The sequence below is a fragment of the Salvelinus alpinus genome, chromosome 33 (assembly GCF_045679555.1).
Source record: "Salvelinus alpinus chromosome 33, SLU_Salpinus.1, whole genome shotgun sequence".
Taxonomy (NCBI): domain Eukaryota; kingdom Metazoa; phylum Chordata; class Actinopteri; order Salmoniformes; family Salmonidae; genus Salvelinus; species Salvelinus alpinus.
Window position 1 is genome coordinate 24,403,562 of NC_092118.1, and position 484,530 is coordinate 24,888,091.

The 484,530-nt window shown below is 43.9% G+C and overlaps 17 protein-coding genes, 1 long non-coding RNA gene, 2 other non-coding genes and 1 pseudogene across 50 annotated transcripts; 12 read left to right on the forward strand and 9 right to left on the reverse strand.

Annotated features, from left to right (window-relative positions):
- Positions 1-956: 956 nt before the first annotated feature.
- Positions 957-12,617, reverse strand: LOC139562813 (ras-related and estrogen-regulated growth inhibitor-like protein). Of its 2 annotated transcripts, XM_071380911.1 has the most exons (6): positions 12,337-12,600; positions 9,142-9,320; positions 8,369-8,425; positions 7,602-7,675; positions 3,579-3,727; positions 957-2,680 (listed from the first exon to the last, which is right to left on the reverse strand). In XM_071380911.1, the coding sequence occupies exons 2-6, from the start codon at positions 9,191-9,193 to the stop codon at positions 2,386-2,388; spliced, it is 627 nt and encodes a 208-aa protein (XP_071237012.1). In that variant the 5' UTR covers positions 9,194-9,320; positions 12,337-12,600; the 3' UTR covers positions 957-2,385. The 2 variants fall into 2 exon arrangements, with proteins under 2 accessions (XP_071237012.1, XP_071237013.1); XM_071380912.1 differs by lacking the exon at positions 8,369-8,425 and having other exon boundaries at positions 12,337-12,617.
- A 1,347-nt stretch (positions 12,618-13,964) lies between these two features.
- On the reverse strand, positions 13,965-35,086 carry LOC139562923 (tripartite motif-containing protein 66-like). Of its 8 annotated transcripts, none has more exons than XM_071381100.1 (19): positions 34,856-35,009; positions 28,217-28,277; positions 28,018-28,091; positions 27,055-27,268; positions 24,553-24,682; positions 24,142-24,258; positions 23,711-23,825; positions 23,174-23,320; positions 22,877-22,994; positions 21,886-22,715; positions 19,755-19,976; positions 18,678-18,807; positions 18,249-18,327; positions 17,954-18,143; positions 16,703-17,712; positions 16,331-16,463; positions 16,077-16,151; positions 15,824-15,976; positions 13,965-15,609 (listed from the first exon to the last, which is right to left on the reverse strand). In XM_071381100.1, the coding sequence occupies exons 2-19, from the start codon at positions 28,263-28,265 to the stop codon at positions 15,373-15,375; spliced, it is 4,023 nt and encodes a 1,340-aa protein (XP_071237201.1). In that variant the 5' UTR covers positions 28,266-28,277; positions 34,856-35,009; the 3' UTR covers positions 13,965-15,372. The 8 variants fall into 8 exon arrangements, with proteins under 8 accessions (XP_071237201.1, XP_071237200.1, XP_071237205.1 ...); XM_071381099.1 differs by having other exon boundaries at positions 28,217-28,280; XM_071381104.1 differs by having other exon boundaries at positions 28,164-28,277; positions 34,856-35,007.
- A 6,658-nt stretch (positions 35,087-41,744) lies between these two features.
- Positions 41,745-120,152, reverse strand: LOC139563136 (DENN domain-containing protein 2B-like). 5 transcript variants are annotated; one of them, XM_071381443.1, is made up of 21 exons: positions 119,526-120,152; positions 95,255-95,353; positions 82,051-83,349; positions 76,725-76,876; positions 71,190-71,308; positions 70,471-70,689; positions 69,949-70,045; positions 69,727-69,771; positions 69,296-69,331; positions 68,570-68,754; positions 66,220-66,329; positions 65,685-65,754; positions 64,257-64,334; positions 60,528-60,668; positions 60,217-60,365; positions 50,076-50,253; positions 46,656-46,697; positions 46,418-46,529; positions 45,728-45,967; positions 42,905-42,991; positions 41,745-42,308 (listed from the first exon to the last, which is right to left on the reverse strand). In XM_071381443.1, exons 2-21 carry the CDS (start codon positions 95,326-95,328, stop codon positions 42,274-42,276), a joined length of 3,468 nt encoding a protein of 1,155 aa, XP_071237544.1. In that variant the 5' UTR covers positions 95,329-95,353; positions 119,526-120,152; the 3' UTR covers positions 41,745-42,273. The 5 variants fall into 5 exon arrangements, with proteins under 5 accessions (XP_071237544.1, XP_071237543.1, XP_071237546.1 ...); XM_071381442.1 differs by lacking the exon at positions 119,526-120,152 and adding an exon at positions 113,406-113,557; XM_071381445.1 differs by lacking the exon at positions 69,296-69,331.
- A 673-nt stretch (positions 120,153-120,825) lies between these two features.
- On the reverse strand, positions 120,826-126,567 carry tmem9b (TMEM9 domain family, member B). Its single transcript, XM_071381454.1, has 5 exons — positions 126,087-126,567; positions 125,650-125,741; positions 125,168-125,276; positions 121,895-122,026; positions 120,826-121,627 (listed from the first exon to the last, which is right to left on the reverse strand). Exons 1-5 carry the CDS (start codon positions 126,165-126,167, stop codon positions 121,472-121,474), a joined length of 570 nt encoding a protein of 189 aa, XP_071237555.1. The 5' UTR covers positions 126,168-126,567; the 3' UTR covers positions 120,826-121,471.
- A 1,486-nt stretch (positions 126,568-128,053) lies between these two features.
- Positions 128,054-131,789, forward strand: LOC139563139 (putative nuclease HARBI1). 5 transcript variants are annotated; one of them, XM_071381449.1, is made up of 11 exons: positions 128,054-128,444; positions 128,733-128,803; positions 128,891-129,067; positions 129,158-129,219; positions 129,302-129,388; positions 129,476-129,759; positions 129,839-129,874; positions 129,973-130,527; positions 130,597-130,712; positions 130,809-130,920; positions 131,015-131,789. In XM_071381449.1, exons 8-11 carry the CDS (start codon positions 130,056-130,058, stop codon positions 131,383-131,385), a joined length of 1,071 nt encoding a protein of 356 aa, XP_071237550.1. In that variant the 5' UTR covers positions 128,054-128,444; positions 128,733-128,803; positions 128,891-129,067; positions 129,158-129,219; positions 129,302-129,388; positions 129,476-129,759; positions 129,839-129,874; positions 129,973-130,055; the 3' UTR covers positions 131,386-131,789. The 5 variants fall into 5 exon arrangements, 4 of the variants coding, with proteins under 4 accessions (XP_071237550.1, XP_071237552.1, XP_071237551.1 ...); XR_011672497.1 differs by lacking the exon at positions 130,597-130,712; XM_071381451.1 differs by having other exon boundaries at positions 129,476-129,874.
- A 368-nt stretch (positions 131,790-132,157) lies between these two features.
- Positions 132,158-153,883, reverse strand: LOC139563137 (signal peptide, CUB and EGF-like domain-containing protein 2). 2 transcript variants are annotated; one of them, XM_071381448.1, is made up of 22 exons: positions 153,683-153,883; positions 152,604-152,729; positions 152,359-152,493; positions 148,500-148,625; positions 148,271-148,387; positions 147,313-147,402; positions 146,569-146,685; positions 145,229-145,351; positions 144,362-144,478; positions 143,946-144,068; positions 143,238-143,354; positions 142,849-142,938; positions 142,520-142,642; positions 141,375-141,545; positions 140,827-141,033; positions 137,272-137,442; positions 134,752-134,919; positions 134,292-134,453; positions 133,838-134,035; positions 133,354-133,506; positions 133,086-133,165; positions 132,158-132,898 (listed from the first exon to the last, which is right to left on the reverse strand). In XM_071381448.1, exons 1-22 carry the CDS (start codon positions 153,768-153,770, stop codon positions 132,752-132,754), a joined length of 2,949 nt encoding a protein of 982 aa, XP_071237549.1. In that variant the 5' UTR covers positions 153,771-153,883; the 3' UTR covers positions 132,158-132,751. The 2 variants fall into 2 exon arrangements, with proteins under 2 accessions (XP_071237549.1, XP_071237548.1); XM_071381447.1 differs by lacking the exons at positions 141,375-141,545; positions 142,520-142,642; positions 142,849-142,938; positions 143,238-143,354 and having other exon boundaries at positions 153,683-153,882.
- Positions 153,884-155,559: 1,676 nt separating this feature from the next.
- LOC139562814 (SIN3-HDAC complex-associated factor-like) lies at positions 155,560-160,773 on the reverse strand. Its single transcript, XM_071380913.1, has 6 exons — positions 160,666-160,773; positions 159,263-159,407; positions 158,782-158,881; positions 158,561-158,675; positions 158,216-158,360; positions 155,560-158,072 (listed from the first exon to the last, which is right to left on the reverse strand). The coding sequence occupies exons 2-6, from the start codon at positions 159,388-159,390 to the stop codon at positions 157,886-157,888; spliced, it is 675 nt and encodes a 224-aa protein (XP_071237014.1). The 5' UTR covers positions 159,391-159,407; positions 160,666-160,773; the 3' UTR covers positions 155,560-157,885.
- Positions 160,774-161,213: 440 nt separating this feature from the next.
- On the reverse strand, positions 161,214-236,701 carry LOC139562815 (DENN domain-containing protein 5A-like). Of its 5 annotated transcripts, XR_011672451.1 has the most exons (25): positions 236,414-236,701; positions 198,992-199,060; positions 197,958-198,067; positions 197,102-197,801; positions 193,867-194,054; positions 192,226-192,540; positions 190,461-190,676; positions 187,903-188,137; positions 187,648-187,737; positions 186,767-186,917; positions 186,533-186,626; positions 185,278-185,409; positions 184,877-185,029; positions 184,667-184,754; positions 184,502-184,586; positions 170,189-170,317; positions 169,046-169,167; positions 168,538-168,683; positions 168,319-168,437; positions 168,023-168,204; positions 167,572-167,654; positions 167,216-167,339; positions 166,921-167,089; positions 165,863-166,058; positions 162,636-162,764 (listed from the first exon to the last, which is right to left on the reverse strand). XR_011672451.1 is itself a non-coding variant. In XM_071380914.1 (24 exons), the coding sequence occupies exons 1-24, from the start codon at positions 236,511-236,513 to the stop codon at positions 162,581-162,583; spliced, it is 3,984 nt and encodes a 1,327-aa protein (XP_071237015.1). In that variant the 5' UTR covers positions 236,514-236,698; the 3' UTR covers positions 161,214-162,580. The 5 variants fall into 5 exon arrangements, 4 of the variants coding, with proteins under 4 accessions (XP_071237015.1, XP_071237016.1, XP_071237017.1 ...); XM_071380914.1 differs by lacking the exon at positions 165,863-166,058 and having other exon boundaries at positions 161,214-162,764; positions 236,414-236,698; XM_071380915.1 differs by lacking the exons at positions 165,863-166,058; positions 198,992-199,060 and having other exon boundaries at positions 161,214-162,764; positions 236,414-236,698.
- LOC139563369 (U7 small nuclear RNA) lies at positions 222,510-222,560 on the forward strand (annotated as a pseudogene).
- A 629-nt stretch (positions 236,702-237,330) lies between the features above and the next one.
- Positions 237,331-262,031, reverse strand: LOC139562818 (transmembrane protein 41B-like). Its single transcript, XM_071380925.1, has 7 exons — positions 261,714-262,031; positions 260,724-260,841; positions 250,425-250,553; positions 244,692-244,785; positions 244,471-244,575; positions 244,125-244,263; positions 237,331-242,792 (listed from the first exon to the last, which is right to left on the reverse strand). Exons 1-7 carry the CDS (start codon positions 261,814-261,816, stop codon positions 242,623-242,625), a joined length of 858 nt encoding a protein of 285 aa, XP_071237026.1. The 5' UTR covers positions 261,817-262,031; the 3' UTR covers positions 237,331-242,622.
- A 373-nt stretch (positions 262,032-262,404) lies between these two features.
- Positions 262,405-280,033, forward strand: LOC139562816 (importin-7-like). The gene is made up of 24 exons (XM_071380919.1): positions 262,405-262,607; positions 267,138-267,219; positions 270,506-270,659; positions 270,776-270,934; positions 271,076-271,232; positions 271,592-271,681; positions 271,867-271,961; positions 272,335-272,419; positions 272,580-272,814; positions 272,994-273,070; positions 273,952-274,068; positions 274,287-274,376; positions 275,091-275,256; positions 275,407-275,567; positions 275,776-275,904; positions 276,510-276,576; positions 276,750-276,875; positions 276,976-277,073; positions 277,170-277,265; positions 277,382-277,602; positions 277,733-277,941; positions 278,119-278,325; positions 278,749-278,865; positions 278,995-280,033. Exons 1-24 carry the CDS (start codon positions 262,524-262,526, stop codon positions 279,093-279,095), a joined length of 3,123 nt encoding a protein of 1,040 aa, XP_071237020.1. The 5' UTR covers positions 262,405-262,523; the 3' UTR covers positions 279,096-280,033.
- LOC139563374 (small nucleolar RNA SNORA23) lies at positions 273,580-273,750 on the forward strand. Its single transcript, XR_011672549.1, has one exon. It is a non-coding gene; the product is annotated as a small nucleolar RNA SNORA23 (small nucleolar RNA).
- On the forward strand, positions 278,482-278,625 carry LOC139563371 (small nucleolar RNA SNORD15). The gene has a single exon (XR_011672546.1). It is a non-coding gene; the product is annotated as a small nucleolar RNA SNORD15 (small nucleolar RNA).
- Positions 280,034-280,517: 484 nt separating the features above from the next.
- LOC139562817 (zinc finger protein 143-like) lies at positions 280,518-290,288 on the forward strand. Of its 5 annotated transcripts, none has more exons than XM_071380922.1 (16): positions 280,518-280,934; positions 281,822-281,934; positions 282,070-282,159; positions 282,394-282,489; positions 282,663-282,788; positions 283,306-283,499; positions 283,623-283,688; positions 283,764-283,877; positions 284,000-284,075; positions 284,311-284,436; positions 284,628-284,807; positions 284,919-285,146; positions 285,944-286,086; positions 288,665-288,820; positions 289,073-289,174; positions 289,856-290,288. In XM_071380922.1, the coding sequence occupies exons 2-16, from the start codon at positions 281,829-281,831 to the stop codon at positions 289,934-289,936; spliced, it is 1,884 nt and encodes a 627-aa protein (XP_071237023.1). In that variant the 5' UTR covers positions 280,518-280,934; positions 281,822-281,828; the 3' UTR covers positions 289,937-290,288. The 5 variants fall into 5 exon arrangements, with proteins under 5 accessions (XP_071237023.1, XP_071237024.1, XP_071237025.1 ...); XM_071380923.1 differs by having other exon boundaries at positions 282,406-282,489; XM_071380920.1 differs by lacking the exon at positions 280,518-280,934 and having other exon boundaries at positions 280,967-281,934.
- Positions 290,289-290,792: 504 nt separating this feature from the next.
- LOC139562992 (wee1-like protein kinase 1-A) lies at positions 290,793-298,267 on the forward strand. The gene is made up of 10 exons (XM_071381215.1): positions 290,793-291,716; positions 292,041-292,258; positions 292,741-292,807; positions 293,539-293,711; positions 293,826-294,094; positions 294,187-294,276; positions 294,399-294,484; positions 294,575-294,745; positions 294,961-295,106; positions 296,898-298,267. The coding sequence occupies exons 1-10, from the start codon at positions 291,249-291,251 to the stop codon at positions 297,049-297,051; spliced, it is 1,842 nt and encodes a 613-aa protein (XP_071237316.1). The 5' UTR covers positions 290,793-291,248; the 3' UTR covers positions 297,052-298,267.
- A 381-nt stretch (positions 298,268-298,648) lies between these two features.
- On the forward strand, positions 298,649-328,371 carry LOC139562756 (switch-associated protein 70-like). Of its 2 annotated transcripts, none has more exons than XM_071380748.1 (12): positions 298,649-298,814; positions 300,360-300,500; positions 302,308-302,481; positions 302,631-302,858; positions 303,125-303,271; positions 304,664-304,772; positions 304,982-305,163; positions 323,630-323,737; positions 324,096-324,262; positions 326,691-326,889; positions 327,366-327,462; positions 327,708-328,371. In XM_071380748.1, exons 1-12 carry the CDS (start codon positions 298,716-298,718, stop codon positions 327,824-327,826), a joined length of 1,770 nt encoding a protein of 589 aa, XP_071236849.1. In that variant the 5' UTR covers positions 298,649-298,715; the 3' UTR covers positions 327,827-328,371. The 2 variants fall into 2 exon arrangements, with proteins under 2 accessions (XP_071236849.1, XP_071236850.1); XM_071380749.1 differs by having other exon boundaries at positions 298,661-298,814; positions 302,308-302,418.
- An 11,124-nt stretch (positions 328,372-339,495) lies between these two features.
- LOC139563072 (collagen and calcium-binding EGF domain-containing protein 1-like) lies at positions 339,496-357,299 on the forward strand. Its single transcript, XM_071381346.1, has 11 exons — positions 339,496-339,841; positions 341,092-341,172; positions 352,402-352,454; positions 352,804-352,935; positions 353,142-353,279; positions 353,539-353,672; positions 353,881-354,001; positions 354,159-354,298; positions 354,473-354,508; positions 354,742-354,777; positions 355,390-357,299. The coding sequence occupies exons 1-11, from the start codon at positions 339,720-339,722 to the stop codon at positions 355,576-355,578; spliced, it is 1,182 nt and encodes a 393-aa protein (XP_071237447.1). The 5' UTR covers positions 339,496-339,719; the 3' UTR covers positions 355,579-357,299.
- A 23,593-nt stretch (positions 357,300-380,892) lies between these two features.
- LOC139563344 (uncharacterized) lies at positions 380,893-395,121 on the reverse strand. Of its 3 annotated transcripts, XR_011672539.1 has the most exons (7): positions 393,188-393,296; positions 390,831-390,953; positions 386,729-386,794; positions 385,815-385,873; positions 385,557-385,675; positions 385,037-385,064; positions 380,893-383,281 (listed from the first exon to the last, which is right to left on the reverse strand). It is a non-coding gene; the product is annotated as an uncharacterized lncRNA (long non-coding RNA). The 3 variants fall into 3 exon arrangements; XR_011672538.1 differs by lacking the exons at positions 380,893-383,281; positions 393,188-393,296 and adding an exon at positions 394,733-395,121 and having other exon boundaries at positions 384,089-385,064; XR_011672537.1 differs by lacking the exon at positions 380,893-383,281 and having other exon boundaries at positions 384,089-385,064.
- A 145-nt stretch (positions 395,122-395,266) lies between these two features.
- LOC139563343 (cytochrome P450 1A1) lies at positions 395,267-399,265 on the forward strand. Its single transcript, XM_071381985.1, has 7 exons — positions 395,267-395,373; positions 395,886-396,756; positions 396,848-396,974; positions 397,090-397,179; positions 397,374-397,497; positions 397,675-397,761; positions 397,906-399,265. Exons 2-7 carry the CDS (start codon positions 395,917-395,919, stop codon positions 398,204-398,206), a joined length of 1,569 nt encoding a protein of 522 aa, XP_071238086.1. The 5' UTR covers positions 395,267-395,373; positions 395,886-395,916; the 3' UTR covers positions 398,207-399,265.
- Positions 399,266-399,655: 390 nt separating this feature from the next.
- LOC139563345 (enhancer of mRNA-decapping protein 3-like) lies at positions 399,656-431,974 on the forward strand. 2 transcript variants are annotated; one of them, XM_071381988.1, is made up of 8 exons: positions 399,656-399,792; positions 400,335-400,509; positions 400,762-400,955; positions 410,029-410,391; positions 419,337-419,490; positions 427,104-427,321; positions 428,561-428,703; positions 429,276-431,974. In XM_071381988.1, the coding sequence occupies exons 2-8, from the start codon at positions 400,346-400,348 to the stop codon at positions 429,369-429,371; spliced, it is 1,332 nt and encodes a 443-aa protein (XP_071238089.1). In that variant the 5' UTR covers positions 399,656-399,792; positions 400,335-400,345; the 3' UTR covers positions 429,372-431,974. The 2 variants fall into 2 exon arrangements, with proteins under 2 accessions (XP_071238089.1, XP_071238088.1); XM_071381987.1 differs by having other exon boundaries at positions 428,561-431,974.
- A 539-nt stretch (positions 431,975-432,513) lies between these two features.
- LOC139563346 (tyrosine-protein kinase CSK-like) lies at positions 432,514-473,615 on the forward strand. Of its 2 annotated transcripts, none has more exons than XM_071381989.1 (13): positions 432,514-432,724; positions 458,713-458,807; positions 462,762-462,875; positions 464,594-464,706; positions 467,095-467,314; positions 469,054-469,147; positions 469,378-469,443; positions 469,551-469,650; positions 469,770-469,860; positions 469,993-470,066; positions 470,264-470,459; positions 470,586-470,672; positions 470,911-473,615. In XM_071381989.1, the coding sequence occupies exons 2-13, from the start codon at positions 458,793-458,795 to the stop codon at positions 471,091-471,093; spliced, it is 1,353 nt and encodes a 450-aa protein (XP_071238090.1). In that variant the 5' UTR covers positions 432,514-432,724; positions 458,713-458,792; the 3' UTR covers positions 471,094-473,615. The 2 variants fall into 2 exon arrangements, with proteins under 2 accessions (XP_071238090.1, XP_071238091.1); XM_071381990.1 differs by lacking the exon at positions 432,514-432,724 and adding an exon at positions 432,988-433,128.
- Positions 473,616-484,530: the final 10,915 nt, after the last annotated feature.

Here is a 484,530-nt window from a genome sequence, read left to right on the forward strand (position 1 = left end):
GATTGGATACCACGAAAATTGGGGAGAAAAGGGGATAAAATTTAAAAAAAAAAAAAAAAAAAAAAAGTATAATCCCCAATCAGAGACAACGATAGACAGCTGCCTCTGATTGAGAACAATACCCGGCCAATAAAGAAATAGAAAAACTAGAATGCCCACCCCAATCACACCCCGACCTAACCAAATAGAGAAATAAAAAGGCTCTCTAAGGTCAGGGCATGACACGATTATAGCGACATTATTTTTGACAAAATGCAATCCCTGTTACTGTAGCATGACTACAACTTTTAATTAATCTTAAAAGTAAAGGCAAGATCATCAAACAGATTGTAAGTGTTTCTAGATTCCAGAGCTCCTTTGAGTCCCCCACTTTAATAGGTTCTACTGTTTGGGCATGTTGCCCATTTTTGGACTGTCCATATTTGAAAGAGTGATGCTTGTATGATATTCTTTTGAGCACATTTTCTAAATACAACAGAATGGAAAAGACAAAACATTATTGTGATATTAAAATCCTTATTAAGAACTGAGCCAAACTAAAACAGCATTTCAAACTTGGGGATAACATTTTGGACAGACATGCTAAAGACAGACATTTGACAGACATTTAAAGACATTACAAGCTGAGTTAAATCAAAGTTTCTGCTCTTTTCAAAGATAACGATCACTAGATGAGATGGCTGATCACATGCAAACAGTACCCTGAAATCCAAGCACAGCAGTTAAGCCTTGCAGGTCTGAGCTGGGTTGTATACACATTATCCTACCAACAGTCGGTTTTAATGAGACTCCAAAGCAATGACTGGTATGCTAATTGTGGGTTGTTTTGCATTTGATTCATATTCAAAGCACTATTCAACATAATTCTTGGATGAAAAAAAGCAAGGTGTTTCACCAGAACAAACTATTGGAGCGTAGCTGAATCATTGACTTTAAACCACATAATACAAATGGGACATTATTTAGTTCATTTAATAATTCACACAATACTCATACCCCCAACTAGCTCTTTAATTGCAAGTTGGTCCACACCAGGCATAATCACCCACAGGGTACACACTGGTTGAATCACGTTGAACCAACGTGGAATAGACATTGAATTTACGTCTGTGCCCAGTGGGTAATTTTCAACTAGAAACAAGAATGAGAGGGAACGTTTGTTTTTATGGATAACACAATCACAGACATTTGCTCAAACTATCCAAAGTAATACAGCAGCAAACACATTGAATACAGGAAATCAACAGAATATGTACATGCAAAGAAAATAGCTGCACATTCCTTTACTACTATGTAGGGAATGAATATACTAGCTGCTTACGTTCCTGTCCACGGAAAAGCAATTTTACCCATTCTTACAGCTTAAAATTAGAAACAGCCCATTTAATACTGCCACAACAGAAATTCAATAGAGATTTATGTGAAGTCATATGCCATAAGATGTTAGTGAGCCAATTTACCCGTAATTCTCACCTTATTACTGCCCCCTCTGAGAGGTGGAATGTACGTTAAGACATTGGTGCACATTCCTTGATGCAAACTCAAATATGTTGTGCTCTTAGATCCATAAACAACTTTTGGAAAGTAATTTTCCTTGAAATAGTTTGTAATTAGTAAAGGAACTTAAGTGTTGAAGGATACTCTACTGGCAACATGGGATTTAGAATATCAAGAAGGAAAAATAAAAACGTAAGAAGATCTGAATGGCAAAGTGACTTAAGTGCTACTTAGGTCGTTTTTTGGGGTGTCTGTACTTTACTTTACTATTTATATTTTTGACAGCTTTTACTTTACTACATTCCTAAAGAAAATAATGTACTTTTTACTCCATACATTTTCTCTGATACCTGAAAGTAATCATTACATTTAGACAGGAAATTATCCAATTCACACACTTATCAAGAGAACATTGTTTGTCATTGCTACTGCCTCTGATCTGGCAGACCACCTAAACAGAAATGCCACATTTGTAAATTAATGAGTGTTGGAGTGTGCCTCTGGCTATCTGTAAATAAAACAATATTTAAAAATTGTGCCATCTGGTTTGCATAATATAAGGAATTTGAAATTATTAATACTTTAACTTTTACTTCTGATGCTAAAGTATATTTCAAACCAAATACTTTTAGACTTTTACTCAAGTAGTATTTTACTGGGTGACTTTTACTTTTCTATTAAGGTATCTTTACTTCTACTCAAGTATGACATTTGAGTACTTTTTCCACCACTGTAAAGTCTGGACTATGACGTGTGTCATTCACACTTACAGAGCTGTCCCTGAAGTGTTCATCAGAATCAACAACCCAGGCGTCCACAACATGTCTATATAAACACAAGTCATCCCAATCAAACATCCCATCAACGTCCACATGAGCACCCCCACCTTCAGACAGATTTCCTCCTCTTGCCGAAGACATTGTTGATAAGCTTGGCCATGGACTTAGAACCACTGTAGCGGCGGCGGTCGGCCTGGTACTTCAGGTGATCCATGACGTGGCGGATGAGCTTGGTGAAGAGGTTGGATATCTCCAGGTAGTCCTCTGCTGCAGACACCTCCTGGAAGTGGCATCTGTGCTCCTGAGCCAAGGCACGGCCCTCCTCCTCAAACACCTGACGGGCGTGGCACAGGTCCTGCTTGTTCCCCACCAGGCAGATTGGGATGTCCATCTTGTCCATCTCTCTGTCCAAAACAGGCACGGTCAAAAATCTCCCTTAAACGTTCCTTAAAATGGCCATAAACTTTATCAAAATATGTGTTTCTGCTGATTCATCATAAATCATCACGTTCATCTGAATTAGTAAGGCTTTGTAAACTAGTGCAATGTTTACTGAAGCAGCCCACGGTATCAAAGGAAAACGAACCAAGTAGGCCAAGTGGTGGCTTCAGTGAAGTTTCAGAGAGTTTATATAATGCAGACAGGCCCTCGCCCAAAGTACTCTTTTGATATACAGTGAGGGTGACTTCTGCTTCACATCTATTTCATGGAGTGTCAAACCATCAGGACCCAGCTGAAGTAAAATCCCGCTACACAATTTAGGCCTGACTACCCATGTCATTTTGTGAGCCATATGTGAGTCTTTATCATCTCAAGCTGTCCCAGCTCACGCTTCCACACAGCGGCAGTCGACTGGCTGCAAACTACTTTCACTTAAAGTCCTGTAACAAATGTCCAGTGGAATCCCAATAGTTCCTCTAGTATTTAATCATGTTTTAATTAACGCCTCTGAGAAAATTTGGTACAGCCATTCTGGGGCAAATTCAATTGAGCATGAGAAATAATTTACTCATAATTAACTAAGACGAGCCATGAGGTTGTAAATCCTACAAAACATGTTTATCGAGAAGGAAAAGCCTACACTTCTATCACAGACAGCTGCCTTATGTGTTCACTTTGACTTCTATTTTCTCTATGGTAACAACAATGTTAAAATCATGTTGGAATCTGCCACTTTAACTGGTGTGTGCTCCCCTGATAGCCTAAACATCAGTCCAGGAATGGGAATCATTAATTCATCAAAGCCCAATCCCTTTCCTCCGGTAGGCATCAGGCCCTGGGTCGCAGGTCACAGTCACTCACCCCTTGCAGCTCTCTCCGCGGGCTTCTTTGATCTGACATAGGATGTTTTGGGCGTTGAGGAAGGACGTTCGGTCACTGATGTTGTACACCACAATAAATCCATAGGCCCACTCCACCGGCTCTTCCAGGATACATCTGCTCTCTCCACTCTGACAGGGCAGGGGACAGGGGGGTGGACAACAGATCACAAACTAATGGCGAAAAAATTATGAATTATGTTTTGGTCACTCAAAGGTTATTTTACATGGGAAATTGTCACCCCTGCTCCCGCTCCCCGACGCTCAAAGGCGCCAGGCTCCCCAGCATTACGCACTCCTGCCACCATCATTACACACACCTGCCTTCCCCCGTCACAAGCATCAGCGATTATTGGACTCACCTGGACTCCCCTATATCTGTCTGGTTCCCCGCTCTGTTCCCCGCTTCAGCATTAATTGTTGTTTGTCATTGTTTACCGGTGTGCTGATGCTGTTCGGTCCAGGATATCCTGCGCCAGCTCTACGCACGGTATCCCCAGTTCACCAGCACAGCCCAGTGCGGCCTGTTCCAGCTCCCCGCACTTGCCGTACTACAGGGGGGATTCAGCCAGGACGCGTTGTGCCAGTGTAACGGATGTGAAATGGCTAGCTAGTTAGCGGTGGTGCGCGCTAATAGCCTTTCAATCGGTGATGTCACTTGCTCTGAGACCTTGAAGTAGTGGTTCCCCTTGCAGGTTCCCCTTGCCACGGCTTTTGTGGAGCGATGGGTAACGATGCTTCGTGGGTGACTGTTGTTGATGTGTGCAGAGGGTCCCTGGTTCGCGCCCGGGTCGGGGCGAGGGGACGGACTAAAGTTAAACTGTTACATTGATGCTGTTGACCCGGATCACTGGTTGCTGCGGAAAAAGAGGAGGTCGAAAGGGGGGTGAGTGTAACGGATGTGAAATGGCTAGGTAGTTAGCGGTGGTGCGCGCTAATAGCCTTTCAATCGGTGACGTCACTTGCTCTGAGACCTTGAAGTAGTGGTTCCCCTTGCTCTGCAAGGGCCGCGGCCTTTGTGGAGTGATGGGTAACGATGCTTCGTGGGTGACTGTTGTTGATGTGTGCAGAGGGTCCCTGGTTCGCGCCCGGGTCGGGGCGAGGGGACGGGTTCCCCTTGCCACGGCTTTTGTGGAGCGATGGGTAACGATGCTTCGTGGGTGACTGTTGTTGATGTGTGCAGAGGGTCCCTGGTTCGCGCCCGGGTCGGGGCGAGGGGACGGACTAAAGTTAAACTGTTACATTGATGCTGTTGACCCGGATCACTGGTTGCTGCGGAAAAAGAGGAGGTCGAAAGGGGGGTGAGTGTAACGGATGTGAAATGGCTAGGTAGTTAGCGGTGGTGCGCGCTAATAGCCTTTCAATCGGTGACGTCACTTGCTCTGAGACCTTGAAGTAGTAGTTTAACTAAGTAGTTTAACTAAAGTTAAACTGTTACACCAGCTCTACGCTCCAGACCTCCAGTGCGCCTCCACGGCCCAGCATATCCTGCACCGGCTCTACGCACTATGCCTCCAGTGCGTCTTCATAGCCCAGTGCGTCCCGTGCCAGCTCTCCACATTCACACTCACCGAGCTGGAGTGGGTATCCAGCCAGGACGTGTTGTGGCAGCTCCCCGCACCAGGCTTCCAGTACGTCTCCTCAGTCCGGTGAGACCTGTTCCGGCTCCACGTACGAAGCCTCCAGTGATGATCCATGGTCCGAAGCCTGTAGTGATGATCCATGGTCCGAAGCCTCCAGTGATAATCCATGGCCCGGAGCCTCTAGTGATAATCCATGGCACGAAGCCTCCAGTGATGATCCATGGCACGAAGCCTCCAGTGATGATCCATGGCCCGGAGCCTGCAGTGGTAATCCATGGCACGGAGCCTCCAGTGACGATCCATGGCAAGGAGCCTGCAGCGACGGTCCGCAGTCCGGAGCCTCCGGCGACGGTCCGCAGTCCGGAGCCTCCGGCGATGATCCGCGGTCCGGAGGTCCCGGCGACGATCCCTGCACCAGAGGCGCCACCGAAGTGGGGGGAGCCTAAAGCGGGGCGAGGTCTGCATCCTGCACCGGAGCCCCCACCGAGAGTAGATGCCCACCTGGACCCTCCCCTATAGGTTCAGGTTTGCGGCCGGAGTCCGCACCTTTGGGGGGGGTACTGACACGCCCTGACCTTAGAGATCCTTATTTATTCTAGGTCAGGGTGTGACTCGAGGGAGATTCTATGTTTTCTATTTCTTTGTTGTTTTTGCCATGTGTGGTTCCCAATCAGAGGCAGCTGTCTATCGTTGTCTCTGATTGGGGATCATATATAAGTTGTGATTTTCCGTTTGGGGTTTGTGGGGAGTTATTTTCTGTTTAGCTGTTTTGTTGCCTGACAGAACTGTTCGCTTTCGTTTTCTACTTTGTTATTTTGTTGCGGTGTTCAGTTTTATTAAAAATCATGAACGCCTACCACGCTGCACCTTGGTCTCCTTCTTCAACCCACGAGAGTCGTTACAAGGTGCAGCAAAGTGCTTATACAAAGTTGTCTAGGAGCTAGAAACAGGGCAACCGTGTCTGTCAGCGCCATCTTGTCAACTTGAAAAAGACTTGCCACAGGAGCTTACAAATTGGTCCATGCTATCTGGAATCCTTGGGATGTCCCCTACGACATTGAAGTTGACATTTTCAAATGGATAAGGTTAGGGTTAGGTAAGGGTTATGGCTATGGCTATGGTTATGGGTAAGGGTAGGGGTTAAGGTTAGGGTTTAGGGTATGGATGTCCAAAGGATCCTGGATAGCACTGACCCTTAGAAATGATAGTTTCAAGTTTTATTAGTCCTATGTACGGGATACAAATGGTATACACCATCCAACGAAATGCTTACTTACAGGTTCCTTCTCAACAATAAGAAATAATAAAAGTTAAGAATACGAACATAAAATAAATGGTTCAGTAGAATATAATAAATATTTGAGCATAAGTGTAACACAGGAAGGCACGATTTATAGTCCAATATTTACAGTACGCATGTTTTGGGGAAAGGGGGATTCGGGGCAAGTCAAAGCCATCAAAGACATGTCAACAGTGCATGACTTCTTTTGTTCCATAAAACAGGAAATAGACCAGAGAAAGACATGTACTGTACAGCAGTAGTTCCCAAACTGGGGCGCGTCCTGGGGTCGGCAGGAGGGGAACTCAGTCTGGCTTTAAACTTACTCTTGAAAGTTGGAATAGTAGAATGCACAAGGGGTAATTTCGAAATAGGGTAGTGCATCATCAGTTCCTCTTGTCATGTCAGTCATTGCATACCTTAGAGAGCTATTAATAACTTGTCAGAATTGTCCAGATCAACTAGCCCATGTCAGCTAATGTTTTTTAACCCATAGATATTGTTGTAATTTTTGTCACTCAAATATCACGAATACACAATAGACATTAGACACATTAGAATTGCAAGAAAATTTGCTTTAAAACTGTTACATTTTCTTTGCACCCCATGACAAAATGTGTAGAATTGCAGGAAATAAGCTATAAACCTGCAAAATTCTCTCCACCAACAAGAGGGGTGTGAACAGTTTGTGTCATGAACAGTGCTTGTGCCCATAGAAATAGACGTGGCACATGTGCACACACACGGGTGGTGCGGTATGTTCCCTAATGCTGGAAGGGGGTGGGCACGAGTGAAAAAGTTTGGGAACCCCTAATGCAGAGTACCACTCACACAGACCCTAAAAAGTGAATAGATGAAGACAAGGCACATCCTGTTACCTGAGCCTGGGGGAATCATAATAAAACCCAACATTTGGGAATAAAGGGTACCATATGCGGCTGCATAAGCAGTCAACATGTTCTAGTGCTGCCTGTCTCAGCTTTCCAAGGGCTGATCATTGTGTACAGTGTGTTCTGAGCTGCAGGGGAATATCATAAATCACATCAGAACACAACATACAATCTATTTCCCATGCCATTAGACACTACTATGTTAGACATGAGCTAAAAAATATATGAATATATGCAGGGAACAGATCAGATACCTGTGAACACGGATCAAATACTTCCAAGTGTAACAGTCTTCCTTCGATGGAGAGCCTTTTACGGTATAAGGAGTCTGTAACACAAGTTCAATACATACTTATTGTAATAGGAAATGTGCAATAGTTCAAATCTGATGTAAATAGTAATGTACAGACTTCTCCCATTAAATAATGATTACTGTAAGCCTCAAACATCCAGGCCATGATTGTTCTGATGAAGTAGAGTGAGTTAATTCATTTAAAGGAAAGGTCTGAAGTCATATACCCCTGTGTAAACTGTAACATCAAATGCAGCCATCTTCCAGCATGTTAAACAAGCGATGACTAATGGGAACAAGTCATCATGCCAATGACTTCATTCAGAAATTATAAGTTACCCTCGGCAAAGCATATCACATTAAACCAAAACATGTCTTAACACATAGTGTATGTACTGTATGTGAACTTGAAGAATCATTTGAATAGTCCAATCAGTATAGGATTACTTAAAATTCACTCACAATTAAAATGCCTGTGTGAACTATACTTAACTTCCTGGTGGATCTTGTACTGTGCAGTATGTGTATTTCATGTCAGACTCCCAGGGGTAATAAAGTAATAAAACGTTTTACTCCCTAAGTTGATGACATTGGTGAACAGCCAGTAGCAACAGACTGTAACTGTGAATACAACAGATTGCATTTTTATGTCCTGAGAGCATATCTATATGACATTGTAAAAACATTACTACCCTACATTAAATATGGGTGAGAAATCTGTGTACTCACTGGCGTTGGAAGCATACTCTCCAATGAAACGTTTTGTCAGGAACCTTACCAGAACAGCTGGAGAGGGAGAAATGTGACATGTGTAAGACAGGCTTATTAATATACAGGAAACAAAAACATAAACAACAAATAGTTGAATGTAGGCTTGGATACTTTGGTCTTAGTAGTGGAACCCTGAACAGTTGGTTGGTAAGCTAAAACAGGGTTGTTCAGTCATGGTGTTTTCCTATTCTGCACTTCTCCACTCTCCCCTCCATGTGGATTGAACACTGCAGTGGGCTTTCTCCTGCATCTACTTGTATTAGTTTCTACCACAGTATCATTTCTCTCTCTCAAGAGACCTTGGTTGAACATGTTCCAGTTAGCCTGAGGGATCGCACTTTCCCCTGCCTTACAAGAAAAATAATTCCTCATCAATTAGACGCATGTTCCAACCATCAATCTTCATTTCCTCTCTCCAAAACCTTACGTAAATCCAGCAACTTCATTCCTCTTCTAGAGTTATGATCTAAAAACATTGTGCTTGGAGCTCATGCAGCGATCTCTATCTGTCAAGGTGATCATTTCCCCCTGGTCATGGCTACACTGTAGAATGTTACACTGTTTACAGTGAGGGAAATTGCACGTTCATATGCAAAGCATAGAAATAAGCAGTTCAATTATTCTGTTCATTTAGGAGACCTTGCAAGCCTCTACAGTCAAATACAAGAAACTAGGCAGTTAAAGAAATACTTAATGATGCAAACACATACATTATTCATTCAGACACTTACCTGATTTCCCTGCTCCCTCGCTGCCCAGCAGAGCCAACTTGATGTCATTCATGTCTGCAGACTGGAGGTGAGCTGCTGAGAAGGACTACCTGAGCTCTCTTTCTTGCTGCTGTCATGTACGTTAGGCGGTATCAGGATTAGAACTGTGCTTGTAAGAACTGCTCAGCCACAACAGATGCCTGTGGAAAAAAGGAAAACATACACAGTGTTTCATGTCCCCTCCCACCCAATGAGGAGAGTGCCAAGTTAGATTGCACAGAGGTCACCACAACACTGAATACCTTAAGAATCTCTCTTGCTCCTTTCCAGTTAAAACATTAATAGTAGCTACGGGGAGAAATGGCACTCGATGTAACTTTAAAAAATTAATATGTTTTCCAGATAATTTGATTATTTTCTTTCATTTATTGTTTTCCCCCCTCAGGACATGGCAGAAAATTGTAATATATTTGACCGCAATTTACAATGCAGACATCTAACAAGACAAAACTTTGATGCTTTCTATATGGCTCTTTCACATTCACTGTACCAGCCTACAGTCCCACCTATCTAGGGTTTGTATTTGGCCTCTGGGTACACACTATGTAAGCTGCTGAACATCTGCAGTGCTGTGGGGATGGACAGGGCTTTAGGGAGACCAGAAACAGTTAATACCGCTGATACCTCCCAATTACCATGGCTAACACATAAGCTCCAACTGCACAGCATTAAATGCCAACATATGTCCAACGTATGAGGCATGGTTTGATTGCCGGGTTCAGTACCTTTGAAAGGGAGGTACAACAATCCACTTTCCCTTTTTCCCCCCACAGTTCAAAAAGAACAAAGAAAGTCATTAAATTCTCCAAACTTCAATTTCATGGACTGCTTCACTAGTCAAAAAGTCCTTTTGTTTATTTGTATTTTTTTACACTGGCTGTTTTCCCCCCGTGTCTACCGCTGTCATTGTTGACTAAAGTTCACAGGGGTGTCGCATAATTATCCTGTTATGTTTCATTTTATGTCTGTTGACTGAAAGGTCGCAGACCCCAGGAATAAAAGGCTTAAAATGTGCCCAGGACCAAAAATGATGCAGCATATTGTTGCCTGATTGTTCCATGAGTAGAATCAAATCAATAAGCTTCACTGAGGGAAGCACAGCGGGGAGACAAGACTGAACACTGTACAGAAAAAGGACACATTGGACAAATTCAATGCAGACAACATCACATTATGACAATCAATAAAGCCAGCACTTTATGGTGTGAGAGTGACAATAAACAGCTAGACTGGAAGATGTGATGCTGTGTTACGCAACTACCTTTATTAGAGGAGGATCAGGTAGAATCAGGTAGAATACAAGACACAGAACAAAACGGCTGGGGGAATGCCTATAATGGTGGATGGAGTAAAAACAGGTAACAACAATGCCCTTGTCACTTAGTAGGCCATGTTTTATATACTGTACCAGCTATTATCTAAGAGCTCTCATGAGATAACAACAAGAGAGTGGTATTCTTGAAAACACGCAAATGAAGACGATTGTCCCTCAGAAACAGTGTTTAGTATATTATTTCTGTCTTTCAGATCCAAAGTCCCTAGACTGCAGTTTGGGCCCTACCATATCCTAATGGCTTTGGACTTGTGGAAGTGTATCAATCCACAGTCATAGGAGACTTTTAATCTACAGCCGGAAATCCCTCATGTTGTCAGATAAACAAGCGCTGTTCATACCAACTTCTCTCAAGAAACAGCCATGAACTAATCTCAAACTGTCACTTGGGACTATTACCCCGAATGCATCGAGGGGGTCGAACTATTGTTATTCGACAATAACATATGACTTCACCACATACAAAACACTTACCACTGATTGACTGGGGCTCCCCTTAAAAGCAATGCTGCCGATTTACCTATTAAAATAAATCCCTGCTCCCATATGTGTGGCTAATCAAAAACAGGCATCACAATACCAAATAAAGTAAGGAGGTAGTTCATAAGGTCTGGAACTTTTATGAGCTACACCATTCCCCTGAAGTTGAGTAGTAATCACTATATATTTACTAGCAGAAAAACGGGGAAAAACACCACTAGTCCCGCAAAAAAGTTATCCTTTATTGGTAATGTTAAGAAAGAAGTGATGTGTGCTCTTGACATGAGACAGGGACCAGCAGCAGAGCAGCATTTCCAGGGTAAAGAGGTTTAAACGCTGCAGGCAGAGTGATTACATCATGTCTGTCTTCAGGAGAACCTCCTGGGAGCAGCATCTCCCTCCAGCATTGTCAGGACAGCAGGCAGACAATCGGCGTCTTAATCCTGCAGGTATTGAGGGAATTCTCCCAGACAGCACTCTGATCTGATTTAAGAATCATCAGGATACTGTCTGTAGAGATGAACTAGAATGAGTCTATTGGAGTGAGAGTGTGCATCCCAAATGGCACCCAATTCCCTGTGTAGTGCACTTCTTTTGACCATGACTCGTATGGCTCTGGTCAAAAGTAGTACACTATGTAGGAAATAGGATGCCATTTGGAACGCATCCGTGGGGTGGTGGGGCAGGATTCACTGGAATAATACGATTTACTGAGAGCAAATGTGTGTTTCTCTCAGGAAGGAAAGATGATATCATCTCTTGGGATGGAACAAGTAACCCAGCTTGGTTCCTTTCATCAAGGGAGAACTGCAACCACTTGGAGGGGCAAGGAATTCACTCTTGATCGAGTACATTTTTAGACAGGAATATATGTGAGAGGTCTTTTGATACAAATGAATCACTGCTGGTCAGCCTCTAGGTGCTAAAGTTGGCATGTTTTAAGTGTTCCTCAGTTCATGCCTTGCTGAAATTCTATTTCTAGTTTGCATTTTTCATTAGAATTTGGGGCTTAGGATTTCTTAACTTTTGTAAGACACCTCTTTGGCCTAACTACATGGATTTAATTGGACATGCAAATCCATTAAATCCATCATGCTTTTCCTTTATTAAAACATTCAAAAGGATGGTTAGAGCGAGGATGAAAGGAGCATAGATCATATTCTTTAGTTAATACTTAATGATGGTGGTTAGTGTAATATGAGATTGTTTTGCCAAGACTACAGTGTGTTTTATCATCTTGTTGCTCACAACTGCTAAAGTCTTTTCCAGACTCCCCCACATTAAGATGATCCTATCATTATTAACAGGCTGCCATGATTGCGTCTCGAGAGAAAATTACTTACGGTCAATGATGGAAATGTCTGAGCTGTCCAAAAGACCACTCCCCTCTCTGTGATGCGAAGACCCACCAGTCTGCTGCTAGCTAGCCCACAGTCAAGACAGCACCGCTTCTCACTGCTCACCACTCACAGAATCAGGCTGTGTCCTCATTACAGTCCAGCCAGGGCCAGCCCTAGGTATAAGCAACATAAGCAACCACTTAAGGCCCCGCGACCCCTAGGGGGCCCCCAACCCACATTTTTTAAATAAAATATAAATAATTTTAGGAACTCAGTAGGGGTTTCAACTTACAGTTGAGAGTTAGAATAGTAGAAAACACAAGGTGCAATTTCAGAATTTGGTTGTGCATCAGCAGTTTTTCTCTTGTAATTTCAGGTTGGATAAAAGCAGAAGACTAATTTCCATCTTGCATGGACTAATAAAGTATATCTTATCATAATCATGGTCGAATTACCGACCGGGCACACAGGGCACATGCCCAGCGGGCCTCAATTGATTTTGTTAGTCATTCTCACTCAGATATCATATTAACATGGTATAAGTCATGGCAAAATGTGTAGAATTGCAGGAAAGTAGTTGTAAAACCAACCAAATTATGCTTAGGGCCCCCAAAAGGCTAGAGCCGGCCCTGCATCCACCAGGCTGCTCTGTTATTTAACTAGGCAAGTCAGTTAAGAACAAATTATTATTTATAACGACCTAGGAACAGTTGGTTAACTGCCTTGTTCAGGAGCAGAACAAAATATTTTTACCTTGTCAACCTTTTGGTTACTGGCCCAACGCTCTAACCACTAGGCTACCTGCTGCCCCAACGGCAGGTTATTCTTGTGCCTTTCGTGAAACATTTCAGTGTGGAATGCTTTAATGTCTGCATGATGGTTCAATCAAGACTTTCGAGGATAATTGAATTAGAAAATTGGTCGGGGCTAGCCGGAGGTTTTCAAAGGGAGCCAGGATTAATCATACATCATTCACTGTCCTCAACCATAAGCAACCATAAGGACCCTGTGAATCACATTTAATGGAAGACTACACTCAAAGTGAATGATTTAAAGGGTTCCAGGCAACGCATAATGTTCTAACTCATTAAGAGAAAATTACTTTTAGGTAGGAAAAGTTTTGGACAAACAGAGAATCGGGGCTTTGAGGAAAGTTTGCATGGTAGGCTGCTGACAAGGCAACTTTTAAACACTTTTTATCTCCATGAAATATTTAGTAAGGCATGTTATCTTTCTTGGATATGACTAGCTGCTGTAAATAAAGGAAGATGAAAGAAGTTGTGAAATAGCTTACATCAACATAAATGTGGTTATTTTAGGAGATTCTTTTCCTTCATGGTTTGAACAACAAACTCACAATCCTGAGAAGTCGTCTGCATTAATACCCACTGATGCTCTGGCTCCATGTCTCCAGTAGGCAACGCATCCTGCATCTTGTCAAGTCCACAGCAACACCGCCCATATGGAGAAGAGGTGGGACACTGACTGACACTTGACTGTTGGCAACTAATCACAACCCCATTCTGTCAAATCCCCCAAAAACTCAGGAAATGACTCAGCATACCTTTAAGCTTATTACATATATTTTAGGTAGTAACTAGCAAGAAGACTATGTTGATACAAAACATGCCTTTGTTGGTTAAAGATATACATTTATTATTTCCATAACCCCATAAAATAACTTCAGACAGAATAGAAATTAGGAATCAAAAGGAATCGTAGAAGAATAGCAAGGACCGTTTCAAATACAGCACTTTTCTCTTCAACTGTTCTTTATTAAATGGACATTTCTTGATACCAGCTAACTCTGAGAGGGTCTTTGTAGGCTTTAGGATTCAATATTAGAGATGGAAGCAGAGATATTCCATATTGAAAAGTCCAAATGAAATACTACAGAGAAAAAATACCTACAATCGTTTTAAGTCTGTTTGTTTATTCAAATAGCAAACTTAGCTTGATCCTACAGTTAATTTCAGCTATTAATTTGCAGCAACCTTTAAAAAAATACAGCCAGCTCTACCGTATTGCAGCAGCCATTTTACATAAATGAAAAAGTAACATGTACATTCTACATAGAAACTACAGAAAGTTGATATAACATAACATTACTCTTAAGTCTCTCTTAACTTCTCCAGCTCTTTCTACTTATTCACACTGGATCAAATACCTTCCACTCCCATTAAGCCTGAGAAATAATCATTATTAATACTGGCCTTATCCTAATGAAGTAGGATTTCATTAGGATTGAATAAATGCAAATCTAAAGCATATGTGCCTTGCAATACTATTGTGGCAATTTCAACTAAAGGTATGTTCATTTTTATATTTATCTTAATCTTCTTTGAATACCCCCTTGGTTCAATATGAACTTAACTTTTTCCTTTGTTCTCAGTCATTGCTGCTAGGGCGCCCTCTGTCAGTCACTCAAATCATTACCGTAAAAAAAGGGAGGCCAAACATAACATTCTATACTGTACTTTAAGTGCATATAGGACAGAGAGACATATTATATATATATATATATATATATATATATATAAAATGCAAGACAGAAATATTAACATTAATAGTCTGTATTTACTAATTGCCTGCAATCATTTAGCCACTAAAAACATTCAATATTAATATATAAAACAAGATATTGTAGAGTTTAACATTTATAAATATGTTTACCATTTATCAATACTGACCTTGTAGGTTTTGCTGTATATATGATGGAGAATCTACAAATATAGGTAGAATCTACAAATATATCTGAAACAAAAAACAAATACCAGAAACGCAGTTTATAAAGGCATATTAAGTATAAAGATGTAAGTCAGGTTATACTTATACAATAATATTTGACACAAATATCAGGCCAAATTAAGAGCAGATAACCTTTATAATGAAGAAGTACAATTCTCAAAATGTAAATATGTACATACAATCCCTTCATAAAAACTCAGCTTCCTCTCTTGGATGGAAACATCCAGTGCAATATCATGTCATACTGTCCTTCAAAATAGCCAGTGATAGGCTCTGCCCCACTGCCTACAACTAGAAGTTATGCTTCCTCCAGTTGAGAGAGTGCCTCCTCTTCCTCTTCCTGTGGCACTGCTCTCTCTTCTCTGGCCAGGGGAAGCCTCCCTCGGCTGCTCTGTACACCTCGTCGTACTCATCGCTGTCGGAGTCCTCCTCGGCTGCAGGGAAGGCCCTGTCTGGGAACACCTCCATGAGTCTGGAGCTGAAAAACGTCTCCAGGCTGCGACCTGCTTGGGCCACCTCTGAGTCCGGCTGGAGGACAGACAGAGAAACCAGACATTAAACACAGCTCATCTCAGGTTTTACTACTGTGACCCGGATCAGTACTTACAATTGCATTGTGGGACATTTAATAATGTAAATGATACAATAAAATATGCATTTGCAATATAGCACTGAAAGAGTGGTCAATATATACAGTTTAACCTCTATCACTAAAATATTATTATTAATCTATATCACTCACATAATTGAATTTTGCACAGTTCCTGAACATGAGGGAGACATCAGCCACAAACTCCTCAAGTGAATAGTAGTGGTGAGTGCTCCTCTTGCTGAGTTTGGCCCTGATCACAGACAGATCCATGGGCCTTTTGATTATCTGGTAGTAGTGGCGAGCCTAGGTTTCAAAACACATTTTATTAAACCAGATCACTGTGTTTTTGCGGAGTATTGTGAATACTAACATGTTGATTAAGAATAAGATTGGGATCACTTACCAGTGGACTGACCGGCTCATGGAAGGGAGCACTTAGCATGTTGCTGCAGATCAACAGAGTCAACCTCTCACATTTCTACAGAGGGGGGACAACATTGATTTATTACGATAAATAACATTTACTGTAACTAGTAGGTGTGAAACCCCACTTACAGAAGACATTGAGCCCTCCTTGACACTACTGACTGTAGTAATATTTTGAGTCCAGTGTCAGTTGATTTACATTTTCATAATGAAGAATAATACAGTACTTACTCTCTGGTCACAAGCAGAGAGACCATGAGGTAGTGGCTTTCCTGAACATTCTGCAGCCAGCCTCTGGTTCTCACAGTCATACTCCACCTCTGGCTGCTGGATATCTCTGCAGAAGGTACACACCCAGTCACCCCTGAAGTGGGAGAGGACACAGAGGCAGACATTGGCTATCTTCAACCACAGAGCAGTAGTGTAGACAAGACTGATGGATGAGAGAAGTGAGGCGTCACAAATGGCCCCTTATTCTACTTTTGACCAGAGCCCTATGAGCCCTATGAGCCCTATGAGCCCTGTTCAAAAGTAATGCATTATATAGGGAATCGGATGCCATTTGGGACACAGTCTATGACTTATGGCGGTGAGATGACTTACGTGGGGAAGCTGAGGAGAGCGGGCACATGGCAGGACAGGTGGAAGACTTTGGGACAGCGGTCACAGCACAGAAGGTCTCCTCCGATCAGACACACGGCACAGAAGTCTTCACTCTCCACCTCCATGGTCTCTGCCCCAGTCAGGGCCTGCTCGGCTCCTTCACAATGCCTCTGTGGACCAGGGTCTGCATGCAGGGCCCTCTGGGCTGGAGGGGACTCCACTCCTGGTTCAGGACTTAGAGAGGCTGGGTCAGGGGCTGAGTCTGGCTCCGATTCAAGATCTGGTCCAGATTCTGCAGACCCTTGTGATTCAGGGGGTTGTGCACAGTCTGATTCCAGGTCTGAATCTAATCCCGGACGTGTTTCAGATGGAAAACGGGGGTCTGAGCCAGGGTCAGGTTGGAGGTCTGATTCCATATCAGCCTCCGATTCCGCATCAGCATCCAGGTCTTCACCATTCTCTGATTCTAAACCATTCTCTGATTCTAAACCATTCTCTGATTCTTCACTACCTTCTGATTCCACTCTAGGTTCTGATTCCACACTAGGTTCTGATTCCACACTAGGTTCTGATTCCACACTAGGTTCTGATTCCACACTAGGTTCAGATTCTGTAGCAGGCTCATCAGGAGATTCCTCATCAGCAACTGATTCCAGATCAGCCTCTGATGCAGACTCAGCTTGTGGGTCAGATTCTGGTTGTGGGTCAGACTCTTGCTTGGGATCCGATTCTGGTTGTGGGTCCGAGTCCAGTTCAGGGTCAGAAACAGTTTCTGAGATTGACCTGGGATCTGAGTCAGAGTCAAGGTCAGGTGCAGAGAAAGGTGGGGGTGATACAAGATCAGTGGCGGGTACTTGCAGTGTGAGCTCTTTGTGAGGACTGTGTCTTCTATGCTCAGGCCAATCATTGATTACTGGAGGTGGGAGAGATTGATTGATAGTGTGTCTCTCTGAGTATTGTTTATCCAGAGACGGGCTGACCGTTGCGACCTTGGCTTCTTTTGATATTCCCTGTAGACAAAGTACAGAGTTGGACATTTAGAACATGCCAGTAATATTTTACCCTGATCTGAAACACATTGCAATTTAGTTCAGACCTCTTCTCCGGGCTAATTGCTGCCGCTTATAAGAACCAGCTGCTGGACAAAACTAGTTCAGACATAATGTTCATTGTGGTTATGAAACTAGTATAATCTGACATCATAGACTTTCTGGAAGAGAAGAGAGTTCACGGTGTTTTAGTGGAGCCTACCTCAGTCATCTTGTCCTTCCATCCCCTCTGTGGAACAGGTCCAGTCCTTTCGGTTGCGGTGTCTGGCAGAGGGTCACTCTGTCGCCGCCCCTGTGGTGGGATCCGAGACACCAGGATCTTCAGCCTTTCCAAACACACCACTGGAACCTTGGAACTGGAACTCCCAGATTCCTTCTGTACCTCTCTGTCACTGATGTATGAAGAGGGAAGTGGTGGAGCAACATAACTTTAGCTTTTCCCCTTTTGACTTCAACTTATTTTTTGAAGATTAGTGTGATGTTTAAATAGAACATACCTGTTGTCTGGAGTCTTTCTTGGTATTCTGCATTTTCCTTTGACGTCATGCCCAGTCTCATCATATGCATAGACATAATCTGGTAAACAGGAGAAATAATAATCATTTGATGATTCCATTTAACTGATGTGAAAGCAGAATTTGGATATTAGTAATGATGATATTGTATTCATCTCTCAGTGTTCATATGTTTATAAAAGAGCATATTGTTACTACATAATCAGAACATATTTATCGAGAGAGAGAGAGAGAGAGAGAAAGAGAGAGAGAGATGTAATTTATTATAGCCATGGTGTACAATATTGGCAGCTAGATCTGAATTGCAGTGTACAGTGTATACATAAATAAATAATCTGAGAAATGTTTATTGTATAATAATAAATAAATAAATGATAAATGTATCATATTTGGAAGTAAGTGGCTCAGTACCAGGCTCTGTCTTGTAGATGGTCAAAGGTGACAGGCGTAGGCTGGGCTGGCCTCTGGAGGGAGGAGTGGCTAAGGATCGTATCACTCCATCAGAAGACAACCCCCTCTGCCTGAGATCCATGAAACCCTGCTGAGGGAGGGAATCAGTCATAATCAACATCAACTACTGTATCAAGCACAGACACCAACCATATTTTACATCCAAAGTCTGTAAGAATAAGGAGGAGCGACACCTTAGTGTTAGCTTTAGGAATGGGTTTAGTAAGATAAACCAGATATCGTTACAAAACATTATGGGTATTATACTACATCATGCTACAAAGTCAACTGCAGAGACAAAAAACAAGAAAAGGCTTTGCCACCAAAAACCTGGAATCTGATTGACCCAAAAAGGTAATTTTGTTAAATGTACCTTTAAACAGAAACACTAGCAACTTTGTCCAATTTGTTTGCAATAAAAGCAAATGGACTCATTGCTGTATCAGTTCTATTTTTTGGTAATGTGTTATACCCTCTGCAAAGAATTTACATTGCCAAGTGTGTAACAAGAACAAGGTTTTAAGTCTGACAGCCAAACCTTTCTGCCACATTTATATGTCAAATCCAAACTGCTGAGACTGTTTAAAATAACTTTTTCATCTGACATATTGTAATAGATACAGTATTTGGAATTTTGTTTTCTTTTACAATGTTATTTTCTTTGTAGCTATACTGTAACGTCCCTAATGGAACTGTATAATGGCATGTCTCTTATACAAGCTCTGATCAGAACAGCCTTAACAGCTAGACAGCCTTAACAGCTAGACAGCCTTAACAGCTAGACAGCCTTAAGAAGCTGACATGTAATAATGGAAGTTGAAGAGAATAGGCATGACTCTCGATCACAATTAAAATGTCCATTAATTGTCCATTGAAAATCTTATAATAGAATGCCAGTCATTTATTGAGAATTGCTTGTCTCCAGTCAGCCATGACCTTTCACCTGCACTCTCCTTGGTAGCAGTAGGCATAGAATTACATGAATTATAGGATCTCTATGGCAGCAGGTCTCTGTTCATTAATGGGTTAATGGGTTACCTGGTCTGCCATGCGTCCCCGTTCCACGGCTGCTGTTGCTGTTGCTAAGCTGTGGGTGGCCCCCAGGGGCCTGTCTGTGGAGGGGCTGCTGGAGGGGCCTGCCAGTTCTGGTGGGATGCTCTGGGATCGACTCTTCCTCCCACACAGTGAGCTGGGCCTGCTGCTCTGAGCATCAACACTGAACCCATGGGTCGTCACAGACATCTCCAGTGAAGTGGATCTCTGTCAGGACACAGAAACACAAAAGCAGACTGCATCAGCACACTCTACTGTTGCTGACTGAGCATCATACAACACAGGTGCATCTATTCATGTCATAGCAACGGGGAGACAGTGCGGTGGTGGGAGGTGTGTGGCAGAACAACCTTCAGTACCACACGCACTAAGGACGCCACTCAGAATCCATTCTGTGAGCCCTGCCTGTCTGATTAAAAACAACGCAATCGCTACAAAGCCCATTCATTTCAGCGAGAGATGGCCCACACAACTGCTCACAACACCGTTATTCTACTGATAATGAAGGGCTTAGTTACAACACCAATTATCGTATGTAAATCCACCATCAGAAGTGCGTTAGCTAGGCTCCTTTGAATAAGCGGCATTAGCACATCACAGATTAGACTCTCTTTCTGTCTCTCCTCCATTGGCCTTCCCCTCTCGTCATCATTTCACTAATGCGAGTTTTCCAAAAAGCCCCCAGAAACTGTATCTCTGTGCTAATGCAGCCATACGCCTGACAAAGCTCGAGCACTAGCCTGTGTCTCAGCACCCCTCATCTTCCTCTCACCCCTCCTCTTCCTCTCACCTCTCCTTCCCTCCCTTTTTTTCTCTGTCTTATTTCTCACAGCGTGCCACACACCATGGAGATTTAGACCAGCTGACACAGAGCATGTGCTCATAATTACCACTCGGTTAAAACACTTACCTGATCCGCGGCCCGAGGAGAGGTGTGAAGGAGTCTAAATGTGGAGAAAAAAGCTATAATCCTCTTCTAGAGGAAGAGGGAGCGAGACAGAAGACAGGGATGTATCTGAGAGAAGTGTACCCAGAGCTGAAATCAACCTGCCAGCTCCACCAATTCCCCAAGTGTCTCATTATTACCAGGTTAAGTACGTATGTGGCTGCGCCCAAGCGCTTTTTCTTCTCACTTTCACTCACTGTGTCTTGGCAAGGCGGAAATCATGTGCCTCTGTTGTTTTAATCATGCAGGAGGAACATTTTTGATCAGTGATCATTCGGTTGCTCAATCCCTGGTACCAAGGGTACTAATAATAAACAGTAGAATCTTTTTTTAGCTTTACTGCAATGCTGCACTTCAGTTTTTTAAAATATATTTCAGCATAGCTGGTGCTTTGATTGTGTTAGTGTGCCTCTTTCTTAAGCATAGTTCCTTCTTCAAATGGAAGCCAGTTAGGTTTCTGTAGCACCATCTGTTTTCAGGGCAGCTGTCAACCACTGTGACTGATCATTTGGCGTAAACAAAGTTATTGCCAGAATTTTTTCAATATCCGCTGTATGTAGATATTGAGACAGGAAATACTGCTGTCATCCTGGGTTTAAGACTTGCTATCACACAAAGCTCCCTGCGGTACAATGTGCTTTGAGCTTCAATTATAACACCATGAACCCAATTTACTGTATCCAGCCTTCCCTCAACCCATTGGCTTTTTATTCTGCCATAATGCACAACCAAAGTGAAACAATGGCTGTACCTTGCACTATTCTCCTCAGGACAGGTGTGTGACCTGTGGTTTGTGTGTGCGTGTATGTGTGCATGGCCAGAAGTGAGGCAGGGCTGAGGCATGTGTGCTACTGTTAGTCTGAGAGGTGTTTGTGAGCAAGACCGTGTGTTTTGACACCTCTGAGCTCAGAGTGTGTGGTGAGGTCTATAAGACCATAGAGAATGAGGAGGGACAAGTGTGACCACTGGGGAGTCAACAGAGTGAAAGCGAAATGAGGTTGTGGGACCTATACAACTCTCTGGTCAACAGACAACAATGGGGGAACTCCAACGTAGGCCAAAAGTGCACTATCGCTGAGCAAACATGGACAGCTTTACTAAGTTGATATGGTTTAAGCATCTCTGATGTGAAGAAACAATGTTCATTATAGTGTGCTTTGGTCAACTCACCCTGCCATCTCTGCAGTCTCTGGTTGGCTGTGTAGTCCTGGCCTCCTGCTGCTCTTCCTCCTGCTGCTCTTCCTCCTGCTGCTCCACTGTCAGTTTGGCCACTAGGGGAGACAGGAGCTGCTGCTGTTGCTGCTGTTGCTGCTCCTGCTGGATCCCGTCTGTCAGCACCTCTATGTCCACCCCTGTCTGTACATGTGTCTTCTCCCTGCTCCCCTCCTGGATCTGCTCTGTCAACACCTCTCTGTTCACAGCCGGCTGCCCAGGAGTCTGCTCTCTCTCTCTGCTGGCCTGCTGGCCCTGGCCTTCCCTGGCCCCATCTGTGGCTGGCTGTGCATGAGTTTCGGGAAGCGGCTGAATCTGAGGCTGGTAGAGGGCTGTGGCTGGGGGCTGAAGTCCAAGACCTCTACTGTTGGAGCTGGAGCTGAGCAGGCCTGGGTCAGCAGCCGGGAGATGCGCTGGCTGTTGGGGACGCTGCATGGAGGAGGGCGCCACAGCTGGTGGACCTGGAGGACTGTCAGGGCCCCAGCACCTCAGCAGCTGACTCTGGTGCAGGGCCAGGGAGGGAGAGCTGAGGGTGGACTGGGCACACCTGGCGGAGTAGGGGTTGGGTTCCCGCTGGGTCTTGTCCAGCTGCACAGCTGGCTGTGGGGGTATGCAGTGGAGGCAGCACATCTGGGGCTGACAGCAGGCCTGGAAGGCACAGCCCTGCTCCCGCCCTCCATGGCACACAGATGGCAGGGACAAGCAGGTGATAGGCTGGGGCCTCAGGATGCTGGGGAAGGCCACGCCCTCAGAGTAGGAGCGATTTCCCCCCTCGACAGTGAGCTGACCTACAACAACAGAGATACTTGTAGTTTAGGAATAAGGCCAGGTCTCCAGTAGGACGGAGGACATTAAATGCAACATTTTCAATAATTACATACAACCAGTTTACAACCAGTCACTGCAGCCAAGCTACTGCAGCCAAGTCCTTTATTAAGCCTTAGTTTACCCAAAGTTGAGATCTGCTTAGTCCAGTAGCTTGCATCCCAGTTGAACTTGATCTTCACAGGGAGCCAGGCGTCTGAGTGTAGTGGGGGTTCAAGCAGGCGCTGCATCTGGAGAGAAATCTAAAGGAGGACAGGCGTAATGTAAATGCCCAAATTACCTTTTTTCCATAATCAACTCCAAAAATGTTTTATTTCTCTGTTTTTAAATGAGACTAGAAAATGGCCTTGAGTTTTACAAGGGACAAAAAATTGCCTTGTGTTTGACCCGCAAGCCCACCCTTCTGTCCCTTCAGACCTACCAGCTCCCTGCTGAAGAGCAGTGGGTTCTTGAGGTGGTGGGCCGTTGCCCAGCTGATGAAGTTCTGCACGTGGTCCAGCTGGCTGCACATCTCTATCTCCCCCTGCAGCTGGTCCTCCAGACGCCGCTGGAAGTCCTCCGAGATCTTCTAAACACACACACACAGAGGCAGACTGAAACATGCTCATGTGTAATTGCTGGCACAGAGAGAGTGAATTACAGATGGAAAGAGAGGGGCTAATCAATGGCTTGTTTTTCGCCGGATTTCATTCCTAAGATCCCTGCTTTTTTGACAGATCATTATTGCCTCTCAGAACTGATTAGATGTTGGGAGCGCTCCTGATTGGGAACATGTACATTCATGGTCAGCTAGACACTGGAGATGAATGCCCCTGGAAACACTGAGACTGAGGGGAGGGAGGGAGGGAGGGAGGGAGGGAGGGAGGGAGGGAGGGAGGGAGGGAGGGAGGGAGAGAGGGAGGGAGGGAGGGAGGGAGGGAGGGAGGGAGGGAGGGAGGGAGGGAGGGAAAGTCATTACCTCCAGTTGCTCTATTAATAGGTTGGCCCGTTTGTTCAGCTCATTCATCATAATCATCTTTGCCATTTTAATCTGGTTCTCAGCCTTCCTCTGCGTGATCTTTACACCATGCAGCCTGAGAGGAACACAGAGAAAATGACATTCTGATTACTGACAGAGAAACCAAAACAGTTGATGGATTGTGGTGTATACGTGCTTTATTGCACTTGGATGCTTTACATATGTTAGATGGGTATTTCATTCAGAGTTGGAGAGTGTATTGTATATGATCTTTGAGAGGACATATACATTTCATCAACATTGCTCTGGAAAATTTGAGCCAGGTTTCTGAGACCACCAGCTGTTGGCTTTACACTTGCTTTATGAGATCAGTGTATACTCTTGATCATTCTACACATCTGTCTGTAATGTATTGTACAAGCGGAGCTTACCTGTCCTCTATCTGTTTGGCTGTGCTCTCCACTGCAGACCTCCTCTCCTCCACCTGAGCCATCAGGCTCTCAAACTGCCACTGTTGGTCCTGCAGGGCCTTTCCAATGTGCACCAACCTGAGGACAAACAGATATCACAGTGGGTCAAATAATACAATAGAAACACCACTTAACCTCACCACTTTACACCCTTTCATTTAAAGCATCTCCTTGAGGGCTAGTTACTGTATGACGTTAGGGACTATTGGGACCACTAATGCACTGCAAAATCACAGGCAACAGGGGAATGTATCATATGGACTGAATTGGAATTATATAGGTTGAAGATATGCACCAGACACAATGCAGGAGGTTTTTAACCTGCTGTTAGCTCCTCACTGTAATGCCCTTGTGCCGTGTCTAAGGACTGACCTGTGGTTCTTGTGGGCGGACAGGTGACAGCTGCTGCAGCACATGAGGTCACAGGACTCACAGAAGAGCTCCAAGGGCTCCTGTCTGTGAGAGTGGCACATGAGGAGGGGGCGGCCACACGAGCCAGGGCCTGCCGGGCAGAGGGGGGAGGGGGGAGAGAAGCATAGCATTACCACAGAGAAGGACTAAACAAGCAATTCACACTACAGCTAAACCCGTTGGGAGGAATTGGTGCTGTACAAGAAAATAAATGCACAAAGATATATCATGCAAACAAATGTTCAAAGACACATCATGTAAACAAAAGCGGCCTACTAAAGAGCAACTGCATAACATTCATGTCTGGCAGCACACAGTTTATGTACATCAACGTTTTATTCTATTGTTATATCAAGCTACAAGACAAACTACTATTTCGCTGAATGTTTCCTGTTTAGTTTTGTTTCATTTTGCTTAAAATGTTATCTGCAATCTCATTCTACTCTTTTTTAGAGTTGGAAAATACGTTGAATCTGATATTGGCCTCAAGTTAACATGCATTACATGAGTCATTCAGTATCATCATCATTCCCAAACTATTTTAGCTTAGGGAAATATGGCATCTTTTAAATCTAGTAAATATTTCTGGACTTAAAGAATGGGTAGACAGATGGGAAATAGGGCAGAGAGAGAAGGTCTTTGATCGGAGAAATGAAGACCAGTGCCAATCTAGATTAATAACTTTGTTCGGTTGGCTTTTGAAGAATCAAACAAAACCTTCACACCGCAGGATGTAGACAGTAACAAATGCTGCTAGAGAACAAATTACTTTCATGTGTGCTTGCATAAATGGCCATGTTTTAAAAATAAATGCAGCATTAGTCATTTGATTTGCAATGTAATGAGAGTTCCTACTCTATGCAAATGATCTGTATAAATAGCTGGAAATGTGATTCTTATGCAGCACATATGAGACTTCCTGCCCAAAGTTATCACTTCCTGACACTAAGGTTGTATCCCAAATAGCACCTGTTCCCTATAGGGCTCTGGCCGAAAGTAGTGCACCATGTAAGAATAGGGTATAATTTGGGACGGAGTCCAAGCAATCACCATGTGGCATTAGTTTATTTACTTCAAAACTGGACCCAAATTGACTGAAGCCTTTAATTGACTTTTGAGACCAGTAACAACCAATTGTTGTATCCTGATGCTGGTGTTTATTTCCCCTCTTGGGTAATGATTGTGTCATGAAACTGTGTGCACTGCACTCGGAGCAGGCCTAAGCATTGTTATGAGGGCTGAGAAGACTGGGTGATGTTCAGATGGCTATCCACTGTACACATTAAAGTTGGTCCTATGTCTATACTCTGGGGTGATGCAGAAGGTTTTCCCACAGTCACAGACACACACGCAGGCACAAACGCACACACAAACGCACACATACCACAAGGGGCAGGAAACAGATCACAATGTGATAGAGAGACCACAGGGTCAGAATGAGTAAACAGAGCCCCCAACAATACACAGTACTGCTGCTGCACACACACACACACACACACACACACACACACACACACACACACACACACACACACACACACACACACACACACACACACACACACACACACACACACACACACACACACACACACACACACACACACACACACACTGCTAAGTATGGCCCTAGTTAGTACAGTCAATTAAACACTAACTCAACAGAACAGTAAAGCGCTCAACAAAACCCTATAACATAACAAGCACATCCCAGTTCATATGCAAACTGCTGCACACAGGCCCACAGAGCCTGACTAAAGTCTCAGCTGAACATAGCTATCTGCTGAACACAACCCTACTGCACTCTGCTGGACACACCACTCTAATGAGCAGTGCCTTTTGCACAATGCTCTCCACAAGGCCTATTGTGCACTGCGTAGCACAGCCCCAGTGCTAAGAGCTGAGTGACCACATCCTGCCTGCAGAGCTACGCTTTCTCACCCGCAACACTTCAAACTGGTGTTCTCACCAAAACACAAAAACAAAACACTAACACACTAAGACAGCAACACTTAGAGGTGGCAATAGAGGTGAGATGTGATCACAGAGTTACAGTATGACTTCGCCTTTTAGCATCCAAGAGTAGAGACCTAGAAACGTACTTTTCAGCATCCACGAATAATGTCACACTGTTGCTACAAAAATAGTATCATTCTCAGTGTTCACTCTCTGAATGTGGGCAACATGACAACAGGAATTGTAATACATAAGGGTCTGTAGGAACCATTACTGTACCACCAACCATTACAGGCTGCATGCATAATTCATCACAATCATTCCTACTGAGACATGATTAACAAACAAACATGGGAAAAAGTTGAAACAAAGAAACCCAAACAGGTCTGATGACGACCCCAGGGAAACGAAGCCCATCTCCACCCAACCGGCCAGAGACACCCGGATGTGGAGACTGGAGAGGCAGTGAGGGATGGGAGAACCTGTCTGGGAGAGAGAGATGCTTGCCTGGTTCGGGTGGAGGCAGAGAGCTGGGGGCCATCTGGTCCCTCTGGTGCAGGTCGACACATTGGGTGGTGGGCCTCTGGTGTTGGTGCAGGTCTGAGCACTGAGGGGTGGCTCTCTGGTGCTGGTGCATGTCTGTGCACTGGTAGCACAGCCACTTGTTGCAGAATGTACACAGGCTCTGGGCTAGCCTGGGCTCTGGGCACTCTGAGCAACGCTGCCACACACAAAGAAGACCTGTCATGTATTGACACACACCAAGCACGCACGCACACAAGCACACACACAAAACAACAAGGTCGTCTGATATAAAGATGGGGTGACATATGTCAGAAGTATTTGTGTTACCTCCCTCTGTACTTTGGGCTAAATCACACTCCTCAGAGCGGTTACTTGTGTCGATGCTCACACATTCTGAGCTATTCCCAGAGAATGTCAGATGCATTCCATCAAGTTCCTCAAAATGAAGCCATGTTGAGAGTCACAGACACAAGCTGCTCAACCAGCTGATTAATTTCCCTTTTAATGCAGCTTAAAGACAGCTAGTAGCACATATCAAAATACAGCCGCAACAATATCAGAAAACAGGTCATACTGAAGTCATGCCAATTGCACAGGATTATCCTTTCTTCTTTCAGAACGTGTTGTGTATCTTTTCATCCTCCTCACATTACAGATAACAGTTAACATTATCCCCTCAGAGTTATTTGGGAAAATATTCATATTCACTTTGTTAGAAATACACTGAAGTACATCAAAGACTTGAGAGAGTCTGAATACCCTCGGGCTAAGACAGAAAATAAGTCCATGCATATACATTCATTCTATTTCTGCAATTGCCTCTACACACAGAGGCACAAACAAAAGTAGAATAGAAAATCTGCTTGTGGGGAAAAAAGAGAGTTGAGGTAATCTGTGTCAGCCGTGTCATAGGAATGTTAATAGAACGTTGAGAGAACGCCTTACCTTCTCCATGTCAGCACTGGGGTAATGTGTCCTCTGGTGAATGGTGGAGCTGGTACCCAGCAGAGCTGCTCTCGCTGTGGGAGGGAGAGGACAGCACAGCCTGACGCTCACACACAGCAAAGCAGCACTCACACTGACGCTTTTACCTGCGGCAGGAAGCAACGTGCACCAAGAGGTGGCCCCAGAGAATACGGCTTACATGACAGCCTGCGTGCTGAGCTCTCCTCTCCTCTCCTCGCCTGGTTCATCTGTGTGTAGGACTCCTCACAGAACAGAAGTAGAGGAGTGTCAAATTCAAATCCATCCTCTAACACACAAAACATATAATCCTTTTTCTTAAATAAGCCTGTGCATAATAATTGGGAATTAGGGAGATACGATAATTATTATTTTTCTAGGGCGAAATATCCCCGGAAGCCCTTCCCAAAATGGAAGGAGAGGCCGAATGACCTACAATGTTGGAGGGAATTGTAAGCACTGCAAACAGGAGTGGAGCAGGCTGGGATGGGATGGGATGGGCTGTAGTGAGCTGGGCTGTGGTGGGCTGGGTTGTGGTGGGCTGCTGGTGACCTCCTTCTACATCCCTGTATCAGCACAAGGAAGGGACAGGTCCCTCTGGAGCCACACATGCTCACGTAGCACACCATAACCGGGTCAGGCTCTGATGAGCACCAGATGAGAGTAGGAAACACTCCTGCTATTCTCTCTAAAATGATGAAATCAATTAAGATCTTTGTCACAGTATTGCAGAAGAGAAGGAATGGCACACTGCAAGGAAACAAAACTAACTTCATGGCTGGAAAGACAATCCATATACAGTACTAGAGAGGAGGATCATGTTGTAACTGTCTTAAAATGCATCAGCAAAAAGTGACACTATTAGAAGGGAGATATGACTCCTCCCGTTGCTGTAATGTAGACAGAGTTGGGGCAAAGAGTAGTAAGACACCATCACTATGTGAAATCACGATCAAAACACCATCATTTCTACTGCTCTGAGTCCCTAACACCAACCTCTGCAGCCTGACCTACAAATCTGACAACTTTCTCATCCTCTGGTGCTTCACAGGGGAGCTAAAAACCATCCCATTCCCCATTGTGTGCTCAAAGACCCACTTTAAAACACAATTAGTCAAACCTAGCGGACCCCGCCTCTTGTTCACTCAGCTCTCCTGCTTTTTAAACCCCCCTCCTCCCCTTTCAAACTCCCCATTTTGCTTTTAAACCAGAAAGGTGTTAGCACTATACCTCTCTGTGAGGGACAGCTCTCCTGCCCTGCTAAGTGAGGTTGGTACTGGATAAAAGGCAACCTGAAAGCATGACATCTCTAGAGATGTCACAATAATAGAAACTTCACTGGTGATGTCTCCCCTGAAAGCACACCTATGTAACATCCATTAACACTGAGGTGATGGGATCCAAGTGAAAAACCACTCCAATGTCACTTCCCTGATCAGACAATTATCTACATAGCGACTGTAAATATTCATGACTTCTCTGGCCAAACTCCTCAATCACTTCCTGTACTGTACACTGTAATGGAAAACTGTAAATTATAAGGTAATTTTGGGTATTATCAATACTCTGAAACGTTTTACTGCAGCATACTGTAAATTATGGTGCATTGTGGGAAAATGTTGTGGGCGGGGAAAGAACTGCTGTATTTCTAATGGTACTGTAATTCCACCCCACAGAATACAGTACCATATCCTTGGAGCACCAAAAACCTTTTGACCACTAGTGGGTGCATGGTATTGTTGTTTCTGGCTTGTTAACATACACTATATATACAAAAGTATGTGAACACCCCTTCAAATTAGTGGATTTGGCTTTTTCAGCCACACCAGTTGCTGTGAGGTGTATAAAATCGAGCATGCAGCCATGCAATCTCCATAGACAAACATTGACAGTAGAATGGCCATACTGAAGAGCTCAGTTACTTTCAACGTGGCACCGTCATAGGATGCCACCTTTCCAACAAGTCAGTTCGTCAAATTTCTGCTCTGCTAGAGCTCAACTGTAAGTGCTGTTTTTGTGAGTTGGAAATGTCTGGAGCAACAATGGCACAGCCACGAAGTGATAGGCCACACAAGCTCACAGAACGGGACAGCTGATGCTGAAGCGCGCAGCGCATGAAAGTCATCTGTCCTCGGTTGCAACACTCACTACCGAGTTACACACTGTCTCTGGAAGCAATGTCAGCACAATAACTGTCCGTAGGGAGCTTCATGAAATGGGTTTCAATGGCCGAGCAGCCGCACACCTAAGATCACCATGTGCAATGCCAACTGGAGTGGGGTAAAGCTTGGACTTTGGAGCAGCGGAAACGCATTCTCTTAAGTGATGAATCACCACCACGCTTCACCACTTGGCAGTGCGGGTTTGGCGGATGCCAGGTGAATGCAACCTGGCTGAATGCATAGTGCCAACTGTAAAGTTTGGTGGAGGAGGAATAATGGTCTGGGGCTGTTTTTCATGATTCGGGCTAGGCCCCTACAGCATAAAATGACATTCTAGACGATTCTGTGCTTCCAACTTTGTGGAAGTTTGGGAAGGCCCTTTCTTGTTTAAGCATGACAATGCCCCCATGCACAAAGCGACGTCCATACAGAAATAGTTTGTCGAGATCGGTGTGGAAGAACTTGACTGGCTGGCCTGCACAGAGCCCTGACCTCAACCCATCGGACACCTTTGGGATGAATTGGAACGCTGACTCCGAGCCAGGCCTAATCACCCAACATCAATGCCCGACCTCACTAATGCTCTTGTGGCTGAATGGAAGCAAGTCCCCACAGCAATCTTCCAGCCTTCCCAGAAGAGTGGAGGCTGTTCTAGCAGAAAAGGGGGACCAACTCCATATTAATGCCGATGATTTTGGGATGAGATGTTCGACGAGCAGGTGTCCACATACTCTTGGTCATGTAGTGTATATATCAGTGGAGGCTGATGAGGGGAGGACGGCTCATTATAATGGCTGGAACGGAGTGAATGTAATGGCATCAGACACATGGTAACCATGTGTTTGATACCATTCCATGAGCCCCTCCTCCCCAACCTGCTGCGGTGCATATAACTGTAGATGAATACCTTCTCATTATGTAGTAACAATAGGCTCTCATATGAACACTGAGAGATGAATACAGTATCATCATCACTAATATCCAAATTCTGAATTCGCATCAGTTAAATGGATTCATCAAATTATTATTGTTCCCCCTTTGTCCACATACTTTTGGTCATGTAGTGTATTTTTAGGCATGCCTTGTCATAGGCTATATTGGTTGCACCCGTGAATGAGAAGGCTGTACTAATTTGCCCCATCAATTTGCATATGGGACAGATTGGAGTGGCAGCAACTCTAAAACCTTAAATGGTTGAGCATTTTGCCATGTCCTTTTGGTCTGTTTGGCCCTGTAGTCGCTGCCAGTTTGGAAGCCTTTGTTAAGGCCTCTAGAAGTGCAAGTGATATAAAATACAAAATATTTATGAATATACTGTAATGTGTAAACACTTCACCTAGCAGTCAACCTGTTTGCACCAATCCTTGTAATTACTGTATAATACTGTGAAATACAAACCGCTCTCTATATTAATTTAATTCATCCATTCATTCATTCCTTCATTATTTTCCGATTACGGTAGCATTTACTTTTTTACAGTACATTTTACGGTACTGTACTGTGTGCCATTACAGTACTTGCTTTGATACCGTATTTATATTACAGTATAAATAATACTGTAATATGAAATACAGAACTTTACTTGCCCCCGAGCTGCCTGTAAGCTACTGTCAAGTTCACAGTAACCCATTTTAAGTCCATAACTCATTATATAGGAGAAAAATAACTCATCATTATACAGGAGAAAAATGTGTTCAATACTCTTCCTTGGAATCTGCCTTGGGGTACAGATGTATCCGTATTGAATTAATGATAATAGCATATAAAAAAATCAGAGAAGATATGCATAATTTAAATCATTCGAGCACTCTCCTCACTGAAGGTACTCTTGTGGTCCTCTGTTCAAAATCAGGCATAGTGAATCCATGTACACAGTGAAACAGTGCCTTCAGAAAGAATTCCTACCCCTTGACTTATTCCACATTTTGTTGTGTTACTGTCTGAATTCAAAATTGATTAAATTGATTGTTTTCTCTCACCCATCTACACACAAGACCCCACAATGACAAAGTGAAAACATGTTTTTAGAATTTTTTGCAAATGTATTGAAAATGAAATACAGAAATATCTAATTAACATAAGTATTCACACCCCTAAGTCAATACTTTGTAGAAGCACCTTTAGCAGTGATTACAGCAGTGAGGCTTTCTGGGTAAGTCTTTAAGAGCTTTCCACAACTGGATTGGGCAATATTTTCCCTTTATTCTTTTAAAAATTCTTCAAGCTCTGTCAAATGGGTTGTTGATCATTGCTAGACAACCATTTTCAGGTCTTGCCAGAGACTTTCAAGTAGATTTCAGTCAAAACTGTAACTTGGCCACTTAAGAACATTCACTGTCTTCTTGGTAAGCAACTCCAGTGTAGATTTGGCCTTATGTTTTAGGTTATTGTCCTGCTGAAAGGTGAATTAATCTCCCAGTGTCTGGTGGAAAGCAGACTGAACCAGGTTTTCCTCTAGAATTTTCTGTGCTTAGCTCTGTTCTATTTCTTTTGTAACCCCAGTCCTTAACATTACAAGCATACCCATAACATGATGCAGCCAACACTATGCTAGAAATATGGACAGTGGTCCTCAGTAATGTGTTGCATTGGACTTGCCCCAAACATAACAATATGTAGTTACTCCACAATACTAACCTAAATTAGAGTGAAAAGAAGGAAGCCTTTACAGAATAATAATATTCAAGAACATGCATCCTGTTTGCAACAAGGCACTAAAGTAATACTGCAAAACATTTGGGAATGCAATTAACTTCATGTCCTGAATCAATGTTGCTGATCCATCCTCAGTTTTCTCTTATTATAGCCATAAACTCTGTAACTGTTTTTTAAAGTCACCATTGACTTCATGGTGAAATCCCTGAGCAATTTCCTTCCTCTCCAGCAACTGAGTTAGGAAGGACACCTGTATTTTTGTAGTGACTAGGAGTATTGATACACTACTCAAAGTGTAATTAATAACTTCACCATGCTCAAAGGGATATTTAATGTCTGTTTAGTTTTTTTACCCATCTACCAATAGGTCCCCTTCTTTGTGAGGCATTGGAAAACCTCCCTGGTCTTTGTGGTTGAATCTGTATTTGAAATTCACTGCTCGACTGAAGGACCTTACAGATAATTGTATGTGTGGGGGTACAGAGATGAGGTAGTCATTAAGAAATCATGCAACTTATTATGTGACTTGTTAAACACATTTTTTCTCCTAAACTTATTTAGGTTTGCCATAACAAAGGGGTTATACTTATTGACTCAATACATTTCTGCTTTCCATTTTTATTAGTTTGTAAAAAAAAAACTTAAAACCATAATTCTACTTTGACATTATAGGGTATTGTGTGTAGGCTACTGACCAAAAAAATCTAAATGTAATACATTTTCAATTCAGGCTGTAACACAAAACAATTAGGAAAAAGTCAAGGAGTGTATATACTTTCTGAAGGCACTGTATGTATCTGAATGTGTTTAGGCTACTTTTCTTTACATTATGACCCCTAATCCTGATGCACCATCCATGTATTGGGTCTTCTATTGAGTGATGAGGAGTGTTGAGGGGGCTCTCTGAGAGCTGATATGCGTTTCCTGTGAGAAGGAATGTGAGCATCACTCCCTGGCTGTCTGTCAATAACAGCTTTATAGCAGTGCAACACATCCCTGTGTTTCACTAACACCTCCCTGGAATTATTATTATATTTTCTTATTTAACTAGGCAAGTCAGTTAAGAACAAATTCTTATTTACAATGATGACCTACTTATAAAGCCCCCCGGCCAAACGCTGGGCCAGTTGTGCGCCGCCTTTTGGGACACCCGATCACGGCTGGTTGTAATCCAGCCAGGGATCGAACGCGGGTCTGTAGTGACGCCTCTTGCACTGCGATGCAGTACCTTACACCGCTGTGCCACTCGGGAGGCCCTGTATGCTCGGGGGACTACACACCTCCCAGCTTGTTCATGTTTCTGATGGCAATAAGAGCTATAATATGTGGATTTGCAGTTATGAATTGCTGGGCATTTCTCTTTTTATTAGACTGCATAATAATCTTTAAACCTCCCAATATGGAATCAATGTGTGGGGAAATGATTGTATTATTGCCCTATTTTATACAGATCGGCCACACTGACACTTAACAGAGGTCAATGTCACTCACTGATAACCTGTCATTGTCATCGTGTATATCAATTGTGTATTGAGCCTGATCAATGAACGCAAACGTGGTTGCTGTTGTTTCAACCATTTTTTGTAAAATATCAAGTTGTTAAAAGTAAAACAAGTTATGATACATGGCCGAGCTATCATTCCAGTAGGCTATGTGCAAATATCTGATTTTCATCATGATAGACAAGGAGCAGGTGTATCATTGACTTTCAAATTAGACAGATTGATTGCGTAACAGAATCTAGTCTAATTATATTGACGCATTCCCTGCTGTAATCGAAATATAATGGTAACCTAACTGGTATCGATGTGTTGTTTATATGACATTGCTGAATTCTTGGCTCGCATACAGTATCAGAGGATGCGCATAATTTGAGCTACTCAATAGTCAACAGAGCCGCACCTAAATCCATTCGATTATTTACGCATGTATTGCTGTCCAATAGATCATGCATTAGAATATCGTTTTCAAGATACAAAACACAATAGTTGTTCATAACATACCTCAAACGCAATAACTTTCGCTTTGGCAGTACGTCCGCAAGGTTCAATAAGACAATATCAACTACGGTTATGTGATGACAATTGCTTTCAGTGTCAGTGCGCAGGTAGTGTACTAGGACGGGCTACATTATTATTATGACCATGTTTACGAATTTGATTTGGACTGTAGGCTACTGTTATATTCACTGCGATACAGAATATACTCACCTAGGCCTACCCTACGATAGCGAAGGGCTGTCACAAGTCAAGTATGACCAAAGCTTGAGGTTTTTACCTTAACCTGATCATCACCATATAGGGCAGGTTGTTCCCTCTCCATCCATTGGATGTCGCTGTTTTGTCCAGCTCAAATATTTTGGAGTTACAAAGTCTCGTGTTTGATCGTGAGACTTACATGCGTTTATTTCTTCGGGAAAAACGGTACTTCCCATCTGAAATCTCACATCAAACTGCATCCTCTTACACTGTTCCACAACAGTGGTACTGATCAATATTCACACAATACCACATAATGAAAAAGCAAAAACAGTTTTTTAGAACTTTTTGCAAATGTATTAAATATAAAAAGTATTCAGACCCTTTACTCAGTACGTTGTTGAAGCACCTTTGGCAGCAATTACAGCCTTGAGTCTTCTTGGGTTTGACGCTACAAGCTTGGCAAGTTTGTTCCATTCTTCTCTGCAGATCCTCTCAAGCTCCGTTAGGTTGGATGGGGAGCGTCGCTGCTCAGCTATTTTCAGGTCTCTCCATAGATGTTCAATCGGGTTCAAGTTCGGGCTCTGGCTGGGCCACTCAAGGACATTCAGAAACTTGTCCTGAAGCCCTCCTGCATTGTCTTGGCTGTGTGCATAGGGTCATTGTCATGTTGGAAGGTGAACCTTCGCCCCGTTCTGAGGTCCTGAGCGCTCTGGAGCAGGTTTTCATCAAGGATTTTTATTTTTTTACTTTTTATTTCACCTTTATTTAACCAGGTAGGCTAGTTGAGAACAAGTTCTCATTTACAGCTGCGACCTGGCCAAGATAAAGCGAAGCAGTTCAACACATACAACAACACAGAGATACACATGGAATAAACAAACATACAGTCAATAATACAGTAGAAAAAGTCTATATACGGTGTGTGCAAATGAGGTAAGATAAGGGAGGTAAGGCAATAAATAGGCCATGGTGGCGAAGTAATTACAATAATACAATTAAACACTGGAGTGATAGATGTGCAAAAGATGAATGTGCAAGTAGAGATACTGGGGTGCAAAGGAGCAAGATAAATAAATAAATACAGTATGGGGATGAGGTAGTTGGATGGGCTATTTACAGATGGGCTATGTACTGGTGCAGTGATCTGTGAGCTGCTCTGACAGCTGGCGCTTAAAGTTAGTGAGGGAGATAGGAGTCTCCAGCTTCAGAGATTTTTGCAGTTCGTTCCAGTCATTGGCAGCAGAGAACTGGAAGGAAAGGCAGCCAATGGAGGAATTGGCTTTGGGGGTGACCAGTGAAATATACCTTCTGGAGCGTGTGCTACGGGTGGGTGCTGCTATGGTGACCAGTGAGCTGAGATAAGGCGGGGCTTTACCTAGCAAAGACTTGTAGATGACCTGGAGCCAGTGGGTTTGGCGACGAGTATGAAGCAAGGGCCAACCAACGAGAGCATACAGGTCGCATTGGTGGGTAGTATATGTGGCTTTGGTGACAAAACGGATGGCACTGTGATAGACTGCATCTAGTTTGTTGAGTAGAGTGTTGGAGGCTATTTTGTAAATGACATCGCTGAAATCGAGGATCGTAGGATGGTCAGTTTTACGAGGGTATGTTTGGCAGCATGAGTGAAGGATGCTTTGTTGCGAAATAGGAAGCTGATTCTAGATTTAATTTTGGATTGGAGATGCTTAATGTCAGTATGGAAGGAGAGTTTACAGTCTAACCAGACACCTAGGTATTTGTAGTTGTCCACATATTCTAAGTCAGAACCGTCCAGAGTAGTGATGCTGGACGGGCGGGCAGGTGCGGGCAGCGATCGGTTGAAGAGCATGCATTTAGTTTTACTTGCATTTAAGAGCAGTTGGAGGCCACGGAAGGAGAGTTGTATGGCATTGAAGCTCTTCTGGAGGTTAGTTAACACAGAGTCCAAAGAAGGGCCAGAAGTATACAGAATGATGTCGTCTGCGTAGAGGTGGATCAGAGAATCACCAGCAGCAAGATCAACATCATTGATTTATACAGAGAACAGTCGGCCCGAGAATTGAACCCTGTGGCACCCCCATAGAGACTGCCAGAGGTTCGGACAACAGGCCCTCCGATTAGACACACTGAACTCTGTCTGAGAAGTAGTTGGTGAACCAGGCGAGGCAATCATTTGAGAAACCAAGGCTGTTGAGTCTACCAATAAGAATGTGGTGATTGACAGAGTCGAAAGCCTTGGCCAGGTCGAATACGGCTGCACAGTATTGTCTCTTATCAATGGCGGTTATGATATCGTTTAGGACCTTGAGCGTGGCTGAGATGCACCCATGACCAGCTCTGAAACCAGATTGCATAGCGGAGAAGGTACGGTGGGATTCGAAATGGTCGGTAATCTGTTTGTTAACTTGGCTTTCAAAGAACTTAGAAAGACAGGGTAGGATAGATATAGGTCTGTAGCAGTTTGGGTCTAGGGTGTCACCCCCTTTGAAGAGGGGAATTCCCGCGGCAGCTTTCCAATCTTTGGGAATCTCAGACGATACGAAAGAGAGGGTGAACAGGCTAGTAATAGGGGTTGAAACAAAAACCTTTAGAAAGAGAGGGTCCAGATTGTCTAGCCCGGCTGATTTGTAGGGGTCCAGATTTTGCAGCTCTTTCAGAACATCAGCTATCTGGATATGGGTGAAGGAGAAATGGGGAGGCTGGGTGAGTAGCTGTGGGGGTGCAGGGCTGTTGACCGGGGTAGGGTAGCCAGGTGGAAAGCATGGCCAGCCGTAGAAAAATGCTTATTGAAATTCTTAATTATAGTGGATTTATCGGTTGTGACAGTGTTTCCTAGCCTCAGTGCAGGTGGCAGCTGGGAGGAGGTGCACTTATTCTCCATGGACTTTACAGTGTCCCAGAACTTTTTTGAGTTTGTGCTACAGGATGCAAATTTCTGTTAGAAAAAGCTAGCCTTAGCTTTCCTAACTGCCTGTGTATATTGGTTCCTAACTTCCCTGAAAAGTTGCATATCACGGGGGCTATTCGATGCTAATGCAGTACGCCACAGGATGTTTTTGTGCTGGTCAAGGGCAGTCAGGTCTGGAGTGAACCAAGGGCTATATATGTTTCTGGTTCTATATTTTTTGAATGTGGCATGCTTATTTAAGATGGTGAGGAAGGCACTTTTAAAGAATAACCCGGCATCCTCTATTGACGGGATGAGGTCAATATCCTTCCAGGATACCCGGGCCAGGTCGATTAGAAAGGCCTGCTCGCTGAAGTGTTTTAGGGAGCGTTTGACAGTGATGGGGGTGGTCATTTGACCGCAGACCCATTACAGATGCAGGCAATGAGGCAGTGATCGCTGAGATCTTGGTTGAAGACAGCAGAGATGTATTTGGAGGGCAAGTTGGTTCGGAAGATATATATGAGGGTGCCCGTGTTTACGGATTTGGGGGTTGTACCTGGTAGGTTCATTGATAATTTGTGAGAGATTGAGGGCATCAAGCTTAGATTTTAGGATGGCCGGGGTGTTAAGCATGTCCCAGTTTAGGTCACCTAGCAGCACGAGCTCTGAAGATAGATGGGGGGCAATCAATTCACATATGGTGTCCAGGGCACAGCTGGGGGCAGAGGGTGGTCTATAGCACGCGGCAACGGTGAGAGACTTGTTTCTGGAAAGGTGGATAAAAAGTAGAATCTCGAATTGTTTGGGTACAGACCTGGATAGTAAGACAGAACTCTGCAGGCTATCCTCTGCAGTAGATTGCAACTCCGCCCCCTTTGGCAGTTCTATCTTGTCGGGAAATGTTATAGTTAGGGATGGAAATTTCAGGGTTTTTGGTGGTCTTGCTAAGTCAGGATTCAGACACGGATAGGACATCCGGGTTGGCAGAGTGTGCTAAAGCATTGAATAAAACAAACATAGGGAGGAGGCTTCTAATGTTAACATGCATGAAACCAAGGCTTTTCCGGTTACAGAAGTCAAGAAATGAGAGCACCTGGGGAATAGGAGTGAAGCTAGGCACTGCATGGTCTGGATTAACCTCTACATCACCAGAGGAACAGAGGAGGAGTAGGATAAGGGTATGGCTAAGGGCTATAAGAACTGGTTGTCTAGTACGTTCGGAAAATAGAGTAAAAGGACCAGGTTTCTGGGCGCGATAGAATAGATTCAAGGCATTATGTACAGACAAATGTATGGTAGGATGTGAATACAGTGGAGGTAAACCTAGGCATTGAGTGATGAGAGAGATATTTTCTCTAGAAACATCATTTAAACCAGGTGATGTCACCGCATGTGTGGGAGGTGGACCTAAAGGGTTAGCTAAGGCATATTGAGCAGGGCTAGAGGCTCTACAGTGAAATAAGACAATACTCACTAACCAGAACAGCAATGGACAAGGCATATTGACATTAGGGAGAGGCATGCGTAGCCGAGTGATCATAGGGGTCCAGTGAGTAGTTAGGCTGGCTAGAGATACGGCGATTCAGACAGTTAGCAGGCCGGGGATAGCAAGCTAGCAGAAGGGCCTTAGAGGGACATCGCGACGGAAGAAGTCTGTTATAGCCTCCTCGTGTTGAGATTCCTCGTGCGGTTACGTCGGCAGACCAGTCGTGATGGATTAGTAGGGTTCCGTGTAGTAAAGGGGTCCAGTCCAATTGGCAAAATAGGTATAGTGGCGCAATAAATTGGCCGATGGATCTCTTCCGAGCTAAAAGGTTAGCTGATGACCGCTAGCAGTGGATAGCTGACTACTAGCTAGTAGCTAGTTAGCTGGCTAGCTCCTGTTGGGGTTCCGGTTCATAAGTAAAGAAAAATACTTTAGACAAAAGCAGATCCACACCACATTGGGTGAGGCGGGTTGCAGGAGAGTATTCTGAAGTTGAGGTTTAAAAAATATATATAAAAAGATATGCGAAGAAAAAATACTGTATATAAAAATATATATACATGGGTCAAGACGAGGACAAAGACGTCTGACTGCTACGCCATCTTGGATCGGATATCTTTGTACTTTGCTCCGTTCATCTTTGCCTCGATCCTGACTAGTCTCCATGTCCCTGCCGCTGAAAAACATCCCCACAGCATGATGCTGCCACCACCATGTTTCACCGTATGGATGGTGCCAGGTTTCCTCCAGACATGGAGGAATTCAGACCAAAGAGTTCAATCTTGGTTTCATTAGACCAAAGAATCTTGTTTCTCATGGTCTGAGTCCTTTAGGTGCCTTTTGGCAAACTCCAAGCGGGCTGTCATGTGCCTTTTACTGAGGAGTGGCTTCCATCTGGCCACTCTACCATAAAGGCCTGCATGGTGGAGTGCTGCAGAGATGGTTGTCCTTCTGGAAGGTTCTCCCATCTACACAGAGGAACTCTGGAGCTCTTTCAGAGTGACCATCGGGTTCTTGGTCACCGCTCTGATCAAGGCCCTTTTCCCCGATTGCTCAGTTTGGCAGGCAGCCAGCTCTAGGAAGAGTCTTGGTGGTTCCAAACTACTTCTATTTAAGAGGGATGGAGGCCACTGTGTTCTTGGGAACCTTCAAACCTGCAGAAATGTTTTGGTACCCTTCCCCAGATCTGTGCCTCAAGACAATCCTGTATCGGAGCTCTACGGACAATTCCTTCAGCCTCATGGCTTAATTTTGCTCTGACATGCACTGTCAACTTTGGGACCTTACATAGACAGGTGTGTTGTGCCTTTCTAAATCATGTCCAATCAATTGAATGTACCACAAGTGGACTCCAATAAAGTTGTAGAAACATCTCAAGGATGATCAATGGAAACAAGACGCACCTGAGGCTCAATTTCAAGTCTCATAGCAAAGGGTCTGAATACTTATGTAAATAAGGCAAAATTTCAGTTTTCTTTTTCTAAAACTTTGTTTTGCTTTGTCATATGGGGTATTGTGTGTAGATTGATGAGGAAATAATAATTTGACACATTTTAAAAGGCTTTAACATAACAAAATGTGGAAAAAGTCGAGGGGTCTGAATACTTTCTGTATGCACTGTATACCTAACCTGTTAGTCCTGAGACTATAATCTCATCCTTACACCCTCCGTTCCTCGGTTGTCTTCGACAGATAGAGCTAGAACATAAACATGATCTTATTCACTGACTGGCCTTCCTGTACACCGGTCAGCTACCCAAATACACACTCAGTGACAGCGTTATCTCTGTACACATGTTCTGGGCTAGTATTGACTAATATAATATTACTCTCATAAGTATGACCCAGCAATACATTTATAGACACCCGAAATCGACAAGTTAAACACATTATTCAGTTCCAGATTGTTGTTCCATTCATTGCCAAAACGTATAAAATCACTAGACGTCATGTCTGACAACTCAATGACAAGTCCCCCACAGCACCCAACTGTGTAGTTGGTGGGGTGGAATCCCAAAAGGCACACATAGCTACCACATGCTGCCAGTAACCTAATTATGTCCTCACACATCACTCCAGTGGCTGTCACTGCCATGCTTTTATCAGCTCTGCTGACTTGGAAGCTTACTGTCATCTTGCAGCACTCAAATCTGTTTTGAGTGTTTGACTTCTTTATAATGTGTGATCCAACCTCCCTGTCTGTACAGAGCCACCTGGGTTCCACCTAAAGAGGAACAATGACCTTGTTCACCGACTGCGCTTCCTGTAAGTGCTGATGAAGTTCTGCTTCTTCTGAACAGTAACACATAAAAAAAGTTAAAAGAATCCAATCGTTTGAAGTCTTTTGTGTTTAATTACTGAATTTTACAAAGCAATGCATGTTTTAAACATTTACAATCATTTTCTTCATGTGTTAATGCATGTACAAATCCTCCCAACCAGGTGTGGAATTTACAGCTCTCATTCAGCAAATAGACAGGACAATGATGATCTACACTACAAAACATAGTAACTGTACATCCACCATACATCAGCATGCATTCACTCACTCAGTCTGATCATGTTCTTCTCAAGTATGCTTTAATGTCAGTGGTTACTCAGAAACAAAGGCACATTCACTCTGTACCGTCCTACTGTAACTAACCTCACAATTAAAGGTACCAGACACCTAACAATCAAGCTACATTGGAGGGTATCACAGCCAGTTTACAGTGAAATATGTACAACATATTGACATTTCATTGATGTTTTTGAAAGACAAACAAGTCAATAAAATACAGGGTTTTGGGTGTATCAGATCTTCTGTTTGCAGTTGAACAAGCTTTCATGCTCCGGTATTTGGTTATTAAGTAGCAGGTTTCCTCAGTTCTTTTTGTGAAGAAACTTCATTTTACTTCCTAAAAGACAAACAAAATGCAAGTAAGAACTGGTCAGGTAAACTTTAACACACTTCAATTAAATGTTCCAATTGAGCTGACATCTGCAGTGTTTACTGTGAATGTGATCTCTGGATTGTCAGGGAAATGATATAGTGCCTCGGATGGAATCCCGGTTTTAGACTACATCAGGGATCATCAACTACATTCAGCTGCGGCTGATTTTTTCTTGAGCAGATGGTTAGGTGGCCGGAACATATTTACAAATAATTTGTAGACTGCAAAAAGCCCAAATATATATATAATATTTGACTAAAACATAATAATTTTGAACATTGCTTACATTTGTATACGATCACATCTCTTTATAATGCATGGGAATACTTTGGAACAGATTACCAAAATTAAAATTCCACCAGTTGGGGAACCCTGGACAACATGGTGCTCATTACTACATCATGGCCAAATGTGAATAGGCTTCTTTTAGAACAAAACTTTGTGTCATCCTACATTTTAAGTCAGGTTACAATTTGTCCCAGCGGTAAAGTGGACAGGTAAGGTCTGTTGAGGGAATATATTTGTTTTAAGTGCAGATTCTAATTTATTTGAGAACTCACCTAGCCCTTTGAGGAACTTGTTCACTCCACTCTGCTCTGTGTCTGGTAGCTCTTCCAGGTACTGCTCCACCCTCTGCTCAAAGAGTCCTGACAGAAACACAACAAAATGGCAGAATAACATGAGGTAATTATGAGTGGTGTAAAGTACTTAAGTAGTACTGTAAAGTATTTTTACTTAAGTATTTTTTTGTGGTATCTGTACTTTACTATTTCCATTTTTGACTACTTTTACTTTACTACATTCCTGAAGAAAATAATGTACTGTTTACTCCATACATTTGACCTGACATCCAAAAGTACTTGTTACATTTTGAATGCATAGCAGCAGGACAGGAACATGGTCAAATCATGGTCATCTCTACTGCCTCTGATCTGGACTCACTAAACACAAATGTATCTTTTGTAAATGATGTCTGAGTGTTGGAGTGTGCCCAGGGCTATCCACACATTTAAAAAATAAGAAAATGCTTAATAGAAGGAATTTCAAATGATTTATACTTTTGATACAGTATATTTTAGCAACTACATTTACTTGATACTTAAGTATATTTAGAACCAAATACTTTTACTCAAGTAGTATTTTACTGGGTGACTTTTACTTGAGTAACTTTCTATTAAGGTATCTATAATTTTACTCAAGTATGACAATTGGGTACTTATTCCACCACTGTTAATTATTAACATTTTTACATTAATGTTATACAGTGGCTTGCGAAAGTATTCACCCCCTTTGGCATTTTTCCTATTTTGTTGCCTTACAACCTGGAATTTTTTAAAAATTTATTTTACCGTTATTTTACCAGGTAAGTTGACTGAGAACACGTTCTCATTTGCAGCAACGACCTGGGGAATAGTTACAGGGGAGAGGAGGGGGATGAATGAGCCAATTGTAAACTGGGGATGAAAATAGATTTTTGGGGGGTTTGTATCATTTGATTTACACAACATGCCTACCACTTTGAAGACGCAAAATATTTTTTCTTGTAATACAAGAAATAAGACAAAAACAGAAAACTTGAGCGTGCATAACTATTCACCCCCCCAAAGTCAATACTTTGTAGAGCCACCTTTTGCAACAATTACAGCTGCAGGTCTCTCGGGGTATGTCTCTATAAGCTTGGCACATCTAGCCACGGGATTTTTGCCCATTCTTCAAGGCAAAACTGCTCCATCTCCTTCAAGTTGGATGGGTTCCGCTGGCATAAAGCAATCTTTAAGTCATACCACAGATTCTCAATTGGATTGAGGTCTGGGCTTTGACTAGGCCATTCAAAGACATTTAAATGTTTCTCCTTAAACCACTTGAGTGTTGCTTTAGCAGTATGCTTAGGTATGCTCATTGTCCTGCTGGAAGGTGAACCTCCGTCCCAGTCTCAAATCTCTGGAAGACAAACAGGTTTTCCTCAAGAATTTCCCTGTATATAGCACCATCCATCATTTATTCAATTCTTATCAGTTTCCCAGTCCCTGCTGATGAAAAACATCCCCACAGCATGATGCTGCCACCACGCTTCACTGTGGGGGTGGTGTTCTCGGGGTGATGAGAGGTGTTGGGTTTGCCCCAGACATAGCGTTTTCCTTGATGGCAAAAAAGCTCAATTTTAGTCTCATCTGACCAGAGTACCTTCTTCCATATGTTTGGGGAGTGTCCCAGATGCCTTTTGGCAAACATCAAATGTGTTTGCTTATTTTTTTCTTTAAGCAAAGGCTTTTTTCTGTCCACTCTTCCGTAAAGCCCAGCTCTGTGGAGTGTACGGCTTAAAGTGGTCCTATGGACAGATGCTCCAATCTCTGCTGTGGAGCTTTGCAGCTGCTTCAGGGTTTACTTTGTTCTCTTTGTTGCCTCTCTGATTAATGCCCTCTTTGCCTGGTCCATGAATTTTGGTGGCGGCCCTCTCTTGGCAGGTTTGTTGTGGTGCCATATTCTTTCCATTTTTTAATAATGGATTTAATGGTGCTCCGTGGGATGTTCAAAGTTTCTGATATTTTTTTTATAACCCAACCCTGATCTGTACTTCTCCACAACTTTATCCCTGACCTGTTTGGAGAGCTCCTTGGTCTTCATGGTGCTGCTGACTCTGGGGCTTTTCAGAATTAGTGTATAAATACTCAGATCATGTGACAGATCATGTGACACTTAGATTGCACACAGGTGGACTTTATGTAACTAATTATGTGACTTCTGAAGGTAATTGGTTACACCAGATCTTATTTAGGGGTTTCGTAGCAAAGGGGGAGAATACATATGCACGCATCACTTCTCCGTTTTCTTTTTAAAGTTATTCTATTCATTTCACTTCACCAATTTGGACTATTTTGTGTATGTCCGTTACATGAAATCCAAATAAAAATCTAATTAAATTACAGGTTGTAATGCAACAAAATAGGAAAAACACCAAGGGGGAAGAATACTTTTGCGAGGCACTCTATTGTGAGGTAATGTTACAGTGCAGTATAACAGAGAAAGTATGTTTTGGTATGGGGTGAAATACCCTTCACTATGTGGCCAGGAGATGGCACTGAATACCCAGCTAGAACCACTGTCAACGAGAGGGCCGTACCAGCACAGGTTTGAGAAGATCCCTTTAGGGATTTTGGACAATTTTGGCGGAAAAGTGAGGGGTGACAGAGCCTACCTCTAAAGAGCATTTCCACCAATCATTACAGTTGACATATTATTTGTGTTATGATGAACTACAATGAATCCATTTTAGGAGGACAGGACACACTTAATGTTATTATCTCTTAACAAGTAGACAGGACCATACCATTACAGACTGTTGTGTAGGGTGGACTGACAGGGTCATTGTGGGTTTACTCTACCTTTGGCCCGGCATTTCCGCAGCTCCCGGTCTTGGATGAACCCCGCGAACATTTGGGACTCCATGAAGACCCCCAGGAAGCGACGGATGCTCTTGGAGGCCACAGACTTGCGGAAGGCCTCGCGCTGGAAAATGCGTTCTCCTCGCTCGCTCTGGGTGAGGAACAGGGAGTAGTGGCCGATGGTTTCCAGAAAGAAACGGATGAAGGCCTCTGACACCAGGCTGTTCAAGGAGTTACACTCTACAGAAACAGACGAAACAGGATAGGTTAGTATTATGATGCTGAAACTGAAACACACTTAATACATGTTCAATACATCTAGAAAGAAGCAACACATAAACTACAGTGGATCTCTTTTTATGCTTGAGAATTGTGCTTGAGAATCAAGTAGAGCCTATAACATTTGTGGGAATGACACAAGAGTTATTTAGAGTTGATGTTTGACTGATATTGTGTATTCATACGTAACATTAAACAAACACTACATTCTGAACACCAGTAACCTTCAATTCAGTGAGGTGAATCACCCATTCCAGGAGTTCTCATCACTCCACAGACAGTGTATTGCTCCCAGACATGTGCTGTACATGTTCTTGTTCACAGGGTTGAAACATGGCCAGTGCTCTGTTGTCCTAATTTACACTCGTAACATCTGGTTTAGTAGAGAGTTACGATGTGTCCCTCGTTCACCTTCGTCTGACTCGCTGTCAGAGTCCTGATTGATGATGTCATTCCTCTGCTCCAGAGCTAGCTCAAGAGCAGACTGGAGTTTCCGTGGCAACAGCGAGGCCTCATCATCCATCTATTCACACGCATAACAATTTAATTAGTGACAATAAACAAGAATATCAAAAGATCAGTCCATATTATATTACAATAAACATTCTGGTCTTTGTTTACGGTGAGGTACTGGAGAATTGAGACCAACCTGTCTGAGGAAGCGGTCAGTTCCCAAGTCCACCATCAAAGCCTGCAAAGGAAACAAACAAGTCACATATTTGTGACTCATTTCAGGAAACTAGGCGTATGTCGCGCGTCACTACTTGACAGGAGAGGCATTTGAACATAAACATTCATTGTTTATCAAAATGCAATTTTTGGCAGAAATGGCTTTGGAACATGTGAACTTTCATGTGCCTTAATAACAAACTTGTATTCCATCTGTAAATATGAATAAAATTGTTAAATTATGAGCCTAGTTGGTTTAGCCACGGAAAAAGACAGGAACCATCCTGCTAGCCATGATTGGCTTCTGTCTATAACTTTAGCTGTTCAGTATGTGTTGATAGTCCTTTCTACCGCACCGTTTTTGAAAAATATAAGGTTAGCCACTGAGAACTGCAAAAGTTTTGCAACTTTTCTCAACTACATTGATGCCCTACATTTAGCAGGCATTGTCAACAGATCAGTTGGAAAAAGTGATGGGCTACTTTCTGCACAGGCCACGGTCAGTGTGAACCGTAGTGATTTGACACAATACTGGCCAAACAAGATGTACCTACAAACAAAACAGAGTGAAATGGTTCCAGTCTGCCGTGAAGCATTCACCCATGTATACAGGTAAGAGTCTAGCTACATTTTCAGATATTATACATTTCTAATTTTGTCAGAATGTCGTTTCATTGCAAGTTAAAGCATACTGTTCGCTAGCTAGCGAGCGTTAGCTTGCTGGTTCGCTATCTAACGTTACATGTATGATATGTGTCGTAATATTATTTGAATCACAAAACCATTTGCATTACTAGTTATAGCCTAATGTTAGCTAGCTAACATTGAACCTAGTTGGTTAACTTTAGCTACCTGCAGATTCATACTACAGCTATGACAATGTTTGTATTGGTAGTAGAATGAGTTGGGATTATTCCGGTTCATTGTTTAGCTAGCTAGCTACATGTCTAAAGAAAAGACTCCACTTCACCAGATGATTACATGACCCATCAAGTTAGCCAGGTGTGTCTGGGGGTGATTGGGCCATCTATTGTATTTCTAGACAATAGTGGCCCATCCACTTAGCTAGACGAGGATGGGGGGTGGTTACAGCATTTCCTTCACATGACCCATCAATTTAGACAAGTGTGTCGGGTAAGTGTTATATTTTTAGCTGGACACTTCCTGTTTTGGATATTGCTACTATGCAAGTAACCATTTCACTGTACCATTTACACCTTCTGTATCCTGTGCATGTGTGTGTTTACCAGAGACGGTAATGTGAAGAACAACATGACCTGCACCAAAGTCAGATTAGGAAATAGGCCAAGGACTAGATAAAGTGTATTTTTACCTGGATTTTTTTTTTTGTGTAGGCTACTACTTTCACCACTTTTAGTCATGAAATCTTTGGTTGTTTACTAAACTAGTCACTCTGTTTAGCACATGGCCTTACATGTGAATCCTTAAATAGAAGGGTGTGGCTAAGGCTTGAGAGGGTGTGAACAATGCTGAATGGGTATAGACAAAGGAGAGCTCTCCAGTAGGTGTACCAAAACATTAAAAAAAAATGGGGTTACAAGTTCATCAACATTCAAAGCAGAATTACCTTCCCATTGTTCCTCAACTGCAGTGTATGATATACAATTTTCTACCTCTGAGGCTCTACTTTTATCCAATACCATTTAAATTTTACTACATAAGACCAAATCGAGGTGGTCGATCACAGTTAGGAATCTTCAGTCAAATCCAGGCTTCTTCCATGTGCATATAGTGGCTTAAAGTGTATACCAATGCCCTCTACAAAAAAGGCAAACTCTCCAACAAGAGAAAGACAAACTCTTCCAGAAGTTGGAAGTGTTATGCCAGTGTTAAAACGAGATCTTTAAAAGCACCGAAAGGATACTTGGGGAATTTTAATTGAGTCGATCAGCAACATCAAGACAGATGTAAACAGACAACAGATACTGTTGACAGGCCATTAAAAGCCATGTGTTAATAAGTATGACAGACAGGGTGAGATGGTCTTTTCACTAATACCATGGGCTGAGGGCAGATGCTGCTGACTCGGACTAACTGTGTTAATAGCAGAGAGCTGGACTTTAAGATACCTGATGGCTTCTCCTGCCAGGCTTTTATTGAGAGCCAGAAACTCCCACTCTCCCTCCCTAGTGCGGCCAGGACCCCAGAGCTGAGGGCTGAGGCTGCCCTGGCATGGGCCCTGCAGGCTGCAGCAGCTGCCAACTGCCAAGGCCACATTCGCTGGGGGGTTTAGGCCAGGGTCAGCCACACTACAGCACATTGAGGCTGGAGGAGTTGTTGCTACTTTAACGAGAAGGGATTCTGGTGATTTCCCCCTCTTTCCACTCTGCCTTGGCAAATCAGCGCTCTGTTCCAAGAATGCTGCAGAACAGAGCAGAACAGTCCAGCTGGGAGAGCAGAGAAGCAGACACGTCTTCTTTCCCTCCTCCCTCTGTAATTGGTGACAAAACTGCTGAAGGTCAACGTCCTGTTAGGCTTTGACCACAGCGAGACTGCTGGACAGCTCTGAACAGGCAATTATAGCTATAGCAGGCCTCACACTGTGTGTGGACTCTGACAGCTCAATACTAGGAAGCTCATGGGTTGAATTCTAATACTCAATACTGAGAGCCTACAGGGTCCATGGCAGCAAAACAGAGGAAACGGGTCATATTACACTCAGCGCTCTGAGAGAATTCAAGTTTGAGCAGACCTTTCGAAAACACAATGCTATTGCTGAATGTGTGACTGTGACTTTAACATGAGACTGATTTAGAACTCTCTCTGGTATGTAGTGCTTGAATGAATAGACGTTAAAAAAAAAGTTTGAGGGTAAAAATGCTCTGAATCACTAGAAGGTCCAGCATTCTTTTAAAGAAGCCTGTGACAGTCATCATGAGAGTGTGGTTTCATCCTGAACCCAGGGGTGGTCCTGGGTCTCTGAGGGAGGTTGGGAGGAGCACCATGATAGCTGTCTCGTGAGATGTCCTAGTTACTGTATATCCGGATGCTTCTGAATCTGTCCCATGGCTGCACCAATCAGCCAAGAGGATCAACATACCTACGCAATTCTCTTCAGAAATATAAGTCCCTCATTGGGTAAATGTTTAATGAAAACAAGCAGGGTAATTGACTGTGTAATATACTGTAGGTTGTTGTGGGCGTTTTACTGCTGACCAGTAACAGGAAGGCCACTCCCCAGCCCAACGTCTAACAGAGAGATGGAATGTGACAGTGGTATAGCCTCTAATCTGTAGCCTCATGCTAACAAAATCAGAGGCGCAGAATGAGGAGGAAATTAATAGAGCCAATACATTAAACCTGGTCTAAGTAAAGCAAGACAGTGGGAGACAAAGATGAAAAGCCAGAGAGAGAGAGATGGAGAAAATGAAGTACCAACCTCTTCCACAGGCAGGTCTTTGAGTTTGGGCAGTGAGCTGGACAGGAGCCCCACCAGGAAGGGTGTTGGGCAGCAGACGATGTCCACCATGGAGGCAGGCAGGACGGGGATGAAGGTGTGCTGCCAGGAGAAGGGATAGAGCAGAGCCACCACCGCGTGCATACAGCTGGACAGGGTACTGCAGAGAGGGAGACAAACAACCATAGAATTACATATAGAATCACTATATCTAATCATTTTAAGATCTCTATGGGGACAGACAACATCAGATACAGCTGGACAGGGTACTACCGGGGAGGGAGACAGACAACATCACTCACAACACAGAACTGCAGGGGGCCCATCAGTAAAACCAGATATGAACATTGTTAGGGGAAAACATGGGGATGCCAGATTTTCCATCAGATTGCCCACTTTATCCTGACCTTTGAAAGGGAGTGGTGGATTGTGTTTTGAAGTGAACCCTGAATACTCCTAAAACAACAGCCAGCAGCGGACAAAGAACGACAAACAGATGCAACAAAAATGTGGACTCTCATGTTCCTCTATAAAATACAAAATAAAAGCTTATTGAGATTTAAAGTTCATCATTATCTGCCTCTAATATCAAGAAGAGAGCCGAATGAGAGCGTATTAACGTCATAAGTGAACCAGTCTTTCCAACGTCCAAACCAAACAACAACCTGATCCTCTTTTCCTTGAAACAATTACTATGTATATGTGAGGCGAACCAGTACCCTGGCTTAACACCGCGTTCCTTCCTCCAGTTGGTCTAAGGGACAATCTGAAATCCATTCTCAACAGGCTGTTCTTTCTCTCCAACAAAAGATGAAAAGAAGAAAAAGACAGAAAGAAATCGCTCCTCCTGACACTCAGCTGCCAGGAGAGAGAGGTCTGTACAAGACTTCACATTGGAGCAGCCAGTAGTGGGAAAAATACCCAATTGTCATACTTGAAAGATAACTTAATAGAAAATGACTCAAGTAAAAATGAACATCACCCAGTAAAGTACTACTTGAGTAAAAGTCTAAAAGTATTTGATTTGAAATATACTTAAGTATCAAAAGTAAATGTAATTTCTAAAATATACTTAAGTAATTAAGTATCAAAAGTGTAAATAATTTCAAATGACTTATATTAAGCAAACCAGAAGGCACCATTTTCTTGTTTTTTTCAATTTACAGATAGCCAGGGGCATGCTCCAACACATCATTTATAAACGAAGCATGTGTTCAGTGAGTCCACCAGATCAGAGACAGTAGGGATGACCAGGGTTGTTCTCTTGATAAGTGCGTGAATTGGACCATTTTCCTGTCATGGCAAGCATTCAAAATGTAACGAGTACTTTTGGGTGTGAGGGAAAATGTATGGAGTAAAAATTACATAATTGTCTTTAGGAATGTAGTGAAGTAAAAGTAAAAGTTGTCCAAAATATAAATAGTAAAGTAAAGTACAAAAACTCCAAAAGCGACTTAAGTAAAAAATACTTCAAAGTACTACTTAAGTACTTTACACCACTGGGAGCAGCAGACAGGCAGACAGGTTCACCGATGGCAACCATTCAAAAGCTTTAATCTGTTACGTTTCCACCTCTTCCACTGACAGTGTAACACCCTTAACTACACAGCCCACAGCTAAGACCTGCTCTATAAACATCTGTGATAGGCTGGTGTTACAATAGTTTAACAAGATCTTGAATCCGTCTGATATTACCCAAAACAGCACCCTTACCGCTGGTGAATTTTGACAGCTGTGGCTTAACACAAAATCACAAACAGTATGTCGTCTTTCTCACGGTCCCAAGTTTGTTGACAGTGGCCGACCCTCCTCCCCTCTGTCCCCCTGCACTCCATACAGTCCATGTACACACAGATAGAGAGGGGAAATAAACCATGAGGCCCATCAGAAACACACAGACACCACAACTCTAAATCAGTGGGGATCAAACCCTCCACTGAAGATGAATGCACTGTTAATAAGGAATGTTGTCCATAGTTGTTCTCTTCAACAGCAGAGGGCACATCCTACCAAACACACAGTACTCCCACTACGTATAAGTGTCCACGCTCTATCACAACGTCAATATTGATGTGCATACAGCCTCTTCTTGATGGAACCTTTATCTTGCTTTGGTACAGTTTACTGTAAATAGAGCTATGAGTATAATGGCAAGTTATTATAGTTAATGAACACTGTAAAGCGAGACCAGTATCTACATGGCTCAACAACTGCAGCCCCATGGTCTGTTCAGGTTTCTTATTCACCCATCATAACATAGAGCAGAAAGCAGTCTCAGTTTCACTGTCTGAGTTTTATTTGCAGAAGGAGCTGATCCTTTTGAAGAGATCCAGTCTCCGGGGTTTGACCTGTTCCAACAGGGAGGGATGGGGCACAGCTCTCAGAACCTCAGCCACAGGCAAGACAGAGCTAGCGCTGCAGAGGACTGATACCATGAGTATCACTTACACACTCAGTCCTGAGGGAAACACTCATGGGAAATGATGAACTTGCAATAAAAACACCATCTCTGCCCACATCTGCCAGTCAACTCTCTAAGGGTGCGTGCCAAATGGCACTCTATTCCTTATATATTGCACAACTTTTGACCAGAGCCCATATGGGCAGTAGTGTACTACATATGGAAAGGGGTTATATTTGGGACGCAATCTAAAGCAGAAAGGAATGGCAGACCTTTACAGACCAGGTCATAACAAAACCATATCAGCACCCGCACAACTGTCCACTTAAGTTTAGAGGATCCTAACTTTGCTTTGTGATATTTTGCATTTGGGGTTATATAAGCATGTCAGAACAGGAATGGTTGTCCTGGGTCTGTCTGTGGCTGACCATGCAGATTCCCAGGAAACTCTCAGGATAGAGAGGCTTACTCTGCCAGACTCACAGGTGCAGGATGGAGAGTCCCAGTGTCAGCAGCACTGTCCACAATCTCAGACGGGCCCATTTCAGCCCAGGACAAACACAGGCCCTGGCAGGAGCATCAGTACAGCTGTTGACTAACAGCTCCTCATACTGAAGCACATACATATTTTTCTGGGTGAGAATCAGTGCTTCATTTGTAAATCGGGAGGTGCCGGAACAAAAAAGTGAGTGCGAGAGGGGGATAACCTGGGGAGCTCTGATGTACCGGAACGCATGAGAGAAAAATCCCCTTTAATAAAGCACTGCATACATATCATTGCATTTGCGTAGTGGCATAGAGAAGTAGAGCAGAGGCACTTACAGAAGTTGCACACATGGAGAACATTTTTAGTAGCCTAGGGTCCGGGAAAAATTGTTGCCTTTTATAAACGCATTTCATGCAATTCTGCATCATTTTACATGACTGGAGACTTTAGCAGAATTTTTTAAAATACCGTACAAAAGGTCAAAATGACAGTATACTTTTGACACTGACACACTGAGATCAATAAAAACGACCTCGTCTTAAATCCATCAATAGTCTAGGCATAGGTGTGTGGGACACACATATTGAAGGCTACAATATGAGGAGTTAATGATAGTCCTAAAAATGCTTTCCAGTTTCACTGACTCACCCAATCATGTGCAGCTCAATCACCGGTGATTCGTGCCAAAAGCCTCTCTCGCTCTTGTTTTACTTTGTAAAACAATATTTGGATGTTGATCAAAAATTTTGTTAGCCTACAGCAAACACATTAGTGTCTTCTCTTTTCAGCAGGAGCCATTTGCTTTCCACCCTATGTTTTCCCACGATTCTATTTGAAATATTGCCTGTTTTATCTGCATGCTGTTCACTGACAGATTTAGGCTATGCCTTGTTATTGGCTACACACAATCCATAGCTAGATAATTTGTTAAAATAAGCTACTGATCTTCTGTGGCTAAATTACAGGCTTTCTCATGGTGTACTAGGCTATTCTGAATTATGTCATTTCTTTCTGAACAGACAGCAGTAACTCTATAACTTTGGCAAATGTATTTCAATTGATCAGGGGTGCTGCAGCTCCTCCAGAACCCTTTGCGCAGCTATGATTCTATAAGGAAATAAATGATGAAGTGCATCACTGGAGAGATAAGGGTTGCAGGCGCATTCATGTCTATCAGAGCAGAGAGATCATAGAAAGTGAATCTCGTTCCAGTTCTGTGAGAGACACAGGCGTGCTTCTCACACAGCCACAGCCACACATTGGTCTCAAACATAGGTTGCAATGTTGCGCAAACCTAAACCAACCAAAAAATCTACTTTTTCACATGACGGGGGGCCTCGAATGAACTTTGATCGCTTTAGGGCCTCCTGAGTGGCGCAGTGGTCTAAGGCACTGCATCGCAGTGCTAGCTGTGCCACTAGAGATTCTGGGTTCGAGTCCAGGCTCTGTCGCAGCCGGCCGGGCCCGGGAAACCCATGGGGAAAGCACAATTGGCCCAGCGTCGTCCGGGTTAGGGGAGGGTCTGGCAGGCAGGGATGTTCTTGTCCCATCGCGCTCTAGCGACTCCTGTGGCGGGCCGGGCCCAGTGCACGCTGACCAGGTTGCCAGGTGTGCAGTGTTTCCTCCGACACATTGGTGTGGCTGGCTTCCCGGGGTAAGTGGTAATTGTGTCAAGAAGTAATGAGGCTTGGTTGGGTTGTGTTTCGGAGGACGCATGGCTCTCGACCTTCGCCTCTCCCGAGTTCATATGGGAGTTGCAGAGATGAGACAAGACTGTAACTACCAATTGGATACCACAAAATTGGGGAGAAAAAGGGGGTAAAAAATTATAACTTTGTTCGCTTTTATTAGGATCCAGCTCAAATTAAGCAATGGTGAGAATGATGAATGAGTGTGTGCATACTGCTCATTGGTGCATCTAGTAGAATGTTTAGTATTCACATAGAGCTCCAATGTCTTTTCCCCACTTCCTCTCCATAAGGATCTCAAGTCCCCATCACGGCCTAGGCTTGGACTCCCTGGTATGAACAGTTGTAGTGGAAGCTGTTGAACAGTAAGACCAGGCTTCCCTTGAGCAACCCTACACATGGTTCTATTCAAGCCTATTGATTCCAATGCTTCTTGTGGGCAGCATTGCAGTGTGTGTGTATATATAATAATAATAATAATAATGGGAAAGTCAGATGCTTGGCCTCTGGTTTCCAGCTTCTGAGTTTCCCTCTTCAGTCTCACAGAAATATTTTACATACAGTATGTTTCCACTGTGTTCATCCACTCCACCTTTGGGCGTTAGAAATACACACAGGGAAAGTGTTAAGTTGTTGTAGGTTGTTTGGTGCGGTGCCAGCATTGCTCAGTGTGATACAAGTGTTCAGCAGTAATAAGGGACTAAATAAACTGTACAGCTTGTTCCCAGATTAGAGTGGTACACTGTAGCTACCTACAGTGGCTCACTTTAACAGACTGGATTTACAGACATACACCATATTATACGGCTGTTGCTGCTGGAGTCTGGAGCAATGGGCGCTTCCTGATTCTAATGCAAACCCCAGTCATTTCAACAGGTGGTAGAAGAAAATTATGAATGGCGTTTGAAAGGAGGATTTTAAACTAATAAAAATGTAATACATCTGGTGACTACCATGTGTTAGTTTAAAGTTTTCTGATGTTACAGTGAGCGGTGTAAGGGGAACCGAGGTACAGAAAGCAGCCTTCCTTCTCCCCCTCAGAAAACAAGAGCCTGATTAATTCACCATGACCATGAGAAGGCGGTATTTTGCTCTCCCTCTGCACCCCCGCTCTTTCTTTCTCCCTGTTTCTCCCTCTCTTACCCTCCATCTTTCTCACACTCATACACACACTACCTTCCCCCCCAATCCCCTGTCTCTTCTACTGTGGGCCGCTCAGCAAATACAATAGAAACATTGACTTATTAAAGCACTTCAGTAATCGGAAACGACCTCCATGTTCTCAGATTGGCCAAAAAAAGAAGCGATTCAATCACCTCTACACCCACGGGCTAGGTTGAAGATGGGAAGGTTAAGACAACAAAGTAATTCTATGCGGAACTGTTCAAAAATAAACAAATTCATGGGAACAGCTCCATTGATATCTAGTCGCGCCGTTGCTAACTAGCAACGCTGGTCCCATGAATTGCAAAGTGTTATGGGATATTAGAATCCTCTTGTCTTAACCTGTATATTTTGAACCTAGCCCACGGGCAAGGCCTAACAATGGAGGAATGGCAGGGAAAAAGTTGAGACCCGCCCATTTAGAGCCACAGAGAGGCAGATCAAACAAGCCAACTCTCTCTCTTTGGTGGTAACCCTTCTCTGTCCTAGACCCATAATAACTGGAAGATGATGTTTACATTATGAGCACTGCAGCAATCCCAGCACAGAGCCTTCAGGTAAATCTGGTTAAGCAATTACAGTCTGATGTAACCGATGATGAATTTACGTAATTAGGCATCAAAGTTGTTATTACATCTCCCATTTGCTGGTTAATCATCATCAGTTCTGAGTAACTGTCTGTCTGGCTGTTTGATGTCACAGAAAAGCAGCAATATGTCTGATATAAAGTATTTTGATACATACAAAGACGCTTGCTTTAGGCAAACGACCCGTTGTGACCTCTTAAACAAGTCATACACAGCCTACAGTACAAATAAAGGGTTAATGCAACAGTCCATGTAACCCCGTAGGCTCGGCCCTAATTTACTCGCCGCAAGGCAAATGGCCCAAGACAATGCCTAAGGCTCAGTAATGCCTTGTACCTTAAGCTTTATGCCTTGTATGTCATTTCATTCATTTAAAAAAGTTAATAAATAATTAGCGTACATGTTTAGATATTCACTTCTCATTACCATTTCTTGATCTTAGTCGGCTAAGATGGAATCCCTGAGCTGACAAGGTAAACATCTGTCGTTCTGCCCCTGAACAAGGCAGTTAACCCACTGTTCCTAGGCCGTCATTGTAAATAAGAATTTGTTCTTAACTGACTTGCCTAGTTAAATAAAGATTAAATAAAGATTAAATAAAATAAAAACACATAATACTTGATTGCACATGATTGTACCATAATATCAAATGGAGTCAGATAAACATTTAAAAACCCTAAGGTCTATGTCTAATTAGCATAATGAAATGAGCATAATACTAACAATAAAAAAACATACAAAATTGTCAGTTTAAGCTAGAGATCACTGTTTTTTTTGCACTGGATGCGTCTCAATCCACCGCATCCGTCTATGTCGCACGTCCGCATCTGCAGTGAAAGGTGACAGAGCTAGAGTGGGGGCTTTTCAGACCATGAGACATCCTGAAAATCGGTCTTCTCACAAAATCGTCTGTAGTGTCCGAACGGTTTGGGCTACAAACCCCTCTGTGGAAAGATGAGACTCTCACGAACATGATGGTGTTCTCCGTTTTGCTCTATGACCCCCACAAACATCTTGGGACTCGTCTTAAGTCGGTACAGCCGATCTGCCAACTTCTGTTTGTAGCGTCCGAACAGTTAGGGCTACACACTAATACGACCCCTCTGTGGAAAGGTGAGACTTGCCCCCCCTCCCCAGGTTGGGACAGTGCTTAGACTCTTATCGGTTAATAGGCTAATTACATAGTCTTATGTATATTTGAGCAATTAGGCCAGAGGAGGTGTGGTATATGGCCAATATACCAAGGCTAAGAGCTGTTCTTATGCACGACGCAATGCAGAGTGCCTGGATACAGCCCTTAGCCGTGGTATATTGGCCATATACCACAAACCTCCGAGGTGCCTTATTGCTATTATAAACTGTTTACCTACGGAATTAGACCAGTAAATAGTTTTTTTTGTCATACCCATAGTATACAGTCTGATATACCCCGGCGTTCAGCCAATCAGCATTCAGTGCTCGAACCACCTGGTTTAAAAATAATACTTATATATCAAATATTACCACAGTACAACCCAGTGGAGACACATTCCCTAACATCGCCTGTTTTCCCTCCCTCAGTTCCTTCTCCGATTAGATACACATTACACTCAGACATACATCATGTTGTGATGGAAGAGATTTCTGGGATTGGATTGTGTTCTCGGTCTCCTGCGGAACCAGACCCTTTTACCAGTGAAGTCAGTGGAGGGTCTCTCCCTTCACCCCAACACGGCTCAATGACGCCCAGAGTGGCTCCTTGAATCCTGTTTTCAATGGGAACTGAGACACAAGGGGTCTGGTCCGTGTTCTGGGGCACTCTGGAAGCTAGAGCTCCATCTATTGTGGTTCTGGGTGTGAGTCCTGGAGACTAAGTCCAGTTAGACACACACAGAAAGGACTGGTTGGTTTTGTGACGCTAATCCACAATGAAAACGTATTGTTTTGCCTTTATTCAGAACCTGAATAAGACCTGAATGGTGAAGTATGTCATTGTGTTGATACAAAGCAGGTTTTATGAAGTAATAGTAAATGGTTTTCAATTAAGTTCTAACATTGAGCAGGGCTGTAGTCTGTAGTCTGTGGTACTGTAGTCTGTCAAGACTCATGGTGCTGATTTTCAGTGTTGTTCACTAACAGTACCTCAGACACAGACTATTCGATACAGCTCTCAAGTCCTTGCTGCTGTTCACAAGAGCCCTTAGAAATGGGTGACTGATTAACAATCTTTGGGTGATGTGCAAACTGACATGAACCCGGGAGTCATTGTCTCAAACAGCAGAGTGGCGACAAAAACAGCTTTCTCTGAGTCCCCCTGGGTGGAGAGAGGGCTGTCGTAAACAGGCCAGGCAGGGACCAGGGAGTGAACATGGCGCCATCAGTCACACAGTGACAGTGAAGCCATAGATCAGAGGGGAGAGTCGCTGCACACAGGAAGTACATTCCTTCCCCTCACAGTCACTGCCCCCACTGATGTTTGTTTAAACTGTCCTCTGATGTGTAGAGATTACCGTTCAACACAAACCTGCCCCCCTCTAACAGAGCCCCTCAGCCCAGAGTGCTGTCCTATAGCTAGGGGCAGATTGCTGTGCCTGCCTGGTGGGACTCTGGCTCCTTGGAGACCCCTAGCTCCATGTTATCGGCCCTACCCCACCCTGCCTGCCGTGGTTGGACAGTGGCCTCCGGCAGAGAGATGACCCACTTCTGGAACCACATCAGTTGTGAGTCCATGCAGGGAGAGTTTCATTACGCCATAGTGGTAGGTGCGGTCTGAGATGGCTACACTGATTAATTTAACAGCTCTAACCCTGTTCCCGCGTGCTAAACCCGTTAAGCACCAACTGACAAACCCACAGTAGAAGGCTGCTATTTGCTGTGCAGATTGGGTGAATGGCAAGCAGCTCGACTGAGGAATTCAATCTGCCATCAACAGTTAGGTTGAGCCAGAGTGCACTGGCAGAGCGGCAGGGCAATCCCCACTATTGGAACTGTTATACATGTAAATTCTCTCTTCGAAGTTAGTCCTTCTTTAAAGTTCAGGATATGTCATCCCTGTGAGAGGAAATGCACCAAGACATGTGAAACAGTGTTATGATGACGGTATCATAGTCAGTCTGTACTGTATAGCCACATGTCCAGAAAGATACAGATAGAGGATCCCTGAGCTCAGCAATGTGGGTCTGAGAAAAACAGTCAGGCCTCTGTGTGAACATAAACAGAAAAGGGAAAATGTACAAGAGCATGAGATAAAATCCCTCTCATGTAAGGCAGATGTTATTGTAATGGGGTAGGTGGATTCACTGCAGAAAAGACAGTGAAATTCTGTGATAACTGAGAAGGGATATTATTGCTAACATACACCGTAATCCTAGACAGCAATTGATCTCACTCCTAGCCACCATGTGTGACAAGGATGAAGTATTCTAGGAACTATTTTCACTATTTATAGCCTAATGTTGGAGAGTTAAGATCTTTGTCAGGCGATAACCTTACACTACAATATGAGCAGGCGTTGAGAGCTCTATGTATTAGATTTCTCTGTAAATACTGTAGTTTCAATCATTATCTAACAATGACAACAGCCCTTAGCGTTTCAGAACTACCTTAACAAAACACTGCATCTAAAGGTATTATTGAGCATTTCACTTGGCACAAGTAACCATCATCTAACAACTACAAGTTTCAACAACCCCCGCCTGCCTCTAACAGGGCATGACCATTAGTCAGGGACAGCTTCCCATGAGAAGGTGATTCAGTTCTCTCTCCATCTTTACTTATTACTAGAAGGGATACCAACTATAAGAGTCTTGACGCTCACCTGAGTTTATCAGCCACAAAGATGACTCTGCGCTCCAGCAGCAGGGAGGCGAAGACCTGCACCACCTGACGCACGCTCAGGCAGCTGAAGAGACTGTCAAAGTCTACATGCTCCAGTCTGGAGTCCATGGGCCGCCTCAGCTCAATGACCTGGGGAGAAGAACACGACCTGGGGTCAAAACCTTGGGTCACAACCAGTCATACATTCACAGAGGTCACAGGTCATGCTCAATTAAGCATACATCGCATTATCTTCATGCATCATCCTTCTTTGATGGAACCTTAGCAACCAAGGGCTGATGTGTCTCCAACCTCATTCCCTGCTCCAGGAAGGAAGGTCTTGACTTTGATGGTCTTCCCCGGCGCTGGGAAGGGTGACTCCATCAGACTCCTCATGAAGGGGTAGACCAGGGCTGCAGAGATCCCCCTCCGCCTCTCCACCTCATCCAGGATCTACACACAGCACAGGACAGGAGGTTGAGAGTTAGACCACACAGCACAGGACAGGGGGTTGAGAGTTAGACCACACAGCACAGGACAGGAGGTTGAGAGTTAGACCACACAGCACAGGACAGGGGGTTGAGAGTTAGACCACACAGCACAGGACAGGGGGTTGAGAGTTAGACCACACTGCACAGGACAGGAGGTTGAGAGTTAGACCACACAGCACAGGACAGAAGGCTGAGAGTTAGACCACACAGCACAGGAGGCTGAGAGTTAGACCACACTGCACAGGACAGCGGGTTGAGAGTTAGACCACACTGCACAGGACAGCGGGTTGAGAGTTACACCACACTGCACAGGACAGCGGGTTGAGAGTTAGACCACACAGCACAGGACAGGAGGTTGAGAGTTAGACCACACAGCACAGGACAGGAGGTTGAGAGTTAGACCACACAGCACAGGACAGGAGGTTGAGAGTTAGACCACACAGCACAGGACAGGAGGTTGAGAGTTAGACCACACTGCACAGGACAGCGGGTTGAGAGTTAGACCACACTGCACAGGACAGGAGGTTGAGAGTTAGACCACACAGCACAGGACAGGAGGTTGAGAGTTAGACCACACTGCACAGGACAGGAGGTTGAGAGTTAGACCACACAGCACAGGACAGCGGGTTGAGAGTTAGACCACACAGCACAGGACAGGGGGTTGAGAGTTAGACCACACTGCACAGGACAGGAGGTTGAGAGTTAGACCACACTGCACAGGACAGGGGGTTGAGAGTTAGACCACACAGCACAGGACAGGGGGTTGAGAGTTAGACCACACAGCACAGGAGGTTGAGAGTTAGACCACACAGCACAGGACAGGAGGTTGAGAGTTAGACCACACTGCACAGGACAGGGGGTTGAGAGTTAGACCACACAGCACAGGACAGGAGGTTGAGAGTTAGACCACACTGCACAGGACAGGAGGTTGAGAGTTAGACCACACAGCACAGGACAGGAGGTTGAGAGTTAGACCACACAGCACAGGACAGGAGGTTGAGAGTTAGACCACACAGAACAGGACAGGAGGTTGAGAGTTAGACCACACTGCACAGGACAGCGGGTTGAGAGTTAGACCACACTGCACAGGACAGGAGGTTGAGAGTTAGACCACACAGCACAGGACAGGAGGTTGAGAGTTAGACCACACTGCACAGGACAGGAGGTTGAGAGTTAGACCACACAGCACAGGACAGGAGGTTGAGAGTTAGACCACACAGCACAGGACAGGGGGTTGAGAGTTAGACCACACAGCACAGGACAGGGGGTTGAGAGTTAGACCACACTGCACAGGACAGGAGGTTGAGAGTTAGACCACACAGCACAGGACAGGGGGTTGAGAGTTAGACCACACTGCACAGGACAGGAGGTTGAGAGTTAGACCACACAGCACAGGAGGTTGAGAGTTAGACCACACAGCACAGGACAGAAGGCTGAGAGTTAGACCACACAGCACAGGAGCGGGTTGAGAGTTAGACCACACTGCACAGGACAGCGGGTTGAGAGTTAGACCACACTGCACAGGACAGCGGGTTGAGAGTTACACCACACTGCACAGGACAGCGGGTTGAGAGTTAGACCACACAGCACAGGAGGTTGAGAGTTAGACCACACAGCACAGGACAGGAGGTTGAGAGTTAGACCACACTGCACAGGACAGGGGGTTGAGAGTTAGACCACACAGCACAGGACAGGAGGTTGAGAGTTAGACCACACTGCACAGGACAGGAGGTTGAGAGTTAGACCACACAGCACAGGACAGGAGGTTGAGAGTTAGACCACACAGCACAGGACAGGAGGTTGAGAGTTAGACCACACAGAACAGGACAGGAGGTTGAGAGTTAGACCACACTGCACAGGACAGCGGGTTGAGAGTTAGACCACACTGCACAGGACAGGAGGTTGAGAGTTAGACCACACAGCACAGGACAGGAGGTTGAGAGTTAGACCACACTGCACAGGACAGGAGGTTGAGAGTTAGACCACACAGCACAGGACAGCGGGTTGAGAGTTAGACCACACAGCACAGGACAGGGGGTTGAGAGTTAGACCACACTGCACAAGACAGGGGGTTGAGAGTTAGACCACACTGCACAGGACAGGAGGTTGAGAGTTAGACCACACTGCACAGGACAGGGGGTTGAGAGTTAGACCACACAGCACAGGACAGGGGGTTGAGAGTTAGACCACACAGCACAGGAGGTTGAGAGTTAGACCACACAGCACAGGACAGGAGGTTGAGAGTTAGACCACACTGCACAGGACAGGGGGTTGAGAGTTAGACCACACAGCACAGGACAGGGGGTTGAGAGTTAGACCACACTGCACAGGACAGGGGGTTGAGAGTTAGACCACACAGCACAGGACAGGGGGTTGAGAGTTAGACCACACAGCACAGGACAGGGGGTTGAGAGTTAGACCACACTGCAGACACAACACTCAATATTTCAAACAGAAAGTCCCAAATTCCCTATATAGGACCGTGGTCAAAAGTAGTGCACTAAAGAGGAAATAATGTTTCACTTGTGATGTAGATTGAGAGTCTAGTAATAGACCTAGACCAAGTACATTCTGTCAATATGGCCAGTGTTGATGGAATGGAAATGGTAGCGTGTTGCTGTCTGAAGGAAAGCTCTTGCTATTGTCTGGAACCAGGCTACCTTTGCCCCTTTTGACAAATACAGTATGAATTTCAATCTGTGGCTGTCTGATATATATGGAAAATAGCAAAGAAAAATCCCACCCAATATGCCCATGTGTCTGTCTGTGTCAGACCTGCCTACTACTGTCTGGAAAGTTTGTTGGAGAGAGACATACTCACATTCAGAGTCATATGATATCCCCTCCACTCCCCACACACCCTCTGTTCCCGGTGAAATCAAACACTCCCATCTTTCTCGCCTTAACTAGAAAAGCACTTCAAACTCCGTGGAAAACATTTCCTCTCTCACCTACGCAGGTCTCAAGCCCTCAAAATGGTGCCTTCTGAAACCTACACCCCCACCTGTATGAGAGCTGTTCCACCCTCACTGTTGAGGTGCCTGTGCTGTCACAAGACAGAAACAATCTATTGTATTTATGCATCTTTTTGCCCTTAAATGAATATGAAATTAAACTAACTGAGTTTTTTGGCACATTTTAGTACTCACTACACAGTAATAAAAAGTTATTTTCATTCATTAGATATGTCTACTACCTCTTAATTTTTTCTCTTAACACAGGCCTTATTTACTTCAAAAACACTGTTCATAGAGGATTCATGAGGAGGCAGATAAGGCATGAGTACTTAAACACAATGAGCATTCTGTTTCATGTTAGCTCGACTCAGGAACAAGTGAAGGAAACAATTTAACTGGGAAATCAGAGAGAGAGAAAAGCTGAAAATAATGTTTATGCTGGACAGGATGCCTTTGAGTGGAAATGCTGGCACAGCCTCAACTAGTTCATTCCTGGGAACAGTGGCCTCGGCTCGGCTCAGAGACAGGTAACCGCGACGACGGCTACACTAGGGTGTGTGTGTGTGTGTGTTTATGTGTAAGCATGAACTCACCTTGGAGAACAGGTGGAAACAGCCCAGTCGGCTGATGACGCAGTACACCTCAGGAAGGCGAGGCCCTTTCCCACTCGGCTAGAACAGGGGCACAAATTAAGAGTCTCGTCAGTCACTGGGGAAGAGAGGCTTGTAAGGTAACGCAGACAGTAATGTGGCAATAGATACTAAGATAAGATACTTGGTTAGGTTTATAATGCAACATCAATGAGAATATATTGAAACACTACCATACACACAAACATGATAAAGCCAACAGCTTAATTTGACCAAAGCTATGTGATGTACTTGCTTTTATTCAGAGAAAGTACCAGGTTAGTTCACAATCGGCTGTGGTTGAAGAAATATTTATAAATCTGGTCTTTCAGTTGCTGGAGGTGGACATATTTAATCTGGAGAGACTGAGGCTTCCCATTGTAAACTAAACACAGGTGCTGCAGTCTCTACACAGTTAATAATCCCCCATACCCTCCACACTAAACAATCACAGACCAGTCTACTCTGGAACCAACCAGGCCTCCTGGATCTATCCATCTAACACACACACACACACACACACATACGCACTAATTAACACGTGCATACATATAAAGAAATCCCGAAATCCACTTGTCCATATTAGGTATGCAATTTTCTCCTCTGCTTTCTTCAAATGGATGATTAAATCAAGCATGTGGAACTTGGTTAAAGTCCTTAGGAATGTGTTGTTCATGCCAACTCCTTAGACTTCCACCAGGGAAGGAAGGAGCTGGGTTACCGGAGAGGAGGAAACTCACCTCTCTCACAGCATCAGGAGTCGTCTGATCTACAGCTACTTAATGTCAGCAACTACTGAGCTCAATACAGTCAAGTAACAGTCAGAACTGAGTTTAAGAATGGCCCCCATCTCGGTCTACGTGACACACAAATACAGTAGGCTATTAAAACACACTGACAAACCCTACAAAACATACACACTTTGTGAATGTACACATTCTTGGGCATAACAGTGACATTAAAAACAAATCACAGCAAGCACAACATCCCACACATCCATACTTTCTGAACTCAAGCCAAATGTGGGCTCGTCATAAAACATCAAATGACTAGAAACCCTTACAGGCGGGTTGTGCTCTACAATGACAAACTTAGACATTTCATGATGTTTTTCGGCATTCTTCTCCTGAGAAACTCTCATGAAACAGAAGGAGTCCAGTTTTACTAGGATTCATCCCGACCGTTTTGAAAGGCAAAAACAACCAAGCTTTGTTACATACGGACATTAAAATTCACTTTATTTACTTTCTCTCCTATTCACACCCAGCTTGGTGATGCAATAACACCTCAATGGTCCCACAGGAAAGAAAAAAACCTTGTCAAAACAAACAGGGCTGGCTCAGCAGGGTGTGAACAGAACAGGGACCAGTGAATTAATGGTGGCTTGCTTACCAGCAGTCGCCTGCAGTACCCAAACCTCCTGCTGCCATCCTCTCCAGTCAACATGAACGAGAAGGTCTCACTGTACCGAAACACACACACACACACACACACACACACACACAGTCTCTGTTATAGTCAAACCAGCATACAGATTGAACAGTGATCAAAGGAAACATAGTGTTGGATCTCATTCACACGTTAGGGTTGGTGAAGTAGCACAGTCTCTGTGGCGGAGAGAGAAGACTGTTTTAGGGACCCACGTTGTCAGGAGCAGGAGTGAGAGTAAGAGTCTACCAGGATTTCATGAAGATAATGGCATTACATCTTTGTGTTTTCTTCCTAATTTTACTCGTTGATATTTACACGTCTAATCATACTATCGATTTGTTCGTTTTTTAACCTTAATCTATATATGGAACACTTGTGCATCACAACTGATTAGTACCCATCTGGTTCAGGCAAGGAATGGGACTAATAGGCCAACAGTGTGGTGGTGAGCTTTCCTCTGTGATGCAGTGGGGTTGTATAGTAATCTGTACTGTACCTGCTGTATTCAGACACTGGGGTCCAGTCCTTAGCATCTGGAAAGCAGAACTGGGGGATGGCTTTGAGTCTCTGCTCTGCCTCCCTCATCAGCTTGGTGGGCCTCTCTAGCTGTGAGACGAGACGAGAAAGGAACAGGAAACGTCTCAGTCAGAAACAGACCCAGACGCTTACAGTCTACTGAGTCTGTCCTCTTTACAGGGTCCCCAAAAACGTCCCCTACAGTAAGAATAAATGACCAGCCTAAGCATTCTCCCACACAGGGTCAGTGCCTCCTCCCCTTATCACCCCCAACCTCCCTCTCTACCCCCTCTCCCCCCCGACGTCATTGGGTCAGGCTTTTCTCTGGCAGAGAACCAACATACCGATATCTCCCAGGGGATTCTATCACTGAAGCAAATCTTAAATAACTTAAAAAGAGATCTTTGAGTAAGTAAACACTTAACTACCATAGAAACCGTTTCCTGGTTACACCACTTACTGTCAATAAACTCCCAAAACTCCCTCAACCCGTATGTTACGGCCATGGCCCTACTCTTCAGCAATATCTGCATCTACAGTGCCTTCAGAAAGTATTCACACCCCTTGACTTATTCCACATTTTGTTGTGTTACAGCCTGAATTTAAAATGGATTACATTCAGATTTTGTGTCACTGGCCTACACACAATACCCATAATGTCAAAGTGGAATTATATTTTTTGAAATGTTTACAAATAAATTTTAAATTAGAAGCTGAAATGTCTTGAGTCAATAAATATTCAACCCCTTCGTTATGGCAAGCCTAAACAAGTTCATGAGTAAAAATGTGCTTAACAACTCACATAAAGTTGCATGGACAAAAATAGTGTTTAACATAATTTTTGAATGACTTCCTCATCTCTGTACCTACACACATACAGATAATTGTAAGGTCCTTCAGTCGAACAGTGAATTTCAAACACAGATTCAACCACAAAACCAGGGATGTTTTCCAATGCCTCGAAAAGAAGGGCACCAATTGGTAGATGGGTAAAAAATTAAACAGACATTAAACATCCCTTTGTGCATGGTGAAGTTATTAATTACGCTTTGGATGGTGTATCAATACACCCAGTCACTACAGTCCTTCCTAACTCAGTTGCCGGAGAGGAAGGAAACGACTCAGGGATTTCGCCATGAGGCCAATGGTGACTTTAAAACAGTTACAGAGTTTAATGGCTGTGATAGGAGAATCAACAACATTGTAGTTACTCCTAAATACTAACTTAAATGACAGAATGAAAATAAGGAAGCCTTTACAGAATAAAAATATTACAAACAGGATGTATGTTTTAGAATAAGGCACTGAAGAAAAACTGCAAAAAATGTGACAAAGAAATTAACTTCATGTCCTGAATACAAAATGTTATGTTTGGTGCAAATCCAACACAACACATCACTGAGTACCACTCTTCATATTTTCAAGCATGGTGGTTGCATCATGTTATGGATATAGTTATCATCAGCAAGGACTACACAGGGTTTTTTTAATAAAAATAAATGAAATAGAACTAAGCACAGGTAAAATCCTAGAGGAAAACCTGGTTCAGTCTGCTTTCCAACAGATACTGGGAGACAAATTCACCTTTCAGCAGGACAATAACCTAAAACACAAGACCAAATATACACTGGAGTTGCTAACCAAGACAACATTGAATGTTCCTGAGTGGCTTAGTTACAGTTTTGACTTAAATTGTCTTGTAAATATATGGCAAGACTTGAAAATGGCTAGAAATGATCAACAACCAACTTGACAGAGCTTGAAGAATTTAAAAAAGAATAATATGCAAATATTGTACAATCCAGGTGTGTAAAGCTCTTGGTAGACTTACCCATAAAGACTCTGTAATCGCTGCCAAAGGTGATTATAACATGTATTGACTCAGGGGTATGAATACTTATGTAAATTAGATATTTATGTATTTCCTTTTTTTTTTATGTGCAAATATTTCTAAAAACATGTTTTCACTTTGTCATTATGGGGTATTGTGTGTAGATGGGGGAGACATAAAAAAAATACTTATGAATTCAGGCTGTAACAGAACAAAATGTGGAATAAGTCAAGAGGTACGAATACTTTCTGAAGGAACTGTATGTGCTGGACTAAAGTGGCCATAATGGCTACTAAAAGTAGATGAAATAACACTGACGTTTTTGACTGCCGAAATCAATATTGTTCTGTATGTCTCAGTAATGTCTCAGAAGAAACAGTTATCTACCAGGACCCCTTCCTGTTTAAATCCTCTCTCTCACTTAAGGGACTTGACACTGCTGTCTGACCCATGACCAAGGGACTCGAGGGGCCAGAATACAGTTTGGTTGTTCCCTTACCTTGGGGAACTGGTAGGTGACTTCGGGAGAGAAGGAGTTCTTGGTGGGCTTTTTCTTGAGGGACACCACCACAAAGTACTCAAACAGCTCCCTCTCCTGCCACTCAATCAGCTGCAGCTCCAGTGTGCGGTAGCTAGGGGCCCTCCGCAGCATTGACTGCAGCTTCAGCAGCCTCTGGGTGTGGGCTGGGGAGAGAAGAGAGAGGGATATGGACAGTTCAACCTTCAGTACAGGGTTGTATCGACAAAATGCATATCCCAAACACTGTGTACTACACACAACTGACAGCACTCACAGCTAATAATGCACTACAAACCATGCAGTCTGACAAAGAACTTACAGTCCAACATCCACTTCCCAGCTAACAAGACACATTCCCATAACTAATGAAATGTTACCATTGGATTCCCTTTAGGTTGAGAGAGAACATAATGAGAGAATGTTCTCCAAACATTATTGGAACATATTTAGTCAAGCATGATGTTTCCAAAACCATGTTACGATGTAAAAGGAAATCAAACATTCAAGGAACTTCCCCCTGAAAAGTTGCCAGGATGTTCCTGGGATGATATTTTTTTTTTTTATCACAAAATGCTTTGAAAACCAAACAAATGGAGGTTAAATGATTGTTATCTCTAACCTGCAAAAACATTCTGGGAACCAAAAATTAACCGGATTTAAAACGTTAGCTGGGTTTCAACACACTGATTAAACCTCTATACTCACACATGTTTATCCTCACACAGTCCAACACATAACAACCTAAACACAGATTAGAGAGAAATACAAACCTTATAGTTCACCATAACTGTCATCACAGATGGCTTGTGTTTAAAACAGAGTATGAACAGAATCAGCAACGAATTCGAACATAGTGCATTTAGTATTTATATGAAAGAATGACAGTTGTATAGTCTATAGCACATCCATGACATCTTCATTTTGCCTTTCAGTTACATTTCTGTGGTCCCTTTGGTCACAAGTCACTTGATCGATGTCTCGCTCCAAACACTGACTTGTCAAAACAGAGACGTGCGCTTGTTGTATCTGCTGTGAGTGGGACAAATCCTCTGTCTGTGCAGAAACAGACAGCTATAGACCAAGTGCACCATTGTTCTCCAGGGACTGAGCTTCAACTGCATACTGTGACCTCTCACCTTTGAACCTGTCATCAGAGTCGCTCTCACTCTCGCTGTTGTCATCTGTAAACGGATCGGAGAGAGAAAGGTTTGTTTAGGGTCAGGGGTCAACTCTACAACTGTGTGTTTATGCCATAGAGATGAGATGACTGGGACACTATGTGGGTGGGGGAGACACAAATATTTACTCCCTAATCCAGACAGTGGATGGAGAGAAGGAAGGGAGGAGCCCCTATGTACCTCTCAGAGATGCCGTCTCAATATTAGACAAGGACAGCTTCTTCAGCCTTTTCTTCCCTCTCTTGGTAGAGTAAATGGAGTTGATTCTCTGGACCATCTGTAAACAGTGAGAGGAAAGGGGAAGCTCAGTGTGTGTACAACCTACAGTAGAGGACTATCTGATCTCCTGTGGTGAAACTCTTCAAAGTTGGCTCCATTTAGTGCGTGGGAGGAGGCCGAGATCCTCCGAAAATCCTTCTCAGTGCTCTCTCTCTCTGCATGTCCAGAACTATCCCTGGGATATGGCTTGTGTTTAAAACAGAGTATGAACAGAAACAGCAAAGAGTTTCCGTCACAGTGCATTTAGGAATTATTCAAAATAATGACATTTGTATAGTCTATAGCAAATCCATCTTCATTTTGCCTTTCAGGTAGATGCATGGCCCCGTAGATACATGGCTTGCAAGAATAGAATAGTCCTTGAGGAGATCCTCATGGAGAGAACAGGTTCATTCCTACAGCCTGGAGTGTTTTATATTGTACCTTGGGGATCCTCCGGTGCCTACGGGAGGCCAGGGTGTCGCTGGCGCTGCTCAGGCTGTCATCCAGCAGGCAGCAGGGGGAGGGAGAGACCCCCAGCTGGGGCGGCAGCAGCAGCATGTCATCATGGCTGTGTCGCTTGGACAGGTGGGACGCACGGTGACTCTTCTTGTCTGTGGGACCAGAGAGGCGCAGGGACTGACTACTGGGCTGAGAGGGCAGCTGTGGAGGGGGAGAGAGAGGACAATACTGAGGCAGTGTCCCAGATGGCAACCTATTCCCTTTATAGTGAACTATTTCTGACCAGGGCCCATAGGATGAAGCAATGGATCCTGGTTTGGTCTGGGATTGACTGAGGTTTTTGTCATGACAATAAGTAACCGTACCCAATAATACAATATATTTTCCTCACTGCACAGTGACCTCATTCCCGGCTGAACATTCCCAGGAAATTCTAAATCGTCTTTCCTACGACGAGACAGTGCCCATCCATATTAAAGCAGCAGAGCCAAACCTACATTTCCAGGCAGACTGACAGTATTTTACTGGAACTCCACCAGGTTTCAACACATCAAAAGGCTTCTGTAGCGCAAATAATGAGAAATCTAGCTGTGAAACATGATTACTGGAGGATCCTGTCCAGGTTTCAGAGATCTAACTCTAGTCTGAGGGAGAATTTTACCGTTGGAAAATACCTCAGTTCTGCTAGCTAGCTGGGTTACCTGAGGAGGTGAGTTGAGTTTCTGGGAGGTCCAGGTCCGGTTGCTTTCTGGTACCAAGCGGTTCTTCCGACCCAAACTCCTCCTCTTCAGGTCCACGTCCTCGTACGGGTTCTCCTTCTCTGTGTGACAACATTAAGAAAACAGATTAAGGTCTAAGATAACAGCAGCAGCTGTTCAGAAGGATCTGTTAAGGTTCAGGGAGAAGGAAGGTATTTGACTAGACAAGACAAAGCCACAGGGGCTTCAGGCCAGAGTCTGTGTGAGATGACGGGGGGCAGGAGAGGGAGTTGGGGGGCAGGAGAGAGGCTCCCCGTGGTGTAGCTCAGATCAAATAAGTCATGCAGGGGCCAGGTTAAAGGTCACTCTCAGCTGGCTGCTACAATGCCCAAATGTACTGTCTCTTTAAACAGTTACTGTTGGCCCAGGGCCCCGGCGGCCCCTGACCGACTGCACTGTGCCGAGACTCCCGGACACTGGGCTGCTAGTGGTGAGTCACGGCCGGAGTATGCAGGCTGTCTGCTGCGGGAGGAGAAGGGGAGGAGAGGAGCGGGACATCCTCCTCCTCTTCCTCCTCCTCTCAGGTATCACTGAACTTCATTCTCACATCCTTGCAATGTGACTGTTGATGTAGAAATGTTCACTCAACATTTCAGAGGTGTTGCACAAAGAGTTTTGGGTTTTCCCACTGCACACTGACGGGAATCTCACACAGCACTGCTTTCACTGATGTCACTTGGAAAAAGGCCAGCCAGCGTGTATAAAAACTTGTATAACACCCCTGCCCATGTCCATCCAGACGTGCTCTGAGAATAGCATTTCAGCTGGGTCTGAAAAGGTTGTGAGAAAAAGAAGGAACTGCACTAAAAAGGAAAACAGAGCCAGATGGTGTCGAAAGGCATGATGGAAAAGACTTGCAGTGAAAGACGAGAATGAGTCCTACAACAGAGCTAGTGTCTGTTAAAAGAGACTACACTAAATCTACACTTCAGCATCTCAATGATGGAAGAGAATCCTATAAACGGAGGAACACCTTGAAGGCCAACGTTAAACTGTGCTAAATGTATCTGTTAAAGGTATCTGTTTTGTTAAAAGGGGTTCATAATTTATTGCCTATTTATGAACCATCTTAGTGAGATCATCAGAGCATTCTGCCATGTCATACTGAAAATGTATGGGGAGGGGAGGGGGGGGGGGGGTTTACCCCTTTTTTCTCCCCAATTTCGTGGTATCCAATTGGTAGTAGTTACAGTCTTGTCTCATCGCTGCAACTCCCGTACGGACTCGGGAGAGGCGAAGGTCGAGAGCCATGCGTCCTCCGAAACCCAACCTTGACACAATGCACATCCAACCCGGAAGCCAGCCGCACCAATGTGTCGGAGGAAACACCGTACACCAGGCAACCTGGTCAGCGTGCACTGCGCCCGGCCCGCCACAGGAGTGGCTAGTGCGCTATGAGACAAGGATATCCCTGCCTTCCAAACCCTCCCTAACCCGAACGACGCTGGGCCAATTGTGCGTCGCCCCATGGACCTCCCGGTCGCGGCCGGCTGCGACAGAGCCTGGGCTCGAACCCAGAATCTCTGGTGGCACAGCTAGCGCTGCGATGCAGTGCCTTAGACCACTGTGCCACCCGGGAGGCCAGTAATAGTAGTTTTAAGGGTAATATGAAAAAATATACTGTGGTGCACATTAATGTTATAAACTATTGATATATTTATCGTTATCACATCAATTCAGGCAATTTATCGCGACATGGATATTTATCTGTATGGCCCAGCTCTAGGGCTGGACTGACTGATGTCTCAGTGCTCTGGACCCCAATCAACTGAAGCACAGTAATGACAGCCTGCTGGGATGATGATATGTCTCCATGGCTTCTGACGCACTGGAAGGTACTAATCAACTGCTGTGGTTACTCACATCCAAACACACACACACACACACACACACACACACACACACACACACACACACACACCACTCCTGACCTGGCTGCACCCACACTGTGACTCGGCATCTGTTGACACAATAGGCTCTCTCTAGAGCGAGACAGAGGACAGACTATCTACACAATGTCAGGATGGGATTACCCCATAAAAGGGCTATGGACAGAATGTCCCTCGCCAACGAGTGGCTGCTACAGTGGCACCAGTCATTCATGTAATAAACAGAGATGTTCAGGGGACCAAAACGGGCTTGAGATCTGTCTAAACGTTTGGTGGCACCACAAACCATGCTGTAACTGTACAGTGTACATCCTTCAGAGAACTTCAACTGTAAATTAAAGAGAAATGCCATACTGTATTCATCAGCAATTCATAAATCTATGTGAAATGTATGATTACAGAGACAAAACAAAGCATCATTATTCCAGTCAGCAGATTCCCATGCAGTGTTAGAGCAGAGATAATCTGGCTCAGACAGACAGGCCAGGGAGGCCATTTTACCTCACCACCACCACTGTTGACATAATGAGGTTAGAGAGACTCAGTTCAGCTTGGGGTTGATGACGCAGGCATAATCCATTACTACTGAGTCACTTGTGTACAGATCCTGATTCACCAGACAGGAAACCTATTCCCAGTGGCACTACGCCAATCAAACTATAGCTTGTCATAATATAACCATTTATACCATAACACCATAATGAATCATGAATTTCATCATAACACAGGTGGCAGATGACTGATCTTCTCCAAGTACATTTTGACAGTTGCCAATTAGACATAAGAAACACTGACTTCAGACTGACTTCACTTGCTTCAGAATGAGAAGCCAGTGAATATTGGCAAATGTCCAGTCACTCAAGAATTCATTCGAGAGTATCTAATCAGAGAGACTTGAAAAGCTGCAATATGACTTCATGAAACATGGCTGGATGATGACGATATGCACGTAGTACTCAGTGGATTCTCCATGTAGTGGCAGGATCGGACGGCAGCTTCGGGGAAGTTGAAAGGAGGAGTGTGTTTTTTTCATAAATAACAACTGGTGTGCTGTTTCCAGTGTGAAGGAAATCTCTAGCTTTTGCTCACCTGATATAGAATACCTCATGGTAAGCTACAGACCCTTTTATCTACCAAGAGTTCTCATCTGTAATTATCACAGTTGTCTACATCCCTCCACAAACCAACACCACTCTGGCACTCAGCTGTATGGAGCCATAAACAAACAAGTGGTCGGGTGGAGAATTAAAACCGTCCTACCTCACTTCTACCAACATGTCTCCTGTGCCACTAATGGCACTAAAACCATAGACCACTTTTGTTCTACCAACAGAAATGCAAACAAGGCCCTCCCTCATCCTCCCTTTGGCAAAGCTGACCATGACTCCATTTTCCTGCTTCCTGTTTACAAACAAAATCTCAAACAGGAAGTACCAGTGATGCCCTGAATACGGAAGTGGTTGGACACTTTTACACTCATCATATGCTGCTGCTACTCTGTTCTATATTTTAGTCTTATTATTATCATCTATCATGATGACTAGTCACTTTACCCTGCCTTCATGTACATATCTACCTCAAATACCACATACCTCTGCACATTGATCTGGTACTCGTACTCCCTGTATATAACTCCATTCTTGTGTAGTTTATTTTATACCTCGTGTTACTATTTTTTATTATTCTGAAATGATGGGAAGGGCCCGTAAGCAAGGATTTCACAGTAATGTCTACACCAGTAGTATCCAGCGCATGTAGCAAATTTTATTTTATTTTGAGAAGAATCTTTATTTGATGTACTCATTGTCAGTGGGCTACTGCCTCAGACAGCTATGATCTCCTCACATAGTTGATTAAATGCTTCGAGAAGGGCTGTGTGTGTCTGAGTCCAAAGTGTCTGGGCTGCTACACGTTGAAATACGAGCGGAGAGGGACTAGAACATGGCTTATCTCCCACTGCTGTGGCTGCTGCCTCCAACGGAACATCTGACCTGTAAACCGCTGCTTAGCGGTGGTGGAGACCGCCATTCCATGCTGTGATCAGAGCCAGCTAGGCCTATTTCAGACTGGAGCAGCCAGGATTACTTGGGAGGGACAGCTCACAGAGGCAATGTATTTCTCTGTAACTAATCATCATTCAGCCAAAATGCCTTCGACCGCATCGCCGATCCCATACTCGAGGTGTTCGGCCGGCGAACAATGGACTCTTTGTTGGGGTACGCATGAAAGTCCCCCGGGTCCCCTCGCGGCCACCGATTCATGCTCTGCCTGGAACCAATGGTCATCTTCAGAGACTGAATAAAACGCCATAGAGGACGAATAGAGGAAGAGAGTCAACCATGTATGAGGGAGAAATATGGCCATCACAGTCTTAATTTGACCCATGTGCTTACAAAATAAAATGCTCAAAGGCTACAAACATATATCAACCAACACTCAATCTCTAATTTCCAACTAAAAACATGTCAGCCCCCATTCTTTTACTGGGTCTCACATTCAAGCCTGATGAGCAGGAAGTAGATTTATAGTGGAGGGGCCGAGAATGGCCGGGCGAGACGTGACAGACATCGCTGCCACATGAAGCACCTCAGGAGAACCAGCCTTTTCACTGTCCACAGTCCTCAGGACGTTTACTACTGGAAAGGAATTTGGCATACATTTGTACTTTGTCACCCTCAATACAGAGAATGTATAGTTGGTCTTGCTTATATTGTAATTTTCCATGTTACTAAAACTATCAAGAGGTCAAAAGTCCTTGTTGGAGGATAGATATTCCCCCAATTTTGTGAAAACAATTCATTGTGAGACTGTCAAACACTTGGTTTATGTGAAATTAGCTTTAGTGCTAGGTCTGGGCTTTTAGCTGAGGCATATCAAGTTGACATTTTCCCAAGCCACAGAGTTATCTTACAATATAATCCAGTAAACAGCGGAATGCCATTCTTTGTCTCAAGATAATGAAGAGTGAGTGATAATGAAGAGTGAGTGATGATCAATTTTCTTTACATAACCATACAGGGCTGAATAAACATAAAGCAGGAATATGAAGTATAAATCTATGATTGATTTTTGAAAAGCCCTGAGTTTTTCAGTCAGCTAATTGGGATTGTCCAATAGAAAGCAGATGGGGTATAAATGTACACCTGTCAAATTCCTTTTAACCAGGGGAAGGCCAGCTAGCATTATATAACCCATCTGTTGTTTCTGGCTCCCACATATAACCATTGTCTGGAGACAGACACACAGAGTTTATAGCATATAAAGAAATACTTGTTATCAGTCCATAACAATTAGGAGTTGATGGTGAAACCAGAAAGCAGCACATCTTCAGGCCATCCTTCAGAATAAAGACAATCCAGTCTACTTGGCAGCTGAGAGTGTGAGGATATGAGAGAGTGGCCAACAATCAGACCTCTCTAGAAATTTACCAAGTGTGTGAAAGGATTTTGGAATTACTGCTTGCATCAGCAGTCACTAACAGAGTTTGGCTTTCAACAATCCTGGTTATTCACTGAATTACAATGCATCAGTAAGTGTTGCAGGTCAGGCTGTGTTATCCTCAGGTATCCAGACACAGCACCATGCTTACCCACTATGTCCTCATAGGCGTTCTCCTCTAAAGTGCTTTTGGAGCTGGGTCGGCTGCTGCTGCGAGTCTCTGTGGAAACAGTGCCATTCTCTGTGTGAGAGGACGGGTACGAGGAGGCCAGGCTGGCAGCATCCTCCAACTCACATGACTCCCTAGAGCGAGAGAGAGCGAGAGAGAGAGCGAGAGAGAGAGCGAGAGAGAGAGAGAGAGAGAGAGCGAGAGAGAGAGAGAGAGAGAGAGAGAGAGAGAGAGAGAGAGAGAGAGAGAGAGAGAGAGAGAGAGAGAGAGAGAGAGAGAGAGAGAGAGAGAGAGAGAGAGAGAGAGAGAGAGAGAGAGAGAGAGAGAGAGAGAGAGAGAGAGAGAGAGAGAGAGAGAGAGAGAGAGAGAGAGAGGATTGATGGAGGGAGAATCACAGAGAGGAAAAGAGGGAGGACAGCGAATGGGAGGGAGGGAAAGATGGGAAGAAACAAGAAACAGGGAGGATGGAAAAAAGCAGAAAAGAATATTGCATTTAATCATGCATGGCTGTGTGCTGAGACAGTGGAGAGGAGAGCTGCAGTCCAGAGGGTCTGGTTCATTCCATCCTGACATCCTCTACTGGCCGATTACAATCAACGAGGACCACCTAAGAGGATGAAAGCCACTGTTCCAAGGAGACCCAAATATGCCTCATCCCTCAACAGCCCTCTATGAAGCTGAGCGAGCGAGAGCGAGAGAACTGGTTCAGAGAACCACTAAACTAATTACACTGACAGCAACATATGCTCCAATCACAAAGTCATTTCCTGTATATTTACCACCAACCCCAAAAAAATCTGGAGTTCTGTGTACTGTACGTATGTACACAGCATGACAGCTTGTGTGTGTCTGGACTCTGAATGCTCAGGACAGGACAGGGGGAGTCTCTCTCCATTAGATCAGTGAGATCACGCCTGCTATCCTGCTGTCCTACACCATTGACGGCTCATGGCTTTTAAACATGCTCTGAAATTGCGTCTGCCGCAGGAATGTTAAACACTGACTCCAAGTCAGGGACATTAAAGGATCTCTTCCCCGCTCATCAAGAGGATCTGGCAAGGCCCTGCCCTTAGTCATTGGCCTGAACAAGTTGTGCTCTGAAGGCAATTTAAAGGGGGATAAAGAACGAGGGTAATAAACAATATCAAGTGTTCCAGAAAGACATAACAGGCTAATAGCTGCCTGTACTGCACAGCTCTATAGCAACATAATGAAGAAGGATGAGGAGGCACACTGGGAACCTTGCGGTGTCCACTGGCAAGACAATACACTGTAGGCCTTTGCTAAATAACAGGCATGATAGAAGAAGAACACAGTCCTGTTTTGATGTAAGAGTGACTTGGAACGTTGTTGAAAATCTGTTGGACTTCAAGGATAGAACAATTGATGGTCTTGGACATGAACAGTTTGGCTGGAGCTGAGTAGTGATATTTAAGAATGTTCTATATCAACCATTATTACAGTGCACTGTGTTATAGACCTATTTACAGTAATACTTTGTTTCTCACAGACAGCAGACGTTTGTTACCTGGCCTTATACTAAGATACACAATGCCCTGTCTAATGTAGTTGACATTTGTAACGGTCGTCTTGTGGTGAGAGATTGGACCAAGGCGCAGCGTTGTGATAGGACATAGTAATTTATTTAACAAAACCAGACGAAGACGAAAAACTCTTGAATTGATACAAAACAACAAACGACGTAGACTGACCTGAACATAAGAACTTACATAAAACCGAAGAACGCATGAAACAGGAACAGACTACAACAAACGAACGAAAACACGAAACACAAGAACGCATGAAACAGGAACAGACTACAACAAACGAACGAAAACACGAAACAGTCCCGTGTGGTGCATACAGACACAGACACAGGAAACAACCACCCACAACAAACAATGTGAAACCACCTACCTTAATATGGTTCTCAATCAGAGGAGATGAAAACCACCTGCCTCTAATTGAGAACCATATCAGGTCACCCATTAACCAACATAGAAACACATAACATAGAATGCCCACCCACACTCACGCCCTGACCGACTAACACATACAAAAACAACAGAAAACAGGTCAGGAACGTGACATAACCCCCCCCCCTCAAGGTGCGTACTCCGGACGCACCACCAAAAGTCTAGGGGAGGGTCTGGGTGGGCATCTGACCACGGTGGTGGCTCAGGCTCTGGGCGAGGTCCCCACCCCACCATAGTCAATCCCAGCTTCCGTATCCCCCTCCGAATGACCACCCTCCTATTCCACCCACTTAATTTAAGGGGCAACACCGAGATAATGACCAGCACCGGGATAAGGGGCAGCACCGGGATAAGGGGCAGCACCGGAATAAGGGGCAGCACCGGGATAAGGGGCAGCACCGGGATAAGGGGCAGCTCCGGACTGAAGGACGGCAGCTCCGAACTGAAGGACGGCAGCTCCGAACTGAAGGACGGCAGCTCCGGATTGAGGGGCAGCACCGGGACAAGGGGCAGCACCGGACTGAGGGACGGCAGCTCCGGACTGAGGGGCAGATCCTGGCTGGCTGGCTCCGGCGGATCCTGGCTGGCTGGCAGCTCCTGGCTGGCTGGCGGCTCTGGCTGCTCATGGCTCGCTGACGGCTCTGGCTGCACATGGCTCGCTGACGGCTCTGGCTGCTCATGGCTCGCTGACGGCTCTGGCAGATCCTGGCTGACTGGCGGCTCTGGCAGATCCTGTCTGGTTGGCGGCTCTGGCAGATCCTGTCTGGTTGGCGGCTCTGGCAGATCCTGTCTGGTTGGCGGCTCTGGCAGATCCTGTCTGGTTGGCGGCTCTGGCAGATCCTGTCTGGTTGGCGGCTCTGGCAGATCCTGTCTGGTTGGCGGCTCTGGCAGATCCTGACTGACGAATGGCTCTAGCGGCTCCTGACTGACGAACGGCTCTGACGGCTCGGGACAGACGGGCGGCTCTAATGGCTCGGGACAGACGGATGGCTCAGATGGCGCTTGGTAGACGGATGGCTCAGATGGCACTGGGCAGACGGATGGCTCAGATGGCACTGGGTAGACGGATGGCTCAGATGGCACTGGGTAGACGGATGGCTCAGATGGCGCTTGGCAGACGGGCAGCTCTGGCCGGATGAGGCGCACTGTAGGCCTGGTGCGTGGTGCCGGAACTGGAGGCACCGGGCTAAGGACACGCACCTTCAGGCTAGGGCGGGGAGCAGGGACAGGGCACACTGAACTCTCAAAGCGTACTCTGGGCCTGGTGCGTGGTACCGGAACTGGTGGTACCGGGCTGAGGGCACGCACATCAGGACGAGTACGGGGAGAAGGAACAATGTGTACAGGGCTCTGGAGACGCACCTGTGGCTTGGTGCGTGGTGTCGGAACAGGAGGCACCGGGCTGGATACACGCACCATAGGGAGAGTGCGTGGAGGAGGAACAGGGCTCTGGAAACGCACTGGAAGCCTGGTGCGTGGAGTAGGCACTGGTGGTACTGGGCTGGGGCGGGAAGGTGGCGTCGGATATACCGGACCGTGCAGGCGTACTGGCTCCCTTGAGCACCGAGCCTGCCCAACCTTACCTGGTTGAATGCTCCCCGTCGCCCGCCCAGTGCGGGGAGGTGGAATAACCCGCACCGGGCTATGTAGGCGAACCGGGGACACCATGCGTAAGGCTGGTGCCATGTATGCTGGCCCGAGGAGACGCACTGGAGACCAGACGCGTTGAGCCGGCTTCATGGCACCTGGCTCAATAACCAATCTAGCCCTACCTCTTCATCCGAAGAGGAGGAGCAGGGATTGGACCAAGGCGCAGCGTTGTGATAGGACATAGTAATTTATTTAACAAAACCAGACGAAGACGAAAAACTCTTGAATTGATACAAAACAACAAACGACGTAGACTGACCTGAACATAAGAACTTACATAAAACCGAAGAACGCATGAAACAGGAACAGACTACAACAAACGAACGAAAACACGAAACAGTCCCGTGTGGTGCATACAGACACAGACACAGGAAACAACCACCCACAACAAACAATGTGAAACCAACTACCTTAACATGGTTCTCAATCAGAGGAGATGAAAACCACCTGCCTCTAATTGAGAACCATATCAGGTCACCCATTAACCAACATAGAAACACATAACATAGAATGCCCACCCACACTCACGCCCTGACCGACTAACACATACAAAAACAACAGAAAACAGGTCAGGAACGTGACAACATTTGAAATTTGTTTTATATTGCAATTAGGATACTTAATGTTTGTTCAATGAAAGACTGACATTATTACAAAATAACACTGGAAAAACAGCAGAAACTCAATTTAACATATTCCATTTCAATGGCAACATTCTAGACAAATCAAATTAGAAAAAACAGAAAAACAAAAGCTATGAACAATATCAATAGAACAATGCGATCCTCTTCATATGAAGCCAAAAATACTGTCTTTCTAATGCAGGAAAACATTGATGCCTTGAGAAAATTAACAGCAGATTCAATGTTTATATGCTTATTATCAAACGCTGAACAGAGGCAGACTTGGTGGAACCAATTCAGTTAGCAGCATCACTACGAAGTGAGCGAGGCCACTCTACTGTCTATCTGACTACTGTCTACAGCCAGAACTGTAGTCAGATAGATACACTTGAACACCAACAAAGTAAACACTTGGTCTATGATCCTTACCTCCCTAAAAACATTCTCAGGACATGCTAGAGACATTTACAAATCCAAGACAAATAAATGTTCTAGCCGTCCATGTGCAACTCTCAGAAACTAAACAAATTCACTGCCTCTCTGTTTTTACTGCAGCCTGCAGGACCCATGTTTTGTTTTGCAGCTACATAAATCAGCATCTCCTGTTCGCCATGTTGTTTGATCAGCATGGCTGATTCTGAGGGGGAGGAAGGGCCCGGGGGATAAGATACACATGTTTTTACTGTCTGAGAATGCCCTAAGCACAACACAAAGCATCAGTTCACTGAACCGTGGACTTACTGACACATGCCATAACAACAAAAGACTACACTTAGAACAGAATGTGCTATTTAGAACCTTAAAGAGTTCTTTGGCTATCCTCATAGGAGAACACTTTGAAGAACCCGTTTTGGTTGCAGGTAGAACACTTTTGGTTCCAAGTAGAAAGAACCCTTTCTACAGAGGGTTCTACACGGAACCTAAAAGGGTTCTAACTGGAACCAAAAAGGGTTCTAACTTGAACCAAAACAGGTTCTCCTTTGGGGACAGCCGGATAACATATTACAAACCCCTTTATCTAAGAGCGTACACGTCTAGAGGTGACGTGACTATTCTCACCTGTCCTGGAGTCTCTTGGGGGAGCTCCTGTCCTTTGTCAGATTTCGCGTCATGTTGGGTGCTGGGGTGGTGGGCAGCAGGGGTGGTGACTCCTCAGAAGCACTGCAAGGAGGTAGTCCATTGCTTGGCGATGTGCCCTTGTGGTTGCGGTTGGCGTCGTACTCAAAGGTGCGTTTAGGTTTGGGCAGGGGGTTGACTGGCATGCCCTCCGGGGTCTGTTGACAGGGGAGCTCTGGGCTCTCGGTCTCTGACCGGGTTGAGCTCATACTGAACCTCTGTCTGGAGAGTTTATCAGAGGCTGGCAGGGTGTCTGGTTCTGTGACCACGGAACATATACTGCTGCGTTTACTGGTGCCCCTACTGTCCAAGTCCTCGACCCCACCTATCGTAAAACACTTCTGTCTCGTTTTGTCTGGTGCATAGCAGTTACTAAGATACCGCGGTGGCTGGATGGGGCTCTCCTTCAGCACCTTCTCGATCTTTTGTATCCGATTGAGTACAGCAGACGTTTCCTTCCGAGCAGACAGGGAGCTCAGGAATAACGCAGAGGAGTCTGTCTTTCCTGGCCTCTTCTGGAAGCGGCCCTGACACTCCCTGTCTGAGGCTGCCTCCTCTTCCTCTGTCTCTGGATAGGAGCACTCGGAGAAAGCTTTACTCATCCTCCGGATGCTCTTGAAGTCAAAGGTCTTCTCACTGCAAGGTGAGGGGAGGAGGCTGGGGCAGCCCTCGCTACCGCCCACACGCTCACCTACAGGCCTCTTCTCCAGACACAGGCTCATCCTAGGCAGAGCCACCCTCCTGCACTCCCATTCTGAGATCTTCTTACGGATGGCCACAGAGGATGTCCCTGACACGGGGCGGCTGAGAGAGAGGGTGCGCTTGTGGCTGTGGTTGGATGAAGGTCCCAGGGAGAGGGTGCTCCAGCTCAGGGGACCACCACTCAGTCCACCTCCCCCAGGAAGGTCCTCCTGTTTCTGGTACTCTTTCTGCTCCTCCTGGCCCCCCTGGGCCTCCTGACCCACCGGAGCCCCACCAGAGGGCTTGTAGATGGAGAGCTTGTTGTCCAGGCAGCTAATGCTCTTGGACTTGGTAAGTCGGCTCTGGGACAGTAAGTCACAGGAGAGAGAGGCTCCACTGCAGAGGCTAGCGGTCTTGCTGCTCCAGCCGGCCCGGCCCAAGAGTCTGCCGTCTGTTTTGACGTATCTGACGTGCTGCCTGTTGTCCTCGCTGTCGCTGAGCGGGGCGTGGCACTGCCCCTGTGTGGCAGAGAGAATGGGGGGTGGGGACGCAGACTGGCACCTGGAACGAGAGTAGGGGGGGGGGGGGTCAGAAACATCATGATACCATTCCTTACAACGTTACTTTATTTGCACCCAAATACAAAAATAATAATTCAGCTCACTAAACAGCTCGGAAGAGTCTGGCGCTGAATTCCTCTCAACACTGCTGACTGCACATTGAGAGAAACTAGGAGTGGAATACCAGGGGTTACCTCAGGTGTATTCAGCTTACCAGTGGAAGATTAATCATAGCAGCTAAAGTTTACAGGGCAACAGAAGGAGAAAACTCTCTCTTTTGAGAAGAAAGAAAAGAAAGGAAAACCCTTCAATGCCAGAATGTATTTCTAAGATAATAGGCAACATGAAAACTTTGACCACTCATGTAAAATAACCGATGGAAAATACCCAGTAATGTGACATAACTTTGGCAGTATGGGATCCCTGTTTGATGCCAAAGCAAATACATATCTACAGTAAAAATGCATGTGTGGATTTTTCCACATAATTAAAATGATTTGGGTAGAATGTATGTATGTAGACTCCAACACACAAAGCCATGGGAATACACCACGCTGAGAGACAGATGAGACGCTCTTAGGTCTTACCTTCATCAGCAGCTTACCACACTAGTCCTGGGAGAGTTGTCTGTGTTTCCTGATGCTAACAGCTAACAGCCTCACAGAGTGGACACCGGCCCGGCCCCTGGCTCATTACAGACTGGTCCATTGTTCACCTCACACCGCCGCTAACGCAACGCTGCTGCTGCTCAATGCTGAGCAATGTGGATTAAACACCCTGCTGCTGACCTCATTTGGGCTTTTCACAGAGAGAAACACACTCTTTCTCACCCATCTCTGACTCTTCCGTTTCTACCCCACTCAGAAGACTTTGGGAACTTTCTGGACTTGGCTCCTGACTGAGGCTTGCGAAACCCAAGGCGGTGGTGGGGAACTGATGTCACAGCTAGCAACGGTTAGAATAACAAGTGTGAGCTGAGCTGGGCTGGGCTGGGAGGAGGAAGTGATGGCTGTGATCCAAGGTGCAGGTTGGGACAGATCTCTTCACACCTCTGGGCTCTGTCTTTCACACGGGGGTGGGGACTACTGGGGAGAGAGCTGTACAGCACCTGATCACCTGCAGGCCAGAGTCAGACTGTCTGACTCACTGTGTCAGCGACCTAACTCCTCCTCAAATCAAATCTTATTGGTCACATACACATGGTTAGCAGATGTTAACGTGAGTGTAGAGAAATGCTTGTGCTTCTAATTCCGACCGTGCAGTAATATCTAACAAGTAATCTAACAATTTCACAAAAACGACCTTATACACACACAAATGTAAAGGAATGAATAAGAATATGTACATATAAATATATGGATGAGCGATGGCCGAACGGCATAGGCAAGATGCAGTAGATGGTATAGAGTACAGTATATACATATGAGATGAGTAATGTAGGGTATGTAAACATTATAGAAAGTGGCATTGTTTAAAGTGACTAGTGACTAGCCATCACTACATTTATTACATCCAATTTTTAAGTATTAAAGTGGCTAGAGATTTGAGTCTGTATGTTGGCAGCAGCCACTCAATGTTAGTGATGGCTGTTTAACAGTCTGATGGCCTTGAGATAGAAGCTGTTTTTCAGTCTCTCTGTCCCAGCTTTGATGCACCTGTACTGACCTCGCCTTCTGGGTGATAGCAGGGTGAACAGGCAGTGGCTCGGGTGGTTGTTGTCCTTGATGATATTTTTGGCCTCCTGTGACATCGGGTGGTGTAGGTGTCCTGGAAGGCAGGTAGTTTGCCCCCGGTGATGTGTTGTGCAGACCTCACTACCCTCTGGAGCCTTACGGTTGTGGGCGGAGCAGTTGCCATACCAGGCGGTGATACAGCCCGACAGGATGCTATCGATTGTGCATCTGTAAAAGTTTGTGAGTGTTTTTGGTGACAAGCCAAATTTCTTCAGTCTCCTGAGGTTGAAGAGGTGCTGTTGCGCCTTCTTCACCACGCTGTCTGTGTGGGTGGACCATTTCAGTTTGTCCGTGATGTGTATGCCGAGCAACTTAAAACTTTCCACCTTCTCCACTAATGTCCCGTCGATGTGGATAGGGAGGTGCTCCCTCTGCTGTTTCCTGAAGTCCACGATCATCTCCTTGACGTTGAGTGTGAGGTTATTTTCCTGACACCACACTCCGAGGGCCCTCACCTCCTCCCTGTAGGCCGTTTTGTCGTTGTTGATAATCAAGCCTACCACTGTGGTGTCTTTGCAAACTTGATGATTGCTGACAAATTGATGATTCCTGACAAACTGCTATGTCCAAGTGGCCTGCCTTCTCAAACAATTCAAATTGTACATTCTAAATTCTAAACAAGCATTACGGGTTCAAATCCAGTAGAGTTGACAGAACACACCTATACTTAGGCCCCTACAGTCTGTTTGGAAAGCAGGAAAGGTTTTGTCATTATAGTAACAGCCCAAAGAAGTGAAGAAAGCAGCAAGATAGGTAAAGTTAGGTATTAACTAAAGAATGTCCTTTAAAGCTTGATTAAGCCATAATGTAAATATAATAAATTAAATGGACCAGTTCAATACCATTACTGAACTGTACACATATGAAGGTAAATGGACCAATTCAATGGCATTACTGAACTGTACACATATGAAGGTAAATGGACCAGTTCAATAGCATTACTGAACTGTACACATATTAAGGTAAAAAGATGTAAATTTCCCATACTCAACATACACTCTTAGAAAAACAGGGTTCTTCAGCTGTCCCATGGGAGAACCCTTTTCGGTGCAAGGTAGAACCTTTTTGGTTCCAGGTAAAAACCTTTTTGGGTTCCATGTAGTACTCTCTGTGGAAAGGGTTCTAAGAGTGTAGGGTAGGCCTATTATAGAACAAATAACAATATGAGGGAGAATAAGTCTTTCAATTACAGTGTCTTCAGAAAGTATTCATATATGTTTTTTCTCACCCATAATACCCCATAATGACAAAGTGAAAACATGTTTTTAGACATTTATGCAAATTTATTGAAATGAAATGCAGAAATGTCTCATTTACATAAGTATTCACACCCCTGAGTCAATACCTTTTAGAAGCACCTTTAGCAGCGATTACAGCTGTGATTACAGCTTAGAGTCTTTCTGGGTGAGTCTCTAAGAGCTTTCCACACTTGGATTGTGCAACATTTGCACATTATTATTTTGGTATGTGACCAAAACTGTAACTCGGTCACTCAGGAACATTCACTGTCTTCTTGGTAAGCAACTCCAGTGTAGATTTGGCCTTGTGTTTTAGGTTGTTGTCCTGCTGAAAGGTGAATTAATCTCCCAGTGTCTGATGGAAAGCAGACTAAACCATGTTTTCCTCCAGGATTTTGCTTGTACTTAAGCTCCATTCCATTTATTTTTTATCCTGAAGAACTTCCCAGTCCGGAACGATTACAAGCATACCCATAACATGATGCAGCCACCACTATGCTTGAAAATATGGAGAGTGGTACTCAGCAATGTGCTGTATTGGATTTGACCCAAACATAATCCGTATTCAGGGCAAAAAGGTAATTGCTTTGCCACATTTTTTGCAGTATTACTTTAGTGCCTTGTTGCAAACAGGATGCATGTTTTGGAATATTTATATTCTGTACATGCTTCCTTCTTTTCACTCTGTCAATTAGGTTTGTTTTGTGGAGTAACTACAATGTTGTTGATCCATCCTCAGTTTTCTCCTATCACAGCCATTAAACTCTGTAAATGTTTTAAAGTTGGTGAAATCCCTGAGCGGTTTCCTTCCTCTCCGGTAACTGAGTTAGGAAGGAAGGACGCCTGTATCTTTGTAGTGACTGGGTGTATTGATACAACATCCAAAGTCCAATTAATAACTTTACCATGCGCAAAGGGATATTCAGTGTCTGCTGTTTTTATTTGTACCCATGTACCAATAGGTGCCCTTATTTTGCGAAGCATTGGAAAACCTCCCTGGTCTTTGTGGTTGAATCTGTTTCAAATTCACTGCTCGACTGAGGGACCTTACAGATAATTGTATGTGTGGGGTACAGCGATGAGGTAGTCATTCAAAAATCATGTTAAACACTATTATTGCACACAGAGTGAGTCCATGCAAATTATTAAGTGCATTTTTACTCCTGAACTTATTTAAGCTTGCCATAACAAAGGGGTTGAATACTTATTGACTCAAGACATTTCAGCTTTTCATTTTTAAATCATTTGTAAACATTTCTGAAAAGATAATTCCACTTTGACATTATGGGGTATTGTGTGTAGGCCAGTGACAAAAACAATCTCAATTTGATCCATTTGAAATTCAGGCTGTAACACAACAAAATTTGGAAAAAGTCAAGGGGTGTGAATACTTTCTGAAGACAGTGTATGATACTCCACTAAAATGGCTCCTGGTAAGTGAGTTAACCCGTGGAACTTGACAGATTAACCCATACCATCAATCAGCATGTAGGAACAATGCCATAGGGATGTACAGTATTATGAAAACCAGATCACTACAGATTAGCTCTGAGGGACTACTGTATCTAACTTCTCTAGTTGAAACTGCTTGGTTTCTCATAATGAGGTAGAGGGGAGTGAAACTGGCCCCACATGCCTGGTTTGGACCTGGGGGTTGGACTCAGGGTTCACTCTCATTAAACCCAGTCCAGAGGCTGGACTCATAGGTTCAGTTTCCTGGACACGGTTTAAGTCTAGTCCAGGACCATAATGAGCAGTATCCTGGATGAAGCTATTCATACATCATCGTTTTACAGAATAGTGCTAGCTAGATCACGTTCCAGTTGACTGTGGTAAAAGTCCAAAGTTATGTCCAATTATTCAGTGTGTCTAAAACGGAAACATATGCGATATGGTTTCAAGGGAAAGCAAATGGATAAAGACCAAACAAGGGTGAAAATAGCAAGAGGACGGATGACTTTAAGTAACCAACATTCTCAAGGTTAAACCCCATTGATCAGTTCTGTAATTAATCTACCTTTAGTTTTGATTTGCCACATTCATTTGTCAGAATATGTCTAGAAAGCATTTTGATGGATCTGCTTCTGCTGGGGAAACATTTTGCTAATGGCCTTTAAATCAAACTGTACAGTATATATCCACAGTATTGCTCCAAATGCACATTATATACTGAACAAAAATCTAAATGCATCATGTAAAGTGTTGGTCCCATGTTTCATGAGCATAAATAAAAAATCCCAGAAATTTTCCATACGCACAAAAAGCTTATTTTGCTCACATTTTGTGTACAAATTTGTTTACATCCCTGTTAGTGAGCATTTCTACTTTGCCAATTTAATCCATCCACCTGACAGGTGTAGCATATCAAGAAGCTGATTAAACAGCATGATCATTACACAGGTGCACCTTGTGCTGGGGACAATAAAAGGCCACTCTAAAATGTGCAGTTTTGTCACACAACACAATGCCACAGATGTTTTGAAGGAGCGTGCATTTGGCATGCTAACTGCAGGAATATCCACAAGAGCTGTTGCCAGATAATGTAATGTTCATTTCTCTACCATAAGCCACCTCCAAACTCATTTTAGAGAATTTGGTAGTAAGTCCAACCAACCTCACAACTGCAGACCACGTGCAACCATGCCAGCCCAGGACCTCCACATCCGAATCCACAGAAAAACACAACCCAATTCACAAATACTGACTTATAAACCACTATGAGATGGAATCAAATGTGAATGACTGTGCATATCAATAAACACTGTAAGGAGTATAAATGTGGCATATGCTTATGACAGTCCCACTGCAATGTATGGTGCAATGATGTCTTGCAACAAAGAGTCCTACCAGACGGTTGTATGGCAGTGCAAATTCAGTGTTCTCCAAGGAAAAGGAAAAATAACTCTTCACATGCAAATCTTCTTACGGATGTCCTGGGTTCGGGCGGCTCGCCATCCTTGGTAGAACTGAATCCATACTAAAAAAAACTGACTTGTTTTACAAACAGGATCACACAATATATATACCATGAGTACCTTTCATATAAACATTGATATAGCTCTTAGCTTTAATCTCTTACAGGAATAAGAAAATAAAACTTAAGTCAAAATGCTTTACACTTTAACTCCAGCACCAGGCTCACATGGACTGAACAATAAACTAGTCTGGGCAATGCAAAGGACTTTACACAACTCCAGCACCAGGCTCACGTGGACTAAACAATAAACTAGTCTGAGCAATGCAAAGGACTTTACACAACTCCAGCACCAGGCTCACGTGGACTAAACAATAGACTAGTCTGGGCAATGCAAAGGACTTTACACAACTACAGCACCAGGCTCATGTGGACTAAACAATAGACTAGTCTGGGCAATGCAAAGGACTTTACACAACTACAGCACCAGGTGGACTAAACAATAGACTAGTCTGGGCAATGCAAAGGACTTTACACAACTACAGCACCAGGCTCATGTGGACTAAACAATAGACTAGTCTGGGCAATGCAAAGGACTTTACACAACTCCAGCACCAGGCTCATGTGGACTAAACAATAGACTAGTCTGGGCAATGCAAAGGACTTTACACAACTACAGCACCAGGCTCACGTGGACTAAACAATAGACTAGTCTGGGCAATGCAAAGGACTTTACACAACTACAGCACCAGGCTCACGTGGACTAAACAATAGACTAGCCTGGGCAAATGGAAAGTACTAGTGCTTACACCTACACACCATTTCTTATAAAGTCATCTAAAACATAACTGTGTACCAACATGGATTATGATAATAGCTAATCACATTTTATAAAAGTATGAAAACTAAAATAGTTCGCCATGCAGGATTAGCATGATCACTAATGTTTGCTATTTCAATTGATCGATAGCTGAGCTAGCCTAAATGTTAACGGCTTGTGCGTATGCTTGGTTCAGTATGAACATGCACAAAATGCTAGCAATAGTTTAGCTAGCCTAATCGCTAGCGGCTCGTTCTCCTTATTAAACCTAACCAAATCCCGGGGTCAATCTTTCCCACAACCCCTTCACAGTACGTTCGGATAGATAAGTAAGTGTTCATATCCGGTTTTGTCTTTTTAGTTCAGTTTTATACAACTTCTCACAACGATTTGAAACTTTGCTTTTCTTCCATAGAATGGCGGTATCTCTTCACGTTTCGTTCTAGCTCCTTTTCAACATGTTGGAGCCCACTGGTGTAGAATGTGAGGTTAGGAGAGGGACTAAGAGAGAGTATTGAGTTTTGATTGGCTCAAAATAAACTGCTCGTCATGCAGCTTCTGAAAGATGATTTGTAATAGCTGTAAACTTTTAAACATATCACAATATAATATAATATGATTGGTTACTGGAATCTCAGTAGTAACAATTGTCACACCCTGATCTGTTTCACATGTCCTTGTGCTTGTCTCCACCCCCCTCCAGGTGTCGCCCATCTTCCTCATTATCCCCTGTGTATATATACCTGTGTTCTCTGTTTGTCCGTTGCCAGTTCGTCTTGTTTGTCAAATCAACCAGCGTTTTTCTCAGCTCCTGCTTTTCCCCAGTCTCTCTTTTTCTCGCCCCCCTGGTTTTGACCCTTGCTTGTCCTGTCTCTGAGCCCGCCTGCCCGACTACGCTGCCTGACCTGGCCATGGCTGCCATCCTGTGCCTTTGCCACTACTCTGGATTATCGACCCCTGTCTGCCTTGACCTGTAATTTGCCTGCCCCTGTTGCTGTAATAAACATTGTTACTTCAACACAGTCTACATTTGGGTCTTACCTGAAACGTGATAACAATAACTATTCAACATTAGTTGACCTGCGTTACACCTGGTTCCCAAGTGGGCGGGCCTATGCCCTCCCAGGCCCAACCATGGCTGCAACCCTGCCCATAGATGAAATCCATAGATTAGGACCTAAAAGAATATATTTAAATTGACTGATTTCCTGATATGAACTGTAACTCAGTAAAATAGTTGAAATTGTTGCATGTTGTGTTTATATTTTAGTTTAGTCTAAATTCAGTCTGGTTCTTGTTTGACCTATCAGCAGCCATAACATTCTGTGATAGTCAAAACTGCCCCAGTGTAAAATCACTGTAGATGTATTTCAAATAGCAACAGAACCTGTGTAATATATCGATTCAAACACCCCATATCCAGCCATCAGACCATTATACGTTGAATCAGCCGGTAGAATAACAGTGCGCGTTCAAAAATACCCCCTTAGGCACGCCTTGGCCAAGATTACTCCACGAGTCATAAAAAGCTGGTTTGACTGCAGTATTAAGCCCCTTCACACAAAAGGAAAACATCAAGTGCAGAATTCTCCAGTACAGATAGCTGCGTTGTGGTTGGGGTCTGTGGGGGTGTTCTAGTGGTCAGGACTGGGCCTGTTAAAACAAGCCTTCTCTGGTGCTGGGCAGCTTCAACTGTGGCGGCCACACATGTACTGAGCTGGGTGCCAGTTAGGGCCTGGGTCCTGGACCCACTGTCCTCCAGCCAGGGCACATCATATCAACCACAGGTCACTTCCTGTTCTGTTGATAGACCGGGCCACAACAGGGGGGCTTCCAGTAACCCAGATAAATAGATAGATTTTCAAAAAGAAAAAAGAGAGAAGCCATTAACATCTGCTCCATTTCACTTTGAGCTTCACCCTCAAGACACACTCCCTCTTCCTCTCATAAATGTGTTTTATTTCATTTCCTTTTACCTTTTTATAGATTTATATCCAGCTTTCCAGTGACTTCATTTATTTTCTCAGCAATAATATTTTCTATTAAAAGAAGTGCCCATCAAAGCCCTGCTGCACCCCTCCCTGATCTTATGAGAAGTTGTATTCGCAGAATTCTTTCTTGCCAAGTGATTTACCAACAGAATAATTCTTTTTGGGGGGGGATAGAGAGACTTGTGGGAAGGTGGGGGCAAGTATATAACGGTGCTCTCTCTGTGCATAAATTACAGTTTCTTCTCTTAAATCATCTTAATGTTGTGCAATTTTTAATAAGTAAAAAACGATAGAAACATCATGAACTGTGTAGAGTGTTGATGGTAACAGAGATAGGGACTGTTCTTGTTTCTAGAGAACTGTCTTTATCTCGACTGGGGTCGTTAGATGAGCGATGGGGTACAATTATTAGATTCCAACACTTGATGTAACCTAAGTAGATTATCGGAAGGAGACCAGGGCTAACTACACTCTTAAAAAAAGGGTTACAAAAGGGTTCTTCGGGTGTCCCCATAGGAGAACCCTTTCTGGTTCCAGGGAGAACACTTTTTGGTTCCAAATAGAACCCTTTTGGGTTCCATGTAGAACACTCTGTGGAAAGGGTCCTACATAGAACCCAAAAGGATTCTACCTGGAAACAAAAAGGGTTCTCCTATAGGGACAGAAGAATAACAATCTTTTTAGGTTATAGATAGCACCTTTTTTTTCTAAGAGTGTATCTAACTCAGGAGACATTGTGAGGTAACAGAAAAACAACTACTCAGCACAAAATCTATTTCTCTTCTGTCTCTTCTATTTCTCTTCTCTTCTGTCAGTGGTAGTCATGTTAAACTCCTCACAGGCTATGGTGTTTTCACACTGGGTCAATGTGCCAGCTAGGGCTGTAGCTAGCTTCCAATTGGCAGCCCTTCTCAAGGTTATTCACATAAAAGATCCAACTAAAACATGTCAGAGCCATAGCCACTGACTGCTGTGTTATACAAGGACATGTAGCACTTGGTAAACTAACATCCTGACAGACTACACACCAAGTAGCAGATGGTGAAGGCTTGCAGTTGCACCCCTGTGAGTCCGATGTAAGCATTCCATGCCAGTTGATGCCAGTTCCTGTAGATCTTAAATCTTCACTCTAAGCCTAGTTTCAGTGGACACAGTGTGTGTATATATAGTGTTGAAGGGAAAGACTGATCACAAAACAGAACAGTCTATCGCCAGCACATTCATTACGAGCCCTGTTTGTTTCTCTGTTCCAGGAGGAAGATGTCATCTCTCAACATGGTTACTCAAACAAGCCTCTTCTCAGACCACAAAGAATTTATAGTTGAATGGGGCCCTATTCCAGAATGTAGAGGATGGCTTACAAAAGCAGATACTAAACTCAGCAAAAAAAGAAACGTCCCTTTTTCAGGACCATGTCTTTCAAAGATCATTTGTAAAAATCCAAATAACTTCACAGATCTTCATTGTAAAGGGTTTAAACCCTGTTTCCCATGCTTGTTCAATGAACCATAAACAATTAATGAACATGAACCTGTGGAACAGTCGTTCAGACACTAACAGCTTACAGATAACAGCTTACAGTAGGCAATTAAGGTCACAGTTATGAAAACTTAGGACACTAAAGAGGCATCTCTACTGACTCTGAAAAACACAATATAAAAGATGCCCAGGGTCCCTACTCATCTGCATGAACATGCCTTAGGCATGCTGCAAGGAGGCATGAGGACTGCAGATGTGGCCAGGGCAATAAATTGCAATGTCCATACTGTGAGACGCCTAAGACAGCGCTACAGGGAGACAGGACAGACAGCTGATCGTCCTCGCAGTGGCAGACCACGTGTAACAACACCTGCACAGGATCGGTACATCTGAACATCACACCTGCGGGACTGGTACAGGATGGCAACAACTGCCCGAGTTACACCAGGAACTCACAATCCCTCCATCAGTGCTCAGAATGTCCGCAATAGGCTGAGAGAGGCTGGACTGAGGGCTTGTAGGCCTGTTGTAAGGCAGGTCCTCACCAGACATCACCGGCAACAACGTTGCCTATGGGCACAAACCCACCGTCGCTGGACCAGACAGGACTGGCAAAAAATGTTCTTCACTGACGAGTCACGGTTTTGTCTCACCAGGGGTGATGGTCGGATTCGCGTTTATCGTCGAAGGAATGAGCGTTACACCGAGGCCTGTACTCTGGAGCGGGATCGATTTGGAGGTGGAGGGTCCGTCATGGTTTGGGGCGGTGTGTCACAGCATGATCGGACTGAACTTGTTGTCATTGCAGGCAATCTCAACGCTGTGCGTTACAGGGAGGACAATTTCTTCCCTCATGTGGTACCCTTCCTGCAAGCTCATCCTGACATGACCCTCCTGCATGACAATGCCACCAGCCATACTGCTCATTCTGTGCGTGATTTCCTGCAAGACAGGAATGTCAGTGTTCTGCCTTGGCCAGTGAAGAGCCCGGATCTAAGTCCCATTGAGCACATCTGGGACCTGTTGGATCGGAGGGTGAGGGCTATGGCCATTCCCCCCAGAAATGTCCGGGAACTTGCAGGTGCCTTGGTGGAAGAGTGGGGTAACATCTCACAGCAAGAACTGGCAAATCTGGTGCAGTTTATGAGGAGGAGATGCACTGCAGTACTTAATGTAGCTGGTGGCCACACCAGATACTGACTGTTACTTTTGATTTTGACCCCCCTTTGTTCAGGGACGCATTATTCCATTTCTGTTAGTCACATGTCTATGGAACTTGTTCAGTTTATGTCTCAGTTGTTGAATCTTGATATGTTCATACAAATATTCACACATGTTAAATTTGCTGAAAATAAACGCAGTTGACAGTGAGAGGACGTTTCTTTTTTTGCTGAGTTTACTAGTTCTATCCCTGTAGCTCTAGCGAAAAGGCAGACAGAATACAATCAGTACTTCCTTATTAATAATTGCGTAACGCTAACAGCTGTGGGTTGATGAGCCATGTCACCTACTGCATGCAGTGTATCACTCAATACAGACACATAGTGGGATCCCACGGTACAGATTTACAAAAATAGCTTTACTACCTGAAGAAAATGTCCTCTGAGGCAATAAAGGATATGAGCACCTGCACTGGTTATTACTGACATCATAATGCATGTTGAGAGCCATCCCCTTTCCATCCACCCTGTCCCTCCCCCTCCCCTAGAGGCTGGTGGTGATATCACTGACCTGTCGGGGATGTCCCGGGGCACATTAGCCCCTCTTGCTCGGGGTGCAGCCTTGGAACTTTTGTTGGCAGTCATCGTCACCCTCGGACCGCCCACTCGCCTGATAGACAGACAGGATACAACACATGAAACTCCCCACCCATAACATGGACAATACATCAGCATCCAACAGATTGAAGTCTTTGTGATTGTTTGGGTGAGGGTATACTTGTAGCCGTGTACATGCATATAAATCACAACAATTCATTACTTACTGTTAATAAACTGCAGTAATAACAAAATTAGTTGTGTGAAATAAAGCGTTACCCAAAACACTCACACTTGAATTTGAGACCTTGAGAGTATAAGTGGGTCAATGTGCTCTGTGCATATTTGGCCAAAACCATGACAAATATGGAGCTTAATCTCAGCCATGGGAGTGCCATATCAGATATCAGATGGATGACTTCACTGGATTCCTAACAGTGTGAGTAAACACCAGAGCATAAAGTACAACAACCAAGGAGAGAAAGGGCTGTGCTGTGTGAGGGACTCATCTGTGCTCTAGGCTCTGCTCTGTTAATCCAGCACCTCTCTCTCTCTCTCTTCTCATACAAATGAATGGAAATACAGTAATCATGAGGTCACCGCTCCAAACGAGAATGGTCCCTGAAGTCTCACAACAGAAGACAAATGTCTTTGGTTGCCACAGAAATGGCAGAAATATTCCTGAATCATTCAAGCCAGTTGGACAGGAGATCTGGGCTTGTTTAAAAGAAATCTTCAATCTCACTCCATTGTTTTCCCATCAATTTAGAGAGCACAAAACATTAAAAGGTAGAATTAAAGAAATTACAGAGCACAGTCTAGATTGTAATTACGGTGCACCCTTAAAATCGCTGTTTGAGATTGAAGTGGGCAAGAATAGCCAGTAATTGCAAACAAAGCACAGAGCCAACTAAAGAGGGGAGACACTCCATCCCCTTCTGATTGGAATGGGTGTTTTTATCCATCTCTTCTTGACTAGAGCAGCCAAGACTAACAGACTTGCTCTCTTCCCATGAACGTGTTCACCTAGAGGGCTAGAAAAAAAGCCTAGCTGTGTTTTTATTGCAGACTTTAGTTTTAGAGGCTTGTAGTTTGTGTGCTGCTGAAGGCTCTCAGGACTCAGACTAAACAGAGAGAGAGACATGTTTCTCTGATCTGACTGACATGATGACCACATAGCCTGCGTTACGTGCGCGAGCGTTGCAAAATACATTTACACATACAGTTGAAGTCGGAAGTTTACATACACCTTAGCCAAATACATTTAAACACAGTTTTTCACAATTCCTGACATTTAATCCTAGTAAAAATGTCCTGTTTTAGGTCAGTTAGGATCACCACTTCTTTTTAAGAATGTGAAATGTCTGAATAATAGTAGCGAGAATAATTTATTTCAATTTTTATTTCTTTCATTACATTCCCAGTGGGTCAGACATTTACATACACTCAATTAGTATTTGGTAGCATTGCCTTCAAATTGTTTAACTTGGGTCAAACGTTTTGGGTAGCCTTCCACAAGCTCCCCACAATAAGTTGGGTGAATTTTGGCCCATTCCTCCTGACAGAGCTGGTGTAACTGAGTCAAGTTTGAAAGCCTCTTTGCTCGCACACGCTTTTTCAGTTCTGCCCACAAATCTTCTATAGGATTGAGGTCAGGGCTTTGTGATGGCCACTCCAATACCTTGACTTTGTTGTCCTTAAGCCATTTTGCCACAACTTTGGAAGTATGCTTGAGGTCATTGTCCATTTGGAAGACCCATTTGCGACCAAACTTCCTGACTGATGTCTTGAGATGTTGCTTCAATATATCCACATACTTTTACTTCCTCATGATGCCATCTATTTTGTGAAGTGCACCAGTCCATCCTGCAGCAAAGCAACCCCACAACATGATGCTGCCACCCCCGTGCTTCACGTTTGGGATGGTGTTCTTCGGCTTGCAAGCATCCCCCTTTTTCCTCCAAGCATAATGATGGTCATTATGGCCAAACAGTTCTATTTTTGTTTCAACAGACCAGATGACATTTCTCCAAAAAGTATGATCTTTGTCCCCATGTGCAGTTGCAAACCTTAGTCTGGCTTTTTTATGGCGGTTTTGGAGCAGTGGCTTCTTCCTTGCTGAGCGGCCTTTCAGGTTATGTCGATATAGGACTCGTTTTACTGTGGATATAGATACTTTTGTACTTGTTTTCCCCAGCATCTTCACAAGGTCCTTTGCTGTTGTTCTGGGATTGATTTGCACTTTTCGCACCAAAGTACGTTCATCTCTAGGAGACAGAACACGTCTCCTTCCTGAGCGATATGACGCCTGCGTGGTCCCATGGTGTTTATACTTGCATACTATTGTTTGTACAGAGGAATTTGAAAATTGCTCCCAGGGATGAAGCAGACTTGTGGAGGTCTACAAACTTTTTTCTGAGGTCTTGGCTGATTTATTTTGATTTTCCCATGATGTCAAGAAAAGAGGCACTGAGTTTGAAGGTAGGCCTTGAAATACATCCACAGGTACACCTCCAATTGACCCAAATTATGTCAATTAACCTATCAGAAGCTTCTAAAGCCATGACAACATTTTCTGCAATTTTCCAAGCTGTTTAAAGGTACAGTCAACTTACTGTATGTAAACTTCTGACCCATTGGAATTGTGATACAGTGAAATATAAGTTAAATAAATGATCTGTAAACAATTGTTGGAAAAATTACTTGTGTCATGCACAAAATAGATGTCCTAACCGACTTGCCAAAACGATAGTTTGTTAACAAGAAATTTGTGGAGCGGTTGAAAAACGAGTTTTAATGACTCCAACCTAAGTGTATGTCAACTTCCGACTTCAACTGTACATGTTATTCAATCATTTCATTCAAACTGCTCGTGTGCTTCAACGAGCGTCTGCGTAGCCAGGCGCTAAAATAGAACTCCCATCTCCTCATTGGTTTTCAGGAGCATATACCCGCGTGGGTGATTGAAAGATGAACTGAGGTCCACACTCCATTCCAGTTGGTCGTGTTAATGCACCTTAAAGTTGGTTGCCAATCGCCATATAAAGTCCACAGAAAAAGAAGACTGAAGGAGGAGCGATTACTAGAAACTAACCTAGTGCATTTCAGGTAAAATAAAACCCAATGTTTGTATCCCAGGACAAATTAGCTAGCAACATCAAGCTAGCGAGCTAAATGCCCATGAATGTTTCATGTGTTTCGACCTGTCCCCAAATTAATATAGCTGGTTCAGAGTTCATGTTGATATTTCAACCTGATATTTCGATGGCGGACGCACGCGCATGCTTGGTCTAGTCGGCATGTGAGCCAAACCGACCATCACATTTACACTACTCTGATCAACATTATATTCAATCAAAGGGTAATGACTTCTAGTCTTGCATATTTCTCTGCCTGATAATGTAGTTCATATCATTGCCATTATCATCATTTCACCAAAACATCTTTATTATATATTCATGTATTATTGTGTTGAAATGGATGTTCAGATCAAATGTGTTGTTTCTTCAAAGCTTCTCTATAACGTCACACATTCTGTGGTGTCCATGACATGGCAGACATCAGCACCCAGAGGAACCCGTGTTAGTAACCCGTGATCACGTGTGGCTCAGTTTGTAGAGCATGGTGCTTGTAACGCTAGGGTTGGGAGTTTGATTCCCACAGGAGACCAGTACCAAAAAAGTAAGAAAATGTGTGCACTCCCTACTGTAAGCTAAATTACATAAATGAACACCCTGTCATTTCACCATAAACAGTCCCTGGATGCCCACATGTCCCTTGAACAGTTTCCTCCCTTCAAATGCCAATCTCATCTAAAATACAGTCTCAGCACTGAAACAACCCCTCTTCCAAAGTGTTTTGGTTTCTATGGAGGTCAATAGAAAATCCAGAGAGATCAGAGGTGGATGGGAGGGAGGGTGCTGGGCTCTGGTCAGAAGCTGTTTGTTTTCAGGAAGTAGTTATATGAAGCAGCAGTAGCCCTAGTGGAGCTGAGCTGAGCCCTATAGAGACAGATGAGGAGAGAGACGGCACTGAGCCCTATAGAGACAGATGAGGAGAGACGGCACTGAGCCCAATAGAGACAGATGAGGAGAGAGATGGCACTGAGCCCTATAGAGACAGATGAGGAGAGAGACGGCACTGAGCCCAATAGAGACAGATGAGGAGAGAGATGGCACTGAGCCCTATAGAGACAGATGAGGAGAGAGAAGGCATTCCTGCTGTCATCTATTTCCTGTTTTAGTGGACTGAGAGGACAGAGCATAAGTCTTCATTTTGATCCAGCAGCACAGGGAATTGCCAGAATATCCTGACAGATCTTAACAACTGCAGTTGTTTTGGTTCATTCGGGTCTTCTGCAGGCAGGGAAAGCCAAGGTATTCAGAATGTGAGCCTTGGAGTGCATTGATGGTGATTAGTCTACACTCAAACACATAGCCATAGGCTCTGGTCTGTATTTATTTCTGTGCACACAACCATAAGTACCCAAAGGTATACTTGGAGTTTCATCTGTACATGCTTTCACTTACTACAGTCATCAATGTCACCAACATTAAAAGGCATGTGAGAAAAACAGAACATGAAAGCACATCCGTGGAGGAGAAAGAGGAGGACCATCATCTTCAGTGAATTTCATAAAAATAGTTATCCATTTTAGATAAAACTATACTAAACATCACCAAATAATTGATTAAAACACACTGATTTGCAATGAAGGTCCACAGTTGCCTCAACAGCACTCTGTGGGGTAGCACCATTATGTAGCTGGAGGACAACTAGTTTCCGTCCTCCTCTGGGTACATTGACTGCAATACAAAACCTAGGAGGCTTATGGTTCTCACCCCCTTCCATAGACTTACACAGTAATTATGACAACTTCCAGAGGACGTCCTCCAACCGACCAGAGCTCTTGCAGCATGAACTGACATGTTGTTCACCCAATCAAAGGATCAGAAAATAAATCTAGTACTGAAAGCAAAAGCTACAGCTAGCTAGCACTGCAGTGCATACAATCTGGTGAGTAGTTGACTCAAAGAGAGAGAAAGACAATAGTTTAACAGTTTTGAACAAATCTTATCTTTAAAAATAAATGAGAAGCAAGAGAGAGAGAGATTTATTTGTATTTTTTTCACTTTCACTTAGCTAGTGAATGCAGCTAGCTAGTTTAGTCTACTCAAGCACCCGGCTCAAACAGAGAGGGATGGTATGTGAGCTAGCTGGCTATGGCTGTCCAACACTGGAACTCTTCCAAGTCAAGATAAGCTTTTGGTTTTATTAATTTATTGCCACCTGGGCCCACAGGTGTAACTGCACTGCTTGCTGACGGTACACTGTACTGCATGTTTGTAGTGGGTTTACTAACACTTTAGTTCTAGTAGCTATGTTGACTATGAGACGTTAACTAATATGGTGACAATGATATAGGCTGTGTGTAGCAGTTAGCGATTATGATATGAAGGCATGGTCACAGACAGCCGATTCTGTAGAAAAACGTTTCTTAAAACTGAAGCAAACGGAACGAAACGGGGAAAAACATATCTGAATTTGTCCAATAGAAACTCTTGTTTGCAACTGTTGGACTAATGATTACACCCTAGATCAGCAAGATGCAAGCAAGAGTGTGCAAGGCAGTATTGAATGTGTCACTGTCACCTTGATTACTCACATTTTTTTCTCGACCTGTGCACCTACGTTGTAAACTTTAATTCATAGACTAGGTTGCAGCAACCTCATGATGGGTATAGAGAAAATTTGAGTATCATGGAATAGCCTAAACCTATCGATGGTACATTGAGCTGGGTGAATGGAATATGAATGACAGTTATCCAATATGCTGTAATAGAAATAAGGCCATGTTCATAAAAAATAATAATCCTCCTCCCTCATTTTAAACTTCACCGACCACCACTGAAGCACATTAAATATTAGATGAAATTTGGACAGAATATCAGATGTCTGAAAATATTGCTATTTCTTTTAAATACCTGCTACAGCTTGATGAAATAATTTTTTTCATTGACTTATTGAATGATGCACAGCTGTAAAAATACTGTTGCCTGTGCGTAAAAACACTTTCAATAGTAACATCTGGAAAGCAAATACAGTATGCTTAGAAAAAAGGAGAACTTATCAAAACAGGCATACTGATAAACCACAGCAATTAAAAACACATTTGAAAAGTCTCTCAGCTAATCTTAATGGTTCTATCAAAACAAATGTAGAGTACCCCAGGATTCTTTATAGGCCTAGGTATCATTTTGGAAGTACTTCAGATCAGTACAGTTTCCAAATATGAGGCTTACTGCCTTTACCTACATTGATTGTACAACACAAACTCAGCAATAAAAGGACCCTGTCTTTCAAAGATAATTCGTAAAAATCCAAATAACTTCACAGATCTTCTTTGTAAAGGGTTTAAACACTGTTTCCCATGCTTGTTCAATGAAACATAAACAATTAATGAACATGCACCTGTGGAACGGTCTTTAAGACACTAACAGCTTACAAATGGTAGGCAATTAAGGTCACAGTTATGATAACTTAGGACACTAAAGAGAACTTTCTACTGACTCTGAAAAACACAAAAAATAAAAATGTCCAGTGTCCCTGTTCATCTGCGTGAACGTGCCTTAGGCATGCTGCAAGGAGGCATGAGGACTGCAGATGTGGCCAGGGCAATGTCCGTACTGTGAGACGCCTAAGACAGTGCTACAGGGAGACAGGACAGACAGCTGATCATCCTTGCAGTGGCAGACCATGTGTAACAACACCTGCACAGGATCGGTACATCCGAACATCACACCTGCGGGACAGGTACAGGATGGCAACAACAACTGCCCGAGTTACACCAGGAACGCACAATCCCTCCATCAGTGCTCAGAATGTCCGCAATAGGCTGAAAGAGGCTGGACTGAGGGCTTGTAGGCCTGTTGTAAGGCAGGTCTTCACCAGACATCACCGACAACAACGTTGCCTATGGGCACAAACCCACCGTCGCTGGACCAGACGGGATTGGCATAAAGTACTCTTCACTGACGAGTCACGGTTTTGTCTCACCAGGGGTGATGGTCATATTTGCGTTTATTGTCGAAGGAATGAGCGTTACACCGAGGCCTGTACTCTGGAGCGGGATCGATTTGGAGGTGGAGGCTCCTTCATGGTTTGGGGCGGGGTGTCAAAGCATCATCGGACTGAGCTTGTTGTCATTGCAGGCAATCTCAACGCTGTGCATTACAGGGAGGACATCCTCCTCCCTCATGTGGTACCCTTCCTGCAGGCTCATCCTGACATGACCCTCCAACATGACAATGCCACCAGCCATACTGCTCATTCTGTGCGTGATTTCCTGCAAGACAGGAATGTCAGTGTTCTGCCTTGGCCAGTGAAGAGCCCGGATCTCAATCCCATTGAGCACGTCTGGGACCTGTTGGATCGGAGGGTGAGGGCTAGGACCATTCCCCCCAGAAATGTCCGGGAACTTGCATGTGCCTTGGTGGAAGAGTGGGGTAACATCTCACAGCAAGAACTGGCAAATCTGGTGCAGTTTATGAGGAGGAGATGCACTGCAGTACTTAATGCAGCTGGTGGCCACACCAGATACTGACTGTTACTTTTGATTTTGACCCCCCCTTTGTTCAGGGACACATTATTCAATTTCTGTTAGTCACATGTCTGTGGAACTTGTTAAGTTTATGTCTCAGTTGTTGAATCTTGTTATGTTCATACAAATATTTACACATGTTAAATTTGCTGAAAATAAACGCAGTGAGAGGACGTTTCTTTTTTTGCTGAGTTTATATGTGTGCCATTCAGAGGGTGAATATGCAGGACAAAAGATTGAAGTGACCTTGAACGGGGTATGGTAGTAGGTGGTTTGAGTGTGTCAAGAACTGCAACGCTGCTGGGTTTTTAACGTTCAATCGTTTCAGGTGTGTATCAAGAATGGTCCACCACCCAAAGGACATCCAGCCAACTTGACACAACAGTGGGAAGATTTTGATTCAAAACGGGCCAGCATTCCTGTGGAACACAGTATCAAGAATGGTCCACCACCCAAAGGACATCCAGCCAACTTGACACAACAGTGGGAAGATTTTGATTCAAAACGGGCCAGCATTCCTGTGGAACACAGTATCAAGAATGGTCCACCACCCAAAGGACATCCAGCCAACTTGACACAACAGTGGGAAGATTTTGATTCAAAACGGGCCAGCATTCCTGTGGAACACTTTCAACACCTTGTAGAGTCCATGCCCCGGTGAATTGAGGTGGTTCTTAGGGCATAAAGGAGTGCAAGTCAATATTAGGAAGGTTTTCCTAATGTTTTGTACACTCTGTAATGACAAGGAAATGGCAGTGATTGTTAAATAAACAGGCTACTTGTGCAATGCAAGAAAAGTAGGCAGGTTTCAGCGTGTAATTACAAAGAAGCCAAGTTGAGGGTAACAAGTGAATTGGTGATTCATAGGAAATTAAATGCACAAAATTTGCATTTTTTAAAATTACCTTTATTGAGCTAGGCAAGTCAGTTAAGCACAAATTCTTATTAACAATAATGGCCTAGGAACAGTGGGCTAAATGCCTTGTTCAGGGGCAGAACGACAGATTTTTACCTTGTCAGCTCGAGTATTCGATCTAGCAACCTTTCGGTTACTGGCCCAACACTAACCACGAGGCTACCTGCCGCCCAAATGCCTACTTAATATTTTGTTACTTCAGTTTTGAGTGTTGTGTCTCAACTTTCACTGTAGCAATGTCTCTGCATCTTTCTCATACTCTATGTGCAATCAGCCAATATTTACCATGTGGCACCCGTGACTACACGGCCAATATTTACCATGTGGCACCCGTGACTACACGGCCAATATTTACCATGTGGCACCCGTGACTACACAGCCAATATTTACCATGTGGCACCCGTGGCTACACGGCCAATATTTACCATGTGGCACCCGTGGCTACACTCAGAAAAAAAGGTGCTATCTAGAACCAAAAACATTTTTTCGGCTGTCCCCATAAGAGAACCCTTTTAATTACACTTTATGAAGAACCCTTTCCCCAGAGGTTTCTACATGGAATCCAAAATAGTTCTACCTGGAACCAAAAAGAGTTATCCTATGGGGACAGCCAAAGAACACTTTTGGAACTCTTTTCTAAAAGTGTAGTGATATAGGTTATATGCACAACCTACTTCACAACAATGGAGAGATTTGGGTCAGATAAGTCCAAGATGGAGCTTTGGGGAGAAAACAGCAAGGCGTTAACCAGCTGACTTCCTGAGACTGATACCATCTCTTCACATTAAAAAACAAACTATAGGCCTCCCGTTTCGATCCCAGGCTGTGTCACAACTGGCCGTTTCCGGGAGCCCCATAGGGTGGTGCACAGTTGGCCCAGCGTCGTCCGGGTTAGGGGAGGGTTTGGCCGGGGGGGCTTTACTTGGCTCATCGCGCTCTAGCGATTCCTTGTGGTGGGCCAGGCACCTGCAGGCTGACTTCATTCGTCAGTTAAACGGTGCTTCTGGATTAAGTGGGCGGGTGTTAAGGAATGCGGTTTGGCGGGTCATGTTTCGGAGGACGCATGACTCGACCTTCGCCTCTCCCGAGCCCGTTAGGGAGTTGCAGTGATGAGACAAGATTGTAATTGGATATTACGAAATTGGGGATAAAAACAGGGTAAAATACGTACAGTTTCTCTCCTGGGATGTCAAAGCAGCAGCAAACTGTCAAACCATGTTCAGTAAAAGATGGTCATGGTTCGTGTCTAGGGCTAGAGTACGGCAATGTCTTAAATGGCACCCTATTCCATATATAGTGCACTACTTTTGAAAAGAGGGCAAGAGTCCTGTGAAAACATTTTCTATGATCTCTTATTAATTACTTTAGGCCCAACCTTTGGCACTTTGTCTTTCCTTGTTATTATCACAATGTTATGGTCACTACAGAAAATGGAATCTGATATTGCTTTGGAGCAAAGCTCTGCAGCATTAGTAAAGATATAATCAATACAAGTGGATGTCACAGATCCAACACTTTTGGTATGCACTCTAGCTGGTTGAGTGATAACCTGGGTCATATTACAGGCATTAGTCACAGTTAGAAGCTTCCTCTTGAGAGGATTGCTAGATGCTAACCAGTCAATGTTCAGGTCACCCAAAAAAATAGACCTCTCTGTTAACATCACACATATTATCAAGCATTGCACACATATTATCAAAATACTAACTGCTGGCACTTGGTATATGAGATTTAAGAACACTGCATACTAAACTTATATTTTCAGTAATTTATAAATGTCAAGGAAGAGATGCTCAGATCAGACCAGTGGTTTAGTGGAGGGTAAACACAAGTAAACACTTTATTTTAGCTTGACAGTTTACCCACCTTTTGCAGAAAAATGCATTGAAAGTAGGCGTTACTTTTTTCATAGACCGGCGATCAGAGTTTATCCACCTATTTTCACACCACTGCATCACTTGGTGTGATGTCAGCTTTGTTTGACCCACAAGGGTTAACTACATATTCAGGAATGCACCTACCTGTCAGATATTTACATGTAATTTGAGTATTGACTTAACATTCAGCGAACGTTATGAACAAGACACAGCCTGGAATTATGACAAAAGGGTGCTAACAACTGTCCTTTCAACAGGCTGTCTGTCCTCCCACCTCTGCATTCTAGTCGAGTCATGCTGCATTTACATGGTCTAAATCCCAAATAGCACCCTATTCCCTACATAGTGCACTACTTTTGACCAGAGCCTTATGGGTCCTGGTCTAAAGTAGTTCACTACAGGAAATAGGGTGCCATATGGGGAATGACAGCAGGCAGATTTACACCCACTCTGCCCCCCACCCAGGGGTCCACAGACAACCAGAAGTGAACTGCAGGTTAACCCTGACCCTGCATGATTGAGGCTCATACATAATGCATACAGTATTCTGTTGAACTACAGGACACAAGGTGGAAAAACAGATGGATGGATGGAAAACACTCCACATCAAAGGAGATTAGTTCCTCGTCTTACCTACATTTGGGATGCGCACTGGATAAGCACTGACTGAGCAACTGGTTGAGCAAGTAATGTTGTTCCACAGTAGTTACAAGGAATACAAAGAACTATCCTGTGATATGATCTCTCTGAATCATGAGTAAAAAAAAATGTAAATGGCCTATCAACAACCATGTTCAAGGTATATGTTTATTCTCGCCAGGTTCCTCAGAGCCAGTTACAGTTAGAAAAAATGTTGCCTTCTGTCTGGGGATCTAAGACATTTACTCTTTCCCTAACTGTCTACATGACTTACAGTATCTGCCATCCAAACCACTAACTCATACCTGTCCTGTTGTGTCGTAGCCATACCATATTCTACAGCAAAAGGCATATCCATTATGGGGGGAAATCATGAGGCTAGATAATATCAGTTACTACATGTCCAGTTTCTATGTCCTTACTATACCATTAGATCACAAACTATGCTTGCTTGTTGAGGAGGCAAGTCTGTGTGTGTTCCTGAGACAGTTCGGGGTGGAACGGAAAAGCTCTTTGTTTTCAACATGTCCTTGAGTGGGCAAACTCATGGTTAAAAAGTAAGCCCTTTATCGGGTGACCGAAACACACAAATACTATACAAAGCTACTCCCGCTAGTTTGTGTGTATGTGCGCGCATGAGGGTGTGTGTGCGTGTGACGTGCATGAGCTGTGGAATGTTTCATCTCATAGTGAAGCCATTAGGTCCATGGCCTTGTCAGCCTTGACAGGTCAACAGGCCCACAGGCCAGCCCATCACATAGAGGAATGTGCTAATATTTGTCCTGTCCATCAGGCCTGGTATTCAACACATTAGACTATGTTTTAAAGGGTGGATGAACAGGAGAGGGGCGGGAGCTCGGAGCACCTGGCTTCAATGATAAGAGCTTCTTTATCATCCAATAAAGATTCTTAGACACTCAACTATGCATCTTTGCTCATCAACACCTGGCAGTTACATACCGAATATGAGATGTCAATGTGATTTGGTGAACACAGCACTTTTCATGGTTTGGGTTGTGATGATAACAGTAAGTTGTTATTTAGTGTTTGTCATCACAATGGATGAACTTAAATGAACCTCTGGAGGAGTAGCCTTGGCTTGGTGTAATTTCCATCCAGCACCACCACGTCTCTGGTGGAAATCAAGTAATAACAACAGACACAATGGCTTCCAGAAATAGAAGCATTGTTCTAATTTTGTTCTCCAGTCTGCTACGACACCTCTGTCTCGGCCTCTCTGGCAGACATTTCCTCCCGACAGATCAGCATACTCCAAGGTTCTCAAACTACTGTTGAGCTGAGCTCACTTACAGCCAAGAGCCAGCCAGCCAGGAGAGTAAAACCTCTGAAAACTCTTTCCAGACGTCACAACTCACCAGAGGACATGAGGAGTGTATGGGCCCATGTATCCACAGGCATTCTTTTTCGTCTTCAAAAGACCATTTCATTTTTCTCCCGTGCGTTCTCAGCGAGGAAAGAGGTTTTGGGACTGCTGTTGGAAGTCCGACATCAGATGTGAGTCTGGAGGTTGAATTACTGGGTAAATACCATGGTAGAGGGGAAGGAGGAGCCACTCCAGACACTCAGTCCCTAGCATAACATCATATGGTCCTCATAAACCTTTTACATGGAGGAGACGCATTGGAACTGTTCATGTGGTGTATGTACATACAGCCTGTCGTCATGGACCAAGCATGTGTTTAGGTTGAGGAGAACGACTATGACTAACGACTCCGTTAACATGAAAGCATTATAAAAGGCCTTCCACCTGGATGAGAACTCCGTTCCTAATTAACAGTCCATACAAATCTCCTCTCTGCCTCGTTCTAACACATAGGCCGCAAGAGGCTGGCTTTTGTCTCCTTTTGACTTTCAGTGCCAGATTTTCGAAAGAATGGTCCAGTGGACATCTTTTCGTCGAGTGGGCGGCTGTTTGCTGAGCACTGTCGGGCCCCTTAAATATCAATCACACAGAGCTCCATTCACCTCTTTATGGGCAGGGGCACCCCAGGTTGACACTGTTCATGGCAGCTGCACACTCCCTACACAATAACCACAAGTCCCTGCCACCGTAGCTCTCTGACTCAATGCGCCAGATGGAACCAATTCTTTCAGTCTTTTTCATTCCTCTTTTCTCTCCATCTTTCAGCTGTTTACAGTTCCCTTTTATCTTCAAGGCAATACTAATGACAGATATGCCCTTTTTGGAAAGCTGGGGGAAAGTGTTCGGGACAACCTGGATATGAGCATGCACAGCTGTCGGAGCTGGCATGTGGAAAACAGGCTTATGTCCATTTGAGCTGCTGCAGGGACCTGGGATGTAGGATATATGTCACTGGGCTGACTTCTGACACACAGGCTTTAAAAACGGTTTGGGATAGGGGGCAGCATTTTCACGTTCGGATGAAAAGCGTGCCCAGAGTAACCTTCCTGCTACTCTGGCCCAGAAGCTAATATATGCATATTATTAGTAGTATTGGATAAAAAACACTCTGAAGTTTCTAAACCTCTTTGAATGACGTCTGTGAGTATAACAGAACTCATATGGCAGGCGAAAACCTGAGAAAAATCCAACCAGGAAGTGGGAAGTCTGAGTTTTTTTTAGTATTTCAACTCATTGCCTATCGAATATACAGTGTCTATGGGGTCATATTGCACTTCCTAACGTTTCCACTAGATGTCAACAGTCTTTAGAACCTTGTTTGAGGCTTCTACTGTGAAGTGGGAGCGAATGAGAGCTGAATCAACCAGAGGCCTGCCAGAGTACCATGAGCTGATCACGCGCACACACGTGAGAGCGACCTGCGTTCCATTGCAATTCCACAGAGAAAGGAATTCTCTGGTTGGAACATTATTGAAGATTTATGTTAAAAAGATCCTAAAGATTGATTATATACATCGTTTGACATGTTTCTACGAACTGTAATATAACTTTTTGAACTTTTCATCTGAACTTTCGCCTGGACATCCTCGTGAGTTTGGAGTTTGGATTGTGAACTAAACGCGCTAACAAAAGGAGGTATTTGGACATAAATGATGGACTTTATCGAAGAAATAAAACATTTATTGTGGAACTGGGATTCCTGGGAGTGCATTCTGATGAAGATCATCAAAGGTAAGTGAATATTTATAACGCTATTTCTGACTTCTGTTGACTCCACAATATGGCGGGTATCTGCATTGCTTGTTTTTGTCTGAGCGCCGTACTCAGATTATTGCATGGTTTTCTTTTTCCGTAAAGCTTTTTTGAAATCTGACACAGCGGTTGCATTAAGGAGAAGTATATCTATAATTCTGTGCATAATACTTGTATCTTTTATCAAAGTTCATTATGAGTATTTCTGTAAATTGATGTGGCTCTCTGAAAATTCGAGGCACAACATTACTGACCATAAAGCGCCAATGTAAACTGAGATTTTTGGATATAAATATGAACTTTATCGAACAAAACATACATGTATTGTGTAACATGAAGTCCTATGAGCGTCATCTGATGAAGATCATCAAAGGTTAGTGATTAATTTTATCTCTATTTCTGCTTTTTGTGACTCCTCTCTTTGTCTGGAAAATGGTTGTGTGTGTTTTTGTGACTAGGTTCTGGCCTAACATAATCATATGGTGTGCTTTCGCTGTAAAGTGTTTTTGAAATCAGACACAATGGGTAGATTAACAAGAAGTTAAGCTTTAATTTGGTGTATTGCACTTGTGAATGTATGAAAGTTACATATTTCAACAAAAAAAAAAAATGAATTTCGCACGCTGCCTTTTCAGCGGAATGTTGTCGAGGGGTTCCCATAAGAAGTTTAACTTCCAATGAAAGAAGGAAAGGAGGACAAGACATTTTGTGTGCCTCCACTGCCTTATGACTCACTCCTCTCCCTTACTCTAATATGGAAGAGGGTTAATTTATGGATCATGAATCTGAGGGATGAGAGGTGATCTGACTGAACCATTATGACTGCCTACACTCTGAGGCCAGCTTATTAAGTACACCACCCCATTCACAAAAATAGTTCACTCCTACTGACAGTGAGTCATTTGGCCATGGCTTGCTATATAAAGCAGGCAGACAGGCATTGAGGCATTCAGTTACTGATCGATTGAGCGTTAGAATGGGCAAAATGAATGACCTAAGCAACTTTGTGCGTGGTATGATCGTTGGTGCCAGGTGCGTCGGCTCCAGTATCTCAGAAATGGCCAGCCTCCTGGGCTTTTCACACACTACAGTGTCTAGGGTTTACCGAGAATTGTGAGACCAACCAAAAACATCCAGTCAGCGGCAATCCTGTGGGCGATAACAACTTGCTGATGAGAGGTCGAATGGGAATGGCAAGAATCGTGTATGCTAACAGGCACACTACAAACAGGTAAATAACGGCGCAGTACAACAGTGGTGTGCAGAACGGCATCTCGGAATGAACAACTCGTCAGTCCTTGTCATGGATGGGCTATTGCAGCAGACGACCACTCCTATCAGCTAAAAACAAGAAGAAGCTGCTCCAGTGGGCGCGCGATCACCAACGCTGAACAATTAATGAGTGGAAAAACATTGCCATGTCCGACGAATCCCGATTCCTGTTGTGTCATGCTGATGGCAGAGTCAGGATTTGGCGTAAGCAGCATGAGTCCATGGCCCCATCCTGCCTGGTCTCAACAGTACAGGCAGGTGGTGGTGGTGTAATGGTATGGGGAATGTTTTCCTGGCACACGTTAGGTCCCTTGATACCAATTGAGCAACATTTACATGCCCTGAAGAATTCAGGCTGTTCTGGAGGCAAAGGGGGTCCGACCCAGTACTAGATACCTAATAAACTTGCCACTGAGTGTATATCCTATGTAAAAGATAGGATAGATGGATTGCAGAAATGTTTAAGACAAGCTATCAAAGGAGAATCAGAGGAAATACATCTGAATATCATTCATTTTAAGGCACCTTTGCATGATCAAAACATTAAGATATAATGTATAGTAAAGCAAATGGTATGTAATGTAATCCAGGGTGAAATAGTGACTACATGTCAAGGTGGAGCCTGAGTGCCAGCCTCCCAGCACTTACTTCTGGTCACAGGCAGTTTAACTTACCAATAGCCTTTACATGGCAAGTGAGCCTGAAATAATGCCATGCCCAAACCATTTTGAATATGCCTTGGACAGGTTTAAGAATGTTTATGAAAGGTTGTGCAAACACTCAGTATTTGTAATGCCAAACTCCAAAAAGAGAATGGGATCGGTGATATTTGAAAAGGATAGCATTCCCCATCTGCTTAAACAGAGGGAGTAGATTGCACTACACCCAAAAGTAAATCAAAGGTCTCTGTCATTCAAAACAAAAACAAGAAGTAACAGGAAGTGACGGCCTACCGTACATGATCTTAGTTACAAAGGCTGGGTGGTGAGCAGAAAGGATAACACAGAATACCTGTGAATCAGTGTCAATACTAGGCATTTTTTATAGTACTACTGATATTAATTACTGCATTGTTGGAAAAGAGCTTGCAAGAAAAGGCTCTTTCACTGTAAGTTACGAGCTAAGCTTAGCTTACATGACTACCTAGGATCCATACACTGGTTGAACTACCATGCTTCCATTCCAAAACCATAGATGGCCCTATGTTTTGCCATCTTTATTCCTGCTATGGGCCTAAAATGCAAATGGCTGAGATGAAATGGAGTAGAAAAGGGAGGACCGGGAGGAAAATGCGGCACATTGAAGGCACTGCATAAAAGTGATGCACCATTAACCTTTAACAAGGCTAAGAAAAAATAACTGACATACCTTCTGACACTTGTGGGGCAGACTTGTGGCTGGATTATCCACTGCTAAATGTATAGCCTAGACCCAGTCAAATTATGGTTTAACTGTGACATCCAATACAGTCATTCTCTGTGGGCTATATTCCACTCAGATCCTGTTCACAGTCTATCACATGTTTTCCCCATGAATCTTAAACCACTAAGGGAACAACACAGATCTACAACACATCATCAAGGTTGGCAAGCTGACATTGAATTCCAACAGCTTCAACAGGATAGTGATCATTATATGGCTTATAGGCTAATAGTATGCCCCGTATGCCATTTAGATGCCAGTAAATACAATTGTGAAAAGGCACCCTAAAGCTGTGTGGCTCCACTAGACATTGGGTTTCTATTATGTGTGATGTGTGGACACTGGGCATAGCAGCATACATATAGCCTACCAGTCTTACCCAATAACTGGGTGTGTGTATGATATCATACACATTGTCTGATAATGCCAGCCTAAAAAGCATCTGGTGACATCCCACCCTCGCCCCTGTTATGCAAGCCCTGGCCAGAGAACAGAGGGGCCTCCCAATCTTGCTGCTGACAATCCAGTCCAGTGAGAAGGAAAGGTCATTGTTAGATAAGCACAATAGACAGTCTGTTCGGGAAAAGTTCAATTAAATAGCTTGCAGCTGCAGCGTCTGCCTAGTCGCAGTGATAGTGATAGCAGGAGGTACCCCTGGGGAAAAACTTCATCTAACAGAGAGATGCCCCTCAGAGAGAAAAAATATAATCCACATTAGAGGACAAACTAGGCTATGATTATGGCTATTCTCACTCAACAGCATCAGATCAGATACAATCTCAGAACGTTTGTAGCTAAATTATCCGTAGCTCTCAAGAACCCAAGGAGGCCCAAGGGAGTTTACAGTTGACCCTCTTTTGAATTGAATAAATTATCTCGTGCTCCACAATGTAAACTTTAGTTTGGCAAAATGTATTTAGCCTCAACTCACTCAGTCCAATTTAATTGAAATGTTTTGACATTCACATTATCTACTTGAAAGAGCTCAGAACAAGGATAGCGTTACATCCCCCAAACTGTTATGTTACCAAATACGGTAATAAAAATAAAAAAGTTTTAATCCATTCGGCAAAATATTTATTGTAGGCTATACTTTAGGTTTGCCAATTGATACAATCGCATATAACCACGAGATAGATTTGCGCTTCCCGAACTCTGTCTGAACGGCATTCGGATACTTTTGTTGCAACTAGCTATATCCTCGTTAACCCATTATAAACTATCCCCAATAATGTAAAAACTTCAAATGGCGACCGGCTTTACCTCAGAGTAGCGCCTCATTTCCACAGCCATTTCCCCCCCCAAAAATGCCAGCAAATATCAATCCCGTTAGATAAATTGTAGCAAAAAAATAAAACGTTTCGTTTTGCCAGATAGCTGCAGCTTTCCCACTGAACTGAGAGTCATGTCTTTCCAACCAAATCCCTCCCTCCTTGAGACCTCTGGAGAGGCGAGGGCTGGACTAGTTTCCATGGAGATGGGGTGTTTGCCCCCCACTTCAATGGATCTGGCCCCTTTCCATTCTCTCTATCCCACACACAAGCTTGCAGCAGTTCTTTGTCTATTAAACAGTATATTTCATAGGAATGACCAAGAGAGACAGATAGGCTCTGGAATTATCCTCAGGACATCATTATCATGTTGTCCACATTCCATTTGGATCTTTTTGACACTCTTCCTAGCCTTCTAACAGCATATAAAGAGAGTGCACAAGACAACACGAGAGTGCTCTCAAATACACACATGCCAGAGGGGTAAGAAAGTCTTGGAGTTGGAAACTAAAGTCAACAAGTGACTATTACAACATATCAAGTGGACAGCATGATGAGCCAGTACAGTATATTCCCACGTTTGGAGAGAGAGATTTATTCATCAACAACAGCTACGAGAGAACCCTATGTTTAGTTCTGGAATGAATAACTACTCAACTCACCGTGGATATTCTCTCAGGGAAACATTTAGAGAAGATTTCTGTGTAATTGTATGGTTTTGGTGTATCCAACTATTTATAACACAAACTAGCAAAATCACAATGTAACAAGAACATAATCAATAGGCCTACACACGTTTCAACTGCAGAATGATACTCAGAGATGCAGAATGAATCCGCTATTCGTCCAGGAGATAAGATGTCAAAACACATCTCAGAAGATAAAGTCAAGGTTGAACCTTTAAAGGCCTGTGTCAATTAGTGAAATCGTGTAATTATGAACAGCCTCAAGGGCTTGATGATGAGGCTAAAGAGGGAAGGGTTTGTCAAAGACATAATTTCAGGTCAAACTGAATGACGAACACACAGCTAATGATTTGGAAGACAGATGCCATGATTAATTCCAACAGTCATACATATCTTTAAAATTAGGAGTAAAGACTGTTATCAATTAACATAATACTTAATGAAAAACAAGTTAACAAAATACTTATTTTACAAAACTATTAACAAGATCCATTAAATGTTTTTTTGACATTATATGTAATTATACTAGGACATTATACTGGTTGGAGACATATCCCAAAGTAATAATTCAGATATTCAAAACAGTTACCAGAATCCATGTGCATATTAGCAGATGTGATTCCTTGTTGTTGGACTGCAGTGTGGATCCTGTCGCTCTCTGGTTAGTTTTATATAAGAGGGCTCTAGATAGGCTTAAACCTCATGCTCTGCTCTCCCAACATTAAACAACACTGCAGTCTGAGTCCAGACTAAACAATACCCAAGGGGGAGGATGCCTGCTAGGAAGATCACCATACTCAAAGTTGTGTCTGTTTTTCACTTTCTTAAGTGTAGGTTCCCTCCAAGCAAAACAGCCTTTTTTAACAATCATTGTTATAATTGTTCAGAGATTTTTGTTCTTTGTCATCAAAGAAAAATATGGTCCGTAAACAATATGTGCCCTACCTTTACGCTACTGATTTCTGGAACATTTTCGATGTACTTTAAGAAAAACATGAAAAAACACAAACAAGCCACATGAATTCAAAGTATTGGAAACATGCATGAGTTAACACACGAGTCCACTCAACCTTACTCTGGTTAAGGGAACAGCTATTGGGCCACAGCAGAATTTGAAAAAGAACTGAGCATTTCTATCCAAAACAACTGGCACAAAGTCGACAATCAAGAATCAATGTCCCCTTTCACAGGAAAGGATGCAGAAGATTGAAAAGGGTAATTATAAAGCCTGTCTTTCATATCTACTCTATAATGTAATGCCTAATCATCACAAACAAATGTCAGTTTACAGCTTACCCATAAATCAATTCTCTCATCAATCCCTAAGAGCATCAGCAGTAGAAACATAGATGGGGGAGAGATCAAATCTAAAGCCATTCCACTGGGCACAGACATCAGTTCAATATCTAGTTTTGATTTCCATTTGGTTGAGTTGTCAACTAATGTGAATTCAGTGTGAAATCAACAAAAAATGTCACCATGTCATTGGATTTAGGTTCAAAGTTGGGTGAAAAATAGACGAAATTCCCTTACACGGATAACTTTTTTCAAATCCAAATTTTGTTGTAATGATGTGGAAACAACGTTGATTCAAAATGTGGAGTCGATCTACCTGTCATGAATAGAATCCACACCACAGTTCTACCAAGTCTCCACCTACAGTATGTATCATATATTTTACTCAAACTGTGCACTATTTCATATAGCAAACCGCTCACCCACACGACGCCATACACGTGGTCTGCGGTTGTGAGGCCAGTTAGACGTAATGCCAAATTCTCTTAAACAACGTTGAAGGTGGCTTATGATAAAGAAATGAACATTCAATTATTTGGCAACAGCTCTTGTGGACATTCCTGCAGTCAGCATGCCAATTTCACTCTCCCTCAAAACTTGAGACATCTGTAGCATTGTGTTGTGTGACAAAACTGCACATTTTTCAGTGGCCTTTTATTGGCCCCAGCACAAGGTGCACTTGTGTAATGATCATGCTGTTTAATCAGCTTCTTGATATGCCACACCTGTCAGGTGGATGGATTATCTTGGCAAAAGGAGAAAGGCTCACTAACAGGGATTTAACAAATTTGTGCACAAAATTGGAGAGAAATAAGCTTTTTGTGTGTATGGAACATTTCAGGGATCTTTAATTTCATGCTCATGAAACGTGGAACCAACAAGTTACATGTTGTGTTTATATTTTTGTTCAGTGTAGTTGTCTCTCGGACATGTCAAAGCTCATAAAGTATAAAGAGTACTGAGTGGACTCTGACAGCTTTGTGCTTCAGATTTGCAGAGGTACTAGTGCTGTTTCATACTGGGAAAGGCTGGCTCCAGTAGCATGGATGCACAACGAAGAACAACCTCCTGGAATCCACTGTGGTGTCGAGAAGTCTTGTCTTCAGGGTTTCTTCTGTGCAATGTAAGCAATACATTACGCTGCTTCTCTGTGAGTGTAACATTAGAAAATTAAATACAGTACAAACCTAAATAAGCACTACTTAAACATTCATAGAGAAATCACCTCCACAACCATGACAGAGAGACTGTTATTGTTTGTATAGGGCTACTTGCACAAGAGAATACAACCTTTTTCAATGCTCGGTCTCAGGAATTTGTCCACAGTTTTGATGGCATAAATCTGTTTTAAAATCATCTCCCTGAGGTCTACAACTCTCCACCTTTTACCCCCTGCTAAAGCCATTCAGGCAAAGGGAAAAAACATACGACCAGGCCTGTGTTTTATGTACCCGTTACAGGTCCAATGTACCTTGCGTAGGATCCATCGGTCATGTTCAGTGAATCCACAAAAGCCTCAGAAATTTGACAGTAACCCTCTCCAGTACACTGTTGAGCTTTCACCACACCCTTACAACAAAATATTCCTGTGAGAGCCTCTCCTCCGGCATCTGGAGATTTTAAATAGCCACGGGCCAGTGGGTCAAGGGAGTTATGGAAATGAGGATGGGCCAGTCGCATATGAAAGCCTCCAAGCAGCCAAACAGCATAAGGTCTGATTGAATCGCAAGTCTAAACTGCTTCTGTTTTAACATAAAGATGTTTTTTTAGGAACAACATATTCAATTTCAAGACAGGTCATGAGGCACCCTTTAAACTCCAGCAGTCGAGTCCTCTCATGTTGATGTCTATCCAATACTACTGCCCTAAGGCTACAGAGGCAACAAGACTCACCCTATAAATACTTCCTCTCCCCCTACAGTACCAATTTGCATCAAAATAAGCTTCAGGGCCTGTAGACTTTTCAGTGGTTCATCTAGTATCATAATGTAATCGTATCCATCTTCTTTTATCCCTTAGCATCATTGGGCAAAAATATGATTCAATCTCATTCTGTTGCTGAGAAATTTCTCAAAATGGACAAAAATCTGAACTTTTTGTTAACACAAGGAATGCTACTAGAGGCATGTAAGCTATTCGGTGTGTGTGATTGTTTGATTATGCATACTTGTAATAGGTGCTACAGCCTCAGGCACCACTATGACCCCTTTTGACTGTTCTTTTCATATGGAGTCCATTTGGAATCTGTGACCCATGGAGAACGCTGTTACCAAAGGCTGCCATGAGACTTTTAAAAGATCTGCCACTGCTGTCCCCATGTACAAATAATACACATCTCCACAGATCTAAAGTCACTACCACACATGGGATTTATTTTTTATTTCTAATAAACACCCACCTATGTTTTGCAGCACTGTTGGGATTAGGGAAACACTTCAGGACATGATCATGTGACGTATTTGTTATCAGGGAGGAAATTGGCAGCCTCCAGTCACATTAGCCTTCATCCTGATTAGTTCAATGTGTTAATGGTATTATAGCTGTCAGCCTCACATACTGAAAGTAGAGGAATGTCCTGCACATTGTCTTAATTCTTGCTCCAGATGCTTTCTTAAAGGCCCAGTGCAGTCAAAATGTTGTTGAATCTGTGTTTTGTATCATATTGTATAACAGCTGATCAAACTAATACTGCAAAAGTGTGAAAACATTTGATCAGTGTCAGTGTTATTTGGTTGAAAACACAATCTACACAGGACCTTCTAATCAGCCTGTTTGCATTTGCATGGGCGAAAGTTTCGGCTTGCCTGGTGTCATCACCAGGCGGTAAATTGCTAAATAGACAAATAACAAAGAGAGTTCCAAACCTCTCTGCCAATAACTGCTAGTTTTCAGTTTTCCCCTCCCAACTCAGACCACTCCCAGACAGTCCAAGCAAAATTCTAGCTTGATAATTTTTTTGCACAAATATATTTTTGCCCATGTTAATGGAAATCTATTACAGTAAGGGACTTAATTGTTACTCAGAAATTATTTGATATTGATATAAAACGGTTCCATTGGGCCTTTAAGAATTACAGGATAAACACATGCATGGAAGTAGTTATTCTCCCTTGTGCCCCTCCCTAACCACAGTATTTACTCAAGAGATGTCTAATAATTCATATTCTAACAATCGGAAATCATTGTACTGTTATAGACAGGAATAAATCATACCAAACAGCCCATCATCAATTTCAAGCAGAGAGTAACTGCTCAGCAAGGACCTACCTATACACTCTATTATCTTGCATTTCAGTGGCATTGAAAGGTATTTCCAGACAGCAGACATGTTAGTCTGACCATGGTCAGGCAGACCTTGGGAAGGTTCTGACTGAAGCTTCTCCTGCAGGGATGCAGCCTCTGTGAGCCTTGAAACGATTCCTACAGTCTGACACTGAAGAGGGGATTGAGGAGACAGACCCTCTCCGTCTGTCATTAACCAAAGAGGGACAGATAAGAGCCTGGACCTTAAAACACAGGATGGGTCCTATTAAAGGGAAGTACCTTGGAGTATTGTTTTGCATGGACATGCAATAATTCAGATTGAAAGAGTAGTTCTAATACTTTTACTTTCGTCTAGAAGCCTGCATTCCCCCACGCATGAAGCTAAATTTTTAAGTAATACTTCAATAAAAGCATACTGTAAAGAAAAAAACTAAATTCACCCAAATCCTCCCATATTGACTGATATTCAAATGGTAAGAATGATACAAAAGATTCATATATTATTATTTCAGTTAAGATGCCAGATTGGGTATTTAGGGTAGTTCCTATAAAAGGCCTAAGGCGCCCCCTAGTTTCTGTTCACAGTACAGCACTTGCTTTTGAGGTTACTGTATTGAATAAAACAATTTTGGGGAAACTATTGTTGTTCGTAGGTTATTCTATCAACCCAGCAATTCACTCTCATAAAAAAATCTCAACCTTTTTGTGGCAATTATTTATGATTTTCTGCATTATTGTCCACGCAAGTTTCATAAAACAGAAAATGCAAGAATCAGTTTCATAAAACAGTTAATGCATTATATTAAGTTAAAACTACAACATATGGGTTTACTTTATGAACAAATTAAAAGGAAAGTTCTCCTTACCTTTTCCTTTATGAACTTATTGGAGTATTTTTCAACAATCCATTCTTTGACAACGCAAATGTAGCTCTCTTGCAGAGTATCCTTAAATCTGAATTTTCTGCGCGGAGCGTAGCATACTTTTTTTCTGGATAACGGACTGCAATGCATACAAAAAAAATAAAAAGGGAGAGAACAGGAAACGATGACGGCAGCTCTGCAAAAGTAATTGAAAAATGAATAAATTATCACTATTGTCTTGTATATCAACATATTGTCATTAGAGATCAATTTTATTTGCAAACTTATCCTGTAATTTTACTTCGTGTTCTATTGTTCAATGGTGAACTTGCGAAATAGACCGATTACTTTTGTTCAGATTTAGTTTCCTCTGGGTTATATTATGAATGATGGATTTTTAATGCATTAATATAATTTAAATCCATTGGTTATTAAAATGTCTCATCCGTTGTTGCATTGCTGTTTATCGCCCTATGCATTGCAACGCCCTGTACTAAAATTATAATATTGATAGAACTCCGAAGGTATAGTATACCTACCATTTTGTGCGAATGTTTTGAGCGCCTATCAATGTTGGCATTAGTGCAATATGTTTTTGTGTGCTTATCAATGCGATCATCAATTTAGGCTTATGTATTTTACCCTTTATGTTGAAGTACGACTCCTGGAGGATGGTCCAGGAATTTGACATTGTCTGCAGTAAACAAAATCATTATGAATATTACAGAAATGTATTTCAAATTTGAAGTTATCACAGATCAGATTTAACACTTTCGTTAGGTCACCCAACAGTAGCATTTTCTACCCACTTGACAACCACCCTGCTATCCCAAATGATCATTGTTTTACATCAGTGTAAAAGACAGATGGTGGTATCAATACTGTCTAACAGATATTAAAGTTATTTAAAGTTTGAATAAAGGAGGATCTCATTAATGTGAGTCATGTGAAATTAATCTAAATGGAGAGGAGTAGAAGCTGAAAACAAAACAAGCAAGGTGCAGAGATGGTGTACATCTACTCTAGCCAGTGACAGCTGTGGGCTCTGACTTCAGTAACACACATATATTCAAAGGAGAGGACTAATGTTTACATTAAATGTACCATCAGATGATAGGTTAACAGTCAAAATGTCTCCCAAATGCTACATTAGACCTACAGGAGAGCATGATACAGGAATGTTGACACCACAGTCAGCACACAATGAAATACATACATCTGTACATCAACTGTTGTTTAGGGTAAAAGGTTGTAAATAAGTTTATACATCACTTCTTAAAAAACATGCTTTTTGACAAGAGACTGATGTTACAAATTTTTACTGTTTCCAACTCATTCCCATCTTCTGTAGTTTAGGTAGCAGTTGTTACATTTATTGTAGACGTTTTCATTAGCTTGAGTGATTCATTTTGGCATGATATTTTTTTGTTTTATTTACTCTACCCTCAAATGTCTCACCTAATTTCATTGGTGACATGGCAAGCATTTACTGTTATCAGAAGCTGCCAACATTACTGTAAAAGAGTGCATACGGTCACACATCGTTTATACTTTATCAGAAGCCAAAGATTATCATCAGCTTGTGCAAAATGGCACGCATTATCCATTTTTGGGGGGGCTACAAACTGTAACATCTAACTTTCTATTAGTATTATTAAATCAGAAAGTATACAAAGTCATACAGACACTGGCATTATCTTAAGTCAAAGGTCTCAAATGCAACACCCCACTTCAACCTACTGATGTAGAGACCCTTTATGATCACCTCCTGAATACATAGAGCTATATGATCACATTTCCTGAAATACAGGTCCAGTTGAGGAACAAAACACCAATAAGGATGAAGCTCAGAAGTCCGGGAAAGAATCAGACAAAAAAAAAAATAATGGCCACACAGTCACAGTAATATGTTTTGCTTCACCCAGGGTTTTTGTTTCCTGGGGATGAGTTTAGCTGAGCACCACATGGCGGTCAAACACAGACTTCCTCTGTTCCTGGACCTGCCTCCGCCAGCGCTGCTGAGCGTGCTCCACTTTGTTCAGCATGTTGGGACGAGAGGTCGAACGAGACAATACGTTGTGTGCGTTGGCGAAAGGCTGCTGGTCCTGAACCCAAGAGACAGATGTTACAGTGAAATTGTGACAAGCTAGAGTTGACCTTTTTCAGAAACATTTCCAAACACAATTCTCTATGAGATATTCATCAAATCAATTTACAGCATGAGACAAATCTGAAAACATCACCACATACATTGCCCCAACAAGTCACACAATACGAGAGCCACAATCAAACAACAAACATGTCATGGCTACAACAACTGCTTTGACTTAAAGGCCACCACTATAGTTGGGATGGGCAACATGAACACATACCCCGACATCATCATCATTCTGGAGCTGTGAGTGTCCAAAGAGCCTCCTCTTCAGCATGGGCTCCAGCAGGGTCAGGTACACCATGTAGAGGAAAAGCAGGCCCAGGATGGACAGGTAGATTATGATAGTCACCTGGAACACAGTGGACACAAATCAAATCAAAATGTTATTTGTCACATGTGCCAAATACAACAGGTAGAGCTTACCATGAAATGCTTACTTACAAGCCCTTATCCAACAATGCAGTTCAAGAAAGAGTTAATAAAATATTTACAAAATAAAATCAATCAAAAAGTAACATGTACATAACAATAACAAAGCTATATACAGGGGGTACCGGTACCGAGTCAATGTGCGGGGATACAGGTTAGTCGAGGTCATTTGTAAAGTGGCTATGCATAGATAATAAACAGTGAGTAGCAGCAGTGTAAAAACAAAGGGTTGGGTCAATGTAAATAGTCCGGGTGGCCATTTGATTAGTTGATCAGCAGTCAAACTCATTAGGCCTTGGCTGCCTGCAAACGCTCCCTAAAACACTTCTGCGAGCAGGCCTTTCTAATCGACCTGGCCCAGGTATCCTGGAAGGATATTGACCTCATCCCGTCAGTCGAGGATGCCTGGTCGTTCTTTAAAAGTAATTTCCTCACCATCTTAAATAAGCATGCCCCTTTCAAAAAATGTAGAACTAAGAACAGATATAGCCCTTGGTTCACTCCAGACCTGACTGCCCTTGACCAGCACAAAAAACATCCTGTGGCGGACTGCAATAGCATTGAATAGTCCCCGCGATATGCAACTGTTCAGGGAAGTCAGGAACCAATACACACAGTCAGTCAGGAAAGCAAAGACTAGCTTTTTCAAACAGAAATTTGCATCCTGTAGCTCTAACTCCAAAAAGTTTTGGGACACTGTAAAGTCCATGGAGAACAAGAGCACCTCCTCCCAGCTGCCCACTGCACTGAGGCTAGGCGATACGGTCAACACCGATAAATCCATGATAATCGAAAATTTCAATAAGCATTTCTCTACGGCTGGCCATGCTTTCCTCCTGGCTACCCCAACCCCAACCCCGGCCAACAGCTCCGCACCCCTCGCAGCTACTTGCCCGAGCCTCCTCAGCTTCTCCTTCACCCAAATCCAGATCGCAGATGTTCTGAAAGCGCTGCAAAACCTGGACCCGTACAAATCAGCTGGGCTAGACAATCTGACCGTCTCTTTCTAAAATTATCCGCCGCCATTGTTGCAACCCCTATTACCAGTCTATCCACCTCTCCTTCATTTAGTCCGAGATCCCTAAAGATTGGAAAGCTGCCGTGGTCATCCCCCTCTGCAAAGGGGGTGACACACTAGACCTAAACTGTTACAGACCTATATCCATCCTGCCCTGCCTTTCTAAAGTCTTTGAAAGCCAAGTTAATACAGATCACTGACCATTTCGAATCCCACCGTACCTTCTCCGCTGTGCAATCCGGTTTCCGAGCTGGTCACGGGTACTAGCCGATATCATAACCGCCATCGATAAAATACAGTACTGTGCAGCCAAGGCTTTCGACTCTGTCAATCACCATATTCTTATCGGCAGACTCAATAACCATGGTTTCTCAAATGACTGCCTCGCCTAGTTCACCAACTACTTCGCAGATAGTCTCTATGGTGGTACCACAGGGTTCAATTCTCGGGCCGACTATTTTCTCTCTATATATCAACGATGTCGCTCTTGCTGCGGGTGATTCCCTGATCATCCTCTACGCAGACAACACCATTCTGTATACATCTGGCCCTTTGGACACTGTGTTAACTAACCTCCAAACAGCTTCAATGCCATACAACACTCCTTCCGTGGCTTCCAACTGCTCTTAAACGCTAGCAAAACCAAATGCAAGCTTTTCAACCAGTCGCTGCCCGCACCCGCCCGCCCGACTAGCATCACTACTTTGGACGGTTCTAACTTAGAATACGTGGACAACTACAAATACCTAGGTGTCTGGCTAGACTGTAAACTCTCCTTCCAGACTCATATCAAACATCTCCAATCCAAAATCAAATCTAGAATCGTCTATCTATTTCGCAACAAAGACTCTTTCACTCACGCCGCCAAACTTACCCTAGTAAAACTGACTATCCTACCGATCCTCGACTTCGGCGATGTCATCTACAAAATAGCTTCCAATACTCTACTCAGCAAATTGGATGCAGTCTATCAGTGCCATCCGTTTTGTTACCAAAGCACCTTATACCACCCACCACTGCGACCTGTATGCTCCAGTCGGCTGGCCCTCGCTACATATTCGTTGCCAGACCCACCGGCTCCAGGTCATCTACAAGTCTATGCTAGGTAAAGCTCTGCCTTATCTCAGCTCACTGGTCACGATAACACCCACCCATAGCACACACTCCAGCAGGTATGTCTCACTTATCATCCCCAAAGCCAACACCTCCTTCGCCTTCCCTTCCAGTTCTCTGCTGCCAGTGACTGGAACGAATTCCAAAAATCGCTGAAGCTGGAGACTTACATTTCCCTCACTAACTTTAAACATCAGCTATCTGAGCAGCTAACCGATCGCTGCAGCTGTACATAGGCCAACTGTAAATAGCCCACCCAATCTACCTACCTCATCCCCATACTGTTTCTATTTACTTTGCTGCTCTTTTGCACACCAGTATCACTACTTACACACCATCATCTGCTCATCTATCACTCCAGTGTTAATCTGCTAAATTGTAATTACTTTGCTACTATGGCCTATTTATTGCCATACCTCCTCATGCCATTTGCACACACTGTATATAGACTTTCTGTTTTTTCTATTGTGTTGACTGTACGCTTGTTTATTCCATGTAACTCTGTGTTGTTGTTTCTGTCGCACTGCTTTGCTTTATCTTGGCCAGGTCGCAGTTGTAAATGAGAACTTGTTCTCAACTAGCCTACCAGGTTAAATAAAGGTGAAATAAAAACAAATTGACTCCATTTCAGCTCCATAATAATAGACAGAGTTGACTGGTTAGTAGCAGAGCATATGCGCCGATGCTATCCCACTTGAGCACACCGCTGCGTGATATCCCATCGCCGAAATCGTAAAGTCCCCTGTGTTTCAGGAACATTGAATAAAATTATATTTGAAACTACTTTGCCTGTTGTCCTTCTGCCGTTGGGAATTTAAGCAAAAATGTTCACATGAAAGTATGAAGAATCATCTCCTCTCTGCTTTACCACATGGCAGGATAGCAACGGCACATGTGCGGCTAGCTGGTCGGTAGATTTCCCAGACTTACCTTGATAGTTCCAGAACTCCTCTCCTCATATTTGCATTCACAACGCAGACAGTACGCCTCCACATCCTTTCCATCAACTGGCATTGGCTCCACAACATGAAGGCAGTTACTGAAAACAAAATATACAATTAAATCGGAATATCTCTTCGAAAGCACAGTGAGGTTGAAGTCTGTAACAGTGTAAAATTATGACAGTGTAAAATTACAGTTAGCCTAATCCAATTACAGTTAGCCTAATCCATCAGACAACCCATACATTCACCACACCTCAGACAGTGGTCATGTTCCACTGCATGCATCAACCAAATGGTTGCATGCCACATCATGGACTGTCATCGATTGACAGATTGTTATAACATATGGTATGGTTAGCTGATAGGTAAAACACCTATCCAGGTGTTGTACGATCTGGCAACGTCTAAGCAGTGGAACACGACCAGTATGTAATCATCTGTAAATTACATCATGACAACACAACATACCAATCCTTTAGAGATACATTTTGTTTGTAGATCTGTCCATCGATGTCTCTGTACGGTGGGCAGGTACATTTACACCGGATATCCTCTGAATTCTATGGGAAAAGTTGGGGAAACGGTCAGGCTGTGATATCAGAGAACATTTTATGCCATAAAATGGTGATATAACTATCTACCTGTCTTCTAAAATAATCTTACACAGCCAGTAGAATAATCACATTTACTGTAACTTTACTGAGCAGGTTACCAGCTTGCTAGTTAACTAACTTTGTCCTTCCTTGTGACGACAATCAATGGCTTACTAGCCTGATCCATATTTGGCTAGCTAGCTAACTACAGCAACTAGCCAGCTGACTCAACAACTAGCATTAAACAATGTCAATATAAATAGTTTTTATTTATTTAAAGCAAAGAACAGTCATGTGAACAACAGAGCCTACTTTAGCATCCGTCGTCTGTGTTGACATCAATAGCAAACCAACAAGAAGAGCGAGCAGCTTGAAGGCAACGCTCGACATCATATTTATATGTTGAAGTCCCAGAGTACAAGCTACTAAGAAACTAGAGAAGCGATATCCTGAAATCAGATACACGTTTTTTTTTAACTGACAACAATCATTCTGCTAGCATCAAACATTTCTTTCGACTGATCAGCTGACAAATGCCTGACATCTCTTCCTGTGCGCGTAAATAGCATTCCCCGGGTAAACAGCTGTCGGGAACAAAACATATAGCAATGATGGCCTTTCTGTGAGGGTTCTTGCTATCCGGCATCCGTGGGGCGTGCATACCCCCTTAGATTTGTTTCATAGTTTATAAAATCTCCTAAACCTGTGTTTACAGCCAGGCCTTATTTTTTAGCGTTTATCATAAAACCATACGACGAACCATGGCGGAGTTAGTGCCTACAAAAAGACGCCATTACTATTTCTCTTTATAAAGTTGAAATTTAAAAGGTTAAGGCACAGATAGAACAATGAGACAGATATTTCACCGGATGTATACATGTGATGAGATGGATTTTGGCCGACAATCTGCACATTTTCTCATCGATTATACATGTTATCTCAATACAGTTTTATGTTCCCAAACTACAAATATGTTATGCAGACTTTACCCATTGCCAAAGTTGTAAGAAACCGTATCGTGTAAGAGTGCAAAGGCGAATTGAGTTATTGCACACGCGCACTTGTGTTCCCTAACGAAAATATGCAGAGGCCAACAGGATCTCCCTAGGTGACAGCGTGGCAGGCAATATTTTTGTTTAATTCAAGAGCAAAAACAATTAGAACTAACTGAACACAATAACTCATGTTATAGAGCCTATATAAAAACCGACATAATTAATGTATTATTTTGATTTGGACAATGTTGTTGCTTATATTGAAAATAGCATATCAGAAAGCAAAAGAAGTAAAGCAAAAGCACAATATTATGTTTATTTGCTTTATTTACAACATGTTATATGTACAAACATAAAAATATAGACATACATTTATTTGCTAAGTCATAAGTGAATAGAGCAATTCTATTTTACAAACCTCTCATTCCATATCTGGAATGTATAATCTCACTTGATCCCCCTCATATTGCTCTACATTTCTAGTCACACCACTCAATAATCTCACTTCTATGAGTAGTGAAAAGTAGTCTTTGGTATCTGTTTGAATGATCATAGTGAAGAGCTAGTCTTGGTCCATGGGCATTTGTTGTTCACTCAAAGCCCAGTGGCATGGAATATTCACTGTCTGGTCATTTATTAAGTAAAACCATGTTTTCAGGACAGCAAAAATACAGGTTGTGAAGGGATGTGTTGATACTGCACACGTGTCAGGAATGCAGTTAACTACAATACGTTAACATTTTAATCTAATACTTTTTACACAATATACAATACATTCATAAGGATAATTTATTTTGTGGTATCACTACATTCTTTGTAGTGCTTTAAAGTTCCCACCATAAAGTCACATTTGTGCTATATTCTTTTCTCATATTCAGGCATATTTCTGTCAACAATTCTGATCTAAATGTGAAACATGATTTTAATAATGTATGTTATAAGTATACACTATCTATGTGGTTGACATTTAGCATAAACCTCAGTTAACTTTTTATACATAATCAAGTCTTTTCTCATCCGCTTTCTATGCTATTGGTGAAAGTTCCGTTTACCATAATTATTTTCAAGATGTTGTTACACCAGTATGCAAATCGAAGCTTTCATGAATTTAAATGCTAACAATCAAATCAGCTTACCACTTCAAGCTTTATTCCTGAGAATGAAAGTTTAAAATCAAAAGGAAAAGACAAAGTCTGTCTAAACGTTGCAATGCTCACACACAGGAGTGTATGGAGGTATCAGAGATAGATGTGGTATCGAAGCACAAAAACTTAGCTCTAGAATGTAGACCTGGGGCCTGTTGCACAAAAGTAGAATTAAGACATCCGGGATAAATGACTCAGCTGAGCTCAATGAAGCCAAAACATGTGCGTCCAGGCTTAATTGGTTGCACAAAGACCAAGCCAGGATGAGCAGACACGGATTCATTAAGCCAGGTGAAACCAATCCTGGATAGGTGCGCGCTCACGGCTCACTCAAATAGACCCCGCCACAGATCACAGATTAACTGATTTACCATGGCAACTAGAGCCGCGTACTTTTCCCCGTCGGAAGCACAAATCCTCATGGAGGCATACGAGGAGGTAAAATATATAATTAAGAAGAAAGGCAACACCGCCACAGTGATAAAGCAAAGAGAAAAAGCGTGGCAAAGTATTGCAGACCGCCTGAATGCGTAAGTAGTGCACAATTACACACTCACCGCTCCGCTGAAACATCACAATTACAATTCAAATATTTAATTCACATCTCCAAAAATGCAGTTGTACTGTAATTATGAAACGGTTAAATTTTTAATTGAAATGCACTGCAGATATGAGTGAAATTGTGTAAAGTAACTCCATCACACTGTATAAAGCTATGATAAATTTTTTGATATTTTTACTGAAAACAAGACAAAAATACCAAGTAATTTTTTGCAGTGTGACTCCATTAAAGTGTGTGTGTGTGTGTGTGTGTGTAGATTAAACATGAACGGGCCAAAACGGACATGGCAGCAGGTCAAAATCAAATACAAGAACATTCTGCAGAATGGTATGGTCCCTGACTAATATTTAACAAAGCACAAGCATATATTGTACCCAGAAGGTGCCTGCTCACACATTGTCTGTACTGTTTTAGCAGTGAAAAAGAATACCCACAGACAAGGCACGGGTGGTGGGTCACCAAAGGCTGACCTTACCCCAGCAGAGGACATGGCCTTGGAGCTAAATAAAGGCAGGCCCGTCTTAGAGGGGATCCCTGGGGGGAAAGAGACGAGCATAGGTTCCTCCCAAGATGCCACCCGCTTCATTCAAGGTATGTCCTTCCATCTCTACATGGGATACAACCACATTCATATTGAATCAATTTGGACTGTCTGACTTTGGTTTACCTATTGCCTTGCAGTGTCTGGCAGCACTGTGTTCCTGTTAGAGCCACCAGCACAAGCACCAGACGATGCTGATCCAGTGAGTACTCCATCAAAGGCATACTGTAGGCCTGGCATGTCTTGTCTACTAGCTTCAATATGAATCCGATTAAATGTGATAGGGTGAAGGCCCCAGTGCAGCAGCAACAGCACATGATGGAGACGATGATGAGGAGGAGACCATCTCTCTGGATTCCAGAAGGCATGAGGTATCATGTTAAGACTGTGAAAGTACTATTTACTCTACAATGGTGAGGAGTCCTCATCAAAATCAAAAAATCTAATTTCTTTTACAGGACCCAGATGCTATACAGTGGGAAAACCAGCCTGGCAACATAGTGCGTATTAATAAAAGGACACCACATCCTGCCAAATTCCAGCTGCGCTAATTGTATTGTGTTCACAGAGCTCACAAGCTATCAGAAAGTTGTATGGCAACCACCTCCGGCGCCAACTAGAACTGGCAGACATAGACATTCAGTACAAGAAGAAAAAGATGGAAAATCTTGCACTGGAGTCCGAAATAAAAAAGAGGACAATTAGGAAACTGGACCTTGAAATAAAAAAACTTGAGAGGGAGGTGAGATATGCCTTCAATGTACACTGTATGCTAACTGTAACACAAATGTATTAATCATTATTTTTCTTTCCTCCCCCAGCTCCAAGAAGATGACACAGCTCAAAATAAAAATTAGGTATATTCTCGTAAAGTCAAGTGAGCCATGACATATGAGCTCTTATTGTGAGCACACAGGACGGTGGCATCTTTCTAAGGTTTTTTTTATTTTCCCAGCAATCAGTACAACCAAGTCATCGTTATAAGGCATCGCCCTCTTTTGCCCACCCCCCCAGCACCAGGTGTGGCCACTAGCCTATATGAAGGCCCAAAATTGTGTGTTCCTTTCTGCTCTGACAATGGCATGCCCATTCGTGCGAGATGTGGTGGATGAAGAAGCACTTGTGCTGAGGAGAGCCTTCAGGCGAGAAAGGGTCTTCAGGGACCGGTTGGACCCACTGGCCTTCCCTGATGACCATCTATATGAAAGATACAGGTTTTCTGCAGATGGCATCAGGTATCTATGCAGACTACTGGGTCCCAGGATTAAGCACCGCACTGCACGGAGCCATGCACTGAGTGTGGAGCAAATGGTTTGTGTGGCCTTGCGCTTTTTTGCTAGTGGAGCCTTCCTGTACTCAGTGGGGGATGCAGAACAGCTGAACAAGGCCACAATTTGCCGCACAATAAGGAGTGTGTGTCTGGCTATCAAAGCATTAGCAGATGTCTTCATCTCCTTCCCTGGCCACAGAAGACTCTGTGACATCAAAGAGGAGTTCTATAGGATTGCAGGTAAGAGGATCTACAAATTACAGGACAACTGTTAACACATAGTAGGATACTCATTACTTTGTGTGACAGGTTTCCCCAATGTCATTGGTGCAGTGGACTGCACACACATAAGGATAAAAGCCCCCTCAGGTGCCCATGAGGCCGATTTTGTGAATAGGAAATCCTTTCACAGCATTAATGTTCAGGTGAACATAACTTTTTGATATTGTCCATTGACGAACACTCTGCATTGCCAGTGATGTGCATTGATTGGTGTAATATTCCTCATCTTATGATTTCAGATGGTCTGCAATGCTGACTGTGTGATCAGCAATGTTGTGGCAAAATGGCCTGGCTCAGTCCATGACTCCAGAATCTTTCGGGCCTCTGAAATCTATCAGTGCCTATCACAAGGTAAGCCACACAACCCCTATTTATAACCATCATGGCTGTGTCAAGAATATCACTGTGTTTATGAGGTAGTAATGATGAGATTTTGTGTTGACAGGTGAATTCTCTGGTGTGTTGCTGGGAGACAGGGGGTATGGCTGCCAGCCTTTTATCCTGACACCTTTCACAGACCCCCAGGAAGCACAGCAGGCCTACAACCATGCCCATGCCAGGACCAGGGCCAGAGTTGAAATGACCTTTGGCCTCCTGAAGGCACGCTTTCACTGCCTTCACAAATTAAGGGTCAGCCCTGTTAGGGCATGTGATATTACTGTGGCTTGTGCTGTCCTCCACAATGTGGCCTGCCTGAGGAAGGAGAGGGCCCCCAGAGTGCCACCAGCCATGGACTGGGACAATCCGGCAATCTTCCCTGATGACGACAGTGGTCGGCTGCTGAGGGACCAATATGTGTTGAATTATTTTAGTTAGTATGTGTGCTTTCAATTTTGGTTAAATATGTCCTGCGGTGGCAGAGGAATTTGGGTTTTTTTGGGTTCGTTTTTTGACGAATTTGGCCTCTTATGATGTTTGTGCGGTATACTGTGTGTAATACAAGGCTGCAGGGAGGCTACTGCATCCATTCATTTGTCTGTTCAGTTGATGTGTATGCATTTGTCCTGCATTTATTTTAGTGTGCAGACATGCAGGGTGTGTTATATACAGACCTTTGAATGTGTATGTATCATTTTGTATAATATGCTTGGATTCTGTGCTTTCCATCTTGTAGAGTCACTGTGACTTCAGTTTCGAAAGGAGCTGATGGTTTACCTGCTTTGTTTTGTCCTTATTCAATAAAGGAACATAATGTTACACATTGTGTTTTTATATTCATATGGAATGTGTATTTGTTTATATGACAGAGTACTAGGGCCACACTGAAGAAAAAGGATAAAGTCATAAATTTATGAGGCTGGTTCTTTCTGCAGAAAAGCTACATATTGTTTTTACAGTTTTGATACTTATGACAATGTGATACTTAATATTCTGGCACATCAGCATGTCTTTGTTTATGAAACCATACTGAAGTACAATTTCACGAAATGCCCCACATCTGTCATTTTAACAACTGTCCTCCTTTAAAACAACTGGTTACAATATTATGACTTGTGTTTTTTTTCCCCTCTGTGGCCCTAATATTCTATCATTTTATATATAGCCTTATAGTCTATGGGAAACTGTAAATTATCTAATGATAGCAACATCATCTAAAAATCATTTTTTATCCAAAATCATTGAAATTAATGATCACAAACGTTTAAATAATAACAGTGGGTCTAGTTATATGTGATAACAATGTATAGTGAGCAGTGAAATAACTATTGGTTTCCATTTGTGGTGACTGCTGACTGACATTAGGGATGAGATTAAATAGATCCTGGAATTTAGCCTGGTCTGGAGCAGGCTAGCTCCACAGAATAAATCTCCATGGTAATTTATACCATAACATATCCTCCTGCCCCCTATCCATCTTTAGTGCAACCGGATTACGGATCAATTGAGCCAGGATCACCAAGATATCCTGGCTTAATCCCTTATCCTAGTTTTGTGCAACAGGCCCCAGATGTGATAGCGGGAGCTGCCACTTGTCTCCACCATGACAGTCCACTACCCACCTATTCCCAGAAGGTCCAATTGAAGTCCATTTGAGGAAAGTGTCCGAGTCCATTTCTCTTTGTCAACTCTAGCCTCAGTCAGTCTCTGTACAGACAGGATAAGTAAAGGACTCTTTTCTAGGGAGTAACTGGTAAAAGCGTTTTCTGAGATATCCACGAAGCAACTTGATGATAGTGCCTTCTTAAGGGCGAAGGAATCTCAAGACTTTAGAACGTAGAAATCGGATGAAGGATTTGGGGAACATTTCTCTTGACTCCTGTGCTGTGTAGTTGAAGAAGTTCTGTGGGTGGGCCAATACATCAAACAGTGCCTTCATAAGCTTCTTGTCCTGAGAAAAGAATGTCAACAAAAAATTTGTACAGACTAGAATTCAATCTGAGACAGAGCCAGCAATCATCTAACATTTTTACGTTGGTGCTCAAGTGAAGTTTGCATCCTGAATTTCTTATTGTGTCCACAAGAGGGTAGTATATAGCAGACAAAAGCTTTTTCCACAGGAAACATTAAATATTTACCTTGAGAATTTCTTGGTGATTTTCAGAGGCATATAATCTTCCATCTCTGACTATATCTTCGATGAGTTCCTGGTAGTCCTCTGAAACATATATCATATATAAACATACCCAAGAGTATATTTCTATATTATTTGTGCAATTGGAGGTAGGTGATATATATCCAGACTTAAAATTCCCCAAAAATTACATTTCACAGACACTTGATCCATTGTATTTAAGCATGTGTAAATTAAATGTCAATATTTCCACCAATAAGGATGTCTCTTACCATCATAGGTCACATAAGGGACTTGGAAGCCCTTCCCACTGTTCCCTTCATTCGATTTAAACTGTATCCACAGCCTCTTGGAGCGGGAGGTGAAGGCAATAGGCCGTTCATAGGTCTGGCAGGTCTCATAGGTCGTCACAGAGTTGGAGAGAGCTGTGAATTAAGGAAATGGTCACATTATGACAAATCAAACACTAGTGCCATTCATTACTCTGAAAGTGGCAAGATCTAATGGTATATTAGAAGCCCATAGTAACCCCCATGATCTCTGAGAGGTGCTATGCTATTATGCAGAACCTCCTACCAACACTGCCACCATCTTATAATTCTTTAAGACATTCATCACCAACATCTGGTCACCTGCAGTGAAATCACATTAGCACCTTGATAACACCCAGTCACCTAACAAGCCCTAACCTCCAACACGACAGACAGAAAAGACAGACGCATGCATGCACGCACACACAGAAAAACAAACACTCACAGCTCTTTCTCATGACCAGGTAGTCTCCACACTCATCCTCGATGGGGAGGAAGATCTCTGGGACCACGATGAGGATTCTGCGCTTGGGCGGTGGGTTGATGGTCCAGGTGCACTCAATGTTGGCTGGGTAGTTCCCTGGGTAGTTGGGAGACTCGATGTAGCCAGTGAAATCTCCCATCTCTCCCCCACAGTGTCTGTCTGTGAGGTGACAGGATAGTGTCAAATAGTTTACGCTGCCTTGGTGCTGCGACGCTCATTATCTACAGTAGCATCCCAAAGCAGGACAGGAGCAATATTTATTTGAGCACAGTAGAGAAACCTGCATGTAGTTTTAGTTTACTCTATGTGTAGCCATTAAATACATTTAAAGTGTGAAGCCATTAACACACAAATACATACACATTCACGCACAAATGTACGCACACACATACAACTCTTGTGTGAACATACATACTTTTGCACTGCATGATGTTGGTGGAGCCGTCAAAGTCGGTGGTGGTATTTCCTGGGCAGGAGATGCAGTAATTCTGACCAAACTCCATCTGATACGTCCCCATGGGACAACGGATACAGCGGTGTGTGCTGGTGTTGTAGTAATGTCCCGGTGAACACTGGACTACAGGAGCAGAATGGAGTGTACCACGGTTTAGCACCTCTCAAACACCAACATACAATAACATAAACCAATGTAGTATATTTCCATAAAACAGAAACTGCAGGGGAGTTCCCTTAATTAAAGATCCAGAGAGTCTTCCAAATGACACCCTATTCCCTATATAGTGCACTACTTTTGACCAGGATCCATAGGGCTCTGGTCAAAAGTAATGAATTATGTAGGGAATAGGGTGCCATTTGGGGCGCAACCCCAGACTTTACAGGCATAACTAAATGGGATGGATAAGCTGACCCCTCACCTTTGGTCTCACACTCCTGGAAGGACACGGCACCATTGTGTTTGGTGACCAGGTGTCCTCCACAGTGGAAACAGGAAGTGCGCCCCACCTCTGGCTGGTAGGTACCCAGGGGACAGGGCAGGCAAGGGATGAAGCCATCATGGGAGAACTGACCAGGGGGACATTGACCTGGGAAAACAACAGAGGACTGGTCAGAGGGACACTTGTTTCACTCAGTCTGCTCAAAGCAACATTCCCATCGTACATGTGGTCATTTAGCAGACAGACACTCTTATCCAGAGCGACTTAAAGACGAGCACTCTACCACAATAAGACTAAGGCCAGGAGAGCAGATGTCAGTGGAGTGATGTAACGCAAGAACATTATCTACCATGGAACAACCTCTCTCATATCTCCTGACTGACTTTAACAAACTGTCTCTCCCCATAGCTCTTTTTTGTTTAGTCTATTGGTGAGGAAAGCAGGAGATGGGATCTGTGGCTTAGCCACAAATTGGCTGTGATAACAGTGTTTGGGGGGGTGAAAACATGGTGGCCCCTTCTTCTCTTTATTCAGGAGTGGGCAGGGGCCGGGTGTGGCTGTTTAATTCAAACAGGGCTTGAATGTTCCGAGGCTTACACAACTTTATACAAAGCAGCACATCTGCCTGTGGGGAGATTTTGATCAGAGTATCACCCCTTCCTGTGTATTTCATATACAGTGGGGAGAACAAGTATTTGATACACTGCCGATTTTGCAGATTTTCCTACTTACAAAGCATGTAGAGGTCTGTAATTTTTATCATAGGTACACTTCAACTGTGAGAGACAGAATCTAAAACAAAAATCCAGAAAATTACATTGTATGATTTTTAAGTAATTAATTTGCATTTTATTGCATGACATAAGTATTTGATAACCTACCAACCAGTAAGAATTCCGGCTCTCACAGACCTGTTCGTTTTTCTTTAAGAAGCCCTCCTGTTCTCCACTCATTACCTGTATTAACTGCACCTGTTTGAACTCGTTACCTGTATAAAAGACACCTGTCCACACACTCAATCAAACAGACTCCAACCTCTCCACAATGGCCAAGACCAGAGAGCTGTGTAAGGACATCAGGGATAAAATTGTAGACCTGCACAAGGCTGGGATGGGCTACAGGACAATAGGCAAGCAGCTTGGTGAGAAGGCAACAACTGTTGGCGCAATTATTAGAAAATGGGAGTTCAAGATGACGGTCAATCACCCTCGGTCTGGGGCTCCATGCAAGATCTCACCTCGTGGGGCATCAATGATCATGAGGAAGGTGGGGGATCAGCCCAGAACTACACGGCAGGACCTGGTCAATGACCTGAAGAGAGCTGGGACCACAGTCTCAAAGAAAACCATTAGTACCACACTACGCCGTCATGGATTAAAATCCTCAGCGCACGTAAGGTCCACCTGCTCAAGCCAGCGCATGTCCAGGCCCGTCTGAAGTTTGCCAATGACCATCTGGATGATCCAGAGGAGGAATGGGAGAAGGTCATGTGGTCTGATGAGAGAAAAATTGTGCTTTTTGGTCTGAACTCCACTCGCCGTGTTTGGAGGAAGAAGAAGGATGAGTACAACCCCAAGAACAGCATCCCAACCGTGAAGCATGGAGGTGGAAAATAATTATTTGGGGATGCCTTTCTGCAAAGGGGACAGGACGACTGCACCGTATTGAGGGGAGGATGGATGGGGCCATGTATCGCGAGATCTTGGCCAACAACCTCTTTCCCTCAGTAAGAGCATTGAAGATGGGTCGTGGCTGGGTCTTCCAGCATGACAACGACCCGAAACACACAGCCAGGGCAACTAAGGAGTGGCTCCGTAAGAAACATCTCAAGGTCCTGGAGTGGCCTAGCCAGTCTCCAGACCTGAACCCAATAGAAAATCTTTGGAGGGAGCTGAAAGTCCGTATTGCCCAGCGACAGCCCCGAAACCTGAAGGATCTGGAGAAGGTCTGTATGGAGGAGTGGGCCAAAATCCCTGCTGCAGTGTGTGCAAACCTGGTCAAGAACTACAGGAAACGTATGATCTCTGTAATTGCAAACAAAAGTTTCTGTACCAAATATTAAGTTTTGCTTTTCTGATGTATCAAATACTTATGTCATGCAATAAAATGCAAATTAATTACTTAAAAATCATACAATGTGATTTTCTGGATTTTTGTTTTAGATTCCGTCTCTCACAGTTGAAGTGTACCTATGATAAAAATTACAGACCTCTACATGCTTTGTAAGTAGGAAAATCGGCAGTGTATCAAATACTTCTTCTCCCCACTGTATACTCATAACAGGATGTGATTCTGACTGGGAGACTAGTTTAAAGATCACTTTTTTAAAATATCAAACCATGAGGGGAAACTATGCCAAGGTCTTTGAAGGAGCTCAGTGTATTTTGCTGCAGTTATCTTTATGATGGTTGAGTAAGTATCTAAGGTGACTCACGTCTCCTGTCTGGTGCACAGTTAGGATACATATGATTACTCATATCCTCAACTCTTGAGCCTTACCTCCACACTCAGAGATATTCCACGCCCCAACCGACCTGGGGCTTCCTCTCACCTCTGGCCCTGGGCAGGCCTCACAAGAATTCTTCCCCTCTTCATCTTGGTACATTCCAGCTGGACACAGAACACACCTTCCCTGATCCCTGTCATAGTACGTTCCAACAGTGCAGCTCACTAGCAAAAGGTAGAAGAATGAGGCAGATTGGCTAGATAATAGGGACACACACACACACACACTGGCATTCAAGCCCACCACAAGAGGCCCAGTGTTAAGCTGTTAAAAAGGCATTGCAAATCAACCTGATGCAGCTATGCAAAAATAAAGACAAGAGCACTGAGCTGCTCTCCAGATGCCTTTGTGTCCCACATCAAACAAGTTCTTACACTTCACATAACACCGGTGTGCATTGGGGAAAGAACTCCACATACCATCCTAAGCACCCTCACCTCTACCAAAGCACACACAGAGCCAGTCAAAATGAGTGTTTGTTATCTCACAAGAGCGTGCAAAGCCTGATTACAGGGATGCACACCATCAGCTTTCATTTCCCCCTTTTAATGTTTTACTTTGTAGAACAACGTCTCTAATTTATGTTTGAATTATTGTGTGTGTCTGGTGATGTCAAGAACTTCTTAAAGGGGGAAATTACATCTAATCATCTCTCTGAACAGAGAGCAGTGAAGTGAAATCATTTTGCGTTTTCATAAAAAAATATCCCTCAAGACAATCTAAGTAAGAAGAGCTTTTCAGGAGAGAACCAGCCATAATGAGTTAATGAGGAACACACAAAGCCTTTAACACACATCCATTATAACTTGATTTTCCTTAAGAGAAAGAAAATGTCATTCTCACAAGAGCAGTTAATTTTTTCTGCCTTTTGTTTATCCTGAATGACCATGAGGAGCCACCGTCGCATTGTCTCCACCAGCTTTTATTGGATGCAGAGAGCGAGAGAAGAGAAGAGCGAGAGAAAAAAAACCTTGAAGCCTTTCAAATGCAGAGGCAATTCTATAGAGTCCTCGAATTGATGGCCCCAAAGAGGTTTAAAAGACCTTTCACCTCTATTCAAGTATTTGATGACATAGGCAAACACTATGGTATCACAATAGTAAGGAGCTGAACCCAATAAAAGGGGTCAGAGTTCTGAATCCACCCATTCTGCCTGCCCCAATCCCTTCTTGCGCCTATCAACCAGAGGCCCAAACAGCTGATGCTAATGAATTCCCATGGAGTGGCTGAAGTCAATTCTCCGCAGCAGTTTAGTGGCTGGGGTCATGCAGAGTGGCCCTGACTGAGGGGGGATATAGCACTCAAACTCCCAGCTTGAATCAACAGCACTTCCTAATCCTCTCCAATGTTAAAACGAACATGCACTATTTTACGTAACAGAGATCGGGAGAATACTTGTACACTACACACTGGCAGAAACTAAAGTCCAACATACAGCTGATTCTTATACCGGGTTGAGGCATACGGAAATGGAAATGTTGTTGTTGATCAATCATGAATGATTTAGAATGAAAAGAAAAATCTGATCACACATATGGAATATTTCACCGGTTGGTTTATTGGAATACTGCCGTGTACTATATAATGCGATTCATAACGTTCACAATGTTTGAGAGAAAGAGCGCTAGATATTTTAAAAGTCAGGAATAAGAAGGCATTGCTTTTCTCTCAGTACTAGTGAGGCTGAGGCCGTGTTGTTGTGGAGGATTTCTCTCCCCACTGAAGCAGTGAGAACGAGCCCCAACTGGATTTACAATGGAGTGGGCAAACTGAAAGGGTTAAACTGCACTTAGTGAGCTAAGCCAGGCGTGGAGGGAAAAATATAGCTCCATTATAGAGCTGGGGGTTACGGCTCCCTTTCAGCCCCACTTCCAAATGACATGTCTACACCCCTGCCTGTCCACTGGTCTGCTTAATGATCATCTGAAACTAACTGCAGTGTGGGAATCCTACACTCTGGTAACTTTACTTTCCTGAGTTAAAAAAAATAAGTCTTAAGATTTAAGTAGCTAATTTGAAACACAAAAACAACAAGCAACAAAGCTACAAAGCAAAAACAACATCTAAGGGTAATTTGAATCCAGGCCAGGATTCAGGATTCAAATCCAGGTTAGTCTCCTGTTATTTGGAGGCAGAAAAAAACAGACACCAGCGAGAGTCCTCTTTGCTGGGGATAGCCTGGATTAAGAGATGCTTGGTTTGTAAAACATTTAGACATTTCTGCCAAAGATGATTAAGTTTCATGATTTTTCACTCTTGTGTGAAAATCAATACATTTCACCAGCTCTGGGCAGTCTTTATTCTTAAAAAGCTCGATGAACCAGAATGGATCAAACACCATCCTTCCCCCACTCAACCCCCTCCATCCTCACCCACTCAACCCCCTCCATCCTCACCCACTCCATCCTCACCCACTCAACTCCCTCCATCCTCACCCACTCAACCCCCTCCATCCTCACCCACTCAACTCCCTCCATCCTCACCCACTCAACCCCCTCCATCCTCACCCACTAAACTCCCTCCATCCTCACCCACTCAACCCCCTCCATCCTCACCCACTCAACTCCCTCCATCCTCACCCACTCAACCCCCTCCATCCTCACCCACTCAACCCCCTCCATCCTCACCCACTCAACTCCCTCCATCCTCACCCACTCAACCCCCTCCATCCTCACCCACTCAACTTCCTCCATCCTCACCCACTCAACCCCCTCCATCCTCACCCACTCAACTCCCTCCATCCTCACCCACTCAACCTCAATAAGGATGGGGGGTAAGAGAGGAGAGCTCTGGATCAAGACAGAGGCAGGCTAGAACAGCTTTGAGAGGTCGGTCTACAATAGTCTTCAGACCCCTTGAATATGGTGGCTTGGATCAGATTCAGACAGGGGCTCTATAGGTAGAAGACCAATCATGGACAGAAAACTGACCGTCTTCTACTGACCACACTGAGACAGACAGGCAGAGTGCAGCAGCAGCCAGTGGGCTTACTATTCTTACTGTGAGGCCCTGAACTGGGGGCACGCAGCTCTCTGCTCCCCTCCGCCAGAGAAAACACATGCCAGCCTCCTTTCCACTGCTGATGTTGACAAGGTGCCATTAAAGCTAATGGACTTTTCCTCCATTATAGCTGTAAAACGAAATAGGACCAGCGGCAACAACAGCAAAAGCTAGCGGCTGCCATCACACCTTCTGTTGCACTTTATCCCACGGAGATGCTGGAAGATCTCCTCGCTCTGCAAGCCAGCCAACAACAGGCTCTCTTTTCTCCCCATACCAGCTCATTACAGCATGTCTGCACCCAAATATGGTAGTCATCTGGCCGACGCCTGCTCCAAATCCAATCATTAAACAAACCTGTCTAAATATATCTTGCTGGCATGGCTATGACTATGAGCTGCTCTGTGTGGGAGCCAGGACTAGACTCCAGGGGTGGCTCAGATACAGGCAGAAACAGATACAGGTAGATGCTCAAGATGCTACTAATTTTATACATAAATATATACCTATATCTTAACATACTCAGAACACTCAAGATGCTCACTCACCACACTTCCTGTCCACCAGCACTTGTCCTTTCCCACAGTGTTCCGGCAGGTCCACCGGCCGGGCCAGCCTCTTGGCCAGCTCGTAGTTAGAGCCAGCGAAGTGGAGGTGGAACTGCTCCCGGTGGATGGACTTCCTCAGAGTACGGATAGTCTTCCTCAGCCTCTTCTCTGAGCGCCGGCGCACACAGCCCAGGTCACAGCTCTCTGCTGAGAGAAACAACAGATACCAAAACTGTCCTCGCAACGCAATGAGACCACAATACACACTCAAACAAAACCACACACACATACCGGTACTAAAATAGACAGACACACACACTTGTGTACATATCCATTCCAACACACAGCTCCCTCAGAATACAAGGGAAACCTCCAAACCTACACCTTCCCCAAAGTTCCCACCACCTCAAAACGCCACATCAAAACAGGAGATACTTTAAAATGTTTGGCTTGTTAAGTGATGAAAAATCAAGAGCAGAGAGAGAAACAGGAAGCAGAGTGTCAGCCAGAGGACTGGGGTCACAGCAGGGTAGGGCAGAGAGACCAACCTGTTACCTCCTCTAGGTTCACATCCAACTCAAACTCAGCCGTGATGGAAGAGCCCTCCTCCTCGTAACCCGCCTTCCTGCCGTGGCGGCTCCGCATCCGGTGGCCAGACGAGCTGCAGCGCAAGCGCACATAACTGAACTGGACGTTCTCCGTGAAGGGGGACCTGCTGTCTGTGGACACGACCAGCCACACAGGACATGGACACGCACAAACACATGCATGCACGGAGACAAACACACATGCATGCACGGAGACAAACACACATACACATGCATGCACAGAGATAATTACACATGTTACTGAATAACTATATGGTCTACAACTGTAGCAGGATAAAACTTAACTGCAATGTCATAACACTTCAATCTAAGGAGATTATATCCTTTGTGTATTTTTTTTAACCTTTATTTAACTCGGGAAGTCAGTTAAGAACAAATTCTTATTTTACAATGACGGCCTACCCCGGCCGAATCCTCCCCTAACCCGGACAACGCTGGGCCAATTGTGCACCGCCCTATCGGACTCCCGATCACGGCTGGTTGTGATACAGCCAGGGATCGAACAAGGGTCTGTAGTGATGCCTCTAGCACTGAGATCCAGAGCCTTAGACCGCTGTGCCACTCGGGAGCCAAGTACTGATGTTCAAGTACTGATGTTTCTAATCATTCTTTAAAAAGCAGTGACTTCTCTGTGAATCCGGTTAAACATGCACTCTTTTCCTCCTGCTCTTTTTGTTGCCTTTGGACAGGGGGATAACGAGAGGAGACTGGGAAAAGCTCCCTTTTTATTTGAACACCATGCCGGAACCCATTGGTGAAAGAAATGTATCCAACAATCGGAACTCCGTTTGATTGATGGCCGGGTAGGGCCCAACTGAAAGGCATGCTATGGCTAATTACATTTTCCCCTGTCAATGCCAGACAATGTGCAGTGCTGAGACATTAAAAACATTTCAAACCGCACTACCGCACCCCCAACGTATTTCTTTCATATTTAGCTCACTCTCCGTTTACTTTAATCTAAGCAGCCTCGAGGTCTGGTTCCTGTTATCAAGTTTGTTGCATGATATGTAGGCAGTGCCAGGTTAATCTGCATTGTTTTAATGAACGAGGAGCTGTTGGACGTGTGTTAGAAATCTCTGTACCTGAGTGAGCTGCGTTCAGGCTCTCCTTCAGTCTCTCTTGACTACGTTTCAAGTTGCACTTTCCTGTGCCAGACTTAAAAGTGGCTGTGGTCTTAATTCGCAGGACACTTGACATTTCTGGTCCTACGGTACAAAGGAAATAATAGCACATTGTTAACCTTTGATAAAAAAGAAAAATCCCTTGACTTCCATATGCCTATAAATCAAAATGTGAATACTGAAGACTTGATTTGGTATGAAGTTGTTCTGCCTTTATATGTTGTTTCTGGTTGTTTAGGTCAGGCTAGAGTGACAGAGGCTAATGCAGATCTGTGATGGTGTGTACTTGCCCAAGCAATACGAGCTACTTCCATTCCTTTGTGCTCCAGCCAAGCAGGGCAGAGGCATTCCACAGGTCACTGTATAAGAATCCTCCATCCCTGTAAACGCACACAGGGGCATGAGACAGGCCACCAAAGACAAAAGGCAGAGCCACAAAAGGCCTGGCCACCAAAAGCAAAAAGACGGCGTTCCGGAACATGAGGCAGCGCTGCTCTGCAGACTGATAGTAGTAGTAACTCCATTTGTGTCCCAAATGGTACCCTATTTCCTGTATAGGGCACTACCCTTGACCAGAGTCATGTGGGCCCTGGACAAAAGTTGTGTAATATAAAGGGAATAGGGTGCCATTTTGGATGCAATCCAATAGTAGTAGTAGTAGTAGTAACTGATAACTCACCACTGGTGATGTGGACCTGGGACTGGCAGGTCAGGTAGCAGCGGTCACCTCCCTCCTGCCTGCTGCAGTTTAAGGTCGGTTTAGAGGGGGGCTTTGTTGCTGGGAAACCCTCTGCCTCTAGATGGAAACCATAACAAACTCACAGGTGAAGAGCAAACTTGGACCGTGGTAGACAGACAGACAGACAGACAGACAGACAGACAGACAGGCAGACAGGCAGACAGACAGACAGACAGACAGACAGACAGACAGACAGACAGACAGACAGACAGACAGACAGACAGACAGACAGACAGACAGACAGACAGACAGACAGACAGACAGACAGACAGACAGACAGACAGACAGACAGACAGACAGACAGACAGACAGACAGACAGACAGACAGACAGACAGAGAGAGAGGAGGGTAGAAGTTGTGAGAACAGAGTGAAACCTATCCAAGAAGACAATGGGAACAGCAGCAATTGCCTTAATTCTGTTTTTGTCCTCGGTTTAAAACCAAAGACCAGAGAGAAAGGTAGAGCAGTAAAGACAAAGAGAAGAAAATAACTCAAAGTATCTCCTGTTTTTAGTCCCCAAAAGTTTCAAAACATACATGTGGTACACAACCACTGATTTTATGTCAAACACTCCCTAAAGGACAACTCAGGGAGTACCCACCCCAAACCTTCTAGAGCCCCCCAGGCCTGAAGGGGCACTGTCTTACCGATACAATCTTTTTTGTTCCAGTGTAGCTTATAACCAGGGTGGCAGTGGCACTCAAACCCACCCATGGTGTTCTCACAACCCTGCTCACAACCTCCGTTGTTCACACTGCACTCATTTATGTCTGAGAAGAAAGCAGGGAAAACATCCATATGTTATTCGCAGAATCTCTCACCTCACTTCATTCACAAAGCATCCATTATTTTTTCTGCAAAAACGACTAAAAACACCACAATGAACTATTCAGAATGGTGTGAAATGGTGTAGATGGTACCAAAGCTCTTTCACCATAAGCATAATACCCTATACACATTAGTTTTATAGAAAACACAAACATGAACTATTCAGAATGGTGTCAAAGCCCTTTCCCCATACCATTAGTATAATACCCCATAAGCATTAATCTTATAGTCTTACCTCCGCAGTGGGCCAGTCCATACAGGTTGTACCCTTTGTTGCAAACACACTCAAAACCACCAGGGGAGTTCACACACGTGTGACCACATGTCCTTTCGAAAGAACACTCGTCTATATCTGTCATTAAAAGCAGAGGGATATTCTTTTCAATTTAAGGTAGTAGAAATTGGGGTTTTAAATGGTACAGCATGGTATCACTAGGCGATGAATTGTGGCATTGTCTTTTGATAGTTTTGATAGACAGCAGCATCTTAATGACGGGTTGTATCAGAGGGATGAAATCAGTTTGTACTAAACGTTAAGCTTTAAACTAGCACATGTTAAGGATCTTCAGAGGAATCCTTCAAGTCAATACTGGCAAACCGTTCAGCCTCCCACTCTCATTGTCTTATCTTCCAGCACTTACACAGAACAACAGCTCAGTATACTGTGCTGTCCCAGCCCCTTCCCCAGGTGTAGGGCAGTCAGGCAGGAGAGTGAAGAGAAGAGGCCTACCCTGGCAGGAGAGTGAAGAGAAGAGGCCTACCTTGACAGGAGAGTGAAGAGAAGAGGCCTACCCTGACAGGAGAGTGAAGAGAAGAGGCCTACCCTGGCAGGAGAGTGAAGAGAAGAGGCCTACCCTGACAGGAGAGTGAAGAGAAGAGGCCTACCCTGGCAGGAGAGTGAAGAGAAGAGGCCTACCCTGACAGGAGAGTGAAGAGAAGAGGCCTACCCTGACAGGAGAGTGAAGAGAAGAGGCCTACCCTGGCAGGAGAGTGAAGAGAAGAGGCCTACCCTGACAGGAGAGTGAAGAGAAGAGGCCTACCCTGACAGGAGAGTGAAGAGAAGAGGCCTACCCTGACAGGAGAGTGAAGAGAAGAGGCCTACCCTGACAGGAGTGCTCGTCAGTAAGCAGCTTGAAGCCCTTCCAGCAGTTACACTCAAAGCTGCCGATGGTGTTCCTGCAGAAGTGGTCGCAACCGCTGTTGTGCAGCTCACACTCATTAATGTCTGTGAGAGGCAAATTATAAAACTGTTATTATTCAGACAGACATACACTCCCCTCCATATATATTTGGACAGAGAAGCAATTTAAAAAAATGTGTCTCTATACTTAGGAGACGGTACATAATGTCAGCTTTTATTTGAGGGTATTTCGATACATATCTGTTTTACCGTTTAGAAATTAAAGCTCTTATGTATCTAGTCCCACCATTTAAATAAGTCTATCACTTTTAGTGTATTAAAGTTGTCAAAAGGTTAGCATTTAAATAGTATATCACTTTTAGTGTATTAAAGTTGTCAAAAGGTTAGCATTTGGTCCCATATTCCTTGCACGCAATGACTACATCAAGTTTTGCAGTTTGTTTTGGTTGTGTTTTGAGTTATGTTTTGCCCAAAAGGAACTGAATGGTGAATAATGTCTTCTGCCATTTTGGAGTCACTTTTATTGTAAGTAAGAATAGAAGAGGTTTCTGAACGTTCATGTGGATACTACCACGATTATGGATGATTAGTGAATAATGATGAGTGAGAAGGTTACAGAGGCAGAAAGAACGATCTCACTCATCGTTATTCATGATTCTTTCATGATTTTTCTTAATCATGGCATTAACAGGATTAATTTAGTATTCAGAAACATCATATTTACTCACTTAGAAAGAAAATTACTCCAGTCATCATTCAACCATTCAGTTCCTGTTGGGCAAAACATAACCCAAAACACAACCAAAAGAAACTGCAAACGCATCCAACGAGTTCGTAAAGTCACAAGCTTGATGTAGTCATTGCGTGCAAGGAATATGGGACCAAATACTAAACTTTTGACTATTTTTATACACTGTAAGTGTATTTGTCCAAATACTTATGAATTCTTCACATGGAGGAAATTTGTTACATTCTGTACTGTAGCCTCATATGAAACATTTGATCTCAAATCTAAAATGCTGGTATAGAGCCAAATGAAAAATGTTAGCTTCACTGTCCAAATACCTATGGAGGGGAGATGTGAAGCTTGTTAAATAAAAGTACACTGAACTGAATAATAAGAGATGGAGATGAAGATGGCCTGCCTCCAAAATGGCACCTATTCCCTTAAAAGTGCATTACTTTTGACCAGAGCCCTATGGGCCCAGGTCAAAAGTAGAGCACTAAATAGGGAATAGAGTGCCATTTGGGACTCAGCAATAGAGATGGAGTTGAGGTTCTTGGTGGACGGCCGGTCTGACCTTTGCACGTCTTCCCGTCAGGCTGCAGAGTGAAGCCCACAGGGCAGCTGCAGCGTACGCCCGTGGATGTGTCCTTACACGTGGAGTCACACCCCCCGTTATTCACCGCACAGTTCTCTGAAAGGCCAGCGTGAATAGATTCAATGTCAACATGCCGTTGTTATGTACTATACTGAATGAAGGGTTATAAAATGCCTATACATCATGTACTATCATTATAGAGCTATTGCCAAAGTCTGGTTTATAACAATACCAACAGACATTGAGTAGACAACAGCAGTAGTCCTAGACACTGAGCTAGCAACCAGTCACCCAGTCAATACAGTGTTTTACTAGGTGTGAACATTGACACAGCACACCATGACTGACAGTGCTATACATTGGGCAACCCAACGCCATCCCCATCCTAAACGGAAGGAAAACATGTGAAATGTACCACACTGTCACAAAAGCATATTTTTCAGGGGAGGAATCGGTCGGTGAGAAAGTGAGGGTCCATAGTCATTTCACAGTTTGTTCTAAAGCCTGTGGAATGCCTTGGTTTACTGGGCCTTGCTCTGCTCCCCTCTGAAAAACACCTCTGTCTGATTCCTGGCAGCATAACCCATGGTAACTAAAGTCATTCAAATAGTCCAACTGACAGAATCCTCTCAGTAGCTGAGTCTGTTTGGTTTTGTTATTTTAGTGCTGTGTAAGTAACAATGGGTAATAACAGTGGAATTTGTGCAATTATACAATTATTACCCATGAACAGTCTGCGCTTGACACGTTTGTCCACCTCAGTGAAGGACGTGGCGTTGTGATCAGAGCTCTCAGTAGTTGTCTCGTCCCGATCTGTAATACAGACAGTGGGTGACGTGAGTAACAGTCAGTAACCTAACCAACAGAATACACGTAGATACATACACAGTGTTTTAGTCTAACTAAAATAAACATAAGTCAACATTTAAGAAAATGGTTTGCACCAAGTTGCCTCCTGTTCTGTTCTGTCTGCTGATGCACAGTAGCTGAATTGCCCAGTGCACACCTTGGCGGTCTGTAAGTGTAGTCTACCTTCCCTGGATGTTTTCTGTGTTCCTCTCTGTAACCAGCAGCATGTTTACACCTAAGGCATGCAGTTTGGCTGTCTATGCGTGTGGCAGATACGGCAGGAGATGGAACTGTGAGATGGAGCTGGAGACAACTCAGTGATAATCCTGGACCCCACACACACAGTAGCGCCGCGGGAGAAACAGATACTACCCACAGGCCTACCGTACGTCTCCTTCCTATCTGACGGCTGATGCTTATCATATCCACCATGTGCAAATGGAAGAAATACACACTCGCTATCAGGAAGGATGGCAGGCTCCTCAAAAGGATTGCCTTTTCATCCACAGGCTCAAGATGTGATCATTTAAACAGGTGAGTTTCAGTGGGGGAGAGTAACAAAAAGGAGAATGAAGAAGTGTACAGATGGAAATATCTAGAAGGATCCAGTCCATTTCACCATTGTTGACTAGGTAATCTGGTTTACCATACATGGAGATGCTTAAAGGTAAGTACCAAATCAAATCAAATGTATTTATAAAGCTCTTCTTACATCAGCTGATGTCACAAAGTGCTGTACAGAAACCCAGCCTAAAGCCCCAAACAGCAAGCAATGCAGGTGTAGAAGCACGGGGTATGTAAGTAGGCCTGGATGTGGTTGGTCAGCACTTACCTACACAGGACCTGCCGTCAGGGTGCAGGGTGTACCTCACATGACACCTGCAGATGGGCCCCTGCTCCATGTCCTCGCAAGTGTGCTGGCAGCCCCCGTTACCATGGTTACAAGTCACTAGGCCAATGACACAAAACTTGGGTCACTTCCAAAGTTCAACTCATGTATTATCTAAACAATACTCTTGGTTGAGCTGGCTATACGATCAATCACAAAACTTCACACATACAGATGCAGCCTCTTTGGTTCTTGGCCAGCTCAAATCCTGGGCGGCACTCGCAGGCCACTCCTCCCTTGGGTGTCTCCTTGCAGATGTGAGCACAGCCATGCTCCTTATTCATACAGCTAAGGCCCTCTGGGAAAGAGAGGTAACACTTTACATTAGGTTGCTCCTATACCTGTGTAATAACACTGTAACTACACTACTAACAACAGTATATTCACATATTGTTACATATAATACATGGTAATGAAATACAGAGGCAAAACAACTGACACTGCACAACACCAATGATGTCTGATGATAGATTATTGAAGCCCCCTGACTAGAAATCTGCCACAACCCTTTGGAGCATGGCCCAACAATAACACTTCCTAGAGAGGGCTGATGCATAAGCTGACATGCAAGTGCAGTGGACCCCTCAAATGTGCAACTCCAAATGGACTGGGCTGGCCTAGCTTTTTCAAGCCATATCAAAAATAGAGGGGAAAGAAAAGCAAGTGGGGGGGAAATGACAAAGAGTAAAGCCCACAGGCAGAGGGAGAGAGCTTTTCCTTGAAGCCAAGCAGAAACAAAGCTAAGAACCTACACTTTGAGTGGAATCTCAGATACAGTCGAAGTCGGAAGTTTACATACACTTAGGTTAGAGTCATTAAAACTCGTTTTTCTATATATTTTTTTCTTTTCTTTTTTTTCTTCTTTTTTAAAATTTTACCCCCTTTTCTCCCCAATTTTCATGGTATCCAATCGCTAGTAATTACTATCTTGTCTCATCGCTACAACTCCCGTACGGGCTCGGGAGAGACGAAGGTCGAAAGCCATGCGTCCTCCGATGCACAACCCAACCAAGCCGCACTGCTTCTTAACACAGCGCGCCTCCAACCCGGAAGCCAGCCGCACCAATGTGTCGGAGGAAACACCGTGCACCTGGCCCTCTCGGTTAGCGCGCACTGTGCCCGGCCCGCCACAGGAGTCGCTGGAGCGCGATGAGACAAGGATATCCCTACCGGCCAAACCCTCCCTAACCCGGACGACGCTATGCCAATTGTGCGTCGCCCCACGGACCTCCCGGTCGCGGCCGGCTGCGACAGAGCCTGGGCGCGAACCCAGAGACTCTGGTGGCGCAGCTAGCGCTGCGATGCAGTGCCCTAGACCACTGCGCCACCCGGGAGGCTAAAACTCGTTTTTCAACCACTCCAGAAATTTCTTGTGAACAAACTATAGTTTTGGCAAGTCGGTTAGGACATCTACTTTGTGCATGACACAAGTAATTTTTCAAACAATTGTTTACAGACAGATTATTTAATTTATAATTCACTGTATCACAATTCCAGTGGGTCAGAAGTTTACATATACTAAGTTGACTGTGCCTATAAATAGCTTGGAAAATTCCAGAAAATTATGTAATGGCTTTAGAAGCTTCTGATAGGCTAATTGACATTATTTGAGTCAATTGGAGGTGTACCTGTGGATGTATTTCAAGGCCTACCTTCGAACTCAGTGCCTCTTTGCTTGACATCATGGGATAATCAAAAGAAATCAGAAAAAAAGACCTCAGAAAGAAATTGTAGACCTCCACAAGTCAGGTTCATCCTTGGGAGCAATTTCTAAATGCCTGAAGGTACCACGTTCATCGATACAAACAATAGTACGCAAGTATAAACACAATGGGACCACGCAGCTGTCATACTGTTCAGGAAGGAGAAGCGTTCTGTCTCCTAGAGATGAACGTACTTTGGTGCGAAAAGTGAAAATCAATCCCAGAACAACAGCAAAGGACCTTGTGAAGATGCTGGAGGAAACAGGTACAAAAGTATCTATATCCACAGTAAAATGAGTCCTATATCGACATAACCTGAAAGGCCGCTCAGCAAGGAAGAAGCCACTGCTCCAAAACCGCAATAAAAAGCCAGACTACGGTTTGCAACTGCACATGGGGACAAAGATCATACTTTTTGGAGAAATGTCCTCTGGTCTGATGAAACAAAAATAGAACTGTTCAGCCATAATGACCATCCTTGTGTTTGCAGGAAAAAGGGGGATGCTTGCAAGCCGAAGAACACCATCCCAACCATGAAGCATGGGGGTGGCAGCATCATGTTGTGGGGGTGCTTTGCTGCAGGAGGGACTGGTACACTTCACAAAATAGATGGCATCTTGAGGAAGGAAAAGTATGTGGATATATTGAAGCAACATCTCAAGACATTAGTCAGGAAGTTAAAACTTGGTCGCAAATGGGTCTTCCAAATGGACAGTGACCCCAAGCATACTTCCAAAGTTGTGGCAAAATGGCTAAAGGACAACAAAGTCAAGGTATTGGAGTGGCCATCACAAAGCCCTGACCTCAATCCAATAGAAAATTTGTGGGCAGAACTGAAAAAGTGTGTGCGAGAAAGGAGGCCTACAAACCTGACTCAGTTACACCAGCTCTGTCGGGAGGAATGGGCCAAAATTCACCCAACTTTTTGTGGGGAGTTTGTGGAAGACTACCCAAAAAGTTTGACCCAAGTTAAACAATTTAAAGGCAATGCTACCGAATACTAATTGAGTGTATGTAAACTTCTGACGCACTGGGAATGTGATGAAATAAATAAAAGCTGAAATAAATTATTCTCTACTATTATTCTGACATTTCACATTCTTAAAATAAATTGGTGATCCTAACTGACCTAAGACCGGGAATTTTTACTAGGATTAAATGTCAGGAATTGTGAAAAACTGAGTTTAAATGTATTTGGCTAAGGTGTATGTAAACTTCCGACTCCAACTGTAAGTACTTAACATAATCAGATTTTACCGTGGTCATTCTACATATTCATATACTTTATACACTGAGTTTACAAAACATTAAGGACACCTTCTTAATGTTGAGTTGCAACCCCCCCCATTGGTTGCAACGGGGGGCCCCATTTGCCTTGAAAACAACTTCAATTCACCCTCTGAATGGCACGCATACACAATCCATGTCTCAATTATCTAAAGGCTTAAAAATCCTTCTTTAACTTGTCTTCTTCTCTTCATCTACACTGATTGAAGTGGATTTAACAAGTGACATCAAAAAGGGATCATAGCTTTCACCTGGATTCACCTGGTCAATCTATGTCATGGTATGTCATGGATAGAGCAGATATCCATAATGTTTTGTACACTCAGTGTGTATGGGATTCAGAATCACACTATTATCTTCTATCCTAATACCATCATTGGCCTTTTCCCAGGTCACTGTAGAGAGCAGCTCCATTATTATTATGCTGCAACGGCTGAGTGGATGTGCTGGTAGGATTAGTAACTTTTCCAAGGGAAACTCAATGTAGTGAAAAACCTTTGGATCTCTTCATTGAATTTAGTGAGAATAAAACAACAATAGATGTGAGAGCTTTATTCTAATGTAAGACACAGGCCACAAAAGCCCAAGTGTTGCAGTTATTAACTTGTTTTGTTCTCTGGGACACGGGGCTCCTTTTCCCACAGCATGGGTTCTTTGGAGCCCAAATGCTCTAGATAATGCCACAGAGAGGGGACCGACTTAACAGCTGTCATCCCTCATTGTGCTGTCAATCACACTCTTGTATGTGAACATTCGAGAATTAGCTCCATAATTCTCTGTCGTGCCCCTGACACGGCTTAGTAGCCTACCTTAACACGAAAAATGACACACACACACACACACACACACACACATAGGGACGCACACACATAGACTGAGACACAAACATAAAGAAACAAGCATGGACTGAGACACAACAGACATGCGTACACACACACACACACACACAGACAGACACAGAGAGACACATACATACACACATTTGAAGGTGGGAAGGAGAGTTGGAAGCCATCACAGGGCAGGTATTCCAGGGGTACTCACCCACAGAGCGGTGGATACATGTGTGCTGGTTGTCACTGAGGAAGAAGCCCTCTTTGCAGCGGCACTCATAACTCCCCATGGTGTTGACACATGTATACTGGCACCCTCCATTGTTGAAGACACACTCGTCCACATCTGCAGGCAGAGCCAGGACATGACTTCTCAGAACAATGAAATAACTGGATGATTGTCAGACACTCAATACATCAAATGTTGTTTACCTTGTAGTCTGAAATGTATCTTACCTAGACAATTATGTCCATCGTGCGCTAAATTGAATCCATCATGGCAAGTGCAACGATAATTGCCTGGTATGTTGTTACATTCGTGTACACAGCCACCATTGTACTCGATATCGCATTCATCAATGTCTAAAAGGGAGTCAAATCGAGATTGATGAATGTTTGCCATTTGAGCATTTAGCGGAAAAGGGTCCTTTCAAACAATGGGCCACATCATTTAAATAAAAAGTAATGCATTATGCCAAGGTTTATGATATATAATCAAAATTTCATTGAAACTTGTCTTGGTAATCCATGGAACTCTTGGTCCAAAGAATTCAAATATGTCTCATATGATCCCAATACAAACATGAGTGATGAAAGAAACAAGGAATTACAGAGGAGATAATATCCTTCACAATGTTTACCGTCGCCTTTAAAGCCTAAAGCCTACTTTACACGTGCACTTGTAAGAGGCTTGAGTATTTTGACAAATAGCATCAATGTGACAGCCATCACTTCCTTCTGCGCATGGATCCGGGGTTGAAATCCACATTATGGCATAAAATGTTACCAGAACAACATTTCGTTATGAATCTCAAAAATCTGTATTTTAGTCATGTACATTATGATTGTGGGATTAACGTGCTCCTCATTAAATCCCCAATATTCAATTCAACACTGAATAATTTCCGTTATATTGGTAAAAGTCTATTTCACCAGGTTCTGAGTACTAAAGTTAACAAAACATTGATCCGATTGAACCTGATCAATTATTCCCAAAAGTATTAAAGTTAAGAAAAAATACAAGTCAGGACCCATTCCTTATCATCTGTACATTTGTTATTCCTTTTACCTGAAAACAAGTTAGTAGGTAGGTTAAAATGTAGGACTTCATTAAAAAAGCAAACAGACAAAAGAGATTCATCAAGTTCCAATCCCTACAATTGAAGCCAATACTAAGTGGGCAAACTATAATAATGTAAACAAAATAAAGTCTGCCAAGTAGTTGGAAACTATACATCCTTAGAAAACAACAACATGGGCGCAAACACTCTTATACAGCGTGCGTAAAAACGGTCTTTGAAACTCCTAAAACGTACCTGGGTTCTCTAGAAGAGCTCCGCTTTGGCGAGTATTTAACAAGAGCAAAAACAAACAAAAGTCTCTTGCAATACAAATAGCTCCCATGGTGATATGATCCAGGTTTAGAGGTGTCCTTAAAAGGACGCGTTTGCTCTGAAGTCTTGACCAAGTGTCCGCCTCATTTTCATTCTAGCCTGTCAGTCGGCTTCACGAGTGGCTCTGGAAAGAGAAAGGAGTGTGTGTGTGTGTGTGTGTGTGTGTGTGTGAGAGAGTGTGTGTCTGAGTGAGTGAGATGGAGAGAGATAGTGTCTGTTTTATTTTTAAACTTTTGTGAGTGTAATGTTTACTGTTGATTTCTGATTGTTTATTTCACTTTTGTTTATTATCTATTACACTTGGTTTGGCAATGTAAAAATGTTTCCTATGCCAATAAAGCCCTTTAATTGAATTTAGAGAGAGAGGGAGCAGGGAGAGAGAGACTACTGAAAACATAAGCAATTGAAAATATTAGATAAGGCTGTATAGCTGATTTTATAACCATAAACCTATAGACTACAGTATTTTATGTAGGCCTAGGAAATGTGTCTCTCGTATGGCTGGACGAAAAGAGCGGTTCCCAAAATATTCCATAAAAGCCTGACTTTGTAAAATAAATGTAACTCCGCAAATCTGCACCGTGCCCTGTTCTATGTTCTTTTTCATCCTCCTGTTGTATAAAGCGGGCATCTCTGAATGCCCAATCCTCGAAATAATGGTGGCCATAAATTATCCCATTGTATTTCACACTTGACTGCTCCATACTTGTGTAGAGTCTTTGTCGGCGATTAAAGTGCCATCCTTTGAAATCCGTCTGTTTTGTGGAAATAGGAGCGCACGCACAGCTGCGTTGAAGCGCGCTCCTCTGTATCCAAGTGAATATAATTTAATTTAAGATCTAGGCCTAGCCTTTTGCAGCGTTCAAGTCATGTTGGAAACTCGGGACCTGCGAGTTAAAATGAATGTAAGTTATTTGCGCAGAGCTTACTGTTGGTTGATAATGCGATACTTCTCATGTGGGAAACTATGGTATCATCTTTCTACAACGAGTATGACGCGTTCACGTGCTAGTCGGAACAAGGAACCTCCCGAGTTAAAATTAACGTAAATTATTTCAAATGAACGTAAATGACATGCTTAGAGCTTACTATTGGTTGATTGTGATAGTCCCCAAGTGGGAAACTCGGGATCATCCTTATTCAACGAGTAAGCAAGTCTTACATTTCCGAGTTCTTACTAGCAAGTAAACGTGGCTTAAGCAAGTCGGATATTTTCCGAGATTCCGACCTGAGATGAACGGGACATTGACTTGGCAATCGACATTGGAAGATGGATTTATGCCGCACTCATGTCATGTCGGAATATCGGGACCTCTGAGTTAAAATGAAAGTAAATTATTTGCGTGGAGCTTCGTATTAATTCATTCTGGTACCTTCCGCCTAGGTTAGCATGACGTGAATACGGCTTTATATTGAAGAAGCCTTCATGCGAGCTACTTTATGCGCCTTTGAAAATTAGAGGTTTGGGCAACAGACATTCTATGCCTCGTTGGCCTACCTGTGATCATTGATTCTGCGCACTGCTCCCATGTGTGAGGCGCTAGGCGTACATTCACAAGGAGGGTTGGCATTTGTCAGATATGTCACTACCTAAAAGTACGGGCGACGAAATTAAAATACTGTAGTTGAGCTATTATACTGAACTAGTGAAAAAAGGTGGCCAAGTGCAACTCATAAAATGCATTATTCATTGCTATAATATAAACCAACACTCTCTCCAATCTCTACGATGATTAAACAACGTGTTACGGTTTGAGTACCATCTAGCGGTTGAAATGAGATCACGCAGGCCCAAAAAGGATATTTTATGTTTTATTACAAGACAGAACTAATGTAGTTGTGGAGATACAGAATAACAATATAGCCAAAAACAAAATAAAATCGAAAGAAGTGCACAGAATGAAAATGACTTGAAGGTCCTAACGGTTCAATTAACAGCATCAGTTTTACAAATGGATTTGAAATAAATAAATATTAAATGACATTACAGATTGAATTTCATGATGTAAAAGGAATGATCATTCTTATCAGGCACACATGATCAAATGTGCCATGCAAACGCCAATAAAATAGGCATTTCACTATATACAAAAACAGTTTAGAATTTCCATCTTGATAAAAGAAAGCAGCAGCTCTCCTTTTAATGACATTATTTAAGAATCACAGAAAGATTTTCAACACTCAACTAACCTGCTACACAAAAGTAACTGTTTTGAAAACCAAGGTTATACAGTATATTGACACAAACCATTCTACTGATTTAGTTCAGTTATAGCAAATAAATAACTTTGCACAACAGGACACCCTGTCTACTAGCCAGGTGCCAGATCTGTTTGTGCTCTTGCAAACTCCACTGATATCATTGTCAAGCCATACAATGTTTGGCATGACAATGAGTAACAAGTTGGCATGACAGAACAGACAGACTGGCACTCAGGCTACCTGTCTGCATGTCTGACAACAAACTGATAATAATTCATGTCACTTACTGCAAAACTGTGCATTATTTAACAGAGGTACACATCTGATTGGTTTGACTCGACCACTGACCAGAAATGTATAGAAAACAAACCAGAAACGCATGTTGTAGCTTGAGGCAAAGCCACATAATTATGAAATATCGATTTAAAACAATGAAAAGCTGAAAAAACAATTTTGCTAAGAGGCGGATGGACTTACAAACGTTGCTCCTTTAACATTTTGGTAATTTCTCACATTCAAAATGTCTGCATAGTCTCAGCTTTGATTTGATTCTGTAAAATATAAAATACACGTTCAATAACAGAATAACAACATGCCAACAAACACAGAACATTAAGTGTGTAAGTACTGCTTTTGCCTTCAACTCATCACATAGGACAAAGATATGGGTGGTATTCAGCAGGCACAAAACTGTGTTACTGCTAGAAGTTGTCCAACACCACATAGCTAATTTTCATAATTGGTTGCAAAAGCTTTGCTGCATTGTGCCTTACCGAACACAACCCTCCTGAAGCGTTGTGACAAACTTGGGGATTAAGCTAGCCACTTATTGGCCAATTAATAAGTTACAAGTGATGCCATAAAAGAACGCCTCAATCTAAATATTTCCACATCTGTACACATTTAGTGATTTAAAAATATGAGTTTTCAATCCTGTAATTTAAAATAGTTATCATAGCCAAAACACTCCCAAGTGTATATATAAGAACACTTCAACATATGGTTATAAAAATGTGCATTTTCAGCTCATGGAAGACTACAAATAAATAATTGCTGGTTTTCATTCCAAGACAGAGATGAGTTCTGCATGCTTGGTCTAACTCAATCTATCGTGATTCACTTGCATGTAATTGCTGGAAAAGCAATGGATAAGCTCATGTTACGGAGTGTTTACTCATCTGACAACGTACAATACTACTCAGTGCTTGCCAAACCATGCATGTGTGGGATAGAGTGTGATAACACATGCATGTATACATTTAAAAGGCCATTCATACTGTATAAATTCACTGAAGACCCCTAAATACTCTTAGCCCATAACCCTTTATATATTAAGATGCTATAAATCAAATTAAATCTGCTTGAGTGTCAGGGGAACACAAGTATAAGATTTTTTTTTAAATGTCCATGCCATCAACGCAAATAAGCTGGTTTTAGAAATCTAGCTGGTGGAGTCTTGCATATCAGCACAAGAATACTTCATTGACAATTAGACAGCTGTATAAAAATAAAAAAAACATTAAAAAAAACAGGTCTGGATGCTGGCAAAAATAACATAATATATACAAATGCTGGGAACCGTAACACAGAAAAGAAGCTTTAAATGTTGCAAACCAAATTAATCAGACCTGAATAGTGTGCCCGTCAAGGCCAAATAGAATTCTGCCTCATCCTATAAATAGTACAACTAATGCATTTATAAAAACAATTTTTGGTTATTTTTTAGTTTTCTTTAAAAAAAAGACAAGAAAATGAATTATATGTTAAAAAAATAACAAATACACATATCAAAGCAAAAATAGGAAAATCATTTAGCCATCTAAATGCACAGTGAACTAATAGGGAATGGTTTTGGGGGGTAGTCTGCCACTGGAGACAACTTGTAGGGTGTCATGGTCACCCCAAGAGGGTGCTCAAGAGCCATCACCAGTCCTCTTTCAGGGCCTCTGGTAGCGGGAGAGGTGGGGGGTGAATTGCGGGAAGGTGCGTGTCCTGCATGGGAACCAACGTCTCCTGCTTCTTGGAGCTGCAGCAGGGCTTGAAGAGACGTGGGTCAATCATCACCTCACCAAAACGCCCTTTGTATACAATCCCACAGCACACCTTTTGCCTACAGGGAAGAGGATGAAGTATCCATTCAATAGTTTGTCCAAAAAGCAAATCATTTTTGCAGAATTGTCAGATAAATTACAGTACTAAATAAAATGTTGATTTTCCAGACAGACTTCAATTTCATATACTTCATTGAGATACCTTTTCCAGTAAGAACGGTCCAGGAAGGAAAAGACAGAAGGAGTGGGGCGCCTCTGTTTGGACTCAATGTCTGAGCCGTCATCTGACTCGTAGCTGGGTGACTGGGATGGAGACATGCTTGAGGTCGTGCTGTGGGCATCAGAGTCTGAAAGGACAAACAGGACCATTTGTGGCGGCATTCTCTCACGGTAAATGTTTGAGGCAACATCTGCATGTCTACCTGGATCCTCCAAGTAGGGCCTAGTGACTAAAGTGAAACAAAGACTCACGCAGTAACACTCAGTGGTTTAAAAATGTTGAAGGTGTAGATATTCTATAATTTTGTTGATTTAACAAGTGACCTACGTTGTCTTTTGAATTTGTGAAGCCTCTTCAGTTTGCTTTTCTTCTTCCCATCACTGTTCTTCATCTTCTTGGGTTTGGTTAGCTTGAAGCCAGGCCCAGCTCTTGCATCCACAACCTAATGTCATATAATACATGTCAATCACTCAACTTCCACACAGCATCAATTACATGAAAATTCACAGTGAATCCTCATTGAACTAAAATAACAAGATGGTGCATACATGGTTCCAGTTCTTCTTAAAGCCTTTTGGCAGTTTTTTCCATCTTTTTACTAACAGCACACAGGCATTGCAGATGTCTCCCACACGATCCTCTGACAACCTTGATAAATAATCAAGGAAATGAAAACAAAAACACCTCAAGCAAATCAGTAAACGTCTTTACATAACAGACAGAAACTTAACTTATATATGAAATCATATTCTGAAGCACTGCAAAGTTAACATCGTTGTCCTTCAGACAGCAAAAAAACTAAATCAGTCCTAGACTAGTTACTAATATCTTCCCAATTCAATCTGTTGACCATCACTTGTTTAACCTTTTATGGCATACAATCACAGGGACAAAAATTTGTGCAAACTCTGCAATAACATGAATTAGAATATACAATACAGAAATAAAAGTGTGTAATGTTTAATACTCCATAAAAAGGAAGTATTTGATGAATGCAATGTTATCATGTCATTAACACTTAAAGCTTACCCAAAACATAGCCTGAAGGTTTCTTCATATCTGCTGCTGTCAGTAAAGCGTGAACTGGAGGACTTGGTCTTGCAAATGCAACATCCTTCATGGCTGCGATATATTTTAGACTTGTGAAAACCAAACATGATGATCAATGGGAAACCTACAGAGAAATAACAAATAGATTACCAAAGGAATGCCATCCATTGAATGCAGAATAGTAATAGCACTGTAACGTTACTGCTGTAAAGCGTTCCCCTGGTGGAAAGGGGCGGGTCACCACATGTGGTCAAAACATTGAGTTAGTTCCATTTAGAAGCCTTATTCTACAATTTCAGTTATCAATAACTTCGCGCGGAGACAGGCTTTCTCATATTTATTGACGATTAACCTATTTTAACTACACAATTTGCTATACGAAGCACACACACACAAAAAAAACTTTCCTTTCTGCATTTAGATACACCTTTTATCAATCTTGCAAGCTACTATACCGATTAATGACAACCACTTAGCCACCGTGTTAGCTTATATCTAGCTAGACGTCCCCGTTATTATGCACACACAATTAATGTTGTAGGCAACGACTACCATCTCGCTTTTTTGTTTTCTGACTGGAGGATAGTATTTTTAAACAAAGCTCGCGGGACAGGAACCAAAGGATGAAATTGGTTGAATGTTTTTTGAGCACAGACTCACACAACTAAATCTACCCAGTTTTGCAAGCTAGCTATTCACTTTAGTAGATTACAATACAACAAGGGTACATTGCCACTTGCAAGCAATCCACCAAAATAGAATGGCAGCATCTGGCAACCGCTAGTAATGACGCCATCGCTAGCTAACTTGGCTACTACAAATACTCTACAAATTAGAACAGTGGGTCGTTGGTAATAAATTAACTATGCTTTTCTTACTGCAATTTTGATCGTTTATCTGTGTTTAGAACTGATATGTTTTTGTCAGGAAAGTGATTCTCAGTTACTTGGGGAATCCGAAACAAAAAGCGGGGAAGGAAAACTCCTTCCAGTGAAGAAACAAAAAGCGGACGAAGTCATTAAAAGAAATGCGGCACAAAAAAGTGAATTGAGCAACACTGGCTTGTTTTATAATTTCAAATGAAATTGTTGTTGTAAGATTTAACACGCACAATAATTGATATCGTTTCCTTCCCTTTAAATTCAAACGTTCGCCCGCTGAGAGCGCCAAATAGCAATCTGACTATTGTTGTTAGCTAGCCTGCTAACGTTAGCTAGCTACCACGCCACGCTCCATATCCATGCTCTCCCATTGTTACAAGGACCCCCGTGCAGATATAGTTCGCACGCGACAGACTAAAATGAAATGTAAGATCTGTAAAACATTAGCATTTACGTTAATTTCTAAATGCAAATGATGTAAAAAAATAACAGTGGACTTACCGAACAAAAACTTTGAATCTTCGCCGTTGTCTTTTTACACACTGCGCATGCCTTACTACTACTGCTGCATACAGCTGGGTATTAGAATGCCATTAGCATAAAAAAAAAACATGATAATAAAGCGTTCCATCGTAGAAACACCATATTAGGAGTGTAACATGTCCGCTTGAACAGAAGTTCAGCCAATTGGAGCACACTATGCATGGTATTTAACAATATAGGATTCTGGGAGTAGTAGTGAGTATGGAAATTATTTCCGTCTAATCCTATGTATTCAACACCTCACTAGACTCCATGTCCCAGCAAGCATCGTATCAGCAACGTATGAATGGACAAGAAAAAACAAGTATTTGAAATGGCGCGATGAGTTTGTTTACATTTTAAAACCAGCATTTGTTGTTGTTACAAGTGTTATTATCAGTGTTTGATTTCTCTGCTTGGTAAAGTTATATTCTTTTTGCTCTACAGTTCATATGGAAAATATATGGGGGCATATACAATACCATCAATAACCATATAGCAATTTATAGTGACACCATCCATATTACTGCATTTCTGTAATTGTATTCTTTATTAGTTTTTTTACACTGTACACATTTCCTCACTTAGTAAACACTACATTATACGGCTATGTCAAATGTACAACAGTATTGAAAAACTAAAATATATCTCCCAAGATGCTCATTTCGATTGTACATGGAATAGTACAACCAACACAATCCAGACATTGGCACAGGAAAGACATCCTTCACACCTACTTCTATCAAACTGCTATTGTTATTCATCATCAGTAAGAAAAATGGAGGTCCAATGATTCTCATCTAGATCTTGGGTAGATTTTTTTGTGTGATGTGGATTATATTGCATAGCAGAAACGCCAACAGTTCAGAGGAGAATCGTTTGCTCTATTTTGAATCTGGCCTTTTATAGCAACCATATGTACCACTCATTATTAATTTAACTTGCAATCAGCTCATTCAATTCTCACTACTGAACAGACATGTTGTAAACCTGCCAGGAATGGGCAGAACAGGTGTGGAATAATGAGAAGTTGTTGGAAAGAAGGATGCACTGGTTAGAGGTATTTACACGAAGGCTGTCATTTTATAAATGACTCACTTTCTACCAAGCCATGGTTATGATGAGTACTGTACTGTTGAAGAGTTGTGTGTCAAGTGTGAAGCACTGACATGGCCGTATGGTGATACTTCTCCAACTGAATACATATTGTGCATCACTAGCATACGCTACATTATCTTATTCAGGAGCCTCTTCTTAGGCCAAGTTATCCATATAAAATAGTTGCATCCTACGGTACTTCCAGGGGGATTGATCCAAACTTACCCACTGTCATATTGATGTAGGTGAATCAGTTTCCCACCCTACACAAACATCTATACCATGTCATATTCATACTTATAAAGCATACTTCTGCATCATTTGCTTCAAGCTCTGCATTATGACAGTTAGAATTAGAACAGAGCAAGCAACTTGACAGACATATCAAAATAATACTGTTCTTCTCCGAAAATATATTAACAGTTTTTGTTCCTTGTTTTCCTTTTTAGAATATAGCCGTTGTCAGCAGTTCACAATAACAATGAAAATATTTTGCTTTCAATAAAGTAGTATACAACAGGTGGGTTATCTTCTTCAACAAAGTGAAAGTCACGGATCGTAATAGAAAACATATTCTTAACGTCTAACAGCAACATTGTTGAGGATAAAAATAACAACACATTTTGAAAGGCTCATTGCACTTAATATATGGCAAATGTAACAGTAGCTTTAATATAAGCCAGAAATCGTCCCTTAATTGTTCAAGTCTCTTTCTGCATAAAAAGGTTTAATTGTTCTTTAGTGGTCCCTAACAGTCTTCCTTAGTCAGGTCCAATTGGTGTGAACGAAGGAGGGCCTAGATACCGATCCCTTTGACAAGTGAAGCTTCTAGGGTAATGTTGAACTCCTGCAAAGTCTGTAGCACTCTGATCAGAGAATTTACCAATGAGCGGTCCTTTATCAGTGCTGTGTCTTCGTACATTTGCACTGTGATTGGACAGTCTGCGAGGAGAGCGATCCAGTGGTGTAACAAATGGTCCCTAGGAAGAGCAGAGAGAAACAGGAAGTTTACCAGACTGACTTCAGAGAACTTTTTTAGTAAATCCTCATACCTGCTAAAAGACAGGATAGGAAGGGCTCAAGCTTGGTTATGACTGAGGCATTATTTACGTTGCATTTAGGCATGTCTGGTCTCGCTATGTGCCACTTAAAAATATTTTTGACAAAGAACAAAGAGAAGGTATTTCATTAAAGTGTCAGGTGCATTTGAGCTACCAAGCCCTGTTCTGCCACAAAGGGTTGAGAGAGAAAGAGGAAGTCTGTGGTGTCATAATTAGTAGGATATATACTGTATGTTTTGAACTAGTGTGTGGAAGCTTAAAGTGGGATTATAAACTGGGTGGTTCAAGCCCTGAATGCTGATTGGCTGACAGCAGTGGTATATCAGACCGTATACAACGGTTATGACAGAACATTTATTTTTACTGCTCTAATTACGTCGCTAACCAGTTTATAATAGCAATAAGGCACCTCGGGAGTTTGTGGTATATGGCCAATATACCATGGCTAAGAGCTGTATCCTGAGTGGCAAAGCCGTCTAAGGCACTGCATCTCAGTGCAAGAGGTGTCACTATAGTCCCTGGTTCTAATCCAGGCTGTATCACATCTGGCTGTGATTGGGAGTCCTATATGGCAGCGCGCAATTGGCCCAGCGTCGTCTGGGGTAGGCCATCATTGTAAATAAGAGTTTGTTCTTAACTGACTTGCATAGTTAAATAAATGTTAAATAAAATATCTGGGCACTCTGCTTTGCGATGTGCATAAAAACAGCCCTTAGCTGTGGTATATTGGCCATATGCCTTATTGCTTAACTATACAACCATAAAAATAATTGTATTTCTATGTATACAACCTCCACACATACTCATACAATGCCCAACAGGATAGGCAGACACACAGTGTGAGGGAGAATGACTGAAGCAGCAGGAGGTGGGGAAGGATCCCCCTAGCACTACAAAAGAGGACAAAGCCTCCCACTCTGTTATTTTACCTTTATTTAACTAGCCAAGTCAGTTAAGAACAAATTCGTATTTACAATGACAGCCTAGGAACAGTGGGTTAACAGCCTTGTTCAGGGGCAGAACAACCGATTTTTACCTTGTCAGCTCGTGGATTCGATCTAGCAACCTTTCATATACTGGCCCAACACTCTAACCACTAAGCTACCTGCCGTTATCACAGTGATAAATGCTGAGCTGCTATTAGGGTTGAACATTTTGGGGAATATTCAGAGGTGGAAACTTTCCGTGGGAATTAATGGGAATATATGGGAATATATAGGTATTAACTGAAATATATGAAAATTAATATTAATACCATTTAAATGTAGATGTTTTTTGCATTGGATATATTTACCATATCATATGGAGACAGAAACATATACCTTGACCTTAGTAGACATAATTGAAAATGATTAAATCCTTCCAATAGAAATAAAAAAACAATTTAGTTACGAATTGAAATTTAATTAAATGAGTTGACTCTTCACATGGGATGATTTCACTGAACAACAAAAGAAAGGGAATATTGAATGATCCCCACTGATCCATCACATCTCCCAAAAACGTTTTCAACATACATCTGTAAAATGACAGTCTAGAAACCAAAGCTTGGTTGTCTTCCTCTCAGGCTTCCATGTATTCTCCCTGGACCTCCTCAATGTCTACCTCTTGAACATCAGACACTGAGGCCTCATCTTCACTGCCACTTTCCAACCTTGTTGAGGATGGCTCGTTGTCAGGCTCAAAAAGCCACACATTTGCCCAGATGGCCACAAATTTTTCAACCGTTGTATTGGTCAGCCTGTTGCATGCTTTAGTGTGTGTGTTGCCAAAGAAGGACCAGTTGCGCTCTGAGGCAGCTGATGTTGGTGGGATTTGGAGGATGATGGAGGCAACAGGGGAAAGAGTCTCAGATCCACAAAGTCCCTTCCACCAGGTGGCTGATGAGATATGTTGGCACGACTGCCATATTGCATCTCCATCCCAAAGCTCTTGCTTGGAAGTGTACTTCGCCAGACTGCCAAGAACCTTGCCCTCATCCAGGCCAAGGTGGCGAGACACGGTAGTGATGACACCATAGGCCTTGTTGATATCTGCACAAGACAGTATGGGCTTCAGGCAGAAGTCTTCACACTTTTTGATGTATTTCAGAACTGCAGTTTCCTCTGCTTGGAGCAACAGTGAAATGGGCAGGGCAGTACTGATTTCTACTCTTACATCTGCAAGCAGAGTCTGAACATGATGGGGCTATCCATATAGGCAGACTGTGATATGGCCATTTCCAGGAGACTGTCAAACATGATGACAACACCACCCAAATGGGTGTTGCTGGGTAGCTTCAATGTGGTGCTCTTATTCTTCTCACTTTGCTTGGTGAGGTAGATTGCTGCTATAACTTGATGACCCTTCACATACCTAACCATTTCCTTGACTCTCTTATAGAGTATCTATTGTTTTTAGTGCCATGATGTCCATGAGGAGCAGATTCAATGCATGAGCAGCACAGCCAATGGGTGTGATGTGAGGGTTGGACTCCTCCGCTTTAGACCAAGCAGCCTTCATATTCGCAGCATTGTCTGTCACCAGTGCAAATACCTTCTGTGGTCCAAGGTCATTGATGACTGCCTTCAGCTCATCTGCAATGTAGAGACCGGTGTGTCTGTTGTCCCTTGTGTCTGTGCTCTTGTAGAATATTGGTTGAGGGGTAGAGATGATGTAGTTAATTATTCCCTGCCCACGAACATTCAACCACCCATCAGAGATGATTGTAATACAGTCTGCTTTCTCTATGATTTGCTTGACCTTCACTTGAACTCTGTTGAACTCTGCGTCCAGCAAATGAGTAGATAAAGCATGTCTGGTTGGAGGTGTGTATGCTGGGCGAAGAACATTCAGAAATCTCTTCCAATACACATTACCTGTGAGCATCAGAGGTGAACCAGTTGCATACACAGCTCGAGCAAGACATTCATCAGCATTTCTCTGACTACGTTTCTCCATTGAGTCAAAAAAACTTCTGATTCCAGGAGAACCATGAGCTGTTGCTATCAATAAGGTGTCTGATTCATCATTTTCACCTCGAATAGAAGTAGAGGGACTTTTGTCAGAGGTTCTTTGTTGTGAGCGCTGAGGGAACTTTATGCACTTGGCCAGATGATTCTGCATCTTTGTTGCATTCTTCCCATTTGATTTGGAACAATATTTGCAAATGTACACAGCTTTTGCTTCCACATTAGCTGCAGTGAAATGTCTCCACACATCAGTGGCATTTTCCTGTAAAGATGAGAAAAAAATGAGTAAAAAACAAATACAATTCCATGTACAGATAAATAGTGAAGCAGTTAGATTAAACAACTCCTTTGTAAGATACATTGAAAAAAATGAAGCATGTATGGAAACAGGTGAAATAACACTCCTCAGTTAGCAGGCTCAAGGAAGCTAAAACCCACATGGTAGCAAAAACTAACTAGCAGAAATTCTTAACAGGTTAGAAATGATTTAAACACACTTTGATGTAGGCTACTATTTACTAGTTAACCAAAATTCATGTATGTCATATAAAATATATTCATCCCATCCAGTATTGTAATCAAAACTTACCAGATAGCATGTAGTCCTTGGCTCAGACAGTGTAGTAGTGTGGGCTCAATAGCATCTCATTAGTGTAGAAGATCATGAGAATCAGCTGTACATGTGTTGGAAGAGTGCACTGCACATGTGATGGAAGAATGCACTGTGCATGCAGAGGGTTGCAATTCGATTGAATTGGGGATAGTTTAACCAAAATATGCTACAAGACCTAGAATTGCCTTGTGTATCCCACAACAAAGGTTCACTGTTATAAGCTAACTTTTTTAAATGAATTTAAGAAAAATTCCCCAAATTCCAGGGCTTAACTTCCCATGGAAAATTTCCCGGAAAGTTTCCGACCCTTTACAACCCTAGCTGCTATTAGAGAGATAATGAAAACACCTCTCTTTCAGTTGAATTGAAGATGTCTTGTAAAACATCTCAAACAATCTAATTTGCCCTTTTGACCAGGACATTTAGTGCTGTATAATGAATTCCCATTCAAATGTTCCTGATGATAGCTGTTGTTCTGAGTGTGTTTGTGAGGCTACAGAGGAGATATTACCTGGCACCCAGACACACCAGCATCTGGAACTTCCCATCCTTGCCTATGTTCCTAGATGTGCTGTTGATGGCCCGCATAAAGCGGCAGAAGTGGCGTACTCTGGTTTGCCAGTTCTCATCTGGAGTCACCTCCCTCTGCTCAGCACTCTCAAAGTACACTTGTGACTTTTCTATAAGGAGAAATCACAGACAAAAGACATTGATAAGAGAAACCTCATCCATTAGCATGGCATGGAAGATACTGTATACTGTACACTGTATATTCAGGTGTAATGGTCGTGTTTTGGAGGCTTTACCTAAGAAGTCCCAGATGAAGACATTCTTAAAGAGGCGTGGGGATTTGAAGCCATGCTGGAACACCTGCTCTAAAGCCCAGACTAGACCATACTCCCCACACAGCAGAAGGGTCAGACTGCCCCTCTATAGAAAAACAGACAGGGAAAGAAAAAGAGTGACTAATGTTGTCTCTTTTCAAAGTACCCTGGTCCAACACATCAATTGTGGCCATATGAAAGTGTTCATTTGGAACACATGTGAGTGAAACTATGATCAGTGTTGCCTGCAGTGTACAGACAGTGTACAGGTTGAGGACCCACTGTCTCCTTCACTGTGATGAATAATAGACAATGTGGTGGGGGGTTGTGTCTCTCACCTCCTTCTCTGGCTTGTGGAAGTGCTTCACTATCCCATTGATGGCCTCTCCCACTCCCTCTTGGATCTGACCAGTGTTCAACTCTGGATGATTGCAAAGAGTAAGAAAAAATCAGTCCATGCCAGCAGACACAAGACCCTCAAAAGTTATCTAAAGGCATGGACACACCGGTAGCATTTGCCAGCAGAGAGTACTTAGCACCTCTTAACAGTGTGCCGGCCATAATTTGCAAACCGAGTGCAAACCGATTCTACATGTAGAATCGCGCTGAATGTTTTTCAGTCAAACATCCACCAGAGACCAGAGTGAGGGTGGTCCCTAAAACACACCACGTGAAAAAACTGCAGACAAACAGGAGATCAACATTTGGTGCTGTGTGTGTAGTCCCTTGATGAAGATTATTGGCTATTATTGATGACGATTTTTGCAGTGTATTTGAATGGTCACTCACTTGGTTTGCTGTTTGGTGAGATGGTGACAAACCTCCTCATCATCCCAGGGGACTGCTGCATGGGGGGCGTACGACACATTCTGTCCTCGTTCTCTGAGTTTGGTGTCACTAGCTCTCCCACCAGGACCCTCTCCAGACTGCCATCGTCCACCCCCTTCCCCAGCCACCGGCCACACGGGAACCTACGCACACACACGAAAATATAACAGTTAGCCAAAGCTTCAACGGGGTCTTTCTTGAGTAGATGCTACTGAAATCTCTAGCATAAGGCAGCTGCTACCAAATATTTCACTCACTTGTAAGCATGACCTGTGATCTCATTCCGGACCATAACATACTCCACAAGCCACTTGGCGTAAAGACCTGAGTTATCATGGCCCATCTGCACTGTGGTCAGCTTGCCTAGGTTCTGGCACTGCGACAGAAGGCAAAAGGCAAAAGTCATGTTAAGGTGAATATATATTGATATTATTATCAAAATACCAGGAATATTCAATCTTGAGGGGAGCACCAACCTCAAAGGTGATCTCCTGAGTGTGCTTGGGGACCTGGAGCACCCCGGTCTCAGCCAGCTCCCCAGACACACACACCCAGGGGTTGGCTGTGAACATGGAGCCTCCTAGTTTCTTACTGGGAATCACCAGCACATGGTATGGGATCACTGTGGGACAGAGAAGAGAGGGAAACCTGAAATCACTCAGTCAAGTACAATATGGTAGCAGGTAGCCTAGTGGTTCGAGTGGGCCGGTAACCGAAAGGTTGCTAGATCAAATCCCTGAGCTGACAAGGTAAAAATCTGTTGTTCTGCCCCTGAATAAGGCAGTTAACCCACTGTTCCTAGGCCGTCATTATAAATAAGAATTTGTTCTTAACTGACTTGCCTAGTTAAATAAAATGGTCACAAAAAGAGCTACCTCTGTCTTCAATATATTTCTCAGTAAGCATCTCAAATCCAGGAAAACAGTTTAGTCAGGAAATAAGTCCAATTCATCTATTACTCTAATCTAATTTCCTGGCACTCACTGATGGTGGTGAAGACATTGGTGAAACAGAAGTAGTCCACAGCGTTGAAGGAGAGGAGGTGGTACAGGAACTGCTCTTTCTCATCGTCACAGCGCAGAAAAGCATAACGCTTGTATAGTTTCCTACAAAAGCAACAAAAAAATTCACTAAAACAAATCAGTTTAGCATTTCACATGATGTAATCATGAATCAGTAGCTGATGAATGTGATTTCCTTGATAAACAACTGGAGAATGGTAATAAAACGGTCACAATGCAATACCTCCATAATGAATCAGCCTGAACGTGACCCACTTCACCACCATCTCATCAATTATAAAAAACATTGTAAATGTTTAATAGGTGATTGTACTATGACGTTTGGATCTGTCAAAAGAGCTCATATATTATACACGCATAGTTTTCAGACATCAGGTTGATTCATGTGTATGAGACTGAGTGGGACATTCCAATATAAATTAGTGAGGATTTATAAGGAGACTGACTTAAAGGGAATGGGGTATTATCCCAATTACTGAAGCAGAGGCTCTTACAAAAATTACACATTTTGTGTTTAGCTTGATTTGCCAGTTGTATACTAGTGTAACGGATGTGAAATGGCTAGCTAGTTAGCGGTGGTGTGCGCTAATAGCGATTCAATCGGTTACGTCACTCGCTTTGAGACCTTGAAGTAGTGGTTCCCCTTGCTCTGCAAGGGCCGCGGCTTTTGTGGAGCGATGGGTAACGATGCTTCGTGGGTGACTGTTGTTGATGTGTGCAGAGGGTCCCTGGTTCGCACCCGTGTCGGGGCGAGGGGACGGTCTAAAGTTATACTGTTGCATTGATGCTGTTGACCCGGATCACTGGTTGCTGCGGAAAAGGAGGTGTAAGAATGGTAAGAGTGTAACGGATGTGAAATGGCTAGCTAGTTAGCGGTGGTGCGCGCTAATAGCGATTCAATCGGTTACGTCACTCGCTTTGAGACCTTGAAGTAGTGGTTCCCCTTGCTCTGCAAGGGCCGCGGCTTTTGTGGAGCGATGGGTAACGATGCTTTGTGGGTGACTGTTGTTGATGTGTGCAGAGGGTCCCTGGTTCGCACCCGGGTCGGGGCGAGGGGATGCCATAAAGTTAAACTGTTACACTAGGTCCTTGTTGTTTTGCTCACTTTGTAAGTTCATGGTCAGACAGCAGCTTTTTGAGGTGCCTGGACAGCAGTTTCTTCTCCATGGAGAGCCTCACCCAGGCCCTGGCCTTGCCCACGTCTGTCTTGATCTCCCCAATGTTCTGGATGTGTCTACGGAAGATATAGTACACAGCACAGAGGTCAGAGGAGAAAAACACACACAAATGCACATATACAAACAGTCATCCTTTCAGAGATGGTCTATAATGTTGTAGCATTTTTTGCATCCTTTGGCCAAGGTGAGCACGAAACCACAAACCTAATATATGATAAGATGCAAGAGCAGGGACAGTCCCTCTGAACAAGGTGATAGACCTCTGCTGTATGTTGTTTTCACCACGGTTCTAGATTCCAGAGCATGCAGGGCTGAGAGGGGATAGCCAGCCCAGCCAGGAAGAAGCCTTGGCCAGCCCCAGACTCCCTGGTGTTTAAGCCAGCCTCCTGTCATCGCTCCCAGCCACTATCATGCCCTCTGTGTCCAGACACATTCCCTTCCACTCCACCTCTGCCAGTAAGCACTGCACTGTCTGCGCTATAAGTGCTCCCCATGCATCCCCCCTCCTCTCTCATCCTTCCTTTCCCTCCCCCTCTTCCCTTACTCTCACGAATTAACCCAATTTCCTCCACTCCACTCTGTTCCCCATGGAAACAGAGCAAAATATCAACATTCACAATGCAGATTGTTATTGCATGAATGGTATAGTAAGACAAACAATGGTTATATGCAATCTGCAGACTAACTACAGGAATCCACCTCCTGTAGAAGAGGAATTAGATAAATGTCTAATAATAAAGAGCACAGCAAGGTAAATATGAAATGTTGATATGTAGAATGAAGCAACCTGGTCAACCTTTATTGTCCATTTAAAGTAAAGATACCCAAATATAAATATTTATCAATTAAAATGTGCTCGTATATCAATGTGACAACGCACAAATGAAAAAGCACCAATGGAAAATTATGGATCCTTGGAAAGAAGACATGACATGTTTGTCTGTGCAGACGTGTGATCAGAGTAAACTTCTACAACAGACTACAGCACTGTAACGGCTTTCGTCGGTGGAAGAATGAGAGGACCAAAGCGCAGCGTGGTAAGTGTCCATAATGTTTAATTAAAGACAATAAACTGAACACTTCCAAATACAAAACAACAAACGTGAAAACCGAAACAGTTCTATCTGGTGCAGACACACAAAGACTGAAGACAACCACCCCCAAAACCCAACACAAAACAGGCTACCTAAATATGGTTCCCAATCAGAGACAACACAAAACACCTGCCTCTGATTGAGAACCATATCAGGCCAAACACAGAAATACAAAACTAGACTGCCCACACCAACTCACGCCCTGACCATACTAAATAAAGACACAACAAAGGAAATAAAGGTCAGAACGTGACAAGCACAGCCATGGGTAGGCCGTCATTGTAAATAAGAATTTGTTCTTAACTGACTTGCCGAGCGAAATAAAAAAAATACAATAAAATAAACAACTCCCTGAGCCAGAGCACCCTCTCCCTGGCTTGGTCTGCAGGGGGTCTGCAGGGGAATTAGGCTGGAAGTAACATGCTGTCACAAAGATCAACCCAGCTCTCTTTACCACCTCCTTCATACCACACAAGGAATGACATCCTGTATGACTCAACACCACTGGCTGTGTGCACCTTAGACAAGACAGTGGTCTGACTGCCTCCCATAAACTATCGCCAACTTCAGGATTCCTCTCAGCGTGGCTGAGCACTACTGTTGATAAAAGTGTCTGCTAAATGAACTACTGTGGATAAAAGTGTCTGCTAAATGAACTACTGTGGATAAAAGTGTCTGCTTAATGAACTAGTGTGGTTAAAGTGTCTGCTAAATGAACTAGTGTGGATAAAAGTGTCTGCTAAATGAACTAGTGTGGATAAAAGTGTCTGCTAAATGAACTAGTGTGGATAAAAGTGTCTGCTAAATGAACCACTGTGGATAAAAGTGTCTGCTAAATGAACTACTGTGGATAAAAGTGTCTGCTAAATGAACTAGTGTGGTACTGTTTCAGAACAGAGACCCACCTGTTTTGAGCTCCACCTGAGCCCCACAACGCTCTAACCACTAGGCTACCTGCCTCCCCAAATAACACATATGGAATCATGTAGTAACCAAAGAAGTGTTAAACAAATCAAAATGTATTTTAGATTTTAAAATCTTCAAAGTAGCCACCCTTTGCCTTGATGAAAGCTTTGCACACTCTTGGCATTCTCTCAACCAGTTTCACCTGGAATGCTTTTTAAACAGTCATGAAGGAGTTCACACATATGCTGAGCACTTGTTGGCTGCTTTTCCTTCACTCTGCGGTCCAACTCATCCCAAACAATCTCAACTGGGTTGAGGTCGGGTGATTGTGGAGGCCATCTGATGCAGCACTCCTTCTTGGTCAAATAGCCCTTACAAATCAAAGCAAATCTTATTGGTCACATACACATGGTTAGCAGATGTTAATGCGAGTGTAGAGAAATGCTTGTGCTTCTAATTCCGACCATGCAGTAATATCTAACAAGTAATCTAACAATTTCACAACAACTACCTTTTACACACAAGTGTAAAGGAATGAATAAGAATATGTACATATAAATACATGGATGAGCGATGGTCATGCGGCATAGGCAAGATGCAGTAGATGGTATAGAATACAGTATATACATATGAGATGAGTAATGTAGGGTATGTAAACATGATATAAAGTGGCATTGTTTAAAGTGACTAGTGATACATTTATTACATGCAATTTTTTATTATTAAAGTGGCTAGAGATTTGAGTCAGTATGTTGGCAGCAGCCACTCAATGTTAATGATGGCTGTTTAACAGTCTGATGGCCTTGAGATGAAGCTGTTTTTCAGTCTCTCGGTCCCAGCTTTGATGCACCTGTACTGACCTCGCCTTCTGGATGATAGCGGGGTGAACAGGCAGTGGCTCGGGTGGTTGTTGTCCTTGATGATCTTTTTGGCCTTCCTGTGACATCGGGTGGTGTAGGTGTCCTGGAGGGCAGGTAGTTTGCCCCCGGTGATGCGTTGTGTTCTGCACAACGCATCACCGGGGGCAAAGGCGGAGTAGGCGGAGTAGTTGCCGTACCAGGCGGTGATACAGCCCGACAGGATGCTCTCGATTGTGCATCTGTAAAAGTTTGTGAGTGTTTTTTGTCACAAGCCAAATTTCTTCAGCCTCCTGAGGTTGAAGAGGCGCTGTTGCGCCTTCTTCCCCATTCTGTCTGTGTGGGTGGACCATTTCAGTTTGTCCGTGATGTGTACGCCGAGGAACTTAAAACTTTCCACCTTCTCCACTACTGTCCCGTCGATGTGGATAGGGGGGTGCTCCCTCTGCTGTTCCCTGAAGTCCACGATCATCTCTTTTGTTTTGATGACGTTGACTGTGAGGTTATTTTCTTGACACCACACTCCGAGGGCCCTCACCTCCTCCCTTTAGGCGGTCTTGTCGTTGTTGGTAATCAAGCCTACCACTGTAGTGTCGTCTGCAAACTTGATGATTGAGTTGGAGGTGTGCATGGCCACGCAGTCATGGGTGAACAGGTTGTACAGGAGACGGCTGAGAACGCACCCTTATGGGGCCCCAGTGTTGAGGATCAGCGGGGTGGAGATGTTGTTTCCTACCCTCACCACCTGGGGGCGGCCCGTCAGAAAGTCCAGGACCCAGTTGCATAGGGCGGGGTCGAGACCCAGGGTTTCGAGCTTAATGACAAGTTTGGAGGGTACTATGGTGTTAAATGCTGAGCTGTAATCGATAAACAACATTCTTACATAGGTATTCCTCTTGTCCAGATGGGCTAGGGCAGTGTGCAGTGTGATTGCGATTGTGTCGTCTGTGGACCTATTGGGGCGGTAAGCAAATTGGAGTGGGTCTAGGGTGTCAGGTAGGGTGGAGGTGATATAATCCTTGACTAGTCTCTCAAAGCACTTCATGATGGCGGAAGTGAGTGCTACGGGGCGATAGTCGTTTAGCTCAGTTACCTTAGCTTTCTTGGGAACAGGAACAATGGTGGCCCTCTTGAAGCATGTGGGATCAGCAGACTGGGATATGGATTGATTGAATATGTCCGTAAACACACCAGCCAGCTGGTCATGCTCTGAGGACGCGGCTAGGGATGCCGTCTGGGCCGGCAGCCTTGCGAGGGTTAACACGTTTAAATGTTTTACTCACGTTGGCCGCAGTGAAGGACAATCCGCAGGTTTTGGTAGCGGGCCATGTCAGTGGCACTGTATTGTCCTCAAAGCGAGCAAAGAAGTTGTTTAATTTGTCTGGGAGCAAGACATCGGTGTCCGCGACGGGGCTGGTTTTCTTTTTGTAATCCGTGATTGACTGTAAACCCTGCCACATACGTCTCGTGTCTGAGCCGTTAAATTGCGACTCTACTTTGTCTCTATACTGACGCTTAGCTTGCTTGCTTGCCTTGCGGAGAGAATAGCTACACTGTTTGTATTCGGTCATGTTTCTGGTCGCCTTGCCATGATTAAAAGCAGTGGTTCACGCTTTAAGTTTTGCGCGAATGCTGCTATCAATCCACGGTTTCTGGTTGGGGAAGGTTTGAATAGTCACTGTGGGTACAACATCACCGATGCACTTGCTAATAAACTCGCTCACCAAATCAGCGTATACATCAATGTTGTTGTCTGAGGCTATCCGGAACATATCCCAGTTCACGTGATCGAAGCAATCTTGAAGAGTGGAATCTGATTGGTCGGATCAGCGTTGAACAGACCTGAGCACGGGCATTTCCTGTTTTAGTTTTTGTCTATAGGCTGGGAGCAACAAAATGGGTTCGTGGTCAGATTTGCCGAAAGGAGGGCGAGGGAGGGCTTTGTATGCGTTGCGGAAGTTAGAGTAGCAATGATCCAGAATGCTGGCAGCCCGGGTTGCGCATTCGATATGCTGATAAAATTTAGGGTGCCTTGTTTTCAGATTAGCTTTGTTAAAATCCCCAGCTACAATAAATGCAGCCTCATGATGTATGGCGCCGACAGAGATGGTCGCCTCGCTTCGCATTCTTAGGAAACTTTGCAGTATTTAGTTTTTTTATGTATTATTTCTTACATTGTTACCCCAGGAAATCTTAAGTCTTATTACAACTTACCAACATTACGACCAGGAATACGACTTTCCCCAAGCGGATCCTCTGTTTGGACCACCACCCAGGACAATGGATCGGATCCAAGTAGGCGACCCAAACAACGGCGCCGCAGAAGGGGCAAACGGAGCGGTCTTCTGATCAGGCTCCGTAGACGGGCACATCGCTCACCGCTCCCGAGTATACTACTCGCCAATGTCCAGTCTCTTGACAACAAGGTAGACAAAACATCCCTGAGGTGTGTTTTGGGTCATTGTGCTGTTGAAAAACAAATGATAGTCCCCCTAAGCGCAAACCAGATGGAATGGCGTAACGCTGCAGAATTCTGTGGTAGCCATGCTGGTTAAGTGTGCCTTGAATTCTAAATAAATCACAGACAGTGTCATCAGCAAAGCACCCCCACACCATCACACCTCCTCCTCCATGAGACACTTCCGGCGCCGAAAAGAGATGGCCGCCTCGCTTCGCGTTCCTTGGAAAATATGCAGTATTTTGTTCTTTTATGTGTTATTTCTTACATCGGTACCCCAGGTAATCTTAGGTTTCATTACATACAGTCGGGAGGAACTACTGAATATACGATTAACGTCAACTCATCATCGTTCCTACCAGGAATATGACTTTCCCGAAACGGATCCAGTGTTTTGCCTTCCACCCAATACAATGGATCTGATCCCAGCCGGCGACCCTGTGCGACGCCGAAAAAGGGGCAAACGAGGCGGTCTCGTGGTCAGGCTTCGGAGACGGGCACATCGCGCTCCACTCCCTAGCATACTACTCGCCAATGTCCAGTCTCTTGACAATAAGGTTGATGAAATCCGAGCACGGGTAGCATTCCAGAGAGACATCAGGGATTGCAACGTGCTCTGCTTCACGGAAACATGGCTAACTCAAGGGACGCTAACGGAGTCGGTGCAGCCAGCTGGTTTCTTCATGCATCGCGCCGACAGAAACAAACATCTTTCCGGTAAGAAGAGGGGCGGGGGGGTATGCCTTATGATTAACGAGAAGTGGTGTGATCATCATAACAACACACAGGAACTCAAGTCATTCTGTTCGCCTGATCTAGAACTCCTCACAATCAAATGTCGACCGCATTATCTACCAAGGGAATTCTCTTCAATCATAATCACAGCCGTATATATTCCCCCCCAAGCAGACACATCGATGGCCCTGAACGAACTTTATCTGACTCTTTGTAAACTGGAAACCACACACCCTGAGGCTGCATTCATCGTAGCTGGGGATTTTAACAAGGCTAATCTAAAAACAAAACTCCCTAAATTCTATCAGCATATCGATTGTGCTACCAGGGCTGGAAAAACCCTAGATCATTGTTATACTAATTTCCGCGACGCATATAAGGCCCTCCCCCGCCCCCCTTTCGGAAAAGCTGACCACGACTCCATTTTGTTGATTCCAGCCTACAAACAGAAACTCAAACAACAAGCTCCCGCGCTCAGGTCTGTTCAACGCTGGTCCGACCAATCTGAATCCACGCTTCAAGACTGCTTCGATCACGCGGATTGGAATATGTTCCGCATCGCGTCCAACAACAATATTGACGAATATGCTGATTCGGTGAGCGAGTTCATTAGGAAGTGCATTGACGATGTCGTACCCACAGCAACGATTAAAACATTCCCAAACCAGAAACCGTGGATTGACGGCAGCATTCGCGTGAAACTGAAAGCGCGAACCACTGCTTTTAACCAGGGCAAGGTGACCGGAAGCATGACCGAATACAAACAGTGTAGCTATTCTCTCCGCAAGGCAATCAAACAGGCTAAGTCCCAGTACAGAGACAAAATCGAGTCGCAATTCAACAGCTCAGACACAAGAGGTATGTGGCAGGGTCTACAGTCAATCACGGATTACAAAAAGAAAACCAGCCCCGTCGCGGACCAGGATGTCTTGCTCCCAGACAGGCTAAACAACTTTTTTGCCCGCTTTGAGGACAATACAGTGCCACTGACACGGCCCCCTACCAAAACCTGCGGGCTCTCCTTCACTGCAGCCGAGGTGAGTAAAACATTTAAACGTGTTAACCCTCGCAAGGCTGCAGGCCCAGACGGCATTCCCAGCCGCGTCCTCAGAGCATGCGCAGACCAGCTGGCTGGTGTGTTTACGGACATATTCAATCAATCCTTATCCCAGTCTGCTGTTCCCACATGCTTCAAGAGGGCCACCATTGTTCCTGTTCCCAAGAAAGCTAAGGTAACTGAGCTAAACGACTACCGCCCCGTAGCACTCACTTCCGTCATCATGAAGTGCTTTGAGAGACTAGTCAAGGACCATATCACCTCCACCCTACCGGACACCCTAGACCCACTCCAATTTGCTTACCGACCCAATAGGTCCACAGACGACGCAATCGCAACCACACTGCACACTGCCCTAACCCATCTGGACAAGAGGAATACCCATGTGAGAATGCTGTTCATCGATTACAGCTCAGCATTCAACACCATAGTACCCTCCAAACTCGTCATCAAGCTCGAGACCCTGGGTCTCGACCCCGCCCTGTGCAACTGGGTCCTGGACTTCCTGACGGGCCGCCCCCAGGTGGTGAGGGTAGGTAACAACATCTCCACCCCGCTGATCCTCAACACTGGGGCCCCACAAGGGTGCGTTCTGAGCCCTCTCCTGTACTCCCTGTTCACCCACGACTGCGTGGCCATGCACGCCTCCAACTCAATCATCAAGTTTGCGGATGACACTACAGTGGTAGGCTTGATTACCAACAACGACGAGACGGCCTACAGGGAGGAGGTGAGGGCCCTCGGAGTGTGGTGTCAGGAAAATAACCTCACACTCAACGTCAACAAAACAAAGGAGATGATTGTGGACTTCAGGAAACAGCAGAGGGAGCACCCCCCTATCCACATCGACGGGTCAGTAGTGGAGAAGGTGGAAAGTTTTAAGTTCCTCGGTGTACACATCACGGACAAACTGAATTGGTCCACCCACACAGACAGCGTTGTGAAGAAGGCGCAGCAGCGCCTCTTCAACCTCAGGAGGCTGAAGAAATTCGGCTTGTCACCAAAAGCACTCACAAACTTCTACAGATGCACAATCGAGAGCATCCTGTCGGGCTGTATCACCGCCTGGTACGGCAACTGCTCCGCCCACAACCGTAAGGCTCTCCAGAGGGTAGTGAGGTCTGCAGAACGCATCACCGGGGGCAAACTACCTGCCCTCCAGAACACCTACACCACCCGATGTCACAGGAAGGCCATAAAGATCATCAAGGACAACAACCACCCAAGCCACTGCCTGTTCACCCCGCTATCATCCAGAAGGCGAGGTCAGTACAGGTGCATCAAAGCAGGGACCGAGAGACTGAAAAACAGCTTCTATCTCAAGGCCATCAGACTGTTAAACAGCCACCACTAACATTTAGCGGCCGCTGCCAACATACTGACTCAACTCCAGCCACTTTAAAAATGGGAATTGATGGAAATTATGTAAAAATGTACCACTAGCCACTTTAAACAATGCCACTTAATATAATGTTTACATACCCTACATTACCCATCTCATATGTATATACTGTACTCTATATCATCTACTGCATCTTGCCATCTTTATGTAATACATGTACCACTAGCCACTTTAAACTATGCCACTTTATGTTTACATACCCTACATTACCCATCTCATATGTATATACCGTACTCTATACCATCTACTGCATCTGCCATGCCGTTCTGTACCACCACTCATTCATATATCTTTATGTACATATTCTTTATCCCTTTACACTTGTGTGTGTGTGTAAGGTAGTAGTTGTGGAATTGTTAGGTTAGATTACTTGTTGGTTATTACTGCATTGTCGGAACTAGAAGCACAAGCATTTCGCTACACTCGCATTAACATCTGCTAACCATGTGTATGTGACTAATAAAATTTGATTTGATTTGATCTCACAAACACAGGGCGATTGGAACCAAAAATCACAAAGGACAGATTTCCACCAGTCTAATGTCCATTGCTCTTGTTTCTTGGCCATTGCTCTTGTTTCTTTCTCTTCTTATTATTGGTGTCCTTTAGTAGTGGTTTCTTTGCAGCAATTTGACCATGAAGGCTTGATTCACTCAGTCTCCTCTGAACAGTTGATGTTAAGATGTGTCTGTTACTTGAACTCTGTGAAGCTTTTATTTTGTGCTGCAATTTCTGAGGCTGTTATCTCTAAATAAACTTATCCTCTGCAGCAGAGGTAACTCTAGGTCTTCCTTTCTTGTGGCGGTCCTCATGAGAGCCAGTTTCATCATAGCGCTTGATGGTTTTTGCGACTGCATTTGAAGAATCTTTCAAAGTTCTTGAAATGTTCCAGATTGACTGACCTTCATGTCTTAAAGTAATGATGGACTGTCATTTATCTTTGCTTATTTTAGCTGTTCTTGCCATAATATGGAATTGGTCTTGTCACGCCCTGACCTTAGTTCCTTGTTTATGTCTCTATTTTGGTTTGATCAGGGCGTGAGTTGGGGTGGGCATTCTATGTTTTGTTCTATGTTTTGTATTTCTAGGTGTTTGGCCTGGTGTGGTTCTCAATCAGAGGCAGCTGTCTATCGTTGTCTCTGATTGAGAACCATACTTAGGTAGCCTCATTCCCACCTGTGCTTGGTGGGTAGTTGTTTTCTGTTTTGTGTATTGCACCTTGCAGAACTGTTCGTTTGTCGTTTTGTTGTTTTGTTCAAGTGTTCGTATTTATTAAAAGTATTATGAATTCTTACCTGCACCTTGGTTCTCTTCTCCTTCTCCCGACGACGTTTGTTACAGGTCTTTTACCAAATAGGGCTATCTTCTGTATACCCCCCTACCTTGTTACAACACAACTGATTGGCTCAAACGCATTAAGAAGGGTAGAAATTCCACAAATTAACTTTTAACAAGGCACACCTGTTAACTGAAATGCATTCCAGGTGACTACCTCATGAAGCTGGTTGAGAGAATGCCAAGAGTGAAGTAACTGTTTTGGTTACTACATGATTCCATATGTGATATTTCATCGTTTTGATGTCTTCACTATTATTCTACAATGTAGAAAATAGTAAAAATAAAGAAAAACCCTTGGACTTTTGACTGGTCCTGTATATATATATATTTAATTGTTTTGTTGTTGCCTGTTTTGCATGTTATTTTGGCATTAATACGTGTCACATATCAGTTTGCAAACAATGTAAAAAACAAAATCATTGAGTTAATAAAGCTGCATACAAACAGTCTCTTTTTTGCCTTCTTGAGTAAGGCAGCTCCAAAATGCAGGTGTTTCAGTCTATCTCAGTGCTTTCTGTGGTGGTGGTGGGGCAGCCAGTGAAAAATACGGAGCATAGGGTTGGTAATGTTCTCTAGTTGTGCCGTGATTGGCTCAGTGTTCTGTCACTCATGGGGACACTACGTCACTGCAAAATCTACGGGGAGAGCTCGAAAATTCAAGCTACATTAGAAGTGCCCATCCAAGAAGGCTCAAGGTCATTGGCCACAGATAAAATGACTTTAAATCACATTATATCTACCGTAGCTTTGATTGGACTGATCATGTCAACATCATACTTTCAAAATCTTAGCAAGGAAGCTAGACAAGCAGTCATCATCATGAATCATGTCGACAATCTACTGGCAAATCCTTTTCAATCCTTGTCATATGAAGAGAAATTATAGATAAAATGTAGCGGTGCTCATCGGCCATTGGACATAAACATTACACGACAAGTTGGAAATCGCAAATTCACCAATGAATTGTTTGGAAGGAATCAGTGGCTAACTGCAAGCGCTGCAAAGCAATCACTAGCCTGCTATTCAGTGGAGTGGGTGTGTGATATGTCTGGGTTTCAGGGTCTCTTTTCCAAGCTTAAACAGATAAACATTCATGCTGTCAATCCAGCATGATTTCCGCCGCGTTCAAGACAACTGGAAACTCGGAACAAGGACATCTCAGACTTCAGTAAATTCAAGACAACTGGGAAATCTGAAATAAACGATCTCCAACTGTGAAAATACGTTTTGATTGGTTGTCCAACTTGGAATTCCAAGTCGGGAACTCTCTTTTTAGAGCTCCGACCTGAAGATCACTGATGTCAACCTTGTTTTTGATTCAACCTTGTTTTTTCCCCCCGAGTTCCCAGTTGTCTTGAAAGTACCATAAATCCAGAGAATGACATACTTTAATGACAGTTTGATGACAAAATTTGCCCACAAGGACCGCCGCACCACCTTCCTGTTCAAGTGAGCACAGCACATCAAGGTCAGTCCAAAAATGTATTGTATGCTGCTGCATAAATTATGTAAAATGTCAGGAAAATATGTATACTGTAGCTGAGAAAGTAACACTAAATGGATGTTGTTTAGTAAGCTGTTAGTACCCCATGTGCCTTACCCTAAAAATTTGGTTCCTTTCCCCCTCATACTTTAGCCTACTGTTCTGACTTGATGGTGCACATGTAGCCTATAGCCTGTTTAAGAGATATATAATCATTGAATATTGTAAAAGCTTTCATTGTCAGCTTATCCTTATATGCCCCCTTTATTTATCCTATGGCTCTGACTTGGTATACAGGGAGAATACTGTAAGAACAGCCCATGTTCTAAATTCTGTCTCTGTACATTAGATAAGTGCTGAACAAATAGTTATATTGACTTAGTCCGTCCTAGCTCGCTCATTAATGTCTTAATCGAAAATTACATATTGCCTCTTATCTGCTCCTCGTCCCCTTGTCTGCTGCCAGACAAGGCTCCGCTGATTGCCAGGTGTAGCAGTGGTAAGGATTCACTCCATGGTGCTGAAAAGAAAGCTCTGCTGTTGGGACAGCTTTATGTAGGCCCTAACAGTTTGTGGGCACCGTTTTTCACCGTTATAGTGCAATTCATGTATTGTTTAGTGTTGTGTAGTGGCTTTGCTGGCATGCATCTAAATACATTTTGGGGAATTTGCCACCAAGATTTACATGTAAAAATCGACACTGCTGGTATAGCATTTGGACCAGACATGAGGGGCCAGACATGAAGATCATGAGGAATGTAGCTCAAGTCCAATCAAATAGAACACAAAGATGGAAGGCTAAGCATTGAGTACAGTCATGGCCAAAAGTTTTGAGAATGACACAAATATTAATTTCCACAAAGTTTGCTGCTTTAGTGTCTTTAGATATTTTTGTCAGATGTTACTATGGAATACTGAAGTATAATTACAAGCATTTCATAAGTGTCAAAGGCTTTTATTGACAACTACATGAAGTTGATGCAAAGAGTCAATATTTGCAGTGTTGACCCTTCTTTTTCAAGACCTCTGCAATCCACCCTGGCATGCTGTCAATTAACGTCTGGGCCACATCCTGACTGATGGCAGCCCATTCTTGCATAATCAATGCTTGGAGTTTGTCAGAATTTGTGGGTTTTTGTTTGTCCACCCGCCTCTTGAGGATTGACCACAAGTTCTCAATGGGATTAAGGTCTGGGGAGTTTCCTGGCCATGGACCCAAAATATCAATGTTTTGTTCCCCGAGCCACTTAATTATCACTTTTTCCTTATGGCAAAGTGTTCCATCATGCTGGAAAAGGCATTGTTTATCACCAAACTGTTCCTGGATGGTTGGGAGAAGTTGCTCTCGGAGGATGTGTTGGTACCATTCTTTATTCATGGCTGTGTTCTTAGGCAAAATTGTGAGTGAGTCCACTCCCTTGGCTGAGAAGCAACCCCACACATGAATGGTCTCAGTATGCTTTACTGTTGGCATGACACAGGACTGATGGTAGCGCTCACCTTGTCTACTCCGTACAAGCTTTCTTCCGGATGCCCCAAACAATCGGAAAGGGGATTCATCAGAGAAAATTACTTTACCCCAGTCATCAGCAGTCCAATCCCTGTACATTTTGCAGAATATCAGTCTGTCCTTGATGTTTTTCCTGGAGAGAAGTGGCTTCTTTGCTGCCCTTCTTGACACCAGGCCATCCTCCAAAAGTCTTCGCCTCACTGTGCGTGCAGATGCACTCACACCTGCCTGCTGCCATTCCTGAGCATGCTCTGTACTGGTGGTGCCCCAATCCTGCAGCTGAATCAACTTTAGGAGACTGTCCTGGCGCTTGCTGTTCTTTCTTGTGCGCCCTGAAGCCTTCTTCACAACAATTGAACCGCTCTCCTTGAAGTTCTTGATGATCCGATAAATGGTTGTTTTAGGTGCAATCTTACTGGCAGCAATATCCTTGCCTGTGAAGCCCTTTTTGTGCAAAGCAATGATGACGGCACGTGTTTCCTTGCAGGTAACCATGGTTGACAGAGGAAGAACAATGATTCGAAGCACCACCCTCCTTTTGAAACTTCCAGTCTGTTATTCGAACTCAATCAGCATGACAGAGTGATCTCCAGCCTTGTCCTCGTCAACACTCACACCTGTGTTAACGAGAGAATCACTGACATGATGTCAGCTGGTCCTTTTGTGGCAGGGCTGAAATGCAGTGGAAATGTTTTTGGGGATTCAGTTCATTTGCATGGCAAAGATGGACTTTGCAATTAATTGCAATTTATCTGATCACTCTTCATAACATTCTGGAGTATATGCAAATTGCCATCATACAAACTGAGGCAGCAGACTTTGTGAAAATTAATATTTGTGTCATTCTCAAAACTTTTGGCCACGACTGTATATGCTGTACATATACAGCATATATATATATTATATTTAAAATAATCATAGCTGGTAATCAAGTGTTTATGCCTGCTGCAAAGCTTGAGATGCATGGCTATGAGGCTGATGTCAGTATTTTTCCACTACATATGGTCCTGAATCATTGATAATATTCTGTATAGACTGAAAGTGCTTTTTGTCAGTGGGCCACAAGATGGCAGTGAAAACACTTTGAAATCATTGCATTCTGAGGTATGATCAATCAATCATTATCTCACCTTGATTCAAAATTGTTATTTTCAAAGAACTACGTAGAGGTACGAAGGCATACATTTGAACCACTTCTGCCGCTACAGAAGGGACAATCAACACAGGCAGAATAGTATAATATCATTTGCAACATTCCCCTTACAACATTCCATCATTTCAAGACCATATGACTTGAAATGTATATTCACGAGGATACTTGGCAAATAGTGTAGGCAGAGCATCTGAAGACACTGATACTGATACTGTGGTAGACCTGGTGAATGGATGAGGAGACTCACCTCATGTCCCTGATCAGGGATACCTTGAGAGGGGGCAAGGCAGCGCCAGCGTCAGACTTGCGTCTCTCTATGTCGTGGATGAGACCTGATGTGGGGAGGAGAGAGAGGGATGTGGCTATGGCTTTAAATCACCGTCCATTTAACACATTTCAACGAGTGGCTTACCTGGGGGACCCAAACCGGCCGGTGCTGCATCCGTCTTCTCTTTGCTCTCCTGATAGTGGAGCAAGTGGGACCACAAGGCAGATTTACCCTGGCAGATGAAGATGGAGATGCGGGAATGAATGAATACGCATTGAATGCATCTAAATGCATACATGTGTGTTAGTGTGTATATAAACAGTTTTTAAATAATACTTGTGTGTGTGTGCTGACCTGTTTGACCTGCAGCCCGTGGCTCCAGATCCTCTCCAGCAGGTCACAGAGGGAGGCGATAAGTGTGTTCTCCTCCACGCCTGTAATGCTGACCTCCCCATGACCCAGCTCCACCGCCTCCCTGCCCATCTTCTCAACCAGCATGCGCTTGGTCTGGAGGGACACACACATAACCATACAGGGAGATTACCATCTCTGGAGGCCAGATGGTTGACACTACAGGTGCTGGATCTCAATATCCAAGTAATAGTCTACTGCAACGGTCATTGACATCAGAATACTTCTGAGTGACATTGAAACTAATGGAGACTCACTGAAGGTGTCGTATTTCAATATCCATGCAATAATCTACTGCAATGGTTATTGCAATCGTGATATAGGAAGACTGGTAGTTACTGTACCTTATTCCTGCACTCTTTCAGCAGACCCTCCACAAACTTCCAGTTGGTCTGAGCGATGACGGAAGGGGAGAGGTTGGACAGCTTGGGCTGCCGGATGGTAGTGCCCAGGTTCCTGGCCTCCTGGATGTATTTCTGTAATGAGACAGAGAGGACAGGGTAAGAGAGGACACACATGGAGTGGCCTAAGAGTAAGCTATACACCAAGGGAGAGTAATCAATCTGGCTCAATGTTCATCATCACATAAACACAGAGGGTCACACCACTCGGCAACCAACCACAGAACGTATACAGTGCATACAGTGGATAGATTTCTGGTAACTACTACAGTGAGGGATTGATCATTCCAGAGGAGGGAGAGGGAGGAGCTCTGAGTCAGTTGTATAATGAGCTGAGCTGCCTGTACTGAGGTCATTTCATGATGGACGATGTGTTTCTGTCTTTTAACTTTCTGACCTCAACATCCATCCTGGGAGGCGTGTCAGCGCCATGGGTTTTCTGGGATGCTGTCAAATCAATCTAAATATTGCTTTCTTAATGTGCACCCTAAAGTGAAACCCTAAACCTGAGAAGAAACCCTGGAAAGTGATCTGGAGTATCAGGTAAAGCTGTGATGCTAGGAGGAGGAGGGAGTGAGGACCACATGGGGGGAGGGGCCGTGTGGACGTGGTGTGAGGCTCAGGCCCCACCCACTGCCAACACATACCACATCCACAGTCACAGACTTTAGACAGGGCCTGAAGGACTGCGAGAGCCAGTAGTAGTCTAGAAACAGCAGGAGCTGCAGCTCCGGGAACAAACACTCCACATGCTGGGAGCGTGTGTGTGAGATGGAGAGAGAGTGAGAGAGAGAGTAAGAGAGAGTGAGAGAGTGAGAGAGAGAGAGAGAGAGAGAGAGAGAGAGAGAGAGAGAGAGAGAGAGAGAGAGAGAGAGAGACCAAAGAGAGAGTGTGTGAGAGAAATACAGTAGGTAGATAGTAGGTGTTAGAGGGATAGAAAAAGAAACAGAAAGAGAGGTTAGGTCAAGAGGAAATAATTGAGGTATAGAGAGTAAAAAAGAAAATGGACAAACAAGACTTTAATTCAATCGTTCCAGACATTAGATATTTAGAAGTGAACACCGCAAGCCATGAAGAAGAGTGAGGAAGAAATCGACAAGAAACTAACGATAACACAAAAACAGATAGACAAAATCCATGCGAATATGGTTTGGGAATGTTAATCCCGTTTTTCTAGGGCTGCTTGATGTCCTCTCACCTCTCTCTGGTCGTTGTCCAGGTAAAGGTGTTCAGCGTGTTGTTTCTGTCTGTCCTTCCTCCTCCACTGTGCTGGAGCACTCCTCTTCGCCCATCTAACATACAAACAAAACAACTTCACTTAGAAAGACACAAAAGCCAAATAGCAAAGATAGAGACAAAACAAAGTATTATTATTCAGTATTATCAATCAAAGTATGTAAATCAGTCTCTCTTGCGGAGGTGTGATCCTCACTTGTTGCTGACGGGTCCAGTGGAGAGCACGTCAGACTGCAGCCGGGGGAAGAAGCCGTGTTCGTAGCGACCCTGGCCAATCTTCATATCCAGCAGGTGGGGATGCAGGGCCGTGTGGTCGATCTTAACCACCCGCATCTCTATGGCCTTCTCTGGGGTGACACAGAGAGGGGAGGAGGATGAGGTACTGTCACAGCAGATCCATTAGCACCAACCGTCATGGAGGATTTAACAGTCTTATGTCATGGTTAAGCCAATCTGTGAGTGGCTATGAGTCATAGCACTGAGTAGTCACATAGATTCACCACTCCACATCTCATCTCTGACTCCTCACCGCCACACCTCCATGCTGTGAGTTATCATCACCTGACCTAGGGTTGCAAAATTCCTTTAACCTTATCAAAATTGTCAGGTTTTCCAGAAATCCTGGTTGGAGGATTCATGATTTCCTGCTTATTCCCTTCTGTTTCTGGGAATCTTCCAACCTGGATTTCTGGAAAAACTGGGAATTTTTGTAAAGTTATCAGAATTTTGCATCCCTAACCTGACCCAACACTCAACATCATCAGCACCAATGACAGCAGGCTACATAGTTAAAACTATTACTACTGTGTAGATAACGGTGTCATTTCTTTGGTTAGTACATAACTGGTATGCATGCAATGAATCATACATACAATTACAGAGAGGAATTTGAAAGAATTTATAGTGAGAGGAAAGAATTCAACAGCTAAATTAATTTTGACATTAATTATTCCAGGTGCTACTGACTGTTCCCAAAGACAGAGTAGAAGAAAGACCCTGTAATCATATTGTTCCCATAATGCATTGCAAGCACAAACAATAACCCGCCACCAAGGTGAAATAAGGATTGATTATTACTAAGGTGAGCCTTGTAGATCTCTAACCCAATGGAGTGAGGTTCAGGGGAGACAAAATCAATTTTCTCATATCGCTTTTGAAGGAGTTTGTCTGAAAACGAGAACAGTTACGTCTGTTAGCAAAGAAAGGTTCAAATAAATCAGTGTGGAAGGATTTGAGACATGTGTGTCTTGAAAACATACAAGTATCTTGCACCATCTGAGACAATGATCCCTTATTAGTATAGGTGTGAAAATGGGTTTCCTCTTTTCTTACCCGCCTCGTCGATATTGGTGCACGTCTGGTACATGGAGGTGCGCAGGGTGGGCGTGCGCACGTTCAGCATGCGGATTTTGTCCACGCGGGAGTCAAACACCCTCAACGTGTGTTCCTTGTCCTCATCATCATGGCAAAGGATCTTACTATCGATGAAGGAGGCGAACATCTGAGTCTCCAGGAAACGGGACAGGAAGGGCAGGTAGGGCTCAGGCTGATCAGAGAGGAAGGATGCCTGGAATCAACAAGAATCACATCACAAAATGAAGTGAGGACTCCCGGGGGCCAATTAATATGAAAAGCTTTAAAGCGCATTGAAGACTTCCACTCAAATTAATGTTTCAGAGTCTGGAGTGGGACTGCATCCCAAATGGCACCCTATTCCCTATATCAAATCAAATCAAAGTTTATTTGTCACGTGTGCCGAATATGCTTACTTACAGGCTCTAACCAATAGTGCGAAAAAACGGTATGTGTGTGTGTGTGTGTGTGTGTGTGTGTGTGTGTGTGTGTGTGTGTGTAGGTAAGTAAAGAAATAAAACAACAATAAAAAGACATTTGAAAATAACAGTAGCAAGGCTATATACAGACACCGGTTAGTCAAGCTTATTGAGGTAGTATGTACATGTAGGTATGGTTAAAGTGACCATGCATATATGATGAACAGAGAGTAGCAGTAGCGTAAAAAGAGGGGTTGGCGGGTGGTGGGACACAATGCAGATAGTCCGGGTTGCCAATGTGCGGGAGCACTGGTTGGTCGGGCCAATTGAGGTAGAATGTACATGAATGTATAGTTAAAGGGACTATGCATATATGATAAACAGAGAGTAGCAGCAGCGTAAAAGAGGGGTTGGGGGGGGGCACACAATGCAAATAATCCGGGTAACCATTTGTTCAGGAGTCTTATGGCTTGGGGGTAAAAACTGTTGAGAAGCCTTTTTCTCCTAGACTTGGCACTCCGGTACCGCTTGCCATGAGGTAGTAGAGAGAACAGTCTATGACTGGGGTGGCTGGGGTCTTTGACAATTTTTAGGGCCTTCCTCTGACACCGCCCGGTGTAGAGGTCCTGGATGGCAGGCAGCTTTGCCCCAGTGATGTACTGGGCCGTACGCACTACCCTCTGAAGTGCCTTGCGGTCGGAGGCCGAGCAATTGCCGTACCAGGCAGTGATGCAACCGGTCAGGATGCTCTCGATGTTGCAGCTGTAGAACCTTTTGAGGATCTCAGGACCCATGCCAAATCTTTTTAGTCTCCTGAGGGGGAATAGGCCCTCTTCACGACTGTCTTGGTGTGTTTGGACCATTCTAGCTTGTTGTTGATGTGGACACCAAGGAACTTGAAGCTCTCAACCTGCTCCACTACAGCCCCGTCGATGAGAATGGGGGCGTGCTTGGCCCTCCTTTTCCTGCAGTCCACAATCATCTCCTTAGTCTTGGTGACGTTGAGGGATAGGTTGTTATTCTGGCACCACCCGGCCAGGTCTCTGACCTCCTGTAACGTCCTGACCAGAGTTCTTATGTGTTTTGCTTGTTTAGTGTTGGTCAGGACGTGAGCTGGGTGGGAATTCTATGTTGTGTGTCTAGTTTGTCTATTTCTGTGTCCAGCCTAATATGGTTCTCAATCAGAGGCAGCTGTCAATCGTTGTCCCTGATTGAGAATCATATATAGGAGGCTTGTTTCGTGTTGGGATTTTGTGGGTGATTGTTTCCTGTCTCTGTGTTTTGTCTGCACCAGATAGGGCTGTCTCGGTTTTCACATTTGTTATTTTGTTACTTGTAGTAGTGTTACCGTTTATTCGTCTATTAAACATGTTGAACACTAGCCGCGCTGCATTTTGGTCCTCTCCTTCATCCCAGGAAGAAAACCGTGACACCTCCTCCCTATCGGCTGTCTCGTCATTGTCGGTGATCAGACACTGTTGTGTCGTCTGCAAACTTAATGATGGTGTTGGAGTCGTGCCTGGCCATGCAGTCGTGGGTGAACAGGGAGTACAGGAGGGGACTGAGCACGCACCCCTGGGGAGCACCAGTGTTGAGGATCAGTGTGGCAGATGTGTTGCTACCTACCCTCACCACCTGGGGGCGGCCCGTCAGGAAGTCCAGGATCCAGTTGCAGAGGGAGGTGTTTAGTCCCAGGTTCCTTAGCTTAGTGATGAGCTTTGAGGGTACTATGGTGTTGAACGCTGAGCTGTAGTCAATGAATAGCATTCTCACATAGGTGTTCCTTTTGTCCAGGTGGGAAAGGGCAGTGTGGAGTGCAATAGAGATTGCATCATCTGTGGATCTGTTTGGGCGGTATGCAAATTGGAGTGGATCTAGGGTTTCTGGGATAATGGTGTTGATGTGAGCCATTACCAGCCTTTCAAAACACTTCATGGCTACGAACGTGAGTGTTACGGGTCTGTAGTCATTTAGGCAGGTTGTCTTTGTGTTCTTGGGCACAGGGACTATGGTGGTCTGCTTGATAGCAGACTATATAGTGCACTACTTTTGACCATAGCCCTAGGGCCCCTTATCAAAAGTAGTGGACTATATAGGGAATCTAGTCCCTGATCTCACCTTGTCAAAGTTCTGCATCTGGTCCCTGTTGCTGAACCAGGACTCCTTGTCCTGGTTGGGCTGGATGACAAACACCTCGTAGTCGGCGAACATCTGGGTGAAGCGGTTGGCGAAGACCTCTCGCACCTGGATGTTGAGCTGGTGCATCTTCAGCTCCTCCTCATCACACTGCACCTTCAGGTCCTTGTTGCTGCTGGCATCCTCCCTCACATCCAGCTGGAAGAGGGAGAGGGGGAGGAAACACAGCGGCTCAGGAAAACAGCACAGAAAAATAAAGTGAAAAAGAAGAAGAAAAAGAGGGTTTGATGACAGAAGTTAAGAAAACCATAGAGCAGGGGTCGACAACAGGGGTCACCAAAAAATATAGACATATGTGATCGTGTAATCAAGGTATGAAATTATTGTTATTATCAAATCCAATCAATGTTTGGGCTTAGTTGTGGTCAATTTGCAGTGTTCAAATGATTAGAATTATGTTCTGGCCTCCCGACCATCCGCTGTGATAAGATTCGGCCTGCGGCTGAATCTAGTTGCCTACTCCTGCCATAGAGGGTATGGGTTTCTAACACATGATCTTATCTCCATGTTAGCTCAGGCTGCTGGAGCACTGATAGGGGCATAGGGGAGGAAGTCTGAGACGTTTTGATTTATTGAAAAAAAAACTGAAAACACACATTCCTCTGTTACAATCAAAGTGTGACACAGTTGCAGATCTCAACATGCAAGAGCAGGACAAAAGGACACAGTGAGTGAGTCGCCTATACATGTCCGCATAGACTTGAAGATGAGTAATGGCTACGAAGCCCAGATCAGATGGCAGGGATGTGACCCACTGAGCCCTCCTCTAATTCATCGCTCTACACCACTGACCCTAAATCAGGTGGTTACCTTAATGTGGGACATGGCCACATTGACCCTACCTGAAGCCTTACCCACGAATTGAGGAGCTAAAAGCAGACTACCAGGGCAGGCAATCTCCTCAGAGAAAGCTAATGCTAGCCCCTACTAGTCCATAAGCTGCTTACTATGGGCTCCTACAGATATGGAGAGTTGGAGAGACCTCCTCTCGGTAGTTAAAAGCTAATCCATTCATTCACTGGCCTTTAATGTGATTTTGCTGAAACATTACCATCTATTACCAACGGCCCTCTGTGTCTTGTTCAAACCAGATGGCAATTAGGTTCTGTATGGACGCCAATTTTCTGTTGATGGCAATGTAACAGACTTCCTCCGTCACCAGGGCTGAGCACAGCACACTCGGAGCTAGACGGCAGCAGCTTACATGGGCAGCTCATAGACTGCCGTTCCCACCACAGTATCTTTGCTCTACAAACCCCTTAGTCATTTTCAAAAGAGTGTGACAGACATGCAGTATTAATCTGCATGAATCTACACTGAATATACCAAACATTAGGAACACCTTCATATTATTGAGTTGACTCTACAAGGTGTCAAAAGTGTTCCACAGGGATGCTGGCCCATATTGACTCCAATGCTTCCCACAGTTGTGTCGATTTGGCTGGATGTCCTTTGGGTGGTGGCCCATTGTTGATACTTTAACTGTCTCCTCTCCTTCATCTACACTGATTGAAGTGGATTTAACAAGTGACATCAATAAGGGATCATGGCTTTTACCTGGATTCACATGGTCAGTCTATGTCATGGAAAGAGCAGGTGCTCTTAATATTTTGTACACTCAGTGTATATGCAGACTATCTAGAATAATATGTTCCAGTCAAACGGATGACTGTGGCCCTGCTCTCACCTTCCCCAGGCTGACCCCAGTCCTCTTGACCAGGGCCTGCAGTCTAGCGATGGTCTCGTTCTCCCTCAGCAGGTAGGAGTTGAAGGGCGAGCTGGCCAGGTTGCCGTTGCGTCTGTCCGTAACCATGTCGGTGGAGCGGAAGCCCCGGTGTTTGGCCTGGCCCTGGCTGTGGAACGGGTTCCCCTCAGGAGACACGCCGAAGGCCAACAGCACCTCGGAGATCTCCTGGATGAACTCTAGCTTGTTGGGGAACAGAGGGAGGTCCTCTGGCAGCTCGATGAAGTGGTTGTCGATGTCCACGAAACACAAGTTGGCCTGGAATGACAGGCGGTCTTATTTAGCTTTCATTGTAAACATGTCGGTGAAACAGAGAACACCAGAGAGAAGCAAACTGAGTGATAGTTATGTTCTTGTTATAGCAGAACCATTCCCACTTCGCTCCACTAGGTGGCTTAACGCAGAGCAGTACCAATTGAGGCATAGTGAGAAAAGATGTGGATGACTTCAAGACAATAACTGAAGACAGTAATATAATATTAACAGATACTCTGAATGGGACTACTCTTTTGAAAAAGATCAGCCCTCCATTGTTGATCTGCTGCCTTTCATCTTAAGAGTATTAGGATTTAAATGTAGGAATGGATGAATACGGCAATATTGAGATTGACTTAGGTCCTCAATTCACAAATTCTCAGTCTTTTTATTCGTCATAGCTCTTTCCATTGGACCGGCTCCAGATGTGTAAAAGCTTGTTGCACACACAGCACCCTTCCTCCAGGCTCTATGTTGAAGGGCCCTTAGCAGAATTGCTGTGTACAGTAGCAAAGCAACGTGTTTTGATCAACTGTAAAAGCATGGGTAAGCTACAACATGGTTAATGAGGGCTGTTTGTCCTCACAAAGGACACACTCTACCCATTGAGAACATTATTAAGAAGTAAACACAAACCCATTTTATTTAAGAAAAATCATTAAGCATGAATAATGTTTAACGACAACCATTTAGCATTTATCAATGGGTTATCTACGTAATTAATCAATAATTTAAGTAAATTGATAAAAAATTCACCTCCTTTGTCTAAATTTGGTGGGAAAACGACTGTTAATCAAAACGAAGGACAAAAACAAGCCTGGAGAGCTAGGGAACGAGGGATGGTTTGTAATCTGTGTTGTAAGGCCCTGTGATTCTCTCTACAGATTAGCCAATTTCATGCCGTCACTTTGTTGGGTGTATCAGACAGCAGACGGAGATGGGGTTGGCAGGAGTATCCAGAGGGAAGTCGTTGTTTGTATTCTCAGCACAAACACCATTCACGCATTGCAATCTGATTAGAAATGACTTGTTATTGCTCTGACAGGCTGCATTTAAAGAGGGCTGGGCTGAGGGAATCCAACTAAATGGTTTCAGCTAGAGCTGAATGTTTCCAATCAAAAATGCCTTTTGGAGAGAAGGAATAGGGAGGATGGGAGAGGACAGAAAGGAGAGAAATGAAAAAGATAAACAACCCTAGAGAAACAATTCCATGCATAAATCTCAAAAATCTATTTTGATTTGTGTGTGGCGTGTGTGTGTATATGAGTAGCTGTGCGTATGTGTGTGTGTGCAAACATGCGTGCATAGGTCCATGAGTGTATATGTTACCTCCTGAGGCAGCTCTAGTTTGGTGCGGTCACCCTCTCCGTTGGAGTGCAGGCCCATCAGGTAGGGCACTGGGGCATCCAGGAAGTGCAGCAGTGAGGCGGGCAGGATGGGCACATAGACATGCTGCCACTGGAAAGGGAACATTAAGGCTGTGATGCTCTCCGCCACAGTCATCAGCCTCTGGTAATCTGTCACACAAACAACAGAGGAGAGAGTCACAAACTGACTGGTTTTATATGGTCACAAAGGCTAATTGTTTAGACACCTACAGTACGCAATGTATTGTAATGTACAGGGTTAAACAGTCCACTCCAAGTCAAGTGTTTGGCATCCATGTAAACTTCCATCCAGTCATGTTTATCTACCTTCTCTATCAGTCACAACAAGTCTATATTCAGTAGCAGCTCTGTCTTTGCTGTTCTACTTCCAAAATAACTACGAGTTCTTCCTTTGGACTTCTGTTCTCCCCCATTCTCCCCCCAGAACAGGCCCTCGCCCCTCTCCTCTCTCGCCAGGACAGGCCCTCTCCCTTCTCCTCTCTCCCCCCCAGAACAGGCCCTCTCCCCTCTCCCTCCAGAACAGGCCCTCTTCTCTCTTCCCCCAGAACAGGCCCTCTCCCCTCTCCTCTCTCCCCCCAGAACAGGCCCTCTCCCATCTGCCCAGAACAGACCCTCTCCCCCCAGAACAGGCACTCTCCCAGGCCGGGTCTCCCCCTGGTTGGGCAACCTCTCCCAGGCCCTGGGCCATGGACTCAGAGACAGGAATACTAATCTAGCCTGTCTGCTAGTGCTCTGACCTTGCCTGGCGAACAACAGGCCTTTTCAGAGCATGATACCACCTTCCTGAGAAAAACCACAAACAAACAGACACACACACACACACACACACACACACACACGCACGCACGCACGCACGCACGCACGCACGCACGCACGCACGCACGCACGCATGCAAATGCAAGGACGTGTGCACAAACAAACACATGAAAGTACACACACACACAAACACACAAATGCGTGCACACACACACAAACGACACCACAGTATCATACACACACAGGCCTTGCCAACAGCTAATCTGGTCTAAGAGAAAACACACTCTTTAATAGGGTCATTCATCAGATATTCAACTGGGGGAAATCTAATGAGCTTCAGTGTTGGCGTAGTCCTCCACTTGTACTCCCTTCTGTTACGCTGCTTCCCACAAGGCCTTTCCAAGACGAATAAGGTCATCGGAGCCTATTTGAGTACTTTGCTAACAGAATGAGAGCTCTATATACGGACTACTAACATGCAGGCCCGGCAGGGGAAATGGCAAGCTTCCATTGATCTACTTGAAGAGATGGGAAAAACAGCAGCAGATGCTCGTTTCAAGGAGGATTAATGTACTGTATGTGGGAAAGACACAGACCAGGGCAGGGCCTATGTATCTGAGTTATGAATTATGCCTCTATTTTTAGAACAGACTCTCTCCAGTCAGCTAATTTTTAGTATGGGGGATCACTTGCCTCAGCCTATGCAGTTTTAACTAACGACACCCTGTCCCTCCTCAGTGGAAAGCTCACAGGTTCACACTCCAGAAAACACTCTTTAGCACACATCCTGCAATGAGCCTTCTGGAGAAAAAAAGGGATGATGTCATCTCCAACCAATCATCTTTATCCTGCATCACTGACTGCGTCCTCCTCCTTATCCTCCTGCAAGGGTTGCCTAGCAACACCACAGCATTGCTCCTCTAGCCCCTGGCGTTTTATAAAGAATTTGCCTTTTCCCTGTCTCCGTAATGGATCCTATCAACACGCCAGTTCCCCAATCCTGAAACAATCTTCCTGCTGCACTCCACTGACTCTGATCAAAGTCAATCCCAGTGTGCTTCCATGGAGGAGGAATACGCCATTCTGTATAATGCTGAAAAGCAAATTTGCTTTTCAAAACCTCCAACATTGGTCCCTGAACAAAACAATTCCTGATTGGAGCTGATTTATTATGTATAATGCTGTGGAAGACCTGTTTCTATCAATTCTGTAGATCAACATGTTCTATGTGCCAAATGACCTGTGTCATATCTAAATATATCTCATTCCTCCCAAAAAGGTCCTCTTGAATGTGTCCCTATTCACTGTCAATCTCTCTCAGTGTGGGCCTGGGGTTGAACATGAGCAGGGGGAAACAAAGAGGATCACAGCCACCAGAGACAGCCCTTCACAGTACACACACTGCTGCTGCAAAACAGCCTGTTTACCCCAGCAACTCACACCAGCACACACACTGCTGCTGCAAAACAGCCTGTTTACCCCAGCAACTCACACACACACACACACACACACACACACACACACACACACACACACACACACACACACACACACACACACACACACACACACACACACACACACACACACACACACACACACACACACACACTGCTGCTGCAAAACAGCCTGTTTACCCCAGCAACTCACACCAGCACACACACAAGCTAGGCCTGAGCTGAGAGCCCATGAGGAGAAACTAACATTTACACAAGCTGGGAAGAACACAGCTTTCCTTAAAGGTCCAATACAGCTGTTATTATCTCAATATCAAATAACTTCTGGGTAACAATGAAATACCTTACTGTGATTGTTTTCAATTAAAATGGTCAACAATATATATACGCCAATAGCTTCTTAGCAAAGGGCAATGTCTCAAGCAATAATTTTTCTAGGACTGTCTGCGAGTGGTCTGAGTGGGGAGGGGAAAACTAGCTGTTATCTGTTATTGGCAGAGAGGTTTGGAACTCTAATTGTATTGGTCTTTTAACAAATTTAGCGCATGCCGCATGGTGATGTCACCATGGAAGGCCAAAACTCCATCCCACCAAAACATGCATACATTTCATGCAGTCTTTTCAAACAGCTCTTACACTAAAAGGCCATTATCATTTTCACCATTTCACAGTATTATTACAACCTCATAATGTGGAAATATATATAAAACACTGGAGAATTGAGTTTTTGACTGCACTGGGCCTTTAATGGAATCGCAGGATAGTTTATTTAATCTGCCTGGATAATAGTTCCAATGAACATACCGAAGATCCTAACCACAACTGTTATTTCTGATTTCTTCTAAAATGTCAGTATTTCTGAAATAACAAATCCCAATCCTTTCTAAAAGCGATGGGGACAATAGACAGAAAACCACAGAAAGTTCAGCAGATCAGAGAGAAAGATCCTAAGTAAGGACTTACGCTGTGAGTAGAGCAGGATCTGGATCTCCAACAGGGCGCAGGTAAACAGCTGGAGGACGTTCTCCACCCCCAGCAGCTCAAACACCTGGCTGATAGGGAAGTCAAAGAGAGGCAGCTCTTCCGTGCTGGGCCTCTGGCACACCACTGGCCCATACACCCCCGAGAACTTCAGGGAGCGCCCAGCGGGAGGCAGGGGCACCTCGTACAGGATGTTGTAGACGTAGCTCTCCAAGGGGAGGGGTGGGGGCTGGGGGGAGGAGACGGCCTGGTGGAGCTGCTGGAGCACCTTCCTGCAGGCCTGGGGGAAGGCCATGGGCGCGATGAGGCAGATGCACTTGGACACGTAGAGCGTGTCGCGGCTGATGTCGTAGGAGTTGAAGCGCTGCAGCCGGGAGATGGAGGGCGTGGGGAGAAGCGTGTGTTGGGGGTGGGGGTTGAGAGGGTGGGGATGGAGGTGGCGCTGGACCTCAGGGCACCGCGGGGTGGTGGGGGTGTGCAGGATGTCGTATTGTTCGGCATTGTGCATGTGGTACAGGGTCTGCATGGCACTGCAGATCTGCTTGCTGGTCACCTCCTCGTAGAAAGTGAGGGCAAAGCCGTACGTCCGCGAGCCGTCCTCCCGCGTGATGATGAAGGAATGGAACTGAGGCTCGCGTGTGTCCGCCTGCGTGCGGAAGGCCAGACCCTTTGGCATACACAGCTGAGAGAGGAGGTAATAGATCAGGTTAGTCGGTCAGCTAAACAATACAGGTCCTAATCCATAATGACATATAGATGTAAACCCTGGAAACAGAAATGGGTGTAGCTTCAAATAAAATAAATGTTGTGTTAGTTACACATTCCGCAGTTCCCTTACCATGCCAACGGCATCCTGGTCAAAGGGACTCCACTCCACATTCTCTGGGTAGTGCGCTAAAACTTTGGATTTAAAGGTTCTCCGCAGTGGACTCTGCTCAAAATTCTCACCTGAAAGAGAGGGAGAAATAGAGGGACAGAGAAAAAGACAGAAGGAAAAAGAGAGCAAAAAATTCAGGACTCCGGGCCAAAAGAGCAACAGAAGCGCAAAAGGATGCAGAGGCCCAATCAGAAGCAGGCTTGAGGCACAAGACAACCCTCCACACAGGAAATAGGAAGTGAGCACAGTGGTCTGGAGAGAAAGGCTGTATTGCATCATGAAAAGCTGTCAACAGCATCCTGTACTGGGCCAGTGAAGGAAAATAACCGCTGCCAAAGAGGTCAAATAGTCAGATAATAATACTATGTATTGGGTTTTGTTTGTATAAATCTATTCAGAAAAAGACAAATGCTTGTTGCTTGTAAGAAAACAAACTTTGACATATAGGATTACCAGTAAAATGACAGCTTTTATGGCAATACAGGCAAAGCAACCCGCAAAACAATCAATCAATCAAACAAACCAGCACAAATTAAATTGATTCAGATCCACAGTGAAAGCAGAAGTGATGCACACACCAAGACATGATTGATAAGTCATTCAGAGTGGAGGGGGAGAGAACACATTGGCCAAGCAACACCAGCGCTGGTACATGTAGGTAGAACTGGGTGTGTGAGAGGTAGAGACGCAGTGATTGTCAAACAGATTGGCTTGTTGTTCAGTAGCTAGCTTCCAAAAGAGGAGGTGAAGGTAGAGGAGGAGGAGGGAGATGAGGAGAGAGGAGGAGGAGGACAGAGGAAGGACCGGGAAGGGTGGAAAGAGGGAGGAAGGACAGACGGAAAAGTGCTTGCAGAGTTCCCCTCACCTGTACAGAACTGAGTTCTCAGAAACATTACAAATCAACAAAAGGAGAGTGCTGTGAAACAAGGGCGTGTCAGGTTAAAGGAGCAAGCGGAGGTGATGTCATTCTGAGGAGGGGGGCTGGTGGGGGTTACCTTCATCTGCACTCGCCAATCCTCTGGCCCCATCTCTGAATTTAGTAGCCTCTATATACTGGCATAAAGCTACACAACAGATAAAACAACAGTAATTAATCACATGGCTACTACTGAGTACCGCATCACTTCTCAATATGTGCACACACAGCAGGAGTTACTCAGGACAGAAGGGTTCTGACAGTGTTCTCCTATAGGTGAGAGAAACACTGAGGGAACAACACATCCTCTTCATGTGTCGTATGGAGGCACAGTGTTTCTGTCAGGTTTAGGTTTCTGTTAAGATTCTGTCTAAACCAGCTGGGTGTGTTGTCAGAGAATGATGTGTGTTGCTGTAGCAATGCAGTGCTCTCCTCTCCAAAACCCATGATTAATCCCTGTTGTCAGTGCTATGCTGTGGATTATGGTATTACAGTGAACACACTTGAAGAGCTGTATCTGTGTGACAATACATGAGGGAATATGATCAGGCCTGTGCTGGTTCTGAAGGAAGCAACCCAGTGTAACTTACGGAGAATGAGATCATTTAAAAACACCTGAGAGGATTGTGGACGATCCAAAAAAACACACATTAACTGTAGTGTTTCAGAACAAGTGGAATGTGGTAGACACAGGGCTATAAAAAAAGAGACAAGGGTACTGAACAAAGAAAGTATTTGTTAAACAATAAGTTATTTTGAAAGTATTAAAAAATATGTGCTCGGCTGTAAGTCAAAGTTATGAATGACACACATTCTTCCCTGTATGGTCATAACAGTGGATTGTCCCATTGAGTCTTGTCTTGAAAAAGGCCTGGCAGCTCAAACATCAATAATAAACAGTGTCCATTCTATACTGTTGCCTTTGTCTTTCTCTAGTCAAAGCTATGAACAAACATGTTCTTGATTGACAGGGGTAGAAGTCGGTAGATCATGTGTATCCTAAGACAGTCAGTGGGAGATCATAATAAGACTCTCTAGACTGGTCCCTGTGTTCCTTCCTACACTGTCCACAAAGATAGATAACACTGGGGGATGGATGTTATTGTACAGTACAATTTGCATATAGCATGCCCCTCCCCTGTCACGGCCGTTGAAAGAACTGGACCAAGGTGCAGCGTGGTGAGCGTACATTTTCTTTTATTTGAAAAATGACGCCGACAAAACAATAAACACTACAAAACAAACCATGAAGCTAAAGGCTATGTGCCATAAACAAAGTCAACTTCCCACAAAGAAAGGAGGGGAAAGGGCTACCTAAGAATGGTTCTCAATCAGAGACAACGATAGACAGCTGTCCCTGATTGAGAACCCTAACGGGCCAAAACATAGAAATACAAATAATAGAACATAGAATACCTACCCCAACTCACACCCTGACCAAACCAAAATAGAGACATAAAAAGGATCTCTAAGGTCAGGGCGTGACATCCCGTCCCCCATACACCCCAATGTGTGCCACCCATGACTGAGGAAACCTACATGCCAAGTATAGAGCTTATCTTGACTTCATAGTAAATATGGAATACTTGCTTCTTTTAGTATTTGTCACGCCCTGGCCATAGAGAGGCTTTTATTCTCTATTTTGGTTAGGCCAGGGTGTGACTAGGGTAGGCATTCTAGTTTCTTTATTTCTATGTTTTCTGTTTCTATGTTTTGGCCGGGTATGGTTCTCAATCAGGGACAGCTGTCTATCGTTGTCTCTGATTGGGAATCATACTTAGGCAGCGTGTTTTTCCACCTTAGTTGTGGGTAGTTGTCTGTGTTAGTGGCCTGTATAGCCCTAGTCAGCTTCACGTTAGTTTCTGTTGTTTCTTGTTTTGTTGGCGACATTCATAATAAAGAGAAATGTACGCTCACGACGCTGCACCTTGATCCGGTCATTTCCACCCTGACGACGATCGTGACAGAACTACCCACCACAAACGGACCAAGCGGCGTGGTCAGGAGGAGCAGCGTTTTCTGGAGGAATGGACATGGGAGGAGATCTTGGAAGGCAAGGGACCCTGGGCATAGGCTGGAGAATATCGCCGTCCAAAGGAGGAGATTAAAGCAGCAAAAGCGAGGAAGGCGGAGGCAGCGAGTAAAAGGGCCCAGGATTACACAGGGTCATGGCTGGCACGAAAGACCGGGAGGCCACCCCCCCCAAAAAATTTGGGGGCACACGAGGAGATGCTTACCGTAGGGAGCGTGGTACTGGTCAGGCACAATGTTATGCAGTGGAGGGCACGGTGTCTCCATTGAGCGTTCACAGCCCGGTGCGCTACATTCCAGCTCCCCGCATCGGCTGGGCTAGAGTGGGCATCCAGCCATGACGGATGGTGCCGGCTCAGCGCATCTGGCCGCCAGTGCGTTTCTACGGCCCAGGTTATCCTGCGCCGGCTCTGCGCACTGTGTCTCCGGTGCATCTGCACAGTCCAGTGCGTCCTGTGCCAGCGCCCCACCTTTGCCGGGCGAAGGTAACCATCCAGCCAGGACGGGTTGTGCAGACTCTACACTCGAGACCTCTAGTGCGCCTCCACGGCCCAGTGTATCCGGTGCCTACTCCAAGAACCAAGCCTCCAGTATGTCTCCCCAGCCTGGTGAGTCCTGTGCCTGCTCCCAGAACCAGGCCTCCTGTATGTCTCCCCAGCCTGGTGAGTCCTGTGCCTGCTCTCAGATCCAGGCCTCCTGTATGTCTCCCCAGCCTGGTAAGCCCTGTGGCAGCTCCACGCACCAGGCTGCCTATACGTCTCCTCACTCCTGTGATGATCGATGGCACAAAGCCTCCTGTGATGATCCATGGCACGAAGCCTCCAGTGATGATCCATGGCACGAAGCCTCCAGTGATGATCCATGGCACGAAGCCTCCAGTGATGATTCATGGCACGAAGCCTCCAGTGATGATTCACGGCCCGAAGCCTCCAGTGATGATCCACGGCCCGAAGCCTCCAGTGATGATCCACGGTCCGAAGCCTCCAGTGATGATCCACGGCCCGAAGCCTCCAGTGATGATCCACGGCCCGAAGCCTCCAGTGGTGATCCACGGCACGAAGCCTCTAGTGGTGATCCACGGCACGAAGCCTCCAGTGGTGATCCACGGCACGAAGCCTCCAGTGATAATCCACGGCACGAAGCCTCCAGTGATGATCCAAGGCACGAAGCCTCCAGTGATGATCCATGGCACGAAGCCTCCAGTGAAGATTCATGGCACGAAGCCTCCAGTGATGGTCCATGGCCCGGAGCCTACAATGAGGATCCGTGGCACGAAGCCTCCAGTATTGATCCGCGGTCCGGAGCCTCCAGCGACGGCCTCCAGTCCGGAGCCCCGAGCGACGGCCTCCAGTCCGGAGCCTCCAGCGACGGCCTCTAGTCCGGAGCCTCCAGCGACGGTCCCCAGCCCGGAGCCTCCAGCGACGGTCCCCAGCCCGGAGCCTCCAGCGACGGTCCCCAGTCCGGGGCCTGCAGCGAGGGTCCCCAGTCCGGGGCCTGCAGCGAGGGTACCCAGTCCGGGGCCTGCAGCGAGGGTCCCCAGTCCGGGGCCTGCAGCGAGGGTCCCCAGTCCGGGGCCTGCAGCGAGGGTCCCCAGTCCGGGGCCTGCAGCGAGGGTCCCCAGTCCGGGGCCTGCAGCGAGGGTCCCCGGTCCAGAGGCGCCACCAAAGTGGGGGGAGCCAGAGGTGGAGCGTGGTCTGCGTCCCGCACCGGAGCCGCCACCGAAGTAGATGCCCACCCGGACCCTGCCCTATAGAGTCAGGTTTTGCGGCCGGAGTCCGCACCTTTTGGGGGGGTACTGTCACGCCCTGGCCATAGAGAGGCTTTTATTCTCTATTTTGGTTAGGCCAGGGTGTGACTAGTGTGGGCATACTAGTTTCATTATTTCTATGTTTTCTGTTTCTATGTTTTGGCCGGGTATGGTTCTCAATCAGGGACAGCTGTCTTTCGTTGTCTCTGATTGGGAATCATACTTAGGCAGCCTGTTTTTCCACCTTAGTTGTGGGTAGTTGTCTGTGTTAGTGGCCTGTAAAGCCCTAGTCAGCTTCACGTTCGTTTCTGTTGTTTCTTGTTTTGTTGGCGACATTCATAATAAAGAGAAATGTACGCTCAACGCTGCACCTTGGTCCGGTCATTTCCACCCTGACGACGATCGTGACAGTATTTGTCTAGTAGGTTTTATCAAAACAGATTTCCACATCTCTGTCAAAGAAATACCTGACTCACCTACTGTACATATGTTTTGATTATATTATTATTATACTGACTGCTGTTAGCAAGGGCCAATAGACAGCCAAAGAGAAAGTAAATGCCAGCCTGTTACATTCTCTCCATCCCTGGGGAGTTTACAGTACACCTGCTATCGCATAGGTGTCAGTCTGCTGATTCATTCAGTGTTATCCTGATTTAGACACACAGAAGGAGAGAGAAAAACCTAGGTCTGCATCTCTCTCCCTGTGCTATGGCTAGGGTCCAGTCCTCCTCCAGTCCGGCTGTCACACACATCATACACCACATTTTAGAGCTGAGGGAGCCTGTGGGACATATGACGTGCCCTCTCTTGTCTTCCCTGAGTCAGGAGATCCAGTCCAATCCAGAGCCTCTCCCAGACCATCCTCTCTAACCCATCAGATTTCTAACCTCCTTTCTGTGATAACCCACAAATAGGACCATTACTGATTGGTCTGACAGGTAAACCTGTCTGGCCTAACCCATCATTTTTGTCTGGCCTTACCCATCATTTTCCTCACCCACTCACCTACAGTGGGGTGATCCAGTGATGACACACAGTACATCAGATTATTGATGATGCTGTGGAAAAGAAATCCTCTTTCCCGAGTACTGAGTAATGTGACTGATTCATTGTGTGTCTGCTTGAACATGTTATTCTGCTTATTTTAGCTGGCATTTAGTGACAGCTGAACAAAGCTGAAGAATCACTGGCTAGGTTTCCATCCAATTGGCAACAGATTTTCATGTGAATATTCAAAAATCTGTATAAATAAAATATGCACATTTTCCCACCATTAGTGTTTCCACCAAACTGATAGAAATCTATGCTTGATGACGTAGTGCAAACAAGATGTACTTTTTCGCTTAAGTTTTCATGTACTGAATAAAAATCAGATGTTCAATGTGTTTCCATCGCATTTTCAACTCTTTGCATTAAATAGCAAATGTGTCCACTCTGGTTTTGACATGTGCGCTCTATCCAACAGCTCACAGATACAGTGTGGGTAGACTGTGCAGGGAGGCTAGTCTATATGATGAGTTTATGGATAAGAGCAGGAATGTGGCCTCCCGGGTGGCGCAGTGGTCTAGGGCACTGCATCGCAGCGCTAGCTGTGCCACCAGAGACTCTGGGTTCGCGCCCAGGCTCTGTCGCAGCCGGCCGCGACCGGGAGGTCCGTGGGGCGACGCACAATTGGCCTAGCGTCGTCCGGGTTAGGGAGGGTTTGGCCAGTAGGGATATCCTTGTCTCATCGTGCACCAGCGACTCCAGTGGAGGGCCGGGCGCAGTGCGCGCTAACCAAGGTCGCCAGGTGCACAGTGTTTCCTCCGACACATTGGTGCGGCTGGCTTCCGGGTTGGATGCGCGCTGTGTTAAGAAGCAGTGCGGCTGGTTGGGTTGTGTTTCGGAGGACGCATGGCTTGCGACCTTCGTCTCTCCCGAGCCCGTACGGGAGTTGTAGCGATGAGACAAGATAGGAGAGCAATTGGATACCACGAAATTGGCGAAAAGGGGGGTAAAAAAAATAAACATTATAAATAAAAGAGCGGGAATGTTTGTATTTGTCAAAAGGCAGTCAAGTATCATTCATCATGTAACCAGAATAAAACCCACAACATTTATTGGAAAGGAGTATCAAGCTCACACCATGCACATTCACCACCCTGTGAAGTTCATCATTTATTTCATCTGTAGCCTAATAAACTGCATGGTTTCCCGAGTTGTAGCGGGAGGATCACACACCATGTCACTGCGTGACTCCAAGTTTACTTCGATATGATGGTTATTATATCAATATTTGTGGATAAAGGCATTTCCACTGCCATTTTGCGCATAATAAATTTTACAGACACAAAATGATACCACCATGTTGAACAAACACATTATCTGTCACCATTTATAAAATAGTTCCAAAACTTCCTGCATCCATCACAGGTGTCATGATTATTTTTGTACAGTATGACTACACGCATAAAAACTGTGGATGGAAACATGGTTTGTAATGATGAGGGAAAATACAAAATTGCTAATGTTGACCCTATTATATTGCACTGTGCGACTTTGCTGTGATTCAGATTTAAAGGTAAATGTTGATGCCTCTCTGTTATTCAACCGGGGGTCCGGTTAAAAAAAATACATTTTTTTTTTGCCCAATGTTTTTATGTCGCTAGCAACAACAGTATAAACGAATGACATACCTACAGTAGAAAAGGAGAGTATCTTCTTTCTCAACTTCTAACTTTGAGCAAATTACACTCATTGGAGCCAATTACACTCACTGGAGTATATGACGCTATGTGTGATATATAAACTAATGTACATGGTATTTTGAGTAGAGCTCTCTCGAGAATAAAGCTATTGATTAATTTGGACACTGGTCTTTGTCTATTTTATGCAAATAAGAATCTTACAAATTCTTAGAAACGGACAGAGTGTTTGCTTTGTTATAATTAAATTGGTTAACGAACATATAGGAAACTAATTCCTACAACAGTATCGGCGTTGAAAAATCATAATCGGTCGACCTCTATTACCAACTACTTCTCTGATAGAGTTCAGTGTGTCAAATCGGAGGGCCTGTTGTCTGGACCTCTGTCAGTCTCTATGGGGGTGCCACAGGGTTCAATTCTCGGGCTGACTCTCTTCTCTGTATACATCAATGATTTCGCTCTTGCTGCTGGTGATTCTCTGATCCACCTCTACGCAGACGACACCATTCTGTATACTTCTGGCCCCTCTTTGGACACTGTGTTAAAACTTCTTATGGCTACAATCCCGGTAATGGGATCGATATGACAACAGCCAGTGAAAGTGCAGGGCGCCAAAATCAAACAACAGAAATCTCATAATTAAAATTCCTCAAACATACATGTGTCTTATACCATTTTAAAGATAATCTTGTTGTTAATCCCACCAAAGTGTCTGATTTCAAATAGGATTTTCAGCGAAAGCACCACAAATGATTATGTTAGGTCACCGCCAAATCACAGACAAACACAGTCATTTTCCCAGCCAAAGATAGGAGTCACAAAAAGCAGAAATAGAGATAAAATTAATCACTATCCTTTGATGATCTTCATCAGATGACACTCATAGGACCTCATGTTACACAATACATGTATGTTTTGTTTGATAAAGTTGATATGTATATCAAAAAATCTGAGTTTACATTGGCGTGTTACGTTCACTAGTTCCAAAAACATTCAGTTATTTTGCATTGCCACATCGATTCAACAGAAATACTCATCATAAATGTAGATGATAATACAAGTTATACACATGGAATTATAGATATACCTCTCCTTAATGCAACCGCTGTGTCAGATTTCCAAAAAAAATTACGGAAAAAGCAAAAATTACGGAGCTCAAACAAAAAGTCAAATTAGCCGCCATGTTGGAGTCAACAGAAACCAGAAATTACATGATAAATATTCCCTTACCTTTGATGATCTTCATCAGAATGCACTCCCAGGAATCCCAGGTCCACAATAAATGCTTGATTTGTTCGATAATGTCCGTTATTTATGTCCAATTAGCTACTTTTGTTAGCGCGTTTGGTAAACAATTCCAAAGTCACGAAGCGCGTTCCCTAAAAGCTGACGAAATGTCAAAAAGTTCAGTAACAGTCAGTAGAAACATGTCAAACGATGTATTGAATCAATCTTTAGAATGTTGTTAACATAAATCTTGAATAACATTCCAACCGGAGAATTACATTGACTTCAGATGAGCGATGGAACAGAGCTTCCTCTCATGTGAACGTGCATGGTGAAAGCATGGTCAGGTCATGGCAAACCTGACTAATTCTCCTCTCGTTCGGTCCCCCTTCACAGTAGAGGCATCAGACAAAGTTCTACAGACTGTTGACATCTAGTGGAAGCCGTAGGAACTCATTCATATCTCAAGGGGATTTCAATGGGAACTGTGTTGAAAACCTACCAACCTCTCTCCTCAGGTTTTTGCCTGCCATATGAGTTCTGTTATACTCACAGACATAATTCAAACAGTTTTAGAAACTTTAGAGTGTGTTCTATCCAATACTATATATTAGCAACTATGACTGAGGAGCAGGCCGTTTACTCTGGGCACCTCTGTGCACCTTTCATCCAAGCTACTCAATACTGCCCCTGCAGCCACAGTTAACTAACCTCCAGACGAGCTTCAATGCCATACAACTCTCCTTCCGTGGCCTCCAACTGCTCTTAAATGCAAGTAAAACTATATGCATGCTATTCAATCGATCACTGCCCGCACCTGCCTGCCCGTCGAGCATCACTACTCTGGACGGCTCTGACTTAGAATACATGGACAACTACAAATACTGGTTAGACTGTAAACTCTCCTTCCAGACTCACATTAACGTCTTATGGCTGCAGGGGCAGTATTGAGTAGCGTGGATGAAAGGTGCCCAGAGTAAACGGCCTGCTCCTCAGTCCCAGTTACTAATATATGCATAGTAATATTAGTATTGGATAGAAAACACTCTAAAGTTTCTAAAACTGTTTGAATTATGTCTGTGAGATTAACAGAACTCATATGGCAGGCAAAAACCTGAGAAGTTCCACTTCCTGTTTGGATTTCTTCTGGGGGAGCCATATTTTCAACCAAGCTCTCATTGAAAATACAGACAGATATGGATGGGTTTTCACTTCCTACGGCTTCCACTAGATGTCAACAGTCAATAGAACTAAGTCTGATGACTCTAATGTGAAGGGGGGTCGAAGGAGACAGAATTTAGTAATCACTGCCATGAGGTGACCATGCATTCAACACGCGCGTTCACGTGAGAGGCAGCTCCGTTCCATCTCTCAATTGAAGTCGATTTAATTCTCCGGTTGGAACGTTATTCAAGATGTATGTTAACAACATTCTAAAGATTGATTCAGTACATCGTTTGACATGTTTCTACTGACTGTAACGGAACGTTTGGACATTTCGTCACGTTATAGTGGTCGCGCTTTGAGACTTTGGTTAGGGTGTTTGGTAAGCAATTCGAAAGTAGCTAATTTGACATAAATAACGGACATTAACAAACAAATCAAGCATTTATTGTGGACCTGGGATTCCAAGGACTGCATTCTGATGAAGTTCATCAAAGGTAAGGAAACATTTATCATGTATTTTCTGGTTTCTGTTGAGTCCAACATGGCGGCTAATTTGGCTATTAATTTGAGCTCCGTCTCAGATTATTGCATGGTTTATTTTTCTGTAAAGTTTTTTTGAAATCTGACACAGCGGTTGCATTAAGGAGAGGTATATCTATAATTCCATGTGTATAACTTGTATTATCATCTATATTTATGATGAGTATTTCTGTTGAAACGATGTGGCTATGCAAAGTCACTTGATGTTTTTGCAACTAGTGAATCTAACGCCTCAATGTAAACTCAGATTTTTTGATATAAATATGAACTTAATCAAACAAAACATGCATGTATTGTGTAACATTAAGTCCTATGAGTGTCATCTGATGAAAATAATCGAAGGTTAGTGATTAATTTTATCTCTATTCTGGTTTTTGTGAAAGCTATCTTTAGCTGAAAAAAATGGCTGTGGTTATTGTGGTTTTGTGGTGACCTAACATAATCGTTTGTAGTGCTTTCGCTGAAAAGCCTATTTGAAATCGGACACTTTGGTGGGATTAACAACAAGATTACCTTTAAAATGATATAAGACACATGAATGTCTGAGGAATTTTAATTATGAGATTTCTGTTTTTTGAATTTGGCGCCCTGCACTTCGACTGGCTGTTGTCATATCGATCCCGTTAACGGGACTGCAGCCATAAGAAGTTTTTAAGCATCTCCAATCCAAAATTAAATCTAGACTCGGCTTCCTATATCGCAACAAAGCATCCTTCACACATGCTGCCAAACATACCCTCGTAAAACTGACCATCCTACCGATCCTCGACTTCGGCGATGTCATCTATAAAATAGCCTCCAACACTCTACTCAACAAATTGGATGCAGTCCATCACAGTGCCATACGTTTTGTCACCAAAGCCCCATATACTACCCACCACTGCGACCTGTACGCTCTCGTTGGTTGGCCCTCACTTCATACTTGTCGCCAAACCCACTGGCTACAGGTCATCTACAAGTCTCTGCTAGGTAAAGCCCCGCCTTATCTCAGCTCACTGGTCACCATAGCAGCACCCACTCGTAGCACGCGCTCCAGCAGGTATATCTCACTGGTCACCCCCAAAGCCAATACCCCCTTTGGTCGCCTTTCTTTCCAGTTCTCTGCTGCCAATGACTGGAACGAACTGCAAAAATCACTGAAGCTGGAGACTCTCCCTCACTAGCTTTAAGCACCAGCTGTCAGAGCAGCTCACAGATCACTGCACCTGTACATAGCCCATCTGTAAACAGCCCATCTATCTACCTCATCCCCATACTGTATTTATTTATTTATCTTGCTCTTTTGCACCCCAGTATCTCTACTTGCACATTCATCTTCTGCACATCTACCATTCCAGTGTTTAATTGCCATATTGTAATTACTTCGCCACCATTACCTATTTATTGCCTTAACTCCCTTATCTTACCTCATTTGCACACACCGTATATAGACTTTTTCTACTGTATTATTGACTGTATGTTTTGTGTATTCCATGTGTAACTCTGTGTTGTTGAATGTGTCGAATTGCTATGCTTTATCTTGGCCAGGTCGCAGCTGCAAAGGAGAACTTGTTCTCAACTAGCCTACCTGGTTAAATAAAGGTGACATAAAAGAAATAAAAAAATTGTGCCTTGACCAGGACCCAGGTCCTGTCAGACAGACGTGCGCCTGACCCACATCGGTGGGCTGGGCATTACTGTAAGAGACAAGAGTCGTCTGACGCCCACCCAGAGGGTGGCCTTCATTGGCATGGAACTGGACTCAGTACTCATGAGAGCATGCCTGCCCATCAGAAGGGTTCAGGGGATCGTATCTTGCCTCAACTACTTTCGGCAGGGGCGGGTGGTATCCGCCCTAACCTGCCAACGCCTGTTGGGCTTGCTGATGGCGGCCACATTGTTGATTCCCCTGGGCCTGCCCAATCTCCAGCCTCTTCAACAGTGGTTAACTCCCACCGGCTGCACCCAAAGCTCCACCGTCACCGCCAGCTGCGGGTGACCACACAGTGCCTCAGGGCATTGTTGAGATGGCGCTGTCACTCCTTTCTCTCAGATGGGGTGGAGATGGCGAGGATGTGCCGCCGGGAGCTGGTCAGCACAGACACCTCCCAGAACAGCTGGGGGGGGGCAGCGGCTGTTGTACACTACAGCTCCGAGCTGTACTGCTGGCCCTGCAGTCTTTCCTTCCATATCTGAAGGGAAGACATGTCCTGGTGAGAACAGACAACACACCACAGTGGTAGCTTACATCAACCATCAGGGTGGACTGAGGTCCCACCGCCTCCATATTATGGCACGGGAGCTCCTTCTCTGGGCTCAGGGACGTCTAGCGTCTTTGCGCGCAGCGCACGTACCTGGCATCCTAAATGTGGCAGTGGATATGTTCTCAAAGGTGGGCTCGCCACCTTGGGACTGGAGCCTACATCCCCAGGTGGTCAGCACCTGTGGGACAAGTTCGGGAGGGTGCAGGTGGACCTGTTTGCCTCCCTGGACAATGCACTTTGCCCCATGTGGTACTTCATGTCTCTGGGCTTGGATGCTCTGGCTTACGATTGGCCAGGGCTGGAGCTTTACGCATTCCCCCCTTTTCCCCTGATCCAGGCTGTGCTGGACAGGACCAGGATGGCAGAGCATCGTCTGCTTCTGGTGGCCCCATACTGGCCCAGATGACCCTGGTTCAGCCTTCTCCTGTCCCTGTTGTCTGGGACACCTTGGCAACTTACCCTGGGACCGGACCTGCTGTCTCATGTCGGGGGAACTCTGTGGCATCCGAGGTCGCACCGTCTCAGTCTGTGGGATTGGCCACTGAAGGGCACCGATTTTTTTTTATTTTGGAAAAGGTTTATTGTTGCATTTCCTTTAAAACATCTCATATTTATTATTGCACGTAATTTTATACACATAAAAATTGTATAAAAGCATAAAACACAGCATTTGAATATTACATTTAAATTAGTTAAAAAGTACATGTTGTTAAAAACAATAGAAACAACCATGAATACAAGTAATTTTTCTTGTAAAACATTCAATATGTAAAAGCCATTTAAAATGTGAACAGTTGTGGCGTAAAGTTTTGAGAATGACACAAATATGAATTTTCAGTCTGCTGCCTCAGTTTGTATGATAGCAATTTGCATATACTCCAGAATGTTATGAAGAGTGATCAGATGAATTGCAATTAATTGCAAAGTCCCTTTTTGCCATGCAAATGAACTGAATCCCCCAAAAAACATTTCCACTGCATTTCAGCCCTGCCACAAAAGGACCAGCTGACATCAAGTCAGTGATTCTCTTGTTAACACAGGTGTGAGTGTTGACAAGGACAAGGCTGGAGATCACTCTGTCATGCTGATTGAGTTCGAATAACAGACTGGAAGCTTCAAAAGGAGGGTGGTGCTTGGAATCATTGTTCTTCCTCTGTCAACCATGGTTACCTGCAAGGAAACACGTGCCGTCATCATTGCTTTGCACAAAAAGGGATTCACAGGCAAGGATATTGCTGCCAGTAAGATTGCACCTAAAACTACCATTTATCGGACCATCAAGAACTTCAAGGAGAGCGGTTCAATTGTTGTGAAGAAGGCTTCAGGGCGCACAAGAAAGAACAGCAAGCACCAGAACAGTCTCCTAAAGTTGATTCAGCTGCAGGATCGGGGCACCACCAGTACAGAGCTTGCTCAGGAATGGCAGCAGGCAGGTGTGAGTGCATCTGCACGCACAGTGAGGCAAAGACTTTTGGAGGATTGCCTTGTGTCAAGAAGGGCAGCAAAGAAGCCACTTCTCTCCAGGAAAAACATCAAGGACAGACTGATATTCTGCAAAATGTACAGGGATTGGACTGCTGAGGACTGGGGTAAAGTCATTTTCTCTGATGAATCCCCTTTCCGATTGTTTGGGGCATCCGGAAGAAAGCTTGTACGGAGAAGACAAGGTGAGCGCTACCATCAGTCCCGTGTCATGCCAACAGTAAAGCATCCTGAGACCATTCATGTGTGGTGTTGCTTCTCAGCCAAGGGAGTGGGCTCACTCACAATTTTGCCTAAGAACACAGCCATGAATAAAGAATGGTACCAACACATCCTCCGAGAGCAACTTCTCCCAACCACCCAGGAACAGTTTGGTGACAAACAATGCCTTTTCCAGCTTGATGGTGCACCTTGCCATAAGGCAAGTGATAACTAAGTGGCTCGGGGAACAAAACATCGATATTTTGGGTCCATGGCCAGGAAACTCCCCAGACCTTAATCCCATTGAGAACTTGTGGTCAATCCTCAAGAGGCGGGTGGACAAACAAAAACCCATGAATTCTGACAAATTCCAAGCATTGATTATGCAAGAATGGGCTGTCATCAGTCAGGATGTGGCCCAGAAGTTAATTGACAGCATGCCAGGGCGGATTGCAGAGGTCTTGAAAAAGAAGGGTCAACACTGCAAATATTGACTCTTTGCATCAACTTCATGTAATTGTCAATAAAAGCCGTTGACACTTATGAAATGCTTGCAATTATACTTCAGTATTCCATAGTAACATCTGACAAAAATATCTAAAGACACTGAAGCAGCAAACTTTGTGAAAATTTATATTTGTGTCATTCTCAAAACTTTTGGCCACGACTGTACAAATGATTTAACTAAAGTAAAACATTTTTAAGACATGAAAAACATGTTAAAAAGTCACTTTGTTAAAAAGCTGTCTTCGGTCCTTTGTACAGGAGCGGGGTGAGTCCTTACCAAACTCGCCTCCTCCTGCTCTTCCGAATCAATAACTGTCCTGTCCTTCAGGGCCCAGAGGAGATCCCTCCCCTAGACGCAGCAGCGCTGTCAGGCCGTGGCCGTCAGGACCTTGGGTGTTGTGGGGGACCCTTTGTCTGGGGTTAAGGCCCCCTTTCTTCTGTACCACCCCAGGGCCTCAGGGGCTACCATGGCCACTGCCTGGGAGGTGGTCTCTACTTGTTTCGCTACCAGCAGGTTGTGGGAGGACCACAGTGCTTCCTTCAGACACGGCACCAATGGTCCATGTTAGGACAACAGGAGGGTGTAATGAACACCATGCAGAGCGCAAGGGCGCTGGTTACAACCGCGGCATACCAGTTGCGCTGGCGGTTGTTCTGCTCTTGGTGCACTGGTATTGAGGTTGTGCCTGAGTCCTGAGGGGTGCACTATGTCCTCCAATACCTGCAGTCTCGCTTGGATGAGGGCTTGGCAGCCTCTACACTGAGAGGGTATTTGGCAGCTATATCTTCCTGCCATGCGGAGTGGATGGACATGCCAGTGTGCCGCCATCCCTTGGTCTCCAGGTTTATGAGGGGGGTTCCTCACCTGCGTCCAGCTAGGACCAGTTCAATGGCGAGCTGGGATCTGGATGTGGTCTTGGCAGCTTTGGCAAAGCCGCAATTCGAACATTTGGAGTCTGCCTCCCTGAAACACATCTCTATGAAGGTGTTTTTCTAGGTAGCGATTACTTCCATGAAGAGGGTGGGTGAGCTCCATCCTTATTCGGTAAGTTTTGAGTGCTACCGGATGGACCCTGGGGGAGGAGTATATCTCCACCCCAACCCTTCTTTCCTCCTTAAGGTTCTGTCAGACAGACATGTGAACATCCCTTTTGTCCTGTCTGCTTACGACCCCCCCGGCAGTGGCGGGGGAGTCTGGGCCTCCCTCCGGCATGCTATGCCCTGTGAGGGCACTGGCTGCCTACGTGGGGCGGACACGGTCAGTGAGAACAACAGACCAGGCCTTTGTCTCACTTGATCGTGGACACGATTACGACAGCATACCGCCTGGCTGGCAGGCCAGTGCTGGGATCTGTGGTGGCACATTCAACACGAGGTGTGGCTGCGTCCTGGGCTCTACTGAGAGGAGTGCCCCTCGCTGATATCTGTGCTGCAGCCAGCTGGGCTTCCTCTTGCACCTTTGGTAGGTACTATCGGGTAAATGTTACACCTCCCTCTGCGGTGGGTTCAGCGATCCTGGGCGTCGCCTCCCCTTCCGTGGACTGTGCCGGGACCCCCCTTCCACATTGACGGCCCTTGTGTCTCGGTCCCTTGCTGGGACTTTACCGCTGGCTGGCCAGGTCCCTCTAGCACCAACTAGTCTGGTATGGGTATACCAATATATTGGAGTGATCCAATATAGTGAAACATAACGAAAGTTACATGAGCTATATGGATCACTCCAATTCTCTACGGTGCTAGAGGCGCCTCAGAAATGATGTAGAAAACGTGATTCTACATCATGGGGTCTATATATAGGGGCGGACCCCAGCCATGACACAGGTGTACACGGGAGTAAATCTGTAAATCCTCACCTCGGATGTATCTCTCCGTCGCGAAGTGATACCAATATATTGGAGTGATCCATATAGCTCACATAACCGTGGTTACATACGTAACCTTCGTTTTCCAGCCCTGATACCAGCACAATATCCAACCCAGCCCCAACACCAACCCAGTTCTTCCTGATCCCAGCCCCAATAGCAGCACCAACCCTGGATACAGAACTGACCAACCACAATTGCCACCTCCAACCAGAAACTGACAGACCCCACCCCTTCCCCAACATAAAGACACAAACACACCGTCAACCATTCCACCAGACCAGCTATTCCCATACTGCCGTCGGGGGTACGCTAAATACAAATATGACTCACTTTTTTTTAAAATAAAAAATTCTTCACATTTTCAAACAGTCTATTTATATTTTCCAATGGGGCTATACATTTGGGTGAGGTTCTTTTCTTGCCTGAGTATCCTTGTTTCACTGCCAAAAATTAAATTAAATTGTCTAGTGTTCAGCGAAATAACAACACAATGTCAAATACAGTTAGCCTCGTAAAATAATTAACATCCAATCACAGTGTAACTGTTACTCTTTCGCAGGAATTCCACTAACGGTACGTATGTAGCTAAACGTAGCTACTGCTCATTCCGTTTGCTCGAAAATGGATAAATGGTTAAAAAAAGTAAGGCCCGGATCCATAGAAACACATACCAACTCTACTGGTAGTACTGCTACCACCAGCAGTACTACACCTGCACCTGTCGACGACACAAGTTGTTCTGCTTCCACGAGCACATCCAATGCTAGCATCAGTATTTCTACATATGTTGTTAGCCCAGCAAGCATGGATACTGACAGTTGTGAATCTGATGCAGCCGAAGAGCTACTGCCCCCTTACCCGGGAAAGCACTGAACAACAGACAGGGACGTTTGACCATCGAAGAGGTGCAAATATGATGAGAACTACAATGATTTGGGGTTCACTTCTATTGGGAGTAGTGCCTTTCCTCAGCCACAGTGTGTTATATGTGCAAAAGCACTATCTCACAACTTGATGAAACCTTCACTCTTGCGCAGACATTTAGAAACAAAACATGTCAATTTGAAAAACAAGCCACGGGAGTTTTATGAGCGAGAATTAAGACGACTTTTGAGTAGTAAGACATGCGCCGACCGAGCGCCGACCTCCGGCGCCGACCGAGATGGCCGCCTCGCTTCGCGTTTCTTGGAAAATATGCAGTATTTTGTTTTTTTATGTGTTATTCCTTACATTGGTACCCCAGGTAATCTTAGGTTTCATTACATACAGTCGGGAGGAACTACTGAATATAAGATTAACGTCAACTCACCATCGTTCCAACCAGGAATATGACTTTCCCGAAACGGATCCAGTGTTTTGCCTTCCACCCAATACAATTGATCTGATCCCAGCCGGCGACCCTATGCGACGCCGTAAAAGGGGCAAACGTAGCGGTCTCCTGGTCAGGCTTCGGAGACGGGCACATCGCGCTCCATTCCCTAGCATACTACTCGCCAATGTCCAGTCTCTTGACAATAAGGTTGATGAAATCCGAGCACGGGTAACATTCCAGAGAGACATCAGGGATTGTAACGTTCTCTGCTTCACGGAAACATGGCTAACTCAAGAGACGCTAACGGAGTCGGTGCAGCCAGCTGGTTTCTTCACGCATCGCGCCGACAGAAACATACATCTTTCTGGTAAGAAGAGGGGCGGGGGTGTATGCCTTATGATTAACGAGACGTGGTGTGATCATAACAACATACAGGAACTCAAGTCATTCTGTTCACCTGATCTAGAACTCCTCACAATCAAATGTCGACCGCATTATCTACCAAGGGAATTCTCTTCGATTATAATCACAGCCGTATATATTCCCCCCCAAGCAGACACATCGATGGCCCTGAATGAACTTTATCTGACTATTTGTAAACTGGAAACCACACACCCTGAGGTTGCATTCATCGTAGCTGGGGATTTTAACAAGGCTAATCTAAAAACAAAACTCCCTAAATTCTATCAGCATATCGATTGTGCTACCAGGGCTGGTAAAACCTTGGATCATTGTTATACTAACTTCCGCGACGCATATAAGGCCCTCCCCCGCCCTCCTTTCGGAAAAGCTGACCACGACTCCATTTTGTTGCTTCCAGCCTACAAACAGAAACTAAAACAACAAGCTCCCGCGCTCAGGTCTGTTCAACGCTGGTCCGACCAATCTGATTCCACGCTTCAAGACTGCTTCGATCACGCGGATTGGAATATGTTCCGCATTGCGTCCAACAACAACATTGACGAATATGCTGATTCGGTGAGCGAGTTCATTAGAAAGTGCATTGACGATGTCGTACCCACGGCAACGATTAAAACATTCCCAAACCAGAAACCGTGGATTGACGGCAGCATTCGCGTGAAACTGAAAGCGCGAACCACTGCTTTTAACCAGGGCAAGGTGACCGGAAACATGACCGAATACAAACAGTGTAGCTATTCTCTCCGCAAGGCAATCAAACAAGCTAAGTCCCAGTACAGAGACAAAATAGAGTCGCAATTCAACAGCTCAGACACAAGAGCTATGTGGCAGGGTCTACAGTCAATCACGGATTACAAAAAGAAAACCAGCCCCGTCGCGGACCAGGATGTCTTGCTCCCAGACAGGCTAAATAACTTTTTTGCTCGCTTTGAGGACAATACAGTGCCACTGACACGGCCCGCTACCAAAACCTGCGGGCTCTCCTTCACTGCAGCCGAGGTGAGTAAAACATTTAAACGTGTTAACCCTCGCAAGGCTGCAGGCCCAGACGGCATTCCCAGCCGCGTCCTCAGAGCATGCGCAGACCAGCTGGCTGGTGTTTTTACGGACATATTCAATCAATCCTTATCCCAGTCTGCTGTTCCCACATGCTTCAAGAGGGCCACCATTGTTCCTGTTCCCAAGAAAGCTAAGGTAACTGAGCTAAACGACTACCGCCACGTAGCACTCACTTCCGTCATCATGAAGTGCTTTGAGAGACTAGTCAAGGACCATATCACCTCCACCCTACCGGACACCCTAGACCCACTTCAATTTGCTTACCGACCCAATAGGTCCACAGACGACGCAATCGCAACCACACTGCACACTGCCCTAACCCATCTGGACAAGAGGAATACCTATGTGAGAATGCTGTTCATCGACTACAGCTCAGCATTTAACACCATAGTACCCTCCAAACTCGTCATCAAGCTCGAGACCCTGGGTCTCGACCCCGCCCTGTGCAACTGGGTCCTGGACTTCCTGACGGGCCGCCCCCAGGTGGTGAGGGTAGGTAACAACATCTCCACCCCGCTGATCCTCAACACTGGGGCCCCACAAGGGTGCGTTCTGAGCCCTCTCCTGTACTCCCTGTTCACCCACAACTGCGTGGCCATGCACGCCTCCAACTCAATCATCAAGTTTGCGGATGACACTACAGTGGTAGGCTTGATTACCAACAACGACGAGACGGCCTACAGGGAGGAGGTGAGGGCCCTCGGAGTGTGGTGTCAGGAAAATAACCTCACACTCAACGTCAACAAAACAAAGGAGATGATTGTGGACTTCAGGAAACAGCAGAGGGAGCACCCCCCTATCCACATCGACGGGTCAGTAGTGGAGAAGGTGGAAAGGTTTAAGTTCCTCGGTGTACACATCACGGACAAACTGAATTGGTCCACCCACACAGACAGCGTTGTGAAGAAGGTGCAGCAGCGCCTCTTCAACCTCAGGAGGCTGAAGAAATTCGGCTTGTCACCAAAAGCACTCACAAACTTCTACAGATGCACAATCGAGAGCATCCTGTCGGGCTGTATCACCGCCTGGTACGGCAACTGCTCCGCCCACAACCGTAAGGCTCTCCAGAGGGTAGTGAGGTCTGCAGAACGCATCACCGGGGGCAAACTACCTGCCCTCCAGGACACCTACACCACCCGATGTCACAGGAAGGCCATAAAGATCATCAAGGACAACAACCACCCAAGCCACTGCCTGTTCACCCCGCTATCATCCAGAAGGCGAGGTCAGTACAGGTGCATCAAAGCAGGGACCGAGAGACTGAAAAACAGCTTCTATCTCAAGGCCATCAGACTGTTAAACAGCCACCACTAACATTTAGCGGCCGCTGCCAACATACTGACTCAACTCCAGCCACTTTAATAATGGGAATTGATTGAAATTATGTAAAAATGTACCACTAGCCACTTTAAACAATGCCACTTAATATAATGTTTACATACCCTACATTACTCATCTCATATGTATATGTATATACTGTACTCTATATCATCTACTGCATCTTGCCATCTTTATGTAATACATGTATCACTAGCCACTTTAAACTATGCCACTTTATGTTTACATACACTACATTACTCATCTCATATGTATAGACTGTACTCTAAACCATCTACTGCATCTTGCCTATGCCGTTCTGTACCATCACTCATTCATATATCTTTATGTACATATTCTTTATCCCTTTACACTTGTGTGTATAAGGTAGTAGTTGTGGAATTGTTAGGTTAGATTACTTGTTGGTTATTACTGCATTGTCGGAACTAGAAGCACAAGCATTTCGCTACACTCTCATTAACATCTGCTAACCATGTTTTTTCTGACAAATAAAATTTGATTTGATTTGTATAAAAGCAACAGATACCATTAATAAGAAGAGGCTAGAAGTGTCTTATATGGTGAGCTACCGAGTGGCTAGGACAGGCAAGCCCCATACTATTGTGGAGGAATTCATTCTTCCTGCTGCCGTGGATATGGCTGGGACAATGCTGGGGGAAAAGGCCAAGAAAATTATACAGACAATGCCTTCATCAAACAACACTGTTTCACAACGCATCAGTGACATGGCAGGAGATGCTTTGAAACAAATACTGCTTCACATACAAGCCAGTGAATTATATGTGTTACAGCTGGATGAGTCAGCAGATGTGGCAGGCCTGGCACAGCTCCTGGTATAGAGACATCCTCTTCTGCAAACCACTGGAAACCAGGACAACTGGAGAGGATATTTTTAAAGTACTGGACAGCCTTGTGACATCAAATGGACTTTGATGGTCAAGATGTGTTGGTATCTGTACTGATGGCGCAAAAGCCATGACAGGGAGACATAGTGGAGTGGTAACGCACGTGCAAGCAGTAGTTCCCAACGCCACTTGGGTACACTGCAGCATCCACCGAGAGGCTCTTGCTACCAAAGGAATGCCTGACAGCTTGAAAGACGTTTTGGACATTACAGTGAAAATGGTTCACTTTGTTTAAGCAAGACCCCTGAACTCTTGTGTATTTTCTGCACTATGCAATGATATGGGCAGCGACCGTGTAATGATTTTACAAGATAAAGAAGTGCGCTGGTTATCGAGTTTTTTTAAATTGAGAGACGAGCTTAAAGTTTTCTTTACTGACCATAATTTTCACTTGTCTGACAGCTTGCATGATGACGAGTTTCTCACACGACTGGCCTATCTGGGTGATGTTTTTTCTCGCCTGAATGATCTGAATCTAGGATTACAGGGACTCTCCACAACTATATTCAATTTGCAGGACAAAATTGAGGCTAGGATTAAGAAGTTGGAGCTCTTCTCTGTCTGCATTAACAAGGACAACACACAGGTCTTTCCATCATTGTATGATTTTTTGTGTGTAAATTAAATCAAGCTGTCAAATGTGATATAGCGAAGCACCTGAGTGAGTTGGGTGTGCAATTACGCAAGTACTTCCCCAAAACGGATGACACAAACAACTGGAATCGTTATCCTTTTCATGCCCTGCCTCAGTCCACTTACCGATATCTGAACAAGAGAGCCTCATCGAAATTGCAACAAGTGGGTCTGTGAAAATGTAATTTAATCAGAAGCCACTGCCAGATTTCTGGATAGGGCTGCGCTCACAGTTTCTTGCCTTGGCAAATCACGCTGTTAAGACACTGATGCCCTTTGCAAACACGTACCTATGTGAGAGGCGATTCTCGGCCTTCACTAGCATGAACACTAAATACAGGCACAGACTGTGTGTGGAAAATTATTTAAGACTGAGACTCTCTCCAAGCACACCCTTCTCATTAACCTGTGGTGAGTTATTCACAATTTTTGATGAACAAGTAAGGTTTTAAATGGAAGATGGCTAAATAAAGAGCAAAATTATTGATCATTATTATATTATTATTTGTGCCCTGGTCCTATAAGAGTTGTTTGTCACTTCCCACGAGCCGGGTTGTGACAAAAACTCACACTCATTCTTATGTTTAATAAATGTATTGTCACGTTCTGACTATAGTTCTTTTGTGTTTTCTTTGTTTTAGTGTTGGTCAGGACGTGAGCTGAGTGGGCATTCTATGTTGTGTGCCTAGTTTTCCGTTTCTATGTTTGGCCTGATATGGTTCTCAATCAGAGGCAGGTGTTAGTCATTGTCTCTGATTGGGAACCATATTTAGGTAGCCTGTTTTGTGTTGGATTTTGTGGGTGGTTGTCTTCATGTGTCTGCACCAGACAGAACTGTTTCGGTTTTTCATATTTTGTTGTTTTGTATTTTGTAGTGTTCACGTTTATTTGGCTTTAATTAAAAATGATGAACACTAACCACGCTGCGCTTTGGTCCGATCCTTCGTCCACAGAAGAAAGCCGTTACATGTATCGTATAGTATAGTGTGCTGACCCTGGTTCTGGAGGGGGTACGCAGCAGGAGAATGAATGTTTTAAGGGGTACGGGATTACAAAAAGTTTGGGAACCACTGCACCAGACCAACCATGACTGACTGACTGACTAATTGATGTACTGATGATTGTTACCTGTTTTTTATTGACTGCATTTCTTTTTAGTCTTTTGTTAGTTTCTCATTTCATTAACTTAAGTTGATTGATTGCTTATTGTTTGAATTGTTGATTATTTAGAATTTTAACTAAATTTGATTATAAATGTTAACTTGTAAATTATTTTGAAGAAAATAAAAATGAATTGACTTTGTTTAACCAGCTAAACAGCTGTTCTTAGCAAACATGTGTTTGCCGTTACCTTTCTAGCTAATAGGCTATGTTAGAGATTACACTTCCTCTTCTAATTGTAATGTGGGGAGTTCAAAATAATGAAAAAATATCTACCAAATCTATTCATTTTAAAATGTTGATTACCTTTTGCAACAGTTAACAAGTTGTCCCAGATGAATGATGCAGTGCCCCCCCTTGGGCCAATAGAGATATCGCGTCTCACTAACACGTCAGTTAATTACTATAGCTCCCACCTTTGACCAATCAATGTAATTTTGTAAATGCCGGATCTCTATGGCAAGACGCATCATTCACCCAAGTTTAGTCAAAATCGTCCCAGTGCTGTCTGAGATATTGTGTGACTAACGTACAAATGGATGGACATAGATCCATTGTCCCCTCCCCAATTTCATCGTGGGGGACAATTGTCATTCACCTGATAAGGCAAGACGTGATTTAACATTTCTTTTGCTAACATATGATGGGGGTCCTTGGGTCGCTGGTTTGCCTGGAATGGGGTACCTGGGCAAGAAAATCGTGGCTGTAGAATTAACTGCTTAATCTGCTGTTTACTTTCACGTCCATAGCCTAGAATGCTGGGCTGGAAACTAGGCCAGGAATGTGAACAATTAGACTAGCCAAACAATGGAGTGGTATGTCAACAATACTAGGCACAATCAGACAGGAGACAAACAGAGAGCACAGAGAACACGGCATTCATCATGCTATCTATCCAGTCATGAAAACCTGGCTACTGTACAACTATAAGTCCATTCATATGTTAATGTTTAATTTGCATATACCCCACCCACTCCCCTACCCCATATCCCATTGTGTGCCACCCATGACCGAGAAATGTACATGCCAATTAGAGTCCATATCATTATTTCCTAACAAATCATGGAACATGTGTTATTTTAGTATTTGTCCAGTAGGTTTCCTCAGTGAGGAAGCCCCCAAAACTACATTAAAGAAAAAATACTGAAAATATAATGCGGAAGTTAGTATAATGCATGTTATATAATGCACCACGAAACACTACGCCTATACATCACTGTATAAGTTAGTGTTAAGGCTGGTTTTCCTTGTTCTGTAGTTACCTCTGGATACTGTACAAGCCAGGGCACCTAATAGCCAAGAAAAAAGTGATAAATTGACACTCTTGTTTAACAAGCATTTGTGGGTGTTAAAAAGACACTGTCATGGGCCACTGAATTCATAATTTCTCTGCCAGTAGGCCTAGTACACATGCCTACGCACACACAGTACTGGTCTCATCCATGGACTACCCAAAGTTACAAGTACTAGGCCACTGTCCTCGCTTGCAACACTCACTACCGAGTTGGAAACTGACTCGGCAAGCAACATCAGTACAATAATTGTTCGTCAGGAGCTTCATGAAATGGGTTTCCATGGCAGAGCAGCCACACACAAGCCTAAGATCACCATAAGCAATACAAACTGTCGGCTGGAGTGGTGTAAAGATTGCCGCCATTGGACTCTCCGCTCTCTCTCTCTAGTCCTGCGTGCCAGGGACTGCCTCCAGAACAGACCCCCTCCTGTCCTCAACCTACATACCATGCCTAGTGCCATCACGGCCAACTGAGCTGAGGATGGAATGACTCAGGAGAGCAGAGATGCCTCATGCCTCTCAGTTATCAGAATGCTCAACTCGTCATCATCACAGCAGAATGTTCATGCGGACATCGCTAACATATCAAAAACCGATCGCAGCAAAGACACCATGACCTTCTCACTAAGTGAGCCCAGCCAAAAATGCAGCAAAGCTATGGGCCATTTGGCTCATTCACACAGAGGAGAGACAGCTTATTTTTGTGTTATTCACAGCCTTCAGAGCAAGGCCTCCCTCTGAAATATCCATGAGTGTTTTTCTACTCCATTAACTGGGCCTGTTGGGATTCCACACACAAATGCCCAACACCGCGCCACAGCAGAAGTCATTATTTACACACGGTCGTGAGAACAAAAAACCTGCACACTGCTGAGAGAGTGCATAAACAAGAAACAGAGGAAGAAGACAGACACTACTGCCTTCTAAGTACTATATCCATATCCCCCAGAACCATGGGCATGAGCGTTCCCATCTTTCATCCGGAGAGAAAGTGCTTGATTTAACTTGCTGCGACCGCCAGATGGATGTGGTTTGAATTTTAGCAGCGATTCCATTGGTCCTTAGCGCAAACTCCACCCACCTGGCGTGCCGTTGAACTCAATCAAGTGCACGACACGACACCATGTTCTTGAGCATGAGGCGCCTTCAGAGCAAACCCACCTCTCAGGACAATGGATTATCCTTTGGGGTTGTACTACACCACATCAGACGTCACACTGACATGAAGATGAGGGAGGCCAGCAGCCTCGTCTTACAGCGCAATCTGTCCACAAGGCGGCTGTATAAGAAAACATAACAGAGCAGAGATTAATGGGATAGGGGTAGAGGATCTAGGGGTTTAATCACTTCTTGAATGAGAAATAAGAAAGGGCATACTTCTAACATATGGAGGAGAGCTTAGTAAATCAGCCCTGTTGATTAACAGCCACCAGTAACTCTTTACGCCAAGGGGACAAGACGGGTAATGAATAACTACACTACTCCATCTATCCAAGACACTTGTATGGATGGGGATTTTAAAATCCTCTATATTATTACAGTCACTGGCCATGAATAACTGAGTGGACTGAGATGGATGGGTTCACTCCATGTTGACTCCAGCAGCATAGCGGCAGGTGATTAGTAAGACAGACAGGGAGGAAGCGGCAGAGACGCTTTCCTGTGAGAATGGGATGCGCAGCCAAACACCTGGAGACACACAGCTGTGGGCAGGAGACCCCTTTGTGAGAGCAGAGAACCATTTGTTCACAAATATCTGAGACAATCGTGGGGAAAACCAGTGGTCCTCTTTTCATACAGCACACCTGACTGCTGTCTCAATGTACTGTATCAATGGAGGAGTCTCATACAGAATAATGCAAATTGTTGTTCTGATATCTTTTAAAATTCCTAGGGGGCTTCCTATATCAGGACACCTACTGGACAAACACTAAGAGGTCATTTTGACTGTGACCTTAAGAGAAAGCAAAAAGCTTCATGCCCTCTACCCATTATTCTTCCATTGTCAGTTAATCAGAACAGGATCCTTGCATTTCTTTGAGGACCAGGTGAGAACAATCATTTCTCATCAAACCATTCATTACGGTCTGCTACTTCACTTCAAAAGTACCAGGTAAGTATGTACCTTACTGACACTACTTTATTATAGCACTACGGGTGGCATGCCTATGCTGCACATAGTAAATAGACTACCATGACCCATGTTCCTATGTTGGCTGTCGATATAAAAGTTATCAAAATGTACTATCGTTCACATTCAAGGATATCATACCCATTTTTCCTTTGAATGTATTTCATGGAATTTGCTGTACACTATTCAGAAATGTAATAATAAATGCAGCCATTTCACACCCAGAACGCAACACATCTGGAAAAGGGGACAGCTCTCAAAAATGTGTGTAAGGGGGGACTTGTTCAATACAGTGGACCACAGAGTTCCAGGAGTATGTATGAATGCTGGACACAGGATAAATTAACAAGTATTCTTTCACAGTGTAAAATGGTGAATCCTACATCAGGAAACTTACTGGACAAATACTAAAATAGCTAATTCTCCAAACCTCAATGTGGCATCAGGGTGGCATGCCTACATAACACATAGGCACATGGGTCATGGTTGTCCATGTTACATGGTGGGGGCGTGTCATATGCAAATTAGGTTAAAATGACCACAACGATACACACAACTAGGGGAGGGAGACTACGCCAACAATATGAAGTGAAATGATGAAGCAACTAATTATACTGAACAAAAATATAAACGCAACATGCAACAATTTCTATGATTTTATTGAGTTACAGTTCATATAAGGAAATCAGTCAATTTAAATAAATAAATTAGGCCCTAGTCTATGGATTTTTACATGACTGGGAATACAGATATGCATATGTTGGTCACAGATACCTTTAAAAAAAAGTAGGGTCTTGGATCTGAAAACCAGTCAGTATCTGGTGTGACCACCATTTTCCTCATGCAGCACATCTCCTTCGCATACAGTTGATCAGGCTGTTGATTGTGGCCTGTGGAATGTTGTCCCACTTCTCTTTAATGGCTGTGCGAAGTTGCTGGATATTTGCGGGAACTGGAACACGCTGTCATACACGTCAAGCCAGAGCATCCCAAACATGCACAATAGGCGACATGTCTGGTGCAGGCCATGGAAGAACTGGGACATTTTCAGCTTCCAGGAATTGTTTACTGAGCCTTGTGACATGAGACCATGCATTATCATGCTGAAACATGATGTGATGGCGGCAGATGATTAGCATGACAATGGGCCTCAGGATCTCGTCCTGGTATCTCTGTGCATTCAAATTGCCATCGATAAAATGCAATTGCGTTCGTTGTCCATAGTTTTCACCTGCCCATGCCATAGCCCCACTGCCACAATGGGGCCCTCTGTTCACAACGTTGACGTCAGCAAAGCGCTCGCTCACACAACGCCATGGTCTGCAATTGTGAGGCCGGTTGGACGTACTGCCAAATTCTCTAAAACAATGTTGGAAGGAGGTTATGGTAGAGAAATTAACATTAAATTATCTGTCAACAGCTCTGGTGGACGTTCCTGCAGTCAGCATGCCAATTGGACACTCCCTCAAAACTTGAGATGTCTGTGGCATTGTGTTGTGTGACAAAACTGCACATTTTAGAATGGCCTTTTTTGTCCCCAGCACAAGGTGCACCTTTGTAATGATCATGCTGTTTAATCAGCTTCTTGATATTCCACACCTGTCAGGTGGATGGATTATCTAGGCAAAGGAGAAACGCTCACTAACAGGAATGTAAACACATTTGTGCACAGAATGAGAGAAATTTCTGGGATCTTTTATTTCAGCTCATGAAACATGGGACCAACACTTTACATGTTGTGTTTATATATTTGTTTAGTGTAAGAACAGATTCATGTAGCATTCAGATAACGTTAGTGGCAACGTGAAAGAATCCTCTGCCCCTAAACACTATCTTGTGTCTTGCTAGGCTTTTTCGTAACATTATCTAGGGGTGAACAGAAAAAACTGTCAATCTCGTCTGGCTTTTCCAGTCTGGCTGCTGGTAGTGCTTTCAGGGTTTGTAGCTTCCACAGAGAGATGTACTGTATGTACAATGTAACCAGGGGTGACATGTACAGAATGACCTTCTAGGACTAGTCTTAAAGGAGACATGGGTAATGTGCTCTTTTTCACTGAACCAACTCACACAGTCTGTAAAAACCTTGCTTAATGGCAAAGGGAGGAAATTCCAAATGCCAAAGGATGAGTAGGACTGAAAGCATGTTTTCTCTAACTTTATGAAAAGACTGAACTCTTTCCAGTATAGTATATTGATAAAGCAGAGCCCCAGTGGAAGCCAATCATTGCTTTCCTTGTCAAACCGGAGTCTCCAGATCATGTGACTCAACATGGCCTGGCCACAGTTTACCTCTGGCTGTGACCAATGTTGAAAATGAATTGTCTCCATTTCCTTTCAACAGAAGCAGCGTGAGCCTTTCTTCATGGCAGCCTGCCTGCCTCAGCAGCAGAGCTGAGATCAAATGGACAGACAGGCTGAGAGGTAATGAGGGAGTCAGTCTGCATCATCGCTTTCATAAAAACGCTATCTGCTCCTCTGCCGTGCAGCCGTCTTAACCCCCTTCATAAGAAAGGCTTCCTGTTTCCACAGAGTGGAGCAGAGGAGATAGAGAGAGCCTCAGGGTGCTGAGAGGGCAGAGTTAGCTTATTATACAAGCTTTTCTCCAGTCATGAACTCTGCCTGGGATTTAAAGGCAGGTTTCCTTATGTTAAGCATTTATTTCAGTTCTGTATGACTTGAGCTTTGACACCCAGAGTCAGGAACTGCAGAGAGGTCTCAAGACATGTGTGGACCATGCACACCCCATAGCGAATGTATATATACTGTATACTGAACAAAATTATAAACCCAACATTCAACAATTTCTAAGATTTTACTGAGTTACAGTTCATATGAGGAAATCAGTCAATTGAAATAAATAAATTAGGCCCCAATCTATGGATTTCACATGACTGGGAACACAGATATGCATCTGTTGGTCACAGATACCTTAAAAAAAACAGGCCTCACAATGGGCCTAACGATCTGGTCACAGTATTTTTGTGCATTCAAATTGCCATCGATAAAAAATGCTTGTTGTCCGTAGCTTATGCCTGCCCATACCATAAACCCACCACCACCATGTGACAGTCTGTTCACAACATTGACATCAACAAACCGCTCGCCCACACAACTCCATACACATGGTCTGCGATTGTGAAGCCGGTTGGATGTACTGCCAAATTTTCTAAAACGACGTTGGAGGCGGCTTATGGTAGAGAAATGAACATTCAATTCTCTGGCAACAGCTCTGGTGGACATTCCTGCAGTCAGCATGCCAATTGCACGCTCCTTCAAAAATTGAGACATGTGTGGCATTGTGTTGTGTGACAAAACTGCACATTTTAGAGTGGCCATTTATTGTCCCCAGCACAAGGTGCACCTGTATAATGATCATGCTGTTGATATTAACTTCTTGATATGCCACACCTGTCAGGTGGATGGATTATCTTGGCAAATGAGAAATGCTTACTATCAGGGAGGTAAACAAATTTGAGAGAAATAAGCTTTTTGAGTGTATGGAACATTTCTGTGATCTTTTATTTCAGCTCATGAAATATGGGACCAACACTTTACATGTTGCGTTAATATTTTTGTTCAGTGTAGAAATCTGCCTTTTATAATCTCAGAATATAGAGTATTATGTGTATTGCTCAATAAAGGATGGCTTGGCTTCTTCTCAGTATCAACTTCTCGAGTCGAAAAGTGATTTTGAATTACATAAAAGTACAGAAAGGAGAGATCCAGCTGGGCCATCCGAAATGTCTAAAACCAACAAGTACCGGAGGGCTAGATATTTCAAGGGCACACACACTTGTTTCCCCTATTTAATTATACTTCCATGTGTATAACACTTCAACAGTCATTATTCAATTCCACAAGGTTACAGATTTGCTTAAACACTATTTAGTTAGACACTGTAAGATGCCCGAGGAAACTTCCTTAGGACTTGAGCTCCTTTAACACACCTATGAATTATTAATTATTAACAGGCAGTGAATATGAGTGCAGACCCACACTGAGCATGTGCGGGGGGCTTTATAGTGATGTCATTCATTGAGGGATTAAAGAGAGGGGTTGTCTGGGAAACTCAAGGGATGTTAGTGTTTGAATAGTGCGGGGGGTGCTCAGAGTGAGTGTGTGCATGTGTGTGTGCGCGCACGCGTGTGTGTGTGCGCGGGTTGTGTCAGCTGCCTGTCCCCATGAGCTCAGCAGAACCAAGTTGTGACCCAGCCAATCACGTCGGCCTGGCAGGAGGGCCGCTAATACATATGCTAATCTGGTCTCACCCTGCACCCCAACACTGTCGCATAAAGGAGAGTTTTGTCATCAAGTTTGCCACGTTTTGGCTGCTGCAGCCAGTGATATAACTGCCCCCTGATGGCAAAGTCAGTGTCAGAAAAAATGACAGCATGTGCATGGCATACTGAGGGAGAGTGATATTAGCTGGTTAGTTATATCGATTTTTCTAAAATACATTGTGATCGTGATATGGCAAACAATTATGTGACCTCTGTCCATGTTACTTTGGAATGGATCACATTTAATAATTACTAGTCTGTCATATTGGATATGAAGAGTACTTTCTGGAGATCACACAGCTTTGGACACACAGCTATTGAAACGAAAAGAAGAGGACAAAGGGAGTTCGATGAAAAAAGAAAAAAGAAGAGTCTCATCTTAAGAAGCTTTGTGCACAAAAATCTATTAAAAATCAAAGAGAAAATGGGAGAGGGGGCCGAAGACTATCTTGTCTCTTTGTGGGGGGGACACAAGGAAATGCAGTGCTCTACAGAGGAAAGCTTCCGGCCATGTTTAGGCAGTGGATAGAGAGAGAGTGGGTTTCTGTTCCCCCGTCAGAGCTCATGATCTGGAGGGGCTAATCATGTACTGGTCACAGCACAGAGGCATTCTGAGACAGACAGCTCATCCTCATTCACCTCAGCCTTATCATTTCTACCCTCAGTCCCCATATTCCTAACGTCAACACGTTGACAGTCAGAGCCCCCTTATGAAAGTGAAATCTGCTTTTTTTCCTGACAGCTTTTTCAATTTCTACATTGGAAGACATTTTTTATACCTCCCCCAGAAACACTCAAATCATTCTCCTCTAACATGGATGTCCTCAGGCAAGTCACAATGTCTGCTCATTATGGGGGCTTGAACTCTTATAAGAGAACCTAGTCAGTACAGTGATACAGTGTTGGGTCCAACTGTTACAGAACATTGCTAGGCCTATATCTCCAGGCGGACTCCTGTTCCGGTTCTTAAGACAAATAACCCTCTAAAGGACACATCTGTTTTAAGTCCTGGTGGAGAAAGATGACGGAGGCTTCCTGTGAGGATATATGGGCTCTGTGAACCAATACAAACATACTGTACAGTGTAGCCTCTATACACGTTACAGAAAACTACCTGAGAAAGACAGGGTGAGTGACAGCTGTCAGTTAGGCACAGCTGTTCAATTCACCACTAAAACCTCCTCCTATCTTTGGTGGTGATCAGAGAAAGGGCTATCTGGAAAGCCCCCTCCATCCTGACTGCACCGTTTGAGTCAGAACACAAGCCATGGAAAGACCAGTGTGACTCAAACCACACTGTAAAACTGACAAATCAGCTTGTGTTCACAAGCGATCTGAATTGTGGGGTTTCTTATGATTTCACAAGGCTTCTGCTCACCTGAAGTGAAACTGCCAGATCAGCGTATGGGCAAGCCCCTCTTTCTCCAACAAACATCCCAGCAGATTGTGAGGGGTGATAAGAGCATGCGTCATGGACCACACTACCTTAATTGTGTTTCTTAAGGTGTCAGCATGCTTCAGTTAGGCTATGTGCCTAGCCGAACTCGGCTAGCCGAACTGAACGAGTGTACTCGCATACTCCCATAAAAAAACTTCATTTGAAAAACAAGAAAAAAGCGGCAATAGTTTGTCCATTTTGAAAAGCTGTAGCAAGTATAATTCAGACTATTTTGACGAAGTGTAATCTAAAATAACTCAAGAAATCTGTCATTAATTTTGACGTTTTTGCCGAGGAGATGTTAGCCGCACAATTTTACATTCAACTAAGATGTTTGGTGCAGTACTTCTCAATTAAAATTTTGCATGAAAACAAGTCGTCTCTCATTGAATGACAACAAAGACTTTGTTGAAGAATCCCTACTGTTGACCAATCACCGACGAAGGGGCGTAGACTATGGCTACCGACTTCGGCTTCCCTCAAGAAAAAAATTTGTGTGCCCGAACAGCTGAAAAAACCCTTACCGGTGTCAAAAACGAACAAAAACGTCACAAAATGTTGTCATGACATATGCACAAACTCTTCTGAGCTGTTTCGGCTGGAAAGCGTGCAGACGCCTTTAGTCGACACACTCACCACAGCACAGACTGATTGCATAGACTCTAGAGACAGCAGCTTGAAGCTTGCTCAGTCCACTAATCACATGACACCCATAATCTCGTCTGATTGGTCAGTGAGAGCAGCTTGTGCTGGGCTGTCTGTTTGCTGTGTGCACGTGACTCCTCCAGTCTGCCAGGGAGAAGAAGAGCTCCCCCACTCACCGCTGCTACTGTATATGAAGCAGCTCTGCTAGCGCTAACTGGGTCTCAGCAGCCTGAGAACGAGAGGGGCAGCAGGAAGTTCATACCGAGAACACATAGCCTGCACACGGCAGGAACCGTACTGCTTGCAGTATCTCCACAGAGTATAGTTGTGGTGGAGGGCGTTATCAAGAGATACCAAAATAGCTGCATGAGAATGCATTCATGTAACCATCCAAAGGCCTTGTTTCTCGAAGAGGATACGTACTCCATGGATCTCTACTGTAGAGAGAGGGAGAGGTGCTTTTCCAATGAAACGTGTGTGTTTCCATCAGGAATGTGACACAAAAGACTTGTAGCAAGCAGAACCAACAACCTCTGCATCATCACGACAGTTGCTTTGTGAGAAGGTGTTAAAGTCCACAGTAGCCATTGTTATATAAATTAAACTGAAAAGTATCCTGGGCTTGGCCCCAAGTCAGAGCAGGTCTGCAAGAGCCATTTCCAGTGAGACCCGGGTGCCGGCAAGCATAGATGGAAACAGAAAAGTCTGAGCCTGTTTGGTAAAACAGTGAGGTAAATCTTCAGTGGAAATGTGCCAATGGTATATTTGTTTGCAGACCATGACAGTGGACTAGTAGGGAGAGGAGACGGGAAGTAGAGGTCAGGGGAGAGTGACTTAAGGCCCAGAGAGATGGTTGAAAAATCACCATTTGTGGTGAGCAATCGATCCAGAAATAAACTGTAAAGCTTTCAGGGTGACAGCAGTGTACGTGTCCACACTCTCCGTCACTAGCCAGTCTCTGCAGTCAGTCGGTGAGCAGCAGAACAGAGGCCACGCTGTAGGAAGCTTAGACTGAAGCTGGAGACTCATATCTCCCTCACTAACTTTAAGCACCAGCTGTCAGAGCAGCTCACAGATCACTGCACATAACCCATCTGTAAATAGTCCATCCAACTACCGCATCCCCATACTGTATTTATTTATTTATCTTGCTCCTTTGCTCCCCAGTAGTTCTACTTGCACATTCATCTTCTGCACATCTACCATTCCAGTGTTTAATTGCCATATTGTAATTACTTCGCCACCATGACCTATTTATTGCCTTACCTCCCTTATCCTACCTCATTTGCACACACTGTATATAGACTTTTTCTACTGTATTATTGACTGTATGTTTGTTTATTCCATGTGTGTTGATGTATGTGTCGAACTGCTTTGCTTGATCTTGGCCAGGTCGCAGTTGTAAATGAAAACTTGTTCTCAACTAGCCTACCTGGTTAAATAAAGGTGAAATATATATATTTTTTTAAATAGACACCTTAGCTTAGCCCCTTTTTTCTCAATTTCCGCCTGAATGACGTGCCCAAAGTAAATTGCCTGTTGCTCAGGCCATGAAGACAGGATATACATAGAATTGGTACCATTGGAAAGATAACACTTTGAAGTTTGTAGAAATGTTAAAATAACGTAGGAGAATATAACAGAATAGATATGGTAGGAGAAAATCCAAAGAAAAACCAACCAGAATTTTTTTTTTGCGAGATACTATCCTCTTAGAACGGCAAGTATAAGGTCATATTGAAAATTAGCTCCCTGGTTGCAATTCCTATGGCTTCCACAGGGTGTCAGCAGTCTACGTTCAAGGTTTCAGGCTTGTAACATAAAAAACGAATAAGAAATATCAGTTTTAGTACAGGAACACAGTCTTGGAAATTCGTGTTTGCGTGCGCAATGAAGACAGGACGCACCTGCTAAAATCAGTTTCCTATTGAACATACTTCTTTCCGTAAGAAATATTATAGTTTGATTACATTTTAGGGTATCTGAGGAGTAAATATAACCGTATTTTGACTTGTTAAAACAAAGTTTAGGGGTAGATTTTCGGATTCCTTTCTCTGCATGTTGAATGGGTGGATTACGCAAATCGATGGCGCCAACTAAACAGACTTTTTGGGATATAAAGAATGATTTCATCTAACAAAATGACACTACATGTTATAGCTGGGACCCTTTGGATGACAAATCAGAGGAAGATTTTCAAAAAGTAAGTGAATATTTAATCGCTATTTGTAAAGTTATGAAACCTGTGCCAGTGGAAAAATATTTTGATGTGGGGCGCCGTCCTCAAACAATCACACGGTATGTTTGCTGTAATAGCTACTGTAAATCAGACAGTGCAGTTAGATTAACAAGAACTTAAGATTTCAGCTGATATAAGACACTTATATGTACCTAAATGTTTAATATCCATAATTTTTATCATTATTTATTTGAATTGCGCACCATCCAGTTTCACTCTCACTAACTAGTCAATCACGACACTACCTCACCACATCAGAGCTTAAGGAAGGCCAACGCTAACAGCCGTGTGTGTACAGCTGGAGGAGATTCACAAATATACTCACAGGGATACATTTTCACAGACATTCCCACAATGTCTCAGTGACGTGGCAACACCCCATAGAGAGTAGTACACTCACAACATTGCCAGCGTATTGTCCTCTTGCTACGACATTGCAGTAACATTGTAATAGCGGTTTTTTTTGTCAGCTAGTAGGATCTAGCTAAAAAGGCAGGAGGGCAAATGTGATGTATTGTAATCCTCTATGATTAGACAAGATGCTCCCTAACCATTATAACCTACCCTGTTGATCCTTGACCACAATGAGGAAGATTACATCAGGGTCTGGCCCTAGGCAGTTTTCACTATTCAGAATCCCCGCCATACAGTCACTTCCTATTCGCTGATCCAATCTTACAAGAGGAGGAATCCTGGAAGCATATCATTCAAAACACATTCTACATAAAACACACAGCTTGAGATATCTGACAGGCCAACAGCTTTAATTCCTTTAGATGTGGCTGGCAGACTCAGGAAACAGTCTGTAACAAGCATGTCTAATAAGAGCCTATTGTACCATTAGACCAAACAGTGCTACAAGTCTCAGCAGTGCACTCATGGCCCTGGAACTATGCATGGAATGGCAAAGAGGACAAATTCCTCATCCCATATCAACTCAGCCAATAGCACCCTTAGCCCCCAAAAAGGCTTTCCATTGTCTGAGTGAGTCACCGCAGGAGAAAACATGAAGCCCAAGTATGGAACCTACAGGTTAACCTCTAGTCTTCTGCAGTCTAATCTCTGGTCAGAGGACCACCATTATTTGTCTAATTCACTCTTCCTAGATTGACGAATTACTGAATGACATGCAATCTCCTGCTGAACACCCCAGTGACTTTTACTTTCACCAGTTGGTCTCTATCTCATTAGAAAGGCAGGTACTCGAGGAGAGGAGACAATCATGATAAGAATCTGAATAGCATAATTCTCTCTAGATAAACAACAGGGAAGTGAACACATCCTTGACTGATTTCTGTAAAAGATTCTACTTCCACTTTTACACAGAGGAAGGAAAAGTGTCTTTGCGACAAAGATTAAAAAGTTAACTGGTTCACAAACCAGTGAGTTGTGTATGTTTTTTATTACGGCAGTTCACAGTCTTCTTTTTGCCTACATTATACCTCATTATTGTATACTGTAAAATTAGGATACTTTATGAGGGGAAACTGTACAGTCAAGGCACAGGATGTATGCTCATTGTGTTTGTTGAACTATACAAGGGTTTGTTCTTTCCAGAGAGCCTACAGAGGTGGAGAGCAACTAATGACATCTCACGAGACACAAACACACACAAAATAGAATTGTGCTGATTCATGATTGAGACCACCTGCGAGACTAACAAAAATGTCTCTGCAGTATAATAAATTATTGTTCTGATTTGTACATATTCATAAACAGGAGGTTATGTTTACAGCAGAAAACGTTAAAGCTTGATTGGGAGTAACAGTTGAGTTTAGGGAAATGCACATACTTACATATCCGTAGACCCTAGGCTACCAAAAACATAATGTAGCCTGACTTGTCCTTTGAAAACAATGTCCTAGATTCTACAAGTTCCTTCCCTAAACATAACTGTTGTTGACAAGAAAACCAAGAACAGCATCTTCGGGTACACTCCCACACCAGTTTCACTTATTTTCAAACTCATACACAACTAACCCACCACCCTGAGCTCAGGAAGAGTTCACCCCCCCACCCCGCTTTATGTATTATACCATCCTCATCTCCCCTAGAGACTCATGGCACTCCCAAGAAACAGCAGGCCCTGTCTAATAATGACATCATCCTGTCATATTCAGTGTTCTGCCCCCCCAGGGAGAACCTTGTGGTCCTTGATACCACCAGTTTCACTCTGTTTTCTGCACTCTGCCATGCATTGATCAATTGATTTCAATCTATCACTGAGGGTAAGTGTGTAAGAAGGCAGAGGGGAATCAATCAAATCGTTCAGATGTCATAAACAACTAAGAAATCTGATGTGCTTCTTGGATGTAGCTATTTTTGGCCTAGCCTGCTTGTATATATATATACGCTTGTTTATACATGTGTAATTACCATTGAAAGGATGGTAATTTCCACGTACTACTAGGGGAAATAGGGGAAACATCCCTATTATTTACAAATTGTTGAAATATAAACATGTCTTATTCTGGTGAGATCTGAAACAGCCAATCAAGGTCAGTGATCTACATATGTAAATGTCTGTCTTTACTGCTTTTGACCACTTAATGAGTGCTGGCTATACTCAGGAGGAGATTAATCCATTAACAGTTTTTCGTTGTCTTTAATTACAGCTGGAACATCGACGGCCTACAATTCTCGAGCATTTCACGCTAACAAAATTTTTGGGATTAATCCCCTCTAAACGACTAGACGTAACGTTATAACATAAAATGGAAAGTTAGAAAATAGGAACTTGTATGAACAACACTGATGTGCCGTCCTACTTATTAATGTACACAGTATTACTAGTTTTCAACCCACTATAAATAAACTCATGTTTTTATTGTTTAAACATGGATATAATACTGTACTCTAAAATCTATATAAAAGAAACAAACTAGGAAAGACATAAACCATGCAGAATGATTCTTATTGGTTACCCAGCCCGTGCCCAACACTTACCTGACAGTTCGTCTGGTTCAAGCCCGCTTTCAGTGTCAAGTCCGCAGATAACAAAATAATCTGCGAATCGACATGAATTCGAGCTGAAGCCGGTGGTCATTTTGAGACTGGTCCAGTGGTACCCTTTTCCTCGGCTTTTTCAGCTGGGTGCATATTAAAGGATCGCGTAGTGATTTCGCGCAGCCATTGTGTATGTACTGCAAAGCCTGAAAATCAGAACAGTATGCTAGCCGAAATGCATTATGGGTCTTCAAGTACAGCTGTTTTCATCTGTCTCAGATCTTCGCAACCCCTTGCATTACCTCTGCGTAGAGGGAACACACTGAGCATGTGCGAACTCTTTACAGATTACGTTATGCACTTAACCCTACAGTTCCTGAGTTAAGTATTTCTCCTGTAAAATGCTCTCCTTTATAATAATAATAATGCTAGTAATGAAGCATTAAATTAAGCCTTATTGCACCTATAATGAACCTGAGACATAGTATTCTTACTCCACTGTAGCTAAGACCAGTGTACAACTGAATGCAAACTTTCATTTCACCAGTTTAGTCTGAACAATTGTATTCATGTAATTACACATGTAATACCATAGCTGTAATACACACAGTAATAGGTATTCTACTTGAGTATTCAAGGCACAGATAAGGAGAAGTAGGTGTCAAAAATAGGACAAATGTGTAAATAAACGTTCTGATGTACAATTTAGAATATATTTAATTAAATCATAAGACAAATGTTGTCCTACTTGAAAAAAAGTTAAAGTCAAATAAGTCAAAGCAACTGTGGGGCTGAAATCTGTAGACATGTACAAAGAGCTCCACCATGTGGTAAAAGGTGACGGTAAAAACATGCAGAACTTTGCCATTAGATTCGCATTCTCATATTCCAATCATTTACCGGAGTGAGAAAAAAAATTATATAATATTTTTTTATTTCAAAATAAATGTTAATAATGAACCAACATTCATTAGCTTGGACAAAAATATGTACAAGAATGAATATAATTTACAAACACAGGTCATATTGCCATACATTATCATTTTGCACAACTTAATACTGTAAAGATCACAAGCGTAATGAATGCAAACACCAATAATCATCCAAGCCAGCGAAGATATTCTCAATATTCTCCGCATGAAAATCAACAAATGTTGGAAAGTTGTAATAAGAAACATGTGTAACATCCTAATATTGTAGTGATTTTTTAAAAAATGGGATAAAACTACTGTGGACTTTTAAACAGTTATTGCAAATATGTGTCAATACAGTTCTAGAAATTACTTCTGATATCAAATTGGGTGAACAAATAATAATGTGATAGTAATAAGGGCTAAGTAACAACATATTCTTATTTATTAAACCCCAAAGCACACTTTGTATTTGACTGAACAGCTACAGGATCTCCCATCGGGCATGATCCCTCTGAAAACTACTGTAGTGCAATCAAGATGAGGTAATGATGCAACCTCTATGAACTACAAAAAGGTGAAGCCCAAATTTCAAACAACAAGGACATTAACACAACTAAATCAAATGAAACAGGTCATGAATTTGATGGGTTACAGCGGGATTTGGATACAGTAGGGCTGTGTTTACACAGGCAGAACAGTTCTGATATTTTTACCAATTATTGGCAAAAGAGCTGATCGGTCAAAACACCAAATTAGTGGTATTTTTATGTATTTTTTTTCATCTAAAAATTGGGCTGCCCGTGTCAACATAGCCAAAGTGGCCATTACATAAAAATATGAGGCGCTAAACCTGCTTTTATACAGGCAGCCTAATTTTGATCTATTTTTCACTAATTGGTCTTTTGACCAATCAGATCAGCTCTGAGAAAAGATCTGATGTGACTGGTCAAAAGACCAATTAGCGGAAAAAATATATGAATTAGACTGCCTGTGTAAACACAGCCTTAGACATGCCAAGTGGACACACAAATTAATTCAGGTAATTAAACAATAACAAATTACATTTTCTCATGCTCAGAAAGGGTTTCTATAGTGGATTAAAACGCTAAGTAAAACCGTTGATAATCAAAATAAGAAAATGCTTTCTCACTTTTTAAAATCAAATCAATTTTCATAAATAATGAGTGATTTCAGATGCAGAAGAGTGGACAGTGCTTGAGACATGGATTTTGAAGAAACATCAACAGTAAGACTGCCCAAGTACACATTCACTGCATCAACCTCTAGATACAACCAGAAGGTTTCACAGCAGCAGAGAATTCATATAATGGACATCAGGTAAGGCAAAATAAAAATCACATCAAAGCACTCAAACTATAGTACAAATTAGGCATCACACCAACAGATAGAGGTTGGACTCTAAGAAATATATAAACTGCCTTAAGAAAGTATTCACACCCCTTGACTCTTTCTTGTGTTACTGCCTGAATTTAAAATGGATTCCATTTAGATTTTTTTGTCACTGCCCTTCATATAATACCCCTTCATGTCAAAGTGGAATTCAGTTTTTAGACATTTTTACAAACTAATAAAAATTGAAACGCTGAATAGTCTTGAGTCAATACGTATTCAACACCTTTGTTATTAAGGCTTGCCATAAGTTCAGGAATAAAAATGTGCTCAACAAGTCGCATGGACTCACTCTACGTGCAATAATAGTGTCTAACATGATTTTTTTATGACTACCTCATCTCTGTCCCAACATACAGATAATTGTAAGGTCCCTGAATCGAGGAGTGAATCGAAACGCAGATTCAAAGCCCAGGGAGATTTTCCAATGCCTCACGTAGGGCATCTATTTGTAGTTAGATGTGTAAAAGAAAATTCTAAACAGATGTTGAATATCCCTTCGAGCATGGTGAGGTTACTAATTACACTTGAGACAAATTCACCTTTCAGCAGGACAATAACCTAAAACACAATGCCAAATATACACTGGAGTTGCTTACCAAGACGACATTTAATGTTCCTGAGTGGGATAGTTACAGTTTTCACTTAAAGCTCACCGCCATTGGACTCTAGAGCAGTGAAAACGCGTTCTCTGGAGTGCTCAATCACGCTCAGCATCTGACAGTCCGACAGATGGTTTGGCAGATGCCAGGAGAACGTTACCTGTCCCAATGCAACTAAGTTTGGTGGAGGAGGAATAATGGTTCGGGCTAGGCCCCTTAGTCCGAATGAAGAGTAATCTTAACACTACAGCATACAATGACATTCTAGACGATTCTATGCTTCCAAATTTGTGGCAACAGTGTGGGGAAGGTCCTCTCCTGTTTCAGACAATGCCCCTGTGGACAAAGCGAGGTCCATACAGAAATGATTTGTCGAGATCGGTGTGGAAGAACTTGACTGGCCTGCACAGAGCCCTGACCTCAACCCCATCAAACACCTTTGGGAAGAATTGGAATGCCGACTGCAGCAAAAAGGGGGACCAACTCCATATTAATGCCCATGATTTTGGAATGAGATCTTCAACAAGCAGGTGTCCACATACATTTGGTCATGTAGCATATATTAGTTTTATTTTTTACAAATGTTAGAATTTTTCTTCCACTTCGACAGAGTATTGTGCAGATGATTGACAAAAATATTACAATTACATCCATTTTAATCCCGCAACAACATTTGGAAAAGTCACGGGGTGTGACAACTTTCTGAAGGCACTGTACATGAAGTAGCAGTGTGAAATCACTAACGCCTGGGAAAAGCATGAACAACCAAAAATCTAATTGGTAGCTTTGCAAAGGGCACTGCTGGGTCATCCATTACTGCATTTCTCAACTGGCAGAGCATTTGGACTGGTGACGCACAAGAGGGAGAGCACACAGGCAGAGAGGCAGTCAGCACCATTAGTAGAACAAATATAAAATAATTGTATACAAAAACACCAGTTTTCAATACTTGATATGCCGTTTCATACAATTAAAGGGGAAATCCAATTATTAGCGATGTTTTAGTAATAGGCCCAGCAAAAGCATCAAGGGTTTCATATTTATCTTACTACAGTTGAAGTCGGAAGTTTACATACACCATAGCCAAATACATTTAAAAACTCAGTTTTCCACAATTCCTGACATTTAATCAGAGTAAAAATTCCCTGTCTTAGGTCAGTTAAAATAAAGTGGTGATCCTAAGAATGTGAAATGTCAGAATAATAGTAGAGAATAATTTATTTCAGCTTTTATTTATTTCATCACATTCCCAGTGCGTCAGAAGTTTACATACACTCAATTAGTATTCGGTAGCATTGCCTTTAAATTGTTTAACTTGGGTCAAACTTTTTGGGTAGTCTTCCACAAGCTCCCCACAAAAAGTTGGGTGAATTTTGGCCCATTCCTCCCGACAGAGCTGGTGTAACTGAGTCAGGTTTGTAGACCTCCTTGCTTGAACACGCTTTTTCAGTTCTGCCCACATATTTTCTATAGGATTGAGGTCAGGGCTTTGTGATGGCCACTCCAATACCTTGACTTTGTTGTCCTTAAGCCATTTTGCCACAACTTTGGAAGTATGCTTGGGGTCATTGTCCATTTGGAAGCCCCATTTGCAACCAAGCTTTAACTTCCTGACTGATGTCTTGAGATGTTGCTTCAATATATCCACATACTTTTCCTACCTCATGATGCCATCTATTTTGTGAAGTGCACCAGTCCCTCCTGCAGCAAAGCAACCCCACAACATGATGCTGCCACCCCCGTGCTTCACGGTTGGGATGGTGTTCTTCGGCTTGCAAGCCTCCCCCTTTTTCCTCCAAACATAACGATGGTCATTATGGCCAAACAGTTCTATTTTTGTTTCATCAGACCAGAGGACATTTCTCCAAAAAGTTGTCCCCATGTGCAGTTGCAAACCGTGGTCTGGCTTTTTTAATGGCGGTTTTGGAGTAGTGGCTTCTTCCTTGCTGAGCGGCCTTTCAGGTTATGTCGATTATAGGACTCGTTTTACTGTGGATATAGATACTTTTGTACCTGTTTCCTCCAGCATCTTCACAAGTTCCTTTGCTGTTGTTCTGGGATTGATTTACACTTTCCGCACCAAAGTACGTTCATCTCTAGGAGACAGAACGCATCTCCTTCCAGAGCGGTATGACGCCTGCGTGGTCCCATGGTGTTTATACTTGCGTACTATTGTTTGTACAGATGAATGTGGTACCTTCAGGCATTTGGAAATTGCGCCAAGGATGAACCAGACTTGTGGAGGTCTACAATTTTTTTTCTAAAGTCTTGGCTGATTTCTTTTGATTTCCCCATGATGTCAAGCAAAGAGGCACTGAGTTTGAAGGTAGACCTTGAAATACATCCACAGGTACACCTCCAATTGACTCAAATGATGTCAATGAGCCTATCAGAAGCTTCTAAAGCCATTACATAATTTTCTGGAATTTTCCAAGCTGTTGAAAGGCACAGTCAACTTAGTGTATGTAAACTTCTGACCCACTGGAATTGTGATACAGTGAATTATAAGTGAAATAATCTGTCTGTAAACAATTGTTTGAAAAATTACTTGTACAAAGTAGATGTCCTAACCGACTTGCCAAAACTATAGTTTGTTAACAAGAAGGAGTGGTTGAAAAACGAGTTAACTGCATGTGTTCACATGCATATTTTTCATGTCAACATTGATGGCACACAGATCATTTTAGGGTGGTGTGTTAACAATATCTTCAAGTGATAGAACATTCTAAATTATTTAATATGTTCACAATCTAACCAGTGTATAAAACAGTCATAACAATAGTCCAGAAATGTTGTGAAAATCAAAAACACTGAACTGCGACTCTGATCAGGACTGCTTTGACGTCACCCATATCACACAGGTTAAGAGATTAAATCAATTCAAAACACGGTTCAAGAAATACAAAGGAGGGAAGTGTAGCTTGAACTTGTGAGAACCATTGTGAGTAAAAACAAAGACAGATGCCTGATGTTTTCTGTATCCTTTCTTAAAATCTTCAATTTACAGGCAAGCAACATTTAACAAAAATGGGAAAACAAACCCGAGGATGAGCAGAGGCCAGTTAGTCATTTGTAGAGCACAAAGTTGAGGTGGCCACAACAACATGTTTTGGGAACATGAGTCAGGGTTGTGTCAACGGGCAATGTTTCCACAGCAACCTCAGCAGGTGTGTGGGACAGCAACAGGCAGGACTATGTGAGTGACAGCGGGGTGTACCATTCCTGAGCCAAGGGATGGGCTGGGGGATCAGGCAGGCAGATGAGTTGCTGAGTTGTCTAATGCCTACTCCATCTTCTGCTGCAGTTTCTTCTGGAAGCAGACAGGCAGGATAGAGAGTACGGCCAGGACACCTAGCACAATCAGAGAGTTCCAGGACACTGCCTCCCCAGCTGTCGTCAGTTTATACAGTGTTGTACCAGCGTTGATCGCCACGAAGGACGGTGGGGCCACTCCTGACAGTCAGAGATAAGGGAGGAAGTCAGGATTGTAAGACAGCCAAGGCATTCCTTGGCGATCACCAAATATTTCTGTAGAAAAGTCAACAATAAAGGCTTGAGCTCCTTTTTTAAATACTGTGTTGAGCTGTTGACAGTAGGTGCACTTGATTCAAAAGCCCTGCGCACCGGGTAAGCAGCGTTCCCAATTTTAACAATTTTATTTGTCTTAAGAGACAAACTCCGCCTACCCGGCGGACCGGTAAATCTGTGACTAAGTTGAGTGCACCTACTGCGCTGCCCAATCAGATAGCTCAAGTCACCGTGGCTATAGAGTTCCATGACCCTGGCCACAGCCAAGTTTAATAGGCTACTAGCCTATGTAAGATTTACTAACTTTTAAAACCATGACCACAGAGACTGTCAACGAATACAGCAAAGAGCTGCTGTTTTTATGAGTGAGTTCATGTTTAAGTTTATATTCAGAACTGTCACTGTTTTTATTCAACACTATTACTAAAAGCTGCCTCTCTGTATGTCTGCTAGGGCTGCAGCTGCAATGAATGAGTAGCAAAGTATCGATAGCACTGTGTTTTATTATTATTAGCAGCTTGTCGTGTCGATTTTATATTCAATGAATATTTAACTTTCTCTGGTCATAGGAACAACATGAATTTGTGCATAAGGCAGATGCGGTGCGACTCGAGTTTCACCATCAGGTGGAAAATGGTGTTCCCTCTCTCTGGTCAGTCTCACCGGAGGAAAGGAAGGAGAGAGCAGGGACCGTGAGAGGCGGTTGGGAAAAATCGTTTTTAATGGTCGACCAACTCGGAACTCCAATTCGGAGCTCTAGAAGGATGCCCCAGTTTACGACCTGAAGATCACTGACATCGTGATTTGACCTCGTTGACCATCAGATGCAGGTACCATCAATCCAGTAAAATAAAAGATCAAATTATTTCAATTCATGCTCCACAGTGCCTCACAAATGCTAAACCAACTGATCTGTTTTGTTATCAAAGTTTTGAAATATAATATGGTCTGACATTAACAATATTGGCAGGCCAAGCATATAGCCAATATGCTGTGATAATGTATTAGGCCTACTGCCCAAACCTCATTCCTACAAAACTGTTTGTGTGAGGTTAATATGTAAAAAAGTAAAATAAAAAAATCTGAGCTGTATATCTCAGCTTGCTTTTAGACTGCGAAAGTGATCTTGACTCAGAAAATGTTGGTGACCACTGTATTAAATAGTATGAAACATTCACAAATAGCTCAGCAATAAAAACAATGCAACACTGTTTTCTACTGAGAAGTTAATACTGGAGTTTGATATATTAGCCTTACCAAAGAAAGTACCAAGGAAGAAGACCCCCAAAGGCACGTTGATGACGGGTGAGGTGATGTTGATGAACCAGTTGGGGAGAAAGGGAGTGATCCTCAGAAATATGATGTAATTGATGAGATGATCTCTGTGCTTGTCTACCTGTAATTGAAAACAGATAGCAGAACCTGTCATTCACAGTAAGGCTTGGAGGCTACTAGCCCCCTACTAAGACCCCACTGTTCTGTGGGTGCAGATAGACATGTGGCTGTTACTAAACTGTTCAAGTTTGCTTGTACTCTCATATCAACAACTTCCTACACTATTCAAGTACAGAATATACCTGTTTTTCCTTCCAAAAGGTCTTACCTGCTGGGACCATTTCTGGGCTCTCTCTGTCAGGTATCTGTAGACCACTGGTCGCCCCACTAGATAAGATAGCATGTAGCAGAAGGAAGCTCCCAGGCCAGAGCACTGGAAAACAGTGACAGAGGCAGTACATTTTGTAAACCGAGTCTGGTTTACAGAGTCAAAGTACAATTTGTAAATGTCACCACTATTATTAGTCCTTGTGTCCATAGTATACTCACCAGGCAGACGAGGAAGAGAGCCAGGGGGAAGGGGTAGAGATAACCAGACAGGATGCTGAGGAAGATGGATCCAGGGATTGCAAATGTCTGGAGGCTGAGTCAGCAGCATCAAGGAATATTGCTCAAGGGTTGAACACACAGCAGCATGTGCACACACACACACACTTGTGGATGCAGTCACAAAAATATAAAAAACGCAAGATGCAACAATTTCTAAGATTTTGTGGCCTGAGGAATGTTGTCCCACTCCTCTTCAATGACTGTGTGAATTTGCTGGATATTGGCAGGAACTGGAACACACTGTCGTACACTTAAATCCACAGCATCCCAAACCTGCTCAACGGGGGTGACATATTTGGTGAGTATGCATGGCATGGAAGAACTGGCACATTTTCCAATTCCAGGAATTCTGTACAGATCCTTGAGATATGGGGCCGTGCATTATCATGCTGAAACATGAACACATAGGTGTTCCTTCCCACCTGGACAAAAGGAACACCTATGTGAGAACGCTGTTCATTGACTACAGCTCAGCGTTCAACACCATAGTGCCCACAAAGCTCATTACTAAGCTAAGGACTCTGGGACTAAACACCTCCCTCTGCAACTGGATCCTGGACTTTGACGGGCCGTCCCCAGATAGTAAGAGTAGGCAACAACACATCTGCCACGCTGATCCTTAATGCTGGGGCCCCTCAGGGGTGTGTACTTAGTCCCCTCCTGTACTCCCTGTTCACCCACGACTACGTGGCCAAACACGACTCCAACATCATCATTAACTTTGCTGACAACACAACCGTGGTAGGCCTGATCACCGACAACGATGAGATGTCAGAGAACTAGAAGTGTGGTGCCAGGACAACAACCTCTCCCTCAATGGGAGCAAGACAAAAGGAGCTGATCGTGGACTACAGAAAAAGGCCCCCCATTAACATCGACAGGGCTGTAGTGGAGCGGGTCGAGAGTTTCAAGTTCCTTCGTGTTCACATCACCAACTAACTATCATGGTCCAAGCACACCAAGACAGTCGTGAAGAGGGCACGACAAAACCTTTTTCCCCTCAGGAGACAGATTTTTTGGGGGCATGGGTCCCCAGATCCTCAAAAAGTTCTACAGGTGTACCATCGAGAGCATCCTGACCGGTTGCGTCACTGCCTGGTATGGCAACTGCTCGGCATCTGACCATAAGGCACTAGAGGATAGTGCGTATGGCCCAGTACATCACTGGAGCCAAACTTCCTGCCATCCTGGACCTATATAATAGGTGGTGTCAGAGGAAAGCCTATAAAATTGTCAAAAACTCCAGCCACCCAAGTTATATACTGATCTCTCTGCTACTGCACCGCAAGCGGTACCAGACCGCCAAGTCTAGGACCAAAAGGCTCCTCAACAGCTTCTATCTCCAAGCCATAAGACTGCTGAACAATTAATAAAATAGCCACCGGACTATTTACATTTCCCCCCCCCCCACCCCCTTTGTACACTGCCACTACTCGTTGTTTATTATCTATGCATAGTCACTTCACCCCCACCTACATGTACAAATTACCTCAACTAACCTGTACCCCCGCACACTGACTCAGTACCGGTATCCCCTGTATATAGCCTCGTTATTGTGTTACTTTTTAGGTAAATATTTTTTTAAACTCTTCTTGAACTGCACTGTTGGTTAAGGGCTTGTAAAGTAAGCTTTTCACGGTAAGGTCTACACTTGTATTCGGCGCATGTGACAAATAAAGTTTGATTTGATTTTGATGGTGGCAGACGAATGGCACGACAATGGGTCTCAGGATCTCGTCACGGTATCTATCTCCGAATTCAAATTGCCATCGATAAAATGCAATTGTGTTCGTTGTCCGTAGTTTATGTCTGCCCATAGCATAACCCCTCCGCCACCATGGGGCACTCTGTTCACAACGTTGACATCAGCAAACCGCTCACCCACACGACGCCATACATGCTGTCTGCCATCTGCCCAGTACAGTTGAAACTGGGATTCATCTGTGAAGAGCACACTTTTCCAGCGTGCCAGTGGCAATCAAATGTGAGCATTTGCCCACTGAAGTTGGTTACAACACCGAACTGCAGTCAGGTCAAGACCCTGGTGAGAACGACAAGCACGCAGATGAGCTTCCCCGAGATGGTTTCTGACAGTTTGGGCAGAAATCCTTCTGTTGTGCAAACCCACAGTTTCATCAACTATCTGGGTGGCTGGTCTCAGATGATCCCGCAGGTGAAGAAGCCAGAGTTGGAGGTCCTGGGCTGGTGTGGTTACATGCAGTCTGCGGTTGTGAGGCCAGTTGGACGTACTGCCAAATTCTCTAAAACGACATTGGAGGCAGCTTATGGTAGAGAAATTAACATTAAATTCTCTGGCAACAGCTCTGGTGAACATTGCTGCAGTCAGCATGCCAATTGCATGCTCCTTCAACTTGAGACATCTGTGGCATTGTGTTGTGTGACAAAACTACACATTTTAGAGTGCCCTTTTATTGTCCCCAGCACAAGGTGCAACTGTGTCATGATCATGCTGTTTAATCAGCTTCTTGATATGCCATACCTGTCAGGTGGATGGATTATCTTGGCAAATAAGAAATGCTCACTAACAGAGATGTTAACAAATTTGTGCACACAATGAGAGAAATAAGCTTTTTGTGCATATGGAACATTTCTGGGATCTTTTATTTCAGCTCATGAAACATGGGACCAACACTTTAAATGTTGTGTTTCTTCTTATGTTCAGTATAGTTAAGATATACTCCACTATAGTAGTATACAGTGCCAGTTTTTTATAGATCTGGCTGCAGAACTAATTTGTAGTCATCTGCCTGCTTTCAGCAACATCACAGGCAGATAGAAGTATCAGCTATAAAAGAGGTGGGGGGGGGGGGGGGTCCAGTGGTACCACCTCATATCAAAACATCATCCATATTCAGAGCACATTTATTTTGATGAATATGAATAAACACTACACAGTATAAACTATGAATACAAATGCAGTATCATGTCTGATGTCTCCTACCGCTAGTTTGCTTAACCTCTTTCCCCTCCACTTTCTTGGAACATGTTAATGCATAGTGTCTGTGCTCTGGCCAGTATGTGCTGTTAGCACAAGGACTGGACCAGCTGACCAGGCCCCAGCCACTGTCTGGGATGTATTGCCTTGTAGTTTTACTGGTCATGCTGCTGACCTTTACCATGTTGTGGGGAAAGCATTCCTCAGATAGGATATCCTGGTCAGCTGGTCCAGTCCTTGTGCTGTTAGCACATACTGCCCAGAGCACAGACACTATGCATTAATATGTGCCAAGAAAGTGGAGAAATTAGGCAAACAAGCAGAGGAAGCAGGGTATAAGACATCAGGCATGATACCTTCATTTGTATTCATAGTTCATAGCAGTGTTAATTCATATTCTTCATAATAAAATGTGCTCTGAAGATGGATAATGTTTACATATGAGGTGGTACCATAACATGCACCGGAACATGTTTTTCTCCTCTTTTACAGCGGATAATTCTATCTTCCCGTATTGTCTGTCTGTAGTTCAATTGACAAAGCTGGAACAGAGTTTCTATTGCAAATAGCTGTGGGTGGAAACAAAGTCCTTAGAACCTACTGTACTGATAAAGTTGAACTGTAAGTTTAACTGCATGTCTATGTCTGATTTAATCTGTCTTCTCCTGTCATAAAACGAGGAAAAATGTACTGCACTCTGTGGCTGTTGTGAACACACAATAATTGCCTGAATTAATACTCAAGGATCAAAGCCCACTGTACCCCCATCCTCTACTTCTCCATTCATTCTGCTGACCCACTGGAATACAGTGGGCCTCGCAGACTTGATGCATGTTGAAACTAGAGGTCGACCGATTACGATTTTTCAACGCCAATACCGATTATTGGAGGACCAAAAAAAACAATAACGATTAATCGGCCGATTTTTTATATTTATTTGTAATAATGACAATTACAACAATACTGAATGAACACTTATTTTAACTTAATATAATACATCAATGAAATCAATTTAGCCTCAAATAAATAATGAAACATGTTCAATTTGGCTTAAATAATGCAAAAACAAAGTGTTGGAGAAGAAAGTAAAAGTGCAATATGTGCCATGTAAGAAAGCTAACTTTTAAGTTCCTTGCTCAGAACATATGAAATCTGGTGGTTCCTTTTAACATGAGTCTTCAATATTCCCAGGTAAGAAGTTTTTGGTTGTAGTTATTATAGGAATTTTAGGACTATTTCTCTCTATACGATTTGTATTTCGTATACCTTTGACTATTGGATGTTCTTATAGGCACTTTAGTATTGCCAGTGTAACAGTTTAGCTTCCATCCCTCTCCTCGCCGCTACCTGGGCTCGAACCAGGAACAGATCGACAACAGCCACCCTCGAAGCAGCGTTACCCATGCAGAGCAAGGGGAACAACTACTCCAAGTCTCAGACCGAGTGACGTTTGAAACGCTATTAGCGCTCACCCCGCTAACTAGCCAGCCATTTCACATCGGTTACACCAGCCTAATCTCAGGAGTTGATAGGCTTGAAGTCATAAACAGTGCAATGCTTGAAGCATTGCGAAGAGCTGCTGGCAAAACGCACAAAAGTGCTGTTTGAATGAATGCTTACGAGCCTGCTGGTGCCTACCATCGCTCAGTCAGACTGCTCTATCAAATCATAGACTTAATTATAACATAATAACACACAGAAATACAAGCCGTAGGTCATTAATATGGTCGAATCCGGAAACTATCATTTCGAAAACAAATGTTTATTCTTTCAGTGAAATACGGAACCGTTCCGTAATGTATCTAACGGATGGCATCCCTAAGTCTAAATATTCCTGTTACATTGCACAACCTTCAATGTTATGTCATAATTACGTAAAATTCTGGCAAATTAGTTCGCAATGAGCCAGGCGGCCCAAACTGTTGCATATACCCTGACTCTGCGTGCAATGAACGCAAGAGAAGTGACACAATTTCACCTGGTTAATATTGCCTGCTAACCTGGATTTCTTTTAGCTAAATATGCAGGTTTAAAAATATTTACTTCTGTGTATTGATTTTAAGAAAGGCATTGATGTTTATGGTTACGTACACGTTGGAGCAACGACAGTCCTTTTTTGGAAATGCGTACCGCATCGATTACATGCAACGCAGGACACGCTAGATAAACTAGTAATATCATCAACCATGTGTAGTTATACCTAGATTGATTGATTCATTGTTTTTTTATAAGATAGGTTTAATGCTAGCTAGCAACTTACCTTGGCTTCTTTCTGCATTCGCGTAACAGGCGGGCTCCTCGTGAGGCAGGTGGTTAGAGCGTTGGACTAGTTAACCGTAAGGTTGCAAGAATGAATCCCTGAGCTGACAAGGTAAAAATCTGTCGTTCTGCCCCTGAACAAGGCAGTTAACCCACCGTTCCTAGGCCGTCATTGAAAATGAGAAAGTGTTCTTAACTGACTTGCCTAGTTAAATAAAGGTGTAAAAAATAAATAATAATAATAATAATAAAATAAAAAATATCTAATAAATAAATCTGCAAAATCGGTGCCCAAAAATACAATTTTCCGATTGTTATGAAAACTTGAAATCGGACCTAAATTAAAATCGGCCATTCCGATTAATCGGTCGACCTCTAGTTGAAACAGCTAATAAGTATGCATCTAAATCTTCCAAAAGTTGACAACTTTGCAATACACTTACTACCAAAAAGGATACAAGATATAGGTGGTAAAGTAGGCTACTAACACTTGGGTGTAGTAGGTGTCTTTATATTTGGAAAGTACAGTGCCCAAGGCTTTAGCATCATCCATATCTTTGGGGATTTTAATAGTAGCCATCTCATCACTGAAATGAAGAAACGTGGATATCAATTCACCATCATACAATGTTGTTGATAAATAAAAGTGTGTGAATCTGTGTGAAAGGGCTTTGACACTTACAGAAACAGAGAAATTAAAACGTGACCGTCTATATTGGAGTGTGTCATACTAGGCTGTAGACAATTTAAATCAAATGATTCTCATCATTAGCTGTGATAATCATTGATAACAGTCTCCTATATACAGTGGGGAGAACAAGTATTTGATAACCTGCAAAATCGGCAGTGTTTCCTACTTACAAAGCATGTAGAGGTCTGTAATTTTTATCATAGGTACACTTCAACTATGAGAGACGGAATCTAAAACAAAAATCCAGAAAATCACATTGTATGATTTTTAAGTAATTAATTTGCATTTTATTGCATGACATAAGTATTTGATACATCAGAAAAGCAGAACTTAATATTTGGTACAGAAACCTTTGTTTGCAATTACAGAGATCATACGTTTCCTGTAGTTCTTGACTAGGTTTGCACACACTGCAGCAGGGATTTTGGCCCACTCCTCCCTACAGATCTTCTCCAGATCCTTCAGGTTTCGGGGCTGTCGCTGGGCAATACGGACTTTCAGCTCCCTCCAAAGATTTTCTATTGGGTTCAGGTCTGGAGACTGGCTAGGCCACTCCAGGACCTTGAGATGCTTCTTACGGAGCCACTCCTTAGTTGCCATGGCTGTGTGCTTCGTGTCGTTGTCATGCTGGAAGACCCAGCCACGACCCATCTTCAATGCTCTTACTGAGGGAAGGAGGTTGTTGGCCAAGATCTCGCGATACATGGCCCCATCCATCCTCCCCTCAATACGGTGCAGTCGTCCTGTCCCCTTTGCAGAAAAGCATCCCCAAAGAATGATGTTTCCACCTCCATGCTTCACGGTTGGGATGGTGTTCTTGGGGTTGTACTCATACTTCTTCTTCCTCCAAACACGGCGAGTGGAGTTAGACCAAAAAGCTCTATTTTTGTCTCATCAGACCACATGACCTTCTCCCATTCCTCCTCTGGATCATCCAGATGGTCATTGGCAAACTTCAGACAGGCCTGGACATGCACTGGCTTAAGCAGGGGGACCTTGCGTGCGCTGCAGGATTTTAATCCATGACGGCGTAGTGTGTTACTAATGGTTTTCTTTGAGACTGTGGTCCCAGCTCTCTTCAGGTCATTGACCAGGTCCTGCCGTGTAGTTCTGGGCTGATCCCTCACCTTCCTCATGATCATTGATGCCCCACGAGGTGAAATCTTGCATGGAGCCCCAGACCGAGGGTGATTGACCGTCATCTTGAACTTCTTCCATTTTCTAATAATTGCGCCAACAGTTGTTTCCTTCTCACCAAGCTGCTTGCCTATTGTCCTGTAGCCCATCCCAGCCTTGTGCAGGTCTACAATTTTATCCCTGATGTCCTTACACAGCTCTCTGGTCTTGGCCATTGTGGAGAGGTTGGAGTCTGTTTGATTGAGTGTGTGGACAGGTGTCTTTTATACAGGTAACGAGTTCAAACAGGTGCAGTTAATACAGGTAATGAGTGGAGAACAGGAGGGCTTCTTAAAGAAAAACTAACAGGTCTGTGAGAGCCGGAATTCTTACTGGTTGGTAGGTGATCAAATACTTATGTCATGCAATAAAATGCAAATTAATTATTTAAATATCATACAATGTGATTTTCTGGATTTTTGTTTTAGATTCCGTCTCTCACAGTTGAAGTGTACCTATGATAAAAATTACAGACCTCTACATGCTTTGTAAGTAGGAAAACCTGCAAAATCGGCAGTGTATCAAATACTTGTTCTCCCCACTGTAGATGTAATAGGCAGATTTCCGAACAGCCTTTACATGGTGGTACTTTCTTTGTTCATTTTTCGACGTCCCAGGTGTCTTCTAAACTCTGATGGCTAGTTGCAGGGGAATGTTTGAATTTAGAAAATGCTCCATTATAAAATCAAATCCAGTTTTGCTCCATGAAATAATCCAACAATGTATACCCCACCAAATATATATATATATATATTGTGGGCAAAGAAAAGGGTCGAGTGACAAATGGCAGATATATGAGAGCAGAACTAATAAACAGGCTCTGCCCTATCACTAAAATGGCCACCCCGATCAGAACTACAGATCACAAAATGGCCGACTGCAATTCCCAGAAGCAATGGGAACCCTCAGAAGGTCGGGCCGACCCACAGATAAAGGGTCAAGACGAACCAAGAAGAGAGAGAAAGAGCTGGAAGGATCTGTGAACCATAGAAAAAGAGACAATATATATCGCCTGGATTTACCGTGTATGAGCTGGACTGAATGGACTTACCTGTTGGCATTTGGACCTGGACCTACCGAGAACCCGATTCGTGTACCGAACCCTGCTATCCTTGACCTTCACTGCGGCCTGGCTGGACCAGGACGGAGAAACAAACACACAGGTACTGTCCTGTTCAAGAGAACTCTTATTCTTGGGTGATTTTGGTAACAGTTTCCCACTTAATTTGTGACAAACGCTCCTAATCTTGAAGAGATTTGCCACACGTGGTGGAGAATGCGGGCAGGGCTTCTGGCACCATACCTGGCAGGGGATGCTCTAAAAGCTTATTTCGACCTGGAGTTGAAAGATGCACAGGATTACGATGCACTAAAGGGAGAGATTCTGACTAGACTGGGAGTGACTGATACCGTGAGGGCACACCGCTTCCACCAGTGGTCCTACCGACCTGGACAACCCCCCCCCCCCCCCCGAACACAGTTGTTTGACTTGACTCACCTGGCACGGAAATGGTTGTGATCGGAGACCCGTTCATCCGCCGAGATCGTCGAGACCATTGTACTCAACCAGTTTCAGCTAGGTCTACCCCAAGGAGTTCGACGCTGGGTTGGCCAGAATGAGGTACTTTCTGCCGACCATCTCGTGGGCCTGGTTGAACGGTATTGTATGGCAGGAACAGCTGAGCAGGCACAGGAGGAAAGATCCCCATTCCCCAGGCCTGGGCGAACCAGCGGACAGAGTAAGACTGTCCCAACATTTGGAGGGGGGAGAGAGCAGCATAGGGCCGTGAGGAAAGAATCACAATGGGGCAGAGACACTACGGAAAAAGCCGGAAACCAGGACTGGGGGTTGAGGGGGTCTCCCCCCGAAACCCTATTATCTGTTACAATTGTAATTGACCGGGACATATTGCAGCCTACTGCGCTATTAAAGAAGAGCCAATGCAATGTAACCTCGGTGAAAAAGAAGATGATATGGTATGCATGTCCTGTGGTAACCACTGTACTTTAAAGATCCAGAGACAAACATATGTGCAGGGTGAAGGTTGAAGTGAAAGAGGTTGAAGCACTGCTGGATTCCGGCAGTATGCTAACCCTGGTCGTTGCAAACCTAGTGCCAACTCAAACTCATAAAGTCAGGATATCAGTGTTACGTGCATTCATGGGGATACCCGTCTGTACCCCACAGCCTTAGTGAGCATACAAACCGAGGACGGTCTGCTGGATTATGAGGTAGGCGTGGTCCCAAAGATGCCATGATGTAATACTGGGTAGAAACTTTCCTAACTTTGCGTTAAGTTAGGCCAAAAGAACAGCATATTTGAAAAGGGGTCTCCCAGGGGCCAACCTCACAGGTGCTAGTAGGGGAGGATGAGGAAGAGTGGCAGACCTCGTTGATAAACGAGCAGCCCAGTACTAGTGGGGCTGGGGTCGATCTGAATCCAGACGACGACTATCTAGAACCAGCAGACCTGGCAGGGTCCCTGACTAATTTCGGGACGGCCCAAAACCAGGATCCAAACCTGCAACAAGACAGAACAGATGTGCAAGTCGTAGATGGTACTCCCATAAATGATGGGATGATGCCTAATAGTTTTCCCCACTTCATCATGAAAAAGGGTTTAGTGTACAGTCTCAAAAATAGGGGTTGATGTGGTGGAACAGTTGTTGGTCCACACCCAGTACCGGAGGACAGTACTGGATATAGCTCATGGCCACATTCTGGGTGGACACCTTGGTATCGATAAAACCCGAGACCGGATTGTAAGGAGGTTTTACTGGCCAGGAATTCAGGCTGAAGTGGCTCGGCATTGTGGAGAGCGCCCGGAGTGCCAGTTAACGGGATTGCAGCCATAAGAAGTTAACGGGATGATATGACAACAGCCAGTGAAAGTGCAGGGTGCCAAAATCAAACAGAAATCTCATCATTAAAATTCCTCAAACATACATGTATCTCATACCATTTTAAAGGTAATCTTGTTGTTAATCCCACCAAAGTGTCCGATTTCAAATAGGTTTTTCAGCGAAAGCACCACAAACGATTATGTTAGGTCACCACCAACTCACAGAAAAAGGAGTCACAAAAAGCACAAATAGAGATAAAATTAATCACTAACCTTTGATGATCTTCATCAGATGACACTCATAGGACTTCATGTTACACAATACATATGTCTTGTTCGATTAAGTTCATATTTATATCCAAAAACCTCCGTTTACATTGGTGCCGTGTTCAGAAATGCCTCCAAAATATCCGGAGAAATTGCAGAGAGCCACGTCAAATAACAGAAATAGTCATCATAAACTTTGATGAAAGACACATGTTTTACATAGAATTAAAGATACACTTGTTCTTAATGCAACCGCTGTGTCAGATTTCAAAAAGCTTTACGGCAAAACACAATAATCTGAAAACAGCGTTCAGCCACAAAGGCAAGCCATACAGTTACCTGCCAAATTGTGCAGTCAACAAAACTCATAAAAAGCATTATAAATCTTCACTTACCTTTGCTGATCTTCGTCAGAATGCACTCCCAGGACTCCCACAAGAAATGCTTGTTTTGTTCGGTAATGTCCATCATTTGTCCAAATAGCTATTTTTGTAGCGTGTTTGGTAAACAATTCCTACGTCAGGAAGCGCATTCACTAAAAGCTGACGAAATGTCCAAAAGTCCCGTAACAGTCCGTAGAAACATGTCAAACGATGTATTGAATCAATCTTTAGAATGTTTTTAACATAAATCTTGAATAACGTTCCAACCGGAGAATTACATTGACTTCAGATGAGCGATGGAACAGAGCTCCCTCTCATGTGAACGCGCATGGTCATAGCATGGTCAGGTCATGGCAGACCTGACTAATTCCCCTCTCATTCGGCCCCCCTTCACAGTAGAGGCATCAGACAAGGTTCTACAGACTGTTGACATCTAGTGGAAGCCGTAGGAAGTGCAAACTCATCCATATCTCGCTGTGATTTCAATAGGATCTTGGTTGAAAATCGACCAGCCTCAGAATTTCCACTTCCTGTTTGGATTTTTTCTCAGGTTTTTGCCTGCCATATGAGTTCTGTTATACTCACAGACATAATTCAAACAGTTTTAGAAACTTCAGAGTGTTTAATATAATATGCATATATTAGCAACTATGACTGAGGAGCAGGCCGTTTACTCTGGGCACCTTTCATCCAAGCTACTCAATACTGCCCCTGCAGCCATAAGAAGTTAACAGCTCCCCAACCAGCTTTTAGAAGCCCGTTAGTGCCACTCCCCATAATTGAAACACCATTTGAGAGGATAACAATGGATATAGTGGGCCCACTACCCAAATCCGCCAGAGGGCACCAATACATTCTGGTCATTCTAGATTATGCCACTCGCTACCCAGAAGCCATTCCCCTTCGGACGATGCTTCCAAAAATATCGCCAAGGAATTAGTGCTCCTGTTCACCAGGGTAGGGGTTCCAAAGGAGATCCTTACTGACCAGGGGACCCCCTTTCTGTCTCGCCTTACGGCGGACCTTTGTAAATTGTGGCAGGTGAAACAGTTGAGGACATCGGTTTACCATCCTCAGACGGATGAGCTGGTTGAGAGATTCAACCGTACCCTGAAGTCAATGCTCAGGAAGGTAATCGATAAGGATGGGAAAAACTGGGATTGCATTTTGCCGTATCTGATGTTTGCCATTAGAGAGGTACCTCAAGCCTCGCTGGGGTTTTCCTCCTTTGAGCTGGTATATGGGAGGCACCCCCAGGGAATCTTAGACATCGCCCGGGGAACCTGGGAGCACCAATCCATCCCGTATACTAGTGTCATAGAGCACGTCACGGAAATGCAAGACAGGATAGCCACAGTCATGCCCATCGTCAGAGAGCACATGAGACAAGCACAAGAGCACACTTATAACCGGCAGGCTACCATGAGGGAATTTCAACCGGGAGATAAGGTGTTAGTGCTGATCCCCACGGTAGAGTGCAAACTACTAGCCACATGGAAAGGACCATATGAAGTACTGGAGAGAATAGAAGTTAATTATCGGATCCGACAGCCAGGTTGACGACCCCAGGAAGAGATCTATCAAACCTGTTAAAAGCATGGAGAGAGAGAAACACTAATGGTCACGTATCCCACACACACACTCAGGAGACAGCCGAAGTAAATATTTCACCTACTCTGTCCCCAGCACAAGTACAGGAAGTAAAGACCCTGATCCAGAAAAATATAAATGTGTTTGAGGTACCCGGCCGAACTGAGGTTACGGCTCATGATATCGTTTCCCTACCAGGGAGAAAAGTGAGCATGAGGCCATAGGGTACCTGAGGCTCGACAGGCCGCGATTAGAGCAGAGACTGAGAAAATGTTGGCAGCTGGAGTGATCGAAGAGTCACATAGTGAGTGGTCTAGCCCAATTGTTATGGTCTCCAAGCCCGATGGGTCTTTGCGGTTCTGTAACAACTTACGGAAGGTAAATAATCTCCAACTTTGATGCCTACCCCATGCGAACTACTGGAGAAAATTGGTGACGCTTGGCACATTACGACCCTGGACCTAACCAAAGGGTACTGGCAAATTCCTCTGACGCCCAGAGCCAAAGAAAAGACACCCTTTGCAACCCCTGACGGTTTGTTTCAATACACCGTCATGCCATTCGGCTAACACAGGACCCCAGCCACCTTTCAGCGGCTAATGGACAAGGTCCTAAAACCGCACCAAGCGTACGCCGCAGCTTATTTAGATGTGGGGATCTACAGCCCAGATTGGGAATCCCACGTACCCTGGATACAGGCAGTGTTAGACACCCTTAGAAAGGCAGTTCTCACGGCGAACCCTGCCAACTGTTACATGGGGTTAGAGGAAACAGAGTATCTGGGATACACCGTGGGAAGAGGGTTAATCAAACCCCAAAGTAAGAAGGTGGGAGGCAATTAGAGAATGGCCGAAACCAGTAAATAAGAACCAGGTTCGAGCCTTCCTAGGGCTGACCGGTTACTACCGGAAGTTCATCCCAAGTTATGGCACAGTGGCCGCCCCACTCACCGACATGACTAGAGCCAGAGGGCCAAACATGGTCAAATGGGATGAAAGTGCCACCAAAGCATTTAGGACATTACAGGAGGCTCTCTGCTGTAATCCAGTGCTGGTGGTACCAGACTTTGAGAGAGAGTTCGTGGTTCAGACGGATGCCTCAGAGGTCGGCTTGGGAGCAGTACTATCCCAAGAGGTAGAAGGGGTGGAACACCCCATCCTGTTTTTAAGCAGGAAGCTGAAACCACGGGAGACCAACTACTCAGTCGTTGAGAAAGAGGCGCTGGCAGTAAAGTGGGCTCTAGATAGCCTGAAATACTACCTGCTGGGGCACCACTTCACCCTCATCAGTGACCATGCCCCACTCACCTGGAAGCATAGAGCTAAAGAGAAGAACGCTCGGGTGATGCGGTGGTTTGAGTCCCCAACCGTCACTTTGACTTAAAACGCAGGGAAGGAAATGGGAAATGTGGATGGGTTATCCCGCATGCACGCATATTTTGCTGCGGTAGCCCGACCTAGGGGGACGGATCTAGAGGGGCAAAGAAGGGGGTCGAGTGATAAATGGCAGATATGTCAGAGCAGAACTAATAAACAGGCTCTGCCCTATCACTAAAATGGCCACCCCGGTCAGAACTACAGATCACAAAATCCCAATTTTTCCCAATTTTACAAATCCCAAATCACAATTCCCAGAAGCAATGGGAACCCTCAGAAGGTTGGGCTGACCCACAGATAAAGGGTCAAGACAAACCAGGAAGAGAGAGAGAAAGGATCTGTGAACCATAGAGAAAGAGATGATATATTGTCTGGATTTACCGTGTATGAGCTGGACTGTTTGGACTTACCTGTTGGCGTTTGGACCTGGACCTACCGAGAACCCAATTCCTGTACCGAACCCTGCTATCCTTGACCAGGACGGAGAAACAAACACACCGGTACTGTCCTGTTCAAAAGAACTCTCAATCTGGGGTGATTTTGGTGACAGTTTCCCACTCAATTTGTGACAAACGCTCCTAATCTTGAAGAGATTTGCCACAATATATTAAACACATTTAGTATGATTTTATATATCCACACACACAGTTGAAGTCATAAGTTTACATACACTGTCTTAGGTCAGTTAGGATCACCACTATTTTAAGAATGTGAAATGTCAGAATAATAGAGAATTATTTATTTCAGCTTTTATTTCTTTCATCACATTCCCAGTGGGTCAGAAGTTTACATGCACTCAATTAGTATTTGGTAGCATTGCCTTTAAATTGTTTAACTTGGGTCAAACATTTTGGGTAGCCTTCCACAAGCTTCCCACAATAAGTTGGGTGAATTTTGGCCCATTCCTCCTGACAGAGCTGGTGTAACTGAGTCAGGTTTGTAGGCCTCTCTCACACGCTTTTTCAGTTCTGCCCAAAAACTTTCTATGGGATTGAGGTCAGGGCTTTGTGATGGCCACTCCAATACCTTGACTTTGTTGACCTTAAGCCATTTTGCCACAACGAAGTATGCTTGGGGTCATTGCCCATTTGGAAGACCCATTTGCAACCAAGCTTTAACTTCCTGACTGATATCTTGATGTTGCTTCAATAAATCCACAATTTTCCTCCTCGTGATGCCATCTATTTTGTGAAGTGCACCAGTCCCTCCTGCAGCAAAGCACCACCACAACATGATGCTGTCACCCCCGTGCTTCATGGTTGGGATGGTGTTCTTCGGCTTGCAAGCACCCCCCTTTTTCCTCCAAACATAACGATGGTCATTATGGCCAAACAGTTCTATTTTTGTTTCATCAGACCAGGGGACATTTCTCCAAAAAGTACCATCTTTGTCCCCATGTGCAGTTGCAAACCGTAGTCTGGCTTTTTATTGCGGTTTTGGAGCAGTGGCTCTTTCCTTGCTGAGCGGCCTTTCAGGTTATGTCGATTATAGGACTCGTTTTACTGTGGATATAGATACTTTTGTACCCGTTTCCTCCAGCATCTTCACACGGTTCTTTACTGTTGTTCTGGGATTGATTTGCACTTTTCACACCAAAGTACGTTCATCTCTAGGAGACAGAATGTCTCTCCTTCCTGAGCTGTTTGACGGCTGCATGGTCCCATGGTGTTTATACTTGCGTACTATTGTTTGTACAGATGACCGTGGTACCTTCAGGCATTTGGAAATTGCTCCCAAGGATAAACCAGACTTGTGGAGGTCTACAATTGTTTTTCTGAGGTCTTGGCTGATTTCTTTTAATTTTCCCATGATGTCAAGCAAAGAGGCACGGAGTTTGAAGGTAGGCCTTGAAATACATCCACAGGTACACCTCCAATTGACTCAAATGATGTCAATTAGCCTATCAGAAGCTTCTAAAGCCATGTCATCATTTTCTGGAATTTTCCAAGCTCTTTAAAATGCACAGTTAACTTAGTGTATGTAAACTTCTGACCCACTGGAATTGTGATACGGTGACATAATCTGTAAAAAATTGTTGGAAAAATTACTTGTGTCATGCACAAAGTAGATGTCCTAACCAACTTGCCAAAACTATAGTTTGCTAACAAGAAAGTTGTGGAGTGGTTGAAAAACTAGTTTTAATGACTCCAACCCAAGTGTATGTAAACTTCTGACTTCAACTGTGTGTGTACATATAAAAAAATGTAAATATAAAATCAATAATGTAAAGGTTGGTTGAAAATATGCCTATACTGGAGCTTGTTATCAACATTATCACAGCTAATGATGAGAACCGTTTGAATGAAATTCTTTAACTTGGCTGGTGAATGCCATTTGGTATGCTGTTTCACAAAAGTTACAAATGTTGTACAAAAGTAACTCTTTGTACATGAGTCGGAATGCTGGCAAGATAAATGCAAAGAACAATTACTTGTTGAGCTCTGGGAAATTCCTGTACACTAGGTACATGACAGAAGCAGCGCAGGTGAAGACAGACAGCAGGATGAGGAGAGACATGCGAGCTGAGCCCCCTCCAGTGTATCGAGTCTCTGTGGAGAGATGAGTAGCTAAGTTATATAGCATACACAGTCAGCAAATTGAAAATATCTTGATAAGCCTCTATTCTTCTGTAACAACAGCAGTAAGCCTCATGTAATGTCTTGCTTCACTTTGCATCACTTGTTGTTCTAGTTCCTGGTTGATTTCCCCAGAGTACATGAAGCATGCCATGTAGTCAAACCATTCAAGATATATAATCCTTGAAACTGACTACATGTACTCTAACTTTGAAGAGGAACATCTGCCTATGTTTTCACATGACTCCAAGCTTATCTGTTTATTTTAAAAGGTTAAACAAAATGTATAAATAAAGTGTGTATTGTGTAACATCCTGTTATGATAAGTGTTGCTCCATCTATATAATAACATTACATGGTTAGCCTAATATTTTCCTGACTTCATCCAAGTGGTTCTGTCATTGACATTGATTAACATTAGTAACTTAACGTCAAGCTGGGTATGGTCCCTGACAGTGGCTGACCGTGGCTGGATAGCAACCTACTAAGTTACTAACCTGATCATGTTAATTTCAACCAAAGATACTGGTTACTAACCCATTTTGTCTGTGCTTCAATTCCGTCATACCACCAGCCTTGAAAGCAAGCTACTTCTGAATCTTGATAATCAGCTGTGAGTTAGCTAACGCTGACTGACAACAGCATATCCGCATTTCACAATCATCTGGCTGGTTATTAAGCCGGCTAGCAACATTATTTAACAAGACGTTTACCATATCATAGAAACAGTAATGTATCTTAACGTTAGCTAATCAATTAGAAGAACACAAGTAAATTAACTAGCTATACTAGCCAGTTAGCCGGGATAGCAACGTCGTTAGATTGTTAACGTTACCTATACATACCTTTGAGGGTTTGTGCCTCGTTAAATTTTGTCTTCGGTTCTTCGTGTAACGTTACTAACGAAACACTATCGGCCTCTCGTCTTTCTCTTCGTTTCTTGGCCATGTCCGCTTATTAAATTAAGATATCGATCTAGCTACACCAACCTCGGGTATAATACACCGGGCTACTGTCAAAGTTGAAAGTAAGAGACGAGAGACCGCTTTGCCAACCGGCGACTAGCAAATTGACACATTCCCACAACCTTTCACCTTTTCTGAGTTTGTTTTTCTACTTTTTCCCCACAGTGCCCCTATGGGGCACTTCCTTGTATTTCCAAAACAATGCTACAGCAGCAGTGTTTATTGTTTATATAGTATATTATTGTCGTTTTTACAGTAGCAGTAATATTAGTAGCTTTCATTTATGTGATTACGTTTTGAGTACAGCAGCTAGATATTGGTTGTTCTCAGATGTTATGATGTCATCCAAATCATCATGAAAGATGGTGCTGAAAACTTCAAATCTACTAGCCAACTGCAATGACATGCTTTCCATTTTCATAATATTTTGTTCTCATTACCAGCAGTGTCTTTATTTATTGACCGTAAGACCGTGTGAGAGAGATATCACACATGTAAAACTACAACTCCTATAGTGCAATAGTTTGAAGCGGATGTTCGTGTTGGGGAAATTTGGGGCTGATCTATCCGGGTACTTCATTCGCTTCTTCCTTTCGCGCCGGTAACTGAAGAGCCGTGCGTCCATGTGCGCATTGACTGGGAATTCATAGACCACAGAAATACTGAATCCGAGCCGTACCAGATTTAGCTATGGATCCTAACGTATTGATCGAGGCCCTTCGGGGTACCATGGACCCGAACTTGCGTGAGGCCGCGGAGAGGCAGCTGAACGAGGTAAAAACTTGTGATGGTGCTAATCGGGCCTCTTCTGTTGTGTCACACATCAAAGATGGAATGGAGTCCTCCTAGCTTGTGACTATGGGAGACCAGAGTCAGTCCAGAACTTTGACAGATTGAATATTCTCCATTCGACATATGTTTCGGTGATTACATATCAGACTTGACGTTATGGGTGTTATGTCAAAGTTTCGAATTATATTTTAACGTCAAGATCTGCAACTCCAAGCGAATCCACCCCGTATACCTGCAGCTGGTTCTTTAAAAACGTGCGGGAAGTTAGCAATAGCTTCCTTGATAATTAGCTGCTAGCTACGCAGTAAAAAGCCTTGTTGGACAATGCTTGTTTTTGGCCTAACTGATGTATCATGTTTGAATCGTTGGAAAGACACATTTTTGCCATTATTTATACAAGTTTGGTCTAAACTAACTAAATCATGCGATATAGTATACGAATGTAGCCAGCGTTTGCTAGAAGTTCGGAAAAAACTAACTAAATCATGCGATATAGTATACGAATGTAGCCAGCGTTTGCTAGAAGTTCGGAAATCTGTGTTAGCAAGTTGGCTAAGTGAATCACGTTTGAGGTGTATTTTTTAAATATTTTTTTTACTGCTGACATTGCCCTGCACAGCAATAGTGCTAACTAGCTAGCCCGTTGAATTTATATAGTTAACTAAACTAGTTGGTCAGCCAAAATGTCACCAATCGGACGAATTGACAGGTGTAACGTTAGTTAGTCAAGTTATCATCAAACTACTTTACTATAATTTATAAATGTACGTCTAATATGAGAGTAGCTAATAATAAATTATGTTTTAGCTTGCTGGCTTTGACTTCCATGAACGTAGCTAACTAATATTTGCTAACTAGCTAGGTAGGTTTGAGTTATCGAACGCTAGTTAACTTGCAAGACACAACGTAAACAATAGCAATCATTATTAATAATAACTACGCATTTAGTAACGGGGCAAATGTTTTGTTTGTACCTCATTTGTGAAAGCCAAATGGAAAGTGAATGTTCGCTGGCTAGCGCTATGTTAGCAACCTTTTGCGGACAGCGTAACATAAATTACATTCAGTCATTCGATGAGCTGTCCGCGTGCGCAGATTCTTTCGCTAATGTTAACCTTACAAATTAAATAGCCAGCTATGTGCAACATGGCCTATTATCATTGTCTAGATGTCGACTTTATATGTCAAATGTAGACGTGCCATAGATAACTAACATAACGTCATACGGACGACGTGAATTATTTCATGGTCACATAGTTAGCCATGTTTCGCTCGCTAGCTAGTAGGAGGAAGTCTCTTGGGCAAGTGTCAAATATGCTCTGGTCTGTTATCGGCTATGCTATCCTTAGAACAATATATGTACGGTGTTGTCATGTAACTGGGGTTTAGGTGAACTTTAAGTCAAGTTGTTGTTTATGTGATATGTCCATATTGTGTGTCATCAGCTCGAACGTATTATTAGCTAACTTTAGTTTGATAAGAGTAGGCCTAGCAAGGCTCAAAAATAAAATGTACAGTCGTGGCCAAAAGTTTTGAGAATGACACACATATTGATTTCCAAAACGTTTGCTGCTTCAGTGTCTTTAGATATTTTTGTCAGATGTTACTATGGAATACTGAAGTATAATTACAAGCATTTCATAAGTGTCAACGGCTTTTATTGACAATTACATGAAGTTGATGCAAAGAGTCAATGTTTGCACTGTTGACCCTTCTTTTACAAGACCTCTGCAATCCGCCCTGGCATGCTGTCAATTAACTTCTGGGCCACATCCTGACTGATGGCAGCCCATTCTTGCATAATCAATGCTTGGAGTATGTCAGAATTTGTGGGTTTTTGTTTGTCCACCCGCCTCTTGAGGATTGACCACAAGTTCTCAATGGTATTAAGGTCTGGGGAGTTTCCTGGCCATGGACCCAAAATATCAATGTTTTGTTCCCCCAGCCACTTATTTATCACTTTTGCCTTATGGCAAGGTTCTCCATCATGCTGGAAAAGGCATTGTTTGTCACCAAACTGTTCCTGGATGGTTGGGAGAAGTTGCTCTCGGAGGATGTGTTGGTACCATTCTTTATTCATGCCTGTGTTCTTAGGCAAAATTGTGAGTGAGCCCACTCCCTTGGCTGAGAAGCAACACCACACATGAATGGTCTCAGGATGCTTTACTGTTGGCATGACATAGGACTGATGGTAGTGCTCACCTTGTCTTCTCCGTACAAGCTTTCTTCCGGATGCCCCAAACAATCGGAAAGGCGATTCATCAGAAAAAATGACTTTACCCCAGTCCTCAGCAGTCCAATCCCTGTACCTTTTGCAGAATATCAGTCTGTCCCTGATGTTTTTCCTGGAGAGAAGTGGCTTCTTTGCTGCCCTTCTTGACACCAGGCCATCCTCCAAAAGTCTTTGCCTCACTGTGCGTGCAGATGCACTCACACCTGCCTGCTGCCATTCCTGCGCAAGCTCTGTACTGGTGGTGCCCCGGTCCTGCAGCTGAATCAACTTTAGGAGATGATCCTGGCGCTTGCTGGACTTTCTTGGGTGCCCTAAAGCCTTCTTCACAACAATTGAACCCTTCTCCTTGAAGTTCTTGATGTTCCGATAAATGGTTGATTTTAGGTGCAATGTTACTGGCAGCATTATCCTTGCCTGTGAAGACCTTTTTGTGCAAAGCAATGATGACGGCACGTGTTTCCTTGCAGGTAACCATGGTTTACAGAGGAAGAACAATGATTCCAAGCACCACCCTCCTTTTGAAGCTTCCAGTCTGATTTTCTCAGAACTTTTGGCCACAACTGTACATGAACTTCTCCACTCAACAATCTGAGGTCGTTGTTTTGTTTTTCGTGACAACAGAATATACAATGCCCAGAATTTCAATCCACAGAACAAGAATGTGCAGTTGGATTGTTAGATCTGAGTCATGTTGTGTGGTATCCAGGGAGAGGTCTGTGTGCATTGTTATCTACCGGGAAAGGAGGGTAGGAGGCTATTTTACCTATCTTACATTTGACTCATCTGGACCAGTTAAGCCTGAACAGTATTCATTTAATATAGCAAGTGATATAAGGATATGTGGTGGGCAAAGCATTGAGACCCATTTTCATTCCAGAATCCCTGAGCTGACAAGGTAAAAATCTGTCGTTCTGCCCATGAACAAGGCAGTTCATGGGCACAAAAAGTTTATTCTTTCAGTGAAATACGGAACCTTTCCGTATTTTATCAAACGGATGGCATCCGTAAGTCTAAATATTGCTGTTACATTTTACAACTTTCAATGTTATGTCATAATTATGTACAATTCTGGCAAATTAATTACGGCCTTTGTTAGGAATAAATGGACTTCACACAGTTCGCAATGAGCCAGGCGGCCCAAACTGCTGCATATACCCTGACTGCTTGCACGGAACGCAAGTAAAGTGACACAATTTCCCTAATTATAAGAAATTCATGTTAGCAGGCAATATTAACTAAATATGCAGGTTTAAAAATATATACTTGTGTATTGATTTTAAAGAAAGGCATTGATGTTTATGGTTAGGTACATTGGTGCAACGACAGTGCTTTTTTCGCAAATGCGCTTGTTAAATCATCACCCATTTGTCGAAGTAGGCTGTGATTAGATGAGAAATTAACAGGCACCGCATCGATTATATGCAACGCAGGACACGCTAGATAAACAAACTAGTAATATCATCAACCATGTGTAGTTAACTAGTGATTATGTTAAGATTGATTGTTTTTTATAAGATAAGTTTAATGCTAGCTAGCAACTAACCTTGGCTTCTTACTGCATTAGCGTAACAGGTAGTCCGCCTGCCACGCAGGCTCCTCGTGGAGTGCAATGTAAGGCAGGTGGTTAGAGCGTTGTACTAGTAACCGGAAGATTGCAAAAATGAATCCCCGAGCTGACAAGGTAAAAATCTGTCGTTCTGCCCCTGAACAAGGCAGTTAACCCACCGTTCCTAGGCCGTCATTGAAAATAAGAATGTGTTCTTAACTGACTTGCCTAGTTAAATAAAGTTTTATTTTTTATCGTCAATTTGGTGTCCAAAAATACCGATTACCGATTGTTATGAAAACTTGAAATCGGGCCCTAATTAAACGGTCGACTTCTAAACAGTACATGGCCAAGATATTCAAACGTTCATAGATAACCAGCATGGTCAAATAATAATAATCAGTGGTTGTACGGGGTGCAACAGGTCAGCACCTCAGGAGTAAATGTCAGTTGGCTTTTCATAGCTGGTCATTCAGAGTTAGAGAGAGCAGGTTTGGTAGAGAGAGTTGGAAGCAGCAGGTCCAGGACAAGGTAGTATGTCCGGTGAACAGGTCAGGGTCCCATAGCCACAGGCAGAACAGTTGAAACTGGAGCAGCAGCATGACCAGGTGGACTGGGGACAGCAAGGAGTCAAATGGCTGAAGATGTTTGTTATACACTGTTTTGCTGATATATAGGTCCAATACACATCAGTGTTTGATATTCATGCATCCTTTCCTGCTTTCATTTACAGGGTCACACCCAGGTGAATTTTGTGTCAGCTCTGCTGCAAGTCACCATGTCTGATCAGTTAGATTTGCCCGTCAGACAAGCAGGTGAGTTTCAGAGGATGGGTATTATGATGATGTGGGGCGGGATTCTGTGCACTCTTGCAGATGGAAATTCACCGGAACTGAAAGGCGAGAAGAGTATCTACAACTGTAGCTCAAATGAACTGAGCACGCTTTCTCAAAGATGACCCCTGCCCTGACTACCACAGATCCCACACTGATGACACCAGTCATATTGTGAAGACTGACCAATTTCCCATGTACTTGTACATTTGTTCACCAAGATACACACATGATAGAAAGAGAAGAAAGGTGTTTTTGTTGTATATGATGCCATCTTTTATTATGCTACCGTTGCAGCTTATTTTATCCTGTCCTACGGCATTGAGATTTCACACTTTTAGTCTGCTAGGGAGCTCTAGTGAAATCTATAGTTGCTCGGCCTGGACAGTGTCTAGTCATTGATACAGCTTCCTTTGTAATAAAATAACATTCCACATGTTTGAGATGCTCTGTGTGAGGGGCCGTTGGTAGCCTGTCCATGTATCACACATGCCTCTCTGGTAATGATGTGCAATTATATGGTAGGATGATCTGCTCTTGATCAGTGGCTCATTGACTTTTATTACATTTAAAATGTGTGCAGTCCGCCAGACAGAGCCTGTCATTTTCAACATGCTGCTAGACTCACTAGCGTATTCAATTGTGCTCACCCATAGCATCATGTCCTAACTTCTATCTTGCAACTTTGTCAGTTCTTCTACATTGTAGTATGCTTCAACAACACAATAGTAATATGACAGCCTGGAGAAAAGTAACGTGGCAGCAGCCCATCCTGCCTTATGCGTTGGGTGCTAATCTGTGTGCCTCTTGTCAAACAGATGACCTGGACATTTCTAAGCAAACCTCTCCAGGAACTGGTGTGTTGAGCAGAAATGCTATCCTTCTTGTGACTGTGCTATTTGTCCTGCAAAAGAGCCCTGCTGCACCTGACTCCGATTCAGTCCGTTTGCATTAAGTTAATGCAGCTGCAATGGTGGCACGGGTAGATCATATCTGGCATGCCATTGGTTAACAGATGCTTAAACGTTGGCTTGGTACCTGCACCGGAACTTCACACTCGGTGCTTTGGCCACAAGTTCCGCGGTAATGAGGCTCATTTGCTGTTATCTGACACAAAGGGAGGAGCTAAGCGATTCCGTAGCTAGCAGGCAAATGTCTGGGATTCCCATAAAGGTAGTGAGATCAGACCCAGGTTCCTCTCCTATTGAGGACAAATGCCCTCCTGCTTATGACAGATAATAGCATTTGTTTTTTGTCATGTTTTGTTTTTTCAAACCTGTCACACTGATATTATAGGCATTATTTGCAATTTCAGGATTCATCTATTCCCTGCCTCATTGTGTGGGCTAGGGGGATGTTGAGTGTTGGACTGGGCAGAGGGGGACATTAATGGGTTGGGGAGGGGAATACAGTAGGGTGGTTGTGAGGGTCTCGCTGTGTCAGCACTGACTGGCAGGATTATGACTTCCCAGCCAGCAGCACAGCGGTCACATGTGTCAGCAGTCTGTCTGACCCCCTATCCACCGCCTGGCCTGTCCCCCCCCTATCCACTGCCTTGCCTGGCCTGTCCCCCACCTATCCACTGCCTTGCCTGGCCTGTCCCCCACCTATCCACTGCCTGGCCTGTCCCCTCTCCTATCCACTGCCTGGCCTGTCCCCTCCCCTATCCACTGCCTGGCCTGTCCCCTCCCCTATCCACTGCCTGGCCTGTCCCCTCCCCTATCCACCGCCTGGCCCGTCTCCCCCCCCCCCCCTATCCACCGCCTGGCCCGTCTCCCCCCCCCTATCCACCGCCTGGCCCGTCTCCCCCCCCCTATCCACCGCCTGGCCCGTCTCCCCCCCCCTATCCACCGCCTGGCCCGTCTCCCCCCCCCCTATCCACCGCCTGGCCCGTCCCCCCCCCCCCCCCTATCCACCGCCTGGCCCGTCTCCCCCCCCCTATCCACCGCCTGGCCCGTCTCCCCCCCCCTATCCACCGCCTGGCCCGTCTCCCCCCCCCTATCCACCGCCTGGCCCGTCTCCCCCCCCCCCCCTATCCCCCGCCTGGCCCGTCTCCCCCCCCCCTATCCACCGCCTGGCCCGTCTCCCCCCCCCCTATCCACCGCCTGGCCCGTCTCCCCCCCCTATCCACCGCCTGGCCCGTCTCCCCCCCTATCCATTCAGAGACTTGAAATTGAGCTCAGGTGCATCCTGTTTCCATTGATCATCCTTGAGATGTTTCTTCAACTTGATTGGAGTCAACCTGTGGTAAATTCAATTGATTAGACATGATTTGGAAAGGCACACACCTGTCTATATAAGGTACCACAGTTGACAGTGCATGTCCGAGCAAAAACTAAGCCGTGAAGTCTAAAAAATTGTCCATAGAGCTCCGAGGCAGGATTGTGTCGAGGCACAGATCTGGGGAAGAGTACCAAAACAATTCTGCAGCGTTGAAGGTCCCCAAGAACACAGTGGCCTCCATCATTCTTTAATGGAAGATGTTTGGAACCACCAAGACTCTTCCTAGAGCTGGCAGCCCGGCCAAACTGAGCAATCAGGGAGAAGGGCCTTGGTCGGGGAGGTGACCAAGAACCCGATGGTCACTCTGCCAGAGCGCTGGAGTTCCTCTGTGGAGATGGAAGAATCTTCGAGAAGGACAACCATCTCTGCAGCACTCCAAAAATCAGGCCTTTATGGTAGAGTGGCCAGACGGAAGCCACTCCTCAGTAAAAGGCATATGGCTGCCCACTTGGAGTTTGTCAAAAGGCACCTAAAGGATTCTCAAACCATGAGAAACAAGATTCTCTGGTCTGATTAAACCAAGATTGAACTCACGTCTGGAGAAAACCAGGCACTGCTCAGCACCTGGCCAATACCATCCCTTCGTTGAAGCATGGTAGTGGCAGCATCATGATGTCGGGGTGTTTTTCCGCGGCAGGTACTGGGAGACTAGTCAGCATCGAGGGAAAGATGAAGGTGCATCAACAAAGTACTGAGTAAAGAGTCTGAATACTAATGTAAATGTGATATTTCAGTTTATTTTTAATAAATTTGAAGAAAAAAATCTATACTTTTTATTTATTTAATTTTGTCATTATGGAGTATTTTGAGGGGGGGGGGGCATTTAAATCAATTTTGTAATAAGGCTGTTACGTAACAGAATGTGGAAAAAGTTAACGCGTCTGAATACTTTGCGAATGCACTGTATGTAATCCATTATTAATAGGATCTCTATGAAGCCTGTCTTGTGTTTAGTCAGTTTATTGTCCCCCTCTCTCCTCCCCAGGGGTGATCTACCTCAAGAACATGGTGACCCAGCACTGGAGTGAGGGGGACGGCACCAGCACGGAGACGCCTGTCAATAACATACCAGAGGAGGACAGGCAGTTTATCCGTGACAACATCGTGGAGGCCATCATTCACTCCCCCGAGCGCATCAGGTAACCTACCACCCTGTGGCTGCTCAGCTCACTGCACAGCGCCAGCAGAGGGGGGGGAAGAGGTAGCTCGGATCAACCAGATCGTCTTCCAACCTTTCTCCTCTCTAACCCTTCAGAGTGCAGCTGACGACATGCATCCATCACATGATTAAACACGACTACCCCGGCAAGTGGACTGCCATCGTGGACAAGATTGGCTTCTACCTGCAGTCAGATAACAGCGCCGGCTGGCTGGGCATCCTGCTCTGCCTCTACCAGCTGGTTAAAAACTATGAGTAAGGACTCCTTGTTTTAGAGTGACCATGTTTGTGTCCCAACCATTTAGGGAATGGGGTGCCATTTGGGACAGAGACCGTATTATAGAGCTGTTTGCTATGTATTCGGGTGGTTGATGTTTCTGATTGTGTGTTTGACAGGTACAAGAAGCCGGACGAGCGCAGTCCTCTGGTGGCGGCCATGCAGATCTTCATGCCCATGCTGAAGGACCGCTTCATCCAGCTGCTCCCTGACCCCTCCAGTGAGTCTGTCCTGGTGCAAAAACAGATCTTCAAGATCCTCTACGCCCTCTTCCAGGTACTACTGATCACATCCTTCACGCTCACCTTCTTAGAAGTTGTGTATATATTAGTCTGTGTTGATTGTAATAGGGAGTGTATGGTACTTGTCTAAATGTGGATGTATAGTTGTAGTGTCCAGTTATTTAGCTACTCCTTCCATAATACTGGGTTTGGAGATGGGTCGATTATGGTTGTCCTGTAGAAGGGGGAGGGCTGAGGACCATCTGGTCCATGTCAGGGCCACTGGGCTAGACCTGTCCCCCCCCTCAGCATGCCAGACTGCACTGCTGTCTAGGGTTGTCTGTCTGTCCATTGGAACGACGACAAAGCTTTTTGAATTGAATAGACGGGATTTCTCCTTTTCCCTGTCCACAGTATAACCTCCCCCTGGAGCTGATCAACCGACAGAACCTGACGGAGTGGATGGAGATCCTGAAGACAGTGGTGGACAGAGACGTGCCTCCGGTGAGGGCAGATTTACTGTGGTAGGGCAAGGAGGGAGCACAAATAGGTTGACTATGCAAATCAAGTAGCTCCCAAACAGATTAGCTGTAGTTTGTTTGCTTTATTTTAATTGCTGCGAGTTGAAAGAAAGCTTATTTTATTTTCCTTCTCTCTTTCTCCCCTCCTTCCCCGTCTGTGGCCCACAGGAGACCTTGCAGGTGGATGAGGACGAGAGACCTGAGCTGCCCTGGTGGAAGTGTAAAAAGTGGGCCCTCCACATCCTGGCCAGGCTCTTCGAGAGGTAAGCCTACTCAACCCACCCCAGCACACTGTCACTGATTCTACACTGAGTGTACATTTGGAACACCAAAACATTTGGAACACCTGCTCTTTCCATGAGACTGACCAGGTGAAAGTGATAATCCCTTAATTATGTCACTTATCATTCATTACCTGTCTGGTGGATGGATTATCTTGGCAAAGGAGAAATGCTCACTAACAGGGATGTAAACAAATGTGTGCACAAAATTGGAGAGAAACCTTTTGTGCGTATGGAAAATGTCTGGGATCTTAAATTTCAGCTCATGAAACATGGGACCAACACTTTACATGTTGTGTTTATATTTTGGTTCACTGTATATTAACATGTGAAAGCATCTTTAAACCCCTCCCAGGTATGGCAGCCCAGGCAACACTACCAAAGAGTACACAGAGTTTGCCGATCTCTTCCTCAAGGGATACTCAGTGGCAGCACAACAGGTGAGAGGCCAAGGCCGCTCTTGGCTTTGTCTGAGCTGAAAGATGTGTGATGCATGACTCTGTGATTGACTGAGGGACAGAAGGTTGCCTTTCAGCTGTGTCTGTCTGCATGGGAGTCTGATCTCAACCTGAGGGAACTGATTTGCCTGTCTGTCTGTAGGTGCTGCTGAAGGTCTTATATCAGTATAAGGAGAAGCAATACGTGGCTCCCAGAGTCCTCCAGCAGACACTCAACTATATTAACCAGGGAATCGCACACGCTGTCACCTGGAAGAACCTGAAGCCACATATCCAGGGCATCATTCAGGATGTGGTTTTCCCTCTCATGTGCTACACGGACAGTGACCAGGAGTTGTGGGAGGAGGACCCATACGAGTACATTCGCATGAAGTTTGGTAAGCACCATTCTTGTTTTTGGAAATCAGAAATATTCCGTAGTGTTTGTCATCCAGAAGGAATGTCCTGGAATCAGACTGCCTGGAAGTGATCAGTTCAAAGATTTAACTGTGTAAAGCTATTCTAACAAACCAATGCAATGTGCCATCTGATCTGCTGACTCTCTGTCCCGTCTCAGATGTGTTCGAGGATTTCATCTCTCCCACCACGGCTGCCCAGACCCTGCTCTTCACCTCCTGCAACAAGAGGAAAGAAGTGAGTTGTGGTTCTGATGTGAATGCTGTGTCCTCCTGGTCCTGGCAGGGTCAACAGCCTGCCATGATGTGATCCTCTTTCATCCCAAATGGCACCCTATTCCCTATATAGTGCACTACTTATTTATTCTCCCTAGAGCCCTGGTCAAAAGTAGTGCACTATATTGGTAATAGGGTGCTATTTGGGACGCATAGCCTGGTGCCTGTTATTTTTTTCTACTGGCCTCACTCCTGCCCTTATTTATGGCCTTGCCCATTCCTCCGTCCTGTCTTGCTGTGGCTCTTATTAGCGCCCTGTTGCTCCAACAACAGTACAGAGCTGTTGGAACCGGTCTGTGGATGAGTCCAGCCAGGAGAACACTGGAAAACAAAGAAGCATAGCTGGAAGAAAGCACTACTTTAGTTGCTGTAGCTCCTTAGTCAGATGTGTTACGTATTACGGCTTTCTTTCTGTTCTAAATGTAAGGTGTTGTTTTAGCATGGAGGTAGTTCTATTCCGTTTTGGCTGTGGGTGAACAGGGTGTGTGGTGCCTGTCCATGTTACGTGCTGCCGTCTGGCTGTGTCTTACAGTCTGTGCGGCGGTGCTCACTCCACACCTGCAGCCATAGAGCCACTGGAGATCATAGTACTGACGTCTCTGACTCCTCACCACGGGCCAGCCTCCATACTCTCCCACAAACTCTCCTGGCCTGCATCTCAAATGGCACCCTATTCCCTACATAGTGCACTACCCCATGAGCCCTGGTCAATAGTAGTGCACTATACATGGATTAGGGTGCCATTTGGGACATATCAGAGGTGTTGGATGTTAATGTGTAACAGTTATCCAGGATACACAGAGAAGCAGCACATTTGACTGAATGCATTTCTTTATTCTCTAGGTTCTTCAGAAGACCATGGGCTTCTGTTATCAGATCCTCACTGAGCCCACCTCTGACCCCAGGAAGAAGGACGGAGCGCTGCACATGATTGGCTCTCTGGCTGAAATCCTGCTCAAGGTTATTAACCCCCAACACCACCTGCTATCTCCTCTTTTCTAGTTGACCTTTGGTCTGACCATGTACTCATCAGATGAGGTAGCTGACACGGCGTGTAACTATTTTGCCAAATTGTTTTATCACTTAAGTTCACTTTATGGCTCCCACGTGGCAGTCAAATACATTAAATGCATTTTTGTTAACCATGAATTTCATTTTCTTCTCTCCCCCGGAAACAGAAAAAGGTCTATAAAGACCAGATGGAGTTCATGCTGCAGAACCACGTCTTCACTCTGTTCCGCAGTGAGCTGGGCTATATGAGAGCCAGAGTAAGTGTCACGTTGCCAGATCATTCTGTCCCAGGGTTCCAGTGGGGAGAAGGGGAGGGCATGTGAGCTGATCACCGGACGTGCTACCTGTCCCAGACCTGCTGTTTTCAACTCTCTAGAGACAGCAGGAGCGGTAGAGATACTCTGAATGATCGGCTATGAAAAGCCAGCTGACATTTACTCCTGAGGTGCTGACCTGTTGCACCCTCGACAACCACTGTGATTATTATTATTTGACCCTGCTGGTCATCTATGAACATTTGAACATCTTGGCCATGTTCTGTTATAATCTCCACCCGGCACAGCCAGAAGAGGACTGGCCACCCCTCATAGGCTGGTTCCTCTCTAGGTTTCTTCCTAGGTTCTGGCCTTTCTAGGGAGTTTTTCCTAGCCACCGTGCTTCTACACCTGCATTGCTTGCCGTTTGGGGTTTTAGGCTGTGTTTCTGTACAGCACTTTGACATCAGCTGATGTAAGAAGGGCTTTATAAATACATTTGAGTGTATCAAGAATATTAATGACAATGATTTGGTAAAACACCAGTGTTTTCTGAAAGTTCTGCCTCTGTCATTGCAGTGGATTTTCCACTCTTCACATCTTGATGGTTCTAGATACAAATTCTAGATTTAGGAGAATTTTGCAAAAGTATAGCCAGTTTGTTTACTGTCCTGCACTGGTTAACTGTTAACCACCATCTCTGGTGTTTCCCCATAGGCCTGTTGGGTCCTGCATTACTTCTGTGAGGTCAAGTTTAAGAGTGACCAGAACCTGCAGACAGCCCTGGAGCTGACCCGCCTCTGCCTGATCAATGACAACGAGATGCCTGTTAAAGTGGAGGCAGCCATCGCCCTGCAGGTCCTCATCAGCAACCAGGAGAAAGGTAGCTATCTCTACACTGTCAAACACACCATAGGTGTATATGGAGTCTTTCTTTGCTGAATAACATTAATAGTTAATGTTCTTCTTGAATCCAAATGATATAGCTGATTATCACTAAGTGCTCCTCTGTCATGTTTTTCCTCTTTCCTAGCCAAAGAGTATATCACTCCCTTCATCCGGCCTGTGATGCAGGCCCTCCTGCACATTGTGCGTGAAACGGAGAACGATGACCTCACTAATGTCATCCAGAAGATGATCTGCGAGTACAGCGAAGAGGTCACGCCCATCGCCGTGGAGATGACACAGCACTTGGTGAGGAGTGTGTGCTCAGTGCCTGACTCATAAAACGGCCCTGCACAGGAAGTCTCCTTCCTTTGATCAGTTTACAGTTCTGTTTGTCAGCCATGGAGATAGGAAATAAGGCCCAATTACCATCTCTCCTAGTTCCATGTTGGTCTGGTTTTAAAGACCCTGCTCTCAGGGAAACCCACTTATGGCTGTTATTCCCATTTCTCCTCAGGCGATGACCTTCAACCAGGTCATCCAGACGGGGCCTGACGAGGAGGGAGGGGACGACAAGGCGGTGACAGCCATGGGCATCCTCAACACTATCGACACACTGCTCAGTGTGGTGGAGGACCACAAAGAGGTGAGTACAGCCATGGCGTCCTGTCCAGTGGGTCTACTTGTATGTACATCAAGCTGTCTCATGCTACAGAAACAGGATATGGGCTCCTGCCCTGTTGGCCATTCTGGTTTGGACAAGGCATATTTACTTACAGCCATTCAACCAAACACCCACTCAGTAGAGCAGCTTCCCTCCCAGCTCATAGTGCTGCCTGCCAACACACTCCCAGCTGCCCACCCGCTCCTGGAAACACACACTGTTCTCTCTTCAAAGTGCCTTGCAGGCTGATGCCTCTAGAAATAGCACTGTGGCTCTCTGCCCGTACGTCCGCCGACGCACAGGACCCGTGGAGCTTGGAACCAGCCAAACCAGCAAATGTTGGTCAACAGTTAGATATGTCTTCTTGGTATGCTACTCATTGTCGTTGACTGTGTAAAGTAAAGCTGTTGACTTATGACGTTGTTTTTATCAATGTGCCTACCCACAGGTATTTGGTTTTCTGGAAATGACTTGCACAATGAAATCATCAAATCTACTCTTGCAACACCACTTGTATGTTCATGGTGAATCTCTGTGCGTGTGTGTGTTCCAGTGCTCTAACTAAATGAATGGGGTTTCTGTTTTAGATCACCCAGCAGCTGGAGGGTATATGTCTGCAGGTGATTGGCACCGTCCTGCAGCAGCACGTCCTGGGTAAGTCTCCCTTGCTCTTCCTGTCCCACCACATTCCAACCAGGTCCTCCCGTCTCTGACACGTACAGGTGGGCGAGGTGCCTAGAGTCATTTACGTGACTGACTCACTCTGTGGGGGTTGTCCTATATTTACCTCTGTCTGACACCCAGCCTGTGTGTGTGTTGATTTTCAGAGTTCTACGAGGAGATCCTGTCTCTGGCACACAGCCTGACCTGCCAGCAGGTGTCCCCACAGATGTGGCAGCTCCTCCCCTTGGTGTTCGAGGTCTTCCAGCAGGATGGCTTTGACTACTTCACAGGTATACTGCTCACTAACCTGCTAGTCTCAACTGCCTGTTATAGTGATTTGACTATTATATAGACACACACTATATTAAATGGGGGATGTGACTATTTCAGACATGATGCCTCTCCTTCACAACTATGTCACGGTTGACACAGACACTCTCCTGTCTGACACTAAATACCTGGAGATAATCTACAGCATGTGCAAGAAGGTACAGTAACTTACAGCCGCTATACAATTTTTTTCACACATATTGGTGGTGTGTATTTTTGCTGGGTGTGAACAAGTTGATAATCTGTCCATGCAGGTTCTGACTGGTGATCCAGGTGAGGATCCAGAGTGTCATGCAGCCAAGCTGTTGGAGGTGGTTATTCTGCAGTGCAAAGGGCGTGGAATTGATCAAGTAAGCGTCTGGCTTCTACACTAAATCTTGTATGGCTACGACTGTATTCAAAGTAACTGCTTTTGAGAAGCACTGTACTATACATTCACCTTAGACTTTCTTTGCCGCTCCTGCAGGTTGTTCCCTTGTTTGTGGCGGCTGCGCTGGAGAGGCTGACGAGGGAGGTGAAGACCAGTGAGCTGAGGACCATGTGTCTGCAAGTGGCCATCGCAGCCCTGTACTACAGCCCCCCTCTGCTGCTCAACACCCTGGAGAACCTGCGCTTCCCAAACAACACTGAGCCCATCACCAACCACTTCATCTCCCAGTGGCTCAAAGACGTTGACTGCTTCCTGGGGTAAGACCAGGAAAGATGCTCACGTTTAATATATTTACAGCTCGTCTGGTTTCTCTGGTCCCCCATATAGTTTGATATCAAGTAGAGAGAAAAATGTACTGTAAGATAAAAAAATTATGTTATTCCCCAGGCTCCACGATAGGAAGATCTGTGTGCTTGGTCTGTGTGCCCTCATTGACTTGGAGCAGAGGCCCCAGGCTGTCAACCAGGTGGCCGGCCAACTGCTCCCCGCAGCCATCCTGCTCTTCAACGGCCTCAAGAGGGCCTACGCCTGTCAAGCAGAGAATGAGAATGAGGATGAGGATGGAGATGGAGATGGAGAGGAGGATGAGGAGAATGGTACGGCATTTGTGCTATCCTCTTAACTCATAAGTCCCATTGTCACTCCCTTAGTTAATCTTCCTACTATATTGAATAGGGTAAGATACAGCTGCATGGAGCACTTCATTGGTAGATGGTTTGAGTTGTGTTAGTGGATTGATCAGTAATAAATTAATCCATTGTGCCTTTCCTCAGTCGAGCTGGGCAGTGATGAGGATGACATTGATGAGGAGGGCCAGGAGTACTTGGAGATGCTGGCCAAGCATGCAGGAGAGGATGGGGATGATGAGGACTGGGATGAGGATGACGCAGAGGAGACTGCACTGGAGGGCTACACTACAGCTGTAGACGATGAAGACAACCTAGTGGATGAATACCAGATCTTCAAGGCCATACTACAGAGTAAGGAGACCACCTTTCAGGCACACAAAGCTAGTGATGGGTCGTCAAGTTAAGGACACAAGTTGGAAATAAACAGTGAATAAGTGTTTACACTCAATAATATTACGAAACAAATTTGTGAGGCCTGTTATTTAAAGTGCATTATTAGTACAAGATCTTAAGTGATGAAATGATAATGATTCGGAACAGGACACTGTCTGTCTGTGGTCACTGGATCAGGGTCACGTTCTGTGTCTCTGGGTTCAATTCCCCACAGCAGCGTGTTCTTCAGTTGAAGACAGAGGCATTTGTCTGAGAAGGTTAAAACGCAATACAAACGAGATCTCGGGATTGAAGACATGAATGCAATATGTTGCTTAAGTGTAAATCGTACATAAAAGTGGAGGGAAAACTTTAACTTAACTATGTTTTTCTCCAACTCAGATATCCAGACCCGTGACCCAGCATGGTACCAGGCACTCACACAAACCCTTGATGAGGAACAAGGAAAACACCTTCATGACATTGGCACACTTGCAGACCAGAGACGGGCAGCACATGGTAAGTAAATCTATCCCCGTAATACAATAAGACAGCTGTTAATTTTTATTTCATTGTTTTAATATCATAGGAAATAAACACTTACCATGTTTGGCCTGTTGTATAATTGCCCTATTTTCTTCATTCCAGAATCCAAAATGATCGAGAAGCATGGCGGATACAAGTTCACAGTGCCAGAAGTGGTGCCAACTAATTTCAATTTTGGTGGCAATGCTCCAGGAATGAATTGAGTCATCCCTTCTCCCTTTTATTACTCTGACTGATTGTAGTGACGTGAAAAAAAGCTTGTGTTGTTCCCTTAAGTAGTGGTTCCAGAACTGGTTCTTCTTACTGACTCTTCAATCTGACTATCAAATTGGAAATAGCACCAGAAGAAGTGGGAAGACAACCAAATGCAACAAATGGCTGGGAAAACAAACCAAGAACTTGAGCTTGAAGCAAGAGAAAAAATAAGCTCTAAACAACATTGTCTTCTGGGATCCAATGTGGAGGATACTAGGACGGGAACTTTTTTTCTTCCCTCTTAAACAAAATGGGAGGGCTTAACAATTTGAAATTGATAATGGGACTAAATGTTTCATCATTTTCACTGTTTTGGTCAAAAGGCTGTGTGTGATAAGATTATACCTCTGGCAGTAGTGTTGTCTGTTATTTTCTGCATTAACAAATTCTCATGTTTGTTATGTATATACAAGCCAAGGTTCTTGATTTTTAAGTAGCCTTGCTAAAACAACCAGAGGCATTTGTAAGGTGTCAAGTGTATTCAAATGTAGCATATTGGATACTTCATGGCACTATGGTGATGCCTGATCTCTGTAAATTAATGACTAGCACTTTCATATTGTTCAGGTCTCCTAGCCTTCTGTATCAGACTGCAATTTTTAAATCAATTAAGACCATTTAAAACACAATCCGCTGTAACTTTGGTTACGGTGTAGAATAATGAGTGGCATCACTTTGCTGCTAAAGTGGAAACATTCTAGATTCCTGAAAAAAAGAGAATGCTCATGGTGTTCAGTTTGGATACAAGACGTGTTGTGAGCACAAAGTCAATTGGATGCTTCATTGAAGCATGTACAATTGGACTTGATCGTGAAGGTCTCAAGCGTTTGATTGGTGTATGAATGAACCATCTATATACACAACATATTAAAAAAAAGTTACGTTGGATTGCGTGCATTTGACTGTTTACTAACAGCTACACAGTTGTGCACTCAGTAATTTGATTTGGAGTCTATTTTGGGTGATTGTCTGTATACTCTGTCAGATCAGGTGACGTGTAATCTATTTAGAACTATGCAGCCAGCTAATTATAATTCTAGTTCATGTGCTACTATGGGATAGAAGGGTGTCATGTCCTCCTTGGCTAGCGTTGATCACTCCCACTAGTAGAGCTTTAGTGTCTACATTATCAGTGACCGATATGACTGCATACTGCGCAGCACGATATAGACGAACTAGAACGTGGCCATAAACTTGCTTCAAACTGCATATCGTTTTCCTGGTTCTGGTTCGTTTCAGTTAACAGACACTGCTGGCTAATGTCAATGTATATAAAATGCATTACAAATACCCTGGAGTTTTATTCAACTGCATTGCCCACATTACCTCGCTCGACTCTATGCTACCATGAGGCTTTGCGGTTCCAAAATGGCTGTGTAAAATGGCTGTGTCCAACTTCGAAAACGTTTTTGGGGATTATATTTGTTTCTTGTGCTGAACGAACAGCACTAATATCACGTATAATAACATAGGTGAGGTTAAATATTTTATTGGAAATCGCTTGAATTTACTTGCAAAGTTAAGCGGTCGCAATTGTGATCCAGAATGGCGTATGGAACGTACCCCAAAAGCAGAATGTGAAGAATTGATGGTTATGGGAGGTCACTAGTCAATGATTGAAATGACTTTGAACCAATGAGATTACTAGAAGCTTGCGTGACTGAAATATTTGCCAATCATCGGGGCAAGTGCTATCTTTGTACATGTTCCAGGGTGCGCGCACAGGAGAACATTTCCTGCCCTGATGCATGGTGGTCGAACCGAAGGGATTGTTGGAAATTTTAGAGGTTCGTATAAATGTGGTTTTACCCAGTGTGCCTTTCTACAGCCATATCCAGTTTGGGAGACGGAAGGGGATATCTGTGCTCGCCGTTTGATATTAGAAATATACTCCATTAAACCATAGTTTAAATCATGTATTGTCTAAAAAAATATATATTATTCGCTAGCCCACATGCTAATTAGCACTAGCAAATGATTTGTCCGCGTTCTTTACACTACTAACTGCTGCCTGCTAACTAGTTAACGTTAGCCGTTCGTTTAAGAGGCTAATTTATAAACTCGATTTCCCCATTGACTGTTTATTTAGCTAACTAACTTGCCCTTTCTCAACATTAACTAGTTTGCTAGTAGATACATGAATGACGAACTAGCTAGCTAACTTAGCTAACGTTAGTGAAATGATCACTGAGTGTCGGTTAGCTAACGCTAATCGAACAAAAACTGTTCTCAGCTAACGCTAGCTAGCTAACGTTTGTCTAATTTAGTTCGTTACCTATAGTTAGCTAGGTATAGGTAAAAAAAATACTAATCACATTCATAGTTGATACGGTAACGTGATGTCTGACACAGCTAGCTGAAGCTGCACTGTTGACTGCCCTATCAAGTTCCATCCAACTTGGCAACAACATGAACTGTTGAATCTGCGCTACTCCTATCAACTGTTGTACAACATGTCAGCTGGAAGCAGCTGGACGTTTGATTTGTATTATTAGTGTACATATGATCTAGTAATGCAACATACACTGCTATCCAATTGAATAAAGTGGGTCTTGTCGCATCCATAAATTATCTTTGTGCATCTGACTACAAGAGTTGTATGGAAAGTGACTGACTGCACCCAATGCAGCCACACACAGTGAATTTAACGTATGTGTGTGTGTTCGTCTGGCAGAGCGACAATGTTGTTGGCTCAGATTAACCGGGACTCCCAGGGCATTGCAGAGTTCCAAAATGCAGGTGGAGACACTCAGCAGGTCACCCTCTGTTTGGCAGAGACTGTTTCAGGTGAGTTCATCCATGCCTTTCCATTTATCGGTGGGGATTCTGCCAAGTTTCCAGCAAAGCAAAAAGTTACTTACACATGCTGTTATACATCTAGAGCCTGTTTTTTTTCTCCCTTGTGTCATTTGTGTTCAAAAGATGGCGATCAAATGGACATGGACACTGTGAGTTTACAGGCTGTGACCCTTGCAGATGGCTCTACAGCTTACATACAGCACAACCCTAAAGGTAACTCAAATGTCAATCATCTCCATAAACATACAGTAATGGAAAGTGGCCACGAAGGTATTGGCTTGACTAACAGTGAACACTACCCCATAAAGTAACCCCCCAAACGGTCTGACCATGTAGAAAGAGTTGCTAACCTTGCTTGGCCAAGTCATGACAGATTTCTTCTTTCTATTGATTATTAGCATGATTTAGTCCATTATTTGAAGAGAGCAGTCTGATTGAAGAGTGCAGTCTCCATTTCAGATGGAAAGTTCATGGATGGACAGGTCATTCAGCTGGAGGATGGATCTACTGCATATGTCCAACATGTATCGATGCCAAGAGCAGGTCTGTTTTCCTCTTAGCGATGTTAATTATTGCTGTGTTTTAATTAATCATTGCTTATTTTGTTTTTAATTTAGGCATTTTGTTTATTCATGTCACTATTCGCTTTAAGATTAAACTGTATTGTGATGGGAATAGTAATATAATATCAATATTTCCCCATTTTTACTTATCAGAGGAGGCCAACAGGTGGACAGGATCCCCTTTGTGTGATGTAATTGGAGGAGATGGTCTGAGACTTGAGGATGGTCAGGCTGTGCAGCTGGAAGATGGCACAACGGCTTACATCCACACACCAAAAGGTTTGTCTCAATCTTAAAGCTGCAACATGTAGCCTTTTAGGTGACCTGACCAAATTCACATAGAGATGAGAGTCATAGATCTGTCATTTCTCATTGAAAGCAAGTCTAATAAGTGGTAAATCTGTTCTATGTGCACTTTTTCTATGCTTCCCGATCTTAAGTTTAGCTTTTGCATCTTTTACTTTCGGTTTTGTACACATGCTTCAAACAGCTGAAAATACAATATTTTTTGTTATTGAAAATATATTTCAGAGATTAAGATGGTACAGTGATTCTCTACATTGCTTGTTTTGTCACATAAACTGAAATTAAGCAAATGTAATAATTTTAGCAACTAGGAAATGGTGGAGTGATTTCTGCATATTGCATCTTTTTAAGATTGTTGTAATCCCTTTGTCATTAAATGTGTTTTCACCCAGTGTTTCAATTTTTATGAGGAGAAATTTGGATGGGTAAATTAAAAATGAAAACAACTTTTTGCCAGAGGGTACTAAATTTCAATGAAACTCCCTCACAGATACATATGACCAGAATACCCTGCAGGCTGTTCAGCTGGAGGATGGCACCACAGCTTACATCCAGCACACAGTACAGATGCCCCAAACCAACACCATCCTGGCCATCCAGGCAGATGGAACAGTGTCAGACCTGAACGCTGATGGAACCCTCGACCAAGAGACCATCAACGTGCTGGAACAATACACCGCTAAGGTAGTTTGCTATTGACATTGTATCTTAACAGCTCATCAACTCAGCAGTATATGCCATTTTCAAATACCTTATCTGTGTTTGAGGTAAAATGGTCACTGGTTATTACCCCCTTTGTTTTCTCAGGTGGAAGCTGATGATGTCAACTCCGTACTGATGAGAGCTGAGCAAGATTGTGGTGTCCAGATGCAGGTACTATACTTCTCATGTTTATCTATGTCATATCATATTTACAACCAGTGTACATTGGATACATATTTCTTTCAGATTGTGCTTCAAAGGCAGAGTGGTCGTAGTTCCAGGGAGCAGCCTACAGAGAAATCTTTCCGCTGTGACTATGAGGGCTGTGGGAAACTCTACACAACAGCACACCATCTGAAGGTAAAGCACACTCACTCCCTGAAGGTGACTTGGGTTCTTGAATGTAGAATGAGTCAGACTCAACTGGTCCAAATGACTAATCTGTTAATCTTGTTTGATTTGCTCTTTTCTGACCTCTGCAGGTACATGAGAGGTACCACACAGGTGACCGGCCATATCTGTGTGATCATCTGGGTTGTGGAAAGAAGTTTGCTACAGGTAATAAACGACCTTCAGACTAATGCAAAGGTCCATAATCCTTTGAGATATGAAGCGGAGGAGCTCTAGGCATAAGTCACAGTAACATTGTTGTTGAAATGGCTAAGGAGATATCAGTTTCCTCAGTTTGAACAATTCCTCATTGTCTGAACAATGTCGGTCAGTGTGACTGTGATCCATTAAATGTACAGCACATGTTTCCAACTCAGCAAAATGTGTTTTTCCCCCCCAAAAGGGTATGGCCTGAAAAGCCACATCAGGACACACACTGGTGAGAAGCCTTATCGCTGCCAGGAAGTGCACTGTGCAAAGTCTTTCAAGACGTCAGGTGACCTCCAAAAGCACATCAGAACCCACACAGGTACAAAACTTGTCCAGAGTCAGACTTATACCTAGTCTTATCCCTACAAATGCAATCTACAGTGTACAGGTAGTTGTTGTTTTTGCCCTCGGATTTGGATTAGAAATCATGTGATAATGCTGTTTATAAATGATCTCAACCATGAATTTGAAGAGGTCTTGAACAAGCTCATCATCCCCTCTGTACTGTAGGCGAGAAGCCATTCATGTGCCCGTTTGAGGGGTGCGGGAGATCGTTTACTACCTCTAACATCAGGAAGGTGCACATTCGCACACACACAGGGGAGAGGCCTTACTACTGTGCAGAGCCTGGCTGTGGGCGAGCCTTTGCCAGTGCCACCAACTATAAGAACCATGTGAGGATCCACACAGGTATATAGTCCTTATGTTTCTCTTTATGTTAAAAGTCACACAACAACATTATTCAGTCCTTTTGTAGTGTGGCCTTTTACAGTGTTATTAATGAAATGGATGTATTTACAGGAGAGAAGCCTTACGTATGCACTGTCCCAGGCTGTGACAAGCGGTTCACAGAGTACTCCAGCCTTTACAAACACCACGTTGTCCACACACCATGCAAGCCCTACAACTGCAACCACTGTGGGAAGACCTACAAGCAGATCTCCACCCTGGCCATGCACAAACGCACAGCGCATAACGTCACAGAGCCCATTGAGGAAGAGCAGGAGGCCTACTATGAACCCCCTACAGGTCAGGCTTGGAAGTCAACACCACCTTACACATATGTATTAGTCATCAATGGATGACTTCATCTTATTTGTCTTTCCTCTCCTCTATTTTTTGGGGAGGAGAAAAAAAAGAACCCAACCTATGTGTACGAAGGTGTAACTAGTGGTGACCTAATAACCATAAACATACAGGTAACTGCCAAAACAAAGGAACCGCCAACATAGTGTCGTAATAGAACGTTGGGTCGCCAGAACCGCTTGAATGCGCCTTGGCATACAAGTGTCTATTTGAGGGATGTGACACCTTTTTTCCATGAAAAATTCCAGAATTTGGTGTTTTGTTGATGGTGGTGGAAAATGCTGTCTCAGGTGCCGCTCCAGAATCTCCCATAAGTTTACAATTTGATTGAGATCTGGTGACTGAGACACACATTTTAAACCCCCTATGCTCCTTTCAGACCCCTCTTTCAAAGTAACTGAGTATTCTTCTAGCCAAAGTAATGAGCATCTGGGTATTTTTTATACATGACCCCTAAGTATGATGGGATGTTTTTTAATTGCTTATATAACTCAAGAACCACACCTTTGTGGAAGAACCTGCTTTCAATATACTGTGTATCCCTAATTTACTCAAGCGTTTGCTTTTATTTTGGCAGTTACCTGTAGATTACCTCTAAAGTCTGACGTATCTGTTTAAAGGTTGACTCTTGATGAATCACTGACTGCTGTTATGCCCTTATCAGGACTGCAACCAGAGTAATGACTGAGTCACGAGACGATAATTGAGAAATGTCATTGTTGTTATTCCATGTGATTCAGAGGCCATCGATGATCCCTCAGTGAATTTTGCCCCGGTTGAGGAGGAAGAGGTGGAAGAGTCCTGTTCGGAACAGATGACTGAGACTGAGGCCATTGGTCAGCAGCATGTGCAGCTCATAACACACCCGGATGGAACTCAACAGGTTAGTATAAAATAAATGGAGTCTTCACACTTATTTAATTTCACCGGAGGTGTACCACACCCATATTTATAGACATAGGACAAGCATCAATTAGAGCAGTCTATACATATTTAAGTTGAAAGGGGATCTTTTTTGTGTGTGTGTACACACACATACAGTGCATTTGGAAAGTATTCAGACCCCATGACTTTTTCCACATTTTGTTACGTTACAGCCTTATTCTAAAATAGATTAAATCATTTTTTTGTCTCATCAATTTACACACAATACCCCATAATGACAAAGCAAAAACTTGTTTTTAGAAATCTAAAAAACAACTGATATTTTCAATTTATATAAATATTCAGACCCTTTACTCAGTACTTTGTTGAAGCACCTTTGGCAGCGATTACAGCCTTGAGTCTTAAGTATGACGCTACAAGCTTGGCACACCTATATTTGGGGTGTTCTTTCAATTCCACTCTGCATATCCTCTCAAGCTCTGTCAGGTTGGATGGGGTGCGTTGCTGTACAGCTATTTTCAGGTCACTCCAGAGATGTTCGATCGGGTTCAAGTCCGGGCTCTGGCTGTGCCACTCAAGGACATTCAGAGACTCCTGATTCGTCTTGGCTGTGTGCTAAGGGTTGTTGGAAGATTGCATTTAAAAAAATAAAAAAAAGTTATTTAAATAAGAAGTTCTTATTTCCAATGACGGCCAAACCCTAACCCGGACGATGCTGGGCCACTTGTGCACCGCCCTATGGGACTCCCAATCACGGCTGGTTGTGATACAGGCTGGAAACGAAACAGGGACTGTAGTGACGCCTCTAGCACTGAGATGCAGTGCCTTAGACCGCTGCGCCACTCGGCAGCCCCCGGGCAGGTTTTCATCAAGGATCTCTCTGTACTTTGCTCGGTTCACCTTCGCCTCGATCCTGACTTGTCTCCCAGTCCATGCCGCTAAAAAACATGCCCACAGCATGATTCTGCCACCACCATGCTTCACTGTAGGGATGGTGCCAGGTTTCTTCCGGACGTGACGCTTGGCATTCAGGTCAAAGAGTTCAATCTTGATTTCATTAGACCAGAGAATCTTGTTTCTCATGGTCTGAGAGTCTTTCGGTGCCTTTTGGCAAACTCCAAGCGGGCTGTCATGGAAGCCACTCCTTAGTAAAAGGCACGTCTGGCCACTACCATAAAGGCCTGATTGGTGGAGTGCTGCAGAGATGGTTGTCCTTCTGAAAGGTTCTCCCATCTCTACAGAGGAACTCTAGAGCTCTGTCAGAGTGGCCATCGGGTTCTTGGTCATCTCCCCGACCAAGGCCCTTCTCCCCCGATTGCTCAGAAAGAGTCTTGGTGGTTCCAAACTTCGCCCATTTAAGAATGATGGAGGCCACTGTGTTCTTTGGGACCTTCAATGCTGCAGAAATGTTTAGGTACCCTTCCCCAGATCTGTGCCTCGACACAATCCTGTCTCGGAGCTCTACGGACAATTCCTTCTACCTCATGGCTTGGTTTTTGCTCTGACATGCACTGTCAACTGTGGGACCTTATATATATATATATATATATAGACAGACAGGTGTGTGCCTTTCCAAATCATGTCCAATCAATTGAATTTACCACAGGTGGACTCCAGTCAAGTTGTGGAAACGTCTCAAGGATGATCAATGGAAACAGGATGCACCCGAGCTCAATTTCGAGTCGCATAGCAAAGGGTCTGAATACTTATATGAATAAGGTATTTCTGTTATTTTTAATAAAGCTGTTTTCGCTTTGCCATTATGGGGAATTGTGTGTAGGTTGCTTAGGTTAGGTTTTTTAAATCCATTTTAGAATAAGGCTGTAACGTAACAAAGTGTGGAAAAGTCAAGAGGTCTGTATACTTTCCGAAGGCAATATATATATTTATTGATTGAATATTATAACTGTGTAGACATTTATATCAGGTAGACAAAACGTATGTTAATACCCAACAGTAGTTGCAATAATAAAAAATGAATCAGATGGCATTCACAGGAAATGGCTTAAAGGATGGAAACGTTGTTTGTGAATAAAGGTGCGTGGTGGAGCTTATGCGTGTGCAGGCTCTATTTATTTTATACCTAGTTTTTTTTGGCCCTGCACCACACTGAAGGATGTGCATTTGATCACACTTCACTACCCAACAGGTTAGCAAATACTAAACTAGAATGAGCATATTCAGTCTATTTCTATGTTACCTCTCTTAATTAATGTCTCAAAAACCTCATTTATCCCCCTACATCTGCACACCTCTATACCCATGGCACCATACACACCATACATGTTTACATGCACGCTAATAACTGATTATGACAGAGGGCCAAGTATGGCATTAGTTGTGTAAACACCTAACTATGCTGATCTTAATCTGTGTATTGTCATAATCGAAATAAGCATATACAAATTAAAACACCCTTGTTTTGAATGATTAGGACATGTAAACAGCTCAATCGGCATTCCAGCAATGTATTTGATCTGCGCATGTGCCAGTACTGCAAGCCTCTCTTATGCGCGAGTGAAGTGAGTTTGGAAAAACTGAAAGTATGCACCTTAAACATGCCTTTTCATTCCCAGGTCAGTATCTCGCAGGCTGACATGCAGGCGTTGGGGGAAACAATTACCATGGTAACCAGTGATGGCACCACCTTCACGGTTCCTTCCCATGAAATGCTTAATGCAGATGGAACACATTCAGTCACCATGGTAGCAGCAGATGGTACAGAAGAGCAGGTGAGTTTTACTAAAACTTTACCACCATGATCTGAAAACCCCAATTTGTCCCTGTGTTTAGTTCTGTTCGATACCTTAACAGTGACAGAACTAGAATGATGACTAGTGATTATATTTCTATCAACACACCCACAGCAAACACCAATAGAACTGGGTACTTTCCACTTAAAGGGCAAAACCCCCTCTTCAGACTTGTGATGCGTTTTGGACTTCAGGTCTTAATACATTTTGGACCTCTTTCCCCCTCCCCAGGTGGCCATTGATTTGGCCTCCTTTCAGGGCATGCAGACAGAGGAGGGGGTTCACCCTGTCACTCTGTTAGCCACCTCAAACGGCACACAGATCGCTGTCCAGGTAGGGGACTCCCTCTGACACAAAACACCAAATATTGCAACATTAAGAGACAAGCAGGGCACACAATATATTCCCATTGGATGCTGAGAAGCATAACGAGTTCAAATGACACTGCAGTAGCTTTAACAAACAGCTGTTTGTTAACCTAACTCACAGCCTTATAAAGAAGTACAGTGCATTCTATTGTAGTCACTGAGCTGGCCTATAGCAGTGTCAATCTGAGATCAGGCCTCTTTTTGTATTGACCATCACTAAGGGTCTTATTCAGTCTTGAGGTACATGTGTTTTAGGAACTCTGCATCTCTCCTGTCTATTCCAAAGACTACTAACTATTCCTGACAAATCCATTGGTAAATAGAAACCATAACATTCAGTGTGTTGGTATTCAACGATCACATCAGTCGTTCCATTGTGATGTTAATACAAGGTGTTTTAAGTAAATAAGGTTAGTCTTGACTCATCCCTGTAGACTCCACCCAGTCAGTCTGCTATGTAGGTTTGCTTCCCTTTGACGCCTACATGAGCTACTGTTTACTGCAATGGGAGGAGCCTTAGTTTTTAAACGAAAGTATCTAATGACAAGAGATGTTGTATTATGTTACTTACACCTGATCACACCATCAATTTCGCATAAATAATATTGTTTTCTCACTGTGTGATTTCAACCTTTGTGTTTCTTAGCTCAGTGAACAACCTTCACTCGAAGAAGCCATCAGGATAGCATCAAGAATACAACAGGGAGAGATGGGATTGGACGATTAGATAAGCCTTTCAGTACTATGACTTCTATTGAAATATTTCACGAGAACAAGATATTGTTCTTAAATCAAACATGAAATTCTTTATTAACATTTGTAAATAGACATTTTGATATGGCTGCACAAAGAGTCTGTAATGCTGAAACATCCATGAGTGAGATGTGTGTTGCTGCATGAATGAGATAAAGAAATGTAATGTGTTTTTGGACTTTTCGTACCATTTTTCCATGTGTGAATATTGTATTCTGTGTATATACAGTAAATAGCCAATGTTTTGAATCCAGCATATATTTTAACTTTGAATATGTACAAATAATGGATACACATTGGTTGTTAAATAAAACAGTAAAATTCTATATATTTTCACATTGTTTTTGTGATAATGTTGTGGATTTATCATCTGAAATCTACTTGATTACTTTTGAAACAGGATATTGTTTAGTATTTTATTAGATTTTTTTGTATGTAAGACCCAGTATATTTGTTTATAGCAAGTGCTTAAAATGTCTACCACATATTTACGTTGGACAATTCTTATCAATTTAAGATTTCTGGGAATATTGGCTTTTTGTTAAATACTTAATGATATACCAAGAAGCAATTTCAGAAAGGATCAGTGTCTCTTGTGAATGCTAGAAGATTAGCTGATAAGATCAAGGGCAATGAATTACAATACAGAACAATGGGGACTAATGTTGCGGACAAATTAATTAAAAGCGTCAAAGGATAAAAAAAAAAAAAAAATTCTCCAAGGATTCAAATCGTGCCAAAGTGACGTGCATGTCAAAAGTCCAATTAGTGACGTAAAACTGCTTCGAATGATGTAACGCCCGCGTTTCAAACTTCAGGAATGTGTTCTCATTGGCTGAAGATTGGAATCTTTTTTTTTGTTGGAATAATTCTGCCAACGGTCGCGGGAAGCAAAGCAGTATTGGCAGAAAAAATTGTGACAATATTTCGGGTAAACAAACAGTCGACTGGAGTATTTTCACAGCTAGACACAAGTACTAAATTCGTTTTTTTGTAGTAAATAAGCGCTCAGCATAATATATCGTGTGTTTGCCAGTACGGTGTGCTCCTCATGGGACGAAGCTAACGCCTTACCGTGTTACTGTAGTTAGCTAACCGTTTTAACGTATTTGCAAAGTTAGTGAGCGAACGTTGATTTATTTAGCCACGTCATTTTGGATTACAAATTGACTCAAGATTGTAGCGCCATGGGCACACGGATGTCAAGCTACTCGGGATAATTTGAAAACGATTTGGCTAACTAGCCACTTTTACGTTATAGCCAACTTTACTGCGCCTGGGAAGTGATGAGTTTCAGTTGCCGAATGTTCATCGGTACGTCCCCGAAGATGGGACCTATTCGACAGAGACTAGACTTTAACCAGAGTGACGGAGAGGACGATTGCAACAACAGCATTGGAGCCGAGTCGAGTCTCGCCGAAATGGACTCTCCAGTGCCATCGCCGAGACAGAACTCCTACTTAAATCAAGACGTCTGTAACAGCACCATGAAGACCGCTACCGCGGAGGATCAAGTTGAACATTGGGATGAGGAGGGATTTGGATGTCTTTTCCCCCTAAAATCCCCAGGGACTGACTTGATGAAGGGGTCACATTCTCCGAGAAAAGGGGCCCGGCCCTACTACAACAATTCGTCCCCGGAATTTCACTACAATCAGGAGGACGGGAGCTCTCCCATTCCCGGTTGTCCCGACACACCGCCCCATAAAACCTTCAGAAAACTCCGGCTATTTGATGTCCCCCACACACCTAAGGTTAACTACAATAACATGTTATTGTTTTCAAATGATTCTATCAGATCCACAATGTAAGATCAAATTAACTTTATAAAGTTTTCAGCCAGCGATAACCAGCCACAGTGCAATATGACTGATTTATTTCTGTCTTCAACATGTTTGAACATGAGAAGACTGAATAGTTTGATTATATTACCATTTGTTTCAGGCAATGGGATAGTTGAGTTTACCCTAAATCATTGATCTCCTTGTGACTTGTTTTCCGTATTTGTATTCATATGACCCTCACCAACCATACACATGTTATTCTTATCTAATGCAATGTTTTGTTTTCCCTTTCAGAGTCTGTTGTCCAGAGCCAGGGCAGTGGCCATAGGATCCACAGTCTGCCTGGTAGGAGTAGGTGTCAACATGAATGGGGAGTCAACAGGAAGACCACACACAGACAGCAGGAGTAGACCGGCACCCATGATCAACATCAATCCATTCACCCCTGACTCATTACTGATCCAGAGAGCAACGTTACAAAGGAACAACCGAAAGAGATCACAGAGGAATGAGTAAGAGAAGCACATTGTACTGATGTCATTATTTACCAGGTGTAACATTGGGATTTTGTGGGACTGGGACTTCAGTTTCTACTGACCTCAAACTCCATTTCCTCTTTATACTCTCCAATATCCTAAGGTAGTTGTGGAACTCAAAAGTAGTTGCAGTTAGTGTTGTAAAGTAGATCATATTTTACTACCATGCCACAACTCAAGTTCCTTTTATGACTATTATACAAAAAAAATAAGCATGTAAGAATTGGGAGATTCGTATTTCTGTCGGTGTAAATGGAGCATGGTCTATTCTTAGTTGACAATAGATTCAGACATGCTTCTAGATCTAGTGTGCATTAAATCTGTTGACTATTGCATGCTTGTTGGCAGCAACCCAAAGCCACATGGTTACACTCAATGTGCACTTGTAGGGATTGCCTGCCCTCCAGTGGTTGGAATGTTATATAACACACTTTGTTTACTATCCTTTGTCTCTAAAGCTCATGTGGAGAGGACATGGAAGCCAGTGATGCGGAGTGTGAAGAGGACATCATTCCACCATCAAAGGTACATTTTTGTAATTACAAATATAGGTTTTACTTTTACGGCAACTGCTTCGGCCTCTGACCGCAATGCACCACAGGGTAGTGCATACGGCACAGTACATCACCAAGGCCAAGCTTCCTGCCATCCAGGACCTCTATACCAGGTGGTGTCAGAGGAAGGCCCTAAAAATTGTCAAAGACTCCAGCCACCCTAGTCATAGACTGTTCTCTCTGCTACCGCACAGCAAGCGGTACCGGAGTGCCAAGTCTAGTTCCAAGAGGCTTTTAAACAGCTTCTACCCCCAAGCCATAAGACTCCTGAACATCTAATCAAATGGCTACCCAGACTATTTGCATTTCCCCCCCCTTCTACGCTGCTGATACTCTGTTATTATCTATGCCTAGTCACTTTAATAACTATACCTACATGTTCATATTACCTCTACACCGGTGCCCCCTGCACATTGATTCTGTACAGGTACCCCCTGTATATAGCCCCGCTATTGTTATTTTCTGCTACTCTTTAATTATTTGTTCATATCTCACTTTTGGGGGGGGGGGGGGGTATTTTGTTAACTGCTTTGTTGGTGAAGGGCTTGTAAGTAAGTGTTTCACTGTAAGGTCTACTACACCTGTTGTATTTGGCGCATGTGACAAATAAAATGTGGTTTATTACACACACACACACACACACTGATACACACACACTGTACTTTAGATAAGTGTCTAAGCAACTCTGTCCTTTTCTTGCAGAGAATGACTCTTCTGGATAGCAACATGATGTCAAGATATGCCACAGAGTTTCATGAGCTGGAGAAGATAGGATCTGGGGAGTTTGGCTCTGTCTTCAAATGTGTGAAAAGACTCGATGGCTGCATCTATGCCATCAAACGCTCAAAGAAGCCCCTCGCTGGATCTGTAGACGAGTAAGAGAATCCCTTGGATTTTGAAAAGCTGACAATCCAAGTGTAAATTTAAACGACTTGTTGACCTTAATGCTATGCCATTTTTGTTCTAATATTGTGTTCTGTTTTCCTCAGACAGAATGCACTCCGGGAGGTGTACGCCCACGCGGTCTTGGGACAGCACCCCCATGTGGTGAGGTACTACTCTGCCTGGTCAGAGGACGACCACATGCTCATACAGAATGAGTACTGTAACGGCGGCACACTGGCAGACGTGGTCACAGAGAACTACAGAACCATGCGCTTCTTCTCTGAGCTGGACCTCAAGGACCTTCTCCTTCAGGTGGCCCGTGGACTGAAGTACATTCACTCCACCTCTCTGGTTCACATGGACATCAAGCCAAGTAAGTAGCTGCAGAGTTTTGCATACAGCTCAGCTATTGAAATCATTTAAAATATTTATGATTAAACACTTGCCGTGCTTTACTTTTCTCAGGCAACATCTTCTTATCCCGGAGGACTGTGGTGTGTGTCGATCAATTTGACGATGATGAAGGACCAAATACAAATGTTGTTTACAAAATAGGTACTTCAACAAAAAAAATCTAATAGAAAACATCATGCAAATGAAACAAGCTAATAATTGAGTGTAGTTGTCAACTAGGCAGCTGGATTCTGATGTTTTTTTGTGTTGTATTTTTACCACAGGTGATCTTGGCCATGTGACCAGAATGGACAATCCTCAAGTTGAAGAAGGGGACAGCAGGTACCTGGCCAATGAAGTCTTACAAGAGGTAATTGAAAAACTCCTCCCCATACAACCTCATTTGTTAAATTATCCAAAATCATGTGACGTAACAAAACTGAACCAATGCGTTTTTCAGGACTACAGAAACCTCACCAGGGCAGATATTTTTTCCCTAGCACTGACTGTGATCAGTGCCTCAGGAGCTGAACCACTCCCAACTAATGGTGACAAGTGGCATGACATCAGACAAGGAAAACTACCTGCGATACCTCAAGTCCTCTCACAGGAATTCCCAAGTTTACTGAAGGTATGACTAGAAACGACCAGGGGTGCTTACCAAATGGTACACTTTCCCTACATAGTACGCATATTTGACCTGAGCCTTGGTCGAAAGTAGTGCACTATAAAGGGTTTAGGGTGCCATGTTGGATGCAGTGCTTCATTCTGTAATGGTGGTTTGTGTGCAGGACAGGCAGTAGTAATAATGTTTAATTAGTGGTATTAATGTATTGTGTGCTGCAGTTGATGATCCACCCTGACCCTGCCAGTAGGCCGTCTGCCTCTTCCCTCACCAAGCACCCCGTCCTCCTCACTGCCTCCCGCATGAGCGCTGACCAGCTCCGTGTGGAACTCAACGCAGAGAAGTTCAAAAATGCACTACTGCAGAAGTACGTACCCTCTTCATATGTCATGTCTCAAGGCTTTCCTTCCTTTTTCATTTATCATATCATAAGTAGGACTGTTAGGGATAATACTACGATATAGTGTTTGTTTTGTGAAGAAATTAAGTGATGCTACCTACCGTAATTTACGGACTATAAGCCGCTACTTTTTCCCACGCTTTGAACCTCGCGGCTTATACAATGACGCTAATTTATGGATTTTTTCCGCAATATTCATGCCGCCAAAAAACTGAGCACCGTCACATAATGTGACATAAATCGAGCGCGCTCAAACTTTCCATCATTCTGATTACGGTAGTCATTTTGTCACCCTCATCATGGCAAAGACACGGAGAAATGCATATGATGCAGCTTTCAATTTGAAGGCGATCGATCTGGCTGTTGGAAAAGGAAATAGAGCTGCTGCACGGGAGCTTGGCCTTAATGAGTCGATGAAAAGACGTTGGAAACAGCAGCGTGAGGAACTGACTCAGTGCAAAAAGACAACAAAAGCTTTGAGGGAAGAAAAGCAGATGGCCCGAACTAGAAATAAATTCATTAGGCCTTAATGAATTTCACATGACTGGGCAGAGGCGTTTTTATATTTTTGTTTAGTATGTTTAGCCATAAATGTAATTGTTTAAAACCTGGATGTTTTGTCATTTTATGAATCATGTCTTACCTTGTTTCAAAGTAGCCTAGCCAAAAAATCTGACCATAGAAATGTTGACGGAATTATTTTGTAAACACTTCCTCATATGCCATTGAAACCAGCGTTTATCTCATGTTCTAACAACTTTCTTTCGTTGTCCGTTAGCCAAAAGCACAATACTCATATTAGCAACCCATGCTAGTTGTTACATCAGTAGTCATATTAGCAACCCATGCTAGTTGTTGCATCAATAGTCATGTTAGCAACCCATGCTAGTTGTTGCATCAGTAGTAATATTAGCAACCCATGCTAGTTTGTGCGCCAATAGTCATATTAGCAACCCGTGCTAGTTGTTGCGTCAGTAGTCATATTAGCAACCCGTGCTAGTTGTTGCATCAGTAGTCATATTAGTCGATGATAAGACGTTGGAAACAGCAGCGTGAGGAACTGACTAAGTGCAAAAAGACAACAAAAGCTTTCAGAGGGAAGAAAAGCAGATGGCCCGAACTAGAAAATGAGCTTGAAGACTGGGTCAACACACAGAGAGCAGACGGCCGAGGTGTTTCAACTGTGCAGATCCGACTGAAAGCCAAAACAATCGCCACCGCAATGAAGTTTGAGGATTTTAGAGGTGGACCATCGTGGTGTCTAAGATTTATGAGACGTAAAGTCCTGTCCATCAGGGTACGGACGAGTCTGTGTCAGCAGCTCCCTCCCGACTACGAGGAAAAAGTTTCAAACTTCCGCAAATTCACTGATGCAAAGATAGCGGCGCTTTCCATCCGCCCGCACGACATCATAAATATGGATGAGGTTCCTCTGACGTTTGACCTGCCTCTCACTCGGACTGTCAACAGGAAATGCGAATCATCCGTCACGCTGAAAACAACTGGGCATGAAAAAACGCAAAGTTCATTTGTTTCAATGTACCGGTAGGCACCTGCGGCTTATAGACATGTGCCGCTTATTTATGTACAAAATACATATTATTTAAAAATTCAGTGGGTGCGGCTTATATTCAGGTGCGCTTAATAGTCCGGAAATTACGGTACTCTTTAATGGTTCAGGAATCCATTTCAGATGTAATTACTATTTTCTTGGTAGTTATGAATGGCTTCTCTAACAATGCGTTTGTCCTCGTGCAGGGAGCTGAAGAAGGCCCAGCAGGCCAAAGTAGCCGCAGAGGAGAAGGTTCTGATCTCTGATAGGGTCCTGACACGCTCCACCCTCCAGTCCAGCAGGAGCTCCAGGCTCATCGGCAAGAAGATGAACCGCTCAGTCAGCCTGACCATCTACTGAGCGGGCCAACTGCCAACACAAATGGGTATCATACAGGGTCGTATTCACTAGACACGACATGGGGGGGGAAACCAGGCCAAAACGGAGTGGGACTACCTGAAATTGTCCAATTAGAAATGCTTGTTTTTTGTTGCAAAACTTTTTCCTACTGTGTGCTCTAATGAATACGACCCTGGTTGCACTCAACAGGGAACTGGGCAAGCCTCCCTAGGCAGACATGGAGAGATGGGCTTCAGAGTGTCATAACCAACTATGATAGTTCTTACTGTTTGGCACTTGGAAAGGGTTAGTAAGACAATGGACAAAAATTATTTGACTAAAGAGTGAAAGGGTTGTTACCTTCCCAAGCACTTGGCATGTTCTGGCAATTTCTATTCAATAACAAAGCCGATATTTGTTTTTAATGAAATGTGGGCGCATGCTAGAACATTCTGTAGGCAGTGTGAGGGTTTGGGATGGTGTGATACAAATTTGCGCCTTAGTCTGTTATACCTGATGTCAGGTAGTGGAACTGGACCATTGACTAGGAATGATACAATGAGCACTTTGAACTTGCCTTATGCAAACTGTTTTGCTCATTTGGTAGAGCATGGCGCTTGTAATGCCAGAGTTGTGGGTTCTATTCTCACGGGGGACCAGTACGGGGGAAAAAGTATGAAAATGTATGCACTAAGTTGCTCGAGTAAGAGTGTCTGCTAAATGTAAAAGTGCATACTGCTGCTATACATGTTGGTTTGTCTTGAACTGTAGTGGAGTTCAGTGAATTTATCAATTCCATTCAGATGTTTAGAATAGTTTCAGTAATCAATCTCTTCTGTAAAACATGGTGTTTCAATGTGTTGCATCTGTAATACATTTCCTATCTGAAGTTCATTATGTACTGAGTTGTGTACACTGATTGTTTAAGATGTTTTACTCATGTTAATTATTCATGATGAGTCATCCAATCTGTGTAATGGGTTGGTCAAAGTGGATCATTGTGTCAAGCCCTGGTGTCATTTATTTTATATATGATGCATGGAGCCACTGGACAATTGTTTTAGTAAAGTCAGTATTTTAAGCTTGCACTTAACTTCTGTTCAAAACCTATCGCAACTGTAGCATTATTGACTCATTTACATTTGTACATGTTTTACAACGATGTAGGTTATTTTGACCGCTATTGGTTTCATGTTATTTGTTCAAATTTTAATAAATTCACTCCTGATAATATGGATGCCTTGGAACTGTCATGTTTGTGGATGGATGTTTCTGTAAACAAAAACAACTGGCACTACACATGGTAGTCTGTGGGAAAGACCGCGTTATCTACGGTACGAAATTAAGATAAATTAGAGATGGTGGTCTTTCAGATTATACAGACAAACTTTGTTTCATACAGTTTATTGTATATTGGTCGTCTGTACCACTATGCAACAGACTTGTTCATTGTTGGGACATGTTTTTATTAAGCTATTATTTGTTGCCAATTGACCGTTTACTCATCACAATTGAATACTGATGAAAGCTTCACAACTATCCGCTATGTAGTGCTACCATACAGTCATTGGGTGATACGGTCTCAGTTTCCTGCTGCGACACTCGATCACGTGCCTGTTTTATGTGTCAGTGTCCGAAAAAGTTGCAGCTTTACTTTGACATCGAGCGCAACAGGGGCTACGAACATGGGACTACTACGGGATGAATTTCTGAAGTCAATATGGCACGCATTCACAGCCTTGGACGTGGATCAAAGTGGGAAAGTGTCCAAATCACAGCTTAAGGTAGGCTTTAAAGCGTAGTTAGTAAGCCTACAGTATTATTTCATAATTAAGTAAAATGAACGATTGTTTGCCTTTTGATAAATTAACCGAAATCTAAATTAATTCTAACCGTGGAATATTTTCTCATGTTGCTGATCCGAATATCAGACCCAAACAAAAGGTTCTGATCAGTTGGAGAAAAAAATATTTGACCATGTATAATTCACTATACACTATACTTTTATGTGTTGCTTCGCTTCCCTCACATCAGGGAATTTTGTGTCAACTGCCAAGTGATAATTCAGTCGGCAACATCGACAGCAAAGTAAAGACAAACTTCTGCTGCCCCTCAACTAACAGGCTACTCAGTTTCTACTTATATGAGTAGTATTTTATCTTACTCATATCTATGTCTAGCCTTTTCTCACAAAAACAGGAATAACAATGGTTCTATGGAAATAGCCTTTGTTGATTGACAGATACCCATGAATGTGGGACATGCATGCCTTGATGATAATCTTGCTTTACACGCGATATTCTGTAATTTGTACAGAATCTACAGTAAGAGTGTTGAGATTGTAAAAGGCAAGGGGCACTGCTTTGGAAGGCTAGGTCTTGTTTTCCTGTCTGAGTCTGTGTCTGCCTGGTGGTCTGTGTACCAGCTAGACTCTGATGAAGACACTCCACTAAACATTTACCGACCTGAACGTCTTTTGGACGTATTGTTTGGTCCGTTTTTTTGGTGCTGTCTGGACTGACTGTATTTTTTTATTTTTTTTATTTGGTGCAGTCCAGACCGGCTTTGATTTCAACATCCAAGGACGTTGATTTTTGGTCCGGACTGGACAAAATCTGAACCAATCATAGACGTATATACATACTTTCGACATCCACAAAATAAGTATTTTCGATGTCTGGAAATGTTGTCTTTTCATCTTTCATTCAGCACCTAAATTCCACCTGAGCTATCACAACACTGCATAGTGAACATCCTGACTGGCTCGGAAATGTTGTCAACCATCCATTGTTAATATTATTTTTCAGACAGTCCAGTCTGTTCCATTTGTCTAGATTATAGATGTTCATGAGTGGCTTGTTTATAAATATCATAAGATTTATTTTGATATATTTACTTCACTCTACATCTCAACAAGGACCTTTTCAACACACTTTTTGTAAATGTTTCCAGGAAGGAACAGAAGTAATGCTTGGGCAGTGATACTTGAACTGACAGCAACACATGCTGAGTCATGCATGTCAATGTGATCTTAGACTTAACAGAGGTCCTTTTGAAAAATCACCATGTAATTGTGTTAATGGGAGTATGATGCCCACTTGTATGAGGAATCTTTTTGATATCCCTTGGACACCCCAATATTACTGTAACATCATCTCTACTATGCCCAGTGAATACCAACAGTATGACAGTAACCTCGCCCCCAGACTCATTGTGCATAGCCTGTATAAAATGCTTCTGAGCATTGGGGGGAAGTACCTGGTGAATGATATTACTATGACAGCAACGGTTTCCCTGACTGCATGACTGATCTGACTGTGGCTCTACAGGTGCTCTCTCATAACCTGTGCACTGTGATGAAGATACCCCATGACCCAGTGGCCCTGGAGCAGCACTTTAAGGATGACGATGAGGGCCCTGTGTCCAACCAGGGCTACATGCCCTACCTCAATAGATTCATACTGGACAAGGTGAGCAGTAAGAGCAACTAGCCTGGTCCCAGATTTGTTTGTGCTCTTTCCAACTCCATTGCTCATTGTCATGCCAAGTGGTGCAGCAGTCTAAGTCACTGCATCTCAGTGCTAGAGGCGTCACTACAGACCCTGGTTTGATCCCAGGCTATATCACAACCGGGGAGGGTTTGGCTGAGGTAGGCCATCATTGTAAAATAAGAATTTGTTCTTAACTAACTTAAATCAAATAAATTAAATAAAAGTGACAAGGAGTTGGCAGACTTCAAATCAAAGTTTATCTGATCACAGTTTAGCAGATGTTGTAGCAAGTGCAGCTACTAGCTCCTAACAATGCAGTAAAATGTCAAACCGACATTGCACTCAGGCTGCTGAGCACCTGAGTCATCCTGTCTCCTCACCTCAGTGGGTCTGTTAGTGGAGGGCTCTGTTTGGTGATTTCATCGGGGTGTTAGGTCCATAGAAATAGAACCACTAGAATGGACATAGCCTCTAGGTCTCTAGGAGTATGAGGTGTAACTCTGGAGTGCTGTATCCCCATAGGTGATGATAAGACTTAATGGGAAGTGTTTTATGGGTGCCTTTAGAAAAATAGTTTAAATCAATGTTTTTCTGTATATAATTTTCCTTGCTCATAATATGATGAGCGTTGTTGCTATTTTCAGTATTTATCTTAGTTTTTAAGATATGCATGTCACCCGTATTAAAATGTATTGGTTTTTGAGAAATAAATGGAGCAAGCAGGATCTGTTTGACCTTGAACAAGGCTGCCATTGTTATGGTAGGTCTACTGTGTGAGTAGCATAATCTTTCTGTTTCACAGCCATCAAGGAGGTGTGAGACCCACCATTGTGAGTTATCGAAAGAAAAAACATGTGTGCTGAAAATTACTGCAATGAGTGCAAGAAAATATAGCCTTCGTTTCAAAACAAACGTCCATTCAACTTACATCAGCTACTCCTATTTCCTTCTGTGTCATACATTGCATTTAGAAGTGAAGGGTTAACACGCACACTACTATAGATAGATTCCAGAACATGATGATTGCATGATGCAGAGTCTTTGGTTTTCGCTGAGTTTGTTTTCTAGAAAAGCTTCACAATCTGATTGGTAAACACCTTGTTGTTACGCGTATTGCAGGGGTTCTCAAACTTTTTGGGGCCTGGGAGCCTTTTTGTGATAGCAAATTTATAGAGACCGACTAATAATCAGAACACGACTCGAGTGAGATAAAAAAAAATTGCATACAAGGAGTTTTATTATGACTTCGGCAGTGCATGGGAAGGAAGATTTTAAAGGCCCATCTATTGGCATCAGAGAGATAACAATTACTCATGTCCTTCTTAATATTCAAGCAGTCAGCCATTGGTAATGAATGCACTGACTTTGTAAACACCAGTGATAAAGCAAGAAGTGATCTTCAAAGTTTTTGTCCTCAGTTCTCTAGTTGGCAGACCATCAGATATAGCCCACATCTGTAGACTTGCAAGGCTTGCCAACTGTTTCCATAGCAATAACACTAACACTGATGTCAATTAGTAAACTGCTTTAGTCCTAGCGCTATTTGTACTTGGGGGCTATTTCCTTGCCTTTCTCCTCCGGAATCTGACTTGAATTAAAATGAAGAGACGAAGAACATTGTTTGTACTTCACATCCTGTGGGCTAAAACGTAGGGCAGAGAAATATTAGGCTACTACTGACCCTTTCTAATCTTATTGCCCTTACTTACAGTATGTTGAAGAAAAATAGGAGAAGTTGTTTTGTTCTGTTTTGTGTAAATGTTGGCTTTGTTTATGTTAATTACAGGTTAGGGATAACTTTGACATACTGGAGTTCAACAATGTGTGCTGGACCCTGTGTTTCAAGAAAAACATCAACATGAGCCATCTTCTCATCTCCAACGATGACGCCTTCAAGGTCTGGTGCATCTTCAACTTCCTGTCTGAAGACAGGTACCCACTGGTTATCATCACAGAGGAAGTGAGAGACAAGACAACACCTTTAATACACATACATATCTTATTTGTTTAGCTGTAATTATGCTCTTTCAGTTAAAATGATTCCCATTCATACCACAGGACTGACTCGCTGTGTCCTTTCCTCCTCCCCTCCTCTCCTCCCTCCTCCAGATTGAGTACTTCCTGCGGAAGCTGATGGAGGCCATGGGAGGCATTTGGAATCAGGAGAGGTTTGATGATTACAAGCTCAGGTTGAACAGGAAGCAGCAATGCCTGAGTGCCTGGGAGCTGATAGAGCTGGTTGGCATGGGCCACTTCAGTAAGGGCATGAACCGCCAGACCCTGTCCATGGGCATCTCTGAGGTCTTCCAGGAGCTCATACTGGATGTTCTCAGACAGGTTCGCCTGCGGTACCCTCTCTCACTACACTTTATGCATCCCAAATGGGACCATATTCCCTATGTAGTGCAATACTTTTAAGCAGAACCCATAGGGCTCTGTTCAAAAGTACTGCACTACATAGGGAATAGGGTGCTATTTGGGACACAGTGACCGTCTACTCAACACTGACCTCTTTCAGACCTCTGCTGGGGGTAACAATAAAATAGATATAGATAAGATATTACAATCTTGAGTGTGATAGATTCATGTATTTTTTCCTGAAGGGCTACATGATGAAAAAAGGCCACAAAAGGAAAAATTGGACAGAGCGCTGGTTTGTGCTTGGACCAAACTCTATGTCATACTATGTGAGTGAGGACCTCACTGACAAGAAGGGGGAAATTTTGCTGGACCGCAACTGTTGTGTGGAGGTAATAACAATGTATTATTCCATTGGTCACTCTTAATGGTATCGTTTAACTCCTAAATAAATTGTGTGGAGCGTTGGAATGCATGCTAGCCCACCTTTGTTAACCAGCTTCCTTTGGCATTGTTAACCCATAGCCTACGATTTCCGCGACCCCACGTAAATGTAATTAACATAATAAAACAATCCCCATCAAAATCTGTCTGTTTAAGTTAGAGATATATGTTTTTTTGCATGGGCTACGTCTCAATCCACCGCATCCACCGATATTGCCCTTCCGCATCTACGTTGAAAGGTGGCAGGGCTAGAGCGGTGTTTGTCAGACCATGAAACATCACGAAAAAACTGTATTTTCATGAAAACGTGTGTAGCGTTCGCATTCCACTGATTTCAAAACTCGGTCCTCCAGAAAGTGGAGACTAACACCTTTGCAGTTCTACTACGTGATATCTTTCAAAAAAGCTGTGTTAGAAAGGATTACCTACACATTCTGACCAGCTCATGTTATAGACAGAATTGTGCTACATGGCAGACCAATCCGAACTCATCTCTCGGCATGTCCAGCCCATCCATTATCTCAGCCAATCATGGCTAGCGGGAACGTTCCTGTCTTTTTCTGTGGCTAAACCAACTAGGCTCGTAATTTAACCATTTTATTTGTATTTACAGATGGCATACAAGCTTGTAAATGTTTTTAATTTTTTTTATTAGTATTAATTTTTATCCCTTTTTTCTACCCAATTTTGTGGTATTTTGTGGTAGTTACAGTCTTGTCTCATCGCTGCGAGTCCTGTACAGACTCGGGAGAGGCGAAGGTCGAGAGCCGTGCGTCCTCCGAAACACAACCCAACAAAGCCGCACTGCTTCTTGACACAATGCCCACTTAACCCGGAAGCCAGCCACATCAATGTGTCGGAGGAAACACCGCACACCTGGCAACCGTGTCAGCATGCACTGTGCCTGGCCCGCCACAGGAGTCGCTAGTGCGCGATTGGACAAAGATACCCCTGCCGGCCAAACCCTCCCCTAACCCAGACGACGCTGGGCCAATTGTGCACCACCCCATGGGTCTCCTGGTCACGGCCGGCTGCGACAGAGACTGGACTCATACCCAGAATCTCTAGTGGCACACTCGGGACGCCCACACGTTTGTTATTAAGGCACATGAAAGTTCACATGTTCCAGAAGGCATTTCTGCCAAAAGAATGCATTTTGATTAAAAAAAATAAAGAAAATAAGTTCAAATGGCTCTCCTGTGAAGTAGTGACACGCGACATACACAACCTAGTTTCCTGAAATGAGTCACAAATTCAATGTTTCATCAAACTCTAGAGGGTTAATGGGGTCAACACAAGGAAGTGTGCAGTGAGTGTGTGACGTCTTGTTCTCTCTGCAGTCTCTACCAGACAAGGAGGGGAAGAAATGTCTCTTTATAGTTAAGTGCAGCGACAAAAGCTTTGAGATCAGCGCATCGGATAAGAAGAGGAAACAAGAATGGATTCAAGGTAAAGTGACCAATCCCTCACCACCATCTTAACATATTCTGTAAACAGCAAAGCTTTTTTCTCACCACATTAGGGTTTATTTTAAATCTCAGAGGAACTTAAACACACAGCTGGGCCAGAGTGATGTGAGTGTATCAGGGTGTGAGGGTGCTGCATTAGATAAAGCAGCCAGCCTTTCTTTATCTGACTCTCCTACCCTCCCCTCCCAGCCATCCAAACATGCATCCAGCTGCTGAGGTTGGGCCTGCCCTCTCCGCACCGTGAGGCCAGGCTACGGCGCAGGGAGGTCAGGCAGAAACAGCAGGCCGAGCAGGGGGAGCTGGAGGAGAGGATGAGGCTGCTGCAGATAGCCAATGAAAACAAGCATAGACAGCTGGAGTCCATGACGAAGGTACTCTGTGTTTCGCTCCCTCTGTCACTTTCTCCTCTCTCTGTCAATTCAATTCAAAGGGCTTTATTGGCATGGGAACCATATGTTTACATTGCCAAAGCAAGTGAAATAGATAATTAACAAAAGTGAAATAAAAAATCAGAAATTAACAGTAAAATAGTAGAGACATTTGTGCAATGTGCAAATAGTTGAAGTACAAAAGGGAAAATAAATTAACATAAATATGGGTTGTATTTACATAGTTTTTTGTGCTTCACTTGTCCTTTTCTTGTGGCAACAGGTCACAAATATTGCTGCTGTGATGGCACACAGTGGTATTTCACCTAATAGATATGGGAGTTGATCAAAAAACATTTTGTTTTCAAATTCTTTGTGGGTCTGTGTAATCTGAGGGAAATATGTGTCTCTTATATGGTCATACATTTGGCTGGAGGTTAGAAAGTGCAGCTCACTTTCCATCTCTTTTTGTGGGCAGTGTGCACATAGCCTGTCTTCTCTCGAGAGCCAGGTCTGACTACGGCGGCCTCTCAATAGCAAGGCTATGCCCACTGAGTCGGAAGTCAAAGCTTTCCTTAGAGCATGTGGGCTGAGCAAACATTTAACAGAGAACACACAAAAAAATCTATCAATTATTTGTACTTTGAGGCACTTTTAAACACAGGGGCCCCTCAGGGGTGTGTGCGCAGTCCCCTCCTGTACTCCTTGTTCGCTCATGACTGCACGGCCAGACTCCAACACCATCATTAAGTTTGGCGATGTCACCGTGGTCAGGTATTTTGCTTTGTTTTTTGGTTAGTTCTTTTCAATGTGTCAAGTATATTTTAGTTTTCTCTAATTGTGTTTCTGTCCTGGGGTCTGTTTGTGTTTGTGAACAGAGCCCCAGGACCAGCTTGCTGAGGGAACTAGGGATGGGAATTTGACCTTCTGTTCGAGTACCCTCATGATTTTTTTCTGGAGTACTCAAAATAAAATAAGCTATTTTTAGAACAAGGGCGGCACTGGAAAAAAGATGTGCGTATTTGTCTACAGTATATGCCAACAGTGAGCAACAATGCCTAATTTATCAGAATGTTACAGATAACGAATCCTAATTGCTAAATTGCCTTTAATATATTCAGTCAATAAAAAAACAAGTGCCATTTAAGATTAATTTATTGACACTGTAATAACAACTGGTTATATTGTATCGTCGAAGACATTCTTCAAAAAGGTAGTCTATGGCTGTGCAATGGCATATCCTTATTTTGTTAATTTAGCAGACAAGATGCTCATTTTTCCTAAGCCCTTATTACACTCGACACCTATTTTATAGTAAATTAAATGATGTAATATAACAGAATAAAAGATAACGGAATAGTGCGAAGTGATTCGCATCTCATGTCTGGAACAGTTGTTCTCAAAGAGGGATCATTTGAAACAGGGCTCAATTTGGCGAGTTGAAAGACACATTTTTCAAGGATACAAACCAAAATCTGTCTTCTTTTCAATATACAGACATTCGATTTAGTTTATTATGCGAGTTCCTTAGAATTTTCCAAATGGATGAACAATTCTACATGGTAAGGAATTATGGCCAGGACATGTGTTTAGTGAGTAGGCCTAGGCTCAAGGATTATGATGGAAATACGCTCTTTGTCTTTATCAAGCAAAAGTTTCAGCATATTTTCAGTGTGGAACCTGTCTATGTTTAGCAAAATTTATTCTAACAAATTCTAAACGCTAGCAGTGCATAACCCTAACATTAAATGAAGACCAAATGGGCCTCCTGAGTGGCGCAGCGGTCTGAGGCACTGCATCGCAGTGCTAGAGGCGTCACTACAGATCCGGGTCCGAGCCCGGGCTGTGTCGCAGCCGGCCGTGACCGGGAGATCCATGAGGCGTGTCGTGGAATATTTCTGATTCAAAGGAGAGAGACTTTTAGATATATTAAAAACAAAAAAACGTGATTATTAATTATTGCAACAATGGAGCTGGTCAATAGCCACCCTTAAGTTACACGCTACCCAAACCGGATGCGTCGCGTGCGTGAGCGTTGCAAAATAAATGTACGCATACATGTTATTCAATCATTAAACCCACACTGCTCGCGCGCACCAACGAGCATCTGCGTTGCCAAGCTATAAAATGGAAGTTGCTTCTATTTGTGACGCTGAACGCGATGCAAGTCCTGCCTCTCCCATCTCCTCATTGGCTTTTAGAAGCATATACCCATCTTCTCATTGGTTATACCCACGTGGTTTGATTGAAAGATGAAATGAGGTCGGTCGGTCAGTTGTGGTAATACACCTTATTATGAAAGTTAGATGCCAATCGCCATATAAAGTCGGTTGACTGTTTTATGTGTGGATTAATTGTCGGAGTAGAGGACCTGGTGCATTTCAGGTAAAATAACAACTCAACATTTATATCCAAGGACAAATTAGCTAGCAACAGCAAGCCAACTAAATAGGACAAATTAGCTAGCAACTGCAAGCTATCTAGCTAAATTGCCATAAATGTTTAATGCTTTTTGACCTGTCCCCAAATTAGCATAATTGGTTTACAGTTTGTTTTGATATTTCAACCTGTGTGTTGTGATCACGTTTGGTGTGGGGGGACAAAATCAATTTGCGCACGCGGACGCACGTGCTGGTCCGGTTTTGGCATGGTGTTAAGTGATTGCTGAGAGCCCAACGAACAGATTTGGGTTATAGCTCTTTATAGCAAAGTACATCCTCCTGAATGTTCATGACAAACAACAGATGTGTAGAATTATACAAAGGTACATTGTGATATCAAGCAACAGACAGCAAGATTTACATTGCGCCAGGTTTCTGTCTCTAAGTCATTTACTACTTGTTTATACAGAAATACTAATGCAACATAGGACACTAGGTCCTTCCCTCAAATTATGAAGTCCAGTTCATCTGCGATGTGGGAGAAATAAACTGGAGGGAGGGTTTGCCTGTTCCTGGCAGACAGGCCAACATTTCACACAGACACTAATCATGGAATGCAGTCTTTAGGTTTTATCAGGCATCGTAAATCAACTGTCAGCGTTAAGCCTCAGAGGCTCCTCTCAGAAAAACAGACAGAGTGTGAAATGACTAATATAAGAATACATTCTAATATTGAGCAATGTGAATAACATAATGTTGTAATTTCCACCACAGGCAGCGCACAATTGTCCCAGCGTTGTCCTGGTTAGGGGAGGGTTTGGCATGCCGGGATGTCCTTGTCCCGTTGTGCTCTAGCGACTCCTGTGGCATGCCGGGCGCATGCACTTGTTTCCTCTGACATATTGGTGCGGCTGGCTTCCAGGTTAAGCGAGCAGTGTGTCAGTGACTCAATTATTCCAAAACTGCAGCTCATTGTTGGAACACATATTTTCCTACTTCAGTCAACCAGTCCATTTAGAATTTGAGGGACAAGGAGGGCAAAGGGAATTTCGGGAGCAGAACTGCAATGCTTAGTTTGCTTTATTCCCCTAGAGGGGACTCTTCTCTAGGTTCATCTCTCTGTAGATGATGGCTTTGTTATGAAAGGTTTGGGAATTGCTTCCGTTTAGGTGGTCCTAGAATTTAACGGCTCTTTTCTGGATCTTGATAATTAGCGGGTATTGTCCTAATTCTGCTCTGCATGTGTTATTTAGTGTTTGAATTTGTACATTTGGTGTTTGTCCCATTTTGTGACTTATTGGTTGGTGAGCGGACCCCAGACCTCACAACCATAAAGGACAATGGGTTCTATAACTGATTCAAATATATTTCGCTAGATCCTAATTGGGATAATTAATTGTATGTTCACAGCTTTGTGGACGTTACCTGTGGTGCTGATGTTTAGCCCGAGGTAGGTATAGTTTATTGTGTGCTCTAGGGCAATGGTGTCTAAGTGGAATTTCTGTTTGTGATCCACGCAACTGGACCATTTTTGGAACACCATTATTTTTGTCTTAATGAGATTCACTGTCAGGGCCCAGGTCTGACAGAATCTGTGCAGAAGATCTATGTGCTGCTGTAGGCCCTCTTTGGTCGGGGACAGAAGCATCAGATCATCAGCAAACAGTAGACATTTGACTCAAATTCTAGTAGGTGAGGTTGGGTGCTGCAGAATGTTCTTGTGCCCTCGACAATTCAAATTGTTCAAATCAAATTGTATTGGTCACATACACATGGTTAGCAGATGTTAATGCGAGTGTAGCGTAATGCTTGTGCTTCTAGTTCTGACCATGCAGTAATATCTAACAAGTAATCTAACAATTTCACAACAACTATCTTTTACACACAAGTGTAAAGGAATGAATAAGAATATGTACATATAAATATATGGATGAGCGATGGCCATGGTATATACAGAGTTGTAACGCTCGTCTTCCTCCTCGTCTGAGGAGGAGCAAGGATCGGACCAAAATGCTGCGTGGTTTGAATACATACTTATTGTTTATTAAACGAAGACGGAAAAACACTTAAACAAACTACAAAACAATAAACGACGTGAACAGACCTGAACTTGAGAACATATAAAAATGAACGCACGAACAGGAACAAACGAACGAACGAAACGTAACAGTACCGTGTGGCGAACAGACACAGCAACAATCACCCACAGACAAACAGTGTGGACAGCCTACCTAAATATGGTTCTCAATCAGAGGAAACGTAAAACACCTGCCCCTGATTAAGAACCATATCAGGCTAATACAACGAACCCAACATAGAAACACATAACATAGAATGCCCACCCCAACTCACGCCCTGACCATACTAAACAAATACAAAACAAGGGAAAACAGGTCAGGAACGTGACAGAACCCCCCCCTCAAGGGGGTCTGGGTGGGCATCTGTCCACGGTGGCGGCTCTGGCTCTGGACGTGGTCCCCACCCCACCATAGTTAATCCCCGCTTCCGTGGCCTCCTTTTAATGTCGACCCTCCATATAAACCCCACTGGATTAAGAGGCAGCACCGGACTAAGGGGCAACACCGGACTGAGGGGCGGCACCGGACTGAGGGGCGGCACCGGACTGAGGGGCGGCTCCGGACTGAGGGGCGGCTCCGGACTGAGGGGCGGCTCCGGACTGAGGGGTGGCTCCGGACTGAGGGGCGGCTCCGGACTGAGGGACGGCTCTGGCAGGTCATGGCTGGCTGACGGCTCTGGCAGGTCATGGCTGGCTGACGGCTCTGGCAGGTCATGGCTGGCTGACGGCTCTGGCAGGTCATGGCTGGCTGACGGCTCTGGCAGGTCATGGCTGGCTGACGGCTCTGGCAGGTCATGGCTGGCTGATGGCACTGGCAGGTCATGGCTGGCTGACGGCATTGGCAGGTCATGGCTGGCTGACGGCACTGGCAGGTCATAGCTGGCGGGCGGCTCTGGCTGCTCCTGTCTGGCGGGCGGCTCTGGCTGCTCCTGTCTGGCGGGCGGCTCTGGCTGCTCCTGTCGGGCGGGCGGCTCTAGCGGCTCCTGTCTGGCGGACAGCTCTAGCGGCTCCTGACTGACGGACGGCTCTAGCGACTCCTGACTGACGGACGGCTCTGAAGGCTCAGGACAGACGGGCGGCTTTGAAGGCTCAGGACAGACGGGCGGCTTTGAAGGCTCAGGACAGACGGGCGGCTTTGAAGGCTTAGGACAGACGGGCGGCTTTGAAGGCTCAGGACAGACGGGCAGTTCAGACGGCGCTGGGCAGACGGATAGCGCAGACGGCACTGGGCAGACGGGCAGTGCAGGCGGCTCCGGGCAGACGGGCAGTGCAGGCGGCACTGGGCAGACGGCAGACTCTGGCCGGCTGAGGCACACAGTAGGCCTGGTGCATGGTGCCGGAACTGGTGGTACCGGGCTAAGGACACGCACTTCAAGGCTAGTGCGTGGAGCACCAACAGGTCGCACAGGGCTCTGGAGACGCACAGGAGGCTTGGTGTGTGGTGCCGGAACTGGTGGTACCAGGCTGGAGACACGCACCATAGGGCGAGTGCGTGGAGGAGGAACAGGGCTCTGGAGACGCACAGGAAGCCTGGTGCGTGGTGTTGGCACTGGTGGTACTGGGCTGGAGCGGGGAGGTGGCGCCGGATATACCGGACCGTGCAGGCGTACTGGCTCCCTTGAGCACCGAGCCTGCCCAACCTTACCTGGTTGAATGCTCCCCGTAGCCCGACCAGTGCGGGGAGGTGGAATAACCCGCACTGGGCTGTGTTGGCGAACCGGGGACACCATGCGTAAGGCTGGTGCCATGTATACCGGCCCGAGGAGACGCACTGGAGACCAGACGCGTTGAGCCGGCTTCATGGCACCTGGCTCAATGCTCAATCTAGCCCGGCCAGTGCGGGGAGGTGGAATAACCCGCACCGGGCTAAGCACACGTACAGGAGACACCGTGCGCTTTACCGCATAACACGGTGTCTGCCCGTACTTTCGCTCTCCACGGTAAGCTCGGGGAGTTGGCGCAGGTCTCCTACCTGACTTCGCCACACTCCCTTGTAGCCCCCCCTCAATAATTTTTTGGGCTTGACTCACAGGCTTCCAGCCTCGCTTCCGTGCTGCCTCCTCATACCACCGCCTCTCGGCTTTAGCTGCCTCCAGCTCTTCACGAGGGCGGCGATATTCTCCAGGTTGTGCCCAGGGTCCCTTACCGTCCAGAATTTCAGAAATCCTGCGATCGCTGCTGCTGCTTTTTCCCACGCTGCTTGGTCCTTGGTTGGTGGGTGATTCTGTAACGCTCGTCTTCCTCCTCATCTGAGGAGGAGCAAGGATCGGACCAAAATGCAGCGTGGTTTGAATACATACTTATTGTTTATTAAACGAAGACGGAAAAACACTTAAACAAACTACAAAACAATAAACGACGTGAACAGACCTGAACTTGAGAACATATAAAAATGAACGCACGAACAGGAACAAACGAACGAACGAAACGTAACAGTACCGTGTGGCGAACAAACACAGACACAGCAACAGTCACCCACAAACAAACAGTGTGGACAGCCTACCTAAATATGGTTCTCAATCAGAGGAAACGTAAAACACCTGCCCCTGATTAAGAACCATATCAGGCTAATACAACGAACCCAACATAGAAACACATAACATAGAATGCCCACCCCAACTCACGCCCTGACCATACTAAACAAATACAAAACAAGGGAAAACAGGTCAGGAACGTGACAAGAGTACTGTATATAGATATGAGATGAGTAATGTAGGGTATGTAAACATCATATAAAGTGGCATTGTTTAAAGTGACTAGTGATACATTTATTACATCCAATTTTTTTTATTATTAAAGTGGCTAGAGATGTGTCAGTATGCTGGCAGCTGCCACTTAGTGTTAGTGATGGCTGTTTAACAGTCTGATGGCCTTGAGATGAAGCTGTTTTTCAGTCTCTCGGTCCCAGCTTTGATGCACCTGTACTGACCTCGCCTTCTGGATGATAGCGGGGTGAACAGGCAGTGGCTCGGGTGGTTGTTGTCCTTGATGATCTTTTTGGCCTTACTGTGACATCGGGTGGTGTAGGTGTCCTGGAGGGCAGGTAGTTTCCCCCCGGTGATGCGTTGTGCAGACCTCACTACCCTCTGGAGAGCCTTACGGTTGTGGGCGGAGCAGTTGCCATACCAGGCGGTGATACAGCCCGACAGGATGCTCTCGATTGTGCATCTGTAAAAGTTTGTGAGTGTTTTTGGTGACCAGCCAAATTTCTTCAGTCTCCTGAGGTTGAAGAGGTGCTGTTGCGCCTTCTACACCACTCTGTCTGTGTGGGTGGACCATTTCAGTTTGTCCGTGATGTGTACGCCGAGGAACTTAAAACTTTCCAACTTCTCCACTACTGTCCCGTCGATGTGGATAGGGGGGTGCTCCCTCTGCTGTTTCCTGAAGTCCACGATCATCTCCTTTGTTTTGTTGACGTTGAGTGTGAGGTTATTTTCCTGACACCACACTCCGAGGGCCCTCACCTCCTCCCTGTAGGCCGTCTCATCGTTGTTGGCAATCAAGCCTACCACTGTAGTGTCGTCTGCAAACTTGATGATTGAGTTGGAGGCGTGCATGGCCACGCAGTCATGGGTGAACAGGGAGTACAGGAGAGGGCTGAGAACGCACCCTTGTGGGGCCCCAGTGTTGAGGATCAGCGGGGTGGAGATGTTGTTTCCTACCCTCACCACCTGGGGGTATCCCGTCAGAAAGTCCAGGACCCAGTTGCACAGGGCGGGGTCTAGACCCAGGGTCTCGAGCTTAATGACGAGTTTGTAGGGTACTATGGTGTTGAATGCTGAGCTGTAGTCGATGAACAGCATTCTTACATAGCTATTCCTCTTGTCCAGATGCGTTAGGGCAGCATTCATTGTGATTGCGATTGCATCATCTGTGAACCTATTGGGGCGGTAAGCAATTTGGAGTGGGTCTAGGGTGTCAGGTAGGGTGGAGGTGTTATAATCCTTGACTAGTCTCTCAAAGCACTTCATGATGACGGAAGTGAGTGCTACGGGGCGATAGTCGTTTAGCTCAGTTATCTTAACTTTCTTGGAAACAGGAACAATGGTGGCACTCTTGAAGCATGTGGGAATAGCAGACTGGGATAGGGATTGATTGAATATGTCCGTAAACACACCAGCAAGCTGGTCTGCGCATGCTCTGAGGGCCGGCAGCCTTGCGAGGGTTAAGACATTTAAATGTTTTACTCACGTTGGCTGCGGTGAAGGAGAGCCCACAGGTTTTGGTAGCGGGCTGTGTCGGTGGCACTGTATTGTCCTCAAAGCGAGCAAAGAAGTTGTTTAGTTTGTCTGGGAGCAAGACATCGGGGTCCGCGACGGGCTGGTTTTCTTTTTGTAGTCCGTGATTGACTGTAGACCCTGCCACATACCTCTTGTGTCTGAGCCGTTGAATTGCGGACTCTACTTTGTCTATATACTGACGCTTAGCTTGTTTGATTGCCTTGCGGAGGGAATAGCTACACTGTTTGTATTCGGTCATGTTTCCGGTCGCCTTGCCCTGATTAAAAGCAATGGTTCACGCTTTCAGTTTTGCGGGAATGCTGCCATCAATCCACGGTTTCTGGTTGGGGAAGGTTTTAATAGTCGCTGTGGGTACAACATCACCGATGCACTTGTTAATAAACTCGCTCAACAAATCAGCGTATACATCAATGTTGTTGTTCGACGCTATCCGGAACATATCCCAGTCCACGTGATCGAAGCAATCTTGAAGAGTGGAATCAGATTGGTCGGACCAGCGTTGAACAGACTTGAGCACGTGTGTTTCCTGTTTTAGTTTCTGTCTATAGGCTGGGAGCAACAAAATGGAGTCGTGGTCAGATTTGCCGAAAGGAGGGCAAGGGAGGGCTTTGTATGCGTCGCAGATGTTAGAGTAGCAATGATCCAGAATTTTGCCAGCCCGGTTCGAGCATTTGATATGCTGATAAAATTTAGGGAGCCTTGTTTTCAGATTAGCATTGTTAAAATTCCCAGCTACAATAAATGCAGCCTCAGGATATGTGGTTTCCAGTCTACATAGAGTCAAATTAAGTACTTTCAGGGCCGTCGAGGTGGCGGGATATACACGAATGTGATTATAATCGAAGAGAATTCTCTTGGTAGATAATGCGGTCGACATTTGATTGTAAGGAATTCTAGGTCAGGTGAACGAAAGGACTTGAGTTCCTCTATGTTGTTATGATCACACCCCAACTCGTTAATCATAAGGCATACACCCCAGCCCTTCTTCTTACCAGAGAGATGTTTGTTTCTGTCGGCACGATACATGAAGAAACCAGGTGGCTGTACCCATTTTTATAACGTTTCCCGAGTGAGCCATGTTTCCGTGAAACAGAGAATGTTACAATCTCTGATGTCTCTCTGGAAGGCAACCTTTGCTCGGATTTCATCTACCTTGTTGTCAAGAGACTGGACATTGGCGAGTAGTATACTCGGGAGCGGTGGGCGATGTGCCCATCTACGGAGCCTGACCAGAAGACCGCTCCGTCTGCCCCTTCTGCAGCACCGTTGTTTTTGGGTCGCCTGCTAGGATTGGATCCATTGTCCTGGGTGGTGGACCAAACAGAGGATCCTCTTCGGGAAAGTCGTATTCCTGGTCATAATGTTGGTAAGTTGACGTTGCTCTTATATCCAATAGTTCCTCCCGGCTGTATGTAATAAGACTTAAGATTTACTGGGGTAACAGTGTAAGAAATAATACATAAAAAAACTAAATACTGCATAGTTTCCTAAGATTGCGAAGCGAGGTGGCCATCTCTGTTGGCGCCGGAATACTAATCGTTGATATACAGTAAATGTTGAAGAGGGTGGGGCTCAAGCTGCATCCCTGTCTCATTCCACGGCCCTGTGGAAAGAAGTCAGTGCGTGTTTTGCCCATTTTAACCGCACACTTTTTGTGTACATGGATTTTACAATGTTGTATGTTTTTCCCCAAACACCACTTTCCATCCATTTATATAGCAGACCCTCTGTCTCTCTCTCGCTTTATGTCTCTCTCACTCTCTCTCTCTACCTCTTTCTCACATATAACTGCTAAGTAGCTTCAAACTACTTGTCATTAAAATGTTATTCAGTTATTCACCCTTGTTATTCACCCTTTCATTCAGAACTATAGACCCCCACAGAAACTGACCTGCTCTCTCAGGACAGGGAATCCTCACACCTCTCCCTGTTACTAATCACACTTTTATTGTCCTCTGTTTGTCTGCTGTAAATTAGCCCCTTAAGAATTAATTAACAATTAACAATGTTGATTGTATTCTATGGTCAGGTTCTGTCCTCATCCAGGCCTGTTTCCAAGCATTTTACACAGACCTGTCACACATTCTTCCACTCTCTCAGCTGAGACAACCCAGACTAAATCGGACACATTCATGGTCCATCAGGGGTGATTGTAGTAGTTATATTGTAGGGTTATTATAATAGTTTGGGAATTATACTACCAGTTGTCGACTGACCTCAGTGAACCTGATCCATGATGTAATTTTACAGGTAGCCTACTCCTGAATGTACAAAATATATTATAATGAGCCTGTTACAGTATTTGTAAAATGTTTCACTACTTCTCAAGTCTGTGGTGAAAGCCCTTGATGGAAAAGTCCAGTGGCTGTGTGAAGGAGGTGTGATAGTTAAAGACAATAGGCTGATTATATGGTCGAGTTCTCGCTACCCTTTACTGCATTCAATTATAATGGACAGAATGAAAGGTCAGAGCTTACCAACCCTCTCTTTCCCAAGTAAAGGAAACCCCCCCTCTCTCTCTCCCTACTTGCTTTCACCGATACCCTTTATTATATATATTTTTTTACATGTATATAAATATAAAGTTTACAGTTAAGTATTGCTATTTAGATTAACAATTGATTTAGTGAATGTTTATTTGTTATTTGTCAGATGCTCAGATGCTCGCATGGTATTACCTGTGGGGGGGGGGGGGGGGGGCTGTGGTTTCTGTTACTCCCAGAGGAGTTTCAGTGTCTCATTAATGAACACCATACCGTGAAGTCTCATGCTTAACTTTGACCCATGTTTAACTAGTGTAAAACTTGTAGAAAACTTACCTTAAAAACTTCTTAAGGCTAGGGGGCAGTATTCGGAAGTTTGGATGACTGAGGTGCCCAAAGTAAACTAGAAAACACTAAAGTTTCTAAAACTGTTAAAATAAGTTTCTAAAACTGTTAAAATAATGTCTGTGAGTATAACAGAACTGATTTGGCAGGCGAAACCCCGAGGACAATCCATCCAGGAATTTTTTGTTGTTGAGGTCATTGGATTTTCCAATGCTTTTCTATGGGAAACCCGAATTATTAGGACCCAGATTGCAGTTCCTATGGCTTCCACTAGATGTCAACAGTCTTTAGAAATTGTTCGATGTTTTTTTTGTTGAAAAATTAAGAAGTAGTCGTATTCTTTCTAAGTGTCACTCAGGTGGACTCTAGTCTTTTGGTGCGCGTGAGAGAGCGCTCCTCGTTGTTTTTCTCCGGTATTGGAAACAGTTTATTCCGTCTTAAATTTGATCGATTATTTACATTTTAGGGTACCTGAGGTTGGATTAGAAATGTCGTTTGAAATGTTTGGACCAAGTTTATAGGTAACTTATTAGATCCTTTGTAGGCATGTTGGGCGAGTTGGAACCGGTGTATTTCTGAATCAAACGAGACAAATAAACGGATATTTTTGGGATATATGAAGGACTTTATCGAACAAAACGACCATTCATTGTGTAACTGAGACCTTTGGGATTGCAAAAAGATGAAGATCTTCAAAGGTAAGCGATTAATTTTATCGTTATTTCTGACTTTCGTGATGCATCTGTTTGGTTGGAAAATGTTTTTCATGCTTTTGTATGCGGGGCGCTGTCCTCAGATAATTGCATGGTATGCTTTCGCCGTAAAGCCTTTTTGAAATCTGACAAAGCGGCTGGATTAACAAGAAGTTTATATTTTAAATGATGTAAGACACTTGTATCGTCATGAATATTTAATATTACGAATGTAGTATTTTTTTATTTCGCGCTCTACAATTTACCGAATGTTGTCAAATCAATCCCGTTAACGGGATTCTAGCCACAGGGGATCCCTAAGAGTTTTTAATTCCCAACTGCAGTGAATCAAACATATTATGTTAGAAATGTTTATTAATTTCAGAAGCAGATCATTGTCCCCCATGATGAAATCGGGGAGGGGACTGTGGATCTGTCTCCGTCCGTTAGTACGTTCGTACATTCATATGTTAGTCAGATGCGATATCTCAGACAGCATTGGCCCGACTTTGACAAATTGGGTGAACGATGCGTCTTGCGATAGAGATCCAGCATTTACAAAAGTACACTGATTGGCCAGATGGTGGCTCTATAACAACAGATTCAAAATGCTAGTCTTGAAAGGTCACGCCCCTCACCCCATTTGACCTAAAGTCATAAAATTCGCTACATAGGTCCATTTCCTCACAAGGAACAATTCTGCCTTAACACATAAGGTCCGCCATGATGGATTTTCCGCCATTTTGAATTTTGTGAAGAAGACTTAAAACACTACTCTTCTGGTACCGAATGACCAATCTGCACGAAACTTGATATGTGGCAACTATGGACAAAGGTCTCTCAATGCAATATTTTCCAGACTAGTATCTAGAACAACATGGCCTCTATTGACCAATAAACATTAATGTGGGCATGGTCTGGCACATAAATGCATAGACACTGAGTTTGCAAAACATTAGGAACACCTTCCTAATATTGAGTTGCACCCCTTTTGCCCTCAGAACAGCCTCAATTTGTCAGGGCATTCTACAGGGATGCTGGCCCATGTTGACTCTAATGCTTCCCACAGTTGTGTCAAGTTGGCTGGATGTTCTTCAGGTGGAGCCATTCTTGATACACATGGGAAACTGTGTGGGGAAAAAACCCAGCAGCATTGTAATTCTTGACACACTCAAACCAGTATGCCTGGCACCTACTACCGTGCCCCAGTCAAAGGCACTTTTATATTTTGTCTTGCCCATTCACCCTCTGAATGGCACACATACACAATCTATGTCTCAAGGCTTACAAAGAGATATAAGAAAAATCAGGATTTTTTTTTTTACATGCATTTAACCCCTTATTTTTGACACTAAACAGTGGGGGATTCTACTAAACTATATGGAATTGTTTTAAGAAGGTCATACCAAGGATCCTTTTCTTATATGATTTTGAATTTTAAGACCCCTTGAATAGGGGTTGAATATTTTCCCGGTATTTTACAAATGTTCCATCCCGAGAATAAATCACTTTTATTCTCGGGATGGAACGGTATTGCCCGCCAAAACCGGAAGTGTCATTGTAAAGCATATAAATAGGTCTGTCTGGATTTTATTAGAGCTTTGATCAATTTAAATCTGATGCTACCTGAGACTGATGAGCCATACATTAAATACATTTTATTAGCCCAAGACCAAATTATTGTGTCATTATCCAATACACATATGATATAGGCTGCTGCACATTACACATTTCATAAAAACATAGCCCATAGATGTAGCTAGCTATACAATGCCTTTGGAAAGTATTCAGAGCCCTGATTTTTTCACCCACATTATGTTACGTTACAGCCTTATTCTAAAATGGATGAAATAAAAAAAATCCTCAGCAATCTACACACAATACCCCATAATGACAAAGCGAACACTGTTTTTCTGAATTTTTGGCAAGTTTATTCAAAATAAAAGACCCTTTGCTATGAGACTCGAAATTGAGCTCAGGTGCATTGATCATCCTTGAGATGTTTCTACAACTTGATTGGACTCTGTGGTAAACTGTGATAAATTCAATTGATTGAACATTATTTGGAATGGCACACACCTGTCTATATAAGGTCCCACAGTTGACAGTGCATGTCAGAGCAAAAACCAAGCCGTGAGGTTGAAGGAATTGTCCGTAGAGCTCCGAAACAGGATTGTGTCTGTTGGGGGTTACGGTAACCGTAACCGGGAACCGCTTTTCAACCCTATATATACAAATATTTACCATTTGTTTTGATGAATGTTGTTATTTGGCCTTACTGCTATTAGCCCATACAAACTCATTGAATAACAAATTCACTACATGGAACAACAGATAGTCCCCCGAAAAAAATCTAAAGGAAGTTTGTTCTGAAGTGTCTGTCCTATATCTGAGAGATATAAGAAAGATCAGGAAACATTAGTATATATTTTTTTTTACATGTATTTAATGCACTAAGCAGTCTCCATATATACAGTACATCCATACATTTTTTTCAACTGGTACTGGGGGACCTTGTGAGGCCTGTGGGCGTCCTAGAGCAGAACAATAGTTTGTAGGCAAAACCTTCGTACGCTACAGATGATTTTGTGAGAAGACCGATTTTTGGGATGTCTCATGGTCTGACCGCTCTAGCTTTGTCACCTTTCACCTCAGATGCGGAAGTGCGACATAGGCGGATGCAGTGGATTGAGACGCATCCAATGCAATGTATTATGCTAATTAGATTTCCATGGGGCGCGGACATCAACCTTAGAGGCTTAATCTGTTTGACTCAGAGTGATGAATTTTGGCCCACATGCTTAGGGATATGAGTCTAGCTAACCCAAGCGATATCTCAGACACCACTGGCCCGATTTTGACTAAACTTGGGTGAATGATTCGTCTTGCCATAGAGATCCGTAATTTACAAAATTACACTGATTGGCCCAATGGGGGTGCTGCATCATTCGTGGGGGACGACATCTTTACTGTTGCCTTGTTTTTCATTAGATCTGAGAAGGGGGAAAAAAAGCACTTATGCAAACGTAGCTGGCTCTGGGACACCTGTGAAAGAGCTGATGCCTGTATTCCGGTGCTGGTCTGCTGGTTATTTAGATCTGTCTCAGACTACCCACTTCCCCCTTTGCACCAGCATCTGGAGGCCCAGCTTTTCTTCTTATGCATCTTTCTTTGCTATTCAAGTTCTCAACTCAAATCCTGTTTAGCTCAGTTGGTAGAGCATGGCGCTTACAACACCAGGGTTGAGGGTTTGATTCCCAAGGGGGTGGGGGAGTATGAAAAGGTATGCACTCACTACTGTAAGTCACTCTGGATAAGAGCGTATGCTAAATGACTAAAATGTTTTAAAAATCTGATCAACTACCACTGTCCAATTGAAAGAAGTCCTTATCTTTTTATATTATTTTGTTGCTGTATTGTCACAATTCTAAAGGATAAACATATGATACAGGGGTCTGATAAGTCTAATGAGTGTAGCTTGTCCCACTGAAAAGCAGCAGCCTGTCCAATATCATTTTTTTCTCCTTTAGACCAAACTCAAAGACGAGTTCCTTTTTAAAGCCTGTTGAATTGAGAGGGATTTTCCCTATCAGTTTCCCTAAAGTAACCTTTAGTTGAGAGTGTAATGGCTGAATTAATACCAAGTTGACATCAAGCGAATTTACTTTTTTAATTGCCATTTTTAAAGCCACGTCCTTGATTTTTACTAAATAAGTATATATAACACACTGTTGTTGTTAGAATCTTAATATCACAAACATAATTTTATGAGGACATTCCCCCCTGCCCCTCATTCACCGCCAGTCATTCACTGGCAGTCAGCCTGCGAGGCAGATGATGGCCCCTCGAAACTACACCTAAACTATATACAAATTCATTTCACACATATAATAATAATAATCGAGTTAGCCTAAAGACAAGATTGACAATATATTAAGATTAAGATCACTTTATTCATCAAATGTACACAAGGTCCAACTGCAATGTGACTTCTGCTTTATCCCAACCCCTCCGAAAGACACATACATATACAGGCTGGAAAGGTTGGAGCAGGGGGCTGCCACACTGGGTGAGATTAACAGTGCAGCATGGAATTCAAAGTTTGGAGTTTTGTCACATGCACAAGTACAGTGAAATGCATAACTTGCAATCCCTGACCAACAGTGCAGTATTGCATATAAAAATAGTATAATAAAAAAAAACAAGAGAGGAAGCTATATACAGAGTCAGTACCAAATGTACAGGGATACTGGAGTATTTGAGGTTGATATGAACATGTAGGCAGCAGCATAAATGGTGTGTGGGTGTTGTTGTTTTTTGACCTAGGCAAGTCAGTTAAGAACAAATTCTTATTTTCAATGACGGCCTAGGAACAGTGGGTTCAAGGGCAGAACGACAGATTGTACCTTGTCAGCTCGGGGATTCCAACTTGCAATCTTTCGGTTACTAGTCCAACGCTCTAACCACTAGGCTACCCTTCTGCCCCAAATGTATGTATGTGTGTGTGTGTGTGTGTGTGTGTGTGTGTGTGTGTGTGTGTGTGTGTGTGTGTGTGTGTGTGTGTGTGTGTGTGTGTGTGTGTGTGTGTGTGTGTGTGTGTGTGTGTGTGTGTGTGTGTGTGTTGGTTTGAGTGTGTGCAAGAGTGTCAATGTAGGCGTAAAAGGCAGATGGATATACACGTTGTTGTTTTTTTTAACCTTTCTTTAACTAGGCAAGTCAGTTTAAGAACAAATTCTTATCTACAATGACGGCCAAACCCGGACAAAGCTGGGCCAATTGTGCGCCGCCCTATGGGACTCCCAATCACGGTCAGATGTGATACAGCCTGGATTCAAATCATAGACTGTAGTGACACCTCTTGCACTGAGATGCAGTGCCTTAGACTGTTGCGCCACTCGGGAGCAGTATGGCACGGCTGAAATGTGCTGAAAAGTGACTGGTAGCAGGAATATATAAATACCTATGGTAATATACTGTCACGTTGGTATAAAGGGATTGGGAGACAGGCACAGAAATAGGTAACAGGGGTTTTTATTTACCCAAATTACAACGTGCCATGTCAAGGCACGGGGACAAAGCCCAAACAAACACGTATACAAAACACAGGGTTGAGACCCAAACGAAAGAGCGAGGAGTGCCTCGAATAAATACACAATCGACAAGACCATGGTGAACACTTATACAATTACTAATCAAGGAAATGGGGACCAGGTGTGCGTAATGACACAGTTCCGGAGGGATTCGTGACATATACTAATGGTAATATATTCATGTAAACAGGAGTAGTAATGACCAGTAGCAGCATAAATGGATAAATACTTATGGTAATGGAAACCAATAACCAATGAACAGCAGCGTATTGGTAGTAATACATCTTGACACAGAGGCAGGGGAAGGAATGCCAAAAAGTGACTTATTCAAATTTTCCTACAGAGTCACAAGCAGGTATGACGTTTTGATGTCTATATATGTATTATAGTATTAGAAAGAGCAGATTCTAAATCACATATCCTTGTTAAACAACTCTTAAAAATTACCGCTTGAGCTCGATTTCAAAATATAACATTTTGGCAGATTTACTGCGATTCCATGGCAACACTCAAACCACAGTAATATATTTAAACTCAAAATATGCCATTCTGTTCTTTTGAAAAGCATTTTCTTAAATTCATAATGTTCCTTAAAGCCCCCATGCAGTCTTTTTAATGTTCTTTTTTAAATCATGTCTAATAAATCACTATCTGTGTTCAAATACCCATACTAACATACTGTATACATACTTAATGAGTATATACTACATACTCTTATTTCATTTTAGTATACTCTAAACAAACGATATTGTTTCAGTTGAGTACTAGTGCTTCTCCTGTCTACCGGAAGTTGATGTTGTTGCTATGCAACCTCTTGCTAGCTTGTTAGCATAACAAATGACTAGCTAGACGATTTTGGGTGTGTTCGTAATTTCAATCTGGAGTGCCAGAGTACACTCTGGGCGTTTGTAAATTCAGAGCGCACACTGGACATTCTGGCCAAGGGTTGATCCGAGCGTTCAACTCCAATGGCAGTCAAGCACCCAAGCTAACGTTGGCTAGCTACTTCCAGACATGAGAGAACATCTCACTCTGACCTCACTACTTGCCCTAGCAGAACTGGTTAGGCTGTTTTTATGTTATCCAGAGTGTTGGTGACTCGTTCCCTCGAGGCCAGGCTTTTCTAGTGTTAAGGCTTCCTCTCCCTTGGCTCCTGACAGAAACTGGAGGAGGCAGTGGCTACAGCGACTCTGGAGGAGCAGAGGAGAAAACAGACCCAGACTGACCTGCAGGACCGCTACAGAACGGACCTGGAGAGAGAGAAAATGGTAACCAACCACAAAGCTACACTCTAGCTCTGTTCCAGGAAGTGCATACTCAGAATCACTGCTACAACATATTGCTCAGCAAGACTTATCTCATGACTTTGAATCATTGCGTTTGATGAATAACAAAGTATTATTACTATTAGTATTACTATTACTCACAGTATGAGTAACAGTATTATTTATGGAGTTATCTAGGAAAATCTACACTAAACAGAATTGATTGTCATATGCACACCACATGCTACTTTGTACTGTGGTGGTGTGTGTGCACGTGTGTGTGTGTGTGTGTGTGTGTGTGCATTCATGTCTGTGTGTCCAGATTATCATATCAAACTGTGTGTCCATTGTCCCCTGTCAGGTTCGTCAGCAGATGGAGAAGCAGGTGGCCCAGAAGTCCAGTGAGTTGGAGCAGTACCTGCAGCGTGTCAGGGAGCTGGAGGACATGTACCACCGCCTGGAGGAAGCACTAGAGGACGAGAGACAGGCCAGGCAGGATGAGGAGACCATGCGCAAACTACAGACCAGGTTAGACGCAACACACACTTGACACACTCATAGCCTTACACTGAGTGTACAAAACATTAGGAACACCTTTCTAATATTGAGTTGCTTCCCCTTTTGCCCTCATATTTATCTAATTAACTAACGATGTATAATTGTTATACAATTAAATGAATAATGTAACAATTAACTCATTAGGATCTGGGGCACCACGAGAGCGGTTCTTTAAAGAGTTACCATCTCCGGAATTAAACTCTAAAAGGTCTTTACCTATCACATCTATAAACAGTCAACGTATTAATCATAACCTCGTATCATATCATCATTCTGAACAGTCGTAACCTCCTTGCATCTGCAAAAACCTAAGCCTTAATTATGATTCAGTACTACCCAAATTGGTTTAATTATTTAATTACTAGCTAATTAAATGGGAACACAGGCTAAACACACACACACTCTGCACCAGTTATTGACTGGAGACGTAATACTCTGAAAACAGGTCCATAGTGGAATGACAAAAACATGGATGCTTGTTAAAGAAGAGATGGAGAGGGAGAGAGAGGGACAGAGACACTTAACATTGCCACATTCAGAAACTACTGTCACCTACAATAACCATATACTTTGCATAAGAACCGCTGCCCGCTTTGAGCAAGACATCATGAATGTATTTACGTGAAATGCCTGGGTCCGCCGGGGATCTCTCAGTGAACGGGGCAGCCTTGGAAAGGGTGTTGGGCCTTTTCGCGGCACGCTTGTAAGGCTCTGATTGTCTGAAATGGTTCCAACAACTCTTCTACTGTTGTCCTTCTTCGTAGTTGTCCGGTATCTGGTGACTTGTCGTGTAGTCCTAAACAGAACTACAGAGTTGATTTTCCTTCCATTCACTCTTGAAGATAGGCTAGCCAGCTGTATCAATGGTTTCCCAGTGGGGTGATGAAAGTAGCGTAATACGATGGTCTGTAGCGATTTTCGTCTGGAGAAGGATAAGAGGACCAAAATGCAGCGTGGTAAGTGTTCATGATAAAATAATTTAATCACAACTGAACACTACACAAAATAACAACGAGACGAAAACGAAACAGTTCTGCAAGTTGACATACACTAAACAGAAAACAACCACCCACAAACACAGGTGAGAACAGGCTACCTAAGTATGATTCTCAATCAGAGACAACGATAGACAGCTGCCTCTGATTGAGAACCATACCAGGCCAAACACACAGAAATACAAAACAAGGACAACATAGAACACCAGACATAGAATGCCCACCCAAACTCACGCCCTGACCAACCACAATAGAGACATAAAAAGGATCTCTACGGTCAGGGCGTGACATGGTTTGAGCAGAGTAACAGGATGGTCCTACTTAAATTAGCTTTCGAAGATACTTTACTTAGGACAGCTAATCAGCCGTTCCAGTGATTGTCCTGGAGGTGAGTTTATCGTCTCCACCTCCTGTTGAGATTCAAAGTTCAAACCATTTTAAACATGTAGTTGCCGCTTCACGCTTTTTCTGGTTCAATGTGTTTTTTTCTTAACCCATCATTTATACCTTTTGCCCGAAAGGGCCGGTTCCGGCTGGCTGGCATGCTCCCTGACCTCACTCTGGGGCGGTGATTACTCACTGTGCAAAGTTTTGGAAAACAATTATCTCTTATAACTTCTCAAATCACATTCCTCTCTTTTCAAAAACACTTTAATAATTTTCCATATTACATGCACAACCAATAGTATGGAAAATGTATCCATGTAGTGTGTATACTTTCCAAGTTACAGTATTTCCTTCATAACAGTTTTAATGACATCACAAAATAACAAACAACATGACATTAGTGTTCTATAGACCGCCTCTGACAATTCCCCACGTTCTACATTAGAAATATTGTTACATTATTAGCTTTTTAATGTGTTAGAGTTTCAGCGGGAAAAGGTCTGTTGAGACAAAGCACATTCCTTTGGTGAATTTGGAGAGCGCAAGCCTGGATCTTCTCCCTTGATTTACAACATGACGTGAGTGTAAATCACCACTTGTTCTTTCCTCCCCCCTCTACGGGTGAAATGGGGTCTGATTGAAGTTATTCATTGCAAACCTGATCTGACCTATTTGGATTCTCGTGGTCAGTCATGACAAAGAGATCCTAGCTATCACCTTGATTCACCTGGTCAGTCTATGTCATGGAAAGAGCAGGTGTTCCTAATGTTTTATACACTCAGTGTACATGCACTGGTTAAAGGTAGTACACTATATAGGGAAACAGGTGCCATGTGGTACACAACTTCACACGACACACACAGATGGAGTGTACATTATCGCACAAAAACAGTTGTGTATCAGAAGGCTGTGTATAGATGTTAACATTCACATTCTCAGGCATCTGCACCTAACATTTGTTTGAGTGTCTGTCTGTGATTGGTTCATGTGCTGTGTCTGTTTCTGCATGTACCCAGGCTTCTGGAGGAGGAGTCAGCCAAGCGGGGGGAGCTGGAGCAGATCCACCTGCAGCAGCAGAGGGCCATCTCCCAGACCCAGGCTGAGAAGCAGGAGCTGGAGAGCGACCGGCTGGCCAAGGAGATGGCCCTGCAGGCAGCCAATTTGCAGCTGGAGAGTCTTGAGAGGGAAAGGCACGGAGCGCTGGAGCAGTACGAGGTCAGAGAACAACACCCTGTCTGTGTTTCAATATGGCTGTTAGTAGGGACCATGTCCCCTATTAACACTTCACTTAAAGTAAGGTGTTGCTGGGCCATTTCATAAACAAGATAAAAACAAATTTGTCAGGAAGTACTTCCTTTAGACCTATATGTCTGTGAGCAACTACTGGTCTTTATTCAGCTGAATATAGTGTTGAGTCAGTGGAAGGCTGCCTGACGTTTGAACCGTCCCTGGCACCAAACTTGGCTTCTTCTCAAATTACTCCTCTGTCAACTGTTGACGCAACACAAAACAACACAAAACCGTCATAGAGGTCTCTCCTTGCACTCTGTTGCCATCTAGTGGTGATTTCACTGAGAACTGTCTCCACTTCAAGAACAACAGCATAACTTATTTATTATTTAAACGGACTTGTACTTGCCATCATTGAGATAGATATATGGATAAACCCTGTGTGTGTGTTTGTGTTACAGGAGGTGAGAATGAAACTGGAGCAGGCAGCTAATAAGACCAAGAGCTGGAAAGACAAGGTGGCCAAGCACGAGGGACTGGTCCGTCTCATCCAGCCAGGTAAGTAAGAATGAGAGTGCAACATCACCATAGTAGAATGTCCTCCACTGCATGTTCATGTTCTGTTCTGTTCTCCTCTCCATACTCATATTGCAATGCTATTGATGTCTTTGTTCTATTGATCTATTGTTTCAATACATTTACATTTACATTTAAGTCATTTAGCAGACGCTCTTATCCAGAGCGACTTACAAATACAGTCTGTGATGTTTTCTTTCTCCTTCTGTCTGTGTCTGTCTGTGAAGGTGATAAAGGACCACAGAGGATGACTAACTGGGGCCCAGCAGCCTTCACAGACACTGAGCTGGACCTGAGGAAGAAGTCCTGGCAGGAGAGGAAGAACCACAACCAGTCAGCCCAGTAGACTAGAGATGGTGCTACTTACCTGATGGTCCAGACATCTTACTGTGATCGTGTAGCATCAGGATACTGTTGTGTTATTGTTGTTGAGAATTAACTAATAGTGTACGGTTGCAAAATTCCTGAAACTTTCCCAAAATGTCCTAGATTTCCAGAAATCCTTATTGCTGGATTCTCGATTTCCTGCTTATTTTCTCCTAATTCTGGGAATCTTCTAACTGGGATATCTGGAATTTTGAAACCCTACTAATGTGCCAATGCTTTGACATTCCAAGTGTTTCGCCATTCTGTGGTCTGATAAGTCTTTAACCAGGAAAAAGAGCTGTAGATATTCAGTGAATAATATGTTAAACTTTTTTTTAAGTAGAGTGTCATGAGAAAGTAATAAGATAAAAGTAATAAGATAAAAGTAATAAGATTAAAGTAATAAGATTAAAGTAATACGATTAAAGTGATACGATTAAAGTAATAAGATTAAAGTAATAAGATGTTTTCTATTTAAAATGCCAACGCATAAGTAGCGCATCTTATAAAATATATTTAAAGACATTTCTTTATACTGTTTCTGTCTGTTTTAATGGATGAGGGATGTGAGAATTATGTGTTAGAATAGGCGAGTAGTGAACGGGGGTAGGTTAGATATACTATATCCCCCCCCAAAAAATGGCATGTATATATGGCTCTGGGTTAGATATGCTCAGCCTTGATTTATATATTTGATACATTTCATTTGAGGTTTTTTTTCTTCAATCTAACCATTTAAAATGTAATTTCCTGGTTTGCCTGTGGGAACTGTGGAACCTTGAGTAATATTCCTATGAAATACTTGGCCGATGTCCTCTTGTGGGTTTCATGAGTAAAAGTATCTGTTTACGGCTCTGCCGTAACTCACAGTAATATTATACTGTGGTGGGCTGGGAGTTACTGTAGATACCTTGAACTGCTTGAGTCCATAGCTATAGTTCCCCTTGTGTTGTTGTAGTCAGGTGAAGTTAAATTTAACCAAACATAGGCGAGTGTGAGCTGAGCTCTGTGCTTGTGTGTAATAATGAATATTGGTGCAGTGAGAACTCATGAGCGCTGACTGCAGCGATGGAACTGCTGGGCTTTAGTGTTACTCTGCGGACTCGGTGAGCTGGGTTCTATTCTCTCTGGGGGAACCAGGACCCTGGGCTGGGATCCATTTTCTCTCTTGGGGCCCTAGGTCCTGCTTAACTCCACTCTCGCTCTGCACCACATCTCAGCCAAGCGCTGCAGATTGCTTTAATGGATGTTCTGCAGGGCTTCAAAGAGCTGGCCTGGCCATCTGTCTGTCTGTCTGAATCTGTCCTGGCAGGCTGAGGTCCAGCTCTCTCTCTCTGAGCCAGCCTGACCAAACCACCCCAACCATGTGAGACTGATAGTGACATCCCCCCCCTCATTCATAAACCTGTGGTTTTCATTACAGTAACGTCCTACTTTGTGTCATGTTGAAACGAATACAATTTTATTTTATTTTTTTGGGAGGCCAAATACTGTGTGTGTGTGAGCATGTTCTCTTCACATCTGGAGCTCACTACGGTAGGTCTAGGTCTTCTAGACCTTGTAGAAGAACAGTCAGTCGTGAGATAGACTGCTACCAGCCCTTTTCCTTTATGAGAGCTCGGACAAACAATTATGATGATTAATAAATGCTACAGCATGGGCAGACCCGGTTTCACACCCCCTCACACCCGGACCCACGCTCTCGTCCATCCTGCTCGGGTTGCACAGTGCGCTGACTTCACAGAGCAGTCCGGTCAGAGGGCTCGGCCTGGGAGGCTGCAGATCAAAGCCATGTCGATAGTAGGAGACAGGAGACCTGGCTGCTTGGAGTGTGGAACCACAGGCCTGTCTGTCAGGATGGAGAGACACGCCAAGCAAACATGTAAACATCACAACAACCCCATCACACTGTCACGACAGCCATGCTGCAGCATAATACACACAGTAAATCATTTTCATAAAACATGATTTCTCCCTTTAGGAGTATTCTTCTCTTCAGGAAAGACTCAAGGATTAAACATCTTAGTATAGTATAACTAAGCCCTTTGAATAACAGAAATACAAGTAAGCATAGCTGAAGCAACACAATCCATCAAAGAATGGACAGAATTGTTCCAGACCAACCCAGTTCAGAGTGCCTCTCTCCATGTAAACAAAGAGCTGGGCAGGCTTAAACAAAAACACATGAGACATACGTGATTCTATTGTAGTTATCTCTCTTGTTGCTCCAGTATTTGGGCATTCCAGCCTTTTTTCTGTGCTGAATATATATTTTTCCGTTCAACTGTTTTATTTAATCGTAGAGAAATCTGCTGTTTTGCAGGGATGTGAAGTGACTTCCATCCTCACTGACAGACTTGAGACTCTGAGACTTGAAAACACCAGGCTCCACACCTCACCTACAGTCTACCAGTAGAAGGTTGGTTGAGGTTTGAAAATAACCAGTTTGACTCATACTGCATTTACATTTTAGACATTTAGCAGACGCTCTTATCCAAAGCCACGTACAGTTAGGCGTTACTCTCTGTCAAATGAAATACATGTTTTGCCTTTGATGAGGAGAATTATATGAGTTGAGAATGAGGCTTTTGAGAACTGTAAAAGGAGGAATTTGAACAGGAATGTTTCAAATCCTGGAAGGTTGTTTCTTGGTGTCCTGGATTGTCCTGAGTAACACTGTCAATAAGGGTGTCTGCCAACTCTTAAGCCACAACCCTCAACACTGAGCATTCTATCCACCACTTCCTGTTTACCAGCTCTGACAAATGGCTCTGTGCCAGTCTTCCTCCCTCTCTTCTACTTCCCTTTCTCTCCTCTTACATTTACATTTTAGTCATTTAGCAGACGCTCTTATCCAGAGCGACTTACAGTAGAGTGCATACATTTTATTACATTTTTACATACTGAGACAAGGATATCCCTACCGGCCAAGAGCAGACGCTCTTATCCAGAGCGACTTACAGTAGAGTGCATACATTTTATTACATTTTTTTTTTTTACATACTGAGACAAGGATATCCCTACCGGCCAAACCCTCCCTACCGGCTAAACCCTCCCTAACCCGGACGACGCTATGCCAATTGTGCATCGCCCCACGGATCTCCCGGTTGCGGCCGGCTGCGACAGAGCCTGGGCGCGAACCCAGCCCAGCCCGGGCGTGAACCCAGAGACTCTGGTGGCGCAGCTAGCACTGCGATGCAGTGCCCTAGACCACTGCGCCACCCGGGAGATTCATCTTTCCTCTCCTCCTCCCCAAGAACTTAGTCTCTCTCCTCTGCCACCCATTGTCCTTCTCCTTCTCCTCCCCTCTCACTCCTCCTCCTCATCCCCTCTTCCCTCTTTACCTTCTCTCTCTCCTCCTCCACCACAAGAAGTTCATTAGTCTCTCTATCTCCGGTTTGCTCTCCTCCCTCTCCATTTTCCTCAATGAAAGAACCACAAATAAGGTGGTTGAGGGTTTTCAATCTGCTCTTCAATCTGCATCTTGCCCTGAGCCAATTACACCTGTGTGAAAAGTCACTAATTGACTCAGATCATTCTTGTGACATAACAGGAAGGGGAGTGAAGACTGGTGATGAGCAGGTACACGAGGTGTGGGAACGGTTGAATTAAACTGTTAATTACATTTATGCTGCATCAACTTGAAAGGAAACTGTTTGTAAAGACTGTGACTTACATACATGTGGCCACCCATATGGGCTAGTCAGTATATTTCCTGCAACTCCTCACATTTTTCCATGGGGTGTTGAGAAAATGTTGCTGTTTTAAAGCACATTTTCTACACATTTTGCCATGACTTATGCCATGTTCATATAATATCTGAGTGAAAGTCAGTAATACAATCAATTGGGTCTCCCTGGAAGCCTGCTGTTCTGTACCTTTCTGACTCTGCCCTGGATTATCGATCTCTGCCTGCTCTTCAAGCCTACCAGTGTGTTTCTCCCTAGCCCCTGTTTTTGTCGTTTTGACCACTCTGCCTGCCCTGACCCTGAGCCTGCCTGCCGTTCTGCACCTTTCTGACTCTGCCCTGGATTACCGATCTCTGCCTGCTCTTCACCTGTTGTCTGCCTGCTCCCTGTTTTGTTAATAAACATCTGTGATTTGAACTGTCTGCATCTGGTTCTTATCCTGAGTTCTGATAGAAACAGCTTTTTCCTGCAATCTAGAGCCATAATCATTACGCTTAATTATATGTAAATATGTATATTTTCTGCAAATCTAAACATACATCTTGAGCTTTTTGTGTTCTCCTGACTGGTGGTTTATTTATAAAAACAAAATATGCTTCTCTGCATCGCTGCTAAAATCTGGGTAAAAGATTGAAAAGGATATGAGTCTTGTGAGGCTTGTCAGCTAAGATAGTTAGACATTAAACAAGCTAGCTAGTCTAGCTTGATTGAAATCCTGAAATCGCTTCTTGGTCCAGGTAGCTGTAGTCGAGGTTGGGAGCCTATCTGGGATAGCCAAAGCAAACTTAATAAAATTGCTAGCTAGCTAGTAGTATTACAGAGAAACAACACATTTTTAACAGGACAAATATGAGGGCACATGTGCTCACTATGGGCATGATGCCTCTGCTGGTTCTCATCACTCTTTATCAGTGTCATCACCCTGCCTTCTGGGTGATAAGAGCCAGACCCGGTTCTGTGCTTCTGCTGTGGTTCTCCCCTCCCAGCATGTTGCTGTGTCCTACACATGTACCAGATGTAGTATCACTAGCTGGTTAGCCAAGCGTACAAGTACTGTTGCCCTTGCTAAACCAAGACCATAGTTACCACACACAGGACTGATTGTATCCCATAACAACCATTATAGACTCTCAGTTCTGTGTGTCTCTGGCACTGACTCCTTTTGCAAGCACTCCAAAGCCTCTCTTCAACTCTCCCAGTGCATCACTTCAGCTTTGTTCCCATGCCAGACAAAATAAATAAATGAGACCAAACACAGAGAGTTAACATATGAGAGTCATATTATGTGACAGTGATGTCGTTAAGGGGCAGAGATCCAGCCCAGAATGTGATGCACAGCCAGCCAGCAGAGGCTGGTTTAACAGGAAGAGAGCAATGACCATAGGAGGAGAGGGGAAGAGAGATTGTGAGCCTTGACACTGGAGAGCTGCCATCAGAGCTTGTTCTGGTGTCCTAAGGGACAGAAGAGCACCCCCACAGCTCATATCAAACCCTTGTCCCCTATCGCCTCCACACTCAGGGTGGTGTTCACAGTGTCTGGGACCTGCTCTGGGACCAGACCACACAGACTAGATATTTCCACATGCACTGCCTGGAGGAGAGCAGAATACCACACAGCCGGCTGTCATAAGGAAAACTAAACATGGTTGTTTATGTGAGCCCAAGCTGCAGTACATCCTAACTCCAACTCCACATGTGGGAATGACATCTCTGACAGAGCCATGCCAGATCTTTTGTTTGTCTTCTCCCTGATCTTCGTTCCTGATTTTCGCAAACATGTCATTTCAGACCAGAGGGTATTTGTTCTTAATCTGGATCTTTCAAAGCGGGACTGTGATCAGTCATTCACTGGAGTGGAGAAAGACGAACATCAACAGTTCTCACTGCTGAGACTTGAATGCTTCAGCACCCCCTACAACTAAACCACACACACAGAACCCACAGTCATTGTGAAAACCATATTGTGGAATCCCAAGTCATTTGGTCCCAAACGTGGTTTAATGCTTAAAGTGCAGGACTATTAGCCAGATAGTTCAAAACTAACGACAACCCCTATTGTGATATAGCTTCTTATACACTACCACTGCTTCCACAATCAAGACCTACTCAAATTCCAAATGGGTACTTTACAAGAATGAAATAGTAAAACCAAACATTTACACAGAGGGATTTTAGGCCTCCTTTCTGAGGGGGTTTCGCTCACTGTCACCATCTGCTTCTGCTTACCAGTACATTTACAGTTTAAAACAACCGCTTCTCACCCATTTCAAGATTACCTCCTCGTCCTATATAATATGTCTGCTGTTAAAGACTGTAGGGTTTATTTGTAGCCTGCGGTCCAATTTGTTTGGTATCACTGGGCACATAACTAAGTCAAGGCCTCTATGCTCCTTTCAGACCTTCAACACATGACCTGTAGGCCACTGGGGCCCTTAGTAGCTACATAAATAAATGTACTTTATTGACCACAGATTTCTCTGGTTCAACAATGTTAGGAGCACAGAGGGTATATCTGATAGGCTGAGCTGGTATCGCAGAGGGAAAGGTAGCTGCAGGGCTTGTTTCATTAAGGTCATTTGATAATGTCAACATTGATCACAGAGCTAGAGTGGTTGATTGTCTGTATATGTCCTTCCTGTTGCAACAAGAGAGGGGGGGGCAGAGATTGTATGGTATATCTGATTAGGCTATGGTCATGTGGAGAAGGATGCTCCCTGCTCCTCTCCTTCATTGAATTAAAGAGGAACGAGCAGGACTTGGCTTCAGGCCAGCCGCTAAACTGCCTCTGTTTCAGGGAGAGAAATGGCACCACACACACACTAACACACACTTCCATTCCCTCTGGGACTGTCACCTCAAAATTGAGTAAGGATGCTGAACTATTTCCTTTAATGCAAATGACATGATGAATTCTCTCCTTCTCTGTCATAGTGTGTGTCCCACTACTTAAAGTCCTGCTCCGCCACCACCACCACCCCTGTGGCTATGGGAATGTTTGTCCCAGTAAGTACAGCACATCACACTGAGGTCTGATTAATTGACAAGAGGTTCACATGATCTTTTCAGAGGTACTTAATTCACAGCTTCACCAGGGACATAGAAGTAGTTTGAAGTAGTTTGAAGTGAGAGGGGGGGGGGGGGGGGGGGGTATTGCCAGTATTGCCAGTATTGCCTCCCTGCCTTTTGTCTGCTCTCGCTTTGCTCTTTAAACTCTGGGAAATAGTTTTTCAGATCTGGTTTCAATTACTTGCTATTGTTTTCTGTCTTATCTATAGTGTCTGAGCAATGTGTCCCATCATACTGCAGGTCCCAATATCCACACGACCACAGTACTTAGAAGGAATGCCCAATACATTCTAAGTGGTTTGCTAGTGTGGACATAAGAACGTAGTTTACTCCATCCCCATACTCCTGGTTTAGTGCTCCACAGCCCTTCTCTATAGTAACCAGTGAGTTACTGTAAGTGTGTGAAGTCAGTGGCTGGTCCATCTCCAATTCTGAGGCTCTCTCTCTCTCCCAGTCTGAGGTTGGAACCAGAGGAGAAGTAGAGAACAGTAATCTCCTGGTCGTCCCTGGGGGGTCACGGCCGTGTCGAGAGGCATTCCAGACATAGCCGTCTCACTGCTCTATTAAACCCCACTGATCACTGCACACACACAAAGTGAGACCTCAGCACCAACCAGCCAACCGGCCAGGCAGTCACCCAGGCCACGGTGCTACTGTACTGTAGGTTCAGCACCGGTCCCTCTCCCAGTCTCCCTCTCAAGTCTCCCTTCTCTTCTCTGAGTCGCTTGTTTTAATCACCTCATTCAATTTGATGTGTAGTCCACTCCCTGCTCTTAACCACTTCCAGTCTGTTACAGTATGTATATTCTCTACATCCTGCTGCCTGGGCCTGAGTGTAGGATCGACCATGATCCACACCAGCAGATGGCCAGGCAAGGTGCTTGGGTTCCAGATGAGGTCTTAATCGTGTCAAAGCTCTTCCGCCGCCTGCTGGGAGGCTCGGCTCTGTTCTATTCTGTCTCTGGGCTGGCTGCTGGCTGCTGGGAGCACCTGTGGGAGCAGGGAACCGTCCTCTCCAGCCTCCTCAAAAGTTGAAAGCCTCCAACATCTAATAAATCAGAGGAACATGGAGGTACATGGCACACACGCACACACAAACACACACACAAGCACACACACAAACACAGAGAGAGAGAGAGCTGGTGGAGCCCCAGTCGTACCAAAAGGGTGGTATGGTGTGGGTAATCTAAGTGAACCATTAGACCCTCTCTATTTTATGATAGCATGGACATTTCTGGAAGATAACCACATCCAGATCACAGTGTACCCAAAACTGTAACAGGGACCAACAGCAGAGTGACTTAGTGTTATTCCTCTTCTAGTACACCAAGAACAACATGCATTTCATCACATGAACAGGTTTTTGGCTGCATGGAAATGAGCTTAGGACCCCTATCAAACTCCATACACGTGCAGAGGAGACGTGTCAATAAATCACTGTTAGGAGCAAAGGCCTGGAGACACAGCTGAGAGTCATGGGGCTGAAAAACAGCAGGACGAGGGAGGAAAAGTCTGTAAATCGGTAAATCGTACTAAAGAAATCAGTTCCACTGGCAGCAGGATCAACCCTCTGGACATTATTAGAAACAGAAAATCAACACAATTAGGAATCAGAGTTTTTGCAGTTTGAATTTCATTTAACAACTGGGGTTGATGCCCCTGTTCTTTTACAAGTCCTTGCCTTTTCCCAGTGCTGTAAAGCAGGATTGTCACGCCCTGACCTTAGAGAGCCTTTTTATTTCTCTCTTTGGTTAGGTCAGGGTGTGATTTGGGGAGGCATTCTACTTTTCTATTTCTTTGTTGGCCGGGTATGGTTCCCAATCAGAGGCAGCTGTCTATCGTTGTCTCTGATTGGGAATCATACTTAGGCAGCCTTTTTTCCCACCTGTGTTTGTGGGTAATTATTTATTTTCCGTGAGTGTTTGTGTGCGCCACGGTTGCGTCACGTTCTGATTCTGTTTACCTGTTTTTTTTGTGAAAGGTTTCACTTCGATTAAAGATGTGGAATTACATGCACGCTGCGCCTTGGCTCATTTATGATAGGGAGTTTGAAGACAGCGAACGTGACAAGGATTTCCCAAACTCAGTCCTGGGGCCACCCCATTGTGCACATTTTGGTTTTTGCCCTAGTATTACACAGCTGATTCAAATAATCAAAGCCTGATGATGAGTTGGTTATTTGAATCAGCTGTGTAGTGCTACGACAAAAAACAAAATGTGCACAGAAGGGGCCCCTTATGACTGAGTTTGGAAAACCCTGCTGTAAAGGACGCATGAGAAATGAAGTACGTATGGTACCGCAACCTCAGGTCATGCATAAATGTAACAATGAGGCCCAATAAAGAACAATGTAAAAATCTATCTGCTGTCAGAGTCAGCTCAGTTTGAGAGGTTGAGACATTCTTATTGCTTCTGTACAGTACAGACAGACAGTCTTATAAAACACAGATTTCTCTGAAAACAAAAGCCAAACGTTTGTCCAAAGTTTGACCAGGTAAAAAAAAAATTGCCAACGCCTACAACTAATCGCCCATTAGTTTACATAAGGAACTCTTAATATGTGAAAAAAGCATATTTCCATTATTTATTTTTTTATTTTTAACATCCAGATGTGATAAATCACCTCTGTGATATTGTGTCGGATCTGTCAGGCGTTTACTGCTTTAATGGAGTCATGAGAAAACTTTCTTCCAGGGTTTCTAAGGTGACACAGACACAACACAAATAGATAAACAGACTGCTATGTGTTACTGCAACCAATACAAGACAAAGGGGGGACCAGCCTCCAGCCCAGGCCCTGCTTGCGTCACACATCTCAACTGCTGTATTTCATCCTATGACAATTCTGGATGGAGCTGTTGCTACAGCAGTGTATAAATGGCAGAAACAAGTATACATCAAATAGATGAGTGAAGTAGCTGTCTAAAGTGAATGTGGAAAGAGGTTTCCTTTTTTCCATGCCCATCTCAATAATATGATGTATTTCCCCACTTGATCCAGAGAGGGTGTTTGTCAGTGTTCTTTTTCTGGTGATGTGGAACCATGGACTAGAGCACCAGGGAAGACATACATTCCTTACAACAGTCAGAGAACCATTACTAAAGAAACAGAGAGTCTAGCTGGGATATTGTCAAAGTATTATCTCTTACTGCATATAGTACATTTCAGGACTGGACTGTTTCACCCAGAAAATATGACAGTAACTAAAACCACTGCTGTGTGCAGTATGTGGCCCCAGCCTGCAATGAAAAACACATTTATACTGGTTTCAATATATGCAGATAGGCAAACACCAAATAAAACCCAAAACCAAAGTAAATCAAAAAATCAACAGCTCCATTCCGTGGGAACATGAGTAAGCATGGGCTCTGTGGTCATCATAATGAACTAGAAACTGGAGTTTCTACCATCACTTTTCTCTGCGGTTCTTTAATAATGCTTTTTATATACTTTATACATTTATTTTATTCTAGTGGGAACGTAACAAAAGGAGACTAGGGAAGCAGTTACATTCGGTGCGTTGGGCAAGTGGGAGTGGAGTCTGAAGGACAGATTTGTTTGTGTTGAATAAAAACATCTGTTGCAATTGACTGGTGGCCAACAAATCCACTAGAGGAAAAGATACAGAGAGGCTAGACAGAAGACAACTGAACACAGCATTACATAACATCACCACTGACACTGACTGACCATTGGCACTTTAGGCTGACCACTGGGGTGACTGGTGGTCTGCTTTGCCCTGTCAGTGTGGTAACCATAACCCTCTTCAGAGACAGAGCTCAACTATGCAAGTCACTCTCCTTGCAAACTGTCCAGATTCCAGAACAATCCTAGCACTGCAGCACAAAAAAATTATGAAGCACAAAATGTTTCATTTTCCCTCATGCAGACAAATATGGTAATATTGCATTGCATCTCCTAAATTATTTGTCAAGGGAATATCAACAGTTGATGATTTACTTAATGAGCCACCAAATGTGTCTACTAGTCATTTAAATGTGTGATTATATCATATTTTTCTCACTGAATCTGAAAATAATAAAGTAGCTTGTGTTGTGTAAACATATTAAAGATGTCCCCTGCAAAGTTCCTTCAGTGACAACAGCTTCTCTGTTTTAGGAAGATTGAATTTAAAGCAATAAAATCTAATTAGGAAAACAGTGGCAGCTTTAGGGACTGAGCAACTGAAGAGATATCTTGTTATTTCAGCTTTGATTTAGAATTACAAAAATATTTTAGAAATACAGGCTTGTATTTTTCTCGATTATGATTTTAAAAATATGTTTTTAAGACTTTATTGGACTTCATATTACTTCAGTATGCCAAAAGTGCATATGACATGTAGATGAACATTAGTAGAAAGTCAAAACAATAATCTTCTGGACATTGATTAAAGAGTGGGCCTATATCAACAATTTATAGGGTGAATTTAAACGGAAAGTTAATTTCAGCAATCAGTAAATGTGTTATGCTACGGCTTGTCCTTGATGAAAGAGAGGGTGAGAGGAGAATAAGAAACAATCAGTCAAACGATTTCCTCTAAATTGGTTCTGCTCTTTACATTGAAAATTGACCTCTTCCCCCACATATGTATTTCCTAAATCAAATTAAATCAATACACTAATGTGTAGGGAGGAGAAGATGAGAGAAAGACGCATGTGGAATTAGAGAAATTATTCTGGTTGAGAGTTCGCTCGTCAGGAGGACGACAGAGGTATTTTCAGCTGTGTCTTAAATGTTTCCTTTTCGTCAAAGTCAGTTTCTTAAAAACAGGAATACAGGAATGTAATTCCGCTGGGGATTAGTGAGAGGAATCGCGCTCATCACGGCGCATGTCTATAAACCCGTCCAGAATCGCTAGAGGGGGTCTGATTCAGTGCGCAACAGTTGGGACAGGACTCTGGCGCACTACAGTACTGCGAGGAAGTTTTGAGTGCAGTAATTAATGTACATCGTCTCACGTGTTTGACCTCTGAGTATAATTATGATTTCTGTTAGCTTTAAATCAGTACATGTGCGACATTGATAAATTAAAACATATAGCTGTTTTGCAGAAGTGCAGCGTCTTCGTTCTCGAGGCATCAAGAAAATATAAACAAGGCTGTCACGGAGCTCGCCATGGACATGGGTCAGCTTTGCGCTGCAACACTCTTACCATTTGGTGCCATCTGCGTTGTTTTTATTTGGGATTGTGGTGCCAGTTCTTTAATAAAAACAAGATTTGCAGTGCTCACTTCAGGGTAAGTTGGTAGTCCGCGCATTTGTGAGGGAACGTTGTAGATATCAGTCTGTTATTTCCTATCAGAAAAAGAAATAAAATATACACTTGATCAAAGTTTAAGAAAAGTGCATGTAAATTCAAATGAAGGATTGGTAGGGAATTAATAAAACTGTCCGGCAACTTGCTATCCGGTTGGACATGGTGATGAATGTGCTATTTAGACCGAAAAGTAGCTGAATTTAATATGTATGTGTGATGTGTGAAAGACAATAAAAACAATGCTTTGCTTGTGAAAAACGTCGACAATCAGTCAAAGAAAGACCACCACGTTGCTCCAATCATCATGCCTACCTACCCAATGATCCGTGCGTCCGCAAGTAAAAGGCGGTTGTGATGTGATTGGAATATTGAATGAGATCACGCAAATACAGAGGAGTAGTTGTCGGAATCACTCAGTTGCATGCCATCTGTAAATTCGGCCCATAACGTGACATAGGTTATTAAGGTGCACATAGAGAGGTCTGGACCAGGGAGAGGGAGTTCATAGCCTACACACAATAGTTTGAATGAAGTGGGCAAAGTACAGACCAGAAGAACTTTGAAGCATCTAATTTTTGTCAGAAATGATCATTGAATTCCGTGCTATTACCTCTTAGTTCAGCATTCCAGTTGTAAACCATTTCATGATATTATTATTTCAGTTTATTTTTCCAAGAAAATGATAGACATCTGTATTTTCAAACGAGTTATTGTGTTTCTTAATCCTGGTCCTGGGGACCCAGAGGGGGTGCACATTTTTGTTTTTGCAAATCATCCAAAGCATTATGATAAATGCACCTCTTTGCAGGGTTATTAAACAAACGTTTTTCTTACAAAGAATGCAATCATGTGCTGGCCACTGCATGGCACAATCAATTTTCTTTATAACTTTCATTTTGAAATATTCTTACTGCTTCACATACAATAGTTGCTGCCATAGAATTGTGATTATGTATTGTAGCATGATGTACTACAGTAGCCATAATGCTTGGGAACTGCTTTCAAAGGGAATTATGAAATAACTGCCATAGAATTGTGATTATGTATTGTAGCATGATGTACTACAGTAGCCATAATGCTTGGGAACTCTGGCTGCTTTCAAAGGGAATTATGAAATAACTGCCATTTAATTGAGTGACTTTCTCTTTAATACCACTCCTATTACTATAGTAACAACATTGTTACCAATACACTTATCTCTCTTGTCTCCTTTCTCGTGGCTTTGTAAAGGGAGGAGTGTCCGGAAAACAAGGTAGTGACAGTGGAGTACCCCTGTATTACAGCAAGGGGCACGGATGGCACCTGTCTCAGGTAAGAGTGTCCCATCCTTTAAAAAGAAAAGGAGAGCCGCACACTCCAGGACAGGCTTTCCAAAACGTGGTCCTTTGGACCCCAAGAGGGGGTCAACTAATCATCAAGCTTTGATCATTTGAATCAGCTGTGGAGTGTTACGGCAAAAACCAAAACGTGTACCCCTTGGGGCCCAGAGGACCACGTTTGGGGAACGCTGCTCTAGGAGCTCAGATGCAATAATTTAATAGCAACGTTTCGACAGCCAAGCTGTCTCCATCAGGGTTTAATGACGAACACTGCGGGTCACTAATTTATATAGTTTCAAAGGACACACACAGGTGTCTGTAATCAATGCTTGGTGTGGCATGATTTCATTGGTCGATTTTCAAATATCAATAGAACATATAAAAAAGCATGAATGGATTACATACGATCATAGATACAATTAGGCTACATCATATAGGCCTACAAACACTTTATTTACAATGGATAACAAAAACACAATCACAGGAATGGCTTCAGATCAAACTTTATGTTGAGACTGAAGGGAGCGAGGGCCTTTAAATCAAAGATCCAGAATAAATTGTCAAGGTCACCCCCTCTCCTAGGGAGGGCGATGTGTTCGATGCCGATATAGTGAAGGGACGAAATAGGGTGGTTCGTTCCGAAAAATGTCCCATCCATCATCTTCACAACCATCCACCATACCGAATGTCCTTAGAATCGCACCACTCTACCAATATCCTCTGTGTCAATATCCTCCACACACACACACACACACACACACACACACACACACACACACACACACACACACACACACACACACACACACACACACACACAGGCACACGCACACGCACACACACACACGAGAAACCCCCAGTCTGCAGATCTGGTTTAAGTCCGAAGCATATGATCTGTGTACTGTCAAGGTTATACCACAGCAATAGAAGTTGTCTCATTTGATTTTTGGCTCCAGACGAGATGTGTGTGGTGGTGATGGAGTTTTAGCTAGTTTTCTAGTTTTTCCTGCCATGTCTCCCAGGCAAGCGTGGTAAGGACTGCCACAGGCTGCAAAATATCCTTTAGATGATGGCCATGCATGAAAATGATTCTGTCTGGTCTGCCTAACCATGCAAGCAGAGTGAGTTAACCATATAGCTCAGTGTGTCCTGGCAGTCTGCAGGCTTTCCCATGTCTCTGAGGTTGAGGTTAGCACAATTACACTGGGTTGTTATGGTGTCGGGCAGCAAACCCACACAGCCACTGAGACACATTTTTCTTCCCCTCCACGGTGGTTCCCCCCCCCCAACACACACACACACACAGTTGACAGTGCATGTCAGAGCAAAAAACCAAGCCATGAGGTCGAAGGATTGTCGAAGGATGCACAGATCTGGGGAAGGGTACCAAAACATTTCTGCAGGTTTGGAGGTCCCCAAGAACACAGTGGCCTCCATCATTCTTAAATGGAAGTTTGGAACCACCAAGACTCCTTCCTAGAGCTGGCCGCCCGGCCAAACTGAGCAATTGGGGGAAAAGGGCCTTGGACAGGGAGGTTACCAAAACCTGATGGGGACTCGGACAGAGCTCCAGAGTTTCTCTGTGGAGATGGGAGAACCTTCCAGAAGGACAAACATCTCTGCAGCACTCCACCAATCAGGCCTTTATGGTAGAGTGGCCAGATGGAATTTTTGTTGTTGTTGTCAAACGACAGTCAAGCATAGATCATCATGTCACCAGAATAAGACACTCAATATTTATTGGAAAGGAGCATCAAGCTCATCACAGTGCACTTTCATCAACCTGTGAAGTTCATCATAACTTATTTTATCTGTAGCCTAATAAACTGCATGGTTTTCCAAGTCGTAGTGGGAGGACCACACACCATATCATCACGTGACTCCAAGTTTACTTCGACATGATGGTTATTATATCAGTATTTGCACAAGGCGTTTCCACTGCCATTTGTCGCATAATACATTTTACTGACACAAACAGATCCCAACATGTCGAACGAACAAATTATCTGTCTGCATTTATAGAATTGTACCGAAATTCCGGTTTCCACTTCCTGTGATTTTTTTTCTATACGGTATGACTTTACTCGCATAAAAACTGTGGATGATAACGTGGTTACTGTTCATGTTTGTCTAGTTTGCTTCCAGACATATCTACCGGCTTAGTCAAAACGGCTTTGGGCTGCATTGGCATCAGTGAAATGTTCTTGCTGGGGTCCATGATATGATAATTTCTCTCTTGACTCACTTATGAACATGACATTTTTTTCTAAATGTACCATCCATCTTGTCATGTCTGGGCCTGAGTGGGGAAACTCTGAAGTAAACTGTTGTGAACTCAGTGTCTCACTGGGCCTGCCTGCCACACACTCATCAAACTTCTCAAAGAAATCACAAGAATTTACATAATATTCAGTTCATTCCTGCCCGACCACTAGATTTCCTCTGCAAACCCCAGTTAAACCCAGCTGTCTTAACTCATTATACAGGGTTGACTCTGTACCCATTCATATGCCTCTGTGACCGGGGTTCCATCAGAAATGCTATGTCTGAGCATCCCCTTTCCCCTGTGTGTCAACCACTTGGCTTTCAAGTGGTCTGTGTTCATTAGGAAGACAGATTCCGCTCCATGCCTGGTCACAATCTGCCCGTCCACACGACACAGCTTTTCTCTTTTAACTGTGACTCTGCCTTCGTTTGGAAGGCTGAAACCTTGACAGGCCCCAGTGTAGCCCAGAGTTTCCCAAACTGTTTTTGTACCAGGGGCTGTACCAAGGAGTAGTAGTACCTTGGATAACCCCTTAGAACTTGACTTTAATTCGGATGTCAGCCAACCATCTAATGACTGGTCACAAGCATCTCAGGGAATGAAGGTTGAGAAACCCAGGGCTAGTGTATGTGTTACGGGCCCAGGCCTCCTCACACAGGACTCCCTCCTCAGGGATGGGGGGCGATGGGGGCTGATAATGATGCCAGGGAGAGGGTTTCGGGTGTCATTGTCCCTCAGAGAGATGTGTAGAGTTTCAGCCATTAAACCCTGAGATAACTGAGCAGGGAGATGCAGAGTCTGGCTGGGACCTCCAGCCAGGCTACTCACACTGGCTGCATTCCCCTCGTCTCCTCTCCTTTCCTCTTTCTCTGAGTGATAATGTGTGTGTCCTCCCTGGTGTTAAAGAGTACATAGTGAGTGATAATGTGTGTGTCCTCCCTGGTGTTAAAGAGTACGTAGTGAGTGATAATGTGTGTGTCAGTTGAGTTTGCGTGTATGCATGTGTCCTAGTTTCTGGCAGCTGATAGTGCAGGCGATGCCTGGAGCGCATGCAGGCCCAGAGCGTATGTACTACGTAGCTACTACCTCCTGAGTGTTACACTCCCTCTCATCTCGCTCTCTTTATTTGTTTCCTTGTGGATTTACTGCATTAGACTTGGCTCTCACCTCTGTAGTGTTCTCTCTGTGGGCTCCGTACTCCCTCCCTCACCGCTCTGCTCCCCCTACATGTCGTCAGGCCGCGGTGGGGCCGGCTGTAAACAAGTCTGTGACACGCATGGCAGGGGGAACAGGAGGAGAGAAGGAAGAGAGTGAAGGAGGGGAGAAGGTGGGGAAAACGTTAAGATTAGTTTTTATCCAAATGAAATAAACCTGGATTCTGGCAATGCCGTGTGTTCACCTCGGCAGGGGGCTTGCCTGGAAAACCACGTCAAGGTCTATAAAAAGGACCAGGAAGGGGAAATCACAGGAGGGAGGGAAGCTCTATAGGCCAGACCTCTGGCTTTTATGAACCTCTGTATTCTGCTGCAATTGGTGCCCCGTAGTCCAGTTGATGTGGTGGAACCCCGGTAGAGTCAAAGCCAGTAGTGTTGGAGCTAAAGCTGTTGAAGTGTAATGAGGGATTCAACACCAGAACAGTACCATCTCTCTCTCTCCCTCTCTCTCTCTCAACATCGTTGTAGTACACGTGGCTTCCTGCTGTAAGGTCTGGAAACCATCCTATCCCACGGCCCCTGAGCTCACCGTGGAAGAATAAAGAGGGATGCAGCACAGGAGCGAGGGGGGAAAAAGTAGAGGGGGGGATCAGAACATACTGAACCAAGCTCTCACAGTCCCGTCTCTCTTTTGTGCTCTGGTTTTATCATGAAAGCAGGTGGGAGGAAGCAGGCCTGCAATGTCCTCAAAGTGTGTGTGTGTGTGTGTGTGTGTGTGTGTGTGTGTGTGTGTGTGTGTGTGTGTGTGTGTGTGTGTGTGTGTGTGTGTGTGTGTGTGTGTGTGTGTGTGTGTGTGTGTGTGTGTGTGTGTGTGTGTGTGTGGCTGGGGTGCAGAGCTGAACTCTACTAAGCCCCCTTGTGATTCGCTGTCCAGGGCACTGAGAGGTCTCCCCCCTACAAGCCATAAAACAAGTGACTATATAACACATACATCATACCTACCCTGGTAAGTCCTGTCTGTCAGTCAATCATAGTCAATCACTGACACTAAATTGATCAACAATAAACAGAGATTAGGTGCTAAAACGAGTCATGTCAGGGTCAGGAAACACATAGTGAAGAATGGGCAGAGACGATGTGATTTAGGTCCGGAGCAACAGGCTCCGAAGCAGTAACGAGGACCAGATGCCTCTGTGTGTGTGTGTGTGTGTGTGTGTGTGTGTGTGTGTGTGTGTGTGTGTGTGTGTGTGTGTGTGTGTGTGTGTGTGTGTGTGTGTGTGTGTGTGTGTGTGTGTGTGTGTGTGTGTGTGTGTGTGTGTGTGTGTGTGTGTGTGTCCAGTCAGGTCTGAACCCCACACTGTGCTCCACTAAGGTTCTGACAGGGTTACTATCTTCAGCCAAGGCCTCATCAGACTCACTACACCACAGCAGCCAGCGCGTTAGCCTCGAAATGAGGAGAGAAATATCTCACCACTTCCACCCAATGGTACAAGCATAGGTTATAAAAGGTTCACAGAGACATGTCTTCTCTTGACAAGAGTACATCAGGACAGCTCATTCACCCTAAACACATAGTGAAACTGGGATCTATCACACATTGTTTACATTACATCTAGGAATTCCATGGGGTGTCCTATTCTAACTAGTATACTTTTTTATATTTGGCATATCTTCCTCAGTGTGTTTTGAATGGCAATCAAGCTGTGGGGAAATGAAACTGTTTAATTTGTCTCACACTTGAAGTTGACATAAGTGTCTCTCTTAGCAATGCAACACTGTTCTGAGTACTGCCGTAATACTGTTTCATTACTGGGGAAATATGATCCATTTCTCTGTTTCTCACAAAACACTTTTTTTTACAAGGCCTGAGGTTCACTTCCTGTCTTTAATGGTAAGGTCTAATAAGTCTAATCATTTGCGTATATCGGTATTATTGTTGGACCCCAGTAAATATCAAGTAATCATTGTACATGTTTTTCTAATTAACATTCACCTGAACAGCGCTCTGTACAAACACAATGCCTGTTATTCATTACTGTTCCACAGAGCAGGGGTAAGCACATTTCTGCACGGCTATGATGTCAACACTAATATGTCAGCAATACAAATCACCCAGTAGGTGATTAAAGTTCTGTAATGGCATCGTCAGCATGTTGTTTGAAGTACAGCACAGAGAAGCAGCTGTGTACTGTGTAGACAGTAAATGTTTTTATATCACAGAATTATAAAGGGGGGATGCAGGAATGAAAAGGGAGAGATGAAATAAAGGAAGTTTGCAGTGGTAAAGATGAGGAGTTACAGTCAGACACAACAAACATAATCTCTCCATGCAGTGGGGCCATTTCAACTCTCCCACCTCCAGGTCATCTCCCTCTGAGTCCTGGAAGGTTCTGGAAGACTTTCATGTCTTATCAGTCCATTCCCTTCAGCCCTGGTTAAGGACTTGGTGTGATTTGGTTTCCTTTCCTGGCAGTAGAGCACTCACAGACACGTCATTAAGACAGATCCATCATTAGTTTGGCTTTAGACTCCCTTCTCAGTTACTGGCTGCTCTCACTACATTACCTGTAATCTGGACCTCATCTCTCTCTTAGGCCCTTTGTTGTCCTCATAGGGTCCATTCTTTCTCTTGCTGTCACTCTCCCTCTATCTCCCTTTACCCCTGTCTCTTCCTTTCCCTCCCTTTCCCTCTCTCTCTCTCTCCACACCCCCTCCCTCCCTCCCTCCCTCCCTCCCTCCCTCCCTCCCTCCCTCTCTGTCATCAGGTAAGGCTCCAGGCCAGGTCACATGTCTGTCTGTCTGTCGTTGAGAGGTTGTGAAGCTCAGAAGGGTCAGAGATGGCACATTCCTGGGGTGACACATGGCCCTGGGTTGACCCCAGGGTCACATAGGCCAGCGGACCTTCATATTGCCTGGGGGGAAACCGAGGGTAGGCACTGGCACTGGGAATAGACCTGGGAGCTTTAGGGCCTGTAATGAGAGGGGTCATAAAAGAGATGGAGAGTAACAGAGAGGAATAGGGGGCGAGAGAGGGGAGGATTTGTGTCACTCTCTGGCCCAACATTAACTGGCTATGGCTTTATGAGTGGTGTTATACCCTTTTCACACTACCGTGCAGACCCTAACCATACTGTGCTGGGCTGGCTCTGATATATTATTTTCACATTGTCCTTCCTAGCATGTTTCCAGCCATTATGGTTGATGTTTCACCAGGTCAGCCGTGGGAATAGAGATAGGTTGTTGGTATTTTAGAACAGGCATTGGTGATGGAGTGAGGCTCTGTGAAGACAGAAGCGGTAGGAGGTGGGTTTGAGGTGACAGAGGAGTGTTGGTGCTGTTTGGGAACTGTAACGTGGCTGTGCTTGTGGAAGTGGTGCAGACCTCCTGTGCTCTCAGTGAAAGCATCCACTGTCTGACTAACAGCCTGCCCCACTCTGATGTGTCCCCAGAGAGACCGCAGGCTGGAAGTGTGCTGACAGGATAAATAAACAGAGAGAGGACGTGCTCACATCTCAGCACACTAACACCTTCACGTGTATACTCACACGGCACAAGAACAAGACACTTATACACTAACACCCTTACATACCCACACACACTTTTACATAACAGCCTAACACCCTGCTGTATGAGGAAACACAGAGAAAACAACAGACCCTCTTAAAACGAACACCCTAATCGATTATACACACAGGACTGACGCTTTTACTTAAACAGAAAGACAGAGACAGATGAAGAGTGCACAACAAAACCTATTCCACCTCAGGAGACTGAAAAGATTTGGCATGGGTCCTCAGATCTTCTAAAGGTTCTACAGCTGCACCATCGAGAGCGTCCTGACTGGTTGCATCACTGCCTGGTATGGCAACTGCTCGGCCTCCGACCGCAAGGCACTACAGAGGGTAGTGCGAACGGCCCAGTACATCACTGGGGCCAAGCATCCTGCCATCCAGGACCTACTATACCAAAAATTGTCAAAGACTCCAGCCACCCTAGTCATAGACTGTTCTCTCTGCTACCGCACGGCAAGCGGTATCGGAGTGCCAAGTCTAGGTCCAAGAGGCTTCTAAACAGCTTCTACCCCCAAGCCATAAGACTCCTGAACATCTAATCAAATGGCTACCCAGACTATTTGCATTGCCGCCCCCCCGTTTTACAACGCTGATAATCTTTGTTGTTATCATCTATGCATAGTCACTTTAATAACTCTACCTACATGTAAATATTACCTCAATTACCTCGACTAACCGGTGCTCCCGCACATTGACTCTGTAACGGTACCGGGCCCCCTGTATATAGTCTCGCTATGGTTACTTTACTGCTGCTCTTTAATTACTTGTTACTTTTTATTTCTTATTCTTATTCGTATTTTTGTATTCATTTTTTTAACTGCATTGTTGGTTAGGGGCTCGTAAGTAAGCATTTCACTGTAAGGTCTACACCTGTTGTATTCGGCGCATGTGACTAATACAATTTGATTTGATTTGAGACAATCATCCATACATAGAGAGGCAGACTTATAAACAGGATAACATTCATTCAAAAACTGCAAAGCACACAGCACACACACACCCACACAAAGACATCAACATGACAGATATGTAAGAGCAGAAACACACACAGACACTGTGTCTCCTGTCCTGAAGTGTCGAGGGGTCCGTGACCTCCACCGAGGTCCACATCCTGTGTTTCTGACTCACAGAGCACCACATGAAGGACCATCAAGCACAAATGACACAAAAGCTACATCTCTCTTTCTTTCTCTCCTTCTCTCTCTCTCTCCCTCCATCCTCCTCCTCTCCTCGACGTGTCAACATCTCCCTGTCTCATTTCCTCCTCGCTACGTTTCCTCCTCCATCGCCATAACAACCCCCTTAAGTCATCTCCCCTCTCTCTCTGACGAGTCTGGGAGTTGACAGAGTAAATATGACACATAATGTTGCGTCACAAGACGCCTAATGATACTGTTGTCTCTCTTCGCTATCTCCCCCATATCTAGAAACAGAAACGCTATCTGATGTCCAGGGAGCAATCCTGTACTGAGTGAGTGGAACTGTTAATACATAGTGACTTCAGTCTGGTTTATGGAAAGCATCCTTCCAGATTGGTCTCTGCTCTGCTGTCTCTGTGTAACCTCAGTGCTGCCTGTCCAGGCTGCAGACGGTTGGGGGGGTCTATAATGAATATCCAGTCTTTGTAGCGCATTCCTGCCACGAACGCACAAATAAATCACGCCAGCCTGGATGGAAAACAATAACATTGAGCTCTCCTCCCTGGAGGGAGACCCTTGCTAAAGTACATAATCTGGAGTGTAAAGTGATCCTGCTCTAGCCTGTACTCTGGATCCTGTCTTACTATTTCTCCAGCGTCTCTGTGCTGTTTTTGGCAGCAGCATTGTAGTTTAGAGCCTGTGTAGGCCCTCGGTACGTCCCTCTCTCTGCAGGTAGTCACTGGGTCACCACCAGCACAAAGGAGGACCAGGGGGAGCACAGGGACAGGGATACCCAGGCATGGTTCTCCTAAGATGGACTCGTAGCTGGGTGACTTGCATGGTCAGACAGACCTGGTGGGTCTGTAGGCACTATGTTAGAGTGTGGAGCATCAAGAGAAGCAGTGTCTAACAGCAGGAATACCCTCAGGGTGACACAGGGACTCCACTCATCTTCTGAAGAAACTTAATCAGACAATATGCTTGCACAAGACATGTTGATGCAGAATGTAGAAACACAGAAGAATCGAGTGGGCAAAAATACCATAGAATCCGACCATCAGTGTTGATAACCTGGGTGTAGAGAAAGATACACTCGGTTCTTCAGCAGTACCCATATGATAACCCTTTTAGGTTACAGGTAGAACCTTCTGTAGAAAGGGTTCAACATGGAACCTAAAAGAGTTCTACCTGGAACCAAAAAGGGTTCTTCAAAAGGTTCTCCTATGGGGACAGCCGAAAACTCTGTAAGGTTCTAGATATCACCTTTTTTTAAGAGTGTACTCTCCTAACCTTGTTAGTCACCTGACCTTGATGTTTGTCTGTATTGTGAAGAGAGCAGAGAACTGAAGGAAGAGCCTGGCCTGGGAGCTCTCCTCCTCAAGGCTGTGTTTAACAGTCCTGTCAGTGTCACACATCACTCTCACTAATAACCCCTGCCCTTGTTTCCTGACATTAACAAGATGCACCCAATTACTGACTGCTCTGGGCCCCAGACACACACACACGCACACACATACGCACACATGCACACATGCACGCGGGGGAGCATGAGAAGCGGTTATCTCACTGTGGAGGACAGTGATGTAGCTTTAGTGGTTTGGTCTTTTCCCTTTAAGATCTGAGAACAGTGTTAATCAACAGAGACCCCTACATTCCCAAACATCAACAGACAGGTCATCACACTGTATAACTAATAACCTGAGCAGTTTATACAGACCACTGAAGAGCATGTATCATCAATCAGAGACACCTCTAGCATTTCATTTGACATTTTAGTCATTTAGCAGATGCTTTAATCCAGTTTGTGCATTCATCTTAAGATAGCTAGGTGGGACAACCAAATCTCAGTCATAGTAACTACATATTTCCTCAATAAAGTAGCTATCAGCAAAGAGAGCTAGAAGGTAAAGTTAGCTCACAAAAGGCTTTTTTTGTTGTTGCAGGTCCCAGATCAGATCAGGGGCAGTGTGGGGTCAGGTCTCTGTGTGACTGACAGGCTGTCTGTTGATGTTTGTTGAGCAGTTTAGCAGTGAACATTGAGAGCAGAGGTTGTGTGTTGATGTTATGAGTCGACACTCAGAGAGACCAGAGGCTGCCAGCCATAGCCTCCCCTTGCTGGCTGTACATCTTCAGCCCAGACAGACAGACAGACAGACAGACAGGGCCCACATCTGCTGTTCATTAGCCCAGCCTGGCCCTCTCCTCTCTGGGCACACTGACTGGAGGGACAGGAGGTGGCAGGCCTGGAGAGATATGTCCTTCGGGCCCCTGGCCAGAGCCCCCTAGCAGCCCCCCAGTACTGTCCCATCCCATCCCCAGCTCTCTCCATCACAACACAACACAGCTATGAGCCACAGATTAAAGCTCCAGTCCGTCATGTGGCTTTAATCAGGCCCTGGCCAGGCCCATAGTTTTGTAAGTTCATTCAGAAGAGGGAGTGGGGGAGGTTCTTAGAGGAGTGATTTAGGGTTATGTTGCATGGAGGTTGGAGAAGAATAAAAGCAAGTTGTCGTCTTGAGGGACCTTCAGTGAGGTACCATGCTAAATTCCCTCCATCAAAGAGCGTGCAGTTTTCGGGGCAGGAGTTGTGTGTTCCCCCCTACTCGTCTAGGGTCTGTGTTATTTGGGTTCTGTGATTCTATGAGTGTTCCAATATCCCTTTCCATCGTTTCTTATTCCGCAGGTCCATCCCTAATGCCTGTAACATGTGGTGTTTTGGTTTGCTGTGTGTGAGGATGATGCTCTTTGTTCAGCTGTCTCTTGACCATCTAGGCTAGTGCTGCTGGGATGTGGGGAGGGAGGTAAGGGATCTGGTGCTAATGAGGAGCTTTGGTCCTAAAGACAATTGACAGGCTGGGTGTTACCAGAGAGGAAGAGGCGAAGCGAGAGGGTTTACTCTTGTCAAAATCTGTCCACAATTAGCAGACTGATAAGCAGAGAGAAAAGCAGACTGCCTGCCTTCCCGCCTTTGGGACTACGACTCCCATTTAGTGGCTGTGTAGATCCGTTCAGTATGTGAAGGGAAGGATACAGCAGCTGGGAAATGAATTATTGGCTCATGCTACTGTCTGTCTGTGTGTTTATCCACAGGAGGAAATGCTGTGAGGGCTTCAGGTTGGTGATGGGCCAGTGCATACCTGAAAGTAGGTTTAAAAAATACAGCAGTTCTACTCACCCTAAGTCAGATACTTTACTCAGTGCCTGTAATTACACCTGGGCACCTGTACACAGACAGAATGCACATTACAACGCCAAATTAACCCATTACTGAACTGCAAATTGTTTCAAAAGTAAAATAGAATCTCATTCCATAAATTGTCAATACTCTACAATGACACACCATGACCAATAGAGGGCAACATTACACAGGAATACCCTAGAGGAATATTATTGGACATCCAGGGTTATTATTGAGCTGTTAGCTTTGCATGTAAGATCCTATCTGTGCATGTCCCTATTGAGGAACCAATCCCTCCCCTCTCTCTGCTCCAGATGTGGATGTGTGTTCTGGCTCCCCCTGTGAACAGCAGTGCACCGACAACTTTGGACGGGTTGTCTGCACCTGTTACCCCGGATACCGCTTTGATCGAGAGAGGCATCGCAAACACCAGACCTACTGTTTAGGTAAGTCCACTACCTGTTTATCTGCCAATCAGCTTTTTATCAGCCTGTTTATCAGCCAATCAGCACTGTTTTCTTTTGTATAAATCTTAATTTAACATCCTGCATCAGAGCAACCGCTCTTTCTCCATCTCTCTGATTAGAGCAGCCTAAATGCAGCCTTAATCAGGTGTAAAGTAACAGCTGGTGTTGTGTCTCCCACACCACAGACATCGATGAGTGTGTGGAGTCCGACGGCAGTGTCTGTGATCACGACTGCGAGAACACCGTGGGCAGCTTCCTGTGTCGCTGTCGCAGGGGTTACATCCTGGCACCGGACAAGCACTCCTGTATACCCAGTCACAACCGTGGGTGTTGAGTATACTACTATACTTTACTCCTACTGTCTACATGAGGCTGGCTACCGCAGCTACACTACCTCTGGGCTTAGCTCACTAGTACCTTCCTGTGTGTCTTCAGCCTGAGGGTACAGTACTGTATATGTGTTTGAGAGGGTGAACATAGACTACTAGACTTTGTTTTTGTGTTACTTATTCTGTTGTGTTACTTACTCTGTGACAAGCCTGTCTCTCTGAGAGTCTCTTTGTCTCTGTGTCTTTCTATCAGTGAGCTCGTCAGGGAAGTCTGACACCCTGATGAGTGCTGGCTCCTGCTCCCTCACCTGTCAGGACTTTGTAAACATGAGGAACAGCCTGCTGCAGCTCAAACTGAGGCTGGGCAGCACTCAGTCACCTAACCAGGTACATCTACATCACAACACTAACTACTGCACATCTTACTTACACTGGTGTTCCATACAAACACAGAGATACACTAACCAGAGATACACTAACTGTAAACTAGCCTCGCCAGACTTGATGTCTCACAATGGAAGTCTGACCAAATTCCGACTACAGTGAGACATGTTGTTGTACTATACTACCTGTGTGTGTACCTGTGTGTGTATAGGTGTTGTCTCCTGGCCTGGCTAACGGCAGTGATAAGCCGTCTGCTGGGAGGTTGGGGAAAGGTCCTGACACCACCGCCCTCCCTAGTCCTCCTGGCTCTCCAGGATCCCGTGGGGTCCCAGGTAAGAGTTGTCTGCTCTTTCTCTGAATCTTTCTAACTCAATCTTTCTCTCTCTCTCTGTATCTCTCTGTTTACTGCCTATGTCAGCTGTTTGTTGGCTGACATTCTGCAGGTTATCTCCTTGGTTCTTCTTACATCCCTTTATTCTTGGATCTCAGGCCACTCAGGAGTGCCGGGGGAGAAGGGAGAGCCTGGAGAGAGAGGCCTGACCGGCCCCCAGGGGCCACGGGGAGACATGGGCCCTATGGGCCCCGAGCCTGACCTGGAGTACATCAAGAGGGGTCGCAGAGGAGCTGTGGTAATCTTATTATTGCTTCCCCGATAACATGCTGTTGGGTCTATTAGTCCAAGCAGACCTCAACACATCCATAGCTGCAGAGATACATCATTACAATAAATGTTGCATGAGAGGAGCTGTAGCTCCCGCTAAAAACATTTAAAACCATATTTCTGTCTCTCCTTTTTCCAACAGGGACCTCCTGGCGCACCAGGCAGAGATGGACTGAAGGTCAGTATAACAGTCTATCCATGTGTCTGTGAGTGTTTAGTACATGCGTGTGTGTGTACTGTATGTGTTTAAACTATCCTGTAAACTTTTCAAAGCTGTTAACTGGAACACTAACAGCAACACTTTTCACCCCACTCTGAGAGCTCTGAGCTGCCGATGTGGACTCTTATAGAAGTCTGTGTGAACGTTGGAAGTATGTAACTGGACGTTTCTGGATGTTTTTTTCTCTTTAGGGTGACAGGGGAACTCCTGGTCCCAGAGGTCTACCAGTGAGTCTGCTTTCTATATTTGCCAGCTAGGCTTTGAAGTATTTTTAAATGCATTATCATCATTGTCAACTTGTTGATCTATTTGTCACGAACCAGCTCAAAGCCCGTAACAAAAGGGAGACAACGTGGAGATAAGGAATAACAAAATATATTTATTAACTAAGTACAATATACAATGGTGTGTGTAATCAGTAATCAGTAATGTAAGTGAGTGTTTTGCATGCATGAATGTGATAATGCAGGGTGTTGAAAGGTGCTAAAGCAAACAACCAAAAACCACCAAGATACACAACAAAATCTGTAAAGGTGTCTGCATGGAGAGAGTCTCTTCCATGAATGGGGAAGTGGTGTATTTATCCTGGGACACACTGGGCCCAGGTGTTTCCCATGTAGCTGACGACCCTCCCAACTCCGCACACCGGCATCCTAATAAGGAAACAAGAACAAAGAGAGAATACGGCAGACAGTGGGAGGGTCGTCACATATTCTATGTAGTATCAGATTCCAAGCATACAATAAATCCACCCTAAAGCATGCAACATACCTTACAGGTTGAAATCTAATTGACTGATGTGTGGACAGAGATATTAAAGCCTCCGTATCTTTCGCCAGGGACCTCCCGGCTCCTTTGACTTCCTCCTGGTCATGATGGCCGACATTCGCATTGACATCATCGAGCTGCAGGAGCAAGTGTTTGGGAAGAGGCGGGGCCTCTCCTTAGACAACCCAACCCACTCCAGCGGAGAGACAGGGTTCGGAGAGTGGGGCTCCGGACAAGGAGAGCTCATGCTCAATACCTGAACTCCATAACCCTGCCCACGGCAACTGTCACTCAAAACGATAAGCCAAAGGGAACTAATTAATCAACTGGCTCTTGTAAAGCAGAGACATTGAACTGACTGAACTGACTCCTTTCCTCCAGTGAAACCTTGTCTCTAAAACCCAAATAGGACTGTATGAGGTGAGGAGACCTCTGATCAGCTCTCTCTCCTGTCAGAGACATAGACTATAAACAAACGGAGAGAGAGAGAATGGCAAAGATGGAACCACTGACCCTCCAAACCAAACCACTGCAAGCTTTGCCTTGCCGCCTTCATGTTTCCTTCTAGCCTGGCCTGGTCTGGTCTGACTGAGGAGAGGGGGTATGCCTTTGCGTGCGAGGCACAGGGGGGTGATGGTTTTAGCCCTGTGTGACTGTGTCTTTGTGCGCTCTGAGCTGAACAGCTTCAAACACAGCAAGGGCTTTATCGTCTGCATCTCTTCCTGTTCCTGTCAAATCTGTACAGTCCGTGGAGAGGAGACTCCGGTCGGTCGCTGCCTGACACTGCTTACCTGCCCTGCAGGGCCTAGAACCAGACTCAGGCCCCAGACTGCACCTGTCCATGCAACAGCCCAAATCAACAGCTTTTATACTGCTGCCACTACACTACAGACTCTCTGACGCATCTTTAGAGATTCAATACATATACTACATTAGCAAAACTATGTGGATACCTGCTCATCCAACATCTCATTCCAAAATCATGGGCATTAATATGGGGTTAGTCCCCCCTTTGCTGCTATAACAGCCTCCATTCTTCTGGCAAGGCTTTCCACTACATGGTGGAACATTTCTGCGGGAACTTGCTTCCATTCAGCCACAAGAGCCTTAGTGATGTCGGGCGATTAGGCCTGGCTCGCAGTCGGCGTTCCAATTCATCCCAAATATGTTCAATGGGGTTGAGGTCAGGGCTCTGTGCAGGCCAGTCAAGTTCTTCCTCACAGATCTCGACAAACCATTTCTGTATGGACCTCACTTTGTGCACATGGGCATTGTCATGCTGAAACTGGAAAGGGCATTTCCTAAACTGTTGCCACAAAGTTGCAAGCACAGAATCATCTAGAATGTCATCGTATGCTCTAGAGATTTCCCTTCACTGGAACTAAGGGGCGTAGCCCAAACCATGAAAAACAGCCCCAGACCATTATTCCTCCTGCACCAAACTTTACAGTTGGCACTATGCATTTGGGCAGGTGGCGTTCTCCTGGCATCCGCCAAACCCAGATTCGTCCAGATTCGTTCCTGATGGTGAAGTGTGATTCATCACTCCAGAGAACTTGTTTCCACTGGAAGTTTGGAACTTAGTAGTGAGTGTTACAACCGAAGACAGATGATTTTTACGCGCTAGGTGCTTCAGCACTCTGCAGTCTCATTCTGTGAGCTTGTGTGGCCTACCACTTCGCGGCTGAGTTGTTATTGCTCCTAGACGTTTCCACTTCACAATAACAGCACTTACAGTTTGACCGGGGCAGCTCTAGCAAGGCAGAAATTTGACAAACTGACTTGTTTGGAAAGGTGGCATCCTATGACGGTGCCACGTTGAAAGCCACTGAGCTCTTCAGTAAGGCCATTTTACTGCCAATGTTTGTCGATGGCGATTGCACCTGTCAGCAACGGGTATGGCTGAAATAGCAGAATCCACTAATTTGAAGGGGTGTCTACATACGTTTGTATATTTAGTGTAAATAAAAAAGGAACCATTTGAAAGTTTCAGAAAGTTCTTTGGATATGTTGGTAAACGTACTCTTTTTTGTTGTCGTTAATGTTGAACTTCCCTACTCAAGATAGGTACATATATGGTGTGGAGTGGACTCTCTTAATGCTAGCTATTGGTCTACACCTTAGATCACCTTCTAAAGCATTATGTGTGTCTCTGCTTGTGTGTAAGTATGTATATAGTACACCAGCACTTTCCCTAATGAAGTCAAGATTTTAGAGCACTGCAGGGCTTGGAAATATCTGCTAATCACAAATGGTATGCACCATTAAATCACAAATACCGAGAGTGTGGACTGTAGACAATCAAAAATAGCAAAAAATTACATAAAAAATGTAATGAATAAAAGGCCAGCTGCTTGGCCCTGGTTGAGGATGCAGGTTTCTATTCCTCAGGGTCTACACACTACAGCCAGTTACAATCACTCATGGGAACAACTCCAGACAATTTGTTTGTCTGTCTGCTTTCCTGCCTTTCAGTAAGTCTATTAGCACTTGTTGTCTCTGCAGGTATTCTTTCTCCAGATGTACTGTGTCATCTCCAGCAGAAGGAGCTAAGTCACAGATGGGGTTCAGCATCACCTAACGAGCTGTGTGTTACTAACACCACTATACAACACAGAGTAAATCAGTTGTACATAATACAAAACACATGATGTGTCTGGCTTGGCAGGTAAAGATGGTGAACCATAGTGAGGTTCAGTGTAATTATGAGTGGTGTAAGTACCAGAGGTCAGGGTTCAAATGCTTTGGCAAAGACAGCTGGATGGGTAATTACAGACCCCCTGTGTTGTCAAGTCTCAACTCGTTCCCTAATTTAGCCTGTGATGAGAGTCCACATGGATGAGTTAAAAGTATGTTCTGTTCAGCCTGGGAAAATCCCCTGCACATCATGTTTGTTCTGTGGTAAAGAACACCGACTCCTTTCTGGTCTCTTTGATTCAGACACGTTGTACACTTGTCAGCTCTCTGGTGGTGATAGCACAGGTGGAAGGCTATGTGTGTGAGTGTGTGCGCGTGAGCATGCTCGCGTGCGTGACAAGCCTCCAAGCCTCTCATCTACCAGCTCCGCTCCCTGCCGTGCAGCCATGGCTCACAGTAAAGACGTCGCTAGGCAACAAAGATCAGGAAAAACAACATGAAACAATTTAAGAACTATGTCAGAGAGAAAAGAGAGAGGGAGTGAGATATTATCTAATTTCCTTCACTGCTTGTCATGCAATTGTAATGTATTTCCCCCTTTTGGCCTGTAGATGACAGCAGTGAGGAGTTCAACTGAGTTTATAATGGGTCAACAAAGTGCACTTCAGATGTGCAGTGCATACCGTACTAACCCTTATCTACCCTACCGCTGCCATATACAGGAGATGTTTAATGACATTGTGTCTAGGCTTTAGAAGTTCTCTCTACTGTGCACAATGTCATTATACTGACGAGAAAGGAAAGATGTACCACAATCTGTACTTACCTCTCTCTCTCCGTAGGTCTGCAGTATACTAACTATACAATGATCTTTTCCTTCCTATACATTTCATCTACCACTCATAAGTCAATGACTTTTAGAGAAATTGTATATTTCAAATATTTAGAATGATAACATTTCTATTTATTATATGTTGAAAGTTTTATTTCAATGCGGCACCTCCACCATTGTTGCACTACTGGGCGAGGTTGTTGCCACCCTAACTCAGCTATTCACTGGCAGCTGCAGTTCAGCACCAAGATGTGGCAGATAAAGCTGTTCCAGAAATGCTCTCCAGGTAGCCTCAGATAGGAGAGTTATTCTCTCCCTGACACGCCATGCCCACCCAGACACACGTCTTGTCTGTGTGTGTGTGTGTGTGTGTGTGTGTGTGTGTGTGTGTGTGTGTGTGTGTGTGTGTGTGTGTGTGTGTGTGTGTGTGTGTGTGTGTGTGTGTGTGTGCGTGCGTGCGTGCGCGTCCGTGCGCGTGTGCGCGTGTGACCAAAGGCACGTAACACATGCCTAGGCAGAGGGCTCTGACATCAGGCCTGGCAGTGAGGTCACTGATGCAGGTTTGGACATACCCAGATAGATAGAAGTCTATGAAAGTGTTATATTTAATTATATTCCCACAGTGGCCTTGTAGTCAGGAATAGACACGGCACCTGGCATTCCAACAGCATAGCTAACATCCTCTCCGTTCATTCCTCAAAAGAGAAACTCAAATATGCTGGTTATCTTGTTGTCATCTGTCATTTCTGCGTAGACATCATCCAAGGGACTTTTATATTTTGGCAGGTGGGGCTGGCTACCCGAAAGGTCTGGATTTCTGACATTGTTTGATGTGCTCCATGGGTAAAGTAACTGTATTCAGCCAGGGCTTTTATGTCAGCAAGTTGTCAGTGGTCATAACACTAAGCAGCCCAGTTCAACTCAGAGTCCAGAGTTTCCCTGTTCAGTTCATGCCGCCATAGTTAACATAAATCCGGAACACTCAAATTAGTATGATAAGATACATTTGGTATGGTTACTTAAGGTAAAAACGAAAGGAGGTAAAAACAAAAGGAGGGTGGTTGGTCAGGGTAGATAGGTAGGCTTATTACATTTACATTTACATTTAAGTCATTTAGCAGACGCTCTTATCCAGAGCGACTTACAAATTGGTGCATTCACCTTATGACATCCAGTGGAACAGCCACTTTACAATAGTGCATCTAAATCTTTTAAGGGGGGGGGGGGGTGAGAAGGATTACTTTATCCTATCCTAGGTATTCCTTAAAGAGGTGGGGTTTCAGGTGTCTCCGGAAGGTGGTGATTGACTCCGCTGTCCTGGCGTCGTGAGGGAGTTTGTTCCACCATTGGGGGGCCAGAGCAGCGAACAGTTTTGACTGGGCTGAGCGGGAACTGTACTTCCTCAGTGGTAGGGAGGCGAGCAGGCCAGAGGTGGATGAACGCAGTGCCCTTGTTTGGGTGTAGGGCCTGATCAGAGCCTGGAGGTACTGAGGTGCCGTTCCCCTCACAGCTCCGTAGGCAAGCACCATGGTCTTGTAGCGGATGCGAGCTTCAACTGGAAGCCAGTGGAGAGAGCGGAGGAGCGGGGTGACGTGAGAGAACTTGGGAAGGTTGAACACCAGACGGGCTGCGGCGTTCTGGATGAGTTGTAGGGGTTTAATGGCACAGGCAGGGAGCCCAGCCAACAGCGAGTTGCAGTAATCCAGACGGGAGATGACAAGTGCCTGGATTAGGACCTGCGCCGCTTCCTGTGTGAGGCAGGGTCGTACTCTGCGGATGTTGTAGAGCATGAACCTACAGGAACGGGCCACCGCCTTGATGTTAGTTGAGAACGACAGGGTGTTGTCCAGGATCACGCCAAGGTTCTTAGCGCTCTGGGAGGAGGACACAATGGAGTTGTCAACCGTGATGGCGAGATCATGGAACGGGCAGTCCTTCCCCGGGAGGAAGAGCAGCTCCGTCTTGCCGAGGTTCAGCTTGAGGTGGTGATCCGTCATCCACACTGATATGTCTGCCAGACATGCAGAGATGCAATTCGCCACCTGGTCATCAGAAGGGGGAAAGGAGAAGATTAGTTGTGTGTCGTCTGCATAGCAATGATAGGAGAGACCATGTGAGGTTATGACAGAGCCAAGTGACTTGGTGTATAGCGAGAATAGGAGAGGGCCTAGAACAGAGCCCTGGGGGACACCAGTGGTGAGAGCACGTGGTGAGGAGACAGATTCTCGCCACGCCACCTGGTAGGAGCGACCTGTCAGGTAGGACGCAATCCAAGCGTGGGCCGCGCCGGAGATGCCCAACTCGGAGAGGGTGGAGAGGAGGATCTGATGGTTCACAGTATCGAAGGCAGCCGATAGGTCTAGAAGGATGAGAGCAGAGGAGAGAGAGTTAGCTTTAGCAGTGCGGAGCGCCTCCGTGATACAGAGAAGAGCAGTCTCAGTTGAATGACTAGTCTTGAAACCTGACTGATTTGGATCAAGAAGGTCATTCTGAGAGAGATAGCGGGAGAGCTGGCCAAGGACGGCACGTTCAAGAGTTTTGGAGAGAAAAGAAAGAAGGGATACTGGTCTGTAGTTGTTGACATCGGAGGGATCGAGTGTAGGTTTTTTCAGAAGGGGTGCAACTCTCGCTCTCTTGAAGACGGAAGGGACGTAGCCAGCGGTCAGGGATGAGTTGATGAGCGAGGTGAGGTAAGGGAGAAGGTCTCCGGAAATGATCTGGAGAAGAGAGGAGGGGATAGGGTCAAGCGGGCAGGTTGTTGGGCGGCCGGCCGTCACAAGACGCGAGATTTCATCTGGAGAGAGAGGGGAGAAGGAGGTCAGAGCACAGGGTAGGGCAGTGTGAGCAGAACCAGCGGTGTCGTTTGACTTAGCAAACGAGGATCGGATGTCGTCGACCTTCTTTTCAAAATGGTTGACGAAGTCATCTGCAGAGAGGGAGGAGGGGGGGGGAGGGGGAGGAGGATTCAGGAGGGAGGAGAAGGTGGCAAAGAGCTTCCTAGGGTTAGAGGCAGATGCTTGGAATTTAGAGTGGTAGAAAGTGGCTTTAGCAGCAGAGACAGAAGAGGAAAATGTAGAGAGGAGGGAGTGAAAGGATGCCAGGTCCGCAGGGAGGCGAGTTTTCCTCCATTTCCGCTCGGCTGCCCGGAGCCCTGTTCTGTGAGCTCGCAATGAGTCGTCGAGCCACGGAGCGGGAGGGGAGGACCGAGCCGGCCTGGAGGATAGGGGACATAGAGAGTCAAAGGATGCAGAAAGGGAGGAGAGGAGGGTTGAGGAGGCAGAATCAGGAGATAGGTTGGAGAAGGTTTGAGCAGAGGGAAGAGATGATAGGATGGAAGAGGAGAGGGTAGCGGGGGAGAGAGAGCGAAGGTTGGGACGGCGCGATACCATCCGAGTAGGGGCAGTGTGGGAAGTGTTGGATGAGAGCGAGAGGGAAAAGGATACAAGGTAGTGGTCGGAGACTTGGAGGGGAGTTGCAATGAGGTTAGTGGAAGAACAGCATCTAGTAAAGATGAGGTCGAGCGTATTGCCTGCCTTGTGAGTAGGGGGGGAAGGTGAGAGGGTGAGGTCAAAAGAGGAGAGGAGTGGAAAGAAGGAGGCAGAGAGGAATGAGTCAAAGGTAGACGTGGGGAGGTTAAAGTCGCCCAGAACTGTGAGAGGTGAGCCGTCCTCAGGAAAGGAGCTTATCAAGGCATCAAGCTCATTGATGAACTCTCCGAGGGAACCTGGAGGGCGATAAATGATAAGGATGTTAAGCTTGAAAGGGCTGGTAACTGTGACAGCATGGAATTCAAAGGAGGCGATAGACAGATGGGTAAGGGGAGAAAGAGAGAATGACCACTTGGGAGAGATGAGGATCCCGGTGCCACCACCCCGCTGACCAGAAGCTCTCGGGGTGTGCGAGAACACGTGGGCGGACGAAGAGAGAGCAGTAGGAGTAGCAGTGTTATCTGTGGTGATCCATGTTTCCGTCAGTGCCAAGAAGTCGAGGGACTGGAGGGAGGCATAGGCTGAGATGAACTCTGCCTTGTTGGCCGCAGATCGGCAGTTCCAGAGGCTACCGGAGACCTGGAACTCCACGTGGGTCGTGCGCGCTGGGACCACCAGATTAGGGTGGCCGCGGCCACGCGGTGTGGAGCGTTTGTATGGTCTGTGCAGAGAGGAGAGAACAGGGATAGACAGACACATAGTTGACAGGCTACAGAAGAGACTACGCTAATGCAAAGGAGATTGGAATGACAAGTGGACTACGCGTCTCGAATGTTCAGAAAGTTAAGCTTACGTAGCAAGAATCTTATAGACTAAAAAGATTAAGATGATACAGTACTGCTGAAGTAGGCTAGCTGGCAGTGGCTGCGTTGTTGACTTTGTAGGACTTTGTAGGCTAGCTGGCAGCTGGCAGTGGCTGCGTTGTTGACACTAGGAACCCAAAGGTTGCGTGTTTGAATCTCATCACTGACAATTTTAGCATTTTAGCTAATTAGCAACTTTTCAACTACTTACTACTTTTTAGCAACTTTTCAACTACTTAGCACATTAGCTAACCCTTCCCCTAACCCTAACAATGCCAGCTAGCTGACATTAACATTAGCCACCTAGCCACCTAGCTAACATTAGCCACAACAAAGTAATTCATAACATATCCTACAAATGGATGATGGACATTCACAAATTAATACATACCATGCAAAATGTAACATATCATACTAAATGGAGTGTCTCGGATTTACGTACAGAATAATATGAAATGCTCCGAGACCAGGTTGGTTCATGTGGTCAGTACAAAACCCTGTCCCTGAGTATTGTGTTGTTGCCAATGTGAATGAAAGCCGTAGCGGCAGAGAGCAAATATAACTACCGGCCATCTTTCATCTGTCCACAGATCTACCCCTTGCTAATGAGTGGTTAGAGATGAGGAAGAGAAATGTCCAAAGTCAAAGTCTGTTATAATGACCTTATTCTTGGTCTGTCTGCCCCGTGTATCAACACTTCCCCTGTGTGTCTCAGGTAGGGGAGAGAGATGCTCTGAGATGATACTAAACACTAAACCTGCTCTTCCTCTCTGTGTTGTTTACATAACCAGCCCCAACCTGTGTGTAGAGGTATAGAGGAAGAAGAGAGCTCCTCAGCGCGGCTCAGCCACTGAGGTGCTACATGACTCTGTCAATATTTAGGTGTTTCCAGGGCTGCACAGCCATTGGAGGCATTACAGATGTTGGATCTTAATTTGAGCTAGTTTGCTACAGCAGGAAATGTGAATTATTATGTGGATTATAATTAATGGACATTTTTTTAGAGGTTGGTACATTTTTCGTAGAAATTACAAACTTCAGATGCCTTTTTGAATCTCAAATTCACTGCAAGTTTCATATTTCCACCATTACAGGAAAGTTCTCCTGCAACAAGGTGATCAAATTAAGATCCTACATCTGAAAGTAAATCACAGGTGTCCATAACTGCTTGGGTATGCAGCTGCGTGCAGCAAATGAGAGAGAGAGTACACACAAGCACACACAGACAGACATGCTCTCTCTCACGCACACACAAGAGTTCCCGCACGAAACATAGGCATGCCACTGAACACCTGACAGGTGCAGGCGTGGTCTGTAGCGAGACACGCTATCTTGACACGCTAACTCATTCTTAAATCTGAGATACATGCCTCCGGCTGAAAACAGCACAGCTCGCTCTCTGAAGCTGAATCCCTCCTCCTCTTGCCACACCCCTTCCAATAGTACTACTGTAGCTCTATTGAAGGGACTGTAAGCCTGAGACCTACCTGTACAGGTTTAGTGAATGAGTCAAGGGTCTGTTATACCTGTACACACTACATGTAAGTCTATGTCACCTTGGTCATCTGTCATCATTCGCTATCTGTGAATGGCTACGCAACAGTTGACTTGACAATGACACAGGAAGTAACATTTTAAGTTTGAATAAGGACAATGTTTCATGATAATTAGGTTGTGTTGGATGGAGACAGATGTTGAAGTTGGTTAATGGATCGGCCTTGTCTGCCTATATGTCTGTCTTTTTATAACACAGTAGGCTACTTATTACTTCATGAAATAAACTGCTGTATGACCCCAAACTGAGGACATTGTGGGCCTATGACTATACCCATGCAGCAGGCCTTACAAATTGACAGCAGAGGTAATCAGAATTCATCTGAAACAATTATAGGGATAAGAATAATTATTATAGGGTGACAAAAACATGATTGTAGGCCTACATGCATTATATACAATGTATGCTAAATTATGCATTTGCAATTCAATCTTTAATTCTGCACGCCAGTTACTCTTGTCAAAAGCACAATAGCAGCAACAGAATATATCTAATCTGTCAAGGGTGTAGGCTATGTGAAAAAGGGATCAGGGCCAAGAACCTTTGAATATTTTCTCAGGAAGGTTGCGCTTTATTGCCATCGTTATGTTAGGTCGGATAGAAAAATCAGAGAGGGCGGATAAATGTTAAGGCGTTGTGTAAACTCCCCTAGCCCCGGGCCCTTCTTCTCTACACCTCGGCTTCCTCTGTCATTTACAAGCTGTTCGCATGCACATTTGCAGCCAAGAACCAGGAACCGGCCGGACAGGTCTGGGGCATCTCAGTTTTTAGGAAAAGTGTGTTGCCTCTGGTTCCGAAATTGCTTGGCTTGCGTGAGGACAACTGCTTTATCTTTTCATTCCCTACGACCTCTCAACCTGGCCTTTGGCGGCGGCATTTTTACGACTTTCTTTTTTCTACCCACCTTCTCATGGGCCCGCAAACAACCTATTTATCGTGACAGGTAATAATAGGCTGTCCTTCACTGCGCTGTTGTTGCTCTTTGTGCAGTCACCATGTTGAACATATGCTGCTGTGGTCCATATGCCTCTGGACTAGATTCTGAAGCACAGGCATAGGCCTACTTGTGATATATTTTTGAATAAATTAATTTTTCATGAATAGCCTAGCCCAGATTATGTAACACTAAACACTGTCATGAAGTAGACAGGTTATATCTAATTGTGAAAAACAAACACACCGTATTAGTGAAAGAATTAGCCTTGACATATCAAACAAGTAGTCTCCACGAACAAAAGGTCAACATCACACAAGTTGTCCATTTCATATTATATTACACATCTGTTGCTGATCTGCAGTAGCCTAGGCCTCTACACTTCGTCCTTTACATAAATGCACTAATTTGACTTTTGCCAAGTTTAGAAATTGATTGTGTTCTCACACTAAGCTTTAAAATCATCCATCTGCACAATGGCTCTGTCTACTGAGTCAAGTGTTTTCCTGTGTCGGCTAAATAAGAGGACAACTTCCATGGGTTAAATAGTGGTACTGTAGTCTAATATAAATAAGCACTTTGATGAGTATCCCCTTACTGTCCTGTCTTTCAATATAGCAAACACAAGTTGTAACATGTAGGGGAGAGAGGGGTAAGTTGAGCCAAAGAGGGAAGTCGACCCACCCTGGTTTCTAGGAAACGTTTGACCAAATATTTAGGAAGAGGTCATCATTTCATGGAGTCTGTGAAGGAAGAAACCACATGCAAAAAGTGGTAAGAAAGTTAGGTCCAAAAAACAGATTGTCACCAAGTCAAATTAATTTATTGTGTTAGAGGTTTCACAATGCTTGTATTTCAACCAAAGTAGATCATTTAAAATTGTTCTATGCATCCGTAAGGCTCTCTATCAGCTTCTATATGAGGACCTAAAACTAGCATGAAAGTGCATCCTTGTAGAGGAATGGGCAAATAAAGTAAAAAACTTTGACTTGGGGTAAGTTGAGCTGATGGTCATGGGGTAAGTTGAGCTGATGGTCATGGGGTAAGTTGAGCTGATGGTCATGGGGTAAGTTGAGCTGATGGTCATGGGGTAAGTTGAGCTGATGGTCATGGGGTAAGTTGAGCTGATGGTCATGGGGTAAGTTGAGCTGATGGTCATGGGGTAAGTTGAGCTGATGGTCATGGGGTAAGTTGAGCTGATGGTTGAGCCAATGGCAGGTTGAGTAAATTTAAGTGTTTTCTTCCCAGTCATAATGCAAGGCATTATCACTGGGATATGCGACAACAACAGGGCCTGGCCTATGTTAAAAGTGTTTAACCATGATTTTAAAAAGGTAGCAGTAATATTTAATTTAGTACAGAAATTTGTCTTAACTTACCCTGTCCCACGTTATGCAAAGAGACAACTTTTTTGGACAAGCTATGTTTTCAAAATTGTTATGTTTACATGAATTCTGATTACTTCCAGGGATACACAACATCCTGAAATATATGTAGATATCTTTGTTAATATCGCTGCATTTACACAGGCAAGGCAATTCTGATATTTTTTCACTTTTGACCAATCAGATAAGCTCTGAAAAAGATTTAATGTGATTGGTCAAAAGACCAATTAGTGGAAAAAATATCAGAATTGGGCTGTCTGTGTATAAGCAGCCAAATAATACTATATTTCCATTGACAGAGTGATGCTGAATGTAAAAAATGACTCAACTTACCCCACTCTCCCATATTGTCAAAAGAGATCACACAATTCCAGCATCTGTCATATAAAATGGAAGTTATTTTGGGGCCAAGCCACAGTCAGGTGAATGACATGCAGTGGTGACATGCCTGAGAACCACTATCTATGCCACTAAATGAGGTTAGCCAAGTTCATGGTGTTTCCAGGCTCTTGATGCAGTCATACCGTAACAGGGCCCCTCATTATATTGAATATGTTTTATAATGCAACTGGTGCCATTCCCAGTTGCCCCTGTTCTCTGTATGTGTTTGTGCGCGTGCGCGTGGGTCTGTGTGTTTGTGTGTGTTCATGCTCCAACAGAATGGGTCATAATGAGTCGTGCAGGCCAGGGGTGTTTAAGTGGAGCTGGATGTGTGTATTATCCCCTTGGCTCCCACTGCCGGGCCCCGCTCATTGTAATTGAATTATGGCCGAGGGCTGAGTGGCAGGCATTTTGAGTGTCTCTCCGTTCAGTCGCCCTGTTCAAACAGTACAGCAGCCCAGGCTGACAATTTGGTCTGGGGAAAACAGGGCCTCCAACAAGGTGACATTTTGATCTGGGGAAAACAGGGCCTCCAACAAGGTGACATTTTGATCTGGGGAAAACAGGGCCTCCAACAAGGTGACATTTTGATCTGGGGAAAACAGGGCCTCCAACAAGGTGACATTTTGATCTGGGGAAAACAAGGCCTCCAACAAGGTGACATTTTGATCTGGGAAAACAGGGCCTCCAACAAGGTGACATTTTGATCTGGGGAAACAGGGCCTCCAACAAGGTGTAAGGTACTGGGTGTCGGAGTGTGAAGTCAGGCGCAGGAAAACAGAGAGTTCGATAGAATGTTCTTTTAATGCAACACGATGAACCTCGGCCACCCCACTCAACACTGGGTGCTCAAAATAAACTGCCCCAGACACGGGGAACGAAAACAGTCCAGCACTAAATATACGAACATACACAAACACGTCTGTCTGTAACAAACCACCAGGCTTACAATAAACAATCCCACACAAAGAAACGGGCGGGCTGGCTGACTAATAAAGCCCAACTAATTACAGACACAAAACAGGTGTAACCAATAAACACATAAGGAGGGGGAGAAAATAATCAGTGGCAGCTAATAGGCCGGTGACAACGACCGCCGAGCGCCACCCGAACGGGAAGGGGAGCCTGCCTCGGTCGGAGTCGTGACACAAGGTGATATTTTGATCTGGGGAAAACAGGGCCTCCAACAAGGTGACATTTTGATCTGGGAAAACAGGGCCTCCAACAAGGTGACATTTTGATCTGGGAAAACAGGGCCCCCAACAAGGTGACATTTTGATCTGGGAAAACAGGGCCTCCAACAAGGTGACATTTTGATCTGGGGAAAACAGGGCCTCCAACAAGGTGACATTTTGAAACCTGGGAAAACAGGGCCTCCAACAACAGTGTGTGTATTCGGTCCTCTATTGAAGCTCGTTGGTAAATCTGTTTTCCTTTCTGTGTGTTTGGAGTGTGACGTCTATCAGCAGGTGCATGGAGACTGGAGGTGAGGTGGGGATCAGGCTCAGGGAGAACAGCAAAGCTCACATAAAAATTATTGAGAGACAGTTGAAAGGCATTTTGATTTATTATCCATCATGGAAATGTTGGCAGGAGAACAGCCTCTGGTGACGTTTCATTTAGTCTCTCTTTGATATAACTAAACCCCCTGGGGACATTGGGACATTTCCTCACCATTTTGATCTGCGAACTTCACTTCCCTACTGACAAAAAAAAGTCAATAAACACACACTCATCAAACTGAAGAGCTGTCAAATGTTTAATGGTTTTGCAACAGAGAAACGTTTTGTTTCAAGATGTTGGTGGGATCTGTGGCATTTGGCTTTTTCATAGAGGGGTTGACATAACGAATGACAGAGGTCAGTGGAGGCTGCTGAGGGGAGAACGGCTCATAATAATAGCTGGAACGGAGTGAATGGAATGGCAGCAAACACATGGAAACCATGTGTTTGATGTTAATGATACCTTTCCACCCATTCCGCTCCAGCCATTACCACGTGCCCATCCTCCCCAATTAAGGTGCTACCAACCTCCTGTGAAAGAGGGGGGAAGGAGGGAAGGAGGAGTAGGGAGTCTAAGAAGATACAGTACACTCATAAAGAAGAAGCTATACCACTCCATACTGAATAATAATAGTAGTAGTGACAACACAAACCTGCTGTGCTCATAAAAGACCCAGTGACAAAGACACTAGAGGATGTAATTAAAGTCTGTGAGTGCTGCTGCGACGTTCACAAGTATTTTCACTGAGTCTTCCTCTCTCAGTACACATAGCTAGGTTACATAACTTTGTGCAGTGGATCACACGCACACCTGGGACTCAGGTGAATGGGGGTTTCACAAGCACCTGCAAACACAGCCAGAAAATCTGTTAAGATGCCATGAAACAACCAGCCATAATGTAGGTCAAATCAAACATCAAGGTGCCATCCACTATGCCAATTATAAATGGGCGAGCATGGGCAATAAATATCAACTTTCTAAAATAGTATATTATTCAGAGCTGCTCGTTAAGCAGAGATGCTGAAATGTTAGAGACTATGGCAATAGACTGATGGCAATAGACTGATGGCAATATACGGATGGCAATAGACCGATGGCAATAGACCGATGGCAACAGACCGATGGCAATAGACCGATGGCAATAGACCGATGGCAACAGACCGATGGCAATAGACCGATGGCAACAGACCGATGGCAATAGACCGATGGCAATAGACCGATGGCAACAGACCGATGGCAACAGACCGATGGCAATAGACCGATGGCAACAGACCGATGGCAATAGACCGATGGCAATAGACCGATGGCAATATACGGATGGCAATAGACCGATGGCAATAGACCGATGGCAATAGACCGATGGCAATAGACCGATGGCAACAGACCGATGGCAACAGACCGATGGCAATAGACCGATGGCAACAGACCGATGGCAATAGACCGATGGCAACAGACCGATGGCAATAGACCGATGGCAACAGACCGATGGCAATAGACCGATGGCAATAGACCGATGGCAACAGACCGATGGCAACAGACCGATGGCAATAGACCGATGGCAATAGACCGATGGCAACAGACCGATGGCAACAAACCGATGGCAATAGACCGATGGCAACAGACCGATGGCAACAGACCGATGGCAACAGACCGATGGCAACAGACCGATGGCAATAGACCGATGGCAATAGACCGATGGCAACAGACCGATGGCAATAGACCGATGGCAATAGACCGATGGCAACAGACCGATGGCAACAGACCGATGGCAATAGACCGATGGCAATAGACCGATGGCAATAGACCGATGGCAACAGACCGATGGCAACAGACCGATGGCAACAGACCGATGGCAATAGACCGATGGCAACAGACCGATGGCAATAGACCGATGACAATAGACCGATGGCAACAGACCAACCAAAGAACAAGCCTTCCAATGGGAACAGACGTCAGTTCAACATCTAGTTTTGATTTACATTTGGGTGAGTTGTCAACTTCACTTTGAGTTATCAAATTCACCAGGTCATTGGTTTTAAGTTAAAAGTTGGGTGGAAAAAAGATAAAATTCCCTTACGTTGCTGACTTTTTTCAAATTCAATCAGTTTTCCACGATAATTCAACATCATGAGATAGATTTTTTTGGGTTGAAATGACGTGGAAACAACATTGATTCAACCAGTGGGCTGTGGTCTTGGAAAAATGTCAGAAGCTTCTATGTGAGTGACTGTAATCCTTTCATGTTGACTTTCATCTGAGATACATTTCCAGAATTCACCGAGCACTTCCACTTCATCCTGATGTGGAGGCTATCTCAGGTCGCATTGAGATCAATGAAGCGTCACACAATATAGGAGATCTTTATCTGATATTTCTTGGAAACACACACACTTAAACACATTCTCTCCCCCTGAACATGCACCCTTCTTCTCTCTCTCTCTCTTTCCGTCTCTCTCTCCCTCACATGCACTCTCCTGCCCTCTGAGGTACGTGTAATGATGGATAGGTGATACAGTGGCGTAAGAAGCAGCTCCAAGATGCTCGCTCAAGACAGCACGTTCCTGGGTTGCAGGTAAGCTTTAAGCAGGCAATGGCGTTTTTGTACTTGTGTGTGTGTGCGTGCGTGCGAGCGAGAGAGAGAGAGTTCCTCTTCCATCTCTCTTCTCTCCTATCTGCTGGACATGAACATGAACTTGTAGCTTCACACAATTCCCTGTTCCTGAGATGAACCCAACCACTGTAGTACTTCTCAACCTGACTTGCAGCTGGGCTGAGGTGGTTAGAGGGAGGAAAGAGAGAGCGAAAAAGAGATGCCATTGTCATTCACAAAAGTTAGCCTCTTCAGTGAATGGGAGTCTCCCTGAGGTTGTTTAGTCAGTACTGACTTTGAAGCACTTGTAAATTGGAACACAGACCACACACATTCTAAGTCTGAGTAACTACATTGACAAAAGAGCATAAAGTACACAGACAAAATGGTGCATATCAGGAGCAATTCTGTACTACGTGTCAGGTATGATTTACAAGCCTGAAGGCATGAAACATCATTGAGTTTCTGCAGATAACGAGCATGTGAGACAGTAAGAAACACTGACATAAGTCAAGTAACCATACGTTTAATGGGGATTGTGTTGCAGTACATCCTGTAAAACCATTTTAGGGTGATTCCATGCTAGCGGGAGCAGAAAATATTTTTGGTTCTTCTCAGATTGTTCTTCCAATTCTCACATAAAAACTTATTTGGGAGGAAGGATGTTTGAAATGCTTTTTACAATTGTATCACAAACCATTTTTAGAAAATCATGATGAAAGTGGCCATTTCAGGCCCTTTTTAGACCTATACATGCCTCCTGTAAGACCCTATGATCTGTGAACTGTACATGATACAGACAACATATTGGTCTTGAGCTTAGAGGGCCTAAAATTGCCAATTTCATTATGATTTTCAAAAAATGTGTTTGTGATACAAATGTAGAAAACATGTTTAACATCCGTCCTCCCAATAAATGTACTATGCTGAGATACCAAAAAACAAGCTGAGATACCAAAAATATTTTGGGAATCGCCCATTACTCTTACACCTGATGTTGTAATATTCAAAGTAGAGACAAATAACAAGAAGGCGGTATAAGCTGAAATACTGATCGCCTCTTGTACCCCTCCTCCTAACCTGGAAATCCACAAGTCCTGTATCACATCAGAATCGCTTGATTATTATTATCATCATAATCACTGTAATTCAACTCACTTCCATCTCTTTTATGGGCTACCTTATACCACAGCTTAGCATTAGTCACAGCTAAGCATTATTTTGTGGACTGTTCAATGGCAGTGTTAGTCATGGTCCTGGCTATTACTCATGCTAGAGGAATCATCATGTAATGTAGCATACCTGTCCATTTACTCACTGCTCTCTCTCTCTCTCTCTTTCTCTCTCTCTCTCTCTCTCTTTCTCTCTCTCTTTCTCCCTCCATGTATACACCAAACAAGCTGGTCCACATGAAGTTAGCAAGGGGAGAGATGGGGATGGTCAGTTCCCCACCCATGCATGTGTTTCATCTTCTTATCTTTTTTCCTCCTGTCTCCTCTCCTTTCACCACTCTCCTCTCCTCTTCCTTGACCACTCAACTCTCCCTTGACCACTCTCCTCTCCCTCCACCACTCTCCTCTCCCTCCACTACTCTCCTCCCCCTCCACCACTCTCCTCTCCCTTGACCACTCTCCTCTCCCTCCACCACTCTCCTCTCCCTTGACCACTCTCCTTTCCCTCCACCACTCTCCTCTCCCTCCACTACTCTCCTCCCCCTCCACCACTCTCCTCCCCCTCCACCACTCTCCTCTCCCTTGACCACTCTCCTCTCTCTCCACCACTCTCCTCTCCCGCCATCACTCTCCTCTCCCTTCACTACTCTCCTCTCCCCCACCACTCTTCTCTCCCACCACCCCTCTCCTCTCCTCCACCCCTCTCCTCTCCTCCATCACTCTACTCTTTCCTTCCACCACTCCTCTTCCCCTACTATTCTCCTCTCCCCCACCCCTCTCCTCTCCATCACCACTCTCCTCTCCTCCTACTACTCTCCTCTCCTCCATCACTCTCCTCTCTCCTTCCACCACTCTCCTCTCCCCCTACTACTCTCCTCTCCCCCCACCACTCTTCTCACCCTCCACCACTCTCCTCTCCTCCATCACTCTCTCCTCTCCTTCCACCACTCTCCCTCCACCACTCTCCTCTCCCTCCACCACTCTCCTCTCCCACCACCACTCTCCTCTCCCTTGACCACTCTCCTCTCCCTCCACCACTCTCCTCTCCCTTGACCACTCTCCACTCCCTCCACCACTCTCCTCTCCCTCCAACACACTCCTCTCCCTCCACCGCTCTCCTCTCCTCTCCCTCCACTACTCTCCTTTCCCCCCACCACTCTTCTCTCCCTCCACCACTCTTCACACCCTCCACCACTCTCCTCCCTCCACCGCTCTCCTCTCCCTCCACTACTTTCCTCTCACCCCACCACTTTCCTCTCCCTCCACCACTCTCCTCTCACTCCGCCACTCTCCTCTCCCTTGACCACTCTCCTCCCCTTCCATCCCTCTCCTCTCCCCCACCACTCTCCTCTCCCTCCACCACCCTCCTCTCCTCTCCTCATCACTCTCCTCTCTCCTTCCACCACTCATCTCCTCCTACTATTCTCCTCTCCTCTCCCCCACCCCTCTCCTCTCCTATATCACTCTCCTCTCCTCCATCACTCTCCTCTCTCCTTCCACAACTCTCCTCTCCCCCTACTACTCTCCTCTCCCTCCACCACTCTTCTCACCCTCCACCCCTCTCCTCTCCTTCCACCACTCTCCTCTCCTCTTTTTCCACCACTCTCCTCTCCCCCTACTACTCTCCTCTCCCCACACCAATCTTCTCACCCTCCACCACTCTCATCTCCCTCCACCACTCTCCTCTCCTCCATCACTCTCCTCTCCTCTTTTTCCACCACTCTCTTCTCCCCCTACTACTCTCCTCTCTCTCCACCACTCTCCTCACCCTCCACTCCTCTCCTCTCCTTCCACCACTCTCCTCTACTACTCTCCTCTCCTTCCATCACTCTTCTCTCTTCTTTCTCCTTCCACCACTCTCCTCTCTCCCTACTACTCTCCTCTCCCCCACCACTCCTCTCATCCTCCACCACTCCTCTCCCTTCCCCACTCTCCTCTCCTCTCCCTCCACCACTCTCCTCTCCTCTCCCTCCATCACTTTCCTCTCTCCTTCTACCACTCTCCTCTCTCATTCCACCACTCTCCTCTCTCCTTCCACCACTCTCCTCTCCCCCCACCACTCTACCTCTTCCCAGTTCAACACAATCACACACCTTTTTTTAAATATTTTTTTATTTATTTTTTATTTTTATTTTTTTATCCCCTTTTCTCCCCAATTTTCGTGGTATCCAATCGCTAGTAATTACTATCTTGTCTCATCGCTACAACTCCCGTACGGGCTCGGGAGAGACGAAGGTCGAAAGTCATGCGTCCTCCGAAGCACAACCCAACCAAGCCGCACTGCTTCTTAACACAGCGCGCCTCCAACCCGGAAGCCAGCCGCACCAATGTGTCGGAGGAAACACCGTGCACCCGCCCCCCTCGGTTAGCGCGCACTGCGCCCGGCCCGCCACAGGAGTCGCTGGAGCGCTGGACGCGGCATTCCCAGCCGCGTCCTCAGAGCATGCGCAGACCAGCTGGCTGGTGTGTTTACGGACATATTCAATCAATCCTTATCCCAGTCTGCTGTTCCCACATGCTTCAAGAGGGCCACCATTGTTCCTGTTCCCAAGAAAGCTAAGGTAACTGAGCTAAACGACTACCGCCCCGTAGCACTCACTTCCGTCATCATGAAGTGCTTTGAGAGACTAGTCAAGGACCATATCACCTCCACCCTACCGGACACCCTAGACCCACTCCAATTTGCTTACCGACCCAATAGGTCCACAGACGACGCAATCGCAACCACACTGCACACTGCCCTAACCCATCTGGACAAGAGGAATACCCATGTGAGAATGCTGTTCATCGATTACAGCTCAGCATTTAACACCATAGTACCCTCCAAACTCGTCATCAAGCTCGAGACCCTGGGTCTCGACCCCGCCCTGTGCAACTGGGTCCTGGACTTCCTGACGGGCCGCCCCCAGGTGGTGAGGGTAGGTAACAACATCTCCACCCCGCTGATCCTCAACACTGGGGCCCCACAAGGGTGCGTTCTGAGCCCTCTCCTGTACTCCCTGTTCACCCACGACTGCGTGGCCATGCACGCCTCCAACTCAATCATCAAGTTTGCGGATGACACTACAGTGGTAGGCTTGATTACCAACAACGACGAGACGGCCTACAGGGAGGAGGTGAGGGCCCTCGGAGTGTGGTGTCAGGAAAATAACCTCACACTCAACGTCAACAAAACAAAGGAGATGATTGTGGACTTCAGGAAACAGCAGAGGGAGCACCCCCCTATCCACATCGACGGGTCAGTAGTGGAGAAGGTGGAAAGTTTTAAGTTCCTCGGTGTACACATCACGGACAAACTGAATTGGTCCACCCACACAGACAGCGTTGTGAAGAAGGCGCAGCAGCGCCTCTTCAACCTCAGGAGGCTGAAGAAATTCGGCTTGTCACCAAAAGCACTCACAAACTTCTACAGATGCACAATCGAGAGCATCCTGTCGGGCTGTATCACCGCTTGGTACGGCAACTGCTCCGCCCACAACCGTAAGGCTCTCCAGAGGGTAGTGAGGTCTGCAGAACGCATCACCGGGGGCAAACTACCTGCCCTCCAGGACACCTACACCACCCGATGTCACAGGAAGGCCATAAAGATCATCAAGGACAACAACCACCCAAGCCACTGCCTGTTCACCCCGCTATCATCCAGAAGGCGAGGTCAGTACAGGTGCATCAAAGCAGGGACCGAGAGACTGAAAAACAGCTTCTATCTCAAGGCCATCAGACTGTTAAACAGCCACCACTAACATTTAGCGGCCGCTGCCAACATACTGACTCAACTCCAGCCACTTTAAAAATGGGAATTGATGGAAATTATGTAAAAATGTACCACTAGCCACTTTAAACAATGCCACTTAATATAATGTTTACATACCCTACATTACCCATCTCATATGTATATACTGTACTCTATATCATCTACTGCATCTTGCCATCTTTATGTAATACATGTACCACTAGCCACTTTAAACTATGCCACTTTATGTTTACATACCCTACAGTACTCATCTCATATGTATATACCGTACTCTATACCATCTACTGCATCTTGCCATGCCGTTCTGTACCACCACTCATTCATATATCTTTATGTACATATTCTTTATCCCTTTACACTTGTGTGTGTGTATAAGGTAGTAGTTGTGGAATTGTTAGGTTAGATTACTTGTTGGTTATTACTGCATTGTCGGAACTAGAAGCACAAGCATTTCGCTACACTCGCATTAACATCTGCTAACCATGTGTATGTGACTAATAAAATTTGATTTGATTTGATTTGATTATCCCTACCGGCCAAACCCTCCCTAACCCGGACGACGCTAAGCCAATTGTGCGTCGCCCCACGGACCTCCCGGTCGCGGCCGGCTGCGACAGAGCCTGGGCGCGAACCCAGACTCTGGTGGCGCAGCATAGCACTGCGATGCAGTGCTCTAAACCACTGCGCCACCCGGGAGGCCCTCACAATCACACACTTGATTTGTGCAAATATATACAAAACGTTGTCGTGCCTTTGGCATCATTAAAGGTGAAGACTGTTATTTTCTCAAATCAATTCTCTGTCATTATTATTATGTGATTAAACTAATCATGTAAATGTAATTAACTCGGAAGTCGGGGCAACACGGAAATTCTTCAGATTACAAAGTTAGAATCTTCAGAATATAACTCTTCAGATATTTTAATATCTGATCAATTAGTCTTCTATTAATGAATTATTCTTTACCTCACGTCAGTCTCATCTGAACGTCATAAATGATTGGTTATCTGCACGAACCCAGCTGTCACGTTCTGACCTTAGTTCCTTTGTTATGTCTTTGTGTTAGGTTGGTCAGGGCGTGAGTTGGGGTGGGTAGTCTATGTTCTTTTTTCTATGTTGTTATATTTTCTGTGTAGTGTCTGTTCACCTTGCAGAACTGTTTCATTTTCTCCTCGTTGTTATTTTGTGTAGTGTTCTGTTTTCAATTAAATTATGATGAACACTTACCACGCTGCATTTTGGTCCTCTTCTCCTTCACCAGACGAGAACCGTTACACCAGCCTTTACTATAAATCATCCATACACCAATTGGCCTAATCATTTATTTACTAACTAACTAAATAATCACAGAAATGCATAAACAAACAAACAGTAGATATTGGCTACCAACAATGATAGGGAATATTCCCTAGTGGGCTAAACCAATATGGCGGCTTGGTGGGTAAAGGGAAGGGGGTGTGGACTGAGAAAGAGCGGGAAAGACAAAATGGATTCATTACACAGTCTATAATTAGATACATTGAAATGCTAATCCTTCGCACATGAATGGCCGCTCATTCGAGAATAATTGAAGTACATATTTATGGTGTATGTCATTGTTGTCTTCTCTGTTGGAATCCGGTCCGTCTGCTGGAGAGTTCATCCGAGTCGCTCTCTCTTTCTGTTTCCCTGAAGATCAAAGTCTTTCATGGTTAGAAAGGATACTTCAGAGTACCATTCAGAAAAGTTCGCATAGTATAGATGTTTAGGCGGTTGTCGGTATTCGCATCACAGGTTTACATAATTTCCAGCTGCAGACTAGTAATTAGTATCCAAGATTTGCTCTTAATCTGTAGGGATCAATAGTCTCAGAGTTGAACCATTTCCAGCCGTGTAGCCAATGCTCCACGTGGTATGGTTAGGAATTCAACAACCATTGCAACCTTAGCTTACACTGAGGTTTTTGTGGTCTTAACTATTCGCAATCACAGCTCACGCTGTGGGTTTACTTAGTCTTGGTACGCAAACCTGTGCCACCTCAGCTTACACCGAGCTATGCATGGTCTTAACTATTCGCAATCACAGCTCACGTGGTGGGTTTGCTTAGTCTGAAGAGGATTTTCTTAGGAGGGGCTTTTATTCGTAACAGTAGAAGAGGGACTGTTCAATGATGCCTGATCATGTCTGTGCTCACTGGGATGGGCCAATGACTTAGTTAAACTTTAAAGTGAATCCAATTCTCTCATATTAAAGGTTTAACGTCACATTACATAATTTTACAAATTGTTTAATCTTTACTCATTCATTTTATACAAGAATTAGATGCAAACATCATAATTGAGAAATGTACACATTCATAGATATAGTTTTGTGTGTTTCCTGTCCTTCGTGAGGTCACCAAATGAAACACATTCAACATAACTGTCCCTTAAGTGTCCACGGACCCTTCCCACATTCTCACAAGTGGACATATAGTTTAATTTTCCCATTCTGGGGATTTAGGAGTTTGGCCACGTGAAATCCTTTGTTCACTCTGTGGTCTCTCTCTCTGCATGAAAAGGGGGAGAGAGTCTCTGCCAGGAATTTATGACCTGAGATAATAGAACCTGGTTGTAGGAGAGAGTGAGAGAGGGGGATGCCACGATCTACACCCATAAAAATGGGCCACATCATGACAAAGTATTTCAGCAGATTTTGTGTGTTTTTCTGTGGCTTAATTCGTGTGAAAAGACAAAAAAATGTGTAAGTCTTAATTCGTAGGAAAATACACACATTTTTGTGTGACTTCATTCATAGGGAAATAATTTTGGGGGGGGCAAATTTCGGATCAATCTTTTGATAGCTGTTAGAGCAATGCATGATGGGCAATGGTGTCCCACATTTATTTATATACAGTGGGGAGAACAAGTATTTGATACACTGCCGATTTTGCAGGTTTTCCTACTTACAAAGCATGTAGAGGTCTGTAATTTTTATCATAGGTACACTTCAACTATGAGAGACGGAATCTAAAACAAAAATCCAGAAAATCACATTGTATGATTTTTAAGTAATTAATTTGCATTTTATTGCATGACATAAGTATTTGATACATCAGAAAAGCAGAACTTAATATTTGGTACAGAAACCTTTGTTTGCAATTACAGAGATCATACGTTTCCTGTAGTTCTTGACTAGGTTTGCACACACTGCAGCAGGGATTTTGGCCCACTCCTCCCTACAGATCTTCTCCAGATCCTTCAGGTTTCGGGGCTGTCGCTGGGCAATACGGACTTTCAGCTCCCTCCAAAGATTTTCTATTGGGTTCAGGTCTGGAGACTGGCTAGGCCACTCCAGGACCTTGAGATGCTTCTTACGGAGCCACTCCTTAGTTGCCATGGCTGTGTGCTTCGTGTCGTTGTCATGCTGGAAGACCCAGCCACGACCCATCTTCAATGCTCTTACTGAGGGAAGGAGGTTGTTGGCCAAGATCTCGCGATACATGGCCCCATCCATCCTCCCCTCAATACGGTGCAGTCGTCCTGTCCCCTTTGCAGAAAAGCATCCCCAAAGAATGATGTTTCCACCTCCATGCTTCACGGTTGGGATGGTGTTCTTGGGGTTGTACTCATACTTCTTCTTCCTCCAAACACGGCGAGTGGAGTTAGACCAAAAAGCTCTATTTTTGTCTCATCAGACCACATGACCTTCTCCCATTCCTCCTCTGGATCATCCAGATGGTCATTGGCAAACTTCAGACAGGCCTGGACATGCACTGGCTTAAGCAGGTGGACCTTGCGTGCGCTGCAGGATTTTAATCCATGACGGCGTAGTGTGTTACTAATGGTTTTCTTTGAGACTGTGGTCCCAGCTCTCTTCAGGTCATTGACCAGGTCCTGCCGTGTAGTTCTGGGCTGATCCCTCACCTTCCTCATGATCATTGATGCCCCACGAGGTGAAATCTTGCATGGAGCCCCAGACAGAGGGTGATTGACCGTCATCTTGAACTTCTTCCATTTTCTAATAATTGCGCCAACAGTTGTTTCCTTCTCACCAAGCTGCTTGCCTATTGTCCTGTAGCCCATCCCAGCCTTGTGCAGGTCTACAATTTTATCCCTGATGTCCTTACACAGCTCTCTGGTCTTGGCCATTGTGGAGAGGTTGGAATCTGTTTGATTGAGTGTGTGGACAGGTGTCTTTTATACAGGTAACGAGTTTAAACAGGTGCAGTTAATACAGGTAATGAGTGGAGAACAGGAGGGCTTCTTAAAGAAAAACTAACAGGTCTGTGAGAGCCGGAATTCTTACTGGTTGGTAGGTGATCAAATACTTATGTCATGCAATAAAATGCAAATTAATTATTTAAAAATCATACAATGTGATTTTCTGGATTTTTGTTTTAGATTCCGTCTCTCACAGTTGAAGTGTACCTATGATAAAAATTACAGACCTCTACATGCTTTGTAAGTAGGAAAACCTGCAAAATCGGCAGTGTATCAAATACTTGTTCTCCCCACTGTATATATTTTAAAAAAACATGTTAACAACCCAATATTGTTAATCAACCAGGTTGTCAACGTAATAATCAAAATATAATAGTAGCTACAAGTTGTTTTTTTGTTTTATTAATGCCAATGCTATTTTATATTCTTGTTTTCGCTTAATACTTTGGGATGCTGGTGAACTAGTAGTCAGAGAGGACCTTTTTTCGTGTTGGCAACAGTAGGCCTACACGATTTTCTTCATAATGCATTTCAAATTTCGTGGAGCCTACATTACCCAATTTTCTTTCATAATGCATTTCATACAAGGCTATTTCTAATTTTATGAGGGTTGACAGTTTGTTTTTTTGTGGTACAATGAAGGTATTTTATTAGGGAACGGGGATACATTTTTATGATGGGAAATTATAATACACACCATAATATACACACACAAACACCTACACACATATACACACACTCACTTTGTTTGTACTGATGTTGTAGCAAACTCTTGACTTTTGTATTAATTATTTTTAATAACATATTTGTACATAGTTGTCATGTTTTTTTATTTAACTAGGCAAGTCAGTTAAGAAAAATTCTTAATTACAATGACGGCCTACCCCGGCCAAATCTGGACGATGCTGGGCCAATTGTGCGGCACCCTATGGGACTCCCAATCACAGCCGGATGGGATTCAGCCTGTATTCATTATCTTTAACTGGTTAAATGTTTGCAGTTTGCATGTTTCAGTAATGATTAACATGATTAAATAGTCATAAATCTCTGCTTGATTTAGCTTTGGTATATTTTGAATTTTATTTTATACATATTCTGTATTTCCACTGAAGAAAGCAATAATTAATCAACACACTACTATAAATAAATGGACAGGGCTGTCCAATGTCAGCAGGAATTTCCAGTGAGAAATGGTCAGTCTGAGGCCATTCGGCTATGGGTTTCACAGCCCTATACAGTGGCTTGCGAAAGTATTCACCCCCGTGGCATTTTTCCTATTTTGTTGCATAACAACCTGGAATTAAAATTTATTTTTTGGGGGGGTTGTATCATTTGATTTACACAACATACCTACCACTTTGAAGATATGTTTTATTGTGAAACAAACAAGAAATACGACAAAAACAGAAAACTTGAGCGTGCATAACTATTCACCCCCCCCAAAGTCAATACTTTGTAGAGACACCTTTTGCAGCAATTACAGCTGCAAGTCTCTCGGGGTATGTCTCTAAAAGCTTGGCACATCTAGCCACTGGGATTTTTGCCCATTCTTCAAGGCAAAACTGCTCCAGCTCCTTCAAGTTGGATGGGTTCCGCTGGTGTACAGCAATCTTTAAATCATACTACAGATTCTCAATTGGATTGAGGTCTGGGCTTAGACTAGGCCATTCCAAGACATTTAAATGTTTCCCCTTAAATCATTAGACTGTTGCTTTAGCAGTATGCTTAGGGTCATTGTCCTGCTGGAAGGTGAACCTCTATCCCAATCTCCAATCTTGGAAGACTGAAACAGGTTTCCCCTCAAGAATGTCCCTGTATTTAGTGCCATCCATCATTCCCTCAATTCTGACTAGTTTCCCATTCCCTGCCGATGAAAAATGGCATGATGGTGTTCTCGGGGTGATGAGAGGTGTTGGGTTTGGGCCAGAACTATAATTTTCCTTGATGGCCAAAAGGCTCAATTTTAGTCTCATCTGACCAGAGTACCTTCTTCCATATGTTTGGGCAGTCTCCCACATGCCTTTGGCGAACACCAAACGTGTTTGCTTATTTAAGGCACTGTAATAATGATACTAGTTATATCACTTTAAAAATAGTATATTTACAACCTCTGGTGTATAACATGTTGGGCAAAGTGGAATAAGAGAGTCTGACATATAACGCCTAACTCAGTTAAGTAAAAATACTTTAAAGTACTACTTAAGTAGTTTTTTGGGGTATCTGTACTTTACTATTTATATTTTTGACTTTCACTTTCACTTTACTACATTCCTAAAGAAAATTATGTACTTTTTACTCCAAACATTTTCTCTGACACCCAAAAGTACTCCTTACATTTTGAATGCTTAGCAAGACAGGAAAATTGTCCAATTCACGCACTAATCAAGATAACATCCCTGGTCATCCCTATAGCCTCTTATTTGGTGGACTCACGAAACACAAATGCTTAGTTTGTAAATTATGTCTGAGTGTTGGAGTATGCCCCTGGCTATCCGTAAATGTTAAATAAAAAATTGTGCCGTCTGGTTAGCTTAATTGTAATGAACACGATGGGAGACAGAGAGCTGGTTTCAAGCGCAGGGCGCAGTAGGTGTTTATTTGTAAAGGACCATAGGAGGAGGCAGGTAGCTGGGTCCAGGGGCAGGCAGAAAGCCATACACAGGGGGTCCAAAAAGGCAACAGTACAGGCAGGGAAAGGGCTAGTAACGTTGTCCGGGTGATCAGGCAATAGATAACAGGAAATCCGATAGGCTAAGGTACAGGCAGGGAATAGGCAAAAGGCATCGTTAGTGAGGCAGGCAAAAACTATCATACACGGGAGGATTAAATTATGGGAAAAACAGATCTCCGAATATAAGTGTGTCACAAAACAAACAATACCTCACAATGACGGGGTGCAAAGAACTAAACTAAATAGTGTGTGATAATGACATACAGGTGATTATGCAAAAATTGAGTGAGCTGCGTTCAGGGGATCTATGTGTTTGAGAGTGTGAGCTGGAAAGTGGGCTGGAAAGTGAGCTGCGTTCAGGGGATCTACGTGTTTGAGAGTGTGAGTTGGAAGCAGACGTTACATTAATATAAGGAATTTTAAATAATTTATACTTTTACTCAAGTATATTTTAGCAATTGCATTTACTTTTTATACTTAGGTATATTTAAAACCAAATACTTTTAGACTTTTACTCAAGTAGTATTTTACTGGGTGACTTTCACTTTTACTTGAGTCATTTTCTATGAAGGTATCTTTACTTTTACTCAAGTATGAAAAATGGGTACTTTTTCCACCACTGCCCTAACTTGACTTCAGTCTTCGCCAATGAGAACCAAGAGGGGCCTAGCTTTGTCCTTCATGACTGGAAAAGGTCTCGATTCTAGGCCTAGAAAATCTTATATCCATCTCATTAGATCAGAACAGGATGGATCAACAGTGATTCATATTATTGGTTTGCATCCTAAAAAAAGGATAACACACTTACATTATTTGTCTACCCATATGATGTGGATCATTGTCAGGTTATTAGATGTATATGCTTCAGTAACAACAGAACACCATGGTTGTAATAACACTTTAAACAGGTCATTTGTAAATGTGTAGAATGTGTTTGTTTTGGGTCCACACTGGTAAATTAGACAGTCACAGAGGATGTTCTTCTGAATAACTGGTCAGGGCAGAGCACTTATCATTCAGCTTCAGGCAACTTTGATGTAAGGCTTGATCACACCTGTAGTGACTACTTCTATCCGTCACGCCCATTGCTGCTTATTCATTGTTCACTAGATATATCAATGTAATTACACCCAACACAATGTTGAAAAACAGAATGCTTCCCACCGCTAGATCACATAACTAGATGTGAGCTGGATGTGATTCCAACGCTGCCACCAACACAGCGGAAGAGAGTGAAATCTGCAACAGGCTCTAACCAGCGCTCATACGTGGCAAAGTGAGCTCTAACAGCTGTTGCCATGAAAGTAGGCCTCTGGGCAGAGACAGTAGGGCCTACAATGCTGGCATATGTCGTGTTACAATAGCCTAAGTATATAACATGATTGACACGACCGTAATAATCATCATGAAACGGCATTGGAAGTGCCATAAGTGTAAGGCAACATAATTCATTATTTTACATTAACCTGTTTAACTGCATTGATATGGGTTAATTGATCATAGTCCAGACTCGTTATAGTTGCAAATAGCATACAGTTGCACCAGGGAATTTTTGCAGGTCTTCTGTTTCCACACATATATTCATTAATTCATTTCCCATCATGAAAATGTATCCCCATTCCCCAAACAAATACCTTCATCAATACCACAAAAAAAACAGCCAAATCAGCTTTTTACTCCAATCTTGCAACCCTCATAAAATCTGACAAAAGCGAAAACAAGCAGAGAACACTGAGAACAGAGAGGGGTATGTCTGTGCATGCCACTCTGATATTTCCTGCCCATAACTCCTGTACCATCTTGTCCTGCATGCAGGATTTAACACTACTACGTACCTACGTACCATGCATGCCCCTCCTGTGGCTGGAGAGAGAGGGGGGGGTAAAGGGAGAGAGGGTGGGAAGAGAGAGAGAGAAGAAAGCAAAAACAAATGTCACAGTATCCCCAGGCAAGCTGAGGCTGAACAGTAGCACATGGGCATTTATTTTTTTGCAAGTGTTATAATTACAGCTGCTTTTATTTGGTAGGTGGCGGTTGGGAGCTGGCTGAGAATCAAATGGGAATAAACTGTTCACACCTGACAGGCAAAGTAATAGGGCTGTTGGCAGATTGATTTGTAGCCCAGTTTGATGGGACACTGGAAGGCAACATCTGAGAACTGAGAGTCCAGGGGCTTTCTACTCCATCACAATAGATACCTAATCACATATATATACTACAGTGTAGTTAAAGGGGGTTTACTCTGCCCTGTAACCATTATAAAGGGGTACGCTCTGCCCTGCACCTATCATGTTCCTCCATACGGCCCATCCCTCAGTCAGTCGTTAACTAACTAAACATAACAACAATACTTACTTTTACTTTATATAATCAAACTACTGATTTGCTGCCATTCTTCAGCGGGTTGATACAGGGCCAGGACAGAGAACACTGGTTTGACTGAGTGTATTCATCTCCTCTCAGGAGCAGGAGGCCTGCAGGGGGTAAAGTGAGGGGATGGTGCCAAGCAGTTAGTTAGACAGACAAACATAACGTTGCCTCCCTGTATATGTTACTGTATAAGCTACTGGAGGAGGAGGAGGTGGAGGTTGTTTTTCTGTTTGGGATGCTTGCCTTGTAGCCCCTGAGTCAGAGAGCTGAGGTGGGGTGGGTGGATGGGGAACACCAGGGCCCTGCGGGGACAGTTGTTTATTCAGGACAGGTAACACCCATGGGCATACACAAGCACACCAAAGCAGGGAGAGTCTATATGTTTACCACTTTCTGACTGTCACTCCCTTCCTCTCACACGCATACACATACCTACATCAGCTACCATACATAAACACACACACAGGAACACACACACACAAACACTCAGTAAAGGCTGGGTATTGCTCCATCGCCATGTGTACCATTGGCCTTGTGGCATGGTGCCCTCAGAGGTCGTGACCCGCGGTGCTGTGTCTCCTTGGTGGTTCCTTATCACAGTCAGCATCTTTAATCTCCTGCTGTGTGGGGCGGTAGAGGCTCACAGGCCACCGGATTATAGCTTCTCCTTCACACAGCACAGGCAGGACAGCGACTGCACTGCAGTCAATATCACTCTCTCTCACACACTCTCTCTGTCTTTATCTCTCTCTCTGTCTCTCTCCCAATCTTTTTTTCTCCTACACAATTATGCAAAAAAAAATAATCTGAGCATACACAGAAAGATATAAAGAAAGTGTCAACCCAACATGCACGTGATCAGTTGAGATCAGGAATATTGTCAAAGAAAACCCTTCCCAAGTAAACCACATGATTGTCCGGACCTGTGCAGTTTTGTAATCACACACAGCATTAGCACCTATCAGGTCATTAAGCTTCAATTTTCCCTCTGCGTGTAATGAATCCAATGTTTCTAAGTCTTGGCATGCACAAATGATTAACTGGTGGTGAACACAACTGATTAAAAGATAAAGCCTTGGCACACAATGACTTTCAGCACTACATATGGTGGGTAGTACCTGAGAGACCAGGCCTCCTCACGCAAAGAAGATATTTACCTTTTCAGTTCATTTCCCTCTTACATCCTCACACACAGATCTCCCACATTGCACCTCCTACAAAGGCTAAATGTGGAAAAGAAAATGTGATGTCATGATGTGTGTGTGTCACAATTACATGGGTTACAATGGTAAATGTAAATTTAATTTAAGTTCAATGAATGCTAAAGCTGAACCTATAAACATATTGCGTGCTGTTGTACCTTGTTTGTTCACAACAAGTTAAACAGAGTAAGCCGGGCGAAGGACCACAAACCACAGCGGTTATGAGAAAACTTTGGATCAGAAACATATGAAACCGAGAGGTGTGAGTGAGGGGCAAAATGAGTGTTGAATTTCACAAGCGGTAACTGGAAAGCAGTGAAAAACTATCACAAAATGCTTGTGTGAGGTGAGAAAATAATCAGCAAAACAATAAACTCATATTGCTGATGATAACAGTCAGGACTATTGTCAGGACTCCTCCTATATCTAACGTTACTGCAATCTATAGCTGCTCACCCTGGGGCCACATCCTCAGAGCTGGTGTTGGGGGACCCATAGAGGAAAGCTGCAGCCCCAGCCACAGTATAACGGATGTCAGGGGTTCTGACACAATACACAATACTATTAAACCACATGCAATGACTCAGAAGACTGGCCTTGATGATGGACTTAGTCACTTTGATACCGCTGACTCTTGCTATAGGAAATGTTCCATAGCACACATTATTACTGATTGATCCCTTTGACAAGTAGAGCTAGACCTAGTCTCTTGTGACTTATTTGGTTGTGGGTGCAGAGATGAATCTACAACAACATTGCGAGTCAACCCCCCAAACAGTCATAGTAGTGATAACACACGTGTGTGAGTGTGTAGGCTGCTCACTGCTCGCACACATCCACCCACTCAGTAGCCAGTGGTGTCAGACATCCTGTCTCAGTAGGGTGAAAGGTATTGTTATGCTTGAACCGGGTTCAGTCCATTACTCAACATGGCCCTGGGGATAAGTCTTCTGTGCTGTCCAAGAAAAACACTGCATGGTGCAGATAGATGCCTGGCCACAACACAACACTCTCTCTTCCACACACCGTCCCACAGACTAACAGAATGCACACAAGATGAAACAACTCAGACAAGAGATTGTTTTGACCATGCTGTCTCGGTAGTATCACTCTTTTGGCAAAGCAAGAATGTTGAAATTATTCTAGGTAATTTAGTACATTTTTTGTGAGAGTAAATCTGCACATGGCACAGACCTTGACAAATATTAACACTTAAAGTGTAGGCCTAATACTACAAATATTAGGCATATTGAGCATTTGTGCTTCTAATATTAGTTAATCTATTTGTTTAGAAATATGCCTTTTTATTTGCTATTTATACAAAAAACACAATTAAACACAATTGAAGAATGTAGGGAGATCTTTCTGTAGGCCTACTTCAATATCTTACGATTTTTTGGTAAATATTTAATGTCCGTTTCTTTTATGGCCAAACACTGATGGGAATATGCATTATAATGCACTGGTTTCTATAGAGGAAATCCATATTTGAGTCTGGCCAATCTCTGCAAACTGTTCTATTTACACAACAGTAGCGTGCTTGCCAAAAAATGGTCGGTGACTGTTTTGATCAAAGGGGTGACCCGCGAGGTTGGCTGATGCCTCCCCTGCTCTCTCTGTACACAACCTCGCGACCTTTGGCACAGCCAGAGCAAACACAGTCTGCACGCAATGCCGGGTCTGTGGCACAATGATTAACCCGTAAATGTGCTGTCAATCCGCTCCGTAGCCTGCAAAGCCCGCTGAGAGAATTGGAGGGGGGCAGACGAGGTTCATTTGTCTCATGGCTCGTGTTGCGTGTCAAGCATATCCATATCTTCTTTCACTATGTGGTTGTATGTCTGTCTTTGTACACGCATTTCATATTTTCCTTTATGATATGTCCTCTTTATTTGTTTCGCTCCCACAGTTTGAGTCAGCGTAAAAAAGCGCATGGCAGCTTCGTGCGTGACAGAAAGATGGATGACCGAGATATTTCCGCACGCAACTATTGTTTTTCCCGGTGAGTATTTTGAACTTTGGCTTGCATAAGGACAGAGAGAGACAAGGACTGTTAGCTCAGTTACTAATGTGGTATTCACTCCAATCCGTGAGGGGAAGGCGATACAATATGGGGACCTGCCCCCTCCTCTCCCTGTTCCTAAACCCTGCATGCCTGGTTGTGCACTTCGAGCCGGCCGCGGGAGCGAGCGAGGCAGAATGTTGCTCAATTACAGTTTGTGTATAAAGTAAGTGATTGCGTGTTGACTTACTCAAGCCAGAGGGGGTTTGTATGAGGTCACAGTCACACATTCATGAGTAGTGTCATGGCCTACATTCGTAGAAAAAAAGGTTCCAAATGGGTTCTTTGTAGATGGATAGCGTTCTACCAAGAACCTTTTACATCTGAAGAATGAACCCTTTTTGGAAGACAAGGGTTCTTTGTTAGGCAAAGAGTTAAACCTAGAACCCTTTTCATCCTAAGAGCCGATTTTGGAAGAAAGGGTTCTTTGATGATTCTTTGGAAGGCAAGAAGGGTTCTACATAGAACCCTTCTGAATCTGTAGAAGCTATTTTATTGTATTTTTTCATTATTTTAAATTGTGCCTGAGCAATAATGTTTGGAGTAACGTAAACCAGTTTTTAATCTTCAACATCAGGAGTTTGAGTAATCAGCTAAGTTTTAAAAGATAGCTGTGAGAATACTTGTAACTGTATATGGGAATATTTATGCATGTACTGTATCTGGTATTCCCTTAATCATTTTACATATACAGTACTGACATAGTTGATATCTTTGCCATGATTTCTGTTTTTCAAATTAGTATTTTCTGTGAATTTATTGAGCAGAAAGTAGGAGAATAGAAGGGAGTATGAGTGAACCAGCAATGTATAGTATGGTACACAGCAAATTGGCCAGTTTTACCTAGTGTTGATTTTTCAGTGTAAAATGTCTAGTGTTGATTCAGGAGTTACATTCAACGCTCAGTAGTGTAAAAGAACCCTGTGTTGGTATTAATAAACAGAGTTGAGTGTGATTGTCATGTTTATCTGTGTGGAGTAAAACACTCAAAAACACACCCATCATTATCATATTTCCCAGCATGCTCTATTGCAAGTTGATTTTCAGAATTGTTTGTTTCAATGTCTGTATTTTAGCATGCACATTGATTGGTTGATTAAACTTATGCTACACAAAGATAAATAACATACATTTTATAAACTAATCCAATCTGTTAGTATTTGTACTTACTGCACCTGTTACTGAGATGGTTGTCCTAGTTTATCCAGAGTGACTTACAGTAGTGAGTGCATATATTTTTTTGTACCCGTTTTTTATTTTTGGTGTTGGTCCCCATGGGAATCGAACCCACAACCCTTGCTTTGCAAGTACCGTGCTCTACCAACTCTACGGCAACTCAGCCACACGGCTGATTTCCCACTGATCGATGCATCGCTCCCCGCACTTAAAAATAACTACACATTCTTCCCACATTCTTCCTTCTTAGAGTTTGGGCCGTCTTCAAGTCAAAAGAAAGGACGGAGGCAAACCCTCTCAGATGATCATCCCTAAAACCTAAAACATCTGCATAGTAGGAGGTGTCATTAGCTTTTTCAGGGTAACAAGTACTGCCCTAGGGGTTTACGTTACTCCATAGAATTGGTAATAACAAAAGTGGTAATAACACAGTAATAACATGATAATAAAACACAGTAATAACATGTTAATAAATAAGTGTTGTGTGCTTTGGCATTATGTGTATGAACAATGGTGATATTGTCTCTCTCTCCCCTCCTGTCTCTGTTCATGCATGTTTTATTTTGCTGAGAGTTCAAAGAAGACACTTCCAAACCTCTGGTAGCACAGACTGTTCTGTCTGGTGTTTACAGACTAGAATAAAAGACTGAGAGATGAGTGCACCAATCTGACCTGTCACCTGAGTGGTTAATTGCTCTAACTACCAGTCTGTGTACAGGGGTTAGTTGACCTCCTCCATAACATTCACACACAACCACACGCCCTCACACACATGCAAACCCACTCACGAAAAATTCCCTCACACTCACACACACATACCTGGTTTGAAGGTGTGTGACAGGTGTTTGGTTGTTGCGTGCCAAAGGACTGAAGACTTCAGCTGCCTTTACAGTCATTACTCAGAAAGGGAGATTCTTCAAGGGAATTTCAATTTGCTGTGGGCTAAACAGTGTTTTGGTTATGATGTGAGCTCTGTAAATGGACATCATGGATGTATGTGTGTGACCCTAACGTGACTAAATAACAGACTACTTGAACATTTCCTATTGATATTTGTCACGTTATTGTCCTCAATGGCTGCCCTATAGACTTGGAATCACTGGCCACTTTAATAATAGAACACTAGTCACTTTAATAATGTTTACATACTGCTTTACTCATCTCATATGTACAGGATATACTGTATTATATTCTACTGTATTTTAGTCAATGCCACTCCGACATTGCTTGATCTAATATTTATATATTTCTTAATTCCATTATTTTACTTTTAGATTTGTGTGTATTGTTGTTAACTGTTAGATACTACTGCACTGTTGAAGCTAGGAACACAAGCATTTCGCTACAACCGCAATAACATAAATATGTGTATGTGACCAATAAAATTTGATTTGATCTGAATTTACTCCCATGTAATTGCAAAGGGGATTGTTAGATAACCGAACCTGCGTGGCAATAAGAGGTCATACCAATTGTTGGAGGTCATTGATCAAGTCACTAATGCTGAGCAGGGAGTGGCGTGTTAGCCATAGCCATATGAACAGAAGCCTATTTCAAACGGGTGTGATCCTGATGTTTACGTTAAATGCTGGACTTGTATGGAATGTCCGTCCCATGGCCTCTCGCGCTATCGTCTCCCTCTCCTCTCACAACGCTGTGCGTAATGCTTAGTGTGATTATATACTTCATGTGTATGCTTAATAAATCAGACTTTGACTGTGTCATGCTGTACCAGTGAACAGTCTCATTTGGAGAACGTGACTTTGTTTTTAAACAGCTCTTTGAAATGGCATAACATGTTTTCCAAGTTCGTACGTGAAGGTTATGGAGGTCAATTGGTATTTGGTGGATTTAAGCAGTTGACTTCAGCCAGCCAGTTGCATGCCTGCGTGAAGCCTGAGTTGTAGATCGCATGACTCCAAAGGCCAAGATCCTCGCATTTACAGAAGCTATAGCGCGCGAAAATGTGCACCTCCGTGACCCTAGTGTCTTTCCAGGTGCTGCTGCCTTCGCTTGACTGACCAAGCAGATTTAGGATTGTCCCGAAGACCAAGCCCACCCCTCCATGCCGGAGCTCCGCTTTCTCACGCGAACTGCAGGAGCAGGGACGCAGCGCTTAGGTGCACGTGCGGCGAGTGGGCGAAAGCCCAGCGAATGGCATTATCCATCATATTGAGCATGGCAATAATACGGTGTGTAGGCCTATCTCGGAGGAGAAAAAAATAAGCGATTTAGAGCGTCTCTCAATAATGTTCATGTGCCTCAAACAGTGGAAAATTAGCCTATTGTTTTTCAGAATTTAAATTACACGTTGGTGTCTTTTAACTTGGCTTTGGAGTTACACTACACTTCACTTTCCTCAAAAGCCTGCACATTTTGGGTTGCCTACTAGTTGTAATCCAGGATTCCAGGAATGATCATCCAAATGTTTAACTAATTAGGAAACTAATAGCCACACATCTCTAATAGCCACACATGTATACACTGAAATCTGCACTTAAATGTCTTGAGACATATTCAAGTTGAATTATGCTAATTATTTAAATTGAACAATAAAGTTAACCCATTGTGAATGATACAGTCCTACATTTAACCCCGAACCGAATGTATAACACATTAGGTCTTGGAAGTTGAAATACAAGACAAAAAAAATAGAGGCATATTGTCAAGTAGACAAAAGCCAATTAATATAAATCCATTTACATTATGAAAATTATGATATAGAGAACAACTTAAATAAAACAATAAAGAGATAAGCGAATGCTTAAAATATAGCCTAATTAACCATAACTGTCTTCAATAAAAACTTAATTAAACATCCATGCCTTTTCTATGGCCTATGCCTACAAACCAATAGTAAACCATTTCAGCGTGTTTATTTGTATATGGACAGGCCATTGTGGCCCGAATGATAGAGATATGCGTGCATAAAAACGCATGTCTGCGCGTAAATCCTGCATTGATAGGAGATTTGGTTAAATGTCTAATTATGCATGTGGATATTAAGTTAGGAATTTGTCGAGTGAGATTTCTCAGCAACAAGTTATGTTTATCAATCAAAGCATATAGGCTAACAGCCAGGCTAATATGATGCTGGTTAACAGGAAAAGCTTATATGCATCCAAAATACGTTGTTGAAATAATATAATTTCATTCTGAGTCGATAGGCTCATTACCGCTGTTTCAGTCCATGGTCCAACTATGTTGGAAATCCCTCGTATTGCTGTGCAGAGTCGATATATATTCACTGTCAGTGGGCTATCTGGAATAGGATGTACATTTCCTAAAAGAAGAGAGACTGTAAGGGTAATGAACTCATTCACCCTTTCACCCCTGCAGTGCTGACAGAATACTCCCCCACCCCCACACCCCAGCATCCTCAACCAAGGGCTGGGGGAGGCGAGGGCTTGGCCAAAACGCTCTCACGCAACTTGGCCAATCTTTAACTTGACTGCTAACAGGTACACGCACGCGATGGCATTTGCCAGTTTTTATCACGACTTGTTTCAAAACAGACCCCGCTCAGAATGGTGTGTTGTAGATGGTGAGGTCTAGAAGACTCTATTCTAGGTTTTAATACATATAACTTACCTTTGAGTAAGTTCCAATTGGGATATTGATTAACACAACAGGGATCCGAAGTCAAACACTTTGGATAGCTTACACAAGCAGACAAGACAATATAGTCTCTTATCTCAATCGAATGTTTTATCCTCCATGACACACTTGATAAGTAGGCTACATTTGTTTCCTATAAGTTAATAAGACGCACACGTCTTCCCATTGTCCTTATATGCACCACCGTTATACTGTTGACAGGTTGGTTGAGTGAGATGTATCAAACTGTCAAAGACGAGTCTCTTGATTAAAAGTACTTCGGGGCTGTAAGTTCTCCCGCTTGGGATAGGCTACACCTTTGCACGCTATCGAAATCTGTTGCAATGAGTAGGCCTAAAGGAAAGATTGCCAAAGGGTTTATGACTTAATAACCAATGCTTAACAGTTTCCTGTTAATTAATTTATGGAACAAGTATTTAAAGAAGAAATGTTGATGTTTGCTAATAATAAAATATAAAAATGAATACCACTGGAAACAGATTAGACACTGATGGTACATTTACTTTTGAAATTATTGTGGGCCCAAAGTGATTAAGCTTGTGTCCTTAAATTAGTTGTGGAAGAGTTCATGTTCAATAGATCATTGAGAATAAATATTTGGATCAGCCCTAAAGTACTGTCATCCTTATACAATGTGCTTTATATAACTGTTTTCATGAATATGTTCCATATACTTTTAAGATAAATAGTTCATAACATGATAAGGAGTGGACGAATTGCCTTTTTTTCAATATGGCTTATTAGCCTACTGCCTACCATAGCCTGCAATATTAGGCCCAATACCATAACATTCATGGTAATAAATTAATAATAAAATACATATAAATATTTAGGCCTAAACAAATAAATTAAACAAAATATACCAATATAATTACCACATCTATAACATTATAAGTAAGATGTGTAGTATGATGAATAGGTATGATAGTGATTATAGGTCTACATCTACATGGTTGTGCTAATGATTATGATGATATAATATGATTAAAAGTTAGGCTGATTGTATTATTGTATTGTTATTACACAATAACACATTTAACATGCTCTACGTCAATTGCAAATATCATTGGTGATCATTCCACAAATCAATGTATTCCTCTTACCTGACTGGCTTCTTCTATATAGTCTGTTTTATAACTCCCTCCAACAGGCTAATGAACATCTGAAAAGCGACTCATCCAATCATTCTGATATGAACCTAAAATCATATCTAAAAATGTTTAAAAATTAAAAATGTAAAAAAAGTCATCTGAACGTCGAATAGCCTACTGAGAACGACTTGTTCGAAAATTAAACAAGCAGTCTATTACATTTCTCTACGGTTAGACATTCTAAAATATTTTTATAACAAACTATATGAAATTGTATGTATATATTTTTTCAATAGGGCCCATCACTGATATATCAGTGAAAGCATGCACTCTTAGAAAAAAATATCTTACTCCTTAGACGTTTCTTTTTATAATAAAGGCAAGCTTACATTGTATATACACTACTCATTGATGTTTCCGCTTGATATTTTATTACACCTCTCCTTTCTGAGACAGCCGCCAAGAGTTACGTCACTCAGACATCAGCCAATGGAGCTGAGAAGCGCTCTATAAAAGAAGTTCCCATTCTTACTTTTAAGTACAGAGAAACGGAGTTCTCTTATAGCAAGAGAAAAAGCTTTGTATAAATATAACATCACCTGCAAACTTTTTCGATCTCCCTGCAAGACGGCTCATTTGGCTCATAACGGAAGGTAATAAAAATGACTAATTCTGCATGTAATATATTTACATTTAATTAACAAGGAACAAGGAAACATATGTTGGAATAGCAGGTGTCTTTTTGTTGTGAATTAAGTGTCGAAATAACATTTATTAACTAGTTTGCACATAATATTAGTACATTTTTTTTTTTTTTTTTACAATATAACAAGCTCCAACACGCATTATATACTGTTATCTTGTACCGTTTATTCTTGAGTCTTCTTTTTAGTATAATCTATTCGAAAAAATGTACGTACGTGTAGGCAATATAACAGTTAAGGTCTTCTATTTTTTTTAACACTATACAGCCTTTTATGTAGCTTATGTTTAATGGTACGAGACTGGTAGAGTAGGGTGGTTTGCAAAAGCGTGAAAGGTGTGAGTGCACCATGCGTAAAATTAATGTAATTTTCGAACAATGTTTTCGAGCAATGTTTATTACTCAGCTGGAGTATCTTTCTCGCTCAATATTAATCACTAAAACATCTACCTCTCCTTACAGATTGTGCAGAAGCCACACAAAAAACATACAAATGGTTCTCATGATACTACCCATTATCGGCTCAGTCTCTGTGTCTGAGGGGCTGGTGGCCATGGTAACACTATGCCTGGTGTACATGATCATGAAGTACATGCACACAGAGATCCCAGAGGGACTAAAACGGCTCCCAGGACCAAAGCCCCTGCCCATCATCGGGAATGTGCTGGAGGTGCACAACAACCCTCACCTCAGCCTGACTGCCATGAGCGAGCGCTACGGCTCAGTCTTCCAGATCCAAATAGGGATGCGGCCTGTGGTTGTTCTGAGTGGCAGCGAGACAGTCCGCCAGGCTCTTATCAAGCAAGGGGAAGACTTCGCCGGGAGGCCCGATCTATACAGCTTCAAGTTCATCAACGACGGCAAGAGCTTGGCCTTTAGCACAGACAAGGCTGGGGTGTGGCGCGCCCGGCGCAAGCTAGCTATGAGCGCCCTTCGCTCTTTCGCCACCCTGGAGGGATCAACCCCAGAGTACTCCTGTGCCCTGGAGGAGCACGTCTGCAAGGAGGGAGAGTACCTGGTAAAACAGCTGACTTCCGTCATGGATGTCAGTGGCAGCTTTGACCCCTTCCGCCATATTGTTGTATCGGTGGCCAACGTCATCTGTGGAATGTGCTTCGGCCGGCGCTACAGCCATGATGACCAGGAGCTGTTGGGCTTGGTGAACATGAGTGATGAATTTGGGCAGGTGGTGGGCAGCGGCAACCCTGCAGACTTCATTCCCATCCTTCGTTACCTACCAAACCGCACCATGAAGAGGTTTATGGATATCAATGACCGTTTCAATACCTTTGTGCAGAAGATTGTCAGTGAGCACTATGAAAGCTATGACAAGGTAAATAATACATTGCATCATGTCTCAAAAAATATTTGATCTATTGCTGTTTGTTGTCTGTGATACTGATTGTCCATTGTTCTGTTTTCAGGACAACATCCGTGACATCACTGACTCCCTCATTGACCACTGTGAGGACAGGAAACTAGATGAGAACGCCAACATCCAGGTGTCTGATGAGAAGATTGTGGGCATTGTCAATGATCTGTTTGGGGCAGGTGAGTTGAGTTAAAATAACGCAACAGTTGTGCTGAGTCACTCCATATCATTGAAACATTTTTACATTTGTAGGATGTTTTAATTATGCAATGCGGCTTCTGTCTCCCTCTCAAGGTTTTGACACCATCAGCACAGCTTTGTCATGGGCTGTTGTGTACCTTGTGGCTTACCCAGAGATCCAGGAAAGACTGCATCAGGAACTGAGTAAGTTGAAACTTGTTAGTTTTAACAGATAGTTCTGTTGCCTAATTTAAATGAGTCATTCACAGAGAGATCCTATAAATCAGTTCTATATGTAATTGTATGGAGTCATGATTCAAAATATTGTGGCTTACTAACCTGTCACTACGTGTCCCATTTTTTTTGATAACCAATGTTCTCTATTGTCCTCCCAACAGAGGAAAAGGTGGGAATGATTCGCACTCCCCGTCTCTCAGACAAAACCAACTTACCTCTGCTGGAAGCCTTCATCCTGGAGATCTTCCGGCACTCTTCCTTCCTGCCGTTCACCATCCCACACTGGTGAGTTGCACTTACACCTGCTAGAAACACAAATTTACAATATCAGCCAAACAGACATTTACAATATTAACCAAACACACATTTGCAATGTTAGCCAAACAGACATTTACAATATCAGTTACACATTATAGACACATATGGCATGGTCTGACTCTGGTATTGTCAATATTTTTTCAGCACAGTCAAGGATACATCGCTCAATGGCTACTTCATTCCCAAGGACACCTGTGTCTTTATCAACCAGTGGCAGGTCAACCATGACCCGTGAGTAGTATTTTTAAACTAAAACTTCTCAACCATTACTATGCAACTACTGTGCAACAACAGTGTTGTTACTGTAGTAATTACAGTGTTACTACACAGGTATAACACAAACCTAATGTAAAATGTTACCTTTGTGCTCTTCAGGGAGCTGTGGAAGGAGCCTTCTTCATTCAACCCTGACCGTTTCCTGAGTGCTGATGGCACAGAACTTAACAAACTGGAGGGGGAGAAGGTGCTCGTATTTGGCATGGGCAAGCGCCGCTGCATCGGTGAGGCCATCGGACGCAATGAGGTCTACCTCTTCTTGGCTATCCTGCTGCAAAGGCTGCGCTTCCAGGAGAAACCTGGGCACCCACTGGACATGACCCCAGAGTACGGCCTCACCATGAAGCACAAGCGCTGTCAGCTGAAGGCTAGCCTGCGGCCATGGGGGCAGGAGGAGTGAGGGCTATGGTCACATTTATGATTCTCAACATCACAATAACTGATTTATAGTTAGCCCTACATACTTGATGGCATGAGCTGAGTTCAGATTTAAAAGCCAGAGGGTACATTTTCTCTCCAGGAAAGACTGGGCTTGACACCTCTCTTGATTCATAGGAGAATTAACAGTGAGGGAAAACTGAGTCAAATTGTAGACAATTTGAAATCGATAAAATTATAATCTGAAACACGGTTTGTAGAGGGATTCCAAACAAGTGTTGAATTGGATAAAGGACCTTCACAAACTCATAGAGTTGATTGGTTTCTATGACCAGCATACTACAGGCCCTTCTAGAGTTTGTCAGGTGTTTTTTCAGGAGATATCAGGAGAGATTATAGCTGTTTAGCTGCCTTTTTGTCTACATCATTGTGTTTTACTTCTCCTCTTGCCTTGATCACAGCTCATATACTGTATCAGATTGCTTTAAAGAGGATGAATCTATAAAACATACACATAACCCCATGGTGGGGTGTTAAAGAGCATTGTTTTTAGTTCCATGTTTGGGTAAAACATTTTGCTACATATTTGTTTGTGGCAAAAATGTTACAACCTACATGATAAAGTGCCTGTTCTTGTACTTTTGAGTTATTGTTCAGGTGGTCATAGATCACAGACAGAGTTGAATGGATGTATCCTCCCATTTCTAAGCTAGATATTTTTATTCCACTGAATAAATCAGTCAAACGTGGACACAACACACTGAAGCTATGTTTGTATGCCACCAACATGTGATTGATTGTTTGTGTACATATTTAAGCCTAGATGTATTTTGGAAAGTCCTTTTGTGAAATGTGCCTAAAATGTGTATATATTGTGGTGACTTATTATGGTGGCTTTGTATGACTTTATCAGAATACTAAAATACGTATGTATTACTGACTGTGTTATAAATGTCAACATTTTATAATGTAACGAAGGACTCTTGTAAACTAAAGCCCAAACTGTATACACTATGCATTGTGTTGTTGGTAGCTATCTAGGTAGCTACTGAAATAAAAGCTGAAAATGATAGAAAATCAATTAACTTGTGCTCTCTTTTCTTGAGTGTGTTGGCCTATCTCATTGGCAACCCATGCAACCATTCACAAGCTAATATACACTGGCCAACCATTAGGAGGACGTCGGTATTTGGCTGACCAAAGAGTAAATCTGTGACACTACTAGCTAGATAAGATAGGGTTGGATATCTCTGACCTGTGTACAAGACTTGGACTTCTACTATAAAAACAATCAGCACACAAACTGAGCACGTTTTATGAGTAAATAAGCTATAAACTTGCCATTGGTGCAATGATTTAAAACAACATTTGTTGGCATTATAAATAATGCCTTAATTGTTTATAATAAGTGCATTTACCTAAATACACTTTTGCAGCAACATGTGCCCTCATTGGTGTCCCCCGCATAAACAATCAATGAACGCTGGTGGGGAAAGCTAAGGAAGTGACGTTGTGAACAGGAAACAACACGGAATCTTCGAGTTCAGAAAGTGTTGTTAGCAAACTAGCAAATTCATCACAAAAAACTCTATCATATACAAAAACAAGGTATATTCTTTTCAATTTTACCAGACAGCGTTTAATGAATAACAAAATGGTGGAGAGGATGGCTATATTAATAACCGACGTTAGCCGTGATCTCTGATTTCACAGCAATTTGGCAGTAGCTAGCCATTTAGTTAGCTAGGTAGCGTTAGCTAGCCATCTTTTCGAATGGAACAGCTAGCCAATTACGTTATTTGGTTAGTTAGCTAGATACCGATTTAACACAGTGATAACTAACTAGGGTATTTGACAGCTACATTGCCAGTTTGTTTCCTACCTAGCTAGCTAGCTAACGACGTAATTGCCAGAGTAGGGAAGTGATGAGTGAGTAGCCAGTTTACGTTAGATAGCTAACGTTAGTAGTAATCTACAAAGTGCGGTGGTTACCCCCTGCTGTTAGCCCATTGTATAGCCAATGTAACTGTGATGGAACTCATATTTTAGACCTGTAACTAAGTCCTTAGACTGTGTTCCACCATTAATGTCCCATTGGTCAGAAAGTTATAATGTATTTGTGAAGTTGACTGTCTTCCATATATGCCTAGATCCAGAGAGAATGGCTGCAGACTGGCTGGGCAGTCTGGTGTCAATAAACTGTGGACCAACCCTGGGCATGTACCAGGGAGAAGTGTCATCTGTGGACCAGACTAGTCAGACCATCTCTCTCAGACAACCTTTCCACAATGGGGTCAGGTGCCCTGTCCCTGAGGTCACCTTCAGGTAAGGCTTTCACATGGTGAAGTACAGAAAGATTAGCCTGCATCACAGATTTCAGGAAATAATTTGCGGTGACAATGACATAGGAGAGGAGTTGGCATTTGGCAAGATGGCACAAACAGATCTGAGACTCGGGCTACAGACATACTAGTTACATTCTGTGCATTGATCTAGTTATTTCACAAAGACATAGGGGCCTACTTATTTGTTTTAAGCAATCTGCTGTTAACATGTCAATGTTTACATTCTGTGCAGTGCTATGGACATCAGAGAGCTCAAGTTCCTGGATATCCAAACACAAAGTGGTGTCAGCAGAGCCAGTGCTGGACAGGGGATCTTGTCTGATCCAGGCATAATTTCTTCAGGGCAGAGTGGTCAGAATAGCAGAGGTGGTTACCCTGCCAACAACACCCATTCTACCACCACTCCTATTACCATTTTACGCAAAGGTGAGATGAGAGGACTAGTTTGGGAGTTTTATTTTTCAAACTGGTTGCAAGGCCCTGACGCAACATCCCCTCAGGTAACAACAATTGGGCTGGGCGACTTTTTATACACTGATAGTGGAACACCACCTTCTATCAGCAGTTCTCCAGAAGCCACAAAGAGTGCTGTCTGACTGAGTGCATTTGAATAGGCCACGGGCTTCTTCAGTGTATTCTACAATGGCCACAGCCTTTCTTCTTATGTACAGTGCAATCGGAAAGTATTCAGACCCCTTGACTTTTTCCACATTTTGTTACGTTACAGCATTATAAAATGGATATTTAAAAAAATCTACACACAATGTCAAAGCAAAAACAGGTTTTTAGACATTTTTGCAAATGTATTAAATATCAGAAATAACTTATTTAAGTATTCAGACCCTTTGCTATGACTCAAAATTGAGCTTCGGTGCATCCTGTTTCCATAGACCCCCCCAGTCTAAACTGAGCTATCGGGGGAGAAGGGCCTTGGTCAGGGAGGTGACCAAGAACCCAATGGTCACTCTGATAGAGCTCCAGAGTTCCTCTGTGGAGAAGGACACTCCACCAATCAGGCCTTTACAGGTGTGCCAAGCTTGTAGCGTCACACCTAAGAAGACTTGAGGCTGTAATCGCTGCCAAAGGTGCTTCAAAAAAGTACTGAGTAAAGGATCTGAATACTTCTGTAAATGGTATATTTCTGTATGAAATAAACGTTCAGGTGATGGGAGAAGGGCACAACGGCCATTGGCCGCAAAAGGCATGGATTACGAAAAAACAAAGGAGAGCTCATGCCTTTCAAGCAACTTTTTTTCAAATCATCATTAGAGTCGCATCGTGCAATGTATTAAAAATCAAAACATATAGCCCAACGTTTGTAGAACATTCTTATGGTTGCAATCCCGTTAACGGGATCGATATGACAACAGCCAGTGAAAGTGCAGGGCGCCAAATTCAAACAACAGAAATCTCATAATTAAAATTCCTCAAACATACATGTATCTCATACCATTTTAAAGGTAATCTTGTTGTTAATCCCACCAAAGTGTCCGATTTCAAATAGGCTTTTCAGCGAAAGCACCGCAAACGATTGTTAGGTCACCACCAACTCACAGAAAAAGGAGTCACAAAAAGCACAAATAGAGATAAAATTAATCACTAACCTTTGATGATCTTCATCAGATGACACTCATAGGACTTCATGTTACACAATACATATGTCTTGTTCGATTAAGTTCATATTTATATCCAAAAACCTCCGTATACATTGGGGCCATGTTCAAAAATGCCTCCAAAATATCCGGAGAAATTGCAGAGAGCCACGTCAAATAACAGAAATACTCATCATATACTTTGATGAAAGATACATGTTTTACATAGAATTAAAGATACACTTGTTCTTAATGCAACCGCTGTGTCAGATTTCAAAAAGCTTTACGGCAAAACACAATATTCAATAATCTGAAAACAGCGTTCAGCCACAAAGGCAAGCCATACAGTTACCTGCCAAATTGTGCAGTCAACAAAACTCATAAAAAGCATTATAAATCTTCACTTACCTTTGCTGATCTTCGTCGGAATGCACTCCCAGGACTCCCACTTCCACAAGAAATGTTCGTTTTTTTTCGGTAATGTCCATCATTTATGTCCAAATAGCTATTTTTGAAGCGTGTTTGGTAAACAAATCCAACGTCAGGGAAGCGCGTTCACTAAAACCTGACGAAATGTCCAAAAGTTCCGTAACAGTCCGTAGAAACATGTCAAACGATGTATTGAATCAATCTTTATAATGTTTTTAACATAAATCTTGAATAATGTTCCAACCGGAGAATTACATTGACTTCAGATGAGCGATGAAACAGAGCTTCCTCTCATGTGACCGCGCATGGTCAAAGAATGGTCAGGTCATGGCAGACCTGACTAATTCCCCTCTCATTCGGACCCCCTTCACAGTAGAGGCATCAGACAAGGTTCTACAGACTATTGACATCTAGTGGAAGCCGTAGGAAGTGCAAACTCATCCATATCTCGCTGTGATTTCAATGGGCTCTTGGTTGAAAATCGACCAGCCTCAGAATTTCCACTTCCTGTTTGGATTTTTTCTCAGGTTTTTGCCTGCCATATGAGTTCTGTTATACTCCCAGACATAATTCAAACAGTTTTAGAAACTTGAGTGTTTTCTATCCAATACTACTAATAATATGCATACATTAGCAACTATGACTGAGGAGCAGGCTGTTTACTCTGGGAACCTCTGTGCACCTTTCATCCAAGCTACTCAATACTGCCCCTGCAGCCATAAGAAGTTAATAACTCTAAATTAAGCATATAGGAGTAGCTATTTTAACCGCTCAACACAGAATAGCTGCACTTGCGCACTCCCTCAAATCATTTGGAGAAAATATTTATATTTTATTCAGCTATGTTCAATTGTATTCTTCATACTATAAAATAATGGCACAGAATTCTAAGCAAATCTTGTTGCTAAATGAACTAGTGTAGACTACAGCTATTTGGTATAGCCAGATCAGGGCCTAACATAACTCAGAGTATGCTATTCTGTTCTTCTGAAATAAACTACTTTTTTATTCATATCATGCTTCTTTAGACTTGTCTAAAATAAATAATAGATTTATTGTGAAGGTGTAGGCTATATTACATGGATTTATTAGACTTTTTCTAATATAGATATTCCAAAGGTCTGCATCGGTGGCTTGTAGGCTATGTGTGGAAGCCAGGAGATGCTAAATGTGTTTGTTAGTTAACGGTCAATTACCGTGAGACCGACCAGTTATTTGCTTGACAATCACCGGCTGATTAAATTTCATGACCGCCACAGTCCTAGTAATGTAACTAAATGTGGAAAAAGTCAAGGGGTCTGAATACTTTCTGAATGCACTATATATTGCACCAGACTCTTACACCATTTATTTAACCTTTTTATTTAACCATCACACTCAATGACTACATAACTTTTTATCTCTGCCTCTGTTGCTTATGTGTGCTAGATGTAGGCTAATACATTTGACCTGCACTATATTTAGCCACTTCATGTGTTTACTCATTGAATTTGGTGCCAACTGTAACAGTTAATCCCATTTAGAAAGTACACTCAACACATTATCACATTGGGAACGAGGCTATTTCTCAATTATGACATGTTTACATAAGATAGTTTAAGCACAGTCATGAACATATTTCTCACAATCTGACTGTGATTATAGAGCAGAAAGTTCTCATTGTTGATCTTTTTCCTTATTCAGTGACAGGAGGAAATGTGAAACTACAAGAATCAGTGTCACATGTAAATCCACTCCCTAATCTCTAGGCTCTGCACAGTTTGTCAGCAGTCATTGAAGCCAAGCCAACACATTGCTTCACCTGGCATTTTTTTCTGTTTTTGATCATAGTAACATTTATGCACTTGTCTTTTCTGAGAGACACCTAGGCTCTGTGGGTAGGAAGGGAAAGGTTACACTGTTTTCCTGACCGGCACATTCATACATTAAGGGCTTCTGTTTCTTTTGTTTGGTCCCTGCTCTGTTATTTCTGTTTATCAGACACAGAAATCCCTGTTTTGGCACAAATGTTTTAGTAAATTATTAACCTCGGATGTACTATGAGAATACTTTTCTGTAATTTCTGCCTGGTAAAATAACCACAACCCATAATCAAATAACATTTTATTTGTCACATGCGCCGAATACAACCTTACAGTGAAATGCTTACTTACGAGCCCTTAACCAACAATGCTGTTAAAAAAAATATGGATAACAAAACAAAGTAACAAGTAATTAAAGATCAGCAGTAAAATAACAATAGCGAGACCATATATAGGGGGGTACCGGTACAGAGTCAATGCGCGGTGGCACCGGTTAGTTGAGGTAATATGTACATGTAGGTAGAGTTATTAAAGTGACTATGCATACATGATAACAACAGAGAGTAGCAGCGGTGTAAAAGGGGAGGGGGCAATGCAAATAGTCTGGGTTGCCATTTGGTTAGATGTTCAGGAGTCTTATGGCTTGGGGGTAGAAGCTGTTGAGAAGCCGTTGAGAAGCCTCTTAGACCTAAACTTGGCGCTCCGGTACCGCTTGCCGTGCGGTAGCAGAGAGAACAGTTTATGACTAGGGTGGCTGGAGTCTTGGACAATTTTTAGTGCCTTCCTTTGACACCGCCTTGTATAGCGGTCCTGGGTGGCAGGAAGCTTGGCCCCAGTGATGTACTGGGCCGTTCGCACTACCCTCTGTAGTGCCTTGCGGTCAGATGCCAAGCAGTTGCCATACCAGGCAGTGATGCGACCAGTCAGGATGCTCTCGATGGTGCAGCTGTAGAATCTTTTGAGGATCTGAGGACCCATGCCAAATCTTTTCAGTCTCCTGAGGGGGAATAGGTTTTGTCGTGCCCTCTTCACGACTGTCTTGGTGTGCTTGGAGCATGTAAGTTTGTTGGTGATGTGGACGCCAAGGAACTTGAAGCTCTCAACCTGCTCCACTGCAGCCCCGTCGATGAGAATGGGGGCATGCTCGGTCCTGTTTTTCCTTTAGTCCGCAATCATCTCCTTTGTCTTGATCACGTTGAGGGAGAGGGTGTTGTCCTGGCACCACACGGCCAGGTCTCTGACCTCCTCCCCATAGGCTGTCTCGTCGGTGTTGTGTCATCGGAAAACTTAATGATGGTGTTGGAGTCGTGCTTGGCCGTGCAGTCATGACTGAACAGGGAGTGCAGGAGTTGACTGAGCACGCACCCCTGAGGGGCCCCTGTGTTGAGGATCAGCATGGCGGATGTATTGTTACCTACCCTTACTACCTGGGGGCGGCCCATCAGGAAGTCTAGGATCCAATTGCGGAGGGAGGTGTTTAGTCCCAGGGTCCTTAGCTTATTGATGAACTTTGAGGGCACTATGGTGTTGAACGCTGAGCTGTGGTCAATGAATAGCATTCTCACATAGATGTTCATTTTGTCCAGGTGGGAAAGGGCAGTGTGAAGTGCAATTGAGATTGCATCATCTGTGGATATGTTGGGGCACTATGGAAATTGGAGTGGATCTAGGGTTTCTGGGATAATGGTGTTGATGTGAGCCATGACCAGCTCTTCAAAGCACTTCATGGCTACAGACGTGAGTGCTACGGGTCGGTAGTCATTTAGGCAGGTTACCTTAGTGTTCTTGGGCACAGGCACTATGGTGGTCTGCTTAAAACATGTTGGTTTTACAGACTTGGACAGGGAGAGGTTGAAAATGTCATTGAAGTCAGTTGGTCAGCACATGCTCACAGTACACGTCCTGGTAATCCGTCTGGCCCTGCGGCCTTGTGAATGTTGACCTGTTTAAAGGTCTTACTCACATCGGCTGCGGAAAGCATGATCGCACAGTCTTTCGGAACAGCTGGTGCTCGCATGCATGCTTCAGTGTTATTTGCTTCGAAGCGAGCATAGAAGTGGTTTAGCTCGTCTGGTAGGCTTGTGTCACTGGGCAGCTCTCGGCTGTGCTTCCCTTTGTAGTCTGTAATGGTTTACAAGCCCTGCCACATCCGACGAGCGTCAGAGCCGGTGTAGTACGATTCAGTCTTAGTCCTGTATTGATGCTTTGCCTGTTTGATGGTTCGTCGGAGGGCATAGCGGGATTTCTTATAAGCTTCCGGGTTGGAGTCTGCTCCTTGAAAGCGGCAGTTATAGCCTTTAGCTCAGTGGGAATGTTGCCTGTAATCCATGGCTTCTGGTTGGGGTATGTACTACGGTCACTATGGGGACAATGTCATCGATGTACTTATTGATGAAGCCAATGACTGATGTGGTGTACTCCTCAATGCCATTGGAGGAATCCCGGAACATATTCCAGTCTGTGCTAGCAAAACAGTCCTGTAGCTTAGCATCTGCTTCATCTGACCACTTTTTTTTATTGATCTAGTCACAGGTGCTTCCTGCTTTCATTCTTGCTTGTAAGCAGGAATCAGGAGGATAGAATTATGGTCAGATTTGCCAAATGGAGGGCGAGGGAGAGCTTTGTTATGCGTCTCTGTGTGTGGAGTAAAGGTGGTCCAGAGTTTTTTTCCCTCTGGTTGCACATTTAACATGCTGATAGAAATTTGGTAAAACGGATTTAAGTTTCCCTGCATTAAAGTCCCCAGACACTAGGAGTGCTGCCTCTGGTTGAGCGTTTTCTTGTTTGCGTATGGCGGAATACAGCTCCTTCAATGCTGTCTTAGTGCCAGCCTCAGTCTGTGGTGGTATGTAAACAGCTACGAAAAATACAGATGAAAACTCTCTAGGTAGATAGTGTAGTCTACAGCTTGTCGTGAGATACTCTACCTCAAGTGAGCAATAGCTCGAGACTTCCTTAGATATCGTGCACCAGCTGTTATTTACAAAAATACATAGTCCGCCGCCCCTTGTCTTACCAGATGCCGCAGGCCTGTCCTGCCGGTACAGTTTATAACCAGCCAGCTGTATGTTGATTGTCGTCGTTCAGCCACGACTCCGTTGAGCATAAGATATTACAGTTTTAAATGTCCCGTTGGTAGTTTAATCTTCCGCGTTGGTCATCGATTTTATTCTACAAAGATTGCACGTTTGCTAGCAGAATGGAAGGAAGTGGGGGTTTATTCGATCGCCTACGAATTCTCAGGAGGCAGCCCGCCCTCTGGCCACTTTGTCTCAGCCACTTCTTCACACAAATCACGGGTATCTGGGCTTGTTCCCGAGAAAGCAGAAAATCATTCACGTCGGGCTCCTCAGACTCGTTAAAGGAAAAAATGGATTCTGGTGAGTAATCGCAGTCCTGATGTCCAGAAGTTATTTTCGGTCATAAGAGACGGTAGCGACAACATTATGTACAAAATAAGTTATAAATGAACAAAAAAACACAATCGGTTGGGGACATGTAAAACGTTTGCCTTCTTTTCCGGCTCCATTGTTACATAAAGCAGCGACCCTTTTAAAATAGCTACTTAATAGTTAAGTAATCTGCTTAATCAGTCTAGTTTATTTCTGTCTGTCTGGTGAACCGGTGTCCTTTCCTCTAGTCTATGGTTTCACTAGGTTACTGTTAACAAGCCTGTGCGTGGAAGCAGCCAGGCACTGTTTGCAATGCTGTGACTTCCCCAGATTCCCATAGCGTGCAAAAGGCTTGTACCAAAGTTCCTCTTTACAATACGTGTGTGACTAAGATCAATAAACATTCCCCCCTCGCTGTCTGCTCCTAAAGAGGAGGTTATGCAAGGCCTGGCTTACGTGCCCTTCTGTTCTCAGTCTCCTCACCCTCCCTCTCTCCTGCTCAGAACAGGACCCCCCCACAGGAAGCCATGTTGTCCCAGTGGCAGTGCGCTTGGAAGGGGCCAGGCCATATCAATTGTGGAAGCACTGTTTACTTTTGGATTTTTTATTTTAATCTCAAGATTCTTGGGCCAACAGCCAAGGGAGCTAATGCACAAATTGCAGGAGCCTGAAGTGCTGAGTGGCCGGGGTTGGGCTGACCCTTTCACATCAATGCCATGCCCCTAACCAGCCCCTTAGCAGGGGGCCATAGAAAGAAAGGGAGGTGGGGTTACAGACTACTTATGCAAGAACATGGGCTATACAAATGATTTGTAATTATCTGACAATATTCTGGGAGATTTAGGATGGGAATGTAGTAATGAAATGAATTATGCATAGTCCTCTGCAAATCAAGTGGATTATCTTGGATCTAAACAGACCGTGATAAATTAAGAGGGTAATTGGGGGGGGGAAATAGATAAAAAAAGAAATCCATATAAACATGTTCCTATACATGCTATCAGTCCTTTGTTTTTCCTGTGCCTCTGGTACATACCATTAAGTGTCCAGTAAAGCTCTTCCTTCCTGTTCTTGATTGGACTGTCTCTCTCACACGCACGCACGCACGCACGCAGAGGGAGTTGTTGCGGCTGACTGACATTGTTTTCCTTCTGTCAGTCTTACCTTGCATGTGAAGACATTTCTCTCCAGATAACACAGCAACATGTTGACAAGCCTCACACGCTGTCACAGCACGCTGTCACTCACTGCAGTTTTGCGCCTGTGTGTGATTCATTTTTCTGTTAGAGTATTGGCCAACATTTGCTTGTAACATGTGTAATATGGGTCATGTTTAATCATTCTTTGAAATGTAGTTCACCGTGTAGTTTCAGTCAATTATTTTTCACATGGCTCAAGTTCATGTTTTGTTCAAATATCTCAGCTGTCATTGAACCTAAGATTCTTACAGCTCACATTTTCACATTTCTTCTATCAGACACTAGTACTAACTTGGTGTTCATTATTCTCTGCTTGACTTGGAGCGTTGCCCAGTGCATTCAGGCATCTGATTCACTGAGATTTACAATAGACCTGTAGGTAATTATACTCTGTGTGGTCTCATTGTAAAATGTTTACCTATGTTGAAAAGCCAATACACACATATGATCAGATTTTTTTAATGCAGTCCTTCACCCCCCTCCATTGTCGAAAATACATTGATATAGTAGCAGGTCTCAGATCAGTCGGTGTGATCGGGTGACAACACCATTGTGACAACAGTAGTGTGTACGTGACTTGACTGAGAGTCTTGGTGTGTATCTTGCGTGAGAGCCTAAAGTACCTAGCTGTCAGAGTGACACTTGCGTGCGGCTGTGCCTCTCTCTCTCTCTAGGTTAGCGTGAGACCTCATCACGGTTAGGGTTGAACACCCGGTTTTTCCAGTTATTTTTTTTCTCCAGTTGGTTCTTTTTGATTTGTTAGTGCGCCATGCATGTATCTAAACGTTGTGTGTTGAGGATTGTGTGTTGATATAAAACTACTAGCCTGTATTATTAATGTGCTATTGATGTTGCTTGTTATGTAACTGTAGCTCCTGATACAGCCATAGGATAAGATCAGTATTGGCGACACATTAGAGAGCAGACTGGAGTCCTGACAGAGATTTATGGACTCCAGTCTGAAATATTACCCTCTTAACTGGGATTAATATGCACCATAATTGCTAGTCAGGCTATAGGCATATGTATTGTAAAAATAATTTGGAGTTAATCATCCTCCTAATGTCTTGATTCATATTCTTCAGGTCCTCCAGCATCATCTAGTAACCGAGGGCCAAACCAGGCCACGCCGAAGAAGAACGGAGTGAAGAACGGAGGAGGTGGAGGGCAGATGAGGCTCAGGGACGACGAGTGTTTTGGTGCTGACATGGACGAGGGTCTGGACACAGACTTTGACTTTGAGGCGAACCTGGCACTGTTCGACAAGGCAGCCGTGTTCTCGCAGATTGACGGCACAGATTGCAATGGGGCACGTTCCCGTGGTACGCCCGGTGGCGAACGCGGTACACCCACACGTTACCGTCACGACGAGAACATCCTGGAGGTCAAACCAGTCGTCTACCGGCAGATCACGGTCCCACAACACGGGGGCAAGGAGTACTGCACTGGTAAGAGAGAGAGACAACACCCTCCATTGGCTCCATTCACATTCACCATGGGAGAGAGGGAGCACCCTCCTCCATTCACATATATCACACATCCACATCTAGAAACCTGCTGCCCTGAGGGTTAGACTGATAGAGCACTCTCCATTCACATCTGTCATCACACATTCACTTCCAGAGGCCTGTCTGCCAGTGCCCTTAGGCCCTGAGTGTCTCTCACCTCAGCCACTGGATCTATTGAGGCTACAGTAGACCCATGGGTTTGGCTAAGCGAGCCAGACTAGTGGAGAGACAGGACATTGTGTACAGGTCTAAAATAGGCCTTAAACTAACAGGCAAGAAGAAAATTGCCCCAGTAATTGGACGCAACCGTGAGGAATTACAACAGTGTCGGTATTCTCAGTGAAGACCATCGGGCTGGAGATGTGATGGGGGAGAGATATTGGTTCCGGTCACAGCCCAGCCCATGTGCAGCGTGCGGTGAAGAGGCTGAGCCTCTCCCTCTCAGTAATCACTGCTGGCTTCTCCCTAAGGAGTGACACACCCACCGTGCACACACACACACCTAATGAGCTAGTCTTCTCTGTCCATACAGATACTAGAATGTTTTTCGTGTAGCTCAGAGATGGGAAAACGACTGTAGATTGGTGACCCATTCAACCAAAGAATCGGGATTTACCATGAAAAATATATATTTTTTGTCCCTCTAAAATTAATAGAATTGATGACCGACACAACAAGTTCTACCCTCAGGATGTTTTCTGTTGCATGCGTGTCTTGCGGACCGGTGATAATGAGTGTAGTGTTTCCTTCGGAAACGAGTTGAATTCCCCCTCCATGTCAGTGTTGACTTTAGACAGGAATAGTGTAAGTTCTCAGAGTGACAGTGTGGGTCTAATGTAGGCCTACCTCTTGTGCTTCTGTGATGCAACACTGAAACACTTTGCTGGGTGTGGGTTTGACTGTCTCCTATAGGCCAGAAAGGGCCACTTCCCACTTTGCAACGTGCTGGGCTGGCTGGGATCCTACCCTGGTTGCTCTTTTGATTGGGGCAGCAGGTGACTTTTGAGCTCACTGCCCCACCACACCATGCAGTCCCAGTCCATCTCTGGGAAGAGGAGCTGCTCTTCCACACCTCAACAACACTCTTTATATGTGTGTTACATAATTGGTTTCATACAGGGGATAAGTGAATGGCACACTATGCTAGGCCCCTGGTCTGGATTCCAAGGTGTGACAAGAAGAGCAACACCTATCACTCTGGCTCCGCTGGACCAATCACTACGCTGTAGGGATAGGGGATCAGTACCAGTCAAATCTGGTTTCTGGTGTTGGCATAAAGTGATATAGGTCTAAGTGGAACACAAGCACACACACGCTCACACACACACTCACACACATGCTCGCTCTCTCATTAGGGAAAAGAGGATAGCGATGCCAATACCATCGCTATTAGTCATAGAATGCATTCTGTGCCCCCATAGAGATAGGAGTGTTATGCTTCTGTTGCCAGCTGACTAAATACTCCCAGACGAAGATACTACACTGATACACCTCGCTGGATAACTTAATCCACTACATGAAATGACTCACTACATGAATGTGAGCCCTAGCCTCAAATAGCCCGCTACACTACAGTACATACTGGACCGACATACAGGTATGTGCAAAGTGCAGCAGTTCTTAGAAAGGGTTATGATGTTGGCACTTTTAGCCAACGTAGCCTAACATGGCCGCCAGCCAGTGTTATCATGGCGACAGCAGTGCGGTGACTATGAAGACAACAATGCGGGCCAGGCGGCCATTAAAAGCCTTGCCCCTGGTGCTGAGAACTGGGAGCTGAATGTGGACGCTTTTGTCTTTTTTTACCGAATGGGCTGGGCAGGTCTGCTACCTCTGCCTCTTTCTGCCTGAATGCTGTCATGCTAAGCCCCATCCTCTGTACCTTGTAATTATCAGACCGCTCTGAGCTTTACATAAACAGCACCTCTCATAGTCACACACAGGTTACCACTCAAATGGCACCCTATATAGTGCTCTACTTTTGCTAAGGGCCCATAGGGAATAGGGTGCCACTTGGGATGCAACCACACTACATGTGGAACAAACCCTTACCCTACTCCAGGCTGCTCTCACCTGAATCCATTCCTATCCACTGTAAACATTTAAATCAACAACATGAGACAACAGAAAAGGGGCTAGGAAAACAAATGTTTGGCGTTGGGATAACATATTGTCTGTCTGCACGTAGACAAGTCTGTAAGGGCTATTATGTGGTGCATCATTGGCCTTATTATTCCGTTTCGGTGGAAAAGGCACAGTTCTACTCTCCTTTGCTAATTCCTATGTGTGTTAAACCACTCCTCATCTACACGTTGGCACCTTAGTTGGGGAGGACGGGCACATGGTAATGGCTGGAATGGAAAAAGTGGAAAGGTATCAACAACATCAGACACATTCAGTTTCCAGCCATTATTATGAGCCTTCCTCTCCTCAGCAGCATCCACTGCTACACATGTACTCAAATCTCGTCACTGCAAACACACTAAAGCCACAGAACAAATCACTGCCCTGCAAACTACCTTTGATTTAGAGAGTGACAGGAGAGAGAGCTGAGGACGAGTATGTTATTCACAACTATTGATTCCCCTGGTCCGGTGGCATCAGAGCAAATGGAACTTAAATTTACATTTTTGTACCTTTTTCTCCCCAATTTCGATTTTGTCTCATTGCTACAGAGCGTGATGAGCCAAGTAAAGCCCCAAACCCTCCCCTAACCCGGATGACGCTGGGCCAATTGTGTGCCGCCCTGTGGGACCGCTGCGCCACTCAGGAGGCCCTCAAATGGAACTTTCTAATCAATTGACCTGCATTAATCTTAGTTATGAGGGCTGAGGTTATGGAGTGTCTGGAGTGTTAGAGGCTCGCAGCCCCTTGGTACTGCAGCAGTAACAGGCCTGTAGTCTGGAGGAGCCTTGTGAAACCTCACTCCTTGTTCTCTCTCTCTCTCCCCCCTCCCTCTCTCAGCGCCAGCCCTAATCACCCATGGCCCGCTTCCACCCTGCGTGTGTGTATTGATTTCAGCTTCAATGTTCTCGTTGTCATGCTTGAAGGATTGCTTCCAGCGGAGTTTTTTTTACTGCCGCTGTGTGCTCCTGGCTACCCGGTTGAGCATTGCGTGGTGTGTGGTGTGTGTGTGTGTGTGTGTGTGTGTGTGTGTGTGAGAGAGAACACAGGATTGGGGTGGGGTGCTCTAGCAGGGGAATTCCTGACAAACACATCTAGCTGGGGGGATGGTCAAAAGGCAATTAGATCATAGTGCAACTCCCACCTCTCCCTTTCCCTCTCCTCAGTGGCAGGTTGCATGACAAGGAGCAGTTAACTTTGCTGTGTGCTTATCGCTCACGTGATTGTCCGAGGAACGGCGCAGCAGAGTAGACTGGGTTTCTCCCACCCCACTGTAACATATTACCTGTCTTTGTACTGGAACAGTGGGAGGGATGTGGAGATACGAACAGGGAAGAGATGAGGTTAATTTCACCCAGGCACGACATCCGTCTATCTGCTGTTTGCAGGTGTGTTTGCTTGCATGTCACACTGCGTGTGTTCTGCCTTGAGTGATATGCCTGTGTGTTTCTGATAGCTGCATGCGTGCCTGCATGCACACAATACATGAGGAGCGAGGCCACGCTGAGCACTCAATAGCCAGGCCAACGCTTTGGAACAGGCCATTAAGGTCTTACCTGCTTCACTATCAAAGGGATATTGAGCCGTGCAGCCCCTCCAACTTGTCTTTGTTCCTCTCTAGACTAATGTGCCATGTGCTATAGGTAGAGATTAGCACAGGGCTCTTTAAAGGGCTCCGTGAGCAGCTACCAGAATAATGACATGGTTGTGGCAGTACCTAGGAACCATGTTCCCTGGGCTGGTCTTTCCTAGATATCCTCTACTGTGTTGACACACAGACCTGACCAGAGCAGTAGAGATATAGATAGATATATCTATATAAACACACACACACACACACACACACACACACACACACACACACACACACACACACACACACACACACACACACACACACACACACACACACACACACACAGAGTGTATTCGGAAAGTATTCAAACCCCTTGACTTTTTCCACATTTTGTTACATTACAGCCTTATTCTAAAATTGATTAAATATTGTTTTTCCTCAATCTACACGCAATACCCCACAATGACAAAGCAAAAACGGGTTTTTAGAAATGTTTGCTAATTTAAAAACATTGAAATATTACATTTACATAAGTATTCAGACCTTTTACTCAGTACTTTGTTGAAGCACCTTTGGCAGCGATTACAGCGTTGAGTCTTCTTGGGTATGACGCTACAAGCTTGACACACCTGTATTTGGTGAGTTTCTCGCATTTTTCTCTGGACTTTGGCTGGGCCACTCAAAGACATTCAGAGACTTGTCCCGAACCACTCCTGCATTCTCTTGGCTGTGTGCTTAGGGTCGTTGCCCTGATGGAAGGTGAACCTTCAACCCCAGTCTGAGGTCCTGAGTGCTCTGGAGCAGGTTTTCATCAAGAATCTCTCTGTACTTTGCTCCGTTCATCTTTGCCTCGATCCTGACTAGTCTCCCAGTCCCTGCTGCTGAAAAACATCTGCACAGCATGATGCTGCCACCACCATGCTTCACTGTAGGGATGGTGCCAGGTTTCCTCCAGACGTGACGCTTGGCATTCATGCCAAAGAGTTGTTGGTCATCGGGTTGTTGGTCACCTCCCTGACCAAGGGCCTTCTCCCCCAATTGGTCAGTTTGGCCGGGCGGGCAGCTCTAGGAAGAGTCTTGGTTTTTCCAAACTTCTTCCGTTTAAGAATGATGGAGGCCACTGTGTTCTTGGGGACCTTCAATGCTGCAGACATTTTTTGGTACCCTTCCCCAGATCTGTGCCTCGACACAATCCTGTCTCGGAGCTCTACGGACAATTCCTTTGACCTCATGGCTTGGTTTTTTCTCTAACATGCACTGTCAACTGTGGGACCTTATATAGACAGGTGTGTGCCTTTCCGAATCATGTCCAATCAATTTAATTTTCCATAGGTGGACTCCAATCAAGTTGTAGAAACATCTCAAGGATGATCAATGGAAACAGGATGCACCTGTACCAATCAAAAGTTTGGACACACCTACTGATTCCAGGGTTTTTCTTTTTTTTTACTATTTTCTACATTGTAGAATAATAGTGAAGACATCAAAACTATGAAATAACACACATGGAATCATGTAGTAAGCAAAAAAGTGTTAAACAAATCAAAATATATTTTATATTTTAAGATTCTTCAAAGTAGCCACCTTTTACCTTAATGACAGCTTTGCACACTCTTGGCATTCTCTCAACCAGTTTCATGAGGTAGTCACCTGGAATGCATTTTTCATTTTTCAATTGAACCTTTAACTAGGCAAGTCAGTTAAGAATAAATTCTTATTTACAATGACGGCTTACCCCGGCCAAACCCGGATGACACTGGATCAATTTTGCGCCGCTCTATGGGACTCCCAATCACATCACGGCCGGATGTGATACAGCCTGGATTTGAACTAGGATGTTTGTAGTGACGCCTCAAGCACTGAGATGCAGTGCCTTAGACCGCTGTGCCACTCAGGAGCCCAATTAACAAGTGTGCCTTGTTAAAAGGTAATTTGTGGAATTTCTTTCCTCCTTAATGCGTTTGAGCCAATCAGTTGTGTTGTGACAAGGTAGGGGTGTATACAGAAGATAGCCCTATTTGGTAAAAGACCAATTCCATATTATGGCAAGAACAGCTCAAATAAGCAAAGAGAAACGACAGTCCGTCATTACTTTAAGACATGAAGGTCAGTCAATCTGGAACATTTCAAGAACTTTGATAGTTTCTTCAATGGCAGTCGCAAAAACCATCAAGCGCTATGATGAAACTGGCTCTCATGAGGAATGCCACAAGAAAGGAAGACCCAGATTTACATCTGCTGCAGAGGATAAGTTCATTAGAGAACAGCCTCAGAAATTGCAGCCCAAATAAATGCTTCACAGAGTTCAAGTAACAGACACATTTTAACATCAACAGTTCAGAGGAGACTGAGTGAATCAAGCCTTCATGGTCAAATTGCTGCAAAGAAACCACTACTAAAGGACACCAATAAGAAGAAGCTTAGGCAAAGAAACAAGAGCAATGGACATTAGACTGGTAGAAATCTGTCCTTTTGAGATTTTTGGTTCCAAACGCCATGTCTTTGTGAGATGCAGAGTAGGTGAATGGATGATCTCCGCATGTGTGGTTCCCACCGGGAAGAAGAGAATTCAAGGAAAAGCAGCCAACAAGTACTCAGCCTATGTGGGAACTCCAAGACTGTTGGAAAAGCATTCCAGTTGACTACCTCATGAAGCTGGTTGAGAAAATGCCAATTGTGTGCAAAGGTGTCATCAAGGCAAAGGGTGGCTACTTTGAAGAATCTGACATCTAAAATATATTTTGATTTGTTTAACACTTTTTTTTATTTACTACATGTTTCCACTTGTGTTATTTCATAGTTTTTATACCTTCACTATTATTATACAATGTAGTAAATAGTAGGAATGTCCAAACTTTTGACAGGTACTGTGTGTGTATTAATGTGTGTGTGTGTGTGTATATATAGTCTGAAGTTCACATACACTTAGGTTGGAGTCATTAAAACTAGTTTTTCAACCACTCCACAAATTTCTTGTTAACAAACTATAGTTTTGGCAAGTCGGTTAGGACATCTACTTTGCACGACACAAGTCATTTTTACAACAATTGTTTACAGACAGATTATTTCACTTATAATTCACTGTATCACAATTCCAGTGGGTCAGAAGTTTACATACACAAAGTTGACTGTGCCTTTAAACAGCTTGGACGATTCCAGAAAATTATGTCATGGCTTTAGAAGCTTCTGATAGGCTCATTGACATCATTTGAGTCAATTGGAGGTGTACCTGTGGATGTATTTCAAGGCCTTCAAACTCAGTTCCTCTTTGCTTGACATCATGGGAAAATCAAAAGAAATCAGCCAAGACCTCAGAAAAAAATTGTGGACCTCCACAAGTCTGGTTCATCCTTGGGAGCAATTTCCAAACACCTGAAGGTACCACGTTCATCTTTACAAACAATAGTACGCAAGTATAAACACCATGGGACCACGCAGCCATCATACCGCTCAAGAAGGAGACGCGTTCTGTCTCTTAGAGATGAACGTACTTTGGTGCGAAAAGTGAAAATCAATCCCAGAACAACAGTAAAGGACCTTGTGAAGATGCTGGAGGAAACGGGTACAAAAGTATCTATATCCACAGTAAAACAAGTCCTATATCGACATAACCTGAAAGGCTTCTCAGCAAGGAAGAAGACACTGCTCCAAAACCACCATAAAAAAGCCAGACTACGGTTTGCAACTGCACATGGGGACAAAGATCATACTTTTTGGAGAAATGTCCTCTAGTCTGATGAAACAAAAATAGAACTGTTTGGCCATAATGACCATCGTTATGTTTGGAGGAAAAAGGGGGAGGCTTGCAAGCCGAAGAAAATAGATGGCATTATGCGGATATATTGAAGAAATATCTCAAGACATCAGTCAGGAGGTTGAAGCTTGGTCGCAAAGGGGTTTTCCAAATGGACAATGACCCCAAGCATACTTCCAAAGTTGTGGCAAAATGGCTTAAGGACAACAAAGCCCTGACCTCAATCCTATAGAAATTTGTGGGCAGAACTGAAAAAGCGTGTGCGAGCAAAGAGGCCTACAAACCTGACTCAGTTACACCAGCTCTGTCGGGAGGAATGGGCCAAATTTCACCCAACTTATTGTGGGAAGCTTGTGGAAGGCTACCTGAAACGTTTGACCCAAGTTTAAAAATTTAAAGGCAATGCTACCAAATACTAATTGAGTGTATGTAAACTTCTAACCCACTGGGAATGTGATGAAAGAAATATAAGCTGAAATAAATCATTCTCTCTACTATTATTCTGACATTTCACATTCTTAAAATAAAGTGGTGATCCTAACTGACCTAAGACAGGGAATTTTAACTCTGATTAAATGTCAGGAATTGTGAAAAACTGAGTTTAAATGTTTTTGGCTAAGGTGTATGTAAACTTCTGACTTCAACTGTGTGTGTATATATGTATGTATGTGTGTATGTGTGTGTGTGTGTCTGTATGGTCTTGGAACTGAGTTTTCACTCAAGTCAAGCTGCAACTCTCCCACACACGCTAGCCATCATCATTGCACACAGGTGTACCAACGAGTACACCTTTAACCACCTGTTTTCAAGTTTCCCCTTTGTCATGGTACCCTTATGTTTTGGTGGAGTTCTCTGTGAGGTGTGGCGGTAATGTCTGTGGGCCCGGGGGGCTGCTGCCGGTGTCTTTCTCAGCCAAAAGCTCTGGTTATGGGGACGCTGAGGGAGCTCAGCAGGGATGAGCTGGAGCGTGTGAACCCAGCCCCTCCAGAAGGCCGTGGGGGATAGCTAGGAGAGGCAGTTCACAGTTTGCATCCTTATGTTTGTCATATTTTGTAAAGGGCTGCCAATCTGTTCGTTGTTGCGTCGGACAACAGTGAAAAATGAGAGGGGAAGAAAGGAATCCTCCCTCTGTGATGGGAAAGAGATCAGGTCAAGGGAAGAGGCTTTCCCAAGGGAACTGGCTCCTCGCGTGAGGTGATGTGCTGCTTTTACATAAACTCCTACTCCTTGAAGAGTTCCTGTGTGTGATTATGAGGATTCTATACAGTTCTATTTTTAGTACCATTTCCATATATTTTTGGGAAAAATCTGGAACTTTTTAAAAACTTCCAGTCTCTCTCTTCTCATAGCTACATATATTATAATCTGGCACAATAACAACTAATACATGTTTATTTTTCCATCTTGTTTCTCTCGCTCCTCTGACTGTAGACTCTGGCCTGGTTGTCCCCAGTGTGTCCTACGAGCTTCACAAGTGTCTTCTGGCCTCAGCGGAGCGGCATGGCCTGTCTCTGGAGCGGAGGCTGGAGATGACTGGTGTGTGTGCCAGCCAGATGGCCCTCACTTTACTGGGGGGCCCCAACCGGTGAGTGGCTGGGTGGGCTCCCTCTACGGTGGTGACATCACATCACATGCAACAGGCTTCATTGATATCAGAGTTGTGTTCAATAGGCACGAAACTAAAGAAAATGGTTTGAAATGGGGAGGTACAACAATATCTGAACTTGCCCAATAAGAAATGTTAGTTTTTGCTTTCAGTTCCAAGGCATTTTGCTGCGGTGTGCCCTAATGAACATGACCCAGGTTTATATAAACATGCCTTTGTTCTCCTATTTTTTTCTCCATTGTTTCTTGTATTGTTGCCATGGTGATAAACTGTAGTGAGGTGTTTTGAACAGGCAAATAACCTTGGGGTGCTCCCTGTAAAACACTGACCAATGAAACTCTGAATGTATTGGCCAATTAGAGGTTTTGAAGCCACCGGTCGGACATATTGGTAGTCCTCAGAAGAAGCAGTCCTCCATAGGAATGAATGGAATTATATGTATTTTGGGAATGGGCAGAAAGCCAAATAATGCTTAGATTTTTTTTATGTTCAAAAGCTTGAATAAGTAGCTACTGGTCATCCAATGTGATGCAGCCGTAACAATATTGCACCTTTAGCTTTCGCTGAGAACCCCTCTATTCATTGGTTTTAATTTTACTGTTGGGTCGGATTTTGTGCTGCTCGTAATGAGGGACTTGTTTCCGTCTGTGAGGAGGCAGTGCTCAGGGATATTCTAACGGGTAGTGGTATGATAGCTAGCTAGCTGAGCCCATGTCCACACTTGGCTAGCAGAGATAGCTAGCTTACAGACCTGAGGGACAAACAACCTGACCCAGCAGCAGCTACTCCTCCATCTAAGCCAAAGAAACTGAGAACTTTGGAGAGCTGACAGGCGAAAAGGGAAAACGATAGAGCCCGGGCCAAGACTAGAGTAAACCTCGGATTTGCGTTCATACAGTGGAGAGAACAATGAGAGTTGAAGGGATTCAAAACCGACAGTTTGCATTTTTTCTACTGAAAAGGTAAGACATTGTTAGGTAGATAATACATCTTTCTAGATATAAAGTAAAATGATGGTTTTGCTATTTAGTTATAAATATGTATGCAAGTGTTTATTTTGGATTACTTATTTTGATTGTTGTTTTCAAGCCACGCATCCAATAGTTTGTAAACTCAGCAAAAAAAGAAACATCCCTTTTTCAGGACCCTGTCTTTCAAAGATAATTCGTAAAAATACAAATAACTTCACAGATCTTCATTGTAAAGGGTTTAAACACTGTTTCCCATGCTTGTTCAATGAACCATAAACAATTAATGAACATGCGCCTGCGGAACGGTCGTTAAGACACTAACAGCTTACAGATGGTAGGCAATTAAGGTCACGGTTATGAAAACTTAGGACACTAAAGAGCCTTTCTACTGAAAAACACCAAAAGAAAGATGCCCAGGGTCCCTGCTCATCTGCGTGAACGTGCTTTAGGCATGCTGCAAGGAGGCATGAGGACTGCAGATGTGGCCAGGGTAATAAATTGCAATGTCCATACTGTGAGACGCCTAAGACAGCGCTACAGGGAGACAGGACGGACAGCTGATCATCCTCGCAGTTGCAGACCACGTGTAACAACACCTGCACAGGATCGGTATATCCGAAAATCACACCTGCGGGACAGGTACAGGATGGCAACAAAACCTGCCCGAGTTACACCAGGAATGCACAATCTCTCCATCAGTGCTCAGACTGTCCGCAATAGGCTGAGAGAGGCTGGACTGAGGGTTTGTAGGCCTGTTGTAAGGCAGGTCCTCACCAGATATCACCGGCAACAACGTTGCCTATGGGCACAATCCCACCGTCGCTGGACCTGACAGGACTGGCAAAAAGTGCTCTTCACTGACGAGTCACGGTTTTGTCTCACCAGGGGTCACGTTTATCGTCAAAGGAATGAGTGTTACACCGAGGCCTGTACTCTGGAGCGGGATCGATTTGAAGGTGGAGGGTCCGTCGTGGTCTGGGGTGGTGTGTCACAGCATCATCGGACTGCGCTTGTTGTCATTGCAGGCAATGTCAACGCTGTGCGTTATAGGGAAGACATCCTCCCCCATGTGGTACCCTTCCTTTAGGCTCATCCTGACATGACCCTCCAGCATGACAATACCACCAGCCATACTGCTCGTTCTGTGCATGATATCCTGCAAGACAGGAATGTCAGTGTTCTGTCCGGATCTCAATCCCATTGAGCAAGTCTGGGACCTGTTGGATCGGAGGGTCAGGGCTAGGGCCATTCCACCCAGAAATGTCCACGAACTTGCAGGTGCCTTGGTGGAAGAGTGGGGTAACATCTCACAGCAAGAACTGGCAAATCTGGTGTAGTCCATGAAGAGGAGATGCACTGCAGTACTTGGTGACCACACAAGATACTGACTGTTACTTTTGATTTTGCCCCCCCCCTCCTTTGTTCAGGGACACATTATTCAATTTCTGTTAGTCACATGTCTGTGGAACTTGTTCAGTTTATGTTTCAGTTGTTGAATCTTGTTATGTTCATACAAATATTTACACATGTTAAGTTTGCTTAAGATAAACGCAGTTGACTGTGAGAGGACGTTTCTTTTTTTGCTGAGTTTATTAGCTTGTGCAGCTTATTAGCTGACTTTGACATTGTTATTTTTTTTCATTTGAATATAACATTTAGCTTCACTAGTTAGTCCTAACTAGCTACCTAATTTATGTGTGTAATGTTGCTTGACCTTGTGTTATATTTCTGTGGTCTGAAAGTCACGCTGTGATATTAGCTAGCTAGCTATTTCACACACTACTCTACTGGCACGGAGTAGCCATGATCATAAAGTTCATTTCAGATACACAAGTTGAGACACAATGCAACGGTTTGTTTGATCAGAAGGATCTAGTTTTAGAACCTGTCATTTCGTCGGCTGGATTTTCCAAGATTCATTGACGAAACGGTGTCAACTTCACGTCTCTTCTTCTTGATCTGAATGCCCTGTCTTTAGTCAGCTGTTGTACAATACAACAATTTAAAATTAGCTAGTTTTGTCTGCTGTTGGCTGTTGTATCTGAACTGGACTTCATTGCTTGACGTCAAAGCTCTTGAAAATATCTTTAAACCTGAAATATTATTTTTCAGTCATGAAAGGAATAAATTGCCATCAACACCTAGCGGGCCTGTTTCCAGCCCCACCATCGTTGAGTATTGAATCAGAATCAGATCGGTAAGCACAGACTTTAGCAAAATATTTTTCACCATGTTGTCTGACCATGTTTCCCCTAGCTAGCTAAGAACAATAAGTAGCATAGTTTAATGCTATGCATCTATCTAGCTAAGCTGTTTAGGAAAATTAACTGCACAGGATTGATTTACTTTGATTATTGATGACATTCTAGCCCAACATTATCCTTCTGCATAGAGATGTTACTATGTTATTTCCCGTTTGAGCTGTCTGGCTGAGATGTAAACAGACAGCCCAAAATATATACATGCATTGAGTGTAAGACTGTAACATGACATTACATGAAATGACTGGAAACATTAAGACCTCATTCTGTCTAATAGCCTACTTCTCCCATTAATGTATTTACTCTGAATATCTAAGACTGATGGTTATCAAAGGCAATTCTTTCATAGTTGTCAAATGGTAAAATCGTATTCCAAATTGGGATTGATGGGGAATGTTTTATTTGATGTCTGTCTAGGTCAGGGATGGGCAACTCCAGTCCTCTGGGGCTTGATTGGTGACACACTTTTGCCCCAATCCCAGCTGACACACCGGACTCCAATAATCATGGTCCTTAGTTTAGAATGCAATTTGTTGAATCAGGTGTGATTATTATAGGACTGGGGGAAGGTGTGAAACCAATCAGGCCCCCGAGGATGGGAGTTGCCGTCTTAACTCATTTCTACCAGTCACGTGCAACTAGAGGCGAAAAACTCTAGACCACCTTTACTCCAGACACCGAGACACATATAAAGCTCTTTCTCGCCTTCCATTTGGCAAATCTGACCATTACTCTATCCTCCAGATTCCTGGTTAGAAGAAAAAACTCAAACACGAAGTACCAGTGACATGCTCAATACAAAAGTGCACCGATGAAGCGGATGCTAAGCTACAGGACTGTTTCGTTAGCACAGACTGGAATAGGTTACGGGTCTCATCCGATGGCATTGAGGAGTTTACCACATCAGTGCATTGATGATGTCGTCCCTACAGTGACTGTACGTACATATCCCATCTAGAAGCCATGGATTACAGGCAACATCCGCATCCGCACTGAGCTAAAGGCTAGAGCTGCCGCTTTCCAGGAGCGGAACACTAACCTGGAAGTTTATAAGAAATCCCGCTACGCCCTCTGGCGAATCATCAAACAGGCAAATTGTCAATACAGGACTAAGATCGAATCCTGCTACACTGGCTCTGACGGTCCTTGGATGTGGCAGGGCTTGCAAAACAGATCTGCGTTCTTACAAACATGAATGCATATCTTTTAAGCAGGAGAATGGAGTTATGGTCTGATTTGCCCAAGGGAGGACATTGTATGTGGAGTAAAGGTGATCTTGAGTTTTGTTGCACACTACAGTTCTGCACTGATGGTAATGAAAATCTATAGACAAAATACTCACCAAATATTATTCTGTCTTTCAGCTAAAGGAGACTCTACAATAAGCCTTGAAGGTGGAGTGTCTACGCATTGAAAACTGCACAGGACTGCACCTACATCCCTGAACTTCAGGGAGCAGTGTTGAGAACACTGGGCTCTCAATTGTGGCTATCAAGGGGAATGATACTGAGATCCGATGATCCAAGACCCCCTGAAGTGCCACCAACAACGGATGACCTGCTACAACTTCGAGGAGACGTCGACATGCAACACAGGATGCAGTTAGCAAAGCTTTGAGCAGGGAAGGACCTGAGCGGTTTTGTCAGACTTGGTCGTTCCCGGGAAGTGTGAAAACTTATGGAGTACTCAGAAATGTTGTTGAAAGAGTTGGGCCTACAACCAAACATATATAAATAAGGGATGTTAATGTGGGCAACAATAAACTTGTGTGAGAAACAACATTTGTGCATTCTTTATTTTGCAAATTGGTGTCATTATTCTATTTTTGGAATGGTTTTAGAATTATTTACTTAACTGTTCTGTTTTCCTGGATATCTATGCACTTGTCGGTTTTCACTTCAAATTAGCAGACCCACAGGTGGGTAGATATTCAGAAAGATGGCTGGACCACAGTGGTGTAAATACAGTACAAAACAAGTCGGTCTGATTACACAGATCAGGTCAAATAAAGTTTTATTAGGGAGATGAACAAAAATACAAGGTAGTATCTTTAAACTTCTTGAAATAACAAAAGCACTGTGTCATGAAAACATTCTGATAAAGTACTGAACTGATGTCACCCAGACCAAGGACAAAATTTTAAAAAAGATTTCTAAAAATTTCACCAAATTTAGTTTTTTTCTTAATTGGGATCCAAATGAAGAATAAAGTACAGTGTTGTCATGGAAAGTGTTCAACTGTTATGTAAACATACTTGGTAATAAATAACTGAAATAGTGCAGTTGTGAGATGGCAGCAGTTGCTTTGTACGGTGCAGGAGTCTCCCTGCAATTCAGGCAGTTGCACCAGCGAGATTGTCCGCAATGTGGGATGTCTGGAGATCCTAGGATAGCTCTCCGGTACTCCATGATATCAAAAACAATTCCAGTTAGACTGGAAGCATGAACTTAATTACAGCGTGCAGCCAAATGTTGTGTGATATGTTGTGAAACAGGTGAACAGTACCACAGGTGAAAGGTTTTTACTAACCTTCATCTCGGGCAGCCTCTCTTCTTGCAGTCGGGCAGATCTTTTCAAGTTCTTTTTGTCCAATTCTTTCTGCAGCCCTGCCTGTGCCCCTGGACAGGCTGCGGCTCTTCAAAACTGGAATCCTACAGAAAAAAACATGTACACAACACTATTAGGATTGTATTGTAATGTTTACTACATTGTATTTTTTATGAATAACCAATATTGATTTTCACGTAGAAGGGTCGAGTATCACACTTCTGCAATCACTGCACAACATCTTCATATGTAGCAATAGCTCTCGAGAATCAAGGGGCCATCCCAATAATGTTATTAGCTCGCTAGTATAGGAGTCCGAAGGGCAATGGACTAAATGCATACAAATCCAAGATTATTTTACATGAATGCAGGTCTATGAAAACAAAAACATTTGACACTGCTTTTTGTAAGTTAGCTTGCTAGCTATCATCAGATTGCTATTTAATATTATACCAGGCAGGGAAATTCACGGTAACTATTCTCAACCTGCTAGCTACCTTGACATTGCTAACATTAGCTGCCTTTCTGACTGAAACAACAATAATATTTTTTATTCGAATATAAAAACGAGGATTATAGTCGGCATATAAAAAGCCCCCTAGGGGGCCCAGGACAGAGTTTGGGAAACCCTGCACTAGATAACACAGGAGGTTGGTGGCACCTTAATTGGGGAGAACGGGCTCGTGGTAACGACTGGAGCAGAATCATTGGAATGGTATCCAATACATCAATCACATGGTTTCCAGGTCTTGGATGCCAGTCCATTTTTTCCGTTCCGGCAATTATCCCCTCAGCAGCCTCCCCTGCTTGATAACACCGCCACAGCGGATGTTGATGCTAAGTCATCCCATCTGTGACTACCGATGAGTACTGGGGTTTCTGGGAAATCGGGTTAACATCTTGAAAGAATACAGCATTCTTGCCAGAAGGGTCTCAAAAAACATCTGTACACACAGTTACGCAGTAAAGATTTAAGTATTTTTTTTATTTTTGTGGTGGGGACAATAACATTATTACTTTCTAAAAATGATACTTTACAGAAATGTTTATATATATATTATTTTTTGTGTGTTTTTGTTTAGCTCACAAAATATAATACAAAAATAATAGAATAAACATTGTAAAAACAAATGTAGACATTAAGAAATTATTTACATTTTTTACAATGTAAAATGGAAGCGTGGCTTCAAAACAGCGCCCCCCCCCCTGTTCGTCATCTAGTGTATCTAAAAATTCATTCTCACTGTTAATTCAAGAATGTCTGACAGGCTGTGAATCTTCCATTTCCCCTCTGCTTTAGGCTTTTTTCTTTGTGCGTGTGAAGGAGTCAATGCAAATGCCATATTTATGATGAATAGACAGTAGCTTTAGCAATTAATCATGACAGAAAGCCAATACTTTGCATGGAAAGGTGTAGCAGCCTATTGAAAGCGTGAGGTGTTTATGATCGACATAGGACACAATGCTCCGCTGATCTTGATTACAATGACTGCAGATAAAGGCTTCCTCCGGTGTTTATGCTGTAGTTGAAGAGGTGTGTTTTTATAAGAAAGAGAAACCCTTGCACAACAACCAGTTTATTACCCATGCAGTCCTGAGGTGATGATAATGCTCCTTTGTTTGCTGTGTGTGGAAACTGCATGATGTTCAGATCAGTCATGATTGTATTCTGCACAATTCATTATCTCAATGAGGACAAAGTTTGTCTAATCCATCAGTAATCACATATCCCCGGCATTGGCTAGTACTATTTGTATTGATAAGAAATCAAAATAAGACAACAAAATCACATTTGTCTCTTGGATGTCCCCAGGCTGACACCTAAGAATAATCACCAGCGTCCCACGGTGGCCCTGCTGTGTGGCCCCCATGTCCAGGGGGCCCAGGGCATCAGCTGTGGACGGCACCTGGCCAACCACGAGGTGGAGGTCATCCTCTTCCTTCCCAACTTCGTCAAGATGCAGGAGTCCATCACTAACGAGCTCGCCCTCTACAGCAAGACCAGCGGCAAGCAGGTGGCCAGCATCAAAGGTACCGACTTATCCTGACTAACAGATTTGTTCTCTGTTCACAGATATTATCAGGTTTTGAAATCATTAGATGTGATGAGACTGTAGATGGAAAGGTAAATGGACTGTAGATAGTGAAGATGGTGAATCCACTTCCTTGTTGTGTGTTTTCTTGTTTGCATGAGCTGTATAAAAAGACCATTGTTTTCTAATCTAGAGTAGACTGTTATATACTGAACAAAAAATATAAACACAACATGCAATAATTTAAAAGATTTTACTGTTTATATAAGTAAATAAGTTCATTGAAATAAATTCATTAGGCTCTAATCTATGGATTTCACATGACTGGTCCAGATCATCCCAAACATGGGTGACCTGTCTGAGTGTGCAGGCCATGGAAGAACTGGGACATTTTCAGATTCCAGGAAGTGTGTACAGATCCTTGGGACATGGAACATCATCACCATGCTGAAACATGAGGTGATGGCGGCGGATGAATGGCACGACAATGGGACTCGTCATGGTAACTCTGGACATTCCAATTGCCATCGATAAAATGCTGTGTTCGTTGTCCGCACCTTATGTCTGCCCATATCATAACCCCACCGCCACCATGAGGCACTCTGTTCACGACGTTGACGTCAGCAAACCACTCTTCCACACACCAAATTCTCAAAAAAACGTTTGAGACAGTTTATGGTAGAGAGATTAACATTACATTCTCTGGCAACAGCTCTGGTGGACATTCCTGCAGTCAGCATGCCATTTGCACGTTCCCTCAACTTGACATCTGTGGCATTGTGTTATGTGACAACACTGCACATTTTAGAGTGGCCTTTTGTCCCCAGCACAAGGTCTAGCTGAGTAATGATCATGCTGTTTAATAAGCTTCTTGATATGCCACACCTGTCAGGTGGATGGATTTTCTTGGCAAAGGAGAAATGCTCACTAACAGGGATGTAAACAAATGTGTGCCCAAAATTTGAGATAAATACGCTTTTCTTTTGCGTACGGAATATTTCTGGGATGTTTTATTTCAGCTCATGAAACATGGGACCAACACTTTACATGTTGCATTTATATTTCCGTTCAGTATAGTTAGACACAAGGCAAAATTAGCTAGACACTGTCAAATCTGTGCTGCTTGTCTGCTTTTAACAGCGGTACACACTGAAACGATGTTGCCCTCTGCTGGAGGTCTAGCTACTCAGAAGCTTTCAGTTCAAACCCTGATCTCTGTCCCTCTCTCTCCACCCAGACCTGCCGGTCAGCCCAGTGGACCTGGTCATTAACTGTCTGGACTGCCATGAGAACGGTTTCCTAAGGGACCAGGCCTGGTACCTGGCGGCTGCGGACTGGGCCAACCAAAACAGGGCTCCGGTGCTCAGCATTGACCCTCCAGTGAGTGGCCAGAAGCAGGCCGTGGAGGCCAAGTGGACCCTGTCTTTGGGCTTGCCCCTGCCTATAGATGGTGGGGAGGCTAGGGTCTACCTGTGTGACATCGGGGTGCCCAAGCAGGTGTTCCAGGAAGTGGGCATCAACTACCATTCGCCCTTCGGCTGCAAATTCGTTATTCCTTTACACTCTGCATAGCAGGACCTGCTACAACCTATCAGCCCTGGCTGTGAACAGGATTGTGTTGTCATTCTAGTGAAATACAGAAGGCCTTCTTAGAGGGTGATGTGTACAGTTACTGAAAAAAGGTTATGGGGGGATTTCAGAATGTGCATTTAATTGTATTGCTGGTTGGTATATGTTTTTCCTTTGCTCCCGGTAAAGGGAGAAGGGTAAAGCTCCAAGAGGAGGGCTTCCTGATAAGGGCTAAGTGTGTGTATTGCCCTCCTCTAATAGCCCGTCTGAGTATGTTATGTTTACAGAGAGCTGACTAACCACTAGGAGTCAGTCTCTATCTATGACCCCTGACTGTGTGACCAGCCCTGGGCCTGAGACATGCTTCCTGTTTCCTACTGTAGATTGTGTGGACTGGAGACCACAGGACCTGGCTGACCCAGTGCCCCACAGCAGAGCTCAATCTCTCTCGCCTCTCTGGGAAAAGCCCTATGATCTGAATTGGAGATTTTGGTTGAAATGCCATATTCTCACTAAATTCAATTGGTGTGTTTTTCTTAAATGCCACTTTTTCGATTGTAGCGATTTTCAATTGAAATGTGTAATTTAGCTAGCACTAGTATCAACTCGAAACAAACTAATTTGTTTGTACTCTTTTATCTAAGAAGAAAATGTTTAAGAATTTGTCTGTTTTTGATAAATAGGGAAAATATTTTGGATTTGTTTGAGTGCATATATTTTCTAAGCTGCATCTGGGCTATATTTTTAACAACACTGCAATGAAAGATGTAAAGTGGTGCTCAACACTTTTGTTTCAGTGTATTTGTGTTATCGTACAAACAAATAGTTTCTCGGTCTTTTGCCCTTCTCATATGAAATCTCATCTTTGTTTGACACCTGTCAGATAAGGCCACATACAGTCTTATAATAGTTTACAAGGGTATGCATATGTATCTGTTAAGTAGCTATACACAGTAGAAAGGTACACATGCTCTACCTCTGCTGCCGTGACTGTCTTCTTGCTTCAGATTTTGTAAACATGTCATTTGCCAAGCAGTACCATTTAGTTTATACTGAGTATTACAGCATTTGTCAAGAAACAAAAAATGTAAGTTAGTTTTCCTAGTAGTAGCCATTGTACCATTTTTAATTCACTTTCAGATAGGCTTGGGTTTGTATTTAATTTGTGTTGGCAATATGCCATTTCAATTCTGAACACAAGTGTTAGATGTGAAGCTAAACTGAGGGGCCACAGTAGATAAGACTAGGATTTTTTTTTGCAATCATTTTGAAAGCGGATCTTTAAATTCGCTTGAGCCAGACTTGGATTTGTGTGAGACATTCGGTGGTTGTGTAAACAGATCTGTGATTGCAGACCTGTTTGGTCACATACTGGCCAGGATGTCTGAATTATGTTTGCAAACAATTAGCAATTTTTGCAAACTCTCGGTGCATCTTAGTATGGTCTTAGTATGGAGTGCAGACATTGTGTTTTAGGGAGCTTTTGTGAATGGGTTAGATTTAGGTTTGGCTATGTTTCTCCAAGGGCAGTTTTCAATCACTGGGCAGTCATTGAGGCTGACTGCTTTCTTAAACTGTATTATACACTTTTTTATTCTAAATACAATTATTTGTGTGTTTGCACATGTTTATTTTCATGGGTAGTCGATAAGGATTGATCTAAATTGATCGGGTTACAACTTTGCAAACATTCATATGACTTGGAAGTACTGTCTTGTCTGTGTATCTGCTCTACATTTCCAAATGACTAAATCAGACTATTGTTAATAGTGCATACAGTTCATGTAATACAGTGAATCAATTGCATCTGTTGCCAATTGTGTTCTAGCTGGTAAGACTCTTTGAGTTTTCTTTTCTTTTTGTTTATCTCTGGTAATGTTGCTCAACAATGTCGTGCAATGAGCTTTCTCACTTATTACAAGTGTATGTAGCCTATTTTTGTAAATGTATGCCATCTCACTTGCAGTATCTGTAGTTGGCACCGCAGTATTGACATAACATGTTATGATGTGAGAATATAACAACACAATGTATCTTTATAAAGCATCCAAATCACTTATTTTAGCCTAGTTGTTGGGCTCCTTGAGGCTGCTGCTGTTGTCAGCTTTGAGAGGAATGCCATCAGATGGCCTGTTCCTGCATGCGATGCCAGAGAGTTATGGATGATGAGGTGAGAAGTCTTACAGGAGATTTTTTGTCACCTAAAAGTTCTACTTTCAGAAATATTTCCCAGGGAAATGATGGTCTTGTATTGTGACATGCCAGCCCAGACAGATTTCTTTTTAAGTGATTTATGGTCATATTGTTACAAAAGATTTGCCAGAAAACAGGCCATGTTTTCACACAGCCAGTTAGTCATATTCTTAAGGACTCTTAAGAATTGTTTTTGGGAAGTGTCCTCTTGGTAGCTAGCAATGGGATAGTGGTTAATCTAATATGATGTCATGATGGAGGAACTAAACCATTTTTGTTTGATCATATCATTACAGATTTCATCAGTTTTTTTTCTTCTTTTGTTTCCTTAAGTTTATTTTGGGAGGAATTGGTGTGTAAACTGTAATAATAAACGTTCTCCTTTATCATAAAGGAATTTCAGCAAGGCAGATTTAGCATGTTACACAAGTATTTGTAACTGTGTATGCAGGTCTGATCCAAGTTGACACTGTTCTGTATACTGAGATCAAGCTTGAAAATTCTTGACTGATAAACATTAAATGTGACACTGCATAGAAAATATTCAATTTTTTAAAGGGACTCAATTTTTCAATTGCTGTTAACCTGTCTGTTGTAATAAAGACCACTTCATCCATTTTTATATAGAAAATACAGAGGGGCAAAATGTGCCACATGCACTACTTTTGTAGGAATTGAATCTTGAGAGCACATTTGATTTATTTTATTTGAGCTATAGCTAACCCACAGACCACAGCTACAATTTTGTTTTGGGTGGAAAAACATTTGTTACAAGATCATGCGTGGGAGTATGTATAGTAATTGTTAAAGTTCTCCAAGTCACACTTTTTATTTAGCTGCAGCAAATTTACAGTCTTTTTGTTTATTAAATGGTCATGTGGCTACTCTGCATGTTTGTGTTCACATATTATTTGTATGGTGGAGTACTGAGGATGCATTTTCACAGGTTGTCCACCAGATGGTTCTATATAGCCACAACCTGAGGAAGCTACAAGGTAGCCTATGTGCTGTGCTGGGGTGATTGGGCGATGTCAAAAGTTTGCCTCTGTTTCTCTTTTTACATTTATAATGGGAAACCCAGACATTTTTAATAATGCTTAGTGCTGGCAGCTTTGAGATGAATGCATGAATGCAATAGGTGGCAAAAGTAATCAGAATTGATACTGCCTTGGAGAAGATCAAGCATTTCATTCAAATGGTAAAAAAAAAACAAGAGTTAATGACATATCAGTAGTGGAGGACCATAGCATTAGGTATTCTTCTCTCTCGATATATTTTTCCTACAAACTGCAACTTGGCCGCATTCTGTTGGAGATATTATTTTTGCTTCCACATCACTGGTTTGACCACAAGGTCGTGCTCACAGATCACACTTCTTCAGTCAGCTGAAATTCCCTTGTGTGTTGCTGCCAATAAATTAGCGCATGCGTACTGCTGCTGGTTGGAAGGAGGGGGAGGCCATCCATTTCATTTACGAGGCCTGTGCGAACTCGGCATAGAGAGAGCGTCCAAACGTCAAATTGGGATATTCTTCTTTTTACTTCAGACAAACTGGATGCTCGCAATAACATACATCATCTTCATGGCCTGCCGCGTTAAGTTGTAAAGACATCTGGTCAACATAAAGCGATAGCTTACGGTGAGTTGTTGTACACTCAAGCAGTGTCTCTATCGCTGTGCTGCAATACCATCTCAGCCCGGAAAGCTTCCCAATAATTTGAAAGAAAATGTCAAATTAGGCGGTTTTGTATTTTTGTAATTAGTTTCTTACCGCCGTTATAACTACATCTATTAACTTAATATAATTCCAAGTGGTTTTTAATGGCTCAACAAACGGCTCAACCCATTTAACCGGTGCTATTAGCTAGCTACATTAGCGACCTCCGCGTTCCTTCGATCAGTCGCATTGACTGACTGGTGCCCGGACGAGAAGGGTCAGCCAATTGATGGAACCAACGGGTTATTTAACGGGTAGTTTGTCTGAGTTTTCTGTGTTGTGGCTGCTGACAGCTCAGCATTAACGACAAGCAAGACAGGAAGTGGGTATGTTACTGTCCGCAAGGCAAAATGTTACTGCATGCCTGAATTATATTGTTAATCGCCTGGCCTCGTGCACAGCTCAATCTAGTTACACTGTTGTGGGTGACTGGTTCTGTGTTCCAAACCAATATCTGTCAATTCGGGATTTGTTCATTGTTGTGATTTTGGATGTTGTGGTAATCAATCTTCTATCTACACATGTTTTGTAACATTGTTGTCCCTAAATGTTGCAATGTAACCACATGTTATCGCGTGCTGTGGCATGCCTGTCTGAAACCATGTAACCTCAACTTGTTGTGCCACACTTCGCTACAACCTTGTCTAAGTTATTATGAGCCGTAGCGATAATCAGAAGCTATAGCATTTGGTTATTTCCAGTTGTTTTGATTGTCTCTTGTGGCATTAGTTAGGCTGTAGGCTTACATGCCATTGAATGTATAATATTGTGAATGTGACAAAGCACCAGAATCTCGTTGTACTTGGCATGATGTGCTGTCAGTTACATTTTAAAGAAACAGGCGTCAAAAGCCTATAATGAATGCAGTGTGAAATATTTGGTTTACTTTTTAGGGGTCATGGGCGGTCACATGAACAATTTGGGCATCACAGAGGAGTAATTAACAAAATCACTTCTCTGCCTAACAAATGCCCCATCTTCACTATCTGGTTATTAAGTGCAAAGTGTAATGTAGCATGCTACTGTAGCTTTGGGTTTTCCATTAGAGAAAAATCTGTTATCAAGATGGTGGGAGGAGATGATCCTGGCATTCATTATCCTCCAATGTATTTGGAAACCAGACTGGAACATGTTTGGGATCTGTATGTTGTCTGAGCTGGGCCTTCTGCAGCCTTTTTGGGGTGTCCACCTGGTGCATGGAGGCTGAGTGAGTGTTTGCGTCCCATTTATCCCAAAGTGTGCACTCTGCTCCTCAAGGTAAGTGAACAAGTGTGCACTTAGGGCATAAGGATAGGCTGTAGAATTGGTATGCAGTGAGTGAAGACAAGGCTGTCCTCCTCTCTAGCTGTAAAGGCAAGCAGACCATCTACTGATACCCTGATGAAGGCAGTTGTCGAAAGGCACTGTTTTTAAAAAGTTTGCTTGTAAACTTCTATTGTGCTACCCAGAGTTGCAGAATAGATAGGTTAGCTGACAACGTCATGAAAATGACGTGCACGCTTCCATGAGGCAGAAGTCAGCGTGTTGTGATTATGGATGGCCAGATTGCTTGCAAGAATGACAAGAAATGACCATGTGGGAATTGTAAGTGGCTCATTTCATCTTACTGATCCCATGTCTTTGTTTTGAGGTGTTTTAACTGATTTTATGTTGGTGCTAATATGGCTGAAATTCTTTAGCTAGTTAACCAACAACTGTAGCAATGTATTTGAGAAAAGTGCTCATTGTGTAATTATTTTATAAACATTGGACACAAAATATACACATTGTCTACAATCTAAGCCAACCCTGTCTGTTTGGCTCCATAGTTGAGCACTCCTCGGGTTTTGTTCCTAAACAACCAACCAGTCTGTCTTTCACTTTGCTCCAGTGTTCATGCACCTTGGTTTGATAGTGAGCTATTGACAAAGAGCAGAGGAAGGTGTATTGGTGGTTAGTGTGGTCGATGTATTCCGTACCTGCATGGGTCTGCCTCAGTAGATGGGGTCTGTCCCTGAGGCAGACCCATGCAGGTACGGAATACATCGACCACACTAACCACCAATACACCTTCCTCTGCTCTTTGTCAATAGCTCACTCTGCAGTATTGATCGACTGATGGTAGATTGCATTAGCCACTGAGCAGGGCAGGCTGAAGAAGACTAGAGGTGTCAGCTGAAGCTCATTTCTGCTCTCCCTTGTCTCTATGAAGTATTTAGTATCTCAGAGCTCAGCTTACACACTCAGCAGGAAGGGAGGTAATGGCTGCTGCTCCTCTGTCTGCTGCACACGCTCTCATTAGACATCTTAAGCCTGGCCAACAGGCCAAGGACCCTGACCTTTAATTAAACAATTACCACATTCTATTTATTTTTTTTCTCCTCCCAAATGTATCTTCCTCCCAAATGCATGTTCGTTTTTGTTTTGTAGATTTGTGTAGTCCTCAATTGAAAGTGGCATTAACATGATCTGGTGGGCACTAGACTAGCGTACCTAGATGTTTGTGTTTTTATTCCCCTTTACCTCTATTATCCTCAGTCAGTTTGAGCTGGCTTGGAAAAGTTGTTTTTAGAGGAGCAATGACATTTTGAGATTAATAATGAGTTGGTTAGTTGTTGCTTGTCTGAGCAGTGCCTGTGCGGGTTGTTAGTGGCCGGGAAGGAAAATAAATTGCCCCACGCCCCCTGCTGTTTCGTTCAACAAGGCACTTCAGGGGCATGCATTTGAGCTACATTCTGTTTCTTGAATATCTAGCAGTAAGATGGTGAGAGAAGTAGCCTAGGCCTAGATGGTGTTTGACATGCACTCTGACCCCTGGCTTCTGTATGTGGTGGATCATGCTCGGATCAATTTAAGTTATCCAATCAGAACCATGTCATACTAACAACACGTTTTAGTAGCACCACCATAAGTGTACTACAATGCACTATAATTATTTTCACACACTGCAGTCAGTGTGCAGCTTTCAAAGAGCCTGGCCTTGTAGCCATTCAGCTTCATATTATTCTATGTCATTAAAACAACCCTGTCACTGTGGTCTCTATGTAACATGGGAGTAGAGGTGGCAGAGAGCCATATTAGCCCTGCTCTCTCTTTTCCTCTGTTGCTCCTATGTCTCCTTCTCTGTCCAGCAGCTGTGGAAGGAAGGAGCAGTGTTGTTTTGGGGCCCACAGGGAGGGCGAGACCCCTCCGGCCCTGCCTACCGCCCAGCAGAATGGGGGCATTGTGATGGAGGTCTGAGGCACAAACACAGTGGGCGAGCATCTCCATCTGGGCAGCGGCTGGCAAGGCAGGCTGCTCCTTGAGATGGGCATAGATCTCCTGCTACTGGACATGCTGGACAGCCACAGGGACCTTCACACTTCTAAGGAGAGCACAGCCGCTGGCCTGACACACACACACTGAGACCCAGTGAGACTCACTCCCTGCTGAGAATCATTTTACACCAATCTGACCCTAAACCCAGATTAGAATAACTGCTTAAGGTGCTATTTGTCTAATTGAGTTTTTGCGTTGTTGTGTAAAAGCACACATCTTCTTTACTTCTATAAAAGTTCCTACACAGATTTTGGTAGAGTGGTTATTGTTTTAAGACACAGGTGCACTGACTAAGAATCACATTCACACCACTATTTTCAGTAACTGTTGCCTTCCCAGGTCAACTGTTGTGTGTGTATGTCACCGAGAAAGGGTGACATGGTGAGAATGCCCCCAGAGGTGAGGGTAGTTAACTTGACAAGCTGACAGCAGCACTGCCTGCCATATCTGAGACCTGCTGCAACCCAAACTTTTTTTTTATCTCAGTAATCACTCAACAGGAAGTGATGCTTTAAAGACAGCACTGAGAGACATTCCAAAGCTCAGTATAGTTGACAGATTTATAGGAGAGGTGATTGAAGTTCAGTCACTGAATGCCATCTATCCCTTGTTGCCTTTCTCTCCTATGTTTCCAACCTGTTTTAAGACAAACTTGTTTTAGAAAACCATTGCAACCCCCTATTGTGTGAACTGTCAGGTGGCCACAGTTAATTATTCAAATGTTTGGCTTTGGAAGGCATTAGTCAGGGTTTTGTGTTTGTGGGAGCTGATTTGAATTAATGAGCAAAAGATAAATGTTGAGCCGATGGGAACATAAGGTCACTTCCTCCTCCAGACGGAGCCATGCAGAAGGGCTCACATTAAGACACTATGTTGTTACGTACTGGGCTGGCTGTGGCTGACTAACCTGACTGACTGGCTGTTAAACTGATGAGGATGATGGCTGACCCTTGTTTGGCATCATGGACTCTGATCGTGGCATTTGATCTGGGAGCGGGCATATCATTGAAATGTTATCAGTAGCTAGGCCTAGCCTGCACGTCAGCCATATTGAGTGTTTTGTCAAATTGCTCTGGTCTGGGGGGGCTTTGCCTGTTTTAGTCATTCTATTTCTGTTGGGAATGTGGTATTAATAAGTGACCCTCATTGTCTTGTCCACACAGGGCTGAGGTTGTTCTGGCCCTGTGGTCACCAAGCTAGCAGGAAGTGTTGTGAAGTCACTGCAGGGAAGAGATGTATGCTGCTTGCCTGTCCTGTATTTTAGCCTGGGGTTTCCCCTGCTTTCCCCGCACTTCCCTACGAGCAGCTCTATGGTAGATGCGTAACTTTGGATTTGAGGAGCCCTCAATGAAAGGGAGAGAATATGATGTTGGTGGTTATGTAACTGATGGGGCCGTGGGGGGTAGACTCATATAGCCTAACTATACTGTTGTTGTTGAGACTGACCTGTTTGTTTGGAACATGGGATAAGTCCTAGATGATACATCTGTCTCAGTGGGGAAGCCATCTACTTTCATCTGCTGTTTGATGGATTTCAGGCCAACCTGTACAAGCTAACTTCAAATAACAACCAGCATCAAAGACAGTGGAATTCTCAACAATGGATCAGTAGACGCTTATAAAAGTCTAGATTTGAATTATTTTAATAGTTATAGTAGTATAATAGTTACTTGACACCATCTTTGAGCTCTTTGATAATGATGCAGGTTACAGGCTAGGTTTACTTCCTGAAAGCAGATATGATTTCAACAAAGGATTTTATCAGCTTACAAGTCACCTCTGAACTTGATGTAGCACGTTTGACTCAACAGCAGTCCAATCAGGCCGAAGGCAGCCCTCATCCAAGGGCTAGCTGGCCAATCAGGATGAACCAAGACAAGAGCTCAAACATGAGAACGGTTTCTGGGAAAACAAGGAGAACTTGCAGCAGCTATTGATTAATACAAAAGGAGGACCGTTGCTCTGGTAGTCCGAGCATGATTAGTGATGTGCTTGTCTGCAGTCTATCTTTCAGACTACTCTGCTATGGTGGGGGGCTGGTCATGTTCTCTGTGAACCTACCACTGTACAGCCACGTTGTGTTGTCACCCATATTACTAAGAAAAGCAGCACTAGTTTAATTCTCTCAAAGCTCTCTTCAGTCCTTGACTGGGGTACTGAGTGTGTCAACTAGCAGTGTCATTGACACCTCAAATGGCTATAATTACTATTTGCAGTAATTGTTACTACTTCAAACGCAACTCCTGGAACGTCTTCAATTTTGAGTATGCTAATTTTGTTTCCTGTGTCTAAAAAAAATTTGCTTCAGGAAATGAGTTGACTGTCAGACACTGCTCTTGTAGTGGTTTTTGTCTGGTATTGGACAGTCCACCTAGCTGGGGTGGAGAGCTGATGTCCAGTTTGAACAGTGCTGCTCTGCTATTTACACACACACACACACACACACAGCATTCTGCTGACAGGCTGCCTAGCTGCTGCATCTTTCCAGGCCTTTGCATTACTATATCAGGGTCAGCTTTGGGGAAAATAAACCCCTGCCATCGCCAGTTTCTCCCCAAACAACTCCTCTGAGCCTCTGGGAAATGTTATAATGTGCCAGACAGTCATTCTGCGTGTTCTGACCCTGGTAGATGTTGGTTGGTTTGTTTTACAGCATTAACCTCATTGGGGTGAGGCAAGGACTCAGGTAGAGTTTGGGTAAATGTTAAAGCTCACACACTGGTAGGATTGTCAAACGTTTGCCTGCCGAAGGCACTTAGCATCTCTGAACAGTGTGTCGGCGGTCAATCCCTTTTTTTTGTGTTCACACAGCAAAGACCTTGGAATTCATCAGCCACTCAGCCTTGTTAAAATACTCTAAACCAGAAGGTTGCAGTAGCATTGTTTGGCAATTCCTATCCGTGCTTATGGTCTAGATTCCAAGCTCTGCGCTAATGTTGCTTTTTTGGTAAAAATCCCTTGTTGATACTAGCCACATGGCCACAGCTAGATAACTACCTAGCAAGATAATGACGAAACAATTTAATTCACGCTCCATAATCCCAAACTGCCAGTGCCAGCCCATAGCCAAATGTTTTGCTAGCTAATGTTAGCATATTCGCTAGCTAGCACATCAGTGCAGTGTCCTTATTAACTAGCTAACACGGGCAGCTGTTTAATGGGAACAGGCTAATCCATTGTGAATTAATTACGTCAGTGCTAAACTCAACAAAAAAAGAAACGACCCTGTCTTTCAAAGAGAATTCGTACAAATCCAAATAACAATTCTTCATTGTAAAGGGTTTAAACACTGTTTCCCATGCTTGTTCAATGAACCATAAACAATTAATGAACATGCACCTGTGGAACGGTTGTTAAAACACTAACAGCTTACAGATGGTAGGCAATTAAGGTCACGGTTATGAAAACTTAGGACACTAAAGAGGGCTTTCTACTGACTCTGAAAAGCACCAAAAGAAAGATGCCCAGGGTCCCTGCTCATCTGCGTGAATGTGCCTTAGGCATGCTGCAAGGAGGCATGAGGGCTGCAGATGTGGCCAGGGCAATAAATTGCAATGTCTGTACTGTGAGACGCCTAAGACAGCGCTACAGGGAGACAGGACGGACAGCTGATCGTCCTCACAGTGGCAGACCACGTGTAACAACACCTGCACAGGATCGGTACATCACACCTGCGGGACAGGTACAGGATGGCAACAAAACCTGCCCGAGTTACACCAGGAATGCACAATCTCTCCATCAGTGCTCAGACTGTCCGCAATAGGCTGAGAGAGGCTGGATTGAGGGCTTGTAGACCTGTTGTAAGGCAGGTTCTCACCAGACATCACTGGCAACAACGTCGCCTATGGGCACAAACCCACTGTCGCTGGACCAGAGAGGACTGGCAAAAAGTGCTCTTCACTGACGAGTTGCGGTTTTGTCTCACCAGGGGTGATGGTCGGATTCGTGTTTTATCGTCGAAGGAATGAGCGTTACACCGAGGCCTGTACTCTGGAGCGGGATCGATTTGGAGGTGTAGCGTCTGTTATGGTCCGGGGCGGTGTGTCACAGCATCATTGGACTGAGCTTGTTGTCATTGCAGGCAGGCAATCTCAATGCTGTTCATTACAGGGAAGACATCCTCCTCCCTCATGTGGTACCCTTCCTGCAGGCTCATCCTGACATGACCCTCCAGCATGACAATGCCACCATGCACAGAATGAGCAGTATGGCTGATTTCCTGCAAGACAGTACTGTCAGTGTTCTGCCATGGCCAGCGAAGAGCCCGGATCTCAATCCCATTGAGCACGTCTGGGACCTGTTGGATGTGAGGGCTAGGGCCATTCCACCCCCAGAAATGTACGGGAACTTGCAGGTACCTTGGTGGAAGAGGGGGGGTAACATCTCACAGCATCAACTGGCAAATATGGTGCAGTCCATGCGGAGGAGATGCACTGCAGTTCTTAATGCAGCTGGTGGCCACACCAGATACTGACTGTTACTTTTGATTTGGACCCTCCCACTTTTGTTCAGAGACACATTATTCCATGTCTGTAGAACTTGTTCAATTTGTCTCAGTTGTTGAATTTGGTATGTTCATACAAATATTTACACGTGAAGTTTGCTGAAAATAAACGCAGTTGACAGTGAGAGGGCGTTTTTTTGTTGTTGCTGAGTTTAGCTACAGCGGTTAGCTAGCTTGAAGTTGGTAGTGTTTTGTTCATTGTGTCTGTGGATTTAGCTAGCTACCATCCTATGGCCTACATTGTATATGAAGTGTGACTGTCTCATCTGTAGACGTATGGGGGAAAAATTCTCTTTTTGTTGGATTTTTACCCTAGACCCACTTCAATTTGCTTACTGCCCCAATGGGTCCACAGACAATGCAATCGCCATCACACTGCCCTATCCCATCTGGATGAGGAATACCTATGTAAGAATGGTGTTCATTGGCTACAGCTCAGCATTCAACACCATAGTACCCTCCATACTCGTCATTAAGCTTGAGACCCTGGGTCTTGACCCCGCCCTGTGCAACTGGGTCCTGGACTTCCTGATGGGCCGTCCCAAGGTGGTGAAGGTAGGAAACAACATCTCCGCTGATCCTCAACACTGGGGCCCAACAAGGGTGCGTTCTCAGCCCCCTCCTGTACTCCCTCTTCACCCACGACTGCATGGCCATGCACGCCTCCAACTCAATCACTCAATCAAATTTGCAGACGACACTACAGTGGTAGTCTTAATTACCAACAATGACAAGACAACCTACAGGGAGGAGGTGAGGGCTCTGTGTGGTGTCAGCAAAACAAAATAGATGATCGTGGACTTCAGGAAACAGCAGAGGGAGCATCCCCCTATCCACATCAACGGGACAGTAGTGGAGAAGGTGGAAAGTTTTAAGTTCCTCGGCGTACACATCACTGACAAACTGAAATGGTCCACCCAAACAGACAGTGTGGTGAAGAAGGCACAACAGCGCCTCTTAAACCTCAGGAGGCTGAACAAATTTGGCTTGTCATCTCAAACCCTCAATAACTTTTACAGGTGCACAATCGAGAGCATCCTGTCGGGCTGTATCACCGCCTGGTACGGCAACTGCATCGCCCACAAACGCAGGGCTCTCCAGAGGGTGGTGCGGTCTGCACAGTGCATCACCGGGGGCAAACTACCTACCCTCCAGGATAGCTACAACACCCAACGTCACAGGAAGGCAACAAATATCATCAAGGACAACAACCACCCGAGCCACTGCCTGTTCACCCCTCTTCCATCCAGAAGGTGAGGTCCGTACAGGTGTATCAAAGCTGGGACAGAGAAGCTGTTTTTCTATCTATCTCAAGGCCATCAGATTGTTCAACAGCCATCTCTAGCACAGAGAGGTGGCTGCCTACTTTCAGACTTGATATCATTGGCCACTTTTTAATAAATGGAACACTAGTCACTTTTTAATAACGACACTTTTAAGAATGTTTACATATCTCACATTACTCATCTCATATGTGTATACTGCATCCGACACGATCTATTGCATCTTAGCCGCTCTCACTGCTCATCCACATATTTTATATTTATATATTCTTATCCCATTCCTTTACTAGATTGTGTGTTAGGTTTTGTTGTGGAATTGTTGATATTACATGTTAGATACTGCTGCACTGTCGGATCTAGAAGCATAAGCATTTCGCTACACTCACAGTAACATCTAAGAATTTGTTCTTAACTCACTTGCATAGATAAAGGTTAAATAAAAAAATCTGCCAACCATGTGATTTTATTTCATTTAACCGCAGTGCTTTGTCTTAGCTATATGCTTTGCAATGCATGACAGTTAACAGTCTACCTATGCTTCCATTGTAGACATGGAAATGCCAATGGTGTCACGTTCCTGACCTGTTTTCTGTTAGTTTTGTATGTGTTTAGTTGGTCAGGACGTGAGCTGGGTGGGAATTCTATGTTGTGTGTCTAGTTTGTCTGTTTCTATGTCAGCCTAGTGTGGGTTCTCAATCAGAGGCAGATGGTAGTCGTTGTCTCTGATTGAGACTCATATATAGGAGGCTTGTTTTGTGTTGGGAGTTTGTGGGTGTTTGTTACCTGTCTCTGTGTTTGTGTTCTGCACCAGATAGGTCTGTATCGGTTTTGCACATTTGTTATTTTGTAGGTTGTTTGTAGTGTTTCTCTTGTGTTTGTATTAAACATGTTTAACACTAGCCGCGCTGCATTTTGGTCCTCTCCTTCACCCCTGGAAGAAAACCTTTACAAATGGCCTGTATTTATGTTAAGTCTGGACCAGTGTTTGTGCATAAGGTTATCTTCACCCACAGTATGTGAGACTATTGTACAGTCATAAATAGAGGATGACCGATTATGATTTTTCAACACCGATACGATTATTGGAGGACCAAAAAAGCCGATGCCGATTTTTATTTTTTAAAATTTGTAATAATGACAATTACAACAATACTGAATGAACACCTAATATAATACATCAATACAATCAATTTAGCCTCAAATAAATAATGAAACATGTTCAATTTGGTTTAAATAATGCAAAAAGTGTTGGAGAAGAAATTAAAAGTGCAATATGTGCCATGTAAGAAAGCTAACATTTAAGTTCCTTGCGCAGAACATGAGAACATATGAAAGCTGGTGGTTCCTTTTAACATGAGTCTTCAATATTCCCAGGTAGGAAGTTTTAGGTTGTAGTTATTATAGGACTATTTCTCTCTATACGATTTGTATTTCATATACCTTTGACTATTGGATGTTCTTATAGGCACTTTAGTATTGCCAGTGTAAAAGTATAGCTTCCATCCCTCTCCTCGTCGCTACCTGGGCTCGAACCAGGACCACATCGACAACAGCCACCCTCGAAGCAGCGTTTCCCATGCAGAGCAAGGGGAACAACTACTCCAAGTCTGAGAGTGACGCTCTGAGAGTGACGTTTGAAACGCTATTAGCGCGCACCCTGCTAACTAGCTAGCCATTTCACATCGGTTACACCAGCCTAATCTCGGGAGTTGATATGCTTGAAGTCATAAACAGTGCAATGCTTGAAGCTCAACGAAGAGCTGCTGGCAAAAAGCACGTAAGTGCTATTTGAATGAATGCTTATGAGCCTGCTGGTGCCTACCATCGCTCAGTCAGACTTCTCTATCAAATCATAGACTTAATTATAATATAACACACAGAAATACGAGCCTTAGGTCATTAATATGGTCGAATCCGGAAACTATCATCTCAAAAACAAAACGTTTATTCTTTCAGTGAAATACGTAACCGTTCCGTAATGTATCTAACGGATGGCATCCCTAAGTCTAAATATTCCTGTTACATTGCACAACCTTCAATGTTATGTCATAATTACGTAAAATTCTGGCAAATTAGTTCGCAATTAGCCAGGCGGCCCAAACTGTTGCATATACCCTGACTCTGCGTGCAATGAACGCAATAGAAGTGACACAATTTCACCTGGTTAATATTGCCTGCTAACCTGGATTTCTTTTAGCTAAATATGCAGGTTCAAAAATATATACTTCTGTGTATTGATTTTAAGAAGGGCATTGATGTTTATGGTTAGGTACACGTTGGCGCAACGACAGTCCTTTTTCGCGAATGCGCACCGCATCGATTATATGCAACGCAGGACACGCTAGATAAACTAGTAATATCATCAACCATGTGTAGTTATAACTAGATTGATTGATTGTTTTTTATAAGATACGTTTAATGCTAGCTAGCAACTTACCTTGGCTTCTTACTGCATTCTCGTAACAGGCAGGCTCCTAGTGAGGCAGGTGGTTAGAGCGTTGGACTAGTTAACCGTAAGGTTGCAAGATTGAATCTCTGAGCTGACAAGGTAAAAATCTGTCGTTCTGCCCCTGAACAAGGCAGTTAGCCTAGGAACGGTGGGTTGTCATTGAAAATAAGAATGTGTTCTTAACTGACTTGCCTAGTTAAATAAAGGTGTAAAAAAAGCAAAATCGGCGTCCAAAATTTCCGATTGTTATGAACACTTGAAATCGGCCCTAATTAATCGGCCATTCCGATTTAATCGGTCGACCTCTAGTCATAAACAACCTGTTGGCCTTGCAGGTTACTTTGCAGAAATCCTCTAAGCATCTCTCACTAGGCTTATGAACTCAGATTTTCACACACACCTTCTCTGATGGCCTCTTTTTATGCAGGTCAAACAAAACCAGGCCTCAGTGCAGCACGCACTCCATTTCTCAGCCTGGGGAATCTCATGTAGCCTCTCCCTCTTCTCTTAATGGGATCAATTCTGCCTGCCACACAGGTCACTTTAATACAGTCATTGGGTGTAAGATAAGATTGCTTTCATTTTACTACCTTTGGGCATGTTTTAAGTTCTCTCCAACCCTACCTGTCTTCACACCCTTGAGCATTGAGACATCTGCTTGCTTTTTCCCCCCTAATATTGTTATGTGTTTCTTAATGTTGGTTGCTTGAGATTCAAATGAAGACTTGTCCACACATTGCTTGGCGTCTTGGCACCTCTGTGTGAGGAGACTGCATGCAGCCCCGTGGGGTATAATAATGTAATTGAGAGAAGGATTCTTTATATCAGTAATGATGAATGGTTTGCCTCTGAGATGAGCTCTTCACAGCTCCGCTCATACAAAGTCGGTATTAAGAAAATAACTGAATACCAAAGCATACGATGCTCGTGTGTCTGTTCTGGTATATCTTTGTGTGCATCTTTCTGGCTGTGTGACAGTATGTTGAGTGTGATGTGACTTGATGTGGGCTGTGTGAATCTAGGCCATATGTAGAGACTAGAGGAGATATAACACACTTCAGCACACTGTCCTGACCTGGAGCTCAAGGACTTGCAGTCTTGCACTCACTAAACCCTAATGTCTGCACCATTTGACCATTTTCATTTCCCTATCAATAATGCGTTGCCTTCATTACAATGAAGCATGTTTGTTCATTCTGATATTAATTTGTTGAATATCTTTATTGACATTATCTTTGTCTCACAAAGATTTATATTAGATGTATTGTAGCCTACCACAATTAACTTTTATCTCATCAGGAGCCTAGTCTGTCTTTTTAAAGAGGATATATGAGGAAGAGAATTCAATTCCACTCTGTGAGCGTGCATGTGAGTCTCTGTGGAGGGTGCTAATGGAAGTCTGTTTAGGGATTCATTATTCACAGGCTAGCTGTGTGTGTAGGGGCCGCGGGGTGTGGCTCCATTATTCATGTTTAGTGTCAGAGTGAAACAACTCTCACGGGACCAGTACAGAAAAGTATGAATATGTACGCACTCACTACTGTAAATCGCTCTGGATTAGAGCCTTTGCTAAATTACTAAAATGTAAAGGACTCACTGTCACTGCAGCACTGAAGCCTTTACCACAGCAGCACGGGACAGGCCTTCACCCCACAACCTCTCTTCTCTGTACATCTTCCTCACTTCCTCTGTATCTCCTGTCACTCTTCTTCCCTCACTCTCCCCTGCCACAGTCTGTCAGTTGGAGATGAGTGATTTGCGTTGTTGTACCAGGACCCTGCTCTGCTGAACCCTCTCATTGCTGTGTGTGATGAGGCTCTTTGTCACCTATTACTCTGGCTTCTCCTGTAGATGGAGTGGGGAGCTGTACAGTGAGGCACATTGACTGAGGCAGGCAGACTGCTTCGCTGTGTGTTTAAGACACTGCAGCAGTCTATTTGGCTGCTAGTGCCGGTACCCTTCTGTCAGAACCGAGCGCAGTCATTTCTCTCTCTCACTCGCTCTCACACTGTCTCAGCCTCCCAAATCCCCTTTCATGGCTCAAGCTCCTTCTGCCTCGATTTGTCTCTGTTCAATGAACTCCTTCGTCACCCTCTCCTTAGCGTGCATTCCTCCCCTTCCCTCTGCCTCCATGCTGCTTGACAACTAGGGGTTCCAGCCCCCACCCCCTCCAGCTGTCTGCCCACCTTCCCCAGAATAATTTCCTTTGTAGCATCTCTGACAGTCTGTGGGTGGAGAGAATCCCCTCATACGTACACACACACACACACACACACACACACACACACACACACACACACACACACACCTAATGTATGCAATTATGAAAATGAATGCAGTCTCACTTTTCCTGGATATGCAGAGGCTATAAATAGAATGAGATTAGCAAATTGCCTGCATGTGCTGAGTTTGAGACCACAGCTAAGAGAGCTGCTGTGGCTCTGCTGCTGCAGCGGCTCTGCTGCTGCTAACACAATAGACGGTCTCTCGTTCTCTCGTCTGCAGCTTCTGAAGGGAACGAGTTTCTTGCTGCCTTTCACCTTCTATGACTGTGCTGTCAAAATAGGCTACACATTTACTCAGATCAACCCCCTCCATTTCTTCTGCATGACATACTGTACTGAACTCAAGTGCATACTGCTGCCTACATGTCGTTCCTGTGAGACTTTCTGACACGCTCACTCTACACCATGTTTTTCTACAAATGGAATAGAGGATGGGGAATTTTATTAGTGATGGGGGGGCGGGTTGATATACAGCTGCTTAACGATATATTGATACTTTGACTCCGTGTGTGCGTAGCCTAGGCTAAATAAATAATACAAATAAAATGTTTTTTTTGCAAGGTAGAGCTAGTCGGCTGTACCGCTGCCAAAATTCTGGTATGTGGAATCCTATGGCTTGTTCTCCATAATATTTTAAAATGGGGAATCAACATGTTTTCAGCACTTGTATTTCCATGACAGATCAAAACTGTCTCATGCGGTCTCTTGTTTCTCTGCAGCAGTGAGCAATATGTTTGGAACATCAAATCGCACTATTGAATTGCAATACATATAGAATCGCAATACATATCGCATCGGCACCTAAGTATGGTGATAATATTGTGAGTTCCCTGGCAATTCCGCCCTGGAATTTATGGTGTTATATTGGAGGTATTAAATGCCCAGTGCAGACATAAACATGATTTTGCTGTTTTATATAGTTGAAGTCGGGAACTTTACATACACTTTAGCCAAATACATTTAAACTCCGTTTTTCACAATTCCTGACATTTAATCCTAGTTCCCTGTCTTATGTCAGTTACGATCACCACTTTATTTTAAGAATGTGAAATGTCAGAATAATAGTAGAGAGAATGATTTATTTCAGCTTTTATTTATTTCATCACATTCCCAGTGGGTCAGAAGTTTACATACACTCAATTAGTATTTGGTAGCATTGCCTTTAAATTGTTTAACTTGGGCCAAACGTTTCAGGTAACCTTCCACAAGCTTCCCACAATAAGTTGGGTGAATTTTGGCCCATTCCTTCCGACAGAGCTGGTGTAATTGAGTCAGGTTTGTAGGCCTCCTTGCTCGCACACACTTTTTTAGTTCTGCCCACAAATCTTCTATGGGATTGAGGTCAGGGCTTTGTGATGGCCACTCCAATACCTTGACTTTGTTGTCAAGCCATTTTGCCACAACTTTGGAAGTATGCTTGGGGGTATTGTCCATTTGGAAGACCAACTTGCGACCAAGCTTCAACTTCCTGACCGATGTCTTGATGTTGCTTCAATATATCCACAATTTACCCTCATGATGCCATCTATTTTGTGAAGTGCACCAGTCCCTCCTGCAGCAAAACACCCCCACAACATGAAGCTGCCACCCCCGTGCCTCAAGGTTGGGATGGTGTTCTTCGGCTTGCAAGCCTCCCTCTTTTTCCTCCAAACATAACGATGGTCATTATGGCCAATCAGTTCAATATTTGTTTCATCAGACCAGAGGACATCTCTCAAAAGTACGATCTTTACGGTCTGCAACTGCACGTAAGGATAGTCTGGCTTTTTTATGGCGGTTTTTGAGCAGTGGCTTCTTCCTTGCTGAGTGGCCTTTCAGGTTATGTGGATATAGATACTTTTGTACCTATTTCCTCCAGCATCTTCACAAGGTCCTTTGCTGCTGTTCTGGGATTGATTTTCTCACCAAAGTACGTTAATCTCTAGGAGACAGAACGCGTCTCCTTCCTGAGCGGTATGACTGCTGCGTGGTCCCATGGTGTTTGTACTTGCATACTATTGTTTGTACAGATGAACATGGTACCTTCAGGCATTTGGAAATTTCTCCCAAGGATGATCCAGACTTGTGGAGGTCTACAATTTTCTTGGCTGATTTCTTTTGATTTTCCCATGGTGTCAAGCAAAGAGGCACTGAGTTTGAAGGTAGGCTTTGAAATACATCCACAGGTACACCTCCAATTGACTCAAATTATGTCAATTAGTCTAAAGTATGACATTTTCTGGAATTTTCCAAGTTCTTTAAAGGCACAGTCAACTTAGTGTATGTGAACTTCTGACCCACTGGAATTGTGATACAGTGAAATAATCTGTCTAAACAATTGTTGGAAAAATGACTTGTCATGCACGAAGTAGATGTCCTAACCGACTTGGCGAAACTATAGTTTGTTAACAAGAAATGTGTGAAGTGGTTGAAAAAAGGGTTTTAATGACTCCCAACCTAAGTGTATGTAAACTTACAACTTTAACTATCTACTGTATATTGCCACACTGAGTTTGGAGTAATACTAAAAGGTTGAATGTCCTTTTTAGTGTAAGAGCTGTTTGAAAATACCGCCTACATGTCTGTCCGTTTTGATGGGATGGAGTTTTGGCCTGCCTGGTTACATCACCAGGCAGTAAAGTAGTTAATAGACCAATAAGAAAGCATTCCAAACCTCTCTGCCAGTAACAGCTAGTTTTGTTTTTCCCTCCCCACACGGAATACTCCCAGACAGTCCTAGCAAAATCTTGCTTGAGAAATTGGTCTCTGCTAAGAAGCTATTTTAGTTTATTGTTGACCATTGATTGTTAAACAATCACAGTAAGGTACATAATTGTTACCCAGAAATGATTTTGATATGGATATAAAAATGGCTGCTATGGGCCTTTAATACAACTACAGTACCTTAGGCCTAGGCTATTTGCTGAGTGTAGGTCTCATGCTCAGATGGCCACAAGAAAAGCATCAGCTCTCTTGTACTGTCTCAACCTTCAATCTGTGGGTAATAGTAATATGGTGAAGGTCTAGTAGTGAGTATTTGTATGGGCTTGGAATACCTAGCCTAGAGTACTGATGGGCCTAGATGAGATCCAGTCAGGCCAGGCTGACAGTTGAGCTGAAGACTGAAGCGGTCAGGTCAGGACCTCGGCAGTTTGAACACGAGCTCTCTACCTCTCCTCTCACATGTAGTCAGCCTGTTGTTGTTCATCTGTCTATCCCCCTGAAACGAAGAGTAGGAGAACAAGATAAACAACAGATGGGTCCAGCCGTTTCAGTGGGACTGCGAAGAACGGACCATGTCTAAAAACGAAGAGAATTGAGCGATGGAAAGGTGGCGTGCAGCAGATGGCAGAGCCAGGCGTGCTCTGTTTAATGAGGTGGAGGAGTGGAGTGGAGCACTACGAAGGGATGCCCACATACCTCCCTCTGTCTTTCTATTTTCCTGTAGGCCTCTCGCTCTCTCTACCATCTTTTCCTCTGTATTTTCCTTTCTCTCCCTCAGATGGCTTTCTCCTCCCATAGCTGCTCCACATGACTCTTGAACAGAGGAATTCAGATCTAGGCTGATCACTTCACTCAAATATAATCATTCTCTTCTCGCTGTTGCGCTTGTTCCACTTTTAGCCTTGTGTATTCCCCACAATCAAAGGCTTGTGTATTCTATTTGTATACCGAAACTAACCCAGTTGTAAGTATAGTGTGTCCCTTGTGGTGCCTTTATGTAGACGTTGACAAACGCCTAGCCTGAGGAAGCTTGCCAGCTTTTAAAACAGTATTTTGCCAGAGAAATTGCCATGTGAGATATTTGGAGTCACCTGTGTCTGTCTTCTCTGTGCTAGGGGTGCTGACCTGGTCCTGTCGTGGAAGTGCCATGTTACTCATGAGCTCACGTTGTGTCGTTTGTTCTCTCTGTGATGCTGGGGCAGTGGGACACAGGATTAGGGCAGACAGATGAAAAGAACAGAAGGGCATATTAGACTCTGGGAGCCAGGCTGCTTTATCTCAGGGCACATCGTGTCTCACTGCGCTAACACTAATTGTAGCCCACTTCCTGGTTCCTGCTACTAGGGACAGTAGGAGGGAGGCAGCAGACAACACTGTGACAGCCAGGCATGTGCCTTGTCTGACTGGAGCAGTTTAGCACCCTGATACTGTCTGTCAGTGCCCTGCTTTAGAACCACCAACACTCGTAACAGAGCACAATGCCTCAAACTTCCACTGTGCACTCTGCTCTGCAAGGGAGGGTCCATGTTCAGTTCTCCTCACTCAGTTAGGCTAAGGCTAGTAGAACGTAGATGCTGTGAGGACACCAGTCATGACACTGAACTCACTGTGCTTCTCACCATAGGATTGTTTACACTGCGTCTGTGCAAAGAGACTAATGATCTCTCACTTGTGTGCATAGCACTTGTGATTTCCATACTCTGTGCAATGACATAATGTTTTATAGTTAATTTATCTTGTGATTTTGCTGTGGTTAGGCTAATCAATAGTGTAAAGAATTTTTCACATTCAAAACTTATCTATTGAGTCATCTGTTGTGAACAGTTATGCACTTGTTGTCTCGTCAACATCGGACCCCTCCACTGAGCTGTGAATGTGTGTACTGTAGTGTGAGCTGTTGCTCTGTATTTGCATAGTCAGGAGGTCACATTTCCATATTTCTCCCTGTACCTTTCTTTGCTGCCAGTAAACTCTACAATACCAACTCTGTGCTACAGGCCCAGCACACACCAACACACCTGCAACCTCTGAGCCTACCATGAAACTCCTCCCAACATAACATCAACATGTCACCAAATAATTGATTAAAACACACTGTTTTGCAATGAATTTCTACAGTAGCCTCAATAGCACCCTCTATGGTAGCACCATGGTGTAGCTGGAGGACAGCTGTTTTCCGTCCTCCTCTGGCTACATTGACTTAAACAACTAGTAGGCTCATGGTTCTCATCCCCTTCCATGGACTTTCACAGTAATTTTGACTTCTGAAGGAAGTCGTCCAAGCGATCAGACCCCTTGCAGTAAGAATTAACATCTTGTCCATCCAATCAAAGGATCAGGTTATGAATCTAGTACAGCTATAGCTCTAGCACTGTAGTGCATAAATTCTGGAGAGTAGTTGACTCAAAGATGATAGTTGAACAGTTGTGAACAAATTTTTTTTTTTACATTTAAGTCATTTAGCAGACGCTCTTATCCAGAGCGACTTACAAATTGGTGCATTCACCTTATGATATCCAGTGGAACAACCACTTTACAATAGTGCATCTAACTCTTTTAAGGGGGGGGGGGGGGTTAGAAGGATTACTTTATCCTATCCTAGGTATTCCTTAAAGAGGTGGGGTTTCAGGTGTCTCCGGAAGGTGGTGATTGACTCCGCTGACCTGGCGTCGTGAGGGAGTTTGTTCCACCATTGGGGTGCCAGAGCAGCGAACAGTTTTGACTGGGCTGAGCGGGAACTGTACTTCCTCAGTGGTAGGGAGGCGAGCAGGCCAGAGGTGGATGAACGCAGTGCCCTTGTTTGGGTGTAGGGCCTGATCAGAGCCTGAAGGTACGGAGGTGCCGTTCCCCTCACAGCTCCGTAGGCAAGCACCATGGTCTTGTAACGGATGCGAGCTTCAACTGGAAGCCAGTGGAGAGAGCGGAGGAGCGGGGTGACGTGAGAGAACTTGGGAAAGTTGAACACCAGACGGGCTGCGGCGGGCTGCAAATTAAGGAGAAGGTGCAGGGAGAGTGAGCGCTAGCTCTATATTTCTTAGTTTACCTTTCATTTACCAACTAATGCAGTTTAATAAAGCTACTCGACAACCTGACTCTGAGAGGAATGCTATTTATGTTTGCTAGATGGCCAAGGCTATCCAACACTGCAACTCTTCCAAGTGAAGCCAAGGTAAGCTTTCAGTTGTATTTATTGTCACCAGGGCCTGCCGGTGTAACTGCTTGTTGTACTGTGTGATTGTCCACTTGGATTTGACTGTGGGATTACTAACAGGTAAGTTCTTTTTGGTTGACTATAACGTTAATATGGTTACAACTAGGGCTGGGATGATACAAGTATTTAGATATCATTAGTATTGTGTTAAGGAAACTAAGTGGATTTAAATTCTTTAGGAAAACATTGTCATCCAGAGTCATTTTCCAAGCTATCGCACACAATTTAACATACAGCAGGTTTTTAAAGGCCCAAAAGGTCAGGGGTGTATTCATTCTGCCAATTCTGTTGCAAAAATGTCTTAAATAGAAGCAAACGGAATAAAACTGGGAGGGACCTACCTGAATTTGTCCAATGGAAACTCATTTTTGTTTTCATTTCAACTGTTTCGACTAATGATTACACCCCATATCAGCTAGATGCAGGCAAGAGTGTTCAAGACGGTATTGAATGTGTCACTGTCTCACCTTGATTACTCCAATTTTGTCTCTTGACCTGTGCACCTATGTTATGAACTTTCATTTGTAGGCTACGTTGTAGCAACCTCATGATGGGTAAAGGTTAAATTTAGAGTATAATTTAGTAGCCTAAACCTATCGACGTTACGTTGATATGGAATATGAAGGACAGGCAGCCAATATGCTTTAATAGAAATAAGGCCATGCTCAGTAAAAACAAAAGTTCCTCCCTAATCTTGAACGGCACCGACCGCCACTGCCAGACACTCGGGTCATGTAAGGTAGTTGAGTTCTGAAATGTGAACTCACCTCTGTGCACCATCCATTTCTACCTGGAGCAACCTGCATATGCTGTTGAGAAACATTAGCTTACTACTCAGAATAGAGTTTTCACAATGTGGTACATACGCAACACTGTCTCTCACTGACATAGTTGTTACATACTGTAGGCCTAATAATGATTTTTGTGGTTTTTGAAAGTGTGAATTACTGTTCACTTCCGACCAGCTGCAGCCATGGAGACTTCAGCCAGCACAGGAAAACAATCAGTAGCACGCTGACTGCACAAGCAGAATGATCTCTCTCCACCTGAAGAAGACTTCACATGTAGCTGAAGCAATGCTATCCATCTGGGGAGGCTCTTCTGGCAAACATGTATACAGTACCTACTTGCTTAGTGCTTGTTGACCACACATAAGCATGACATGGTAGAAATAATAGATTTGCTGTGGATACTATGTCAGTGTTCATTCAACACTAGATGGCTAGAGAAGAGTACTGAGAGGTTTTGGATTGATGGCTTTACTTTCAGAGTTTTTTTTTTTGTACACTTACTGGAGAGTGGCGTAAAGTTTTTCCGACTAGTTGGCTCAGCAGAGCGCTGTGCTTGTAAAATGGAGTTTATTTCTGGTTGTCTGTAGTACGGTGTCGCTTTCTCAGCAGTATTTCTTGGCTCTGAATGAGTTGATGTAGACCTAGTGTGAATGGATTGATGTAGACCTAGTGTGAATGGATTGATGTAGACCTAGTGTGAATGGATTGATGTAGACCTAGTGTGAATGGATTGATGTAGACCTAGTGTGAATGGATTGATGTAGACCTAGTGTGAATGGATTGATGTCAACCGGGCTAGACAATCTGGACCCTTTCTTTCAAAAATTATCTACCGAAATTGTTGCAACCCCTTTTACTAGCCTGTTCAACCTCTCTTTCGTGTCGTCTGTGAATACCAAAGATTGGAAAGCAGCTGCGGTCATCCCCCTTTTCAAAGGGGGACACACTCTTGACCCAAACTGCTACAGACCTATATCTATCCTACCCTGCCTTTCCAAGGTCTTCGAAAGCCAAGTCAACAAACAGATTACCGACCATTTCGAAGGTCCTAAACTTTCTTAACCGCCATCGTTAAGAAACAATACTGTGCAGCCGTATTCATTGACCTGGCTAAGGCTTTCGACTCTGTCAATCACCACATCCTCATCGGCAGACTCGATAACCTTGGTTTCTCAAATGATTGCCTCGCCTGGTTCACCAACTACTTCTCTGATAGAGTTCAGTGTGTCAAATCGGAGGGCCTGTTGTCCGGGCCTCTGGCAGTCTCTATGGGGGTGCCACAGGGTTCAACTCTTGGGCCGACTCTTCTCTGTATACATCAATGATGTCGCTCTTGCTGCTGGTGAGTCTCTGATCCACCTCTACGCAGATGACACCGTTCTGTATACTTCTGGCCCTTCTTTGGACACGGTGTTAACAACCCTCCAGACGAGCTTCAATGCCATACAACTCTCCTTCCGTGGGCTCCAACTGCTCTTAAATACTTGTCGCCAAACCCACTGGCTCCAGGTCATCTACAAGACCCTGCTAGGTAAAGTCCCCCCTTATCTCAGCTCGCTGGTCACCATAGCAGCACCCACCTGTAGCACGCGCTCCAGCAGGTGTATATCTCTGGTCACCCCCAAAGCCAATTCCTCCTTTGGCTGCCTCTCTTCCAATTCTCTGCTGCCAATGACTGGAACGAACTACAAAAATCTCTGAAACTGGAAACACTTATCTCCCTCACTAGCTTTAAGCAAAAGTTGTCAGAGCAGCTCACAGATTACTGCACCTGTACATAGCCCATCTATAATTTAGCCCAAACAACTACCTCTTCCCCTACTGTATTTATTTATTTTGCTCCTTTGCACCCCATTATTTCTATTTCTACTTTGCACATCTACCATTCCAGTGTTTTACTTGCTATATTGTATTTACTTCGCCACCATGGCCTTTTTTTGCCTTCACCTCCCTTATCTCACCTCATTTGCTCACATTGTATATAGACTTATTTTTCTACTGTATTATTGACTGTATGTTTGTTTTACTCCATGTATAACTCTGTTGTATTTGTCGAACTGCTTTGCTTTATCTTGGCCAGGTCGCAATTGTAAATGAGAACTTGTTCTCAACTTGCCTACCTGGTTAAATACAAATAAATAAAAATGTAGACCTAGTGTGAATGGGTTGATGTAGACCTAGTGTGAAGCACCTAATGACTGTCATTGAACTCAGCAGAGAAAGGAGTGTTCTACTATACGAAGAGGTAGTTATCATGGTTTTATAGTGTGTTACATCACTCAGTGGATTTCCATGGTAGCGATATCAGCAGGGAGCCTGCGAGAGCTGAAAAGAATAGAGGGGATGAGTGGGAAAGGAGAAGATTACGCTCGGAGGTATAGAGCGTCACTCACATGGCTGTGTGTGTAGGCACCTTCAGTGAACTTGACTCGCTGAGTGGGCTCTAAGCAGCTCTGTCTTTGACCTCAGTATGTCAGCACTGCTGCTGGAGTTGAGCTCATTTCTCAGACGTAATCCACCTTCCTGCCTTGGTTCAGAAACCTTGCCTGTGTTTCCTCACCGGCTCTGTGTTGAATCATCTCCTTTCACCAGCACTATAGCAGCCATGGATGATATGGCTGTTTCACTCACATACGCTGACTGACACTGAAGTGAGGAGGATATTCAGTCCCTCTTAGAGGACGATGGAAGTAGGCTAGATTAAAGAAATGTGTATTTATTAAACAATAGGTTTTGGCGTGATGCTTTCCCTTTCCACTGACTGACACTATGAATGGCAAATAGAAAAGTGGGTGGCCTCTGGGTATACCAGAGCTGCTATATTTGGCTCTGTCAGTTTGCATACAGATCTGCAATTAGCCAACTTCCAACTTCCTGTTTTAAAACAGGATGTAGGACTAGCAGTGCTCTGCTGTGCTGTGAGGCCATTGATACACTAGTGGTTGTATGGATGAGGCCAGCCAGCCCACCCAGGCCTTCTGATCATGCATAATTTAATAGCACTAGAATTCTACAGTACATTTATGGAGTTCCGAAAGCACTGGGTTACAATCAGTATCTGGCTGGATGGGGCTGCTGTCCATAACATTGACAGACTGGACACTACCACAGCCAAACAGCAGCACTATTAAAACAGGTTGACAGTGAATAGAGTCCCTGGTCACAGTGCCAGTGCCTCCCTTTTTTCTGTCTGTAGTGAGGTGGGGGGCACTGATTGCAGTGTGTTGACTGGTGAGATACTGTACTGGCCCTCCTGTGGTGAATTGACCATGCTGTGTGTGCCTTTGTCTGATGCAGCATGAACCGTATGGCCTTGTTGTGTGCCTCCAGTATTTTCTCTGTCCTCCCCTTTCTCATCCTCAGGGACAGACCACCAAGACACACCCTTCAGGCCAGGCATCTGCTGTGTTCTGCATGCATACTGTAGCCTAGATCCAGCCAATACAGATCATACTGCTCACTACTGTAGCCTAGATCCAGCCAATACAGATCATACTGCTCACTACTGTAGCCTAGATCCAGCCAATACAGATCATACTGCTCACTACTGTAGATCAGATACAGATCATTCAGCTCTCACAGCACACAGGCCTACCTGACACAGATGAGCTGAGATAGTGGTGGGTTTAGCTTTAGAGATCAGAGCAGTGGGCAACAGGCAGAGGGAGGCTTCATTTCCTTTGGGAGGATCAACTCTCCTGCATTCGCCTCACTCTGAAGGTCACGGTGGAGCGTAGAGGTCGACCGATTGTGATTTTTTTCAACGCCGATACCGATTTATTGGAGGACAAAAAAAGCCGATACCGATATAATTTTTTTAGATTATGTATTTATATATATGTATCATTCACACACACACATTTTTGTAATAATGACAATTGCAACAATACTGAATGAACAATGAACACTTAATTTATTTTATTTATGTATTATATTAAGTTTAGTCTCAAATAACATGAGAACATATGTTAAAACGAACCACCATCTTTCATGGGTCTTCAATATTCCCAGTTAAGAAGTTTTAGGTTGTAGTGCAGAAAGCAGAGCTTGTCTGCATGGTCCCCTGTCAGTCTGCTCCTCCGCGAAACACAGACCTTATTTGAAGTAGATCAAGACATTCTCTATGGAAGACATGAACGGTAAAATAACGAAGGAACCCCTTTCAAGTTCAGCCGCAAGTTATTACAGGAATTATAACGCGTCGACTATTTCTCTCTAAACCATATACCTTTGACTAATCCGGAAACTATCACCTCGAAAACAAAACGTTTATTCTGTTACGTATTTTATCTAACGGGTGGCATCCATGAGTCTAAATATTCCTGTTACATTGCACAACCTTCAATGTTATGTCATAATTACGTAAAATTCTGGCGAATAAGTTCGCAAAGAGCCAGGCGGCCCAAACTGTTTCATATACCCTGACTCTGCGTGCAATGAACGCAAGAGAAATGACACAATTTCACCTGGTTAATATTGCCTGCTAACCTGGATTTCTTTTAGCTAAATATGCAGGTTTAAAAATATATACTTGTGTATTGATTTTAAGAAAGGCATTGATGTTTATGGTTAGGTACACATTGGAGCAATGACAGTCATTGATTGTTTTTTATAAGATAAGTTTAATGCAAGCTAGCAACTTACCTTAGCTTACTGCATTTGCGTAACAGGCAGGCTCCTCGTGGAGTGCAATGTAATCAGTGTTAGAGCATTGGACTAGTTAACTGTAAGGTTGCAAGATTGGATCCCCCGAGCTGACAAGGTTAAAAATCCTAGGCCGTCATTGAAAATAAGAATGTGTTCTTAACTGACTTGCCTAGTTAAATAAAGATTAAATAAAGGTGTAAAAAAATATATAGCAAATCGGCGCCCAAAAATACAGATTTTCCGATTGTTATGAAAACTTGAAATCGGCCCTAATTAATCGGTCGACCTCTAGTGGAGAGGCACAATTATTGGCACTTTGCTCTATGCAGATATGCATTTCTGTCTTATTTTTTTGTCCTATATTTCACTCATTCTAGTACGTAGGCTATTGCAGTCTATAACAGCACATTAAGTGTGTTTTTTTTTGCAGTAGATGAGGTTGTGCCAGTGTTCATGCACCTTGGTTGAAAAACAAGGTAGTGACAGTAGGCTATTTTTTTCCTCTGCATGTGAATCTTATTCACAGCGACTGAGTTGACATACAGTAAACTGCAGATTAAAGCTGTTTAACAGAACTAAGCAGAGTAACATTTTAAATCTGGTTCTCTTTTGTTTACTGACCAGACCACATGTGGTTGTCTACCAGGCTGAGCATGCATCCTGTTCCAGTGTGGTGTTAGTCTGTCAGAGGGAACCTCAATACGTGGTGATTGACGATCTTCTCTTCTGTTGTCCTGCAGCTCTGATGTTACCAGCTGACCAGTGACACCTGCCTGAGGACACCTCACCCGCTGCCCCCCTCTCCCCCACCCCCTTTACCATGTCTGGGATCCAGGTGAGAGGAACACACCTACACACGCGTGCTAGTAGTGCACAAGTCAGCTGTTTGTTCACCCCTGCTTGCAATTGCTAAAAACCCATCCGCAACCATCTGACTATGTGAAAATCTGAGGCCCAATAACATTTTGCACATATTCTTGATGAACGTTAATAATCTCACTGGTTTGTGACCACACAAGCAACCAAAATAGTGCTGCTAATAGCTCTATATTGCAAATGATGTGGTTGAAGAAAAAAAATCTGCGATTTAAATGTATAATGTCATCATTTCTACACACTTTCTTACCTGGCCATTTACGTTTAGACTGGAGTATTTCTTCATAAATTATAACGTTTATCTATTAGATTTCTTTTTTTGGGGGGGGGGGGTGGACACCTACGACCCACTCACAACCACCCAACAATTGAGAATCGCTGCCCTAGAAGACTAAATAAATCCTTGCTCACCATAATGTCTTAAATCGATAGAATGAATGCTTCAATCTAGTTGACATCGGTCAAGTTCTGTCATCCCTGCTTCTTTTGCGGAGAAAAGACATTTAGGGACCAGGTGAGGGGGATAAAGTTAAATAAATTGAGAGATCTCGCTATCTACAGTGGGGAGAACAAGTATTTGATACACTGCCGATTTTTGCAGGTTTTCCTACTTACAAAGCATGTAGAGGTCTGTAATTTCTATCATAGATACACTTCAACTGTGAGAGATGGAATCTAAAACAAAAATCCAGAAAATCACATTGTATGATTTTTAAGTCATTAATTTGCATTTTATTGCATGACATAAGTATTTGATCACCTACCAACCAGTAAGAATTCCGACTCTCACAGACCTGTTAGTTTTTCTTTAAGAAGCCCTCCTGTTCTCCACTCATTACCTGTATTAACTGCACCTGTTTGAACTCGTTACCTGTATAAAAGACACCTGTCCACACACTCAATCAAACAGATTCCAACCTCTCCACAATGGCCAAGACCAGAGAGCTGTGTAAGGACATCAGGGATAAAATTGTAGACCTGCACAAGGCTGGGATGGGCTACAGGACAATAGGCAAGCAGCTTGGTGAGAAGGCAACAACTGTTGGCGCAATTATTAGAAAATGGAAGTTCAAGATGACGGTCAATCACCCTCAGTCTGGGGCTCCATGCAAGATCTCACCTCGTGGGGCATCAATGATCATGAGGAAGGTGAGGGATCAGCCCAGAACTACACGGCAGGACCTGGTCAATGACCTGAAGAGAGCTGGGACCACAGTCTCAAAGAAAACCATTAGTAATAAACTACGCCGTCATAGATTAAAATCCTGCAGTGCACGCAAGGTCCCCCTGCTCAAGCCAGCGCATGTCCAGGCCCGTCTGAAGTTTGCCAATGACCATCTGGATGATCCAGAGGAGGAATGGGAGAAGGTCATGTGGTCTGATGAGACAAAAATAGAGCTTTTTGGTCTAAACTCCACTCGCTGTGTTTGGAGGAAGAAGAAGGATGAGTACAACCCCAAGAACACCATCCCAACCGTGAAGCATGGAGGTGGAAACATCATTCTTTGGGCATGCTTTTCTGCAAAGGGGACAGGACGACTGCACCGTATTGAGGGGAGGATGGATGGGGCCATGTATCGCGAGATCTTGGCCACCAACCTCCTTCCCTCAGTAAGAGCATTGAAGATGGGTCGTGGCTGGGTCTTCCAGCATGACAACGACCAGAAACACACAGCCAGTGCAACTAAGGAGTGGCTCCGTAAGAAGCATTTTAAGGTCCTGGAGTGGCCTAGCCAGTCTCCAGACCTGAACCCAATAGAAAATCTTTGGAGGGAGCTGAAAGTCCGTATTGCCCAGCGACAGCCCCGAAACCTGAAGGATCTGGAGAAGGTCTGTATGGAGGAGTGGGCCAAAATCCCTGCTGCAGTGTGTGCAAACCTGGTCAAGAACTACAGGAAACGTATGATCTCTGTAATTGCAAACAAAGGTTTCTGTACCAAATATTAAGTTCTGCTTTTCTGATGTATCAAATACTTATGTCATGCAATAAAATGCAAATTAATTACTTAAAAATCATACAATGTGATTTTCTGGATTTTTGTTTTAGATTCCGTCTCTCACAGTTGAAGTGTACCTATGATAAAAAATTACAGACCTCTACATGCTTTGTAAGTAGGAAAACCTGCAAAATCGGCAGTGTATCAAATACTTGTTCTCCCCACTGTATATCTAAAAAGTACGGGGAAGATTTTCTGTGCAATGTTTCCAAATGACATCAGTTTGACTGGTTGTAAGGAAATAGAAAGCTATGAATATGACCCATTGTGTTTATGATCAGATTTAGTTCTGCTTGGGTGCATATTTTATGTGGTTGAAATACTATCTGCTTTTATGATTCCAATAAATATACCCCCTGTAGACGTGTGATCGAACTGCGCATTCGCTTAAGATGCTGAAAGAAAATCATATCTGCACTCCTGTTCCTGAGTAAAAATGTGGCCAACATTTGCATCATTTTATTGCAAGAAATGCTTAATTCTGCAGGAGTTAATATTAAGGCTATGAGAGGTTGTCGTGTCCAGATTTCAGTTTCCATTTAACCCATCTGAACAGTAGGCTACAGTTCCCTTGACGTGCCATAGGACTATTTGATGTCCCCATCTTCTGACTGTCGAATTTGTACAGATCCATCACACAACACTGCTATCATCCTCTTACCACTTCACAAAATCTTTCCCAAACATTACCTTTCTGGCCCTTACTTCTCTTTATTTTCTACTCTCCATTTCACAGCTTTTTTCTTATTGAATTAAACTCTAAGTTTCTCTGCCCGTTCCCGAAAGTATTTTGTGATTGGCGTGTAGGCTATTTGACACGCGTACAGCTGGGCCCTAAAGCTCAGGCTGACATGCTAATGCCATATAGCCTAAAATAATGAAAGGGAACCTCAATGTAGCCTATTGATATAAATTGCACAAGAATTCTACCTTTAAAAAAAAAAAAATAATAATATTCTAAAGGTATTGTTTTCTCTTTCTTCAACCCGCCACCCTTCAGCCACACAATGTCATGACCCTAAACGCCCCGCAGATACAACCACGGGGACTGCAGTTTGAGTCAACCCATGCATCACTAACGAACGCACGCATCCTACTTGCACACACATTCTAATGTGCCCTGCCCCTTTCAGACGTGTCATATTTCCTGACTGACATTAGTGCTTCTGATTTTCATCTGCCAGCAGCTGCATAGCATGACTGACATCCCCCGTCTTCACATTTGCTTATCAACCCAAATTATTTTAATCTTTGGCACACAACAGTACATAACTCTCACATCGCTCCCTCTGTGACGCTTGTCTCTCTTTGACTCCTATCGGGAAATGATTGAGGGATGTGTGTCCTGATAACGATATCAGACACACACAGCTGTGTGTAGAGCATTGCTTCAGGAATACACCAGGTTATATGAGGATAGTGGCTGCGTCCCACCCTATTCCCTGTGCACTACTTATGATCAGAGCCTCTAGGGAATAGGGTGACATTTTGGATGCACCTTGTCGGTCTCACACACACACACACACACACACACACACACCTGCTGCTTTGTACTGTCATTGCCTCTAACTGATAACATCTTCACAGGGGTCATGGTTGTATGTTATTTACAACACTGATGCCACAACACCACCGGTTAGACGTGGGAGCCTCAGTTAATGCCTAAAGAATAGGCCCACATGCTATATGGTCTGAACAGTGTATAGGACAAACCAGCATTAACTACCTTTTGAATAGTAGACCTTTTATATGCTTGTAATAATGTGTTATTGTAACCCGATGGCAATTGAATTTCTCCCTGGAGTGTCAATGACATAAATGCAATTCACTCGTCCAAACTATGACTATCTGTAACCTTTTACTGTAGTCAATCTCAGTGTTTATAACAGCTCATCTCCTCTTCACTCGTGACCTAGGTGCCATGGTTGCCTGGCACAGAGTGTGTAGCCAAGTACAACTTCCAGTCGACGAATGAACAGGACCTGCCTTTCTGTAAAGGAGATGTGTTGACCATAATCGGAGTCACCAGGGTAAGCAAGGCTCACCTTTCTATACTGTGTAAAACCGTTATGGTGCTGGACTTGTGTAGTTATACAGCTGTGTTAAAAGCTTAAGGATTGGTCTCTTTTCTTCCAATTTTCACCTAAAATGACATAGATTTGGGTAACTCAAATCAAATTTATTTATATAGCCCTTCGTACATCAGCTGATATCTCAGTGCTGTACAGAAACCCAGCCTAAAACCCCAAACAGCAAGCAATGCAGGTGTAGAAGCACGGTGGCTAGGAAAAACTCCCTAGAAAGGCCAAAACCTAGGAAGAAACCTAGAGAGGAACCAGGCTATGAGGGGTGGCCAGTCCTCTTCTGGCTGTGCCGGGTGGAGATTATAACAGGACATGGCCAAGATGTTCAAATGTTCATAAATGACCAGCATGGTCAAATAATAATAATCACAGTAGTTATCGAGGGTGCAGCAAGTCAGCACCTCAGGAGTAAATGTCAGTTGGCTTTTTTAGCAGGTCCGGTGAACAGGTCAGGGTTCCATAGCCGCAGGCAGAACAGTTGAAACTGGAGCAGCAGCAAGGCCAGGTGGACTGGGGACAGCAAGGAGTCATCATGCCAGGTGGTCCTGACGCATGGTCCTAGGGCTCAGGTCCTCCGAGAGAGAGAAAGAAGGAGAGAATTAGAGAGCGTACTTAAATTCACACAGGACACCGGATAAGACAGGAGAAGTCCTCCAGATATAACAAACTGACCCTAGCCCCCCGACACATTAACTACTGCAGCATAAATACTGGAGGCTGAGACAGGAGGGGTCAGGAGACACTGTGGCCCCATCCAATGATACCCCCGGACAGGGTCAAACAGGAAGGATATAACCCCACCCACTTTGCCAAAGCACAGCCCCCACACCACTAGAGGGAAATCTTCAACCACCAACTTACCATCCTGAGACGAGGCCGAGTATAGCCCACAAAGATCTCCGCCACGGCACAAACCCAGACAGGAAGATCACGTCAGTGACTCAACCCACCTAGGGACGGCATGAAAGGGCACCAGTAAGCCAGTGACTCAGCCCCTGTAATAGGGTTAGAGGCAGAGAATCCCAGTGGAGAGAGGGGAGTCAGGGGGTAACTGTCAGGTCAGGGGGTAACTGCCTGTAGCTCAGGACCTGAAGCAAAGATATGCATATTCTTGATACCATTTGTGAAAGGAAACACTTTGAAGTTTGTGGAAATGTGAAATAAATGTAGGTGAATATAACAATTTAGATCTGGTAAAAGATAACACGAAAAAAAATGCATGTTTTTTTGTTCCATCTTTGAAATGCAGGAGAGGCCATAATGTATTATTCCAGCCCAGGCGCAATTTAGATTTTGGCCACTAGATGGAAGCATTGTATGTGCAAAGTTTTAGACTGATCCAATGAACCATTGTATATCTGTTCAAAATGTATCAAGACTGCCCAAATGTGCATAATTGGATTATTAATACATTTTCATGTTCATAATTGTGCACTCTCCTCAAACAATAGCATGGTGTTCTTTTACTGTAAATTGGACAGTGTAGTTAGCTTAAATTCTTGTTCATCTAACTTTCTGCCCATATCAGATATGTCTATGTCCTGGGAAAATGTTTTTACTTACAGCCTCATGCTAATCACATTAGCCTACGTTAGCTCAACTGTCCCGTGGGGGGGACACTGATCCCGTAGAGGTTTTAAAGGGTGTTTCTGCTGCTATTTCAGGATCCCAACTGGTACAAAGCGAAGAACACAGTGGGCAGAGAGGGAACCATCCCAGCTAACTACGTCCAGAAAAGGGAAGGGGTCAAGTCAGGGGGAAAACTCAGTCTTATGCCGTAAGTACACGAGTACCTTGCTGATCTGTCACATAGGATGTGCCCTTACCTGTGAAGTTCCCATGTTTCACTGTATAATAAAGGTATGAATATGGGGCTTAGTTCATTAGAGTTGGAGTGTTACAAAGGCCTGATAGGAGACGTTGGTAATTGATTTGTTATTTATTGCCGCTTCTCTGTCTCCTCTGCTCTCTGGGTGGCTGCATGCCACTGTGGGTGGGTGGGTGGGGCTAACTGGCGCTGCGATTTGAATCGGGCTCTTTGAAGGGACAGCTATTTCAAAAGAGGGAGAGAAAAAATGAGAGACTTATGCAAATGGTATAAAACTGGAGGCCAGGAGGAAATCAGAGTTCTCATACACACACACAGGACAAGGCTGAGGTTGCTGCACTCAAACTTGTTGGACCAAAACACACTGATGGGGGTGTGTGTCTCGCTCTGTCACACACACACACACACACACACTGCAGACTCTCTCCCCCACCATCCCCATCTTCTGAGCTTAACCGCCCAGCTGAGCAGAGGAAAGCTCAAGCAGTGTGGGAAAGGGCGACCAGTCAAGTGTTACAAGGAAGGACAAAGACACGGCTACTCCACTGGACAGGGAACTGGCTAGAGGGAGTGAGTGGGTTTGCTGTCCTTATGAAGTAGAGGTCAACAGTGGAGGGACTGGGCAGAGTCCACTGCCCTCATACTCTCCTTCAGCTGTAAGAGAGCAAACTCTCTGTAAATACAGCCAATGATACATCAGCCCTGTGGATCCCCTCAGAGAGGAGTGGTTAGTGGTGTGAGTCCGAGGGGGGTTGTTGTTATGTTATTATGAATTGGTAACAGATGTCTTGGGGAAAACGCTCCCTGTTGGCTTATATAACTAACAGTCAGCTGTGTTCTTGGGTATGTTGGTCTCCACACCCTGAGAGATGCTGCTCTTTGACCTCGCAGCTCACTGCTTCCACCTGATGGTAATCTTCTACTCTGTTGGTAAGGAGAGGGAATTATAGCACCACCCTAAAGAAGACTGTCAAAAGGGCTCAGTCCCCTCCTCACTGCAGTCTCTCCTACCTCCTTCCACACTGTCCTTCCTTACTCTATTTTCCCCTTACTTCTAGCAGCCTGTTTTCCGTTTCTCCCATCGTATGACTAATGAATAGCACAAACTGCAACAAATGACATATTACATGCCCTGCTTCCTCATTAAACGGTCTGACTGATTGCTCATGTGTGCTCCTCCTGTGTTTGACTGGTTGGTCATATGTTTGGCTGGTAGCTCCTGTGTGCTCCTCCTGTGTTTTGGCTGTTGGTTACTCAGTGTTTGGCTGGCTTACTGGCGCCTGCTCTCAGATTAATGGGAGTTAAGGAGGCTGCTGTCCATGGAGAAGCAGCTCCGCTGATCTAATCAACTCGATCCTCTCTCAGCATTAAGCCGCTTTGCACAGGCCCTGCTCTGTCTCTGTCTTGGTGCTGGGCAACAGAGGGAGGGAAGTGTGTAATTCAATTACACACTTTGATTACCCTTAACTCACCAGCCCCCAGAGAGACCCCTGTGGACCTCCTGCTGCTCCTGTTTCCATACTGCTGGGGGATTCTGTGTTCGGGTCTACTACAGATAAGAGATGAATGATCTTAAGGAAAAAGCCAAGAAAGGGGTGGAGTTTATCCAGTAGAAGCCTGTAGATCTTGTACATGAGTTGAGATGGAGGCCGTGTTTAATAGCTTGAGCAAAAACAAAGAAGGGAACCGCGTGTGTTTTCCCTAAGAGAGCTTTTTAAGTCCAGTGTCCTGCAGCTTGCCTTCCGGTCAGCCTGGGGCAGGTTTCATAGACTGTGTTCTGAGGGGATGAGAGACTCTATGCTGCTCTCTCTAAAAGCCTCCTCTCCTCAGTGAGGTCTCACCTCTCTGTGATAGAGGTCTGGCAGGCCCTGCTCTGTGTCTTGCCTTCCCTGAGCCGCTTTGCATTTTCCTGTTATTGCAGAGCCTGTGTGTCAGTTTCAGACTCTGCCTGCCTGTGTTTATTTTTCGGCGTTTCCTGTTTACGCCAAGGCACTTTCTCACTGGCTCCTTGAGACACAGACAGGCTCACTGCTCTAAGCACAACTGTCTAGAAATGCCACTGCCTTACATTATGCTGATCTACTGCTGTTGTCCCCTTTACCTTGTCTATGGCTGATTTGTTTATCAACTCTTTTAATAGGGCTTTGTATGTGTGTTACATGGCCAACATTGCATGCTTGCAATAATAATAATAATAATGAGTAGATCTCCCCTCTACTTATAAATTTGTCTTTTTGCCCTTTTGATGACCTTGGTATGGTAATTTTCTGTAGTCCATTAAGTCCCTATCTCTATGTCCTGTCCCTCCCCCTCTCTCCTCCTCGTGTCCATCCCCAGATGGTTCCATGGTAAGATAACGCGGGAGCAGGCAGAGCGCCTCCTCTACCCCCCAGAGACTGGTCTGTTCCTGGCGAGGGAGAGCACCAACTACCCCGGGGACTACACCCTGTGTGTCAGCTGTGACGGCAAGGTGGAGCACTACCGCATCATCTACCACAACGGCAAGCTCAGCATCGACGAGGAGGAGTTCTTCCAGAACCTCATGCAGCTGGTGGAGGTAAGGCGGTGTCAGCCTGTCAGTCCCAAACGCTCCCTATTTCTTACTGTTTAGGCTACTCCCTCCCACTCTGCCTATCCTGTATGGTGGTAAGGTACTCGTCAAGGACGCTTAGTCACATAGTTAGAGAAGGCGGTGGAGGTTATTGATGGGAGAGCGACCAATTATTATTTGGGGAAATGTATTATATTGATACTTTGACTCTCAAGTATTGATTTAAGTTAACGTTAGCAAGCCCTAGTCGGCTATACCTGGTATTTTTTTCATCCTATAGCTTGTTCTGTCTTTTTAAATAGGGAGCCAACATGATTTCAGCACTTATTTCCATGACTGATCAAAACTCCTTTTCCTGTGCTCTCTCGTCTCTGCAGCAGACCTATAGTGAGCAATATGTTTGGAACATCAAATGGCAATACATATATAATCGGCACCTAAGTACCATGATATCGTTCGGTCCCTGTAATTTCCCAGTCCTAGTGGAGGTAGACCTCCGTCTACTGCGTGGTCTATTAGACAGCTTCTACTACAGCAGTAGGGCTGAGTCAGTGTGTTAAGGGAGGAAGGAGGCCATGGTGGGAAAGGTCTCTTCCCCAGAGATAAGATGCTCCATCAGGCTTCTAGCTAGATTGTTTGCAATCACACTTTAATTAACACTCATCTCTTTCCCAGAGGCGCTGCTGGGATCTAGGCATGAATCTGCACACTGGCATCGAGGACCATCTGTCTAACTGGCACACTCTATCTTATTATCACTCTACCACAATCCTCCGCTTATTCCTTCTGCGCTTTCTCGCTCTCGCCTTACACCCCCACCCCCCCCCCCCACCACCACCACCCCCCGCTCTCTCTAATAGCGCCTGTGACTGGATCTCTCACATTCTTGTGATTTTTAGCTCGTTCTTTTTCACCTTACCCTCACTGGCCTGTCACAACAGGCTCCATCCACATTGGTACACACAAGTTGTCCTTCCCTGTCAAAAGACCCACATTTGTGTTGTTAACCACATAATGGAAATCAAACACTGTTGCATTTAAGGGATTAGTCAATCACATGTTAAGTACTTGGGTTGTTATGGATGGTGGGTACTTGTGTGGCGATTCAAGTGTGTATTCAGGCACATTGAGTATTTTTGTATTGTCCAAATATCAGTTATATAACCTTGGTTTCATGACTGCAAATATGCAGAAATGTGTTAATTTGATAATGGGTCTTTAAAGCTCAAATACAGTGTTGACATGAATATATTTGTTTAGTAGCTTGTACAGAGGCAATAGTTCCTATACCATGCTGCCCTCTGGTGGTTGTGAATGCTACTCACATGTAAAACAGACAGTGGCAGTCAGATTACACTCAATGACTGGGTGCTTCTCCATTGATTAACAAACTAATCATAGGTCAAAAGGATGGCCGGTGTGTTTGACTGGTTAACCTGATCACATGTAGATCAGTTGGTGTCGACAGGATTATGTATCAAAAGTGAAGGTGTGGTTAGTGACCTCTCACCACCAAACACACAATTCCCATGCTTCTCCTGTTAATTAGCAGAGTCCCCTCTAGCCCTCCAATCCCAGCATCCTTTTCACCCCAGACTGCTGAGACCGTTGACTCCCGCTCTTTGTTGTCTGGTCTTTGACATATGGTTGACATGCAGTTCTACCTCCTCAGTGTGACTATGCAGAACCTGTTAATATACACACTATTCAACTCACCATGTTCTCTCTCGCCTATCTCCATTCAGCACTACACTAAAGACGCCGACGGCCTCTGTACCAGACTCATCAAGCCAAAGCTGATGGAGGGAACGGTGGCCGCCCAGGATGAATTCTCCAGGAGTAAGAACACTTTACTAACCTTGTGTTTCCATTCTGAGTCACTCTTGGTCTGTAAGAATACACAGTGACTCAGTCTGTCTTCATCTTCTGTAGTACAGGAAACCTGGGCTTAATCACTTGAATTAGCAGTAAGTCTTTAAACTTGTGCTTTGCTCTGTCTGGGGAAGGATGATGTTTCATTAGTTCTGCTGTAACCAGAGTCTGACTTTCTCTCTGTTGCTGCTCCACAGGCGGCTGGGCCTTGAACAGAAAGGAACTCAAGCTCATCCAGACCATTGGCAAAGGGGAGTTTGGAGGTAAAGACCTTAACTGAGACCAGTGCTGATAAAGAAGCATCTCTTTCCATCCCCGTGTGAGGTCTGTGTGTCGTTGTCCAGTGTTACATCTCTATGTATCTGTTCAGATGTGATGGTGGGGGACTACAGAGGGACCAAGGTGGCAGTGAAGTGCATCAAACACGACGCCACGGCCCAGGCGTTCATCGCTGAGGCCTCCGTCATGACGTAAGTCTCAACCATTCTGTTTTATGGTCTTACCCACTTTCTCTAAAACCTTATGACTGTGTTTCTGTGTCTGTACACCTTAGTGCGTAGCTATGTCACTTAAACTCTCTTCCCTGCAGGCAACTGAGGCACAACAACCTGGTTCAGCTGCTGGGGGTGATCGTAGAGGAGAGGGGCAGTCTCTACATCGTCACAGAGTACATGGCCAAGGTACTTCAGTCTAGTCTTGCTGGACCAGGGACTACTCTATCTAGGCCGTGGGCTGGAGTCCACTGTCCCTTTATGATGGGGTCTGTTCCTACTTCCCAGTTTGACAGCCATCCCTCTCTCCCCCCACCACAGGGCAGTCTAGTGGACTACCTCCGTTCTCGAGGACGGACCGTGCTGGGAGGAGACTGTTTGCTCAAATTCTCACTGTAAGTCATCCTCAGGAACTTCTGCAGTATTGGATTTCTTTATTCAATTATAATGTGATTTCCCTGGAGAGGATGCCGGAAACCAAAGTATTTTAAATGGCTATTGGTATCACTTATCTACAATGAAATGAGTTATTTGTCTTAGCTGAGTGATACATTGTTTCTCTCTTTATCTGTCTCTCACATCTGCTGTGCAGTGACGTATGTGAAGCCATGGAATACCTGGAGGCCAATAACTTTGTGCACAGAGACCTGGCGGCCCGGAACGTGCTGGTGTCTGACGACAACATCGCCAAGGTCAGCGACTTTGGTCTGACCAAGGAGGCCTCGTCCACACAGGACACTGCCAAACTGCCCGTCAAATGGACCTCCCCCGAAGCCCTGCGAGAGAAGGTAAAGGTGGAAAAGAGGGGATTGGACGAAGGAGGGAGCATGTTTAAATGGTGTAGCCTATGCTCTGTCTTTGTCTGTGGTGTCTTGTGTAGTTGACCTCAGCCTCTCTCTCTGCTCCCTCCACAGAGGTTCTCCACTAAGTCAGACGTGTGGAGTTATGGTATCCTGCTATGGGAGATCTACTCCTTTGGGCGTGTGCCTTACCCCAGAATTGTAAGTATGACATTGTGAGGTGACTCCAGCAAGGGGCAGCAGCCTTATCTGTATTGCTTTCTCCAATGCAAGGCAAAAATGGCTATCTTGATGAGTGATGTATTTCGTATCATTTAATAGCTGTGAAGCTTGTGCACAGGCAGATGGGTTGAGGCCACTGTTCAGACAGTGGAGGATGTTAGAACGTAATAGGAGAGTATGTCGTTGGGTTGATAACGCCCTCCCCTCTGCTCCTCAGCCCCTGAAGGAGGTGGTGCCGCGGGTGGAGAAGGGTTACAAGATGGACGCCCCCGACGGCTGCCCAGTGGTGGTTTACGACGTCATGAAGCAGTGCTGGACCCTGGACGTGGGGCTGCGGCCCTCCTTCCGCATGCTGAGAGACAAGCTGTCGCATATCAGAGCCAAGGAGCTCTACCTGTGAGGGGCAGGGAGGGAAGACACAGCAGACTAGAGCGGAGGGAGGGAGGGAGCGTCCAGGCTGGGGGAAACTAACTGGAGCAGGACCGGAACTCCTCATCCAGCCTCACCTGTAGACCACACCCTACCTGATACCTGACCTGTACCTGTTTTCCTCTGGGACTGTAGTAAACCCTCCCCTGTGTTACCTTCCCTCTCTACTCTTCTGAAGGAAAGGAACAGAAGTCCTGTATGTGTTGTATAGCTTTCTGTCAGCTGGTTGTCTTCCTCCTCTGTCCAGTCCATCAGCCTCCCTCTACCCCCTTCCTCCTCCTGTTCTCCCAGTCTCTCCACTGTGGCGTTGTCACCTCCTCAAACTCTTCTTTTCTTCTCCAAAACGTGATGATAATGGGGGAGGCTGGCCTTTTCCTCCACATGTTTGTCAGGTGCTCTCAATCTCTCTCGGTCTGTCTCTCTGTGCCCTGATCATTCCTGTATCTGTGTTGGTTGGTAGTGTGGCGCTGCATGCTGTCTGTCTCTCACCCTCCTGTGTGGGGCCTTACTTGGGGCATTGGCTCTGTGCCAAAGTGCTTCCAGTATACAGAGCTCCAGACCCCCTCAGCTTCCAGAACCTACTCCTCCACTCGGACTATTCAGTTTTTATTCCTTTTTTTAAAGAAATCTTTTTTTAAATAATTTTTCTGGTGGGAGGTTAGTTGTGCAGTTGTCTCCCTCCGGCTCCAGAACAGGTTCTTCTATGTCCGTTAAAGAGAACGTGAACATTTCAGAGGAAAAGAGGCCAGTACATAAAGAGCCTCCGCTGGGAAGCGCCTATCTCCAACTCCACACAGGACAGGGGAGGGAGGCGCACTTCTCAACATAGTCGATTCATCATATGTGGGCTTGTTTTATATTAAAATATAATTAAAGGATAAAAAAAGAACCAAATGAAGCCAAGGAAAGACAGACTGAAGGATATAAGAATGTTTTAGTGTAGCGAATGCTGGGGTTGGGTGTGTGCATGCCGTGCGAGAGGCCTTGGGTTTAACTGTCAGTGCGTTCAATGTTTATTATGCTACCATGATTATGAATAAATCATTCCGTCTGAACAGTGTGGAAAGAACGTCAACAGTCCACACTGACATCACAGGGAGAGGGGGCTCCCCTCTGAAAGCACCTGGGTACTATTCAGTCATGTGAATGTCCTGGATGATAGAGGTAACAGCAGGGCAGTGGGCCACTGGGGATGCCCTGGGTGTTTGTTCCATATGAAGTGAACCTCTAGTCATTATGCTATTACACACACACACACACACACACATTCCCACACGGTAAATATTAATTTACACAGAGGTAATACAGCCATTCCACACACTTTACATACCCACTGGGTTCATACATACATTTGGGCCAATTAATCTTATTTGACTGAACTGTGAATAAGGTATTCTAACTGGATTGGTCCTGTGGTCTTCAAATCACATTTTTATTGGTCACATACACATGGTTAGCAGATGTTATTGCGAGTGTAGCGAAATGCATGTCAGAACCTGTGACTTCACAGATTGAGCCTAAAATAATAATTTCTCACACCGCTCTGTTTTAGAATGTAGAAGTGTTTATGAGGGTGTGATAACAGATATAGCTGATGTGCCAAAAGAGTCTTCAAGCTGCAGTGTTCTGTGTCAGCTGATCTGTTTCCATTTCCAGTGGTTAGTCAAATAGACTAAAGCTCCTCATCATTTCATTCTCTTCTCCATTCTTTCCCCTGGAGTGGCTGTTCCTCCACTCGCCTCCAGTGATGTTCTGCTGCAAACAGGGCACACACAGAATGACTGAGCAGAGCTCAAATAGAACAGCTTTAAGGGCCTTGTCTGTGTGACAGTGTATTTTTTTTGTTTTGTAAAGAAAGAAAGAAACATGATTCAATTATCTTCAGCTTTTGTCTTTCTTTCTGGCTCAATGCCTTCCTTTGCCCATGTGTCTTTCTGTTTCCATCCCTCATCCTATCTCGCCAGCCCTGTTGCTTCCTGCACATAAGGAGCCAACAGTTGTCCATGGCCCTGGCTGACTGGCTCATTTTGATTCCTGTGAATGTTAATGGCGTTGACAGTCCAGAGTGGTAACAATGGGCTGGTTACACAACACATAGCGCTCTCAGCCAAGACTGCGCCTCTGCTTAGCTGTCAGAACCCATCGTTACACTGGGCCGTCACTCCATCTCACATTTACAGTGCTTCTGAAAACACAGGAGGATCAATGCTGGAGAGGGACCTCTCAGATTTAGATGCATGTTTTGATGTGTCCTGTCTCTATGTCTTAGGCTACTACAAGATTGCAACAATGAATCTTACTCACCGAGTCATGTGATGGTTGTACCACTACCATGGATCAACACCAGCTGGCACCGTGTAGTCTACTCCAGTAGAACTCATGGATGGTTGAAGATAAATATGTTACGTCAGGCCTTCATTGTAAATAAGAATTTGTTTTTAATCAATCTGCCTGGTAAAATACAATGCATCAATAAAAAGCCTGTGTGATATACTGCTAGTGTTATAGTGGTAACACCATAGTTAGTCACCCCTCTTGCGTGTTCAAATGTAGCCGCATTAGGCTACTTGTGAGTTATAGAGATGTCATCCTACCTTGGAAGGGTCATAGTTCATTCCAGGACTTTTGCGTATGATTCTCATCTCACACTGACACACACATTCACAATTAAATGCCACAATCCTGTCAACTACACACACACACACACAGTTCAGTGCGTGTTCTTCACTATCCCAGATGAGTGGAGGAGGATGCATCCTGTTTTATTCAGCTTTTGATACGTTGTCAGCAGAGCTCCATAACTTATCTCCAAAGCCTGATATTTCTTGACAGCAACAAATTAAAACTCACCATGAATTAATCTGATTACACCAACAATTTTTGTTAAATCCAGGAGGATTCTGATGTTTGCAGGCTAGAGGCTAGTGTGGATTGTAGTGCCTGAGCCTCTGGGCCATTTGAAGTAGTTGACTTGACAGATGTACATGTGACAGAATGTGGCCGAGGTCATCTTTCTTCTACTCCATGTACTGCAGCTGTCTGCTATGACAGGAAACCATATCATCATGGATACCTCATCCAATTCGACATGCTGCTGTGATCACAATCCAATTATTAACTGGGTGGGTCTAATCCTGAATGCTGATTTGTTAAAACCGCGTTCAATCCGGTGTCTATACCACAAGTTACCACCGACTAAATCTATGACTTTAAAATGCCTATTCACTCTGTTCCATGTGACTGTGCAATCCACTGTTTTATCAGCCCAGCCAGGTAATTTATAAACTTGATCTCCACTATCAAAAACATCTAGACATTTTCTCACATTTCTTTTAGACTAACATTTAGTTTTCAACAGTGGAGAGTTGTATAAACCATGCTGTCTGTCTCTCTGACATTTGCAGCATTGTTCCAATATTCTATTTCCAGCTGTCGCATAGTAATGAACGTGTCGGGATGAGACAGACAGGCAGGCAGCTTTTCTCAGCCATTCAAAATCATGAATCAGTATCATTTTTATAGATATATAAATATCAATAGAAAACAAGTCAAATGAAACAAAGTGCAGCTAGTTTGCGGTCTTTCCAGCTTCAGTGATTTGATATAGCTCTGTTGTTGACTAGCTCCTGAACAACAGTGTCCTGACATAGAGAGCACATTTTCTATGCTAGGTGAAGTCGTGCCTCTTTATCTCATTGTTATGGATGTATCCAAATAAATGTCACTAGAGAACAGTTATTGCAAATGCAGCTACTTTGTTGTTATTCTGGCTGCACCGTTTGACGTGGTTGTAAGTTAGCCGTAGTTGGCTAGCTAGCAAGCAAGGGATAAGAACGTTGCCTGCCAGTATGGCAATATAACATTTAGAACGAATGACTGGGTAGCGCCCATAGATACAGAATGAATAAATTCATAAAATTAACAATTTTAATAAATATGTAAATCATTTTTTGAATATGTTGGTAACCCGTTGTTTAAAAGTGATAATGCCCGAGAAGCCGGTATTTGGAGGATATATTGGTACGGTTTGCCGGCACTCGACTTTGTCATGGGCCTGACAACACTCATGCCAATATATCCTCCAAACACCGGCTTCTCGGGCATTACCACTTAAGTATACCACGGTATGACAAAAAAAAGTAATTACATTGGTAACCAGTGTAAGAAATGCTGTCTTCATTGACCTTAACACATAGCTATAATACTGTTATAATGCCTTCCTTATTAAAGCAGACTTTGTTGCAAATATCTTGCTACACCCCACATTTAAACACCATCTGCCCGTAACAGATACAAACCTCACTCCCCCACGCAGGGGAGGATGGCTGACTCCGACCTTTTATTACCACTGATAAGGGAGGCATGCCATTATACGAGCACGCACACGCACATACACACACACACACACACCCTTGCTTTAGGCTGGGTTTCCAAGAACAAAGAACAGTGCCAGGAACCAATGAGGCATGGACACCAGCGTGGAGGGAACGGGCCTCCACTTACAGCGACCAGTCAGGAGCACGAACTACAAGAATCTACCTACGTCATTTACTGTATAACATGAACTGCGCAATATGTTTCGGGTCTCTTCTTCCGATAGTTCCCTAAGAACTAGTCGAACGGGGCCGCGCAGCACGCTTTGCTCAGATATCTTTACATCCGAATAAACTGTCTTACTATATACCGATCCACCCTGTCCAGCGTCTTGACTTGGTCTCATTTCTCTAGTAACGAATCATCAACACCAGTTTATAAATGCAATAAGGCAACTCAGGGATTTGTGGTATATCGCCAATATACCATGGCTAGGGCTGTATCCAGGCACTCCGCGGCGAGTTGTGTCCAGTTAATCTGTGTTGCATCGTGCATAAGAACAGCTCTTAGCCGTGGTATATTGGCCGTATACCACACCTCCTCTGGCCTTATTGCTTAATTATTTCACCTGATATGGTTGCCATAACTCTCAAGACTGGAGACACTGAACATGTTCTAGAACATAGAAATAGAAGCCCTAGATAAGATATATAATAATGCTATACTTTATACAGCACAGAGGAGGTTATTTTACTGGGAGAAATATGCAGAGAACAAAGACACTGATGCCAAAATGGGTTAATTTGTACTGGAACAGCAGCAGGACATGTGGGGGAGTTTTCCGATTCCAGCCCAATTCGGTGACGACAGGAACTTAGTGAGGTGATTGGTGCTGAAGGGAGTAGTCAGGCCGATGTCAGGCTGATGTGGCTGCGATGTGTGGCTGTCTCAGCTGTCCACATGGGCCAACTGTGCTCCCCACTTTGTTGCTCCCTGACAAATCCCCTTCCACAAAGCTCCATCAATTCCCTTCCTTCCCCTTCGTCTGCTCTGGTCTGGGATCAGATCTCTCGCTCCACTGAACAGCCCCTAAAAATAATCTGTTGCTTCAGCTGATGTCTCAGCAGCAATTCGCTTCTATTTGTGGCCATGCGTGCAGACATCTCAGATAGCTACGGGTGTCACTGTGGTCCTGACTGTCTGGCCAGGGCATTGTTTTGTGTCTGCGGACTGGGAGGTTTATGCCCAGTGGTCTATTGGCTCGGCAGCTTTTGCCTTTGTTATAGAAAGGCTTAATAACGCAGTTCTTGGTGTCTTTTGGCAGCCTTGGTTATTATTAGTTGGTCGTAGTAGTATGACAGCCTTGTGCCACATTAGTGAGTGCAGAATAATTTTTCTGTAATCACATTCTGAGGTGGTTGGATGGACTAATGGGCTGAGTAATATTCTGTAATGCTATTCAGTTGTTTGTTATTGTTGTAATTGTGCTCTTCAGTATGGGAATTTGTTCTTAACTGACTTGCCTAGTTAAATAAAAAAATGTGGATTCTTAGTTCAAATCAAATTTTATTTGTCACATACGCGAATACAACAGGTGTAGACCATACAGTGAAATGCTTACTTACAAGCCCTTAACCAACAATAGAGTTTCAAGAAAAATACATTAAGAAATAAAAGAAACAAATAATGAAAGAGCAGCAGTAAAATAACAATAGAGAGGCTATATACAGGGGGTACTGGTACAGAGTCGGGGGGGGGGCAATGCAGGGGGCAATGCAAATAGTCTGGGTAGCCATTTGATTAGATGTTCAGTAGTCTTATGGCTTGGGGGTAGAAGCTGTTTAGAAGCCTCTTGGACCTAGACTTGGCGTTCTGGTACCACTTGCCGTGCGGTAGCAGAGAGAACAGTCTATGACTAGGGTGGCTGGAGTCTTTGACAATTTTTAGGGCCTTCCTCTGACACTGCCTGGTATAGAGGTCCTGGATGGCAGGATGGCAGGGAACTGGATGCTCAATATGCTGCATCTGATCTGAGCATACAGTATCGGAGATGACTAACAGGAGTCAGTGTGTAGTTGTTTTATCATCTCTACCACAACGAGACTCCAGATGGCCAACTTACATCTAACCCTAACCCATGTGTGTAGAGCTCCTCCTGGGAGACAGGTGTGTAGAGAGGGAGGGAGGTGGAGCTCTGACCTGGAGAAGATGGATAACAGCAGCAACAAAGGGCTGTGATGATGTAATGCTAGCTGGGCTGTTTTTTTGGGACTCTTTTAAAAAATAACCCAATTGGAGCCCGGGGCACTGCATGGCTGATATGTTCGTTCGGCTTTGTGAAATTGCAAGGTTCTCAGAGTCAGAGAAAACATGTTTTCTGCACCAGTTGTCAGGCTGGATTTGCATTCCGTCTGTGACATTTCACCCTTCTGCCCCAAGCCCCGCGCCCACTGCCTGCCGTAGGGGCGTGCGGTGCCAACACACATCTCTCTCAGAGCAGGGTGAGGGGCCCCTGGAACCATCATAGACCCCCTCCTCCTCTACCCAACCCCCTCTCCTGGATCACTTTATCCTCCATCCTCCCCTAGTTAGCCACCTGAAACACCAGTACATTAGATTCCATGGCATGACAGGCATAAAGAAGAGAAGAGCTAGATTTAATATATGAATACAAGGCGTAGCTGTGGCTGAGGCTGTGCAGATTAACTGATGCTTTAGTGAATCTAGATGGGTCAGTGGTTGACTCAACACTGAGGACTAGATTATGTTGCCCATGCAGCCCGCTGTCATCGACTAGTGGGTTCATGATATCAGCCTGCTGACAGTCTCCCTGAACAAGCAGCTTCTGTAAGGCAAGCTTTTCTCACGTTCCATGTTGTGCTGCCACACATCTACAGACCACTTCAACTCCATAGCGGACACACACAGGGTACACACACACAGGGTGTACACACACACAGCGTACACACACACACACACACAGCGTACACACACACACACAGGGTACACACACACAGCGTACACACACACAGGGTACACACACACAGCGCTTGACTTGGGCAGGAGCTCAAAATGTTCTGCTGCTTGAGCTCATGTTCCTCTTAAAGAATATTAGCTCAAAAGTATAGTGGAGCTCCTGCACATAAATATAAACAGTGCCGGCGCCATGAATAATGTCAGTGGCTCATATTATGCTTGTAAGTCATTTAAAGTAACAACAGGTGGTAGACAACCATCCAAACACCGTGTACTGTATAAACATGAGTGTACAAAAGGGGAGGAGACAGGTTAAATAAGGATTTTTAAGCCATGAGACAATTGAAACATGGATTGGGTATGTGTGCCATTTCAGGGGGTGAATGGGCAAGACAAAATATGTAAGTGCCTGTGAATGGGGTATGGTAGTAGGTGCCAGGCACAACGGTTTGAGTGTGTCAAGAACTGCAACGCTGCTGGGTTTTTCACGCTCAACAGTTTCCCGTGTGTATCATGAATGATCCACCACCCAAAGGACCTGAATGTCCCTCTGGTTCCACACACACTGACTCTGCCTGATGGTCCCCTCCCTCAACCTGGTTCTTCCATCCCCTACTGTCCCTGTACTGTCCTGGAGGACCACACAAGTCTGAGCTGTCTGGGTGGCATTGCAGGCAGGAGGAGAGAGCAGTCCAGACCCTGGACCCTGCTGACAGAGATGAGGAGTGAAAGCCAGGCAGACTGGGATCAGACCCTCTCCGACACATTGTGGCTGATGGGATGCACCCAGGAGTGAGTGGCTGTGCACTGCATGGTCCAGTCTGCATTCCTCCAGTCTAGAGAGGGGTCTACACATACACACAAACACACACACACGATGCATAAACACAGCTCCTGTGTGTATCTCAGGCTGGGCCGTATATGCGTAACAACCTCTTTACCGTCCATGGGCAGTAATGACTCGTGGCTCCTCCAGTACATTCACATTGATAAAGATAATGTGTTGTGGCAACTCACATGCGAAGAGACATGTAATCACATAGCCTTAGAACATCAAGCTGTTGGGGAACAGAGCAGACATGTTCTGCATGAACACCATGAGAACTCTGATTAAAAACAGGAGAGGAGTTCCAGTCGCAGTGCGTTATGTGTCCGTATGATATGTCCATTAATTATTATCCACATAATAATGAACATTTCCTGTTGCTGCAGGATTATTTTCTTGCTGTGAGGATCTGGTCAAATTAAGATCTAGCATCTGTAGCAGACCCTATGGAGGGTTTCCCAGGGATCCCCCTCACCCTCTTCTCCTATTTGAGTTAAGCAACTCAATGGCTTGTAATGGTCAGGGTCTTTGTGAAATGGTTTGGTGCCATTATCTGTCTTTTCCTGTCATGTTGGGTCTGAGTCTATGGAGAAATGGTTTCCCTTTTAACCATAATTAGATTATTACAGCAAATGGAAGTGAGATCATGTGAATGATCATCACTGTGTTTCTCCACATGTAACGCTGACAATAAAAGGTGTGTTTGTGTTTGTGATTGGAGATGCTGTGTATGATGAGGGATGTGGAAGTGATGTGTTTTACCAGGGCTTGCTCTGCCTGTTTGTCTGACCTCTCTAGGTCAGCTGGCAGTAATGATCTCACTGCAAGACGAGGCAGGGACCCTGGGCCAGATTACTCACCACCTTACTGGACCCAAGGCAGACACGGGCGGCCGCTGACGTGCTTGACTCACGTGGCTCACTCTCTCTCTCGCTCCCCAGATAATGTTTGCTTTAACCCTTAATACTCAAGCCTATACCCAGACAGGAGAGCATACAAGCAAGCAGCCAAGTGCTGATGTTTATTTACAAAGAAATGTCCTGGTGAAGGACATTGGTTGATAAAGTAAGCCTTGCCTCAGGGTTGTTGATGGAAGAAAGCCACTGATGGATCCATCCCTTGATGCACGTTGTGTGTGTGGGTGGGCTGGGCGTTGTGACTGAATGGAGCATTGGTTTCCTACCCTGGGGAGACTGAAAGCTGTGACCTGTGGCATTCGTAAGAAACTACAGCAGAGAGAGGTGGTGTCATCTTCACCGACCTGTGATGAGATTGGTTCTGAAGGCCATCAATCAATTCCGCCCTGATAGCTCCACGGCTGTGCGTGTGTGTGTGTGTGTGTGTGTGTGTGTGTGTGTGTGTGTGTGTGTGTGTGTGTGTGTGTGTGTGTGTGTGTGTGTGTGTGTGTGTGTGTGTGTGTGTGTGTGTGTGTGTGTGTGTGTGTGTGTGTGTGTGTGTGTGTGTGTGTGTGTGTGTGTGTGTGTGTGCGTGCGTGCGTGTGTGTGTGTGTCTCTGTTTTTATGTTGGAGCGGGAACTGCAGGAAATGCGGGGATGCTGAGAATTCCGGGGGAATTCTTGGATCTCTTAGAGGAGAGAGTTTCACAATAAGTAAAAAAGGAGGCCATGGCCCTTTGAATAGACCCTCTTCTGTTGACTTCCTCACACAAATCCTACTGGCTCGAGGAGTGTATATTCTCTTATTTGACTTGGAGGTTTCTGGAGGTCTGTGGTCAGCTGAGTCCCATGTCCTAAATCCATTTTAAGTTGGACTTGACTGATAACAACCCATACAGTGGTGGTGTTTCAGGTCAGGATAAGCCAAGGCTGATGTTCTATGCGATGGCTTGTGTAACCGCTCTATTTTCTCCAATGTGTATGACTTGTCCGCCCAGCGAGCCGTTGGGTGTGTGACAGGTTGTATAGTCTGGGGGGGACGTGCTACACCGGACGCCTAGTGACGGGGTCTCTCTCGTCCTTAGCCGTGTGGTGGTGGACTGGGTAGTGTGACGTTGTGTGTGTGTATGTGACTGTGTGTATGTGTGTGTGTGTGTGTGTGTGTGTGTGTGTGTGTGTGTGTGTGTGTGTGTGTGTGTGTGTGTGTGTGTGTGTGTGTGTGTGTGTGTGTGTGTGTGTGTGTGTGTGTGTGTGTGTGTGTGTGTGTGTGTGTGTGTGTGTGTGTGTGTGTGTGTGTGTGTGGTCCCGTGTCCCGTGTAAGAAGGCCCATTACTCCATTTGGGACCGGAGGCCCAGCGATGCTAACGTCTCCAGGCAGCCTGTCACATACATCTGAGGTCCCTGTCCAGCAGTCCTGGGAGTTTGATGGCTCCTGGCTGCAGTTGACCTCCTCAGCCATCAGCAGCCTAGTTTGGGCCTCACCTATCCTTCACCTCACCTATCCTTCACCTCACCTATCCTTCACCTCAGCCTGGCCATGACACACAACACAGCCTCTTTCATTGGGTCAGTAGTAATACGTTTGGTGATTGAGGAGAATATGGGGGAGAGGAGGGTAGAGAGGGGAGAAGAATGGGAAAGAAGAGGAGAGGATAGGAAGGGAGAGGATAGGAGGAGAGAGGGAGAGGGGGGGGGGAGAGGGGAGAGGGGAGGGAGAGGAGCGGAGAGGGTAGACAATCCCTCCAGTAGTGGAGAGAATGACGAGTGTGCCCAGGGGATAGGCCTGATTTTTCAAGTCTAGTTGGCAACAAGCATCTGAGTTGCCTTCAGTCGTCCTCTACTGAACTCATCTCATGTTCACTGGCTTCGACAGACTGACTGAGGCAGGCAGGGAGGGAGGGTTTGTGTAGTCAGGACAGCAGCCAGACAGAAGTCTGTGTGTGTTGTTCTGTTTTTGTGTGGTCTGAATGTTGTAGGCCTACATGAACATTTAGAAGTGTTTGAAGGCTCATCACTGGGCAGTTAGTTAGTCAGCTTTGCAAATGTGTGTGTTAGTGTGTGTGTTGCAGTGGAGGCTGGTGGGAGGAGCTAAAGGAGGACAGGCTCATTGTAATGTCTGGAAAGGAAAAAATGAAATGGAATCAAATGTGTTAATGTTTAATACCGTTCCATTGATTCCATTCCAGGAATTACAATGAGCCCATCCTCCTATAGCTCTGCCCACCAGCCTCCTCTGGTGTGTTGTTGTGAGGTCTGATTGTTGTAGGATAGCTTACATACATCTAGAAGTGTGTCTAGACGTTGGGCTTTGGGCAATGGGCCAGGAGCCTGAGGAGGCAGAGAAAGGCTGGATGTGACAGGATGGGGATGAGAGGCTTCGAGGCTAAGATCAACACAGTTGCTCATCCTTCCTCCTGTCACAGGAAGTCAATACAACACAGAGCTCAGGACAGGAACCTCTCAGTTTTCATCAAGGATCTCTCTGTACTTTGATCCGTTCATCTTTCCCTTGATCCTGACTAGTCTCCCACCATGCTTCACCTTACGGATGGTGCCAGGTTTCCTCCAGACGTGATGATTGTCATTCAGGCCAAAGAGTTCAGTATTGGTTTCATCAGACCAGAGAATCTTGTTTCTCATCGTTTGAGAGTCCTTTAGGTGCCTTTTGGCAAACTCCAAGTGGTCCATGTGCCTGTTACTGAGGAGTGGCTTCCGTCTGGCCACTCTACCATAAAGGCCTGATTGGTGGAATGCTGCAGAGATTCTGGAAGGTTCTCCCATCTCCACAGAGAAACTGTGGAGCTCTATCAGAGTGACCATCAGGTTCTTGGTCACCTCCCTGACCAAGGCCCTTCTCCCCCGATTGCTCAGTTTGACCGGGCAGCCAGCTCTAGGAAGAGTCTTGGTGGTTCCAAACGTCTTCCATTTAAGAATGATGGAGGCCACTGTGTTCTTGTGGACCTTCAATGCTGCAGAAAGTTTTTGGCACCCTTCTCGACACAATCTTGTCTCGGAGCTGTAGAAATCAAGTTGTAGAAACATCAATGGAAGGATGATCAATGGAAACAGGATGCACCTGAGCTTAATTTCAAGTCTCATAGCAAAGGGTCTGAATACTTTTATTTACTTTTAATCTTTTGAAATTTGCAAAAATATCTAAAAAACGTTTTTCGCTTTGTCATTATGGGGTATTGTGTGTAAATTGATGAAGATTTGTATTTTATTTGATTCATTTTAGAATAAGGTTGTAACGTAACAAAATGTAGAAAAGGGGAAGGAGTCTGAATACTTTCCGAATGCACTGTATAGTGATAAGGTATCTGAGGACTACTTTATTCTGTGAGGTTTATCTCTCTATCTCTGTCTCTCTCTCTCTCTCAAAATGAGTGACTAAAACAGTGAATGGGCAGAGAATCCTTCAGCGGACCATTGTGCAGTCAAACAAACACACACACATGAATAAAAACACAACCACACATCCCATTTAATATTAGGCTGGAGCCAGGGCTTGGGGCAAGCTGCTTGGGTCAGTGTGGCAGAGCAGAGTGGAGCCTCATGATGAGAACAGAATGGAGACGGAGTTGGACCACGCCCCTAGACGGACCATGCCCGACCTCTTACATCATCCTAGTTCTCCCAAGCCTGGGAACTGAACGCTTTCCAAGAGTGAGAGTGAGACTCTCTCTCACCCTCCTTCGGATTCCTCGCTTTGTTTTCTTTTAATCCTAGAAATTCCTATTGCACTCAGTGGGCTAGTCAGTGTAGTGTAGTGGAGGGGCCATAACACGGGCATGCGAGGACACTTTAGCTGGGAGGAAGTCAGTTCACATCATATAAACAGGCAGGGACACTGTTTATTTGAATGTGGAGAGAAGTGCACACGGCTCTGCCATGACTCAAGCATACGTCACTTCATACAGGAATCTTTGTCACGGTCTTCGTGACAGTCTTAATCTGGCCTGCCTGCGTGTGTATGAGGGGGGGGGGTAGAATGAGGATAGGGCTATATGTTGGCTACCGCTTACGTAAGACAGAAGGGGAGGTAAGGAGGAGGGGAGGGGAGGGAAGGGGAGGGTGAGGAGTAACTCTGCAACTCCACACAGGAAACAGGAGGAGTGTCTAGCCTGGGGATGGCCTTTGAGCCACATCCAGATGACAGGATGGAATTGGAGGAGATTGACTGCTGTTTTTTTCTTTTTTTGGTTCAGCATATTGAACAACTGTAACCCACTAAATGGGGCCTTCTTTATTTAATTTTTACATATCCTAAGTGCCCAAAGGATGTCACTATGTGTCTAGTTAGAATTGCAGCATAGTGAATGACCTCTCTTGAGGATAATGTGTATTTCACCACCATGCATAGCCTAAATGCATAACCACCACTTTACCCCATACAT

Bases quoted from the DNA above. Each gene is read 5' to 3' on its own strand.
- LOC139562813 (XM_071380911.1), bottom strand. From the start codon at position 9,193: ATGAATGACATCAAGTTGGCTCTGCTGGGCAGCGAGGGAGCAGGGAAA. The intron at 7,676-8,368 runs GTGAGTACACAG...CTTGTGTTACAG, and splicing joins AGAGTATGCTTCCAACGCCA to ACTCCTTATACCGTAAAAGG. The intron at 2,681-3,578 runs GTGAGTGACTGT...TGTTTTGGACAG, and splicing joins CGCGGAGAGAGCTGCAAGGG to AGAGATGGACAAGATGGACA.
- LOC139562923 (XM_071381097.1), bottom strand. From the start codon at position 28,340: ATGTTTTGTGTGTTAGAGGATGGATTTGAATTTGACACTCCTCTACTT. The intron at 28,092-28,216 runs GTAAGCCGTATT...TCCCTCCCACAG, and splicing joins CTCAGCACGCAGGCTGTCAT to CGAGAGCAGCTCTGCTGGGT. The intron at 22,716-22,876 runs GTAAACTAAGGC...CTGTTGTTGTAG, and splicing joins TAAGCAGATCTCAACTTTGG to GTCAGCTCACTGTCGAGGGG.
- LOC139563136 (XM_071381443.1), bottom strand. From the start codon at position 95,328: ATGACTGCCAACAAAAGTTCCAAGGCTGCACCCCGAGCAAGAGGGGCT. The intron at 68,755-69,295 runs GTGAGTATAGAG...TTCTCTCCCCAG, and splicing joins CTGTGTGAGGATAAACATGT to CCCACACCCAGAGGCTGCTG. The intron at 60,669-64,256 runs GTGAGTTCATGC...TGCTGTGTGTAG, and splicing joins GTTTCCACCTGTTCTCCAAG to ATCCTGGATGAGGTGGAGAG.
- tmem9b (XM_071381454.1), bottom strand. From the start codon at position 126,167: ATGATGTCGAGCGTTGCCTTCAAGCTGCTCGCTCTTCTTGTTGGTTTG. The intron at 122,027-125,167 runs GTAAGTCTGGGA...ACTGTGTTCCAG, and splicing joins GGAGTTCTGGAACTATCAAG to GTGACTATCATAATCTACCT. The intron at 121,628-121,894 runs GTATGTGTTCAT...TCTTGGGTTCAG, and splicing joins AGAATGATGATGATGTCGGG to GACCAGCAGCCTTTCGCCAA.
- LOC139563139 (XM_071381451.1), top strand. From the start codon at position 130,056: ATGAAGGCCCAAAATTGTGTGTTCCTTTCTGCTCTGACAATGGCATGC. The intron at 130,528-130,596 runs GTAAGAGGATCT...TTTGTGTGACAG, and splicing joins GGAGTTCTATAGGATTGCAG to GTTTCCCCAATGTCATTGGT. The intron at 130,921-131,014 runs GTAAGCCACACA...TTGTGTTGACAG, and splicing joins CTATCAGTGCCTATCACAAG to GTGAATTCTCTGGTGTGTTG.
- LOC139563137 (XM_071381448.1), bottom strand. From the start codon at position 153,770: ATGGGAGCTATTTGTATTGCAAGAGACTTTTGTTTGTTTTTGCTCTTG. The intron at 134,920-137,271 runs GTAAGGCTCAAG...TTGTTTTCCCAG, and splicing joins GAATATCTCTGAGTGTGGAG to GTCAATGTCCCCCTGGTCAG. The intron at 133,166-133,353 runs GTAAGAGACATC...TATATGTTTCAG, and splicing joins CCCTTATGTGACCTATGATG to AGGACTACCAGGAACTCATC.
- LOC139562814 (XM_071380913.1), bottom strand. From the start codon at position 159,390: ATGTTTGGTTTTCACAAGTCTAAAATATATCGCAGCCATGAAGGATGT. The intron at 158,676-158,781 runs GTATGCACCATC...ATATGACATTAG, and splicing joins TTAAGAAGAACTGGAACCAT to GTTGTGGATGCAAGAGCTGG. The intron at 158,073-158,215 runs GTATCTCAATGA...TCTTCCCTGTAG, and splicing joins GACCGTTCTTACTGGAAAAG to GCAAAAGGTGTGCTGTGGGA.
- LOC139562815 (XM_071380914.1), bottom strand. From the start codon at position 236,513: ATGACCACCGGCTTCAGCTCGAATTCATGTCGATTCGCAGATTATTTT. The intron at 185,030-185,277 runs GTACAGTAACTA...GTGTCCCTCCAG, and splicing joins TGAAAGAGTGCAGGAATAAG to ACCAAGCGCATGCTGGTTGA. The intron at 167,090-167,215 runs GTAAAGCCTCCA...TTCTCCTTATAG, and splicing joins CTTCATCTGGGACTTCTTAG to AAAAGTCACAAGTGTACTTT.
- LOC139562818 (XM_071380925.1), bottom strand. From the start codon at position 261,816: ATGGCCAAGAAACGAAGAGAAAGACGAGAGGCCGATAGTGTTTCGTTA. The intron at 250,554-260,723 runs GTAATTGTTCTT...TCTTCATTTCAG, and splicing joins AATTTCCCAGAGCTCAACAA to TGATGAGATGGCTACTATTA. The intron at 242,793-244,124 runs GTAAGGCTAATA...TCTGACTGTCAG, and splicing joins CTTCCTTGGTACTTTCTTTG to GAGTGGCCCCACCGTCCTTC.
- LOC139562816 (XM_071380919.1), top strand. From the start codon at position 262,524: ATGGATCCTAACGTATTGATCGAGGCCCTTCGGGGTACCATGGACCCG. The intron at 277,074-277,169 runs GTACAGTAACTT...CTGTCCATGCAG, and splicing joins TCTACAGCATGTGCAAGAAG to GTTCTGACTGGTGATCCAGG. The intron at 278,866-278,994 runs GTAAGTAAATCT...TCTTCATTCCAG, and splicing joins CCAGAGACGGGCAGCACATG to AATCCAAAATGATCGAGAAG.
- LOC139562817 (XM_071380920.1), top strand. From the start codon at position 281,799: ATGTGTGTGTGTTCGTCTGGCAGAGCGACAATGTTGTTGGCTCAGATT. The intron at 282,160-282,393 runs GTAACTCAAATG...TGAAGAGTGCAG, and splicing joins CATACAGCACAACCCTAAAG to TCTCCATTTCAGATGGAAAG. The intron at 285,147-285,943 runs GTCAGGCTTGGA...CATGTGATTCAG, and splicing joins CTACTATGAACCCCCTACAG to AGGCCATCGATGATCCCTCA.
- LOC139562992 (XM_071381215.1), top strand. From the start codon at position 291,249: ATGAGTTTCAGTTGCCGAATGTTCATCGGTACGTCCCCGAAGATGGGA. The intron at 292,808-293,538 runs GTACATTTTTGT...CTTTTCTTGCAG, and splicing joins ACATCATTCCACCATCAAAG to AGAATGACTCTTCTGGATAG. The intron at 293,712-293,825 runs GTAAGAGAATCC...TGTTTTCCTCAG, and splicing joins CTCGCTGGATCTGTAGACGA to ACAGAATGCACTCCGGGAGG.
- LOC139562756 (XM_071380748.1), top strand. From the start codon at position 298,716: ATGGGACTACTACGGGATGAATTTCTGAAGTCAATATGGCACGCATTC. The intron at 305,164-323,629 runs GTACTCTGTGTT...GGCTCCTGACAG, and splicing joins AGCTGGAGTCCATGACGAAG to AAACTGGAGGAGGCAGTGGC. The intron at 327,463-327,707 runs GTAAGTAAGAAT...CTGTCTGTGAAG, and splicing joins GGTCCGTCTCATCCAGCCAG to GTGATAAAGGACCACAGAGG.
- LOC139563072 (XM_071381346.1), top strand. From the start codon at position 339,720: ATGGACATGGGTCAGCTTTGCGCTGCAACACTCTTACCATTTGGTGCC. The intron at 352,936-353,141 runs GTAAGTCCACTA...CCCACACCACAG, and splicing joins ACACCAGACCTACTGTTTAG to ACATCGATGAGTGTGTGGAG. The intron at 353,280-353,538 runs GTGGGTGTTGAG...TCTTTCTATCAG, and splicing joins CTGTATACCCAGTCACAACC to TGAGCTCGTCAGGGAAGTCT.
- LOC139563343 (XM_071381985.1), top strand. From the start codon at position 395,917: ATGGTTCTCATGATACTACCCATTATCGGCTCAGTCTCTGTGTCTGAG. The intron at 396,757-396,847 runs GTAAATAATACA...TTCTGTTTTCAG, and splicing joins ACTATGAAAGCTATGACAAG to GACAACATCCGTGACATCAC. The intron at 396,975-397,089 runs GTGAGTTGAGTT...CTCCCTCTCAAG, and splicing joins CAATGATCTGTTTGGGGCAG to GTTTTGACACCATCAGCACA.
- LOC139563345 (XM_071381987.1), top strand. From the start codon at position 400,346: ATGGCTGCAGACTGGCTGGGCAGTCTGGTGTCAATAAACTGTGGACCA. The intron at 400,510-400,761 runs GTAAGGCTTTCA...CATTCTGTGCAG, and splicing joins GTCCCTGAGGTCACCTTCAG to TGCTATGGACATCAGAGAGC. The intron at 427,322-428,560 runs GTACCGACTTAT...CTCTCCACCCAG, and splicing joins GCAGGTGGCCAGCATCAAAG to ACCTGCCGGTCAGCCCAGTG.
- LOC139563346 (XM_071381989.1), top strand. The intron at 464,707-467,094 runs GTAAGTACACGA...GTCCATCCCCAG, and splicing joins GGAAAACTCAGTCTTATGCC to ATGGTTCCATGGTAAGATAA. The intron at 470,673-470,910 runs GTAAGTATGACA...TCTGCTCCTCAG, and splicing joins GTGTGCCTTACCCCAGAATT to CCCCTGAAGGAGGTGGTGCC.